The sequence below is a fragment of the Danio rerio genome, chromosome 3 (assembly GCF_049306965.1).
Source record: "Danio rerio strain Tuebingen ecotype United States chromosome 3, GRCz12tu, whole genome shotgun sequence".
NCBI lineage: Eukaryota > Metazoa > Chordata > Actinopteri > Cypriniformes > Danionidae > Danio > Danio rerio.
The window spans coordinates 18,507,501-18,960,000 of record NC_133178.1 but is presented as its reverse complement, the minus strand read 5'-3'; the positions used below and the strand labels follow the sequence as shown (position 1 = coordinate 18,960,000).

Below are 452,500 nucleotides of genomic sequence, written 5' to 3'. Positions count from 1 at the left end.
TGGTTTATCGGAACACACTTGAATGCATTTCTGCTCTGTTTTGAAAATTCAGTTGTTCTTTATTAGCATGACTGTTTCTTTTATAATACAGTTAAAGTAATAATTCAAAGCTGTGTGGAACAGTAGAGCGAATGCACAGGCCAATAAAAGCAGTGATGGCTCCAGTCATTCTGCATGAATGTTCAGTAGCATTAACCTCTCTCTCTCTCTCTCTCTCTCTCTCTCTCCCTCTCCCTCCGATGAATAAGAGCTGTTTTAGTCTCATCTGATGTAGCCTGTGCTTAAATGCATCATTATCTAATGCTGTTATTCCCCAAATCCCCATCAGTCATTAGTCAGCTCTGTTTAAAACTGACACGCTGACTGATTCCAGTTAAGCACTGATCCTATGGGCCTTTTACAAACAGTTTAAATAACACATTGCTTTTGTATTTTACTGACTTATAATTCATGTTTTACTTCAAAGTGTTATTTGCAATGTGACATTATTGTTCATGATTTTGATTGTTATTATTAAATTAGACATTTTTAAGCATTACAGTATTCATTCATTTTAAGTTTATTTTAAAAAAATTTTAAGTATTTTTTTTTTTAAATAAGCATGCACTTGTTAAATTAAATTATAGCACAAACATGTATAACCAATACAGTGGTCACTTTATTTGAAGATGCACTGTAAAAATGCTGGATTCCACACAATATCTTCATGTTGTCATATAAATCGATTAAGTTATTTTAACTGTTTTAACAAAAGTAAGTGGATTGAACATAACACAGTTAAGTTGTAAGAAAGTTAAGTTGTGTTAATTGAACTCATTTTAAATAAGTAGCTTGAACAAACAGCAAAAAAAACTTTTTTTTAATGTACATAACACACTAAACAGACTATTTACTTTTACTTTTAGGCTTATCAGGCTCATTGTGATTACGTACCCCTGTAGACATTTCTGGAGAGCACCAAATACGTGGCAGGAGCTATGCTTTTTTTAAAGTTTTTGTTTTTGCGAATCCACCAGAGGCTGCTGTGTACACTTTCTCAAATTTATCTTACGCGTCCCATTCACACTGCTTTTCTTGCGCAAGAAGTGGCCACTGTCGGCTGACTGACCGACCGATCGACTGACCCACCCTCTTCCTTCCCTAAACCCAACCGACAGAGTTTGCAAAAGCAATCCAGAAAAAGAAATGCTGTCTTGAAATGTCCTGATATTTACCACATTTTCAGATTTTCCCACATTCTCACCTGTTATGTACTTGTTAATTTTATTTTTTGCCTTCTGTTTTTGTCTTACCTGCTTCCTGGAACTATTTTTCGCTGGATTATGTGAAAAATTACATAATAAAAAAATAATGACAACGCATGTTTTACGGTACTTTTACTTAATTTCAAAAGTTAATCAGGTGTCAACTTATTTTTTAGCTTAAAACTATTTTACCTTCATATTTTAAGTAAATTGTTTCAATTGATGAAGTTCAGTTAACTTACAGTGCAGTTATTAAGGTAACAATTGGGTTTAGGTATTGATTAGGAATATAGAAAAAGATCATTCGGAGTACACTCAACACCCAACAGTCAACTTTATCAAAATAAATGAGTGTAGTTGACTTAAAATTGACTGAAAGTTAATTGTAATTATTTGAAAAGAGTTTTAAACTCAGTGTTGACGTTAATAAAATCCCTCATTATTTCAACTTAAATGGAGTGAGTTCACAGTACTCATATAGATTAGATTTTTAACTCAAATGGTTTGTAGCAATCAGTATTCTCAAACGGTTTGAGTTACCTTAACTCACTAGGTTTTACAGTACTCAGTTAGATTGAGTTATCTTCATTCATCAGGTTTTACTGTGCTCAAATGGCTTTGTTCAATCAAATAGATTAAGTTCACAGTACTCATTAGGATTAGCTTTTGAACTTAAATGATTTGTTGCAATTGTTTTCCTCAAATGGTTTGAGTTACCCTACCTTTTTGGGTTTTACAATGTATGTATATACTTTATAAGTATTAATAAACAGCTAATATCTTAAAAATAGGCTAGTAATAAGAAACTTAATAGTGAGAATTGCTACTTAAATTAACATGTCACAGAAATATTTATAAGTAATCATATAACATTGTTGTACTGTTGTTTTGAAGAATGTTGGAAACCAGTAACCTTTGACTTTCATCATATTTTTTAAGGATGCCAACTGCTTTTCCTTTTTTTGGATGCCAATTTCCAACATTCTTCAAAACATTTAGTTTTGTGCTCGAAGGAAGAAAGAAAACTCGTAAAGGTTTGGAACCAACTCTCAGAAAATGACTTTTGCTGCATGTTCAAACTATGTATTTAAAATTAGTTGAAACAACACATATCCTGAGGTTTTCTGGGTGGGACAACTTAAATGTTTTATGTTCAATCAACTTAAATTTGTTAAAAAATGATTTTGTTAACTTTATCGATTTGTGTTGGGAGAACATGAAGGAATTTTGTGGAACCGAGTATTTTTACAGTGAATTGAGGGAGAGTAATTGGTGAGTAAATGTACATTTTTGGGCGAATTAAGACTTTTATTAGTTTATCATTTATTTATTAGTTTAGATTGTGATCAAATATGGCACAGACAGCAGTTTTGAGACTCACATAAATAAATCAAACCAATGACCTTGTCAGTGTGAACACAACTCGTAAGGTTTTAAACTTCCTGTCTATAATAATCAATGCAAAAAAACGAAAGTAAAATCAGTCAATATGAGTAAAGGAATGAAAGAAATTGACCAGAAGAATGATGAAATGGCAGCTGATACAGTAACTGTGATGTGGAGTGCTTTGTATCTATCAGTTTTTGGTCACACACACACACACTGTCATGAGTGTGTGCGTGCATGTGTGAAAGAGGAAGACAGAAAAATGGCCAGCTAAATATTTCAGTAGTTGCTGATGTATGCTTGTGTCTAGACTGGGCAGGGTTGAGGGAGCGAAGATGCATGAAAGAGGTATGTGTGTGTGGACCAAATGTATAGCAATACCACTTTGTTTTGACTCTGCATTACTAAAAGGAGACAAAAATACAAAATTCTTTGACCAAATGTGGACTAAATGTCATCAGTTTTTGTCAAATAAAACTACACGAGCATATTCGTGGATTATTCCGACTAAAACAAGGCTATAATGCTCAAACTTTTAGTCAACTAAAACCTGACGAGACTATCGGAAATTCATTTATTTTCTTTTTGGCTTAGTCCCTTAATTAATCAGGGGTCGCCACAGCGGAATGAACCACCAACTTATTCAGCATATGTTTTACGCAGCAGATGCCCTTCCAGCTGCAACCCATCACTGGGAAACACCCATACACTATCATTCACACACATTCACCTCTCTTTGGACTTGTGGGGGAAACCGGAGCACCTGGAGGAAACCCACACGAGCACGGAAAGAACATGCAAACTCCATTTAGAAATACCAACTGACCTAGCCGAGGCTCGAACTAGCAACATTCTTGCTGTGAGGCGACATTGCTACCCACTTGCCGCCCTATTGTGATTATTAAAAGCAGTTTTTACTGTATAAAATACATTACACCTACAGATATTTCCTCATAAACCACCAAAACCTGCAATTGTGTGTGTAGGTGTGCTTGTGTGTGTGTGTCTTTGTCAGCGTTGACCAAACAGAGGACAGGAGACAAGCGCAAAGAACACAAAATATCAGTAAACAGGAAGCTTGTTTTCTTGCACTAAAAATGCATGCAGGTGCTTTTCTAATATAACATTCACCGTCTTTATTTATATCCCACGCACAAAGAAGAAAAAAAAAGCAGCCAGTTGGGTTATTGATGTAAAGTGTCCTATCCTGAAACATAAGCCCTCCTCTATTTCAGGCCTGTCGTCCTCTAAGTGCTTCTCTGCGCTCGCCGTGAGCCGCTCGTTTCTCTGACTGAGAGCGAAAAGTAGAATAGAGACACTTTAGGAAAAACACAACAGAAAGAGGTAAAAAGTGTTTTGTCATTTCCAAATGTGCCAATGCAGTTTCTAAATGTCAGTGGACATATGTACAGTTGAAGACAGAATTATTACCCCTCCTGAAGTATTAGCCCCCTACATATTTTTTTACCACGAAATTATATAAAATGAAACACATTGCTAAACATAATAGTTTTATTAACTAACTTCTAATAACTTATTTCTTTTATCTTTGCCATGATGACAGTACATAATATTTGACTAGATGTTTTTCATGCTACTAGTATTGTGCTTTAAGTGCTATTTGGAACATGTTGGAAACCGCCTCATGATCTTTCTGTTAAGCACTAGTTGCATTCACTGTTGGTAATACTGTACCTAGAACTGTCATCAGCATGAATCAACCATGCTAAACTGGACATTTTGACTGTGGAAAATCCATATACCTGTATGTGAAATAAAAGACATTTAACATTCATTCATTCATTCATTTTCTTTACTGCTTAGTCCCTTTATTAATCTGGGGTCGCCACAGCGGAATCAACCGCCAGACACTTAACACTCATATGATGTACTCATAAAGTCATATCTGGTGTAATTAATTTACTTCCTCAGTTATCCTGTGTTTCCTGATGTGCATATAATGGGGAAGGGGGATGCGGAATTTGGTTGAAGTCAGAATTATTAGCCCCCCTGAAATATGAGCTCCCCTATGTATTTTTTCCCCAATTTCTGTTTAACGGGGAGAAGATTTTCTCAACACGTTTCTAAACATAATAGTTTTAATAACTAATTTCTAATAACTGATTTATTTTATCTTTGACATGATGACAGTACATAATATTTGACTAGATGTTTTTCAAGACACTTCTATACAGCTTAAAGTGACATTTAAAGGCTTAACTAGGTTAATTAGGATAACTAGGCAGGTTATGGTAATTAGGCAAGTTATTGTATAATGATGGTGTGTTCTGTAGACTACTAAAAAAATAGCTTAAAGGGGCTAATAATTTTGTCCTTAAAATGGTGTTTAAAAAATGAAATAAGACTTTTTTTCCAGAAGAAAAAATATTATCAGACATACTGTGAAAATTTCCTTGCTCTGTTAAACATCATTTGGGAAATATAAAAAAAAAGAAAGAAAAAAATCTAAGGGGGGCTAATCATTCTGGCTTCAACTCTATGTATGTATATATTTATAAATAGATATAGAGTTGAAGTCAAAATTATTAGCCCCCCCCCATAATGTTGACCCCAAAATGTCTTTTAAAAATTAAAAACGGCTTTTACTCTAGCCAAAATAAAACGAATAAGACTTTCTCAAGAAGAAAAAGAAAAAAACAATTCAAAGGGGGGCTAATAAATCTGACTTCAACTGTTTTCTTCTGAAGAAAGTGACTGCACTGACATTCAAAGAGCTGTGAGGCCGGTGTTTAGCTGATGAAAGTAAATCCATTTGACGGCGAGAATGACGATTTTCTTCTTTCTACCTGTTTTACATATTTCCCTTTACTATAAATTACTAGTATTTTAAATGTTTAAAGGTTTTATTGGATTTTTTGTTTGTGCTGTAAAATAGTATAATTTGTTTCTGTTTAGTACAGTATAACATTTGCAGTAAATAATTAAACTGAACAATTACGCCTCACATGTTTTATTAACAGTTTTATTGATCACAAAGATATGATTGACTTGGATTTAAGTTGCTTCAATTTAAAAATGAAAATTGCAGAAATAGCTTGGATGTAGCTAAGCGACTTTTGCCTTGCAGCTTTTAGCTTGGCTTGCTACATTTCCCAGGAGATCGCTTTTAGAGTAGTTAAACTACGTTTTGAGTAGCTAATAGCTTAGCTCACTACATTTTTCAAGTAGCTTGCCCAACACTGTTTAAAATGTAATAGTTTAAAAATAAATATTTCTTTGTCTTTGCCATGAAAACAGAACATATTATTTTATTAATTATTTTTCAAGATGCTAGTATTCAGCATAAACTGCAGTTAAATGCCTTCAATAGGTTAATTAGGCAAGTCATTGGAAAACAGCTGTTTGTTATTTAGCCAAAAAATAATCATTTCCTATATTCCTAATAATATTGACCTTAAAAATTTTGTGTAAACTGCTTTTAATAAAAGAAATAATAAGAAAAAATAAAATAGGGCATACTGTGAAATAAATGTTGCTTTGAACTGTATAACCCATATATTCTGTGATACAAACGTAACCTTCATCCTGAAAATATTGAGTCAACCGACCGCCAAGATTTCCTAAGGATTACAAAGACTCCAACATATTATGTGTCTTTTTAAATGTGTGTTCATCTCTCACGTCTTGTTTTTCTCAGTAACACTCAGTCTGGTTTTCCTCAAAGACTACGAAGCTGAACATTTGGCCTAAATTAAAGCATTAAGCACACACACACACAGCAGCAGCTCATATAGCATATCCAGCTAATTGCATAATTACTTTCAGCTTTCTGTCTGTTCTTTGAGTGTATGTGCATGTGTTTGTGTGTCAGAGAGAACATGATTATGTGTTAATAAGCATACGTGTGTACGTCTGAGAGAGACTAATTACCTTAATAAATTTATGTGGGTAAAAGGAAGAATTGTGGATGTTCGTCCATGCATGTGTACAGGTGTTTAATAATACATGAAATATATCATATATATATAATCATACACATGAATATACATTTATTATTAGCCCTCCATGTGAAATATGTATTCTTTTTCAAACATTAAATCAACAGAACAAGGGAATTTTCAGTTTTATCTTTATATATATATATATATATATATATATATATATATATATATATATATATATATATATATATATATATATATATATATATATATATGTATGTATGTATGTATGTATATATATATATATATATATATATATAATTTTTTATGAGAGCAAAAAAAACTACTTATTGAGCTCATTATTATTATTATTATTATTAGCCCCCTTTAGAATTATTATTTTTTGATTGGCAACACAACAAACCACTGTTATCAATAACTTGCCAAATTATCATAATTTGTCTACTGTAGTTAACCTATTTAACCTACACTGTAAAACACGTCAGGTAATAAGCAGTTTTACATAAATTGTGATTCATGTTTTTATTTTTAATTTGTCCTTATTTATTTATGCCTTTGAATTGCTTTGTGGGACATTGATCTATCTTCCAGCAACTTTTAAACTCAAAAAGTTTGACTTAGTTTGAAAGGTTTGAAGTTTAAGATTTTTTAATACCCTGTAAAATATATATGATCAATGTCATGCAATAGTCATGACAATATATATTTTAGTTAATTGTAACTTACTTAAGTTTATCATATACTCAATTTTGAAACTTAATTTTAAAAGTTACACGAGCTGTTTTGAGTCAGTGAATTAAAAGTTCAATTGACTAATTTGCTGTGGCTAATTTAATTCAGTTTTAATATTGTTTTTTTACAGTGTAGTTTAAAGTGATATATCATCTGGGCTGGTGTTGTTACAGTAGACTGCCAGTACATTTTCTGTTACTTTACAGACTTATTTCTTTACATATATTATTTTAATACAAAGAAGGCCGGTGGTTCAAGCCCCGACTGGGACAGTTGGCATTTCTGTGTAGAGTTCCCTTGTTGGCGTGGGTTTCCTCCGGGTGCTCCGGTTTCCCCAACAGTCCAAAGACATGTGGTACAGGTGAATTGGGTAAGCTAAATTGTCTGTAGTGTATGTGTGTTAATTAGTGTGTATGGATGTTTCCCAGTGATTGGGTTGCAGCTGGAAGGGCATCCGCTGTGTAAAACATATGCTGGATAAGTTGGCGGTTCATTCTGCTGCGGCGACCCCAGATTAATAAAGGGACTAAGGGACTAAGCCAAAAAGAAAATTTATGAATTTCCAATACATTTGATTATTTTAAACTACTAAAATGTCAATAAAAGTCACTTTGTTAAACTGTTGAATTTTCAACATCAAAAGTCGACAGGGCAGAAATCAACATCCCATAATGCAATTCACAACCTTAAATAATCGGAAAACACAAAATAAAAAAAAACTGTTAATTGACTTTTTTTTTTTACACTGTAGTTGTAAAATAATTAGTAGAATGTTATGCACTGCCATCTCAGCGAAGTGAAATAAATGAGTTATTAGTAACTAGTTATTAAAACTGTTATGTTTTAAATATATATATTTGAAAAAGAATTCAAATTTCACAAGAGTCTAATAATTGCGTAAATGTGAGAAGTGGTACTCACTATCAAGGCACTGAGTGCACTCAGTCTGGGTGGCTCCACACTCCTTGATCACTCCCTCTCCTGGAGGACACTGCACACAGCACTCGCCGCTGTGGGTGAAGCTGCCCGACTCACACTCCTCTTCCACCGCCAGCTCCAGCTTCGAGCTTGACACCAGCCCCAGCTGCACACAGAAACAAATAACATTACTCTTCTATCTCTCTCTAGAGGTCCGCACATGCCTCGCGTCCAATTACCTATAACCCCCCCAGATATTCAGATGGTAACGCTTTAAAGTGTTTGTGAGGCTCTATATTCGTATTGATATTCTTCAAATGCTGCTGCATCCTCCATTAATTGCTGCAATTAATTCTGCCCAGAGCACCTCAAGTATGTCCGTTCAAAGATTTTGTGGATCATTGTGCACTCAATTGTTTCATTTATACATTTGTTGCTATTGTGAACTTTTACCAGTAAAGATGATAAACGTTTTATTCATTTAGCCTGAAAATGCTATCTGTTTTAGCTAACTGAAAATGCTATCTGGGTTTCCATCACAGTGTTAATGGCCTGTTTGAAGTATTATATGAGAAAATGAGTGATCAAAATTTAGAATAAGAATAATAATATATTTATGCTTGCTTGAGGTGGTTTAGGAGGTTTATGTGCGGAAAATGGTTTATTACTGGAGATTGAAACACATTTGCTGAAAAAACTTTGACGTAGCGAATATACACCCACGTAACCAATCAACTATCTCCATTTTGTTTGCCTTGTTGCTGTTGGTTTCTATAGGTTACCAATACTACAATTAGCCGCAATAACAACAGTTGTCAAGGCAAGGGAAGTTTATTTATACAGCACATTTCATACACATTGGCAATTCAAAATGCTTTACATAAACAGGAACAAAAGAGACAGGTAATAGAAAATAAAAACAAAATAATAAAAATAATTAAGATTAAAATGTGTAAAATTGTGTAAAATTCTGTATTTTACACTTAAATTTTCAATAAAAAAATGTGTAAAATTCAAAAAGCTTAACATAAACAGGAATAAAAGAGACAGGTAATAGAAAATAAAAACAAAATAATAAAAATAATTAAGATTAAAATGTGTTAAAACAGGTTATAAAAGAAAGAAAAAGAAAAGAAAGACATAATAGTGTGATCTGTCAGATGTAGCACAGTGCTCATTCAGTAAAGGCATAGCTAAACAGAAGTGTTTCAGTCTTGATTTGAAAGTGCCTAATGTTGGAGCACATCTGATCATTTCTGGAAGCTGATTGTAGTAGCTGAAAGCCGATTAACCCTGCTTTGGCTGAACTCTTGGAATTTCTAGTTTACTTGATCCTAAAGATCTGAGTGATCTGTTTGGTTTGTATTCAGTGAGCATATCTGTTATATATTGAGGTCCCAGGCCATTTGGTGATTTATAGACAAGTGATAATACTTAATAATGAATTAGTAAATGTTCAATTATGATTAATAAATGCTGTACTTGTGTTGTTCATGATTAGTTCATGTTAGTAAATGCATTAACTAATGAACCTTATTGTAAAGTGTTACTCATAATAGATTTTAAACATTCAAGTCCATTCTTGTTAACATCAGTTAATGCACCATGAGTTAACATGAACTAACAATGAACTACTGCATTTTCATTAACTAACGTTAACTAACATGAACAAATACAGTAGTAAATGTATTGTTCATTGTTTGTTCATCTTAGTAAATGCATTAATTAACATTAACTAATGAACCTTATTGTAAAGTGTGACCCTATTATGTAACTGGGAGCCAGTGTAAAGACCTGAGGACAGGTGTGATGTGCTCTGATTTTCTGGTTCTGGTCAGAATCCTGGCGTTCTGGATGCGCTGCAGCTGTCTGACTGTCTTTTTGGGAAGGCCCGTGAGGAGGCTGTTACAGTAATCCACCATGCTGCTCATAAAAGCATGAACAAGTTTCTCTAAGTCAGGGGTCACCAATCTTGGTCCTGGAGGGTCGGTGTCCCTGCAGGGTTTAGCTCCAGCTTGTCTCAACACACCTGCCTGGGTGTTTCAAGTATACCTAGTAAGACCTCGATTAGCTTGTTCAGGTGTGTTTGATTAGGGTTGGAGCTAAAATCTGCAGGACACCGGCCTTCTAGGAACAAGTTTGGTGACCACTGCTTTAAGTCCTCACTGGAAACAAAGCATCTAATTCTTGCAATGTTTTTGAGATGATAGTATGCTGATTTACTTACTGCTTTGTCAAGACTATTGAAACTCAGATCTGACTCCAGAGTCACACCAAGATTCTTGACTTTTTTGTTGTTGTTGTTGTTGTTGTTGTTTGACCCTTAGAGCCAAGGTACACATTCACCTTGAGAACTTCATCTCTGTTCCCAAATGCAATGACTTCAGTTGTGTCTCATTTCAGAGGCTGCATCCGCTGAAGGCAAAGCAAGGTTTACAGAAGCTGGAAATATATTTTCTTTGATCCAAACATGTACACAAAAATGTAAACTATAAAATCACTATTTAAAAAGACATGTCATACTTTTAGTTTTTTTAGCATTTGTTTAGATATCCAAGTAAAATAAAACCTAATTCATACATTTAATTCTGAGTTTTAAAAAAAAAAAAAAACATCCTACCGTCATAAGCGTACAATGAATCTTTGGATGTTCAACTTGGCAAATGAAGGATGCATTTTGAGGCTGCATTTGAAGGAGACTTTGAATTTTTTTGAAACAAGACTGCCTCTGTGATTTTCACTTTGTTTTTGACAATTTTTAAATGATTTGCTTATAATATTTAGAGTCCAGTACTATTCTTGCAGTCCCATTTGTAGAAATTGGAAAAAAAAAAACAATCTGCAAAACTATGACTTTATGAGAGGAAAATGAAATTAAGAGTTTAGTCACTTCATTAGTCACTGTTTTTTTTTTTTTTTTTAAGTCACGTAACAGTGAAAACTGCTGTCATTTAAAGAGCTGTGTGTCCGATTTTCATGTATAAATCACTTTTTTTATTTCCAATGTGAGAACAGCTTGTAAGAAAAATATATGGCCAGATCTACATAGCCTAACACTGCATAATCAATATTAACTCTGTCAGTTTTTACAGTCAGGAAATACATTATTAGTAGGAGGCAGCCAAGCTTTATTCTCAGTATAGTGGCCAGTTCTGAAGGTGGAAGACTCGACGCCCAGGTGGCTGTTTCTCCGTGAAAGGTGGAAGTGTTTTGTTAATATTTGCTAAAATCTAATACAATGCTGCACCTGGGATAAGTGTGTTTATTGTTTTCTGATAAGAGAAATAGCTTCAATTTAGACACAGTATTGTCGCCACAATCATGGCTCTAATATTACATTTTTGACTGTAGGCCAACAAAACTTTTCACAGATTTCAGTTAAATTGTCTTTGAATAGTTAGCAATAAACTGTTAAAGCCAATAATAAAGGAAAAATACAGATTGCAATTTAATTTAATATATAATTTCAATAAATAAATAAAATATAATTTAATAGCTTATATAGGCTAAACAAATATAACATATTTATAAATAAATAAATAGGCTATTTTCAGAAATTTGTCCATGTTTTGTCCATTGAATTAAACAAATAAGACAAATAAGTATATTCCGTGTATTTAAAGGAGCAGTCAACCATGCACTGAAAACAATAGGCTGTAGCCTACCTTAAAACTTAAATAGGCTACATGAAGTCATTGGCTTTCATGGACCATCTTGTGATTTTGGATCACAATTTCGCCATCAACATCAGCACACTCGCTTTCAGTTTAAACTTTTTTCCACAACTGGATCACCGCTATTGTACATGTTAAGTGAGTTTCCAGTAAGCACAATGGTCCCTGCTATCATTATTCTTTTAACATGTCTACCGATTTGAAAAGTCACATATTTCAATTGGTTTTCAGCAGTTTCACTGTGAATTGTTACATTTCCCAGTTGAGTCAATACTGATGAATATCAGAGCTTGAGCAAACATGCCCAGATTGCTATGACAGTTGAAATGCTATTATCGTCAGTCTCTTATGTGAGTAATTTATATAGTAAGTACAAGTAAAAGCACATGTAGAGGTTTTCACAAACACACAGAATTTGGCTGAATTATACAGTGCAAGTTCAAATGATTGAACTCAAGCAAAAAATTTAAGCGAAGAAAAAAACATCTTGTGAGTAAACTACAGTGAGTGATGCAGTGCTCTCTGTGTGGCGTGAACACAGCATTAAATATTATGTGTGTGGCAGTATGAGGACGAGCAATAAGTTTCTTGCTGCAGTTCACTTAATGGCCGCCAATTAATAAAAACACGTTATTAACTGTGCATGTAGCCCCTTTATTGCCAAACTAATAAAAATAACTAATTAAGATGTCTTTTAATAAGATAAATAATAAATAAATAAACAAAACAAACAGGCAGCAACAGTGACTCGAGGCGACTGCGGCCAAACTAAAAGCGAAACAAACATAGTGTCCAGGCCTAGTCCTCTCTCATTTTCCAATGCTGTCTCTCCTCATTTTTCATTTCCAGAGCTCCTTTGTGAGACTCGAGATTGGTGTCGCACATAAGTGAGATTCGTTAGCAGTAACGCCACCAGCCTCGTTCTGCATTTTGTCATTACAACAGGTTTATTTATTTATTCATTCATTCATTCATTTTCCTTTGGGTTAGTCTCTTATTTATCAGGGGTCACCACACCACAAACGCCAACTATTCCGGTATATGTTTTGCGCATTGGATGCCCTTCCAGTCACAACCCAGTACTGGGAAATACCCATACACTCTCATTCACACAGACTATGGCCAATTTTGATTACCTATTTCACCTATAGCACTCGTCTTTGGACTGTGGGGGAAACAGGAGCAAAAGGAGCATACTGGGGAGAACATGCACACTCCACACAGAAATGCCAACTGGCCCAGCCGGGAGATGACAATGCTAACCACTGTGTCACCCATTTGGATTTTATCTCTAAATTGTTTATTTATTTTACTTATGAATTTCTTCATATGGGGACTTCAGCTGCATGACAGCATAATGTGCCGACTGCATTTCACTGGTGTGTCCAAAAGCTTGGGGTGTGGTTGAGCAAGATGAGACGAGAACTCTGAGCCATACATATGTCTGCTGCATGTCCAGCTGTTTCTCTCGTATTGTCACGGGTCCGATTACACATAACTTTACACATGGAGGTCTTGCAGATCACAGTCTACAGATTCTTTTTACCCAAGACACTTATTCGCCCTACCCTTCCCTTAAGCGCTTCCTCTTTCACGGGTTCTGGTTTGTTTGTTGAGTATTGTCAATAACCCAAGGGGTCATAAACATCTGCACACAGGCACTGTAAGAGGTGTTTATGGGTTCGTTCTGTCTGAGTCGACAGATGTGTGTGTGCGTGGTGTGTTAAAGAGGACTTAGAGGCTCATTAGTGAGTTCATTTACTACTGTTCTGCTTCGCTCGGCCTCCCTCTATAGGTTCGGTTTGATCATGTGTTGTGTTCAGAGATGATGTGTAGTGTGTTTTATGTGTAAAGAGGGAAATAGTGACTGGCTACATGGGCTTTGGATGTGGAAGGGTATTTCTCATTCATTGTCTCCATAGGAATTCTTACATTTCTTTAATAAAGTGTTGTAAGCCATGAACCATTAAACCTGAGAGTCATTTAAAAAAAAACTTGATCTGACTGGAAGGGCGTCAACATATGCTGGAATAGTTAGTGGTTCATTTCCCTGTGGCAACTCCAAACAGGGACTAATGCCGAGTTCAGACTGTAAAATTTTCAAAGTAGTCATGTCAAAGATGCTTTCACACTGCATGCCTATCTGGGGTAGCATTTCTTCGCTGCTTTTGGCTCCGTTTCTATCAAGACGATGGCAAGGTTTGTTTGAACTCGGGTCGAACATGGCTCATTATTATATGTACATCTAATATGGTGTATTGTCTTGTCTGTGTATTTAAAAATTGCACTGCATGACTTTGCTATAGGAAGAATTGCAGACAACTTTGTCTTGGTCCGCAAACTACGTATCACAACCAAACACATGCAAGAAGTGTCATGAAAGCAGCGCAAGATCATGTTATCATGACTGTGTTTGTCCACAAGATGCCACTGTAGTTCGCCTGCTACTCCCAGTGAACTACAGTGGCTTAAGAACTACATTTCCATACATTCTTTCGCGCACACACCCGGTCTGTCATCTACACTGATTTGCAACCAGAGCTGTCTCTGTTCTCCGTTGATTACCTGGACTATATATTCAGTCATTCATCCTCTATTTGTCAGTTGGTCGTTGTCGTCTTTATTGGTATGTGTTCCTGATCTTGCACTGTATCTTGTCTTAGTTGTCAAAGTCTAGTTTGAGTTTTATACTGTTTAAGTCCTCGTTTGCTTTGTTTGTTACTTTGTACTTTATACTTTTTTGTATTTCTTTGTCACTTTCACTGCACAATCGTCATTAAAATCTGCACTTGGATTCTACACCTGTTTTTGTTCCTGTTTTGATCCCGTACCGTGACACATGTAGTATATCTTTTGTTATTAAATACATGAGAAAGAAGCCTTTGGTGGGGTAGAAAATGTACTTATTTTGCTCACCTCGCCCTTGATAGGAATTAGCAATATCTCCTCAACTTTTTTCTTTGTCAACCCGGTTGTGGTATTGTTCAGATGACACATCAAACAGACAGTTTGGAGGACAAAAGTGCTCCTGCTGAATTTCCATCAGTTTTTGCTCCATTTCTTGGGTCCAAATAGACGGAAAATGAGCTCCTTTACCTTCTTCCCAAACCTTCTGCTGGCCTGCAGAGACCCATACTAGTGGATGCTGCTCTCTCATTGGTTGTAGGCGATCGCAATGTTATTTTCAGTCAGAACTCATTTCACACTGCATGACTTGAATCGCCGACAGCTCCAGATATTAAGCATGCCAAATATCTCACGGGTGTTGGTGATTCTCTCAGATCGCATCTTTAAAAGTTCACAGTGTGTGATTGTTGCTCACGTGTATGATAACTGCAGGAAAGCCATCCATACGGAAGTAAGCGGTTAACTGGTGGAGCAAAAAGGAACAACGTCATAAAGCCCCGTAGTGTTCGTTTTAAAAACAAAATGCAGCCATACACACTTCTGGCTCAGCGGTGGATTCAAGCATGGACAATGTGGGCAATATCTTGGAGACACTATCCCTCGCTTTTCCTTCTTTACTTTGGTCCACGAGACCCCAAACATCCCCCGTTGTTCAGTTTCTTCCGCGAAAAGGTGGCACGACCGTTTTTTGCCTACAGCACCAGTTAAGCTTAGGCTATATCATTCATGATCTCCAGAAACTAAATATGGCTACATTTTCAGAATGAGCCTATGTTGCTATTCTCAGTAGTTACAGTGAACTTATCCAGTTATCAAACAACTGAAACTGAATTTACACTTACTTGCCACTGAGCTGTAGCAAAATGGTTAATATTTTAACAGCCTCTGTGCTTGTGATGGCTTCGTTTTGAAAGGATTTATGCAATATTTGTCAAAAGTAATTCTTTACGGCGTAAATGAATGGCATTTTACTCCTGAAACCCTACTGTTATGCTCTATTGAGGATTAAGTGGGCCTTGTAGAAGCAATTCTCTTTAATAAAGCTGTGTAAAAAACACAGATTCATTCAATAACCTGTGCATTCCAAAGCATTTTAAACACACACACACACACACACACACACACACACACACACACACACAAGGCAATTTAACTCATAGCACATTTTTCTCTTTGCATTCATTAATTAATTAGCATTCTCTCTCTCGCTCACTCTCTCTCTCAGACACACACACACACACATAGAGCATAGAGGAACCATAGAGCATTACAAAGCTGTATTAATTACATCATGTACAATCCTGACAGGTTGTCACCATAGACTCCCTACAATCAAAGCAAAAAGTAAAAAGCGCTCTGCTCTCCAGCACATCTTCACGACAACTTCACCTCTCTTTCCTAATCTTGTCTACCTCTCTCTCTCATGCACTCTCTTTGCCCTTTAAGACTCTTCTCTTCCACCGCATCCTCTCTCTCGTTCTCATTCAGAAACAGATGCACCAGTACAGCAGCCAACTCACCCCCTCATTTACTCTCTCTCTCTCTCTCTCTCTCTCTCTCTCTCTCTCTCTCTCTCTCTCTCTCTTCGACAAACCCTGGCTGTCTTCCTTTCTTTTTTCTCTCAATTTGCATTCGCTTGAGTAAGCGTGCCGATGAGTTAACTTGGCAGGCTTTAATGGACTCCTCGGTATGGAGCAAGCCGAACGCTTAACACATCTGAGCAAAGGCTATGTGTCTATAAGTGTCTGTGGGTTTAGTTTTGGGGGCGACTAAATTAATCTGCTAAATCTGACTAAATCTCCCGGCGGTCAAATCCGGGAATGTCCTCAAGTGGAAAAGCACATATGTAAGTCCTTGGGTTTTGCAGTTATTTAAATATTATAGCCTGGTAAATGCGTTTAGAAAGTGCCTCATTACTGTGCAATTCAGCGATCTGCACCTGCCCATAAAGCACTGCTATGCGCCAGCCCAAAAATACTGAAGTTTAAAGTTCTTAATTTATGATATTTGGCAGAAATTGTAATAAATATTGGTGACATTTATGTTCAGGGACTAATTTTCACTATCGACGACTTGCTTAATAGCAGGATATTACAAGAATATTGCCTTTCAGATGCCTTAATCCGACCCCATACCTCAACTTATGGCCTCGTTTCCCCTGACTGGTACAGTACGGTATGGTACGGGTCACATTTATCAGGCTTGCGTTTCCACTACCAAGGGTACCCTTTTGGTGGGCGGGGTGTATGACAAAAAAAAGTTTCAGTCGTATCATTCTTGCTCGAGAAAATGTCTACAGTAAAGCTGTACGGGTTGCTTACATATCATATGAGAAGCACTTCTAACAAAACAGATGCTTTATACACAAATACTTCTTTATAAAGGTTTATTACTAACTTTTCTATGAACAGGATTTGATTGTAACTGCAGATCAATGACAGTGCAAAATAGCCTACTGTAACATCTGTAATTATATAAAATAAATAACTAAATGCAACATATATGAACATATATGTACAGCCCCTTATAGTCTCCAATATGTTACCAACTACAGAAGAACTACACACAGCAGACATTTAGTACTTATTTAGATTAAAAAACAACAAGAAATATAGCCCACAATATAGCCCAGTCAGAGCAGACCTCTCATCTGTGTCTGTAATCTTCAGCAGCACATGTAGCCTCTGTTAGAGAGTAATTCCATCTTTCTGAGTTCATAATAGTCTAAAAGGTGAAGATAATAGTTAAAAAAGACAGTTTGTTCACGTTTGCTGAAAAAATAATGTGCTCCTTTTTTTCCGCGCTTCACTCCCTGTGTTTGTCAGCTTCTGACACAATCTGGTTTCAAAAGTACGTCAATAATCAAGCGCACGTTATTATCATCAGCTCAAGAAGTTTGTTATTTCAGATACAGATGCACGGCGAGCGCAAGCAAGAAAGTAAAACCGCTCGCGCATCAGACTGGCTCGTTAAAAACTAAGGGGCACAGGGTAAATCTGCTCTTCTTTTTGACTCTGTGGCTGTTTATCAAGACAACTACAAAGTTTGTTTGAGCCAGTGTCGACCATGGCTCGTTATTATATGTATATATAATTCTGCTGTAATCCCCCACTGTGTATTTCAAACATGGCGGGTTTTTGATTTCATTCTGGCTTGTTGCGTAAGCGAATTAAGTATCTCTGTAAATCAGTAAGATTCAGCTGCCTTTTGGTATCGTTTCTCGTGTTTGTAGTACGGTACGGTTTGGTATGCCTTTTGACAGTGGAAACGGCCATAAAAGCGTACCAAACCGAACTGTACCGTACTGTACCGTACCACTCAGTGGAAGGGCCATTAAAGGGATAGTTCACCCAAAAATGAATATACGCTCCCTTCATTTGTCTAAAACTTATGTACGTTTCTTTATTCTGCAGAAATTGTGATAATTATTGATGACACTTATGTTTGGAGACCAATTCTCACTATGGGCCACTTGCTCATTAGCAGAATATTACTAGAATATTCGCTTTCAGATGCCTAAATCCGACCCTATAAATGACCTTAAAAAATAGTTGACCCAAAAATGAATTAACTTGCTCTTAACTTGTTCAAAACCTATGTAAGATTCTTTATTCTGCATAAATTTCAATTCAAGAGTACCCACTTATGCTTGGCTTTAATAGCAAGTTTGGCATGCTGTCCCCGGAGAGAACCCTGAGCTCAGAGATAGATGAGCCCAAGGGTCCCGCTCAGTCAATAAGTATAGAAGGGAATCTGAGATCAGGTAGATCTTGAGAGCTCCCCTTAGAAAGGAGAGGAAATAGGGTGGAAGCGGGGATTCTTCCAAAACGAAGATAGAGCAGTAGAGAAAAAACATCCATTTATTGTAAACTTGGATAACTCTAATGGGATTATTACTGATTACAGATGAGCCGGTCATGCTCAATTATATCACGTGCTCCTCTCAAAATTAGTTTATGAAACTTCACTTAATATGGATGACACTATGTTTGAGGACCAATTCTCACTATCGGTGACTTTCTTATTAGCAGAATATTACAAGAATATTGGCTTTCAAATGCCTTAATCCTACCCCAAACCTAAAATTAAAGGGATAGTTCACCCAAAAATAAAAATATTCATTCTTCATTTGGTCAAAACCTATGTACGTTTCTTTATTCTGCATAAATTATAATTAATATTGATGACACTATGTTTGGGGACCAATTCTCATTATCAATGACTTGCTTATTAGCAGAATATTCCAAGAATATTGGTTTTCAGATGCCTTAATCTAACCCTATACCTCAACTTAAAGGGATAGTTCACGCAAAAATAAATTTACTCACCCTTAACTTGTTTAAAATCTATGTAAGCTTCTTTAATCTGCATAAATTGTTATTAATATTGATGACACTTATGTTTGCGGACCAGTTCTCACTATCGATGACATAGAAAATAAGATATTTTTTAAAAATGCTGGTTGCTGACTCCCATTGACTTCCATAGTCGAATATTTTTGAAGCAACCAGCATTCTTCAAAATATCTTCTTTTGTGTCTAACAGAAAAAAAGAAACTCTTAAAGTTTTAAAACAATATGAGTGATAGTAAATGATGAGGTAATTTTCATTTTTGGGTGAACTATCCCTTTAATAGCACCTTACCACCAGTAGCAAAACTTATTAATAAGCAAAGGAAATGGACACTTAGGCAAAGATAATAGATAATGTGAATTGGTGACAACTAAAGTGTGACCTGAATATTGTATAAGTTTTTAATTCATTAATCAAAATAACCTCTTCTTTCTCTTATCACAACATTTCTTCTCTGATGAACTATCCCTTTAACAGCATCTTACTAACTATTAATAAGAAAAAAAATTAACAATTAGGCAAAAGTAATAGTTAACAGTTAGTTAGTGTGAATCTGTGCCAAAATTAAGGTGTGGCATGAATATTGTATCAGTTTTTAATTCATGTTATATTTAATCAAAATAACTTCCTCTTCCTACAACATTTCTTCTCTGATAACATGTTTAATGTCAGGAGGGCGGGATCTGCCTGCCAGTCACATGACACTGACCAATAGCCAAACCTCAAATCAATTACCTCAGGATAAATTAAGTCCCACCCATACTATTTTTTCCCCAATCAAAAGACAGCTGCAAGTTTAGACATTCAAACCATGAAACATCAAGCCTACACAAACCACTTTTTTCACCACCCATTAAGCCATTTTTGTCTTCCTCAGATCTCTTAAAGGAGCGCAGTGGCTTCACGCGGGCTTGTAAGATCACACTCCAGCCGAAGCTCATGTGTCGGAGGAGATCCTTCACTGGCTCTCTGCACCTGGATCAAACTCAATTGCCGGCTCCGTTTGCCATTTTGCAAATCAGATCACTGGAAAGAGGTCACGGTGTAATTGTGTTTAGTCAAGAGCGTGTGCATGTTTAAATTGATTTGGTCCGTGTTACGCGAGACTGGAGGTGGTGAGGGTCACGTAGGGCACTCAGTAGGGGAACCCGAGGGTCGCATGCCTGCGCACTTTGGCATATCCCTTTCAAAAAAAAATTACTATGGTAAGTTCAAGCCAAAAATACCAGAGGTGGTTGTGGTATGCATGCACTGTGTCACTATATTCATTCAAAAATGTAGTGATATTCTGAAAATTCATTGATAAGATTTTGAAAATATTGGGATGTAATTGCACAACATGATGGAAATTGTACTTTCCATGGTCATTTCTTTTATGTGACAAACTCGCATAACATAGTAGCCTAGCAAGTTTGGACTAAACATACAAGGTAGGCTACAATGTGGAGGCTTACTACTAAGTAAACACAGTTCAGCTATTTTTCCCATGTTTAAGTAACCACAAAAGTTGCATAACAAGTTAATGAGGTCACATACAGTACTTTCTGTTGGTGCTTGCAAACACAAATTCTCACATAATTTAGATGCACTTTAGCAAATCAGTCCTCGGAAGTTACCTGCAGGAATGCCTTTAGAAATGCTCATCCCTATTCAAGTCATTAAAATAAACTGGACTCTTAAAATCCAAGGTTCTTTTCATGGCATTGATGCTTTCTCAAAGACCCATTAACACTATTTTAATATTTCCTTTACTCAAAAAGTTTATTTTCAGTGGAGAATGCTTATCATTAAAAGAACTCTTCACTGAAAGGTTATATGGGAACCAAAAGCAGCTCTTCCATGGCATCAGTACTATTTTGGAGAATTTATTTTTAAAAGTGTTTGAACACACGCATGCATGAACTAAAACTCCAAAGGCTCACACGAGCTACTAAAATGAGCTGTAATGTGTCAACTGAAATAAAGTCAGTCAAATTAGACAAACTCGAATTTCATCTGAAGCAACTTGCCATGACAGTACAGTAGCCTATTTTTTTCTAAAATTTCTCAAATGCACTATTGCATGTACATTCATTTTAAGTAGCCTAGTAAGAGTGGCCGACACCTGTTCTCCAAAAGCCGGCCAGCTGAGATTAGTCATCACTAGCACAAGCCGAAAACAAGTTCAGCCGAATGCGCATCACGCGCCTCGCGCAGTTCACCTGATGCCAATTAACCTGCATATTGAGAGAAATCCAGCGGCGCGCACTTGCGCTCATCTCAAACTAAAGCGAACACTTACCGCTGCACAAATCACGATCCACAGCGAGGTGTCCATGTCTGACGCGTGCCTTCCCTTCCCTCTCAAACTGTAAATGTGTCAGTGTGGGTTGTGAAGTGAAGCTCAGCCATCGGATAGTTCATATTAGCTCCATGAGGGCGCTCCTCTTGTGCGCTGCTGCTGTTTGGGACTTTAGGACTATACGGAAGCGCGTGCCACCCGCTGATGCGCGCTACTGTCCTGTAGCCTACTGTCCTGTACTCCGCGCTCAGCGCTGTCCAGCAGTGCACTGCGGAGGAGAGAGTCGTGCACGCAGAGATGAGGGGGGCACAAGAGCTTGCCAACTCCCCCCATCAGCACCTCTCTCTCTCTCTCTCTCTCTCTCTCTCTCTCTCTCTCTCTCTCTCTCTCTCTCTCTCTCTCTCATTATCCCTTTCTTTATCTCCAACAAAAACGCGTATGCAGAAGACTGAGCTGATTTTATTTGGTCGCTTTTGGACTTATCATTTTAACTTAGTAGCTTGAAGTCAAATATGTACGCATGCACGTATATGTATGCAAATACTTTCACATCTATTAACGCGTCACCACGCTTCCCTACGTTTACGCGCGTTGTATTTTGTATTTTAATAAGGGGGAAAATGCGCACTGTTTTTAATCAATTGTCAAACCAAGCCCCCTTTAAATACGAAATAAAATAATAATTCGGGTGAATGATAGTAATGGGAGTGACGTCACGCGTCTGGTGTAATCAAACAGACGCCACAGGAGGGCGACTGCAGCCAGTGAGTCACCGCTGTCACATATGAGGCGTGATGAGGGCATAGACGGTTAAGTGCCAGGGATGAGAGGTTTTTACGATTTCTTTCCTTTTCACCTGCATTCTTAAGATATTTTTTCCACCTGTTCGGTGTTTATGACTAGACGTGTTGTAAATGTGATTCTGAAATGGCTCCGTGTGTCTGAGGGGTTTTCATATTTTTGGCTGTGCACTGCAAAAGTCATTGACTTACAGTAGCGTCTTATTTTTAGAATTTAAAAGTCGGTTTAACACATTTTAAGCACTTAAAGGAACAGTTCAAGGTAAATATGAACATATACTGGTAAGTAATAATTTTGTTTTGCCTGTATATGTTTTACTGACTCTCACTGCAAAAAAAATGATTTTCTTACTTATTTTTTTTGTCTTGTTTCTAGTCCAAATATCTAAAAATTCTTTAAGCAAAAATAATTTTTTAGACAAGCAAAACATAAAGTCTTGTTTTAAGAAATAATATGCCAAAATGAAGCGAGTTTTTCCTTAAAACAAGCTAAATAATCTGCCAATGAGGTAAGAAAAATAATCATTCATTTAATTCATTTTCTTTTCAGCTTAATCTCTCTATTAATCTGGGGTCACCACAGTGGAATAAACCACCAACTTATCTAGCATGTTTTATGCAGCGGATGCCCTTTTAGCCACAACCCATCACTGGGAAACACCCCACACACTCTCATTCACACACACATTACAGACAATGTAGCTTACCCAATTTTCCTATACTGTATGTCTTTGGACATTGGGGGAAACAGAGAACCCGGAAACCCACGCAAACGCGGGGAGAACATGCAAACTTCACACAGAAACATCAACTGACCCAGCCAAGACTCAAACCAGCAACCTTCTTGCTGTGAGGCAACAGCACTACCTACTGCGCCACTGCGTCGCCAAGAAAAATAATCTTATGTCAAAAGGAAAAACAAGACTATTTTGCTTACCTCATTGCCAGATTATTTGAGTTGTTTTAAGGAAAAACTCCCCTAATATTGGCATATTATTTCTGAAAACAAGACATTATGTTTTGCTTGTCTAAAAAATGTTTCTTGATTTGAAAAATTTTAGATATTTGGACTAGAAACAAGACAAAAATCTAAGTAAGAAAATAATTATTGCAGCAGTAGCTGTTGACATTTTATGAATCACCAAGGCCCACAATTTCTTTAAAAAATCTTTTTTTACAGTAATTTAAACATCTTGTTGGCCTGAGGATGGGTAAATAATCAGTTTAAATACCCATTGGTCCAATTTAGCAATGCCCAAACTAGGGCCCGCGGGCCAAAGTTGGCCCATGATAACCTTTAAGTTGGCCCGCCATGCCATCTAAGCAGAGAGAAAGAATAATGGGTATGGTTTAGAGATTGTCGTTTCAAATCTTAATATTTTGTTTGTTTGTTTGTTTTATTGTTAAAAGCTAACTGAAATTAAATATTTCAATTAAACAGTGTATATTAATCAGATTTAGTTTAAATGTACATACTGTCTGTCATAGATTCTGCTTGACTAGTGTATTCAGCATTAAACTCCACTGTTATGTGATTGTTTATGCTTTTATTGCAATAAGTTATCATTTTAAATGTTATAATGCATTAGTTAATAGAATTTAAGGCAATGTTTTTTAATAAATTAGGAACTTACCCATGGAAAATTTAATGTAATAAAGTTTGGCATATTAATCTTCGGCCCACGGCTTTCAATGATATTTGGTTTTTGGCCCCTTAAATAAAAAAGTTTGGGCAACCCTGGTCTAACTTGTAGCTATTATTTATTCATATTTCTTAAATCTCTAAAAGTGTTGTTGTTGGCTTTGGGCAAGCAATTTAACTTTTAAAAATGTTTTAATTAAAATGTATCAATGTTAAATGACCAGATCAGTTTACATACTTCCTGCATACTTCCTCGTACATCTAGAAAATGTAAGAGGCCTAATTCATTAATGTCACATTTCTTTCCGGCCGTATCGCATGTTTAATTGTTAATTGCTTTGCAGTTCTCTTTATGCTGTTTCTCAAGCTAATTTTCAGTGAACAAGACAACATAACACATTTTTTTTAATATATAAATATTTATTATGCGTCTCGGTTAAATTTATTACATGTTTCTGCTCATTAATCAAAAAATATTCCTAATACGTGCATATTTTATAAACAGTTTTAACCCTGAATCAGCATACGTGCGCCTGCTCTCCAGTTGACTAAAAGTAACTTTAACCATATGCATAAATAATGTCAGTCTATGATTTTTTTTTTTTCTTCTGACAGAAAGTGCTGAGGGTGAGGAGCGATGATCTTTTGTGCTGATATAAGCTTTAAAGGTAACCAAGACTTGTGTCATCAGCTTTCCAATCCATTAAAGCCAAGAAAGACCTTCCATAAAGTGGTCTTCCAATAGTCGGACTCACAGAGAGACTGCTGACTGGAATCTACTGACATCTTCAGATCAAATGACACCAGGATGGGGGTTCAGCAACTGACCATCTATTTTCAATTGTTAAGAACGACTCTAAATGTTTATTTCAGTGATGGCAAAAGGACTTTTTACCAGCCAGAATAGTGTTTATTTGGCACTAAAACAAGGGTAATCTCACTTAGGCTGACATAATTTGTGAACATTCGAACAGATTAGTTTACACTACCTCTAGAAAACATAACTAAACATAATGAAGCAGGCAAATGGTTTATTAAGAGAACTTTTTGCTTCAGAAATTGAACTACGGGTCATGAATAAATATTATTAAACTGGTAATTATTCTAATTGCACGATTTATAGTGGTTAGTCACTTTAAAGAGATAGTTCAGAAATGTATACTCACTATTTAATCATTCTCAAGTGGTCCAAAACCTTAATTAGTTTCTTTATTCTGTTGAATACAAAAGAAGATATTTTGAAAAATGCTGAAAACCTGTAACCATTAACTTCCATAGTAGGGAAAACAAATATGTAAGTCAATGGTTACAGGTTTTCAGCGTTCTTCAAAATATCTTCTTTTGTGTTCAGCAGAACAAGTCAAATTGGTTTCTCATGAGTAAAATGTGAATATATATTGACAGAATTTTGACTTTTGGTTGATTTATCCCTTAGATTAGATATTTATTCAACTATACAAGTAGATATCAGTTGCAATCAGCCAGATAATATGAATGTAACGTGCATTTTTGGAGGATCTTTTTAGCTTAAATAGTATAACATCATCCTCGCTTTTCCAATTTAGTAAAATAAGGTGTTTTGAAGTCTGAAGTATAAGTTACTATAGATGTGGTTTCACTGGGATCATGTGTCAAGTCGGAAACAGTCTTCATCGATCTGTTAATTTATCAATAAATCCACATCCTACATTGTCAAAGGCGACCACCAGCCCTTTACACACACACGCACACACACGCCTGAATGAACTCACTCTCTGAAATTAAGACTTCACTGAAAGAGCTTCGTGATCGATGGATAACAAGCGAGCAGTCAGGAAAGACATCAAGATCAGCCTCTTTTTTTTCTGCTTGTGGAATTAATTTAGCCTGGATAATTAATCCAGTCAGGGTAAAATTAAATCTGTCAGGATTTATGGATGTTTCTTCAGAGACATAAATTAACGACGTAATACTGATAATGCACACTTTTATTTGAACTAATAATGGGTTGTATCATTTGGCTCTTTTATCAGTTCTATTTTAATAATAACGCAGAGGTTAAATATTATCGCTGATGATAACGTGTGTTTTATAGTATTATCATATGTTCAATGATGTAGCAAATTATACATTATTGCTCTCCATGCTGTCTTCTTGTATCCTTAAAACACTCTCTCCCCAGAGAAAGGACGAGTAGCCTATGTCCAGATGGAAACCTATTACTGTCATTATGGCAAATTACATGCACCGCATGCCTAAACTGAAAATAGTACACGGCCATTAGGCCTACATTTGATCTCTGTCAGTAAGTATAGATGAAAGGTGGCATGAGTATTTGCTATTTAAGTATGAATGTATGAGTCAGGCGTCTATCATGGCTCCAGTGTCAATTTACCTGTGAGTCAGCAAAAAAAAAAAAAAAAAAAAAAAGAAGTCAAAACCCACTTTTTGCCAACGTATGTGATCAATCTAGCTGAAAAGCTTATCTGTATGGGCCACTATTCAGATTGTGAAACATCAAATTGGAAAACATCTACATTTCATAGCAGAAGAAAATACGAGTAAGTTTGAGAACAAGCTTGGCAATGTGTAAAACAACTTTGTAAATGCTTGAAGTTTGAAGTTTTTTTACTGAAATTAAAGTCACAATGTAGAATAGACTCTTACAACAGATTTACCATATTGCAGGGATTAGCATCCCACATAGCAAAATTTCTCTGGCCCACACAATCAGCTTTTGTTTGGCTCACATTCCACCGTGTTTTATGGTACATGACTGGATCAATTTGGCTTCCAGACAAGGGAAAACATGGACTATATCTGGGCTAAGTCTAAACCAAGTTAATAACCCATAACTTGGCCTGAACAGGACTGCAGCCGTGTTAACGGCGTGCTTTCTAGAAATTTATAAAAATGTATTTTAAATGTGGGTCAAGCTCAAGATAGGCCAAACTTACATGATCCACATACAAGTTTTTTAACAACCGGGCCAAATGCTACATTTCACATCTGGCCTTAGTATTGTGGGCCACCTTTAAGACGGTGCCACCTCTGCCAAACCCAGAACATGTTTGGCCCACATGCTGGATGAATGCCTACTGTGCGAGCTTTATGCCTGGGCCAGAATCCTTTGCTAGCTAGGATGTTACAAGCACACATTATCACAAAGTAACATTCCAGGCTCATTTTACAAGTCTCCTAGTGTTAAACAGTTGACTTGAACCATTTTTAAAAACCATTCAGCCGATTTCTATTTCTTGCAAGGTCACATTTAGCTTAGCATAATTCATTGAATATGATTTAACTATAAGCATTTCTTTCAAAACAATGCGAAAATTCCCCTATTTAATGCTCAAGACCTCTGTAACTAAACAATGGAAAATGAAAAGTTACTATTCTGGGTCAATATTACTAGGACTATTACTAGGAATATTACTATTCTCTTTTTCTGGTGCAATAGTCAAGAAACTGTGAAATGGCTGCACCAGGTGGAGTGATATTACGCAGTGTATGAGAATGAGCTGTTTTTATAAGACGCCTAGAAACCATAGAGACATTGTAGATGTGCTGGTTAACTACATCAGAAAACATTACAGATTTAGCATGATTTTATGAGTTCAGCCAATAAACTAGCCTTTTCCATTAGGAGAATCACAGTCAATAATAGTCCTCTTAAACAATTTATAAAATATAATAACATTATAAGTCATACAATAAGCAGAATAACTTTTTAATTCTAGGAGATTTGTAAAATGAGCTTTTTCCACAAAAAAAGTTGGAGTGTTCCTTTATACATTCTGCTATGAATTGGGATATGAAAAATCCTGTTGCTAACATGTTGTGAGCATAACGTTATGTATGTGAATAGCTGGTTGTTGCGTCATCGCAACGTAACAGCTGGGTCACTGTGAGAGCAACTAGAGGTGGGAGAAAACACTGTATGTGCATTCCAACATCAAACAGGTTTAGCTTCTTCAGTAATCCACCCACTGAGAATCTGATAAAAGTGCCCTAGTAATTTGCAACTTTATAGCACAGAACGTGCAAATAGAGACACCAGCCACCAGTCAAATGTCTGCTGGAAATCAGAGTGCCTGACATGCATGAAAATTTTAAAAGTGCTGTCTAAATCTAAATGTAAGTTCGGTAAGGTTTTGGAACTTTTGAAGCTGCGCATCGATGGATTTGCTAAATCACATTGAAATTAAACTAGAATTAAACTGAAAACTGGACATACGGTTTCAATTTACTAGAACTTCTGTGTTAAGCTGCTTTGACACAATCTACATTGTAAAAGCGCTTTAGAAATAAAGATGACTTGAATTGAATGTCTACCATATTGTTTGCATGAACTAATACAGCTAACACATTTAACATATTGCTAATGCTTCTATTCAATTCAATTCATGTTTGTTTATAAACTGCTTTTACATATGAGTGTTTCTAACCAAATGTCTGGTGCATTAAGACAGGAGGAGTGTGTCCTACAGGTGGTATGTCAAGCTCGCTCACCTGTGTGGACACTCATGTATCATACCCATATGTGATGCATTGTTTGTATGCTTTACTAAAAAGATCTAGTTTTGAACTGAGAGGGTGTGTCTGAGCCTCGGACAATATCAGGAAGGCTATTCCAGAGTTTCGGAGCCATAAATGAGAAGGCTTGACCTCCTTTAGTAGACTTTGCTATTCAGTGTACTACCAGAAGCTGTGAGTTTTGAGATCTTAAAGAGCGGGTTGGGTTTTAGCAAGACAAAACGTTGATTAGATAAACAGTAGCTAGATTATTTAAAGCTTTATAGGTAAAAAGCTACATTTTATTATCAATTTGGAACTTAACAGGCAGCCAGTGTAAGGAGGATAAAATTGGGGTGATATAATCATATTTTCCTAGACCTGGTAAGAAGTCTTGCTGCATTCTAGTATGTTTCCAGTATGTTTTAACACATTTTTAGTATAAATGTTGTTTTCAACATGTTAAAATTTTCTTTTTAGGGTTAACACATCACATTGTTGCCATATTTTGCCATTTTTATAGCTTTTGTAGCATGTTTAGCACATTGCCAGCATTTAGTTGGCATTTACCTTGTTGTTAGCATGCCCAGTAATTGCTAGTTGCAACACTTTGCTAGTAATAGCTAAATAGACAATCTCCTTAATGGCTTGAATTACATAGATTAGGTTAATTTAAATGCTCTGTAAGATTCATATATTTAGGAATCTCATTTTTGAAAACCATAACAGATCAGTTAGAAAAAATATACCACATTAGAAGATCATGAACGTCCGACCCGAGTTTTGTGGTTGTAGTTTGCAAACTGAGAAGATACTGTTTATAAATTAGCCACAGAAGAAGAATAAAAAAGATGAAGATCCCTAAAAAGGATATCAGTAAATTGATATTCTCAAGCCAGCATAATAAAAAACTATTTATGTGGCATTATGAGATGGATTTCAACAACACCTGAGGGAATGTGGGCAGAAAGGCAAATATGTGACGGATAGTTTCGCAAATATAATAGTTTGCTTTTCAGTGATTTTATAAATAGCTGCATTCAGGTTTCTTCATAACAGATGAGAATCAAGTACAAAAAATATTTAAAGCATAATAGAAACACTTAAATGCCGGTGTGTTACTAGTGTTATCTCAAACGCGTGTAGCTCGTGTACACTTATAAGTCCCACAGGTTGAGAATAATGAATCTGCTGAGTGTTCGCAAACATTGCTATATTTAGAGGGGGCAAGGAGCAGGTTATATTAAACAATCTGCTGACACTGTCTATAAGCAACATTAAGACTGTTATTACCATATATACAACAGAATTTCCTAATGTTTAACACTCCCGGCAGAAGATGCATACTCTCCAGACTGAACAGAAATGCCTTCCAATGTTCCTACTTCTGCCTGTAACAAATAATCCACGCTACAGATGTGGAGTTTTCCCACCCGGAATGCTATGCCTCTTTGATTCCATCCATATGACAGACATATCTAAAGCATGCCGACTCTGTGATGCCATTCGCTTTTGCCAGTTATTGCCAGCCTGCAACACAAAGGGATCACCAGCAGAGAAATATACTGGTCATGTCCTGTCCTGCATTGTGTCTTATGTTGAAGCCATGAGTGATTGTGTTCACCGACAGTAAACATTGAAATCATTGGAGCATGTGCTTTTGCTTGCTAGTAAATGTTCCTGTACTCAACTTACCTATCCAGCTGTTTTAGAGGGCTGATCACATCCTATATTCCTATTGGTTGCTGCTGTCTACCTTAAGGCTCATTTGCATGCTGTTTTGTGAACTTTGAGTCAGTTCAAACTTTTAATAGGAAGCTATACAATATTATATTTGTGCATATACGTTGGATTAGTCAGTACTGAAGGCAAATTTGGAGCTAATCTAACAATAACAATTCAAAAAGTAGTACACCCAAATTTATATGTTGTAGAAAAATATTAACAATACAAATTTAAAAAAAAACAAAAAAAAATTAAGAAAAGCAAAAAAAAAAATTTAAAATGCTGGTGAAATTTTGTAGATTGTCATTTTTTTAAAATATTTAGCTTGATAATATATCTGTTTAATAAATCAATTATGTTTAATTCACTAAAATACATTGCCTATATTCACTAAGAAATGGATACAATTTGTTTTTTTCAAAATGAGGTGTACTTTATTATGCTGAGCATCGTATTTGGCTAGAAATACTGGAAAAATGGTTAAATTGTATTATATTATTACAGTTTTAAATCATTTTCTTATTTAATGCAGTTTCAACTTTATTTTATTCCAGCGATTCAAAGCTGAATTTCCATCTTTATTACATTCAGTCTGTCTGTCAGAAATCATCATATTATGATCAATTTCTGTTTTGTTATGATCGGTTATAAACGATACATAATCACTATTAACGGTTCTTACAATTATCAGTGATGAAAATCTATTGTCTTCATAGTATCGTAGGAACTGATACTATAAATACATTTTATTTTTAGGATTATTTTATGAAAAAGAAAGTTCAAATAAATAATTATAATATAAGTAATAGATTTTATTCATTAAGAAATAGTTTTTTCATTAGAAATGTATTTGCTTTGACTCTTAAACATTTTATTGTGATTAATAAAATTAAATAAATGTGAAATGGTACTATTGAATGGAATTATATACATTTCCCAAACTGATAACAATAACAACAATAGTAATAGTAATAATTGAAAATAATAAATGTTTCTTCTTGGGCAGATTGTGATAACGCAATATTTGAAGGATTATGCGACACTGAGAAATAAGTATGCTTAAAATTACTTTAACAATTACCTTTTAAACTACATTCAATAAAATAACAGGTAGTCATTTAACTATTTTTACTGTATTTTTCTGTCAAATAAATGCAGCCTTTGTGAGCAGTATAACCTTCAAAAAATCTTACTGATTCCAAATGTTTGACTTAAAGTGTAGACTAACTTAAGACAATAAGACTCATGAACCTAACTGCTGCTATTGGTTGTATTAGTTTTTACAACCCAAGATATACCCCTGATCCTATCTGTATAAATAGTGTAGAAGTATATTCTTAATGAAAGTTCTAAATAGTATAAGTGCATGTTAAACAACCCTGGCTCATTCTGATATCGTACCCCTGTATACATTTCTGGAGAGCACCAAATACGTCCCAGGGGCAAAATTTTTATTTATTTATTTTTTTGCGTTTTTTGTGAATCCACCAGAGGCCACTGTGTATGCTTTTTGAGATCAAATTTCTCTTCCTAATAAAAAGGTCTGTAAATATATCTACATTTCAGTTTAAATGAAAAATGGGGTGGGGTATTTCTTTTTCAAGCTGTTTTTGTAAAAGTATACTTGTCACCGACTCGGTCCCAGTCATTCCCCTCGCTGGCCAGCAGAGGCCGCCATCTCCGGACTTCTAACATTACATCATCCACATACGCTGATTGTGCTTACACCTGTTCTGAATCTAGCTAACGACCCACGTACCCTTTATAAGCCAGTTCCAAACGCTCAGTCAGTGCGAAGTCTTGTTTAGCCCCGGCCAGCATTTCTGAGCGTTATTCCTGCCTGATTCCTCGTGCAAAGCGGATTTTTCCATCCTTAAAATAGCAAAAGTGGAATCTGACACTCCCTGAAAGCGGTTGCGCCCTGCGCTTTGTACTTTGCACATGGACCGTCATAATAGAGCCCTTAATGTTTTAGTATAGTATAGTATGGTATAGTATAGTATAGTATAGTATAGTAATACTTTACATTTTATTTTTTGGGGTAATTTTTTAGTTTAATTCATTCATTAATTTTCTTTTTGGCTTAGTTTTTTGGCTTTATTATTCAGGGGTTGGTACAGCGGAACAAACAGTTTCTTACTTAAATTTGACAGGCAATTAGTTTGTGATCAATTATAGATAAGGTTTCGCAACACTGTTTAATAACTCACAGCAGATTAAACATTTGAATCTGTTGACATCCATGCAAAACACTTTCTGTGTGAATGATGTGAAAAATTGTAAGCCAGTACAACAACAAAAACATAATCCTTATTTCCTTTCACTTTTTTTCGTTTACTCAACTTTTGAAAACATCAGCTGCACTCACTTAAAATTATCAGTAATACAGCAACTCACCACCCATCTTGAAAAGTGTGCCCCCATACATACTAATGTGCCACAAACAAGACGTTAAAATCACCAACCATTTATATTTTATAAAGGTTTATTATATAAATGGCCCAACCTGTATAAATATATACAGTTGAAGTCAGAACTAATAGCCCCTCTGAGTTATTAGACTAAGCCGAAAAGAAAATGAATGAATGAATATACAGTTAAAGTCAGAATTATTAGCCCCCTTTTGATTTTTTTTCTTTTTTTAATGAAAAAATGATGTTTAACAGAGCAAAGAAATTTTCACAGTATGTCTGATAATATTTTTTCTTCTGTAAAAAGTCTTATTTGTATTATTCCGGCTAGAATAAAAGCAGTTTTACATTTTTTAAAAACCAATTTTGGGACAAAATTATTAGCCCCTTTAAGCTAATTTTTTTTTTCGATAGTGTACAGAACAAACCATCGTTATACAATAACTTGCCTAATTACCCTAACCTGCTTAGTTCACCTTATTAACCTAGTTAAGCCTTTAAATGTCACTTTAAACTGTATAGAAGTGTCTTGAAAAATATTAAGTAAAATATTATTTACTGTCATCATGACAAAGATAAAATAAATCAGTTATTAGAAATAGGTTTCTAAAACTATTATGCTTAGAAATGTGCTAAGACAATATTCCCTTCATTAAACAGAAATTTGGGAAAAAAAATAAACAGGGGCACTAATAAGTCAGGGGGGCTAATAATTCTGACTTCAACTTTATATATATATATATATATATATATATATATATATATATATATATATATATATATATATATATATATATAGATTTATATAATTTTTTTTCATCGGAAAATTGTCCGCAAATTACTTGGAATTAAAGCCACAAAATCAGTGGCTTTATTTTACTTTAAAAAAAATGTATCGCAAAAAAAAATCCAAAACAAAGATTAGAAATAATGCAAGCTTTATTTTTTCAAGTGAGGAGGTCTGAGATTATATTATCTGAGATTATAAAATCAGTGGCTTTATTTTACTTTATTTTACTTTAAAAAAAAATTATCGCAAAACAATTCCAAAACAAAGGTTAGAAATACTGCAAGCTTTATTTTTTCAAGTGAGGAGGTCTGAGATTAACTCAACTTAAGGTAACAAGTTGGCAGAAGCTTATTTGGGTGAACTTGCAAAGTTTTGCTCACAAAAATTTATAATTTTTACTAAATGAAGAAAATTTTGATTTAGATTAAACGTGTTAAATGTAATTGTACAGATATATTACTGATTTTTGCCAAAAATAAAAAATAAAAAAAAAGGAATTTAAACTTTTTCAAGTTGGATTTTTTACAGTGAACGTCTGACATTTTTAAAAGCATTTAACTTTTACCAAAAGAATAGGTCTGATGCTATACTTTTAAAATAATAATAATAATTATTATTATTATTCACTCCTCTACAAGCAGCATGCATGTTGTGAGAAATCATATTTGAATTTGCAAAGCTTGATTATATCAGCATGTAAACGTACTTATGCCTGTAAGAGCACTGGTGCTTTTAGTTGGAGAGAGAAAAATGTGCATGTGAGCTTTAATTCGTGCCACATAAGAGGGAAGAACATCACCTGCGATTGGTTACAGACAAGGAATCAAACTTGATGAATATACCTTCTTTCATAAGCTACATTCGTGAATGGAGTCCAGCCAAACTGTAGGAGAAAAGAACGGTAGCTTAAAAGCACATACATTACTAAATCTCTCAGTTTAGCTGTTTATCATACTGTCATTTTCTAGACTTCACTCATTCTTTTCCTAGAGAAGAGACAGGCAGCAGGAAAACAGATTGAAAAGTACAGTAGGGGGGATTTGGTGTAGTGATGAACACATCAAAATCTGGTCATTGCTTTAGCAGAGGCTTGTAGAAAATCCATTGCTCCGGGTATGTTTCATTGCATGTTTCAGATGACAAATCCACTAGAGGGTGCTGTCTACATTTTTGCAAATCTAAAATTCGTTACTGTGGGTATGTTTTATGTTTTGTTGTACATTTCAAATACACATTCTCCTTGTACACGTCCATGAGAAGGCAGTGCTTGTCGTAAAGATCACCCATGAACCATTGATCTGAACCCTTCTCTCAACCCAACCAATAATGTTGCTCTCTGAAATATGTGAATGTAAATGTTAATGCTCAAACCTTTTTTGTACATTTTTGTAGTTTTAAACTGCTTTTCTATGTGCTTTTCTGTGATTCTGCTACTTTCATATATATAGGTCTCACTGTGAGAATTCACGCACACTCTTATGCTGCTGTTTGTGGGGATTTTCCATAGATGTAATGATTTTTGTACTGTACATACTGTAATTTTCTGTCCTCTACCAAAAAAAGTAAAGAATGACTAGTATTGCTATTCTAGTGGTCCCCACAATGTAATGAATACAAGGCACACACACACACACAAGTTTATTCAGTCACTGCAACTGATTACACACAGTCTGATGAAACCCTGTGTCTCTTTAGCATTGCCGTGCAAAATAAAGCAGTTTTACACAGATGGGACAATAATGAAAATCAGTGCAGCTTTGGTATTTTTAGCTGTACATGTGGTTTGCTCTTATTTGTGCTGATGAAGACACATTTTTGGCCACCTCAGTTCAAATTCATGTGCGCGGTTGTGCTAATGCATGTGTGAGGGGAATATTTGCAAAATGTATGTACAAAAAATCACATTGCTGTGATTGGCTGGCCATCATGTCAACAGGAAAACAGCCGTCAACATCTAGAGTAATGTTCATATACCGCATAATTCTTAAAGGGATAGTTCACCCAGAAAAATAAAAATGCTCACCCTCAAGTGGTTCTAAACATTGATGAGTTGATCATTTGAAAAGATGATAAGATATTTTGAAAGACAAATTATTTAGAACAGGTTTGTAATAATTGAAGGTTGAATAAATTATAAATGTTCACCCAAAAAATGACAATAGTTTAAAGAAATATGAAAATTGGTAGCCATTGACTTGCAAAGTGTTTGTTTGTTTTTTTTCTACTATGGAAGTCAGTGGTTACAGGTTTCTCTAGGAAACTCTAACAGGTTTGTGACAAGTGAAGGTTGAGTAAACGATGACAGATTTTTTATATTTGAGTATTTTTAGACAATGCCACGTTCTGTCTGTATTAATTACCCCACAGTTGTTTTAAAAAGTTTGTTCACCCAAAAACAAAAATAGTTTAAAGAAATATGAAAATCTGTAACCGGTTACAGGTTTCCAACATTTTTCAAAGTAACATCTACAGAAATAAGAAATAAAACAGGTTTATAAAAAGTGAATGTTGCGTAAATGTTGACTGTGTTAATCGCCCTATAGTCCTTTTAAAGGGATAGTTCACCCAAAAATGACAATAGTTTAAAGAAATATAAAAATCGGTAGCCATTGACTTCCATAGTATTTGTTTTTTTACTATGGAAGTCAATGGTTACATGTTTCCACCATTTTTCTTTCTTTTGGGTTCAGAATAACAGATTTTTTTTATTTTTGGGTGTTTTTAGACAGACACATTCTGTCTGTGTGAATGGCCAAATACTGTAATCATTTTAAACAGATAGTTTACCCTAAAATTAAACTTCTGTCATTATTTGCTCACCCTTCACCTAATCAAAGCCTATTTGAACACAAAAGACGGAAGTTAAAAGAAATATAAAAATTTGTAACCATTGACTTCCATAGTGTTTTCTTTTTTTAGAAGTCAATGGTTGCAGGTTTCCAACATTTTTCAAAATAACTTCTACAGAAGAAATCTATTACAACAGGTTTGTAATAAGTGAAACTTGAATAAATGATAAATGTTCATCCAAAAATGACAATAGTTTAAAGAAGTATGGCAATCGGTAGCCCTTGACTTCCATAAAGATTTTTTTTTTTTTTTTTTTTTTTTTACACAATGGAAGTCAAAGGCTACAGGTTTCAAACATTTTTCAAAATATCTTATTTTATGTTCAAATCTGTGTAAATCTGTGGCTGTTGACATTCATTTTAGGAAAAACATTCTCTGGAGGTCGATGGTTGCAGGTTTTCAACACTTTTCAAAATAACTTCTATAGAAAAAAGAAATTAAAGCAGGTTTGTAACAAGTGAAGGTTGAATAAATGATGAAAGCATGATGACAGCAGTTTTTAGATGCAAAGACACATTCTGTCTGTGTTAATTGACCTCTGCTCCTTTTAAAGAGATAGTTCACCCTAAAAAAACAATAGTTTAAAGAAATATGAAAAATGGTAATCTCTGACTTCCATCGTATTTGCTTTTCCTAATATGGAATTCAATGGTTATAGGTTTTCAACATTTTTTTTAAATAATTTATTTTGTGTTCAACTGAAAAAAAAAACTCAAACAGGTTTGTAACAAGTGAAGTAGTGAGTAAATGATGACAGTATTTTTACTTTTACGTGTTCTTAAAAGACACATGCTGTCTGTGTGAATGACCACATATTTTAATGCAATTAAACAGATAGTTCACCCTAAAATCAAAATACTGTCATTATTTACTCATCATTCACTTTTTTGAGCTTCTTTCATATTTCATTAAACACAAAATACGATAGTTTGAAGAAAGTTGAAAACCAGTAACCACTGACATCCATAATGTTTGTTTTTTTCTACTATGTAAGTCAATGGTTACCGGTTTTCAGCATTCTTCAAAATATCTTCTTTTGTGTTCAACAAAAGCAAGAAGCTCATAAAGGTTTGGAACAAAGGAAGATCAGTAAATAGTGAGTACATCTTCACTTTTGGATGAGCTATGCCTTTAAAAACAAGTACAAAAAGTTGGGTCAACACTTGATATTCAGTAAAATCTGTGTTGAATCAAACCCAGGCAGGAATCTCAGAACAGTCAGAAACAGATCAGAGATTCACAGTCTCAATAGACAGATACTTCTTGGGTCATATCAGGGCAGCATATTGCCATTAATACATTATCCTAAATGTCTGCTCCATTGTGCATGACTAATTATTCATCCTCCGTTTGATGACTGGATAAAGGTTTTTATTACGGAGCTCATGATATCTTATTGCATGACTGAAAGTCCACGCATGACATGTAGTCTAGTAATTCTCAGAATCGGTCATTTCTATCACGTTCTGGACCATTTATTCCCAATTTAAGCCATAAGGAGAATGCACACACACGCATACACACGCACACACACGCAAACACACACACAAGCGCACTGAACAAGTTTTTTATAGGATATGTTTCTGCAGTCCTGGCAGTTCATCAGTTTGCATTGAGATGTAAGATCAAACACACTGGGCCTTTTACAATAGAGCACAAACGTTTCGACTGCATTATTTATGACTGGTCTTACAGAGAGGCAGTAACACAAATATGTCAGGATAATATACAGGATGGGATTTTATTTACCATCTGTGTGTCTGACTGTGTTTATTCACAGGAAAGGTCAGATATTTGAATATCTGTGGGCCAGCATACTGTCAGTGATACTTTATATCAATAATAAATCAAATTGTAAAGCAAACTACTGTATTTAATAATAATAATAATAATTATTATTATTATTATTATTATTATTATTATTATTATTATGGGGCGAGGCAGTGGCGCAGTAGGTAGTGCTGTCGCCTCACAGCAAGAAGGTCGCTGGGGCTGGGTCGCTGGTTCGATCCTCGGCTCAGTTGGTGTTTCTGTGTGGAGTTTGCATGTTCTCCCTGCCTTCGCGTGGGTTTCCTCCGGGTGTTTCGGTTTCCCTCACAGTCCAAAGACATGCGGTACAGGTGAATTGGGTATAGGCTAAATTGTCCATAGTGTATGAGTGTGTGTGTGAATATGTGTGTGTGGATGTTTCCCAGAGATGGGTTGCGGCTGGAAAGGCATCCGCTGCGTAAAAACTTGCTGGATAAGTATGCGACCCCGGATTAATAAAGGGACTAATTTGACAAGAAAATGAATGAATGAATGAATGAATGAATTAATTAATTAATTAATTAATTAATTAATTAATTAATTAATTAATTAATTAATTAATGAATGAATGAATGAATTAATTAATTAATTAATTAATTAATTAATTAATTAATTAATTAATTAATTAATTAATTATTTTTTTTTATTATTATTTTTTTATGAACATAAAAAATATTAATAAAAGTCACATTGTTCTGCTTTGAGAGAAAAAAAATCTACTTTTTTAATTATGGCTGTTCTTAATTTAATTTTAATTATATTTTTATATTAAATATATGATTAATTATATATTCTTTCATATATTTATATAATTGGGCAAATTGTACATGAACATGTTAAACCATTAATACCTTCTGAATACAGTAATGAATAGTAACTATTATTAGTAGTAGTAATAGTTGTACTTTCAAGGATTTATCTGTTGAAACATGCAAATAATGTATCAAATAAATGACGTGTTGACTGTTTAAAAATAGGAAAGATGTTTAAATCTCACACAAAATGGTTTAGGAAAAGGTTATCGATATTAGATCAATTTACAAAGCAAACTCCTGAACTAGGGCGAGTGTGAAAGGGAAATATGTCTTTATCAAGCTTGCGACCCCTACGACACCTGTCATTTGAAAGGTCAGAGGTCAGTTGTAGGGCGTAGCACGAGATGAGGTGAGAAACTGTGAAGGTTAAAGGTGAACAGGCTCATCATGTTTGAACAGCTCATGTGTGCACAATATTTCAAATAGTGTTTGCTTTTATTTTTAAGGCAAGACACTGCAGGTGAATAGGGTAACATAAATAATGAACTAATAGTCATCAGTATACTTCAGCACATCATTTATTTAGTTGGGAATTATAAGTTAAATAAATATGCAAATTAATCATTATGTAATCAAATTTGTATTAAATTCATTTATTCATTTTCCTTCGGCTTAGTCCATTATATATCAGGGGCTGCCACAGCGGAATGAACCCCCAATTATTCTGACATGATGTTTTACATAGTGGTTGCCATTCAAGCCATGGACCCATACACTCTTGCATTCACACACACTACAGCCAATTTAGCTTATTTGATTCACCTGTACCACATGTTTTTGGACTTATACTGGAGCACCCGGAGGAAACCCGCGCCAACATGGGGAGAGCATGCAAACCAGGCCCGGATTGGCTAATCGGGAGGACCGGGAGAATTCCCGGTGGGCCGGTCTGTTTTTTGGCCGCGAGGGCCGGTGTCCCTATCTGCTTGCAATCTCAGCAGTCACACTTTTTTTCTTCTATTTATTTATTTGACCATAGCTTTATTCTTTTTAATCATTATTTTACCGTAGTGCCGCTCTTTTTATTTATTTTCTCGCAGCCCCGTGAGAAAAATGCAGCCTGCAGGTTAACTAACGTTAATGATGATGATGTAATGCAACTATCGACCCCAAACAGCGGCACCTTAGTGAATATAAGAATTCGAATAAAATGAATAAAACACCTGCTCAATGAAAATCAAATGATTCACTACATTAATAAATCTGACATAACTTGATCAGAAATCTAAAAATAGTGTCTTAAGGGTCGAAAGTCATTAGTTATTTTTTACTCTCACTGTTATAGCGCCAATGTGGTCCAGTGGTAAGCACATTGCATTTCAATATCGCAGACCTGAGATCGAATCTCCCATGAAAATCTTTTTTTTTTTTTTTTCGATTTTATTGTTAAGACATAAAATACTGTTAGGGCTGTTGAACATTTGAATTTCTAAAGCAGCAGTTTTCTTGAAAAGTGATAGTGCCATTAGTAACTGAATTGGAATCAGTCGTGAACTGAGGTGGGCCGGTCTGGCTTGAAACTCCAGGGCTGAAAATGAGTCCCACTCCGGCCCTGATGCAAACTCCACACAAAAAATGGCAACTGTCAACCAGCAACCTTCTTGCTGTGCGCCACCATGATGCCCTGCCCCTTTTTATTATTATTATTATTATTATTATTATTATTATTATTATTGCTACTACTAATAATAATGATAATCATAAAAGTAAGTTTAAGTATGCAAATGATGCATTATATAATCAAATATGAACTGATTTCCATACATGTATACCGCAATCTGTAATCTGTAGTGGTTGGAATAAGACGGATGTTGGGAAAAAGGCTTTTAGAAGTAAGAAAAATTGTAGTGCTTCAAATATGTTTTTAAAATGAAAATAATAAATAATGAAGTTTATCATTATCACAATTAATATTTTTTATTTGTATTACTGCTGCTACTGCTACTATTACTACTACTATTAATAATAATAATACATTTATATATAATTGGTGATGCACTGGCGCAGTAGGTAGTTTTGTGGCCTCACAGCAAGATGGTCGCTGGTTCGAGCTTCGACTGGGTCAGTTGGCATTTCCGTGTGGAGTTTGCATGTTCACCCTGCATTCGCATGGGTTTCCTCTGGGTGTTCCGATTTCCCCCACAGTCCAAAGACATGCGATACAGGCGAATTGGGTAAGCTAAATTGTCCGTAGTGTATGAGATTGAATGAGTGTGTATGGATGTTTCCCAGAGATGTGTTGCAGCTGGAAGGGCATCCGCTGCGTAAAACATATGCTGGATAAGTTGGCAGTTCATTCCGCCCCAGATTTATAAAGGGAATAAGCCGAAAAAAGAAAATGAATGAATGAATATATATATATTTAGTCTAATTCAATTAGACTTATTAAACTACAGTTAATAAAAAATTATAACTATAAAAAACTTTATTATTATTTTTTTTTTTTTACAAAAAATATTTCTAAAAGTTATTTTTCTTTATTTTTATAAGCACTAATTCACATATATTTATAGCATGCATGGACATCTGAACATTTGATGTCAGGATTTTTTAATTGCTGTTGTAGGGGATTTCTTTTTTCTTTTTATCACTCCATAATTCATCAAATACTATGAAAATGTATATAATCAGGCAAATTATCCATGAACATATTAACCTGTTAAAACCTTTAGAATATGAATATGTATTAATATGAGCTGCTGAAGTGGAGACGTATAACTTTTAAAATGTCAACAGTCAGTATAAATATGGATTATGTAAAATCTACCAAAAAGTGCAACAAAAGAAACACCTAAAAGTTTCATTTGGATGTTTTCTGTGCCTCATAAAAACACTTTTTTTTTTAATCCAAAATGTACACAGGCATGAAAACTGTTTTTGCCTGCCGGTTCAGTTTTGTCTGTGATCCTCTTTTTCTTCTGTTTAATTTGACTCATTTAATTATTTATTGTGAATGAGTGACTGTGTTTGTTTATCTGTGTGAATGTGCATGTGTGTATGTATGTGTGTGTGGTCCGTGTGTGTATGTTTGTGCCGGTGGTCTCTGAACCCCCTGCTGGAGCAGAACATGCACGTTTCTGCCAGTGTTACACACACCATTACACACCAATACACACACCACACACACACAATCACTTGACTGAAGCATGACACAACAAAACTGTGGAATTTAATGTGATTCATGGCTCCATCTGTGGAGATCATTTGCACCTCCATGACTTACTGATGATGCGATTACAAGGAGATACTCTGTGTGGATTTATTCTGAGGTGTAAACTTATGCAGCAGGTTTTTACGCAGCGGATACCCTTTCAGCCGCAACCCATCACTGGTAAACGTCCATTCACATTCATTCACACACATACACATTATCGTTGTTGTTGTTGTTTTTATTATTATTATTATTATTGTTGTTGTTGTTGTTGTTGTTGTTATTGTTATTATTATTATTACTATTATTATTATTATTATTATTATTATTATTATTATTATTATTATTATTATTATTATTATCATCATCATCATCATCATTATTGTTGTCGTTGTTGTTGTTGTTGTTGTTGTTGTTGTTATCATCATTATTGTTGTTATTTTTATTGTTATTATTATTATTATTATTATTATTATCATCATTATTATTATTGTTGTTGTTGTTATTGTTATTGTTATTGTTATTATTATTATCATTATTATTATTATTATTATTTGTGAAATTGTGAAAAAAAATTAAAAATATTATTTAAATAATATTTTCATAAACAAAAAATGCATAATGATGCATTCACTATCAATGTGCATTTTATTCTGTATTGTATTTACAAAGTGGTGGTGTTAATATTTTGATATTAAATAATAATTACAAACTATACAATTATTGGAAAGAAAAATATAAAAAAATAGAAAGAGAATAAAATACAACATATAAAAAGAATACATGTTGTTAATATTGTTTAAATTAATAAAAAAATAAAAAAAAACACAAACACAAACAACACAACAACACAAATATTGTATAGATTACAATATTGATTTGCTAAATCCAAAAAGGCACAAAATAACAGAAGACTTTGTTAATACAATGTATAGTATGGGATTATATCCTACTCCTACTATTACGAGACCTAGTAGAATCACTTTCACAGTGCAATAGTGATAGATAATATTTTCATGAAAAACATCATGGAGTGTGGTTTAGAGAGTGGATTACTTTATAATGACATACCTGATCATTTACCAGTTTTTATTGTTTATCAATGTGAGTATAGAAGGTACGAGCATACTTGTTATTCTACATACAAAAGGTTACAGACAACTTCAACTATAAATGCATTTAAAAGTGAATCATTGAAACAAAATTGGAGAACAGTATATGAAGAGGTTGATAGCGATAAAGTATATAATACAATTTTTAAATATTTTTGCTTCATTATACGATAAACATTCCCCAATAGTACATTTTAATAATAAAAAAAAGCAAATAATAAGTCCATGGGTTACAAAAGGTTCATTAAATGCATGCAAAAAGAAAAATACACTTTACAGACAATTTATTTAGCATCGTACCCCAGAGGCTGAAAATAGATATAAAAAGTATAAGAATAAATTAGTTACTATTATTAGAAAAAGTAAAAAGGTATACTACAATAAAATATTAGATAATAATAGAAATAATTTGAAAGGCTTATGGAATATTTTAAATAAAATTATAAGAAATGGAACTGATAGTAAAAATTATCCTGAATATTTCATTGAAAGTGACCATAAAATAAATAATAAAGAAGAAATAGTAAATTGTTTCAATAAATTCTTTACAAATGTGGGACTAGAATTGGTTAAAAATATCAATTATAGTAAAAACAGAAGGGGTGGATATTGATGTGATTGAGAGAAGGCTAGCGCTGAAGCTCCATTGAATATACTGGGAGAAAAAAATGCTCATATTTTAAAGACATAGCAGTGGAAAATGTCACTTAATGCAGGGTTTCTTGTACAATCTGAAACCCACTATATATTGGATATCACTCAGCCAGTGGAGATCGCTGCTTTTTAAAGAAAACAGACCTTAAACGCGCCTATCTTGCAATGGCATACAGTTCATCAGAAGCGTTTAACCCTGGTTACTGACAAATTAAAAGTCCTTTAGCATACTTCCGCATATACCCTATTATTATTATTATTATTGTTATTATTATTATTATTATTATTATTATTATTATTATAAGTAGTATTAGTAGTAGTTGTTGTTGTAGTAGTATCAGTATTATTCATTTTGTTATTATTAATCTAATATTTTGATTTATTATTATTAATAATAATGATAATAGAAATAATAATAATTGTTATTATTATTGTTTATATTATTATTATTATTATTATTATTATTATTATTATTATTATTGCTGTTGTTGTTGTTGTTGTTATTATTGTTATTATTATTATTATTATTAGCAGTAGTAGTATTATTATAAATCTAAATATGATTTACAAAAATGAATAATATCTTTTTTAAATAATAAAAATTTTAAATAAATAAATAAATAAAAGCCTGTGGTTTTTATTGTCAGTGTATATTTATCTCTATCAAGATCTATTTCTACCTCAATAAAATGTTTTCTCTCAGTCTTTCAGAAAAGAGCTTCTGATTTGGCCTGACAACTGTTGTTTTTTAATGATATTCATTAGTGATGATGCTTCATTTCAAGTGTAATGCTATTATGCTATATAACAGTCTCTAATTGTACAACACCTTTTCATCCACATGAAAACAATTAAAACCTGAAATCAAGATCACTTTCTTTGCTGATTTCTCATTGAGGAAGTCTACCAGAAGAGGAATCTGCTCTCCGATTAGCAAGACACTGATTGTGAGGTCAGTTTGAGGCCACAGAATGATCACACTATCAGCATTAAAATAGTGGTCGCAGGCGTAACGTATCAGATGTCCATCACAGTTCATCTGACATTCGTCCTTTCCTCTTCCTTCCTTCCTACCTTCCCCCAATAACACCCGATCTCATGTCTCCAGTCCTCCTCGTCCATGCGTTCGTCTCTGTCCATGCTAACAAAGAGCTAACATTGTAGTTTGGAACGGCTGGTGTATCAGATGCTTTGATAGGTTTCCCTCTTCCAGATGAATTACACTCTCCGGAGAGCTCTAGTCCCTAATCAAACCATTAGTCGAGCGAACTTCAATGCTAATGCACTGTCTAAATATCAACAGACCAATTAGTGCAACTTTAATGGACATATATTCATCAGGCATTAAGTTGTTTAATATGTTGAACGATAGATTGCTGAATAAGAGCTCCTTTCAAACGGCATCAATCATGATCTTTTGTGTTTTATCGGCCTTCTGTATGCAGCATTAAGGAAAATGCACTAGGCAAGACATGACATGAATAGTTTACAAGATGAGTTTCCGTCTTAACAAGAAGCGCATGGTTTAATGTTTGCAAAACAGGGAAAAAAAGTGACTTAGGTCTTGATTAGGTTTCCATCAAGTTCTTAGAGTGGATAACTGTAGTATTGGTAACCTAGCAACCAACAGTAAACAATAGAGACAGCTGATTATTAGCGAAATCCCTTTAAAGTACCTATGAACTGGAAGCTGCGACCAATTTTTTTCATTATCTGACGCAGTTCCTAGGGAAACACAATATTAAATGAGAATATTGTGGGCGTGGCTTGTATTTTCTACTGCTAGCTGATTGGATGTAGCATCTACATTGGAAAGATCTGTTAAAGGGTTTCGGGAGAGTTAGTACAACCTAACAGACACCTAGTTATTATTAGTTCTCAGATCTCTTTACCTGCTGGTTTTTAGAATAATATATTTGGTGACATACACTGAAAACTCTAATATTGTCTTTACTTAAACAATCAAGTAGGGTTGACTGAACATTATTTAGCTTTTTGGTCCTGTAACCTAAAAATATGAGTTATTTTAACTTTTATACAATAAAATGCATAAACGCTCTGGTTACTAAAGTAACCCTCGTTCCCAGAGGAGGGGAACGGAAATGCTATAAGTGGATTTTATCCACGAATGGGGATTTCGTTCAGAAAGCCAATCGTCTGAAAGAGTATGTAAACGGGCCAATGAAATGCCAAATGAATTGGCAGCGTCAGCTTGCGCACATGATGCTTGTTGCTATCAATTTAGCATAAAAGCACAGCGAAAGCAAGAAGACACTTACCTTTTTAAGCTGAAGAGACTGATACCTACAGCTAAGGAACAATCATTATGGCGATGCAATATAGCATTTCCGTTCCCCTCCTCGGGGAACGTGGGTTACTTTAGTAACCAGAGTGTTCCCCTTTGGATGGGGAACTTCAATGCTATAAGTGGATTTAATCCATGTATGGGGAAATGTCTGGAAAACACCATAATGACTGCACCTTACCTTCGCCTCTGATGAGAGGAAATAGCCAGGCATAGCGCGAGCACTCCTGCATCATACTGAGGCGCAGTCTTCCAACGTGATCCCTGGCCCTTACTTATCCCACTTCAAAGAAGATTTACGGATTTAGATATAAATTTTGGGAGCCGCAAGCGTCTAGATAATTTCTAGAATTTAATACGGCAGTGCGTTGGGAAAGCGTGCAGTCCCGATAGGGAGGATGCTGCTGAGGCCACCTGCTACCCAATGAGGAGATATGATGATAGTATATATGGACTAGCCCTGAAAAGAGGGAGTACGCATATAGTAAGATGGTTAGCGGAGAGGGAAGACACGGGTCCGCCCGTGAGGGGGGACTGCACCGTGGCTGAATAAGCATATGGGATCGCCTAGTGGGGATCACGCATAGCGGGCACCTATACCCAAAACGCAGGCTGACCATAGGGCAGACCTACAACGTAATGGGCCAGCGAGTGAGTGAACTGGACAAAGTAATGAAAGGACTGGGTCTGCCTCCTCCGTGGGCAGCGCTTGCAGGCTCACTACCTGGTCTTTAAACGGTGTGGTAAGAACCTTGGGCACATATCCGGGCGGGGTCTCAGGACCGCCCCCCCCCCCCCCCCCCCCCCCAAACACATACACACACATCTCAGTTTGATGTCTATTTGGTGCATCAAGCATTAATTATGGGGGTCAAACCCCTATGCAATATTGCAGTCTGTGGATGTTTCAGAAGTTTGCAAGTAAAGAGCTGGTTGTCTGAATGTGCTTCACTGATGCTCATCAAAGCCAATGTAACCTTTAGGGAGCACAGTCTGCACTCACGCTCTAGTGAGTGTAAATGCTCTGGAAATCCTCTGTGTGTGTGTGTGTGCGTGCGTGCGTGCGTGCGTGCGTGCGTGCGTGCGTGCGTGCGTGCGTGCGTGCGTGTGTGTGTGTCTGTCTGAACTGACATATTCATTCAGATTACTCAAGTTTTTGTAAAATAATATTTTGTGTAATAAACAACTAAGGCTCATGTGTGCCTATAGCTTTTGTTTCTTTTCTTTTTTCTTTTCACACCTATTATACAGGGACATATTTGATGAATATAGAATTATTTTGGTGGATTTATTTATTTTTTATTTTTTGCAAAGCACCAAATAAATACCAAAAAACAGCTGAATAATCTCTATGATTTGTAATTGAATAAGTTTGCTCTGTAGCTCACTTTGTTGCAATTTAGGTGCCATAGTGGAAAACATTTTAAGAAAAAAAAAAACTATTTTGGATATTGTCTCATTCAGTTTAAAGTTCTTCATATGCTTCTTCACTCCGTGTAAATTCTGATTGACATTCCGGTTGAACCAGATCAATCCTATATATATATATATATTATATTTGGAGTTTCCGAAGAATTTTTGAGACTACAACGCGAGTACAACAACAGTTTGTTTCACATAAGTTGATCTCTGCCAAAAAAAGAAGTTCTAGCTCTTAAATTGTGGTTGACAGAGTTTACGGGTACATTACATCTGGAAAAAATCAGGTATAGCCTAATAGACAAGATTTTGTTAATTGAAAAAAAATGTGATCCCAATTATTTACTTTCTACAAACTTGTGATTAACCTGTTTACAACGTTTCCCAGTGTTAGTTTGTGGCTGGAGGGACATCTGCTGCGTAAAACGTGCTGGATAAATTGGCGGTTCATTCTGCTGTGCCTACCCCTGATTAATTATAGGACTAATCCGGAAAAAGAAAATAAATAATTGTTTTCTACGCCTTTAGCACCTACTTTTACCATTGGATAGCACTGGTGGGTGGGTGGTTGGTTGGGTGGGTGGTTGTTTAATTATCATTTTTGGTTGTGATCATTTTTGGTTATCATTTTTTGACTGTTGGTTGTTTTTCATTGTCTTTTCCCTTTTTTAAATGTCTAAATGTTGAAATGTAAGTTTTATATTTGTATTTTTAAAAAGTGTATTTACGTTATTGAAAATGTCTGCTAAAATTCTTAATAATAAAAATATTGGCATGAACAACATTAATCTATTAATCTATTTTAATGTATTAATGTACTTACATTATGTAAATTAATATAAATAATCTATTGTGTAATGAAAATGCATAAAACCATCAATGTCAAAAATGTTTAATTAAACTAATGCAGCCTTGGTGATCAGAAAAACACAAGTAACTGACCAAGCATTTGTGTAAAATATCTCATGTATACTGTACTGAAGGGAATTAGATTTGCTGACAGTAATTCCTCTGTGCTTCAGGTGAAGCAGACAGCAAAGAACATGATCTTCACAGCAGCAGGAAGAGCAGGATAATGTTATACATGTTGTTGATTGTGCAGCCCGACTCAACCGGACACAACAACACGACTCAACTAATGCTGTGAGTATCTGTGTGTCCAAATAACACAAGACAAGGATGATGTTTTAAAAGTCGTTCAGTTTCTGGTCACACTTCCCCTTTAAAAGGCATGTGGCACAAACATGCTGATTCATCTGCATGTTTTGTATCTATTATAGAACAGTTGGCCGAGTTCAAAGAGTTTTGCACATTATTCCCTTATGATGCCTGGTTACAGTCTTTGTTAATCGTGGAACTCAAACAACAAGTTTTTATAGCCTGTCTTTTTCAGTGCATACATGCTGTTTTTATTCAATCTAAACTGTTTCATGATCATTTTCATATGAATTGTAAATAGGGGACATCTCGTAATGACAAGGACCAGTGGTGCGGGAATTTCCGTTGTACACTCTTAAAAATAAAGGTACTTTATTTGCATTGATGGTTTCGAGAAGAACCATGCAAAGTTTCTTTTGCCTTTTTATAGTGGGGAAAAGATTATTTGTGAGCCTGGACAACAAAACCAGTCATAAGCTTTTTTTTTTTTTTTTAACTGATATGTATACATCACATGAAATATGAATAAATAAGCTTTCTACGGATGTTTGGTTTGTAAGGATAAGACTATTTGGCTGAGAAACTACTTTTTGGAAATTCTGTGGTTCAAAAAACTAAAATATTTCACTGGCTTGGAATGTTATCAATAAATGTGTCAATGATTTTTGGCATGAAATAAAACTCTATAATTTTGCCATTGCCAATAAATAACCAATGCAACATAAGACCTCTTTTTTGGTCCAGGTTTACATTTAAATCACTAAAATATTTATTGCTCTAAGATGATAATATTTGACAAAAAAAACAAACAATTACTGAAAGTAATAGTTCAGATCTTCTTGCAACACTTAAAAAACTATTTATTTTATAAAATGTTGAGGAAATGCTTGTGTACAGTACAAATTTATTATTAAACTATTATAAAAAAAAAACTTTATTATTAACCTGTCATAACCTGGGGGGGGGTCATGTTTTTTGTCCTATACATGAGCTTCCTTGTCCCTTTTTTTCTGCTACATCATCAAAAATTTAAAATAATCGTATAAGAAGCCAAAAATGTGTGCCGAAAAGCAGCCCTTAATTAAGATTATTTTAATACTAGGCTATTGTTGTTATTTATTGCTTTTCAAATTCATTTAAAAGGCTGAAAAATTGTGATGCATTTATTAATATTATGTTTGATTTATTTTTATTATCCAAAAAGACAAATTCAAGTTTTAAGGAGTGTTAAGTGCGCTGGCCAGTGTATTTGCCTAATAAATAACAATAGACTGCAGTTTAGATGTTCAACCAATTTAAATGTTTGTTTTTTTAATGACAGATTAATAATAAATTTGCACTGTACACAAACATTTTCCCCAACATTTCAAATTTCTTTATTAAACATTTTAAATATATATCATTATGAATATTATATATATTATTTATAAAGCATACAATTCAAATACATAATTAAATACTTTAGTAGTAAAATAATAGTATGGTAAGTAAAAATTTAGGAAATACTTTTGTGCATAAAAAAGCATGCATATTGTGATACCAGGAAAAGTATTTATACTTCTAGTGTAATTTATGCAAAAATTCTTTTCACCAAGCTGGCTACGGACCTGAACAGTATATGTTAAGATCATAACTGCTGCATCAAAAAGGAATAAAAAAGCGTTTCTCTAAAACATTGAATTTAAATGGGAAAATTAAGTCCACTCTAGCTAGCATTAGTCAGATTTGACATTTGCCCCGAATCGCCAATTCAACACATCATTGAACTAACGCACAGATTGTTCTGATTTATAAATCACTGACTGGTGCTTCAACTGAAATGCTGTTGGCAGGATTATGAAGCGCTTGATCCACCATTCGTGCCTATTCATTCAGAAAATCAAAGCTGGTGTAGTCTCTGCCATCACACCACCTCTAACCACCCATAATTGCTTCCTGACCTCTGACCCGACAGCCTGACCTTGACCTGTCACGTCCTGTTCTGGTTCCCCAGGGGTGTCCAGTTGGTGATCAGGAAGGGGGACCCCTGAGAACCAGACATGCAGAAAGTAGTCCCATAGGTTTAGGTGCCTTTAAGACCCGTTTACATCAAAAAACAGTAACAAAAACTTGGATGACCAGCTGGTTACTGTTGTGTAGAAGGTCAGCAGATGTGATTTTGCAGGACAATAAAGGACAGTGACAGTGGAAAGCTACATATGCTACTGTTAAACTATTGAAATATTGATTTACACTATATTCTTTTAAATGCCTGTAACAGTGCTATTTGTGACTGACTACAATCATACAATGTAATATCACTACTATCAACTGAATATAATACGCTTGTTTTCACTAGATTTAGTGCATGTTGAAGTTGTATTTTGTGTTGGATCTGGCAGTTTTGAGTTAGATATTCTTGTGCATTATGTATATTGGGTTAGGTGTAGTGTTTTTTATTTCTATACTATTTAAAAATTTGCTGTACATTTCAATAATTTTATTTTAGAATGCAAAACATCATCACAAGCACATAAAACGGGCTCTGATATTATTTATTAAAGCTGAATGAAACATTTTTATTTCTCATACAAACGTGTAGAGGACATCATTCAAGACTGTAAAGGGGTTACGTTCATTTTTGTATGACCCACTTTCCCAAAAACAAAACAACTTGCCTTTGTAAACGAACAAAATGGTATGTGTTTTCCATTTTTATTATTACTTTTTCCATTACTCCATTATTAATTTTCCTGTTTTCAGGGGTACAGGTACAGCGGGGAAAATAAGTATTAAACACGTCTCACCAACATATTTCTTAAGGTGCCGTTGACTTAAAATTTTCCTCGGATGTTGATAACAACCAACTGAATCCATATGTGAAGTAAACAATATTAATTACTTTACAAATTCAGTTATGCGTAATAAAATGAAGTATTGAACACATGAAGAAAGGGAGCTGTAGAAAGGCAGTGAATGCCCAGAACATTTTATATAAAGTATTAAATACATTTCGGTAGGTCAGTTCTTCGTCTTGTGCCATGTTTGAATTGTTTGGGTTTATAACAAAAACTGGTTCAATCCCAATTCAACAGCTCCTTTAGAAGCATTATTTCTAGGAAAAAAACATGACGTGTTTAATAATTATTTTCCCTGCTCTGTTGTTAATGCTGACGTTTAATATTAATTTACTATTAAATTTCATAATTTCACAGTCAAAAATAAAAAGAAACAAAAAACAAAAAATAAAAAGAAACTAACACCTCAAACTGTCATGTGTGGTCTTGCGTTGCTTGTGCTTTTGCACTTGTATAGTACATATAACCCACAACATGTGCTCATTTATTTATTTAAAAATTTTATTTTTGTTTTTTAGGAGAAGTACAAATTTACAAATGTGGTTTCAACATCCAGATGCATTTAGACCTGTCCAGTTTGTCTAAAATGCATCCCAGAACACCTCCTGAAGTTGTTTGACTTGGTCAGATTTAAATCTAACCCTGGCACATTCTGAAAATGTATCTGTATATACATTCCTGGAGAGCGCCAAATACGTCTTTTGCATTTTTGTTTTCGCGAATCCACCAGAGGGCTCTGTGTTCACTTTTTCAGATCTCAATTTCTCTTGAGAGTGCCATTCGCACCTGCTTGTCTCACATAAAACCACCAGAGGCCGCTGTCAACTGACTGACAGGTCAATCGACTGACCCACCCCCATTTTTCCCTAAACCCAGCCGATTCAAAAGCACCAGCGCTAATCCACTTCCCTAAACCCAACTGCAGTGTTGCCAACTTAGCGACTTTGTCACTATATTTAGCAACTTTTCATACCCCCTTAGTGACAAATTTTCAAAAAAAGTGGGTAGCGAGAGATTTTTATTGACTCTCATGTGTCCTTACTCTATTGTCCCTACTCTTCTCAACGAGCTGCGGGTGATGCTGTCGGCCCCTCCTCCGCCTCAGAGCACTGACAGTTGGCCCAATCCTCGTACAGCAGTCTCTCACAGAGCAGCCCAAGAGCAGATCACCCCTCTGCGTACCAACGGCAAATGATTTAGCACCGATAGTGTGAAGGTACAGTCAAACCGATCTGCTTCTCCTTTATTTCAACAATTTAATTTGACCTTGTTCACAATCACAGATATTTTAGTAACAGTTTCGGATATTGTCTGAGAGATTACTGCAAAATCAATACACATCTATATTGATATACTTTATTCAAACAGCAATATATTTTGTTAAATTGACATCCATATAAAGCGTAGTGCTAATATAAATACCCCTTTATTACCCATAGGCTGTTAAACAGTATAATGTGATGACGTCAGTAATTTGCAAATTTACATATGATGTAATCTAGCGATATTTAACGACTTTTCAGGCAGAGCTTAGCGCCTTTTCATTAAAAATAGTTGGCAAAGCTGCCCAACTGACAGTTTTAAAAAGCCATCCAGAAAATGAAAAGCCCTTGCATGGTTTTTACCATGTTTTCTGATTTTACCAAATTCTCACCCTGTTATTTACTTGTTCATTGTATTTTTTGTCTTCTGTTTTTGTCTTACCCACTTTGTGTCTTACTTTGCCGGACTCAAACTCCATCGTCATGATAAACTCCTCTCTGTCTGAAATGCCGACTTTAATTGCGAGCTAACTGGGCAAACTCATAACAGCAGGAAAGCTATCCATATGGAGGTAATCTGTCAGCTGGTAACACAAAAAGGAATGTCGTCATACCGCCCGTAACATTTGTTTTAAAGAAAAAATGCAGCCATACCTACTTCTGGCTAACTATTTAGCAATCTCCAGAAATGTATACAGGGCTACGTTTTTTAGAATGAGCCTATGTTGACTTTAAATACGTCTCGAATGCATTTCGGGGGGAAAAATGCACAAAGTGAGCAGCCCTTTAGTTACGCTTTTATTTTGTGAACACATTTCTATTTTAATTTCTCATCTATTTAGTTTCAGTTTGAGTAATTCTAGTTAAGTGCATGTACAGCGCTGTTGTTGAAGTTTGCCCATGTGCATTAAAACGAAAATATTCTTTGGGGTTTATTAGGATGAGAAATACGGGTGCTGGAAAGCATGCTGAGAGAACGCAGGCTGCAGGTGGTTTATGTGCAGGCCAGAAGCTTCCTGGTGGTGGGAAAAATAAGGGTCGACATCAATGAAGCCCCTCTGGATTCTGAAACCGGCGGGTTTTACAGGGGCATGAATGGGACAGGAGACGCAAACGCACTATTTCAAGTAGTTCTAAGTGAAGCTGGCCTTTGAGACGGGCCTTCCCTGTGGGTTGTGGCACAAGAGCGCAGACAGGAAACTCGGGATGGATGACTCTCTTTCGCCAGCGTCTAAATCATCCCTCGTTTCTCACTCCCTCCTCCTCTCCCTCCACCTGGAAAAACAGTGGTGAGAGAAATGCGATCCTGACGGAAGGGTAGGGTGCGGAGGGGTGCAGTTGTCTAAGCTGCTTTACGCCATTACGCTAATGGAGATGGATGCGGCCTGGACTCATCTTCTCCTCAGGATGGAGAGAGCAAGAGAATATCTGCTCTGATGAATGTGAGAGAAGGAGGGAGAGATGGGAATCTGGGAGTTGACGACTGATTGTCCATCTCCCATCGCACACACCTGCATTAGTCTTCACACCTTTGTAGAGAGAAAGAGAGAGAGAGAGAGAGAGAGTATGGCCCTGGTCAATCGAGAATTTGACTTCCATAAGTCTCAAACTAAGAGAAGCCGAGAAATAAGCCACTAGAGATGAAGATCTAGTAAACGTTATTAGTTCTGAGCCTCTCCTCAGCACTTAATCTGGCATATCATAATTTAATACACGGCTCTCTGGAATACTTGATTCTGATTGGTGAGTCACAATATTCTAAAGTATGTTATTCCAAGAGTTCCAAGAATCGCTGAGTTGTTTAGTGGAGACTCACTCTGAATGAATCATTTGAATCATTGAGTTGTTTTCTGGAGACTCACTCTGAATAAATCATTTGAATCGGTCAGTTGTTTACTGGAGACTTAAGGTGCGTTGGACATGAAGCTCAGCTGCAGCTGGTGATATACAAGATAAGCTGAGCGCAGGCAGAGGCGAAGTTGAAAACGGAGCCGTCAAGCCAGACAGCTGGACACTTCGGGGTTCAAAGTTGCTGCAGTCATGATGACCGATCACAATCATCATCATTTTTTATTTATTTTTTAATTATAACAAAAGATTTACAAATAAAATAGAATACAGTCTCTACAAACTATAGTTCATTTTCAACAATAAGGGAATTATGAATTAATTATAGAACAAACGCATGGGAGAAATAAGGGTAAACGAGAGTGTAATAAAAACATAAAAACGAACAGGCCCAATAAATACACAGCAATAAGCACAAATTCTGAGAGTTAAAACATCACTCTAGGCTAATACTTCTTGTTTGAATATGCTAAAAAAGGGTTTTACATTTATTTACATTTATAGATATCCGGACAAAATTTCTAACCAGCATTAAGACAGATTTCGATCGATCTGCGCAGCGCTGGATGAAGTCTAACGCACCTTCTCTCTAAATGAATCATTTAAACCAGTTTAATTGTTTACCGGATACTCACTTTGAACGGATCATTTGAATCAGTCAGTTGTTTATTGGAGACTCACTCTGAATGGATCGTCTGAATCAGTGAGTTGTTTACCAGAGACTCTGAATGAATCATTTAAATCAGTGGGTTATTTATTGGAGACTCACTCTGAATGGATCATTTGAGTCAGTGAGTTGATTATCGGAGACTCACTCTGAAAATATTATCTGAATCAGTGAGTTGTTTACTGGAAACTCGCTCTGAATGGATCATTCGAATTAATAAATTGTTTACTGGAGACTCGCTCTGAATGGATCATTTGAATCAGTCAGTTTGTTTACCAGAGACTCACTCTGAATGAATCATTTAAATCAGTGAGTTGTTTACCAGAGACTCACTCTGAATTAATCATTTGAATCGGTCAGTTGTTTACTGCAGGGGTTCCCAAACTTTTCAGCCTGCGACCCCCAAAAATGACAATGTGACTCACGACCCCCAATATCCTCTGAGGTGGTTATAAATTCAGAAATCTTGCATGCAATAGCACACACACACAAATAGACCCAAGTCTATTCTCCGTTAAATTTTTTAAATGTATGTAAGTGCTGTAAATGGGCCAGAAAGTTTAAGCTGGTGTCATAAAATCAATCTGCTGCATCTGACGCTATTGCTGTCTTTAATATAATGTAATTACCCCTGGGGGCGCAATCCAATACAACTAGTAACTACAGGAGGATAAGCTACTATGGTTACTATATAGCAGGGGTTCCCAAACTTTTCAGGCCGCGACCCCCAAAATGACAATGCCAGTGAGTCGTGACCCCCAATATATTCTGAGGTGGTTATAAATACAGAAACCTTGCATGCAATGCAGCACACACACCAATGGACCCAAGTCTATTCTTCTTTTAATTTTTTTAATGTATGAGAGCTGTAAATGGGCAACAAATTTTTACCAGGTGTTATGAAATCTGCTGCATCTGACACTATTGCTGTGTCTTTAATATAATGTAATTACCCCAGGGGTTGCAATCCAATAGAAGTAGTAACTATAAGCTACTATAGTAACTATATGGTATAAACGACTATTTTTTCTCTTCAGTAGGTTATGGATAAAATATGGTAATTCTTATGGTTTAATAAAAATAAATTGATTTTTGGAAATCACCAGGCGACCCCCCTTCATTGTCCCGCGACCCCTCGGGGGGTCCCGACCCCCACTTTGAGAACCATTGCTATATAGTATATAATAACTATAAATGACAATTTTTTTCTCTTCAGTAGGTTACGGATAACATATTGTAATTCTTATGATTTTATAAAAATAAATAGATTTTTGGAAAACACCAGGCGAGTGGAGACTCACTCTGAACAGAACATTTGAATCAGTCAGTTGTTTTTTGGAGACTCGCTCTGAATGGATAATTTAAAGTTTTTTTTTTTCATAGCTATTGTCGTTTACAGCAATAATATATTTCTATCTTTAATTAGGTAGTGTTAATAATAATAAATAAAATAATAATTAGCATATCACATGACTATTAACCTACAGAAGAGAGCAATGAATGTGTATACATAACTTAGCTAACAAAAGCCATTGTGAACCCCAGTGTTAACAGTAATATTTGAACTTAAGGTTTGCGGCTAAATCTCTTAAAGAAATGTTCAAATTTTGAAATATTGAGACATTAAGCAGCAATCCATTTAATCATTTTGCAGGCATAATAGGAATGTTAATGTTGGCTTTTCTCTGAATTCTTAACCAATAATAAAGTAGCATTTAAAAAACCAGTAGACAAATGTGCAACTATATTCCCAGAAGAATGTTTCCCAGAACTTTCTGAGAATGTTTCTTGTTATCAGTTATCTCTTTCTAGTAATTCCCCTCAGCGTTAGCCATGTAGATTTTATTCTTTTAATCATCATTTCTCATATTTTCATCATCATTTCTTGGCATTTGGATACACCGGACTATTACACCATTTGTTCATAATAAGATAAAAACGTTGGAAACTAGAAATGAAATAAAGCTGAAAATGGGATGCATCTGCGCCTCTCGTCCCTCTCAAACTTTTCACTTGTCCTGTCAGAACGACTGCGCTGTGGTGTCAGTTGTGAGCCCTGTATGACATCATCATAATGAGCCCATAATGGTGTAATGCGGCTCCAAATCACCATGTCTCATCTGAAAACCCACCTGGTCCTTAATAACAAATGACACAGCAAATCAGTGCACTATTCTGTGAATATGTTTTCAGGGGTGAGTCATCGGCAGAGGCGAGCCATGTTCAATCTTTACAACAATCAAGCTCATTTTAACAAAAGATTTGCCCTGTTATGTGCTTTTTTTACACAGGCAACGACAGAGCAAATGATCTGTTCATGTTTGAGATCTCTTGGTACTGTATGTTCTCTTTATGTCTGTGCCTCATGCATGTTGTGTATGAAATCCCAACTCTGATAACATTTGAAATAAATTAAAGAAAAACTATACACATGATGCATAAATAAAAAAATAAAATGTCAAATTTTTGTTTTATTTGTGTTTTCATTTTCTTTTAACATTTATTTATACAAATATTTTTTTAGAATAAATAAATACATTTATGGAGATAAATGTCCAAAGAAAAGAGAAACACATAAGTAAAAAATTAAATGACATTTTATTTTGAACAACCTTTGTAATGAACAGCAATATATATTTCATAATTACATGCCTAATAATTATTTTTTTTATTTTAAACTCCAAGTTACAATAAAATATTTATACCTAAATTTGAACTTTGATTGCTTTGAAATGCTCAGCTTTTTTTTTTTTTTTTGATGGTGTACTCGTGAAATGCTGTGAAGTTCTGCAAACAATCATATTGTACATTAATTTACAGATCCCATTTTTTGGGATTTACAATTTTTATTTAGGGTTAGAAATTGCATTATGTGAAGCTGATCTCTGCTCTGCCATTGTTTGAAGTTCAACCCTGCAGTTTAACAAATTGACTTTTATTGACAATTTAGCTTGAATTGATGAATTGTATAAGAAAAATATATATAGGGAATTGGGTCCATACAATAATATAAAAAGGCTCTAGAAGTTTTATTACCAGGCTTTTTCAACACCAACCCGGACAATATACAACTTCACTATTAAAAATGTCAATAAAAGTCTTTTACAGAGTTTTCAACAACAACTAATGCAATTCAAAAGAATAAATACATGGGGAAAAAAAGAAAGCTTAATTTGTGGATATTTAATATTTTTGTTTGCTTGTTTTTTGTACATTTAATTATTTCTATATTTAAATTTTTGTCTGGGGCGACACAGTGGCGCAGTAGGTAGTGCTGTCGCCTCACAGCAAGAAGGTAGCTGGTTCGAGCTTCAGCTGGGTCAGTTGATGTTTTTGTGTGGAGTTTGTATGTTCTCCCCTCGTTCGCGTGGGTTTCCTCCAGGTGCTCCGGTTTCCCCCACAGTCCAAAGACATGCGGTACAGGTGAATTGGGCAGGATAAATTGTTCGTAGTGTATAAGTGTGTGTGTGTGTGTGTGTGTGTGGATGTTTCCCAGTGATGGGTTGCGGCTGGAAGGGCATCCGCTGCGTAAAAACGTGCTGGATAAGTTGGTGGTCCATTCCGCTGTGGCAACCCTAGATTAATAAAGGGACTAAGTCGACAAGAAAATGAATGAATGAATGAATGAATGAATGAATAAAATTGTCCTCCATAGTGTATGAGTGTGAATGGGTGTGTATGGATATTTCCCAGAGATGGGTTGCAGCTGGAAGGGCATCCGCTGTGTAAAACATATGCTGGATAAGTTGGCGGTTCATTCCGCTGTGGCGACCCCGGATTAATAAAGGGAATAAGCCGAAAAGAAAATAAATTAATAAATGCTTTTCAGGCTGCAATTCACCCAGGGTTATCTATCTTCATGTTAATAATATTACTATTAACTTGAGGCAAAGCAAAATTTCATACCTGTAATTTAGAAGTGATGTTAGCACAGCTTTTTACTCATTGTTAATAGCTAATTTAGGCTACATTGTTAACTCTGCATTATGGTGCCAAATTAACAATATGTCATTAACATGCAACAATTGATGCATTTTTATAAGCACTAACCTAAACACCGCCACTTTTTTAAACTTTCTTTTCTATCTATTTAGTTAAAAACTTTGGTCCTGTTTGGGTCAAATGTGGACAAACTTAACTGTTGGCCCAACTCATGAAAAATTTTATATATTTATATGATATATTTATAGTAAATAACAATGTTTTTTAACTAGCTATACCAACTGTATTATACTGTATATAATATAGTATTTACAAAAATATAATATAGTATTTACAAAAATCATGAATGCCGAACCATACTTTAACATTAACTATAGTGACCTGATCAACTGTAATAATATGCATTAGTTTTTACTACAGTAAACTGTGGTGCGTTGTAATGTAATGTATAGAGCGAACTGGCTAACTTGATTGCTACTGTGATTGTAATACTACAGCACATACATTACTACCACAACAGATTATTACAACAACACTCAAAGATCTTAGACAATGTTTGACAGCCATAATTTATTTCATTTTGAAATAAGCTGTATATTGAGATGTGGTGGAATTGACATTTGTTCAGTTCACGATGGAAAAAATGGTTCTCTTCTTACATTTACATCTACATTTAATCATTTAGCAGACGCTTTTATCCAAAGCTACTTACAAATGAGGACAAGGAAGCAATTTACACAACTATAAGAGCAACAATGAATAAGTGCTGTAGGCAAGTTTCAGGTGTGTAAAGACAGTGTAAGAAGTAAAACATTAGTACAGGTTTTTTTTTTTTTTTTTTTTTTTTTTGTAGTTAGTGGAGGAGTCAGAGGGAATTGCATATTAGTAAGGAAAGTGGAGACAAAGTTTGTCCTCTTTGTCCTGAAAGTGGAGACTAAGTTTGTCCTCTTACAGATCTTAAAACTAGATAAATTGTTAAAATTTATGAGGCTATGTTACATTAATTTTCAACAAGATTTTTTACTCAACTTTACAAGGGTAAAAGTGCCTGTAGTTGAAGAATGGCCCATGTATTCTTTTAGTTTATCTTACAGCGGTACCTTCTAACACAAACCGGCTCTCTACTGATTATTAATTACATGGTTTTCATTCGTAAGTCGTTGTGGATGTAAGAGTCTACCACCAAATGATGTCATATGAAAGGTAAAATGTCAAACCAATATAAGAATGTTGGGTTTAATTGGTTAATGCCTGCTGCCATCGTGTGGATTTCGACGAAAGGTTTCTACTCTCTGTAGCGCTGCCTCTTCCAGCCGGTAGTTGGCGCTGGAGATTTAGATTTAAATAAGCGGTTTCACAGACGCGGAAGCAGCAGCACGCAGTGACGCAGCTCTGCAGATATGGGTGTACAAATAAAAGTTGAATATTGGTGAGTGATTTCACAACAAATGCATTAGTAAATGATGTGAATGTAATGTGATTTACAGACGCCTTTCTGCAACTGAGCACGATGTTCTGAGAAATTGGGTGACGTAGATTATCTAGATCATGCTGTGTGCTAGCTCTGCTCTTTGTTATTAACGCAAATTTACGGATAAATGGGATAACAGTTTGTCATGCGTCCGTTTAACACAGGGCTGTTATTTAAAATGACCAATGAGGCTCGAATAAGTTATTATAATGTTAGTTTGGTAGAGAATTGTTGTAAATTTGGACCTGGTGTTGGAGATTTAATGCTCTATGCTTAATACCTTCTCTCTTTAAATATATATATATATATATATATATATATATATATATATATATATATATATATATATATATATATATATATATATATATATATATACACACACACACACACACACACACACACACACACACACACAGTGGTGTAAAGTAACTAAGTACAAATACTCAAATTACAGTAATTGAGTAATTCTTCTCAGGAATTGTAATTTACTGAGCAGTTTTAAAAATGTGTACTTTTTCTTTCCCTTGAGTAAATTTTTAGTGCAGTATCAGTAGTTTACCTACTTTCCTTCAACCTTCAGTCACTACTTTATTTTTTCCTGTCTATGGCGATTAGAAAAATCAGTCCTGTAATTTCTGTCCAATTAAATCACACATAGAAATCTCATCAACTACCTCAAGACATGGTTGATTTATAATTGAAGCAATCTGTTTGGAAGCATTAAAAGTGTCCAAGAAGATGTCAAAATTCTTTACACGCATTGACCCAGAGAATGTCTAGATGCATGTCACTGATTAGAAGATGATGGGTGTTTACGGTATGATGACCGAAATGGCCTTAAACACCCGTCAGGCACAAGACATCAACATTATGTCGGATTGAAGTTGTACCCCAACGTCATGAACGTTGCATTTTCTTTGGAAATAAAAATCTGGTTGACGTCAGAACTCAAAGTCAGGCCAACGTCAATGTCCAACGTCCAATCTAAAATCTATCAAATATCAACATCTGATGATGTTACAGCTTGACGTTGTGTGGAAGTTACCAATGTGACCTCTATCAGACATTGGATTTTTTTTTGCCATAAATAAATGTCAGTATTTGATGTCAATAGGATATTGGTTTAAGATGTTGGCTCGACGTTGAATTTTGGTCACTTTCTAACAACATAAAATCAACCAAATATCAACGTCATTATTGGACGTTATTATCATAAAAACATTGTCATTAGATGCTGGCTAGGCCTTGAATTTTGGTCACCTGACATCACAACCTAAACCTAACCTAATAACCTAATATTAACGTCTTATGATGCTCTGTCGGCTGGGCAATAATTAAATACACTACAGAATGTTACGTTTACACACATTCATAAGTTACATGTAAACGCATCAGCTTTTCACAGTGTAATACTCGCTACTCTTCAGTACTTTTAAAAGGTCTAGTGTTTACTCATACTTTGAGTAATTTTTACAACAGATACTTTTACTCTACTTCCACTACTTTTTTAGGCAAGTAATGCTACTTTTACTTGAGTATGATTTTTCAGTACTCTTTACACCACTGTAAACATTTATTATTAATATATAAGCATTTTTTAACCCTACTGAATAAATGTACTTTTTTGTTTACTTTTGTTTGCTCAGAAAAAAACAATGAAGGTATGCATTTTTAAAATAAAATTCAACTTAAAACTAAATGTTATTATTTTATAAATGCAAATCAATCAACCAAATTTAATTCTGTAGGTTTACAAACAGCTGAAAAGACAATCGTTTTAAAAGGTTTGTATATTAGTGCAAAATTATGTGTTTAAATGTTACTTTTTCTGTAATTTTGAGAGTGTCTGCAGGGTTTTAAAATGTATTTAATTTCTAAAACAAAATTTTAAGCCCTAAAAAGACTTAAATCCACTGAAATATTGGGTTGTAGGTCTTAAATCATTTTAAACGGGTCTTAATTTTTCTATGTTGATGTAAAGCTACACCTATCCAATTACTAACATTCTGTCTTAATAAAAGTTTTAACAAAAGTTTATTTATTAACTTTATTTACTAATATGGTTTAATTATCTTGCCTAAAATTACAAATGTTTTTAATGTTTTTTTATGTTTTAACTGGGACATTAGAAAAAATTTTGCGTTTAGCCTTGTGTAAGTCTGAAATTTCATTCATTATGGTCTTAAAAAGATCTTAAATTTGACTTGATGAAACCTGTAGAAACCCTGATTTTAAATGATCTGAACATTTGCTGTAAAGTGCTAATATTTATAATTCATGTACTGTAATAAATTATTAACAGCAAAAGTAAATTTAAAAATGTTTTTATTGTAAAAATCTTTAATTTATTGTTTAAGCTTTTAAAAATAAATAAATAAATAAATAATAAAAAGATACACTGGAAATTTGAATGTCTTTGTTGCATCAGGTATATATAACTTTACTAACAGATGGTTGCACAATTTTTGGGTTTGCCATTTCTAACCAAGGAAAAAAACTTTATATAAAAAAAACCTTATGATGGCAATAAAATCTGCCCAAAACCAACCCACTTTTTTGAGCCCAAAAATTTAGAATTTATTCAAACTAAACGCTAACTTACCAGAGTAAAAAAAAAAAATATATATATATAATATTAATAATCAGCTTTGTGCAGCAGGCTTCTAGTCTGGAGACCAACATATGTTTGCATAGCAGTGGTTCCCAAATGGTGATCAGGGGACAATAGAGCAGTGTTAATTTTGACAGCAGCTTTAGTCTTAGTCTTTTGACTAAAATTCCATTTCAGATTTTATTCAGCTTTTAGTCTTATGAATCCTTTTAGTTTTAGTCGACTAAATTTTGTAAGATTTGGTTGATTAGTTGACTTAAATATATTTGGTTTAATTTAAGTGTAATTTAAATAAATATTGTATACGTTTATTTATACAAAATATTCTAACCTAAAATTAAATGAAACAGTCTAATTAAAATGTGGAATATAGCTTTTCCATTGAAGACCAAAAATTAGCTATGCGTTGTTTATTTATATCATAAGTAATATGTAGAATGATGCATCTGCAATTTCATATTCCAATCACGTTCTCATCTTGTTTTTATTAGTCAACGAAAATGTCAGTATATATTTATTATAGTTGTCGTCATCATTACTTTTTATTTAGTTTTCGTCTGTAGAAACTTGTTCATCATAAAAATTATGACGAAAGTCTTTTGTCAACGAAATTAACTGATTGACAGAGGGTTGTTTGATTCTAATAGTCTAATTGTATTAAACTATTAAATTTACCATTTTTATCTGTAACCGACAGAAGATAAAAACTGTAGTTAACAGTTAGATAAAAGAAACATGCTAAACTTTCAATAATTTTTCTCATAAGATTGGTGTGTTTACGTTATATTAACAACACAGCAATAGCGATAGCTGCAGCAGATTGATTTTAAAGCACCAGGTTAAACTTTCTGGAACCTTTATGGTAATCAAATACATTTAAAATAAATACTGGACACAATTAAACATTGTGGATGATCTTTGAGTGGCGCTCTCCAAAATTAAACCCAGAATAGACTTGTGCAGAAAACGTTGTGCCCACAAATCTCTGTAGGTGAGGTTAATTGTAAATTAAACTAATTAATAAATAACTATAACAATTGTTAGAGTATTGCGCTTTTTTGTGTTGTCAATATGCCTGTGTTTATATATGCCTATTGAAGTGTGCACAACGCTTGTATATTTATAACCACCTCCAATGAATGAGGGGGTCGCAAGTCACTGGCATTGTTATTTTGGAGGTCGCTGGCTTAAAAGTTTGGGAACCCCTGGCATATAGCATAAATACATGGTCTATTGCTTTGCAGTGGTGGATGAGGGTACGAGCCCCGCTATCAGGAGCTCAAGCGGGTCGTCACTGCTGAGTTCACTGATGCGGATGTGAGTGGCTTCGTCGGCCGCCAAGGTACGTGGTAGATTTATTTCCATCTATGCAAAAAAATTCTTTGAATAAGTGCATCATCCACCCTTTCCTGTTCCAGGGAGCTTTGAGATCGAGATCAATGGACAGCTGATTTTCTCAAAGCTGGAAACCAGTGGCTTCCCCTATGAAGATGATGTGAGTAAATGCCTGCGTTTACATGGAAATCAGTGGTCTAATTATTTGCCTTAATCTGACCTAGACAATAATATAATTGAGGTGTTGCTGTTTGAATGTTACTTTCCTGTTCCCGTTTTATATGTTATAGTACATGTATCGATTAACACCGCATGGGTTGGTATAAGATTGTGGCAGTATGATAACGTAGGACAAAAGATCACAGTATTGTGACTGCTGCTCCAAAATAAAAAAAATGTAATGTATGGGTAAAAAAAAATTAAAATTTGACCAGTTGAACACAATATTTTTTTTATTTTAGAAACATTTAAAATGTTTTGGACCAGTAGCTTTTGATGTAGAGGTTTCTTTTCTACTGAAGATACTGTTGCCCTAAAAAACTAAATAAAATAGCAGAGAAAAAACAAGTATAAAAAAAAAAACTTGCATATACCATAGGAACAGTATAACAGAAAACGTTGGCAGTTTTAAAACCTTGACTTTTTAAACCGCGATGAACCTTGAAACTGGTTATCATTCCATGATTATTAACGTCCTTACGCCACCATTCGACACTAATTTCTGCTGGCGTTTCATGCAACAATAGTTTGTGTTCGTCATCGAACCATAGGGGTTTTTAGGTGTTTCATTGTTTAAAGTTTAACTGCAGCTAATTTCTCACACTATGTGAGCAAGCAGGCGATGGCGGATGCACATTCTCAAATAGCAGGCCACCTCTAAAGTCATATACTATTGGGTTTCATTCACAAGTTGTTTTATTAATGTGTCAAACTCTAATTTACTGTATGAAAGCATAGGTATCGTTTCCCACTCGCACCATAGATGTGCTCTCTTTCTGTAAACAAGTTGAACTCAAATTAGGGCGATAGTGTAGCTTATTATACAAACAAAAGAAATAATAATTATAAAGGAACAGAAGACTCAGCAAACTAACATGGCTGAAACAACTGAAATTTTGCTTTGCTGTTGCTTGCTTCTAGATTGAGTGTCACTGGCAATACTTTCAGTTGACTTTTTAGCAAGACACTCATCACTTAATTGTGCTCACTCAGTTGCCTTGTAAGACTATCACACACAGACGGAAGTCACGCATTTGCTTTCGGTGGGGGATATTAAATAATACAAATCTATTTCTTATCGCAGCCTCTTGCGATTTAGCTAATTGCAACATTTTCGAGTAATCGCACAGCCCTGGTGTCCATGTAAATGTACTGACTGTGTTAAAGTGGTTAGTTTACCCAAGAATTCATATTCGGTTATTAGTTCACCCTGATGTTGTTACAATTCCTTGATTCCTTTGCTCATCTTCAGAACACAAATGAAGATATTTTAGATGGAATCCGAGAGCTCCCTCCTTCTCCATTGACAGCAACAGTCCAGAGAAGTTCAAAGTCAAGAAAATGACAAAACTAAATTAAAGACCTATCTTTTTAGTAAAGCATACACACAGTGCATCACATAACAATATAATTAATGCACTAGACATTCCTTTAGAAACACTCCTATGCTTTACATGTTTGATTATATAAGTCAAGTAAAACTTTTTATTTATGGAGCACTTCACAAACACAGAAATATGCCTGTATATGAAGTGCTGTACAGAAAATACACAACAAAATGAGCATAATAATTTATGAAATACAAGATAAAATCTAGCAAATTTACCTGAAAAGGCACATAAATTAAAATAACCAGGTATTAAGATCAGGTGTCAAATGTTAATGAAAAAAAAAAGTTTTAAGAGCTGATTTAAATGAGATCATGGAAGAGGCCCGTTTTATGGGCAGTGGCAAATCATTCCAAAGCCTAGGACCTACCACAGCAAAAGCACGATCCCCTCAAAGCTTACGCTTTGTTTTTGGCACAATCAAGAGAAGTTGATCAGCTGACCTGAGAGAACAAGTGGGCTTAAGGCTGATTTATCCTTCTGCATTGAGTGATCGTCATTACCCACAGCACATGCTTTGCGTGTAGTCGTGCATTTATACTTCTGTGTGCAGTTTGTGTTTCTCTGCAATGGCACTTTTGAAACGCTAGTTGCCAGTAGGCTTTTATGTTCCTCTGTGTTGTGTTTCTTCTCTGGTGTTTTGTTTTTTCTAAACTCTACCCTAATGTACAAGAAGCTAAAACTTGCTCATTCTGAGGAGGAAATTAGTGGATGTGCGAAAACATTAATCATAAGGTAAACACACAACAAAGGTTTCCCTTTGAATTTACTTTACGGGACTCGACTCTTGTAAACACTCGCTCCAACAGGTTCACACAGCTCTCAGTCCCACCCACACTCGTCAGCGTTATCATGCCGACCAATCTCAGAGCTTGTGCTACACGTCGTTGTGACGTGTAGTTAAGTTTTTTGAGAGATGCACGTGGGCATCAGCCATTGTGAGGGCTATGCAACCGTGCAAAGGCTGTGCCGGCACATACGCGTATGCTTGTTGCAAGAGTATAAATCGGCTTTATAGGGGTGTATCAGCTTAGAGACATAAGGTAGGGCAAGAACATTTAGAGATTTAAAAACAAAGAAAAGAATCCTTAACTGTATTCTAAAATGAACTGGCAACCAATGAAGCGAAGCTAACACGGGAGAAATGGGGTATAACTGCTATTTTCGTTTTATAGCACTTTTTTGCACTGATATTTAATATATTTTGTTTAAATACACTGAGAATTACCCTCAAGACAGACCATATACCTTCAGTGGTTCAATTGAAATATTATGAAGCTACATGAATACATTTGTGCGCACATGAACACAAGGGCCCTATCATACACCTGGCGCAATAAGGCGCAAGATGTGTTTGCCCCGACGTGTTGCTATTTTTAAAACCCATGCAACCTTAATTTTCCTGTTTTCCGCCATGTTGTTTAAATGGCAAATCCATTTGTGCCGCTTTGTGGACTCATGAGTGTTACGATCTAGAAAAAAAGGTGTTGTGGCGCATTGTTGGCACGTTGCTATTTTGGTAAACTACAATAGACTGCGCAATAGACCAAATTAAATATGTAGGCTAATGGATGTCCTCAGTGGAGAATGTCCAACAACGTTTCTTTATCCATGAAAAAGACAAAGTGAAAGTAAAGATCAATTGGAGCTGATTGCCACATTCACAAGAGTGCTGTGCTCTTTAATCTGTTGAATAAAGTAGGATGTTTTTCTTTTTTTGTGCATGCGACTATTCCTGTAGCTTGTTAATGTTCCGATGGTGGGGGGGTATTTTTCTGTACTTGAACGAGTATGGATCATTGCTAGTCATTGCTGTTTTCGGAGGATAAGGGAGCTCTCAGAATTACTCTAAAATATCTTAATTTGTGTTCTGAAAACTATCTAAGGTTTAGAGGGTGATAAATTAATAACAGAATTTTCATTTCTCAATAAAACCCTTTAACATTTTCACATGTAAAGTGTTTTATCTTTGTTTATGCTTGCTTCTCCCCTCTATCTCAGATCATGGGTGTAATCCAAAGAGCCTATGATGGCCAGCCAGTGGAGAAGATCACCAAGAGCCAACCACCCTGTGTCATCCTCTAATGCTACACATTTTAACCCTTCACTATTGGCTCTCAATTGAACATCTTCATGTTAAAGAGATAGTTCACCCAAAAATGAAACAATGCTGTTATTATCTCATCCTCAGGCCACCCAAGATGTAAGGGACTGTTTTTTTCTTCTTCTTAAGTATAACATTAAAGAAGATTATTAGCTAAAACAGTTGTCAATAGCCCCTTTCATGCATACAGACTTCTCTGATTTTATTTTGTGGCATTTAGAGGTTGTGTAACATTACAAAATAATGTTCCGGTAATGTTACAGGAGTTTGTTCTGTCTGAAAGAGGCTTTGATGATAATAAGTGCAATTTCAATAAGTGCAAGACAGTGCTGTAGTCACTTAAAGAGTAAAAAAAAACACATACAGCCAAAACAAAAGTATTACCCATGGGCTGCTGATGGCACATTTATTGATCAGATCATCAAGGACCAAGGTTTCTGTTTAAAATCTTTACTGACAAATCTCTTTGATGACCTGGGATGACTAAGTTAACAGCAAGTTTTATATTTTTGGTTGCACTATTCATTTAAGATTTCAAACAATTCAGTCTGCATAACTTTATAAGGGAAGAAGTATAAACATCTAGAGATCCTTGAATGTCACCTGCTTCACTCTGCCTGTCTGGATGCTGGACGTAAATGATTACCGTAACTCTAAAATAAGCAGTTATGGTATGAGAACTAAAGTCCACGTATCCATTAAACAGAAAGAGTAAGACTGGTGATGGTGAGGAGGAGGCCAGTGGAAGGGTTAATGAATTAACTAAAAGGTTTCTTTTTAAAGTTAAAGCCACATTGCCTACTGAGGTCACTGTTCATCTGTGGCTGGTTGTTTTTTGTGTGTGTTTGTGGGTTTATATACAAAAATATATGCTATGATGCACTAAAGTACTGGTCACACTTTACAAGTAAGCTTCTTTTAGTAACTGTACAGAATTTATTAATCCTACTTCAACATCAACGAATGTGTTATTAAATTCCAATGTTTTGCTTGTTAACACGAATTAATGCAACTTGAGATAAACAAAGATTAATAAATGCTGTCATAAATCTATTCATGTAAGTAAATGCACTAAATAGAAACTTATTGTATAGTGTAACCAATGTACTGAATCTTTTGCTGCAAGAAAGGAATGTCTAAAACAGGGGTGCCCGAACTCAGTTTTGGAGGGCCGGTGTCCTGCAAAGTTTAGTTCCAACCCCAATCGGTTACACCTGGGCTAGCTAATCAAGCTCTTATTAGGCTTTCTAGAAACAACCAAGGTGTTTTAAGACAAGTTGGAGATAAAATCTGCAGGACACCAGCCCTCTAAGAACGAGACAGCCCTGGTCTAAAGCTTGAATGCCTGAAATCGCAATAGTTTAGTGTGTCTGAGTGGAAAAAATGGTCATTTTTCTAGTGTCCTTTTTTTTTCCATTATCTCATATCAGCATGAAAACATCTTAGATAAATTACTTTCATATTGGTGATTAATTGAAATGTAAGTGTCAAGTACTGTAGGGCATGTTTTGGGCCAATTTTGCTTGGATGTCAAAGCTCAGGGTATTGCCTCTCATAAGCATTTAAGTATTAAAGCATGGGTCGCAAACTCAATTCCTGGAGAGCCGCAGCTCTGCACAGTTTTGCTCCAATTCTAATCAAACACAGCTGATCCAACTTATCAAGGTGTTTTAAAGAGTCTTGAACAGCTTGGTTAGTTGCATCAGCTGTGTTTGAATAGGGATGGAGCAAAACTGTGCAGAGCTGCGGCTCTCCAGGAATTGAGTTTGAGATCCATATTACCCATAGTACCTCCAGATCAAACCAAACAGCAAGACTTGTATGATCTACTGCCCACATGTTTGTTTTGTGTTTTTAGAAACTACTGAAGTTCCCAATTATGTAATGTGAGGTTAGTAAAATAATTCGGCTCCTTAAATAACATGTTTGATGCATGATTTCATTAATTTGAAACAATTTAAAATCTCCTATGACCTGAATGTGCCTGTACCATTGCATTTTACATAATCTTTATTGTTACACATGTTCTGCATACATCATCATATTCTGTTATTCCAAATGAACGGTTAGTTTAATTATAGGGGTGCTGGCATTATGTTCACATGGTCTCATGCACAAAGATCTGTAATTACATGGGTTTTAATTGAAGTAGACTGCAATAGGAAATTACTGTCAGGAATTAATAGTCTCTTTAATTATTAAACCTAATTCAGTGTAGTGGAATGGAAGTTTCTTGTAGTGTTTGAGAGCATAGTGATGTTTAGATGCATATTTAACTTTGTTTTGTCTTTAAATATGTTGTTGATTTCAAATAAAAAGAACTGAACAATTTTCTGTGATTTCTGGTTTGTAGTTGAAGATTTTAAATTGGGGCATTTCTCTGTGGAGTTTACATGTTCTCTTTGTGTTTGCATGTGTATCCTCTGAGTGCTTCAGTTCCCCCCACAAATCCAAAGATATGCGCTATAGGTGAATTGGGTGAGCTAAATTGGCCGTAGTTTATGTATGTGAATGAGAGTCAATGGGTGTTTCCCAGTGATGGGTTGCAGCTGGAAGGACATCCATTGTGTAAAACATATGCTGGATAAGTTAGCAGTTCATTCCGCTGTGGCAACCCCTAATTAAAGAAAGAGACTAAGCCCGAAAAAAGAATTTGAATGAATGAGATGTTAAATTTTGCCGGCCACTTTATTGGGTACACCTTTTTGTTCTTTTACTGGGTTGGAGCCATGTTTTCCTTCTCTAATCAATCCACGCAATCCTTTTGTGGTGTAGATTTAATAACTAATAATCACCCATTCCAGCAATATTACAATAGTACTCGACTGTATCTTGTGACTGGAGGCCAATTGAGTGTAGAGCATTATAGCATGCTGCTCTTCTGCTGCTGTAGCTCATTTGGTTCAAGGTGAGTGGGACATGTTGTGTGTTCAGAGATGCTCAGTTGTAATAAATGATTACTGTGGATTTCTCCAAGATAAAACCATTATGCACACAAAACTGATGTTTACTCTATATTCTTTTTATGCTTTTCAAGCTGTGGTCACACTGGACTTTTCTCCCCATAAACTTTCATTCATACACACGCAAATGCATCAGAGCTGAAGCACAAGCTTGTGCGACAAGTTTCACAGTTCGCTGCATTTCAAAGTTCAAGCTTGGTGAACTCTGACTTGTGAAATTATATCACTTGACTGCATGAGACCAATCAAGGATCAAAACATGACCTCTCTGAACAGAAATTGTAAATATGAACCAATCGCTTGCTTTTTTAAAATGTCAAATCATCCTGTTTAATCGCACCCCTTTTCACAGGCCGTATGACAGAATTTCTTAAGATCGAACTCTAGTATGACTGCGGCATTAATCAAACACAGCTGATCCAACTAATCTAGGTGTTCAAGATTACTAGATCTCAGCTGTGTTTGATTAGGGTTGGAGCAAAACTGTGCAGAGCTGCGGCTCTCCAGGAATTGAGTTTGAGACCTATGCTGTAAATCCTATATATGGTTGTGCTTGAAAACCCCCGCAGATCATCCATTGTGAAATAGTCAGACCGGTCACGTGGCAACATTCCATGTTCAAAATCACCTTCCTTCCTCATTCTGAAGCTTAGTTTGAGCTTCAGTGGATCGTCTTTATCACATGTGTTCAAGTGGAATTTCTGAAATGTGATCAATTGTAGAGATATTTGCATTAAAGGGATGTAGTTCACCCAAAAATGAAAATTAAAATTACCTCACCATTGACTCATGAGGTTTTTAACATTTATGAGTTTCTTTCTTCTGCCATATACAAGATATGTTACGACGAATGCTGTCATGGGTGCTATCAACCAGTATTCTTTAAAATATCTTCTTTTGTGTTTAGCCATGAATCTCTAACAGAATTAATTTTAGGGTTAACTTTTCTTTTCTTGACAAGTTCCCTGATCACCCATATCACAAAAATTTCTATTCAATGTTTGTTCACATCTGAATGTTATATGAATGTTTCTGCAAAACGTCTATCAGATGTTTTTCAGACCAATAGTTTTTTATTATTATTATTATTCAAATGTACTTGTGCTAGCACACACACAAATTGACTAATAGTGGCAATTGTATGCAAACTATTGCACTTCATTTTTACATTCAGTGTCATGAACATTTCTGAAAAGGGCTTAAACAAGCCGGATGGTCTCGTCCTTGTAGGCAGAGTGCTTTAAATGATCTTAGTGTGATTTATTTGTGTTAGTATCATTGTTTTGGTTAACTTAAAAGAATTGCATAGCTAACATTAATTTGGCTGTGCTGAAAGGTTGCTCAAGAGTTGCAGTGTCATTGTGATGTGATCTAGGTGTGTAGGGCAGGTGCAGGGTGTTTCCTCTCACACAGGTGTCTCCAGTGGCGAAGAGTGCGTGTGTTGTTTTCAGTCTCCTCCAACAAGGTAACCAGCAACCTAAAGACAAGAATCATGGTCGTGAAGGTCAAAATCGAATACTGGTAAGCTGTATTTGCATTTAGACTACCTGTTTGTAGCCTACTGTTCAGTATTTTATGTGGTTTTAAATCATCTGTTAGCACTGTGAATACATTGTGTTCTAGCTGAGGTTTAATAAAAAAAATAAAATAAAGAAAACGATGTATTTGGTCATCAAGCACGTATTTTGAAGTGGCAGTCGTAACCATAGGACGTCTGTAGAATACGCTTGTTTACTCCGAATCGATTCTTTTGAAGAGTTTGCTTAAAGAGTCGATTCGATGACCGATTCTGTGCATGTTTACTTTTTTGTGTCGTGACACGTTTAGTCAAATATTTTAAACAGTTTAATCGTTCCTATTTTGGTGAATCTTTATGAAAAGTATGTCAAGTTTGTTTGCGTTGGCTATCTATTATCAGCTGTTTAAGTTTTAACGTTACTACAAATAAGCCTACTATGGTTATGGTCAAAACCATAGTTAATCTTCGTAGGTGCAACGTTAGTCTAAACGGTTAGTTGGTCGTATAAATTTTGTTCATATTAGTTATAATTATGAATACGGCCAGAGCATAACAATTGTTTTATTTATATTAAACAGTAGCCTACTCGGAGTTTATTTGGTCTAACGTTCATTAGCTACCAAGTAGCCTAAATGAGTTGACTTCAACCGCCTGTTGTGAACCGGTTCCGTCGAATTCTTTGGAAAAGGAGCAACTGTAAATGAATAGTGTTATCGTGCGATGTGGAAAAACCGGTTTAAGTGATCATGCACAGAAGCTTTTACACATGAAGAACGTATTGTTCATTTTATAAAAGATATCTGCTTTTCTATCACACAAGTGGTGCATGAGGTTACGAGCCTCGCTTCCAGGAGCTGAAGCGAGAAATCTGTGGAAACTGTCCTGATGCTGAGGTGTCCGGCTTCGTGGGCAGGAGAGGTGAAGCACTTTCTATATATATATATATATATATATAATTAGGTACAGTTTTATGTCATCATGTTTACTTAAGACCATACGTAAATAACAGGTAGGCTACTGTATGTGTATGTGGCCTGTAGGCTAATTTACTCTCTCTTTCCTATAGGATGCTTTGAGATACAGATCAATGACTTTTTGGTTTTCTCAAAGCTGGAGTCAGGTGGTTTCCCTTACAGTGAGGATGTAAGTATTGTGAAATATCATATTTTGGGTTAATTTGTTTATTTGAGTGGGTGAAATGTGCATAAGTGCAGACAGAGACATGTTTGAGTATTTTTAAAGTACTGTAAAATACTTGCTTGCACAAAAAGCTTAGAAACAGTTTCTCAATTGTGGTAAACTTTTTTTTTTCCTGGCAAGATTGACATTCGCATGGAATTGCTCATATTTTTTTAATTCTCTTCAAAATCCGGGACTGTCATTCGCTCCTATTCAATTGATTTTTGGTTCAGCACTGTGTAGTTTGTGTTGGTCTTCCTGATTACAAGCTAAGCCTTTAACTAAATAATGCTTTTAATAGCTGTACTGAGTGTTGTTGAATTCTTTTAATTTTTCTTATTTTTCTCTGTATAAATCCTGTAGATTATAGAGGCCGTTGTTAAGGCAAAGGATGGGAAGCCTGAAAAGATCACCAGGAACCGTAAAGAGTGCATCATCCTCTAAGGCTTTGACCTGCGATCCCCCTTACCATCTCAGCGGAGATCCTTATCAGCGTCTTATTGGTCCACTGCACAACATACAGTTTTAAAGCTCTTCACTTATCTGCTTTAATGCTCTAGTTTTTTTAGACATAAATGACTGCCTTGGCTCAAAGTTCAAAAGTTAAGGTATGAAGCTTCAGTCTCTAAAAACTAAACCTAAGAGTAATAAAGAAGAAAGTGAAGAGTACACATTATATTATTATTTGATTAATTTAAAACCAATGACCATTTTTGTTAATAGAATAATGATTTTATTCATATCCTACACACCTATAGCCTCATTCTTATACTTACAACTTTCCAAGCATGACTTAAATATATATTTAAAAGAATTTCAAAGATAACCCTTTTTAGCGCACTTGTTGTAATACTCATTGGGAAAAATCTGTAGCATGACTGGGTGTTATGACAAGAGTTTTATGACTATATGCACACATATATAGGCATATGATTGTAGTGTGGTCAGTAAAGTCATGCTATTAGAATACTGCTTAATTATTAAAAGACTAAATTAAAGTTCTAAATGTTTTTCATTCTTTGTAATAGACCAATAATTTTAACCATAGCCTGAAATATATATACAAAATAGAAATATAAACGTATATATGAATCTGTGAAATGATTTCTGTGCCCATGTAATCAATAAAATCCATAAAATAAAATCCTCTGAATAGATTTGCATGTTTTCTAATAGGTTAAGAGTCGTCACAGGCAAAAAAATAAATACACTTGTTGAACTTCTGCATTAAACTAATAAATGTACAGTATATATTTTTGTAAGATTTAATACTTATGTTTTTTAGAATTATGATTAATTAGACTTTTAGTTCAACTTAAAATAATTATGCATGTAAACATTTTCCACCAACAGCAGAGGGCATTTCTCTTTGCTGCTGTGTTTCAGTTCAGTGCCATTGTATTCATATACTGTACATGCATTAACAAAATGGAGAATGGAGCTCTTTTTAAATTAACTCATTACAGGCAATAGATCGTTTAATAGATAACTGGCAGTTAATTGAAGTGAAATTATTTAAAATAATGCTGTAGTTGCAAGCATTATAGTTTTTAATAATAATAGTGATTACAGTTGTATATTCTCAGACTCAATATAATATATATGTGCCTGTGTATTAAGGACATAATTTCATTATAAAATAAGCATTAAAGTACATGTGTTAATCATGATTTTATGCTTGTGAATAATGTAAGTAAAATTCAGTGAGGAGTTTCCAACACTGCACTGTAATTTTGTAAATGAAAACGCCCTTAAAACAGCCAGTGATGGTTTGTGTGTATGGTTATCACAGAACAGTCGAGTTGGTGTTTTATCATGAAACTCCAGAGACTGCAGGAGGGACACACCTACACACTGTTTCTGTAAAATATAATTTGCGCAATATAGCATCACCGCTGGGGAGTAATATCATACAAGGCCTTCAGTGTAAGGTGTTATTGTGAAGAGCAGAGATGATCAATTACTCTATTATTAAACAGTTGATCAGTTGCTCTTTTATTATTGTAATACTACACTCATTTCAGTGTAAAACAGTAGAATTTTGAGCAGGTTTTTAATTTTTTTTAGTCCTGTGTTTGTAGGCTCAGTGATTTTACTTTTATAGTGATAAGTTCCTTTTATTGCCTTTAAAGTGAAATAAATGAACATAAACATAGGGGGCTGAAAAAAATACATTTAGATGAAACATTTAGAGGTTTTTGTGTCTATACTCTTCATTTGCTCTTTAAAAAATAAGGTTCCAAAAATGTACTTTGTAAAGGGATTCAATGGAAAAACATCTCTGGTTTCCTGAAGAACCTTAAAGTGAAGTTCCTAAAAACAATTTTTTTTTTTCTTAGAGTTAAGAACATATTTAGTCAAAATCAAAATGCCTTTTTTACTATGAAGAACATTTTGTGCGATTTTTATATAGTAAGGTTTCACCTGTATATAAAAAAAAAGAACTTTTTGTTTTCTATAGAAGTACATCTCTGCTTATAACAAATGATTAATGAAAGATTAAAGAGCAAGTAAGATAAATAAAATATAATTAACAATTGGGTGGATGCAACATAATTACTAGGATTAAACAAAAGAAGAAGGATTGGTAACACATTATTTCAATGGGCCATCTGAGTATTAGTAGACTGTCTGCTTAATATCTGTTGATACTGCTGCCGAACAGACATTTAACTGACTATAAGAAACTTTGTATTGTACGTGTCATCTTAAACTAACCTCAACCTAACACTCTATTTATAATTTGTTGAGAATTAGTTGGCATGTAGATGCAATGTAACTTAAATTCAGTAAACGGACCATCAAAATAAAGTGTGACTGAAGGATTTGTTTGCCATACTTCCGTTTAGCTCTGTTTTCCATGGTGTTTTTTACATAGTTAACTTTGAGTTGACTACATGTAAACCAAGGTGTGGATTTGGAATCTGCATACCTCTAGTAAGCAAGCTTTAGGGTAAATTAATTAAGAGTTCACAGTAAATATGATGACAAATTCATGTGAATTTTGTACAGTTTCATACCTTTTAGTACGATTTGCCCCTCCCCCAGTGGACCTTTTTCACAAGATTGTTATGACACTTAGCAGTCTTTATAATCTTAAATCCTTGAAAGTTTTTAATATTTAGGTTAAAAAAAAAATTCTCAACTTTTTACGCATTTATGTTTGAATTTATGTCCAAAAAAGAATTACCACTAATATTAGGGCCCAATCCCAATTTTATTTTTATACCCCTTCCCATTGGCCCTTGAAACAGAGTGTCAAAATTTACCCCTAAGAAATGAGACACGTGATGACACACGTCATCGTATGTCATCACAATCTTTTGCTTCATATGAGATCGACGATCATGACTGCTGTATTCTTTTTGCGTTATTTTTTTATATTTATCTTCAGGAAACTACTGAATGCCTATATTATGTTATCATAATGATAAATGATTGGTAATAAGATCATAACTGTACTGCGCATTTACACAGTGGCCTTATTCATCTATGTAAACACACGAAAACAACAATGACATTATAGCAGACACTGTAAAAAGGTCATTCGCAGCCACTAGACTTTTCTAACAGGATATTCGAGTGTCAGAATGTTGTGGCACTACTATACAGGAGTTAATATTAGGGATTGTAGGTAGCGAAATTTTGCGTTTTTATATTAGCGGTTTTGTTCAAAAGCATGACTGGAAAACATGAACACTGTTATGAATGTTATGAATTTGTGGATTTCCTGACTTCCATGTGCAACCATGCTGCCGTTGTGGCTGGTGTATACTGTGAAATGTTCTTACCCCTCAGTTTTGAGTGTGGTCCTGAAAAATCTTCTTTTTTTTAGAGGTATAGCCCTTCCCCTTAGCCCTACGTCTTTAGGATGAAGAGAATTGGGACACCCCTATCTCTTCACGTGAACATGCAAAACGAGGGGTAAGGGGAAGGGCTAAGGGGTAGAATTGGGATTGGGCCTAGGTGTTTCTAATGCAGTGTCTATGGGGGAGTACAATACATTTAATGTTGTTTTCTCTTCTGGCTGCCGTTATTATTCTCACACTTTTTTTTTCCTTTTTCTGAAGGTCTTGATAACACCATCGTAGAGTTTTTCTTTCATTATTTCAGCAAATGGGACTGTAAAAAATGATTTGTTGTACTCTTCCATTTACTGCACTCTGAGTTTACCCCACTGTGATGACTTCTGCACACTTGTTCTCTTATTTTTATTTTTTCTACATTTCAATGAAAGAAAAATGTAGTATTTAGTCACTTTTCTGTCAACATGTAAAATAGGTGAGTTTCCTTGTTAGAGCAGGCTGCTTACTCTTGCTCTCTTGTATACCATATATTCATTTACTGTTGCATGTGCTGTCAAAATATTCCACAGCAACCTGGATTCTTCATGACCCCTGAAGATGTTCTGTAGTTTTTCCAACCAGCAGCTGATTCTCCACATTCCTTTAGGTTGTAAGGTGTAGCTTCCGTTAGATCAGCACATCATACAGGTGCTCACATGGCCAAACACAAATACAGGATAATGTTCTCTTGCTCCATGGTTAAGTTTTGATTCTTTCAATGTCAGTAGTAGAAGCTTTTCATTGCAGACTGAGAGGGCATGATTGGTCTGCAGCTTCATACGCAGCAGGTTTGATACTCTGTGTTTTGTGACACATTGATATTTTGTCTGACTTGTACCAAGGACTTTTTGTTGGTGAGACAGGAAGGGCTTTGCACATCAATGATCTTAGGCACCCATCACCATGGTGGCAGTTTGTGGTTTCCCCCCTCTGTTTACAGTTGATTAAATCTCACCACTGCTGACTGACAGCACAGTCATACAAATAAAGGCGCCAGGAAGAACTACAAAAGGGTTTTTTCAAAGGGAAGTAAACATTTTTGTTTCCTTAAGAAGCATTTTTAAAGAAGTGGTTCAACCAAAATTAGAATTTTATTAGTAATTGTTCACACTCGTAATGTTCCAAACCCCTTAGACCTTTATTCATTTTAAGAAATCCACAAATTAAGATACAGTATGTTAAGGAAATCTAAAAGTCAGCTATGGTTCTGAGATGTTAAACGTCCAAAAACATTTTATGTCACTTCCCTGGTTCAACTAATCAAAGTTCTTTCCAAGTTCTGAAGAATTTTAAATTTTAGGTAAACTAACCCAGTAATCAGGGGCGGACTGGGACTAAAAATCAGCCCTGGCACTGTAGCCACACCAGCCCATATTACCACACCGACACAGCCCTATCCACGAACAGGCACATTTACTACTTATATTGGTGCACAGATGGTGAAATAATATAAGCAGTACCTTTTGTAATATATATTTAAACTTTTAATGTATGTGACTGGAACAAAAACCCATTTATAACAAATTTATACATCAATCATTTCATTCATTCAATTTCTTTTCAACTTAGTCCCTTTATAAATCTGAGATCGCCACAGCAGAATGACCCACTAACTTTTTCAGCATATGTGTTACCCATATGTGTAACCCAATTCACCTATAGCTCGTGTTTGGACTTGTGAGGGAAACCTACACGAACATGCAAACTCCACATAAGAACACCAACTGACTCAGCCAAGGCTCGAACCATTGACCTTCTTGCTGTGAGGCGACAGTGCTACCCACTGCGCTGCCCCCTTTCGAGACTATTTCAGTTAATTTTATGCATCTGGCAGCGTCTGATTTTAGAGCAATCTTTTGCTTTCTCTGAGCTTTTCGGCAACACCTTTCCTTTTCTACAGTCCATCTCTGACAATTAGCTTGTGCTGCACTTACTGTTTGTTTGACATTCTTGACAGATTTTGATTACGTCCACGTAACCTCTGATTGGGTCGGCCCCTCTCGAAACCAGCCGGCCATTGCCGATTGGGCCAATGCTTAACATTTATTATTATAATAACTATTATCATTATCATATTCACTTCTTGCAAGAGATAAAAGCTGCCTGCATGTAAAAACAATACATAAAAATTTTTTAAAAATAGCACACCGGCCCACATTTTAAAATAAAAGGTCCGGCCCTTCTGGCATTTGCCAGAATTGCCAGATGGCCAGTCCTCCCCTGCCAGTAATGAAATGTTTTTCCATTTTTCATAGTTTATGATCTAAAGAGCTTTAATTTACTATAAAGAAGCTTTTGCAGGACAAAGTAATTTGATCGATGTTAAACCTTCATCATAGAAACATCGATGCGAAGAACACATGCAACCCACAAGCCATATCGTTTAGGGACAATTTTAGAAAAGTTTACAATTTTACAAAATTACATATAACGTTATTTCTTTTTCCCATTTTTACAGCCCACAACATGTTGACTATGAAAACAGGCTGTTAATTTACCATTTAAAATAAAGGTGACTTGACTAATCTACCCAGACTTTATCATGTTGCTTTGTTAGAAATGGTCAATATTCACTTCTGTAATTGGTCATTATACACTATCGGAAATTAAAGTAAAAGATAAAGGTGCTGTTGCAGTACAATTTTAGAAAGTGCAGAGTATCTTAAAGGTACACTGTAAAAGCTATAAGTCAACTTTATCAAATGAAATGAGTGTGGTTAACTCAAAATTGACTGAAAGTTAAATCTACTTATTTGAAAAGAGTTTTGAACTCAGTGTTGAAGGTAATGAGTTATGAAAATACCGCATAACTTCAGCTTAAACGGAGTAAGTACATAGTACCCTTAGATTACACTGAAAAAAATTATTCAAAGATGATTCCTTGAATTTACTCAATTTCTTTATGTTAAGAGGTGGTAAACAATTTATTTGGGCTGAATTTAAACAAACAAATTAAGTTGAACTTTACTAAACTTAATTTGTTTGTTTAAATTCAACACAAAGAAATTATTTGCAACAGTTCTGCATGCAACACTTTTTTCAGTGTAGTTTAACTCAAATGGTTTGAGTTGCCTTAACTTATTAGGTTTTACAGTACTCAGTTGGTTTACTCATAGTCAAATCAGGAAGAAAATGTGTGTGTGTGTGTGTGTGTGTGTGTGTGTGTGTGTGTGTGTGTGTGTGTGTGTGTGTGTGTGTGTGTGTGTGTGTGTGTGTGTGTGTGTGTGTGTGTGTGTGTGTGTGTGTGTGTGTGTGTGTGTGTGTGTGTGTGTGTATTATTTTGTATATTTTTATCAGAAATATTTCACTGTTTTATGAAAACAAATCCAGTAAAATGTACAGACTACATTAATATACAAATATATAAAAGAAGGTTGAGTGATATAAGAAAAAAAACAGCAAAATAAATTAATAAAAATACAAAAGGTGCATATTAGGATGGTTGTGCACCATGGCTATAATCTCTTAGGGCCCCCAAATAACTAAACCCGCCCCTGTATATCCTGTAGTATACATTTTCAATTGTGATTATGTTTTCTGAATATTTGTTAAAAAATAATCATTAATTGTTCCAAAACAATCAAATCAAATTTCCAACTCAAATGTGGGTAATATATGCACAAACAACTTTTTGGAGAACATTTTAAACCGACAATGACGTTTGCTTTTTGTTCAAACTGCTTATTACAAATTAGCTGAAACAACATAATTCTTAAGGTTTTTCGGGAGGACAACTTACTTGTTTTATGTTCAATCCCATTTCACTGTAAAAAGTGATGAGTTACCTAACACGAGTAAACCAATTGCTTTAAAAGAAACAAGTTGAAAAGTTTAACAAAAAGTAATGTAAGTAACCCCATTGTAGCTTGGAACTGTTAAGCTGACTTAATTGTTATTATTATGCAAATTGTATTCACTTTATTTTAAATAAAAGTTAACTAATCACTTATTTTCCAATACACCTTTATTTCCCAGTTTTTCTGTATCTAGCAAAATGACAGTAACCAATAAATCTGCTCTCTAGTGTGTCTTCTAAATTCAGAGCAGGCTATAATTGTAGATTTTATAGACTCAATGAAGCACCAATTAAGTAATATTGTAATGAATGTAGTAATTATTGAAAAACAAACGTGCTAAAATACTCTGACACTGTTAAAAGAGATTGGTTGACTTTTAAAAAGTGAGTACAATTAGCATAATTATAAAAATTAAGTCAGCTTAGCAGTTCCAAGTTACAATGGGTTTACTTGCATTATTTTTGTAAAGTTGTTTAAACTTGTTGCTTTTAAGACAATTGGTTTACTCAATTTAAGTAACTGATCCCTTTTTACAGTGTACATTTGTAATAAGTTAACTTAATTTCTTTATATTGTCCCAACAAAAACCGATTAAGTGCAACCCAACATTTTTTTTACGGTGCGGCGAATGGGATTTTCAACACTTTATCCAAATTTTGGACTAAAGTATAGTTTGTTAAACATCTTTACATAATAACCAACAAACTGAAAACAGTGTCTGCAGTCTGCATCAGTAAACAATCAGTACAGGATCTGCTCATGTGATGCTCCTCTCTGGAGAAGTTGTTTTTCCATCCATTAATAGGTCTCATAACTACAGCGCTGAGCATTAATTACTCCCATACTCCTAAAAAAAAAAAAAGTGAACGCGTGTGTTGTCAGTGGACTGCAATCATTGCCTCACGTCCTCAGAGAAATGCTACCCTAAAGCGCCTGCATTTCTCCCCATGGACTTAATCTGTAACAATCCATATTTATTTTAAATGAACACTTTGTGAATTACAAGTTGACAGTGAGTGTGTGCCTCTTTCATGCATTGTCTTTTCTGATTTCAGCTCTCTAATTGCAGACAGACCTGTCCTATCTTGCTCATAAAGACCAATCTTTGTGCAAACTTTTGCTTCAACCTGCCTGGAAGTTTCTGGTAATCTTAAAGACCTTCATTAGATGGTTCAGATGTATTTAAACTCTGCAGGAAGGTGGATTCTCATGAGAAGCATCACTTCACTGTCTTGAGGGCAAACACTGAAGATGTTTAGAGGGAATTTTCTCAATCTATGTCTGTCTTTGAACCTTTAGCCTTTCTAGATAACCCAAGGCCCTTGAACACTGGGCAACCATCCTCTCCATGCTTCAGGTAATTTATATCAGTATCCTAATCAATAATGATTATGATATGTCTTGTTGGTAGAGGTTCTTGGGGTCATTCTCAGTAAATGGTACCTTTTTTGCATATTTGTTTACCTGACATTGATATTTATATTAGATTTCTTCATTATTGACTTGCATGTTGTATGTAAAAACGTTATGAGGTAGAGTACAGTTAATGTAAAGTACAAGTTTATTAATTAACGAATGGTTTAAGGGTGGGTAAGGTCTAAGGCTCGATGTATGTAATAACACATGTAACAACAGAGAAACTTGCAGGTATTTCTTAAATGTATGACATGCAAACATGTATGTATCTAATGATAGGTGACCCTCATAGTATCCAATGAATTAAAATTTTAGTGCTTAGTATTATATATACTTTGTATATTATATATATATACAGTTGAAGTCAGAATTGTTAGCCCCTAATGATTTATTTTATCTTTGTCATGATGACAGTAAAAATATAGTACTAGATATTTTTTCAAGACCCTTCTATACTTAAACTGAACTTAAACGCTAAAACCTGAACCACACTGTTCCAGTTACTATGACCATTTATGTGAAGCTGCTTTGACACAATCTACATTGTAAAAGCGCTATACAAATAAAGCTGAATTGAATTGAAATTGAATTCTATACATCTTAAAGTGACATTTAAAGGCTTTACTAGGTTAATAAGGTTAATTAGGCAGGTTAGGGTAATTAGACAAGTTATTGTATAACGATTGTTTGTTCTTTAGACTATCGAAAAAAATATAGCTTAAAGGGGCTGATAAATTTGTCCATAAAATGATTTTTTTTAAATGCTTTTAATCTAGCTAAAATAAAACAAATAAAACTTTCTCCAGAAGAAGAAATATTATCAGACATGCTGTGAACATTTTGTTGCTCTGTTAAACATAATTTGGGAAATATTTAAAAAAAAAGAACAAAAAGTTCAAAGAGGGGCTAATAATTCTGACTTCAACTTACTATATTTAATATCTTGACTTAGTTGATCATTTGGAAAAGTGGCAGAAGGTAGATTTTTCTGAATTATTTGTTGAACTGCATCCCAATGTGTCTCATGAGGCATGGACCCAAGATTCTCACAGAAATCAGTCAAATTTGGTGAAGGAAAAATCATGGTTTGTGGTTACATTCAGTATGGGGGCGTGCGAGAGATCTGCACATCAAGATTAGTTTTTGAACTTAATTAGTTTGAGTTGCCTTAAATTTTTGGGTTTTACCCAAAAATAAAACTATGTGTAAATAAAACTATGTATCACAAAATACAGGCATCTGTTCATTACCTTATACGTTTAAAAAAAACAAAAAAAAAAAAAAAATTTTTATTTGTTGACAGGTCTTAAAGAGCTCTCATTGGCTGAAGGGGCAGCAGTGTTTCCGTGACTCAGCGGAAAAAAGGGGCATATCAAACCGATGTGAGGGCCGTGCAGGGGGAAACCCCTTCAAACGCCCCCCAGACACCTTCGGAGGGGTGTCCACCATTTCCCCACGTGAAGGAAATCCCAAACCTACACCGTCTGATGTCAGAAGGCAAGATGTTGCTTTACTGATTAATTTAGCCTTTAACTTTAATACTTCATATACCCCTTACCTCTCTCTCTTTCTCTCCCTCTCGCTTCCTCTCAAAGAGTCATTTTTTATCCAAGCTGAATATTTCCTGGCAGTGCTACTTTTACTCATATGGTTTTTGCAGATCCCTCCTTTCCTCAGTTGCTTGCACTTAAGTTCAGAACTGACCTGAGCTCATGATTTTTATAAAGTCGGTCTAATAAAGACTAACTAGTACAGCTAACTGAGTCTAAACACTCTTAGAAAAGTCATTGGGATGATGCCTTTTAAACAGGTAGACCTTTGTATGCAAGTGCCCATCAAGCTAACACTTTAGTTTAAGGACCAATATTAACTACTGGCGTTTTACCTGCTTATTTTTATGATAGTATAGTTTTTAATAAGTGTTTATAAAATATGATGTTATTCTGTATCCTTAATCCTACCCATTACATAAACCCAACTAGTGCCTTAATAACTGTTGACTAATTTATTGAGCTATAAGGTTTGTTAATAGCGGGAACTGTAAATGTGCAGGTTTTTTTCATATAAATGCACATATAAATGACTTGATTACAGTTTTTAAATCGCTACAGCAAATGATAAAAAAAAAGTCCACATCAGCGGTTTATGAGGGAAAACCTGAGAAATGTCAAAATACAACAAATGAGCCATGATATAAGTGTGGTTACTGTAGTAGAAGAAAAATAATTGACTCTGGCCTGTTGAATTGTAAGAAAATAATGCCTAAACGAGGTTCGCTTTGCTTTATAACCGCATCTCTATTTTGCATATGCATTATTTTCTGGTATTTAAATGGCCTGTCATCAATTAGAATAGCATGATGTCTCCAAGTACATGTTTCTAAAACAACATTCCAGTCAGCCAATCAGATTCAAGGGATAGGTTTACAGTTTAAGTTAAGCTTAGGCTTACAGTTATGGTTGTGTGCTTCTACATCATTATCCAGCTATTAAAGCCCTCTGGTTAGGTATGGATTATATTTTTGAACAGAAATGATATCATTGTTCAACATATATTTTAATTTAGGATCACATTCTACTTGGTAAAATCACACCCATGCTTTAATTATTACTTGCATATTAGCAGGGCTTAACGGATTCATCAATCACAATCAAAATCATACTCCATTAATCTGCAACATTTTCTTTCATTCTTTTTCTTTGCAGCTTAGTCCCTTTATTAATCAGGGGTTGCCACAGTGTAATGAACCACCAACTTATCTAGCATATGTTTTATGCAGCTGATGCCCTTCCAGCTGCAACCCATTATTAAATCGATAATTATATATGATGATTTAATAATTCAATAATTTAATACGCTGTGTAAAAATGTGCTGGATAAGTTGGCGGTTCATTCCGCTGTGGCGACCCCGGATTAATAAAGGGACTAAGCTGACAAGAAATTGAATGAATGAATAAATGATTTAATTATACGAAGATTTAGTAATACAATAATTATATATGATGATTTAATAATACAACAATTTAATACGATGGTTTTATAATATGATAATTTAATACGATAATTTAATAATACAATGGTTTAATATGATAATTTAATACAATGATGTAATAATACAATAATTTAATAATACGGTAATTTAATACAATGGTTCAATAATACAATAATTTAATATGATGATTTAATAATACAATAATTTAACATGATTTCTTTTTACGATAATTTAATGCGATGATTTAATAATACAATAATTTAGACATTTAATTTGATGATTTAATAATACGATGATTTAATAATACAATAATTTAATACCATGATTTAATAATATGATAATTTAAGAAACTTAATACGATGTTTTAATAATACGATAGTGTAATACAATAGTTTAAAAATACGATAGTTTAATACGATGGTTTAATAATACAATAATTAAATCAAATCAAATTAACCTTATGATTCCCTTGAACTTATATTATAGAACATGATTAACTTAGTTCAATAAGTAACAATGACCAAAGCAACCAAAGCAACTGTGACTTTGGTTGTACCTTTATTTCTGAGAGTGCTCAGTGCTACAGGCCTCAAACGGTCTCTTTCTATGTCCGGCTGACAGTGTTTGGGAGTGGTCTTAGGGTTGGGGTATTCCTGCTGTCAGGTGGCCCCATCGATAAGACAGTTTCTCTGATGATGGGGCTCTTATCAATCTCTTCCACCCCTGGGTGCTCTACGCAAGCCATCGTGTTTCGGGTTGCCGCGCACTACGTGACTTGTTTTTTACGTCTTTAACTCTTTTTTTCCATTAGCTTTCCATTAACCCACCCATGCCTTCAGAATTGGTCCGAGGTCAGTCTTGAGTTGGCACTCGACGTGAAGACGTGGAAACCCAGCACAGAGACCCGCCAGGACCACCTGGGCTCAGGTAAGAGTGAGAAATTGACAAATTCTGTGTTTATGAGGTCTGAATGAAGAAAGTTGGTTAGAATGGGACAGAGATCACTTGTGTACAGGGGACAAATGCATAAAGGTCCAAATAAAAGCGGGACAGATCTGATTGTTAATTGTGCCAGTCATTTTTACATTGTTTTATTGTTGGAAGTGAATTAAGTTTAAAACATGTTTGTTTTGATTACAAATTTTAGTCCTGTTGTTATTTTTTTAATGCATCGAAGGCAAAAAGATGCTTTGAAGCATCAGAACTTTAAAAGTGTAATTCAGGATTTTCTGTACATTAGATTTTATTAATATTTTAGTTTCTTATTAATATGCTTTCAGCAAAAAATTATGACTTTCATACAGTTTTTTTGCATGATATACAGAAGACACCCCCCTGAATGTTATTTAGTGAAACATTAGTTTATACTTTCCCACTATTCACTACTTTTACTCATTTGAGTTTTTTAATCAATTTAAATGTTGTTATTTTCCAATGTTGACTTTTTATTTTTTTATATAATATTAACAAGTGCAGATAATTTGTATGTTGTTTTGTTTGTACATAAATTCATTTAAACTATGACAATTGAACATTATTTCACAATGTTTTGTTGAAAAAGTTATTTGAGACACTAAAGTAAACACTTAGCTAGTATTTCATGTCTTCTGTCTTTGTAAAGTCACATTTGTGATACAGGCACCAAAATGCTAGTTGAGTTAAGGTAACTCAAACCGTTTGAGGAAACTGATTGCTACAAACCATTAAAGTTCAAAAACTAATCCTAATGAGTACTGTGAATTTAACCCATTTGAGTAAACGAAGCAATTTTGAGCCCAGTAAAATATGATGAATGAAGATAACTCAAACCAACTGAGTACTGTAAAACCCAATAAGTCAAGGCAACTCAAACCATTTGAGGAAACCGATTGGTTCAAACCATTTGAGTTCAAAAACTAATCTATATAAGTACTGTGAACTTACTCCATTTAATTTGAAGTAATGAGGTATTTAATGAACTCATTACCTTCAACACTGAGTTTAAAACTCTTGTCAAATGAGTAAAATTACCTTGATCAGTAAATTTTCAGTTAATTACACTCATTTCAGTTGATTATGTTGACTTGGGTTTTACAGTGTGGGTGTTATGGGGTGAACATCTTCCAGTCATGACGTCATGACAATCTAAATGATGCTGTTTAGAGTTGCATGTAAACCTAAAAAAGTAATAATGTTATTCTTACTGAAGATCGGCATTGAAACATGCATGTCATGGCTTATGTGTGGTGTAATTTTTCATTCTAGTGCACATTTCTGTCTATTGAGGGACTTTCTCCAATGTATGACTGGTTACGAGTGGCACATTAGCATTTTAAAGTAATATGCTGCAGTGTTTCCTTCTCTCTTTACTAAGATAAAGGAGAAATTAATCTGCAATAAAACAGACAATGATCCTTGATGACCATTTCTGGTGCATACTTGTTACACTCACAGATATTACAGCTATAAAAATGGCCTAATTCAAAATATGGGAAAGGATGTAAATCAGTCAATGCAGAAAATGTCTTCATATGCACAGTGCAGTCTGGGTTGAAGTCTTTTTAAACTGAGAATTTAGAATTTCTCACAGGTTTTAGCACAAATCAGCCAACAGCAATTAAATGACTTAAGCACACATGAACAAATTTTACATTTCATTGCAAGTAGTACGTTTACATGAATTCATTTTTCTGTAAGTGAACTTTTTGTGTTTGCCGCCTTTTATCATTGTGTCGTTGTTTCTGAGCTAGGTTTGAAGTGCCAAGGCTGTTTTTCTCTCTATCTGCCTCTGTCCATGAGGGACACAAGAGTCCTTATCGCACCGTATAGAAGTTCAGTCTTCAGATAATTGTCTGTTTGTGGCTCTTCACGCCCTTGAGCTGGCTGGCTCAGGGTGGGCCACAGTCTTCAAGCTCTGAAAAACACCAAAACTGAGTCCTCAGTTTAATTCCTGTGGTCAAACTCTTGACCCTTATAACCTAACTGAACCAATCAAATATAAACAGAGCATGAAACGGTTTTCAGATTTAATAAGTTTAAGACAAAATTATAAGCTTTTCTTTGATTTTTTTAAACAATTATTTTTCATTTATTTCCCAATTTGTAACACAAAATAGCCATAATGACCAAATTCTGATAATTATTTCTTTTGTCTTTGCCATGATGGCAGTAAACAATTATTTTACTACGCTCAAAAAATAACTTAAGCTGCTTGTTCCTATTTAAAATGAGCTGAAACAACACAATTTTTTGTGTTTTTTTGGGACAACTTTATTGTTTCATATTCAATCCACTTAAATTAGTAAAAATTCCTTCATGTTGTCCCAACACAAATTGATTGTGTAGAACCTAACTTTTTTTCGAAGACATTTTAAAGGCTTATCTAGGTTAGACAAGTCTATATTGTTTAGATTGTTTAATGGAGCTTAGCAATTTTTTTCTCTCTCTCTCTATTTACTCTATTTATACATTTTTTTCTCAATTTGTTTTTACTATTCCAGCCAAATTAAGAGAAATAAAGAAAAATCTGAAGAAACAAAAAGTATAATAGGAAATGCAATGAAAAATGTCCTTGGTGCATTAAACATCTCTTGGAAAATATTTGAAAAAGAATTTAAAATTCGCTAATAACTTCTAATTCACTAATATCTTCAACCGTATATGGTAATATCAGGTTAATTTAACACTTTTAAATAAGATAGTCATCATTTTACCTAAATTTAAAAAAGTTCAGGTCAGAATAAATGTGTTACTTTTATTAGTACAAAAAATATTGTTATATTTTAAATTATTATACATTACTTTATTATTTTGATGTTTTATTCACACAAAAGTTGTCTGAAAGATTAAAGTAGACACTTTCTGTGTTTGTAAAGTCACTTTTTACATTTAATTTGATGTTGTCAATTCAATGGAATGTCTCATTTTTGACCAAAACATGTACTGCATTTCTCACAGCAGTTCAGAAGTAAATCAGTTTGTTTTTAAAAAAAAATTGCTTTTCCAAGTCTGTATATTCAAATTCTCTGATTATCCTATTTTCAAAACTATTACCAAAAAGAACTAACCAAAGAGCATAAAACACTGCATATTTTTATAAAATACTACGTATTTCAATATGGTTATATACGGTTAATTTAACACTTTAATGAATGAGTGATAAGCAGTCTGACTGTGTTTTGTTTTCTTTCCGTGTGTGATTTTCAGGTTATGAGCGAGACTTTCTGAAGTTTCAGGGACAGAGAGAAGACAGTCTCGATGATGGAAGCTGTTTCATTTGATGGGGTGAGCAGAGCATCTCATGTCACATAAACTAATTTATGTTTTATAGATCATTACATTAATTCATTACTTTTCTCCATACAGGACAATGACATGTCCTATGAGGACAGTGAGTCGCCTCTACCCTCTCCATTTACCTTGTGAGTATCACACAATAGAACACAGAAAAACTGTGGAGAAACTGATTTCACATTTACACCTTTAGACATTTTTAGTTTACAAAGCACAATTAGTGAGAAGCATTTTGAATTAAACATGAAATGCTTAGTTAACAATAATAACTAAGCATTTCAAAAGCATTTTATAAAAAAGTTTTTTTTTTTTTTTTTTTTTGGAAAAAGGGGCTTTCTTTGTAAAGCATGCTTCATTATTTAAAAAATATATATAAAAAGATATTGTATAGTGTATGGACATGCATATCATACACTGATAAAAAAGCAGCACTAATAAAACAGCAGCTTAAAACTGGACGGATTATTATCTTAAATCAAAAATTTAAAAAATGAAAGAAGAAATTTTTTTTCGCATTTCTTTTTTTCGACAAGCTAAATTAAGCCGGCTTTAATCATCATTTTAGTTTGCAATTTTTTTCACCTTGGAAAAAGAGTGAGATCTTTTACAGTACAGAATTGTTTTTGTTAATTTTTTTAAATGGTGATTTGCCATTGTTGTGCTGTTTGTTATGATAACTACAACTTTTTTTTTTTTAATTCATCAGTTATTTGTGAGCCAAATTAATTAGTCATCTAAAAAAAAGCATCTGAAATCTGTCAAATCCGTATACTGTGTTGTGACATCCCAAAAGTTATTTCATAACAAAATAACTAGTTTAATCTTTTTTAAACAATTTTGTATCTGATCAGCAACATCTTAATTAATGATTGAATATGAATCAGCGTTTTGAATGTTACCCTGCTTTTACTATGGTATTCCTGAATTTACCCCTTTGGTATCACTTTATTTTGATGGCCTTTTACATTGCATCTACATGCCAACTAATTCTCATTAGATTATAAGTAGATTGTGAGGTTGGGGTTAGTGTAAGTTGACATGTACTTGCAAAGTTTCTTACAGTCAGTTTAATGTCTAGGAGCAGTATCAACAGATATTAAGCAGACAGTCTGCCAATACTCAAATGTGAAGTTGGCTTGTAGTTGCAATGCAACTTTTAGTCAACAAAATGTGCAATAGGGACCATCAAAATAAAGTTTTACCACCCTTTTTTATTAAGCGAAAATTAGACATTCTTTGAAATCTCAATTCATTCATTTGAGGATTCAATTCAACATTTAAAAAAAAAAAGCCAACCAAAACAACATTGATACAGCATAAATATTACTAGCTACATTTCTTTTACACAAACGTGCACTTACAGATGTATGGGGAAAAGGCTGAATAAGTTTTTTGGTTGATAGTTTGGTCTGTTTGTTTGTTTTACAGTGATATATCTTTATTTTATTTTTTTCCTAGAAGTATTTTTGGCCCCCAGAGATACTCCATTAACACCCAGGTTTCAAATTACAATACAAAAGATTGTAAAATGTTACACAAAATATAAATAAAATAAGTGTTTAAATGGTTACATCCGAAGAGTCCTGAAGATTGTTTTTTATCAGGCATCCTTTATTTTCTTATGTTTAGATTCAGTAATTTCCCCTAATTGGTAAGAAAACGGTTGTTTGTAAGTTAATAAAAGGCCTTATTTTCATGCCATTAAAGTGAAATGACAGACTCCAAACTTAAACTGATGAAAACGATCATTTAAAATAAAAAGCATCAGACGAACGATGTTTTCACACACTCGAAAAAGAATGTTTGCTGCTGCTTCAAACTACTTATTTAAATTAAAATGAGCTGAATCAACATAATTTTTCAGTTTATGGGGAAAACTTAATTATCTTATGTTCAACCTTTTTAAATTTGCGAAAACTAAGTTAACAATCAATTTATGTTGGGACAACATGAAATTATGTGGAACCAGCATTTTTACAGTGCATCTAATCTCTTCGTCTATTCAAAATCTTGTTAGAAAAAAAATGAAAAAGAATAAATGATGAAATCTTATGATTTGATGCGCTCTCAAACTGAATTTTACTAAGGTGATGAATGCATTTGCCTCCAGAAATGAAAGATTCCGCATTACAGTAGGTCAGGCTCACAGACAGTAAATGTGGCCCCCTCTTGGCCGAGCAGGGCAGTGCGAGGGCTGGACAGAGTGAGGCTTATGTTTCTTGTGTCAGGAATGGCTTGAGTCGCTTTGTAAGAGGACGGAGCTCAGGCTGGCCTTTGGTGCGTAAGATCTGGTGAGTGTGTGGAGCTGAACAGGCGAGTCTTCAACCTGCTGTGTGCTGTAGTTTCTGTTCTCTGTCTCCCTCTGCAGGACGCCCGCGGCACACAAAGGCAGCTACGATCTAGAACAGGTCAGACAGCAAGGCGAGGAGCAGCCACAGACCTTCACCTTCAATAGAGACCTAGAGGGTGGGTTTGCCTGTATAACAAAATATAATTATATATTAACTATATACTAAAATTCGGCTATATGTTAATTTTAAATCAGACAATTAAACTAACTAAAATCATGTCCACACCGAGACATGACAACTAAAATCAAGCCCACACCGAGCACATTTTAAGTGTTTGTCTCAGAATTTCATATATTTAACCTTTTGTTAACCACAAAAAAAAAAAAAATCATAATATTAAATTGGTTTTGTTGTCCTTTGGAGTGACAACCTGTTAAAAAAAAAAAAAGAAGAATTTTTTTTTTCATAATTTCATATAAAACAAGTAGCACTATATGAAGAAAAGTGGTCAACAATGAAGGTGTATAATGTGTATAATATCATGTTGTTGTTTTTTTAAATTTCACAATGTCACACCATAGCATGCATTTAAGGTACGGTTCAGTAAAAATGTAAAATAATAAACAAATAAATTGAAAGCACCCCCATATATAATCAAAATGTTCTGTTTTTCCTTTCAGCCGCTAGAAATACCAACACCAATGCCATAAAGAGAGGAGATGCAGAGGTGATGCACATTCATTTACTTACTCACATGCAGTACATTACCATTCAGAAGTTTGGGATAATTGTATTTTTTTAAACAACCTTTTTTTCTCCTCACCAAGGATGTATTTATTTGATCATATATACAGTAAAAGCTGTAAAATTCTCAAATGTTATTATAATTTAAGAATGTATCATATTTTAATAATTTTATTATATTTCTATTTCATTATTGTATGTAGCTTCAAATTGAATTTATTCCTGTGATATAAAGCTGGATTTTCAGTTCTATTCCTCCACTCCTAAATGCAAAGATGCTTCTGTTCTGAAATCATTGTAAAATGATGAGCTTCAAAAAAAAATAATAATAATATTGGGCTGCTTCATTTCTTTGGGCAACTGTAATACAAATGGTATTCAAAAGTAACATTTTTTACAACCTTATTGAAGTCTAGGAGTTTTTACTTAAAAGGTGTAACAAAGAAGACCAAAATTTGGTAAGTAATAATGAATTAAAACCAATTAAAAAAAGATAAGCATGGAGAACACACTTCAATCCTCATCCCCAAAGTGAAGTCAACACAAAGTTTAGAAAAAGTAATTATGAGAATTTAATACAAACATAGGACTTTTAACAGAAACTAGAGTTCAAAACTGATTGAGTATAGCCTAAAACAAAAAAAAAAAGAAAGTAGCTAACTAAAGTTTAGAGGACTAGTTTACCTAAAGCAAAATTAAAGATGAAAATCAACAACACAAACTTCCCTGAGCTTCCTCTCTCTACCATAAACAGGCGAAAAGATATACAAAATAGTCACACTTGGAAGTACACAAAATAATAAATAGAAATGAAGGCACAATATAGTTAATTTGGCATTAAAGAATAATCCAACTACTGCAATAACTTGTGAACTACAACACAAGTGAAAAACATCACAAAAACCAACTGTTGCACTAAAGAGTTGGGGAGAAGTGTTCTTTAGCTCAGTAGCTTCAGAAGCCAGTATTTATAGCCAAACCACTCCGACTCAAGCAGGTTCACAATGATTAGCAGCTGGGAGCTAATTAACCTGAGAGCCGGGGGGAGAGAGAGAAAAGCAGGGTGGAGCACAACACAATATGCAAGGCCTGCACACAAAATTGTGTTTTTGGCTGTAACACATTAAAATGTATTTACACTCATTTTTAAGATGAATGTAAAGTCATTTACTAAGTAATAAATAATATATTTCTGATTAACCTTATATTTATTTGGGATTTAAATGAATTCTAAATGCAATATTTTTAATAAATATTTTTTATCAGGAATTAAAGTTTCAACATTGTTAATTATAAAAATGATTACCATTAAAATCAAATTCCAGTAATATTTGATCAAATTAGAATGATTTTTGCACGATCACAAGACACCAAAGCTGAAAATTCTGCTATGAATGTCAAAAATAAATTAAAACAAACTATGGAAACAAACAGTTTTTGGTCAATTGTAATATTATTTCACAATTTGTCATATAATAAATGCAGCCTTGGTGAGCAAAATATCCTTTTTTTAAAGATTTAAAATTTCCAGTAATCCCAAACTTGGAATCTGTAATGAATCTTCTTGTTGGTCAAACCCTTAACACTTACCTCTGCTCATCTTGTCAGTCATACGTGGAGCTAAACGAGCTGCGTGGTGAAATATGGCAGGAGACGGGCCGCTGGGTGGGTTTTGAGGAGAACTTCAGCCCTGCCACGGGACAGTGGAGCCAGTCCCATGTCTCCTACCTCACCTTCAAAAGCCTCATTCAGCTCCGCAAGGTCATGAGCACAGGTGAGACGCCAAACTAAAAGTCTAATGTAGCTTTACAATTTTCTTTCCTTTTCTTTTTTTCCATTAATAATGATACATTAATAATTATTTTATATTATAAATTGTCATTTATTTTATTCATTTCCCAAAATTAATGACCGTTATCCAGTTTGCCTAGATTCACAGAAGAAACTTGCTCAAACATCCTTCTGTTTAATTTAAATATAAAAATGATATCAAGTTACTCTAAGTATCACAGTGTAGACCTTTTTTTTTTTATAAAGTTACATTTTTATTTATGCTTTATGCTTTATTTATAACACCTGGTTTTGCACTTGTGAGCAACAATCATTTAAATTTCTAATTAAAAGTTTGAATTTCATTAAGTAACATTTACAGCATAGCATTGGTTAACGTGAAGTTACTTTTAAAGGCTTATCTTAATCTCAGCATGTATTAAAGAGAAAGTTCACCCCAAAATGTACATTTTATCATCATTTTATCACCCTTAACATGTTCCAAACCTTTATGAGTTTCTTTCGATGGTTGAACTCAAAATAAGTTATTTTGAAGAATGCTGAAAGCCTGTTACAATTAACTTTCATGGCATTTATTTTTCATACTATGAAAGTCAGTGGTTACATATCTTCAGCATTCTTCAAAAAAGAATCTGTGTTCAGCAGACACTCATAACAGTTTATACAGTGTTTACAGTGAAAAAGTTTTTTTTTTTTTTAGGTGAACTATCCCTTGAATACTGTACATATTTAAGATCAAATCTCATCATCTTCCTCTTCTTCTTTGGCCTTAGTCCCGTATGGTTGCAGGGTCGGCTCTTTGGAACAAGTCCTCCATTTAGACTTGTCCATATGATAACGACTTTTTTACACATTCCGGCCGGCCTGTCGTCTGGGCCTGTCACCCTCATACACTCACACACTCATACACTACGGACAATTTTAGCCTGCCCAATTCACCTGTAGCATGTCTTTGGACTGTGGGGGAAACCGGAAAACCCGGAGGAAACCTACGCGAATGCAGGGAGAACATGCAAACTCCTCACAGAAATACCATCTGAGCCGAGGTTCGAACCAGCGACCTTGCTTTGAAGCGACAGCACTACCTACTGCGCCACTGCTTCGCCCCTGTGTGTGTGTATGTGTGTGTGTATATATATATATATATATATATATATATATATATATATATATATATATATATATATATATATATATATATATATATGTGTGTGTGTGTGTGTATATATATATATGTGTGTATAAATACACACACACATTTTTCTAACACATAAGCTATTTGATACATTGAATTTGACAATTTCAGTGTTCATAAAGTCACTTATATATATATTTATATATATTTATACCATCACCTTGAAATTATAAGGTTCTATCTGCGTTCTGAATGATTTTAAGATATTGAGCAAACAGTATGTGTATAACATTTGTTTTTAAATAAAAAGTCCTAAAATGTTAACAACTTATAAAAAAAAACATCAACATCATTTACAACATAATGTAAATTAAATTTAATTTAATAAGAATATGTCAATAATTAAATTTTGACAAAAATGTCAAATAGAACTTTTTAATTCTGTGGTGACGAGATATGTACAGTATATAAAATGTAAAAGCGGTTTCCCAGTACTGGATTGCTTCTGGAAGGGACTAAGCTGAAGGAAAATGAATGTAAAGTGCATTGCTTCTTGCTAGTGTGTGTTGCTTAATACATTCATGTTTACAAACATAACATTATTGTAAATTAATGCTATTAAATGAGTTCACATTCATGCTGGTTAAATGTGATCTTGATTGTGGCTGTAATCAGGGGCTGTGCTGCTGGATGTTGATGACAGCAGTTTATCCAGCATTGGCCAGAAGATGGTGGAACAACTTCTGCTCAAAAAAGAGATCCGGCCCTCTGACCGTGACGCTCTCGTCACCATACTGCAACGCAAGCGCAGGTATGTGTGTGGAAGGAAGTCATTTAACTTTTTCTTATTTTCAGTGTTAGATTTTTTTTCTAGTGAGCCCCATTAATTGGTATATAAGTATACAGTTGAGGTCAGGATTATTAGCCCTCCTGTTAAGCTTTAATTATTTTATACACATTTCTAAACAGTAGTTTCATTTCTAATTACTGATTTCTTTTATTTTTGCCGTGATGACACTTCATAATATTTTACTAGGTATTATTCAAGACACTAGTATTCAGCTTAAAGTTACGTTTAAAGGCTTAACTGGGTTAACTAGGTAATTAGGCAAGTCATTGTATAACAGTGGTTTGTTGTGTAGACTATTGAAACAAATATTGATTAACGGGGCTACTAACGTTGACCTTAAAGAGGTTTAAAAAAAATTAAAAACTGCTTTTATTCTGGCCGAAATAAAACAAGTAAGACTTTCTCCAGAAGAAATACTGTGAAAAATTCCTCGCTCCGTTAAATGAAATATTTAAAAGAGTATAAACATTTGACAGGAGGGCTAATCATTTTGCCCCGCAACTGCATGAGTCACGGTTGGCCAATATTAATATTAGTATGACTCATTGTTTTTGTGTTACAGCCAGTTAGAGCCTGTTGTATCCCCTGGTTCAGCAGACCTTGAGCTGCAGACGTTCTCTGTCACCAAACAGGTATGTATGTATCGAAGTATCTGTCTGTCTGTCTGTCTGTCTGTCTGTCTGTCTGTCTGTCTGTCTCTGTTTGTATGTCTGTCTGTCTGTCTGTATGCATGTATGTATGTATTTGTCCTACAGAAACATTTCCATCAGTAAATCAGATTTTATTTTACTTAAAAGTGGCAAAGGCTGAATTTAGAGACCTGTACAGCTTATAAACAGTTAATTTTACCTCGGTTTTTAAGGCTAGTTCATGTTTTAGGGTGACATTTGTGATTAGTACTGTTAATGCAGGACCACCAAAATATCTTAAAGGGATATTTCAACCAAATTTGAAAATCCTTAACTTCTTCTAAACATTTGGATTTCCTTCTTTTGATGAACAACAAATAAGATTGAAACTGGCTTTTGTAGTATTTGTTTTTCTATTCTGACAGTCAAAAAAATATTATTTTTTGTTCAATGGGAAAAAAAACTCAAAAATGGCTGGAACCACATGAGAGAGAGAGGGTAAATTGTGAGTAAAGTTTCATTTTGGGTTGAACTGCGCCTTTAAGCCAGGATGTCCTGCTTATTAAAATCCTTAAACACCAAATCCTTGCCAACAAAACATTCAAATCTCAATGTAGACTCCTAATAAAAAAGAAAAAAATAAATTATTGTATTCACTTACCTTTTGTGTAATCTTGTCCAGTTATATCTTGGCTTTATTTCACATCAGTATGTTGTTCTGTTCCTCCTCCTCAGCGAGATCAGGTTGACCGTGTGGAGGGCTCTGTGGTTTTGTCAGGTGAGACTACATTTTTTGATTCTTTAAAAACACAAATGTGGCCCTGGTCTTATGTCTGACTGGTATATTTTGATAATTGTCAAAAGTACAATGTCAAAATAATCAACAATGGCTAAAAACATTACAATATTAATTAAAGCTCATGTGACATGAAGACATTTTGTATATTTCAAATATATAACTATATATACTCAATAAAATGTTTGGGTTTTGTGCATTCCTAAGAACATAATTAGGACAAAATTAAAGATGATTTTCTCAGTATTTTTGATTGTATTAAATCCTCAGATTGCAGGTTTTTAAATTGTTGTATCTCAGCCAAATATTGTTTTATCCTAACAAACCATACATCAATGGAAATCTTAATTATTTGAATTTCATAAAATGTAGAAATTGCAACTTCTAAAAATGTACATACACTTAAAGTCAGAATTATTAGCCCCCATTTGATTTTTTTTTTTTATATTTCCCAAATTATGTTTAACAGAGCAAGGAAATTTTCACAGTATGTCTGATGTTTTTTTTTTCGGGAGAAAGTCTTATTTGTTTTATTTCAACTACAATAAAAGAAGTTATTAATTTTTTAAAAACCATTTTAAGGATAAAATTATTAGTCCCTTTAAGCAATATATATTTTTCATAGTCTACAGAACAAAACATCATTTTACAATAACTTGCCTAATTACTCTAACCTCCCTAATTAACTTAGTTAAGCCTAAAAAGTCACTTTAAGCTGTATAGAAGGCACATTTATATATATTTGAGACCCAAAATGTCTGATTTAGCATTAATTGCTTAATTTCTCATGTTTTGTGGTAAAAATTCACAAAAATCTTGTAAATTTTTGGAACAAAAAGAACAATTATACTTGCATAATTCTTCAGACATTGATTTATTATTCAGCACATTTCATGCTCTCGATTTGTTTTAAACCACTTCTTCATCTCAAGGTGTGGTGGAGAACCTACAGAAACCAGTGGTGGCGTTTGCACGTCTGCGGGATTCGGTGGTGATGGAGGGGGTCCTGGAAGCTTCCATTCCAGTTCGTTTCGTCTTCTTCCTCGTGGGCCCCAGTCACAGCGGCATGGACTATCATGAGAGCGGCCGAGCCATGGCAGCACTGATGGCCGACTGGGTGAGGAGCAGCTACACATTGGGCAATAAGATGTTTTGAAAAAATTAATGAAGATGCAGGCTCTTCTAATGTCTCTGTACAGGTGGTGGAAAGAGTACTGAAAATCACACTCCAGTAAAAAGTACAACTACTTGCCCAAAAATGTAGTACAAATAGAGTAAAATTATCTGTTGTAAATACTCATACTCAAAGTATGAGTAAAAAGTAGCCCTTTTAAAAGTAAATAAGAGTAGTGAGCATTACACTGTGAAAAGTTAAAGCAATTGCTTGCATTTAAAGCATGTGTGTGAAAACGTGACATTCTGTAGTGCATTTAGTTATTGTTTAAGGCCGTTTGGCGATTTCAGTCATCGAACAGTAGGCATTCATCATCTTCTTATCAGTGACATGCAGTCTAAACAGTCTCTCGACCATTTCATGTAAAGATTTTGGACATCATCTAAAACACTTAATGATTCCAAGCGGTTTGCTGCATTTAAAAAGCGCTGATGTCTTGAGCCTGTTCAGTATGCGATTTAGTTTGTGCGATTTGATTGGACAGGAATTGCAGGACTGATTTTTCTACTCTGCCAATCACCATAGAGAGCAAAAAATAAAGTAGTGACTGCAGGTTGAAGGAAAGTAGTGGAGTAAAAGTAAAGATATTGCACTAAAAATGTACTCAAGGGAAAGTAAAAACACGCATTTTTAAAACCTCTTAATAATTTACAATTCCTATGAAAACGACCTAATTACAGTCATTTGTTACTTTACACCACTGCTCTGTATCCGCAAACAGGTGTTCTCTCTGGAGGCTTACTTGGCCACTAATGAGAGGGATCTGTACAATGCCATGGCAGACTTCATGGACTGCAGCATCGTGATCCCACCTACAGACATCCAGGATGACAGCATGCTGAAGCCAATTATCAACTTCCAGAAGAAGATGCTACATGACAGAGTCCGCCCATATGACACTCGAATCATGGTTGGGGGCAAAGGTCAGCTTTTTTATAGCATTTACCATGTGCAATTACACTGTTAAAAGTGTTTAGCAGACTTTACTTTTTAAAACCATTGCTTTTAAGGCGATTAGTTGATTAAAATTTAAAAAGTGAGTAAGCCTGTTACTATGAAAATCTTAAATAAATTAACTATGTGCATAATTTAAAAAATAAGGTAAGTCAACTTAACAGTTCCAGGTTGCAAGGGGTTTACGTTTAGATTTAGTCATTTAGCAGACGCTTTTGTCCATGGAAGACAAACTCGTGAGGACCCGTCGGGTAAATCTTCGTGGGAACAGTGTACTTTATAACATCATTCGCATCTTCGTGGCGGTTATTCCCTCTCTCAACACTAAAATGAAAACATGATACAACTGCCTGTGTTCATTTTGATATTAACAACATGTTAATTGTTGAGGTGTCATCCTGACTGTATGCATGTTTATAACATAACAGAGCCTACAACATTACTGCTTCCTTTCATTTTCATAGAAAAAACGTGTAACATACCATCTCTTTTGTTGAATATCAGTTTATATAATCAATAATGGCAATCAATAATACAATGAGTTTATACAATATAGGAAATAAAGGCAAGTGATCAGTCAAATGGTGTTAAGTGGTTACATATATTAGCTCATCTTTACACTCAGCCAAAACACGTTAGGCCAACCTGAGAACAAGTAATTGATTTAAAAGACCAAAGAGTCATTAGATAAAGAACAGATGAATTAAATATCCCGTTTAACAACTCAAGTGAGATAAAATCCAACAGTAGATCCTTGATGAACTGTCCAACGTGCACTGCTCTTACCTGAGAGAGAGATTCTACAGGTGGTTTGTCAAGCCCACTCATCTGTGTGAAGCACACTTCATAAATGCACAGTGTTTGTTTCAGTTATTGTGTCCATGGGATGAATGAGTGCATTTTCTACAGGTGATTTTTTTTAAGTCCACTCATCTGAGTCAGTCAGTCAGTCACTTTTAGTTAGTGCAGAAATCTGGAGACAACCCTATTCTGAAACTATATCAATCTGAATTGTTTGTTTAGCCCCAACTGGACCTGCAAAGCCAAGAGAGGATCCACTGGCCCGTACCGGCCTTCCATTTGGTGGTATGGTCAAAGACATTAAACGCCGCTACAAGCATTACCTTAGTGACTTCACTGATGCATTGGACCCTCAAGTGCTGTCTGCTGTCATCTTCATCTACTTCGCTGCCCTTTCTCCTGCGATCACCTTTGGAGGACTTCTTGGTGAGTGCTTTTACTGCATGCATCAGATGATCATTTCTGGAAATCCCGCCCACATTTGCTCTAACACCATGTCCTAAGCAGAAGTGATAAGAGAAAAGGCATAAAAATGCAGTCACTCAGTGTTCACATAAAAGGAATGCTCTACTCTATTTGGAAATAGTTGAGTTAACCATTTTTTAATCCATTCAGCCAATCTCTGGGTTTGGCGGAAGCACATTTACCTTAGCTTAGCATAAAAAATAGAATCAGATTAGACCATTAGCATCTTGCTCAAAAATTACCAAAGAGTTTTGATAATTTTCCTATTTAAAGCCTGGCTTGGTTACATTGAATGCTAGGACTGACAGGAAATGAAAAGTTGCTATTTTATAGGCTGACATGACTAGGAACTATACTCTCCAGCATAATAATCAAGGAACTTTGCTGCTATACCGTGACTGCAGCATTTAACATTACTGCATGGTATCATTGCTGCAGCCATGGCATGGCTTATGACAGAATGAGAATATAGTTCCTTGTGATATACTGACCCAGAAAATAGCTTTTTCATTTTTTTTTTTATCAGTCCCAGTACATGATGCAATTACAAAAGTGTCAAGCTTTAAATGGGAAATTATCTCTTTATTTAATTATTTAAACCCTTTTTTTTATTTTCGAGCGAGATGCTTATGGTCTAATCCATTTCAATAATCTATGCTAAGCTAAGCTAAAAATGTTCCCACCTATACCAAGAGATTGCCTGAATGGATTGAAAAAGTGGTAAAGCTCAGCCTCTAGTTTGAAACAAGTCTGTAAAGTGGGTGCAAACTCTAAGGGATATGTAAAATCATCCTATTTACCCAAAAATTAGTGTTCCATTAGTGCGTTGTGTTTTTGTTTTTATTTGTCGAGTTCTTTTTTTCCTGATTTCCTACATCCTTTGGGTTTAAAAAATTCTACAATTTAGAGTTTTTACATTTTGTTTTTATTTTTAATTTTACAGCATGTCCACTGTAGCGGACCACAGGACCATTTTAGTCGAAACGACCGCCACTCAGACAACAAAACTGTACAGGAAATGGCTGTAAAGGGATATTATTCCAATATTGATGTAACAAAAACAAAAGAAAAGCCATTTTTTCCTTTTGTATTGAAATTGAAACAGTTTAGTCTGAAAGAGAGCCAAACTAAAAAGAAAAAAAGAAGTGATGGTTATCCTAAAGAAATTTAACATAAAAGTGATTTAAAACAGATTGTCATTCTCTAATTTTCTCTAATTCTCTAATTGTCTGATTGTCAGACTCTAAATCAGAGTCTCAATCAGCTAAAGAATCCTCTCCGCTTCAGTTCTGCCCCCTACAACATGCAGTCCTTAATTACATTAAGATGATCCTGGTGTCTGTCCACTATAGTGGATATTTAAAAAAGGATGATATTTTGAAACACAAGCACGTTAACACTTTAAAAGCTAATTTTATTGTTAATGACACTTTAATAAACAAATATATATTTAATAATAATAATTAAAAAAAAAACATTTAAAAACCTAAACTTTATGCCTCTCTCTTTCTCATAAAATGTGCTTTTTTGTAAGTCGGCCATATTGGATGCAGTGCAAGAAGTGGTTCTTAGCATGCCAGCCAATCAAATGACATCTCACTAGAAAGCCCAGGATGTCCTCTGAACAGTACAACAGGACTTGGCAGAGAGCTTAAAAAATTAAAAGAAATTTCATGAAAATGCAATGTACAGAGGACACAAGTCAAAGGGCGGGGTCTCAGGAGGATATATTACATTGAGTAAATTCTCATTGTTTTATAAAACTTCTATATCTTTAACATTCAATCCATTCCTGTGTTTTAGCGGATAAGACGGAGCACATGATGGGGGTCTCTGAGATGATGGTCTCCACCTGCGTGCAGGGTGTCATCTTTTGTCTCTTTGCGGCTCAACCAGTTCTCGTCATAGGGTTTACTGGACCATTAATGGTGTTTGAGGAGGCGTTCTTTCAGGTGAGGCCTTTATCATTGAGAATTGAGATTTTAACAATGCGTTTTACTTTGCTCATCAATCAAAACACTTGCATCATCTTCCATTCAGTTCTGCAAGGGGTATGGCTTTGAGTACATCGTTGGCCGTGTTTGGGTGGGTATGTGGCTGATCGTCATTGTGGTGATCATTATGGCAGTGGAGGGAAGCTTCCTGGTCCGTTTCATCTCGCGCTTCACCCAGGAGATCTTCTCCATTTTGATCTCTCTCATTTTCATCTACGAGACCTTTTCCAAGCTTATCAAGGTATTTGCAGGAATCCTGATACACACATACTTCGTTAGATTAACACACATTATTTTTTCGTTCTCACATATTTAGTTTTTGTTTGTTTTTGTACTTCTCAGATTTTCAAAGCTCATCCTTTGATCTTGAACTACGAACACTTAAATGATTCCTTGGATGACCCATTCCATCCAATCAAAAAAGTTATCAACGTCACTCTTCATCCAGATGGCAATGTAACTGAACATCATGAAATAATAGAGAGGGCCTATCCTAACACTGCCCTGCTGTCCATGTGTCTTATGTTTGGCTGTTTCTTCATTGCCTTGTATCTCCGTGGGTTTAAAACAAGCACCTACCTTCCTGGTCCTGTAAGTATGCTTCTATTTTTATTTTATTTAATTGTAAATAAAAACTCTTCTACTGCTTAGCCTCCCAAAAATATTAAGTAAATAACAAATACTAGAAGAAGAAAAAATCTTATTTTGGCAACCCAAGAATGAAAATTACTTCAGCATTTTATGAGTTTCTTTTTCTTGATGAACACAAAAGAAGATATTTTAAAGAAAGCTGGTTGCTGGCACCCATTGACTTCTATAGTAAGTAAAAAACAAATCCTATGAAAGTCAATGAGTACATTCTTCAAAATATCTTCTTTTGTGTTCAATAGAAGAAAGGAACTCAAACAGGTTTGAATCAAGTGAAAGGTGAGTAAATTAAGGCACAATTTGAACTATACCTTTAAGATTTCCTTAATTTAAGTTATTTCATGCCATAATCAAGGCAGGGTGTAGAAAAATATAACAAGCAAATATTTAATTTGTGTGATTCTTACAACTCTGTACACCACCAGATCCGTCGGATGGTTGGAGATTTTGGTGTCCCCATCGCCATCTTCTTCATGATTGCTGTGGATATCAGCATCAGTGATGCCTACACACAGGTTCGACAAACACTGTTCTTTGAAATTCTTTGCTGTTACATTCATTCATTTATTTTCCTTTATTAATCAGGGGTCACCACAGCGGAATAAACCGTCAACTTTTCCAGGATATTTTTTACACAGTGCATGCCCTCCCTTTAAAAAGAAATTTCAGGAAAAAATGTATACCCACTAATGGGAAACATTCATACACACTATTCACAAACATACACTACAGACAATTTAGCTTATCCAGTTCACCTATAGCACATGTCTTTGGACTGGAGCACCGGAGGAAGCCCACGTCAGAACATGCAAACTCCACACAGAAAGGCCAACTGATCCACACGAGGCTCGAACCAGCAACCTTCTTGCTGTGAGGCAACAGTGCTACCCACCGCGCCTCCCCTCTTTGCTATTAGTTTTTCTTAATTACTTTGGTTCATTTATTCATTTTAAAAAAGAAATTTCAGGAAAACATGAATAACAAGACATTACAACCCAATGTCTGCAAAATGTTAGATAGTAACTTAGCCATATTCACTTTGTGCTTGTAAACCTTGTTATTATGTCAGGAAATTGGCCAACTGTAATTTTACAATTAAAGCATAACAACAAAAAAGCAAAAACACAATCATTTACATTCTTCTCTATTTATTTTATAGATTTAGAGTTAAATATTCTTTTGCTTTTATCAACATATAGGCTCATTCTAAAAATGTAGCCCTGGAGATCGCAAATTATGTATCCAGAAGTATGTATGGCTGCATTTCATCTTTAAAACGAAAGCTATAGGGCATTATGGCATCGTTCATTTTTGCACTAAGCAGCTGACCTCTTATCTCCATATGGACGGGTTTCCCGGTGTTACCAGTTTGTCCAGTTAGGGGTGATGAAAACAAAAAACTGCAACAAAAAAATACACAGCTTCTGGGATGTATTTGGCACTCTCCAGAAATGTATATAGCAGTAAGTTTTCAGAATGAGTCTGGATTGACTGGATCTTATCTTATTTTACATACTTTTAATCCTACAAAAAATTCAACATTTTCTTATTTACCAATTCGTAAATACAAACTTCCCAGAAGTACCTTAATTGGTGTAAGATTTGTGAGACGATTGTGGGGAAGCTGCTTGTGAAATAAGCTTTCATAAATAATTTTTTGTCCTCCTGCTTTAGAAACTGGTGGTGCCAAAGGGTCTGACCGTGTCCAACACTTCTGCCAGAGGCTGGTTTATCAGCCCGTTTGGTGAGAAGAAGACATTCCCTGTCTGGATGATGTTTGCCTGTGTTGTTCCTGCCATGTTGGTCTTCATCCTTATTTTCCTTGAGTCCCAGATCACCACGTGAGTGCCTTTCTTAAAAAAAATACCATCATATAAACAGTAGTTTGTACATTAGCAGTATTGGATGAAGACAAATATATTTCTGGTGGCGATCCACAATTTTTATTTTTATTTTTTTTCAAGTGTACAGAGGTGGCATTAGGGTAATGAGGGATGGCAACTCCAACACTGCATCTATACATAGTTCTTGTGCATCTATCACTAGAAATACTGACTTTTGTTCATGAATATACAAAAATAATCAGCGGTTTGCAAAACTTTGCAAGAACAAATCTTTAAATGCAAGGACTTTAAACCTTAGCAAAGTGCATTTAAAATCCTTTAACACACAGCAAGCTGCTCATTACACAGCTTGTTCCTTTGTCATTTGTCAAGTTGAAGATAAGTTAAAACTACTTTTGCTCTATTTGACCATGTTTTCATCAGTTATGACATGTTAGATTGCCTAGTCCCCTCTTTGAATCAGTCACAAGCAGATGGGGAGGGAGCGTGCGCTAGAGAGAGATCATGTGTGTGCATGTATATGACACAGGCATATCTAATAGCTCATAGTAACATATGTTAGCTACTTCTTCGTATATACTTCTGAGCATATTTGTTGGTTGATAAACATCGGCTGAGCTATGTTCCACCCTCTCTTCATGTTTCGGTTGGGACTGTGTCAAACATCGAATAAAAACCTTTATTGCTCCAGCAACTGTCACTGAGATACTATGGTACTATTGATGTTTATGCTTTTAATCCGAACTGTGATCAAAACTGACTGGAACTACCTGTGCATTGAACGATTTTATTGTACACCCTCCAGCCAATCAGATTCAAACAGACCATGGAATAATTATAAATATCATGTAGGCCACATGCATTATATATAGAACCCATTTTAGTACAGGAATACCTGCATGTATTTACATTTTAGATTGGAATATTTCCGGGATTGCAGATAATATTACAACCCTTTTACTGAGATCTACTCCTGAATTCATTCAAGAATCTTGGTCATCTCCCAACTTTTCCTTTTCCATACTATCCAGGCTGATCGTGAGTAAACCTGAGCGGAAAATGGTGAAGGGCTCTGGTTTCCATGTGGACCTCCTCCTGCTGGTGTTCCTGGGAGGAGTTGGATCTCTGTTTGGTGTCCCGTGGCTCAGTGCTGCTACTGTGAGGTCTGTGACCCACGCCAATGCCCTAACCGTCATGACCAAAGGCCCCAGACCTCAGATTGAACGCGTGTTAGAGCAAAGAGTCAGTGGGATTTTGGTGGCGGTGATGGTTGGTGAGTTCCAAACCCTTTATCTCATCATATATTTGTTTAAATAAACAAATGCTGCTTGCTTTTACTAGAGTACATTAGCATCTGCTCACTTTTTGAGAAATGACACTTCTGGAAGTATTTTGACCTGTAAAAAAAAATAATAATAATAATAATAATAATAATAATATATATATATATATATATATATATATATATATATATATATATATATATATATATATATATATATATATATATATATGTTTTTGATAAGCGTTATTTAACTTATGAAAAAGTAAGCATATCCATATATAAAGTTGATAGCAAAATAATGCAAAACGAATTAATAATAATGAACTCAATACCAAACACAACTAATTTCTATTTACACATTTTTTTGTCTTTGCCATAATGATAATACATAATATTTACCAGTATTTTGCAAGATACTAGTGTTCAGCATAAACACCTTTAGAGAATTTTTAAATGTTTAGTTTTATTTATTTTATTTCAGTTATACGAAACAAAATAAAACCCCAAAAATGTAGTTTAATTTAATTTAATTTAATACAATATAATATATGAACAATATCACACGAGTAGCAGTGCGATGTGGCCGTGTAACGGCACTGGCTGGAAGCGTGTGTTGGCTCGAGGCCACAGTCCGAGTACCTCAGTGTCCCACCAGTGATGATATACACCCACATCGCACTGCTATGAGTGTGATATTGCATTTATTCAACAGTTCGACGGCATAATCGGGTGTATAAAAAAATCAAACGCGGAGAGTCATAAAATTCTTTTGTAAGAGGAACTACTTTCTTCCGCCATTCATTCACATCTGCAGCTGACGTCAGAACAGCAGAAGGCGTTGCTACTTCACCAACGTCACTTTAGAGCTAGTATTTGAATACTTATCTTAATTGAATAATTAAATTTAAAAATTTGAAAATATGTCTGTGATGACAAAACAGGTGATTTTGCTTACATTTTAATATTATAAGGCTGAACAGCATGAAATGCCATCAGTCTACAGACATTTCCCAGTATTTCTCTGTTGAAATCGGGAGATCACAATAATTAAACCTGAAAAAGCCAAAGCAATGCAATCCCTACCAGATCACTGTTATGTTTGTGATAAGGAAAAACGCTAAACACATGTGGCCATTTCTTCTTTCTTTCTGTTTTCTGAACTAACCTGCAGTAGCGAAAACGGGAGACGCATTAAAACCAGATGGCCATCTCTGGTTTTAAGTATTTAAGATGAGTCTCATCTCACACTTAACATACTACAATTACTATGGTATAAATACAGCACTACAAAAGAGAGAGATCGACTGAGAAAGTCACTTACCAGTTTCATAATGATTTTTTTTTTTTATAATGATTTGACTTGCTGTAGTTTCCACCTTTAAGGGCTTATTATGCGGTCTCTGTCCCCATCTTATAGATAGACAACGTCAACCGTCTTTGGTCTGCTCAATGACAGGCTAATGGCCGCTGACAGCTGTCTCTCAGAAATTGCAAGTATTTTAAAATAGGCACTACCCTTATAAATAAACTGCATTGTTGCAATCTAAACAACTACATACTTGAATACAAAAAGCCTCAAAAGTACATTATGTTGTCCAACAGCAGCAATATTTGTCAAACTGTAGAGTGTCCTCTGCTTGTTGCTGTATGTGGGCGGAGTAATACACAAGGGTGAAGGGTGAGGAGGCTGGACTAGTGTTGTTACTGGCAGAATATTGCACAGCTATTAGCCATTCAGATTCAAGAACCAGACAGAACTGTTGTATGATATGAAATAAAATAAAATAATATAATATAATATGATCAGTGGTGAACGGTGACTGGTGTGTGTGAAACGGGATGCTGGAATTTTTAGTTTGTGAATGACGTGTTGTTCACTAGCAATCTACCAGGAATAGATTGTTGGAGATCATGACAAATAAACAAAAATAAAATAGCAAATGCTGTGAAAATGTCCATGCACTATTCAATATCACTTGAAAAATATTTGAAAACAAAAAATAAATAAAAACTTTATAATTTTTTTCTTAATGATAAAAACATTAAACATTATTGGAGTATTTACTACCAGGTTATGACTTAAAACAACAGGTTTCTACTAAATGGCTTCTACACCATTTTGTGTAAAATTAAAAATGTAATAATAATAATAATAATAATAATACAATTTACATAAATAGCATAAAATAAATAAATAAATAAATAAATAAATAATAATTCCTCACCCACAGGTGTCTCAATTCTCATGGAGCCCATTCTGAAGATGATTCCTATGACTGCTCTGTTCGGGATCTTCCTCTACATGGGTATCACTTCACTGAGTGGCATCCAGCTTTGGGACCGCATGCTCCTGCTCATTACGCCGAAAAAGCATCATCCGGCTGTTCCATATGTCACCCGTGTAAGTTTTATTTATACACAGTTGTCTCCACATGGGGCAGTCCATGAAATAGAAAATATTTATTCAGCGAGTACTCACACAATTATTTAGTGCATAATGCTACTATTACAAAGTACTCCAAATCGAGTTATTCTGTCTGTCAGTAATTACCATTCCTAAAGCCAATGATAGTCCTGAGTTTTCTTCCAGACAATGCATGTCAGAATGTCCCAAATATAAATAATTCCTAACCAAAGTGTTAAGGAGTTGTGTTAGTGGTGTGCTCTTTACATATGCAAGAAAAAAAAAATTGTTTAAACTTTATTTTAAGTCATTGTTGTTACATTGTAAATATTCATTTAAAGGTACAGTAGGTGATCTGCCTAAATGCTAACTGGTTAGCATAATATCTTTAAAACACAGTGTCCCACCCTTGCTGTCCAAAACTATGCTACCTGAAATTGCAGATCATGTCTATTGCCTGTTAAAAAACAAAGTACTTTATAATACTACAATTCTGATTGAAAAACTGTATTATATCTAGCACACTTTCAGCTATGTAGTTAGCAAGCGAAACTTGTCATAATGTTCAATATGTCATGCAAGCAAGGATCACTTGGTTTCACTCTCTCACACTTTGTCCTAAAGCAACTACTGTATAATAGTGCTATTTACTGATGTTTTGTTGTCAAACTAAATAAAAATCTACATTATTGAGGCTGCTAAAGGAACCTTATGATATTGAAAATAGTCACATCAGTCTTTCACTGGAAGATTTCAGTGGCTGAACAGCACTTCTGTGCAGCCATGTGTCATCCTTCCTGGATGTTTTGTACATTTACAGTAATGTATCAATAATATACATTGCTGAAAACTTAATTTGAGCACATTTAAATGTGATTTTCTGAATAGATATTTATTTGAGCCCTCAGATTCGTATGTAGTTCTAAATATTTCCAAACAAACCGTTAATTAACCAAAAACCAAACTGAAATTAATCAGCTTTCAAATTATGTTTAGGACTGAACCTTAAGATTGGTATCGTGTAATTATGTAATATTAGTTCTGTAATATTTGTGTTATAATACACTCACCTGCCACTTTATTAGGTACACCTTACTATTACCGGGTTGGACCCCCTTTTGCCTTCAGAACTGCCTTAATCCTTTGTGGCATAGATCCAACAAGGTGCTGGAAATATTCTTCAGAGATTTTGGTCCATACTGACATGATGGCATCATGCAATTGCTGCAGAGTTAGCAGCTGCTCATCCGTGATCCGTGAATCTTTCATGCAATGTTTTTCAATCTTCTATCGTCCAATTTTGGTGAGGCTGTGCGATTTGTAGCCTCAGTTTCCTGTTCTTGGCTGACAGGAGTGCCACCTGGTGTGGTCTTCTGCTGCTGTAGCCCATCCACCTCAAGGTTGGACTTGTTGTGTGTTCAGAGATGCTCTTTTGCATAGCTCGGTTGTAAAGGTGGTAATTTGACTACTATTGCCTTTCTTACAGCTCCAGTCTGGCTATTCTCCTCTGACCTCTGGCTTCAACAAGGCATTTGCGCTTAGTGGATGTTTTCTCTTTTTCTGACCATTCTCTGTAAAACCTAGAGATGGTTGTGCATGAAAATTCCAGTAGATCAGCAGTTTCTGAAACACTTAGACCAGCCCGTCTGGCACCAACAACCATACCACATTCAAAGTCACTTAAATCACCTTGCACATTCCCCCATTCTGATGCTCAGTTTCAACTGCAGCAGATCGTCTTCCCCATGTCTATATGCCTAAATGCGTTGAGCTGCTGCAATGTGATTGGCTGACTAGAGATTTGCGTTAACAAGTGTACCTAATAAAGTGGCCATTAAGTGAGCAAATAAAAACCTGTCTGTTCCGCTATTGATCAATACATCTATCTGTTTCTTTGTAGGTGCCAACTATGCGTATGCACTTGTACACTTTGATCCAAGTGATGTGTTTGGCGTTGCTGTGGGTGGTAAAATCGAGTAATTTCTCACTCGCCCTTCCATTCGTTCTGATCCTCACGATCCCTCTGAGAATGTTCATGACCGGTCACGTCTTCACTGTTATGGAAATGAAATGTGTAAGTATCCGCTTTAAGACATTCACACAGTCACTGCACATAGACAGGATCTTCATAACCAACAGTATTCTAATAAAAAAACTAACTATATTAGCCAAATGAAATGATCTGATTACATATATTTCATTATTCTTTTGCAGCTGGATGCTGATGACGCAAACGTGAAATTTGATGATGAAGACGACTAAAAAAACAATCTCTAGATTCTTGATTTCTGATTCCAAACCACTATGAATTCATCTCACTGTGTGCATTACATGAGAATAATTTTGCTTATATTTTTTTAACTGTTGTACATTCAAATCCCTTAGTTTAACAGGTCAGAAATGTTGAAGAATGTGATCAATGCACACCTAAAGTTCATAAACTGTTCATATACATTCCGTAGTTGTTTATCCGAATAGTATGTTTTCTTACTTTTGCATAGAACATTGTGCTTAAGCTTTTGATTTTATTTTATTTTTGTGTGTGTGTTTGTGCCTTTTAAGATTTGGGATTAAAACATCATCCTGTTATTTATTTATTTAAAGTATTCAGGGTTTAAAGCAGGAAACTTCACGTTGGAGTGAGGCATGTCAACTATGCACCAGCTCGATTGTACCCCCGTCCTGTTTCCACAGGTGATGCCAATGCAAAATATGTGCCTTTATATTTCTTATAAGAAGTTGAATGTTTCTGAATTTCGAACATCATACCTGTAAATATATTAGGCTTATGATTGTTAGCGTAGGATAGATTTTACACAGTATAAATGATTCATTTGCTTTATGTATGCTTGGTATGTTATGGTGTGTGACTTTGTTTATTGATTAAAATTCTTTAAAACATCCTCAATAAGTCTTGTTAAACTAATATTAGTGAAGGAATGCAGACAAATCCACATTTCTAGAAGTCCCGGCTTTATATGAGGCCTGGGCGGTCCTGTCCCACCCAATCAAGAGCTCGGCCCACCCTGATATTCCACCCACATTCTCAAGAGTCCTGCCCATTCTGAGAGTCCTGTGACATACCTGAAGCTAGACCTTTAGTCTGACAAATGTGATTTCTTAATCTGGGGTACTTGGGGTACTTAGCACTTAGGGAAAGTGCTATTTAGGGTCTGTAAGATATTTAAAAGAAGGTTATTTTACATTTTCTCATTTAGCAGACGCTTTTGTCCAAAGTGACAAGTGAGTTATGCTTACTGATGCTGCATTTATTACACAAATATAGTGCAAACTGTCATAATATTACATATTCTTACCATTTAAAAGATCCATCCTTGATATTAAAAAGTAAGCTGGATTAAAAAGATGGATGAATAGAAAAGGCTGCATTTATTTATTCAATTAATATGTTTACAATTCAAAATATTCATGTACATGTTATTTATTTCTGTGATGAAATATTTCAGATTTATTTAGATGACAGCTGAAAATATTTATTTATTTGAAGTATATGTTTTTTGTAACAATATAAAAGTCTTTATTGCTACTTGGAAAAATAAATCCATCATTGATATTAAAAAGTGCATATATATATATATATATATATATATATATATATATATATATATATATATATATATATATATATATATATATATATATATATATTCACAGACAGACAGACATAGAAGATAGATAGATAGATAGATAGATAGATAAATAGATAGATAGATAGATAGATAGATAGATAGATAGATAGATAGATAGATAGATAGATAGATAGATAGATAGATAGATAGATCTGAAACTACATTACATTGGATAATACTAAATAATATTGCAAACTATTAAAAACATATGGCTAATAAATAAAAAATTGGTCTGATAGTGACAAACTATAGATTTAAAATTACATTTATTAATTTAGGCATACTGTGTTCATAAAATAGTGTTTTAATATGTCATTAAGTGATTTTTGTTTCTCTCTCTCTCTATAAATAAATATATAACTATATATAAATAAATATATTAACAAGTTGTCTTGTCATTAAACGATTACATTCTATACGTCAATAAACTTTAACTATAAAAGACACCAATCTATGCATATAAGTGTTTTTGGGGTGGATAATAATTGTAAATACTTCAATACAGCCTACTAGTTAGTATGTATACGTGAATCTCAATAGTGCACAAAAAAATTAAACATGTTAAATGATTTCAAGAGTTAGCATTACAGCTCACACTGGAAACTACAGAGGTGAACATTAAAGATCTTTAAAGTTGTCCTAAATCTCATCAGTTACCCCCAGTTTTGTCTTGGAATAATTTTGAACATTTATTTTGATCTACTTCAAAAGTTGACAACTGTTATACAAGGTTTGAGCTGTTCCACCGGCCTGTATTCGGTTCCCCGAGGCACCGGCGTGGGACTGAGGCGTTCATTCCGATGAAGTGCGCACGTCACCGCTCTGATGTTTAACGAATCCGCGCGCCCATTGGAAAATCATGTTTTTACCAAATCACAACGTCTTGATTGGACATTTCAGGTGACGCCCACAAACAGACAAGGTGGGGTTTAATTATTTAACGTGACAAAAAAGATGAAGCTGTCAGACTGAAAATGCTGAAAAGATGTTTAATGTACACAACAGTTCACTCTTCTTTCACACCGTGCACGCGCTCTGGGAAAGCAACCTGCTTGACTAAATGTGTCTTATAATGATAATAGTCATCACAAAACACAATGCAAGCATATTTAATAAAGTTTATTGAAATATGCATGATCAATCAAGAGAAAAATGTGTTCAAAACAAGTCCGAAGTGCAACACGCGCGCACCACTGGGTTTGATGGCGCCTCGGTAGCTCCGTGTTTATAATGCCGAATGGAGGCGAAACGGGCGAGCCGTCCGTGATGAGAGCGGCGAGCAGGGGAGAGATTGAAAATGCGGATGTCTCTTTGGAAAGAGAAATGAGCGGATCGAGAGAGCTGCGCGTTGACTGGAAGGAGAGCGAGAGAGATGGAGGCGGGGGGAAGTCTCTCAGCTCTGCGGGGACTGGAGCGCCCGTGCCCTGGACCGGCGGCGCAGTGCTGGCTAACATTCAACCCTCCCCTTGTTCCAGCACCAGTTCCACACACAAGCAGCGACAGGTAAGGTCTAACCAGCGCCTCATCCTACCAACCGTTGGGTAAACAAACATTGAGAAGAAAAACAACATCAAAAGCAAATATAAACATTTAAACTTTAGCTCACTGATGGGGTTTTTGTTTAAATTCGCGTTGACTCGGTGCAAGGCACGGTACATTCCGAGGTCGCCTTACCCGAATTTCCCGTCCTGTGACTCGGGGAAAAACATCCTCCGCTTTAAATACCAGAACCGTTAATTTTCGAGTTTAACTCCACAAGCCGTTAACCTCGTTTTAACGCGCAAAACGTGCATCTTTGTCGTGTTTGGAAGTAATCCGCGCGGTCGTCTTCATTTCCGAGTCAGGACTCCATGAGGCTCGTGGAGGGAAGAACCAGCCGCCTCTGGTTCGCCATCAGGGAGCTTGGTTGTCTCACCGTGTGGGCTTGTTTTCGCTTGTGCTTACCGTGAAATCATAGCTCGCGATCATATTTGATCGTTTTCCTCGGTTATCTGTGCTTGAGGAGCGAACCGGGTAAGTTATGGGTGATTTGTGGTCGTTTTTTTGTCGTTGGGGTTGATTTGGGCTTGCAGCGTGCATGGAGGATAGTATGGCGGCTCTAGAACAGTCGTCACGCCAGTCAAGCGTCCTCTCTCTCGGCTGTTGCGTTTTTCCATTGTGACCACGAACAAAATTACACGTTTGCACACGGGATTGAGTCGCTTCTCGCCGAGATGATTTCGTTTGTTTTAATTGTGCTTTAATCGCCGAGTATTGATTTACATTAACAGTTTATTTCTTTCATTTCTGTTTTTCAAGCCTTTGAAGAGACTGCTACCATACGGCTGCACACACCGTGCTTTCACCCCGCTATCCTCGACACTCGAAAAGTCGGGGTAAAAACCAGATTTCTTTACGGTAAGAGGACACTTTGGAAATAATTTTTAGCATTAACTAAATAACAATGGCTTTTTGGGTTTAATTAAACATAATTTCTGGATGATTTCTTTAACGGGAGCTGGTTCAGCTCTCACCAGAGAGACTGGCTGGAGGGGGATTCAATGCTAATTCTAGCCAGCTAGCTCCGGTGTAGGTCAAGTCGTAGGTCGGTTTAATAGTGTAACATTTTAACTTTATTAAAAGATAATTGATTGAAAGCTATCGTTTGTGGACATGATGAATCCATTTATTAAGGTTTTCACTTGGATAAATAAGCTAAACTGTTTTAAACATTAAACAGCATTAATTGTATGATTTAGAAACGTGTTTGTAATATCCGAAACCGAATTAAATGTATGAAACATGAATTTTAAATGAACCCTTATAAATACTTAAAGACTAACTTTGACGTATTTTCCTTGAACCTGGAGCTCCGTTACCAAAGCTTTTGTTCTTTAAAAATCTTATTAAATCAACCAGCTTTTCTGGACATTTTTGTGATTGTAAAACTCAATTCTGCTTGAACAGGGTCACAAAGCAATGCCACCCGGCTGCCTGGGGAGCATTTCAGTATGGTAAGAAATGCCCTTCAGTCAGGGTCTATTTTAAAGCTGGACTGAGCTGGCTCACGCGCCGCCATTACACACATTCAGCGCAGCTGCGACGCCTCGCCCTGGAAAAAGCCTCGTGCCATTTTGTGACTAATTCAGTCAGTGCACACATTTGCTAAACCGCATCAGATTAGGACGAGCCCTCCAAAACAGTCGAGCGTTTTTAATACTGTCGCAATGAGGCTGACCCAGAGCGCGTCCGCGGCGGAAGCGAAGCCCCGCGCCCTGTCCCGTGTGGAGGCAGACGCTGGTGCTGCATGCTGAATCAGTCACTCATGATGATGATCCATCCCTAGCTGTGTTTCCCCCTCTCGACGAACACCGAAAGCAGATCCCGATCCGTGGTCAGCTGGTCCGTGTAGAGGCAGCTGCCTGCCTATCGCCCGAAACGCTCCTTCCTCCTCCTGTCCTGTAGTACCTCCCAGTATCCACTCGTCCGCCGAAAATATACTCCATTTTTGAGGCTCCGCAACGAAAGGCTCGTGCCAAAAAACGCGAGTCGAGCGCTGGAGATGCCGTTTTAAGTCTTAGTTCAGTAGACAAAATGGAAGATTAGACGGATTGGCTGCTCTTGCTGGTGTCGACTGCAGAGTTATTTGAGATTTGAAACCGTCACAAGCAATGGGCTCTGTCTCACGATGGAGCGTAAACGCTTAGGGGCGGTGTAATGAACATCAACCATTATGTGTCGGGCTGGATTTTAATTCCTCTCTTTAGGCAGCAATTCCTGATTCGGGGAATTCGACTATAAATGAGGATTTTTTAAAAATATTCGTTTGAAAAGATTTTAAACGCCGTTAAAGCAAATACAGCCTTAGAGAGATAGAGATAACCAAATATAAAAGTTTTATTTTTAACTGCTGCATGCATTTTCACGCCATGAAAAAAGCCATAGAAGCTTTGATGGTTTAAAAACAGACAAACAAAACACCCATATACTTGTTTAGGTTAAATAGAAAGTCAGGACCAACAGTTGAAGTGTTCTTGTTTCTTTATTAATTTCACGAAAAAAAGTGATAACTATGTGGGCTTCACTTTTTTTGTCTCAGATGTTTGTCACAATTCATTAGTTTTAGTTTTTTTACTCGAGTGATTCCCTAGAATGAGTGTAAACACTTAGGGGTGGTGTAATGAACATCAACCATTATGTGTCGGGCTGGATTTTAATTCCTCTCTTTAGGCAGCAATTCCTGATTCTTGGGATTCGACTATATATGAGGATTTTTTTTAAATATTCTTTTGAAAAGATTTTAAACGCCGTTAAAGCAAATACAGCCTTACAGATAACCAAATATAAAAGTTTTATTTTTAACTGCTGCATGCATTTTCACACCATGAAAATAGCCATAGAAGCTTTGATGGTTTAAAAACAGACAAACATAACACCCATACACTTGTTTAGAGTGGGTTAAATAGAAAGTCAGGCCCAACAATTGAAGTGTTCTTGTTTCTTTATTAATTTCACGAAAAAAAGTGATAACTATGTGGGCTTTACTTTTTTTCTCAGATGTTTGTCACAATTCATTAGTTTTAGTTTTTTCCTCGAGTGATTCCCTACAATGAGTGTAAACACTTAGGGGTGGTGTAGTGACCATCAAACATGCAACATTTGACCATAATGCACATGTTCTCACTTTTAAAATAGCTATTGAACCTTAAATGGTGTTGAACACAAACAAACACTTGAAAAACAGCATTGAAAAAAAAGTGAAAACTTAAATTTTGTCTCAGATTTTTTAGTCATGATTATTATTATTTTTTTCTCAAGACTGATTCTCTACAATGAACATAAATGGGCTGGTGTAATGAACATCAACATTATGTGTGGGGCTGGATTTTAATTCTTCTCTTTAGGCAGCAATTCCTGATTTAGGGAATTCAACAAAAATATATATGAGGATTTTTTTTGTAATTCGTTTGAAAAGATTTCAAAGGCTGTTAAAGCAAATACAACCTTACAGATAATCAAATATAAAAGTTTTATTTTTAAATGCTGCATGCATTTTCATGCCATGAAAATAGCCATAGAAGCTTTGAGTGGTTTAAAAACAGACAAACAAAACACCCATACACTTGTTTAGATTGGGTTAAATGGAAAGTCAGGACCAACAATTGAAGTGTTCTTGTTCCTTTATTAATTTCACGAAAAAAGTGATAACTATGTGGGCTTTACTTTTTTTCTCAGATGTTTGTCACAATTCATTAGTTTTAGTTTTTTTTACTCGAGTGATTCCCTACAATGAGTGTAAACTCTTAGGGCTGGTGTAATGAACATCAACCATTATGTGTCGGGCTGGATTTTAATTCCTCTCTTTAGGCAGCAATTCCTGATTCTTGGAATTCGACTATATATGAGGATTTTTAAAAAATATTCTTTTGAAAAGATTTTAAAAGCTGTCAAAGCAAATACAGCCTTACAGATAACCAAATATAAAAGTTTTATTTTTAACTGCTGCATGCATTTTCACACCATGAAAATAGCCATAGAAGCTTTGATGGTTTAAAAACAGACAAACATAACACCCATACACTTGTTTAGAGTGGGTTAAATAGAAAGTCAGGCCCAACAATTGAAGTGTTCTTGTTTCTTTATTAATTTCATGAAAAAAAAGTGATAACTATGTGGGCTTTACTTTTTTTCTCAGATGTTTGTCACAATTCATTAGTTTTAGTTTTTTCCTCGAGTGATTCCCTACAATGAGTGTAAACACTTAGGGGTGGTGTAGTGACCATCAAACATGCAACATTTGACCATAATGCACATGTTCTCACTTTTAAAATAGCTATTGAACCTTAAATGGTGTTGAACACAAACAAACACTTGAAAAACAGCATTGAAAAAAAAGTGAAAACTTCAATTTTGTCTCAGATTTTTTAGTCATGATTATTATTATTTTTTTCTCAAGACTGATTCTCTACAATGAACATAAATGGGCTGGTGTAATGAACATCAACATTATGTGTGGGGCTGGATTTTAATTCTTCTCTTTAGGCAGCAATTCCTGATTTAGGGAATTCAACAAAAATATATATGAGGATTTTTTTTGTAATTCATTTGAAAAGATTTTAAAGGCTGTTAAAGCAAAAACAGCCTTACAGATAACCAAATATAGAAGTTTTATTTTTAACTGCTGCATGCATTTTCACGCCATGAAAATAGCCATAGAAGCTTTGATGGTTTAAAAACAGACAAACATAACACCCATACACTTGTTTAGAGTGGGTTAAATAGAAAGTCAGGCCCAACAATTGAAGTGTTCTTGTTTCTTTATTAATTTCACGAAAAAAAGTGATAACTATGTGGCTTCACTTTTTCTGTCACAGATGTTTGTCACTCTCATTGTAAAAACATTTACAATGTAAAGACCTTATAGAATATAACTACAACATTGATTTTCCCACCATGAAAATAGCCATAGAAGCTGGCATGGTTAAAGTCAAACAAACAAACCACTTTTATACACTTCAGATTTGGTTAAAATACATATATTTACCACAGGAATATAAAATATTTTTGTTTACTTAATAATTTGATGGTAACAAATTGCATTGAAATAACGTGAAACAGAATGTGAAGTGTGGGTTTTTATCTTTTTTGCATCTCAAATGTTTTAGTCATAATGCAATCTGTTTGTTTTTCTCAAGAGTGTTTCCGGACAATGAATGGAGAAATGGACTCCTCTGCTAAAGCCACTGGTAAGAAACTTGTCATTTAGTGGTTTCCGCATATTATTATTATATGTTATATTTTATTAATGGCAATAAATATGATTTTAAAGTCTTTAAAGTCATGGTTTTTATTTCTGAATGCATCTTTAATTATCTATGGTTCTGATTAATCTGATTAGAAACTTTCAATCTGATCAAAGACAAAACTGTTTTGGTGTCCATGTCAAGTTAGATTTACCAGAGTGTTTTTGTATACATGGCCAATTGTGTGCAAGTAAAGTATCTGCTGTAAAGGGATAGTTCATTCAAAAATGAAAACGACGTCATAATTTCTCCACCCTTGACCTGTTCCTAACCTGTTTGAGTTTTTTTCTGGTGAAGATATTTTAAACAATGTTGAAAAAAGTGAATCTCCATAGCATGAAAACCAAACACTATGCAAGTCAATGGCTACAGGTTTCCGGCATGTAGCTTATAAATTGTTTTAACAAGTCAGTGGGTAAGTAAATGATGACAGAATTAAATTTTTTGAGCAAACTATTCCTTTAAATATGAACTTTTCTAAAAACAAATGTGAAAATAATTGCCTTTAAGTTTAACAGATGACAAAAATGTCTTATTCTGATCTGTACTTACATACTTTTAAAAAAACTTGCTACAGACAAAACCTAGTTAATTACAAAGTAAAATATTTTAAATGACAAATAATTTAATATGTCATTTTAATATGTCATCATATGAAGATTATTCAGAATTTGACAGACAATAGTTTTTATATACATGATATTGTTGCACTTCATAGGATTTTAGTGTCTGCTGTTTTCTCTAAATGATGGTAACTGTGTTTAATAGTCTGGTCTAATCTAGTTAGATTTAATTTTGTTACCCTGTACTCTGTGACGATAAAGTTGAATCTAATCTAGTATTTAAAATATAAACTAAATATAATTTTTTAAAAATGTTTTGAAGGTCCCGTGACCCGTTTTTAATAATTTTTAATAAAAATTATTTTTAATCATTTAAATAATTTTTAAAAAGTGTCCATTTTTTAATTTGATGTTTGACGTAATCTCAACTAAAAATGATGAGAGGGTGGGACATCACCTGTTTAAAAATAATAGCCACTAGTGTTTTGTTTTATCATAGCTCTGCCAGTGAAAGTTTTTGAGCTCAAATACGTCAAATGAAAATAGTCTTAAAGGGGGTGGGACATGTCAGATGCCAGAGAACATTTGATTGGTCAAGATTTGATGAGAAAATGTGCAATTCTCATGTGAAAATTGTTGATTGATTTAGGTGGAAGTGCCAACTTGCAAGCTTTACACGCAAATTTTGTTGCTGTTTTTGGAGCACAATAGCTTATAAATATTCTTATAACTAACAGACTGAAACTAACATCTAAAAATATATACACTTTTCATCCGAGACCAATACCTTGAATGAACAATTTGAAAAGAAACTGTCCTGAAAATGACTCTGCTCAGCATAAACCATGTTTACTCTCACAATACAAGTAAATGTGTATTGATTGTTAGTATGAAATCTATAAATTGCTTTTTTTTTCTTAGATTGTCCGATGAGGAGTGTGCTAGTATTTAGAAATCATCATATTATGTTTTATTGTTACAGTTTGGGTGCAGGATGATGTGTTGAAGTTGTTGGATGCCATGAAAGTGAATCTGCCAGAAAAAGATCTGGCCAAATACAAGACATCCGAGTCCCATTTGGATTGGGAGAAAGTGGCTTTTGATGCTTACTCTGCAGAAGTGTGCAAACAGAAATGGCAAGAAGTTTCCCGTGAGGTACGTTAATCAGTGACCAGTGGGTTTTATCCAGGACTTTGATTATCCTAAATGTTTTAGTGATCAAAAGGCATTAAATTTAGAGTTTATTTTTAGATCATGCAATTGTCACATAAAATTCCTGTTCTTTATATAGATACGCAAGTTCCGCACCCTCACCGAGCTGATCGTGGACGCACAGGACTACATTAAAAATCCATACAAGGGAAAGAAGCTGAAGGTAGATTGGCTTATGGCTCAGTACAGAAACAGTGGGTTAAGATTTACAGAGCTTGTCCTTTGTGGCAACTGTTGGTTAACTTTGTTTATTTGTTTTCTCTGCAGAAACACCCAGACTTCCCCAAAAAGCCATTGACACCATATTTTCGTTTCTTCATGGAGAAGCGTGCCAAGTATGCTAAGCTACATCCAGAGATGAGCAACCTGGATCTCACAAAAATCCTGTCCAAAAAATACAAGGAGCTCCCAGACCGTAAAAAAGTGAGTTCAATGAGATTAAAGGAAACATGGCCAAAGTTTGGACAATCATTAAAGAATTTCAAGAAAGGAGATCTGACATGGACTTTTAAAACAAACAAATTGAAAATATGAGGAAATTGTAGGAAAATCTCTTTTTCCTTTTTAGTTTTTCTTTATTTTAATGAAAGAATGCATTTTAATATTCAAAAAGTACATCCAATTTATTCAATTCAACTAAACCTATTCAATAATTTAAGGAACTCTGAGTATGTGTACATGGACACCAATACTCTGATTTTAATAAGATTAGGACAATGCTCTGATTAAGAATCTACCATGTAAACAGCCTTTTTTGATTACCTTGATCCAACTAAAGTCATAATCGAGGTAAACAGAAATGGATTAAGACATGTGGAATATGCTGATTTTAGTTGCATTGTTGAAGTGCAGCACAAACATGTAAACACCTTGATTGAACTACATTCACTGCATTTTTCGACAGCATAGTTTATACATACATGGTTGTTTAACACAATTTTCTGCACCTCCTGAGTCAGAAAAGGACGGCAAAATGCAGAGCCCCCCCATACAGCATGCGGTATCAAATTCTATTAAAACGCCAGTCCTTACTTCGTACTCTCATCTCAATACCTCAGTTTGTCTCGGGGGATTAATGAAATGCTCCTGAATGAGAGTGACTGCCAAGCTACAGCTAAAGTCGACAAATTAAAAATCAAATACCTGAAACTACAAGAAACTCCGGAGGAGATATGGATGGTGTAATGACGTACTGACGTTAATCGAACTATGTGCCATAACATGTAAAATGGAATCATGAAAAGAACATTCAAAAAGCAACTCATGTAAACACCTTAATCATATTATTGTTACATATTAAGGCAAATAATTTGATTACTGATATCATGTAAATGTAGGCAATGATATTTAGGAATTACGATTTAGCAACAATTAAGAATGCAACAATTCAATTTTTTTTCCAGTTGTTTTATTCTTGTTAAATAAATTGCATAATTATTCTCCAACAATTAAATCCTAATTTTATGATATAATATTTTAGTTATTATTTCTGTTAATTTTTTTTATCACATAAAATGGCTAAATGCTTGCAAAGTGAGCAGCTCTAGTGATAAAGTTAATCTAAAAAGTTTCTAAGAAGTTTGTCAGTAAAATCATATAAGAACCTCAATACAGGAGATTTGCAGTGCTTTCCACATATTTGAAAAACTTGTGGTGAGTGGATTGAAACACACCATTTACCCACATCACATAAATAGTTCCCTATATGCGACAAACAGTACATTATTTAATTTTTAATAATAATTGTTTATTATGACACTCTTTCTTTTTAGTGGTTTAATGTAAAAAAAAAACTGATTTTTAACAGATTAAAATAATAAAAGAAATACTTTTATGCTATTCAGAAGCCATGTGCACCCACTGACGTTTATAATCTGGTTCCTTCTCTCTTTCAAGTTCAAAGCAAACTTGAATGCCAAAGCATTTTAGATGTGTATATAAAATAGCCCATATGTAATAAATTAGCATTATCAAGAAGTTAGGACGATTCTAAGGGCCCACACATTTTGGTGGCCCCCCCAAGACATTATTAAGGGCCCACGACCCGACACCAACCCCCTCTCTTTATTCCACCTGTTACATCAAATATTAGCGGATCACCTGACAGGTACCAGCTTGCATGCAGGACTCTAGGGTAAATGCTTGTAAAGTGAGTAGCTCTGGAAATGAAGTTTAGAGACATTAACAGGTATAATTTGCATCTAGTGTTCAGTGGATTTCAAATCTGTTGCTGCTGTCCAAATATTTTGTGTTTGGTCTAGATAGCCTGTTGTTTCGAGTGGTACTTTCTAGATCAGTCAACAAAGCGTGCATTGTTTAGACTAACCCCGTCTGTTCTGACTGACCTTTTTGTCAACAGGAGAAATACGTGAAAGATTTTCTCAGAGAAAAGGAGACTTTTATGCTGAGCATGATGAAGTTCAAGTAAGTGATGCTTTCCCCTGACATTTACATTTCTAAATCAGCACTTTTCTCAAGGAAAATGTTTGTGTGTCATTAGGCAGGAACATCCTGACCTTTTGGAGAACGTTAACAAGAAGTCCAACGTTCCAGAGAAGGCCAAGACACCCCAACAACTGTGGTACAGCCATGAGAAGAAGGCTTTTCTTAAAGCACACCCTGATGTAAGCTCTACACAGCGTGTACATGCATGAAAACAATGATATTACATCATGTGAATGAGTTCCCAGCTAGGTCACTAGGTAACAGTGCTGCGTAATATGATTGCTGCCATGGTGCAACAGCAAAGTTCCTTAATTATTATGACAGAAAGAGTGTATAGTTCCTATCCATAGTGACCTAGAAAATAGCAACTTTTCATTTCCTGTCAGTCTTCTTACACAATATGACTAGAGAAAGAGTAGCTTTAAATAGGAAAAGTATCCTTTTTTTAGAGCGAGATGCAAATGGTCTAATCAGATTCAATTTCATATGCCAAGCTAAGCTAAAACTGCTCTCGCCAGACCAGGATATTGGCTGAATGGATCCAAAAGGGTAAAAATAAATGGTTTAACACTTGGGGAGTGTATTTTCAAGAGAGTGGAGTGGAGCTCACAAATGGCCTAAACACAAACCTAATGTCTCAGTTATATTTTTAGCTCTTATGCTGATTTTACCCAGCATTTAAACACATTGGCCTGATTTCTGTTCATTTAATTTCAACTTTCATTCACTGAAAGATTTCTTTACTTCAGATTAAAGCACATCAAAACAGAGCAAAAACTTTACAGTATGAGAGGAGGAAATATAAAGCAAACTTAGACACTTTCTTGACCCAAAGAATTAAAAAATGTGTTCTGAGCTTGTGGAGTTTAGGTGGTAAAAATCAAATGACACATAATATCATGAAAGCAATGTAGATAGTAAGTTTAACACATATTTTGCAAATTGTAATGCCTCATTTAACATGGCGACTAATAAAAAGTAAATACTCTGAGTTGGATTTAGAAGTTATCGCATTTTGCCAGCATTTTGAAAGAAATTATTTTATTAATGGCTCCTTTTATACATGGGTTACTTGCTTTGCTGGTTTATTAGTTTATACACCTGAATAACATAACATTGTGGCTTTTTTTTACCTCTCCAGGCGACCACCAAAGACATCAAGGATAATCTTGGCAAGCAGTGGCCACAGCTTTCAGATAAGAAGAGGATCAAATGGATCGCAAAGTCTCTGGAGCAACATAAACTATATGAGGTAAAGATTTTACCATTTTACACTGGATATTATTCATCACTAGCAGGCTCCTTTATAATGTGCAATCGTTTCTGTTTGTGTGTAGGAAAAGATGCGTGAGTTTATCCAGCAGCATCCAGAGATGAACATGACACAGGGAGACATCGTCAAATCCAGTCTGACCAAAGCAGAACGTCAGCTCAAGGACAAGTTTGATGGGAGGCCAGACAAACCACCTTCGTAAGTTCAGTTTTTTCTTTATGCAAAACATAGTCTGTTGTTTGTTTCTTTTTATTTTGAGGTAAAATGAGTTGAATGTTTATTTTATTTTTTTTTACAGAGTATTGCAGGGTCTGAAAGTCCTTAAAATGTCTTTAAATTTCAAACACAACATTTTTAGGCCTTAAAAAGTCTTACATTTACTGAAATTTGGGGTTGCAGTCTTAAATCATTTTAAAGGGTCTTAATTTTCCTTTGTTTATGTAAAGCCAATTAGTCCAACACACATCCAATCACTAACAACATATCTCAATGAAACTTTAGCAAAACTATTTTTTTTAAGTTATGTTGATTAAAAAAAGTATGTAAACAACTATGGCTTGTTTTGACACATTATTTAAAATATGTGGCTAAGAAATGACTAATTAGATATTATTTTCTGCTGGGCCATTAAAAAATCCTTGGCATTAGCCCTATAGCAGTCTGAAATTTCATTCTTCATGGGCTTAAAAAATCTTAAAGTCTTAAATTTGATTTGGTGAAACCTGCAACCCGGTTTTAATAGAAATTTAATTATTGTAACTTTCACACAGATCAAATGCCTACCTTCTAAATTGCAGGCTTGTGACTCACAGTTTTGAGTCTATTATTTAAATAAAGTGAGAGCCTATAAACTAGCAGTTCTGAGACAATAAAGTCGATGAATTATGATGAGAATTATGAGATGGAAACTCTATTTGCAAGAGCAAAAATCAGATGCTAGAAGCACGTTTTTTATTTCATAGTGAAAAAGGGCAATAATACAAATGTAACTTGTTTTTTTCTGTTGCCTTTGTAGTGTTATTGTGTTTAATATTAATAAAATTATGTATTTCAAAACATTTTCTTTGATTTTTTTTTTTTGTATTTTTATTAGCCCTCATTTTTATTTTAGTAATTGAAATGCTTTTGATTTGGTTACATGGTTTACTTTGAATCCTGTTTTATTCTGATATGTCGGTAACATTTTTTTTGATGGCCTATTTGAGTATTAGTAGACTGTCTGTTTAATATCTGCTGATATTGCTCCTTCAACAGACATTTAACTCACTATAAGGAACTTTGTAAGTACTTGTCAACTTACACTAACCCCAACCTCACAGTCTACTAATAATCTAATGAGAATTAGTTAACATGTAGATGCAATGTAACTTAAATTCAACAAATGGACCATCAAAATAAAGTGTGACCAATATTTCTTATCTTTCAAATGACCAGAATTGTTTTTTTTGAAGTTTTAGTTTTTGTACAGTGTGTATAAAGTCAAATCTCTCATCTTTTTTTTTTTTTTTTTTTTTTTTTTTTTTTTTTTTTTTTTTAGAAACGGTTATTCTTTGTTCTGTGCTGAGCTGATGTCCAGTATGAAGGACGTTCCCAGTACGGAGCGTATGGTCATGTGCAGCCAGCGCTGGAAACTCCTCAAACAGGCCGAGAAAGACGCATACCAAAAGCGATGTGAACAGGTCTGTAATGCACTCATTCAAACAGTGCTTTTATTTGGCACACTTCCATATGTTTGTCACCAGTTGATAATCTAAACCAGAGGTGCCCAAATGCAGTCTTGGAGGGCCGGTGTCCTGCAAAATTTAGTTCCAACCCCGATTGGACACGCCTAAACTAGCAAAACAAGCTCTTTTTAGGTATACTAGAAACTTCCAGGCAGGTGTGTTGCAGCTTAACTATGCAGGACTCTGGCCGTCCAGGACTGGATTTGGACATCTCTAAACAAACCTACGTTGGTGCATAAAAAGTAATTTCTTGCTTTAAATTTGCTCTACACAGAAAAAGAAAGAATATGAAGTTGAGATGAACCGCTACTTGTTAGTAAGTATACCTTAATCATAATCATTTTTATTCTTTGTTTTTATTTTCTTATACTTCTCTCTTTTATTCCTGTTTATGTAAAGCACTCTGAATTAGCTTTGTGTATGAAATGTTCTATATAAATAAACTTGCCTTGCCTTAATGAGTATAATAGATGCTCGCTTCTGTTGGTGTGTTGTTTGTACAATTTTGCTGCTTGGTTTGCATTTTAAACATGCTGTCTGTGCGTGGCAGAGTATCTCAGAGGAGGAACAGCAGAGAATACTGTCAGAACAGAAGATGGGCAGCTTCAAAAAGGCCGGCGGAATCAGCAGCCCGGCTTCAAAAAAGAAAAGCTCTAAAGCAAAGGTCAGAGCACCTGTCAATCATCTTGAATTAGCTTACAGTATGGTTGTCACGATATTATCAATTCAGGCCACGATACCATACCAGCTGAAGTATGACGATACCAAGTAGTATCGCAATACTGTGTTAATTCATAACTCAAATCTATGAAATAAAGCAAATTGTCCGAAATACTATTTTATATGTCAGAATACTTAAATTCAATTCCCTTATTATTGAAAATAGATTATTTGTAGCAGCCTTTCACTGCTTTTTTTGAATATACTATGACTATAATAATTGATCACGCCATATGATCCATCATGACCGCAGCAAACTATGACCCGTATGCAAACAGGTAAAATGAAAGTAAAATAAAGTGGTCTATTGATTATTTGCTTGCACAAATGTTTGAGCATTTTAGTTTGTAAGTTTAGTTTAATGTTTGATTTTTTTTCCACATGCAACATATTGTAGAACCGTTAATGATAATACTACCGTTTACAAACTAAAGGGGTGCCACCAGTATTTTGGAGCCATAGTATCGATGTGCTACCGAAGTACCGGTAAACTGTGCAACCTTAGCTTACAGTAAGATAAACTTAATTTCTGTAATGGCCTTTTTTTTTCCTGTTATCCTAACAGCCTAGCGCAGAAAAGCCCAAGCCGCCCATTTCTGCAATGTTCATATTCTCTGAGGAGAAGCGTCCAAAACTTAAGCAGGAAAAACCTGAGCTTTCTGACATGGAGCTCACCAGACTGCTGGCCCGCATGTGGAATGAGCTTACTGACAAGAAGAAGGTAACGTTACCATCTGGCATTGTCCTCATAACATCGCTGTATTAGTTTACTTAATTGTTTTCTAATCTTTCTAATAGGAGAAATATAAAACCCTGGAGATGGCCCTGAAGGCAGAGGCTGAAAAACAGAGCAGAGAGGAGAAAGGGAAGCTACCAGAAACGCCCAAAACAGCTCAGGAAATCTGGCAACAGAGCGTCATCGGAGACTATCTGGCCCGGTTTAAGGTATGCAGTTATAAATGAAATTCACTAAAACAGTGTTTTGTTAAAAAGATTGCACTTTCTTACTAGAGTTGTCATGTGAAACTGACAAAATGAAAAAATTATATTTGTGCATATACATTAGATTAGTCAGTACTGAATCCAAATCTGGAGCTTATCTAATGAAATAACTTAGGAGAACGGTCCAAAAACTAGAACACCCAAATGTATATGTTTTACAAAAAAAAATGGATAAAATTTTGTAGTTTGTCATTTATTTTGCAATGTTTTGCTTGAATTCAATTGTATTATCTTTAAATTGCTAAATATGTTTGGTTTGTTAAAATATTATTTTAATAAATATATGTTTAGTTTAAATGCACCAAAATACATTGCCTATATTCAGTGAGAAATGGAGAAAAACATTCATTTTCAAAATGGGGTGTACTCGTTTATGCTGAGCACTGTATACCTGCCTGTATAATCTTCATTTAATTCTCATCTTTGGTTACACATTTTTAAAGTCTTAAATTACTTTTTAGTAAATTAAGTTTAATTTTAAATCATAGTAACAAGTCTTAAGTTCGTTTAACTATAGCATTAGTTTTTATGAGAATTTCATTTTCCTTGTGCTTCATAATAAAGCAAAGCGCTAGCATAATTTCTGCACTGAGGCTCATTGTCTTCATTACTGGCACCTTCAGTGTTCAACATGCTCAAAATTGAGCTGCATTACAGCTTCATTCAGGACATCATTCAGAGATGTTTCTTAAAATTGCAGATTTCCTTATTTATTTTTTTTAAGTCTGTGGAATGTGCTGTGTGTATAATCATGCTGTAGTGGTATATAGATATGCAATGAGTCACAACAGAAAGTAAAAGATAATTTAAATTACTCAAGTGGATGAATCAGGAGTGTCCAAGCCTTTACATACTTTATATATAATTAATTTAATTTTAAGTTAAATAATGTATTTGTATGTTCCCTTTAAAATATTTCTACAAACAAAACTCTTCATGTGCTCTTTGTTATATGTAGTTTGCAACATATTGGTGTTGTGTTTTCCCTTCTTTTTTCCTGTAATGTACTTTAGTTGGTCTAAAAAGGATTTTTAAAAAGTCTTAAAATGACCCTCATAAAACCTGCTGAAGCCCTGATTATATACTAGTATATAATATATTAATCTCCCTCTTTTCTTTCACAGAATGATCGGGCGAAAGCTCAGAAAACCATGGAGGCCACCTGGAACACCATGGAGAAGAAGGAGAAGATCGTGTGGATCAAGAAAGCTGCTGAGGACCAGAAGAGATATGAAGTGAGTTCTGAAAAATTCCAAGAAATTAGTGTCTGCTGCCTACATTTTTTCATAGAAATGTAATGTGTGAAAGTATTCACCCCCCTTTTTTTATTCTTCTATCTTGAACAGAGAGAGCTGAGTGAAATGCGATCCCCTGCCCCAGTGATAACCCCTGGGAAAAAGATGAAATTTGACGGCGAACCTAAGAAACCACCCTCGTAAGTTTATTCAGTGTGTGTGTGCAAGAACTGATTATTTACAATTCTCACATTTAGACCTCCTAAATGAAGAACTACTAGTGTATGAGGAAGCTTAATTGACATGCTTCATCTATCTCACTGGTTCTACTTAAATCATTTGTACAGTTAAGTATACAGTTCTACCATACAGTTCTACCACTAACAATGTTTAGAATATTTAAATATATTAATACATATATTAATCAGTAAGTTACTGGTTTGTAGTGTATTTAATATATTAGTTTTATTTTGTAATTGAAGCTAATATGGCATAGTTCACCTTCTGTTGAACTGAAGAAAGCTGCAGATCTGTAACCATTGACTTCCATAGTAGGAAACATAAAGATGTACCAGTCTTCTTAATAATTCTCTCTTCACGCTTCTACAGGAATGGTTATCAAAAGTTCTCTCAGGAGATGCTGTCGAATGGCGAACTCAACCATCTGCCCATGAAAGAGCGCATGGGTGAAATCGGAGGCCGCTGGCAGAGACTCCCTCAGAAAGACAAGGACCGCTACAAACGCATTGCAGAGGAGAAACAGAGGCTTTACAAAGTGGAGCTTGAGCAGTGGCTCACGGTAACTTCATATCTTTACTATTATTTACTAAAGATTTCATATTTTTTTTTTCCTTTGGCTTAGTCTCTTATTTATCAGGGGTCACCACAGCGGAAGGAACCAGCAATTATTCTGGCATGTTTTTTTTTTAATTAAATTTTTTGCAGACACAGAAAAACATATATAAAACATATGACCTATAAAAAGACACAGCAATGCATATAAAGAGAGAGAGGGAAAAACTTACAAATCTTTAGAAATTAAACAACACTATTAGTCTTTGTTTATGGATCCCACATTTTATCAAATTTTCCCAGAAGAGGTCAATCTAATTCTTTCCAAATGTGAAGTGGAGTTGAGTCCAGGATGCCAGTCAGAAAAAAGAGGCCTAACATTTTTCATCCAGAAACAAAGGATAGCTTTTTTTTTAAAGCTATGATCATGCCATACTGGACAGGTAACAGTACATTTCAGTTCAGAGTCTCCAGAAAATCTGACCAGCCAAAAATTGCTATCATTGGGTCAGGGAGTAAAACACAATCGTAAACCTTAGCAAAGAACTGGAATATTTCTAACCTAAAACTCTGAACTTGAACACACTGGCATATGTTTTACGCAGCAGATGCTCTTCCAGCCAATACCCAAACACTTACATTCAAAACTCATGCGCTACTGCCAATTCATCCAATTCACTTATACCACATGTATTTGGACTGTAGTGGAAACTTATGCCAGCATGTAGAAAACATGCAACCTCCATACCAGGACTTGAACCAGCAACCTCCTTGCTGTTAGGCAACAGTGCTTGTTACTAAGCCACTGTGTTGCCTTTACTAAAGACTTTTCACCCAAAGATAAAATTCTGTCTTTTGCTCATCCATCACTTGTTGCAAACTTGTTTAGGTTTGGGTTAGGATTAGGGTCAGATATTGACTTCCATTGTTCCTATTTTGCTTTTTTTCTCGCCAAAATTATTTAGGAGATTTTCATTTTTCTTAAAAATGAAATCTTAAACCTTTTTAGATGTTTCTCTTGTGTATTATTTATTGCTGTTTATGTTTTAAGTGATATTTATAAAATATTGTAAATTTGATCTGGTTTTGCAATTAAATAAATAGCCAGAGAAGCTGATGTGGCAATAAAATTCAAAGCTCTCACCGTTTAGCATATATTTAACCATTTGAGGATTAATTTCTAAAATTGACTGTTTAAATGTGTTGAACTGAAGAATAATAAAATGAATTTCTCCCCCACAGAGTATATCATCACAAGAGCGAGCTGCGTATAAAGAATACAATTCTCTGGTGAGTGAGAAACATATTCCTTCTCGAATCAGACTTGAATCATCTACCACTTAAGAGTCTTTATTATTATTATTTACATTTTTATTAACTATTAAAGGCAATACTCTTAATTTAAATGTGACTATTTCTGCCTATTGATTGATTTTTATTTCCCCTGCTTTTCTTTAGAAACGGAGGAGTACAGCAAAACCAGGTGGCACCAATGCTAAAGTCAAACCTAAGGCTAAAAGATCGGTGAGTTTGATCACACGGGCTATTAAATCACTCTTTATTTCAACATTTCATTAAATCACATTTTTATTGTTGGTATGGTTTTATGTATTATTTCATTTTGTTCTTGTCAAAAGGACGATGAAGAGGATGAAGATGAGGACGATGACGATGAGGATGATGATAAGGACTCTGACGGATCATCCTCTGATGACAGTGATGATGACGATGATGACGACGATGAAGATGTAAGATTCATAGCTTAGCTTTCCTCGCTTATGTCGGCTCAGACTTTCATTTTTACTATAAATTACTTTAGGATATTTTCATGTGGGTGTCTCACAACTAAAAATAGATCTGGTACTGGATATCGTAGCCTCTGTTACTTTTTACCTAGCACTTTTTTTTGTTAACATTTAATATAATTTACTTAGGATATGCGTTTTCACATTCCAATGCCTAATTATTAAATAGTTAAAATGACTGTAATTCAATTAAATGTTCTCAAGAATAAAATATAATGTGTTCTTTGGAACAGCACACTTACATTGTGTAACTACCCGCCGGTTATTAAAACAGTCCACGCTTCCAAATACTGATGTCCATCATACGTTTTATTTATTGAACACCGTGAAAACTAAAAGATAAACAAATAAACAAACCAAATGTTTCACACAAACACAATCAAAAGGACCTCAAAATAAACAAATAAAATATAAAACTATGTTTAGTTTACGGTGTTGGCCTGATAACCAGCTGTAGAGTAAACAGGAGCATTTAACAGGTGCTTGCATTGAGATCTCACTATGCTGAGTGACCATACAAACTCTCGCAGGTTAAATCAATCAAAGAAAATCATGTGACCTCCCACTGAAGCTAACCGGAAACAAAGAAATTAGTAACATAAACGTATACCAATAAACATTTAAATACTGAAATACAAATCAGTAAACAAAAATACAAGCTGACCAATCAGCGTCAGCTACACATTGTGAAGATCAGTGTTGTGCTAGTTACTGAAAAATTGTAACTAGTTACAGTTACTATTTACTTCGTTCAAAAAGTAACTCAATTTCTTTATCGATTACTTACGCCAAAAAGTAATGCATTACTGTTAGAAGTAATTTTTGAGTTGCTTTTCCAAAGAACATTTTTAATGCTTCCATTAATGTCATGATAATGTGACTTCAGTGGTGCATGGAAAATACACTGTTGATCAGCTTCAGTTCCAATTAATTTGCATTCTCACAACCAAAACACAAGACCGATTTAAACAAAAGGTCATTTTAGACACTAATTCATTTAAGTCAGACCAGCAGCATTTTTAAAAATTACAATGTGATAAAGCAGCTAAATAATAAATTTGGAAACAAAAAAGCCAAAACTAAAGCTGGGTTAGGAGTGGGTCCTGCTGCCGATAATGTCTCTCGGGCCCCCCTAAATGTATGGTTCCTTAGAATCGTCCCTAGCGTCGCCCCTGTTACAGTAGTAGTTACTGTCAAAAGTAATGCTGTTACAGTAATGCATTACTAGTAACATGTTATTGCTCACCACTGGTGAAGATATTATATTGTCATTCTGGCATTATTTAGTGAGTGGCATAAAATGGTCTTAAAGTGACAATAATATTGTTTAGCGCAATATTTTTGGTGCAATATATCATACAACAAAAATAGACATCCTGACAGGCCTAGTTATTTTGGCTGAGCACACTTTTTTTTTTGTTTGAAGTGCATTTTCTTACATTTAAAATGAATACATCTGTTTGTTTTTGGTGTGAATGTGCCCATCAACATAATCATCTAAATTATTCCCTTCCAGAATGAAGAAGACGTAGAGGACGAAGAGGTGGACGACAAGGAGAACAAATCTGAAAGCAGCAGCAGTTCTTCCAGCTCTGACGATTCATCCGCTTCAGACTCGGACTGAGCCGGAGCCGAGTCAGGCTGAGCCCACAGACTGCCAGAAACGCTGTGAACTGAGCCATGAGCCGAGGGTCTGAGCCTGCTCCCGCACTGCGCTCCTCCCACCACAGGAGGGAGCTGTCACACATCTGCACACCTTCTCTTCTTTTCACCCCTGCACTTCTGCTTTTATTCCTTTCTCCCGCATTCAATTTGCTTGGCAGGTTTTTAGAACTAATAGTCTAAACCGACACCAGATCATTGGGAAAGAATCAAAAGGCTGTAGTGCTCTGCTTTTTGGCTTGACGTGTTATCAGGACGTCCTGCGTTTAAAATTAGAAGAACAGCAAGCAGCAGGCACTGTTGTCTTTTCAGTGAATGAGCCAAAGAGTCTCTTGGTTTTGCAGATTTTATCTTTTCGTTGTTGTTCAGGAGGTACAGGGGACCAAATACTTGCACTCTGAAGAATGTCTGCTTTCTTTTCCTCTGTCTGTACCTCTCCTGTGTTTGCCAGCTGCGTCGTTCCGCTCCCATTTTTGCTTTGGCGTTTTTGTTTTCCTTGCTTTGTCGGTTCAAAACAAATGTGGTATTTCAGGAACAATGAAGCCATTTTTTTGAATGTCACCGCATGGACCCCGCTGGTCTCGGTGCTTGTTCGCAAGGCGTTTGTGCCCTTACCTGCACCCGATGAGGGGGTTAAAGGTGAAAATGGACTACTTTTTTTGTTTGTCCTCTTATAGGAATGCTGCCCGTAGCCGTTTCTTTGTGATGTGGTGAAGCCACAGAGGATTTTGAGTTGAAGTTCTCTGTTCATTCAGACTGATGTTACATATTGAGGACTAGTTTATCAGAAGTTCGTTAGCTTTTTTGTTTGTTTGTTTGTTGGGGCACCAAACTTGATTCCCTCCTGTTTGTTAAAAATGGTTATCTGTCGTTTGAAGCTGACTTTCGTTCCTCTTTCCAACCACTGTTTATTTGGTGCTCCAAAAACCTAAAACGTGATTTGATATGTTTTAAAATATGATGGATGTGAGTTACCCCACAATTCAGTGCACTTATGATGGAATCCCTAGTTCACTATTGCCCATTTATTATTTACATATTCAGTATGCCTCCTGCATTTCACTCATTAGCCCATAATGTCGACCACTTTACAGATCTTTCATGCACCAGCTCAAGGAATGTAACGGAGAAGTTTTATTTAAGAGAGGGGTACCATTATTTGTTGTGTGTGTGTGTGTGTGTGTGTGTGTGTGTGTGTGTGTGTGTGTGTGTGTGTGTATGTATATACGAACAGTTTTGAGGGTGACTGGTATATTCTCTCGTTCCAACACCCTGGCCGGAAATGGCAACTAAGTTAAACCCACAACCCAGCTTCCTGCACTGAGCTAAAACCTTTTACTCAGTATTTTTTTTACGCATTGGGCCACTGTAATTTATTTTTTTCCTCTGATTGCGTTCAATGATTTGCATATGAATACAAACTAATTATTATTTACGGAAGATTGCTATCAAAATAGATGCTCAATTTGCTGAACCAGGCGTGCAATCTTTGACCGAGGCCTGTATCATGTGTGATGCTGCATTATTGGGGGAAAATAAAAATACCCGATGGTTCTAGATGATTTGAAAGAAGGGCCGGGATAAGAAACCCAGTGGAACTTTCAAGATTTGTTGATATTTTATAGGATTTTGAGACTTTCAAATAGATTTGGGTTGGGTTCAGTGCTGTTGTAAGGTATTTGTACATATAGATTTCTCTTTTTTTCTTTCTCCCTTTGTAATGAGTGAATATTATTGCGTTTGTATTTTCAGTTGGCTACACTGCCGTAGCCTCAAGTTAGTTTGTCGATCGGGGGACATGTTTTTAATTTGGTAAGTTTTAGTTTTTACGCCTCCCCATGTTTGTTTATTTGTAGAAATGGCAAGAAAAAAAAGCTTAAATTTGTACTGCAGATTTGAAACATTTGGACATTTTCTATAGCAAAAGATGTTATATCCCTGCAATTTACAATTTGAGCAAATAAACCTTCTCTTAAACAGTTCTTCTGATTCGGTTTTGTTTTTTCACTCACCGATTTGTTCTAGATCGTTTGGTCTTGTTCGTTCTACACTAAAAAAAAAACGTTGAGTTATTTATTTAACCCTTTTTGCTACCCCATCAAGAAAAAAATATTTGGATTGCATTTCTTAAGTCATTATGTGACTAATTAACACACTCAAAGCATTTTTTCACATCTCATAACTTCTAAAATATCAAACTTTACCAAATGGTTGATATGTTGATTTATAGTAAAAGTACCAGAATTAATATGAATCTGAAAAATATGAAGTGCAAGACAAATTTACTGAAAAACAATAAAAAAATAACACATTTTCGGATAATAATCTTTTTTAAGTATGCCATAAAATATTTTAGATTCTCATTTAACACGTTTAATTCATTTTTTCTTTTTTTTTTTTACAATAAAACCAAAATCAAGTTTAGTAGTGCAACAGGATTTTTTTAAAAAATTTTTTTTAAAGATTTTTTTTGTAAACCAACAATGCTGTGTGGTAACCATTATTTCAAACAGTCATACTTTAAATGACTTTAAAAACATTCACGAAATGTTCAACCATTTGGTAGAGCAGGCATTAAAAGGGTTAACTTAACGGTTGAGTTAAAAAAAAAACAATAGTGCTTGTTTGGGTTTTTACCTTTTTTGGTTATTTATTTATTTAATAACATTTATCAGTTGCGTTAAAAATTTAGATTTTCAACCGTTAACTGATTTAACTGACATATAAATACACATATTTGAGATATTCGGTCGTCATGCTCGCCGTTAGCTTCCTTGTTTAGTCCATGTTGTTTATTTGTTCTTTATATCATTAATTCTGCCTGTCGTCTTGGTATTATTTTCCAACTGTTTTTTTGTTTATTGTTTTGTATGTTGTTTGAGATTGTCTGTTGATTGTTCTATTATTCATTTCTTCTATTGTTTATGTTCTTTTGTTGATCTTGTTCATCATGTTATTAGCTTTTATTTTCCTTTGTATTTTTTTCCATCAATCATTTGTTGTGATTAGTGTTGTTGTATTTGTCTTTTTCTTTGTTTTTGCTGTGCCTTTTTGTTTGTCTTGTTGATTTGTTTCATCTGTTCATTCCGTTTTCTCTTCTTTGTTTATTTGTAGCTTTTCTTCGTTCCCTCATTCATTCTTTTTATTTTATTGGATTTCTCTTTTTATCTGTGAACTACACGTGTGCCTATAGGCTATACAACAGAGTGCATGGGAACGAATTCAAGGCGAAAGGAATCGATGGGTCACGTTGGCTCTGCAATACACTAGTGATGTCTGACAGGAGCCAAAATGGCAGCGTTGTTTTATTTCCAAACATCATTTTTTATTCGTGTGACCTATTCAGCCAGGCGCCTAACCGTGTTTGTTAAATAACGTTTCCGTTACCTTCATACGCACGTTTTGAGTAGGTTTGTTCTCTGTTGTCGTTAACCAGAGGAACGGCTGGTTTGTGAATGAGGCAAGACTGGGGCCGTTTAGTCTTGGTAAGTCGACACATATTAAACAAATGCGTTTCAATGAGCGCGCAGTCGGTTACTTTGTAGCTTTACTACACATCACTGCAGTTTTGAAACAATGTTATTAAAACCCGCCCGAACGGAAACGCAAATGTTTAGTCAGTCAGTCAGTAAATGCTGTGCTGTAGTCAGTACCTGTCAACTAACATTATGTTGACGTTGTTGGTACGTGTGTTCAACAGTTTTATTAAGTTTATGACGCGGTGGTTATTAATTACAGATCTTCATTTGTTTTATTTGCCCTCTGTTGAAATTGATAATCGCTATGCCCGTTTATTTATCCTAATCCCGTTATAGCTTAACGTTATATATCAACGTGGGTGTTGAACGAGCTTTTGACAGGCATCTACTGATAAGGATAAAATGATCTAGGAAATGGGTGTGCGTTTTAGATAGGGCCTTTAATTTCTAACAAATAATTTACTGTACATCCTTTTATAGCGCTACAGTTTGTGTATAGTGTGTATTACAATGCTCATTAGCATATTATTTTAGCTACGCATGTTTCGCCTTTGGCGCTAAACGACGCAGTTTCATTTAGACGACGATGCAGATTTGACCATGATGTAATGGGTTTTTGTTTGTGTTTTTCAGTGTTTTCCACTCCTCCTCCTCCTGTTGTCAACAATGACAGCTCCCCTACCATAGTTGCTGCAAATGAAAATGGAGGATATGTCTCTGTCAGGCCTGGATAACACCAAGCTAGAGGTACTGGTAAATGATGACAGATAATAAAACAGTTTAAAATAGCTAAAGTTGGGGTTTTATACACGTTCACCACTAGCATTCACAGGGTACACTCTAAATTTTATTACAGACTTAAGATTTTCTTTGTCAGTACAAATATAAGACTTTTAACTTTATTAAACTCTGTTACAAGCACTGAATAAGACAATCAAATGCAATAATCACATTGTAATACTTAAAAAATAAATCATAAAACCTTTTTCTTGGAGAATATCTTGCACAATACTGTATTTTATTTGCTTTTGTAGTCTTCAGTTATGTGTATAGTCAACTTTTTTTTTGTTTGATTGATTACTGCTCCACTATGTTAGCTATGTGTGATTTTTAAAATTGCACATCCTGTGTAGGAGTCATATTCATTCATTCATTCATTCATTCATTCATTCATTTTCTTTTTGGCTTAGTTCCTTTATTTATCTGGTGTCACAACAGCAGAATGAATCGCCAACTTATCCAGCATATGTTTTACACAGTGGATGCCCTTCCAGCTGCAACCCAACACTGAGAAGCACCCATACACTTCCATTCACACACATAAACACTACGGACAATTTAGCCTACCCAATTCACCTATACTGCATGTTTTTGGACGTCTAGGGAAAACCCACGCAAACACAGGGAGAACATGCAAACTCCACACAGAAATGACCAACTGACCCAGCCAAGCCTCGAACCAGCGACCTTGCTGTGAGGCAAACGTGTTACCCACTGTGCAGCCGTAGTCATATTTATTATTTTTATTATTTATTTTTCATGTTGCACTGTAGTTCTGTGAGACATGTCTTTTAATTTCACTGTATCTCCACATGTAGCAGAATACAATAAAACTCCACATGACTTGACGTATCTTTCCATTTACATGTTCAGAAATACAGGCACAGAAGTTGTCACTGAGGAAAACCATTTCTAAAGCTAAACATTTGTACCTAAAAGTTTATATTGATACCTTAGATTCATATATTAGTACCTACACATTACAGTAGTACAACCTTTGAACTTTCAGCAGTGAAAATGAAACCAAACTGAACTTCAACTCTGAAAACTGGACTGAAGCTGTTTCAATTTAATACAACTTCTATGTTAAGCTGCTATGACACAATCTACATTTGTGAAATAAAGTTTAATTCAATCCTTTGGAACATCTAGGTACTAATTAGCAATTTTAAGGTGTCATTATGAACTCTTTAGGTACAAATTTCCACCATTTTAAAGGGAACAGTCAGTGACAGCTTGTGTATCTTTATTTTTGAAAGTAAGTGTATTTAGTATTATCAATGATTTATTTATGTTTGTAGGCCTTGGCTCATGACGTGTACTCTGACCTAGTGGAAGATGCCTGTTTAGGGCTGTGCTTTGAGGTGCACAGGGCCGTCAAACAGGGCTATTTCTTCCTGGATGAAACGGACCAAGAAAGTATGAAGGATTTTGGTGAGTAAAAAAAAGACAATTTATTTTCTAAAACCTGGGTTACGTGCTTTAGTTTGACATACTTCTCTCTCTGGCGTAGAAATAGTGGACCAGCCTGGTGTGGACATCTTTGGGCAGGTGTACAACCAGTGGAAGAATAAGGAGTGTGTTTGTCCCAACTGCAGCCGGAGCATTGCGGCCTCTCGCTTCGCTCCTCATCTGGAGAAGTGTCTCGGCATGGGCCGCAACAGCAGCCGAATAGCCAACCGCAGGTGAGCTCACTTTGGTGTCACAACATTTAGCATCAGAATTCATTTCCTTTTAAAATTGCTTTAACTTTTTCCTATACAGTTGACCAAACATTGCTGCAATATAAATAATGTTTTTTTTGTTGATGATCTGAAATGGGTTGACATAATTTTATGCAAGTACCATTCCACAAAACATGCAAAATTACTTTGGATTTATGTCGAATGGTCGTCTTTCTTATGTAGGCAAATTACATAAGACATTTAACTGCATAAAGACTACCTTACCTGCTCAACCCTCCATCGTACAATCATCCATCAACTAGCAATTAAAATATTTAGTGAAGGGTAACATGAACAAAAACCTATTCTATTTATTTCCCGTATTATTAATTTTGTAATATTTATTTCAGATATATATTTTTATATATATAATTTTTAAAGTGATTTGCATACAATACAATGTGTGTGTCTATATATGTATTGGTACCAATGGGCCCAAACTGTGCCAAGAAAATGTCCCCCAAACCATTACACTAGCACTACCAGCCTTAACCGTTGACAAAAGGCAGAATGGATCCATGCTTTCATGTTGTTGACTCCAAATTCTGATCCCATCATCCGAATGTTGCAGCAGAAATCGAGACTCATCAGACCAGGCAACCTTTTTCCAGTCTTCTATTGTCCAAATTTGGTGAGCCTGTGTGAATTGTAGCCTCAGTTTCCTGTTCTTAGCTGACAGGAGCGGCACCCGGTGTGGTCTTCTGCTGCTATAGCACATCTGCCTCAAGGTTTTACGTGTTGTGCATTTAGAGATGCTCTTCTGCATACCTCGGTTGTAACGAGTGGTTATTTGAGTCACTGTTGCCTTTCTATCAGCTAGAACCAGTCTGACCATTCTCCTCTGACCTTTGGCATCAACAAGGTTTTTGCGCCCACAGAACTGCCGCTCTCTTTTTCAAACCATTCTCTGTAAACCCTAGAGATGGTTGTGCGTGAAAATCCCAGTAGATCAGCAGTTTCTGAAATACTCAGACCAGCTTGCTGGCACCAACAACCATGTTACATTCAAAGTCATTAAAATCACCTTTCTTCCTCATTCTGATGCTCAGTTTGAACTGCAGCAGATCTTTACCATATTTAAATGAATTGAGTTGCTGCCATGTGATTGGCTGATTGGAAATTGGCTTTAACGAGAAGTTTGGTGTACAGGTGGTGTACCTAATAAAGTGACCGGCTGGTGTATATATATATATATACGTATATATATGTATATATATATATTTTTTTAATGGATTTGTGCTCTAAACCTTAAAACTTTTCAGCTAATATTTCTTTATTTTATTCTACAAAATTCTGCACAGAAATGACAAAAAAAGTCTGCAGATTCTGTCTGGCCTTGCTCATGAGTTGTGATACACCAATGAGACTTGTTTGGTTTTATTTAATTTTTAGTTTTTTGATTTTCTTTTCACCGGTGTCAATTTTAAAGCTCATTAATGTCCCGACGAAACTGTATGCTATTTTTTTGCATGCTATTTAAAAAAATCTATTTCATTGTAAATCTGTTGCTATGTACTGGTGGGAAAATTAGAAATTTGGTTAATAAAAAGTTTAAGGCCATTTTAACTGTTGTTTCTACAGAATAGCCAGCAGTAATAACACAAGCAAGTCAGAAAGCGATCAGGAAGACAATGACGACATCAATGACAACGACTGGTCCTATGGCTCAGAGAAGAAAGGTCAGCTCTTCCCTCTATCAAAACTTGCTTTGAAACATTTACCACATTTTTTTTAGCTGAACAAAATAATGCATTGGTTTCAACATGCATCGCTAACAGTTCATTATCTTCTTGTGTACACAGCCAAGAAGAGGAAGTCAGAAAAGGTATAGTATTTCTGAGACTTGAACCTGTTAAAAACAGAAGCCAAATATTCATAATTAAAATTCAAATGAATCTCTTGCGTCCCAGAATCCAAACTCTCCCAGGAGATCCAAATCCCTGAAGCACAAGAATGGTGAGTAAACGAATGTAGTTTATCTTTCGTGTGCTGTTCTTCACTTGAACGTGTTGCGAGTGTTTTTGTGTCTCGTCTCTCTGCAGGAGAGCTCAGCGGCGGTGTAAATCCAGACATGTACAAGGTGAGAGGATCAGCTGAATTAATTTATTAAAGGGATTGTTTACCCAAAAATGAAAACTCTATCATCGTTTACTCATTCTTCTCTTTCTGAAAACCTCTTTCTTTTGTTGAACACAAAGTAAGATATTCTGATGAATGTTGGAAATCAGTAGCCATTGACTTCCATCTTTATTCCCTACTATGGAAATCAACAGCTGCCAGTTTCTGTTTGGTTAAACAGAAAACTAAACTCTTAATGGTTTTTAATCAAATAATCATTTTTTCATTTTTGGGTGAACTGTCACTTAATCTTTTCTCTTGTTCAATTTTGCAATAATTCCTGTAGTATTACAGCAGTATTGTTTCACTCTGTCACTCATGCAGTATAACTACAGCTCTGGCATAAGCTACGAGACACTGGGACCCGAGGAACTGCGATCCATTCTGACTACAGTAAGTAGCTTTTTATACACGTGTTTTATATATCTGTGTTTTACACATCAGTCAGTGTATATACAGTCTTAATCAAAATTAAATGCACCTCTGATAAATATAAGCAAGGTAGTTTATAATTTTTACAAATATTGTATTATTAATCTCACTCAATGAAATAAACAATTTAATTAAACCTCATGATGAAAGATTTTTCTCAAGTACAAGTTGCTCAGAATTATTGTCATCTTTTTACTTAATATTTTTGTAACCTCCACTTGAACAGATAATAAGTCTGATTTTAGTACCAGTTGTGGCTGGTAAATCCTGGAAAATGCGAATTCTTTCATAACGAATATCTTTAAACCTTTCAAATTGTTGTTGGTGAACTCTTGCTTCAGTTTAGCACAGTTTCTGCATTGTTCATGTGGACTGGGCTGGCAATGGCAAAACTGTACTTTTGTGCTCAGTGACCCATTTTTGTATTGATTTCAACATTTGTTTTGGGTCATTGTCAGTGTACAAATATGGCCCATAATATGATCTCAAGCCGTGGCATTCAGCTTTGGATTTTTCTTTTATTATTTGACAGAATCCATAATGGCACAAATCCCAAGATGTCTTGGACCTATAAGAACAGACCCATAAGATTATATAGATCCTGCAGTACGTTTGATGCAAACCCTGGGTGTATTTGATGACAAAAAAAAAAAAAAAATCTTAGTTTGGTTTGACCATTGAACCTGTCCTTTCTGAACATCCACACAGAAACAATGTAGGAAAGAACTGAATATGCTGTTATTGATGGAGAGCAAAGAAAATATTTTTTGAAGCCTTTCCAATTAACTTTTGGTGATGAAGCTTGCCGATTGATTTTATTTTATTTATTTATTCTTTTTTTATAAAGGAATTTTAGCCCTGACAAGCAATTCATTTCTACAGTTCTCCAGCTTTAAACCTTGGAGTCTTTGGACACTTCTTTGTTCAAAACATCTTCCCTTGACTGGAGCTTACTTTTGGGCTTGATTTTAGAAATGGGAGTTTTCACTGCAGTTTTTTATAGACTTTGATGATATTTTATTTATATGAATTAAGGAATTCATTCAACATTTTTTGCTGCAGTTCAATCTTTGAATTGTTTAATGACAGCTAAAAAGTATAAGCAATGCAATTTTTTTACAATTTCTTTTTTTTAATTATAATAATGAATTCTAACTAAAAAGCTCAGAGGTGCATCAATTGCATATACATTAAGTACATTACAAATAAAAGTCTTATTTAGCAAGCCTTTTCTTAAAAATGCAGCTTAAAACAATAAAAAAAGCTTTGCATTTTTGTTATGTAGTAAATGTAATCATTTAAAGAGGATCTTCCATTTAAAGTTTTAAACTATTAAAACTTTGAACTATTTATAAATTAATATATAAACCTTTATTATATACCTGAATTAAAGATAATACTTTAACAGTGTAACTGTGAGCACTCTTAGTGAACCAGGCCGTAAAGCCTGAATTCTCTCCAGTTTTTTCCCCCTTTACTTTCATCAATTGGTGAAGTTTGTTCTTCAACACTGTCGCCACTGGCTTGCTTGGTTTGGGACTTGTGGAGCTGCACATCAATGGATTTGCTCTTCAGTGTTTGGACTCTCAGCAGTGAATATTAAACCACACTGAACTGAACTAAACTGAACTTCAACTCTGAAAACTGGACTGACACTTTACTAGAACTTTTATGTTAAGCTGCTATGACTCAATGTACATTGTAAAGGGCTACAGAAATAAAGAGAAATGTAATGTGTTTCAAGAGCACTTTTTGAAATTATTGAAAGTAATAATAATGAAAGTATTAAATTAGGCTATTGATTTCCACTGTGGTTTCTTTCTTGCTAACACACACTCTCTCTCTCTTTCCTCAGCAATGCGGAGTTGTGTCAGAGCATACAAAGAAAATGTGCACTCGGTAAGATTTCAGTCCATGCTAGTGAACTAACAGCTCTTAAACATCTGTGATTCTACTCGTGCAAATTCACACTGTGTGGTACACTCAAGACACTCATATTTAGGGCTTCTTTCCACTGCCTTAGTCACTGAAAAGATGCAGTCGCCAAGTTTGTTGTCTTTTCTTTGCCAGCAAAAGAAAGTAAATATTTTATTCCACAACAGCCAAAAACTATGAGGGGTAATAACTTTGAATCTTCATTTTTAGAACTATTTTATTTTTTCACCTCCAGGGCATCCGTGATGCAATTTTTTTTCTGAGCAGAACATTCATTTGAACTGAAACTATTTTTGAGAGTAAAAAAAAAAATGTGTACAAGCAAAACAATATTAAACCTGTGGCACCAGATAGCACATTGAGGTCTCATGAAACAATCAGTCTGTGCAAGAAACCCTGATTGCAACAGTGATGGGTGGGACATGTGTTGTTTTGTTAATCAAAATGGTGCAGCTTGTTCTGCAGGCTGCCATGAACACGCTCAGGACCGTTTGCCAAGGCTGAGGTTTAAGGGTAATAGCATTGTTCAGTGTCTTGCACAGACTAGATTGTTTGGTTTCAGATGACCTCAGGGTATTACCAGGAGCCACAGGTGTTCATTTTGGTTTGCCCTCCTCTTTTTGAATCTATAACATATCAGTATTAGCAGTGTTCTGTTTTGTGATTCCTGTTTTAATTTTTCCCCATTTATTTATGCTTTTGATTACATTACAAGACCTTGATTTTTCTTCCAACAACTTTTAACCTTGAAAAGTGTGAAAATTTGACTTTTTATGTAGAGCTGCACAATATATAGTTTCTGCATCCATATCGCAATGCAATGTTTGTATTCGCAATAGTCACATTGCAGGATTTGTAATCTGGATTCAGGGTTATTGTTGACCAATAGCCACAGTTGAAAAGCATGTGATTTATAGTTACATTTTGCACTGATCAACAATATTAATTTTAGCATTTGCATTCTTTCTTTAGGCCCATGTTAGCATTTAAAGCCAGTTCAAGCATTCGGGCATTATGAATTATAATGTTTGTTTGATTGTTTAGGAATAATTGTATTTATGTATATACTATTTTACATTTGATTATTCAGTTTGTGTTCCTTAATACTGCTGGACTTCAAGAAAACAGTAAAGCACTCTTGATTTTAGCTGTATCTTTGCTCTACTGTATTTATCAATGCTTGTTATTGGTTTATTATGGTTTCTGCAAATGCTCCACAAAATGATCCCAATTACCCTACCCGCGATAATTACATTTAAGTCATCTAGTGTCAGTTTTTTTTTCAAATATCGTGCAGCCCTAGTTTAAAGTGATACGTTGTTGGTGTTTTATATGATGCTACACAAACCATACATTTTCAGTACATTGTTATACAGTACACTGTTATACCAGTACATTTTCTGTTATTTTACAGACCAATTTCTCTATTTATTATTTCCAATACATCATTTCAAGCACTAAAATGTCAATAAAAGTCACTTAGTTAAACTGTAGAGTTGGATTTGCATCATCAGAAGTGGACAGAACAGAGATCAAGGTCCCCAAATGCAATTCACAACTTTAAATAAATGGCAAACACTTGTGAATCACAAAATATGGACACTGTTAATAAACAGATATTTTGTTTTACAGTGTGTAACTATTGATCTAACCCTTTTAGCTTTAGAACTTTTTAACCCAATATAAAGCAACATATCGATGCAGATGTATTAGATATAGATGCACTGAACAAAAGTCATAAACAAACAAGGAACAGTACATGGTCACACTTTATTTTGATGGTCTATTTGTTGAATTTAAGTTACATTGCATCTACATGCCAACAAATTCTCATTAGATTATAAGTAGACTGTTAGGTTGGGGTTGGGTTAGTGTAAGTTGACAAGTATTTGCAAAGTTTCCTCTAGTCATAGCAGTATCAATAGATATTAAGCAGACAGTCTACTTAAATGGACCGTCAAAATAAAGTGTTAACAAATACATTTATGACTAATAACCAAGATGAAAATGGATATTTAAAGCAAAAGAAAGTCAAAGCACTTGAAAAATGTAAAAAAGAAAAAGAAAAAATGAAAAAGCCTTAATGGACACGGCTATTCCTTAAAACTGCATCTAAGCATTTATCAGGGTAAAAGGATCAGGTGCAACTCCAGTTCTTTTGAACTGTGAGTCATTAGAATATCTGAAGAATACTAAAATAATATATTGAACACAAGGTCAACTCAACACAACCTTGAAAGAGAGAAAAAAATTAATGAAAATAAAAAAGATGATGAGTGTTATATTCTTTTGCTGTTTATTCTGATGAATCTCTTACCTAAAGAGCACAGATACATTAATTACGCAACCCCTGATCACTTTTTGTTTGATTTAAAAATGGTTATTTATTTGATTAGTTTGATGATGAATAAAATGCATTTCATTAGTGAGCTGTTTCCACACTCAAAACATGACGTTTAATGTTTGTTTAAAGTATTTACTTAAAATAAGCTGAAACAACACAGTAAGTAGTGCTGTCACCTCACGGCATGAAGGTCGCTGGTTCGAGCCTCGGGTGGGTCAGTTGGCGTTTCTGGGTGGAGTTTGCATGTTCTCCCTGCGTTCGTGTGGGTTTCCTCCGGGTGCTCCGGTTTCCCTCACAGTCCAAAGACATGCGGTACAGGTGAATTGGGTAGGATAAATTGTCCGTAGTGTATGTGTGTGAATGAGTTTGTTTGGGTGTTTCCCAGTGATGGGTTGCAGCTGGAAGGGTATGCGCTGCGTAAAACATATGCTGGATAAGTTGGTGGTTCATTCTGTGGTGACCCCAGATAAATAAAGGGACTAAGCTGAAAAAAAAGAATCAATTCTTGAGTTTTTGGGGGCACAACTTAATTGGTTTATGTTCAATCCACTTCAATTTCTAAAAATGAATATGTTAACTTAATTCCTTCATGTCATCCCAACACAAATTGTGTGGAACCCAGCCGTTTTATTACAGTATGTAATAAAGCTTGTGTCATGTGATCAAGGATATATATATATATATTTTCTTGCAATACAGATGTATGTTTGTAAAAGTGTTTGAGCTGCTGTAGAGGTGGAGATTGTGCATGTGATGTGTGAGTGCATGATCTTTTTCATTTGGGCAAATGGAAATGATCATGTTATGTTGGGACTGATTTTACGGAACACAACTGGCAACTCCATACAAACCACTACGTTTTCAATTGGTGTGCGCTTTTCAGTTTTCTGTCATTTCATTTGGCTTCTCCATTTGGTCTGTTAAACATTTTTCAATTGAAATAATCTGCCTACATTCCAATTTGACATGAGGAGTAACCCATAATTTCCCAATTTGGATGGGTTGTTTCAAAGCACTGCCTGTTTTTACAAAGCAAGAGATTTTTTGAGCATCAGCCAGCACTGAAGCCCCCTTCCCTAATGGCTAATATCTAACCCCTTCAAACACGGCTGCTGGTGCTCACTGAGTCTCTCGCTCATCACTGTCTCTGGTGCAGTGCGTAATGCCACGTTGTGTCCTGGCAGGTCCCAGCGGTGTCCCCAGCACACGGACGAACAGAGGAGGGCAGTCAGAGTCTTCCTCCTTGGGCCGTCCGCGTGAGTTTCACCCCTTCTCCCCGAACCCTTACCTCAACCAGTCCGAAAAGAATCCACATGCTTTCTTTTCCTTACATCTCTCCCTGTACATCCTCTTCGTCAAGCTTTTGATCATTTGTAGCAGGAACCAAAACAAATAGTGAAAAATGAAAGGGTCTGAGTATTGAGAGCTGCGGTACACCAACCATAGCTGCTTAGTTAGCTGCTTCTAGTTTTTGTGTGTGTGTCTGTTTTAACATTAGCTAATGCAAATTAACAAGCATTTATTAACCTTGGTGTTTGTTAATTTCCACATTTTCTAATAACTACTTTGTCTGTTAGCATAAGCTCATTCATTATGAACTAAAGCCTAGGATACACTACTTTCACCCCAGATTTGTATTCCAGTACGCAGTCAGTGAGTACATTTACATGGACACAATGAATCTGTTAATTTTAATATGATTAGGACAATACTCCGATTAAGAGTCTACTATGTATACAGTGATGCTTTAATCTGAAATGGAATTAAGACGTGGAGTATGCTGATTTGAGTCACATTCTTGAAGTGCAGTACAGACATGTAAACACCGCAATCATACTATTACCTTAGTGTAGGACTTTCGTCATGTTTTGTGACAGGATAAACGATACACACACGGCTGTTTGACACTTTTTTTATGCCTCTACCAAGTCTGTAAAATGCAGAGTTCCCCCCCCCCCCTCTTCCAGCACTTCATACTCTCATCCAATATCTCGTTTGTCAGGAGGGGCATGCGTGAAATGTTCCTGAATGAAGGTGAAAGTGCCAAACTGTAGTTAAAGTCAACAAATTAAAATTGAAACGCCCAAAATTACATGAAACTCCAGAGGAAATGTGGATAGCGGTGCAATGATGTTAATCGAATTATGTGCTATAACATGTCAAATGGGATCATGAAAGGAGCTCAAGTTATCATTAGCTTTAATCATATTATTGTGTTATTCAGATTATTCACTGATGTCCATGTATATGTAGTCACTGAACATCACAGATAGTCAGCAGATGTTGAGTAGATTTCATAAAACATTGCGTAATCCACAGACTTATACAATTTCATACAGTTGGAGGATATAAAACTGTATTTGGAGCCAATTTGGAACAAATTCCCTGTTAAATATGCCAGCTTCCATACTGTATAGCGAGTCAAGTAATATGTCTGAATTCATAGCATTTATTAAAGAGTTGGAGAAAAGTACCTGGGTAACCAACATCTCCCACTGATGCTGATGTGTGTAACTTTTAAAAACTTGGGATAAGATTGCCAAACAAATGTCTGAATGTTTTTCTTCTACACGATTTTATTTATCTAAAAAAGCTTTAAACCAAATGAAGTGCCTAATGTACAGTTGCTATATAAAGCAGCACTAATGTTTTTATTTCATATCCATCTCCTAGTAACATGGTGTATGTTTCTGTATGTGGTGTTTAGAACGATGTTAAAATGATCTTTTAAATGACTACAGAGAGAAACATACCCAAAGGCCATTTACAGGAACACAAACACAAAGTTCTTTGATAATTACACTGGAATGATAATATAGTTCCTAGCCATGTCAGCCCAGAGAAAATAGCATATTTTCATGTTCATGTAACTACAGAACTGTCAAGCAAACTCAACTGTTTAACTGTAAATGACTTGTGAAGTGATTTTCAAAAAAAGCTGGAGTGTTCTTTAGAAACTTGTATGCTTACATTAAGAGTAGTGTAATTAGTAAAGGTTATTGCACACAGAATCTGACATTTTCATCAATAATTTTTGCACGTAAAAACATTTTACTCCATGTTGTGTGCAATGCATTGACACACTGCCTGCAAAATTTGCACCTGTCTCTCTTTCAGCTGCTTTTTGCATCCGAAATAGCAGATTAAAAGGTATTTTGCTAAATACAGAATGTCGTCATTTGAGCTACAGATTACTTTATGCACTGTTTTTCATAAAGTTAAAACAGAGTGAGTGGCGGACAGTTAAGTTATGCTGGATTCAGTGACTGGCACATTTGACGTACTGCCCATGGCATTATCATAATAGACGGAGGCCGGACTGAAAGTGGACCATGCTTTATAATGTCTATGGTATTGCCAGTCTCCGTTCAGGATGTTTACGTACGTGAATGTGTGAAGTCTCAAGCAATGTATCAAAATTCCACTGATTTCCTGATAAATGTTGCATTCTGGGATAATCCAGCGCAGCTCTTTGATAATAAGCTGATCTCTCCTTCCTCAATGCAGTATTGGATGAACACAATATGCAGCCTATTCCTCTTGCTTTTTCTACTTTGGAGAAGACAGGAGAAGGTATCACTGCTTAAACTTACTCCGAAACGTTTTGCGTTTTTTCATAATGGATTAATGAATACGCGTCAGACTGGATATGCAAAAACGCATGCAAAAATGTCAGACTTCAGTGTGCAAAAGACCTTTAGGCTAGTATAAAAAGCTTCTTGTTAATTTGTTAGCTATAAAATAAGACCCTGTCTGTGTTTAAATGACCTCCTCATGCTTTGTGTTATGTCATGAGGAAGCTTGATTCCACCTCTCCTTTTCATCAACTCTGCATGTTTCCATAATCCGCACACTGATGTTGTGGTCTAGTTTCTATTTAAGAAAGCAGCTGTGAGTCAGATTTGAAAGATGTTAATTTCTCAAATTAAAGCGTTTCAACTCATAACATAATTGCTGACAAGAAACCAGGTCAGATCACTGGAAAATGTAGTTTAGGTGTCATACTCCATCTGTCGACTTTTTCCTTGAACTGAGGTGCCAATTCAGCGTTTTTGACGAGAGAGTCATTTCCTGTTTCTGTTTACCAGGTCAACACTACCAGACGCTGACACCATGCTGGAAAACGAGGCCTATGAACCCCCTGATGGCCAGCTCATCATGTCCCGTCTCCATTGGGACGCTTCCTCTGACATCTCCCCATCAGACTCGGCATCTTCAAAAGCCAGTGAGTTTCCTGAAGACTTTTTTTTTTTGTCAAGACGCCACATGTATCTGCTTGTCATGACATGATCTCGTTCTCAGGCACCAATAACTCTGAATCCAAGAGACCGAAGAAGAAGAAGCCCAGCACGCTTTCTCTGACTCCCGCAGGAGAGAGGGATAAAGCACAGGAGCGAGACAGAATAGCAGGCAGCGGGAGCAGCGGTAGCAGCTCCCAGAATGCTCTGGGTCTCTCAAGTCGGAAAAAGCGACCAAAACTTGCAGTTCCTCCAGCACCCAGCATCTATGATGACCTGAACTAAGGCACATGCATCCCACACACACACCCACACCCAATCATGACTGACTTGATGAGGTTTTATCTGGTCTTTAGTTTCCCCCATTTCAGTGCACGTGAACGTGACGTGTGTGTAAAGACTGGGCCCCTTTTCAGACTTCTGCAGGCATGAAGAGATCATTTGTTACAGCACAGTGTTGCACAGTGAGTGATTTAACTGAATATATATATATATATATATTGTGTGAATGGAACTAGCTTTATTTTGATTTTACTATGCAGTTCACTGTCATCTCTTAGGAGATTTGGGTTTACAGTGATGTGTGTGTGAGAGTTGGACAGTTTGTATGTGAATGGGTTGTTGCAAGTATTTTGTCCCTGGTGGCTCATGTAATTCAGTCAGGTGCTTAGTGGTTTTTAAAGGACGTCTCTGCTTCATGTTGTCTTGCTAATCTTTCTGCAACCTGATAGGCTCGGCTATGCTCTTTTAATGCCAAACAATATACTCTCTTTTGCTCTCCCTTAAAGGGACAGTTCACCCCAAAATGAAAATTCTGCAATCATTTACTCACCCTTGTTTAAAGCCTTTTTGAGTTTACACAAGAAGATATTTTGGAAAATGAGAGTATGGAAATCAGTGTTTTCCAGCATTCTTCACAATTTTTGTGTGTGTGTGTTTAAAAGCACATGAGCGTGAGTGAATAATGTGAATTTTCAATTGTGGCTGATCTGTCTCTTTAATGAACTTGGTTAGCGCTACCAGCAGCTTTCTGCCAAATCTGTGCGCACACAATCTTCTGCCTTGTGTGTTTTGGAGTTTGCTGTTCTTGTTTGCTGTCATGGTTAATATATTTTGCCTGTATTTATTTGATCTGCTGTGTGAATGTTGTTTTGTTTTAAATCATGATATGTGTATGCATTTCCTCGCATTATGGACTTAAAATGAGTTTGTTGATCTTCAAAGCACTTACTATTTAACGTTAGATGGTTTTGTATTAAATATAGTTTGTTAAAGTCTAATCAGAAATGCGTATAGCAATTGAAAATGCACTTAAGATGGATCAAATCCAGCCCCTATGGACGCCTTGTCTTTTTTAAAGTGAAAATGTTGTCATTGTTTGATCGTTAGTGAATTTTAGAGTTTGAAATGACTTGAGCTTTTGTGTTTGTTGTGAATGGACAGAATTGGTACAATTCACACTGTCCTTGCTGTGAGTGGATGTTTCGTCTGTGACGCCGAGTTCTTGCTGTCTCTCAATGCACTGTAGTGTCTTTGTAATGGTTGAAGTAAATATTCATTTTGAAGTAATTCACCATTTAATTTCTGAAGTCTGAGGAATGAAAGAGTCATTTGTTTGCTCACATTAAAATATGCTCAACAAGTGTCTTTCAAATATGAGCTATTTTATTCTCAAGCAAAAACAAAGCATTAAAGAGGTGCTAGTTGTCTGTTAAAGCAAACAGAATAGGTAGTTTCCCCTAAAACCATATTCAATTTCTGACAATATTGAGCAAAAAAAAGTGCAACCCATTCAAACAAGAACCAAAGTATCCAATGCTTTGTGGTTCCCACACACGTCTTGATTTATCTACAGTAAATACATTGCATATATACAGATTTTTACACAGGACACCAAATGTGTGGCTGTTATCGCTGTCATGTATTAATGCCTATCAACACAGTGAGTTTTCCCTATAGTCTACTCCAGTCCTGATACTGTTTGAGGGTTGCATGTAAAATCTTTATCAAGTATAAAACTCTTATAACTAGAAGCGGATGTGCTGAACCAGTGCCATGTAAAAGACAAAGGAAATAAATAGATTTCAATGTAACTGGCAAAAGAGAGAGGGAGAGGGGGGAAAAGGACAACTCAATAGTGACTAAGCAGTACATCACATATGGGTGTTTACAGTATGCTTTAACCGCATTATCGTCCTTTTTATGCTACTTTAGAAGATATTGGTGTTGTTACCAGTGAACATTTAGATGCAGTAAATAGTTAATTCACCCAATAAACGTCAATTCGGATATTTATGATCCTAAAGGGATTTTAAACTTGTTTGAGTTAACAGAAAGACATTTTGAAGAGTGTTGGACACCAGTGGCCATTGAGTTCCATCATAATTTTTTCCTAGCATGGATGTAGGGTAATGATTGTAACAATTTTTTTGTTGTGATTAATTATTGATTATATGTGGAGTTAACAAACATGCACACTATTGGTTAATGCAACTAAACTAAAGCTTGACTATAAAAGCTTTAATTTAGGAATCACCTAAGATTAATAAATGTCTAATGACACCTTCAATTTGTAGTCTTAATCGAATTACAAGTTGTGTTCTTTGTATTATTTTAAGTTAACTAACTTTATAGTCCTTTTGCAATTATAACTGGATTACTATTATTTGTAGTATTAGTATACTCTAAACATGTATACTATAAATCGGGTCTGCACAAAATATGGTTTCAGCATCGAATCGATATTGTAATGTGCATATCCGCAAGTCACAGCGCAAGATCTGCAATGTTTTTATATATAACTATAAGGAGCTACAGAACACTTGATATCTAGAGTTACTCCTTTTAAGTTTAACAACAAAGATTTATCATTTGGAAGTTTTTTTTTTTTTTTAATAAAACCTGTGACTGAGCATTTCAAAAGAGTTATAAACATTTGGGCACAAAAATAATTTATAAAAAAAAAAAAAAAAGGTTTTCTTATTTTGTCTTGTTTCTAGTCCAATTATCTACATTTCAAAGTGAAAACAAGATTATTGTATTTACCCTAATGGCAGATCATTTAACTTGTTTTAAGGACAAACTCTTCATTTTGAGTTATTTCTCAACAGTGAAAAGATTTTTTACTTAATCTAAGATTTTTTTTTTTTCGATATTTGAACTAGAAATGCAACAAAGCGAAGTAAGAATTTGTTATTACTGTACCTGAATAATGTCAGTCTTCCCAGAAAACTGCCAAATCGAGCTTTTCATTTTGTGCAATGTTTATCACAGAAAAATTAAATATCGCAATATCAGATTTTTCATGCAGCCCTACTGTAAATATATAATCTGTGATTATACCTGTAAATTAACCATTTTTGCAGCTCAGGTAAATATTGTGATATAACAATATATATATATATATATATATATATATATATATATATATATATATATATATATATATATATATATATATATATATATATATATATATATAGTGGTAAAAGCTTTAGCAATTATAATTTGATACCACTATAACTCTATACTATTGAAAAAAAATATGATGGAATGTCTAGAGGTTAACATTCTTCAAAATATCTTAAAATCATAATAAAAGTTTAGAACCTAATGGTCAATAAATTAGTACATTTTCGTTAAAATAATTAAAGAAAATTTAAATATACTCACATTCAAGTGGTTCCCCATTCAAAAAAACTCTATGGAAGTCAATGGCTTTTTTTCCTTCCAACATCAGGGTTTCTGCAGGATCTTCAATTTCAAAAAAACTAAAAGCTTTAAATCCACTGAAATATTGTGTTTTGAGTCTTAAATCATTTTCAATGGCTATACCCAATTGGCCCAACACCCACCCAAAAAACAACAATATATTTCAATAAAAGTTAAGAAATGTCTATTTACTTATTTAAATTGTTTAATCATCTTCCTTACAATAACATATGAAGAGTTCCGATGCAAAAACATCTTAAATGCCATCTGAAACTTCCATTGACAATGAACATTTTTCTCAGCCTCCTTTGTTTGTGTTGAGATATTTCATTTTACAGACCAGGAAAATTAATTTGCCATTCTTTGTCATAAGTGATCTTACTGAACATACACACAGGAGCCTGATAAAAAGCTCTATTTAGAGGAAACTTTCAGACGGCATTTAGAGGATTTTGCATATAAACTCTTCATTTATTTTAAATTGTTTCCAGTCTGAAGGCTGATTTATACTTCTGCGTCAAACACTGGCGTAGGCTACGGCGCTGACGCATAGCCCTTCGCCGTGGCCGTCGCCGTCACTGACGTGCACCTCTCAAAAATTGTAACTGCACGTCGCAACAACGCGTAGCGCAAGCTCTGTGATTGGTCGGCTTGCTAGCGCCGACGAGTCTGGGCGGGACCGAGAGCCGCGCGAATGGCGCGAGCGAATGTTTACAAGTGTGGAGTCCCGTGAAGGAGCTCCGGATGGAAAGTTTTGTTCTGTGTTTACCTCATGGTTAAAGTTGTTGCACGTCCGCCGGTTCCTGCCTCAAAATGAGCGAGTTTGAGTCACTTGTACATCCAGGAAGTGTTCAGAATAGCAAAACAGAAGCGAAGAAACTCGACACAGAGGAACATTTACACCTCACTGCCAACTAGCGTTTCGGAAGTGTTAATGCAGACCAACGGAGACAGCGCGCAGAAGTATAAATGCACAGCTGCGCGCGTTGCCTGCGCCGTGAGTTGCGCCGGTCACTTGACGCAGAAGTATAAACCAGGCTTGACGCATTTGCGTGCGTATGAATGAAAATCTATGAGAAAATTTCATTCATTATGCTATTAAAAAGTCCTAAATTTGACGATGAAACCTGTAGAAACCCTGTACTTGTTTTAGCATATAGAATAGAAGAAACTCGAACAAGTAGAGGACGAGTAAACGATAACAATTTTCATATTTGGGTGAACTATGCCATTAGATCAGTGGTCTCAAACTCAATTGCTGGGGGCCACAGCTCTGCATAGTTTAGCTCCAACCCTCACCTGCTTAATAGTCTCTAGTAGCCTTGAACACCTTGATTAGTGGCATCAGCTGTGTTTGATTAGGCTTGGAGCAAAACTGTGCGAAGCTGCGGCTCTCCAGGGATTCAGTTTGAGACCTATGCATTATATGACCAAATCAAATAGGATCGACACAAAATTCAGTTCCTCAAATAAAAAACACGAGAAAACATGGGATCCTGGCTAAAGATAGACTTCAGATTGAGATGAAATACTTAAAAAGCTAACTCTCTTTCTCTGATGAGCTAAACTATACAGCAGTGTTGAAGCTGAAAGCGCACACACATGACTGGAGTTGTCTAAATGGCACCAGAACCCGTGAGGGCTCCCTGAGATCTGTCTCTGACGGCTCGCTCCTCATCGACTGTGCATTCCAAAGATGAGAAAGCTGAAGAAGACAGTGACCCCAACCAGAGAGATGGTGGCCGGGGCAGTGAAGAGCTGGCGGTAGTTGATTCGGAAGTACCAGACAACGGCGAGCAGCACCACGAACACGGGGATCACCAGACCGCCGGTGCTGAGAGCAACACCGGCCGAACGCAGGCCTCCGCTGAGGATGGACACTCTGCTGGCTCTGGGACCGTCCTCTGCCGCCTCACGCTGAGCCTGCGCTTGAGAGATGTGGCAGTGCAGGACGCTGTTGTGGGTGATGTTGAGGGACAGGAGCGAGCGCTGGGGGTCCTGCAACAGCTGACCCTGGTAGATCAGCTTAATCTGATGCTCTCGGCCAGAGAAGTACTTACTGACAGAAACAAACACGGTGAAATCAGCAAATGAGTGCAAGAATGACTGACTTTAACCATTGTGTTTCTTAGTTTTACAACCTCCTCCTGAACTGCAGTTGTTGTAACACTAGGACAGATGTTCTGATTGTGTATTTATGTTCAAATGTGATACACTTTACGATACGGGGAACGTAGTCCATTTATTGACTAGAGCTGCACAATATATCATTTCAGCATTGATATCACACATCGCAGGAAGAGCAATGCTGAGTTTATGTGTTGGGATTACAGTTGAGCAGGAGCCACAGATCAGAACACACTCCATTTATGAGGTCACTGAAGAGTTTAACCATAACGGAGTAAAAGCTTATCATTTGCATTTGTTTTTAAGGCCTCTGACTGTGTAAGCAGAGACATTAAAGTGTTCAGGCACATGAAATTGTACTGTTTGTAACTAATAAAGATGTAATTATTCACAGTAATTATACAGTGTTTAGTTGTAGAAATAACTACATCTTGTTGTATAGTCAGTGTTGTTCCAGTGTTTGTACACTTGATTATTCTGTATGTGAATAATGCGATATAAACCATTTCAATGTGGCGATGTCATTGGCCATGAACATTTCCTGCTTGTTGTCAAGCTATTTTGTAGCTACAAGAGGCAATACAATCATATCAAATGTTAATGCATGTTAAAACAGCTACCATAACAATATTTATCAGTATCTGGACCTTTTTGGATTCTCTGAAGCAATAAAAATGAAAAAGCTAAAACAGGAAATAGGTCAGGGCCCATGGTTATTGTTTACATCCCTCAAAATGGTTTATAAAATATTTCACTACTATCTTTCCAATATAATTCCAGAACAATCCTATAAACTTCCAGAATAATCCCAAATAAGTCTAAATTAATTCATTCTTTCCAAAAGAGCTATTCAAGCTCTATTGAAATTGTATTCATATCACAATATGTTGCAGCAAAACAAAATATTGCAATGTCCAATAGTTTCAATATCATGCAGCAGTAGTATTTACTAATATGAAATGCTTTATTAAGATCTAACGCTGTGCTTGTTAACATTGTTAAATGCACTGTGAGTTAACATGACTAACATTAACAAATACTTCAATAAATAACTAGTATTAAGGTGTCACATATTGTAACGTGGTTTACCAAAATCTCAGTGGCAAGTTGAAACACAATTCATAAAGACAAGCAACAATTTAAAACAGGAGAAAAAAAAAACATGATTTCTAGCAACAAATGATACCCAAACTATTTCTTTCTTTTTTTCAAAAAGACATTGCAAAACATCAACAAAAGTAACAAAAAAAAGTAACTAAAATGCACTATACTTCACCAACTGACTGCAAGTGCATACATTTAAATATGCAAATCAATCTATTTTTATCTATTTTTGCTAAACAACAATTGAATTAAATATGTACTAATTTGCATAAATGTATAGCACTAAAAAGTTTAAGGATTGTCAAGTTAGGATGAATTTATGTTTGTTGATACTTTAGACAACATTTTGGCCTCTTCTTATCACTCCATCAATCAGACAGGATAAAATAATAATAATATTGCATGCAATAATGTCAAATATTGTATATAATCAGCCAAATGATGAATGAACAAATTCCTCTTTTGAAAATCTTTGATTTAGATATGAATAAAACTGCTTGAAAACAATCTTTTTTAAACCATGTTCTGTTTAGGACATTTTGACAAAAGATTTCATTCTGAAAGTAATAAATAATAGTTAATGTTGATGTGGTTATCACAGTGGACTTTATCAAAGGTTCTGACTTTGCCCACATGGGGGATAACCATTGTCATACTTTGTTTTGCAATTTTTAAAACAAGAAAAATTTCTGGTTGTCGATCGAGTTTGGCATGGGCCGGTATAAGATTCTGATGGTCTGATAACCTTGGATAAAAATATCAGTTATATGGTATTGTGATTGCTGCTCTAAAATATATTCTTTCATAATGTCTGGGTTAAAAACAACTACTTTTTCCTCCTTTGAACTTTGAATATATTTTTATTTAGAGAAACTTTTAAAATATGTAGCAGTAAACATATCAGCCTTAATAATCAACTAAATTATTGACTTCCGCTGTCTTCATTAGCTTCTAAAGCACAGATTTCTTTACAATTTAAATCAGCATCTTTGGAGATCTTTTCTGATGGAGATACTGTTGTCATAAAAAAAGAAAAAAAAAAAAAAACAACTTACACATACTGTAGGAACGGTTTAGCAGAAAATTTTGCGGTTTTAAAACCTTGAATTTTCCAAACCGCAGTATACCCTGAGAACGATAATCATCCCATGCCTACGACTGAGTGTTTGAAATAAAAATCAAGCAGTTTTGATTTCTTGCCAGTTGACCGGGGTATCAATTCACAATGCATTTCAACAAGCAAACTTCTAAATGACATGTAAAAACAAAAAAGGTGCATTCCAGCCTGGTACAGCTGGGTTTCAGGGCATAATTGCCTTACATAACAGGTACATCGTGGCTGCATTTGACTGAAAGTGGTAGCTAACCCAAAAATGTCAATTCTGCCATCATTAACTCACCATACACTTGTTTAAAACATACAAACTCTTCACATTTGTTGTCACTTTCTTGTAAAAGGGTCTATTTGAGTTTCTTTGTTTTTTTTTCTTCTGTTGATCATAAAAGAAGATAATCTGAAGAATGCTGGTTGCTGGGGCTCATCAACTACTTTTTTAAATTTTTCTTCCTGTTTTGTAAGTTGATGGTTCCCAGCAACCAGGATTCTTCACAATATCTCCCTTTGTGTTTAACAGTACAAAGAAACTCATAGGTTTAAAACCACAGGAGGGAAAATAAATAATGAGGTAATTTAATTCAGGATGAACTATCTATTTAAGTGATTGCTGGATGACAAGCATGAAAGGAAAAATAATGTCACTAAAAATAGCCCAACCATAAACACCGACAAAACATAAAACAACGGGGGAAAAAAAAAAAAAAAAAAATCAACATCACAATACACACTAAAATCCCTGATCCAAAACATAAATAGATCTAAAATCCCCTGACTTTCAATATCAAATTAGACTAGGCTTCTCCAGGTATCCAATGTTCATGCTATGATTAATTGCCGAATCTTTAATCACAGTATGCGGTATTATCATGACATTGATCTAAGTTGCAAAGAAGATGACTTTCAATACAGAGATATCACTGGCCAAAGAACAGTTCTTGTTTTCATACTATTGCAGAACTGTAAGAAAAGATGATTCAGTCATAACAAATAAAAACACAGCTGTCATATAACTTTTTTTAATCAATATGTGGACCTTTTTGGATTCTCATAGGCTTTAGAAATGAATAATCTAAAGCAGGAATATGTTAAGACCACTTTTATTGTTCACATCCCTCAATATAGGGTCTATAGTGTATTGCTTTATTGTATATGCATGTATAGAGTAAACAAATGCTTTAAATAACTCAAATTGTTTAAAAATTATAAAGTAAAAATCTCATTACTGAATGTTAGTTAATGGGTTAAAAATCAACAGTCAGAAATAGCCATATTGTAGATATGATAAAGTTAATTAAAAATACAACCCGTTATTTAATCTATTTAATAAAAAAATTACAACTTTTGATTTTAATGCATTATGACACACTAAGAAATCAACAAAACCAAAGATAAACAAATATTCTTGTAATTGCATTAACTTTAAATTAATTAATATTAAATAGCACCTTACTGTACAGTTAACAATCAAAAGGCCTATAAATATTTAGCAGAAATTTCAATGTCGCAGGACAGATTAACATGAGAAAAGAATTATATCAGAAAATTAATTACCAATTAAATCTTCAAGCATTTGGTGCTGTGATGAACAACCACTGTCAATAAAACATTGGATATTCTTAAAATACACTCTAAAACTTTGAAGGGCCACTATTTTGCATTATAAAAGGTGATATTTTAGTTTTGGGGGTCTCCAACAACAGTTTGATATGCATGCAGAGTAAAAAAACACTTTCATTGTCTTAGTATTTGCATTTATTTTTAACCATTTATCCCAACAACTCCTATAAGATTTGTTCAGTGATTCATTTGTTCCCAAACCCCTTGTGAGCGCGAAGCTAATCTGCGCTGATTGGTCTGATCACCCAGTCTGTTGTGATTGGTCAACTGCATTCAGCACGAGACAGAATGAATCGCCCACCACGGCTTATCAACATTGCTGAAGTAGTCAGAGTGCAGAGTATATATGTGAGCCCAATGCAGGAGTGCATTAAAGCATTGCAGTTAAACATCAACATATTGCTCTATTTTTAACCATAAGTAAAGTCACGAGCTCACAAATGCATTGAAATCAGTAAAGCGGCACTCGTTGCAGTTTTAACGTGGTTTAAGACACGATATGTGAATATAAAGAGTTAACCATATACAGTACAAGCCACGTGGAGCAGTTACAAGTAACAAAACACAATTAAATACATATTTTGCAAGCTAGAGAAAACAAGGAGGCAACCATTTTAATAACACTTACACTTGTGAAATGGAAGAAAGTGGTTCATGAACTGTACTGATAAAGTTCCATACATCAAGTCTTTTCTGATCCTTCCTTTAACAAACAGCTGACGAATCCCCCATTGCAAAGTACATTATTACTTTAATCACCAGAAAGTTCACTCATCTTCAGTCATGATCAGTCCCACACATCCACACTGCTAGTGTCTGAAGGGAAAGGTGTGTTCACGTTTTACCGGATCCAGTACTTTATATTTGGTATTGTTGTGTCATTGTCAATATGAACAGGCGAACAATCGGGATAAACTATTTTATTTGTTTTTCTTAGGGTAACGATATCTCCAGAAGAAAAGGAGCACCCACATCAAAAGTACTGGTTAGCCAATGTTTCAGCAAACATTTAAAAAACAAATCCATTCAAATCCCCAACATTCAAGCATGCTTTATGCCTGAACAGTGCAGTTGCTTACTTTATATCCACAGACAAGAGAGATCTCCAAAAATGCCTTTTCAAGTTGTAAAGAAACAAATGAAGACAGCAGAAGTCAATGATTGATTTGAATTATTTGGCCTGACATGTTTACCATTACAACATTTTTGAAATGTTGCTTAAAATAAATTCTATTATGTCCAAAGACGAAAAAAGGTTTTAATTTTTACCCAGACATTAAAAAAAAGCAGCAATCACAATACCGTGATACCATGAAATTTTTATCCAAGGTCATCATACCATCAGGATCTTATACCGGCCTATGCCAATGAGCATTTGGATTTCACCATTCATTTATAAAAGCATTTCATAAATAAAATTTCAACTGACCTCTTCAGCAGGCCGATGGTGTCCTGTGGTCTGAGCACTGCAATCTCCTCCGTGTCGTTCAGAAATTTCAGTCTCACAGTAATACTGCTGGCTTCATCCTCCACTTCCTCTTCCTCTTCATCTTTCTTCTCATGGTCCTGAAGGCAGCTCATCTTCTTCCTCCCGCTTTGAATGTCCAGCAGCTCTTCTCCAGCCACATCATCTCCTCCCTCTGGCTCCTCCTGCTTGTCCTCCTCTACGGGCTCCTCGTCCAGCTGCTCGCTGGCCTCTGAGCTGGACGGAGGGCTCGAGTAGCTGTCGTGACCCCCAAGACCGATGAGGGAGGCATGGGCACCCACGGTGAGAATGGTCCCCAGAATGTGATCTCCTCGGTCGGCCACGTGGGTGGACAGCCAGGCCAGAACCAAAGCCAGGAATAGGACGACCACACCGCCCAAAGCTGTGGCTTCCTCCCCGAGCCCGTCCAGCACAGTTAGAGCACACACCGCCATCCCTGCCCCACTCGACCTGCAAACATAAAGAGAAAAAAAACAACAAGACAATGTCAACAACAAATACAAATTAGCAATATGTGTTTAATGACAAAGTGTTTGATCCAATGAAATACTGAAATTAGGTGTTTTGGGGAAGATTTATTAGTGTTGTTTAGATGACAATTATGTGTTTCCGTGTGAAAATGAAACTACTTGTACCTGATACTTACCTAAAGAGTGGTAGGTCCCTAAAAGGGCTATTTTGTTGTTACTTTGAAATTTTGGCGACTCGTGTGTGTGTGTGTGTGTGTGTGTGTGTGTGTGTGTATATATATATATATATATATATATATATATATATATATATATATGTGTATATATATATATGTGTGTATATATATATACACACACACACACACACTCACTTCATTGTGGATTGTTTTTCACCTGCCAGCACTGTAAATAAAACTAAAGTGCTATTGAGTACACCATCATTGTACTGTCAACTGTAATTGAATTATCTAAAAATAGAAAGTAATCCCTTCACTTTTTCAGCAAAAAAAAGTAGTTTAATGAGAGTAACTAGATACTTTGGAATAAATTACACCCAACACTGTTTCTTGAAGATATGAAAATGTGTCAACAACTGATTTGGAGAATAAATTCTTTTAAATGTGACGTCACATGACCAGATCAGCTTTTACATGTTAGATCATGTAAGAATTGTCCATAATATATCATTTTCTAAACTTTTAATGAAATCATGAATATGCAGTCTCCCATCGGTCACTAATTTTTGATAAAACCTATTTTAACCAACATCATATCAAAGAAACATCAAGTTTGTAAGGTCTAATAAGAAAAATGTCAAAATTATCAAATTGAACTTGATTTAACAACAACAAAAATCGGCTTTAATTAGTGGTAACTTCTGTCATTTTAAATCTGGTAATTCTTATCTTTCACTATTAATTTTAAGTAAAATAAAAAAATCTAAACAATATTGTCTGAATCTTAAAGTGATAGTTCACCCAAAAATGAAAAATGTACACACCCTTAAGTGGTTCTAATCCAAACCTTTATGAATTTCTTATGTTGAACATCTTTAGAAGCTGAAAACCACTATGGCAGTGGTTTAAATTAAATTAACACTATGGCAGTGGTTCTTAACAGTTTTAACTTTTGAAAGCACATTTTAATTTAAATGTCGACCTTTTTATTTTATTTATTTTTTTCGTATAAGCACAGTACAGTCTCAACGTTCAGACTATTTGTAATGTTTATATAAATATAATAAATATTCGTAATAACAGTAATTAATCTGCCACGTTTTTGAACTGTGCAGAGCTGTAGTTGCTTGAGTTGGTCTACTACGCTACTGTATTTCAATACTGCTCATTATCCTGGCACTTGAAGAGACTATTTTTTTCAGAGGTGGTACTAGATGAAAAAATTTTGAGAACCACAGCACTATGGCAGTCATTGGTTACAGGTTTCCAACATTTTGTGCAAATGGATTCAAATCAAATGTCTTCTTTTGTGTTTAACAGACGAACCTCATGAATGTTTGAAACAAGTAAAGGGCGAGTAAATGACAGAATTTACTTCTTTTTTTCCATTCTTTAACTAATCTTGACAAACTATAGCTCTATAATATAACCTATAATTTTCAAGTGGTGTATCAAATTCTGTAATATTTGACTTTAAGTGTTAAATAGCATTAGCAACTCAGGTAGTTCATCTAGCAGCCAAAAGTATGTTCCTTAACGTTAACTCTGTTACCTAACATAAAGTGGCACACTTCTTAGCAGTATTAGGCAATAAGCTGATGACATAAACTACTGTGTCATATATACGCACACACATGCACATTGCACGTAAACACGAGGCTTTCTAACTACAATTCCTCTGTTACATTATATACAACTTCAATACTTATAAATACAGCGTTCTCGCACACTTTGTCCCGTTTTGTTTTGATGTTCGCTAGCGGTTTACGCTAAAGCCATGAAACCCTTAACAAAACTACACCGTTGTACATTTAATGTCTCCCACGAGGCCTATAAAGGAATAACAGTTAATCTTCAACAGAAACGTGAAAGTAAAACGAGCAGAAATGGTATTTAATGAGAGTATTTGCTTTGTTTGGCGTGTCTTGAAGGAAAGGCAGCTAATCACGTAGCGGCGGTGTATGACGACCTTGATTAGCGAGTTTTAACAACACAGACATGCCGCTTAAAAATATATTACAGCACACTTACCTTCGCCTTTTTCAAACCATTCTAAGTTGATGCCGTTTTTATCTCTACAACGGTTAAAAAGCACAACACTTGACTTGGAAGTAAATAAACACACGTATAGCCTCACAGGCACGCGCACGCACACAGCTGACGCCGTGGAGTCAGATTGGAAAGGTCACGTGAACGGCAAAACCAATTGTCACTGCGCAGAATCTCCCATAAACCTTTAAATCAGGGGTGCCCGAACTTTGTGTATAAAGGAAGGTTAAATATCATTGAGAGCTGATGGCCGAAGTATGTGTAAATAAATATATTAATTTAAATATATTTGAGATGTAGAACGCAGGGAAAGCGGCCGCATAGAGATACTGCAGTGTTGCTAAAGATTGTGGCTGTTTACAGGGGTTTGATGCACAAATATGAATTTGTAGCTATATTCTTAATGATTCCAAACAGCATTTCCTGTTGTTTACATCCTCGCTACAACATACCATTAACACTAGACACTGTGCATATAGTTGATTAATATTACCAAATAAAAACACTTACAGGTTGTGGCTCACAATCCACAGCTTCATCGGTTGGAGGAGTTTTTAGCTGAATCCAGCACTGAACCGGGAGAGATTCTAAAAGCTGTGCTGTCAAATGCTAGCTATATATTTTTATAATTCTCTGGAACATAATTAAAATTACATTGTAAGCACTTCTCTCTTTGCGTGTCCTCTGGAAGCACAAATACAGAAACAGTACAAGCTCTGCAGAAATTGCAGTGTTTGGAAGGCATATTAGCTTCCTCTGCTATAACATTAAAGGGCATCTGGCCATGCCCCTTTGCTGCGCCGCATGCATGGGGTGTATGTGTGTCGTGAATGTGTGTAACCTGAAGTGTTTATGATCTTATTAACCGGGATGTATTTTTTGTAGTCCCCAAACTTCGTCAGCTGTAGGCTTTGCTAAGCTAACTCTGTAAAAGCCACTGTCTCCCTTTGCATTGAACTTACATTCAAAGTTGTTTATGTCACCACAGCTACATTACACATCAACTAAAGTTTAAAATATGATATCGTAGTGGACCATCCTTTTAAAAACTGATGATGTAGGTTAAAAACTCCAAAAAGGTATATTTTAAATAACCGCTGCAATGATCTCAGAATCATCAGGAATCTGAGAGAAATACAGAAACAATAATGCCTCAGTGATGATACTGTAGATTTAGAAACACTGTCAAAGCAGCATAGGTTATTGCAAAGTAAACAGTGACTTACTGGAACAATCTGGTTCTCATTTGTTTGTTTATTTCACATTGTGAGAATAGCCAGTGGCACATTTTCAACCACTATCCATCAATCAATATTTGCAGTGCATTATTTCTGTGTGTCAGACCACTGTGGGCATCTCGGTATAACGGGTTAATGGACCAGTTCAACCAGGCCATTATTTCCCCTTAAATGGACAGTGTCTACTGAAAGCAGCAGTAAAAATCTGTCACAGCTGATAAAGATAGCTTGTAAAAAGATCCAACCCACTGTTTCCAGTCGTTTATGTTTTGTTTGTGCAACTCAGCGGAGTTGTCCGTCATTGTGCAGCAGCAGATAATCTTTTAAAGTGCTGGGGATGTTAAGCTGGCTAATAGAGATGTGGCACAGGGACCCCAGGTGGCGCCGGAGGGCACATCGGCAGAGGTGTTGAAGAGAGCGAAGCTGACCGCTCATCTGCCGCACCGCATCCAAAAAACACTGATGATCCTGACAACACAACACATGCTTTCATTAGGCTGAAATATTCAACTCAGAATGGAAAAAAGCCAATTTCCAGTTTTTCCAGTTTTATTGAACACACCGAAGATGCTTGAAAGGGCACCTATGATGAAAATCATCTTTTATAAGTTGTTTGGACTAAACTGTGTGTAGGTATAGTGTGTTCACTGTCATAATGAAGCAATATAAACCCAACAAGTATCTTTTAAAAAAATTTCTGATGTTTAATAGGATCCAAATCCCAGTGATTTTGAGGCTCACTATAACGTGACTTAGGAATGCGGATTTACACGCCCACTGAATTGATTGACAAGCGTCATGTCTTTATAATAACATGCATACACATATCCACAGAACATTTTTTTGCAAATAAACTGAGATTAAAGTATCTGTTTCAACTCTCTGCAATTTTAATAAGCTTTATTAGTTTAAAATGCTTTTAAAACAGAGCATATTTGTAATAAAGTAAAATTGCTATGTAATTCTTAACCGCTATAATCACCACAGTTCCATGGTGTCAGTAAACACTAATGTGTGTGTGTGTGTGTGTTTGTACAGCAAACGATATTTGTGTAAGACTCATCGTTTCAGAAAGGCTTGAATAAACTCCAATATAAATACATCAGATTACTTATTGGTATTTTTGAGTAATGAGCTGTATTTCAGCTTCATCCGAGTCTCTCTATCACTGACTGCTGTTTATCTGACGTAACGCATGGTGAAAAGCAGACATACACGAGGGAACAATGGACTGGGAGAAGCAGCTCATTTGCATTTTAAGCGACAGGCTACAAAAACTACAATGTACATCATGCTGTGGGGATGTTTTTCAGCAGCAGAAACCGGAAGACTAGTCAGGATAGAGGGAAAGATGAATGCAAGAGACATCCTGATTGAAAACCTGCTTCAGAGTGCTCTTGACCTCAGACTGGGGCAATGGTTCATCTTCCAGCAGGACAATGATCCAAGCCAAATATCAATGGAGTGGCTTCACCACAACTCAGTGATTATCCTTGAGTGACCCAGCCAGAGCCCAGACCTAAATCCTATTGAACATCTCTGGAGAGATCTGAAAATAGTTGTACACAGTCGCTTCCCATCCAACCTGATAAAACTTGAGAGGAACTGCAAAGAGGAATAGGCAAAAATTCCTAAAGACAGGTGTGCCAAGCTTGTGGCATCATATTTAAAAAGACTTAAGGATGTAATTGCTGCCAAAGGTGCATCAACAGAGTTAAGCAAAGGCTGTGAATACTTACGTACATGTGTTTTTTCAGGATTTTTATTTTTAATAAATTTGCAACAATTTCAAAAACTCTTTTTTTCCACATTGTCATTATGAGGTATTGTGTGTAGAATTTTGAGGAAATAAAATAATTAAATTAATGTTGGAATGAGGCTGTAACATAAAAAAGTGTGGAAAAAGTAAAGCGCTATCAATACTTTCCGGATGCACTGTCAATTTTCCTAAATTTTTTTTTTTTTTTTTTTTTTTTTTTACAAAATTGCACTTATTATTTTACTATTATTGTTTTTTATTTTATTTTTATTTAGTTATTATTATTTTTTTGCATGTATATAGTATTTGGTTACTAATACAGTATGTATGTATGCATCACATTTTTCTGAAACAATAAAAGTATAAAAGTATATATATATATATATACTATTATATTTACTCATATAGCCCTTCAACAAGAGACTTTATATGCAATAATTTTTGTGCTCCATGTGGTTCATGTGCACTTTTCATATAGCAGCAATACTATAGTTGTGAACTCATAAAGATAAGAAACAAAATAACAACTGAGCGAATGAGGAAATAATCATGCATCATCAGTGATGAGAGGTGTAGATTTGGAGAAAGCTGTCAAAGCTGCAATAATAACAGTTATTACTAAGTAAACAGCATCAACGAAAGACTGATGCCACTGAAAATACAATGCATGCTTTCATTAGAGCTAGATATTAATTTCAGAAAGAAAAAAGGGAACAGATAAAACATTGTTCAGAAAGAAATGCCAGAAGCATGGCCAAGGATGAAATACTACTGCTGCTAATAATATATTAGATTTCACAGTCATTTAATTTCAGACACAAAATGCAACCCATTATATATAGCTATATACACAGAAAATTACAACTCTGAAATCTTCATTCTTTTTCAAATATTTAAATATGAGTGGTGTCATTAACACATTCATTTGTTCATTTCATTCATTGATTTTTCTTCGGCTTATTTTCTCATTAATCAGGGGTCACCACAGTGGAATGAACCATCAACTATTTTTTTTTGTACACCGCAGATGCCCTTCCAGCTGCAACCCAGTACTGGGAAACATCCATACACCATCACATTTACACACTACAGCCAATTTAGTTAATCTAATTCACCTATAGTTATGTCTTTGGACTTTGGGGTAAACAAACTAGCCCAGCCGGGACTCGAACCAGCAACCTTCTTCCTATGAATGCATACCACTGAGCCACCTTGCCACTCAACACAATTTTTGTTGTTAAAAAAAATGAATATATACAAATTCTCCATGCTGTTTAGTTTAGATGGATGTGCTTCTGTGTCTGTTTTAACTCAACTCATTGTACATGTTGATCCTTCCCTTAAACTAAGTACTTGTGCATTCTCTATGATGGGATATATTTCCCCATGATCATATTTCTCTATGATTTACCTTGGTTATTTGGTCTGTTGTGTCTTCAAGCCACTCTTCACAAGCTGGAATGACTGGATAACAATTCAGCATCACCTCCAGAGTGGCAAGAGAGGGCAAGCAGAGTTTCAGCATCTGGGACATACACAAACACAGATTCATCCAATATGAATTAATTCCAAAAAGATGATCTGAACGGTTGTTTAAAAAAAGAAAGAAGGTAATAGAGGAGACACACAGCAGTCTGCACTTACTCTAGGGGATGGCGGCTTTGCTCCATAGTTAAGAAGAAACTGGGCCACAATCTCTGGCTGCTGCTCGGGATAATCCTCTATTACCTGCCAAAATACACAGTCGAATTCAAAATCTAAATTCTTCCAGATGAGACTTTGCTTTTCTAGCCAGTATATTATATGATGACCAAAAAAAACACTCTTTACACTGCGAAACAGATTTTTCTTAACACGTTGGTCTTGTTTTTCAGTAAAAAATATATCTTAAATGTTCATGAATCAAGATTTGCTTATGAAGAAAAATGACGCAAGATAATCTACAAGGTACTGAAATGATGTGCTTTCATTTAAAGTTGACAATAGAAAGAAGACTTTGCTTTACATTCGATATGAATTTTAAAAGTTTTAAAGTTTATTTTGCTTATTCCACAGGCATTTTTTTTTAAGTAGGGCTGGGTGTCACTTCCAAAAATAATTCAATAGGGAAAATTGACTTCTCTTTTCAATTTTTAGTTATCAAGTTGTAATATCCAAATAATAACAATATAAACGTGTTTAGCCAATTATTACATTTAATTCTTAACGTCATTGAAGTAAATGGTGTTTATTTACCACAATAATTTATCTACCTAATGCACACACAGATGTTGATAGACAAATGGTGTTTGTTACACATGCCCTATTAAACAGCACACAAAACGGAATTTTGAGCTCCACTCTGAATGAATAAATGGTTAACAGATGAATGATGTGAGGGCTTTTCATCTCTTTTGTGTTTTTACTAAAATTCTGTTTTTTTTTTGTTCATAACTTCAATGATTTTATATATTTCATAATTTTTTGTGTGGTTGATTGAGCTCCTTTTTAGCTTATTTAGTGAAAATTCGATTCTCAGAATTAACTCCATGAACGCCAGAAGTTAGAATTTTAATCAGAATTGATTCTTTTTGAAATGTTAAAAAATTTAACTGCTCTAGTTTTAAACATAAATTGACTTGATTTTGATACCTTTATATCAATTAAGTATAAAACATGTAGCTTCTCAAATACATTTATCTTGGTTTAAAGCACAACTATGATGCACCTATGAACTTTTGTAAGCTGTTTGGACAGAACTGTGTGTAGGTATAGTGTGTTCACAATCATATTGGAGTGATATAAACCTATATATCACTGATTATATAAAGTCTTTTTTTAATGTTCTGATGTTAAAATAGGGCACATCCCAGTGATTTTGAGGTGCAACGTGATGTAGGTGTGCGATGTTCCCCAGCCATCGAATTAATTGGCACCATGTTTCTATAATAACATGTATACAGATGTCCCAAGATATTTTTTGTTAATAAACTGGGATTAAAATATCTGTTCCAACTCTGTGAGAATTTTATAAGTTTTATAATTTAAAAGTTTTTAAAACAGAACATGAACATGTTAGAACAGAACATGTTTGTAATAAAGACAGTAAAATTGATATCTAATTCTTAACCGCTATAATCACCACTGCCGCATGGTGTCAGACACCGCTAATGTGTGTGTGTACTGCAAACAGCAGTTGTATGTGACTCATCATTTCAGAAAGGCTGGAATAAACTCCACCACGAATACATCAAATAAACTTACTCTGTATTTCTGACTAATGAGCTGTATGTCAGCTTTATCCGAGTCTTTGTCACTGACTGCTGTTTATCTGACGTAACGCATGATGAGAAGCAGACGTGCCTGTGGGAACGATAGGAGGGGAGAAGCAGCTCATTTGCATTTAACACAATGTGTTAAACTGCACTGTATTCAGACACCAAAATGGGCAGATTCTGAAGGCTAAAATAAATGATCTGATGGGTATTTGGAGCTGACATTTTACAGACACATTCTAAAGACACCAAAGGCTTAACTTACATCTTGTAAAAGGGGTAAACTAGGTGCTCTTTAAAATCTCTCTTTTTTCAGTAATAATGTAAAAGTTTTTGTCTCCAAAAAAAAAAAAAAAATTGATTTTGCCATCAGCAATTACAGTCTTACTTCCTGAACAAATTTACATAATGATCTTCATTGCCGGCTCACAAGCAACTTATGCTATCACAGCAGTCAAACTCGGTAGTTGCAGCCGAGGCTTGGAAGAAGTAGTATATCGCACAAAATCTAAATATAACAGTGCAATTTTTCCCCAAAATCGTACAGCCATAATAATGACCATCATCATCATCTTTACCATGAGCGCACCTGCAGCAGGCAGTCCATCGGTGTGTATCCGGCACAGTTCTCCACATCAGCACGAGCCCCATGTTCCAGCAGAAGCTTAACAATGCGCGGGCAGCAGTTTCCACAGGCGTTATGCAGGGCTGTGTGCTTCTTTCTACCACATGTCTGTGCATCAGCTCCAGCCGCTAGCAGGTTCTGGACAATACGCAGATAGCGGCCCATTTCTGCAGGCCTCTCCGCTCCAGCACAGGCTGCGTTCAGTGGCGTCTCTCCTTCCTGGCTGCGGGCCATCACGTCTCCACCATAGGACAGGTAGAGCTCAACGTGCTCCTCCAGTCCTCTCCTGCAGGCCACGTGAAGAGGGGTCAGACATGAGTCCCGCTGGGCCACGTTCACTAGCGCGCCACTGCTCACCAACAGCTCCGCACACCTGCACACATGAGAGTGTGATTGGTGGTATTTTTATTGTCTGACAGAGGGAAATAAGAAAAATGTGAAATGTAAAAGGCAGCATGGTGGCTCCGAGGTTAGAATTCTCGCCTCACAGCAATAAGGTTGCTGGTTAAAGTTCAGGCTTGACCAGTTGGCATTTTTGTGTGGAGTTTGCATGTTCTCTCTGTGTTCGTGTGGGTTTCCTCCGGGTGCTGTGGTTTCACCCACAGTCCAAAGACATGCGCTATAAATGAATTGAATAAACTAAATTGGCCATAGTGTGTGTGAATGAGTGTGTCAGTGTTTCTGAACTGGCTTGCAGCTGGAAAGGCATCCGCTGCGTGAAACATTTGCTGAAATAGTTGGCGGTTCATTCCACTGTGGCGACCTCTGAAATAAAGACTAAGGTGAAGGAAAATTAATGAATGAATAAAGTGTAAAGGGTTAGTTCACTCAAAAAATTAAATTCTAGAATTGCTTTAATGTTTTTTTGTTCATTTTCTGCACTGTGACAGCTTTTGAACAATCATTTCGGAATGTAGATACATTCTTTTTAAAATGTTGTGTAATTTAATACTCTTGTATTAAACAAGGTTTCAGTATCACCTAAGCTTCAAATGATAATCTAATTCTGTTAATATCAAAGACTATAGAATACACAAGACCTGTCACTTGTATAGTTTTAAATGGGGAAAAGTGTAACAGTCAATATGACGAATAAAGCCCCGCCTACTAGTACATGAGGCAATCATCGATTGCTATAGACTGATGTTACTCCATGAGAGAAGCTCAGACCAGACACGTGCTTTAACTAAGTTTGGTGGTCAACAAACACACTGGAATCTCAGCGAATACTTGCTTAATAGACAAGAAATAGATCTAAATAAAGTTGGACATCTGAGCTTTTAAATGAACAAAGTGCATTAGAAAACAAAAGTTTCTTAGTTTTGTAATCTGTATGAAACGAACGCGAGGTAAAGTCCATTCTGTCAAACGCATATCACATGACAGTAACTACTCAGACGTCCACAAACCTGTAAACAAACAGTCACTGTCATTTCTGGAGGAATTTCTCCATCAAGACCAAGTTGTGGATTACTCCAGAAGACCTGTGCGAGCATTATTCAGAGGATGATAAGGTGTAAAACAACTATAAATGAGGTTGGTGTCGTGATCTTGTTCCTTTTGAGTGTGCATGCGCATTTACTTGGGCAACCTGAAAATATGCCAGTTTTATTTGATTCAGACATTTAGAAATGAAGCTTACGAGACAGCTGTTGTTTAATTTCATTGGTGATTCCAAATATGTAATGTAATTATAAGTTTTGGAGAATTTGATGTTTCCCCATTCAGACAGAACGCCAGAGAGAGATTTTAAAGATGGCCGCAGAGTGAAATGACTTGCCTTAAAGGGACTTTGGTAAAGTCTACATGGGATACTTCAATATAGCATCATTTTTGTGACAACGTACAACAATACTGCATATTTTTTCATTACTATGTAGACTGGGGTAGGGGTAGACATTAATAAAATACAATTTAAAGGGCAATTTAATAAATATATATAAAAAGTTGTCGTTATAATAACTGTTTTTACGTACTCTGAGGATTGGGTTCAGGGCTGTGGTAAATGTTAATAAAATACAATGTAATGGGTAATTTAATAAATAATATAAATACTTCTCATTATAATTACAGTTTTACATTACTGTGAGGGCTGGGGTAGGGGTAGACGTAAAAAAATACAATTTATTGGGTAATTTAATAAACAACAATATAAATACTTCTCATTATAATTACTGTTTTTACATTACTGTTAGGGCTGGGGAAGACAGTAATAAAAAATAATTCACGTTAACTTTCAGCCACAGCTGTATCCCTTCTACCAGCAATTCCTGTGGTGTACTGGACTCCTGCTCGTCTTGTTTCTAGTAAGGAAGTGTTAATTTAGTGAAGGAACTAAAATGTGCATGACAGTGGACAGGACTGGACACCACTGAAGCCCTTGGAGCACTCACTGATATGTGTGCGGTGCATTGCAGAGGTGCAGCGGGGCATTGCCATCCATCGCCAGCAGGTCCGGGTCAGCGGCGTGGTCCAGGAGCAGACGCACGCAGACATCATGGCCTCCGGAGCAGGCATCATGTAAAGCAGTTCGGCCACCGGGGTCTGCGTCCACCTCTGCTCCCCTGAACAGCAGCTCCTCCACACAGGCAGAGTGCCCCCTGCTGGCCGCCAGACGCAGCGCAGACGTCTGCTTGATCTTGGAGCTCAGAGTCCACATTCCTGGAAGGCAATGCCTGGTGTGAATTCACCCAAATAAAACTTTGTGATTGTGTTTATGTGATGTGCATGGATGTAACTTTCCATACAATAATGGATGTTTTCTGACCTTCGTGGGATGACCTGTGCAAATTGCATAAACATGATGATTTTTATGTATTCAATAGGATGCAGCTCCACATGTCAAATAAGCTTTTTATTATTTGTCATTATACATATTTTACCAAAGAATACAGTTGAAACCAGAAGTTTACATACACTCTAAAAAAGGAACATAACCATTTTTTTAAAATGTCTAATGGTAAATCATACTAAACGTTTACAATTTTTGGTCTGTTAGGATTACCTAAATGATTTACTTTTGCTAAATGCCAGAATAATGAGATTTTTTTTTTTTGAGAATTTTTTATTAATTTCTAGACAGTCTAAGTTTACTTTCATTTCCTTGGCATTTTTTCAGCTTTTTTCAGTATTCTTTGAACTGTATAACTTTGGTCAAATGTTTTGAGTATCCTTCCTCAAGCTTCTCACAATAGTTTGAAGGAATTTTGACCCATTCCTCCTCACAGAATTGGTGTAACCGACTCAGATTTGTAGGCTGTCTGCTCACACAATGTAGACTCTCTGCCCACAAATTTTCTATAGGATTGAAATCAGGGCTTTGTGATGGCCACTTCAAAACATTTGCTCTGTTGTCCTTAAAGTACAATGAATATATATATATATATATATATATATATATATATATATATATATATATATATATATATATATATATATATATATATATATATATAAATGAATATATTTTCTGACATAAACAAAGAACAATACATTTATTACAGTGCTTTTCCATCTTTGTTAATGATAGTAAATGAAAATTTAAAAATTCATTTATTGTTACTTGTTAGCAGTGCATTAACACATTTTAACAATCAAATTTGGATTTTATAAAGGCAGTATAACATGTTGAATTATGCTAAGAATTATGTTATTAATAAATGCTGTAAAAGATTTTTTCAAATCTTTTAATTGTTTCAAGAGGCAGTGGACGTCTCAACATGACCCTCCTGTGTGCCAGGCATCCTCCCAGTCCTTTGGACAGCAGGGAAGGGACTGTGTTTCAAATATATTATGCTAACCGTTTAGCATTGTGGCAGATCATTTACAGCTTTAAAGCTTGCTATTTTAAAGTCAGTTAATTAAGTTGCCATTAAACTAGGTTAATTAAGGCAGGTTAGGTTAATCAGGAAAGCAATTGGACAAAGTGATATGATCTGTAGCCAATAAAAATAATAATTTAACAAAGGGATAATAATATTGACCTTAAAAATGTAAAGATTCAAATCAAATAAAACTTCATGCAAAAGAAAAAAATTGTCAACGAAATGCTGTCCTTGCACCGTTCATTATTTTTAAAAAGAATAAAAAGTTCCCATCTGTCTCTATAATTTAACTGTATTTCTAAAGTCTTTTTTATTTATTAGTATTATGCTTCTAATAATTTGCATTAAAGTGTCTGTTATTGTTTATGACATCATTTTTGTCTTTGACCAATCAGATTCCTGCTAGTAGCTGCTGGGTCTTACCCATCTCCGGGGTCCACACCATCTCCTCATGCACGGTCTCCATCAAGGCGTTCACCATGCCCGGCTCTTTGAGGACGGCGTACACTCCCTTCATATCTCCGCACATGAAGGTGTTATGGATGGCAGTGTCTCTGCACTTTATTTGGGGTGGCGGAGCGTGGACGGTCTGGATCCTCTCGTTCCCGTGCCGGAGCCTGGGGGCGGCAGGCAGCGGACGTCTCAACATGACCCTCCTGTGTGCCAGCGCCCGCCTGGCATCCTCCCAGTCCTGAAGCTCTTGCTCCAGCCTCAAGGAGCGCAGAGAGGCGGAGGAGAAGGCAAAAGTGTCCCGGGACATCTAAAGGAGAGTGACTACAAATGTTTGAAAAATAAATCAGTACTTTATGATCAGTTGCATGTTAGATTATTAATTTGAAAGAAGAAAAAAAAACATCAATATTTGCTCAAAAAGTATTTTATAGGGAGTTAGGCTGGGCGCTATAGCAAAAATCTCCTTTAACGATATGTCATCTCATATCCTGATAATGATATATATCACTATATTGTACCATTTCTGTAGATTCAATCAATCATTAGTACATATATATATTGGCTTAAATGTACAAAAAAAATAAGTTTACATGTAAAGTATATGAAGAGTTCATGTGCATAGGCCTAAAACATGCCACCTATAACAGCTTCTGTTGTTATTTAAAGAGCTCCTATTATTTGTTTTTGAAAATGACCTTCCATGCAGTGTGTAAAACAACTTTAAGTAAAGTGAAACATCCAGCTAAGGCTTAAATCTGAAAGTGCATTGATTCATCTATAAAAGAGTTGACTCAGAGTGGTTTAAACAAATCGGCGGGGTAACAAATCTTTATCCGTGTCAGCGTGACGTCAATATGGAACTCAAGCCCTGCCATTTGTTGCCCGCGCAGACCCGTGAAAATTGAAACCCCCGGCCTCGCCCACAAACAACTTTCAGCCATGGCCCTCCATCATTTGATTAAGATCATCAACAGGACCAACCAAATACATTTTAAAAATAATTCCAAATGGATTCGACTGAAAGTCACATACACCCGGGATGCTTTCCTAGAGAATTCATGGAATATTTATTTTTTTTGGTGAAATTACCCTTTTAGTACTTTTTAATTCACTTAAAAAAGCTCAAATGGTCACTCCATAAACAGCAATATGTAAATAACTTTTACTGACTTCAAAGAGATGCATTTCCTCATGATGCGTTTCTACAGTACAAATGTCTAAATATTCAAATTTTACATTGTTAGCAAATTGATTAATCAAGTTTTATATAACCACAGTTTTATTACAAATATCATGGTTAAACTCGGTGTTGGGGAAAGTTGCATTTTAAAATTGAGGAACTCCCCAAAAAAGTAACTAGTTTTGTTACTTAGTTATTTTTAATGGTAATACATTATGTTACTTGTGAGTTTATTACCTGCTGTGTTTTTTTTTTCGTTTCTTTTTTTAATTGAGGAGCTCTGCAATTAACAGTGTGCTGTAGAACCTACACCCACATTCACAAAATATTTTAGGATAATATTATCTGAGAACTTCCTCAGAGCTATACATACCATATATACAGATTATTGAAAGTTTAAAAGCAACGTGTTTGCTAATTTTGTGCTATTTGTCTCAAGTAAAATCACTGTCCATTGAGTCTCAATGACTACATAATTCATTGTTACTACTTTAATTTTAATTCAGCAATTTATTTTTGAAAAACTTATTAAACTAACAAGTAACTTGGATAAATTTTTTAAAAAAGGAACTCAAACATTGTCACTTATTTTTGAAAAGTAATGAGTTACTTTACTCGTTACTTAGAAAAGTAATATTATTACATAACTTGCGTTACTTTTAATACGTTACCCCCAACACCATAGTTTACCCAAGATATTTGTAATAAAATTGTGGTTACTACAGTGAGCATCAAATGACCATGAATGCAAATTTTTCTGCTCAATGACTTGATACACCACTTTTACATTTCATATCCCCGTCTGCATGCAACTAAAGAAACCGTAAAATAGTATAAAAACGTGAAATAATGTGGCCTTGTGCAGTAATTTAGTAACTACACATAACTAAAATGGATTTATCAATAGTATGAGTAAAAGCATTTTATTTATTTTTACAAAAGAGGTATTTCCCCTTCTGTATTAATGGAACAGGCCTAGACATTACATAGGGGCAGGCTGTAGTTTATTGTGTTCTGCAAATGGCTGAAAACTGTGTGGTAAAGTTGACCTACCTTAAAAAGCCCCTCAAGTTCCTCCTTTTCAGGCTGTACTTCAATAATCTTGCTAAATGTGTATAAAGTGTTAGATTCTGAATGTGGATGAGACTATTCTTATAATAGTTTTCTCTTTCTGTTAATAAAACGACCTAATGTCTCTTCAAGAACGAAGCTGCCAGTCACAAGATATTGTTGACCTGACACACGGTGGAGCTCGGGGTATAAATAGACCAGTATGAGAGCAAATATGCACATGCAATACCACTATATCACCTGTAGACGGCGCATTTAATGATAATTACTCCGCTTCATTATTGGTTCTGTGTATACACAGAATAAGAATAACACAAATAAACAAATAAATAAAACAATGTAATAATAATAATAATACATAAATAAATAAAATAAGATAATTACACTTTTATTGTGTGTTTCACCACAGTGACCTTATTCCAAAAATGCCAAATGATTTGCCCATCTTCTTTGATAAACATCCAATTTATCAAGTTCCCCAGTTCCCTAACCCTTTCTTGAAATGATGGTAAACCTGCTGAACGTCATCCCCTCATAATGATTTGTCTTCTAATCATAATACTTATTTGAATCCACTCAGACATGTTCACACCAGATCCCAACAAAAAACAGGTCTCCCAGTACATATAACTTAGGACAAAACGAAAAGCAGCATACGGAATTATTCTGTAATTGTGCACTTTAGTCCAGAATTCCTATTTTAGAACAGGACACAGGGCATGCATCAAGTCTCCTTCTTTGCATTTCACATTTCCAGCATTCAGCATTGAACATAAGCCTGAAATCCCTACTCAAAGTCCAATAACAACAATTCAAAGTTTTGAACTACTTTACAGTTTTGGCAAATTTTCTTCCAACGTTCAATGCTAAATGTACAATTTAGATCTTTACTCCAAACAGTTTAAAGCACACAATGAAAACTACCAAACATCTTTTCTATTTATAATACATTGAAACTTCATGCCTTCTGCCATATGCTCAAAGAATCACTGATAAATTGCAGTCCTCATCTGGAGCTCGACTACCTGTCTTAAAAGTTGGTTAATTGCATTTAAAAAAATGTATTTGCTCTTTGAATGTACCTTTGTCCCATTATTATTCCACTGTAAAACCCAAAAAGTTAAGGTAACTAAAACCATTTAAGGGAAACCGATTGCAACAAACCATTTAAGTTCAAAAACTAATCCTAATGATACTGTCAACCTAATCCATTTGAGTAAACGAAGCAATTTGAGTACTGTACAAGCCAAGAAGTTAAGGCAACTCAAACCATTTGAGGAAACCAATTGCTACAAACCATTTGAGTTAAAAAACGAATATGAGTACTGTGAACTTAATCCACTGGAGAGGAAGTAATGAGGTATTTAATTAACTCATTAGGGGAGAGCGGGGCACAAAGTAACACTTTTTTAGCTTTGGCCAAATAATGAACAAAGTAATGGGGTTAGACAAACAATTTGGTTTTTTTCACCAACAAAACACAAGCCTCTCCTACAAATTAAATTAATTAAAATCCAGCTTACTTAAAAAAGTAGCTTTAACTCCTTAGTACTTAGCTCAATTTATGTTTTTATTCTACATAGTACAGTATGTTTACTTATTTATTGGATAAATACATTTAAATTTATTTGGATTATTATCCATTATAATACAATACATTTATTTGTAGTATTAGCAATAAAAATGTTGTCTATTAAAAATATTTTCTAATAAAAACATTTTATTTAAAAAATTTTAACATTACACTCAAAATTCAAAAATTATTTTGTTAGTTTAGTTGATGTTCAACAGCGTGTGGCTTAATTATAACACCCTGTTACAACTAACCCCGCTGTGTCAAGTTTTCCTCAAAACTGGCTAGCAGTCACTGTTTGTTTTACATCTTTCAAAATGGTTTCATGTTTTAGCCTAGAAGGCGGTAATGACAACAATATAAGATCTTATGTACATACATTCATAGATTTAATATATATAACTTTGTGCCCCGCCTCCCCTACCTTTAACACAGAGTTCAAAACTCTTTTCAAATGATTAGAATTAACTTCAGTCAACTTTGAGTTAACCACACTCATTTCATTTGAAAAAGTTGACTGTTGGGTTTTACAGTGTAGTAAATAGGACTTTAGTATAAGTTTATTATAAAAAAGAACTCAGTGTTAGCTTTGTGGTGTCAGGAACACAGCTTTACCAATGAAATTACTTCCTTAAACTGGAAGTAATGGGTTTGCAGGCTATGGCAAAAAAGTGCATTGACATTCATATGATATGAGTACATATGGTCCAATATATTTCATTCAAAAAATAAGTAAGCCTATCATAAATTAGATCCTTAAATGTGCAAAAATAACCTAAAATTTACCATGTAAAAAGTTGCATTTTCTTGCTTTTTTACCCATAAACCTTAGTTTTATTATTGCTAAACTATTACAAGTATTATTATCATCGTAATAATGTATTAATTAGATTTTCTGTTGTGTTAAAAACGCAAAATAAGCCATAAAAGGGCCATAAGTAGGCTATAAATAGGCTACATAAACAACAATAGATACTGTCTACAATAAATAGATATAAACAATATAACAATAAATAAATGAATCAATAATGCTAACCATAAATACTACACTAAAAAACTAAACTACTCCACTTTTAATTTTATATCCCGGTCTGCATGCGACTCAAGTCATAAAACCTTTACTTTCACTTTTATTTTTCATGTAAGATTCGCAGTCACGAAATGTCTCTTTATAGGGGAAAATAAAAAACGGGAATCCTCCGTTTGGAAGGAGAATTGAGCGACTAAGTCCTGATATCGAGATAAGAAGCATTACATCTTTAATAACTGTATTAAAAACGCAAGTATAACCGTCTCTCTTTCTCTCCCTCTCCTTCTCTCTCGAGCTGTGTTGTTAGATACACTTCCTGTGTGTGCGTGCTCGGGCTCAGATGTACACAAACGCTGGACACAACAGCGACTTTACGCCATTATACTGATTGTAATGAGAAACTATAAGGTTGTGATTGAATATCTGGAAAATATTTTAGGGTAGGGTCTATATATCTGCTCGAATGGCTTGTGGTGACGCGGTAAAAATGGTAACCTGATCTGTGTTTACTTAAAATCAAAGTTACAGGTGTCAGACGTGAGGTATGGCGGAGGAAGGCCGTGCCGTGAGCGTTTACGGTTTGCCAGCAGACGTGGATCATGAACGGCTCCGGGACAAACTACTGATCCACTTCCTACGACAGAGCAACGGGGGAGGAGAGGTCAAGTCGGTCAGTCTCATCGGCCGGACACCCCTGCGTGCCCTGGTCACGTTTGAGGAGAGCAGAGGTCAGAGAATCTATTTGCATAATAACAATTGTAATAATAACTGCTTTCAGATCGTGTAAATGAATGAATGGGCTTTTGTATTAGCATACTCCCTAGGGGAGAGCAGAGTAACTGCCAGTTTGTCAGCATAAAATTGTCTTCTAAATTAAATGATAAAGGAATAATTGTGCTTCAGAAAGGGGAAATGCATCTGTACAAAGCAGAACAGTCCATCTATTTTTCATACTAGCAATCATTTCTTCATTTTTTTTAATGTCCTCTCAACACTACGGTGGCCGAGAAGTGCAAAACAACATTACAAAGTTTGAAACACTTTTATAAAGCTCGAGACAAATGTACATTTTGAAAATTTTTTACCTGTCATCAGACACAATTACATAGGAAAAACAATTTTACCAGGGACGAAACAAATGTACATTTTAGAAAACAAATTAACAAGACGCAAAACACTTTTACAAGTCCTGAAACAAATTTACAATTACAGATACCTTACGGAAAGGGAATGTACCACACACCGGTAGTGACCCGGAATGTAACAGTTGGACTGAATTTGTGGATTTATCAATAAAGCCAATATATTCCACAACTTTAAGGATTATTATAAAAATGTATTCATTCATTTAACTTTGGCTTAGTCCCTTTATTCATCAGAGGTTGCCAAAACGGAATGAACCACCAACTTATCCAGCACATGTTTTACGCAGCCGATCCCCTTCCAGCCGCAGTACTAGGAATTGATTTACCACTCTAAATTAATAAATTTTTATAAAGTAAATTGCATCTCAAAGCTTACTGGGGTACAGCATTTTTTTACTAGGGCACAGAATATTTTATTTATTTATTTTTGCACCATCTCACCGTGCCACCCCCTGCAAGAATCCGCCCATCGTCCATATATTGCCCATGCCACAATCTGCCACTGACACACAGAATGGCCAACTAACCCAGCCAGGGCTTGAACCGGCGACCTACTTGCTGAGAGGAGACAGTGCTAACCACTGAGCCACTGTGTTGCCCTATTATATAAATATGAAAGTTCTAACTCTAATTTGTTTTCTATGTACTCAACCATTATTTACAACATTAATATCTATGATTATTGTAATTATTATTATTATTATCTACAGCCTCTCCAAGTGGTTCTTAAAGTGTTCACAACAGTTGTGTTTCCAGTCTCACAATGAAGTATATCAAACATTGGGAATCTGTGAAAAGTTAATCTTCCTGATTGATATGGCACACATAAACATAATCTTACTTTTTGTTGTTGTTGTTGTCGTCATTTAAACATCTGGGCTAACCACAAGTACCATGTTGATTAAGAACACATGCATCTGCTTGATATTGATATTATAACAACAGCATCAGTTTGATATTTTATTTTGTTTTAGGATAAATTGAGATGCATCTACACTACTCTTTAGAGGTCTGGAAGATTTGGCCTAAAATCAAAATCTCAATTAATTGAACATTTTAACTCCATTACGATTAATAAACTATTATTTTAATTCTTTATTTTATGTTTTTGCCCTCATAGTTCAGACAGGTTTTGTACAGAAAATATGCTCATATGTCACAAATGAGAATGTAGGGTGAATTACCTGATTTTAAAATAATTGAAGTAAGCACACACTTATCTACTATCTATGATCATTTATTGAACGTCAACGCTGAACAACTGAAATTAAAACACATTGCCTAAAACGAAGCTCTCTGCGCTGCCCGCCCTCGTCACCATTATCAAACCGACCAATCGGAAAGCTTGCACTTTGTGTCATTGTGACATTTAAGTAAATTTTTTTGAGCGGAGCACAGATATGCGAAGGCTGCACCAGACTGTACACGTGCCCCTGGCAGAAGTATAATATCAGAATAACATAATAAGCATAAATCATTATCAGTGGTGTAAAGTAACAAATTACAAATACTCAAATGACTGTAATTGAGTAGTTTTTCTCAGGAATTGTAAATTACCCAGTAGTTTTATAAATGTGTACTTATCCTTGAGTAAATTTTTAGTGCAGTATCGGTACTTTTACTCCACTACTTTGCTTCAACCTGAAGTCACTACTTCATTTTTTCCAGTCTATGGGGATAAGAGAAATCAGTTATTCGATTCCTGTCAAAGACATGGACGATTTATAATTGCAGCAAACTGTAAGCATTAAAAGTGTCCAAGAAGATGTCCAAAATCTTTACATGCATTGACCCAGAGACTGTTTACATGCATGTCACTGATGAGAAGATGACGGATGTTTACTGTATGATGACCGAAATGGCCTTAAACACCCAGCAGGCACAAGACATCAACATGACGTTAGATTGACTAGCCCAATGTCGTGGGGACGTTGCATTTTCTTTGGAAACGAAATCAGGTTAACATCAGAACTCACGTCAGGCCAATGTCACTGTCCAACATCAAACCTAAAAATCAACCAAATATTAACGTCTAATAATGTTACAACTTGCTGTTGTGTGGATGTTACCACTATGACGTCTATTATATGTTGGATTTTGGTTGCCATACCTGATGAATAAATGTCAGTGTGTCATAAATATGACATTGGTTTAAGATGTTGGCTCGACGTTGGATTTTGGTCAGTTTCTAACACAACCTAAAATCAACCAAATATCAACATCATTTGACGTCGTTATTGGACATCAAAATAATGTTGTCCTTAGACGCTGGCTAGTGATTGAATTTTGGTCACCTGACATCACAACCTAAATCTAACACAATATTAACGTCTTATGACATTGTGTTCCTGCTGGGCAATAACTAAATGCACAACAGAAAGTTACGTTTAAAAACATCCACAAATTACATGTAAATGCATCAGCTTTTCACAGCATAATACTCATCTTAAGTAATCTAATCTTAAGTACTTTAAAAAGGTCTAGTGTTTACTCATACTTTGAGTAATATTTACAACAGATTCTTTTATTCTACTTACACTATATTTTTAGGCACGTAATGGTACTTTTAATTAAGTACGATTTTTTCAGTACTCTTTCCACCACTGATCATAATATAATACGTGTAATTCAGACTGAACAGAGTGGGGTCACGTGACTCCAAAAATGGTAGGGAAAATAATTGAAAAAATTTACCTGGAAAAATGAGAGATTATAGGTTCTGAAAATTTTGATTTATTGATTTTTTTTTTTGATTAATCATCCAGCCCTAACTCTTCATATTTTTTGTCATTGTCAAAGTAGTTTGTAAATTGGAAAAAATCCAAAATACTTTGATTGGCAGCCAGGCGGCTGGCATATGCCTAATGAAGTCTCTGGCTCTTGCTAGCTGATTGGTCTGCCAAGGCCAAAGCAACATTTTAGTTGTGTAGTCAGTTTGCTGATAAAGTGCATGTGCAGGGGTGAGCAAGTTGTGAGGGAGTGTTCTTTATGTCCTGTCAAGCCTGATTGAAGTGAGTTTTCACTTTACTTTGTGTGTGTGTGTGTGTGTGGATCACAGCAGTCAGTTTATTAAAAACAAATATCAATGTCTGTGATGATAAAGACAGAAAAAAAAATATATAATTAATACTTTCATAGATCAAATATTATAAAAAAAAAAAAAAAAAACTTCCATCTGTCTGTTAGTGTGCAAGCTGCTGAGCCAGATTTTGCATTTCTAATGAGATTGATCGTCTCTTTCTGGTTTCCTGCAGTGGTCCAAAGTGTACTTCGTCATCATCCCCACGTTTTACATCTGGATGGCATAAAATATGAACTCTCCCTGAGCCTCCCTAACCAAGAGCCACTCAGTCTGAATAAGGTTTGCGAACAGTATAAGCAAATACTCCAAATACAAATTCTACATCTACTCTACTGTTATTTAATTAGGACATTCAGCTGATGTTCTTGCACTCCTTCAGGTAATCCTCAGTATGACTGTGACTGTAGATTGCAGTCAGCTTCCTCAGGGTGCAGACACACTGAATGCACTGCAAAGTGAATTCCCAGATCTACGGATGGAGCGTGACTTTCTACGGCCCACATGCACCTTGCAAGGCAGCTATTCTGATTTTCAAACTGCATTTCCTTATATGCAGACATTATTTGCTCATCACATTTCACAAGCCAAAAATCAGAATTTTATTGGGGACAACGGTCATGGTCATAAGGTAAGGGAAGACCCTGCAGGTGCAAAGAAGTGGGACGGCTTTACATCCCAATCACCGGCCATTCATGCAGGAGACTTCAGCTTTAGGCCCAGAGAGGATTTAGGTCAAGAAAACTATAGATTGCAAGATAACAATGAAGCTCTCACTGGACGCAGTACTCAGTCAAGAAGAGGTAAAATCGAGGAGGGAGCAGAGTGCAGGACAGATGAAGATGATTTGGAAGATCTTTCGATAATCATGGATGCTGATGTGTTTGCATACCTGCAAAACATCAAAGAGTACAATCGGATACTGCAACATCATGGAGTACAAGTGGTTCATGTTACTTCCGAGGGGGTCACCACTGTGTACCTGCAGTCAAGCAAGTCAGAGGTTAAACAGAACATTAAGCAAGCCCATAAGGAGCTAAGGCAGCTTTATCAACAGCAAGAGGCTTTTCTAAGAAAAGACCAGGTAAAAAGGAGTGCCCTTTACATGGCCGATGGATTGAACACAACATTAAAACAGGTGCAGTTATTACTGCCCAATGTTCTCCTCAGCTTTGACCAGGACAACATTTATATAGTTGGAGAGAAAAGTGAGGTATCTCAGGCCAAACAAATGCTATTGATTGGGGTGGAAAAAGACCTGATGAGTTTGACAGAAATTCCACCATCCTCTTCTAGTTTTCCATCAGCATCCCCTGAACCCTTGGAGAGAGAGCAACAGGTTATGGGTGCCCCTCAAACATTAGTTCCCCCCAAACTAATTGGTTCCAGCACTGAACGAAAAGGGGAGATTGGAAATACAAAAGAATACAAACTAGCTGCTCGGTTTAAGAGAGAGGAGATAGGTGGAGACATCAGGAGTCTCACTACAAAGATGGACATGTTAAAGTTAGCCCAAAGCTCTCAGTCAACAACACCACCCACACGGCCCTTGTTTGGCACCACAGGCGAACTCAGTATCGAACTGCCCAGGGAAGGAACTGAAGCATTCAGGATGACAGAGCCAAGCTGTACAGGGCAGGATATCCTGTTTAAAAACCAAGACCCGCTATCTCTGAATACATTTGGTGGAACCACCTTCAGCACATCCAAGGCCAAACCAAGTACTTCCGCTGGACTCACTTCAACACTGGGAACAGGAGTCATGGCTTCAGTGAGCACAAATGTGAATTCCCTATCAGCAAGTAATACAAAAGTGAAGACAGCTGCTCCCTCATCAACATCTAAATCTTCATTAAGGAGGTCCAATAGTTTCTCTGGTCAGCCAAGAGAGCAGGTAAAAAATAACCAGGTTAAAGCTGAGCCAACGATCAATGCAAATTCACATAAAAGAGCAAGATCCAATAGCATTAGTGGTGGAAGACCTAGTAAAGATTGTCCAGTGACTGTAGTTGAAGCAGAACTTACTGTGTCTGGTCTAATGTGGACTTACATAAAGGATGCATATCGTTCTCAGGTGCAGGCTATGGAATGTGACTTGCAAATGTCTGAGAAACGACCAGGCAAAAGTCATATAAGTGTTACTCTAAAGGGAACAGATTCAGCAAAAGTTGAAGAAAGTCATCGTGAGCTTCAGAATCTAGTGGCTATAGTGGCCAGCGACTTTGGCTTCTATGAATTATGTTTGAATGAGCTTGGTGTGGATCAGAAAGATGAACTCTTTTTGGCCTGCTGCTCAAGTTTAAGGACACATATATCTAAGGTTAGCTCGTACACCACAAAGAGACACCTTGTCTTGATTGGTCCAAAATTCCTCTGCTCTCAAGTCAGTGATATATTTAAGGATGTATTTTCTGGGCAGAAGTCACATTCCTCATTCCTTCTGAAGTTGAAGACCTTGCAAGAGTGTGTAGAACAAGGTGCATCCAAGGCATTTTTGAGCATACGATCAACAAGGGCCGATCACTCTAAATCAGATCAAAGCTTAAAGGAGTTTTCTTTTCAGGACACAAGTCAGGTGGTTCAGTCTAACGGCAGTCTCAAGAGTGATGGTCATTTGACCAAAAAGAAATCAGACACATTGGAAAAGTTGGAGCACTCTATATCCACGGAGGACAAATTAAGCAAGGCAAACACATTAAGCCAACTAGCTAATGCCAAAGAAGACACACAAAGTGATAAGCCAAGTTCTTTACCACTTGAAGCAAAGAAAAAACAAGATACCTCAAAGATTCTGAAACAGACTAACTTGCTGTCCAGTATCACTTCAGAGCAATGCGTGTGTGGAGCGATTGGTGCAAATGTGAAGCGCACCTCCTGTGGTGTCATCCTTTGCTCTGACTGCAAACTGCTGCATTCACACTGTCGAGTGTGTGGAAAAGAGGAGGTATACGCTCAGAAGATGATACAGGGGCAAAGTATTGAGTCAAAGAACACAGAGCAAGATAATCAGGCTCAAGAGCAGTATTCAGGACAAGAGGACATCAAGGAACATAAGGGCATCCAAGGCACGATGACCTGTGTGGAGATGCCTCTGAGTCTTTCAGGCTATAATAAATACACAATGGCCAAGATCAAGTACAGCATACCTGATGGCATACAAGGGGTACTGACTTACGTATAGTTGCTTAAGAGCATATTTTCAGAACATACAGAATATTGTTATATATTGTAATAAAGTTTAATTTCCATACTTTTCTTCTAGGATAAGGATCCCCATCCTGGTTCACCATTCGAAGGTGGTCAGTTTGTGGCTTATTTGCCACTCGATCCAAAAGGAAGAAGTTTATTGCCCTCCCTGAAAAAGGCATTTGATCAAGGGCTAACATTTGTTATTTCAACCAAGAAGGCCAATGGTGGAGATGCAAAAGTGAGCTGGGGCAAGATCCCACACAAGACCAGCATGGAGGGGGGCAGGGGCAGGTGAGTCCAGGTGGATGATTCTGCCATGGCAGGTGGCACAGACATGTTAATCTGTGATTTCTGCCTTTTAGGTGAGACATAATGGACAATGCACCATTATCTTATTAGATAAATACTGCACAAACATGGGTTTTTTCTATTAAATCAATGAACCGGAGTCAATTATTCCACTTACACTACAGCTACCATACCTAAAAACACTGTTCATATGTTGTAAATCAAAACATTTGTCCGTTTTTTTTTTCTCAAACAGCTTCTTTGTCTATTACTAGTTAATACAGCCCATCTAAAGTCTTCTGTATTAATTGTAGGCTGTGAAGTAAATGAAATCTTTCAGCACAGTGGCATGGAACTTAAATGCGGTCAAGAACTGCCTGGAAAAACTTTAGCTGTGCATTTCTTTGATAATAATTACAAGCCATAGATTGTTTGTCAGACAAGCAGAATCAAGCGTTTAACAGCATCATATGATCAACTGTTTTAATAGTATCATTTGAAACATTTCAAAACTGTATTAATCCATGAATGGATACTTGATATTGCATATTTATAATTTAAGATTTCCCATGGACATTAAATGTTTGTTTGTGCGCAGGAATGGATATCCAGACTCTACATACCTTGTTCTCTTGTCTGAGGCACTGGTGGCTCATGGAATTGAAGGAGTCCCCGGCAGTTAGTCAGGATGAAGCCAAAATCTGACCTTGCAAAAAGCACAAAATCATTAAGACCAAAAGACTACAGTTTATTGTGTATTATTTTTTGATACAGTTCCAAACTACACATATCAAAATGTAATCCATGTAAATGAAGTTTTAAATATACTGACTGATTACTTAACCTTTGGGTTGCACCTTTTTTGCTAACTATTTTTTTTATTCAGTATTTCTGCTTAACTGTTTTTGTACGGTATGTAATCAATTTAGAATGTAAATTAAATTGTTTTAGGATCATTTTTTTATTTTAGAATCAGTGTTTTTTTTCTATAATCTTTATTGACATATAGAATGCAACAACATAACACTCTGTATATTCTGAATCAGCGTACAAGTATGCTTTTTAATAAAACAATAACCTTGCTGTGGGGGTTGTTTTTTGTGCCATTTTTAAATTAAAGGTCCCATGAAATTAAAATAGCGTTTCTTTTAGATGTTAGTATCAGTGTTGTTAGATTTTAGGATATCTATAAGGTAGTGTGCTCCAAAACAGTGACAAAATTTGTGTTTAAAAGATATAAAACAGATATAACTATGTTAAGCTTGTAGTTTGTCACTTCCACATCACCGGTTTTATTCATGTCCCCTCATACTTCAGTTTCTCATCAAATCATAACCAATCAAATGCTCTCTAGTATGACATGCCCCGGCCCCTTCAAGACACTTCTCATTTAATGCATTTGAGCTCAACAACTCTCACTGGCGAGCGAAATTGGGATTAATTGTTGAAAAAAATACCACACTACTGGTTGTTTTATTTTATTTTTTAAAGGGCTACACTGTCCCACCCTCTCTTCATGTTTCAGTTGAGATTATGTCAAACATTGAATAAAAATACACATTTCAAAGCACTTCATGGGACCTTTAAACATTCTTAGGCCTAGCACATCTCTAATCTGCACCTCAACTGATATCCCCATGAAAAGAGGACACATATAGCATAAATCTATTTAAAGGGGTGTGTTTAATGGGTTAGCTTGGCCAAAAGGAAAACGTTATTAATTACCCTCATGTCAATCCAAAACCCTTGGGACCTTCATTCATTTTTTTAACACAAATTAGGATGTTTTAGGTGAAATCTGAGAGCTCCCTCATCCTCCATAGACAACAATGTTCGAAAGTCCAGAAAAATACCCAAACATCCTCAAATCAGACCATATGTGATCAGTGGTTTAATCAGAATATTGTCAAGCCCGTTTTTGTGAGCACATAAAATATAAATAAACACTTTATTCAAAAGTTTTTTTTTACTCCTCAGAGTCAGTATAGGGCGCACATTTCATGAAAACGACCAGGCGCAACAGGTTAACCCATTCGATAAGTTGTTTATGCATGTGGTTTGATGTATTCATTTTCTTTTTCTCATTTTTTGTTAGGTTTTTCTTTGTTGTTTTAGGGGGGGGTTATGTTTTCTCTTTTATGCATGTAAAAGAACAGTAAGAAGCTGCTAGTTCACTTAAGTGCACAAAACATGTAGAAATAAATCATATTTTTTCATGATTTATGTATTGCATTTTATTTGCTTTGAGTGACTTATGACATTATTCTGCTATGTTGTTGTAATGTATTTGTGCACGGGTGACCCCTCAGTCACTTTCATTAATGATGCAGTCCCGTTAATATAAGACTGGGTTTTTGTGGTTTAGTTTGGGAGTTCTTTTTACTATTATTTTGGGTTAGGGACATCTTTAACATTTGAGCACAGAAAACAGGACTGAGGTTTAAATGATTTGGTTTGGCTAAGTATATTTTTCCCCTCTTTGTAAAAAAATAAAATAATTTATTTAATTGCAAGTTATGTTAACTGTTTGCTTGTGAAATGCTCAGTTTTTTCACTTACACTTACTTTACGTCATGTAAATAGCAAATGCGCTTAAAGCGTGACACAACTGGCTCTTAAAGTGAATGGAAGATGAGACTCAGATTGGTTTATTCTCAAAACACACCTATAACTCACCGCTTAAACTTAACCCTTTTAGACCATGCGCCACAGCGCAAAGCGGATTTTTCAGTCCTTAAATTAGCAATAGTGGATTCTGACACGCCCTGAAAGTTTTAGCGCCCTGCGTTTTGCACTGAGCATGGACCGTTAAAATAGAGCCCAATAAGTCATTGGACCCAGACTAAAAGGAGAAAGTGTTTCCCCAAAAGCAAAAATTATGCTGTAGTCCATCTGCTGTATTTTTCTTTAGTTTTTCGATTATAGCTAGATTATGTAAAGAACAATAATAGATCATGTAAAGATTACTCATGTAAAGATTGATTATGTAAAGATCGATTATACATCAATTATGAAAAGATTAATTATGGATAGATTATGTAAAGAATGCTCATATAAAAATCGATTATTTATACATTCATTCAATTTCTTTTCGGCTTAGTCCCTTTACTAATCTGGAGTTGCCACAGCATAATGAACCGCCGACTTACTCAGCATGTTTTACGCAGTGGATGCCCTTCCAGCTGCAACCCATCACTGGGAAACATCCATACACACTTTAATTTTAGCTTACCCAATTCACCTTTTGCACGTCTTTGGACTTGTGGGGGAAATCAGAGCACCCAGAGGAAACCCACGCAAACACGGGGAGAACATGCAAACTTCACACAGCAATGCCAACTGACCCAGCTGAGGCTCGAACAAGTGACTTTGCTGTAAGGCGATTGTGCTACCCACTGTGCCACCATGCTGCCAAGATTGATGATGTAAAGATTAATTATAGATGGATTATGTAAAGATCGATTATAGATAATGTAAAGATTGACTATAGATGGATTATGTAAAGATTGGTCATGTAATTATTGATTATAGATTGATTAGGAAAAGATCGATTACAGATCGATTATGTAAAGATCGATTATAGATTGACTAGGTAAAGATCTATTATATATTGATTATGTGAAGAATGATTATAGATAATTTCTTTAAAGATGAATTATAAATAGATTATGTAAAGATCAATTATAGATTGTGTAAGGATTAATTATATCTAGATTGGGTAAAGAGTGCTTATGTAAAGATTGATTATGTAAAGATCGATTTTAGATCAATTATGCAAAGATCAATTATAGATTATGTACAGATCAATTATTTATAGATTATGTAAGGATTGATTATAGACCATGTTAAGATCGTTTATAGATCAATTATGCAAAGATCAATTTTAGATTATGTACAGATCAATTATTCATAGACTACGTAAAGACCGATTACAGACTATGTAAAGATCAATTATAGATAGATTTTGTAAAGACCAATTATAGATTATGTACAGATGGATGTACAGATTAATTGTAGAAAAGGAATAAGACTTTCTCCAAAAATAAAAATTATGCTCTTTCAGTATTTTTCTTTAGTGCATATTTTCGTTTTAGCTTCTAAAAAGACTTGCTGGATAGACCCTTTGGCTCCTATAGGCTGAATAAAATTAATTCCAGCAGCATAAGGTTTTCCTGTACAGTATAGAGTACATACAGAAAGGAAATCTTATCTATATTTTCCTTGTTCCTTCTCTCCACTGCACAAAAACAAGCAGAGTAACATTCCTGCACTTTTTCCTAATACGTCAAAAGAATCTGAGAAACAGGGTCATATTCTCTCTCTCTCTCTCTCTTTCTCTGTAATTTCGCAGAGGCTGGAGATTCACTTAGACCCGCAGAGCATCTGGACTTTCTCCAGGGTGAACACAGCTACTTTACGGCCTGCATCAGCACTGGGATCAACAAGAAGCCATGAAGTAAAGCTGACCTGTTCTCAACCAAAACACTGACTGATACGCCGATTGGGACATTTACAGAGACACTGATTTCACCCTCAAATATACTATTATGTTCAATGTCAAATAATACCACAGGGCATTAGAAGATGGTATTAAGCTTTCATCTTGATAAACTTCAGGAATTTGAATGACATTATTTGCATACATAAATCTCTCACTCCCCCATAGCTTAGAGAACTGATGTTTGCCTTGTTCTTTCAACTACAAATTTGTGTTAAAGTAGTAATTATTATTTGTTTGTGTGTAGTATGTAGTTTATTAACAATAAAGCTTGATATATAAAATTTCATCCAAATGTATTTTAAGAAAATATTATTAAGCAAATTTATTTTAAATGTCTGCAAAAAAAAGCGTAGAAAATAATATATATAAAATATACTAATCCAAAGATCAATTATAGATTATCTAAAGATCAATTATAGATTATCTAAAGATTAATTATAGATTATGTAAAGATCAATTATAAATAATGTAAAGATCAATTATAGAATATCTAAAGATTAATTATAGATTATGTAAATATCAATTATAGATTATGTACAGATCAATTATAGATTATGTAAAGATCGATTATAAATAATGTAAAGATCGATTAGAGAATATGTAAAAATCGATTATAGATTATGTAAAGACCGATTTTAGATAGATTAAGTAAAGATCAATAATAGATTATGTAAATATCGAATAAAGATTATTTAAGGATTGATTTAAGGTAAATTATGTAAAGATCGATTATAGATCAGTTATTTACAGATCGATTATAGATAGTTTCTGTAAAAAATTGATTATAGATTATGTAGATTAATTACATAAGGATCAATTTTAGATCCAATTATGTAAAGATTAATTATAGATTATGTAGAGATAAATTATAACTTATGTAAAAATCGATTATAGATCCATTATGTAAAGATCGATTATAGATTATGTAAAGATCGATAATAAATCAAATATGTAAAAATCGATTATAGATCCATTATGTAAAGATCAATTATAGATTATGTAAAGATCGATAATAAATCAAATATGTAAAAATCGATTATAGATCCATTATGTAAAGATCAATTATAGATTATGTAAAGATCGATAATAAATCAAATATGTAAAAATCGATTATAGATCAATTATGTAAAGATCGATTATAGATCGTTTCTGTAAAGCTCGATTATAGATTATGTACATATCGAGTATAGATTATGAAAAGATTGATTATAGATAATGTAAAGATCAATTATAGATTATGTACAGATCGATTATAGATTACATAACTGATTATAGATTAATTTTGTCAAGATTGATTTTAGATCGGGTGATGTGGTGGCGCAGTGGGTAGAACGATCGCCTCACAGCAAGAAGGTCACTGGTTCAAACCTCGGCTAGGTCAATTGCCATTTCTGTGTGGAGTTTACATGTTCTCCCTGTGTTCACGTGGGTTGTTTCCAGGTGCTCCGGTCTCCCCCATAAGTCCAAAGACATGTGCTATAGGTGAATTGGGTATGTTAAAACTGTCCGTAGTGTATTTGTGTGAATGAGAGTGTATGGATATTTGCCAGTGATGGGTTGCAGCTGCAAGGGCATCCGTTTCATTAAACATATGATGGATAAATTGGTGGTTCATTCTGCTGTGGCCACCCCAGATTAATAAAGGGAATAAGCCGCAAAGAAAATTAATGAATAAATGAATGATTTTAGATCAAGTATGTGTGTGTGTGCGCAGATACTGTAGAAGGATGGATGGATGGATGGATGGATAATAAAGAATATACCATTTGACAAAAAATATCAAGGTTTATAGAAACCACATAGAGTTTGATTTCATGTCATCTGCTAGCATGCTAGTAACTTTCCAAATACTGTAAATGCTTAGGATCTGTGTAAAACCAACTGTCAATACCATGTCACAACATATTGAACATTTTTGAGTTTGTACCCTCCGGGATGTTTGTACGTGACAGTCGGCCAGCACAGGCTCGACCCCCACAGTCCACTGCTTTCAGAGCAGAAAAGCAGCCTTTGGCAGTTTTCTGGGTCTCTGCACTGCATTGTCTTCATGAAACAGCTGAGCAGAGAGAAGTGCTGCAACTCAGCGCTCCTGCAATCATTCCCTGTGGACGGAGACTCTGCATGCACTGCATCAGGAGCTGAGCGCCTACTAAACTACTGCTTTAGTGGAGCAGGCCGACTTAAAAACTGATGCTAATTTCATTTTCATTTTTTTATTCTAACACTTTGTTTTTTTTAAAATGTCCCTATACTGCATGAATGTTTCCAACAAAACTTATTAAATGAATGTATATTGATGTTAAATATATAGTTATGTTTGTAACTTACAGGAATAGGGGTGAGTTGTGCATAAATCAAAGAATTGAAAAAGCTGTCAGATGTTCAAAATTTATAAATATAATAATATATTTTAATATATTAATTAATTTAATAATATTTAATAAATGATAATATATAATATAATAAATGATATTATAAAAATATTTATATAATAGTAAAAATATATATTTATATAATAATAAAAACAACACATATAATAATACATAAATTATATATTATAAATATCTAAAAATGACTTGTTATTTTGTTTTTTTTTTGGAGCACGTGGATGCTATATAATACAGTGAAGGTATTGGTTTTTAGGGCGGCATGGTTGCACAATGGGCAGCGCTGTCACCTCACAGCAAGAAGTCAGTTTGCATTTCTGTGTGGAGTTTGCATGTTCTCCTCATGTTTGCGTGACATTCCTCCAGGTGCTCTGGTGTCCCCCACAGTCCAAAGAAATGAATGGTAGTTGAATTGGGTAAGCTAAATTGTCCGTGGTTTATGTCCTGATTCTCCAGGCTGGGGGTTGAGCGTTAGGCTAACGACCCACCTTGTAAAAAATTAGATGTTATGAAACACTAACATGGTGTGGCTAAATATCAACTTCGATATAAACGGCCCTGGGGGTGAGTAAGTAAGGTATTGTTTTTTTGTCTTTACTTAAATGTTTTAGTTCAGCTTACTTGATCATTTAAAGGTGCTTCAGTTTCCTAATTAATTATTTTGAACTAACTAATTATTTTGAATCAACAGTACTGAAGTTTACTTTATTAAAAAGTTGTAAATACAAACCGTTTTAAGTTACACTCACTTAAAATTAATACACTACTTTATTTAGAAATTTCAAGGCAATCGGTTACAATTTTAAGGTCAAACTTATTATATTTTACAGCAGCACATTATTAATTTGTATGCTGTAATTTACATGACCAATCCAGGCAACTGCTTTAAACTACAAAAAGATCAGTGAAAGTTATACTTTTTAATATCGACAAGTTGTCGAAGCAAGAGATCCAGTTCCCACAATGCAAATAAAAAAGTAAAATGTGAAATAAATCCCATGAATCATCAAATATTAGAAAGTGTTAATGGGATAGTTTACCACAAAACAAACAAAAAAAAAATCACTATTAACTCACCCTCAAGTGGTTCCAAACCTTTACAGAATAATTTTTTCTGTGGAAAACAAAAGAAGATATTTTGAAGAATGTTAACCATTGACTTCCATAGTAAAAAAAAAAATAAAAATATTATGGAAGTCAATGATTACAGGTTTATAACATTATTCCAAATATTACGTTTGTGTTCAACAAAAGCAATAAAACTTGAACAGGTTTGTAACAAACGAAGGCTGAGTAAACGATGACACAATGTTTATAACTGGCTGCACTTGAATACTTGTTAATCACTTTAATAACCAGCATTTTCAGTGCATATTAATAAAACAATTGTCATAATCATTTCAAACATGCTTGTTGTTTTGTGGGAAACAATGAGAAGGGCATTACAATAGATAAGAAAATAGATGTCATGGTAAAACGTTTCATTGGTAGTGTATTATCTCAGGAAACATCAAAGCAAAAAAAAAAAAGTACATCGCTAATAGGGTTGGAAAACTAGTTAAACAGGTTATAAGTCATCTCAAACACACCTGTTTACTCTTCTCTTTCACTTCCACACAATTCCTCCACATACACCACAACCACAGAGCTCAGGATAATGGCAGACAAGAGTTTGGAAGACCTCGACCCCTTCACCTGCCCCATCTGCCTGGATGCCCTAAAAGACCCTGTGACGATTCCCTGCGGACACAACTACTGCATGAGCTGCATTAAACACTACTGGGAGAAAAACGGCAGCAGAGACACGGGTTACACCTGTCCCGAGTGCAGAAAAACCTTCTCACCTCGACCTACGCTCAACAAAAACACCATGTTCGCAGAAGTGGTGGAGCGCTTCAAAAACACGGGCCTTCAGGACACTTCACCTGCACGCTATATGACACCTGTACACACGGAGAGACAAAACTGCACTTCACAAAACCCCAAAGATTCAAGGATACTCCCAGAAATGGACAAGACTCACCTGAGGTATGACAGTCCCAGAGAAAAGCACACGGTTATTGTTGTTGCCGGAGAGCCCAAAGGAAATATTTGTTCACGCCACAGAACAGCTCCTGGTGTTTGTTCTCAGTTCTGTGCGTCTTGTTTTGATGAAGCCTGGCGGGAAAATAAAGCGTTTTCGGCGGCACCTCAGATGACACAAAAGCTGGAGAGCAGGACGACTCTTGTCAAACACGAGCACAGGAGTAGAGATAAAACTACTGGACGCGACAGGAAAACATCCAAAAAGAGGGTTCATGCAAGTGGACACAGGAGTGGACATACTCGAGGTGCTAGAAAAGGGCGCGAAAGTCATCGGCGTAAAAGAAGTGGACACAGAAGGGGCTCTCATGAACACAAACATCATGCTGGACACAGAAAGAGGAGACTGGGAGTATTGGTCATGGCAGGGAATGGCACTCAGAGAACCATTCTGGATAAAATTGGATTGTAGGCTGGGATTCAAGGGTGCCATTTACTGCATTGGTTTAATAACTTAAATTGTTCTCCACATTTACATAGTAGGTTTATGGCTTTGATAAGTAAAAAAAAAATCTCCAGAAACAGTTTTAAAAGGTTATTTATTACTTTCATAGAGTAATTCATTATACCCATAGAATCAAAAGGTCCATGATTGACCATATATGGCTCGTGTCGTGAATATTAATGAGCTCAGCTCTGAGTGCAGCTCTTGCGCACGCACGCACGCACGCACGCACACACACACACACACTATGATGTAACTTTACACTGACAAAAAATTAACCCTTAACCTATTTTGCTCACCAGATCTGTTGTGGATAAAGGCTAAATTATAATTAAACCTGACAAAATATAGTGATAGAGATGTACGACATTGAAATTTGAAGCTATAGTGAAAGAAAACACAGCCAGAAATTAATATCAATCTCTGCGTGAACATATGGCAGTTGAGCTAATGTTAAGTGAATTGACACCATTCGGCAGTCTTCATGTGTTTGGTTAAACACACGCATGTAGACTGTACAATAAACATGATAAATTAACAAAAGATTTAACTAAACATACCTTATACCTCTTCAGAGTGGAGATGAATAAATGTATAATCTGTAAATCTTGCATTTTGCGTCCTGGGGCCAGTTTGAACGTACCTCGTGCTGACGTTGCACAGTAACGCACAGTAAACTAATTGGCGCTCGCGTTTTCAAAATAAAAGTCCCACACACGTAGTAAGTGAAATGCTTAGAAAAAACTTGAGAGAGAAAAATTATTGTTTTAGTCTCATTAGAAAACGTTGTTTCTAATCAAACACAGCATAAGACGCGCAATATTAATGATCTCATAGCTTTCTTTGTGATCCAAGTGCTTGATGACATGCTCGTCAGGTCTGGATGAACAACCCAAATTTGCAAACATTATAATATATAATATTATTATAATATATTTGTTTATCAAATAATATTTAAGGTCAAAATTGTATTCTTAACTCTCACCATATAAAATATGGTAGAAAACAATGTTTTATATATATATATATATATATATATATATATATATATATATATATATATATAGTTTATAGGTATAATTTATACTTCTAGCTATTTATTGGGGGGCCCCAGATTTCCTGGATCCATAAGTGGCCGCTTACCTTACTTATTGGTTAAATCCACCCCAGTTGGAGTTTATATGAAAACAAGAAATCTGTGGTGTCTGAGGCTCACAGTATGCCCATTTCCATATACTGACATTTTATTATTCTACTATGCCTGGGTATACCCAGATTTCATTATAGGGCATCTTTAACACTTGAAGTGTTGCAGATGCTGTGATGATATGTTGGTTCTAGATTCACAGTTCTAAAACTGTGAACCAAAAACTCACATCACATTTCTTTTATGAACCACAAATTGCTTTTCTGCCACATATTTGATGTGCATTGATTAGCACAAATGTTTCATGATGTTTGTTATTAAATGATGAGGAAAAAACAACAACTTGTACATTCAATTTTATAGAATGCAGCTATCAGAATGTGAGGCTAAATTACAAAACAATTTGCTTGATTTTGAGACTTGATGGGATAGTTTACTTAAATGTAAATTCTGCCATCATTTGCTCAGCCTTCACTTGTTCAAAACCTATTTCTTTTGTTGAACACAAAAGGAGATATTTTATAGAATGTTGATAGCTGGCAGTGGCACCTATTGACCATAGAAGTCAACGGGTGTCACTGACCAGCATTCTTCAAAATAACTTGTTTTGTGTTAAACAGAAAAAATAATAAACCCCCATAAGGGTTTCCAAACTATCTAGTACTCAGATTCCAGTTCATTATTGCCTTTTCTAAATGTTGTTAATCATTGCACTCATAATCCTCTATTTCTAGTCTGTAAGTTTCACATCTGGCACTGGAAGTCAATTAAAAACCAACTCTTATGTGATCTCTTTGTTAGTGTGCTATGTCATTTAAATAAGTGTAAATGTTGACACCCAAAGCTTGGTGTGAACAAAACAGGATGAGTCTGCTTCCAAACTGACTCTGATGGGGTTTAACTGAAAGCTGAACACAACACAATCATTTAAATGAGCCATAAAAAGACTTGGTTACAATATGAGACCCTAAAAAGGACAGAATAAAGAAGCATACCCGTTTCTTTCTTGTCATGTTCATGATGCTGCCATTTACGGTTCAAGACCGGCATCAGAAACTCATCTCCTTGCTGCAGATCTTCATTTATGTGTGATGGAGGAATTCCTAGAGTGGTTTTGACAGCTTTACAGATTTTATACGGTTGTCATGGGCTCTCAACTGGTAAACATTTCACATTTATACACATAAAATGACTGCATTTAGCCCAGCTCACAGCGTTTTTCTTTTTCCCAAACGACAAGATTGAACACAATTTTCCTTCATGTTTTCAAGTTGTCCATGCCTGTGGAAACAACCCAACTGTGAATCAAAAAGATGACAGAATGTGGGGTAGTTAATAAATTGCAATACACAAGCTAAATTGTGCATTCACTGTTGATTCAAATTACGAGCAACCTTAAATTCACCCATAATGTAGGTAAGAGGGTAAACCAACGTAATTTCAACAGTAAATCAACAATGATAGTAAAATAAGGTGACAATATTAATGTTGATGCAATTTCAAAAGTTATTCGACCATTGTACCAGACATTGTTTCAACTTTAATTTAAAATTAAAATTCTTACCAAGGAAGGTCTTAATGTTATTTCCTTTTGGATTTTTTTATTGATTTTTATAAAAATTAGTACTTTTTTCATATTTTCCAAGTAAAATGTCCTGTTATGACTTCAAATAAAAAAAAAAATCTACTTGTTCGCTGATAATCATGTTGAGTTAAGTAAAAAAAAAAAAAAAAAAGATTTAATCGTACAACATCCAGCTTAATCTTATGAGGAAACAACTATTTGACATTCTCAAAAAAGTAATTCTTCTGAAAACGTAATTTTTAAAATGTGGTGTGCATCCAAACTCCACCCTTAATCCCAACAATCATTGGGAATGAGTAAATAATACTAAAATGAGACCATACAAATTGTATGTGTACTTTTTGGGTGTATTTTTAAGGTTTGGTTGTGTTTATAAGATGAAAAGCAACATGTGCTCACGCTTCACTTGAATAAAATCTGGTTATTCTTTCATACATCTTACTTTGATTATATACTGCTTCTCAGCTAACATGAAAATGACTCTCATATTCCAAGGTTTCTCCGAAAGATCGCCCTCAAGAGGCTCTGATTGGTCAGCTAACATAATGTGCTGTGATTTGTGGATCGGCTCCATGTCACCAGGAAAAGCGTCAGGCCTCTAATAGCATGTTCTGTGCCTCTGCTGTGTTACTACTGTCAGTCAGAGTAGCTGTTAGGCGCATCAGTTGGACCCTGAATCAGACAGAAAATGAAGAGCACACAGCTAAACCTCACGTCTGTTATCTAAAATAAAACCTGACAAGTGTCTTCAGAATAAGCGTGTGTAAGTACTATGAAACATTCACATATCTTTTGCGAGTTTGTTATTTGAGATGTAGAATGCAGGGAATGCGGCCGCATAGAGACACTGCAGCGCTGATGAAGATTGTGACTGTTTACAGCAGTTTGACTTAAATTGAAATTGTAGCTAGTGCCAAACAGCATTTCCTGTTGTTTACATCCTTGTTTTTATCCCCGCTACAGCATACTTTTAAGGTAACCATAGGAATTGTGCATGTAATAGATCAACAGCCGCGTTTCCACTATTGCGCCTAGAGCGATCGAACCAGTGCGAGCCAAGGCCAATCGCGTTTCCACTATCACTTCCGGGGCCTAATTGGGCCACAGCAGGGCTTTCTCGGGGCTAGCAGCCGGCATTTTTTCGGCCCGAAAACCTTGGGCCAAAGAGGGCCAGCTGGGGCTTCGGGGCAAAATGAAAGGAGAGGCGGACACTAGTTTTCTGATCGCACACCAGTACATGCGCGAAACAAAAAAAATAAATAAGGGAAAGAAAACATCTAGCCTTATAGGCTGGGGTATTTTTGCATATGATCGCCCTTATGTTTCCCTTTTAAATGTAAGGCTGTTGCATAAAATAATAAAGTTTTAATTTATAAGTGACATTCTTTGCTGTGTCCTCCTTGATGTTTCAATAACGCATAACAATCTTTACACCATATTAAAGACACAGCAGACAGTAAAGGTTTTCAAGAGTTTTTGGCAAGTTTAAAAGGTGTGTTTGTGTGTGTTTAGATGCCTGTATGTGAATGTGAGACCAAGCAAAAGAGTGCTCCCTTCACAGCTCTGTTGATTCAGCGAGCCGCTTTTTTAAAAATGTATTTGTTTTGGAGATAATACACAATATAAATACAACAAAAAGACAAAAAACAAATGATGTGTCCACTTTTGCAGACTCAAAACAAGAGTGTCATATCTTAATAAAATAATATGCTATATTGAAATCATTTAAAGAATTACAAATATCGGATATAATAAAACTGCATTAAATAAATAAACCAATATAAAATAAACAAAAGCTAGCTATCACAATTTAGGTATATGCAATACATAAATCAAACCATTTTAAAGCCATATTAAACTTTAATTTTACAAGGGCCTCTTTGAGAAAAAGATTTTAGATATTTTCTTAAAACAGTAAACCACGAAGAAGGTTTGAACTATTAATAAAGTATTTGGATACAATGATATTAATCAATTCGTAAGAACAGAGCTTTTTTTGGGTGGGTGAAAGCAGAAACTAGGCTACCTTTTTTCTGGCTTCCAGTTCTGCACGGCGCCTCTTTACAAACTCATCGGAAAAAACTGTAAATACAAAATGTGTTCTGTGTCCTTAAACAAGTGTTTGGTTTTATATGATGTGGTAAAATTTGAAAATTAAATTTTAAATACATGTAGATCTTTATTAGTTGATAGCTGCTGAGCGCTATATTTTATTACTTGCTCTTATGTGCTGGAATACTTAACACTTTCCTTTACTTAAGATCACAGAATAATATGCAACGTATAGCCTATAGGAAAAAATGAATCTGTTTCAGGTCTCTCCGGAGCATGAGTATGCTATAAAATACATTTTCTACCGAGTTATTAACAGAGAATTTCTGTCGTTTTTTTATTATGTATGGGTGCGCTCACTGCGCTCGGCCCCCTTCGTTAGTGGCGAGACCACTCGATATTTGATGCCAACAGGCTGTCGGCAAGTAAATGAATATGATGAATGAGAACACATAGGCATGTGCGTATAGACATACAATGTAATGCTGTACAGTAACGTGTCATTTGTTTGTTTCGGTTGTCTTAATTTTACTTTCATGATGATGTGAAAATGTGCTTTACCTGTCTGATTCCTGCTGTAGTGGGCGGGTTGTGTGACGTTTGATTCGGGGGACATTCTGAGGGCGGAGTTTGCAAGACGCGCTGCGAGCTACTAAACCGACAGTGGCAACGAGACATGATTTCAGCCTCATTGCTCAACCTTCTGGGTTGACCCAACATTTAAAAAGCAGCTATTTTGAACAAATAACAATAGTAACAGGTTGTGGCTCACAATCCGCAGCTTCGTCTATTATGGTTGGAAGATTTTTTAGCTGAATCCAGTGCTGAACTGAGAGGGCTCTCCTTTGTCAAATGCTAGCTATTTAGTTTTATAATTCTCTGGAACATAATTAAAATTAAACTGTAAGCACTTCTCTCTTTATGCGTCCTTGGAACACCGAAACACAGAAACAGAACAAGCTCTGTAAAAATAGCGTTTGGATGGCATTTTAGCGGTCTCTGCTATAACATTACAGCACCTCTGGACCACTCCTTTAACATCATGGCTTTCGCCCTTGAAATTAAAGGTGCTATTTAATTAAAATTAGTTCTTCTTAATTTAATAATTAGTTAAATTATGCATCTGTGCTCTTCATTATTTTGATAAACATAAAATTTGCCATCATAATTCAATCAAATACCATAACCTTCTTTGCCATTTGAAAATGACTTCATTTCTGGTCACATAGGATGCCTTTAGGGCGGGGCTATCAGATTGTCTCTCGTTTCTGTCATGCATTCATCCATTTCTCAATCTTCCTTCCTTTTGTAAGCAACACCATTTATCCAACAATCCAATCAGTACCCAAAAAACAAGATCATGACCCACCTTCCTTATTTCAGGACTGTTTAAATTTACTGTACATCACAATATTTTAAAAAAGGACAATCTTAACTTCTGTTTCATGGTGACCTCAGATCAGAAGAAAATAAGATCCTCTTTGATAAACCTAAACAACGTATCCCTCAATATGCGTGCACAGCAAAACAAACACATTCAATAAAGACTCTGCAAACACCACATTTTAGTTATGCTCTTTAATTAGTCCTGGAAAACATGTAAGGCAAAATGGTCACATCACACACAGAAGCGTTATGAACTCTACGGTCCTCATGACCACACGCAGTCCAACCAACCCAGAGTCAAGCACAGAAACAGCAGCACTTCAGATTCTCGAAATTAAATGGAGAACAATCTGATGGAGGGTTTTTCCAGAAACAAACAACATCAACACAAACAACCCGTGGTGCTTCTCTGACGTGTGTGGAGGGGGGAGGAGCCTTAATGCTGATGAACAGGGGTGGGGCTTGAATTTACAACCAATCAGGTATGTAAACTGGTGCCTCTGATTGGCTCTTTAGTCAAAAAGCCGATACTTCGCAACTTGCGATGTTTCCGAAATGTCACCATGCATCTTCGTTCTCGCAAGTATGCATTTGAAAGTGCATCAAAAGTGATGTGCGCAGCTTACGTTTGCGAGACAAAGTTACGATGAAAATGTGGGAAACAGTCCACATCGACTTGTTGCTTAGTGTGTGTGCCAGAAAAAGACAAGGCAAACACATCTGCTGTATAAATGTTGATTTAAAAGTTTCATTTCATTAGCATAAACTAATCAGTTAATTTCATTGTAGGCACAACAAACTGCACTACGTTTGTGTATCTAACATAGTAAATGAAGTCTAGGCGTGATGCGATTAAGCGCTGGTTAAGGCTGCTTTTGTGGCAGGAATTCTGCACTCTGAGGGGCGTTTCCTGTTCTGGGAAAGCTATTGGATTGAGAGACTGAGGAAGGAAGCAGCTAGGCTCGATCTGAGCCTCTCTCTGGCTCCCAGTCGCACAATTCCATATCCACGAGAGACACACACACACACCTGCAGCTGAGCTCATTGTGGAGCCGTGCATGCTCCAAATAAAAAAGGAAGAGGAAGAATACTCCAAACCATCATCCCATAATAATGTTGAAATCTTGAGAGATTTAAAAGAGAGCATTCCCAGCCCAGATGTAGTTGTTGTTGGGCGTGTGTGCTCTAAATTGACCCAGCAGCATATAGCGTTAGCCAACTCAGACAGAACTAGGGACAAAACCGAATTAACAGCTGCTCTGATGTCATGAGCAGCCGAGATGAGTTCCAGAACCGCAACGTCGCAGCTGGATCATCTGTAAACGAAGACACAGCAGGGTTTCACTTGTGAACAGGGCTCTAGGACTAGTACTCAACATTAAAAGGATAGTTCCAACAAAAATGAAGACTCTGTGATTATTTATGCACCCCCATATTTTGTTTCAAACCTGTGTGAATTAATCAAGTAATCATTAAATTAAGTCAATTGCAGAATATTCATTCTGGCATAAACCATCCTTTTAAGACCATGACGAATTACTGTACATTCGCTGAGCAACAAAAATAGCCAGCAAATGCTTGCAGCTTAAATACTACACCCAACATTAGTTTGTTCTGACTGCTGCTGGATCTTTTTGTCGGGTTACCACCGGTCATATGTTTGCAAACGTGCTCAATTACCTACAAACGCTCACATGACACACAAAAGTGCATCCGTAAACAACAGTACACCTGATCTGGGGGGGGGGTTTCAGATCAGTGGGAATGAGAATTCAGCCCTTCAGGACAGCAGAGCTGAGACGGTATTGGGGATGAACTAATGTCTACGTGTGTGTGTGTATATATGCATTCGCTTGTAAACATGCGTGGAGGCAATCTGGTGTTGGTCTACGACTGAGGCACAGTGAGAACGAGAGGTTTTGCATGGATTCAAATGTTAGCGGAAAACAAAAAAACAAGTCGGAAATCAGTCAGCACCAATAACATTCAGGGCATAGTCGACCACACACGACAGGAGCGAATTCAGAATCTCAAGATCTTTTTACTGCAAGGTCATTTTGACAGTAACCACAGACGTTTAGGTTTTTTTTTTTTCTTCATCTTTCATTGAATTTTTTTTTTCTCTCTTCAAAACAGTAAGCACAGTTATAGCGAAGGTCACGCCTTCACGAAAAAGTTTGGCACACTCGGTCAGGACCAACAAAATCACATGATTCATCACATTTTAGAGGAACTGCAGCAAAGCCTTTTGAACTCAAATCTACTGAAATGCAGACCACAAAAACAAACATACAGAACAAAACAGAACCAAAACACAAAGAGGACGGATATTTTTTCACTGAAGTGTTAGTTAGGGTTACTTGGTGCTCTGAGTCACCATCCACAGGAACACAGGAAGAGAACCAGCGGAACACAACAAGAAACTCAACCCCTCGGATCCGGAACTAAAAACCGAACCGGGATTTAGTATGTGACTCTTTAGACTAGAACAGTGGTTCCACTCCCGTCCTAGAGCATTCTAGGCCTGGACGGATTTCTGCACTCATATAGTGATTATGTAAACAGGAGCATGCATCAAACAATGCAGCCTTGTGAGCAACTCCATGCATGTTCAAACATTTTTAGAGACGCATAAAGAGTGAGTGTGTTGGTGGGAGAACGAGTATTGAAACGGAAGGTCTGAGTGAAAACCTGGATCAGGAACCAGCTTTACTGGAGGATCAGGAGTGGAAACAGCATTCTCTATAAGTGCAAGCTGAGTGCAAACGATAGCAAACCAACGCAGGCCGTTGATGGGGGCCGGAATATTCAAGAGTTAGAAACTGACGGAGGAGAAGAAGAGAAGACGGTTAAAATGCCAGACGGTAGCATAAAGGTAGCATGAGGGAGGTAGAGAGACAGAAAAGAAAGAACATTTGAATCTAAATCCGACAACAAACCTGAGGACAAACGGTCAAATACAGAAACACACACACACACACTCACTCACTCACTCAAACAGACTTACATATAAAAGAGGGGGTCTGGTTTTGATTCACAAAAACACTCAACGAAATGAACCAGACTCACGGTGTGAATAGAAAGAGAGTGGTCAGCAGGTGTCTTGAATGCTTGAATGATAGCACTGCAATGCATATAAATCACCAGTGGAGGCAGCAGATCACTGCTCTCTGACAGACAGGGGAGGAGCCAGAGGGTTTGACTGACGGGTCTAAGAGAGGGTGTAGAGGGAGTAGCCACATTCCTCAATGTGCTGAAATAAAACCACTGTAGTTTCATGAAAAAAGCAGCCGAGAGTGCTTGTATAGGTCCGCATGGGACTGTGAGGGGGTGAGACCTAGCTGTCATCCCGAAGTAGCCAAGCTGCTGTTGCTATGCCAACCTCTATGAGGAAAAATGATACGGACAGAGTGAGTTAGAGAGCCATTCAGACTTAAATGTGAGCTGCAGGTCAGCATGATCGCGTGGTAAACCATCACGGGGAATGAGAGGCGGAAAGCGTCAGGATCCCGAGGAATCCTGGAGGAGGCTCTGGAATGAAAGGCCACTCCTGTCTTTATGCATCCACATCTGATAGAAGGCAAAACGATGGGAAAAAGCCTGGAAGAATGTTCTCTATAATTGGTCCTGCTTGCCAAGCTAGACTCATTAAAACCCTGGCGCTTACCGTTTTAATGACATGGCACATTGATCAGCTGAAGCCTAAAACACCCTTGTTAGTAGCGTTGGCGGGCTGTTTGTGAATTTGGTGCACATGTGTGCGCATGAAAGAAGCTTGTTGTCCCTCTCAGCCAATCGGAAACCACCCTGACTCCTCCGTAGAGGGGCGGGGCTTGAGTGCATGTCAGTGAGTCTGGTCCAATGGGAGGGAAACAACACAAACAATGGGAGTGTAGGTGGGTGCTCTTGTTTTTTGTGCGCCAAGGTGGGCAGAAAAATATCACTTTTGATGACGTATGGCAAATTAAACAAGCGCACTCACTTCAGAGACAAAAAAATAATAATAGGGAATGGAAACCCAGTCTTCACAGCAGATACGCAAACACACGGAGGGGTGTAGAGAGCGAATGAGGTGCTTTTTGGTTTGCGTCTACAAAGATAACAAAGACTTCAGTGGAATACAATTACTTTTCTTGTTATAGTGCATTAGTTTGGCAGGAATAAGGTTAGAGGATATGAACTTAAAGTGTGCAGAATACGGTTACTTTGTTATATAATTCAAGAGTAAACACTGCGGTGATACTTATAAAAAGGATAATACTGCCCTAACACACCTCAGTGGCGTGCAGTCATACGAAAGAGTTAGAAAGGCCGCAGCAGAACTGGGAATAAATACTACCGGGTTACAACAGAACAAGAACAAGTGGTGTGTTCCCTTGCTGTATAGTGTGTGTGTATGCATGTGTGTGAACGTAAGTGGAGTGTGAATTGTGTTGAGTGACAAATGCAGATCTAATGTCAGGAATCACCTGGGGTTAAGCTAATTACACTATACACCCCTCCATAAACACACACACAGAAACACACACGCACACATACACACACTCAGACGACTCCCAACCCGCTGACACAGACAAAAAGCAAATCCACAATGTTTCTCTCCACTCAGTTCTCCTCTTTCTTGACTTCTTCCTTCTTTTCTTCCGCTTTCTTGTCGTCCTTCTTGGCCTCTTCCTTCTTCTTCTCATCCTTTTTCTCCTCCTTCTTGGCCTCGTCCTTCTTCTTGTCTTCCTTCTTCTTGTCGTCCTTTTTCTTGTCGTCCTTCTTCTTGTCGTCTTTCTTCTCCTCGTCTTTCTTGGCCTCCTCTTTCTTCTCCTCTTCTTTCATGGGCTCGGTGGTGAGGATGATTTTGCCGATGTTGTTCCTCTCCTGCATCCTACGCATGGCATCACCAACCTGAGATAGAAAGAGAGAGAGAGAGATTGAGAGAGGGATTGGTTGAGGGTGTGGATGAGGAACGGCAGAGAGAGCAGCTTGACTGGCCATCTGCTGCGGTAAGAATATCTAACAAGCTGTTGACAGTTGATCTAATACTGAACTTTACGCATGCATGAACGCCATTTATGAGATTGCATGTGTCTGCGATGTAGTAGACCTATACCGCGTAGCCACAAGCCATTAGATTTAATGTCAATATTTTCTAGTATTGGTATTCTAAAATAGTATTTTATTACATAAAAAAAAAAACATGCGTCCCGGAATATTTGAGACGTGTACTATGGCTATATCAGAAATCAGCCCTTATTTCATCATTACCTATGTTTCCACCCAAAAATGCAAATTCAAGAGTTCACACTTAGCTGATGATTAATTATAAAAGCTTGTTTGGCATGCTGTCCTGGGAGAGAGCCCTGAGCTCATGAGATCCTCGAGCCCAGGGCTCCCTCCCGTTGCAAGGCGGGAGGGGAGTTTGAGCTCAGGTAGATCTCAAGAACTCCCCTGCTGTAGCAAGTGAATGCTCTTGAAATTAATTACTAACTAGAAGCGTGTCTATGTTGGCAATTTGGATTGTTCAATTGACTTAATTGCATGTTTTTAGGCGGTGGGAGGAAACCGGGGAACCCGGGGGAAACCCACGTGAGCACGGGGAGAAGTGCAAACTCCACACAGAAATGTCTGCTAGTTTTGGTGAAGCCAGGAACCAGAGACATTCTTGCTGTGAGGCGACAGAGCTAGGCACTGGGCCACCGTGTCACCCGTCTAAGAAGGAGGAGTAGGGGAGGAAGGGGGGACTCTTCAAAACGAAGATAGCAATGGAATAAACCCCAGGGTATTTATAGTAGTTTAGGAGTCATCTGATTGGATCGTAGTGAATTAGATAATGCGGGTCAGCTGCTAGCAATCATAAGCACGTGATCCTCTCGAAATTTGTTTATACATAAACTTCACTTAAATTTATGCACAAAACTGGAATATGGCATAAAAGACGTGCAAATAAAGCAGCGTTTCCAACCAATGAGTCAAAGCAAACAAAATCACTACCAGATTAACTGGTGCCAAATATCAACAGTACAAATGGAATTTGCTGCGGAAGGAGAAGCCGTGTGAATCTTTTCTTCATTTAGTAAATTATTTGCGCCTCAGAAGACAAATGCAGATGAGCAATGATCAGGTGGTGGCGTTTGAAGGCTTGAGACGCAGCGCACAGATGCTCTTGACTATTCTGGAGGTCATTAATAATATAATAACACTAATACTGAAACGGTTACGGAATTTTAGAATGGCCAAAACATTTAAAATGTTTTACAATGTGCACAGCCTGCTGGTTTGTCCATTCACACATATATTTATCATCACATGATCTGTTATAACAAAATCAAATGACATTTTTTAATGCCCATACTGGAATTTGTTCAGTAAAAGTGTTTCATCATAGTTGATGTGCATATTTTCTTATAGAATAAAACATTTTTCTACTCAGTTATGCCCAAATGCAAGTGGGGCTCTAGCGTCAAAGCTTGACGAAGGGCGTGTCTGAAGTTAGGGCTGACGTGATAGTCATAGCCAATGAAATAAGTCCGCAATCAGCTACTGTCTGAGCTGGGGTATTTGCATAAAGAGATCTGATTGATTAAAGCTTCCATTGGCGCTTGAAAAGTTGAGAAATCCCAACTTCTGCAGCGAGCAATGCCACTGAAACAGCGCCGACACACCTACAATTCAGATCGGCAATGCTTGACGTCACCCATTCAAAGTGAATGGGAAGCGTTGACGCTGACGTCCCATGTGAATGTGGCGTTATAGGTATACGTTTTTTTATGCGCATCCAAAATACGCATACAATTAGGTGGAAAGAATCATAGCTATTAACTGTGCCCCCATTAGTCTACTAATATACTTCACTTAGGGAATTTGTATTAACTAATTTCGAGAAGAGCAAGTGATATGATTGAGCACAGCTGGTCTTTCATTTGTAATCAGTAATAATCCAATCGAATTGACCCAAATCTACAATAAATAGACCGATTTTACCCTACTGTCTTATCTTCGTTTTTAAAAAAAATCCTCCTTCCACCCCAGCTCCTTCCTTATCTTAGGGGAGCTCTTGAGACCTACCTGATCTCAGACCCCCTTTAAATGCTTATTGACTAGGTGGGAGCCTGGAGCTCAGGGTTCTTTCCTGGGACAGCATGTCAAACCTGCTATTAAAGCCAAGCATATCTAAGTGTGAACTCTTGAAAATCAGTGAATGAAAATGAGTGAGTGAATTTTTGTTTGTGCTCTAAAATCGATTGAATTAGATTTTCAACTTCTTGGTCAAACCATATGATGGTTATTTCACACTTAGCGAGCGGTCTATTAGTGCTGAAAAGTGCTTGAGTTTTCTCATGTATACACTCACAGTGCATTACAGGAATTCTCTAGCCGGTAGGCGCTTATGGGTTGTACTCTTGTTATTGTGGTGCATTGTGTGTTTAAGTGCAATTCAGAACGTCCAACATGGTATCGCTTATCACAATAGTGCACTAGTTAAGGGTACAGGGGGGCGATTTCAGATACAGCCCACATGTCCTTGCTCTTAAATGAACAGACATTAAAATTCACAATAATCCAATTACTTGAACTTAAACTGTGCTTACTGGAGATATTAAATACAGAACAAAATTGAGGGGTGACACGGTGGGTAGTGATGTTGCCTCAGCAGAAAGGTCGCTGGTTCGGGCCCCGGCTGGGTCAGTTGGCATTTCTGTGTGGAGTTTGCAAGTTCTCCCCGTGTTGGTGTGGGTTTCCTCCGCATGCTCCGACTTCCCCCACAGTACAAAGACATGCACTACAGGTGATTTGGGTAAACAAAATTGGCCTTAGTGTATGAGTGTGTGTTCCACTGTGGAGACCCCTGATTAATAAAGGAATTAATCCGTAAAGAAATAGAATGAATGAAAAAACAAACAAAATTGATAAGAACCATGGATAGATGGATGGATGGATGGATGGATGGATGGACGGACGGACGGACAGACAGACAGACAGACAGACAGACAGACAGACAGACAGACAGACAGACAGACAGACAGACAGACAGACAGACAGACAGACAGACAGACAGACAGACAGACAGACAGACAGACAGACAGACAGACAGACAGACAGACAGACAGATAGATAGATAGATAGATAGATAGATAGATAGATAGATAGATAGATAGATAGATAGATAGATAGATAGAGACAGACAGACAGACAGACAGACAGACAGACAGACAGACAGACAGACAGACAGACAGACAGACAGACAGATATACAGATGGATATAAAGATATATAGATTTCCTTCTCCAAGTATTCACTGCATCTCATCTAGTCTCTGTTCGGTTCACCTGTCTACATCTCTATTTACCCCCCAGTTCACTTCTCCTTTACTACTCTACCTAACAACCAGTACCACGGCAACAGTGAGTCATCTCCTAGCAACGGGAAAAAGCAACCTGGCCCTGACGATTGACTCGTGGACACACTGAGGGAAGAGAATGAGACCGGAAACCAGAGAATAAACACATGCTTCTCTCCCCCCTTCAGCTCAAATCTCAAAGAATGGCTTCACCACTTCACAATTCCTCACATGAATCTTCAATAACACCCAAGTTTGATGAGGCTGATAAAAGGCGGGATCGTCATAAAAACATCAGCTCGCACTCGCAGTCACTTACTGTATGCAGGAAGAGACGTCTCCATAGCAACAGCAGAGATAAGAACGCAGAAGAAATAATAGGAAAAGATGGATGAAAGAACGAGAGAGGGACAAAGCAAAGATGCCTGATCAAAGGGTGGAGAGGAGCACAAGACGTGGATGGTGCTTTAGGTGATGATCGTGGAAGTTCAAACATAAAGATTTATCAGCTCATGGTGGCATCTGTCTGATTTCCACATCTTAAAGTAAATACACTCACAATTACACTTATCAGCCCTCTCTGGACACCTTGGTAATTGGTTATTCACCAAACAAACATATGAAGAGAGACTTCTATTCTTCCCAAATACACCACTACTAGACATAATTTTTTGATAACTTGAAACCTTCATTAATTCATTTTTTTATTATTTAAATGACTCAGAAAAACTTTACCATGTACTCAGAGAGGATGAAGTGACATCTAAAATATTTATATATGCACCATCCACACAATAAGAAATGGTTAATCTTAACTCATGTCTTATTTAAATCTACATTTTTATTTTTGTAATTTTTATAATTATGAGAGATATTTTATGTTTTTATACATTTTTTACGCTTTGTCATTTATTTTTTATTCACAGAATAAACTATTAACTTGATGTTAGTGTATTTTGGCCTGTTAACACTGAGTGGTAGGGTGTGGGTCTGTACAGGTCACCTTTATCAGACTTGCGTTTCCACTGCTAAAAGGGTACCAATGGTACTTTTTTGGTGGGCATGGTGTATGACAAAGGTTCAGTCTACGTCATTCTCGCTCGAGGAAATGTCACATAAAAGGTTTACAAGTCGTTCACACATCTTATGAGAAGCACTTCTGACAAAACAGATGCTACTGTAATGTCTGAAATTCTATAGAATAAATAAATAAATGCAACTTATATGAACACATACAGCCCCTTAAGGCTGATTTATACTTCTGCGTCAAACACCGGCGTATGCTACGGCGCTGACGCATAGCCCTTCGCCGTGGCCATCGGCGTCGCTGACGTGCACCTCTCAAAAAATTTAACTACACGTCGCAACGACGCGTAGCGCAAGCTCTGTGATTGGTCGGCTTGGTAGCACTGACGAGTCTGGGCGGGAATGAGAGCCGCGCGAATGGCGCGAGCGATTGTTTACAAGTGTGATGTCCCGTGAAGGATGGAAAGTTTTGTTATGTGTTTACGTCATAGTTAAAGTTGTTGCACGTCCGCCGGTTCCTGCCTCAAAATGAGCGAGTTTGAGTCACTTGTACAACCAGGAAGTGTTCAGGAAAAGCAAAACAGAAGCGAAGAAACTCGACACAGAGGAACATTTACACCTCACTGCCAACTAGCGTTTCGGAAGTGTTAATGCAGACCAACAGAGACAGCGCGCAGAAGTATAAATGCACAGCTGCGCGCGTTGCCTGCGCCGTGAGTTACGCCGGTCACTTGACGCAGAAGTATAAACCAGGCTTTAGGCTACATTCACACTACGAGGCTTAGTGCTCAAATCTGATTCTTTCTCAGATCAGATTTTTTTGCATGGCTGTTCACACTGCTCTTATAAATGTGGCCAATATCAGATTTGCAGTGTGAACAGATCCTGTTCCTAAACTGACCCGCATGCAAAAAAGTGCATTACAGAGAGCACAAAATGTCTAATTATGCACACAATGTGTATACTGTATAAAGTAAACATGTTGTCAGATCATGCTTATATGATTATTACCCTTTTCACAGACAACCGTGGTGTATTTCATGAACTGTAAATAGTAGTAGCAGAACAATCAATGTGTATTTTAGCATTTGAGACCTAAAATAAGTCCCTTGTGATTGAAAACACTGATCATTTGTGATTTATGACAACAGCGGTGCGTGGCGCTCTAACCAGTAGTGTAAGTGAACTCATCAAGGGTTAATGAGCTGTGTATTTCAAAATAGTGGTTCCTTGAGCGAGTGACGCATCTCTGTAAACCAATGGTGTTCAGTTGCACGCCTTACTCCACCTTTTGGTATCCTTTTGTTGAGCAAAACAGTTTTTGTTTGTGGAAACAGGCCATAGATATTTTACACATATTTAAAATGCTTTTGGCAAAGAGCCATAATGCTAATAAAGTACCATTACTACTAATAATCTGTAAGGCTTCTGAATATTAATTGAAATGTCTACATTCGCTTGAACTGATGTGTTAAAATCAAAATATGAATGGCAATACATAAGTTAGTCCAACACAATACCAATGAAAGATGCATCAAAGACAGTAGTTCTTTCAATTCTTAATGTAAGTGAGATTTTCTCAAATGAAATCTAAAAATATCCTAAAAATCTAAAACAAATTGCTTAAAATACATATTTAGTTGCCCCATTGTAAAATTTGGTTGCAAATGCATGTAGAGCATAGGTCTCAACTTCCTGGACGGCCGCAGCTCTGCACAGTTTTGTTCCAACCCTGATCAAACACAGCTGATACAACTAATGACTGTGTTCATGACTCTTTTGAACACCTCGATTATTTGGATCAGCTGTGGTTCATTAGTGTTGGAAAAACTGTGCAGAGCGGCGGCCCTCCAGGAATTGACTTTGAGACCTATGGTATAGAGGGTTGAAAATATTTATTTAGTTAGAAAAATTCCATCAAGGACAGATTCATTCACCTGCTCTAGGTGGTAGGTGGAGTCGATTCGGGGCTTGACCTTGCCCTGCCTGTACAGGTCCATAACTGCCGTCATGGCCTGATCGATGAGCTCGGTCTCAGAGTCCAGGTACCCCAGATGAAATCCACACACCGAGCGGTTCCCTTGGATCAGGCTCAGGGTGTGAACGGAGAACTGCTGGTACCAGGTCTTGGCCACTGCAAACAGGTTCTTCTTCTGGCCCGCCAACATGTTAGCGGCACCTGCAAGCCCAAAGACAGATAGAAGAAACATGTCAAAAATGTCAGGTCAATAATTCACAGTGGGTTCCCTTGAGATTTTCCAACAGGGTTTTACAATAGGGATTTGTCATCTGTGATCAACATAATTTGATGATACTTTTATGCATATTAGGCAAGAAATTAGAATTAAGTTATTATATTTGGTAATAATAAAAGCAAATTGATAAAGTTTGAGGTGAGAGTCTGTGGAGTTGGTTTGCTGAAAACAAAACATGAGAGTATTGTCTTATATTATTAGTATGTGCTATGAGTTGTGTTGAATTAATTTAAAACACCCATTATAAAGAAATAAGCAGCAAAAATGTGCCATTTTGAACAAATTTTTGCACCACCCTATATACACTACTGCTATAAAAACATTTTCCATTACGAATGCTTTAAATTGATTAAGGGGGTCATTTTTTTTATTGATTTGATTTTTGAAACTCAAAAATTTCTTGCTTGTTTAAAAGCAACTTTAAAGCCAAGTGTCTGAAATGACTTGAAAATTAAGTTGTTCATCACAATATTACTTAATGCTGGGATAAAATCCGAAACAAGTTTACATTATGACCCTTTAGCCCACCCACCGATTTGTGCATTGGTAGGAGCAAAGTAAATACGAGTGATGGAAACCCAGGATTACTCCAGCAACTAAATGATTGAGATGCCTTGGAGGATTACAAGACGTGCAGTGCCAACCAAGTTGTGCAACAACAATCTCTTCCTTGTCTGCCTTGTGATCCTAACACTGTCTACACCAGACACAACCAATGCTGCATCACACTGGAAGTCCATTTCTCCGGCACTTACGGAAAGTCAGCACATAGAATGAGGCAACAGTTTACTGCCGGGAAGTTGCAATGTCGCATCCAGTGCAGTTATACTCGAAACACAATGTAATGTGTTGTAATGTTTCATCACTCCACTTGTAGACACAAGAAGAGTGAGTTTGTTTGCTTCTGTGCCTTTTGTTATTTATTGTTTGACACCACCTGGGTGTTTATACATTTTTAGAAACCTAAATGACACATTATTTTCAAATCAAAGAAGAGGCAATCTATTATTTCTAACATGCAAAATGGCTACCCAGACACAGCAGTAGGGTGTTTACTACCAAATCTTGAATTTGGCATGCTTATCAAAACAAATGTTTTAAAATGACTCGTTTAAAAAAGCAGTCAATGATGGTACGTGCATGTGCATGTTACAAAATGTTTCTGTAACACTTGATTTTAAGTACCAATTCTCGCTATTAGGTGGCTTTTTACCTGCCTATAAGTTATGTCTGTTTATTACTTAAACTTATAAAGTCCGTACTGTGCATGATCTTATTCGACATTCCAATCCAATCCCCACTTTAAACGTTCAGTGAAATTAAAATATCTTTTTTAATTTTAGCATCAGTATGTTAGTTAAGGATATCTATTGACCTTATTCTTCAAGTATGAGTGAGCGCATCCATTGGAATCATTTTGGCTCGACACATCCGGTCTCATTCATTTCCATTGATTTTTAGACATTAAAAACAGATTGTTAAGTGAATTGATGTTGCAAACAGATACGTCCTTATTATATCCTTCTTTTATGTATAGTCATGAACACGCTTGTTTATAGAGCATGTAGTTTGACCATTTATTATTCCTAGTCATTTCTCTGATCGGAATCGGAAGTTCTAAAACAATCGCAAAAAAGAGCACATTTCCACATTTACGAATAAAGTCAAAAGCTTGTGTGCAACAAAATAATGACAAAATTCGAGTTTAGAAGTAATAAAATTGATATAAACATCTAAAGCTTGCAGTTTTTCACTTCCGCCTGAATGGATCAATATTTTGTTTTGTGTTTTCAAGTCACCTCAAACTTCAGTTTCTCATTAAATCTTGACCAATCAAATGGATGTCTATTTTCTGAAATACACCACTTCTTTCAAGAAGCTTCTTATTTACTTTTCATTTGATGCACTTGAGCTTAACCACACACTGGCAGAGCTGTGATAAAACAAAACGCTATTAACTGTTTTATAAGAAAAGGGAGGGGCTACTCTATGTTCCACCCTCTCTTCATGTTTCAGTTGAGATTAAGTCAAACGTCAAACAAAAATGCTAATTTCAAAGCACTTGGCTGGACCTTTAACTATTATTAAGCAGCAAATTATGAGTTTAAAGTGTAAGTCATAGATAATGGTTTGTTAATAGCAGGAATTGTACCTTAAATCCATGTGAAATCAATTTACATTATTGTTCTAGTGCACATTGTTATTCTTTAGATAGACAATCAAACTGAAAACGTGTTTTGGTAATCCTTAATCAAAATCTGACCATTTGCAGTTTGATGGCAAATTCTTAACCACGCCTCTTATACTCTCATGTCCAAAAAGAAAGCCCCGCCCCCTACCTAATATTCAGTTTCAGCTGGAAGTACATCAACATACAAAAATAAAATAAAAGTTCACGCAGACTTTAAAATGAAGTGTGACCAGTGTTTCATTTAAAGGTCACCTACTTTACCCCTTTTTCAAGACAGTAGCTTCTGGGGGAATTTAAACAGAACATAATATAATAGCCTTTTGCAAAGTTACACGGACTACTTGTAGGTTAGTATTTATTTCAACATTACTATGAATAACGTCATGTCTTGGTAATCATGATGTTCCACCACAAGGGCGCTGAAGATTTGGGCCATATGCATTTAAGCATGTAAAATGTTTCAGAGTTATATTGTTCTCTAGAGTAAGATGGGTCTCTTGGAGACAGAAAGCCAGGGGATTATAAATGCAAGCAAGACGTTGTAATTCAGAAAAATTGGCTCTTATGCCACAACAATTCCACTGTGCTCCTACTACAAGTTTTTTTTTTTTTGTCTTCTGACATTTCAATGTCTTTTGAGCTGCTGGTCTTCATCTCCTTATGCTCTTGGCTTGTTTTTTCTTTTTGAGGATTTGGTTTTATTGTCATTTTTACTTTTGGATGAGTGTTGTCCTGTAGATGAATGTTCTTTGTGATTTACTTGAGTTTGATGAAGCACAGTCTGACTTTGATGATCAACACACTTTGTATTTACTGGAGTTTGAGATTTTATTTCTTCAAAATTTTCATTTATCCATGTCAAGCCTGTCTGAAACACGACAGACTGTAGTTTTGGTTTCATCACAGCAGCAAAAGTCTTTTCCGATTTAAAGAACGGGGAATTCTCTACAAGTTTGCGAGCCTCCAAATAGCTCACCTTCTCAGTGCACTTGATTTTCTGGATCTCTTTTTCTTTAATCCAGGTAGGACAGTCTTTGGATGAGCTTGGATGTTCTCGTGCACAGTTGCAGCGCTTGGGTGTGCTTTTTTTTACATTGCTCACCATGTTTTTCTCCTCCATAGTTTACACAGGTAGGCCTGTTTTTGCAAGCAATCAATCCATGTCCAAACTTTTGGCAGTTGAAACACCTGAGTGGATTAGGTGTAAAAATGTCAACATTGACACTCAAGTATCCAATTTTAATCTTTTCTGTAGGTAGAGGTCTACTAAAAGTTAGGATATAGGTTCCTGTTTTTATGAAATGATGTTCTCTCATGATTGTGATTCTTTTAACATGTATTACATCTTGAGGCATTAACTCTGTAGTAATATCAGTCTCTTTCATGTCTTCTAGCTCTCTGGTACGGATTACTCCTTTGCTATGATTTAAAGTTGGATTGTGAAAAGTTTTCATAGCAACACCAGCAAGCACATTTGCACGTAGTAGGTTTTCTGCTTGGATCTTTTTGGAGCATTCAACAAGAATTTGTCCAGATCTTCGTTTTTTTTAACATCTTTCACTGTTCCAGAAATTCCAGAGATGCCATTTTGAATAACAAAAGGATACAATTTAGAGAGTGGCATTTCAGATTGTAGAGATTCTAGAAGTATAAATCTCTGCCAGTTTTCACTTCTGGGGAGTAGACTGATGCCATTTCCAAAGTTACAATCCAAGTCCTGATCCGATAATTTTCTTTTGGGTTTCGTTTATTTGACATTTTAGTATGATTTCAGATTCATCACTCTTACTCCTCACCCACCTCGGAGCCCAACAAGTGGAAGCACAGAGCCGCGGATCTCCACCGGGTATACATCAAGGATATAAGAATGATCTACTCAAGCAGGCATATTTAAAAATATGCATTACTCAAATGACCCTCAGCCAAAGCCTTCTGGAAGTTTGCTAGATGTTTAAAAATGTTCAATAATCTAGGGCAATTCTTGACTAGCCGATTGATTGGACCGGGCCCTTCCAACCTCCCGTCTGAGGCCCCGTTTACACTAATGCGTTTTAGTTTGAAAACAGATAAGTTTTGCTACGGTTACACCATCCGTCCACAATACGCTGGAGTTTTCGAGCGCCGAAAATGGAGCGTTTTGGAAACGCTGAAGAGGCCGATTTTATTCTAAAACGCTGCTGCTCTATCTCAGTGTGGATGGGGGGAAAACGGAGACATCTGAAAATGGAGGCGGGGCTGCAGACATTTGCCTCTTTGATTGGGGCTTTTTCTCAATATTAAGTAGCCTCACACACAGTTCTGCATCCTCTAGTTGTAAGTTCAGACTTGCGAAGTTTGATATGGAAAACAGACTCCCGAGAACATATGTACTGTATAACCTTATTCATTTTGATATTAACAACTTAACAGACAGCAGAAATGTTGAGACGTTGTGCTGCATATATGAGCGTCATCTTCACTGCATGCGTATTCATAACAAAACGAAGCCTAACATTACAGCCTCCTTTTATTTACATTGAAATTACGATACCCTCTCTTTTACTGAATATTAGTTTTAATAATCAATAATGGCCATTATAAAAGTATAATGTACAATAAGTTTATACAATATAGGAAAAAAGGCAAGCAATTACTCAATATACAGAATGTACGTGGTTAGATTAATTATTAATTTATCTTTGCGCTCAGCCAGAAGACGTTACCTGAGAACAAGTAATAGATTTAAACGACCAAAGTAGGGGAATAAGTTGTTAGATATAGACAACAAGATGAATTAAATATCACATTTAGCAAATATAGTAAGATTAGATCCAGCGGGAGATCCTTGATGAACACTCTCATCTGGGTGGATGGGCTGCAGCGCATGCCAGAGAGTGTGTGTGTTTGAGCCACGTGATGTGCGTTTTCAGTGTTTTGGTGTAGAGGGAGAGCTGTTCAGAAACGCTGGGTGAAACGCTAGTGTGGACACGAATCGTTTTCATTCTAAAACGCTGTTTTAAAACTAAAATGCACTATTGTAAATGGGGCCTAAGTGAAATAGGAGCCAAAGTACTGTGTTGGATCTGCAATAGTCTCTACAGTTAAATTTCAATTTTCAAATACCAGGATCTCTATTTCCACTGACACGGGTGACAACTCACGTCTGAAACAAGTTGTCCCATTTGTCGGCTCTTACAATCAGCAAGGAGGTGCTGGGGACCTGTTCTACCTCGGGTCCCCACTGGGGTCAAGATTCAAGAGAAGTCTTTAATGTCTCCAGAATGTGTCTGTAAAGATTCAGCTCAAATCACCCATCAGATTTATTAGACCTTTCAGAACATTAGAATGTTCTTCTCTGAACACTATTTAGCTGTTTTTGTTGTCTGTGCCTTTAATGCTAGTTCTACCCACCCACCATTCTGAGTGTGCCTTAATCTCCGCTTGGGCTGTGTCAGATAAACAGTACAGTGACAGAGATAAAGGAAGGAGATCTCACATATGTTTATGAGAAACACTACAGTAAGAACTTTTCCAATAATTACTTGATGTATTTGTTGTGGAGTTGTAATGATGAGTCACACGCAATGTTGTTACAAAGTTCATGCACACCGCCTGGTTTAACTTTGCACTGTTTTTGAATGCAAATGTAACCGGATACACATTAATATCCACTGCTGTATGGATATCCGTTATGTTAATATACAAAATAAACCCAATTTAACATCAGCAAACTGTATTTAGGCGTCTTCTTTTATAATTGTACTAAAATGCGGCTGTGGTGATAAAGACGGTAAAATAGCTGTAATTCATTACACACATGCACTGTTTTAAAAACATTCTTGATCACATTTGATGATGACTGATGATCACAGAGAGCTGAAAAGATCTTTTAATCCCGGTTGCTTTGCGGACGTCCTGTCTTGTAGATATGATTATATGCATTACTACTGAGGTATGTTAATACGCAGCAGTCAATCAATTCAGTGGGCAGGGAAACTGCACTCCTACCTTACATTGCCGTCTGCCTCAAAATGGGAGAAATTTGGATCCTCTTTTAGCATCAGGAAATTTAAAAAGAGGCTTATTGTCTTTATATCACTCCAATATGACTGTGGACACACTATACCTACACACACACCTCTGTCCAAACAGCTTACAAAAGATGCTTTTCATCATAAGTGCCCTTTATAATAAATGCTGTTTAATGGTTTCCCCAAGAGTATTAATGTAGTAATATAATAATTCTGCTGCCAATGTATGATTACTTTTATAATCACGTAATCCATAAGTAACTGTAATCTGATTATGAGCCATGACATGATTACATAATGCTCAGTATAATAAGCAATGCAAAAGCCCCTTAATAACAAGCTCTTTCCTGTTTGCATCCCATTGTATTGTTGTAATTTTCTGTCTTGAACAATGTGCGCAAATCAAACCTAAAACAGCACACAAAATATCACAGTTCCCCCATCATACCACCCATCCCTACGTCCTAGCATGTAGAAAAATGCCTTTGTGTGTGTGAGCCGAGCATGATCCCCGAGCATGAATAGATATTTTTGTGTGAGATTTCTGCATGTAAAATGTGTGTGTGCGGTTGACCGAGGCTTGAATTACTGCTTAATGGCTCCCACAGTGAGCGTTCTTCATTTACAGAGGAATGACATGCCTCTCCAGCCCTCCTTCTCGCTCTCTTTTTCTCCGCTTTTTCCAACACTGCACTCTTTGACCCGTCTTCATTCGCTCACTGTCCGCACATCCTCTCACGTCGCTTCCCATGTCTGTCACTCCCTCGCTTGTCTTTGCGCGATTATCCACGTCCTCTTTCGTTCTTAAACCACATCGACCCTCTCTGTTCACTTCAAAGGTGGCTTATTAGCATGAAATAAGATAAGAACGCCACATATTGCGAAGACAAAGGATATCAGGCTAAATTACACTCTATAGTACCATTAGCGAGAGGGAAATGAGAGTATAAAGCGATGACAACCCTCTCTGTCCGTGTCCCTGCTTCACACACACACACTGACACAAAGCGAGCTCAGAGTTGGCCTGTGATTTGGACCTGACCCAGTCTGCTACATTCGGACACTTTCTGGGTTCTGTGTCAAATAGAGGAGCCATTGTTCTGATAAAGCAGGATAGAGGAAGAGAGCGAGCCCGAGAAAGAGATGGAGGGACAAAGACAGTTGGGTGGGACTACAGGACGCCATGTTGTTTAAGGGGTCTCGTTCCGGGTATTGTGTTTTATGAAGTTGATTTACTGTTGTACGTCACTGTCAAGCTATTCAAACGTGTCTGTTGGGATTTAGTCAATTTTAACCAATTCGGTTTTATGGACTGGACGCCAAGTCGAAACTAGTATTTGGTCAAAGTGACCTGAAAGTGAGTGTAGTGGGTTTAAAGTGTCCCTCACCGTAGCTGATGAGCTTTCCCATTGGTTTGAGCAGGTTGTAGCCTTTATGGGTGTCAGAGCCTCCCAGAGGATCCAAAACAATATCCAAGCCTAAAAAACAAGAAAAATACACATATTAACACAAAAATTTACTTTTTACATTTAATATGCTTATATGAACTATATAACGGCAATTAAGATTTTAGAGGCTACCTACTATGCCTCTTTTTACATGATCTATAAAAAGTATGTCAAAACTTCAGCTAAAAATAACACACAAACAGTTTTTTATAACTCTTTTGAAACTGTACCTTTTAGGCTTTGTTCCAAATTATGCCATTTTGGTGACTGTCGCTTAAAATGCAAATGAGATTGTGCTCTGTTTAAAAGTGGGCGGGACTACAAACGCAATTCAAAACAGGACTAACATTGTTTCTGGATTAAACCTAGGATGTCAGAAGATGTGGTTCAGAAGAAGGTAGTCTATGGAGGCTAGAGTGTTTCCTACGCTGGCTGAGAGAGCTTAGCGTGCTACAATTTAAGACACCTTCAATGTGCTTTGACTATTGCTCAGTAAAGTTGTAGGTGATTTTTGGAATGTGAGGTTTTTGTTTGTTTATTTTAATACCCAGATTCTCGTGTCTTTAGTATTTATTAGCCTAAATAACCATAACCTAAACAGCTGGGACCGGCACAGGTGTCAAATCCATTTCCTGGAAGGCCGCAGCTCTGCACAGTTTAGTTTCAACCCTAATTAGACACACCTCATCAAACTAATTGAGTCCTTTAGGCTTGTTTGAAACCTACAGGTAAGTGTGTTGAAGCAGGGTTGGAACTAAACTGTGCAGAGCTATGGCCCTTAAGCAACTGGATTTGACACCTGTGTGTCAAACATTTCTGTTGTGTTGTGAGAAAATGCAGTGTGTTTTCATTAAATGTTTGTATTATGAGAAAATGCAGCATGTTTCATTAATTTGTTTGTGTTGTGGGAAAATGCAGCATGTTTTTTAAAATGTGTTTACTTGTGATTATTTGCAGTATGTGTGCTGTCAAACTGATGTTTGACGTTTTTTATAATTGCATGTGTTTTTTTTAATTGCAGCACGTTAAACTCTCTCAGCCACTGTAGATTCCACATTTATAATGTCTCTAAATTGCTGTCAGTGTCTTCAGTATGCGAAAACTCTATTGGTGTAGGCTGCTTCTCACTCATGGTTGTTTTTACTAATGAGGCAGAGATCATCAATAATGGGCAGGGCTTTCCCCCTCTGATGACAAACAAAATGATATGTCAAGGTGTTTCAGACTTTTTTTTTAATCTCATTTTATTTTATTTTATTTTTTTCACTGTTATTATAAAAAAATATAAAGTTAATACATTTATTACCATTAGAGGCTGGCTATATTTACACATTCTTGTCACACAACGGTGTTTAAATCCATCATAAAAGTGATTTCAGCAAAAGAGGTCCCGTTAAAAGGTTATGTAGAGGTGTGTGATATTTAACATCTTGGATAATATCATAATTTCAAAGAATGTGTGAGCTGACATGTTTCCATGCAAAAATGCTAAATGTGTCACTTCCTCATAAACCAATGTTAAGTATCGAACAGAAAAAATGTAATTTACTATATATTTTCTTATTATACATATATAAACATTTTATCCAACTCAGTTGTGTGCATGTGCCCATTTTAAAACATATTAACATCTTGACATTTCTATTTAGTAGGGGTGTAACAGATTAAGGTTTATCAGTGATCCATATGGATCACTACCCACAGTTCGGAACACCCGCAGATTAATAATTTGTTTATTTACTGATCGATTAGTCCTAAATTTGTAATGATCACAGAGACGCCTCTTGCATCATTCAAATCACATGTATGACAGCATTTAGGCTTTCCTGTAAAATATAATGATGATGGAAGATGTTGTGGTGGGTTATTCAGGATGTGGTGTATTACATTAATGGCGTTTTCTGTCACTGCTTGTATAGCATGCATCAATGCATTCAATGTAAGCTGCACGATTAATCATTAAAAGTTCGGGATCTCAACACCCACGCAACAAATTATAATATATGGTGATTTTCATTTGTTTATTAATCTTACAAGATTTATTCTTTTGAATTAGTTATGAAGTTAAAAACAGTAAAAATAACACATAAGTACAGGGATAACAGATTATAGTTTAGATAACTGATGTCAATGGCAAAGATTAAAATCACCGACATATGCATTTTACTTGACTAAAAATTGAAAGTTGTAGCCAGCAATTACATTATTTTATCAATAGGTGGCGACAACCAGCCATCAAAAATATACCACTGAATAATTCTTCAAAAATGACACATCTAGCAATGAAACATGACGTTTGAGTAAATAACTGCATCATTTCTAGAGAATGAGACAAAAAAAATATAAGTTGTACAAATTATAATGTTGGATTTAGTGTTATCAGCAACAGTAGTAGTAACAGCGAGTTTTTCGAAGTACTGAATATTTTACAATAAATTTTTATTCAGCTGATTATTTCTTCATTTTTAATACAATGACAGGTTTTAAGTTCTGTTTGTTGAAACCAAGTGTCTTGAAGTGCTATTTTTGTAATAAAATGCAAAGCAAATTACATTTGTATCCTCCTCTTTTTGTCTGATTCGAAAAATGGTCCAATCCATGACGAAAAAACCCAATGTGATCCGAAACGTAAGATTTGTGATTCGTTATACCACAGCCATTTAGCATTTTTTTATGCAATAGTCCAGTATTCTCATTCAAATAGGTGGATGGAAACATTTGGAAAAGATGGAAACCGTTTTTAATAAATCATTTGACTGAATCATTGAATGACTCACTAATCAAAACAAGAACTTGTTGCCACCTATGAGTGGTTTTGATGTCATAATTATCAATAACAGACTCAAAAACCAGCCAAAATAGTAGCACAAAAACACTCAGAAAAATACAGTTACTGATTACGGTTATGAATTTTGCATGGTTGGTTATAAACTATTTTAAATAAAATACTGTTTTGTGTCACAAAAATAAGCAGCACAAATCTTGTCAACATTAATATTAAGATATGTTTATGGAAACAGGATGATGTGAGGACTGGAGTAATGCATCTTCATTTATTGTATTTTTGACTAAATAAAAGTTGCCTTACAGATCATGAAGTCTTCCCCAATATATTTGCATTGTTTTCCTGTACGTGTTTATTTTGATACTTTAGCAATGCTTGTTCCCTATGCTGTTCTTTCCGCTGCTAGTTTGCATTACAAAACACTCTCCATCTCTTGAAACACTTCACTTTCCCTGCTACAGTAATACACATTTACATAAACACATTTAGCACTCACACTGTTTTTGTTGTTGTTGTTGCTGCTGTTGTATTTGTCCAGAATCTGTATCTGAGAATTCATATGTCTTGATTTTAGAAGTGCAAAGACTGCCGTTTATGGGTTAATTCTGCTCCTATGCTGACCGGAGTGGAATGTTGTGGATGTGATACTGTGTTTCCCAATTTCTAACATTGTTATGGTCAGGAGTACATCAAATAAAATGTTCGCACAGTGAAGACAGCTAAACAAAAAAAAAAAAAAAAAAAAAAAAAAAAAAGAAATTAATTTGTTGTGCTGGTTTCTGTGATAAGACTAAAATTAAACAACATTTCATCTGACTGCTTAAGAGTTACAGCTGACTCAAAACCACAAACAAAAAACAACAAATTTTATGCATCAGAAACACAAATGCGGAGAGAAAAGTGGACTACAAAGTGATCCCCAAACATCTGTTAAAGACTTCTTGGGTCATACACTAGATTAATTCTTATGCTTGATTTCCATTTTGCTTTGGATTGAGGTCCATGCACAGGGCTATTTGTGCACAAAGCAGTCAAAGCAGAAGAATTTTCATAGATTTATTTGTGAACATGCTGCATTTAAATTGTTGCCTAATAATAAACATGTGGCCTTAAGCTCATCAACCACAAATAAACTACTGTTCATAAGCCTGGGTAAGGTCTTTATTTTTTTGTGTGTGGGGGAAAAAAACAAACAAACATTTACGCTCATCAGTGTTTTAGTTTTAAAGAGAAAAAAAATGTTGATTTGCTAATTCCTAATAATTCAGTATTAAAATATTAAAAACACATGGGCAACTTAATATTTACATAAAAAAATAATAAAAATGCATAGGAAAGAAAATGTAATGAGCAAAGCTATTAGTTACAGGGAAATGTAGCAAGCTAAGCTCAAAGCTTCATGGCAAAAGTAGTTTAGCTACATAGCTACAATTAGTATTTTAAATATTTGAAAAGTATTTACATTAAACTGCATAACTTTTTTCATGTAAACGCACTTGGGCTCATTTGCAGAACAAACTGTAAATAAAGTTGACAGTTGCAGTCGACGTCATTCACACTTGAGAGCGGGTCGATCATGGCTCATTATAATATATAATATAAAATATTATCATACTTATTATTACAGTGTACGGTCTCGGCTGTGTATTTAAATATGGCGGTTCCTTAGTTTTAATTCTCCTGGCTTGTGCACGCGATTGATGTTTCTATGTAAATAGCGTTCAGATGTGCGTCTACAGTAGCTCCACCTTTTGCTACCTTTTTTTGTGCAAGGTACCCTTTGCAAAGGGTATCCAAAAAAAGTGGTATCGTAAGGTTCGCTTTTTGGTACTTTTGACAGCGAAAACGGACATAAAAGCGTACTGACCCATATTGCAACATACCACTCAGTGAAAACGGTCCATAAGACATGTACTTGGAAGTATGGTCCTGCTTCAGAAATAAATCCTCTACAGTCATCTTTCCATAAAGTTTCTTTTTGTCAGCCCAATGATTGATTGGCGACGTCACCGCCTGGAGCGAGAGGTGGCATTAACTCAATAAAAAGTTTTTCAACCACGTTAACAAAGTAGGAGAATTCGCCAACCTCGATTTACTTTCATCGGCCTCACATCTTTGTGAATGGCGGTGGCGTCATTTACTAATCTAAGATTGGTAAATGTAGCTTATGTGTATGCAACTGCGCTTCTTGCTTATGCCGAGTTCAGACTGCACAATTTTTAAAGTAGTGGCGTCACAGAAGTTTTCACACTGCATGACTTTACAATAGGAAAAATCGTCTACAATTTGCCTCAGTCTGCAAACTATGTTTCGCAGCCAAACACACGTGAGAAGTAACATGGAAACAACATCATGGTTTCCGCTACATTTATTCTTCCATGGCTGGGCGCCACGCCAAAATAGATCCCGCCACGGCTACACTGCTTTTCATTCAAAACATTCGGTCGTTTTTTGTTTTTTTATATAGCGGGTGATAATCACAGCAAAACATATTAAAAGATGAGTGAATTATAACACCGCAAACTTTTCTGTAATCGTAGTAGTGCTGTGCAGCATTTGTTTAACCCTTTAAGGTTACGTGCTGACTGACTGACTGGCTGATTGACAGGTGCGTGATGCGTGAGGCCAGCAAACACGATGTATAGCCGTTTCACTTCACGTCAGGATGCATTAATATCGCTCTGTAGGTCTATTGGAGACATTCATAAACATTCCTAGCAAATCTGATAAATGTTGGAGACATACTCGCTACATAAATGCACTAAATCGCACTTCAGCAACGTTTACTTGAGAGCGCACAAGAAGATCTGCGCTTAAGCAGTGTATATTTGAGGGCGTCCAAAATGTTTTGTGCACGAACAGAGGAAACTGGCATGCAAGCAAAAAGATTTGCACGCTCGTAGGCTATAACATAAATGCGATCTCGTCTTGTAATACTGCGCTCAAGACATTTGTCATTGAAATAACGGCATAGGTAGTTGGTAGATCTGTGTAAAAAAGGCCTGCCGCCACAGCTGGAAGAAATCCTAGAGGAAACACTGAACACTTGTTCTCCCCCAACCTTCCGCTGGCCTGCAGATACCCAAACTAGTGCATGCTGCTCTCTATTATTTTCAATCAGATCACATTTCACATGGCATGATTTGAATCGTCGACAGGTCCAGATATTTTGCATACCAAATATCTCATGGGTGTTGGCGATTTATCTGGGATTCTCTTAGATCGCCTCTTTGATAGTTCGCACTGTGTGATTGATGCTCTCTTGAATGAGCACTAATTTACCTGATTTCAAGCATCTGTCTGCGATTTCTCAAAACCTGTTGATGAGTTAAAATCGAGGCTAAAATCAAGCAGTCTGAACTCAGCATTAAAATATTAGCTTCGCTACTGAAAAGCCATTTGATTTAGTCACTACTGAAAAACGTAATTAAGCTAGTGGCATCAACACTGAATATAAAGTTACAACTGTTTTCACATCCAAACAGATAAAAAAGAAAGAAAGAAAAGATCTGTAAGAAAAAAAGAAAAAATCTGTAAGCATTATTTGTAATTTCTGTATTTATTTACCTTTAGTTAACCAGGATATCTTGTTAAGATTTAAAAAAATACTTTACAAAAGACCTGGCCAAAGTAGTAACCATACAGTAATTTTTTTTAAACAAAAACAAAGAAAAACTATAATAATAATAAAAAAAAATGCTTCAAACTTTAGAAACTGAGTCATTTAGTTTTTCTGTGCTCACCTTTAGGGCTTATTTTGCGGACCTCCTCCACGTAATCGCGCGTCCTGTAGTCGATAGGGTGAGTGACTCCACCCTGACTGATGACCTCATGCTTGCTGGCGGAGGCGGTGCCGAACACTGTGACATCATTCACCGTTTTACACAGCTGAGTGGCTGCGATGCCCACTCCACCTAGACAGGGAACAGAACAATTTAGGAAAGGAAAAGAGTTTATTTCCAGCACTTTCCATCTCAAAGCAAAAGCAGAACCATTAAAGCAAGGGTGTACAAGAGGACAGACTCAATGCAGACAAGATGAGCCTAAAGACGAACACACACCCACACATGAACAAACATTAGGACCATTGTAGCAATCCCATCATCCTCGTTTATCTTGCAAGCGGTTTCAAGGGCAAATAAGTTGAATGGATTTTCTGAAGTGTATCATCTCCTCTAATGGAGGAACAAGGACTTTATTTAGAAATAAACGGACGTGGATTTATGTACATCAAATAAATCCCTGTGAATTAAAGTTTTCCCACTAAAATCTGCCAAAAACTATCCATATTTGTATAGGAAAAAAACTCTTTTTAACTATTTATAATCTGACCAATCAAATACTCTAGAATCTGAAGTGTCCTGCCACTACAATACACTATAACTGCTTTTACATTGCATGCTACCGTACAGTTTGGCACAGGTCGGCCCATTTCGGTTTGCATTTCCACTGCAGTTTATCACCACTTTAAAGGCACAGTATGTCATTTTGTCATATTCACAACAAACAAAGGCATACTTTGATGACGCCATGAGTAAGCGTGGATTAATAATACATGCGGTCTTCATTACATCTAAATGCTGATATATACTTCTGCATTGAGTGATCAGCATGACCCACAGTGCCTGCCTTGTGCATAGCAGTGGATTTATACTTCTGCGTGCTATTTGTATTGCCATCTGCATGCACATGATGCAGAAGTATAAATCAGCCTTAATGGGACTGCAATAAAAATCATGCTTTGGCTTATCACACTAAAACCTGATTGTAGGAAGCCTTTGAAATTAAAACAAAACTGCTGAAGCAATTTCTGATTAGAAAAACAAACAGGAAATCGTGCTTGTGTGACGTCTTTTACATGGCATTGCTATAGTTAATATTGCTTCTTTCTCTGGATTTGAACATTCTTCGCAATATTTGGTCTAGTAATTCTTTGCTATTTTAGTTAAATTATAAATCTTAAATACTCTGCCTTTAAAGTGGGTAAGATTTTATTGCTATAGTTGTGCTACCTCTATTTCTATTACACCAGCGCAAAATAGACCCTTTTTTTACAAGACTGTCATGACACGTTTAGATTAGATTACATTAGAATCTAATCTAAACGTGTCATAACAGTTTAGCGGTCATCAGCATCCTAAATCCTTCAAAGATTAATCTTTAGATTTTTTTTTAAAACATATGAACATTTATATGTATTTATGCATGCATTATATAATAGTTGCGTTAAATAATAATAATAATAATAATAATAATAATAATAATAATAATAATAATAATAATAATAATAATAATAAAAACTGTGCCAGGCTTTTGAAATGCAGAATGTATAGGCGGGACAGTAAATTTTACGCTGGTCTCTCTTCTGGTTGCCGTTTTCAGTCTCACACATTTTTCTTCCTTTTTCTAAAAGTCTTGATAACACCATTGTGGCATTTTTCTTTTAATATTTCAACAAACAGGGTTGTAAAAAAAATAATAATAAAATAAATTCTCTATCTGTCCCATTCATTTACAATTAGCATAATTGAGTATAGGCCATTTAGAAAATTAATATTTTTCTCCATTTCTCTGTAAATATAGGCAATGTATTTTGGTGCATTTAAACAAAACAGATTTATTAACAGATTTTAACACAAGCTAAATTTAGCAAAAACAAATTACAACCTAAAAAATTTCAACAATTTTTTTTTTTTTTTTTTTTGCTTCTCTTGATTTTTCCTCTTTTTAAAATTTTTATTTATATTTTTCTGTAACAAATTTGGGTGTACTAGTCTTTGAACCATTATCGCAAGTTATTTTGTCAGACAAGCTTCAGGTTTGGCTTCAGTACTGACTAATCTAATGTATATACACGAATACAGTATTGTATAGCCTCCTATTAACAATATGAATTAAAAAAAATGATTTGTGAGGGGTGTACTTATATATGCTGAGCACTGTACAGGGAATAAACATTCATATATTGTAAATATGGTTTATGTTTGATTAAAGAAGTTTGGTTTTACATTGTCTCGTGAAGTGCCAAAATGGCACATCCACTCACTTCTGTGTTCAGAGACAGCAAAGAGCAGATCATGTGCATGAATCGGCATGCACCACAAAATGCATTAGATCCATTTGAACAAAATACTGAACACTGCATTTTAAAGTAGTGAAATGTTTGGAGAGACTATAATAAACTGTGGCAGTCATGAATCTAATGCACTTTACCTCAAAGAACCTAACTTGCAGAGCTGTGATGGAAACAAGAAGATATTGGAGGTTTTCAAAAAGGGGGAGGGGCTACACTATTGCCCATCCTCTCTTTTAGTTTCAATAGTAACTCACATCAAACATGTGAATTTAAATGCATTTCAAAAGAGCTTTAACATTAAAAAGTGGTGGTTTATGAAAGTTTTAAAGAACCGTTTATGGTCTACATATTATGCTACCGTCACCAGTCATTTGAAAGTATAATATTTTTGGAAACAAGCTTTAACTTCAAAACTGGCTCCAGGACAGCAGGTCACCAATCATGATCTCTGCCTGAGGTCTAATGTCTTAAGGATGCCATTTAAATCAGCCATAGACCGTCAGTTGATCGTTTTTAATCTGCGCTTTTACTGTGTACATTTCTAAGAGAGAGGTAGAGCAGTGTCTTAAAAGGTCACTAGTGCATGAACCTATAAAGGGTAAAGCTTATCTAATGGCAAAGTTAATAGAGCGACCATACATACAGTGATACTCATGAAACGTGATCGAGTGCTTGGGGAATCACATTGTGGCAATTTGCATTTGCAAGCGCACACTTTTATTTAGCAGAAATAGCATTTTATAAATGGGACATATACTGTACACTCACCGGCCACTTTATTAGGTACACCTGTTCAACTGCTTGTTAACACAAATTTCTAATCAGCCAATCACATGGCTGCAGCTGCAATAAGCCATGTGGACATAATCAAGATCTGCGAAATGCACAATACTTCCCAAAAGTTTGAAATGTACTTGTGGTGGTGGCCGAATTGAAACACACCATTTACGGCAAATCACATAGTCAACTACATGTGACAAACACTACATAAATTAATTTAACAATAATTTTATTTATTATATACTGTATCTTTCCAATAGGTTAAAGTTAAAAAAAAAAAAAAAAAAAAAAAAAAAAACGACATTCACAATTTCTCTTAATTTTTTTCCTATGCAGGAGCCATGTGCACCCACTGACTGGTAAAATCTGCTTTCTTTCAAAGTTTAAAGCAAACTTGAATGCCAAAGCATTTTACATATGTATATAAAATAGCCCATGTAATATATTGACATCATCAAATTAATAAAATAATCAGCAAATGAGAAAAAAATTACTGAAAAAGAAATAAAAACAGACAATTATTACAAGATTAAAATCTGTAGATTATTTTAATAAGGCAAATGCATTGATTTACCATTACAAATGTTGTACATATATTTAGCAGCCAGTTTAGACCAGTCATTTTGTCCTCTATCAGTATTTAGTCAAATTTTTCGGAGTCGTTTAAATAAAAAAATAATTATGTTTCTTTTGCGAAAGTAGGCTTAAGTAAAAAGATAATGCAAAAACCCATACGAGCTTTAGAAAGTAAAAGCAGAAGGTAAATTCCGAACATTTTAGGACATTTATAAAATTCTTTAAATCCCAAAAATGTGCGTCTCTGTGGGTCTGCAGAGCACATGAGTCTGTCTGTGTCAGTGTTGACAGGTCTTGTGCACGCAGAACTAGGTAAAGGAGGGAAGATTTTCCAATACTTAATCGATTGCTAATGTTTGGTTTTTGGGCGGATACAAGAAAACGTAAAGGATGATAATAACAGTAAAAAATAAAAATAAATAAATAAGGCTTCATTAAATATACTTGGGCGGCCGTTAATATACCTTTGGCCATATACATGTCTCTGCTAAACAGATGTTAATCTGATCTTCAATTGTGCTATATGTTAATTTAACAATGTTCCGTAGACTTGTGGTACATCTAATCCTAATTACAGAAACACATATATATATGTGTATATATATATATATATATATCTTATTCGACATGCATTCAAATGACTTTTCATGCAGGCTAGACTTTGTAACTCACTCCTGCTCTAGTAAAACGTCATTACACAAGGCAGGCTCCGCAATTACGGTCATTACAGGCTAAATGCAACATCTGTCAGACAGATACGTGCAAGACATCATTCAAAACTAAAGCATTTACATTTATTTGTGCTTAATACTCTCAAAACAACCAAAACACTGTTTCTCTGTACAGAATGAAATGCTATATTTTTCCTCTCCATTCACAGAAATAGGCTAACTACAGGTGCGTGAGAGGTCTCTGTTGTTAATGCTGACACTGAATATTAATTTAACATTCTAGTTTGATCAATTAATAGTTAATGACAGTCAAAAATAAAATGAAACAAACAAAAATAAATTAATAAAAACATCCCAAAAGATCATCTGTGGCATTGCTATTGAATTTTGCATTAGTTCTGCTATATATGACTGTTACATATTAGATTAGATAAGATTCAACCTTATTGTCAATACACATGTACAAATACAAGGCAACAAAATGCAGTTTAGGTCTAACCAGAAGTGCAATAGCAGCAAGTGCAGGATGTAGGTGTATAGATCTTAACACACTTTCACGTTTATTTTAGTACATTTTGGGTGGAATAAACCTTACATGTTTGTTTTCGACAACCAAATGCATTTAAACCGGTCCAGTTTAATCTGAAATATGTCCCTGACCACCATCTGAAGTGGTTTCTAGTCATCAAACGTCATCTCAAATGCATTTCTGAGGGCATTTACTGTACACCTCCTGCCATTTTTCCAAATGAAAAGAAGAAACTGAAAGTGACCAAATATGAACAGCTCCAATGTACCCGCACAAAAAATAATAATAAAAAAATTTATATCAAACACTTCTAATCTTAATGATTATTTAATTAATAATATTCACTGAACTGAATTGCACCATATGGAGAGCTAGTAAATCAAAATCCAATCAGGCCAATCTGATGGTGAATGCTCAGTCCTGACATACAGTATATAGTTGTGCTCTATCACTTCATTAAAGTCTGCCTCATTCACTGGCTGCTGAATGAAGTTTGTGTTGCCTGGAGACTCGGGGAGAGCTGGTCTCTCGGAAAGCAGCAGGCCGCCATTTTCTCTGTCAGACAGAACACAATGCAAGGGAACACGCGTTTCTTTCACATCACACTTTTTAACCTGGTGTCTCTTCTCTCCCGTCTCCTAAACCTCGTGGGGCAGAGGGGCTGCAGTGCCAGGACGCCCCATGACCACTGAGCTTCAGTCACAAGACCAGGGCCAACAGATCCCCTCAATCTCTCTCACAAACACGCGCACGCACACACAGAACGGAGCTTTCATGTGTGCACATATCTGCTAATCTTCAAAAATATGTGCACTTTACTCTCCTTGACTCGGTCTCTGCTATTCGCTAAATCTTCTGTGTGAATTTCACTGCACCTCCACATGCAGCTTCAGGCACGAGAAAATACTCACACAGGTCTAGCAAGGGAGGTAAAGTCTTCATTTTCCATTTAGATAGTAAACAGAACATTTTATTCAGCAAATATGCATTGAAAAGTGACCATCAAGACATTTTGAGATTCGCAAAAAGTAACATTATTTCAAATAAATGCTGATCTTTTGATATATATATATATATATATATATATATATATATATTTTGTTAATCAAAGAAACTGTAAAAAAGCGGATCATGGTCAACTTTTATTATGCTTTTATATCATTTTTGAAGGCGGGCTGAGGTTGAAAATATAAAAAGTTTGTCCTTGTCTTGTCCAGATGGCCAAGAAGGACCAGGGGTGTAAAATAACGAATAACGAGCACAGAAATATTAAGCAACAACTACTTTTTTATATAGATAATAATCAGAAATGTTTCTTTAGCAGGAAATCAGCATCTCAGATTGACTTCTGGAGGATTGTGACAACTTGAGAAATGACAGCTGAAATTCAGATTGGACAAAGTAATAAATTACAGTGTCATAAAAAAGTTACTTTAAATTGTGATCATATTTGACCAACCTTTACTCTGTTTTTGATGACAAATGTAGCCTTGGTGAGTATAAGATTCAATTTTTTTATTTATTTAAATATTTTTTAATGAGATATTTCATATATAATTTTCTCTCATAATTTAGACCAGAGATGACCAAACTAAGGCCTGCGGGCCAAAGATAGCACATGTTAACTTTTGATATGGCCCGCCATCCAATCTGAGAAGAAAGGGAGAATGATAGGGATGGCTTAGACATTGTCAATTCAAATTTAATGTAACCCTTCAATTGTTTGTTTGTTTGTTTTATTGTTAAAAAAACTGAAATTAAATATTTTAATTAAATGGTGTAAATTACTCAGATTTAGTTTAAATACTGTCACCCGACAATGGAGAGACTTTAGTGAGCAAATCAAGTCAAATGCAAATTCTTCTTGACTTGTGAATTCAGAATTGAACTCTGCTATTTTATAAACGTGATTGGTAATGATTTATTGCTATAAGTTATAATTTTAAAAGTTATTCGGCATATAAAGGCTGATTTAAATCATGTGGTGCAGCCGACGAATGGTATCATAGTCCTCGCTGTGGCTGATGCCCACCTCTCTTCACAATAACACGTAACACAAGCTCTGTAATTGGACGAGAGACACGCAAACCGATGGAGTGAGTGTCTACAAGTGCCGAGTCCTGTGAAGGAGCTCCAGATGGAAAGTTTTTTTTGTGTTTACCCTATGATTGAAGTTGTGGCACGTCCACCGGTCCCCCTGCAATTGAGTCCGCTTAGAACCCCAATTAATCATCTGCGTTGAAAGCCTGATCAAAAGTTATTGATCTTGTTAATCCTCTTTACAAAATAGTAGCGCACATTAAATATAAAGTACTAAGCGAAACGCTAAATATATCTCATCAAAATGTCTAATGTTAGACTAAATTGGATAGATGGATGTAAATAGATATTTCTATATTGGGGAGAATTTTATTGATAAGTGTGTGTACATGTATGTCTCTCCTATGTGTGTTCTATGTATTATAGTACTTTCATCATTGATTTTAGCCTACACATACAAGTGCATCACTTCGCACACATGTATAGTTTTCAGGATTGTTTGTTAAAGGGTTTTTTTTTCAATAAAATGACATCTGATACAAGTAGCAGGATTTAAAATGGTTTGTATGGCAAACCACAGAAATACACAGAAACACTACAAACTATATCTATTACAACTCCAGTGAATCAATAGGATCACCCAGGGTCCTAAGTGGACCCAATTGTCAGGGGGGACTCGATTTCCCACCACACCAGTTTAAGCCACTTGTTCATTAAGGTAGCTTTCAGAACAAATAAAACACCAGCGAAAAAACGACACAGAGGAACATAAAAACCTCAGTGCCAGCTATTGTTTCGGAAGTGTCATTGCACAAACAGCACGCAGAAATGTAGTATTGCACGGCAACGCACAAGGCATGCACCGTGGGTCACCCCGATCACTCGATGCAGGACCAGGATTAGCACAATGAAAAATTATATTTTCATATTATTTTAAAATATTCTGACTTAAATTAAGAAATTATGCACGGCATATTCAATGTAAAATAGGTATATTTACATCATAGTATAGTATATTTACTTTCGGTCCTTGGCTCTCAATGATATTTGGTTTTTGGCCATACATACGAAAAAGTTTGGCCATCCCTGATTTAGACAAACTCTTACAATAAATAACATGATAAATAAATAAAATAAATAAAATTACTACATTTTACAATAACAGTACAAACGTTTACCGTGCAGATTAAAATAACTAATAAAAAATTGTACTGTATTTTTAATTAAATAAATACACGATTAGTAAAAAGAGACTTTTAAAATGCATTTTAAACATGAAAATAATAATAAAAAGAATATGAGTAAGAATAAGAATAATTTTCCAATAGTACAAATATTTACAATGGTAATAGTATCAACAACGCAGCTTTCAACAGTCTTTTCCCACATTCCAATAATTGTGGCGCATTTCAGATAAACAAAAACTACCCTGGTCCCTTTAGTGTGTCTCTTTCTGTCCAACTGGGCAGCTCTTGGCTAGAATTAGCAATAGTGAGGATCAGTTCATATGTTATTTATTCAAAGGCGTCTGCTTTTGGCAATGCTATAATTCAGAAGCGTTTCTAAGTTGTTGCTTGAATGTAATGTAATGTATTTTTTATTTAATGTCATGTCAGTAAACAAGGCTTTACAATTTAAAATCAACAAACAAATGAATACATAAATAATATTTTTAGTTTTAATACATGATTAAAATTCGAAAATCTTTTCCGATGTCAAAAATGTCCTTAGAGTTCATTTCATAAAAAACTCTTCTGGAATCATTAAAGGAGGACAGTCCAGTAAAATGTGTTTTATAGTAAGGGGAGTTGTGCAGCACTATTAAAAGTTGTGCAGCATCTACTAAATTACCAATAAATTGTATTTTTTAACGCCTACCCCCACCCCAACCCTAAACCCAACAGCCACAGTATTGTAAAATTATTATTTATTGTTATACAGTGATTAATGTGCATATCGCACTTCTGGCCAGCTGCATATCAGATCCAGACTTTAGCATTTCTGAATACAAAGTATTTCCAATCAATTCAATTCATCTTTATTTCTGTAGCGCTTTTACAATGTAGGTTGTGTCAAAGCAGCTTAACATAGAAGTTCTAGTAAATGTAATATTTTTATGGTTTAATATATGCACTCTGATCAAACTGACCAAGGTCTTGTGGAGTGAAAGAAAGAGCACGAGCACATGAAGAATCCGTAGCTACTTAAGCAGATTCTCCAGTTTAATTCCATTTGTTGCGCTCGGATTGTGTGGAATTTTTTATTTACCAAAATTAAGCGCAATGTTCATCTAATCAGGTTGCTTTACACAAGGGCACATGAGGGCGAAACACACACACATACACACACTGGACTCTTTATTTTTCCCTCTATCAACACATTCATACTCACGCGCACAAACACACACACACTAAATTGGCAGCCAAGAGTCTCGGCCACAACAATATCACCCTCCTCTAGCGAGAGGGAATTTTCCCCCAAAACACGGAGGAATTCTGCAGATTCCCTACATTCGAGCACTCAGCCCACACCCTCAGTGCAAACAGAGGACAGAAAGAGAGAGAGAAAGAGGGAGAGTTATAGACAGCTGTTTTACTATACTAGATTTGTGATATCTATCCATCTATCTATCTATCTATCTATGGAGGGATATTTTAATTTAATTTGCTTACCAAGGCAGCATTTATTTGATCAAAAAAATAAATTATAAAAAACAAAAACAGTCATTCTAATTTCATTTGCGGTTTCTGATTATTATCAGAAAAGTTGAAAAAGGTTCCGCTGCTTAATATTTAATAGTTATCTGAAAAAGTACTATCAAGAATAATATAATGGTAATGCTTTAATTCACTAAAAACGCAATAAACTGATCAAAAGTATAACATTATAAAACTTATTTCATATAAATGGTGCTTCAAAAAAATCCTACAAAAAATATCAGTGCTGATATTGGTGAAAAAACTCTTGAAGAAGACCAAATCCTGAGCACCAATAATAATTGATCATAACAGAGCAGCAAATCAGCATATTAGCATGTTCTAAAGGATCATGTGACTGTCACGACTGAAGTAATGATGCTGAAATATTTTGTTCTGAAATAAATAGCAATTTTTTTAAATACATAAATGACAATTTATCATATACTCGGAAAACTATAATATTCAAATTGTAATAATGGTTCACAATATCTCTTTTTCTATTGTTTGTATTATCAAATAAATAAACAGTCTATACAGCTGAGCAGAAGTGAGTTCTTTCAAAAGAATTTCAGAAACTTTACTGATCATAACACGGTAAAAAAAATGCTGTTAAATACTTTGAAAATTCATTCATGTTGTAAAATACTGCACAAAACTGTACAAAAAAAATCACTAATGTTGTAAATTACAAAAATACCATAACAAATCTTTCAAGTTGTAAAATACAACAAAATTACTGTAAAAAAAATCATTCATATTGTACTGCAAGAATACTGTAAAAATCACTAATAATGTAAAATACTGCAAAAAACTTTTAAAAATCCTTCATGTCGTAAAATACTGCACACTGTAAAAATCACTAATGATGTAAAATACTGCAAAAATACTGTAAAAAAATATGTAAAATACTATAAAAAAAACAGCAAAAACAACATAAAAATCCTTCATGTGATAAAATACTGCAAAAAAATTGTAAATAATCTAAAACTAAATCTATGCCAAAACAAAAAAGTTAACTTAATCATTTTATAAATTGAAGTAGATTAAACATTAAACATTTAAACTGTCCTAAAAACCTTAAGAATTGTGCAGCTTCGACTCATTTATATAAGTAGTTTGAACAAGCTGCAACTGCACTTATTTTTTGAGTAAAACTTCTTTGCGATAACAGCTTCTCTTATCGGAATCTCGTCCTTGAGTTCTTTACTATGAAGCTCAAACCAGCACTTAAGCTGATGCTCCATCAAGTGATGGTCAGACAAATTGAAATGAGTCACACAGCAGTCAGACAGATAATGGTGCAGTATTCAGCATGAGGTGCTGTGACAATGAACATGCTGTACTTTTGTTGTAATTTTGTAGAAAAATCACCAGCAGGCTCCTACCTCTATATCACAGTTTAAAGTCCTCCTTATAGGAGAGTGAGCGAATACCGAGACACTGGAATGCTAGACATGTAAACGTAACACAAGATAAAGAAATATTTCAAACAAAAATAAGTGTCAAGCAAGGTGAAGTTTAATATGTGAAAATGCACTCCATGAGCAACTTCAATAGCTTTAAACGAAGCGTAAATTAATTTCAAGGATTATATGAAAATGTTAATCACATTAATTAAAATACACTGAAATGGTAAAATTCCTAGGACTAAAACTAAATAAATCAAAGCTAAAAATATTTAACTTTTGTTCACTGTTTAAATTTACTACTATATATATATATATATATATATATATATATATATATATATATATATATATATATTTTTTTTTTTTTTTATTTTTTTTTATTTTTTTTTTTTTTCCCATAAATCTTTTAACCTCAGTCCTGATAAAAACCACTAAACTGTTTAGAACATTACAGGTTTTTAACTCTTTTAATTGCCAGGTTCACAAATGATGTTACTGATTTGGTGAATAAAAAATTAAAAAATAAAAAAAAACGCACAAAATGTATTTTCAATATAAAAGTAATTGTGGACTGAATTCTTTTATACCTTTTGTCAATCTTGGACATGTGAACGATTAGTAACAACATTGGGTTTGATGCATTGTTAGATTTTCTTTTATTCTCCCTAATTTACTGTTGGTTGCTGTTTTTGACCCATTGACCTCCATTTTAACCACATTTGATAGTGCATAAATACAAAATCTTTTTGGTTTTGTTTTCTTCATGTAGTTCTGACAGCTGAGATGCATATTTTGATTTTCTCAAACATATCAAGTGTGTAAAGGTCACTCTCACAGACACGCATTTTAATTTGCTGTTATACTCTATATGAAATCCATAAACTAAGCTTTTTTCTTTTTTTGAAGAAATTTGCTGTTATCCCTTTTAAAGTGCCAACTGATGATCAACAACAAATCCACCAAAAATCAAAAATGCATGATTATTTGGTGTCATGGCTTTGTAATTAGAAAATGTGGTTACAATGAAAGTCAATGGGGCAAAAACAGACACAAAAAGTAAATTAGGGAGAGAAAAAAAGAAAATGAATAAAAAACATCGCATCAAAGGCAATGTTGTTTCACATGACCAAGACAGTGATAAAAAGTAAAAATAAAAAATTCAGCCCACAATTACTTTTTTTATTTAAAATACATCATTTTGTGCGTTTTTTTCACCAAATCAGTGACATCATTTGTGAATTTGACAAGTAAATTGTTAAAATCCAGTAACTTTATAAACAATTTAGTAGTTTTGACCAGGACTGAGGTTTATTAATGGGTGATTAAAAGAATGATTAAAAAAGATTGATCTAAAGCATTTCACAGCAGTTTAATTTAGTGGATGTTTTCATGCCTAACATAACAAATGAGTAGTACATTTAAACAGTGTTGAGTTGGAGGGGAAAAAAAAAAAAAGAAACATTCTCAAAATGTGTGTCAAAACAAGATGTCACCAAAAATCCTCCCGCTAAATGAAACAAAAAAAAGTTATGACCAAATTAAGACACAAAAATCACCCAACATCCCCATCCCCACAATCATGAAAACATCCCCAACAGCACATAAGGGTTAAAGTTTGCGAAACTTATTTATTTAAAAAAAAAACATAAAAAATTACGAAAAAAAAACAAACAAAAAAAACAGATAAAATGACAATCAAAATATCAGTGTGTACGTTTAGGGGTATGACGAGCCCCAAAATAAAAATAAATACTAAAAGTTAATGGATAACGAACAAGTACAACAGTAACATATAAAACCACATTTTACTTTGACCTTTTTAATTTCCATTTAGGCTTTAGAAAAGCGCCACAAACATTACTTTCAGAGGAAACACTGTCTGCTTTCCCCATATGGAAAAATAGTGTGCCACAGATTAAAAAAAGTCAGATTTGAAACAACAAAGTTGAATAAACAATGACGGAATTCATTTTTGGATTAACTAACGCTTTAGAGTATCATAGGACAGGAGGACTCTAAAACATCATGAGAAATTGATTTCCTAAATCACAGCAGACGCCGACTGCTCTTCCTGGATGTTGTAATCCTGCAATGCTGTTTTTGGTGCGGGTGAAAAGTTTGCTTTACTTTACAAGCACAGCACCCAGCATCAACGTCTTTCCTTCAAGGTTTTCCAGATACAACACACTATTAAAACAAGTACAAGGTTCATCGTATATGATGCATTTAGTCAAAAGTGCTTATCCTGCTACATATGCAAAATGGCCTTTTCAACTAAAATCAAGTTTAGTAATTTTGACATTGCTCTGTCTCACATCTGTATAACTGTCAACTTTTATTATGCTTTTATATCATGTTCAAAAGGCGGGCTGAGGTCGAAAAGATTAAAGTTTGTCCTTTTGTGTTCCCCAGAAGACCAAGAAGAACCAAGGGTGTAAAGTAATGAGTAACAAATACCAAAATTGCTGTAATTTAGTACATTTTCTGAAGAATTGTACTTTAAGTACTTTAAAAAAAATGTGTTCTCTTTTTTAAGTACATTTGTACTTTACTAAGCTATTGTCCTTTCAATTGCAGTCACTACCCACATAGCAAAATTTCTCTGGCCCAGCTCTGGCCCCCACAATCAGGTTTTGCTTCGCCCACATGCCGCAGTGAATTACGGTACATGACTGGACCAAATCTGGCTTCCAGACAAGGGCCAAACACAGACCATATCTGGGCCAAGTCTCAGCCAAGTTAATAACTCATAACTGGGCCTGAACTGGGCCAGATAGGTTGGTGTGCCACGATTGCAATGAAATTGATAAACCCTTGGAGTGATGCGCTTTAGGCACACTCTGGGCACGCTTTGTCTCAAAGTGACCTGATAGGTAGAATTTTTTTTCTTTATTCAAAAATGATTTTAATGTATTTTAAATGTGGGTCAAGACTGGCCAAACTCACATGGCCCACTTATCAAATTTTTAAATCTGGGAAAAATACTACACTTTTCATCTGGCCCAAATCTTGTGTGCCGCCTTAAAGACTGTGTCACCTCTGCCAAACCCGGGCCATGTTTGGCCCACATGCTGTATGCCAGTGCCGGATGAATGCCTGCTGTGCAAGCTTTATGCCAAATCTGGGCCAGAATTCTTTGCTACTAGGGTAGTTTATGTTTATTTTTATTCTTTGTGAGGATTGGCCAAGTAGAATATTTCCTATCCAATTGAATTGGGTATAGAAAAATCGAAACACAGACCAACGTCAAGACAAGTGCAGAAATGTCCAAAAAGACATGTGTTACACATAATGATCGAGAGTCTATTTAGAGCGTATTTAGAGTATCTGGAGGTTTCAAAGTGTTATATTTCACTTATCAACACATCAACCTGCTTTCTGTTGGCTTATTATAAGTGCAAACATTAATGTAAAAGTATTCTTAAAGTAGTCACATTTTAAATGGCAAATAATTTAACTTTAAAATGAAAATTGTTCTGATGTAAACTACATATTTCATTTGCAGGGTATAAGGTGGAGTCATTTTCACAGCGTAAAACTCACTATTCTAGTATTTTTAGAAAGGCTACTATTTAATCATAACTTAAATGCCGTTTAGAACACGTAATTTTTTTGTACTTGCACTATATTTATTTGTCGTCAAGCAATGGTAGTTTTAGAATTTGCCCGAAATCCTCATCATGCTCATCTGCAGCTCGCTCTCAGTGAAACTCAGAGGAAACACATTTCCAGTTTTACAGTGAATTCAAAAAACATCCTGTGCACTGAGATACCAAGGGCTTCCTGAACACACACATACACACACACTTGAGCGTTCATATACACACACAAACATTCTCAAGAACAAGAAAACATACAAGCCGAAACAAAGAGAGATGGTTATAATTATGAGAAACATGATGTGCTGCATAACTACAGACTACTCATCTATGACTGACGCCTCCACTCCACAGATGACAGACCAGAGATCTTTATTTATTATGAGGGTTTTGGCTTGATTTCTCTGCAAATATTTGCGACTACTACTACGTTTTGTCTTAAAACATTCTCGTTCAGGGTGTGGTGGTGGTTCAAGGAGACGCTTTAGAGACCGTTTGAGAATTCGGGTTTTTGCAACACTACAGTTGGACGAGAGCGTTTCCTTCAACACTAGAGCCAAAGCTTCATCCACACCCACACTGTCTGATGCATATGTCCACCAATATTCACAGCGACAGGGGACATCAGACACTTATCAGAGAGATGGAGACGGAAACAAAAAGATTTCAGCATGTACACTACACTGTAAAATAAAAAGCTGGGTTCCACATATTCACAAAATGTTGGGACAACATAAAGGAATGAATTTAACTTATTAGTTTTTTTATATTTATGTGGATTAACCATAAAATAATCAAGTTGTCCACCCAAAAAACTCAAGAAATTTGGTGTTTCAGATCAATTGAAAAACAAAACAGCAAATGACATTTGGGTGAAGGCCTCGTTTTTGCAATTGAAGCAGAAATATTAAGCTGCGTTCACACTATGAGCGACTCAAAGCAGTAGAGGTCTTCATTCCCACAGCTGTACTGCAGGACCTGACCAGAATTCTTGTGGCGTGGGAATACATTTCTGAATAAAACGTAGTAGCGGTCAGTAACTGCAGTGTAATACAAAGAGGAGTGGGCGGGCTAACAATATAGAACAGCATTTCTTTCCTCATCCTTATTGAGCACCAGTACAGCCAGTGCTCATGACTGTTACACATGATAAACACATGACCAGTGCTTTCTGCACAGTCTGTGCGTGCATCATCTGCATAACAGTCCTCAGAGAGGGCTTTACCAAAATGGGAGAGCAAAGTAAAGATGCGCCGTCCTTCAGTTTGCTTTAGAAATCAGCCAGTTTACTGTTAGGAAACGCACATCCGGCATATCTGATGTATAGGAGTCTTTCATGTGTCATGGACACAAATGGAATAAAATTACTCTTTGCGCGGTGTGATAATACCTTAAAGTTGAACCCTTTAGCAGTCACAAGACTGAAAATTATTCCAAGCGAACAGCATGTGAACAAAGGTTGAACTTACAGTGGGGGAGGTCGGGTGCAGAAAAAACCTTTTTGGAGTAGGACTAAAACATTTGTCCCGCACAGACCTCTACACAAAGTGACAAAACAACTAGCGACCATTTATTTCAAGGAAGAGAGAGCGACTTCCGGCGATCTTAGTCTATGTGAGTGAAAGTGACCATTGGCGACCAGGGGCCTCAAGTATCATTGTTGCGTATGCACAAAAAGGTTGCGTACGCCAGGTTTCACGCTCACATTTGGATTTACTAATAATAAAATGAACGTGGGAATGTGCGCTAGTCCAAGCCAACTTCATGCCTGGCATACGTGCATCTCTTGTTCTTGTTTGTTTTTTTCCATTGGTGACTCCTAGAGGCAATTATGTTAAATTGCACACTACAAAGTATCTTTGAGCCGTGCACTGCCTGCTGTATGGGACTACTCTAATAAGCAAAGAAAAATTGTGCTTTACACACGCAAAATCTCATGTGCTTTTCTAAACGGTGTGCCTGACTAGCCCTGAATAGAAATCCTCCAAGCACTTCTCAGAATAAGTTAATCGGCTAATGCAGAAGCGCTGCGTTTCAATTGAATTTCAAAAAAAGCTTTTTTAAACAGGCTTTTACAGCAGAAATTCATTTCCAGCATTCTGGAGGCAGAAAGCTTCTTTGAATCCATTTGTATTAAGAGAGAGTATTGTTTCTGCTACAACCAAAAGTTTCTGAACACCAGAAATAAATCCATGTGTTTGGTAATTTGTTTTTTCAAAGTCATGAAATGGATCCCTAGGTGGTGCTGTGCATAAAATGCGCAGAATAAGGTAGGAATGATGACATTTCAGTCACTATGCTCAAGCTGATTCTGAAATAGACCTGAGAGTTTCCATCCACTATAAAGAGTAAATGCACTATATCGGAAGTCCACCATTTAGTAATGACGATCAAATTCAGAGAGAACAACTGCTTTTTACCCACAATATGCTTCAGACTTCAACTGAACATCTAATAATCAATACTTGAAGCCATATTTAACAAAATCAAACATGAAGCAACAACAAAAGTGGAAATGCAGCTGATTTGAATGCTGGAGGTGGAAAATTTGGTTCTTAATTTAAGCCCAGATTATCAATATCTGCAAAAAATAAAAATTAAACTTCTGATCATACATGTTTATTAGTTCTTGTTGAATTAAACAAAACAAAATAACTTACGATAACGGCCCAAAAAACGAGCACACCCAAATTTGTATGTTATAGAAAAATATTGAATACAAATTTTTAAAATGGAGGAAAAATCAAAAGCAAAAAAATGTAAAAGATTTGTTGAAATTTTGTAGGTTGTAATTTATTTTTGTAATATTTTGCTTGAGTTGAATTGTATTATCTTTCAATTTCGAAATATGTTTGGTGACTAAAATATAATTTTAATAAATATATCTGTTTGATAAATCTGTTTTGTTTAAAAGCACCAAAATACATTGCCTATATTCACTGAGAAAGGGATACAAATATTCATTTTCAAAATGGGGTCTACTCAATTATGCTGAGCACTGTATTTACTATATTGTATATTTATATATTTTAAAATAATAATTCATGTGAAAAGTGCATTAAATGTACATATTTTAAAAAGTAAAGAAGCATGACATGACAAGCAGATGCTTCTGTTCTCTTTGCTATGAATAAATACAATAAAATGACTAAAGCATAAAGCCAAAATTCTAAATTCTTAAGCTAAAAATGAAATTTTACTGTCTGGTATAGGTACAACGTTCATGACGAAATTTCATGCAACAGACTGTTCTCTGGATAACACTATATACACATCACCGTCAAAATGATTAAAATTTATAATAATTTATATTTAAAATTAATTTATGCTCCCTTCTTCCTGATATAGTTTACTCAAATGTCACTCACTATAACTAAATTAGTGTACAATGTAATGTAATGTATTTTTTATTTAATGCCATGTCACCAACCAAGGCTATTTTCATGGTAAGAACATTTCAATAATAAATATACAACAAACAAACAAATACATAAATCAAATAAGATTTTTAGAGCTAATACTTTTAGCATTAATGCTGAAAAAGTCCTTGAGCACTTAGAGATTTCATTTCATAAAAAAAAAAATCTTCTGGAATCATTAAAGCAGGACAGTCCAGTACAATGTGTTTTACTGTTAGAGGAATTGTGCAGTACAAGATTAGTGAACAAGTGAAGAAATTGGAGTCATAGACAGCTCTGGTGTAAACTACAGAAACGTTGCCATCCACCATATTACACTTTTTGTGTAATGATGCTTCCATGAATGCATACCAGTTGTACAGTTTAAATCAGAGTGGATTGTGTGCATGAAGAAGTTAACCAATGTACCATCCAGTGGCCAACTTAACTAAATGATCCATTTATGCAAGTAATGTAATCAATGTACTGCTGAACACAGACCACCAACAGCACATACAATACTAATAACCATACACAATATATTGAATTTTTAACAGTGCCAGTTTAAACACATTTGAATTAGACATATGGCTTCTAAGCAGTACTAAGGCTGTTCTTCATTACGCTGGCATTTTGGTGGTATTTCTTCAGTATGTGTAGGGTGTACCATGTTGAAAGTTTGCAAATTCTATTTGATGTATCGAGCTACTCCCCAAAGTTGGAGTCCAGCTGCTCCACTAGCATTTTTCTTATAAGCAGATGTAATATCACTTTAGTTTGTCAAAACAGTGATTTGTTTACAGTGATACCACAAAAATGTGTTCATTACTCTGAAATTTATTTTTTCTCTCTCACACTTAAGTCGTTAAACAAAACAGCCCCTCATTAATAAAAAAAAAACACTTTGATAGAAATTTGAAACATAAATATCAATTCACACATTCCCACAACACCATTCAGTTCCAACTAGAAAACCCTTAATCACTTGAAATGTTACGTAATTAAAGGAATAATCATGTAATCACAGCTCCAAATAGCTTTCATTTTAATGCCGTTTTATCAATGCAGCCACAGTACAATCACTGCAATCAGAAAATGTGCCCCATTATACACCTGATGCAATGCAATAAGGCGCAAGATGTATTTGGGGTGATTTGTTGCTATTTTCAGACCTAATTTTTAAATTGTTTAAATAGCAAATCCATTTGCACCACTTTGTGGACTCATGGGTGTTCCAGTCTAAAAAGGATGTGTGTTTGGGTGCACTGTTGGTGCGTTGATATTTTGAAGGACTGAAATAGACTACGCCATTGACCATTGGTCTAAAATCCAGTGCAGAGCACATTTGATTTGCACCTATACAGGTCTAAAATGCACACACATTGCTTAATACATACAGGATGTACATCAATATACAAATATCTTTACATATGAAAATAATTAAAGGACTAATTAAAAGGACTAAAAAAAATATTATTTTCTGCATAAATATGAAAACCACCATGCCTTCCACATGTTAGGGGGATTTTTTCAGTTTATTTAGACAATTGGCATTTGTAAAATGTTATTTTCATTAGCAGTATTGTTTATTATTTGTATATTTAGAATAAAACAAGTGTGTATTTGTCCGTCGGGTTTAGAAGAAGTATGTGTCTCTATATGGGGCATAAGAATAGGACGTGTGTTTGGATATAACTCTATAACACTTCGTTTTTATTGTTCATTTATTCATTTGCTGGAAATTAGAACTGAACTTAGAAATAGATTTGAAACAAATCTTTGCGCTTAAACTAAATTAAAAATGTAGATCAATGGATATCTTCATTGGAGTGCGTTTCCTTATCCACAAAAGTATTAAAAGTAAAGCAAAAGTAAAGAGGCTGAATGGAGGAGGCTTGTTCTTTATCCTTGCGCTGCAGATGCCCTGTTTAATGTCTGTTATGCATAAAACACCCATAACTCATTAAGAGAATAAGGACAAACCTGTTAGGCTGCATTTACACTGCAGATCTTGATGGTCAATTTCAATTTTGTGATTGTATCCGATTTCTTTGATGACCTGCTTACATCATCTTTTAAAATTGACTCATATCTGATCGTCTGCATTTACACAGCACATGGCAAAGGCGCAATGACCAGGAGAAAAAAAAAAAAACGAGCAGGCGCTGACTAACAGCTGATAATTAAAGAGTGCTCTTTTCTCTAGTCCTGCATGTAATCTGTTTGCAGCTTTTGACAAGTCGTTTTACTACAGTTTATGACAGAAAGGTTCTCATTTGTCCATCTTCTTTGATTTTTTTAAACCTTTAGGCATCTTAATGTGATGTCCATGGCGTGATTTATGCATGTGATGTATGCACCAGTTTTATATTAGTTTATATTGGTTATGTGGCGGACATTGCGCTCTCTCGCTCTCGTTAACATGCTTAAATACCTGTGCTATATGACAATAAAAAGCTGTTTAAGTCCTTGTGTATGAGATTTAAGGTTTGGGACTCTGCTGAAGTCTGTTCTGAATAAAAAAAAAAAAGTGTCAAACTTGACGTTATTCGATATGATTTTTAATGATGCGTGACTCGCATTGACAGGTGAAAATCCGATCTACCTGCTTACACTGCAGACACGAGAACACGGATCCGATTCCTATCGGATAAATTTCAACATATGAACAAGGCCTGAATCTGATTTGAGTAAATCGGAATCCATGTGATTTGTTCCTGCTAACACGTACATGGGCCATATCCGATCTGTGCCACATGGGAGAAAAAAAAAATGTAAAAATTAAAAAAATAAATAATCGGAATTAAGGCTCTTGAACAGTGCAGTGTAAATGCAGCCTTAGAGCACGTGCCAGGTGTGCAGAGCATATTTTTCCATCCTTAAAATAGCAAAAGTGGATTCAGATCCGCACTTAATGCTTTTGCACCATGCGATTTAGACTTTGCGCCTAGATTGTTAAAACAGAGCCCTAAATGTTTATAAGCAAAACCCAGAGAATTTATCAATAAGAGATTCATTTGACACCTGCAGGAATATTCTCGGAGAACTAATAAAGTATCCAAACCTGCACCTGCACTCAAGAGTCTTCCAAATGCTAATTACTTGGTGAGCACAGACTCCCAAAACCCCCCCCCCTCACATACATTACATCCACCTGCAGTACAGTACGAAATCCTTTAGGGATGACACTTGGAAATAGTTAAATGGCTCCTGGGACTCGCTGATCCACTCACAGGAATGATGATGGGAGAGCATAAGTAAATGTAAACCACTGCTGTACTCCCTGGCCTCCATTAAAAACCCCAGGGCTCCCTTTTAGCCAGCTGCAGGAGCCGTGCACACAAACACTTACGCACACCTGCATGATGGATGCGTCCATTGTGCTGGAGCTCATGAAATATAACTGGCTGCATGTAATCCCTGTTATGTAGCCTGTAATACATTTGCATAATCTCCACACAAATTCACTTACCTGCGGCCATATGGACGAGGACACTCTGGTTTGGACGCAGGTGCCCAAAGTCGAAAAGCATCATGTAGGCGGTGATGTAATTGACAGGAAGTGCTGCCGCCTCCTCAAAGCTCATGCCCTCGGGCATCAGGAAGGTGTGTGTGCTCGCCACCACTACTACTTCCTGCCACATCCCGCTCCGGTTCAGAACCAGAACCTTATCACCCACCTACACATGAGAAAACGAGATAGAGGAAAACATTGAAGGAATATCAGGGAAAAAAAAAAACAGCCCTGGAATTTTTTCTGAAACAATACGCCTTTCAGTGTTTGTTGCATAGTCACCACAGCAAGCACTGCAACAATGTTGAGTGTATGTCAATGAACATTCACAAGTAAGTTGATTTGTTCGCTTGCTGTTTTGCTTAGCACTGGCGTTTTCAGAGACGTTTTTGGCCAAACAAATGCACAGCTGCGCAGATCAGGGGGATCTCTAGTGTACGTTTTGTTGTCGTTATCCTTCATGACGGTTAGCATACCTCAACGAAATATTTGAACCTGCACTGCTGGCCATCTGCACTGTTTTGCTAATCTTTATCTTGGAGCAGATAAATGTGTACCATTTAGAGCCGTGTGATAATATCTGGTGTAACTGAAAATCCTTCAATTACCTTGAAGACCCACACATACACACACACAGAGATACAGGAAAACTCATTGAGCAGACTTCCACTACTTCCTTTGGAACGATGATACACACACACACACACACACACTTAAGCCACCCTAAGAGTGCTTAAAAAATGAAGGTAAAAAAGCTACAATGACCTGTTGCACACTCAAACTACAGTTTTCATCTGTTTTAGTATACACATGACACAACATGTAACAAATCAACAGTGAGGTGAATGCTTTTAAATGGTTAGCTCACCCCAAAAATGTATTTGTTATGAATTACTCACCCTCATGTCATCTCAATCCCCTGAGACCTTTGTTTATGTTAGCCACAACAATTAAGATATTTAGATGAAATCCGAGAGCACTCATCCACCACAGAGAGCTACTGTCCCGAGACATTTAAAGTCTAGAAAAGGGACCAAAACCATTGTCTAAAGATTCCATGTGACTTCAGTAGATCAACTGTAATCATGCAAAGCTCAAAAAAGAATTTGTGAGCCAAAAGGAGAGTAAAAAAAACTGTTCTCAATGTATTCTGCATTAGATGATGGTGAATGTTTACTATGAGTTATATGATACTTATGTGTTGCACTTCATCATTCATCAATTCATCAATTCATTTGATTGCAATACATCTTATTACCAGTGAGAGTAAATGCTCACAGAACAGCAGACAAATGCGAATAAATTTTTATGATTAAATTTAAACCATCTAATGTTTTTGGTTCTCAGGTCCATTGCATCTACTGGTGCTCCTATTGGCTGTCGCTTAAGAAAGTCACTATTCATTTGCATAAAGTTGAAGGATTCTCAACTTTGTTGCAATGCTCAACACGCCCACCTGCTCGCCAATGGTCACTATCGCTCGTTTAAACCAGTTGCCGAAAGTTGCTCACGCACGCTTAGTGGAAATGAACGATCGATTGACACTTTGCCGCTGTGAGTCCCTCGTAGTGTAAACGCAGCTAGATACTTCTGCTTGAATTTCAGAAAGAAGGTCTACACTCAAATGACATTTGCTGTGTGTTTTTTTTTTACTGAAACAGCAAAATTCTTGTCTATGGAGGATGAGGGAAACTGCTGCCCTGCACAGTTTAGTTCCTACCCTGCTCCAACACATTCACCTGTAGTCTTCAAACAAGCCTATAGGACTTAGTAAGACTTAGGAATTAGTTTCATTAGATGTGTTTAATTGGGGTTGAAATTAAACTGTACAGAGCTGAGTTTGACATGTGGTTTATATATCTTGGTGCCCTGAACAACAGAAGTGGAAGCATTTAATAGGGCTGCATCTTTAATTAAAGTAATCGAAACTGACATTCAGAACCTAAAATCGATTTAATTTTTTCAAATAAATTTTTTTAATTACCTTCCCTACCAAGTGTGGAGTCACGTGACCCCACTTTGTTTACACTTTTGCGGGGCACCGTCAGCGTCAGTCACAGCGAGGGGTATACAACCTTGACCCCTCAAAAAAATTAACTACACGTCACGATGATACACAGCGCAAGCTCTGTGATTGGTCAGCTTGAAAGTGTTAACAGGTGTAGGCGGTGCAGAGAGGGCAAAAAAAAAAATTCAAATAAATGAATAAAATAATCGTTCATTAATCGTAATCGAGGTAAAATGTTAAATTAATCAAGGTTTTGATTTCAGGCCAAATCACCCAGACCTCCAGTAGTAGTTATCTCTTGTTAACAAACTGGTCAAGCTGCATCATCTTGGTCTATTTGTCCAATTGACAGGTACAATTTCAGTCAGACCAAAGCATTTGGTCCAACTGTTGCACCCCACTAACACTACATGAGTAAAAAAGCTCTTTAAAATATCTCTGCGTTCCACAGAAGAAAGTCATCAAGGTTAGGAGCTACATGAGAGTAAACAATCCCTTTAATCACAACCCCAACAGCAGTCCAAAACTGTAAAATGCTTGTTTTCAGATTATTGGTTGACTTGGTGTCATTATTTCTCACCCTATTGAGCCACTCAAACAAACAGATTGCAACTCTCTCTTCACTTGGAATCGTTAGCGCCAACAAATGGCACACTTCACCTTCAGGCAGTGCTCAAATTGCAGAAAGGCTTTGACACTGACTGATCCGACCTTTGTAACAAGCACAAAACCTCTCAACACTTCGCTCGTCCTCCACTTTAGCATTTTTCCCCCCAATCAGTAGCATCATAAACATCCCACTTCCGCCAGCACTCTTTCCACGTCTATCACTTCTTTTCATCTCTCATCTCCCCTTCTATCAGGCTCTGTCTTTCTTTATTTCTAAAGATCAGTTCCTCTCATCAGGGGGCAGGCAGATCCTTCAGCCTCAATGAGCTTAAGACAACACACACACATACACATAAACATGGCAGGAAAGCACCTCTTTATTTCTCCTTCCTAGGATGCACAAACTTGGCACAAATATCAAGCAGAGCTCCACACACACACATCATTTCTCAAAAGCAAAACGCAAACACTAATATACCCAGCGCTTCCCTCGCAGACAGGAAGACAGAGAGTCTAATAGGCCCAAGGGACGCATGGGCATCTTTGTCTATACTGTCCAATTAGAGAATGGGACTACTCCCAAGTCGATTTGTCTGTGCCCCAGTTCATCTTTCCTCACAATTTGCCATTCTCTCTCCCTCTCTTTTCATCTTCCATGTCTCAGTTTCGCTTTCTGTCATTCTTCTTCCTCTTTCTCCTTTAATTGGACTTTCTGCACACCACAGATGGATCCTTCAAGCCTTGGTCAGGAACTGTGATCATGATTCACCATATGGAGAAATCAACCCTCTCTCCCCTCCTTTTCCCTGTCTCTCTCTTTCCATCCAACTTGCAAAACAGCCACACTTGTGTCACAAACATATCATACTTGGTATTCAGTGCTTGCACGAAAACAAACACACTTTTCAGCTGAGGTTGCAAAGATCAAGGCCAGCCGAAGGTCTTGTGAGATGTCTGTCACTGGCTGTGACTCTCTCCCGTCTCCTCCTTTCCTGTAAGCGTGCACGTACACACACACACATGCACACGCTTTGAAGGGTAAAGTGGCTCTCTAGTGCATTAGGCTCATGCAATACATCTGTCGGCGAACTTCTAATCTTGTTGCTGTGGAAATGAGTGGGATTCTGCCTCCATAAAGCTTTGCTGTCTCCCAGCACTGATTTTGTCCTTTTTATCGGTTTGTTTGTTTTGTATGTGACGGCAGTAGGCCTGTGGTTAAGGCTCTGGGCTGCAAAACACAAAGAATGGTGGTTCAGAAAACCCAAGCGGGGCGGAGAGATATTGAGATCGCAATCCTGTTTTTATCACCACTGTGCCTTTGAGCAGGACTCTTAACCCTGGCATGCTCAAGGTGGGGTGCAGTCCATTCAAATGAGACCATTGCTTTTTAAATGATTGCATCTGAAAGCAACTAATTTTGCAGTAACAATTAAAAACTCTGTATTTAAACTACTGGATAATTTACTTTTGGGATGTCCTGCAACACAAAGTGCTTTTATTAACGGCATAAACTGCAGCTTGAAACTTGTTGCTTGTGTTTGCACACGTTAGATACCAGAGACTGAATGTGACTTAATGTTCTGATGTACATTAACTTTTTTTACTAAAAAGTAAACCATTAGATGTGGGAGATGCATTACCTGCTACAAAAAAATGAGAAAAACATCAAGGTGCAGTTAAAGATAAAACTCTGAGTTACAAACAAAACATTCATTTTGAAGTCAGAATTATTAGCCCCTGTTTATCCCATTTCTGTTTAACGGAGGGAAGTTAACATTTCTAAACGTAATAGTTTTAATAACTCATTTATATTAACTGATTTATTTTATCTCTGTCATGATGAAAGTAAATAAAATTTAAACTTAATTTAAAACATAAGACAAGACTTTCTCAAGAAGAAAAAATATTATCAGACATACTGTACTGTGAAAGTTTCCTTGCTCTGTTATAAATCATTTGTGTAATATTTTTTAAAAAAGGAAAAAAAAATACAAAGGTAATACTACTAATTCTGACTTGAACTGTACATACAGAAACCAGTGAGTACATAAGAATATAAGGGAAAAACTATATACATGTCAGAGAAGTACATAAATTAAGAGTGTCTTATGAAATTATTATGAAACAGATCAAACAGACAAAGTAATTTGTTGTCACCTATATCTGCAAAGACTCTCCTAAGTCAGTCTAATAAATGACCTGAGTTATAATAATGGAGATCGAACTATCATCTATTTGTTTCTACTGAATAATTGTTGAAATCGTTGCTCTTTTAATTAAGGTGGTGAATTGCTACAGTCGAACAACGTCTCTAAAATAGTACAACCATTGTTGACAGGAGATTAGGAGAGAACCTGAAACTGATGATTGTTTTCTTTGCAGCTTTTAATACGGAGTAAAAAGTTTGTCAGGGTTATTAAAGTCAGGGTTGTTGAAGAATCATCATTCAGAAAAGCTAAGTCAGTTCAAGATTAATGGTTGTTTAATAAGATTAATGGTTGTTTAATCAAAAATTACTTGATCCAAACCTGTTTGAGTTTCTTTCCTCCTTTGAACACAAAGGATGACATTTTGTAGAATGATAAAAACTGATAACCTATTTACCCCAACTACAGAGACCAGTGGTTAATAGTTTCAAGCATTCTTCAAAATATCCTCTTTGTTTTCATCAGAAAAAAAGAAACTCAAAAGTCTGAATCTTTTACACAAGATATTTTAGCACAAATTTAACGCATTTCCCTGCTACGTTCTGATTGCCAGTATATAATTAGCTCTGATTAAAAAAAATAAATAAATCAGCCAATATAATTATTGAACTAATCCGCTAATACCAATTATTGGCATGTACATCAATACATCTATAATTAAATATGGAAAAAAACAATGTGCAAAATTAAACAGCACAGTTCGCCTTCCTCCTATTAATGAAATAAACACAACAAGAGTGAGAAAGCAGTAATCATGACAGCATCTGAGAACAGAAATATGAATTTGTTTTTAGTTGTAGACCCAGAGCTCATTGTGTGCACCATATTTAAGGCATATGCAGTATCAGAAATCGCCCCCAAGGGTCTCATTCACTATTCCCTACATTAGCCCAATAATATACTAAGAGTGAGAGAAAAGGACTGAGTGAATTTAAGCACCAGAAAGGAGTTTGTGCTTTGCTGGTTGATAGATCCCTTCTCAGGTTCCGATTGTTTGTCAGACCCTGTGATAGTTATTTAACACTTAGTGTGCTTAATACTGAATACTGAAACAAAGTATGGCAAGGCAGTGGCGCAGTAGGTAGTGCTGTCGCCTCACAGCAAGAAGGTCGCTGGTTCGAACCTCAGCTCAGTTGGCGTTTCTGTGTGGAGTTTGCATGTTCTCCCTGCCTTCCCGTGGGTTTCCTCTGGGTGCTCCGGTTTCTGCGTGAGACCAATCGAAGATCAAAACATGACATCTCTGGACACAAATTTAAAATGTGGAGCAATCGCTTGCTTCTTAAATGTCTAATCATCTTGTTTAATCCCGCCCCTTTTTGCTGCGCCATATGACAGAATTTCGCATGCTCAAACTCTAGTGTGGCCGCGGCATTTGACTTGGGTCATTTCTGCCTGACGCTTATTTACTTTCCAGTTCTTTAAACTGCCGCAGCCGTAAGTCAAGGAAAAGCACAGAGTTTGTTTTAAATGAAACAACAGTGTGGTGGAGTTGCTCCTGCGAGTAAGACAGGAGCATAACCTTGCAAATGAGAGCAAGGAACATAGACTGGGAGATGTGCCAAAACAACAGCTTTGAGTAAACATCCCTGTCCTTTGAAGAAAATTATTCTTTAACAATGCTGTCCAAATAGACAGCATCCAAATCAACTGCTGTACAATGTCCTCCGAATTGGTCACATGACCAAAAATGAGTCTTCGAAAGGCTCCATTTGTACCATTCCCACTATTACTTGAAAATGGAGAGTTTTTTTAAAGTCACACTAATTTATTCAAGTTCAAAAATATGTGGACATGGACATACAAAATGTGCAGAGGACAGGACTTGGGAACCACTGACCTAAGATGTCAAGTCTTATCTATTATTATTTCTACATTACACATGGTCTAGATAGTTATTTGTTCCTCATTCACATTATTTAAACCCCACAAATGCAAAATTAGGTCATATTTCCATCATAGCACTAGTACTGTCTCCACTTCTGTAAGCCTTCTCTCCCTATCCTGCATCCCACTCTTGTTCTACTGTGAAATTTTGGTTTAGTCAATTATTTTTATTATTTCCCAACAAAGACACAGCTCTATTATGTTGATCACACATATAGTACCACTAACTGAACAAATCTCAGCTTACAAGTCATAAAACCATAACTCTTCTTTTACAGCGCAGTTAAATCACATGGTTAAAACCCTCTCTCAATCTCAAATGTTACACTATCGGATTCAGCTAAAACAGCCTGTGTCCCTACAGTTCACTTACTGATATTCAACTGCATCGCTGTTTATCATCGACCTGTCAAATCACACACACACACACACACACAGGGAGGGAGGGAGAGAGAGAAAGAGCGAGAGGAAATTCCAGGCTGACAATGTGGTCCAGAGGAAGATAATTGTGAACAGATGCATCTGATTCTCGCAGCAGAACTCTGATAAATATAGTGTGAGTGTATGTGTGTGTAAGCAACAAGTTATATGAATAATTCATAACCAAAAATGCTAATATAGGTGGAGAGTGGGCACAGGAGAGTAGTTTAGGAATAACATCTGTCAAGCCATGTGAAAAGATAGCATGGCTTTTACCATCCACCTATATGACTCTCAAGAGCATGGTGCGAATTACAGGATGGTTGACCCTCCCCCTAATTAATTCTCAACCCCCCCCCTCGAAGGATGTCAAAAGTAAATATGTGTGGGGGGAGGGGCATTGATCATCTAACAGACTGACACTGAATTCATCAAAGACTTATTCTTTTAGGTTTGTATTTATAGAGCCTAAATGTGAAGTCAAATATAGTGTGTATTTTAATAGACACCTACAGTGGGCAGCATAATTGAATACAGCCCATTTCGAAAATTAATATGTGTATCCATTTCTCAGTGAATATAGGCAGTGTATTTTGGTGCATTTAAACAAAATATTTATTAAAATAATATATTAGTCACTAAACATATTTAGAAATTGAGAGATAACACAATTCAATTAAAAAGATTTACAACCTGCAAAATTTCAACTAAATTTTTTTTTTTTTTTTTGTTCTCTTGATTTTTCCAGTTTTTTTTTATTTATTTATTTGTATTTAATATTTTTCTTTAACATATAAATTTTGTTGTACTAGTTTTTGGACAATTATCGTGAGTTATTCTATTAGAAAAGCTCCAGATTTGGCGTCAGTACTGACTAATGTAATGTATGCACAAATATAATATTGTATGGCCTCCTATTAAAATATGAATTTAAAAGAGAGATTTGTTAGGGGTGTACTTATATATAGCACTGTCTATCCACAAATAGTAAGTGAGATATTTTATGATTATCCATCCATTTATTGGTGAAGGGATGTAAACTTTAAAACTATACATATATTGCAAAGTTCACCTTTTGTTTTATCAAACGCATGTCGTCTTTGATCATCTTTTGTTGAAATAGCCCCATTGAGCTTCTACCTAAAAATACTGAAAATAAGTTTAACAAATTAGATGTAAATGATTTAAATATTACGAATATTTAAATAAATTCAAATATTATGAATTTGGTTAAGATCATTAATGTATTATTCGCACACTAGTTCAAAGTTTCACCCCCTAATTAATGCTTAAACCCCCTCTACAGGATGTCAAAAGTAGATGTGTGCAGGGGGAGGTGGATTGATGATCTAACTGGCTGACACTGAATTCATCGACACTTTTTCTTTTAGGTTTGTATCTATATAGCCTAAAAGTTAAGTCAAATATAGTGTTTATTTTAATAGACACACGTCCACATATACTAACTGCGATGTTTTACAATCATCCATTTATTAGTGAAAGGATGCAAACTTTATGCATTTATTTATTTTTTTTTTTGCAAAATTCACCATTTTATATCAAAAACAGTTCGTCTTTAGGGATGCTGCGATCAGGATTTTTGAAGCAGATACGAGTACCGATTCCTCGTCATGTCTATCGGCTGATGCAAAGTACTGATTCTGATGCTTCAAGCTTTATATAACTTTAACAGTGCATAAAGCACATTCTCCATCTAAGTATGATACTTAAGTGGAGATCTCTTCTTTCCTAAGACAATAAATGACGTTGCATATAATGCTTTAAACATCTCGTAAGCATGTCATGGTAAAGAGCAGCTTTACAGAAAATTATAGATAAAACAGACAAAAATTGGTAAGAAGAATTACTAACAATGCAATTTGGAAACATTGCAAATGATGGAAGAATAATTCAATGTGCCTCAATGAAGAAAAAGTTTGGAGTGCATCCTTGATACATAAGAAATTGCATCTTCCTCTGCTTGTAAATCTGTAAATGAACACTTGTGGTCGGTTCATGTGATCGGCCAGATTAGTGAGTACCGACTGAGTCATGAAATGTGATTATCGGCCGATATCAATCTCTAGCCGATCAATCGGAGCATTTCTAGTCGTCTTTGATCATCTTTTGTTGAAACAGCCCCATTACACTTCTGCCTAAAAACACTGGCAATAAGTCTGACTAATAATTGAGATGTAAATGATTAAAATAATATAAATATTTACATACATTTAAATATTATGAATTTGGTTAAGCGCATATTACACAAATGTATAACTCACACACTAGCCCAAGGTTTAACTACCCCCCCACCCCCTGCCCCCCCAAATAATGCTTAAACCCCATCTGAAATATGTCAAAAGTAGATGTGTGTAGGGTGAGGGGGATTGATGATCTAATAGACTGAAACTGAAGTCATCAAGACACTTTTTCTTTTAGGGTTGTATCCAAATCGCCTAAAAGTAGTCAAATATGGTCTATATTTTAATAGACACATATTCACATATAGTAAGTGCAATAATATATGATCATCCATTTATTTTACATATATTTTACTTTTTTTGTTGTTGCAAAATTCACCATTTAATATTATCTTTGATCATCTTTGGTTGAAAGAGCCCTATTACACTTCTGCCTAAAAACACTGTCATTAAGTCTGACTAATAACTTAGATGTAAATGATTTAAATATTATGTATTTGGTTAAGTGTGGCATGCATATTACCCAAACGTATACTGGCTCAAGTCCATTAATGGTGTAAAATGCACAGACACTCGCTCAGTCTTCTCCATAAGAAAGAGTCATTTTTCCGGACACCACAATCAGCAGATTCCTCACCTCACATGCTCAACAAACAATGTCAGCTCTCCGAATGTGAGAAGAAGCAATTGTTTGCTTGCTGACAAGATAATATAGAGAGCGAGAGATGGATAAAGAGAGAGCAATAGGGTGGACGATGACCTTTTAAATTCAATATCGTTGACAGACGAGGCGGAGGAAGGGCTGAACCATTATCTACCTCCTCCGCATCACCCACCAGCCAACGCCTAGTGCTTGCTTACTCTTCTTTTCTCTCATATAGTAACGCAGACTATTTAGGTTTTCCTCAGCATTTCACACAATTCTGTGAACATCTTACCTCCACTGCTTCTCGTTAAATGTCTTTATTCTGCTTCAAACAAAATGTCAAATCTTTTCAACGCAAGAGATGTGGCGTTGCCATGATACGTTGCCATGGAGACCGGCTCAGCAACCACTAGGCATGACTCATCGATTTGTTCATATGGAGCACATAGAAAGTCGATTAGTCCACGTCATACTAAAGACTTCTATGAACCGACGGGGCTGAATGAAAAGTAACCGGAGAACTGGGTTTATTTACACTATTCGTTCGCCGGCCAACCAAATCAAATATGGTAATACTAAGAAATTGTATTTCGCTGGCGCGATGCCTACAGAAATAGGCGTTGACGTTTATACAAGCGGGAAGAAAAAGTTTAATTATTGTTTAAAGAGGTCAAAAGGAAGAAAAAAAAAAAGATGGCACGGATGATGAATGATGTCAGAGTGTCACAAAAGCGCGAGGCTGATGACAAAGGGCGCGTGCGATTAGCATTTTCCCCCCTCGCGCGCCTCGCCCTTTTTCCTACGCGCGGGGACAGTCTTCCACGCGCCCGCGAGACACCGGGGATCAATCAGAGAAAGTGGTTTATTCAAAATAAAAGCCTTATTAGATTACTTTTTTTGAACATTTTGTCGACTAATATAACGCATGCTGATGATGCGCGTCTCAGGTGCGACTTTTCAAAGCCAGTCAACCTCTGAGAGAAAGAGGGGCGGTGGTTCCACATACAGCTGAGGCGACGAAACTAAACGCTTTCTTTACAATTAACGACGCTGCTTGCGTTGGACGCGACGTAGATCAGTTCCAGCGTTCTTGCTTGGCTCTGTGCATAAAGTATCACGAGGTTGTGTTACTTTCAACTCGCCGCGCACACAAGCAAAGCTCGCTCTCCCGTGAACGTTTAACGTTCCGGCCCATTGCACGGGTCAGCGCGACAAGAGCTCCGGTGCTCCTGAAATGAGGCTATCGGCGCCCCTCCCGCTTCTCTTTTGTCTCCGGTGGAGAGACAGTGTGACAGGAGTTTGACTGGGAGTTCATTTACTCATTCTTGCAGAGATTATAAACCAATGGATAAACATTTTCAAAGCACATTTGACTGATGAGCAATTTAAAAAATGCATGCATGCATGCACAGGATAAATAAATAACAAAGCGTTTACTCACTTTTCTGTCAGTCACTTCTTCACCGACAGCCTCGATGACGCCCGAGCACTCCATGCCCGGGGTAACCGGCGGGGACGGCAGCCGGTCGTACAGTCCCTGTCTCGCCATCAGATCGGCGAAGTTCAGCCCGCACATTTTCACGCGCACCATCACCTCGCCGCTCTTGAGAGCAGGTTTCCCCTTCTTCACCTGGAGCTTCACCTTATCGTACCCGCCATAGCCGGTGAGCACCAGCGCCCGGTAGGTGAATGTGTCCTCCTCTGGGGCTTTCTCGGCGGCGGGCGCCGGGGTGTCGGCGGCGGCAGCAGCAGTGGCGGCGGCCTCGGTGGACGCGCTGGTGGGCGGTGGGTCAGGTTTGCTCTCGGTTTTTGGGGACTCGGCGGGCGTCTTGGTCTCTTGCTGCTTCTGCTCCTCGGCGTTTTGCTGCTGAGCAGGTGCGTCTTCGCCGGACATGGTCGGAGTTTGAGTGGAGGAGAACTTTTGAAGAGAAAAGACTTGCGTTTGTTTTCCTGCCTCACTCAGATGCGGCTACTCAAACAACCTCAGAATACACGAGCTGCTGCGCGGTCCACGGTTTTCTCAGCCTTTGCAAAACTGGGATGCTGGAGACTTGAGAAGGTGGAGGACAGGGAGACAGAGAGAGAGAAAGAAAGGGAGTGGAAGATGCCTCACGACGACTAGTGAGTGACCCGAGGCTCTGACAACTATTGAGAAAAAACGAGGCGAGGCGTGGCGAGCTGGAAAGCCCGGAGAAATGGAGTCGAGCGGTGGATTGAAGAGTCCAGTGAGGGAGTTTGCTCGCTGACTTCAATTTAGTAAATGCAGTGAAGCTGTTTTTACTAGTCAGCTGAAATTCAGAAAAGAGATTGAGAGGAATTCTGGCAGTCTTGAATACACTTTCAAAGATTAATCCTTTTCTTTAGGAATGCGTACAAATGTAATTTGTATTTACATTAAAATGCACTGGCTCTTTTATTAAATATATGTATGTGTTACATATGTTAGTATGTTAGTTTAAAATGATATAAAGAGGTAATTCAACCAAATATGATCTTCAGAATTTCTGAACACAAAACAATATATTCTGAAGAATGTAGTGGAAAAGCAGCCATTTACATCCAGGAACAAAACATATGGATGTCAATGGCTGCTTTGTTCCCAACATTCTTCAGTATTATCTTCCTTTGTGATTACACTAAAATGAAACTCAAACCGGTTTTGAAATTAATTTTTTTTTTTTGTGAACTATCCTTTTAAAGGGTGTCCAATCAAATATTTACTGTTTAGTTTACAGAAAAGTTTAAATTATTTAGTTTAGTTTAAACTTTGTCTTTTCTGCTTAGCACGAAAAGGAAATTTGTCTTTAACACTGGATTTAAGACAACAATAGCATACATACAACAATCACACAATAACAACACTCATCAAGACAACAACATAAGTTAAACATGTGAAAACCAAATTAGCCCCATATTACTGCAGATCATTCTTGACAACCACCCCATTCACTTTAAACAGTGATCCAACTTAAAACAAGAACTGCAATTGGGATAAATGACTTTTTATTAGCATTTCTTCGGGCTTTAGGAGTTCTAAACTTGTGTCTTGATGGTAGCATTTCAAAAGCTGAGTGAACGGGAATTTGTATTATCTTTAAATTGCTGTTTTGTTTTTTTTCTATAAAGGAGTCAAATAGAATCTGTCCTGGATGTTGTTTGTGACCGCTTATCTTATTTTGCTCACATTGTTTTTCTTTAGGTGAACATTTAACCTGTATAAGTTAATTCACTGAAACAAAAAGAGTTTGTTTTGGTAATCTTCAATCAATGTCTCATGATTTGCATCTGCATTTGGAGTGGAGGTCCTTTGACTTCTGCCATAATACTTAACTGCTTAACCAAGCCCTTATATGTCAGATAATGATGTGCAAAAAGAAAACCACACCTCCTACTTAATATGCAGTTTCAGTTGAAAGTAAATCAACACACTGAAATAAAGTCTCAGCAACATCTGGTTCACGCGGACTTTAACCCAAATAATTTTCTATTAAATGTGCAATATACACATATTTTGCAGTGAAGACCTCTCAATAAAACAAATCAGCAAAATCACAAACAAGAATGCTGACTATGCACTGGTCTGATTCTGCCATATATGCACAAAGCTGCTTAAGTTACTTCCACAAGTAATTCATGTTTCAGGCAAAACGTGTCCAGTTGGTTTATTTATTTACTGCTGACGTAAGCTGCACACATACTGGAATAGATTGGAACTCGTGGTGTTAATCATTGTGCAAGCTTCACTCCATCATGGTTTGATCCTATATAGATATATACATAACACAACATTACCTCTAATAGATTTAGACACTTAAAAGTGTTTCCCCAAACCATTTAAAGAGGCAGTTCACCCCCAAATGGCGATCCAAGTGGACTTTTTTCTTCAGTGGCATCCGCTCCGTAAAACAAATAGTGGATTAGTTGGCAGTTCCTTCACTGTGGCGACCCCTGATAAATAAAGGGATTAAGCCGAAGAAAAATGAATAAACAGTGATACTGACACCTTCAGAGTCAAAATTAATTAATTACTTAATTGATTAAAACAGACAAAACTTGACTATTTTCAGAGACTGTGGATTGAAGGAAATATCTTAATTAAGTAAAGTCCAGTTGCTTGTACAGACTGATTATTTCACTTTCACAAGATCTCAATGTATGTCAAGAGCCGTAGAATTAATTCGGGTTTGCCTGTACATTTTTCTGACTCAAAGTTTTGACAGAACTACCAACAATCATGATTTCAGTTTCAAATCTTATTTAATGTTCCTCGAATGAAAAAAAAAAAAAGTATAAACTATCCTGAAAGGCTACTGGGTAAGTATTTCATAGGGCAAAATATAATTTCTGAGAAATCCATAGGCCTAATTTCCATGTCAACCCTATAGTTGATTTTTTAAATGACCAGTACACTGTACAATTTCAGGCATTACTAGGGAAAAAAACACATGTAACAATAGCAATTTCATTGGTCGTGTCTCCTAAAAGTGTTCAAACACGAAGGCCCACTTTTGAGCCTTTGAACAATATCTGACAGTATCAAAAATTTAGGATGACTGTCTCACAGTGTGCCTGATGTAAAAAGCATATGCTGAACGACTAGCCAATATAAGTGAAACATGAGATGAAGTATGGGTCAGTGTGAAGAGGCCTACATTAACTGCAAAATTGTTGGCCCTTATTCCCCTTGCCATGATTTGGTTAAGATTGACTTCATCTTCCACCACCTCCTTTTTTGAATTTCCAAAGTTAATCTTAACAACGTTTTAATGCTCTTCTATATCTTTCATCCAGTCTCATACAGCCAGATGTTCAGATTGACAGCAGAAGTCCGGACTCCTTCATAATTTTCATTAACCAAGAACTGCCCAGAAGCCATCTAAGTGACATGTAAACCAGACCCTTAAGGATTTTGCAGGGATGTTTTTCAAAAACATATTTAAAGCCTGAAATGACTACTTTTCTCAAAACATAGGACATTCTCGATTCTCGCGTTTTGCTGTGAAAATACCAGCCTGATCTCAGAAGGAATTTTTTTTTATAAATTGGCAAGAAAGTGACTAATGTTTACAAATTCATAATACTTATTTCACATAAAAACGCATGATTCTTAAATGAGGATATGCCCCAAAAACCCTAAATGCAACCACTATTAGGGTAGGCATGAACCATAATGGAAAAAATTGACATTGAGATATTTTTCCTCTGCACTTATATATTGCAATATAAATTTTCACCAGATGACTTAACCAGCTTTATTTGGAAAGTCACAAAACACAAGTCAACTGATACTCTGAGAGTCAAAACTAATAAATAAAAACAGACAGAATTAAATAAACTCCTGTGAACGTTTTGGAGACTGTGGATTGAAAGAAGTACCTGAAGTAAGTAATGCCGAATTTCTTGTACACTGATTATTTTCACTTTTACAAGATCTTACTGTATCATCAAGAGGTAAATAATTAATTTGGGTTTGCCTGTATGTTTTTCTGATTCAAAGTGTCAACAGAATTACCAAGGGCCATTCATTCATTCATTCATTCATTCATTCATTCATTCATTCTCCTTCAGCCCAGTCTCTAATTTAGCCCTTGAAAGGCCATTGGGTAAGTCAATTATATGCCAATGCTGCTCTATAGCTAATTTTTTATGGCCACAGTACAATTTTAGGCTGTGTTAGAGAATTTAAAAAAAGATCAACTTGAAATAGGGGATCCTTTGGTCATGTCAGACCAGGCTACGTTTTTCCAATCTTCTATTGTCCAATTTTGGTGAGCCTGTGTGAATTGTAGCCTCAGTTTCCTGTTCTTAGCTGACAGGAATGGCACCCTGTGTGATCTTCTGCTGCTGTAGCCCATCTGCCACAAGGTTCAACGTGTTGTGCATTCAGAGAGGCTCTTCTGCAGACCTCGGTTGTAACGAGTGGTTATTTGAGTCACTGTTGCCTTTCTATCGGCTGGAACCAGTGTGGCCATTTTCCTCTAACCTCTGGCATCAACAAGGCATTTGTGTCCACAGAACTGCCGCTCACTGGATATTTTCTGATGGTTGTGCGTGAAAATCCCAGTAGATCATCAGTTTTTGAAATACTCAGACCAGCCCGTCTGGCACCAACAACCATGCTACGGTCTAAGTCAGTTAAATCACCTTTCTTCCCCATTCTGATGCTCGCTTTAAACTGCAGCAGATCATCTTGACCATGTCTACATGCCTAAATGTATTGAGTTGCTGCCATGTGATTGGCTGATTAGAAATTTGCATTAACAAGCAGCTGGACAGGTGTACCTAATAAAGTGGCCGGTGAATGTATATCCGTTTAATAAATGTTGGGGTGGGACAATACATTCTGAAATTCTGTACTGTTCACTTGTTTTGTGTAACAATAAAGTTAACATGAAGCACAGAAAAAAAAACACGCTCTTCAAAAAAAAAAAACCACTGCACTAGGAAATCAAAACAAGTGTGTGTGAACTAGAGATGTGCGTTAACCACAGCTTACAGTGGCTTCAGCGTCGACTGCTTTATGTGTTGTTTTGTTAGTATGAACGGATGTGTGCATCAGTGTGCATGTGTGTATGTCCGCCGCGTGCCTGTGGAGCCGTGCTTACCAGCATGTTTGTTTGCAACCAGAAGGCCAAGAGGAAATGTCTATTTATTCCTTCTATTATCCAAGAGCGATCTGGAAATCACAGTAAATTCACAAAGCATTGTTAATATTTGAAGGCGGTGCATTTTGCTCATGTGTTTGTAAGTGTTCTGACATAAAGAAACCACGCAAGTGACATCTCGGGCCAAAGTAGGCATGCATTTTGGCACAGTAAATCACACACCACACCCCACACACACACAGCCACCCACTGCAGCAAAGGTCACTGAAACTGCTCTCTGACTCATCAACAAGTGCACAGGAAGTGCTTGAGAGAAACAGGAAGTGAACTGTAGGTCATGTGGCTGAATGTGTTTAGTAGCTATGCAAGATCACGACAGGAAAAATGATTAAATATGCAGAATTCTGTTTCCTTTTGTCAGCTTCTACGAAATACTGATGGAAAGTGCTTAGCAGTGGTTAGAACTGTCACTTCACAGCAAGAAGGTGGCTGGTTCGAGTCCTAGCCTAACCAGTTGGCATTTCTGCGTGGAATTTGCATGTTCTCCTCGTGTTCTTGTGGGTTTCCTCCGGGTGCTCCGGTTTTCTCCCACAGTCCAAAGACATGTTCTATATGTGAATTGAATAAAAAAAAATTGACTGATGTGTGTGAATAAGTGTGTATGGGTGTTTCCCAGGACTGAGTTGCAGCTGGAAGGGCATCCACTGCATAAAACATATGCTGGATAAATTGGCGGTTCATTCCATTGTGGCAATGAATAAAGGCACTAAAAAGAAAAAAATGAATAAATGAAAAGGCTTTAGAAATCTACTAAATAAATGGCAGTGCGCTTGGAAAGCAGCCAGTGTGGCTTAATTGATTGAGCTCTGGGTTTAAATCTTTTTGCAAATAATGTCTGGTGTTTGTGCGCCAGTCTGAGTGTATGTGCCAATGCTGATATAAATCCCCTAACGGCTAAAGAGTCGGGCAAAGTCCTGCTGGCAGACCAACCCTGAGTGCCAAATGATATAAAACAATTGCCTTGAGCAGGTAAAAAGAGAATAAATAGACGTCTAGTAAAAGGATAGCATTATAGAAAAAGGAATTTCATTAGGGTAAAAATGTCATCATTCTTAAAAATAATTTATATAATGGGTGTGGCACAGTGGGTAGCACTGTCGCCTCAGAGCAAGAAGGCCACTAGTTTGAGGCTCGGCCGGGTCAGTTGGCATTTCTGTGTGTAGTTTTGCATGTTTTCCCTGTGTTGGTGTGGGATTCCTCCAGGTGCTCCGGTTTCCCCCCAAAGTCCAAAGACACGTGTTATATAAATTGCATAAATTAAATTGTCTGTATTGTATACGTGTATGGGTGTTTCCCAGTGATGCGTTGCACCTGGAAGGACATTCGCTGTGTAAAACATATGCTGGATAAGTTGGCGGTTCATTCTGCTGTGTCAACCCTGATTAATAAAGGGACTAAGCCGAAAAGAAAATGAATGAACTAGGGTTGGGTCGATAGACAACGCTATCCATGGCCGATAGACATCACAATGCTGAGCTGGCATTGTTATGCTCCGCCTCGACCCCCATAGCAACCGTAACCCGCTTGCGGAATTACACACTTAGACCCCGTTTACACAAATACGTCTTAGTTTTTAAATGGCATTTTAGAACAAAACCGATCCACGTCCACACTGGCGTTTCATCTAGCATTTCTGAAAAGCCGTCCTTCCACACTATACCGTTAAAAACGCACATCACGTGACCACACACACACACACACACACACACACACACACACACACACACACACACACACACACACACACACGCGTTGCAGCGTATGCATGTGTCTGAGCTCCAGCTGTCAGTGGGTGCTTTAAACACAAAACCCCAGAGAGCAGTGCACATCGGGCAGTTTATCAAGGATGTACCACTCGATCGCGTCTAACAATAGTTTTTAAACATGATTTTTAAATAATCTTGCCTTCATCTAACAACTCTTCTGTCTTTAATTCATCAGGTAACGTGTCACAGCATCAGTACACTGCTTCAATCTTTCGCCTTCACGCTTGTACTTAGTAACTTTAACGAAACCTCAGATACTGTTGGTTGGTTCCAGTTGGATGTGCACCTTTTTTACCAACCAAGTTTGTCGACACCATTGTATTAACACAGATCACTCTGTCTATTCAGGCCAGAGTCTTGCGGAAAAATTGATTGACAGTTGGTAATCTGTGTGTAACTTCTCTTTATTTAATTTTGATTTGGTTATGGGTAAAACAAAGACCATGCGGGTCAGGTAGCTGAAACGTTGGCTACAAATAATTAATTTGTTATGAATTAATTAATTATTCATAAATAATACATTCACCGCCGCCTACGACGACGATGCCGTCGTCCATTGTGAAGTTTCACATTAGACATTGTGCGATGCCAAATTAGTCGACATCCCTCAACCCTAGAATACACTGTGGAGGAGCATCAGAAGGAAACCCACACAAACACGGGGAAAACATGCAAACTTCACACAGAAATGCCAACTGGACCAGCTGGGACTCGAACCAGTGACCTTCTTGCTGTGAGGCGACAGTGCTAACCACTAAGCCACCATGTCACGCATAATCTTATTCTTTTAAACTTATTCAAATCTATTATCTTAAAAAATCTATTATCGCATTCAAGACGTCTTCTACACTTACTGTTTTAACAGAATCATTTGCAACTTTAAAAACTGTTTACAAAACACATTCATTTGTTCATTTTCTTTTCGGCTTAGTCCCTTTATTATTCAGGGTTCGCCACAGCAGAATGAACCACCAACTTATCCAGCATATGTTTAATGCCGCAGATTCCCGTTCAGCCACAACCCAACACAGGGAAACCTATAGCACATGTCTTTGGACTGTGAGGGAATTCAGAGCACCCAGAGGACACCCTCACAAGGAGAACATGCAAACTCCACACAGAAATGCCAACTGACCCAGCTGGGATTTGAACCAGCGATCTTTTTGCTTTAAGGCGATTGTGCTACTCACTGCGCCATTGTGACGCCCCTTTACAAGACACATCGGAGTCAAATTTCCTACTTAAAACCTAATTGTCGGAGGACTCCTTTAAATCTCTTGAGCCCTGAAAGAGCAAGCTCTGAGCAATAACAGTTTCCTCTGGGTTTAACCTTCTGGTAATTACAACATCAGCCTTGACCTCATTGCTCGCTGACATATAAGGGGTAATAAAGTTTACAAGGGCATTTGTGGATTGATATGGAGAAGATTGGAACTAGACAGAGATAGAAAGAGACACACTGACCGTAAGATCGCTCTGCAGTCTGGATGAGCTGTAAAAGTGGGTTACGCTGCCAGTACAGCAGTGCATCTGAAGCTTTCTGGGCCTGATACACACACACACACACACACACACACACACACACACACACACACACACACACACACACACACACACACACACACACACACACACACACACACACACACACACACACACACACACACACACACACACACACAAAGTAAGACAGAGAGAATGAGGCTGAAGCGCTGTATGAAAATGAGCTTTCCTTCATCCCTTGAGATCTGTAGATGCAAGGAACATGAACACACACTTGTAAATTAACTGGGATACTTGCTGAGACTTGTTCAGACTTGTGCCAGATTTGCATTCACACTAAAAAGCGAATGGCATTATCGTTAATAAAAGGCTCACTGATTACTCTCTCTCTCTCTCTCCTCCTAAAAATAAAGGTGCCATAAAAAACCAAAAAGGGTTTTTGAACCTTTTTTGGCTCCTCAAAGAAGTGTTAGGTGCTTCAAAGAACCATTTTTACAGTACAGTTACATAATCTACAAATAAAAAGTCCACTGTAAAGATCATTATGTGTTACAAATATATCTGCTTATTTTAATTACAAATCTTTATTTAAAAGATCTAAGCCCCTCTAAAAGAAGCTCTTGAAGTGAACACCTTGGGAAAACCTGTCTTGACATCCATAAATCAAAGCACTTTTATTAATTTATTTTTTCATAATCTAAGGAACTTTTTTACACAATAAAAAAATCTTTGTTGTGATGTAAACGATTCAATTCATGTTTATTTATATAGCGCTTTTATAATGTAGATTGTGTCAAAGAAGCTTAACATAGAAGTTCTAGTTATGTCCAGATTTCAAAGTTAAAGTTCAGTTCAGTGTGGTTTAAATTTCACTGCTGAAAGTTTAAACACTTAAGAGCAAGTCCATCAATGTGGAGCTCCACAAGTTCCAATACAACCAAGCCAGTGGCAACAGCAGCGAGGAATAAACTTCACCAATTGATGAAAGTGAAGAATAAAAAAAAAACCTCAAGAGAAACCAGGCTCTGTTGGGCACCACCATTTTTCCTCTGGCCAAACTTCCAGAGGCTGGAGAACGCTGGACATCCATTATGGAAAACTGCAGGTGTGAGTAGGTTCCTGGTGGGTGATCAAGCTGGCCCACAGGATCAATGCGGGGACTCATTTGGCATGTCTGTAGTCGTTCAGAAATCAGTCAATGCGCTCCACTCCTCCATGAGCATCACAACATCAGCTCAGGATACGGCCTGGTCCAGGATTATGGATACCTTGGCATCATTTTTGCAAAGGTCTTAGATCGCATTGATGACGCTGCATAATCTCTGGGGGCCTCTGGATGAGTATCCCCAAGTGGAAATTGAGACTAAAGAAAGTAAGCATCTGATGAACATTAAAGTTCCTTTATGGAACCATCAACACTAAAGAACCTTTTTTTTTTAGGCAAGACAGTGCAGGTGAATTAGGTGAAATTATTAGGTATAAACTATTATACTTTATTGCCATTTCAAGTTCTCTAAGTTCTCTGGGGCTTTTAAAAAAAGTGCTCATTTGCATACATTTCTAGCATACAAATCTGAACACATGATGAAGTCAGGATCAAAACTCTTTTTGACATTTTTAGCATTTTAATTTAATCAAATTATGTTGTAAATAGAACAAACAAAATACAAATGATAAACGTTTTCACAATTTTATTTAAAAGAAAATGTATAAGGCAAAATATGTAAGAACGAATACCTCTATAAGAACTTTCAGAATATAGACGTGAATAAAAATGTGCAGTTGCTAAAGTGAAGAGTTATGGCTCAGTGCAGAAATAAAACAAAATTTTGACAAACAACACAAAACATCCTTTAAAATATGTATTGTAAGTGAAATCTACAAGAAACAAATCACTAAAGATTGACAATAGAAACACAATTTTTTCTTTTCGGCTTAGTCCCTTTATTAATCAGGGGTCGCCACAGTGGAATGAACCGCCAACTTATCCAGCATAAGTTTTACACAGTGGATGTCCTTCCAGCTGCAACCCATCACTGGGACACATCCATACTCATTCAAACACAAACACTATGGATAATTTAGCTTACCCAATTCACCTACAGCGCATGTCTTTGGATTCATGGGGGAAACCGGAGCACCCGGAGGAAACCCACACGAACATATGGAGAAAGTGCACACTTCACACAGAAATGCTAACTGACCCAGTCGAGGCTCGAACCAGCAACCTTCTTGCAGTGAGGTGACAGCGCTACCCACTGAGCCACTGTGCTGCCCCGTTTTCTTAACAATAGATTGAAGAGAAAAAAAAACACATTGTGAAGAGCCAAAAAGCCCAAAATCTCAAAATTGTTGCACCAAAGAAAGAACAACAACAAAAACAACTGTGTTTCCAGCTGCAGCTTCTAAAAGTGCAACAGCCCAACCACAGGCTTCTGTGTGTCCAACTGGAATATATTTAGGCATAAAATGCTTTACATAACCTGATCCACAGCACACTCATGCAGTACATGCTCAAATAAACTTAATTACCTGATCAGTAGGCCTACAGTCATTCATAAAATCTTAACAAGCTAACCTCCATGCAATCTCCCAAAGCAGTTGCAAGCTTTTCCTGAATTGCGCGCCCAAACAAAGAAACATTACAGTAATCTTATGAAAGCATGTTTAAGTGGATTAGCATTTTTAAGTTTCTAAAAAGTCTCAAATCTTTCCTCAACATAATTTTTTTATTGTTATTTTTGTTTTTACGTCTTCTTTTCATCTAGAAAACAACACTGTAAAACCCAATAGGTTAAGGTAACTCAAACCATTTGAGGAAACCGATTGAAACAAACCATTTGAGTTCAAAAACTTATCCTAATAAGTACTGTGAACTTAACCCATTTGAGTAAACGAAGCAATTTGAGCACAGTAAAACCCAATGGATGAAGAGAACTCAAACCAGCTGAGAACTGTTAAACCCAATAAGTTAAGGCAACTCAAACCGTTTGAGGAAACTGATTTCTACAAACCATTTGAGTAAAAAAAAAAAAATATATATATATATATATATATATATATATCTATACGAGTACTGTGAACTTACTAACTCATTACCTTCAACACTGAGTTCAAAACTCTACTTTAAATGAATAGAATTACCTTTCAGTCAATTCTGAGTTGACTACACTCATTTCATTTGATAAAGTTGACTGTTGGGTTTTACAATGAAGCTATCTTTGTAGTTGTGTTTTCCCACAATCAATCAACCATACGGCCACATACACAACAAAACAGACCACAAATAATAAAGACAATATAAATGCAGCTAGTTGCGAAGATCATAACCCTCACTGTGTGAATGTAAACATTCATGGACAGCAGGAATGTGTAACCTCCCGTGGTTTGTAGAGGATCGTTTCTTCTAGTTTCTAAAACTACTTGCGACAACAACATTCATTGTGTAATTGTGTGGTTTTTCGATGACAACACGGTGCTATTTACAACAACACAAAAGCGCAGACAATTTACTGGCGTGTTGGTGGTCTGGTGGCAGTATTTGTCTCCCCCTATCGGTGAGAGCAGGGCGGCGCTAAACGGGTGTGGCGCCCGCTGGAATTCAGCTCCGGCCTCCGGATGATGGTTTTGACTGAGTTTAGGGTGTGAAACGAATTCCTTTTTTTTTTTTTTTTTTTTTTTTTTTAAGAAAGCTGGAAATATGTAACCACTGACTTCTATAGTAGGCCTATATGTTTTTACTATTCAGGTGTAAATGTTTACAATTTTTCATCTTTCTTCCAAATTTCTTATTTTGTCTTTGACAGACGAAAGTAACTCATAAAGATTTGAGGATAAGCAAAAAGTAATTAAATCAAATTTTCGGGTGAACTATCACTTTAATACCACATTTTAAACAAGGTTAAAGTGAATGTCCACCCAAAATGTTTACCTATGGATCTGTCAATTACTGGCCCTTCACTACAATGAGTTATCTTTTTATAGTTTTTTTATATTTCTTCTTTTATTATAGTTCTTTTATATAGTTTTTTTTTTTTTTTTAACCAAGGAATGATATTGTGAAAAGGGCTAGGGTATACTGTTTGACTTTCCAATATGGATGACAATGGTTTCAAGTTTTAGGGTGATTCCACATCTCCAAACCTGACAAGCCCATATAAAGAACTTACGATGACAATCAAAAAAGCATTCAAATAAATATTAACTAAATGCATGGATATCCCTCTTTGCAAGCAGCTGTTTTGCTGGACAAAATGAGCACAAAAAATAAATTCAATAAACCATGTGATGAATCCAAACAAGATTCCCAGAGTGAAGAATGTGCAATACCGACCATAAAAGGAAGATGGCAGCATTACTTCTACAATGAATGCGAAATTCATTTGGAGCCATAAACTTGTATGTTTACCCTCATGGGTCCGTTCTGGTGATAGGAACAAATTTGTACACTGGAAAAAAAATACTGCTACCTTAATTTTTTTAGGCTGAATCAAATTGACCCTATGAGTCATTTAAATTTACAGATGGAGTCAGAATTATTAGGCCCCCTGTTAACAGAGAGACGATTTTCTCAACACATTTCTAAACAAAAGTTTTAATAACTCATTTTTAATAACTGATTTATTTTATCTTTGCCATGATTAAAGTAAATAATATTTGACTAGATATTTTTCAAGACACTTCTAAAGCTTAAAGTGACATTTAAAGTATTAACTAGGTTAATTAGGTTAACTAGGCAGGTTAGGGTAATTAGGCAAGTTATTGTATAATGATGGTTTGTTCTGTAGACTATCCAGAACAAAAAGCTTAAAGGGGCTAATCATTTGACCTTAAAATGTTCAAATTCAAAACTGCTTTTATTCTATCCGAAATAAAACAAATAAGACTTTCTCCAGAAGAAAAAAATATTATCAGACATACTGTGAAAAGTTCCTTGCTTTGTTAAACATCATTTGGGAAATATTTAAAAAATAAAAAATAAAATTCAAATTCAAAAAATAATTCAAAGCATATTATTATTATTACGTCAACTGCATATTATACTAAACTGACTTGAAACAATTTGTGCAACTTATAAATAGAAATATAACTTATAAAGAGAGCGTGATTAACTTAGTTTAAAAAGTTACAATGAACTAAAAACTTATTTTGCCATGATTAATTGATCATATAAGGTTTTACCGTGTATTTTTCAGAAATGTGCCGTTTTGGGAAATCATGAGCTTATAAAGTCAAAAGGAATTTATACTCAATTCATTCCCAATGAGAAAATATTGGTATTCTCGGAGTGTAACCATGAAACTAATACCTTATTTTGTGTGTATAGCCTACTTTATTTTATGTCAGCTTGTTTTTCCCTTTATGAATTATTATTTTAATTAAATTAATAAACAGCAGTTTGTCTTTTTTGCAAAACGATTAATAGGCCTTAACCAAGTAGTGTTCTCCATGCTTTCAATAAGATGTTCCTCAAGTATTAATGTTTTGATTAAACTTGTGAGTCATTAAAGGCAGAAAAGAAAGTCACAAAACAACGATTCCTTGAATTATGAGCATTAAATGTAAAATTGAGAAATGAGAAAACAAAATGCTTTTAATTCTTAAACACAAAAGTTCTCCAAAAATTCCAAATGTAAATAAAAAAAAGGTTGGCAGCAACAAAATATAGGCCTAGCAGTACCACATATTGTATTTTGCCTATTTGTTTTCTTGATTTTGTGGTTAAAAAGATAAATTTAAATGAATCAAAAAAGTTGCTGAAAAGGCAATTTAAATCTTCAAAGACAGACAAAGTGACTCTTGAATTTTAGATGACTTAAGCTATTCTTTAAGAAAATTTCCACTTTAAGAGATGTGCTTGCAAACTTTTCTAATTTAATATAGACTATTTTTCTCTGTATTAGATAACCTCACCTGAACTTCTTCGACTCTGCAGCACAGAATATTAAAGCCTTCCAAACTGCACCTGTTAACTTAGAAATGTTCTGGCTTTTTGGCTGGTCATAAAGCATTTAATTTGTCAGGTTAATGTAAAAAAAAAAGCACACAAAATGCACTTTTGTGTTTCTTTAGTTGCACTTGTTCATCTTGGCAGTAATTTAAATGTTGCATATTTAAAAAATAATTACACCAGCACTAAGATATAGCTCCACTTCAGCAGTACTTACAGATTTACTCATATTCTAAATATTTTATTTTTTACAGAGAGATTTGATTTGATTGCATTCAACATGTTATACAAATATTTGTCTGGCTGTTTTCTTTTTCCAGAATTATGGAATGCTAAAAAGACATTTTTGTGTACTAAAAATGTAGATTAATACATGAAGTAATGTCTAATTTACATTAAGATATTTCATTTCATATTCAAAGCTAGTTTGGTAATAGCAAGGTAATTTACCTTATTCACCAGTATTATCATGGCTCAATTTCACAAATGTTCCAACCTAGTGCTTTATATTTACTTTTTTCTTTATTTCTCTATAATTTCTCATGACCTTGGAAAACCCTGAATGAGCGATTCAGTGATGCGTTAAATCACGTCGTTAAATCAATTTCCACACACGAGCCCGAGGGGTCGTTTAATTTACACCGTGGCCAAACCACAGTAGGAGGGCGAGAGAGAACCACGTCGTGACATTAAAAATCAAAGCTGCCGAGTCAAGAGGCGGCGGCGGCTGCACAACACGCCCGCCCGGCTCATGACGCGGCAGAGGCGGTGAGTCCAAGCGCGTGGTGTCGCCGGGGGAACCGGAGACTGACAAGCGGGCAGGGGAGGGTGGACTGACTCTCTCCCTGGCACAAACCCGTCCACTCACAGTCACAGCACAGACACAGAGCCACCGTCTCTGCCGTGAATCATTCATTTGGCGGTATAAAGCATTGGTGTCGGGCGGCGGATGGTGCTTGTAAAGCCTGTGATGCTGATGATGATGGACGGACAGCACAGCCGCTGTAAGGTCGTGGTGGTCGGGGACACGCAGTGTGGAAAGACGGCGCTGCTGCATGTATTCGCCAAGGACAACTACCCTGAGGTGAACTCAGATTATTAATTGGCGTTAAATGTCTTAAGAAGAACAGAAAATAAGTTGGATGAGTGAATTGATGATGATGGTGCCTGTCAGAGTATGTTAAAGTAGGCGGCTATGGCTGTTTAGTGAACAGTAGGTTGTATTGAAAGTTGCAATTTTTAACGAGGTAAATAAATAAACTGCATGATGTCCCGTGCGTGTGTATTAAGGGACTGGTCATTCTTGAGCGCAGCATGATAAGAAAAGAAGGAGTCAGGGGTTTTGGCACTGAGGCGCTTGTGGCACGAGCTGTTAGTAACAGGGTGCAAATTAAGACGTGAAAAAACAAAAGTTTTAGCGTTTAAACGCTTCACTAGGCGTACTTATCTATACAAGTTATATAAAACAGTTGGTCATATTCAGAGATTAAGTCAAAAGCTGGCGTTGTCTTTTAATTATCGTGTGAAACATACTGTTGATTTATGTGGAAAAATAAGGGTTTTGCTTTGAAGTGGGCGATATCGATTTTCTCTTATTTTAATTCGTCAACTGATATTGGTTACTATTTAAATGGGCATGTTTTAATGTTACATGTTAAGATTATTACTTAAGGGCAAATCATATATACAGCAAAAGCTAATATGATGGCAAATTAATTAAAATGTTTGCTTAAAATAATTTATTTTATACAGAATATTTGGACAAAATATTTTTATAGATAAAATATATTTTTTTACAGTAGGCTAGTGTGATTCAAACAAACTAAAATACTCATCCTTTCCTGACAGTCCTTACAGACTAACTTCAACTTTGTACATATCTATTTAAACATGCAATGTGTTTTGTTTTGAAATATTCTCTAAGTTTATGGCTGCTTGAAAATGTGATCTTTTTGAGTTACATTTATAGGTGCGATTCCCTACTCTCAGTGATCGCAAGATGCATATATATCTTAGTATTCAATCAAGCTTTAGATTGGTGTTTAAGAAAATTAAAATGTTTAGTTTTAAGTCAATTTCACATCTAGCCTTAGAAAATGCTGTTTCTCTATACATTGAGGGTGAGATACTGCAGTAATGATGTGCCCATCTCTATAGGGGTAAAATTAAAAGCATGTGATATTTGTGTGCTCAGAGAGTCTCTTATAAATTGTATGACAATGTTCAACACAATGTCTAAATGATGTGAAAAAAATGTTCAGCTTGTAGACTGCAGTTCACTTAATGGCCCCTGGCATCTTTCTCATCTCAATTCTATATATATCAACAATTCGTTCTAAGTTTGCAAAGTTTTTAAGCAACTGTTATATTTAAAAAAAAGAAAAACAAATAGGTGACTGAGTTGTAAGCAGTGCACAACAGGACAAAAATCATGCCAGTAAACGTAACAGTAGTCTGCACAAAGTTGGTACATTGATTAAACATAAACATCGTCATAATTTACAGGTTTATTATTTATACCTCCCTAATAGATGGCATAAAAAGGTTGTAAATAGTTAAAAAGAAAGTTGAAATAGTTGTTCTGTCATGATTTAACATTAATTTAACTTTTTATTGTAGAATTATGTGCCTACGGTGTTTGAGAACTACACAGCGAGTTTTGAGATCGACAAGCACCGCATTGAGCTGAACATGTGGGACACATCAGGTATGGCATCAATACAGTCATGCTATCACATCACATTTCTGCAGGCAGTTTGATTATATGTTTAGAATGTGAAATTGGACAAATTTTTAGATATTAAAAAGTTTTCTATCTAGAATCCTAGATTATATTGCTTTGTTTTCAACAGCTTGTAACGTACAATGGGTTAACAGGTAAACAATATTCATAAACTGACATTTCACTATGAGCGTAATAACATGCGCGCCAATATGCTGGCAATTCACAAATATCAGCTTACTGAAATAACCCGGTTGTCCTGGTCTGCATGCAAACCAATAGCCTGGCACTGCAAGCAAACAGCATTTTAGACTTTTATTTTCCCATGTTTATTTCCCAGTAGTGACATCAAGTGAATAATTTGCAAACTTGACTGAGTACTGTATTTGTTTTGTTAAATAAATCATTGGAAACCAAAGAACAGTACTGCAACGTCAGTGGGTATGGCTCTAATATATTATCCTTTCAAGAGTTCACACTTAGCTGATGATTTACAAAGCTTATTTGGCATGCTGTCCCGGGAGAGAGCCCCGAGCTCAAGGGCTCCTCGAGCCCGGGGCTTCCTCCCGTTGGCAGAGCAAGAAGGGAGCCTGAGCTCGGTGGATCTCAGAACTCCCCTGCCGCTGTAGCTAAGGGAACGTAAGGAATTAGACCAGCTTGATTGTTAAGTATGTTGAATGTCTTTGGATGGTGGGAGGAAACCGGAGAGCCCGGGGAAAACCCACGCGGACACGGGAAGGACATACAAACTCCCCACAGAAACACTCACCGGTCCTATCGAACTAGGACCGGCAGTATTCTTGCTGTGTGGTTCACAGTGCTAACCACTGGACCGCCGTGCCGCCCAATTACAGGTAAAGGAGGAGAATAGGGGAGGAGGGGGGTTTCTTCCAAACGAAGATAAAGTGAACTGGAAACTTAGACTATTTATGGTGCCTTAGGGCTCGTATGATTGGAAGATTAGTGATTAGCAAATGCGAGACTGGACGTGATAAATCATAAGCACGTGATCCTCTCGAAATTAGTTTATGAATAAACTTCACTTCAAGAGTTCACACTTAGCTGATGATTTACAAAGCTTATTTGGCATGCTGTCCCGGGAGAGAGCCCCGAGCTCAAGGGCTCCTCGAGCCCGGGGCTTCCTCCCGTTGGCAGAGCAAGAAGGGAGCCTGAGCTCGGTGGATCTCAGAACTCCCCAAAATGCAGAATTAATCGCTCGGGACAGCAGCCGCGTATTCGAAGAAAAAACCCCCCAAAAGGCAGGAAATTTAGAGCTATATCCGGCTGCTGGATATAGTAGAAGAAAAGAGGTTAAATGCATGGGCATTAATTAGATAGGATTAATAAGGGTGAAAAGAGGATTCTAATAACTCTTGCTGGAGTTAGAGTTTGAAGGAACCCCTGCGGGGGTCATGGTTTTCGGGGTTAAGAAGAAGGGGAGAATAGGTGGTTTGAAGCAGTGAAAGAGAACTTTGAGAGAATCTTGTAGGAGTTGGAGCTCTAAGTGACCCCTGCGGGGGCCAGAGTAGAGTGAAGGTATGGAGCAGAGAGTGGAGGAGAGTAGCTCTTACGAAAGATGGAGCTTTGTGAGAGTTTGAGTTTAGAGCGGCCTCTGCGGAGGTTAGAGCTTGAGGGTAGGGTGTAGATAGGAGTGACCTCTGCGGAGGTTAGAGCTTGAGGGTAGGGAGTAGATAGGAGCGACCTCTGCGGAGGTTTGAGCTTGAAGGTAGGGTGTAGATAGGAGCGACCTCTGCGGAGGTTTGAGCTTGAAGGTAGGGTGTAGATAGGAGCGACCTCTGCGGAGGTTTGAGCTTGAAGGTAGGGTGTAGATAGGAGCGACCTCTGCGGAGGTTTGAGCTTGAAGGTAGGGTATAGATAGGAGTGACCTCTGCGGAGGTTTGAGCTTGAAGATAGGAGCGACCTCTGCGGAGGTTTGAGCTTGAAGGTAGGGTGTAGATAGGAGCGACCTCTGCGGAGGTTTGAGTTTGAAGGTAGGGTATAGATAGGAGTGACCTCTGCGGAGGTTTGAGCTTGAGGATAGGGTGTAGATAGGAGTGACCTCTGCGGAGGTTAGAGCTTGAGGGTAGGGAGTAGATAGGAGCGACCTCTGCGGAGGTTTGAGCTTGAAAGTAGGGTGTAGATAGGAGTGACCTCTGCGGAGGTTTGAGCTTGAGGATAGGGTGTAGATAGGAGTGACCTCTGCGGAGGTTAGAGCTTGAGGGTAGGGTGTAGATAGGAGCGACCTCTGCGGAGGTTTGAGCTTGAAGGTAGGGTGTAGATAGGAGCGACCTCTGCGGAGGTTTGAGCTTGAAGGTAGGGTATAGATAGGAGTGACCTCTGCGGAGGTTTGAGCTTGAAGGTAGGGTGTAGATAGGAGCGACCTCTGCGGAGGTTTGAGTTTGAAGGTAGGGTATAGATAGGAGTGACCTCTGCGGAGGTTTGAGCTTGAGGATAGGGTGTAGATAGGAGTGACCTCTGCGGAGGTTAGAGCTTGAGGGTAGGGAGTAGATAGGAGCGACCTCTGCGGAGGTTTGAGCTTGAAAGTAGGGTGTAGATAGGAGTGACCTCTGCGGAGGTTTGAGCTTGAGGATAGGGTGTAGATAGGAGTGACCTCTGCGGAGGTTAGAGCTTGAGGGTAGGGTGTAGATAGGAGCGACCTCTGCGGAGGTTTGGGCTTGAAGGTAGGATGTAGATAGGAGTGACCTCTGCGGAGGTTTGAGCTTGAGGGTAGGGTGTAGATAGGAGCGACCTCTGCGGAGGTTTGAGCTTGAAGGTAGGGTGTAGATAGGAGTGACCTCTGCGGAGGTTTGAGCTTGAGGGTAGGGTGTAGATAGGAGTAACCTCTGCGGAGGTTTGAGCTTGAGGGAAGGGTGTAGATAGGAGTGACCTCTGCGGAGGTTAGAGCTTGAGGGTAGGGTGTAGATAGGAAAACATAGATATCTGTGAGTGGAAGAGAGGATTTGTATAACTCTTGCGAGAGTTGGAGCTCGGAGCGACCTCGTGGAAGTCCGAGTTTGAATAACAAATTGAGGTTGCTGGAATGCTAACTGTAATGGCCATTAGGGGCGTCCTTGGCAAAACCTGTAGGGGTGCCATTGTTGGACGATTAGGCTTCTGCTGAGTTTGGTTAGGATGACTCTAGCGAGAATTGAGGCTCTATTAGGTACCTTTGTGAGTTGGAGCCTTGTGGGAAGTTGCTTGGGGGTTGGTTAGAGCCTTTTGTGCTTCTTTGAGGTGGTATTTACTGAGGCGTATGTAAGATTTAAAAGCTTCAGAAGACCAGCGACCAAGGGTCTGGATCTGATTGTGTGAGAGCCCGTTAGAGGCTGCTGTAGTGGCTGCGCCAATCCTGAATGAGTGGCTGGAAAAAGGCTCTGGGGAAAAACCTGATAGGCGAAGAATTTCTTTAATGTGTTTTTGGAACCAGAATCGAGAAACTGGACGGTTAGCGTCGTCAGTAAAAAGCGGGGCCATAGGGTTAGCTTCTTGAGATTTTCTTAGATTAAGATAGGCTAGGAGGGTTTGGAATGGGCGAGTAGGAGAAGGTATGTCGAAAATGAGGATAGAGTGTCCTTTCTGGGTTTGATCTGTTTTGCTTTGTTTGATAAGGAAAGAGATGGTTTCCTTATCTTGCAAAGCTAGATCTGAGATAGTGGGGTGGAGTAGAGGGTTAAATTTAGATGTAACTGTTAATTCGGAACATCTAAGAAACCCGAAAAATGCTAGATTAAACATAGCATCTAAGGTGCGGGCTGTATGGGAGGAAATATACCCTTTGCGAAGGGTGTAGATGCATGAGGTAAGGATTTTGAGTGTGATGGGTTGTCTGGCATCAGGGCTGGTGGGGTGGTTTTTCTGAATACCCTTGATAAGAAGGGAGGTTTGCGAATTTGTGATGGCGTCGGAAGGAGACCCATGGATTAATTTGTGAAAGAACTGGATCCCGCTAAGGTAGCTCTTTATTGAACTGGCTTGTAGATGATTTGCGGTGTGAAGGTGGGATATAAAGGAAGTGATAGAGAGGAGAGAAAAATCAGGAAAAGGAAGTTGGTGTATAATATGGAATTGTTTGAACGAATTCCATGCTGTGAGGTATGCATTGAGGGTTCTAGGAGCTATTGCTTGCAGGATGAGAGATAGAGAAGTTTGGTGAAGATTATGAAGTGGGTGGTTTATGGCAATATCGTTTCTGAATACGGAGGTACAGGCGTTGGGTGAGGGTCTGCTTCCGGGGCCAGTTGCCAGAATTTCTGTAGAGAGAAGCGAGAGAGAGAGTCAGCAATTTGGTTTTTGCAACCAGGTACATGTTCAGCAATCAAGATAAATTGTTTTTTAGCAGAAATCCAGATAAGGCGTCTTAAAAATGGCATAAGTGCTTGGGAGTGGGAGCGCCTTTTGTTGATGCAATGCACTGTGGCTTCGTTATCGCAGTGAATGAGAATGCTAAAAGTAGACCATTCGTCCCCCCACAAGATGGCTGCTGCGACAATGGGGTAGAGTTCGAATAGGGCTGAAGAACATTGGTCTTTTGGAATGGAATTGAATTGGGGTGGCCATGTTGAGGCAAACCAGTGTCCTTTGTAGTAGCCGCCGAAACCAATAGAGGGGGCAGCATCTGTGTATAGGTTAATGTCGATGGGGGAAGTTGTTAAGTCGCTATAGAAAAAGGAACAGCCGTTCCATTGCTTAAGGAAAGAGATCCATAAGCAGAGTTCGTCGCGACTTGGTTTAGAGAGAATAATTATTTCTTCTAAACCTTGAACTGTGGTGGATAGTTGAAGGAGGTGTGAAATAAAGGGGCGGCCCTGTGGAATGATGCGCATAGCGAAATTTAGATGGCCAAGAATTGATAGGAGTTCTCGTTTTGTGCACATCTGTTTTTCGAGGAAGATTTGGGATAGAGAAATGATCCGATCGATCTTCTCTTTGGGAAGGGATGCTTGAAATTTGTGCGAGTCTAGATTAATGCCCAGAAATTCGATTGAAGTACTGGGACCTGAAGTTTTTTCCTCTGCTAGAGGAATTCCGAGATCAGCGAAAACTTGTTGGGTGATCGCTAGGTGTTTGGCTGGAGGAGATGACGGGGGAGAAATAATGAGAAAATCGTCTAGAAGGTGGATGAGGTATGGAATTCCGTAATTATTGGATAGAATCCAGCATAATGCTTCTGACATCATGTCAAATATTTTTGGGCTGCTTTTGCATCCGAAGGTTAGTCGGACTGCAAAATAGAATTGGTTGCGCCAATAAATGCCAAAAAGGTGCCAGAAGTCTGGGTGGATTGGCATGATTTTAAAGGCAGAAGAGATGTCTACTTTGGCTAGCCAGGCGTTGTGGCCGGCTATTTTAATGAGAGAGATTGCTTGATCAATGTCGTGATAGTTGAGCGTATATTCTTCTAGTGGAATCGTGCTGTTAATGCTAGGGAAAGAGGAATTGTGTGGGGACGAAAGGTCGACTATGAGGCGTTTTTTGCCGGAAAATTTTCGTGTTGCGACACCAATAGGGCTAATGCGTGAAATATTGAATGGAGGAGCCTTAAAAGGTCCGATCATAAATTTGTTGTCGATTTCTTTTTTAATAAGATAATCGACTGTTTCGGGTTCGGAGGTCGCTGACTGCAGGTTGGGACAGATTAAATTAAGAGAAGGGAGAGCTGCAACACCTGGGTGGAATCCGTGGGTTAGACCTGCAATGAGAAAATCAGAAAAGTTAGTGTCAGGGTGAGACTTTAGTTCCCGAGCAAGGTTAGAAATATTCACAGGAGTCGACAAATAATTTTTTGATTTTTTATTATTAGCTCTTAGGATTTGGCAGATTATCTTAGCGTGGGCGCCGCCGCAGTAGGAGCACAGGTGAAGGTATCGGCATGGCATTCTATGACATCTACCCAAGTTGAAGTTTTGGCAGATGTCGCGGCTAGGAAGAGAGGGTTTATTAGGGATAGAAAAAATAGAAGGAATGTTACGATTGGAAGGGTTAGGAACGTAGCTGGTAGATTTAGAAGGAGGTTGAGTTGGATCAGGAAGAGGGTTAACTAAAGGACAGGAGGTAGTGGGGTGCAGACAGGAGCGACAGACAGCACAGGTTAGATTGCGGCAACCCAAAAATACCCTGTTGTGGAGCTCAGTGTCCAAAGCCCCCCAGTAGGGGCACTGATTCCACTGGGTAACGCGCAGAGCGCATTTAGCGGAGAATAGCTTGTGGTAAGTGAAAAAGTGGGTGCCCCCATAGGATAACGCGAGCTCGGCAATAATTGCCATGTAATCGTTAAGCTCGCGTCTCCTATGGGGATATACTGAACAAATTGTGTCGGTGAATCTTGAAAAGGCTATGCAAAATTCGGCTAAGGTTAGGGTGCGGGACTGATTATTAACTGAAGATTTGAGGGATACTGAAAATTCGCCGCAATCAACCTGGCGTTCTGCCGCAGGGGGTGCTATAGGTGAGAGGAGTGAAATGAGGTCAATATCCGCACCTGAGAGGATTAGGTTGCGGGCTGAATTAGAGATGGGTGGAGGTTCCATAGCTAGAGCGTTATTCGGCGGTGGGAGGGGCGTGGCAGATGACAGAGTGAAAGGGGGGCGTGTAGAAGAAACTTGATTAGGAATAGAAAAGGAGCAGGTAGGGTTAGAGTTAGAGTGAGCGAGGGGAAGTGAAGAAGAAAAAGATGGAATATTGATTGGAGGATTTTGAGATGCAAAAGGCAGGTTTTGGGAGGGAGGGGGGGGAGCGGAAGAGGAGGGGGGGGGGAAAGAAGAGGATTGATTTGGAGGAAGAGCAGGGGGAGCAGAAATAGCAGGATGAAACTGAGCATTGGAGGTAGAAGGGAGATGAGGGCTAATGAGAGAGCTAGAGGGGGCGGGGGGCCAGGAGAAGGGGGTAGAAAGAGTTAGAGGGAGAGGGAGAGAGGCTGGGTTCTCTTGAATGGAGTCCTGCTGTGGGAGAATGAGTGACGTCATCGGAGGCGGCTGGGTTTCCTGGTGTTGCGATCTTGCGTGGGAGTGGCTTGCTGTGTGTTTTTGTTTTGACTTCTTCTTTCCTGGTTGTGAACGGGAGGCTTGCGGGTATGGAGTGAATCGAATCGGATTTTCCTGAGCGGCTGATCTTGGAGGAGGACTTGCAGAGGGAAGGGAGTCCGATGTTGCGTTTTTGTAAAGTTTAAGGAGTTCCGGTTTTTTGAGATTTTTGGGAGCGTTGATTCCGAGGATGGCGAGCTTGTTCCTGATTTCTGATACGGTGATTCTACTTGGATGGATGACTGAGGAGGTTGCGGAGATATAAGATGAGGTAGGTGAAGAGATTTGTTGCCTTGGAGTGGATTGCGTTGGTGATAAGTTTTGACGGGACCTAGTAGCGGTGGAGCGTGTCATGCGTCGGCCTCTTGTGACGGCCTCGGGTTCGGGTTGAGAGCCAGGCGGAGCGGGGAGAGGTTGGTTTTCGGAGGGAGAGTTGAGAAGGTCTGGCTGGTTGTTAGCTTGCTCGTTGATGTTCTCGTTGTTCATGATGGCTTGTTTTGTTGGAGATATTGATTGTTGGAGGGAATAGAAGATAGCGGTAGCAGTTGCGGATGATAATGATGTTGATGATGATGAATAAATGCTGGATCTGTTTGTAGAAGTTGCTGTTTTGGAGATGAGCGGCTATAATTGGATAGCTGGAGCACAGTCTGAGGCTGAGCGGTCTTCCAAACGAAGATAAAGTGAACTGGAAACTTAGACTATTTATGGTGCCTTAGGGCTCGTATGATTGGAAGATTAGTGATTAGCAAATGCGAGACTGGACGTGATAAATCATAAGCACGTGATCCTCTCGAAATTAGTTTATGAATAAACTTCACTTATTAGCATTTTGATTGAAGCACTTTGTACTTCTGCTTAACAATATGAGAACACAATTCATTTTTTGTTTTAGTTCATGTTATATTTCCTCATCCCCAACTGCAAAGCATTTGCTTTGTGTGAACATTAAATCCACATTAAGGATGTTTTGGTATCACACTTCAATCAAGTTTAATAAACGAACAGAAAGAAGTTCAAGGTGTAAATTGGCGTAAGACGCAAAAGTCTTTTTGTCATGACCAGTTAACACCTAAGCTGTTTATGACCTAACTCTAAATTAAATCAGGTTTAGAATGTGCATGTAACTCTTAGGTCAATGTAAGGTGGTGGAGAGAGCTGAAATATGTTGCAAGTTAAAGGGGAACTATTATTACAACTCTGAAGTCCCTAGAGTCTCTATGTGAAGTTTCAGCTCAAAAAAACGGTACAAATGTTTTAGAAATCGTTGAAACTGCCTCTTTTAGGCTTTGATCCTTTAAATTCAAATAAGATTGTGCTCTTTTTAAAGAGCAGATTAAGTCAGCATAGTGGCAGATTCAAAACAAGACTACATTCATAGACTGTAAAAGATATAGACGTAGTATCCATGACGTCTCTCATAAGTTTCTTAAGAGCGCAAATGAAGCTACATGTGGGCGTGACCAACCATCACCATTTTGTCCAAGCGTCATCGCACCGACCGTTGGTAACCAAACATGGGCAAAAAAGTGGAGCATGAGCTGAGCTACAGATGCCTGCTAGCATTTTGCCTAGATACTTGTTGTTGTTTTTTTGTGGGAGAAACGTTTGATACTTCATTACCTGCAACTCATTTGTGTTCTGAATACTTGTGCTTGATTGTATACTATATCAATAAATTCTCTTTGGTCTTTTAAAAACACCGTTGTAATACATTGAGCCAAGAAGCATTGTTCTTATAACGTTTTTTTATAGGAGGAAAACTTTCAAATACTTCCACTATAATCTGTGTTAGTAAATGCAAGGCTATTTATGAAATCCAGGCATAACACTTTACGAAAACTTTTCAGATGACTGTTCTAGAATTTTCAAGAATTTTACTCTGGGAAATGGAGACAACTTAAATGTTTTGTGATCACAAAAAAACACACTTTGTACAAGGCTGTAAACATGTAAACATCAGTGGTAAAAATGGCCAATTTAACATAGCAGTCAGTGAACATCTTGAGTTCCAGGAGCCAGCCACCAAAGGCCAGTCGATGAATTGCAGTTTCAGTTACTTCCGTATTGGCTTCACGTGGAAGAGTGTGATTTTGCCACTTGACTACTTCCTATGCTAATGATAGAGAGAGATAGTCATTAATTGGCGGGACTTTTTCTGATGACTTTTACTAAGGGAGATTGCCAGTGCAAGTGTTTCTGTCTTTATGAAGTGTGATTATTAAAACAAAATTTATCGATTTTTTTTACAGTTTTAAGCAGGTTATATTCACAGTCTGTAGCCACACAACTGTGTTTAAACCCCTTACAAAAGTAATTTTTGCATAATAGGTCCTCTTTAAGAAAGCACGTGCAAAAAAAAATGCAAACATATAAATCAGTTTGACAACACATAGGCATGCAAATAGCAGAGACTGCAATGCAAATGTGTCAGGGGACCCCAAAAACCTGTTTAGAGTTTAACAGTTCATTTTAGATTAGGTGGCCCTATCACCAATAAGACTTAATAAGACACAAGATGTGTATGGTGTGATTTGTTGCTATTTTCAGACCAGTGCAACCCTAATTTTCATGTTTTGTGCCACGCTGTTTAAATAGCAAATCCATTTGGGCCACATTGTGGACTCGCGTGTGCCGGTCTGAAAAGGAGATGTGTTAATGCGCATTTTACGTTCATTTACGACAATCTGCATTTGTATAATGTTATTATTATTAGCAGTATTATTTATTATATGCATATTTATGTTTTAATACATTTATTTGTTTGCTGGGAATTAGAACTGAATTTAGAAATAGTTTTGAAACAAATATTTGTGCTTAACAAACTAAATTAAATATGTAGGCTAATGCAGTGGTCCACAACCACCGGGCTGCGGACCGGTACCGGTCCATGGAACAATTGGTACCGGTTCACATAAGAAATCATAAATTATTTCTGTAGAAAATATTCCCCCCGCGACTTGGTTTCTTCCACTCACCCCGCCATCTCACGTTAAATGGACTATGCCAAAATCCACCACGGAGCGGGAAGAACGATCGCTACAATATCTCAGTGGTGGTTGTTGATAGTTTAAAGTTATAAAACAGGTATTATAGAGTCCAAGTCAGCAGAGCATTTAAGGACTGCATATATGTGTGCGTGCATCGCTAAGTAAGTACCTGAAATCATTGCAATTTATCTACATAGAGTTTCACATAATCATACTCATTAGGGCTGTAACATGCCAATGCATACATTTAATTCGGCTGTACGTTTGTATTATTGTTAATATGTTTGTCAGTTGAGATGTTTGACACAGATGTTATGTATTTGATGCAAATAAACCTTGTTTGAAACATAATCAGACCGTGATAGTGCAACTAGTGCATGCGCACTGAGTTGTTCATGATTAACCTGGATGTACGAGCGCAGCAGCTGTGTTCACGTGAAGACACTTACCATTGTGTGACGCAGCTGACTCTATGGGAAATGAGAATCTGATTGGTTTAATGCACGTTATACTCAAAACACACCCAAAACTCATTAAGAGAATAAGCACAACCCTGTTAGACCATGCGCCGGGGCGCAAACCGTATTTTTTCATCCTTAAAATAGCGAAAGTTAATTCGGACACACCCTTAATGCTTTTGTGCTATGCGCTTTACACTGCGTGCCTAGATTGCTTAAACAGGGCCCTAAAAGATCTAAAAATATACAAGCAATAAGGAAGCGTTGACCAGGACATTAAAATAACCTAAAACTCACCTGTCAGATCTCAGACAACACCACTGTCACTAAACAAAAAGCAGTCGGATTTATCACTTTGTAGGGTCCCTCAACATATTTCCCTTGTGGTCTGAATTATTTGTAGTGTATTTCTGTATTTCATGTGTTGTGAAAGTTAGTGTGCGCACGTGGTGTCCAATTGAGGAGGATGTTTGAGCTCTCCTGGCCATCATATTAACGTCTTTATCTGCATATTTAGCAGAGTCACTGATTAGAGGAATGTAGCATGTGACTTGTCTACACAAAGGCTATAGTGTTGCACATCTTCATATATTATACATGGCCGACTTGTAATCTTATGCCAGCCTCATCTATGCACGGACATGGTTCATTTCTATGCCTGCTGACTGCTGTCCGCTCACACGGCCTGAATGACCTCTCATGTTTTTCTACAAGCGAGTCTGAATACGCCTCTTGAGGTCTCTGGAGCGACTAACAAGAGTGTTTCAGCAACATTTTCTCGAATAAGTGATGTCTGAACTACAAAGCGAGTCGGCCAGCAGATCTCTTTGATTTAACAATACACAATGGACCAAAACAGACTTTATGAATACAGAGCAGGATATGATCTACTTATATTGCTTTTGATATCTGCGAATGAGATTTGTAATATGGACGTTCTTGTGTGGATTCTAGCAAACGAAAAAAAGTGGTTATCCAGAACTGCAGCAATATGTTCATGGCTGTGCATGTGTGTGTTTGGACTGTGCTGTCAGTGTGGATTTTAGTGCACATTTGCACTGCTGACACACACTCGTCCTGACACACACTTCAGGGGTTTTTCTCTGCAAGTGCGTCCCATAAATCCCCCGCTCGGAGCCTCTGCATGTTTCCCCACCCTGCTATAAAAGTCCTTTATGGGAATTTCTTTTCTTGTCATCTCCATTTTTAAGTTCCTATGGGAATGTTTTCCTGCCGCTGTTGTTGGTCTGCAGGGTTGTGTTGGGCCAGACTGTAACCCTGTCGAGAGTAAATCTTCACTTTACTGTAAGTGCTCTCATACCGCAGTCTGGGAGTCTGCATTTTAGTGTGGACTCAGTGATAGTGAAGCTTGGCTTGTTGTGAACTTTATCGCTCTTTAAAACTGTTGTCGGTAATCTCTCCTGACAGCAGCCAGGCACACAGCAGTTTTTTGTAAATATATATATTTTTTGCGTTTCAACCGTAACATGGATTTATTGTGAACTGATCACAAGTGCTACATCAAGACTCATTACCATTTCCACCTGGTAGGCATTTTCAGTGATGGCAGAAGCACTCAATGGGATGGCAGAAGCACTCAATGGGATGGATATACACTACTGCATGGACAAACTCCTGCAAAAAAGTGATTAGTTTGCTTTACTTAAAAGTGCAGTTTGTAGCAATTATACTTAAAGGTCCAGTATGTTCCTTTGACACACAGTGGTTAGTAGATATCACATTTCTGGATTAAAACAAACGCAAGCGCAAGTTGCCAGATAGAGAGTAGAAAGTCTGATGATCAAGCCTAAAGGCTGCTTTACTGCAAGTCATGTTTGTAATAAAATCAACAGCATGTGATTTAGGGAATATTTTCTTTTTGTTCTAACCAACACCTTGAATTGATATAAACGGCTTCTATTTCTTGCTGCTGAGCAACAGAAAACTGAAAATAATCACCTCAGGTACACCTCATGTGCTTTATTCAGTGTTAAATGCTAATAACGTGAGTTTGAATGCCATTTTACATGACATTTATTGCCATATGCTGAAATTAGCAGCAGTTTACCTTAGACCTTGAAAATAAAATAAACCATTTGAAATTGAACTTTAAAACTGTAACTCAGCGGAAACTAACACATATCAGTGATTCAACATGTAGTTTTAATAATGTTAATGATGTTTAATATGAAATAATTAGGTTATAAACTTTACCAATTTGTTAAAGTGCAGTGAGTGCGCTATTTTGTGCTTCTGAATGGCTGTATTTAAATTTCTGTTGTGTTTTGTCTGGTGCAAACAGCAAAATTGCTTAATGCTTGCCAATTGCATCTTGCCACGTAACATGTTGTTAGGACAAGGCATTACAATCTTACCTGCTCACCTAATGCTTACGCTTCTAATATTTATATTATTTGCTAATTAATGACCTCATGTGGAATTCTGAATCTGCGTCTCATTTCGGAGTCTGCTACTGTCCACTGGAGGTTGCATTTTAGTCACGGACGCATGCTTCCAGAGCCTTTCTGAATGAATGAATCAAATACACGGTTTTCCACCAATATTTGCCCACATACATTGATGTAGCCTTAATGACTGAAATTAAATATGCTGTGTTTTCCGCCGAGGCAACCCGTGGTACTGAAATAAAGTTGGCTAAACTGGCATTGGGCGGGTTAAAAGAACCAAAACAAAGACAGACGTTCCAGCACGGAAAGCATATTTTCAAAGCAGAATATCTGACTTCAGCATTGTTCATTCATTTATTTATTTTCAACAGCTTATCCCTGGCAGGGTCACGGGGGCAGTAGTCTTAGGATAGAACCCCAGACTTGCCTCTCCCCAGACACTTCCTCCAGTTCCTCTGGATGGATCCTGATGCGTTCCCAGGCTAGCCAAGAGACATCAGACTTGCCTCTCCCCAGACACTTCCTCTGGATGGATCCTGATGCGTTCCCAGGCTAGCCAAGAGACATAGTCCCTCCAGCATGTTCTGGGTCTTCCCCGAGGCCTCCTTCCGCTGGGACATGCCTGGAACACATCCCTTGGTAGGTGTCCAGGAGGCATCTGAAACAGATGCCCGAGCCACAGTCGCTGGCTTCTCGTGATGTGTAGGAGCAGTAGCTCTACTCTGAGCTTCTGCCAGTTGACAGAGCTCCTCACCCTATCTATAAGGGTGCGCCCTGCCACCCTGCGAAGGAAACTCATTTCGGCCACTTGTATCCGAAATCTTGTCCTTTCGCTCATGACCCAAAGGTCATGACCATATATAGGTGAGAGTAGGAACGTAGATTGACCGGTAAATCGAAAGCTTTAACTCTTGGCTCAGCTCCTTCTTTACCACAATGGACCGATACACAGACTGCATTGCTGCTGCCACTGCACCGATCCATCTGACAATCTCAAGTTCTGTCCTTTCCTCACTCATGAACAAAACCCAAAGGTACTTGAACTCCTCCACCTGGGGTATGGACTGTCCTTCTACCTGGAGATGGCAAACCACTTTTTTCCGATGGAGCACCATGGCTTCGGACTTGGAGGTGCTGATTCTCATCCCAGCCGCGTCACACTCGGCAGCAAACCGGTAAGGCGCCTGTTATGGCATAGTCGGAGCCCTACCCTAAAGCCAGGCCTGGGGTTGGGGCTCGTATGCGTATGCATCTGGAGGCCAGGTTTTTTCCCATGAAACCTGGCTGGGCTTAGCCCAAAGAAGCGATGTGGGACCATCCTCCTGCAGGCCCACCATCTGCAGGGGGAGCAATAAGACGCTGGTGCATTGTGGAACAGGTGGTGGTCAGAGGTTTGGACCACAGCAACCCGATCGTCAGGCACAGAAACTGGCTCTTAGAACTTCAGCATTGTTTTTTAGATAAACAAGAATGTTCCCTTAGCATGTTCTTTAATATCTACAAACTGGGTAGAACTGGGTTTTGGGGTCCAAATTCAAAATATTGTATAGAATTTTGTTCACCAGGCTCTTCCTTCTGTGACTTGGCGCACATGAAGGTTGCCAAATTGATGACACCACCAGGAATAAGTGTGTCTGATGATACTAAAACTTACTAAGATAACATTTACATTAATAATGTTTGAATTGTTTGCGAATTAAACCCCACCTCATGTGGATTTTTGGATATTTGCCCACATACATTGATGCAGCCTTAATGACTGAAATGAATTGTGCTGTTTTACCGCCAAGGCAACCTGGGGTGCTGAGATATAACTGGGTAAACTGGCAGCGGGAGTGCATTTTAATGCTTTAGAAGAGTCAAAAACCTACAAAAACTTTACAAAACTGAGTGAACCCATTGTCTTATTTTTTTTTTACTAAATCAACTGTGCATAATTATAAAAATTAAGTTATGCCATCTTAACAGTTCCAAGTTACAAAGATGTTGCTCATTTTTTTTAAAGTCAACATGTCACATATGAGAAAGCAGAAAATGAAGAAAGTGTAAAGGATTTGGATGGCAGTTCTGATTTTAACTTTAATCTATATGTAATCCATACCTTGTTTTGATGAGCTTACCCACAACGAATCCCATAACAATCAAGTGTTCAGTCAGCAGTTGGAAAATAGCTGCACTGTAAAACCAAACAGTGAAATTATTTTTTTTTTACTCAAAATGTAAAAAAAAATAAACAATAAAATAAAAACACTGCACTTAATAGGAACACGTTATGTGAACTGAAAACGTTAATCTATTAATGTGAACTTAAAATGAGTAGAAGTAGATTCCTACAGTATCCTTTGTGTAAGATTTTTTTATGACATAAACTGCTTTTGTGTGTTTCTGCAAAAAATTAATACAGCAAGACATAAATGAGTGTATTTTATGTTATACTAAGGTTTAGTAAACAGCATTAGTGAAGAGTAGTGATTCTGTGGTTCAGAATGAGCTGATAAAACATTAATACTGTCTACACAGCATGATTCATAAAGCGTATAAAAATAATCTCTCTGATAGTTACATTAACACACACTATTTCTAAGTAATGCCTAATCGGGAAGTTGATGTGATAAATTGTTTAATTCAAAATTTCAATTAATTTGTTGCAAGTAGTGTGAAGCCAAGAGCTGCGGGAACTGAGTGTTAATGAGAGACACCTGTGTGCTGCACCACTTGTTACAAATACAGTGTTGTAGATTAGAACAAATTAAATATAAGATGAAAAGTGGCAGAAGGTCGATTTTTACAATAAATCATCTGTTGAACTGCAACCAAATCATCACAAATACTGCAGAAGACCTATTGGAACCCGCATGGACCCAAGATTCTCAGAGAAATCAGTCAAGTTTGGTGAAGGAAAACTCATGGTTTGGGGTTACATTCAGTATGGGGGCGTGCAAGAGAACTGCAGAGTGGATGGCAACATTAACAGCCTGAGGTCTCAAGACATTTGTGCTGCCCATTACATTATAAACCACAGCAGAAGGCAAATTCTTAAGCAGCACAGACTGAAAATTTTAATGATTAAAAATATATGTGATTTATACCAGGATTCCAGAGGGCATTCACATTCAAACTCTGCATGAAATGAAATATAACAATGTTTATTTTGTTAGTGCACATTTTTAGTCTTGATAGGAACAACTTATTTGTACAAGTTATTTTACTGAAAAAACAAAGTTTGTTTTGGTAGTCTAATCAAAATGGCAGTCTTTGGGAAATATGCTTAGCCCCGCCCTGCTAACAATTAGTTTACAGAAAAGGAAAGATTATACATTTACTTCTTACTAAAGTAAATGTATCAGCAACTTTCGGTTCACACTGACTTTAAATGATAGTTTTGATTCAAAGCAATATACAATGCATTGTAGGAATCTATTCTCATAATTTCAAACATAAACTGTAGATAAATTGCACACATATAAAGATGAAGCTTTAAAATTGAAATTGAAAAGAGTAGAAGTTGCAAACTGCAGTGCATCCTTAAGCTTCGGTCACACTGGACTTTTCTCTCCATAGACTTCCTTTCATACGCACGCGAATGCGTCAGACCGGAAACATAAGCTCATGTGTCAAGTTTCGCAGATCGCTGCATTGGGAAGTTCAAGCTTGGTGAACTCTGACCTGCAAAATCAAATCACTTGACTGCATGAGACCAATCGAAGATCAAAACATGACCTTTCTGGACAAAAATTAAAAATTTAAAGCAATCGCTTGCTCTTTTTAAAAGGTCTAATCATCATGTTTAATCCCGCCCCTTTTTGCAGTGCCGTACGACAGAATTTCGCAAGCTCAAACTCTAGTGTGACCTCAGCTTAAACTAGGGTTGTTGCGATACCATTGATTCATGTTACAATACTTTACCACCTGAAGTACTATGATACCAATTAGTATTGCGATACTGTAATTCATAACTCAAATTATAAAGAAAATTGTCAGAAATACTATATATCATAATATAATAGGCCTACTTGAATGTAATTCACAATTCTCTTATTATTTAAAAAAGTATTATTTGCACGTCACTTCACCTAAAATGTAATTATTCTTTTTGTTTTTTTTGTAGATAACTGATTAACAAAAAATACATTATAATAAAGATACAAATTATACCAAACGAAAAAGGTTACAAAAAGAGTTTTTTTTTTTTTCCAACAAAATTAGGCTATAGCAGGTGGTCAAAAATTGTTTCGATGTTTCCTGTTGCTATTTTGGGTTTTTCATTTATTTTTATTTATATTTTTGCACCAATTTGAACTTTTTTTTGGATTGTATGTAACAATCCAAAGTAATTCAAAATTTCACTTTGTGAGTCGCTCTTTTTAAGAGATTGTCACAAATGTTGTAGCTAAATCATATTGACAGACACAAATTAACCAATTCAGATGTGTGTTCGAACTGAAGCTTTAGAAAATATGCAATATGTTCCCATAACAGGCGCAAATTTTGCAACCTTAAAGAGCTCCACAGACTATTCAAATAAATTGGTCTATTGTTTCGCAAACGTGTGAGCATTTTAGTGACTTTTCCACATACACCATTATCTATTGTAGATAAACCGTTAATGACGATACTACCGTTTACAAACTACAGTGGCACCGGCAGAACTTTGGAGCCACAGTATCTCGATACTACCATAGTACCTGTTAACTGGGCAACCCTACCTTATACCAAACAAAATATAATGTTGATGTGGCCACTTTCATTCATTCATTTTCTTGTCGGCTTAGTCCCTTTATTAATCTGGGGTCGCCACAGCGGAATGAACCGCCAACTTATCCAGCAAGTTTTTAAGCAGCGGATGCCCTTCCAGCCGCAACCCATCTCTGGGAAACATCCACACACATCCACACACACACTCATACACTAGCCTACCCAATTCACCTGTACCACATGTCTTTGGACTGTGGGGGAAACCGGAGCACCCGGAGGAAACTCACACAAAGGCAGGGAAAACATGCAAACTCCACACAGAAACGCCAACTGAGCCGAACCAGCGACCCAGCGACCCAGCGACCTTCTTGCTGTGAGGCGACAGCACTACCTACTGCGCCACTGCCTCGCCATGTGGCCACATTTACTGCATATACTGCATTATATAAACATACTGTACATTACAGTTTGTAAATTTTGTATGCATGAAGCACCCAGAGACCTTTGGAAAAATGTGCAGTATGAAACCGCATGAAGTACTGTATCCCACAATGCAATGGACTTGACTTGACCTTTCTTCATCTCCTGCAGTGTAATGAAAAAGCCAGCTTTAAAACCTTTACAGTCCTAACCCAAATATGGATTTTTTTTTCTAAAACGAGAGAGAAAGTATATATTTCTCTGCCAATATAACTATGACATAACAAGAATTAACTTTAAGAGTGATTGAATTAACAGGTAACACATGACTTTGGTTTTGTGGGGGAAACTGGAGCACCCAGAGGGAACCCACACAAACACGGGGAGAACATGCAAACTCCACAGAGAAATGCGAACTAGCCTAGCCGGAACTTCTTGCTGTGAGACTACAGTGCTGAACACTGAGCCACTGTGCCGCCCCATAACCATATGCAGTCAAGCTCAAAAATTTTCAGACCTCTGTTGTATGTAATATAATTTTGGCCTTGACTGTAGATAAGTCATAATTTGACATAACATCAAGAGTTATTAGGGATTTAAAGCAAATCTGCATGAAAAGTGAATTTGCAAAATATATACATCCAGTTGAAGTCATAATTATTAGCCCCCTTTGAATTTTTTTCTTTTTTGAATATTTTACAAACAATGTTTAACAGAGCAAGGAAATTTTCACAGTATGTCTGATAATATTTCTTTTTCTTCTGGAGAAAGTCTTATTTGTTTTATTTCGGCTAGAATAAAAGCAGTTTTTAATTTTTAAGAACTAGTTTAAGGACAAAATTATTAGCCCCTTTAAGCAATTTTTTTTCTGGATAGTCTACAGAACCAATGTTATACAATAACTTGCCTAATTACTCTAACCTGCCTTGTTAACCTAAATAACCCAGTTAAGCCTTTAAATGTCACTTTAAGCTGTATAGAAGTGTCTTGAAAAATATCTAGTCAGATATCATTTACTGTCATCATGGCAAAGATGAAATAAATAATTAAAAATGATTGAAATATTAATAAATATTATAAAATAATATTTATAAAACTCATAAAACTCATTTATAAAATAAAAATGAGTTAATAAAACTATTATGATTATAAATGTGGTGAAAAATCTTCTCTCCGTTAACCAGAAAATGGGGAAAAAATAAACAGGGTGGTTAATAATTCTGACTTCAACTGTATATAGCTGGATGAGCGTATTTGGGCTGAAAAGGAGGACAATTATAATTTGATGACTAATGGGAAATGAGTAATGAGAAAGCTGAATGATAATGAGAGAGTCTTGTTTTAACTGCGTATGTGATTTATTTTGTTTGTTATTTTGTGCCTTCAGCACATTTTGCTCTCTGTTTTCAGTTATTTTCAATCATCCTTCAGTTTGTAAAAACCAGACAAATAACATGCTTAAGGAATACATTTACAAGGAGGTATATTTGCCTCTAAGACTTTCACTATAATCACATCATCTGTCAAAAATCAGCTGCATATCAAACATGGGGACAACATGAAAACTCCACACAGAAACGCCAACTGACACAGCCGAGGCTCATACCAGCAACCTTCTTGTTGTGAGGCGACAGCGCTACCCACTGTACCACCGTGTCGCCCCATATCTAGCTTTTCAAATGTAAAAATCTGAATTCTTTCAATATAAAGTCCTTCCTGTAGTTCATCCTTATTTAGCTTTAACCTTTAAATGCCCATTCAGTTGTAGAAAAATGCAAACATGAATACACACACATACACACACACACAGGTTCTCATGCGATGCCTCTGAAGGCTCTTAATGATGTGTGTGAGCTTATGTGAGCTGCTTCTCTGCTAACTGACACACTCACGCTTACGGCTAGATCGTCAACAATCTCTAATGACATCCCAAAGTGTTCTGCTTCATACACACAAAGACGCGCACACACACACAGCTGCACATATTAGCACACACACAAACACACAGCTCAACAGACACATGCACACATAGACAAATGCATACGCACACATACACACACACACACACACACACACACACACACACACACACACACACACACACACACACACACACACACACACACACACACATGCACGCACGCACGCGAGCACACAGACAGGCACATACTGTGTAAAGTATGTGCACACACTCACAGGGAGACACACACACATGCTGCACAGCTGGCGTGAGGTGAATCTGGGGACTGGAGGAAGACAATGTTTTCTGGCAAACATTCAGGTCCATGTCTCAAGCGAACACACTGTCCTTAACAAGATACAAATGATGTGTAGCACTAGAGACATAATCACAGTAATAAGGTCTCCAAAATAAAAGCAAGAAATCAGCTGGCTGAGAATTCTGTGGCGACATTTCACACCCTCGGCAAACAAGACAAGAAATGAATGTTTCTGGAAACGGCCGGCCTGAGTGTTTGTGGGTCGGCAGTGGAGAGTCACTGTTAGAGATATCAAGTTGTTAAACAGGAAAACAAATGAGAACGACTGTTGGGGTGTTAAGAAATGTGTGTATACAAAGAGATTGAGACGTAGAGCAGCTGTACAGTAAACTCAGTTTGTGTGTTTGGGGTTACTGGGCTAAGCTTTTTGGACAAATTATTATTATCATTTTTATTATTATAAATAACAATAATGGTAATAATAATTAATTATTGTTATTATTTAGGCCTATATGAACATGAATAATTATTAAATTAATAATAATAATAATAATAATAATAATACAATAATAACTATTAGTATTACTGTCAGTAATATTAATATTATTAGTAGTAATATTATTATTCTTATTAATAATAATAATAATTAATAATAATAATAATTTTTATTACTGTAATTATAAATACTAATTACTATTATTATTATTATTATATATATTATTACTATCATCATCATCATCATCATTAGTAATAATAATAATAATAATGATAATTATATTAATATTAGACTACTACCAATAATATTAATAATGGTGATGATAATAATAATAATAATAATAATAATAATAATAATAATAATAATTATTATTATTATTACTAATATATGAATGATTATTGCTGTTATTATAAATACTAATTATTATTATTATTACTATTGTCATAATCATTATTATTATTATTATTATTATTATTAGTAATAATATTAATAATAATTATTATTATTTTTATTATTATTATATGAATAATTATTACTGTTATTATAAATACTAATTATTATTATTATTATTATTATTATTAATAAATAATAATAATAATAATAATAATAATAATAATAATTTTTATTATTAATAAATGAATAATGATTACTGTTATTATAAATACTAATTATTATTATCATCATCATCATTATTATTATTATTACAAATATATTAATGATTATTACTGTTAATATAAATATTAATAATAATTATTATTATTATTATTATCATTATTACTATTATTATTATTAGTAATAATAATAATTATAATTATTATTATATGCATGTATAATTTGTTTTCCTATTTATGACAGGGTATTGTTATTGATGTTATTATTATTAACTTATATTTAAAAGATAAATTACTAATATGTAGACCAAACTTATAATTGATAATAATGCTAACAAGTATTACTCAATTTAAATATTACCATTGTAATTATTGTTATTGTAATTATTATTATTATTATTATTAACCACAAAAATAATGTATCTGTTCTTTTTCTATCCATTATTAAAAACTATGCCTTATTTTTCCTTATAATCAAATCACCTCTAAGATACTCTTTTCCTCTCTGTATGCGCCAGACACTTTCTACTGGGAAACATTTTTCAATTCTAAGGGCTCATTCACACCGAATGCAACATTACGACCATTTTGGTCGCATATGTGCCCAAAATTTTATCTATGCGACCTTAAAATATATTAGGGAGCATTTGTGCAAGTGCATAAAAATGGATGTCATGCGACCAGTTTTCACAGCAAAATGTTCACCACATGCACGGTATTAGAAGGCATTCACGCATTATGCATCTTTGAACCTAAAAACACCAAAGGCAGCGCTCAGGAATGGTTTAAAACAGTTGACATGTCAACAAATCCGTCAATGCCTGCCCCGCATTCAAGCTCTTCTTATTGGCCCACTGCGCTAGAACAAAACGCGAATGGATTGGTTATTATCAGCTGTCAATCACTTAGTTGCAATGACAGGGATCTACAGGTCTGGATACAAGAGAATAAAAACAACACTTGCAGATTTAGTTTTAGAAACCACCTAAAGTTACAAATAATATCACATCTGATTAGTGATCATGTAATAAATGTCAGTCCAGCATATACACTTTTCCAAGAGTGGATAAAAGACGTCCAGTGGTTAAAGTCCGCTATGACAATGACTAAAGCATTCAGCGTAAAGCCGGTGGAACGAAGTTTTCAGGTAACCGTAGTTGTGCCTCCGAAGGATGCAGACTTCAAAGGTGAGTCCATCAAAGTCCACACAGGCCGAACTGAGCATTTTGAAATGAGACGATATAGCCTACAGAAGATCTGGTCACCTATCAACTGTAACAGCTGCTGTTAATAAGCAGTAATAAAAATTGTAATGATTTTTAAAAAAATGATATGTGTTTACATATCCACATAAAATACACTTAATTTAAACATTTAAAGCTGAGTTTAAAAACATCCTGCCGTTATCAGTGCTCAATGAATCTTTTGACGTTCGAGGCCACGAAGGATCCACCGGTTGCGTCCCTCACTACCTGGGAAACGAAGGATGCATTTGGAGGCTACGTTTGAAGGAGCCTTTAATTTTTTTTATTTAAATGAGACAGCCTTCGTTACTTCGATGACGCGGCACACTTCGAATGCATCATTTGGAGGATGCAGCCTCTGAAATGGAGGCACAGCTGGTGTTTGCCACTGAATCTACACATAAAGCACGAGATGTTCTTATATTATTTAACCCTTCATTTAATCGTCACGATGCTGTGAGTCGTGCGACTGACACCGCGTTCACCATCACTAAAGAGCTCGCATTCACCGAGATGAAACTAGTATTGCAGCTCATGAAAAGACCGTTATATATTAAGATGACGTATGCACATAATAAGTTATATGTCAATATCATTTGTGCAATATCAGACTTCACCAGTAAGAAAAGCACAGTTATTGTTAATTCAGTTCATCTCATTTACGCCAAGCAGTGCGTACAGGGCCGGTGAGTGCATGCAGATTTTTGTTTATTTGTTAGTTGTGATTAGAGTGTTAATATATAATGGAATATGTCAGTAACAGTGCTCATCATTTTTGGTGGGTGTGACTAAATTTTGTCTGGTGCTCCTAAATTTTTGAAGTTAGGAGCACAGGTGTTACCAAGAAAAAAGGTTAATTTCGAGACGTGGTGTGCTTCACACAGGTGAATGGGCTTGACAAACCACCTTTAGGAAACATGCTTGTTTCTCTTTCATCTCCATATGCACCAGACACTTTCCTACAAATACTATGTTTCAAGGACTCAATTTAATTAAAAACTGCTAACTAACTTGGACTTTCTATATATTGCTGTTCCCTGGTGATTTGACCCCTTTTTTATCCCCTTTGTAAGCTGCTTTGAATAAAAGCGTCTGCTAAATAAATATGTGTAAATATCTTTCAAGGTTAGGGTTTGGATAAAAAACAAAACAACACATGGCCCTGCTGTGTCCTCATTTAAATGATGGCTTAACAAACAAGCATGTTTTAGAAGATTTAGTTGTGAGTTAGAAGAGGAAAAAAGTCTCTCTGTTCTCTCTATGTGAAGACAAACAACAAACAAGCAATATGGCAACAGAAGCAGGCTTTCTTCCATTTCCAGCACCCCCCTCCCCTCTCTCTATCTCTCTCTCTCTCTCTCTCTCTCTCTCTCTCTCCCTCTCTCTGTACACTTTTATTAGTTTCTACTTACCCTTATTTGCACTTTTATTTAAGCAATGTCATTTGCCCATCGTTCTCTAGCTGTAGTTGACAGAGCTGCCAGAGAGGATTGTGGGACACACGCACACACACAGGTCTGATAGCCTTGATCAGCGCTTCAAACACTCATTGTCAGTCTCACACTTCCAGCGCTCCATCGCTCTCTCTGTCTGCGTCTGGATCAGTGTCCTCACTGCGGGGAAGGACAGGAGAGCGAGACATGAATGCAGACGTACAGAGAGCACATTAGCAGAGACAGAGACTGTGCCAGTTTCACACAGCGCCATTTACAAGTCTCCTAAAATCACTAAAACTGAAACAAATCTCACACACAACACCATTGCTAAAACAATAAGGGATTAAAAACACAACAAATAATTCTAATTAAAAAAACAAGAGATGATACAAACATAATTAGAAGTTCTGTATTACTTTGGTATCAAAGTAAGTCGTTTTCATTTAAATTGTAGTTTCTTTTTTTAAATATTTCCTAGAATGCATTGTTATAATAGTTTAAATTATGATATGGTTAGTTTTGACCATATTTGGAAGGGTCATGAATATTAATGCACTCTGCTCAGATGCTCAAGCAGCTCATGCCATTATGTGACACCTAAGACTGCAAAGACATGTCAATTGTATAGTTTTGAATGGGGAAAAGTGTAACAGTCAACATGGATTCTCAGGGGGAGGGGCTTGGAACAGATATTTGCAGATTTTGTGTGATTCAAACGTTTAGAAATGAAACTAAAGAAACAGTTGTTGTTTAATTTTATTGATGCTTCCTGATATGAAATTTAATTGAAATCTTGGCAAACAAATTTGGAGGATTCGATGTTTCCTATTCAAACAGAATGCCTGTGCATACTGCCCGAGAGGAGTTTAAAGATGAATGACTAATGAAATGACTTGCCCTAAAGTGACCTCGCTTACTCTCAGACACACACACACAGTGTGATGTAGTCTGAAATACACACTTGAAAAATTATTATACTTCAGTTGTAACAAATTAAGATAATTCCTTTGTTAAACGACAAACTTTTCAAGTGTCGTTTAAGTGTTGGGATTTAAGTTTATTTTAGCTAGAATGAGTGAGTGAGCCACCGTTACACCACCAACACCAACTATGCAGCTCTGGAGTTGTGTTGTGTATGAAAGGGCTTAACATTAACACCCAGCAACCTGCCAAATGCGTGTAGATTTCAGCTCTGGCGGGTTAGACAGTCACTTCCACTAGCCACTTTGGCTGTTTTAAAACAAATTTTAAGTTGTAGCTATCTTAAAAGCAGGGTTTGACAGTAAGGACAACTCAATATGTGTGCAAATGCGATCTTAGAATCGAGAAGCAGCACGACTGACAAAACTAATAGTGTCTGCGCGAGCAAAAGTAAAAAAGCAGGTGAATGCCGAATGAGAGGACGAGCACTTGCGCTAACAGCTGATGTGATGCTTGCAACTGTTTAAAAAGCGTGCACGCTCCCGTTTCCTTGCGTGAAGCAACCAAGCCCAGAAATGCAACTGGTGGGATCGGTTCTCCTTCAAATAGACTAAAAAGTTATGCTCATGCACCCACAGTCCTGCTGCTTTCAAGAGCTCCAGATTTGTGTTTTTGTAAGCAGCAGGTTGCTTTCGCTTTAACCATTCTTTAAACAGATTATTAATGGGCCTTATGTTAATCATGTGCGTGTGATCGTCCTTTTATTATCATTCACCTGATTTCTTTTGCTCACAGTTATTTTTGTTACTATGGTTTAATTATCTTTTTTTTTTTTTTTACAATAACAGTACACATAAATGGGGAGTTATTCCTATTAAAGCAGTTAACTGGTGATCTAGAACCTTTAGCCAGGACCTTTAAAGGTCAATTAATTAATTAATTAATTTATTAAAGATTGTTAAATAAAAAGTATAGTGTTCAGCTATATTTAGCTTGGTTTGACACATAATTTTTTTTGGGCTAAGAAATTATTATTTATTTATCTTTGGACCAATACATTTGGTACATTCTTAATTTTGAGCTCTGAAAAGTGATGTGAAATAAAACTAATTGTAATACAACACTATGAAATCATGACCCATTAGCTTATGCTCAATGAGCAAGCTCATACTGTACATGACACACACAAAAGGGGTGTGAATGAGGAGGCATATGGACATAACCCAAAATCTAAATCAAGTCATTTTTGTGTATCAAAGTCAAATTTATGCATATAAAATGTATTTTCTCAGCAACAAAATTGTGGCTAGTGATGTTGAAAAACAACTAGCCACAGTGGCTGGTGATCAAAAAAGTCAAGCCCTGATTATACCCGACAAAAGGGACAGACTGAGATGTGTTAGAGCTATGTTTTGTGTTTTTAATTGATATGAAAACACAGACAGCAATATTCATTCATTCATTTATTTATTCATTCATTGTTAAAAACCTCTGCATGAAAAGATGAGTTTTAAATAAGTTTACTGGCATCGTTTCACTTCTTTTCAGTCACAGTTAGAGTTGAGTGATATAACACAAAGCATAATTATGCATTAAACATGTACTTTACATGCTGTTTACATGTTGCCTCATTACAAACATATGCGGCAAACTTCGCAACATACATGTTAAACTAACATAAGACCTTATTAAACTGACCTTACGCCTCTGAGTCAACACTAAACTAACTTATAATCCTTAAATCCAGTATTTTGCATTCTGACGTGCTGTAAACAGATGAGAGAGAGAGAGAGAGAGAGAGAGAGAGAGAGAGAGAGAGAGAGAGAGAGAGAGAGAGAGAGAGAGAGAGAGAGAGAGAGAGAGAGAGAGAGAGAGAGAGAGAGAGAGAGAGTGGTGCTACTGTGTGTGCTTGCCATATGTGTGTGTGCAGTGCTTAATTTGTGAATTGCGAGGTCATGGAACTGATCGGGGTTACGGATCCGGCATGTTTCCCAAGGACGTAGAGGTGTTGTGCATAAAAGTGGAGAGCGGGGTGTTGGATGAAGGAGTGGTGTCGCAGACAAAAGTGAAGAGGGTTGGGGAGTCACAGAAGAAAGTGAAAGTGAACAGCGGACGGGGGAGGATCGGGGGAATCGTTAAAATCAGGTGCCGGATGAGATTTCAGAGGTGGCAAATTAAGCCCTTTATGTGTGTGTGTGTGTGTGAATGAGAGAGAGCGTGCGCATCCACCGTGGTGCTGAGTGTGTGAGTGTGTGTGTGTGTGTGTGTGTGTGTGTGTGTGTGTGTGTGTGTGTGTGAATAAGATAAAGTGCGCACATCTACCGTGGTGCTGTGTGTCGCTTGTTATAGGCTGTCTGGACCGTCTGGGCTCTGTAGCTTTCAGCTGGGTGTTTTTTGTTATGCATATTTAATCGCTGGGCTGTACATTTTACATTCTTCCTTGGCCCAATATGTACCTGCTGTGTGTATAGAACTAATGCTGATATGATATATGAAACACAAGCGGTAGTTGGCAAATATATTGAGTGGATATGTTTGTAAATCTGACTTTGAAAGAGTCAGTACCTCATCAGCCACAAACCTCACCGCACATCACGCAACACTCATGTCTCATCACAAAGGGACAAACAAAACTGACGTTCAGCCTACAATCCTTACACAACCTACACTTTTATCTGTTATCTCTCTCTTTGGGTAATACCCAATTTTAATTTGAGATTAAATCAGATCTAAATTTAGCGGGAACGGTCGGGTCGGGAAGAAAACAGGGTGGGTCGGGCATCGGGTGAACAAAGACTTAATATACGGTTGGAGCAGTCGGGTGCGGAATAAAATCTGGTGGGAGCGAGACTAAAAATTCAGTCCTGTGCAGATCTCTAGTTTGAGTTGCCTTAACTTATTGGGTTTCTCAGTACTCAATTGGTTTGAGTTTTCTTCATTTATTAGTTTCCCTGTGCTCAAATTGCTTTGTTTATTCAAATAGATTAAGTTCACAGAACTCATTAGGATTCGTTTTTTTTTTTACTTAAATGGTTTGTCGTAATCGGTTTCCTCAAATAGTTTGAGTTACCTTAACTTATTGGATTATACAGTGTATATTTCAAAATACTTATCATGGCAAACCAAATATTAGAATTTACTTATTTTATTATTTACTAAAATTATTACGTTTAAAAATATGTCAATTTTATTTCTCTTTTAAACAGCCATTGGGAAATAATTAATTTCACAGAAGGAGGAACTAATGTAATGTAATCTTGGATGTGATTAATCACAATTAATTGTTTGACGGCATTAATTAAAACATTTTCCTTTGGTTGAAGATGCTTTCATTTTAAGAGTCATTTGCATGCTGATGATAGGGTGTCGCTCGACACATTTTGCACGATTAAGATTAATGATTAATCCATTAATGGATCATTAATATAAATGATGATTGATCACAATCAAAGAGACAGAATTGACTGAAACTTAACTAACTCACGCACTCACCACTGGAGTCTTTTAAATCATCTGTCCTGCTTTAAGAGTGCATAATTTGTACGTGTCCCAGCATTGGTGAGCGTCATTAGCTTTGTCATAACGAAGAGCTTTGATGGTGAGCGCCACTGTGCTTGTGTTTTGCAGGCTCCTCGTATTATGATAACGTGCGGCCGCTGGCGTATCCAGACTGCGATGCTGTGCTCATCTGTTTTGATATCAGCAGACCAGAGACGCTGGACAGCATCACTAAGAAGGTCAGAAGATCCTCTTTTCTCTCTTATCTTCTCATATCCTGAAAGTGATAAAGAAACATATCAGTATTTACCTTCTGAAGTGCATTTTTTGCAGTTGCAAACACAGTTACACAGGATGTGCGTACTAAGATTTTTAAAAAAATGTTTAAAAAGTTGCCTTTTCTGCACACCAACGCTGCATTTATTTGATTGAAAATACAGTGGAAATTGTAAAAAAATATTACAAATTAAAATAACTGTTTTTTTAATGAGTGTAGTTTAAAATGTCATTTATTCTTGGGATTTAATAATGTCTTCATAATACTTGTCACATGCTATTTCAGAAATCATTCTTATAAGCTTTTTGGTCCACAATCATTTATAATGATTACAACACAATCTCACGGCAATTTGTAACTTTTTGATTTAGTGGCTTATTAGTATGATCTCATTCATACTATTTGCTTATTCCCCAATGATGGCTGGGTTTAAGGGTGGGGTTGGGTGCCACGCCTCCTTTTTAAAATCGTACATTTTCCTATGACTGATTTTGTATGAATTAGCCACTAAACTGACAAAATGTAAAAATAGTTACGTTTTCTTGTGAGATTAGGATTCTTATAATTGTCAATGTTGACATTTTTCCTGCTTTATTGTTTTAAACTGTGATGACATGTTTAACTTTTTATAATTCTTTGATGAAAAGAAGGCTCAAATAACACACACACACACACACACACACACACACACGCACACACACACACACACACACACACACACAAACACTTTTGTTTTTTGTGAAAAGTGGGGACATTACATAGGTTTCCGTTCATTTTATATTGTCCAAACCGTATATTAAATTGCCCTCACCCCACCCCACCCCACCCCTAAACCCAACCATCACAGGAGACTGTGTGCAGCTTTACTCTCTGATTAAACTCATTCTGTAGGATTTATAAGCATTTTGAGAAATGAGGACGTCACCAATGTCCTCATATTTCACCTCCTTTTTTGTAATCCCTGTGTCATACCCATGTCATTATACAGATTTGTGCCCTGATATGGCACAAAAACACGTACACTCACACAGACACACCGACACACACACACAGACACACAGACACACACACACACACCCACACACACACACACACACACACACACACACACACACACACACACACACACACACACACACACACACACACACACACACACACACACAGTAATGTGTCCTTTACGAATAAAAGTAAACAGTTTTTTAAGGGTGCTTTAAAAGATACTATCTCTTGAAAGATACTACTGTCACAGTTTCCATAAAAATATGAAGCTCAACACTAGTAATAATGAAAATAAATCAGACTCTTCCTGATTTTGCAGAGACTCATTTAATGCAGTGCTCAGCAATAAAAATTTGAGAAATTATTACATTATATTGAGAAATATTCATTCATTCATTTTCTTGTCGGCTTATTCCCTTTATTAATCCGTGGTCGCCACAGCGGAATGAACCGCCAACTTATCCAGCACCTTTTTATGCAGCGGATGCCCTTCCAGCCACAACCCATCTCTGGGAAACATCCACACACACATACACATACACACTCATACACTACGGACAATTAAGCTTACCCCATTCACCTGTACCGCATGTCCTTGGATTGTGGGGGAAACCGGAGCACCCGGAGGAAACCCACGCGAACGCAGGGAGAACATGCAAACTCCACACAGAAACGCCAACTGAGCCGAGGTTCGAAGCAACGACCCAGCGACCTTCTTGCTGTTGCAGTGAATAATGTTCACTAACGTATAAATTTGGGTGTACTAATATTTGGACTGTTATCCTAAGTTATTTTGATAGATTAGCCCCAGTTTTGGCTTCAATACTGACTAATCTAATATATTTGCACAAATATAATATTGTAAGGCTTCAAATAAAAAAAATTAGACAATATGAATTTAAAAGATAGACTTTTGAGGGTGTATACATTTATGCCAAACACTGTATAATTATGATTTTGTGATCGCATTTCCCGAAACATTTAGCAATATTTTTTTTTTAGACTTGAAAATAGACAAAAAATACGTAAATATTTTGTTACTTATAAATATATTTGATTAATTAATTTTATTTTATTTATATATTTATTTATACAATTGGACTTTGAAGGGACTGGTAAATATTTATTGAGCGACAAGACTAAAATAATGATGCTAAAAAATAAATCACATGAACAAATACCAGTTTGAAACTACTGTATATTCAATAAAAAACTATTTAAATTGTAACAATAATTCGCAATTGTACAGTTTCTGTCTTTTTTGATCAAATAAATGCGGCATTGGTGACCAAAATAGGCTTCTTTTAATAAACCTAAAACCTTACTGACCCCAAGCGGCAGTGAATCCCGTGTCTCGCAGTGAAAACACAATGTAATTGTTGACTAAGAGAAGTTTTTGTTTGTGGGTGTTTTGCAGTGGGAGGATGACGACATTGTGGATTTACACAAAAACACAAGCTTCACCTAAACACAGATGCCAACAATTATGTGGTCGTGAGGATGTGTGAGCTTATAGCGATGAGGGCTTTGAATGCATTTTCCGCATTTTTTTTAGGTCTGCTGAGAAAAAGATATTGAGATGATGTAGGAAGAACAGTGGGAGTTATTAATAAATGTCACATATTTATATCACAGTATTTTACAGAAGAAACGCACAGCTATATTCAGCATGGATCTGTTAAATGGATAAAAGGTGACAGTTATCAAGATATTTAGAATCTTTTTACAAAATGTGTCACTGGTTTCTGCAAAAAAATAAAAAAAATTATAAAAGTAAATAAATAAAAATATGGTACACTGATTGCAAAGAATAAATGCTTGCTAATGACCAAATTGTAATATTAAAATGATTTCTGATAGACACTGGAGTATCTATGCTGAAAATTTAGATCTGATATGGCAGGAGTAATTTACAGTATATTAAGATACAGTATAGACCTTTTACACATTTCTAGCCAAAGTCAAAATCAGTCAGCTCTATCGTCAATTTAACCACATGTTTAGGACATACAGAGAATTGAACTTGCATTATCAGACCCTACAGTAGGTGCATAACAGATAATATTAATACAAAAAGTAGAATGAAAAAAAATACAATAGTAGAAGGAAGCAGCTTAAAGCGGAATATGTGAGTATGTCGGGTCTGGAGGTATTATAATGTTTGCACGAAAGTCCAAAAGTGAAGAACTGATGTTATTTATTACTTGATGGTTGAAGCTACCTCACAGAAGTGCTCTGTTTGTTAACTCAGTTGTTGAATGTTAAAAAAGGTGAATTAAATAAGGAACATCCAGGATCTGTTTGTTTGCTCTTCGTTATTCTTTTTTATATATTGTATAAGTATCGGATTGGGTTTCGATATGAGCAGATACTCGAAATCAATTGACTCTGAATCAAGGGCAAAAAAACTTGATTGGGACATCCCTTATTATTATTATTAATAATAACAATAATAACAACAATAATAATAATAATAATAATAATAATAATAATAATTGCAATGATATAGTTTAAATATGTACCAATATTTTTTATCATAGCCTTTTCTTGGCAAAAAAGTAATAAAAAAAGAAGTAATAATTTCCGAAAATACAGAAAAACTACTCATTTACTTCTGTTTAGTTGTTAAGGAATTTTTAACTATTGTTGTTACTTACTTTAGAAAATTATAGCATTTTCAAACGCATGTTACAAGTGACTTAAGCTCACAACTCAAGCATTTGTCATGCCAGTCAGTGCTTCTGACTTCATATTCATTTATATATATATATATATATACATATTATTTAAAAATAAAAAAGTAACACCTACTGAGAAATTTACGCCAAAACAAGGAACATCAGCTGACAAGTTTACACCAAAACAAGTTACACCAACTGACAAGTTTACACCATCACAAGTAACACCAACACAAGTAACACCAACTGACAAGTTTACACCAAAAAAAGTAACAGTATCTGACAAGTTTACACCAAAACAAGGAACACCAACTGACAAGTTTACACCAAAACAAAGTAACACCAACTGACAGGTTTACACCAAATCAAGGAACACCAACTGACAAGTTTACACCAAAACAAGGAACACCAACTGACAAGTTTACACCAAAACAAGGAACACCAACTGACAAGTAACACTTTCATATAGTCTTCAACATCAAATGTAATGCTTGGTGAGTGTTAATTCTAAGTACACATTTTCAACATTGAATTATTATTATTATTATTATTATTATTATTATTATTATTATTATTATTATTATTATTATTATTATTATTATTATTATCAGAGTGATTTAATCTGACATTATTATGCAAAAATGAATCCAGAATTGGCACTGCATTTCATCATTTACCCTTGCCACAAAAGGGGCGGGGCTAACGACTGCTGTGGAATGTTGAGAGGCAGGCAATATACTCTGATTGGTCAGTTAACGATGGCATTTAAGGTTAAAGATCACAGCGCTGTTTGATGGATGGCTGCACACATTCAGAAGCTGTGAAATGGTGACATAGCTGAGATAGCTGAACCTTTGCACCCTCACACACACACAAATGGACTATGCATGCTCACACACAAGCGGACAGTCTGTGTAACTGGCCATGGATGGTTTGCATTAGCAGGAATGTTCCTGAAAACACTGGTGTAAATGAAATCTGAAGCGGTGTTTGTTAAAGTGAATGTTCACCGAATGCTTAAAATTCAGTCGCCATGTACTCACCATCCAAACCTTTTTGCGTTGCTTTTATTTGCTGAACATAAAGAAGATACTTTGTAGAATGTTGGAAATGGGTAGCAATCACTTATATAGCATTTTTTCTGTCACATACAAGTTTTAAATACTCCCGTTGATGCCCCTGCGTGTGTTTTTATGTGACCATTGCATTAAGGTTTCCAGGGCAATAAAGTTTTATCACATGACACGCCACTGCCCTGTTAATTTAAGCATATTTTGTTTTTGTTTCTCTTTTCATTTTAATAATAAGTACTGGCATGTTGGATATATTGCAAATATTGGAGTAATAATTACTGTGAAATGTGCTATACAAATAAACTTGAATTGAAAGAATGTTACACCATATTTATTATGTAAATTTCTGAATATTCTGTACGGTTACCATTATTTATTTATTGCATTTATACTGCCTACAATCAAAAGAATGTTTATGTTGTTATTGTAGGATTTAATTATTCCTTTGCTTACTGATGACTGACCAGGTTATATCTGGGTTGTAAAGAGAGAAAGAGACGGAGTGATGCAGTTTTTTTACCGTCGTTCCATATTGCATTGATATATAAAGATAAAAGATTGTTCCTGCTTTGAACAACAAATAAAAAAAACAAGAAGAAGATAATAACAACTTGGATAAGTTCATCGCATCAGACTGGTTGCTATAAGGATCTTATATTTCAAGCTGGGTTAATGGAGTACCATTATAATGAATATTGACAAACATCCTAATTATTTTGTGAGATTTTATATCATTTTAGCAACTTAATAATGATCGTTTTAAATCCATGGTGGGTTATTGTCTCAGTGATGTTAGTCTGCACTGCAAGGAAAAATGAGAGGTGCTGGATTTCCAACATGATAGCTAATCAACTTCTCTTAAAATACATGAAAGTAAGTGGCTGATTAACTGGGAGAAGCACAGAGTAAATATTCATGTAACCTTAACAGTGTGTATATGATGTGATTGTAGCACATCCTCTGTTTATGTTAAAATAATTATAATTGCCACCTGCATAATTGACATCTTGCTAGTACTTATGTGTATTTAAATGTCTTATAGCTAAAATAAACAGTATTTGTTTGAAACTGCTGATAAATTGTAATTTGCGGCAAGCAGTAAGAGTCATTGCGGAAAAGCAGATTTGAATTTAGCAGCTGATCACATGGGGCACTAAAGGCTTTAATCTCACCAATGTAATCGTACACTTCATGAACCAGACAAGACTGATCGCATTGTTGTGAAAGAATTATAGATGTCAATTCTACCAGTTGCCAACATTCTTCAAAATATCTTCTTTTGTGATCAACAGAAAAAAAGAAACTCTAAACGTTTTTGAACCACTTAAATAATTTCTAGTTTTTTGGTAGAACTATCACTTTAACTGCATGTCCTGTAAAACGGGTGTAAATATTGTCAGATTGGATTTGGATGTGCATCAGTGCGAGTGTTTGTAAGTAATCAGACAATAGCTGTTCAAATTGCTTTCCTAATTCTCTCTCAGATGCAGCGCACAACTACATTATGCAGCCATTATGTGCACATAAATTACAGGAAGGAGCCGGAGCGGTGTTCCTCGCTGTATTAGAGCATAAACAACTACTGCAGGCATTGGCTGGAAAACTAAATAAAATATTGATGATAATAATAATAAAATATTTAATATTTAGATCTATAGAGTATTATTAGATGGACTGTAGAAGCTGGATAGGAGAAAGGATGGAAGGTGAGTTAGAGAAACTGACAGATATACAGTTGCAGATTTAACGCTTTGTTGACAGTTGGAGAAAATCGAAGAAAAGAACGGACAGACAGAAAGAAAAAGATGTTTTTGAACAATATTTATGGTCAGATATTTGATTTATTACGGATTTATTAATGTATTATATTTAATTGATTTATTTCAGTATTGTTTTTTTAATGACTTTAATAAAAATTATACCTTTTTTTTTTTTAGCTGTGCCTTTACAAATTAAGCACTGTGCTACATCTGACAACCACACTGTCTTTCTTTCTATTTTCACTCTTTAAAAACCTGTTTTAACACATTTTAAATTTGTAATTTTTAAATACTTGTATTCTTTATATCCTTTTATTCTTATACTGTACTTGTTTCTTTTATTCCTGTTTATGTAAAGCATGTTGAATAACCATTGTGTATGAAATGTACTATATAAATAAACTAGCCTCGCCTTGCCTTTTTTATTTGATTATTATTTGAGTTATTTTATTATAGAAAACTTAATATAAACTTAATGATAATAATTTTCTAATTTTTTATGTGATGCAAAAGCTGGATTTTCAGCATGATTTCTCCAATGTTACAGTTTCATCAATGATCCTGCATTACTAATTATTAGTTTTTAAAACATTTGTGCTGCTTAATATTTAGGTAAAAATGCTTTTTGTAGAATGTGAAATTGAAATCTGTAGTGTGAAAGTCTTTATGTGACTCTTTAGCATTAAACCTGTATACATACAAGATGTACACTGTATGGGTTAAAATTATATAATTATATATATATATATATATATATATATATATATATATATATATATATATATATATATATATATATATATATATACATTGTCCCTGTATAAAAAAAAAAAAAAAAAAAAAAAACTAATGAACCTTATTGTAAAGTGTTATCATATATATATATATATATATATATATATATATATATATATATATATATATATATATATATATATATATATATATATATATATGGTAACACTTTACAATAAGGTTCATTATTTTTATTTATTTATTCATTTTTACACAGGGACAATGTACAACATGACATGTCGTGCCAGAGTTAGCTATAAAGCTAATTTACTACTGTATTTTGACTAACTAACATTAACTAGCATGAACAAATACAGTAGTAAATGTACTGTTCATTATTTGTTCATGTTAGTAAATGCATTAATTAACATTAACTAATGAACCTTATTGTAAAGTGTGACCATATATTTTATGCCAAAACTCATAAGAATATAAAGTAAAGGTCATGTTCTGTTAATATATTAATTAAATTTCCTTTTGTAAATTACACTCAAAAAAATGATATGTTGGCGTTAATTAACTTTTTTTTGTCCACTGGTTCCACGTAACAGAGTTAAGTTACCTTTAAGAAAGAATATTAATTTTAGTGAACTTAAGTTAGTTACATAAAGGTAATGTAATGTTGTTTAGTTCAATCAACGTAACATTTATAATTTAGCTTTAATCAATGTAGTTATTTAAGTTCAATTATTGTAAAATTGATATTGTTATGTTTAACCAAATAAAAAAAAAACAGTTTCCGTTTCATTGAGTTTATTCAATAGCATTTTTACAGTTTTACACATTTTCCAGCAATAAAATGATTATCAAAATCCAAATACTGTCTTTATCTGTATCTTCACTTATTACAATAAGTTAAAATATTAATACTATTAAAATAATAGTAATACAAGTATGAAGCAAATTGAAAACAATAAATAATTTTAAAAATATGCTTACAAAAACATCATAAAATACACTTTTCATAATAATACTTTTCATATATTACAAAAAACATTCAAAAACAATATTCTGCCTTCAAATGATTTATCAAAAATATACTTGAAAAAATTAAGTCTTCTTTTGTAAACTATTGTACCTTCTTTACACTGAAAAAGCAGATAACACTTCAGTTGTTCAAAGAAAGATTAACATTTAAAGCAAAGTAACACGATCAGCACTATACCATAAATTAGACCAACCATCACAGAACATGCAATAGCTACACACATTCATCTCTCTGACACTTGCACCATTTATGCACATTTGCACCAGACACTTTCTTACAACCACTCCCTATATCTAAAAAACAAAAAAAAAAACATTGTGCATGAAGTCTGCTTTACACAGGTGTGTGGGCTTGACAAACCACATGTAGAAGCATTCTTAATTCTTAAATTTTTTTGTATAATTAGCACATCTTGGGTGTATTGCCACTTCTTGTTGATTTGCTGAATGTGTCCTCAGTTGTAAGTCACTTTAGACAAAAGAGTCTGCTAAATGTTAATGTAACCACTGTAGATTGTTAATGTAACACTGTAGAAGGTTTGCGCTTCATCATGCCCAGCATTCTAAAAATGTCAGGTAAAAAAATAAAACATTTACCAACAGATCAAAGGTGAAAGAAGGAATTGATTTAAGAGGAAAATACAAAATGTTTAAAAAAATAAAATAAAATAGCTTACCATGTACTCCCTGCACTTGGGGGCTTTGAGGATGCATTCACACCTTTTTTTCCACTGGTGATGTTCTAAATGACATGAAATGACAATTAGTAATTTACTAAGAAATTAGTAGTTAAAATTACTAATAATTTTTCCTGTATATCATTTTAATGTGTGTATAGGCGTCTAAAGGCATAGTACCTGGATGATCCACAGTCTCCTCAGCCAGATATGGGACTTTAGATGTTGAGCTGTAAACCTGTGAGGGAGAAAATAGATGTGAGTGAGCAAAGATTTGTAATAATAAAATATAATAATATACATAGCAAACTACTAAACTTAAAAATTTAAACGTGTTAGATGACCAAACAAATAAGCTTACATTAAATATGTCATCATGCTAGATGTCATACTATTTAAGTGTCACATATGCTTTTTTGCTGATTTTTTTTTTTAAAAGTTAACAGGCTTGAATAATACAATTAGATAATAAATAACAATGTGCCAACACCACATTTTAATAAATTGTATGTAGGTTATCAAAACTGGCATTCAAACTTGACAAACTGCTTGACACTCATTTAAAATAAAGACTATCAAATCAAATAAAAAATCAAATCACTTTTATTGTCACATTATCAGCAGCACGTGTGCTATGATGAGTGAAAAGCTTAGACTATTCTAACATGACTATTCCTTACTACCAACGTTTGCAACTTTATTTTGGGGGAGTTAATATATACCAAGTATAAAATTTCACAGGAATGCAAAACAAACTATACATATATCTGTCTATAATGTGGAAAAGACACAGGGAACATGGCAATTTCATAGCAATACTATACACAAACACAACATAGTATTACAAGAGAGTACATTTATGATTAAAATGTTGTCACAGCCTCAGTATAAATACATAATAAGTAAAAAAAAAAAATCTCACCTGTGTCCACAGTGGGGAAAGCTTTGTGAACGTTCTCAATTTGTACTGTAATCTTCATCTTTTGATTCCCATAATATGGCGCCGAGTTGAGAGTGATCGTTGTGGTTTGAATCTTCTTACTTCCTGTGTTGTTTTGAAACTGCGCATGTGCAGATATTTCTCCACCTATTGACCAAAATGCAGTACTGCAGAAGCAACACAACTCCCTTTCATTCATGTTAATTAAGCGAGCTGTTTAAATGTGAAAACTTACATTTTCAAATTTTTTCCAACACAACACTTTTATTTTTAATACACAAACATAAGCAAATTGTTTAATTTAAACATAGTTACATTCTTTGGACCAACTAAAGCCATAATAAATTTTTTTGAGTGTATATATTTGAGAAAAACCATAATAATTAGATTGATAAGCACTTTAAAGGTGATTTTCTTAATATTTGGATTTTGCTTAAAACTTCAGACTTGATTTTCAAATCAAGGTTTAATTAGGTTTTATAATGTATAAATCTTAATGAATATAATTTAACAATAATAATAACACTTCTGTGGTCCTGGGTCATATAATGTTGTTATTGATCATTTTTATTTACCCTTGTTGAACCCCAAGCCCCAAATGTCTATAGTGACTTACAGATTGTTTGTCTGGCTCTGTCAGTGGCAGGTGGAGGCTCAGGAGTATTGCCCCAATGCAAAGCTGGTGCTGGTCGGCTGTAAGCTGGATATGAGAACAGATGTTAGCACCTTAAGGGAACTGTCCAAACAGAGACTCATACCTGTCACTCATGAACAGGTGAGTGTATATATACAAACACTCACACAAATGTTGGCTTTGGTGGTTTATGAGGACTCTCCATAGGCATAGTTCATTTTATACTGTAAAAAACAATTACAATATCTCCTTACCCTACCCCAAACTTTGCAATTTTTTAATGTGAAAAGAACCGGTTAGGTATGATTTTTTAATTCAAGACATGTCCTCATAAAACACTTCAACATTTTAATAGGTCATACATGTTAGTAAACAAATTTGTATTCTCATAAACCACCCAAAACAGTGTTCACACAATATGATATGATATTAGTGTTTACCCAACAGCTACTGCACAAATTTAATAACATAGACAAAAACTAGCCATTTAAAGTGATAGCTCACCCAGAAATTAAAATGATATGTTCATTTACTATATTGCAAATAATTTTGCTCCAAGAGGTTTTTTGTAGGTATTGGCATGTTTGAAGTGTGTTCCAATCAGTGGTGGAAAGAATACTGAACAATCTTATTCAAGTAGAAAAATCATTACTTGTCTAAAAATGTAGCGCAAGTAGAGTAAAAGTATCTGTTGTAAATATTACTCAAAGTAGACCTTTTAAAAGTACTCTACAGTAGTGAGTATTAGGTTAGATTTAGGTTGTGACATCAGGCGACCAAAATTCAATGACTAGCCAGTGTTTAAGAACAACGTTATTTTGATGTCCAATAATGTCGAGCCAACATCTTAAACCAACATCATATTGACGTCAAATATTGAAATTCATTCGTCAAGTTTGACAACCAAAAGCCAACATCTGATAGATGTAATAGTGGTAACATCCACACAATGTCAACCTGTAACATTATTCAACATAGATTTTTGGTTGGATTGACGTCAGCCTGACATTGAGTTCTGATGTGAACCTGATTTTCATTTCCAAACAAAATGCAATATCCCTTTTACATTCCTTTTACATGGATAGATAGGGTAGAGCTTGGGCCAATAGATTGTTTTGTTTTATTTATTTCTATTGTTTGGACGATGCCTGCGTCTCCAACTCTCCCATCTATCTGTTCAAACATCGTGTGTCCCATTTGTTTGTAAATTTCAAAATATCCTTGTAAATATTTAATGTTTTTTATATACATATTTTTGCATTTATTATTATTACCATCTTTGTAAATAAACTCACTTTATTGCACTTATTTAGTATTGGTATTTTGTCCCTCACATGTTGATATTGTGTTTGCGCTTATGTCATCTTTAAAATCGTAACAATCCCTATGACGTTGGGGTACAATGTCAATCTGATGTCATGTTGATGTCTTGTGCCTGCTGGGTTTTCAAGGCCATTTCGGTCATCATACAGTAAACATCTGTCATCTTCTCATCAGTGACATGCATCTAAACAGTCTCTGGGTCAATGCGTGTAAAGATTTTGAACATCTTCTTGGACACTTTTCTAAAATTTTGCTGTGATTTTAAAGCGCCCATGTATTGGGATAGTTCATTATGATGCGATTTACCTTCTATGTGGGATTTGATTGGACAAGAATCACAGGACGGATTTTTCTAATCCTCAAAAGACAGGAAAAAAATCAAGTAGTGACAGCAGGTTGAAGGAAAGTAGTGGAGTAAAAGTACCAATACTGAACTAAAAATGTATTCAAGATAAAGTAAAAGTACACATTTTTAAAACTACTTAGTGAATAACAGTTAGAAGAAAAACTGCTCAATTACAATAAATTGAGTATTTGTAATTTGTTACACCACTGGTGCCGATTTTCGTACATGTGTATGAAACGTAGCTTGGTGGCCACTCTGTCAAACATGCATACTGTAGGTTGCACTGTTGAGCCAGTTTGCCACATCCACCTCCGAAATCTATATCAAACGTAATTTTTTGACACTTCTGGTGTGTGTGCAACATTTTGTGAGTTTTAAAGCATGTTTGGACCCTCAAAAATGTGATTTATTCTAGAGAAGAAGAAGAACAATAAACGGAGCAATATCAATAGGGTCTACTGATAGTGCTCGGTCTCTAATAAACAGTAAATAAAAAAGATGCAAAAGTATCACAGAATGGTCTTATGTGACACGTCAATACTTCTGGGAAATCAAAAAAGTGATGTATTATTTAAACGAAACTGCAAGTTATCATTTTCATCTGTAGAATTTCATAAGTTGTTGTCTTGATTTGTCGGAAGGTGCTTTTTCTGGAGCCCAGTCTGAATTATAAGAACAGAATTTTAAGAACACACAGTCAAGCATTAACTTTAGGTATATGTCACAACAAACCCTAAAGCATAATTAAATACTATTGGTAATACATTTATTTTACTTAGGCAGTACATGAAAATGTTGCTCAAAATATGTTTACAGTAGATGAATTCTAGCATCGCACACTGCAGTATCACAGCTTGAAACATCACATCAACCGCTCTTAAATTGTATCTGAAACTTAAGTGCGCACAGACTAAAAGAAAGCTCTATAATTATACACAGAAACAAAACTGAGAGCGAGAGAGAGAAAGAGCAGCAGAAAATGTTTCTGCAACATTTCATTAGCAAACACACAGTTTCTCTATAATTTTACTCTGTAATGAGAATAATAGACTGCGCAATTCTGTGTCCGCTACTTTTATTATTTTAAGCATTAGATGCAGAAGACAAATAGACGTGAATGTAGACCTTTTGATGGGAAAAACAGAGAGTTTCAGGTAATATTTTTGTTCCCTACCTGATGAATGCGTCATTAAATTATATAAAAAAAAGAGTGAAAACAAAAGAAAGGTGAACATGGATGCTTGTTTAATGCCATACTAGTTAACATTAAACATATTTAAAAAAGCCATTTAAGCCTATATAATTATATTTATAGGCAGCACGGTGGTTAAGTTAATCTCAGAGTAAAAAGGTCTCTGGTTCGAGTCCAGCTGGGCAAGTTGGCATTTCTGTATGGAGCTTGCATGTTCTTTCAGTGTTGGCGTGGGTCTAAAGACATGCGGTATAAGTGAATTAAAAGTTGGCTGTGGTGTATGAGTGTGTGTGCATGTGAGAGTGTATGGTAGAGCTGCACAATTATTCAAAAAAAGACCAGTCTTAATTCGACCCCCTAGATGATCTTAAACCAGCATTTCTACGGTTCTGTCAATCATATTTTCTAGTTCAGTAGTAAAGAAAAGGCGACCCCACAAGTTTTCATATTGTTTTACATACGTTGCTCAGCGACATGGACACCTCCAAATAGTGTTGAAAGTGTCACAAATGTATTTATAAGGTACAATTCAATCAAAAATGTCATTTCTGTCTTCATGTAATGATGTATTCGCGGCCACGAAATCACATGTGATGTGAGCTGCTGACCGTGAGCTGTTACCACAGAGAGGGCGGGCGCGCCCTACTCAATGATAAACGCGTGCGTCTACTTTAGAGAACAGAACCTGCATAGTCTGTGAATAACAGGTAAAAAAGTTGTAATCAACATTCAGTTTGTGGCACAGAGCGATCATCGGAAGACGCGCGGGAAGAATGAACAGCACTTAGCAGTGAAAATGAAACCGAAAGCAGAGTAATTTTAGAGTAAGGATTACGACAAGCATATTATATGTTTTTCTTTCATAGCGAACAAAGTGTTGTGCATGAGAGTAAATGTTTAACAATGTCACTACAACTACTCTAGCAAATATAATGTTTAATATAATGCAAGAGGGAATCTTATAATGACAAATGTCTGATTTTACCAGTGACTAAATGGTCTAATAATGTTCTCAACAACATATTGCAAACAAATGACTCAAACATAATAATTCAACGTCAGAAATATGAATAGTTGTATTCTGATGTCATCACTTTACTCTCCATTAATGACCAGGATAAATTTAAAGTCTATTCAAGTCCACCATTCGAATTATTAATTATTTTCGTTGTTATAATAATTATTGTTGTTGTTTTACCATATGTTTGTGAAATAGTAATAGCCTGCTCATATTAAACGTTATTTTACATCTATATATATACATATATATATATATATATATATATATATATATATATATATATATATATATATATATATATATATATATATATATATATATATATATATATATATATGTCAAAGTCAGATTTATTAGCCCCCCTGAATTATTAGCCTCCTGTTTATTTTTTCCCGAATTTCTGAAGAAGATTTTTGCAACACATTTCTAAACAATAGTTTTGATAACTCATTTCTAATAACTGATCTATTTGATCTTTGCCATGATGACAGTAAATAATATTTGACTAGATATTTTTTAAGACCCTTCTATACAGCTTAAAGTGACATTTAAAGGCTTACTAAGTTAACTAGGTTAACTAGGCAGGTTTGGGTAATTAAGCAAGTTATTGTATACCGATGGTTAGTTTTATAGGCAATAAAAAAAAAATTGCTTAAAGGGGCTAATACTTTTATCCTTAAAATCCTCAAAACTTGTCAGTGTTTAATCATTATGTTTAAACTGTGCTCGCTGCATATCCCTCTTTCATTATGCAAGAACATATTGGATGAAAATTGTTAACATGTTAATCAAAACACTTTTAGAGGAGTAAACTGCAGCTTTATGTGGTGTTTGGTTGTTTATTAAAAAAATAACAAAATAATTGTTCATTAATCGTAATGCAGTTAATATGTTCAATTAATCAAGATTTAGATTTTACACCAAATCACCCAGCTCTAGGAAAGTCTTTTTTTCTTTAGTTTCATTACAAGTTTTACAAGCTATTGGTATGTAAACATAATTCTTTGAGCCTCTTTAACCTGAACAATTTATATTAATAAAATCTTTTAAACACTAGAAAATCAATGCTGTCATTGCATTTGGAGCACAGTGGTAGATCTTCATTTGACATTAAGAGCTTGAGTGTGATTCTGGAATATTATTCAGCATTATTTAGACATGATCTGATCACAGCGACTGTTAAAAGAAAAATGCATCTTTAACCCAGAATGATTCATTTAATAACATGTGTTGTTTATACAATGATCCCATTCAGTTTGCCAGTTATTTGATAATGTAAGACATTTCTGGCACTTTTACAGTCTAAAGGGAGGTGAAGAAAAACAGCCGAGGGAACGATAGAGCGTGTTTATTTTTTGCTTTGACATTTGGTTCGTCTTTTTTGCTGTAGGCTAATGCATACAAACACCAAAAAAGGGTTTTCTTTTTGTAGAACGCGAGCGAGAAAACAGTGACAAGGGAATTGTGTTTTTGTTCGAGAAAGCAAATGCTCCTGAATAATTCTGACAGTACAATGACTAAGCATATGACAGTATTAATTTTTAGTTGTTGTGATAATTTCTGAAGCTTTTATCATGAAATACGATATTATTATCACAATATTGACATGAGCTGGAACTGTTGTCATTATACTGTTACTTAAACTATATTTTTGTAAACTGCTTTCAGACTTTCCTTTTATTCAAAAGGATAATAAAGTACAATATGCAACACTTGCCAACAAGAGCTCATAAGTAAACATTGCATTAACTAGCGTAAATAGCAAGACATATCGGTCAGAATTTATTTTAGGGTACAATTATCGCTATTAATAAAGCATGAATCATGACTTTTGCATAAATAATCTCTTAATTTGCTACTTATTAATAGTTACAGTATTAGTTGGGTTTAGGAAATAGGGATGGAGAATAAGATCATTCAGAACATGCAATTTACAAGTTATAATAAACAGCCAATTAGTTAGTGAGAATTGGTACTTAAAGAGCCCCTGTTTTGCATGATAAAAGGTCATATTTTGGTTTAGGGGTTTCCAACAACATGCTGATATGCATGCAAGGTCAAAAAACATTTTCATTGTCTTATAATATGCATTTATTTTTACCTAATTATCCCAGCGACTCCCGTGTGATTCCTTCAGCGATTCATTTGTTCCCAAACCTCTTCTTAGCCTAAAGCTAATCTGCACTGATTGGACCGATGGATCAGTCTGTTGTGATTGGTCGACTGGGTTCAGCACGAGACAGAGACAAATGCCCAACACGGCTACAGTATGAAGTAGCAAAAAAGTATGTGAGAGCCCAATGCAGAATTGCAATAAAGCAATGCAGTTAAACACCAGCATATTACTCTACTTTTAAACCTAACCCTAAGAAAAATACGGTCTAAAGTCCAGCTCAGAGTGCATTAGTTATGCAACTTTGCAGTTTCAAAAGCTTAATACACACAGGACCTATAGCAATACTCAAATATCTTTACATATGAAAAAAAAGTGAAGGATTAAAATGATTATTTACTACATAAATATAGAAACCTTCTTCATTTTAGGGGGCTTTTTCAGTTCATTCAAGACAATTCACATTTTTATTATAATGTTTTTATTATTAGCAGTATTATTTATTAGATGCATATTTATATTTTATTTATTAAAAACAAGTTTAGATTTGTCCACCCGTCAGGTTATGGAGATGTATATTTATCATCATATGGGGCATAAGTATAGGATTTTTTTGACCACACTTTTTATTATTGTTTATTTATTTGTTTGCTGGAAATTAGAACTGAATTTAGACATAGTTTTTAAACAAATCTTTGCACTTAATAAATAAAAAAATTATATGTACAGGCTAATGGATGTCTTCAGATGGAGAGCCTACAACACCATTTCCTTACTCTAAGAAAGTAATGGAGTAAAGAGTTAAAGTAAAGTAAAGAGAAAGAGGCCAAATGGAGGAGGCTTGTTCTTTATCCTCGTGCTGCAGATGGTCTGTTTAACCGTTTTTACACTAGTAAAGCGTTCAGTTTTTCCACTTATAAAGTTCACCATGTAAACGGCAAATGTGCCATGGTGTGACGCAGCTAGCTCTTAAAGGGAATGGTAGATAAGTCTGATGGGAGATGAGATTGGTTTAATGCATGTTATGCTCAAAACACACCCACAACTCATTAAGAAAATAAGCCCAACCCTGTTAGACCATGTGTCGGGGTATTTTTCACACACCTTAAAATAGCAAAAGTGGATTCTGACACTTCCTCAATGCCTTTGTGCCATGTGCTTTAGACTTTGCGCTTAGATCTGTAAAATAGAGCCCTAAATGTTTGCACCTTGACATAGATTTTTAATATAATTAGCTCAGAAAAAAACATCTATTACCTGCTTAGTTTAGTATGATCATAACATAAACAATTAATCTGCTGAAAAAAATAATATTTTGCAAGTTAGTTATCTCAAAACATTATCGCAACACCAAACAACAATACTGCATGTTACCCAGTATTATGCACCTCAAATTATAAGAATATCACTCATGAATATCACTCATGCTAATAATGATATATACTATTACTGAAAATCAGCAACACAAGTCTAACTTCTGTCTTTCTGTCCACCAGGGGAGTCTCCGAGCACGAGAGTTGGGCGCAGTTGCTTATGTGGAGTGTTCATCCCGAATGTGTGTAAACAGTGTACGGGACGTCTTTCACATCACCACACTGGTGTCGGTAAGACGTGAACCTGCCCCAAGCCTGAAAAGGAGCACCTCGCGCCGCACTCTCAAACGCATATCCAATCAGCCTTTGCTGCCAGTCACCTCACAAGCCACGCCCCTCGAAGCCACACCCACCCTCAGGGAGGACAGAGCCAAGAGCTGCACCATCATGTAGTAGACCAATGCTCTACATCAGTATAAAACAGACAGATTCTCCAAACATACGAGACATTGAGGCTCATACTGAGGCCTACGGGACTGTACAGCTGTGTGAATACATTATACAGAGGAGCTCTATTTATTAACTTCAAGTTTGCTTTTATTTTTATCATTGTGGTATGACTTAGCAGACCTAAGTGTGTAAAGCAGATGCAAAGGAATAATAATAAAACAATGGTTTGGGATTTAATGTTTGGACAGCTTTGATGTTTAGTATTACAAAAACAAATTCTCATCTCTGGAGATTACGGATCTAAAACACGCTCATCCGTGTGGCACTAAATCTCTGGAATTCTGGAGTTCTGAGAATCTTTGGCCAGCTTTAGTCGCGATTAGCATCAGCGTTAGTGCCACAAAGACATCTGTGACTTCTGCTGTTCGCTCCTTTACATGTGTGACAGCACCATCAGTCATGCTCTGACTTTACAAAGACTTCATTCACACTATAGTGAAACACCAACGCAAATGCTGTCTAAAGAACAGAAGGGGTATATGAGCAACAATTTCAGTAGTTTACGGGAGAACTGAGAGATTTATTAATCTTCTAGGTTACAGACAGGGAGTGTTGTGTCATTATTTACTCATCCTCAAGTCATTCCAAACTTGTATGACTTAGCTTTTTCGATATATTTATAATTCTGTTGGGTGAACTACTTTTTTAAACTGTAGTGACAGAAGGTTCATGATGTATTGGCGTAAATGGGACAAAATACTAGTTTGATTGCAGCATTGCTGTTTAATATTTTAGCTACTTTCATTCATTCATTATCCTTCGGCTTAGTCCCTTATTTATCAGGGTTGCCACAGCGGAATGAACCGCCAACTATTCCGGCAAATGTTTTACGCAGCAGATGCCCTTCCAACTGCAACCCAGTATTGGGAAACATCCATACATTCATTCACACACTCATACACTACGACCAATTTAGTTTATTCAATTCACCTATAGCGCATGTCTTTGGACTATGAGGGAAACTGGAGGAAACCCATGCCAACATGAAAAGAACATGCAAACTTCACAAAGAAATGCCAATTGGCTGACCCGGGACTCAAACCAGCGAACTTCTTGCTGTGCGGCGACAGTGCTAACCACTGAGCCACCCCTGTTTCAGCTACTTCCAGAAATATATTCGGACAAGAAATGATTTAATAACTGGGGATGTACTGATGGGGAACGTGTCAGATGATGTGAATGACGCCAATCAAAACCCCCATGGCTAACTTCTGAAGTGGTTCAGTGAGCAGTAATTTGATTTCTTATCTGGCTAATATAATTATCTGCCCAAATATTTACTCATGTTGTTCCAAACCTCCTCACTGGCCACTTTATTAGGTACACCTTACTAGTACCGGGTTAGACCCCCTTTTGCTTTCAGAACTGCCTTAATCCTTCATGGCATAGATTCAACAATCACGCAGTTGCTGCAGATTTGTCATCTGCACATCCATGATGCAAATCTCCCATTCCACCACATCCCAAAGATGCTCTATTGGATTGAGTTCTGGTGACTGTGGAGGCCGTTTGAGTACAGTCGGAGATGATTCCCGCTTCATGAATTATGCTGCTTGAAGTAGCCATCAGAAGATGGGTACACTGTGGTCATGAAAACTGCTTGATAATAGACACTTTATACTCTATTTTTAAACAAAATTAATTTTGTGTGAACTACCAATTTCAGCTATACTGAATTTTCATTGTGCCAAAACACTATTTTGATCACAGCTAGCGGTATGTTAGCTCTGTGGTTAGCACTGTCGCCTCACAGCAAGAAGGTTGCTGGTTTGAGTGCCGGCTGGGCCAGTTGGCATTTCTGTATGGAATTTACATGTCGTCCCCCATGTTCACCTTAGTTTCCTCCAGGTGCTCCGGTTTACCCCACAATCCAAAGAGTGAACTGGGTAAACTAAATTTCCTGTAGTGTATGAACGTGTGTGTGTGAACGTGAGAGTGTATGGGTGTTTCCCAGTACTGGTTTGCGGCTCAAAGGACATCCGCTGTGTAAAACATATGCTGGAATAGTTGATGGTTCATTTCCCTGTGACTACAACTGAAAAATAAGGGACCAAGTTGAAGAAAAGATGAATGAATGAATGATTATGACTATGGTCCAGTATTTCAGCAATTTTTCAAACATGTAATAAGATAATAACATCAATGTTTATGTGCAGTTAAAAGGTTTTGAATTAATGAGAATTTTAAAAATGACATAATGTTAAGATTTTCATATTCAAAAGATCTTCGTACATGGATTACTCAATTAGCTGGATATGGTTATTGAAGATTTGACACGATCCAGATTTGTGTCAGTTTTCAGAACACATCCAAAAGTTGTTGACATAGCAACAGTTCTGGTAGCTTAAACCTGTTTGGGAGCAGGCTTTTTTCATATAAACAGGATTAGATCGGGTCTTTTCAAATTAAGGAAAATACTGAAAGTAGATACCAAATTCTGATATTACAGTAGTAGTTATATACACTTGGGAAAATAGAAATAAAAAAATACAAATTTAAAAAATATGTAAAAGTTGCAAGTTTAAAGTTTAAAAAAGTATACAAATAAAACTTATGCAAACTTCACTTCGAAACAAAAGTAGAAAGACTGTCATGGGGTGGTTCTCCCCAAGGGGTTCAAAGAGAACATATATTAATATGGAATTTTTGGATAGAAACATGTACTTTTTTAAGGTACCGACTCAGCTTTAGTACAATTTGTGTATGATAATAGACGTCCAATATTCAACAGTTTTTTTTTTTAAAGGAATAATGTTTTATGCAGTCGTGCATGTTTTTTGACGGCTAATATGACAGTGATTTGATGCTTCACAAAAGTTGCAGATGCCTTTACTAATATCAAAATGTTTTTTGATGAAAAATTTATTTAAACAGCCAGTTATTCCTTACGCAGATTACGACACTTAAATAGGCCAAGGCTACTATAATAAAGAAAATCTGCTCTGAGTGTAAAACTAAATCAATTGCTAAATACTCTCGACACATGAAATTGTAAAGCCTGCAGCCCACAGCAAAGGTGGAAAGGTGTTGCGTATCATATTTAACAAACTGTTTACTATGAATTTGATGTAATTTTGCTCACATGGATGAGTGAACATTAATCAGATGATGTCATTATGCTGCTGTGCTGTCAGCCATTTGTTGCATTGCTGATCATGGATTTGAGGATCGATAGATCAGTCCTTCACAACACACGCAGCAATCTCAGATCAGTTCATCCAGACATTTTAATCTGATTTTGAAGAACCAAAATAGCCAGAGATCAGTCAAGATTAAAATATCCAGGATCTGTCAAATCATCTTACATCATTTGAGCAAGCAAGGAAGAACGGAACCCTGATCAAAATGTGTCATTGTTTTAACAAAAACCATATCACCACATAATTGTTTTCAGCATTGATTCACTTTTTCTCATTCTAATGTATTTTGATATATATTTGAAGTTGATCAAAACCATTAATCAAACATATTAAACAACAACAATTCTGGTCTAACTTTGATCAGCTTTCATGATCCATTTCAAACGTCGACTATTGTACGCAGTAAAAAATGAAGCCTGGGTGAACAAGACTTTAAAATGCATTTGAACTGCTTTTAAACTCTCACAATGCCTCGATGCGTAGATTTCCCTTCTAAGTTCACAAAATGTAATCAAAAACAAACAACTGTTCCTAGTGGGCTTTACAAAAGTACACGGTAACAATTATAATTTAGCTTCAAAGTCATTTCACTCGTATTTAAAGTGTAAATGCCAGGAGAATGGGGAGTACTGTGTGCTTTATATGTCTCTTCCAATTTAGAATAAAACCATAATCCAACCTCAAAGAGAAGCAACTCAAGAAATCCGGCTTTGTGCAGCATTACAACGTTGTGGATGCAGCAAACAGTGGTTATTTCTGTATGCAAATTCTCAGAGAGCCAGTTAGATGCACGAAAGAGGAAAAAACCCACTAGGGCTTCATATCAGAAATATGCAGTCATTGCCAAGGCAACTGTGTACAGCCCTTTGTGACATCACAACAGAGCCGAGCATGAGGGGAATGCTGTTGCTGTGGTTTCTGAAGAAGTCCATCCATCTGAACAAACAGGGAAATATATTTAAACTGGTGTTCACACACACACACACACACACACACACACACACACACACACACACACACACACACACACACACACACACACACACACACACACACACACACACACACACACACACACACACACACACACACACACTGCTCATCAAAGCACAAATGAAGGACGTGCTCCAACTAATCCTGTTTGAGTTCAAATCGTATTGGGTGTTAAGCTGCATGTTTGTATGTTCTTTTTTATTGGATACTGCATATAAGCACGTTCACATACTGACTCATACTGTCACAAACACACAAACACACACACACAAACACACAGAACACACCTACAAGCATGACCACAGAATCACACCCTAAAACACGTCATGCCCTCACACAGACACGTTCATGCAAACAGACACACAAAATACATGCATGCACACACACTGTGCACACACACACACACCAAAAACACACATACAGTAAGTGCACCATGGCGCGCACACACACAACACACACACACGCAGATACACATTTTAAACACAAACACACACACATAGATACACATAAACAGGAGCACACTCATACAAAAACACATGTACACACACACAGGCACAAACTACATGCATATATGCACAAATACACACACACAGACTTGCATACAGATACACACTCTAAACAGAAAATCAAACACATGCACACACATGTGCATGTGCACACACAACCACACACACACTACACATACTGTATGCACCCACAAGCTCACACAGACAGACACACACACTGCACATACTGAACCCAGACACTAAACCCAAAAACACACTACACAAAAATGCATAGACACAAATTTCAAACAAAGCACACACACACAAACACACACACACACACACACACACACACACACACACACACACACACACACACACACACACACACAGACACAATCTAAACACAAAAAACACTGTCATGCCTGCACACAAACACACCCTACACATACACACAAGTGCACACAGACAGACACTCACACAAACTAAACAAGCACATGCATACAGACAAACTTGAAACACAAAAACGCACGCAGATTTACGCACACACACTACATGCACACACACAGATACACACTCATTGCACATATTGAACACACACAAACATAAAAGCACAAAAAGCTCTCTAAACGCTCTATAAACACAAAACACACATGTATGCAGACACACATATATAAACATGCACACAGACATACATACATTCTAAGAAACACAAACATGCAAACACAAGTGCACACAGACAGACTCTCACACACTAAACATGTAGATACAGTCACACATTCTATCTCTCATGCACACAGACACAGACACAGACACACACACACACACACACACACACACACACACACACACACACACACACACACACACACACACACACACACACACACACAGATGCACGCACGCACGCATACACACACACACAAAGATGTGGATTGATGAGCTTCTGACAGCAGCAGGTACGAGTCTGCCAGCAACAGTCATGACCAGCCGAGCCCTGCAGCTCAGACCGAGTGTAAGAGGATTAGTGTGTGTGAGTGTGTGTGTTTCTGACAGTTACTCATCATGTGCTTTCTGAATATTCAAAGACAAATTCTTCCCTTCAAAGTCCTAACCACTGTTTTAACTCTGGAATGTCAAATTGTTCATTTGCCATGCAGGCAAGGCAGATATGACAAAGAGAAAGGAAACACAAAAATAATTCACTGACAAAAGGACGGTCGAGTATGTCTCTAGTGTGTTTATGAGACAAGGCTCCATTTTTTAACTAAATAAAAGACCTAAAATTAACTATCGGGTCAACTTTTAATCAGTAATTTGTTTCCTGGATGCCTCAGTGAACCAAATATGTACACTTATCGGCCACTTTATTAGGTACACCTGTTTAACTGCACGTTAACGCAAATTTTTAATCAGCCAATCACATGGCTGCAACTCAATGCATTTAGGCATGTAGACATGGTCAAGATGATCTGCTGCAGTTCAAAGCGAGCTTCAGAATGGGAAAGAAAGGTGATTTAAGTGACTTTGAATGGTTTTTACTGGCAGACGGGCTGGTCTGTGTATTTCAGAAACTGATGATCTACTGGGATTTTCACGGACAACCATCTTTAGGGTTTACAGAGAATATCAGAGAAAGAGCAAATATCCAGTGAGTGGCAGTTCTGTGGGCGTAAGTGACTTGTTTATACCAGAGGTCAGAGAAGAATGGCCAGACTGGTTCCAGCTAAAAGAAAGGAAACAGTAACTCAAATAACCACCATTACAACCGATGTATGCAGAAGAGCATCTCTGAACGCACACCGCGTCCAACCTTGAGGCAGATGGGCTACAGCAGCAGAAGACCACACCGAGTGCCACTCCTGTCAATTAAGAACAGGAAACTGAGGCCCCGTTTACACTAGTGCGTTTTAGTTTTAAAACGGCGTTTTAGAATGAAAACGATCCGCGTCCACACTAGCGTTTTACCCAGCGTTTCTGAACTGCTCTCCGTCTACACCAAAACGCTGAAAACGCACTTCACGTGACCACACACACACTCTCGGGCAAGCACTGCAGCCCATCTACCCAGACTTTTATAATGGCCATTATCGATGATTAAAACTGATATTCAGCAAAAGAGAGGGTATGTTTTGTATTTTCACTGAAAATGAAAGGAGGCAGTTGTTATCGGCTCCGTTTTGTTATAAATATCCACACAGTGAAGATGACGCTCATATATGCAGCACAACGCCTCAACATTTCTGCTGTCTGTTAAGTTGCTAATATTAAAATGAAAATAGGTAGTCTGTTTTCCATATCAAACTGAGAAGAAGAGACTGCAGCCTTGATCAAACTTGCGAAGTCTGAACTTACAAGGAGAGGATGCAGGACTGAACTGTGTGTGTAGGCTACTTAATATTGAGGAAAAGCCTCAATCAGAGAGGCGAATGTCTGCAGCCCTGCCTCCGTTTTCAGATATCTCCGTTTTCCATCATCCACACTGAGACGGAGCAGCAGCGTTTCAGAATGAAAACGGCCTCTCCAGCGTTTTCGAAACGCTCCGTTTTCGGCGCTCGAGAACTCCGGCTAAACTAAAACGCATTAGTGTAAACGGGGCCTGAGGCTACAATTCGCACAGGCTCACCAAAATTGGACAATAAAAGATTGGAATAACGTTTCCTGGTCTGAGGAGTCTCGATTTCTGCTGCGACATTTGGATGGTTGGGTCAGAATATGTCATCAACAACATGAAAGCATGGATCCATCCTGCCTTGTATCAACAGTTGAGGCTGCTGATGGTGGTGGTGTAACACTGTGGGATATTTTCTTGGCACACTTTGGGTCCATTAGCACCAATTTAGAGTCGTGTCAACACCACAGCAACACCACAGCATAGTATTGTTGCTGACCATTTCCTTTCTCTTTATGACCACAGTGTACCCATTTTAAAGCCAAATCATCTCAGACTGGTTTCTAGAACGAGTTCACTGTACTCAAAAAAGTGTGTCTCAAGAGTGTTTATAAATGTATTCATCATTTGGTTACAAATGTGTACCAGAATAAATTGAGCAACTGGGGTCACATCCAGTCTTAAATAAATGTTACCAACAATAAATAAATGCAGATAGGTTAGTTAGAAGATAGCTATCAGAGAACAGCTAGCTCAGTCAAGAACCTATATGATACAAAAAACGAGTGTTTACCGATCTTTTTGAATGGCAAAATGCCCTTTTTTCTGTGGGTAACCAACTGAACAGACAGCAGGAGTGAATAGCATTTACATTAGTATTCTGGTCTCATGATCTCTTTGCAATTGAGAGTTCACAGGTGTTACTACAGGCAAAACAAACACAAAGCTAAATATGAAATCCTCTGAGACAAACGTTTCCGTTGGTCTGTCGTGCTCTGATTGCTTATGAACGCGTGTACGTGCATTTGTAATTCTGTACATGACAACACCAAATCACCTTAACCATTGTTGTAAAAACAACAGTTACACAGAGTTGTCCTACGACTGACAAAAATCAGTCATGCAATTCAGATAAGCCATTCAGAACGAGGTAAAATAATTAATAACTTGCAAACAAGAATACACTGTTCAATACCAACTTGTTAACATTGAGAATGTTTTTAATAAATTACCAATGCCATTGTGCTCCGCCAGCGGAAATACTCTCAAACAATTCAAGAATCTTCGAACAAGTCCTGTTTTTACATTGAATGAATCAAAGTGGGGATAAATGAATCGGTTGAGCGAATGATTGAATTCGCTTGGACTCATTACTTAAATGCTCACCACTCATCTTCTACTGTAAGAAAGAATTGTGATCACCTCGATTTGGTGTCTTACTTGAAATAACATTATCATTGTGAAATGTAAATTCAGCTTGAAACAAGATATATTGGTGACTGATCAGGACTGGCAACAAAGATTTCAGTTTTCTGCATGATTTTGGGTGGTTTGCCTGCCTGGTCAAACTGTTAGCCAGCTGGTCAGGCATAAAGACCAGCTGGCTACCATCTAAACACCAGCTTGTGCCTAACTCCCCCCTATAAAAACAGCAAAACAGACAATCGCACCACTGTAGGCTGGTCTGAGCTGCTTTTTTCAGCAGAGATTGTGCGTGTTGTTCACTCGTGACAGATTTTGTGACTGATGTTGTCAGCACAGTCTGCTTGCGCTTTGGTTGACTGACACATAAACACAGATCTTGCAGAACTCTTGCTGGCCAGATTGAGCTTCATTGACACTAAGTGAGTTTCGAGGCGCACTTTGCTCTCTGCGTGTGTCCAAAAAAACCACACACACAAACACACTCTGGGAGTAAGTAAATACTGATGAAACACTTGCTTTGGTGTTGCCTAGGAAACTTTTCTTCTGTAGTAGTGTGTGTGTGTGTGTGTGTGTGTGTGTGTGTGTGTGTGTGTGTGTGTGTGTGTGTGTGTGTGTGTGTGTGTGTGTGTGGCTTGACATTGGAGTTCAAACGCTGAATGATGGATGAGAATGTTGATGCATTTTCCAGAGGTATTTTGCTGCTTCTGCTTTTTAAATATGCAAAGGTTTATTGGTGTCGTCCAGGCAAGAGGCCAAACCTGGTGTAGAAGGAGACAAAACAAAAGGAAAAAGCGAGAGAAGGAGAGAGAGAGAGAGAGAGAGAGAAAGTGACTTTAACTTTTAGGTATTGGTTTCGGAAGAGGGGGGGGGCGTTGTTTTCAAATATGTGCCTGTAGTTTTTGATTGTGAACAGCGGAACAAAATTGACCCATAAGGCAACCATTAAACCCTAACCCTAGCCAACAAAAATAATGTCAAGAATCTTGGTGTGATTCTGGAGTCAGATATGAGTAGCCATGTCAAAGCCGCAAGTAAATCAGCATACTATCATCTCAAAAACATTTCAAGAATTAGATGCTTTGTTTCCAGTGAAGTCTTAGAGAAACTTGTTCATGTTTTTATCAGCAGTAGGTTAGATTACTGTAACGGACCTTCTGACTGGCCTTCCCAAAAAGACATCCAGTTGCTGCTCATCCAGAACCAGAAAATCAGAGCACATCACACATGTCTTTGCACTGGCTCTCAGTTATATTCAGATTAGATTTTAAAGTATAATTACTTGTCTATAAATCACTAAATGGCCTAGGACCTCAGTACATTACAGATATGCTTACTGAATACAAACCCAACAAATCACTCAGATCTTTAGGACCATATAAAAATCTAGAAATTCCAAGAGTTCAGTCAAAGCAGGGTGAATCAGCCTTCAGTCACTTTGCTTTACTGAATGAGCACATGTGCTAAGTCCGATAGATCCCACTATTATGTCTTTCTTTTCTTTTTCCTTCTTTTATAACCTATTTTGAGACATTTTAATCTGTTTTTAATCATTGCTATTTTTTTTCCTAATATTTGTTTTTTTTATTCTTGTTTATGTAAAGCACTTTGAATCGCCACAGTGTATAAAATGTATTACAGTAGATAAATAAACTTGCCTGGCCTTGCCTTTATAAAAATATGTAAATAGAATTATTTTTTCTAAAGTTGGGGTCATTTTTAGAAAAAGACATCAAACTTCAAAGACTTTGTCATTTAGTTTTTTTTTTTATGCTGTTAAGTAGTTCACAGGTAATTTTTGACCCATAAGTCAACAGGAGGGTTAATAAATCAATAATAATAAAAGAACTATATGTTTATGTTTAAACAATTAAAACATGTTTATTGTACATATCACTGTCAATTTTACATTGTCCTGTTTTTTTTGGGAGTATGCTGTTGTATTTTGAACTGTCGTTGTATTTGCACTGTCTGTATGTTGCACTGTCTGTATTTTGCACTGTCATTTTTATTTGCACTGTCTGGAGCCAGCACCTAAGCTTTTCACTCATCATAGCTCACATGCTGCTGATGATGTGACAATAAAAGTAATTTGATTTGATCAGAAATATATCTATAATTTATCATACAAATAAAAAACTTTTAAACCTCAAAAAATGTAACACAAATTTACCATACCTTAAAAAAAATGACTTAATATAATTTATGTGCCGGCGCGGTGTCGCAGCAGGTAGTGCTGTGGGCTCACAGAAAGAAGGTCGTGGGTTCCAGCCCAGGCCGGGTGAGTTAGCACGTTTGTGTGGAGTTTGCATGTTCACTTAGTGTTCGTATGGGTTTTCTCCAGGTGCTCTGGTTTCCCCCACAGTAGATAAATTGGATTAACTAAATTGTCTGTAGTCTATGTGTGTACTGTATGTCCTGGTCCTCCAGGTTGGGGGTTGAGCACTGGACTATGGAACAACCTCGTAAAAATGAAACGTTTTGAAACACCAACAAGGTGCAGCTAACTATCAACTTAGATATAAACAGCCCTGGGAGTAAGTGTGTTATCATTTATGAGATTATAATGCTCAAACTGCATCAATAATCTCTTCTTCATAAAGCCTCTAATCATCAAACTAACATTCACATGTCCCCTTTCCTACAATTCCTCTTTTTTTCTAGTACACTAAATAGGTAGCGTTGCTTCACCAAACAAAAACAAAAAAAGTCATTAAACCATTGTAGATGTGCAGGAGTTGAAAAATAAAATGGGAGCTCCACAGGGTCAATATGGGCCGGGCTACTATAGCCAAACCTTTGGTCACTCGTGCCAATGCCAAACATTGGTTTCAGCAGTGATAATCTTGTGTATCAGGATGACAATGCACCAATACACACAGCAGAACTGGTAACAAAGTGGTTTGATGAACATGAAAGTAACGTTGAACATCTTCCATGGCCTGCACAGTCACCAGAACTAAATATAATTGAGCCACTTTGGGCTGTTTTGGAGGAGCAAGACAGAAAACGTTTCCATCAGCATCACACAGTAGCTTAATCACTGTTCTGCTAGATAGAAGAAAGGCTCAAAATACCTCTGGAGACTGTGCAGGACTTGTCTTTGTCATTCCCAAAATGAATTGATGATGTATTGGCCACAAAAGAAGGCCCTACACCATACTAAAACCAGGCATTTCCGTTCCATTGTTCAACCCATATTATGTTGAGTATTTTGGACTATGAATCAACAATTCTTGATAAAGCTTTCTCTAAAAGCTGAAAAATCTTTCTAATAGATTTCAAACATTCTATCGGACACAAAATTTGCTCCAACCATGGATATAAAAAATAGATAAGACACTGTTTCAGAAACCTGACATTCAGGAGTGCTTCCTGTCTGTGCGAGAGAGCGAGAGAAGAAAACAAAGTCTTTGATAAGTGACACGCACACTTGACCTGCGCAAACACTGTCAACATGCACAAACATTCACAAGCAAATATTTAGACGTCCTCTTTCTCTCTCTCTCAGCCGTAAGCGGATTGGTTCACAGATGCTGTGTGTGTCTGTCTCTGTGGCGCGAGCGGTTAAAGGTGAAGGCTCAGTGAGATTCTTTCTGCTCTGTCACCAGTCTGTCTGACTCCTGAGCCCACTCAGAGTCAGGGTTAAATGTTGCTTCATTTTGTTTGTTTGTCAGACAAAACTCAAGAGGTTTATAATACCTGGGGGACGTAATGTATATATCTCAAAGGCAGCTGCTCTGACTGCTGCGAATATATCATCTTTGCCATCTGCGTTTGGTTCTGGATTGCTTTTTTTTGCCAATCAAGCCAAGCCATATGTCATGTGACTAATTACTGTTGTGAAAATACAGACTGGCAAAGCATGGAGACTTGTACTGGGTTCCAAAAGGAATAAATCTGTGTCCGAAGTGCACTTATAAGTAGGAAAAAAATCACAGTTGCCAATGATGAAGGGTCATTTCAAAGCTAAGTGGCAAAAACTGGCGACTAAAGGGCCCTTTACACATACAAGTGATGAATACTTTTTGCTCTGAGATGTAATTGTGGCTGCTTCTTTTGTCATGCAGAAGTATGTTCCAAGAAACATACATTTTCTGGTCTCATCCACCCTTTGAAACTCTTACTTTGGAGAGTATATGAGGAATTAGCGCACAGTGATAGGCCCTTCAGTATAAAACACAGCCATATGCTGGGTTCCACACAATTCCTTCCTGCTCTCCAACACAATTCATTCACAAGTCAATTTACAAATGTAGGTGGATTAAACCAAACAAAGGCTCATTCGGAAAACATAGCCCTATTTACAGTTCTGGAGATCGTGAAATATAAAGCCAGAACTACATATGGCTGCATTTTATTTTTAAAACGAATGCTACTGTGTTGTATGATGCCGTTCCTCTTTGTGCTTACCAGCTGACTGCTTACCTTCATATGGGCGGCTTTCTTGCTGTTGCCAGTTTGTCCAGTGGCTCGCCATGTACATCAGCAGACTTGAGATGCTGACAAGGATGGCAGGGTTAGAGTCCAGTAAAGAATGGTTCCAGAAAGGAGGGAAGACAAAAACAAAAGGCAAAAGATAAAACAGACAAGTAAATAACGGTGAGAATTAAGTAAATCTGAAAATGTGGTCAAAATCAGGGGTGTATTCTTTTTATGGATTGCTTTTCGAAGCACTGTCACTATGAGTTTTATTCCAGGGGTGTTCTAGATTGTACTAAAAATCTGAGGATCAAGCAAAGGGGGTAAAATTACAGTTTTTGTTTTTAAATTACAAAATGGGAGATGGGTCTGTAATACGGGAGACTCCCGGGAAAACCAGGAGTGTTGGCAGGTATGGTTTAGCGAAGGGGATAGGTGGGGATATTGGTTGGTCAGTCAGTCGACAGCGATCTTTGGTGGATTTACGTGAGAACAGGAGGCAAGTGGCTCTCACAAGAGAAATTTAAGATGTCAAAAGCAAACACAGTGACTGCTGGTGGATTTGCGAAAACAAAAACTTAAAAAAACATAGCTGTATACCTAGAAATGCAACCCAGGCTCTTTCTGAAAACGTAGTCCCGTGGACGTTTCGGGAGACTGCGAAATAAGTCCCAGGAGGTACAAATGGCTGCATTTAATTTTTTTAAGCGAACGCTATGGGGCGGTATGAGGCTGTCCCTTTCGCGCTTACCGGCTGACCGCTTACGTCTGTGTGGAGGGCTTTCCTGCTGCAACCAGTTTGTCCAGTCAGCTCATCGTGTACATCAGCAGACTTGAGATGCAGAGAGGACTTGTCCACGATGACCAGATACAAGTCCGGGGAAGAGCGGTTCCAGAAATCAGGTAAGACAAAAACACAATTCAAAAAATAAAGTGAACGAGTTCATGACAGGGTGAGAATGTGGTGAAATCCAAAAACGTGGTAAAAAATCAGACGAGGGCTTTTCTTTTTCTGGACAGCTTTTGTAAATTGTTGGTTGGGTTTAGAGAAGTAAGTGGGTGGGCGGGTCAATCGGTAAAATTGATTGAATTTAGGGAAGGAGGAGGGTGGTTCAGCCGATTGGTCAGTCGCACAGTCAATCATTCTGCTAGTCAGACAGCAGCCTCTGGTGGGTTTACGCGAGAACAGCGCGGGTGTGAACGGCACTTATGAGAGACATTTGAGATACGAAAAAGCGCACACAGCGGCCTCTCGTGGACAAAAACTCCAAGAATACGTACCTTTTGGGACGTATTTCCCGGTCTCTAGAAACATCTATGGGACTACGTTTTCAGAATGAGCATGGGTTTGATTGAACATGAAACAATTAAGTTGGCCTCCAAAAAACTCAAGAATGGTGTTGTTTTAGCTCATTTTAAATAAGTAGTTTAAACAAGCAGCAAAAATCTTATGAGTGTAGAAAAATACACATATGCAGGTTCACAGTGATGTCAATGAAGAATCATTTTGGGAAGAACTTTTTTTTTGGTCACACTTTAATGTACAATTGACACTTTATTAACAAACCATTAACTAAGACTTTTGGCTCAATAAACTATTAATTAGCTGCTTACTAATATTTAGAAAGGTTGTGGTTGGGTATTTGGTAGGATAAGAAAAGTAAAATAAGATCATGCTTTGATCATAAGTGCTAATAAACAGTTATTATCTTAATCAGAGTTGTATCATTTTTTTTGTAATCATTTTTAGGGAAAGCAGTAATGTAACAAATTCAACTTTGAATTTGTGTAATTTGATTACAGTTACTGAAGTCTATGCAATTGTGCTACTTCCGTTACAAAAATTAGAAGAAAAAAAAACATCTTTTAAATCATATTTTCAGCTGCAACATCAGTTAATTAGCATTCGCTTTTTAACTGCTGGGGAACGCAAGCTGAAATGGCTGCTGATGAGAGTGGTTGCTTTTTCAAGTGGAAATACAGACAGTATTTCCTTGAGTATAATTTTTTTTTTTATGAAACACAGTCTATGTCCAGCCTCTAAAGAACTTTCGACTGCTTTAAACTTGACCAGCAACTTGTTCAAGCACTTGAACAGAAAGCATACAAGACAATACTCGTCAACACGGTGGTCCAACTCAGCCTAAACAGACTAAATTGATTTTTTGTGCAGAATCGGGAGTGAATGTGTCTTCTGAATGCGAAGAGAAGCGTACATCCTTATAGGGTCATTGACAAATAGCGACTTTTGCGTGCGTAAGTTTGTTATTTCCAATCGAGACGCACAGCTTATTTTGCACTTGCATCTTCTAGATGCACCAATTGAAATCCGCAAGTCACCTGACAAGAACTGACCAAATCATGATGACGAATGGAGACTCGTGGAGCTGTAAATGCAGTAAATGAGTATAAATGAAAATATAAGATTTCACAAGCCCTCCATTATTTCCATTGGTAAAATAACATATACATACACTGTAGTAGTACACCATATAATTCAATATTTATAATTATAATTATCAATTGATGTGGTTTTTCAATTGGCGACTGGTGGGTTTTGAAACAGAGACGCACTAAATTGTGACAAAATTGTAGTTGTATTATGATGATGTATGATCATTTATGATTAGTATGATCCTCTAAAGAAAATGACACAAAGCAAGACAATATAATTTTCCTCACCATTACATGAATCCATCTATTTTGTTGTGTGTAATGCCATCTGCCATTTAAAGTGCCATTTACTAAAACGATTCCCTTATGACACTTTGGATTATTTATTTTTCAAGAGTAACTGTTTCTTCAAGGCTGTAAAAGATGTTGGTGCTTCCTGTTTTGGCTACAAGAAAATATTTTAAATTCATAATGAATATAATATCTATGAAACAAAGGTCAAAATATCCAAAACTGCTAACAAATCAATACATAATTCGTCATATTAGCAATAAAGTCTGACCACGCATCATATGTCTTCCTTCTTTAGCACAAATCAGATTAAAGGGCACCTATGATGAACATCAACGTTTGTAAGCTGTTTGGACTGAACTGTGTGTATGTATAGTGTGTCCACTGTCATACTGCAGTGATATAAAACAGCAAGTCTCTTTTTTTTAAGTTTTCTGACATTAAAATAGGACACAAATCCCAGTTTTGAGGCCCACTGCATTGTGACGTTTGTGTGTAGTTTTTCCTGCCCACCAATTTGATTGACAGGCGCCATGTTTTTATAATAACATACACATGTCCACAGAACATTTTTTTTTAACTGTGATAAAAAGTATTTCAAACCATCGGTAGGCATGCTCTCGATGCAGGTGATGGTTAGTATCTGTTGAATTAAAAAAATGAGCAAAATACATGTTCCAAATGAGACCATTTTATATGCAGTAAACAAAGTATATTCTGTAATAAACAGTCTGTTATAATATAAAATGTGACTTACTGTGCAAATGAACACTGGGTTAGGGGTTTTGCTTCCACCTGACTGGATTTAATAAATTATTTTAGCTTGGTTCAAAATACATTTAATTGACTTAAAATGAATTAAAACATATACATTAAAATCAACAGCTAAATTAAATAGTTTTAAATGAAGAAAATGTAATTATTAAAATTTTAAAATTTATTTAATAGAGGCCTTAATCACTTTTTTCAGTACACTATAATCACCACAGCCACATCGTTTCATTGATTATGCATATATGTGTGTGTGTGTGTGTGTGTGTGTGCGTACTGCAAATGGCATTTGTGTGACTCATCATTTCAGAAAGGCTTGAATAAACTCCACCCCAAATACATCAGATAAACTTGAGCTGTATTTCAGCTTCATCTGAGTCTGCCTCTATCACTGACTGCTGTTTATTTGACGTAACGCATGGTGGAAAGCAAACTTGCATGTCGGAAAGGTCAGTGGGGAAGCAGCTCATTTGCATTTAAAGCCACAGCCAGGCTACAAAAACCGCTACAATGTATTCAGACACCAAAATAGGCAGATTCTGGAGCCTATATTACATTATCTGATGGGTATTTTGAGCTGATACTTTACAGACACCAAAGGCTTATCTTACATCTTGTAAAAAATACACTGATAAATACGCTTTTTAAAAGGTGTAATTTGATTAAAAAGCTTCCATTCATTTTCTATTAGCATTGTCTATTTCTTCAAACACTGTAGGCAATGCAAAACACATCCTCCCTCCCTCAACACATTACAGCAAAAAAATGACTGCGCACATTGTTGACTATATAATTATTGGGGGCTGATGCTAATGTTAGTACTAATTAACATTTTGCATTTAATTACTGCTGCCGTGCGCTTTTGCTGACATGTCAGGAACAGTTCATACAGAAGCAAAAAAAAATAAATAAAAAATACATATATAAAAGCAGGGATGTTCAGTATTTGTGATACATGTATCTTAAATCAATTGTAATCGATTGTTTTGGTTCAATTTGGAATTTCCCCAACCAGTGCAGGGCCCAGGGGACCAGAGTAAGTGCTCCAACTTGGCCAACCCTGGTCCCAAATACAAATTTTAAATACAAAATAGTATTTTTTAAATTGTTCTGAGTTTATGAAAATGGGTTTATATTTCGTAATAAAGTAGTTTAGTGTCTTATATTTTTAAAATACTGTAAAATACTTTGAAAGGAATCTAGATAATGACATAATAATGCAGCCTCAAACTGATGCTTTGTCGGTTTTGTCTAGGCTTGGGATCAAAACAGAACATTGATAAAGAAGGTGGTCAATGATTGGAGTATGGATGGAAATTATGCAACAGACATAAAGAAAATAAGAGATAAACGGCAACAATAGTTGACAATCATTGAAAAGAGTAAACTAAGACAGTAGTATATAATGCCAGTATAGTGTACAATTCAGCATCAGCACCTTTGCTTAAGAAATTAGATGGAATAAAATATCAGTCATTAAGAACAGGATCAGGAGCTTTCAGAACAAAAGCTTTCAGTCTTAATGCTACAGGTGGAAATGCAGAGGATGCTTAGAAATATAATAGACTGTGTACTGGTGTTCACAAAGAGGGCAAACTGAGACTCTTCCAGTTAAAGAAGAACTGGACAAATCTTAGGAGAATGAGTAAACTGCACAAATAATAGTAGTTTTGGATGGATTGCTGATGTAGATGCCAAGAAAATAAGACAAAGATTAGAGATTATAGTAGTTTTCATGTTTTACATTAAGTAAATTGCATAAAAGTAAATTTATTTAAAAAAAATTACATATATACATATAAAAAACAAAAAAATTAAATAGCCTCTTCATATATCACCCTTTTAAAATATACACGTAACACTATTAGATGGTGGCAATTTAACCAAATGGAAACACAATGAAGAGATCTAGTACTATATTCCAACTCTTTATCTGCATTACATCCTTTTTACAGATATTAATCATCTCCAAGACACTTTCTGTATGAAATTAGTACAAAATTTATTCTAAAATGAAAGAATGAATACCTCCTCTTGTACAGGAGTAAGGTGAGTAAGATGCCAGAGAAGCTGTATTAAACTTGCCCAGAGAAACGCTGTTGCTGTCAAACATTGTTTACTTTACTAAATCAGTTAAACAGTGAAGAGATTGATCCAATAGACCTATTGAAGGTTTGTGAAGACCCATGCTCCCTTCTAAAAGTATTTTGCAGTATTTTCAAAATATTGATACAATTGATACACGTAAAACTGAGGTTTTTGGTATTTTATTTTAAAATACATTACAATGTATTTTGCCCGTTATGGGTAAAAGAGCCTTTTAGGAAAAAGTACAAAAAGGAAACATTTATAAATATATATATATTTTTTTTTCCTGGAAAGCTAACCAGTTGATAATTATCATGATCTATGTAACAAAAAGATATTTTTGATCATTGCTGTTGTTAGAACTATTATGTATTAACTATTTAATTATATTTGATATTTATTTTCTTATGTATACCATAGTCTTATCAATAATGGTAAAGTATAATATGAATAATAATATTAATTATATTAATATTAATTATATTAATATTTAATATAGTAATTTAACAAATTATTAATGTAATAATATAAATCATAATTATATAATGAGTTATATATTGTACAATAAATAATTATTTATTTGAAAATTATATAATTCTAAAAAAAAAAAAAAAAAAAAAAATTGAACAAATTAAACTAAAAATGCTGCTGCTGAATGAGGAGATTTCCCCCAAAAAATTGTATAGGAATTTGAGTGCACAATATAAAAGCACAATGGACCAATAACACATAATTAAAAACAACACATAACAAACTTAAACACTAATAATAATATTACCAACAGCTTAATGTTAAGTTGATTCGGGTGAAAGTGTTTGTATGCAAGACTGCGGCAGGTTGAATGTATTTTGGCAGGCTGCCCCGCCCATCTTGGCTCTCGGCCAATTAGATTCCCCCTGCTAGGTGATTGACGCAGCAGGAGCAAACACAGTCTCACATCGACTGACACCTGCTGCTTTACAATATGCCATCCTGTTCCTCTGAGAGCACATGAAAAACAACACTCATTCACACATCAGACCTTCCTCTCATTTTATGTTCACTCCACACTGTTTTCTCACCTCTCTCCACCACGCACACACAGACACACACATTTGCCCATAAACCACACCGTGTGGTGAAACACCAGGGAAATTAAAGCAAATCAGTCAGCCTTCACACCTAGGCTCCAACGCAACCTAAATCATCACCCGTATCACCGTCTTTCTAAACAGATTCTCCTAACCTGCACACGCTATCAGATTTAGCCTCTAATTCAATCACTGAGCCTCATTTGTGTTTGCCGTAGATTACACCCTTGAGACAAACAGCAGGGCTTCGGGCTTCAGGCTTGAGTTGACAAGCACAACTGCAGCTGCTGTAATACAAATGTACGTTTATCTGCCTTGGCTGGAGGAAAAAAACATGATATCAGCGTGAGAAAAGCTGAACAGCTCATTTTCTCTTTTTCCTCCCCTCAGTCGTCTTTGCGGATACTCAGGAGAAGATGTGCTCAGTGAAATGCAGTGGTCTGGTAAGAAAGCTTATGTTGCCAGAGCAAAGAATCTATAGCTTTACTCTTTACTCATACACTTGACTTCTCACGCTGTGATGTATAAGCTGAATAAATAATATTTCTATTGTATGCTTTGCTAGGATGGAAATTATTTGGCTTCTATTTAAAAATCTAAATCTGACCATCAAAATATCGAGAAAATTGCCTGTAAAGTATTTAGCAAAGCATATTACTAATCAAAAATTGGGCTAAAAAGGAAATGTTCAAAATAAATTTATAGAACGTGATCTTTTCTTCCCAGCGAGCACCAAAGGTCTTCTGTAAAATCTGGTACCATAATGTCCAGTTAGAAATCAAAGTTTTCCACATTTCCAAATCCAAGATGAACCGAAACAGAAATTCATCTGCCTGTTCCCTGTATCATTCTAGACAATTCTGGTAGTCTGTAATGGTGCATAGTGCAATGAATGGGTGCACTTTGTCTGCAATGATATTCAGACACCTGTCAGGGATTGTTTAGATTATGATAACATTACTCATTGTGTCTAAAGAAAACATTGCCCATAGCAAAAAACCACTGCCGTGGACTTGTATCTTCCATCTAGATAAAATAGCCACAGTTGGTAATCACTCTATCTGCTTAAGGCCATTAACATGCTGCACTAAAAAATCAAGGCACTTTCTTTCAATCATCCACAGTCAAATTTTGAAGATCTTGGGCTCATTTCATGCATTATTGGCAATGGTGTACAGTTCTCCCATCTGGGTAATAATACACCCTATATTTATATACTATATACATTTCTGAAGATTGTGAATTATTAAGCTAGAAGTACGTATGGCTGCATTTCATTTTTTAAATGAATGCTATAGGGTGATATGACGCTGTCTCTTACCAGCGCTTACCAGCTGACCGCTTATCTCCGTATGGACGTTTTTTCCGGCTGTTACCAGTTTGTCCAGTTAGCTTGCCATGTACGTCGGTGGACTTGAGAGGCAGAGAGGTGATTACCACAATGACGGGGTTCGAGTTCAGTGAAGAACGGTTCCAGTAGGCAGGTAAGACAAAAACGGAACCCAAAAATTTAACAAACAAGTGAATAACAGGGTGAGAATGTGGTAAAAATCAGTCGAGGGCTATTCTTTTTCTGAATTGCTTTTTAAATTTGTTGGTTGGGTTTAGCGAAGTGGGTGGGCGGGTCAGTCTGGGCTTTTTAAAATACTTTCGGTTGGGTTTAGGGAAGTCAGTCAATCGTTTAATCGGTCAGTCAGACAGTCAGTTAGTTGACAGCTGTCTCTGGTGGATTTACAAGAGAACAACAGGCACAAATGGCACTTACAAGTGAAAATTGAAATCTCAAAAAGCGTACACAGCGGGTTCTCCTGGATTTGTGAAAACAAAAACTGCAAAAAATGTATGTTTGTATTTGACACTCTCCAGAAATGTATATAATGGTACATTTTCAGAATGAGCCTGGTTGTAATATACACAGACTTTTACACAGTCTGTGATGAATTGTGTGCTGTGACACTTTGTCCTGGTCACCACTGTTGTAACTGCCTAGGGCTCCAGTCTGCTCAATAATGGGGGTCCGGAATCATGTAGGTCTCAAGAGCTCCCCCTGATAAAAGGAGGAAAAGGAGGAGCTGGGGTGGAAGTGGGGACTTTCAAAATAAAGATAAGGCAGTAAGGCGAAATCTGTGTATTTATTGTAGGCTTGGATCAATCTGATTGGATTATTGCTGATTACAGATGAGTGACCTGCCGTGCTCAATCATATTACGTGCTCCTCTTAAAATGAGTTTGTAAAACTTTACAAAGAAATGACTTTAACAACTTATTCAGCATAACATTATGGCAGCGACAGAGGAATCTACACTGCCCTAACAGTCATAACTCATTCTAGTCTCCTAAAAGGGCTTATTGCCCACAAAAGACAAATGCACAAGAGAACAGGACAATGCATTGAATCTTAATGGCGCTTACATTTCAAAACTGTTGCTGTACTTGTTCACTAGTTTAGCACAAAATAGAGTAAAGATCACCTCTGCAAGTTTCTCAATATTTAAGAGAATTTGGATCAGAAGAGGTTGTTTCAGCACAAACTCAGCACTGGAGTAAGTGTTATGACATCTAGCCAACTCAGGCTACAAAAATAAACTAAATTTGATTATAATAGACTAATACCAATAATTAGGGTGAAAATTATACATAGACGATGGGGGTCAAGTTTTTTGGTTAAATTTAGAAATATGCCTCAGTGAACCAAATATATTTATTTAATTAAATTATATCTAATTTATTAAACAAACTTGTTATTATGTTTTCAGTGTTTTGAGGGAAATTGAGTGGTTCTCAATGACAACTTCCATGTGCGAGCCTTCCATGTGCATCTAGTTTTACAGACATCTACAAATGCCTTTTTAAAACATGTAATGAAACATGTTTTGTGAACACTTACACCGTCTGTTGGTGCTCTAGATTTGCCAGTGTGTTAAGAAATAGAGTCCCTCTGCAATGGAGTCCACGGCTGTTCAAAAGCTATTATCGTGATACCTTGTTGTGTGGTTAATCAGAGCTATGTTAGCTATAGCCATGAGGTATGATTATGCTAGCACATAAGCTAACTTAACAGTATAAAAGAAAAATGCTCAATTTCATCACCAATGCATGTCTTTAATTATGCATAAGTATATGTAAGGGTCAATATAACACATATAAATGCCATTTTAATAGTGAAATTAAATAGTCATGCTTTACATTGTACAAATTATGAACGTGATTGCATATATTGTACTTTATAATTAGACACTACAAACTATACTTATTACAACTCCAGTACCACAAAAGGATCACTCGAGGTCCTATATGCGGACCCAATTTCTCAAGACACCGGTTTCAAATCAATAAACAAATATTTTTGGCACAAAAATGGTATGAACCATTATACGGGTGGTCAAATGTATATTGAAGTTATTCATTCATTCATTTTCTTTTCGGCTTTGTCCCTTTATTACTATGGGGTCGCCACAGACCCAACCCCATATACATCTTGTTTTGATGTCCTTCAGGATGATCAAGCGTTAATTAGAGGGGGTCGGAACCCCCCAACCCCCCACCCCCCCACCCTGCTAGTAATAAGGATACCTAAAACAATGAACGAGTTTGGTGAGAGAAAGAGGCAAATGCTGATTAAGCCCTCTCTCTGTCTCTCAGCACAAGTCTCTATTTACACTCATGAGCCCTCAGCTGGGCTGTTGTTCACCACTCCACTAGATTAATTCTATTCACTTCTGTTCAACTGTTTTCTCTGATTACCCACCATTCACTATCCAGCTCTTTTCGATTGTGTGTGATGCATTTTCTGCATGTAATCATATCTTTATAGACTACTGAGCTTACTTGAGCACACCCCCTACTCCCCCTGCTCCCCCCCCACACACACACACCTTAAAAAAGGGAAATTAACATCATCTTTCCAACTTATATTCACATTTCCTCATTGTTTGTGGTAAATGAATTAACCTCTGACACTGTGACTGTAAAACACCCACATACACACAGTACTGCTTCACAAACAACCATCAGACATGTATCTTCAACTAAACTGACAGAACATCAGTAATGAGATGTTTCTAAATGCAGAGAGAAAAGTTCAAAAGGGTGACACCAGAACAACCCTTTTCTAAAAAGATTGGTTTTGTATCTTAATGTAAAAACATATTAATAAAATAAAGAACCATTTTCTATTGGAAAGAACATACCTTAATGCCAAATTATTCATTCATTCATTTTCTTGTCGGCTTAGTCCCTTTATTAATCCAGGGTCGCCACAGCGGAATGAACCGCCAACTTATCCAGCAAGTTTTTACACAGCGTATGCCCTTCCAGCCGCAACCCATCTCTGGGAAACATCCACACACTCATTCACACACACACTAATACACTACGGACAATTTAGCCTACCCAATTCACCTGTACCGCATGTCTTTGGACTGTGAGGGAAACTGGAGCACCCGGAGGAAACCCACGCGAAGGCAGGGAGAACATGCAAACTCCTCACAGAAACACCAACTGAGCCGAGGTTTGAACCAGCGACCTTCTTGCTGTGAAGCGACAGCACTACCTACTGCGCCACTGCCTCGTCTAAATGCCAAATTACCAATTCCAAATAAGAATATGGTAACTAGATACTTTAATATAGCAACATGAGTAGCAGTGCCACATTTACACAGGGCATCAGCGTCAATGCTTCTCATTCACTTTAAATGGATGACGAACTGAATTGTAAGTCCATCTGCGCTGCTTCACCAGTGTTGCTCGCTGAGGAAGTTGGGAATTTCTCAACTTTTCAAGTGCAAGCGGAAGTGTCAGCCAATCAGATCACTTTATGCAAATACTCTAGCTCAGACAGTAGCCAATTGTGGACTAATTTCATTAGCTGGCGCTGCTATAATGATGTGTCAGCCCCAACTTCAGACACGCTCTCCATCAAGTATTGATGTTGAAGCCCTGTGTAAATGCAGTGGTGGGAGGCTTGCGTTGCCTTAGTGTTCCACTAGTGATGTAATACAGCCGTATCGCACTGCTACTCGTGTGATATTGCGTTTATACAACAGTTCGAGAGCATAATCATGTGTTTAACATATAAAATCAAACATAGAGAGTGTCAAAAACCCTTTGGTAAGAGGAATTACTTTCTTCTGCTGTTCAATCACATCTGCAGCTGACGGTCAGAACAGCAGAGACCATTGCTAATTTACTAACGGCACTCTAAAGCTTTGAAAAATCCTCTAGCCTAAAATATGAAATATTGATTAAACAGGATTGTGCTGACTTTTTAAGATTATAAGGCTGAAGGGCATGAAATGCCATCAGTCTACAAAGATTTCCAGTATTTCTGTTGCAATCAGGATAGCAAAATAATTAACCCCGAAAAAGCCAAACCAACGCAAACACTACCAGATTACTATGGTATAAATACAGCACTACAACATAGAAAAAGAGAGAGATTGACTTAAAATGACACTTACCTGTTTTATAATGATTGACTAGCTGTAGTTTGAAACCTACAGTTTTATCCTCTAAGGAATTATTATGTGGTCTCTGTCGCCACCTGATGGCGGAACATCAACTGTCTTTGCTTTGCTCCCTGTGACAGGCTGATGATGGCCGCCGATGCGCTGAATCTCTGAAATTAGAAATATTTAAAACAGGCACTATCCTTTAAATAAACTACAATCTAAACAACTACATTCTTGCCTAAACAAATACTGTATATTATGTCAGCCAACAGCTGCAATATTTGTTAAACTGTCGAGTGAGTTGTTTAGTACCAGCATTTTTCTCAAGCTCCTGTGAGAATGTTCAGTAATTTCACTTTTATGGCAAAGAATAGTTTCCTTTTATTCACTTTAAAGTGAAATAACTAAACATAAGCACAAGAGGCTGTGAACAAATGCTCATTCGAGAAGAAAATGTAATTGCATTCTTTGGTTTTTGCATCTGAACTCTTCATTTTGACAACAAATAGTTGTAGCTTGACTCAGAAAAACATAGAAATCATATTATTTGGCAGCTCTTCTGATATTTCAAGGCCTCAGAGCCTTACAGTTGTTAAAATGCACACAATGCAGGACATGCTATTGCACAACTACCATTAGTTTTGCAATTTGCACCCAAAAATGAGTATGAAAATACATGTAAGTGCAGGATTTAATCCACCCAGAGCAAATGAGCTGCCCTGACTTATCTCCCAATTAGACTTCCCCTTTCTTTACTGGAATATTAAAGAACATTTTAGCTGAATCTGCAGTTTTTGGCTATTAGTGCCACTCGTCAGTTCATATGCGAGTTGCTTAGGACTGTGTGCAGATTGTGTAGCATAATTAAGCTAATACTGTTGTAAACAATGCTCAGTTCTTTTTCTGAATGTATTTGTATCCGTCACTGTTAAATGACATTTTATAAAACATGAAGGACCACAGATTCAGCTAAAAACGTACTACTATAAAAAAAAAAAAAAAAAATGTGAAGAATAATTTTAAGTGTAACATCACATAATTTCTTATGCCCAAACTCTGATGCAAAAACAAACAACACTAATACAAAAATAAATAAATCATGATCAAACCCTTTATATCAATATCCATATCTGGCCAGATAGTCATCTTCTAGTATTAAAATATTGTATCAAGATACCAAGAGCATGGAGAAGGCATTTATAACGTTTGAATTTAGTTTACATGTGCAATATAAATAAATAGTGCTCATAAATGTCTATTGAAGCAAACTTAATCATCAACTAAAATGAGTAATGATGCCTGACACAGAAACAGTATTTTTACACGTCGCCACTCAACAAGTGGATTCAACCATGCTTGCTACACCGATTAGCCAAACAGTCATTGTTGCATGTGAAATGACGCACTATATGCACTTATGCTCTTTCAATTGTCTAGCGAATGATTTTATAAGCTTATTTTGTCATTCATCACCAGAGTCTAAAAGCCCCATAATTAAACCATAGACAGTTGAGTGCATGAAATATCAAATATCCATGCTTTGTGTATTTTGTCAGTTATATTAGTGCTTTTGTGCACTTTTTCTTTTCTGAATTGTCAACGTGAACACACTACACTAAAAACATCCACGAATTAGCAGTATTTTGTGATTCCTGTATTAATTTTTCCGCGTTTATTCATGCTTTTGAATTGCATTATGGCACCCTGACCTTCTTCCAACAACTTTTAGCTTTGAAAAATGGGAAAAGGGACTTTTTAAAGTGATATATTGTCTGAGTTGGTGTTGTATATTGTACTACAAAAACCTTGTAACAAACTCCCTGTACACATTCTGTTATTTTACAGATTTATCTCTTCATTTCTTAGATAATCTGTTATGTCAAACTAATAAAATGTTAATAAAAGTCACTTTGTTAAGCTGTAGAGTTGAATTTTCAACATCAAAAGTTGACAGAGCAGAGATTCACATCCCATAATGCAATTCACAACAGTAAATAAACAAAAATACAGAAATACTTTTAACTAACAGATATTTTTACAGTGTACTTGCACTTAAAAACTGCAACTGCTTTTCAGTGGAGCTTCCTTTCACACATTAACTGAACTGAATGAGTTTTAATCTAACTAGAACTACACCAGCATCCTACCACTATTCTGATTTCTGTCTGAAAATGTTCCATAATCTGAAATATCACTTAGGATTTTTATTCTTTTAATCTACATTGTAAGAGTGCTATAGGAGTAAAGATGTCTAGACTCGACTTAAATAGAACAAAGCTGTTTAAAATGGTAGGTTTTAAACCATTGCTGCCAGTTCTTGCTAGTCAAGAACTACTTTAGGGTAGTTCTTGCTATTTTTTTCAGCGAAGAAAACACCTATGGTATACACTCACCAGCCATTTAGTACCAGCCATATTAGGTACACCTGTCGAACTGCTTGTCAATGCAAATTTCTAATCAGCCAATCACATAGCAGCAACTCAGTGCAGACAGGCATGTAGACATGTCATAAAGCGTGAATCATCTCAGACTGGTTTCTTGAACAAGACAGTGAGTTAGTTCACTGTACTCAAATGGCCTCCACAGTCACTGTTCTCACTCCAATAGAGCATCTTTGAGATGTGGTGGAACGGGAGATTCGCATAATGGATGTGCAGCTGGCAAATCTGCAGCAACTGCGTGATGCTATCATTTCAATATGGACCAAAATCTCTGAGAAATATTTCCAGTACCTTGTTGAATCTATGCCACAAAGGATTAAGGTAGTTTTGAGGGCAAAAGGGGTCCAACATGGAACTAGTAAGGTGTACCTAATAAAGTGGCCGTTGGGTGTATGTTACTTACTAGTAAATTCCATACTGTAATGTGATCCATAAATTGAACAGTCCTATGTTAAAGTGACACTGTATTATAGAAGCGGCTGCATGCACTGGCCAGTGGAAAGCTCACACTGGCATCCAGGTTAATTGGTCCACTGATAAAATGTTACAGGTTCGGGAGCAGCCCTTCTCTCTGCCGGAAATAGTGTGTCCTTGAATATAGCTTGGCTGATATTATTACCACTGCACCCTGGGTATTGTATGAAGATCTGAATGAAAAACATCTGCCAAATGAAACAGAATAAAAGGACGCTCAGCACTTTTTCTGGTAACCTACACACTGCTGAAACAGCCAATTCTGTTTGATTGGTTTCGAGATTTGGGAATATAGTAGACACACACACGCACACACACATACACACATACACACATACACACCATACACACACACACACACACACACACAGGAATACAGTATATATATATATATATATATATATATATATATATATATATATATATATATATATATATATATATATATATATATAAAGAGAGAACACATCAAATCAAATCTGAAATGAACTGTCAGTCAAAAATCTGTCTTGCTGTCAAAAAGTCTACTGAATCTACTGATTCATCTAATGCACCAAGATTTTTGAAGGAGATATTTTTCTTATATTCACCAGGGCAGCGTTTGTTTTATTATTTAGGCCTTTTACTGGCTGTATTTCAAGTATAGTACAACAGAAACAGTAATATTGAATAGTATTATTGCAATTTATGTGTAGATTTTTTTTTTTGGTTTTTTTTTTTTCAGGGTTTCAGGGTCAGAATTCAGGGTTGTTTTATGATATAGTCAAATGCTGTATCCCAAAAACTAAAATAATAAAAACAATTTGTCACCTTGGAATTATAAGGTTCTCTCTGTGTTCTGAATGATTTTGAGATATCAAGCTTTAAAGTTTCTGCATTTCATATAATTAACAGTATGTGTGTAACATTTGTTTTTTAAAAAGAATATATCAATACCTCAATTTTGACAAAAATGTCAGATAGAACCTTATAATTCTAAGGTGACCAATTATTCACAAAAGAAACTGCTGATCTACGGAGAGTTTCACGCACAAACATCTTTTGACATAGAAATATTGTCTGGTCTGTGTATTTGTCAGACATTTGATAAACTCTAAACTTCTTGTATACATGGTGCTATTGCGAAAACTGGCCGTTTGTGGCATTCAGCTTTTAATGTTGAGTCATCCTTTTTAAAATCATAAATTTTTTTTTGTAAATTATTTGATCTACGGAGATTGTTGAATTGATTTCTTTGTTTTTATTTATTCATTTATTTAAAGTCTACCAGGAGTGGGATGGCTGGGAGTGGGTTCTGAATTTGCACTTGATTTGTTTTATATTGTTACCGAAAATAATAATAATAATAATAATTACTCGTGACTTTGAACGTGGCATGGTTGTTGATACCAGATGTGCTGGTCTGAGTATTTCAAAAACAGCTGATCTACTGGGATTTTCACGCACAACTATCTCTAGGGTTTACAGAGAATGATCTCAAAAAAGAGAAAATATCCAGTCAAATTAGGTAAAGATTTAGTTTTAAAAACATAATTTAAAAAAAAATTCAATATGTAATTAAGACATAATTAAAACTATTAAAAATTGTTTACACAGTTAAAGTCAGAATTATTAGCCTTAAAGTCTTATTTGCTTTATTTTGGCTAGAATAAAAGCAGTTCTTAATTAAAAAAAAAAAAAACATTTTAAGGTAAAAAAATTATGAGTCTCTGTAAGTTATATATTTTTATCAATAGTCTACAGAACAAACCATTGTTATACAATAACTTGCCTAATTACTCTAACCTGCCTATAAGTCAATTAACCTAGTTAAGCCTTTAAATGTCACTAAGCTGTATAGAAGTGTATTGTAAAATATCTAGTCAAATATTATTTACTGTCATCATGGCAAAGATAAAATAAATCAGTTATTTAAACTGAGTTATTAAAACTATTGTTTAGAAATATGTTGAGAAAATCTTCTCTCCGTTAAACAGAAATTAGGGGAAAAATAAACAGGGGGGCTAATAATTTTGATTTTCAACTGTATCATTTTAGTTTTACAAGATGCTCCACATGTTGTTATTATTATTATATTATTATTGTCTTGCATTAAGACAAAATATAGAAAAGGAGATTGAGTGAAATAAGAAAAAACAGCAAAATAAATAATTTAAGAGTAAATTAAAGTACAAACTTCTGGGCCCCATGGCTGAAATTGCTTAGGGCCCCCAAATCACTAAACCCTCCCCTGATTCTACATAAAATAAATGTTTGTTCAGCGTCCTTCTTCGGTTATCATAAATCATGACAAAGTTATTTACCCATTCATTTTTCATGAGAATATTTAAAAGCTAACTCTGCCCCCTAGCGAGAGATACCGTTCATTGCAACTTCTCAAACAGTCATTCAGTGATGTTAAAGAATTCTTGCTGCTTAACTTAAAAACGTAGTTGAAGCCTGATTAGGTTATTAAAATAAGGTAAAGCAACATAAAACTATTTGTTGTCTCGACTTTTTGTCATTTACATTTTCAGAATTATTACTTACTGAAGCAAACACCATTAAACAGCGTTTTACTAGAAGTCACATAGCAAACATATTCTTTATTCATTTTTTAAAAGCAAATCCATAAAACAAAATATTCAAAACAAACAAAAAAATGAACATTTTCATTGTCTTCACAGGGACTGAATATGAATTTTTTTTTCCTTCTATCATTCAGTCAAAAAGTTCCCATAATCTGATCTGCTGTGGGCTTAATTCATTCTGAACCACTCACACAAACTCTTTCACAAACGTTGAGAATGATCATGTGCAATGTGTGTCTCATCATCACTATCATGCGTGTGTGGTCACATATTCTAATGATTGTATGGTCAAATGTGAGAAACAACTGTCTCATGTTGCAAATTCATGCAATAGTATCTGGATGAAGACTTAGATTTGCAAACTGTAACGGCATATCTCAAAGATGCAATGTCAGACACAATGCACTCAATGGAGGGTTAGGGGTAAGCATTAGAAGCATTGCATTAAGCTCAGAGTCTGCATCCAGATCCTGCCTACTACATGTGGCAACAAGCTTCACTTGCTCCCTATAACCTTATGGTCATATCAGTCCTAATTATGACATTAAAGGCCACTTTTATATAAAATTATTGCTGAATACTAAGCCAAAAAAAGAGATATTTTAACAGTGAGTAAGAAAATTTACCTAATAGTCCATAAGTGCTGAAATGGTGCTACCTTACTAAAAAACGAACAAAATAGCAAGTAATACTGTACATGGAAGCACTGGTTACGAATTATTAGTAGTGATCGCTACTGTTTTTCCCCTCCTCTTAGGGTTATATATCCAAATACACCTTTAAGAGGGCTATATGTAATGTATTCATCTTTTTTTAGTTCTTGATTTGTAGACAGCTTTCATTAAACTAAAAAAACACTACTACTACTATAAGGCTACTAGATTTCTAGCCTGATCTCAAGAGAAAACTTAACTATTTTAGAATTTGTCAGTGTAGTGGCTGATTCATTCCTATGATTGTAAAGTTCAGTCTAACGAAAAGGTTCGATTTTAAAAAGGAGGCGTGGCACTTAACCCCGCCTCTGAACCCAACCATCATTGGGGGATGAGCAAACAGTACAAAATTGCTTTTTGATTAGAAACTACGGCTGTATAAAATATTGAAATTATTGAAATATCGCAGTTGTGCAATATATCAACGCAATCTCACGGCAATTCAATCTCAATGGCAGACATTCAAAGACGCTTTTGCATTTAATCGCTCATTTATCACAAAAAAAACTGTGATATATAAATATTCAACCTGATCTCACGAATAAAAGTATTTTGTGTTTGTCAGTTTAGTGGCTAATTCGTATGATTTAATTTGTACAATTTAGTAGGATTTTCTCATCACCCAATGACAGTTAGGGTTAGGGGTGGGGTTGGATGCCACACCTCCTTTGACATTTTCGTAAGACTGAACTCGCACGAATTCGTACAAATTAGCCACTAAACTGACAAACGTAAAATACTTTTCTTCGTGAGATCAGGTTGAATATTTATATATCACAGTTTTTTGTGATAAATGAGCGATTGAATGCAAAAGCGTCTTTGAATGTCTGCCATTAGCACACACTTTGAAGTACATCTCAGCACTTCAGTTAATTTAGTGGATATGTCAATATACACATCTCTGAAACCAAGCAGAGTGCACATGCGGCCATGCTTGTCCAAAAACCTGTACCGATTTTAGTATTAATACTGAAATGTGACCAAGCAGGCAGGCCACGTTAAAGAGACAGTTCACCCAAAAATTTAACTTGTCATAATTTACTTGCTCCAAACCTGTTTGTCTCTTTCTTCTATTGAAAACAAAAGAAGATATTTTGAAGACAGCTGAAAAACTGTAACCATTGACTTCCATAGTATTTGTTTTTGCTACTATGGATATCAACGGTTACAGGTTTTCAGCTTTCTTCAAAATAACCCCAACAGTAGAAAGTAAAGGTTTATAACCACTTGAGGGTGAGTAAATAGTGAGCACATTTTCATTTTGGAGCACATTTTCATTTTGGGGCGAACTATCATTTTAAGAAAATATTAACTTGACTGTGATAGTTATCGATTTTTTTTGTTTGTTTGATACAACCAAACAAAACTAAATGAAGTTGATATAATTTTACAATTTGGAGCAATATTGATACGATACTGTACAGTATGTATTTTATTTACATTGTTAAGATACCTTTTTTGTTTTATGCTAGAGTAAAATATGGCTGTTTACATTCAGAAATTGTAGTGACGCTTGGCTATATCATTTGAAACTGATATGTATTGAGATATATATATATATATATATATATATATATATATATATATATATATATATATATATATATATATATATATATATAATTAAGCATACTATCGCAAGTTTCTTTAATATCGCACAGCCCTAATAGAACTCAGTATAGTATAAATGCTGACAATGGCATCGAGTATAACGTTTACTAGATGCCTAAGTATAAAGTTCTGCTGTTCTGTAGTTCCCTTAAACAGCCACCAGTGTCACTAATAACAAAGATGAATTAATTTTACATAAAGCCCCATTAAAGCCAACCCGATAATGATAAGATCTCATCTGCTGAGCTTATCTGAGTAAGCAACCACATAGCAATGTGTTAAAAAAAAAGCTTTACCAACCACATAAAATTGTCGAGATCAGCAAGAATCACTTATTTCCTTAAAGAGATCGTTCACTCAAAAATGAAATTTCTATCATCATTTACTCACCCTGTACTTGTTCCAAAACCGTGTGAATGCCTTTCTTCTGTTAAACGCTGGAAAAAATTTAACCATTGACTTTCTTACCTAGATATGTACACTAGATATCTATACAAACCCTGAGCATGCGTCAATACCGCCGCCATATTTGTACAGTGCTCCCAGGACAAAAGTCAATCAACCGCACTAGTCAAGACGAAAGCCAGTCTGAAGATGCTAAACTTTTGTGCTGTGTATGGGTGTAGTAACGAGAAAACAAAGCATAAAGGCAGAACATTTTATAGGTAAAATTTCGTTTTTTTTTTTTTTTAGGTTTTTTTATATATGTTTGTGCTAAACAAGTAATGCTATTGATGCTAATAATCACTTAATGCATTGACCATAAGGCAAAGTAGCACCAAATTCGCACTAAATACTAAGTAACTCAAGGGTGCGTGATAACATAACAGTTCCTGTGCCTTAATGTGCATACTTGCCACCCTAAATTATTGAATATTAGATAGATCAGAAAGGTGGGTGTTCACATTGAGACGCAATATATCAATTAGGTTTGGGCGATGTCGACCAATTTGGCATTGTACAATGTCTAATGTGAACCATTGCAATGGACGATGGCATCATCCTCATAGGCAGCGGTGAATGAATTATTTTTGAATAATTCATAACAAATTAATTAAGTTACACACAGATTACCAACTGTCAATCACTTTTTTATGGGACTCTGGCATGAATAGGCAGTGATCTGTACCGTTATAATGGCATCCACAAACTTGGTTGGTAAAAAAGGTGCACAACCAACAGGAACCAATCAACAGTATCTGAGGTTTTCGCTAAAACTACTAAGTACAAGCGTGAAAGTGAAAGATTGAAGCAGTGTACTGACGCTGTGACATGCTACCTGATAGATTCAAAAGACCAAAGAGTCGTTAGATAGAGGCAAGATTAATTAAATATCAAGTTTACAACTGTAGTAAGACGCGATCCAGCGGTACATTCTTGATAAACTGTTCGACGTGCACTGCTCACTGCTACCCTGTACTAAAATGGCGGCTCTATTGACACATTCCTTCTAATAGACAACAATAGCATAGGCGACATCTAATGTAAATATCTGTGGACTTTCATAATATTTGTAGGATGGAAATCAGTGGTCACGTTTTCACTTTTCTTAAAAACCTTATTTTTTTCAATCCAACAGAAGAAAGACACTCATTAGGCTTTAAACCACTAGAGGTAGAGTAAATAGGGAGTCCGTTTTTACTTTTGGGTGAACTATCTCTTTAAGCAAGTCTACATATATATAAAAAGATGCATTGTTAATCACGTTCATTGTCCTGAAATAAACAAACAAACAAACAAACTGCATATTGTTCTGTAAGCAATAAAAGTAAATGTAATGAAAAGCGAATGCAACTGCAACACTATGTACCCATTTGTAACAATATTTCGACTTGATGTCTTTGGCAAATTCTTCACAGCACTAAACGCGCTCTTAAATAAGCTATTTGAGCAAACATCCAGCAGGGAGCAGTAACGTAATTCCCCATTCCCTCGCCAGCACTTCCAGTAACTCCCGCTCACCTAAAGCCTCCTTCTCCAACTGTCTCTCTGTCTTCTCTTTCCATCCAAACCTTCTCCTTTCTATCTCTCTCTCTCTCTCTCTCTCTCTCTCTCTCTCTCTCTCCTGTGTTCTGATTGGTTCCAGATCTTCTCCTCTCGCTGACTCGACATTCCTCAGCAGGCCACAGCACCGATTCACCTCCAGGCCTCGCCAAGAGCCAAAGGGGGGTGGGGGTAGGGGGACAGGCAAAAGCTGAAAACTGACAGGAATGAGAGAGAAAGAAGAGATACAAGAAGCTAGTTTAAGTTTCAGTCAATGTACTATTTGGATTCAGCTTTGGGATGAGCTCATCATCACAGCGCTGAGATCAAGCAAACGGTTTACGGTGAGGTCAGACGTCCTGTTGGGCAGCGTGTGATTAAAGAGAGAGAGAGAGAGACACTGGCTCGTTCTCATGCACTTTCATCTATTTTAGTCCACAGCTCTGTTTTCTTCCACATCACTGAACTTCAAACACACGTAATTTGATCTGTAATTATTATGATTATCATTTTCCGATGAATTCATGATGGACCTGAAATTTTGACCCACAAAACGTCACATTCAGCTGCACGAATAAAAAAAAAAGCATAAAAAAATACACAACAAAGAACTTTAAAAAGTCACAGTCTAAAGAAATACTGCCTTGGTGGTACCTTGTGATTGTGCGCCCTCATAGATTGGAGGTTCAAGTCAATTCCCTACTGAAAAAAACAGCTTAAAGTAGCCTAAGATGATTGGCTGGTTTTAGCTGGTCGACCAGCCTGGTTTTAGAGGGGTTTGGGCCATTTTCAGGCAAGTTTTCAGCCATTTTTAGTCTGGTCTTAGCTGGTCAGAACCAAAACCAGCTTGACCAGCCTGATTTAAGCTGGAAATAGCTGGTTTTAGCTAGGCTCGCAGTCTGGCTAGGATGGTCAAGCTGGTTTTAGCCGGTCATCTCCCAGCCTGACCAGCTGGGACCAGGCTGGAATTGGCTGGAAACCAGAATGGAATGGCCAAAACCCCTCTAAAACCAGGCTGGTTGACCAGCCAAGCAGCCTAGGCTGGTTTAAGCGTTTTTTTTGTTTTTTGTTTTTTCTCAGCAGAGTTGGTTCGTCTGAAATCTGTACCTTCTAAGTAGGTGCTACAATTAACTTAATGACTGGAAAAAAATGTAGTTTCATATAGTATGCTTCAGGAGGTACTAAATCTGCCATTTTGTCATTACCAAATTTGCAAATTCTCTCCAGTAGCCTCATGAGATTCTGAAGTGTTTAAAGGTGCAGTAGGTGATTGTTTTCAGAAACAATTTTTGTTGTGCTGGTTGAAAGTCTCTTCACATTTCAATAGTAATGATTAAAGTAAATTATCTATATGTATTTATATATTCTGGGTAAGGACTAAAACTCAAAAAATGTTCGTCTAATTAAATAATGTCGGGCCATGAATTCCCATAATTCCAACAAGCAGCCCAAACTGTCAACAAAGTAGATTTGTACATCTGTGCATCCTTTTTCACGCAGATTTGCCGTTGGCGTGTGCATGCGCACCACACGTTAATTTGCACACGAAACACAGCAGTAAAATCAAATTCTGAATCAAAACTTCTTCAAATCCTGAATCTAGGTTGGAGTCACTTTTGCAAGTTGGAGGAAAGACGACACTAGGGCTGAAGTATTTCTTTTAGACAGGTAATGTTCTGTTTTAAAACTACTTTATTCACGCAAAGATGATGTAGATTGTGTTGTATTATGAATGGTTATATACACAGAAGTGTTGTTCAGCCACTGAAATCTTCTTGTGAATGATTGACGTGACTATTTTTAGTTTCATAAAAGACCTTTTACAGCATCGATAATTTAGATTTTTATTTAGTTTAACAACAACACATAAGTAAATAGCGCTATTTTGCCTAGCCTGCTTTACTGAGCTGAAGTTAGTTTTATATTCACATTGGTTCATTTTTGCACAATGACGACCTTTGAAGCGCTCCCTTCATTGTTTACCATGCTACTCAGAATATTCACTCTGAAATAGCATGTAGGTATGGCTTAGTAATGGGTGTAATTCCTGCACACCGCCAGCCGACCACTAAGCATACAGTAGTTGCTTTAGGACAAAGTGTGAGAGAGTGAGACCAGCTAACCTGGCATGCATGAAATATTGCACATTATGACAAGTTTTGCATGCTAAATTACATAGGCGAAAACGTGCTAGTTATAATAGTTTATTGTTCGGAATAGTAAATAATAAAGAACTTTAAAGTTTCTTAACTGGCGAATGACATGATCTAGTGTGTTGTCTGCTGTCATATTTAAGGTGCACGTATTCGTGGTTTCAGGAGGTGTGGTTTGGACAGCAAGCATGGGACTGTGTTTCAAAGATATTATGCTAACCGGTAAGCATTTTGACCGATCACCTACTGCACCTTTAAGGAATGTATATATGGGTCATCATTTGGGTCTTCTGTTTTTTAAATAACATGAATTGGGATGCAGTACTCGGCTCACATACAGTTTTTTAGCATACTATATAACAGGGAAGAATGCAGGGTTTTTTGTTGTAAATTTTGTTCCCTTTGGCACTAAATAGGATTATTACGACATGAAAATATACACATAGGAACAGTATTCTCATAGCCAGATAATGACAAGCAAAAAAAAAAAAAGAAAAGGAAATCCACACCAGCCAATCCAAGCAGCTCCTCTGAGATTTGATTGGTTGACAGGTCTAGATTGATGCACTTTGATAAAAAAAAAGCCTCTGTTGATTTTGGTTGATAAACTGCTGCGTTCTACACAGCTCTCGATGTCTCTCACAAAAACGAAATCCCTTTTTTCCCTCTTAAACGTAAATTTCCTCAAGTTGTTTGCTGCCGCAGCAGATTTGTTTTCCTAGGTGTTTCAAGCACATCCATCATTATTCACCCTGTTCGTTTAACTCCATGTCTGAAACGAGAATGTTTTTTTCGGCTTCTTCAGAGGGGGTGGAGTTAGTGCGGCTGTACCGAGCACTCTCAAAGGCACCTGTGGAGCCGAAGCTCCGCCTACGATACAGGTACACCCCGCCCACTACCAGAGCCATCAGAACAAGCACCGCCACCAGGACCTGAATCAACACGTGCAGATGGTCTACTTCAGCTGCAAGACAGAGAGGAAAAGAAAAGAAATAGTCAAATTAAAAATGACAAGCAACTTATTATTCTTGAAAAATATTTTGTCAACATGTTTTAGGTGAATTAAGATAGATTTAAATATGATTATGACTTACAGCTATTCACAGGCTCTGCTGTGGGTCCTATTGAAAATGGAGAAAAAGGAAAAATTGGGTTGAAAAATATGAATTATGTTGGCATTTTTGGAATTTTAAAGGTTATTACCTAATTGTCTCTAAGGTCAATGTATAACATTATTCTAATTTTGTTTTGCATTTCTTGTAATAATACTGTCACTTATTTAAAAATATATCATATTGACCTTATTTTTTAACGTGAAAGTTCGCTCTTTTTTTATGATTGTTTTAGAACTTCCGATTTAGTTGCCTATGTGAGAAATTACTTGGAATAATAAACAGAATGCGGTCAAACTTGCTCTACAAACAAGTGTATTCATGACTATACAGACAAAATTGAATAAAATAATAAGAAAATATCAGTTTGCAATATCAAGCAGGTGAATGAGACCAGAAGTCTCAACACAAAAAGATTCAAATGGCTGTGCCTGCTCGCACACAGCGAATAAAGTGAATACAGTACATAAATATCATTTTGACATTATATATATTTTGACATTATTTAGTACATTACATTGTATACTGTGCATTTAACTATGTTTATAATTAGAAATTACACTATAAACAACGTTAAGTTATAATGTGAACATTTTGCAAAGATGCTTTGGAACAATTAGTATTGTAAAAAAGCACTTTACAATAAACAAACAAAAAAAACTTGAATTAAAAAATACTATTATGAAATGCAAATAAAAATATACAATAAAGCAATTATTAGTGCTGGGAAAAGATTAATTGCATTCAAAATAAAAGTTTGTTATGACATAACACACAGTGCTCATATATAAGCATATATAAGTACACCCCTCACAAATGTCACAAAAGTACACCCCTCACAAATGTCACAAATGTCACAAAAGTACACCCCTCACAAATGTATCTTTTAAATTCATATTTGTAATAGGAGGCTAAACAATATTATATTTGTGCTAAATATTAGACATTAAAATTATATTCTAATGTCTAATATTCATCAAATTATTCAGTACGGAAGCCAAATCTGGAGCTTTTCTAACAAAATAACCTACGATAACCTCCAAAAACTAGCACACCCAAATTTATATGTAATAGAAAAATATTAAGTACAAATTTAAAGATGATTTTTTTTTGCAATATTTTGCTTGAGTTTAATAGTATTATTTTTCAATTACTAAATATGTTTGGTGATTAAAATATTATTTCAAAAAGACTATCTGTTAAATAAATTGGTTTTGTTCAAATGCACCAAAAAACGTTGCATATATTCACTGACAAATTGATAAACATATTCATTTTCAAAATGGGGTGTACTCAATTATGCATAACACTGTATGTGTGTGTATTATATATATTTATATAAAAATTATCTAGTCAAATATTATTTACTGTCATCATGGCAAAGATAAAATAAATCAGTTATTATGGATGAGTTATTAAAACTATCATATTTGGAAGAGTGTTGAAAAAATCTTTTCTTGGTAAACAGAAATATAAACAGAGGAGCTATATATACATATTTATTATGTGATATATTATATATTTATTTATTCTAAGTTATACACATACATAAAAAGCAAACCTATACAACACTCTATAGACATTTTGTATTTATATTTCATTTGTACCATATACACATATGTTTCATATCTAAATAAAAATAAACACTGACTCAAATATATGTGTGCATCTGTGTATTTATATATACATAATAAATATACACAGAACACACTTAAATTATGTCAAAACAAAACTTTTTTTTTGCTTTGGATGTGACTAATCATGATTAATTTTTGCCCAACACAAGTAATATTTAATATATATTTAATGTAATTTATTCTTTAGATGACAAAGCTACATTTGACATTGTTTTCAAGACTCTCTAAATAAAAGTTTAAGAATAGCATTTAACCATAACCAAAAATGACACTTTCTTACCATTTATTTTATAAATGCATCAATATCATACATTTTTATGAATTAGTTTTATGATTTCTACACACTACAATCAAAACTTTCAAAAGGTCAATTAAAGTTAATTTAATAATCAGTGGGGTTTATGCACAGCTAGTGTTTTTCAGCCACCGATAAACGTCCGATTTAAGGTTTGTGTGAATGTTTTTAAACTCATATGGGTCCATTTACAGCATCGATTTTGTAATGTTATTACAGTATAATCAGTTTAATGGACCTAATCATTCATTTAGTTGTTCAAGCATAAAATGAGATGAAAGACCATTTAAACGCAAGTGCTGTCAGGGGCAAAAAAACTCCATTAAAAATACTAGGGTAAAATAATTTTCCATATTTTAAAGACATGACATGGAGCAACGGAATTGAATGCTTTGCTTCATGTCTGGTTTGAGACCCACTCAATCAGGCAGCGAAGATCCTTGGTTTATAAAGAAACTGGATCTTAAACGTGGCGATTTTGTAATGGCATGACAATGGACTGAAGGTGCTTGAGCTGGCTGACAAAAAAATATATATATGTATAAATTAAAAGGCCTTGTGCATACACCCCATTGACCAAATTATTTGGTGAAACTTTTACCCAATTTATATTTGCAGATAAACCAAGTTTCCATATACTGTATCTATGTGGCAACAATACCTCGTGGCCGTTTGCAGATGACTCCATGAGTGCGGTTTTTGCAGGATTCAGGCCTCCAGAGGCCCGTGTTGCTCTTCACCCAGAAGCAGCTGTTAGCAGATAGCATGCTCAGATTAGCATCCTGCTGCTCCCAGTTACTATAATCCACAATTTCACCGCTGGACCACTCCAGACTGCCTTCTGTACAATCAAACGCACACACAGAGCTCTATAGATAAGGCTGCGGATTAATGAAGGAAACATGTGTTTTTCATTAAACCACTTGCCTTTAGAGTTAAAGATCATTCCTAGCCAAGCGCCGTGAGCCTGATGTTGAAAACTCTGCATGTGCTCCCATACAAACCCATTCTCGTTTTCATCCAATATTGACAACAGTTTAGCACCAACTGTGTTAGAAAAAAAACATGATTATTAAAGTAATTATACACTGTAAAACCCAACAGTTTACTTTATCAAAGGAAATGAGTGTAGTTAACTCAAAATTGACTGAATGTTAATTCTACTCATTTGAAAAGAGCTTTGAACTCAGTGTTGAAGGTTGCGAGTTAATTAAATACCTCATTACTTTAATTTTAATGCAGTAAGTTCACAGTACTCATATAGATTTTTTTTTTTTTAACTCAAATGGTTTTTAGCAATCGGTTTCCTTAAACGGGTTTAGTTGCCTTAACTTATTGGGTTTTATAGTACTCAGTTGGTTGGGTGCTCAAACTGTGCTCAAAATGCTTAATTTACTGAAATGGATTAAGTTTATAGTACTCATTAGTATTAGTTTTTGAACTTAAATGGTTTGTTGCAATCGGTTTACTCAAACGGTTTAAGTTACCTTAACTTTTTGGGTTTTACAGTGTATGTAATATGGGAACCTGGACCACAAAACTTTTTATAGCCATTACAGAATTATCAGAATTTTGCTTTTGTGCCAAAAATTGTCTGTATGTTAAGTAAATGTTCTTTGAAGATATTTTGTACACGTCCTATTCTAAATATATCAAAATGCAATATTTGCTTATTAATGTGCACTGCTAAGCACTTAATCTAGACTATTTTAAAGGTGATTTACTCAGAATTTGGAAAAAATATATTATTATTATTATTAATTTTATTATTATAAAGATATTAAAATATTTGTAATATTTGTAAATAAATAGTTTCAGCCAGATATTTTTCCATTTTAACAAAGTATACTACACTGGAATGCTTAAAGGCTGATTTATACTCGACGTGAAATTGCAATTGCAGTGGAAAAGAAAGTTTTTGTTAAAAAGTTTAGAAAAACTTGAGGGATAAGTTTGTTAATACCAAAAGAAGGCCATGGCAAAAAAAAGGCCATGGCAAAAATGGAGACCCATGTTGCTTTAATACACAATCAAAGAGTATGTTTTTCCATCATTCATAAGTTGTACACTGATGTATATATTACAATTTTGAATTTACAACATTTGAATAGTGACAAAACTTAAATGAAGTCACAAATTATTTCTTAGATAACTGGAAAGGAATAGTTGAACCTATCGTCTGTTTACAATATACTGATGCCCTGTTTTAAGGCTTTATTGGTGATAATGGTCAAGAATGTTGGACCATTATTGCCTTTGTAGCATAAAAGAATGACAGAAACTAGCCAGACAACAATGTGTGAATTGGGGAGTGGGCTAAATCTAAAAAAAAAAATCTGTTTTTTTCCAGCTTAATCATTCACACTACACGCAAATCGCAGCAGCAAAGCAACAAGCGAGCATTAATTTGAATAGAAAGTGAGTGACCTCCGGCGAACTCTGTCAATGCAGGTGACAGCGACTATTGGTGACCAGGTGGGCATGTCGAGCGATGCGACAAAGTCGAGATTTCTTCAACTTCATGCAAATGAAGAGCGACTTTCTTGAGCGACAGCCAATAGGAACACCAGTAGAGCTCACGTGATCCTCTCTTAGCTCGCTTAGAGGTTGGTTGTATTCTTGATGTATATTTCTACACATCCCTGCGTTTAAAGTTGGGTGCCACCCAGAGCGGCAAGCAGCTTCAAAGTCACTGTTAGTCTGAATGAGGCACAAATCAGCCTTTAGTTATGCAGCTTTCATTTGATGTACAAATTCCAATAAAAAAAAGACACTTATGACTTTTTTCGTGGTCTGAGGTCACATATGTTCCTGTAATCTTTCCTGTAATTACTGTGCATTGTTATTGTTAATACTATTATTGTTTTATTACTTTTATTGTTATTTTATTCCATTTTAGAATGTGTGTTTGGGTTTTGCTTAGCACTTTGGTCGATGCCGAACTGAACTTAACTCACTGTGTGTTTTTAAGTTCCAGATTGTGGACGTTACCTTTGCTACACATGCGAATGGCCTCCTGCTTGAACTGTAGTTCGTGTAGGATGAAGGAGTAGCAGTGATTTCTGAAAGGAATCCAGGACCAGTTACCAACAGGCTGTGGGCAAACACCAGGATACATCCATCGATGCTCTTTTGTCGTCTCTGATGCAGACACAGAGCAAATCCAAAGGCTATTAGAAAACTACAAGCTATACTAAGTGCAGAAATTAGACTAACAAGAGTAAAAACTGTCAAAGGCTATGCCTCGAATGAAATACTAGCACACAGTATATTATACATCAGTAAAGCTAGCTTAAACTATAACTGAAAAAATCTGAAATTTAAATAAAAGCTAAAATAGCAACTAAATAAAATAAGTTTAACTGGTAAAATTTCTAAAATTTATATAAAAATTATAGGTGGGCATAGATATTTTTTAATCTAGATTAATCTTGAAATTAATCAATTATCTTATTCTGAAAAGAGTATAAATTAGAGGATAGAGTTTACTAATTAGATTATAAATGACAATATATTTATTTGAGATTTGTCAGAACCTTTATATCATAAAACTACTAGCATTTAATTTAAATCAATTTCAAAACCAGTAAATGCACAGACACTTTAAACTTCAGATTTAAACATACTTGATTATGAGGTTTAAAAATATATATTATCAAGAAAATTAATTAACAAAATTAACTAAATAATAATCACATTTAACTCAACATTACACTTTAGTTCAGCAATTTCACACATTCAGAACCAATTACATTACTTCCATTCTTATACATTTGGAAATCCTGTGCACAAGCAAAATTAGCATACTGTCCACAACACATTTGCTGCAAGCTACAAAAAAAACTAGTGTGGAAGCATGTACCATGTTCTTACCAGTGTTCATTTCACAAATGGCTGCATTTAATTTTGAATTGCAAGCAGCCACAGTCCACTGGCCCTCAGTGATCATGTGACCACAACCGTACATCTGATTGGGCTCTCCGTCCCGCCAGTCACTGAATGTGATCTCCTCTTCACCCAACCACGAGTAGCTCCGCCCCTGGAAAACAAGAAGTCAATTCAAGTTTATTTGTACATTATTTGTATTATTATTTGTTTATTTGAGTGTTTTCACATTGCGTCAATGAGGGGTATTCCAGAAAACAGCAGGCTGTGACATAACCACATTAGTTTGAGGATATGTAAACGGATAACCTCATCGTTCAGGTAATTTTCAGTGTATGTAACAAGCTATAGCAACTTATGCTCTGAACTTAACCTGCTCTAAAGTTTAGAGAATCACTGAACTGTAGTATATAAATGCATTTCCTAATATATCTTGCCAAGTTATGGATAAAGTACATCCAGGAGGTTGTTACTGCCTTTGATTAAAGGCAGTGTTACAATGCTGTGTTTGTCTTTTCTCATCTGTTTTTTTTTTTTTTTTTTTTTTCTGTTTTGCTTAGAACACATCTAATTGGCCACTTCCAGCTTACTTGTTCCTGATTGGCCTACAGTGTTTTAAAAAGCCATGACACTACTTTCTATGCAGTCATCTTGTTTTTGATCACTTGCTTTGTGTTTGTTGAAACGTTTGTATGTGGTATAGTGCAGAGTCTTAGGATTTGTTAAGACTGGGAATTTTGAGATTTGTGAGTACTCAGATTCTGTTGAGATTTGAGTGTAGTTTTTGTTTTAGTGTTTGTTTTGTTTTTGATACTTTGTTCCACTGGTTTGTTTGACCTTTGTTGCCTGCTGACATTGATTTAGGATTTTTCTTCAAATATGGTTGCCTGTTTTTGTAAATAGTTTGTAAATAATGTATATACTGTATATTGGTATAGTAAGGAGTTTGACGCCATTTTCTTTGTAAAACCTTTTGTCCTCTGTTTTTGTGTTAGGTAATTAGGGTAGTGAATTTGTACTTTCTTTTCTTTTATCTTTGATCAGGTAAGTTAGAGATTTAACAAAGGAATTTGTGTTTGTTATTTTGGCCTTGTCAGCTACCGAATTCAAATCCCAATAAATCTTTGAATTCATTTTTGTTGTCTTGTCTTTCATGTTGTGCACCATCCCTAGACGGTGCGTAACAGGCAGATAGGGCTTATAACCAGCCTGATGCAAAGCCTACAAACAGTCAAAAATGCAAAGCTGACAGAAATGAAGCTGATTGGATAAGGCATATACTAACCAATTATGTATTTACAAGATGGCGCCAAACAGTAAAAAACTGTTTAAAAATGCAGCGTGCTGGACAAGTAACCAAGTAATGATAACCTTGGATAAAAATATCACTGTTTCATGGTATTGTGATTACTGCTCTAAAATATATTCTTTTTAAATGTCTGGGTAAAAAACTCTAACTTTTTTTCCCTTGAACACAACATATTTTATTTAAAGAAACTTTTTAAATATTTTGGAGCAGTAAACGTGTCAGGCTAAATTATTCTAATCAAACATTGACTTCTGATGCATCTTGGATATCTTTTCAGCTGTCCTAAAAAACTTAAAACAAAACATAAAACCACGGTTGTTACATCCTGTGTTCCTTGTGTGTTTGTTTTTGTCAGGTGACCTTTCCCCATGTGCTCCTTTGTTCCAGTTCTTGCCATTTGTAAATGTTCATCACCCTCACCTGTGTTCATCCCTATATGTAATCAGTTGTATCATCCCCTTTGTATTTATACTCCTTGTGTGTCATTCAGTCCTCATCCGGTATTCTTTCAATTGATGTCTGTTTTCATCCCATGTCCTTCCTGTGTTCACCCATGTAAGTGTTTATCAATAAATCTACGTGTTTTATAAACCTGCGATCCTGTGCTTTCCTGTAGTAAACCCAGGCGTTACGGCAGTATACTTTGAAAACGATTATCATCCCATGCCTAGATGTGAGTATACAGTATAGATTTAAATGTTTTCACTGACAATCAATTTGATTTGAAGTGCCTGAGTAAGGCTGTGTTATTTAGCAGTTGTTTTCTTGGAATAACATGCCTTAAAATGTTACAGCTGACCAATCAGAGTCTAGTATTCCAGACAGCCTTGTTATAATTCCCAGTAAAACAATATTATAAAACTATGATTATTTGTAATAGTATTTACTTGTTATTGTGGGCGAGGCAGTGGCGCAGTAGGTAGTGCTGTGGCCTCACAGCAAGAAGGTCGCTGGTTTAACCTCGGCTCAGTTGGCGTTTCTGTGTGGAGTTTGCATGTTCTCCCTGCCTTCGCGTGGGTTTCCTCCGGGTGCTCCGGTTTCCCCCACAGTTCAAAGACATGCGGTACAGGTAAATTGGGTAGGCTAAATTGACCATAGTGTATGAGTGTGGGTGTGAATGTGTGTGGATCTTTCCAAGAGATGGGTTGTGGCTGGAAGGGCATCCGCTGGGTAAAAACTTGCTGGATAAGTTGGCGGTTCATTCCGCTGTGGCGACACCGGATTAATAAAGGGACTAAGCCGACAAGAAAATGAATTTACTTATTGTCATTTTATCTCACAGGGTATATATTTTTTAGTACATTCATTACGTAATAAAAGTGCAATTTAAAGGCTAATCTAGATTATTTATGTCAACAAAGCAAGTTAGGTTAATTAGGCAAGACATTGGACAACCATGTTTTTTTCTGTAGCAAATAAATAAATGAAAAATAATAATCACAATAATTTCTTCAGGGAGTTAATAATACTTATCCGAGCCGTTTTAACGTTTAGGTACAAATATTACATTTTTCCAGCCAAACTAAAAAGAAATAATTGTAATTATGTTAATGTTTATCGGCATACTTCGGATTATTAATAGCAACCTGTACATATATTCATCTATTGTAAATCTATGTTCATAGGTAATACAACCTGTATATAATGTTCATACTACATCCATCTGTAAATATCACCATAGTTTTTCTACAATTGCACTTTATATCTTATACCAATATCCTGCACTTGCTGCAATTTCACGCCTGGCATTTTATTGCCTTGTACTTGTAGATGTGTAAGACAGTAAAGCTGAATCTAATCTAATCTAATCTAATAGCATAAATGTGAAAAATATCCTTGTTAAATTAGGCAGATATTAGAAAAAAAATAAAAATTGAACTGGAGGGCTAAAAAAATTTGTCATGCACACAATGTCACTCACCCCTTCATTGTGTAGAGCAATCCAGGCAGGTTTCCGGAGAGTGCTGAGGAGAAGGGTGAGGTAAGCATTCTGCCGAGGTTCCCGTACAGCAGCCAGTGTCCCGTTGACTGATTCACACACTTGCAGAGCTGAATGCCAATCCAGACGCTTCTGCAGGATCCGGTACTGAACACCATCAAACTCTAAAGGACCATCTAATGATGGGGGAAGACGATCCACGCCAGGTGACAGGGCAGGGTCTGGAAACACATATATGGAGGATATTTAACAAAGTGGCTGAAGATATGTACTCACCAGCCACCTTGCTTAAACCTTCAGAATTGCCTTAATTGTTAGTAGTATAGATGTTAAAGGGTGCTGCAAATCTTAATTTAGGTCCATATAGTAAAAACAGCATTATGTAGTTGCTGGAAATTTGCTCGGCTGACAAGAAAATATCCAGCACACATTTAGACCAGCAGCAGCTTTACCATTGACACAGGATACATTTGTGCTTCATGTTGGTTATGCCAAATTCTGACACAATGACTGTAAAGAATATGGACAACGCAACAGTGCCTTTTCCCATTGAACGCTTTGAAGCAAAACGCTTGACGGGCACAAACTGTTGCAAAACACTGCTAAAATTAGAGCCTGGGTTTGCACAGAAAAAGGGACTACCAGATGGAGCCAGAGGCGGAGCCGAGGAATCAAACTTCCAACCAAACGCTTGTACGTCAAATCAACCACGCCCCCCTGAACTTCTCATTTGACTTCCCATATCTGCACTATAAAAAAGGCTTGCTAATATGCTTTACATTTAAAAACATGCAATCATATACAATTTATAAAAAAAAAAAAATGTGTGATGTAAGCCGTTTTCAACAATTTAAGAGAAACAATATATGTTGGACCGCAGAAATAAATGATATTTCATACACTACAGCCTAAGTTAGCTTAGCTACCAGCACAAAAAAAATATTTGTCTTATAACGGGTTGTTGGTATTTATTATCTTCACAGGGGTAGAAATAACACTTGTAAAACATGAACAATAACATATGAACAACACATTCATTTCGAAAATTATTTAACATTTTTAATTAGCAATCAACAGGACTCAAAATATACACATTATAGATAACGATTTACCATGAGGGAAAAATAGTGCATTTAAAAGACAAACGATCTCTAAAGATTAACAGGATATTTCATCCCATCCCTGCACTATATAAAGTAATCCTTGTCAATTTGTACAATATACTTAGCAGTATTAATACATCAACTGATGTCTATATGATATAGGCCTATCAGCTGCTGAATATCGCTTGTATATTCTTTATCATTTTGTGCCTCTGTTTTTACTTGGTTTATTCAATGCCTTAATATCTGGCAAATAGTAATTTATCTTCATTTTAATGTTTATTAGGTGTTTTCAAATAAAAAGCACACATCAAATGGTGTATACAAAGAATATATAACATTTACAGCTCTATTTGTTATTGAAGATTCGGTTTCTAGAACATTCATATTTTATAAGAGCAAATTCAGTAGATTAACTCGACAACATGCCGAAACTCAAAATCTTAAAGACATCCTTTAAATCAAATTCAAATAATGTTACAGGAGATTAATCTGGACATAGGCTAACATTAGTTTTGTCTTCCGAATTATTCTTTTAGACAAATAAAGAGAATTACTGCTAGACAGGGTAGATTGGGTTTTATCTGGCTTTAATATTAGTTTGCTGATACACGCCATGACAGGGAAAATACAGATGATCGCTACCTATCAGCAAACTAATATTAACGCCAGATAAAATCCTCACCTTACCGAATAAACAGTGATCCATCAGATCCTGTATGTCAGAAAGTAGAAATCGAATAATAGCAATTCAATCTCTTTCCAAAGCTCCAACGGTCTGCTTTGAGAAATTGTCAGTCACAACTGTCAATCACTATGACATGCCCCGTTTTTATAGCATTAAATAACTGACTAAAAACACACTGTTTACAAAACTGAAGATCTGCACCTATATCAGCATGATAACTAGTGCCTTAATTGACCAAGACCATCTTTCGGGACATTTTATTGCAAGTGTAGTTATTTATTTAGTTTTTTGTACTCAAGTCTCGTTCATTAACACAGAGGAGGCAGGCTTTATGACTTTTACTGCAGGCAGCGATCTAACGGTCGGGAGCATCACTCAAAAGCAGGTGTGTGGCACACTTGTTCTGACATTACCATCTGAATGGCACAGCACAAATCAAGACTCATCAAATCAGTGAACTTTTTTCTTTATAGGATGAAAATCTGGATATACCTAGGCATAGCTGAATAATCAGAGTTCATAAAATAACTAAATCTACCAATATACATGCTCCAGGCAGCGTTTGATTGGTCACAATGAGATAAAAACAAGGAGAAAAAAATATTGTTGCTAAGTTAATTGAAGCTTGTATTACACTTACTATGGATGTATGTGGGACTCTTATTTTGAAAAAAGGACAAATTTTAAAGAAATGTAAGCAGTTCTATAAAAAAGGCAGCCATGCATGATCTCATCTGTTCTCATCAGCGTGTCAGAATGCAAAATATGATATATACGGATGACAAATTTATTCAGTGCCACCCCTGATTAGACATAAGGTCTGTTTAAATCTACCTTTTAAAAGTTTAACATGTATATTGTGAGATTTGCTTCCAAGGTTTGAAATGGCTTTACAGGCACTGACATGAGCTGCTTATACATATGCACAACCCTTCCAAATATGGTCAAAAGCAACCATATCATATTAGGGACAATTCCCAGTGTTAGAAAATGACCTGTAAAACAATTTCTTGATGATGTTTTGCAATTACCTAAGCCATATACCTTCTGTAGATAACAGAAAATAATTCAACAGATTGTATCAATGCATTCTACTGCACATTTAAGTCCAGTTTTGGTATGCCAGTGCTAAATTTAGCCTTCGTTCGGTGTACTGTGTGTTCAGAGATGCTTCTCTTCAGACACTGATTGTAACAATTAAGTATTTTGAGTTACTTTTCCGTTTGGACGCATTTCTGACATCTACAATTTAAAACCATAACCATAGAGCTGCAATTCACTGTATATTTAGTCTATTTCAATTCCTTTCATGTAAATGAAAGTGATGGTTGTTCACAAAAATCAGAGTAGAACAACTTTTTTTGAAATAGACCTGCTTTTCTGACACTAAAAACAAAGGTCACAGTTATGATCACTTCCCATTTATCTCCTATAATGATGCTCAGTTTTCTTTGTCAAGAAGCCTAAATGGCTCATGCCATGGCTGATTAGATATTTGCCTTAAATGTCCTATGAAGTGCTTTGAAATGTGCATTTTTATTCAATGTTTGACGTAATCTCAACTGAAAACTGAAAAGAGGGCAGGACATAGAGTAGCCCCTCCCCTTAAAAAAATCAGCCAATAGCATTTTGTTTTTATCATAGCTCTGCCAGTGAGAGTGGTTGAGGTCAAGCGCATCAAATGAAAAGGAAATGAGAAGCTTCTTGAAAGGGGCGGGACATGTCAGACACTAGAGAGTGTTTGATTGGTCAAGAATTACTGAGAAACTGAAGTATGAGACGACGTGAAAAAAACGAACGTTGATCAATTTAAGCAGAAGTGACAAACTGCAAGCTTTGTATGTTTCAGTTTCATATTTTTTTAAACACAAAATGTGTCACTGTTTTGGAGCACACTAGCTTATGGATATCCTTAAAGCAAACAGACTGAAACTAACATCTAAAAAATGTAATTTTAATTTTATGGGACCTTTAACTAGCTGTTAATCTGGTGTACCTAATATTGTAGCCCATTATTTTATAAGTGTATTTTGTGTGTGCATGTGGATTTGAGATGTTCCTGTACCTTTATCCTTCATGCAGATGAAGCCATGTTTCTCTGCATCACACCTGCGAGACGCCCACATGCCTGTAATCCGCTGAGGACTACCATGCAGAAGCAAAACACAGTTACCCTAGAGAGACACATACAGATGCATATTTGTGACCATGGATGGATAGTTAGATAGAAAATCGACAGCCATTTTGTAGTCTTTACTAGGACAGACAGACAGACAGAGTAGATAGATACCGGGCTTTTCATTTGTTTGTTGTCCACTGGTTCTCCAGGGGCCCAGTTAGTGTAGCTGAGAAAACCAGGTTCAAACCACTTGAACTGAGCCTGTGATTCTGAAGTGAGTCCGACCCACAAATGAAAACTGCTGTTGGGAAGCAGAGTCACGAGGAACGCTGAAGAAAGAGAGAGTAATAGCGAAAAACAGATTAGCCTGTTTCCATTCACATAAATTACTGCAATACATAACAGACAGACACTTGGGCATGCCAATCCCAATATTGATAGCATTTGTATTAAAATTTTCTATTTTCACTTTTCTGTGTGTGTGTGTGTTTTCATGTAACCTGTTTTCCTTCTATGTGGTGTGTGGGTTTGATTTACCCTGAACTCTGTGGTTTGGCACCGTCACCAGTGTGGCTCTTTGTGTCAGACACGTCTTAGAAGCAGCGTCCCAAGTGCTGCGACTCGACAGCTCCTCTCCAAACACCTTATAGCACTGTTGTTATGAAGGGGAAAACAGAACTCAAGGATTGTTGATATGAGAAAATGCGCAACATGAATGTGGGTCACAAACAAAAATGGGTTTTCAAGCATTAATAATATAATATGTACAGTATATGTAAGTATAATACTGATGATGTATTTTTACCATGATTTACTGAAAACATCCTCACATTTATTTTGAGCATAACGGTAAATCCAATAATATTTTATCAAAGAATCATCTGATGCCACATTAAAAGGTCAGTTCACCCATACATTTACATTCTCTTACTAATTAAATGAGTGTAAAGGGCACAATATTTGTAATATCACTGCAATGACTGTCCTTTTCAGATAACGTTACCAAGCAATCTTATTTTTATTCCCTTCTCCTGCAAAAACAAACCAAGATTAATGTGAACTAATGAGCATTTTTTTGACAATAAAAGTCACAAGCAACATTTCCTTAATGAATATCCCATTTATCGTAGAAAATCTATATGTTGAGCTATGACTGCTAATTAGCCTTCAGATATGTGCAAGATCTGTTGCAGGTTACCCATATATAAATCTGATATATGGCAAAATATAAATAAATGACAAATATGACACACAAGTTCATGTTTGGATTTCAGATATATAAAATAAATGCCATGTATGCAACATATATTGCAAAATATTGCAAAAATTACCATTAATGACCATAGTTTTTCAGCAATTACAAATTTTTTGCATTAACTTCATATAAATTTTTATGAAGAATAAATTATTTACTTCCCATTCGAAAATTTGAAATATGGCCCCTTTTTTGATATTTATATATAAAGTGGCCGGTAAGTGTGTGTGTGTATATATACATAAACTAGGGTTGAACAGTGCAATTTCAATTTCACAAGAGTGTAATTCAGTGTAAAATCAGACAGGTTGTGGAAGGTTATTTTTTACCTTGTGTAAAAAAGGAGTCCAGCCCTGAGGGCAGCCAGCGGGTGTGAGAGGCAGGGAGGGTGTGGGAGGGATTGTGCCGGTCACATTTACTCTCTTACACACATACGGAAGATCCACATGACACCTCTGGTCTGACCAGTCACCTGAGAGAAAAATAAAGCACTGAAAATGAGCTCTTTTTATGACTTTGAGTAATATGTGAGAAGATAAGTGAAACGAAGGGTCACGAAACACCACAACCTATTTTTGACATATTGATCATCATATATGTGTCCCACGCAGCTAAAAAACACTATTAGGACACATATATTTTACTAAAAAGTGAAAATTAATTGTTTGTTCATTGTTTAGAGCAAATTCGTTTTTCTGGTTTAAAAAGAAATTTTGAAGCTGCGTCACGGCAGTTAGATCCTTGTGTGAATTCCAGTGTAGAGACTGCATGTTTGTACTGGCGGGTACAATGTGACGTCTTTGAGCTTTCATCAATAATTCAAGAGATAGACTTGGTTCGAACCAATCAGCGCACTCTATTGAAAATGAGATGCAACTTCATTAATATGCATGATAGCTTTAAAGACTGTCTTTACCTGATACAGTGTTCAGAGAGCAGAGAGACGCCATGTTGTGTTGCCAACCGTAATTAAAACAAGTGGAAGAAGAATTATTTGGAGACATGGGTTGTCAGTGTTGCGTTTATAAATGTGCCACAACGAAGGTTTTGTTTTCAATTCCCCGCTATAAGAGCGCAGCTGGACTCACGTGTGGATTACAGTGGTCTGCTAACACGCGACAAAAAAATGTTTGTAAGGAACATTTTTTACCTGAGATCTGTTTGCATCTGGAAATGGTGAAATCCCGATTTGCTGCTCATCTCTTTTAAAAAAAAGACGCAGTTCCAGTTTGTGTTGATTGTCGTATCTACAGATTTGGTGATCAGTGTTCTTTGTTTATGTTTATTCAGAGGCAAAGTTAGTTAGTATCATCAGCAGTACTCTTTCAGTTTTTAAAAACATACAGTATCTTAGTCAAAATGATTTAATTACTAAGTTTAAAGTACATTAATATCACTACAATATTATGGACTGAAAGGTCTGCTGTAAATGCTGCTCTCCGAAAGTAAATATGTAAACCTTAATTAAACTGTTGGCGTCGTGTAGGATTTTTGCCGCATTTTGTTACAGGATAGTCTACGAACACACAGCTTTCTTACGCTACCTACCAAGTGCATCTAAGTTACAAAGAAACGCAGAGGTTATTTTCTCCCATACGGCATGCCGTATCAAACATTCAATTAAAACAACACTCTTCCAGCAGGAGGGCATGCATGAACTGTAACAGAATAAAAGTGAAAGTGCCCAACTGCAGTTAAAGTCGACAAATTAAGAATTTGGCAAATAATTTGGTTACTGCTGTCCATGTAAAGTCGTCCTATAGTCACTGTCTTTCTCTTCTACATCTGAGTGTTGTTTTGCCTCTGTGAAAATCAGAGCGTGCTAAAACTAAAAATCCTCTTTTCATGCAAGTCCTTCCCTCTTTCACCACCTGACACTCCCACAAAAAACAAAGCTGGACTCACCCACTTTCCTGACTTTTTTTCAAACTAGAGATGTAAAAACACCCAGCTGAGATGTGGGGGGGGGGGGGGGTGGTTCATGGCCCTTTAAAGGCTTAACTAAGTTAGTTGGGTGAAGTGGACAAGAATGGTTTTTTCAACAGTGAGTTGAATTTAAAAAAGAAAAATCTTAAGGTGGTTATTGACATTGACCCTAAAAATGAAACTGCATTAATTTCAGCTTAACTTAAAATACATCACATTTTCTCCTGAATTATTATATGAGAAGAAATACTGTGAAAATCTCTTTCCTTTGTTAAACATCATTTGAGAAGTATTTGAAAAAGAGTGGATTAAAACATTGAACAGGAGGGCTAATAATTTTGTCTTTATCTGTAAGTGTGTTAAAAGGGGTCAAACCTTTTGAGGCAGAGATTTGGACACATTTTGTCTCTTTGCTGATTGGTCGAGGCTGTCCTGGCCCCCAAGACACATAGTTGAGCACTGAATGATCAGACCACCGGAATCTCCCATCGTTCTTAAATGTGTGTAACCCGACCCACCACAGGTCATTTTCTTGACGGGACATCTAAACAGAAAAAAAAACACCATTCCTAATCAGTATTTTAAATACATTTCATATACAGCCAAGAAGTTACTGTAAAATAAAATAAATGCTCCACAAAAAAAAAAAAAATATTCACACCAAAAATGAAATAATTTTCTGTTTCGTATCTGATTCTTATATCGATATTACATTCAAACTTCTTTGAAACATAAAAAGGACACTTTTCGGACCCATGCTTTTAGTGATCGAATCACAATAGATCATGCATATATGCATTTAGAGGCATCTTTTATGACCATCTTTGTTTACTTTCGTGTCATTCTTTCATGCCCAAGATAACTAGTAAATCCGCTAATTTTCTAAAAAATTTTATTTCCACCTGGGGACATTCATCCCGAGGCCCCCAGTGATTATGCAGCGCCACTGATGCAATCCAAGACCTGTGAAGAAATTATGCCAAGGTATCCATAATCTTGGACCAGGCCGTATCCTAGTCTGATGCTGTGGTGGTCCTGGAAGAATGGAGTGCATGAGACTGATTCCTGAAAGACCACAGTGACAAACGAGTCCCCGCATTGATCCTATAGGCCAGCCTAATCACCCGCTGGTGACCTACTCACACCTGCAGCTTCTCCATGATGGACATCCAGCTTCTCCGGCGCCTAGACTGCAGCTCTGCACAGAAAGTTTGGCTAGAGGACAAATGGTCATGCTCAACAGAGCCTGGTTTCTCTTGAGGTTTTTATTTTTCGCTTCACTTCGTCAATTGGTGAAGTTTTTTCCTCGCTACAGTCACCACTTGCTTGCTTGGTTTGGGACTTGTAGAGCTGCGTATCTATGAATTTACTCCTCAGTGTTTGGACTTTCTGCAGTAAAATTTAAACCACACTGAACTGAACGAAACTGAACTTCAACTTTAAAATTTGGACTTTACTGCAACTTGTATGTAAAGCTTCTTTGACACAATCTAGACTTAAAAAGCGCTATATAAATAAACATGAATTAAATTGAATAGTGAATAAAGTATCTGCTTACACTGTTTTGCTATTTCTGAGCAGAATTTTGTCAAATAAAATCTGCAGATTTATGCGGAATAATTTTAAATGTACAGTAACTAAAAATTATCACATAAAAATAAAAAATACTACATTTATTTAAGGTTTACAATGCAAATCCAATTACAACCACGTGTTTGACAAACAAAGAAAGTCTCCCAAAAAATATATCTACTAATAGACAAAAACTATTAAATTTACAAACTGTACTGTAATGAAATTATCTAAACATTGCATATTATTCAATAAAATTACTGAAATAAAAATATAAAAACCAGCTAAATATATATTCACACACATTTCCATAGGTCGATAAATAAATAGACTTAATGATGAAAATTCTGCAGATTTTAGCAGCCAAAGATTTCATGTGGGTTTTAAAATAAGAAAAAAAATTATGTGTTGTTGAAATAACAAAGACAAAGCTGACAGCGTCCTCACTTTTTGGACCTGTTTGGAAATTTGATGTCAATCACACTCAAAAAATGACTTTTGCTGTTTGTTCAAAATACTTCTTTAAAATAAATTAAAACAACACAATTATTGAGTTTTTTTTTTTTGGGATGACTTAATTATTTTATGTTCAATCCACTTACATTTGTAAAAAATTTAACTTCATTTTGTCTTGTTGCCCCAACACAAATTGTCAGAAAAGTCAGAATTATTGGCCCCCCTGAATATTCTAATCATCCCCTGTTTATTTTTTCCCCCAATTTTGGTTTAACAGAGAGATTTCTTCAACACAATTCTAAATATAATAGTTTTAATAACTCTTTTAATAACTGATTTATTTAATCTTCATGATGACAATAAATAATATTTGACTAGATGTTTTCAAGACATTTCTATACAGCTTAAAGTGACATTAAAAGGCTTAACTAGATTAATTAGGTTAACTAGGCAGGTTAGAGTAATTAGGCAAGTTATTGTATAATGATGTTTGTTCTGTAGACTATCGAAGAAAAAATTGCTTAAAGGAGCAAATAATTTTGACCTTAAAATTACTTTTAAAACTGTTTTTATTCTAGCTTAAATTAAACAAATAAGACTTTCACCAGAAGAAAAATATTATCAGACATACTGTGAAAATTTCCTTGCTCTGTTAAACATCATGCGGGAAATATAAAAAAAGAAATACAAAGGGGGGCTAATTGTTCTGGCTTCAACTGTATATTTATGGACTGTGTGCGAGTCTGCTATGTGCACATACCTTGCGTAAAGTGCTAACCAAAAATTGATTCTCCTTTGGGCTGTGCATGGAGACCAGAGAGGCCTCGAACCAGGAGCAGATCCTCTGAGCCTGGTCCCACGTGGAGCGATGCTCAAACATTTTATACTGAGCCTCTTCAAAGTCAACCCACTCTAAACCAGTGTCTGCACACAAAACAAATATCTAACAGTCACAACTGCTTACATTGTAAATCATATTCAGTTCACATATAACTTCAGTTATGTTATATTTCTTAAGGGGTGGGGCTTTATGGATTAATATGCGCTGTAATGGACCTTCGTGGCTCTCAGGTTCCTCTTCTACTTTCCCTTTGGGTATTTTGCAGATCCAGTCTAGCTCAGATTCACAGTGGGACACCAGCCAGTTAGTGTCGGCCATGTTAGCAGCTCCGCACTCAGCAGACCCATAATTCCCCCGTCCAAAGTTCTGATAGGTCACCTAACAGGAAGAAAATATACATATTTTAGAATCCTTAAGAACAAGCTACTCTGGGGGCACCATGGTAGAGTAATAGTAGCACATATTGATACCACTTCAATATTTGACACAGCAGCAAATTCAAATGGCATTATGTACCAAAGTTCAGTGGGGCTTCAGAATTTTCACTGCAATCACCTTTAAAAATGACTAAAAACTAGGATTGTTTTGATTTATTCCTTGTTTTTTTTATTTTGTTTAAATTAAGTTATTTATTTTGACATCGTTATTTATCTGACATGCTCATCATCTGATGGTTACTATTGCTGTGGCCACTGAGATAGCTGCCTGTTTCTCTTCATTTTATATGTTTGGTGATTGTTTGTTCTGTTCTCATGTGTTGATGGATGAGATGTTAAGGGTGTGTGTATGTTCCACAGATAAGGAAGAAAAACAGCATTCATCCTTAGGCCTGATTATCTTTTATTCTTTTCCTGTTTATAATAAAAAAAAAAATAAATAAATAAATAAATAAATAAATAAATAAATAAATATTCACTGTAAAAATGCTGTGGCACACAATTTATTTTCGTGGGGACAACATGAAGAAATTATGCTAGCTTATTAGTTTTTACAAATTCAAGTGTATTGAACATAAAACAATTACATTTTCCTAAAAAAACTGTATGGATTGTGTTTGTACAACTTGTTTTAAATAAGTTGTTTAAACAAACAACAAACAATATTTTTGGTCTTGGTATAACCTAGATAGGAATAAGGAAGGCTCTCTTTTTTTGTGTGATTTCAAGACCTGCATGAATCATGATTTTTTTACTCTATTTTTTTATAATGAATATTTATTTTACAGGTTATAAAAAAGTTGCAATTGTTCAGATATGTACGGAATATGAGTGTTTTTTTATGATTAAACAAGAAATAAATAATAAATAAATAAACAAACAAATAAATAAATAAAATATATATTTTTTAAAAATCTTATCAAATAAATCATAAATGATTGGACAAAATATTTTTTAATAATTGGATATAAAGAATCAGAACCCTGAAGAATAAAAGCTTAATTTAATTGTAGGAATTTTGAAACTTTTTATTTGTACTTATTTGTAATTCAAAAAAACACTTCACAATAAGGTTTTATTAGTTAATGTTAGTTAACATATACCATAAACATAATAATGTAAAAAACATAACTTAATAAAGAACAATATGTATGGCATAATTGTTTGGGATATATTAATCCTGACTTAACCTTTACTAATGCATTATTAAAATCCAAAATTGTGCTCGTTAACATTAGTTATTACACTGTAAGTTAACAAGAACTAACAATGATGACTGTATTTTCATTAACTAACATTAACAAAGCTGAATAGAAACTTTAATAAACAATTTTTTCATTGTTTGGTCATGTTAGTAAATCCATTTACTAATTCATCAAGTATATTTGTATAGTGCTTTTCACAATAATTAGTTTCAAAGCAGCTTTACAACCAACAAAGCTACTTGCAAAGAGTTACATTGAAACTTGTGTATGATGTAGGAGGAGTGAATAAAATACAATGAAAAAATATAGAATAAAAGTCACAGTATCTTAAAACACCTACAGCTGATCCGTCACTCCATGTCCAACTGTCACTATTGCGGCGAGAGATTCCGATCCACAGCCAGTGCTGCTCATGTTCCTCCGCCTCCCTGTCCACACAGCCAATCAGAACGCAGAACTGTTAGGTGCTACTGTACCTTGAACAGGCAATTCACACATGATGCAAACACAACAAAAACAATATTCTAGGGAGTGTAAAAAAGGTCAATAAAAAAAAAAACAGACAGTGGTGTGAGATTTATATATTGCAAACACAGTGGATTTTAGACCTGCACCCTTCATCTCACACACGTACCCAAAGGCCTCGTGGAGGATCTGGAAGACGAAGGCCTCCTCCTCCGGTGTGCTGAAACTGGCCAGCTGAGCTCCGTGTTTCTGGCAAAACTTGTGTGCTTGAATCCACGTCAGCCTCTTTTCCAGTGCACCTGCATGAAAAACCTACAAACACACAACAACAGCTTTGTAGACCAACTTCAGAATTGGTTGATCTTTGAAATGAACATTGACCTTTACAGGGTATTAAACTGAAATCTACAGCAGAATGATAGGAAGAGGAATTTGGTGGAATTGAGATGATCTGTAAGATTTGTTGTTATCCTCACTATTTGTTAAACCATTAATTTGGCATTTTTTTATCACTTGTTTTCCTAAAACAGAATTAATTATGTCTAAACTGTATGTGTATATGTCTAACATCATGAAAATCTAAAGTTGTGCTAGATAATTAGTTCATGTACTGTGAATTACCATGAACTAACAATGAACAACATTATTTTCATTAACTGATGTTAACAAACATAACAAAAGTATAGTTTATTGTTTGTTCATGTTAAATACAATAACACATAACTACATGTTCTGTATTGTAAAGTGTTACCCTTTAACATGAATAATTAATCAGAAAGGTATAAACTGCTAATCTTATTCTAAAATAAATGGTTATTATTTTTTATAAATAATTCCAACAGAAGAAATACAAATAAAAAAAATCATAATCAGTACTGTTTTAAATAACACTTCTTTTGAAATGTGAGAATTTTGACAAATAATGGGGGAAAATTAAGTGAAAATGCTCACATAGCTACAGTGTGCTCACATAGCTACTCTTTAATCTACAAGTTAATCAAAAATACTTATTTCCCCAGATGCAGACATTTGCTGATGACTTCATTTTAGTAAAATAGCCATTTCTAACTGTATATTAAAGCCATAATTACAAATTTGACAAACCAGTACTTGGGTATTTAAAAAAAAAAACTGCTTCGTATTTAACATAACTGAATACATTTGCAGAGATGTGAGATAATTATTTATTTTATATTTTTTATTTTATATGATATTTCATAACAATTAAAATTTAATCACAAATTAAATGAGCATGTTCTTTATTTAAATTCAAAATGTGAATGCAGTGGGGAAATGCTGGGTTGCTTTAACCAATTCTTGGGTTAAATATGGACAAACTAAATCTTTGAGATAATTTTTTAACATGTATTTTAATACAAAATGAAACAACAACATGGGGTCATTTTAGAAAAAGTCAACAAACTTCAAGATAAATGTTTTCTTAAAATCTTTCAACTGTTATGATTTTGCCTATATAGTTCTTGTTTTAGTTACTTTGCTTCATGAAGGTGAAATGAGTTTGAAAATTACAAAATCTTTCTGTGAAATACATTTTAATGTCTTTAATTTCAGTGATGGTTGACGCGGTGGCTCAGTGCAGTTTCTGTGTGGAGTTTGCCTGTTCTCCCCATTTGCACGGGTTTCCTTCGGATGCTCCGGTTTACCCAACAGTCCAAAGACATGCACTATAGGTGAATTTGATCAACTAAATTGGCCTTATTGTGTTTGTGTGTGAATGAGTGTATATGGATGTTTCCCAGTACTGGATTGCATCTGGAAGTGCATCCGCTGTGTAAATAAAATATTATAAATATATAACTATATATAAATATAATTAAATAAATATGTAAACATATACTGTATAAATTGGCGGTTCATTCCGCAGTGGTGACCCCTGATGAATAAAGAGACTAACCTGAAGAAAAAAAAAACGAATTAATAATTTCAGTGAAGTTTTCAGTTTCAGTCAAATGAGGGTGACCCACACCCACCTTGTAGCAGTGCCTGAACGAGTTGCTGCTTTTCCACCCTGAAGGACATGATCCGGTCAGGGAGGGTGTAGGCACAGGCGCAGGAGGACTGGGAATGGAAGATGAGCCCTGATTCTGTTTGCAGATGTATTTGGAGCGAATGCTGGCACAGTCCTTCACCTCCCACAGGCCCATAGCCTGACCCGCCACCATCACCACACAGCCACCCTTTACCTGCGCTGCACATCACCATTAGCACATCACCGTTAGCATTTCTATCACATATCATTTAATTGATTACATATTACATCATTACAAGTGTATTTAAATTGATTTTCTAATGACTTAATCTGAAAAGTAACTTTGTTGCTCAATAAGCAATGTAATTGCTTTAATGAATGCTAAAAATCAATAGAAATTAAAACGTAATTCTTTAAATCCGAGTCAAACAGGATCTTTTAGATTTGTTTTAAAAAGCTTAGCTCTTAAATGTAAACAATACATATGTATTAAAACTTAAAATAATGATTGCTTTTTTAAAATGCATTTATACATTAAACATTTATATTTCATTGTTTCCTAAACATTTTTAGTAGTTGGACAAATAAAACCTTTACTTGAAATGTAATTAATATGCAAAAAATCTGAATAATATGAATTATAATGACTGTAAAATTACAATTATTTGTCTTTTCTGAATTGCATGTTATACTGTTATGAACTAATCTTTAAACATATTGTCACCTTGGAAGTATAAGGTTTTATCTGCATTCTGAATGATTTTGAGATATTTGACTTCAAAGTTTTTGCAGTCCATATGTCAAACAATTTGTGTGTAACAGTTCTCTTTTTATATACAGTAACATGACAGAGACCCTAAACGTACTCTACATGTAAATTATCAAAGTTCTCTTACATTTGCAGATAGAACCTTCTAGTTCTGAATAGCCATTTTCCACTTGAAATTATAAGGTTCTATCTGGCGGATCAATAATTAAAGCATTACTTTTCAAGAAATACAATCAAAAATATATAATTTGGTGTTGTAACAACATGTTGATGCTTGAGAAAGTTCAATTTTTGCTTTCTATAACATTTATTTCATGTTTTAGGATGAATATATTTTATTGTTTAAATGAATCATACAAGGCTGGGCTAAGTATTTTGTCCAGTGCAGATGTTCATTTTATCTAATTAATATGTAAATTTTTATTACATTTTATGCTTTATATGAATTATTGAATTATATTTATTGAATTATATGCCCATGAATTCAATTAAGTTTTTGTCCTTTAAGCCTTAATATCAAATTTAAAGACTTTAAAATAAAACAGACAATGAGCAAATGAATTTAATAAACACTGAAAAATGTTTCACTGACTATATATATACACACAAATAAAAATATTTCACATTTAATATATGACTTTTTAATAACAATGTACAATGTAAAATTAAACATTTCATCTTAATGTCAAAAAATGCTTCTTAATCATTACATTTACAAACATCTTTTCATTTTCAGGTTTCTTCTCAATTTTGTGTGGTGCAGCATTATTTAGTATATTTTGTGTGATTTTGTCTTTCTGGTTTTTCCTGCTGTCAATGGAGCACTCCGGCGAAATGACAAAGAAATCTGATCCTGATTGGTCCTTGTTCGTGCAATAAAAAAATGCTAATTGGCTCACAAAAAGAACCTTATAGAGCCAAGCTAGAATTCAGTTTTGTAAAAAAAACGTTTTTGTTTTCTTAAAATGCAAACAACTTATTAAAAAGCATCACATCATGTAAATAAGTAGTCATTTAATAAGAATATGTGAATAACTCAATTTTGACAAAAATGTCAGATAGAACCTTATAATTCTAAGGTGATGATATTCTAAGGTGATGTTTTTCTCAAGCATATGTGGTTGCCTTTATAGTGTTCTTTAGTTTATAAAAATTAACATTTTCACCAAATATAAATTATTATACTTCTCTGAATTGATTTATATACAACTGGTGCATTTATTTACAGTATTAAAGGCAAGTATATTACAAGTAATTTTATGTAAATTACCTAAAAATGAAAATAAGGAATGTACCCTCAAAACATAATTTTTTGCTGCTAGTTTAAACAACTTACTTAAAATAAGCGGAAACATCACAATTCTTGAGTTTTTTTGGGGAAAACAAAACATGCTCAGTTCACTTAAATTTGTAAAACACATTTAAGTTAACTTAATCGGTCTGTGTTGGGACAACATGAAGGAACTGTGCGGAACCCAGTATTTTGTACAGTGTCGTTTAATTACAGAAACTAGTTACTTTGTAACTAAGTACATCCAACATTTAATGAGATTCTGTCATAATGTGTGTTCTAAATACATAATGAAGTATTTTGTTACTCCCCAAACTTGGATATCTTGTCCTCAATATGACTGTGTGTTTGTACCTGGCTGGTCTCTGTTCCAGTTGGTGTATGTGAGCTCATCTCCGGTTATCCAGCCAAATGTGCCGGAGCTGTTTTCGTTATTAAGGCCAAGCCAAAACTGATCATCAGTTCGTCCAAACACCAGACTGCTCACAAACGCCTGCTCAAACCTGGATACACACACAGCATAGACTTCATTATTCCTTCATTTCAGGAACAACTGTTGAATCGTGATTATGTACACTGCATATTGTTATGCTGTCATTCAATACCTGTTATTAATTATGGCGAGAGTGGCATTGTTGCTAATGCACATTTCTTTTGCATCTTTAAAAGTTAGGGATTCCTCTCCAACTTTGAAACAGGAGGGACTGTGCCATTTCCATCCCTGCGGAAATTCAACAGAGCGAGTTGTAAAAAATGCTTCATTGTGTTTTATGGATAAATAGGTCACACCGGGTTTAAAGTGCTTTTGTCAGCTGCTAGTCAGAAGTTATAGAAGCTCATATTTCATGCAGTTTTGAAATCATACAGAAGAGTTGCCGGTCAATTGTGTATGTTGCAAAATCTGTGGAATCACTTTATTTTGATGGTCTCTTTAATGCATTTCATTGAATTTAAGTTACATTGCATCTACATGCCAACTAATTCTTATTAGATTACAAGTAGACTGTTAGGTTGGGGTTAGGGTTAGAGCAAGTTGACATGTACTTGCAAAGTTTTTTATAGTCAGTTAAATGTTTGCTGAAGGAGCAGTATCAGCAGATATTAAGCAGACAGTCTTCTAATACTTAAATGAGAATTAATTGGCATGTAGTTGCAATGCAAGTTTTAGTCAATAAAATGTGCAATAGGGACCATCAAATAAAGCATTACTAAATAAGTGTATTGTTCTGTCTTACACAGGACATGACAATTCATATACAGCTGAAGTGGCATATGATGCAGTACTTTACAAGACGAATAGTTGAAACATTGTTAACATTGTTTAAACTAAGATTTTTTGCATTCACTCTCAGACATAAAGGTATGAGATCACAAAACTTTTTTTTTAGTCACAAAATACATTGAATGAGTCAAAATGATTACACAGCAGATGCCCTTCCAGCCACAACCCAGTACTAGGAAACACCCATACACTTTCAAATTCACACACCCACACTCATACACTACGGCCAATTTAGTTAATCCAACTGACTTACAGTGCATGTCTTTGGACTGTAGGGGAAACGAGCACTGGGAGGAAACCCATGCAAACATAAGAAGTACATGCAAACTCTATACAGAAACGGCAACAAAACATTTGAATATTAAGAAAAGATGATGTTCCATGAATATATTTAGCGAATTTCCCACTGTAAATATGTTAAAACTCAATTTTTTTTTTAATAATGCATTGCTAAGTACTTAATTAGGACAACCTTTTCTATTAATGTTATTGTTTTGAACCTCCAGATTTTCAGATAGCTTCAGTTATCTGTGGTTCAGATATCCACACATCAATGCAATATTCAGCTTACATGTGATGTATAATATCTATTTTAAAATATAAAAAAGCTTTTTGAGGTCATAGGGTCACATAAACAAACCAAAAATAGTTAAAAAATGTACCTCTTGAAACTCTGAGGTAAAAATATAGACATTTTAGGTACAAACGTGTGATGTCTAGTCGCATTTTAATGCTTAATTAATGAATAAATAGTAAAATAGCTTATAGAGAGTTCATAGAGTGATTATGACTGCACTTAAAAATAAGACCAAAAAAAAAAAAACTGAAGTTATTACTTATTTTTTTTACTATTATGTATTTTCCATTGCGTTATGGGGTCACATCCACCTTCAACCAGAAGTTGCAGAAGCTCATATTTCATGCAGTTCTCACACTTCACTTCAGTTCTGAGGTCTGAAGAAACTGTCTGATGAGTTTTTTTTTTCCTGCATTCATACTCGTAAAGTATGTCACTGCAGCTCTTCTTCCTAAGACGAATAGTTAGAACTTTTCAAAATGCACCTGGAGACTTTTTTCCCAGTCATATATTTTGTCATGAGGACTTTCTTAAAAATGCAGTGTAAAAAACTCATCTCATTCTCATGAACCCAATATGATTAGGAAAAATCATTCAAATATTAGGAAAATATGATGTCCATCAATATATTTTGTAAACTTCCAATTGTTAATATGTCCAACTCATCTTTAAACTTATCTTGTCTTGATCTGATCACAGCCCTGATGTCCAACAGCATAAACCAGTCAGTACTAGCAAGGAATTCTGTGTTAGGCTGGTTCTGTAAGGAGGTGAATCTGACCTATGGCAAAATGCATTCACTAAAAAAATAGCAGGACAAAACATGCAGAATCACACACATAGTATGCACACACTGCCGTTTTAAGGAATGCACCTAAATTACACGTCAGCACTTGGCCAGAGTCGGTAACTTGACCTGTCTGCCGGCTGTCTGCCGGCTGTCTGCTCTGCTGTGGTGTGCTGTTCCAGACACATGCACTTCCTCACTGTCTCACATTTAGCAGATCATCACAAAAATGAACATTACATTCTAATAACAATAGATTTTCATCCGCATAAAGTGTCTGTTAATGTCTTATGAAATGACTGTACATTGTCAACTTTTTAAATTTGTCGAAGAAAGACCGACATGAGAAAAGAAGGCAAGAGATTATTATTGTTAAAAAAAAAAAAATAAAAATAATAATAATAATAATAATAATAAGTAATTATAACAATAATAATAATAATAGGGGCATCACGGTGGCGCAGTGGGTAGCACAATCATCGCCTCACAGCAAGAAGGTCACTAGTTCGAGCCTCGGCTGGGTCAGATGGCATTCCTGTTTGGAGTTTGCATATTCTCCCCGTGTTTGCATGGGTTTCCTCCAGGTGCTCCGGTTTCCCCCCCAAGACCAAAGACATGCGGTACAGGTGAATTGGGTAAGCTAAATTGTCTGTATGTGTGTGTGAATAAGTGTATGGACGTTTCTCAGTGATGGGTTGCAGCTGGAAGGGCATCCGCTGCGTAAAACATTGCTGGTTAAGTTGGCGGTTCATTCCGCTGTGGCGATCTCAGATTAATAAAGCGATTACACCGAAAATAAATTAATGAATGAATGCATAATAATAATAATAAATCTGACCATTCATCATCAACTGCTTATGAATAATAAATGCAAACATTGTTGCAAAAATGTGGGTGATTTTTAAACTGTATTTTCTTGTTTTCTGCAAAGATGCATTCATTTTTTTAAGAAAATAAAGTGACCCTGGAGCACAAAAATGTCTTATGTTGCACAGGAATATTTTTTGGGGAAAAAAAAAAAAACATTGCATGGGTCAAAATTATTGCTGATGATTCATGCTCAAAAAAATGTAAAATTAAGTAAAGATCATCTTCCATAAAGACATTTAGTAAATGACCTATACTATAAATATTTAAAAAGTAATATGCATTGCTAAGATCTTAATTTAGACAACTTTAAACACAACTTTCTCAATGTTTCGATTTTTGGGGTTTTTAAACAGTTGTTTCTCAGCCAAACGTTGTCCTATCCAAACAAACCATACATCAAGGGAAATTGATATGGTGTGCAAACTGTTCATCAATTTCCAAACATGTACACTTATGACTGGTTTTGTGATGCAGGGTCACATATTGTGAATATAAACAGTTACACATACAAATTCAAATTGGACTTCTTCACTATTTGTGCTACAAGTATGAATTACTCATTGCTTACTTATTTTGCAAATAATAGCAACCGCCCAGCATTACAGCGTAGCAACATACAACCCAAAAAGCAACAGTACACTCTGATCTTACACTCATAAGAACCATTTGGGGAAAGAGCATAAGTAAATTTAGTCAAACAGTCTGATTTAAAGCTTTAGGGTGTCCACGTGTAGCTTCTGCACTCTGACCTGTGTTTTGGCATTCAGGGTCACAGCTCGTCTTTAACAGATGTCTATTACCAGGGTCACAGCACGGTAACTGCACTATATTGATTCATATTGACAGACGTGAATGACAAAGGTGTAAGTGATAAAGCTTAAATTATAAGTACAGTGAATGAGATGTGAATTTAAGGAAGTATTTAACTTAATATTACCTTAAAGGCTCCCACTGTACATTTTTTTCTTTTATTATTGGTAATTTCAGTAATTAAAATAAATAAATTTTGAGCCTGTCCCTATGTTCTGGTCTACTCTGTTCATTCATTTAGTTTTCTTTTTGGCTTAGTTCCTTTATTAATCTGTGGTCGCCACAGCGGAATGAACTGCCAACTTATCCAGCATTTGTTTTACGCAGCGGATGCTTTTCCAGCTGCAACCAATCACTAGGAAAAACCCATACATTCTTATTCAAACACATACACTACAGACAATTTAGCTTACCCAATTTACCTACCTACCACATGTCTTGTGGGGGAAACCAGAGCACCCAGAGAAAATCCATGCGAACGCAGGGAGAACATGCAAACTCCACACAGAAATGCCAACTGACTCAGACGAGGCTTGAACCAGTGACCTTCTTGCTGTGAGGCGAGAGTGCTGCCCACTGCGCCACCTAACTCTGTTCCATCATTTATAAAAAGTAATATAACAATATTTGAAGCACTGATAGAAAAAGCATGTGACTTGCTTCAAGAGATGTCACTCCCTCTGGCTTCCACACAATTCCTTCATGCTGTCACGTTGGAGGATTGCGTTTTTTACTAACGTGTGACTACTCTGTTAATAAGCTACCAGTTATATTGTCCAATTTTTATCAACAAGCTCTTAAAGCGTGGAAGTTCTGTTACATGCACAATTTCTCGCCCCATAAAGTAATTTTGTGGAATAATTCTCATATTACTGTTAACCGGAAATCTCTCTACCCGCAAAATTTGACAGGTAAAGATATTTTTTTGCTTATCTGATATTTTGGACCAATCAGAAAATTTACTTTCTTACAAAAATTTTATGGAAAGATGGATATTCCCTATTAAATTTAAAGAATATAACTTTGTAACAAAAGTCATTCCCTCTGGTTTACTAATGCTAATGAGAAGTCATATGTCTTCATATAGTACTAGTAGAAATGATTTTGCACTTTACTTAAATGGGGTAGACTTTTGTAGTAAAAATGTACACACAAAGTTATTAGATTAATATTTTTTAAAAACAGAGCCTTAAAACCTAGATGAAAATTCTTTTGGAATGTTTAGTTTGAAGATATTGTGTGGAAAAAGGCTTGGTTGCATCCTTTTTGTTTTTGCATAGGTAATAAATACAGGGAACTACACTAAAATTTTTTACACATCATATGTTAGCAATTACACATCAACTAAATTATTGCAGATGGACGGATTCATCTTTTTTATGAATGTGAACATTCAAAAAAAATTTGGGAAGATCTATCATTGTATGTCCAAAAAAAAAAAAAAAAAAAAAAAAGGTTTTAGTTGTAATTTGACCAACAAAGATGTTATTTTTTTATTTTGTTTCAAACTATTTATCCATAGAATTTATATTGAATCTATTGATTTTGCTTGGTAAATTTCATGTTCATAAATGCAGATTAAATAACACTAAACCTTGTTTAAAGGTAGCTATTAGATTTTCAATTGTATATAGAATCACTCCAATATATATAGCTAAATTTTTAAAATACAATAATAGTGGCAAAGGAGCTGAAGTTAATTGACTAGTAATCATGCTGTCAATTGGTTAGGTTAAAATAATATCATTATAAAGATCTCTATATTGAATTGTTTTTTTTTTTTTTATTAAATTAATGTAATTTACTTTTAAGTTTATTTTATGTTATTAGTTACATTTGTATTTTTTGGATGTCATGTTTAAATTGTATATTTGCTGTTGTTTAAAAAAATAAAAAATAAATCCTTCATGCTGTTACAACAGATCAATTATACTCAAATTTATTTTTTTGTTTTTGCTCGTTAAACTGCTCATTTAAAATGATTTGAAACAACACAACACAACTCTTGAGATTTCATTGGGACAACTTAATGTTTTATGTTCAATCTACATAAATTTGTTAAAAGTGTTAAATTAACTTAATAAATTTGTGTTGAGACAACATGAAGGAGTTGTGTGGAACCCTGCATTGTTTACAGTGTAAGTTAACTTAAATGTTTTTTACAAATCTAAGAGGATTGAACATAAAACAATTAAGTTGTCCCAAAAAACCCTTAATAAATGTGTTGTTTCAACTCATTTTTAATGAGCAGTTTTAAATAAGCAGCAAAAGTCAATTTTTGTGTACAAAATATTTATGATTCACAGTAGATTATTCCCCAGACAAGGGTTGCATCTGGAAGGGCATCCGCTGCGTAAAACATATGCTGTATATGTTGACGGTTCATTCTGCTGTGGCGACCCTAGATTAATAAAGGGACTAAGCCGAAAAGAAAATTAATTTGGACCAAATGAAACATGACTGAAATTTAAATACAGCCATTCAGAAGCACAGAATAGTGCACTTACTGCACTCCAATGAAATGATTTACTTGCACTAAGTCACAGTTCTGAAGTTCAATTTAAAACGGTTTATTTTATTTTTTATTTAGTTTTTTTTATAAGATCTGAAGTGAACTATCTGCTGCTGCTTTCTGTAGTATGCCAATAAATGGCATGTAAAATAGCATTCAAACTCACATTTTTAGCATTATTGGTTGGAACAACATCTATCGCATGTCGTTGCATTTTTAGAACATAAATTAAATCAGCCTTTACGCTCAATAGTCAGGCACACTTCTGTTGGTGTTGTCAATCTGCCAACCTGCGCTTGTGTGTGTTTTGAATCAGTAGTGCAATACCTACTTCAACCACTGGGTGTCAAATTACATACTGCATCTTTAATAATGGATTGAGTTTACTGAAGACTACTCATTTGTTGTATATCATTTCAGTGTAAGCAAAAGGAACAGAAAATGCTTGAATGAAATGTACCCACAATTCCTTAATGTATAAAAAACACAGTATCATTTAAATTTAAGAAAAAATTTCAGCCAACGTATGCACATTTTGCATTTGTTAGTATAACTCGGCCCGTGACCTCACATTTTTGTCCTCGCTAGCAGTTCTGAGTTATGAGTACTAGCATATGTGAGTCAGACTTCTCTGTTTACTGTACGCTTGTGTCAGGTCGGGCTCTGCTGACCACATCTGGTGTTTTAACAGCATGACACAGCAGCGGCTCTGAATGGACTCTTTATGCACAGAGAAAGAGAGCGACAGAAAGTACGGAGGAGAAGAAATGCAGCTAAACAGAAGTAACAAACACAAGACAGCAGGGGCTGCACAGAACAAAACAAGAAGGCATAATTAGAGGATTGAAATGAATTAAAAGACAGGGAAGACTGAGAGGCGGAAGGAAAAAAAAAAAAAGGCAACCAAAGTGAAAGCCTGGAATGATTTACCCGTTTGCAGCCGTGGTCTTGTATCCGGTCGTCAGCTTTCTGGGCCGGTTTCTTACAGATGGAGGGCAGAGAGTAATTACATGGGCTATCGTTCCAGCGGCCCTCCTACAAACACACATACACACACTGTATAATGAGGGGTTATCGCTATGAAGCTGCTATAAATTTAGCCTTTTAGGTTGCACTGTCTTAATTACGAGTATAAAATAAAAAGGATTCATATCCATTAGCATCAGTCTGACAGAAATGAGGTATGCTGCAAAACATCCTATGAGTGAATTCCCACAGAAATCTCCAGAGAAGAACCAAAATAATACTTTTGATTTCATTTAGGTTTTTTTCTGCATTAGTTGCTTTACAGTTAAGCTCATTCTGAAACGTTTGAGGTGGATTTTATAGTATTTCATGTTCATGGAAAAAAGTCACTGACACTAAATCAAGGCTGCTTTCAATTTCTTAAAAAACTGTAATTAAGTGAAATATCACCACTATTTAAAATAACTGTTTTATGTTTTGGAGTTTAAAAGGTAGTTTACTCGGGTCTTGACAACATTTTGCATCATTCCTTCAGTGTTACATGAGTCATTATAAATTATTCTAATATGAAAAAATCATGGACCCTGGACCACAAAATTATGGTCATTAGGGTTAAGTTCTTTTTTTGTTGTTGTTGAGATTTTAACAGATTTGTGTGTGTTGAGCATCCGTTAAGAAAATGTTAGCACCAGCCAGCTTTAATTGTGGGGAAAACTGGATAATTTTGAGCTTTTGTCAGCTACTTTTAGCTTCCGGGGTTAAAATGATTTTTGGGCTGGGATCAAAATCGGTGACGAAGTGCAAAACTGCAAGTGAAGTGATGACGCGCCGGTTTCTCATTTTTATTCATAGCGGAGTTTTCTTATCCTTTGAGAAGAGCCGGCTTCTTAATTATTCATGACTGTGCATGCTTTACGAAGGCAAAACAGACCTGCCAGTGCCAAGATGTGAGACCCTATGTTGATGACTGGGTGAGACCGCATCCACGGACCCACGCACACAGTATTTATCTGGTCATGAAAGGTTGTATGTGTTTGTATCCATGATACACGGATCATGTTTGATGCATGTTTTTTTCCTGCAATTCTGTTAGGGCCGATACAGAAAAGTTGTATGTGTGCAGCAAGCATTTTTGTCGGGAGAGCAGTGCGAGAATTGGAGAATGGCGGACTTTTGTCTTTTATCAGTTCATTCACATTTAGACACATCGCCGTGCTGCTGTGTTCGCCTAAATCCTCCAGATTACCAGCAGGGCTAATGGTTGAAATAGATTAGAGACCAGCTGCATTGAGTCTGCATTCAGACCCGGGGATTGAGGGAGAAGTCCTCATTTATAGTGTTTATATGAACACGATTATCTTTATAATGATATAAATTGTGGTTATGTGTATATGAAATAATGAATAACAAATGTTGCAGGGTATTAAATTACTGTTTATTTCTTTGCGTTTTAACTTTATAATCTATAAAATCATGCGTGTCCTCATGGTTTGTGTCCCATTTTGTGAGCCGACTGACAACATTTGTTTGCTCCCCTCCTTCTCCACTGCTTTGCGGGCCACACCCACTCCTGCCTCTGGTCACTGAGCTTCACGCCCACTATGATGCTTTTTTTTCTGTGGTAGACTTAAGCCGAAAGTGGGCCCTTTAAATAATTTTTATAATATTTAATATATTAATAACATTAATAAATAATAATAAGTAAGCTTTACATTGAGGTTTGGTCTGTTATTGTAATATTTCATCTATTTAAATTATATTACATTACTTTACATTACATTACATTACATTACATTACATTACATTACATTACATAACAATATATTATATTATATTATATTATATTATATTATATTATATTATATTATATTATATTATATTATATTATATTATATTATATTATATTATGTTATTTCATGCCATGTATTTATGACCCAGGACAACAAAACCAGTCTGGAAAAAATAAATAAGAATAAATAAGGACAATATTTAAAGATACTAATGTAATGTAATGTGTAATTATATAGTGCATTTATTGTGTAAGGCCATACACCAAAAGCGCTTCACAATCATGATACACCACTACCAGTGTGCAGCATCCACTTGGATGATACAACGGCAGCCACAGGACAACAGTCAGTGATAGAGACAATCTGGTGGATGGGGACGATTGGCAGGCCATGATGGTTAATGGCCGATGGAGGGAATTTGGCCAGGACACCGGGGTTACACCTCTACTCTTTACTCTTTTGATTTTTAATGACCACAGAGAGTCAGGACCTCGGTTCAACATCTCATCCGAAAGACGGCGCCCACTGACAGAATAGTGTCCCCTTCACTTTACTGGGGCGTTAGGACTCACACCGACCGCAAGTTGAGCGCCCCCTACTGGCCTATCTAACACCACTTCCAACAGCAACCTAGTTTTCCCATGTGGTCTCCCATCCAGCTACTTACCAGCCTCAGCCCTGCTTAGCTTCAAGAAATCAGTCTTCGGCTGCAGGGTGATATGGTTGTGGCTACTATTATAGTTGTATAGTATTATAATATTACAATATTCTAAGTAATATACTGTTATAATATTATATAGTATATACTATACTGCTATTTGAATATGCAAGTGCGAAATATTGAGAAAATCACCTCTAAAGTTGTACAAATGAAATGGTTAGCAATGAATATTACTGGTAAAAAATAACATGAATAGATCTTCACTAAATATTCTAAATATTCTTGACTCATACCGTGCATTTTTGGCTATATTGTGCCACAAATACAACTAATTTTGTATATGACTATAAGAATATTAGTGGTTAAGGGTCACATTTAAAAATACTCACAGGGCCCCAGATGGTGACACAGTCCTCATTAACCTCTCGAAAATTGTTGGGTTCAAACGGGTGCCAGTAAGTGAAGATGACTGGAGTGCGATCCGTCCATTCAAAGTTCATCTGCATTGCTGTATCATGAAGACCAATCCACAACTCTTCTATATCTAAGACACACAGAGACAAAGAGAGGCTGAACATTGTGCACAATTAAACCAATTACAGTTGTTAAAATTATGAGCCCTCCTGTAATTTTTTTTTCTTTTTTTAAATATTTCCGAAATGATGTTTAACAGAGGAAATTTCAGTGTGTCTGATAATATTTTTTCTTCTGGAGAAAGTCTTGTTTGTTTTATTTTGGCTACAATAAAAGCAGCTTTTCAAGGTCAAGGTCAATATTATTAGCCCCCTTAAGCAATGATTGTCTACTGAACAAACTATTGTTGTACAATGACTTCTCTACTTACTAACTTGTCTAATTAACTTAATTTATCTAGTTAAGCTTTTAAATTGTGCTCACTTTAAGCTGAATACTAGTGTCTTGAAAAATTACGAAAATATGCAAATCAACACACAGTGATTCAGCATATACATTTAATAATGGCATCATGGCAAAGATAAAAGAAATCAGTTATTAGAAATTAGTTAATATGTAAATAAATTATTATTTAGTTATTACGCTGTTGATTAAACATAAAAGCATAAAAAATATATATAAATCAATTTGGTAAAAAAAAAAGAAAATACCAGACCTTTATAATATAAACACCTTAATACTGAAAAAAGAGATTATATATTAAATTTCTTGCTTTCACTTAAAGACTCAAAATGGATAATTAAATGTCTGTGTTATCTGTATATTGGTCAATGTGAATGTGAATTGTGTATACCTTTCTTCATATGTTTCGTGATGTACTCGAGCTCTGGCAGGGTGTGTATGCTAACAAGATTAGCCTCCATCTTCTGACATGTTCTGTCAGCTGATCTCCAGTCCAGTTTGTCTGAGTTCAGCCAATAGCAGCCCGTCTGGAAGTTCTGCCAGCCCACGTCACACTGGTAATGGCCATCATCTGCCCACGAGTCTGTTTCACAAACAGAGACACACTCAGGAGATATTCAATTCAAAAGTAGTGACGAACGATCTTGATTTTTATGTCTGAAAATTCAGGCAATTTTGTAATCAGAAAAACTTTGATGATCTCTTTTTTCAATTTCTTTTTGAGGTTGTTGTTTTTCTAGTTAAATAAGGCTGTATCATTTCACTGTATGAAGGAAAAACAAGGATTGGACTTTTACAGTGCAAAAAAGTTTTTCTTCATGTTTTGTCTTGTTTTTAGTAACAATTTCTGCAAATTATTAAGCTGGATTTATACTTTGCCTGGCGCTGCATCTTCATTAATATCATTCAATATGTTTAAAATAATTGTTTTTATTATTTTTATAAATTATTTTTATGATTTAATGATTATAAAGATTTTTATAACCATTCAAGATTTCTTTTTTAAATCAAACTTTGATGCATCACTTGCTTTCGTTCATATCTCAGACAGTTTACTCTAAAAATAAACACAAACAAAACACAAGTTACTACAAATATATATTTTTTATTATGGCAAGAATAAAAGCAAATAAAAGTACATTTACTAAAAATTACAGATGTTTTTTAGATTTAGCCCGCTCCACAATCCACACATCTGGCTAGTTTCTGTCCTATGCTTACTGTATGCTAAAAAGGCAATAATGGTCTTACATTCCTGACCATTATCACCAATAAAGTCCAGAAAAACAGGGCATCAGTATACTGTAAAGCGATAGCTTCAAATATTTCTTTTCATTTATAAAAGAAATAATGTTCCTTAATTATAGTTTTGTAACTATTATATTGTTTTAAATCCAAAACTGTAACTATACATCAGTGTTAAGCCTATGAATGGTGGAAAAACATATATCTGTAATTGTGTACCTGGGTCTCCACTTTTGCCATGGACTCTATTGGCTTTAACAAATTCATCACTTAGATTTTTCCAAACCTTCAACACAAAAGATTTCCTCCTTTCCCACAGCTGTTGCAATTTCTAGCCAATAATTATTGATCATCAGGTTATCTCTATGATTAAAGATCATAAAGATGTCTGTACAGTCATACTGTTTCAGACTAAAATCTCTTTAAAGTGGTTCATACTCAACTCAAAATCTGTTGCGGCGCCCCGGACACTGTTTGCTTGAGTCTCAAAAAAAAAAAATCATGCGCTCCACAATTAAACCAATTATTATATGGGGATGATTAGGAGGTCATGATAGACAGAGGCCAGTGGGCAAATTAGGCCAGGATACCAGGGTAATGACCACATATATTACCATCAGCATATTGACAAATTGTCTTAAAAAAATTTCCACTAGCCAAAGTGGCAAGTGGTTAGCAGCTATTTAACCTGTCATTGCTGAAATCTACCCACATATGGGGGGTTGGTGGGTGTTAATGTCAAGCCCTGCTAGGAACTATAATCTTTTCATTTAGAAAACAAAGAAAGCATTTGTAATTTTATAGAAATTTTAAAAATGTTATTTTTCTGGTGTAATAGTCAAAGAACTTTGCTGCAGAAACATGGATGCAACAAGAGCAGTAATACTACACAGCTTCAGAATCTCTTGAAAGTCATCAGCTAAGTAACAAGAAACAGCATTGTGCACTATTATTAACACACTTTTGAGATTTTTAGATGCTAATGGTCTAATCTGATTCAATGATTTATGCTTAGCTAAGCTAAAAGTGCTCCCACCAGACCCAGAGATCGGCTGAAAACCACCCTAGGGAAATTTTAAAATGAGCCTATTTCCAATAAACTGGAGTGTTCAATTAAGGTGGCTCAGCAGAATTTAAATTTAAGATTATTTTGCACTTAAAACAAACATTCCATGTTGGCTGAATATACTAAAACTGAATGGCAGGGCCATACAAGGTTTACCTCTAAAATAATGTAAGCCATATTTAAGGATTTTAAGGATTGTATGCAGTGGTAACTCTACTCTGTATGTTTATATTGTATGTGCTCCACAAGCCATAAATGTGCACGCACACACGCTTGCACGCACGCACATACATACCTGTGGTGAAGGGGTCGAGTGTGGCGTTAGGTCGTTTCTTGCAAATGTAAGGCAGAGCCACTGAACAGTCTCTGTTGTGCCAGCGGCCCTGAGCATCAGTGCTGATCACACCACAGTTTTCTTCCTCGTCATAACTTGGCATTTCTATAACACAAGCACAACCCCAAGATAAAAATACATCCTTGCTAACATTGATGCAAATGAGCTCTTATATAATGAGTAAAATGCAAACTGCTAAAAACTGCCAAGCAAGCAGATAATTGTGAAAAGAAAAGAAAAGAAAAGAAAAGAGAAAATATTGTTAGAAGTTGTTCAGTATTATAAAATATACAAAAAATATACAGTCTCCTATACACAGTACAACTGGATACAGTCAACTGGTTTGTCACTTGGTCACTGGTAAGGACCAAAAAAAAAAAAAGACTGATGGAAAGATTTGACACATATTATACATATTGCTAACCACTGAGCCGACATGTTGCCTTGCCGGAACAAAAATGACATATTACTAGTGCACATCTTACATTACATTAAATAATAAAATAATAATAATTGCTAAATATAATTGTAATAAAACGACTCTTAAAAACCTTCTAGTATTGTTGTATGTTTGGTCCCTAATAAACATTTAATTTAATATCAACATTGAAATTAGCTGAGCTGCTTAATATTTTGGTGAAAACATTAATACATATTATAACACTTCATTTGGAAAAAAAGAGAAAGCATTTATAATTTTATAAATGTTTTATGAATGTCTCTTATCAATTCCATTTGAGCATAAATTATTTTGAAAAGAAAAATAGTGAAATTTTTTAATGGCAGTATAAATAAATAAATTAATTAATTAATAAATAAATAGTTTAGGTGGGCATAGTTTTTTTTAATCTCGATTAATCTCACTGTAATCTTGGAAGTAATGTAGATTAATTTAGATTAACATGGCTCATTTAAATCCTGCTGAAGGCATTTAGAATATGTGTGCTACCCAAATAATGACTAAAAGTAATTCTTTGAGAACGGGTTTCTCAAGCTTGGTGGCGCTTTAGACCAGGGGCTCATCTCCTGTTTCCAAAATGCATCACAAACTGCTTGAGAAACTGTTCTTGCGAAAGTTTTTTTCTTTCCATTTGGCATCCTTTAATAAATTCCATAACACTCTCACCAGTCATCACTCCTTATTTGTGTTTAATACCCCAGTTTGTCACGGGTGAATAAATGAAATGTTCATGAGTGACTGTAACCTGCTGAACTGCAGTTAAAGTCACCCAAAATTACAGAAAACTCTTACATTAAAACACTTCACTTAAACACCTTACTTATATTATTGTCTATTAAGGCAAATAACTAGATTACAGATGTCCATGTAAACGTAGTCTGTAGTGTTTTTGAAGTAAGTAAAAGATCCAGAAGGGCATCCTGCTGATTTGATTCAGTAGGGCATTTTTTTGTCAGACGGCTCACCGGTCAGATATACATCTGCGCTTAAATATCAAGGTGAAAGTCATCATAGCTTGCGTAGAATAGACCCAGCTCCCAACCCAACTTTGAGAATAGATAAACGGCAATTTTTTTTTTATCTTCCGATAAAAGTCTCGTGTTAACGCAGCACGTTAACGCCGATAACAGCCCACCACCAATAAACAAAAATAAAATAAATAAATAACTTAGGAAAAAAAAGGAATTATGAAGCTCTACAAGTGACTTGAAACTACCATAGCTATACAATTAAATGTATAGCTATGGTAGTTAAATTAAAGTCCATTAAAGTTTATAAAATTGCAAACATTTCCAAACAACTAATTTCTAAAGGTATAGTTAACACCAAAATGAAAATTTTAGCTCAAAATATCAATTATTTACTTTATATCGAAAGATATTTTGAAGAAAGCTGAAAAATGTTATCCATTGTCTAACACGGTAGGACAAACCAATACTATAGTAGTTAATGGTTACAGGTTTCCAGCATTCTTTCGTGTTAAAAAAAACTGTATAAAGGTTTAAAACAAATGAAGGGTGTTCAATGATGACAGAATTTTAGGTCACACTTTATTTTGATGGTTCATAAGTTGAATTTAAATTACATTGCATCTACATGCCAACTAAGTCTCATTAGATTATAGACTGTTAGGTTGGGGTTAGGGTTAGTGTAAGTTAATATGTACTTGCAAAGTTTTTTATAGTCAGTTAAATGTCTGTTTAAGGAGCAGTATCAAGAGATATTAAGCAGACAGTCTACTAATACTCAAATGGATCATCAAAATAAAGTGTTACCAAATTGTATTTTTTTTATTTTTATTAAACTATCCCTTTAATGTGCTGTTTCAGTGAGAAGATGCTTGCTGCAGTGCCACGTGGGTGGAGCTCACCTCTAATGAGGGGGAGCTTGAGCTCCAGCTACTCCTCCTATAATCTGTTTTAATGTGTACACCTACCCCAACCCTAACTCCAACCCCGAGTGACATTACTTGTAGAAGAAGTGCAGCAAGGAGCAGCTGGAGCTCAGCGCTGCCCATGTTACTCTGCAGTGAGTACCACTTGGTTTCGGTCTCTGTGTGGGTGTGGTTAAATGTAGGTGTGTCTTTAAATAGCATGGCCCCACCTGCTTCCCAGTTTAGGTATTTAAGAGGGGCGGAGTCAGCCCACTGCCAGCCACCATTCAGATCCAGATCATTCAAACCCATCCACAGGGTGGCACTGTATCCGATGAGCAAACCTACACACAAGCACGCACACACCCACATTATAAACAAATTCCTCAGAGCTTTAAACAAAAGGAGAGCAGCAATTTAATGGCTTTTACCAGAACACTTTTCTGATCCCATCCCAAACCAAACCATTATGGTAATGAGCGTAATCATGTTTATTTCCCTCTGTCTCTCACCATTGACATAGATTTGTTCCTCTACTTTGGTGATGCTGAGCAGATCTGCTCCCTGCTGTTGGCAGCTGGTCCGCGCTTCACTCCAAGACAGTGTAGCCTGAAAGTTAAACTGGTAACAGTTATCCATCAAAGAGTTTATGTCCCAAAACGTCTCACAGTCAGCACCTTTAGGGAAAGAGAGAGATGCATTTTAGTGAGCAGGAAAAGCATTCATTTATTAATTTATGTTTTAATGCCATATCAGCTAGGCATGGGGCAATAACCTATGGTTTTAAGGTTTACCACTGTTTGGAAGTCACTGTTTTAAAACTGCTAAAAAGGCACCGTTTCTGTGGTATACATGTTTTTTTTTTTTTTTTTATACAAATATTGTCAAACATTATTTAATCTATTTTTAGGGCAACTGTTTCTCCAGCAGCAAATGACCATCTATACTAAAAGGGTACAGGTCAGCCCAACAAACATTTGAAAAACTATTTACTTATGCACCTACATCCAAGCATGCTATGGATCTGAACAATGGCTTACATTATATTTAAAGAAAAGAAAGATATCGCAAGATCACTTTTCGGTTTGAAAAGAAATCTGTTCTAATGACGGTAGCAGAAGTCAATGATTTGTTTTATTTATGTAGCTCGACATGTTTGTTGTTTTAAAATATTTCGTAAGATCAAATACATCGTGTCTAATTGGAAAAGAATGTTTTTATACTGAGATTTAAAAAAAACATATTTTAAAGCAGTAATCACAGCACTGTGATACCATGAAACCATGATATTTTATCCAAGGTTATCATCCTGTCAGAATCGTATATTATATATATTCATGGTAACATTGGTAAAAAAAAAATCAATACATAATTTACAAATATAACAGTTTCTTAAAAAAAAAACAAGCATCATACTAAAAACCTACAGATGACATCAATACTGATGAAAGGTCAAATAAGCAGTGGTGAAAAGTACAACAATATTTTGATGTCCAATAATGACGTTGATATTTGGTTGATTTTAAGTTGTGTTAGAACGTGACCAAAATCCAACGTCGAGCCAACTTTTTAAACCAACGTCATATTGACGTCAAATACTGACATTTATTCATCAGGTATGGCAACCAAAATCCTGATAGACGTCATAGTGGTAACGTCCACACAACGTCAAGCTGTAACATCATTAGACGTTGATATTTGGTTGATTTTAGGTTGGACATTGGACAATGGAGTCGGCCTGGCGTTGAGTTCTGATGTCAACTCGATTTTTTTTATTTCCAAACAAATAGCAACATCCTTGTGACGTTAGGGTACAACGTCAATCTGACGTCATGTTGATGTCTTGTGTCTGCTGGGCTTTTATGGCCACTTCAGTCATCATACAGTAAACATCCATTACCTTCTCATCAGTGACATGCATCTAAACAGTCTCTGAGTCAATGTGTGCAAAGATTTTCTTGGACACTTTTAATGCTTCCAAACAGTTTGCAGCAATTATAAATTGTACATGTCTTGATGCAGTTCATCATGAAGTGTTTTACCTTCTATAATTTTTTTATTGGACAGAAATCACAGGACTGATTTTTCTAATGGGTGAGGCAGGTCGCTGGGTCGCTGGTTCAAGCCTCGGCTCAGTTGGCATTTCTGTGTGGAGTTTGCATGTTCTCCCTGCGATCGCGTGGGTTTCCTCCGGGTGCTCCGGTTTCCCCCACAGTCCAAAGACATGCGGAACAGGTGAACTGGGTAAGCTAAATTGTCTGTAGTGTATGAGTGTGTGTATGAATGAGTGTGTGGATGTTTCCCAGAGATGTGTTGCGGCTGGAAGGGCATCCGCTGCGTAAAAAACTTGCTGGGTAGGTTGGCGGTTCATTCCGCTGTGGCGACCCCAGATTGATAAAGGGACTAAGCCGACAAGAAAATGAATGAATGAATAAATGAATGAATGAATGAATTAATGATTTTTGTAATCCCAATAAAACACGAAAATATAAAATAGTGACTGTAGGTTGAAGGAAAAAAGTGGAGTAAAATTGCCAATACTGAACTAAAAATATACTCAAGGGAAAGTAAAAGTACACATTTATAAAACTTCTTTGTAAATCCCAGAGAAAAAAACCTACTCAATTACAGTAATTTGAGCATTTGTAATTAGTAACTTTACACCACTGCATATAAGATCTTTCAATTTAATCAGTAATAAATACTGTAAAATTCTCCTAAGAGACACTTTTTTTTTTTTGACTTTTCAAATATGCACACTATGCCGTACAGTAGTCTGGCATTCCAGCTGCCAGACTCAAACAGTACAGGAATGTCCTGAATTTGACAGATCAGGTCTGTGAATGACGTAAACAGGATTGACTCACTCTTTATTGGGCAGAAGCCCCAGCGCTGGTCCTTTCCATAATCGTGGGTCGTGGCACACCAGTGAAAACCATCTTCTCTGCCCACACTGGTGCAGCTGTGGAACCACTGACCGTTGTATAGGAAGGGGAAATAACATGGGCTGGCGTGAGAGTTTCCTCGGATGGTGTAGATTTCTGTGATGAAGAGCAAGCTTGTTTTAGTAAAGGAAAACTGAAACTACGACTATTACTATTACTACTATTACAATCACTGTTTTGTTAAACTGAAATGTGATAATAGAAAAAAATCCCAATAAATGATAAACTAAATGTAAAAAACAAGTCACTGAAAAACTTATTGAAAATAAATAATAATTAGCAAAAATAAATAATTATTTTACAAATTTATACAGTATAAGGACTAATGTTGTTGTGGAAAATCTGACCTACCTACAGCCGAACACATTAATCAAGCACATGCTTATATACAAACTTATATTAAATATATAATTTGATTAAACAAAAAATGTGTACTATCTTTAAAAAAATAAAAAATACGTACACTAGGCGTGTTTAATTAAATATACAGTATGATCTTTAATATGAAGAAGCTTTATTTTTCTTTTTTGTTACATTTGTATTGTTTGGGATTCAGTGTTTGAACTAGGTATTGCACTCCTGGATCAAAACAAACTCAAGTACCGGTTGCCAGATTGAGGACAGGAGCAAGTGATTTAAACCATCTTCTAAATAACAGCAATGGCACCGGATAGAAGGAATATTTGGAATATTATAGTTTTTTTCCTAACCAACAACTCAAATTGATTCATTAGAAACGGCATCTATTTCTCACAGGTGAACAACAGAAAACTGACAATAATCACCTCAGGTACACCTCATGTGCTTTATTCAGTGTTAAATGTTAACAATGTGAGTTTAAACGCAATTTTTACATGACATTTAATGCCATATAGTGAAAGCAACCTGCTCACCTATCGTTTACGTTCATTATATTTATATAATTTGCTAATTAATAAACTCATGTGGAACTCTGAATATGCATCTCATTCAAGTAGCAACCTCCCCCTCTCCCTCGTAAAGCAAATACGGAAGTAACTGAAACAGCAAATTCCGCTAGTCCTGGCTCCATAATAGAGCACATTTCTGTTGACCCCATTGTTAACTTTACAACAGGAAAAAAAGGTGTTTATAGCCTGATGCAAAGAATGATTTTGGTTCATAGAGTGAATATTACTCTTCATGACAACTGCAAGGCGGGTGAATTTTTTATAAGTCATCTGCTTCATTTATATTAAGTTATATAAGGTCTGCATGATTAAGGCCGTGGCCACTTGAGTGACAGCTAGGTCTGGCTGATCATCGTCACTTCACCTCAGCTGATTCTGGCTAATTAGCTGCTGAACTTATCATATGCATCTTATTTTTGTTTTGTTTTACGTGACTTTACACAGTCAATTGTCTTTTAGATTTATTTCTTACAATTATCAGATAAACCTCCAAGCCTCCATTTCCAAGGTGAGAGAAATTATATACTTAAATACCATATATAAATGTAATTGTTTTATTTAAGATTATTTATTTTTTATGATTTTCTTTAGAACTTGAATGCACTCCAGAATCTGAAATGTTGAGAGAACACTAAACTTTACGGTAACACTTCAGAGTAATGGTTTTTTGGTTATTTTTAATTTTTAACATTAGCTAAAATTGAATAATTGTACAGCATTTATTAATCATAGTTTAATATTTAATAATGCATTATTAAAATCCAATGTTGTGCTTGTTAATATCAGTTAATGCACCATGAGGTAACATGAACTAACACAAATTATTGTTATTTAACTTAAATAACATTAACTAAAGCTAAAAAAAAAGTTTCCCAGAGATGGGTTGCAGCTGGAAGGGCATGTAAAACATGTGCTGGATAAGTTGACCGTTCATTCCGCTGTGGCGACACAAGATTGATAAAGGGACTAAGCCAAAAAGAAAATGAATGAATGAATAACATTAAGAAAGATAATTAAATACTGAAAAAAATGTATTACTTTTGTTTGTTCATGTTAGTAAAAACATTAACTAATGGATTATTTCTTTAAAGTGTTGCCGTCTTTGCTTTGGTCAACACTGGTCATGTTAAATCTGCTAAATTAGAATTACTAAAACTAAAGCTGAAACTAAAAAGAAATTTGTTCACAAGATAAGAAACTAACAAAAGCATTAATGAAATGAACTAAAGCTAAACTGAAATGTACAGCAAAACTATATTAGCTTTAATGGAGAACCAGAGACACATATGAACCAGAAGGCACTCAGAAAGAGTGAGATAGATAACAGTAAATATCTCCTGAATGTGAGGTAAGCGTACGGCTGATGAATATGTGTAAGTGTAGAAAAGGAGAGGTAATGTTTTTTATCATTAAGAACACAGCATTTGCCATCTAAAGCTTTTATCATCAATTATTTGATCATAAATAGTTATCCCAGAAGCAACTTGCTGCTGTTTAAAAATGTAGCCTAAAGTCATGGGTGAAAAGCTCTTCTTACTTGGTCAGACCATGTGGCGGGACATAACTGGGTTAAAATAGGTTCTAAAACCACTACAATTGTGCACTGTAATGCTACTCGAGCAAAAGCATGGTTATAGTCCATGAAGACAAACACAAGTTTTCAATGACACAGCAACCAAGACAAAGACAAAGAGAATACAGACAGATTTAGAATGACAGACAGACAAACAGACAGACTGACACATAGATAAACAGATGGACAGACAGACAGATATATAGACACATTGACAAAAAGACATATAGATAAACAGACACACAAACAGATGGACGGACGAATGAACGAACGGACAGACAGACAGACAGACAGACAGACAGACAGACAGACAGACAGACAGACAGAGATATGCGGATAGACATAAGATAGACAGAAAGACATAAAAATATAAAGACAGACTGACAGACAGATACAGAGGGGAAAATAAGTATTGAACATTAGCCATTTTTATCAGAAAACATATTTCTAAAGGTGCCATTGACTTGAAATGAAATGTGAAAAATGAAGTGATGTGTAATAAAAGTAAACAACACAGAGAAATGTATTGAACACATGAAGGAAGGGAGGTGTAGAAAGACAGTGAAAGCCCAGACAGCAGCTGAAATCTTTCAGTATTTCTTTAGCAACCCTCTGCCCCTCTTCATTGTAACTGAATATTATCTGCTTCAGTCCAACATCTATATTATCTGGATGATGAAGATGAAACCAGAGTGGACACTTTAGCAAGACAGTGATCCAAACAAAGCCAAGCATACTCTCAAATGCTTTCAGAGAAGAAAAATGAAGCTGTGGAATGGTTCAGCCAATCACCTTAAATCCAACAGAAAATACAAATTAAAGATCAGATTTGATAGACGAGACCCACAGCACCATCAAGATATTTACACTCTATTGACGTCTGTGGAAAACCCACATCTGAGCAGTGCATGTGACTTCATTCTCCATATGAGAGGCGTCTTTAAGCAGCCATCACCAAAAAAAAAAACAAAAAACAAAAAAAATGCCTGTTTTATAAAGTATTAAATATGTTTCAGTGGTTCAGCACTTTCTCCTTGGGACGGACCATCCCAAGGAGAAAGTGCTGAACCACTGAAACATATTTACGGACGGACGGACGGACGGACGGACGGACGGACGGACGGACGGACGGACGGACGGACGGACGGACGGACGGACGGACGGACGGACGGACGGACGGACGGACGGACAGGTAGATAGATAGATAGATAGATAGATAGATAGATAGATAGATAGATAGATAGATAGATAGATAGATAGATAGATAGATAGATAGATAGATAGATAGATAGATAGATAGATAGATAGATAGACAGATAGATGGATAGATAGATAGAGAGATAGAATTTGCTATTTAAAGTCATCCTTCAGCTCAGTATTCTCAATAGTGTGCATCACACATTTTAAATGAAAGGAATACAGCGTATGCTAACTGTATATATAACTATATATATTTATTAACTGTTTATATAAACATCCATTTACTTAACAGCTAATTGCAATTTTACAGGATTTAGAGGGAGTTTTCGAAATTATGATAATTCAATGACAAAAAATTACAGTGGTTTACCTTGAAACAAGTAATTGTGATAGATAGATAGCCAGACAGACGGACAGGATTTAAAAATGTTATACTTAATAGTCAGTTCATGTGGTTGTAAAACTTCCGTTCTCTTCCTGAACTCTGGTTCCCTCCCTCTCTCTTTGCATTCTCACACTTTCTTCCTCTCGGTTGCTCCGCTGCTGGAATGCAGCTGTTACTATAGAAACTCCTGGGCATTCTGTCTGACTGTACAGATTAACTCTCATTTAACAAAGAGAAATCGAGAGCAGAGAGAGAGAGAGAGAGAGAGAGAGAGAGAGGGAGAGAGCGGTAGACGTGTGAAGGCAAAGGAAGTGTGAGAGTTGCACCAAAACCAAAAGAGAAATAACTATATACTGTAAGAAAAATGAAGCCCAATTGAAAGTAAAGAGAGAGAGAGTATAGTTGAGCTATAGTTCTGCCGCTGCTGCAGTTCTGAGATGTGGAAAAGTAGGACACACTCAATAAAAACACACGTTCACTTCCAAAAACTTCACTCTCAGTTGAACTTCCAGAGCTTACGCCATTTCATTCTTGTATGCGAGAACACAGACACACACATGCACACGCAGCTATCTTTATGGGCACTTCCCATTGATGTAATGCTTGTTCTAGTGTACAAATTGTATATTCTATCCCCTTACCCTAATCTAAACCCTAAACCCAATCCTCACAGCAAACTATCTGCATGTTAACATTTTCAAAATACTCCATCATGTGTGATTTATGAACTGGTTCTTCATGGAGACCAAAATTAATCAGAAAATGGTCATTTTCTTATCGTTATACTTATTGGGTGGACAACTAATGCCCACAAAGTGAGGAATACAAGGAATATCCACAGACATATTTCAGAAGCAGGTGTCTGTCAAAAGCTTGCCAACAACACTCAAACTTTGAAACAGAAGTGAGAGGATAGAGAGCAAACAATATGTGGTGGAGTGTCTGCTTCTGAAAGAGTCTATCTGTGTCTGTTTCTTGTCTTTGTGTAGTATTATTGTCATTGTGTGGCACCCAGTGTTTCAAAAATCATCACATTGAGTTCAGACAGCAACCTCCCAACAGGGCTGAAGCATCCTTTGTGTAGTGGATGCACAGTGGCAGAATAATGAAGGAAACACACGGGGCATGACAAATGTCACAAGATTTGAAAGTGAAGTGCTGATATACAGTGGCGGAGAGAAGTATTGAACTCGTCATGTTTTTTCCTGGGAATAATATTTCTAAAGGAGCTGTTTACTTGAGACTGGACCAGATTTTGGTAAAAACCCAAACAATACAAACACGAAATTAAAACAAAACAAAAATAATCTAAAAAAAATTAGTTATGTGTAATAACCGTAGGATGACACACGGAGAAAGTACTGAACCACTGAAACGCATTTAATACTTTATATAAAAGGCCTTTTTGGTGATGGCAACATAAGACACCTCTCATTTGCAGAATGAAGTCATGTAATTTGCTCATGAGTTTTTCACAGACTTCCACAGAGTGTAAAAATCTTTATGGTATTGTGGGTCGCATCTATCAAATCTAGGCATGGGCCAGTATAAGATTCTGACGGTATGATAACCTTAGATAAAAATATCACCGTTTTTATCACGGTTTTACAAATTGTGATTACTGATTTAAAATAGGTTATTTTCCCCCCTTGAACACAATATATTTTAGTTAAAAAAAAACATTTTAAATATTTTGGCTTTTGTTATTTTAAACAAGTCAGGACAAACAATTGAAATAAATCACTAACTATCTTTATTAGTTTTTAAAAAATGTAGATCGTGTTTCCTGAATTTCCCGAATTGTGGGCTGACCAGTAGCTTTTGATTTGGAGGGTGCTTTTGCTGTAGATACTGTTGCACCAAAAAAACCTAATGAAATACTCATTAAAAAACACACAACAACAACAACAAAAATACATATTCCTTAGGAATGGTATAAAAGAAAATGTGTGTGGTTTCAAAACCTTGACTTTTCCAAACTTCTGTAAACTTTGAAACCAGTTATTGTCTCATTCCTAATCAAATCTGATTTTTAATTTGTATTTTCTATTGGATTCAAGTCAGGCGATTGGCTAGGCCATTCTACAGCTTCATTCTCTTTCACTGAAAGCATTTGAGAGTTTCCTTGACTATATTTTGGATTATTGTCTAGCTGACATGTCCATCCTTGTTTCATCTTAATCATCTGTAGATGTTGGACTGAAGCAGCTGATATTAATTTACAATGATGAAAGGCAGAGGGTTGCTGAAGAATTTCTGAGAGATTTCAGCTGCTCTCTGGGCTTTCACTGCCTTTCTATAGCTCCCTTTCTTCATGTGTTCAATACTTTTCCCTGTGTTATTTCTTTTTATCACTCATAACTTCATTTGTAAACAAATTAGATTATAATTTTTTTTGCATATATGGATTTCTTTGGTTGTTTCTAACATTCGGTGAAAAATTCAAGTTAGCAGCACCTTGGTGCAGAATGGTGGCATGTTCAATTTTTTTTCCCTCACTGTAAATAAGAATCTGTTCTGGATTCCCAATTCTAGTGGAGAATTCCTGTTAAGATAAAGTAAACATCAATCAAAACATTGCACGTCAAACTGACCTAAAATGATACAAGAAAACTCAAATATTTATTTTCATTACAGATTTTAAACAAAGACCTGTCAGTTTTAAAAATATGAATCATTTTTTAACTAAATATTTGGCTTGTGATGCTCTAAACACATTTCTTAGAGAGAAAGCACATGTGAAGCAGCTAAAGCACAGTTTGATTACTATGGGGTAATGAGCAAACAGTGATTTCAGGTCTAAATTAGTCACTAAGAGACAGATTGTCGGATGGGATTCAGACTGTGAGACGACTGGGCCTCAGCACTGTATACAAACACGAGCCAGACTTTTTAATTGGCTCCTTTCTGGTGAGCAGCCAATCAGGACAAATTTAGACTGGCCCTTGGCAAAATGGAGAAAATCCTAGTCTAAATATCACTGAGGTCTAAAAGACATGTGGCCTCGTTTAAATGTCCTTTCCTCTGTCCGGACTACTTTCATTATTAGGCCCTTTATTTCTGTTTAAACCAGCACCTTCTCATTTTTTGTTTCGCATCTCTTGTATAACAGCACATGTTGTTGTTGTTTTTTTGTTCAAATCATGCTTAATCATGGGTTGTGAATTAATGATTCTTAATTGAACTTTAGAAGCAGGATTACCACAGCTTTTTACTCATTAGTTACAAACCAGAATGTTATGGTTATATGGTTAGATTCACATGCTTAGGACAGTCAAATAAACACTGCATTGTGTGTAACATTCAGCATTCGAGGGAAATGTTTAAATGATGATGGAAAACATGAGTAACACTTTATTTTGATGGTCCATTTGAGTATTAGTAGACTGTCTGCATAATATCTGCTGATACTGCTCTTTTAACAGACATTTAACTGACTATAAGAAACTTTGGAAGTACATATCCACATACACTAACCCTAACCCCAATCTAACAGTCTATTTATAATCTAATGAGAATTAGTTGGCATGTAGATGCAACGTAAAAAACGGACCATCAAAATAAAGTGTGACAAAACCATGTTAATGGTGCAATGAGACTGTTCCGTTCTTACTTTCTTTTTGAAAAACTGCTTGGTTTTGCTTTCATGTTTGGAAGCTCCACCTACAATGCAATATCGTTAGTCAAAAATCCACTGTTTAAACGTCTGAGCAGTGAAGTTGCCTGCAGCTGACAAATTTCTGGTCCTGTGTTTTTTGATACAATTAATGATGCTATTATTTAGACCAAGAGTGTCCAAACTCGATCCTGGAGGGCCGATGTTCTGCAGAATTTAGCTTCAACTTGCCAAAAGACACCTGCAATGATGTTTCTAAAAAGCCTAGTAAGAGCTTGATTAGCTAGCCCAGGTGTGTTTGGTTAGGGTTGGAGCTAAACTATCCAAGACAGCGGCCCTCCAGGACTGAGTTTGGGCATCCCTGATCTAGAAAGAGTTGACTTGACTGTTGCATCTTGCCAGGTTATTACTTTTTCTACGAGACGAGCCATTCTTCTCAAATGGAAACAGGTCACTCCTCCATCCCATGACATGTGGATCCGATAAGTCTTAAGCTGGATAAAACCAAAGTCCCTTTTAAGGCAAGTAATTTCACTCGGTGGCTACTGGAAAGTATAAATATGGACTTAAAGGGAACTTATTTACTTTTTTATTTGTAAACTTATATATTTTTTTATTTTTTCAGAGGATATGTTAGTTTTTAATTAATACATTTATTTTAGTTTTATTTTATTTTGAGGGGATAGTGGGATCATGAGAAAACTAAGACGGTCAGTACTTTTTCTTATTCAGTTTTATATACTACTATGTATGGTTTTGTAAAACACCAAAAAAATAAAAAAATAAAAAAAATAAATAAATAAAAGTCTGAGCATGGTGTTATTATTGTTATTATTATTATTATTATTATTATTATTATTATTATTATTATTAATTTGTCAACAAGTAATGCTTTTATTCACAAAATTTTGATCAACTAAATTCACAGTGACGGTGAAGATATTTATTTGTTCTCAATAGTTTTAATTAATACATTTTTAAATAAAAGCTCATTTGAATTCAAAGAATTTTTTTTTTTAAATAACAATAATCATATACGTTTATATCGCATCGAATTAGCCTGTTTTAATGGATTCTGGAGGATCATGTAATGCTGAAGAATAAAGTATAGATGAAAATCTACTTTTACAAAACAGTAATAAATAACATGTAAAAGGAGAGTTTACCAAAAAAATTTAAATTCTATTATCATTTACATATTTGAGTTTCTTTCCTCTGTTCACTACAAAAGAAGATATTTTGAAGTATGTTGGAAACTTGTAACTTTCGACTTTCATAGTGTTTGTTTTTCCTACTATAGAAGTCAGTGGTTACCGGGTTTTCAAATTCTTTAGAATATCTTCTATGTCTTGTTTTTTTGTTTTCTTCTTTTAAAAGAAAATTCACAAAAGGATTGGAACCACATGAGGGTGAGTACATTTTCATTTTTTGCTGAACTATACATAGAATATATAAAAATAGGACATTGTTATTTAGTAAATTGATGTTTCCCAATATTAGTTATTTTTCTTTACACAATTGCAGCATTATAAGAAGATAATAGACCAATCACAAACTATTCACCTTATTCTCCGCATAAGAGTAGGCGCAGACATGTTCATCTTTTTGGCAAGAGACTTCCAGTCTCATTCACTTCCATTCATTTTTAGAAGTAAAAAACCGCTTGTTATACGGCTTGATGTTGCAAACTGATATTTTCTTATTGCATTAATCTACTTTGTCCGCTTTGTCATGCAAACACTTGTTTGTAGAGAAATTCACAAGTTCACACTCACAGATATTTGACTTAATAAAATATGAGTATTTGGCGTGCTGTCCAGAGAGAGGGCACTGAGCTCGGGAAGACACCCTAACTTGTGTTAATCCCCTTATCAGGATAGAGAGATATAGGGTCCGAGTGTAGTGTCTAGCCCAGCTTCAGAATGCTCCCTCCTCAGATTTAAATAGGTATCGGGTTTAATAGTGTGGAGTTGGGGTGGTGGATGGATGCTGAAGTCGAGAGAAAACAGAGGTATGATGTGTTTGACTATTCATAGTCTTTTTAAGGTCTTGAGCTTATTGGATAAAAGATTGGTTGTCTGTGATGAACTAGCCTTGTCAAAGATTGATTGTGCTCCTCCTGAAATTTGTTTATTAAACATCATGTAGTTTGACCGTTTTCCGCTGTTTATCGTTCCTAGTCATTTCTCAAATAGGCAACTGAATCAGAAGTTCTAAAACAAATCGCAAAACTGAGCACACTTCCACATTGAATAAAATATGCTTTAATATGTTAACATTTTAAATTAATATGACTGCGACACCTAAACTGGCACACGGTCACTTTAGCTCTCAAAAGACAACTTAATTAGACAACGTTTCAACCTGCAAGCTCTTCATCAGGTCACACAATCTGGGTGTTATTCTGGATGGTGGCTTTAGCTTTGACAAACAAAAATGCAGTGGTAAAATCCTGCTTCTTTTAGCTTCGACTTGAAAAACTGTCAAAATATCTAGAAAAAGTTTTGAAAAAATAATCCATAAACAGACCACTAGATTGTACTATTGTAACTCATTATACTTTGGGATTCTTTGGGATATACTTTGGGATCAGAAAACCTTATCTCGGTTTCAATTAGTTTAAAAGGCTGCTGCAAGGCTACTTTAACAGGTACCAAGGAACATGAGCACATTACACCAGTTTTACGCTCTTTGCACTGGCTGCCTATGCACTATAGAGTCACTTTTAAAATGCTTCACTGGGTTTTTAAATCCCTAAATGGCCTGGCACCTTCTTATCTGTCAGACATGTTAATTGAGCATCAGCCTGGTCGGTCTCTTCGGTCATCTAACCAGAGACTGTTATGTATCCTGAAGTCTAGGTTGAAATGCAGAGGTGACTGTGCCTTTGCAGTAGCTGGTCCTAGGTTGTGGAATGATCTGTCCCTCTGTATCAGATCTGTTTCGTCCCTGTCTGTTTTTAAATCTAGGTTGAAAACTTACCTCTTTGATTTGGCATTTTATCAGTGAACATTGTATGTTTTTAGCTATAATTTTATAACTTTATAAATATATTTGTTTTTTCTCTGTTTTGATTTGTACTGTGCAGCACGTTGGTCAACCTCTGGTTGTGTTAAATAATGCTATATTAGCATTATAACAAATTAGCTCAGTGGTTAAGAATAGTTATTATCAGCTGAGGATCATCTCCAGACTCAAATCCATTCTTTCCTTTCAAGATCTGGAAAAGGTCATACATGCTTTTATCACGTCCCGCCTAGACTATTGCAATTCTTTATATGTTGGTCTCCCCCAATCCTCATTGGCACGGTTGCAGTTGGCTCAAAATGCGGCAGCTAGACTTTTAACAGGCACCAAAAAACATGCTCATATCTCACCAATTTTAGCATCCCTTCATTGGCTTCCTGTTAATTTTAGAATTCAGTTCAAGATTTTACTTATTGTTTTTAAAGCACTGAATGGGCAAGCACCTTCTTATATATCAGAGCTTTTTAACTTACAGTCAACTCTTCGGTCTCTTAGGTCCTCAAATAAAATTTTGCTTCAAATTCCTCGGTCACGACTTAAATTGAAAAGGGAAAGAGCCTTTGCAGTCGCTGCTCCTCGTTTGTGGAACCAGCTACCACCGGATATTACAAGTGCTTCTTCTCTCTCTATTTTTACGTCCAGACTTAAGACACATTTTTATTCTATTGCATTCTCAGGCTTTTAATCTTTATTGTGGTTGTTGCTGTAATACTTTTATTCCTATTATTACTTTTATTGTTATCTTTTACTCTTTTAGAGTGTGTGCTATGGTTTTGTTCAGCACTTTGGTCAGTGCCAAACTGGAGTAAATGTGCTTTAAAAATAAACTTTACTTACTTACTATATGAAAAAAATTGACATTGACATTGACATTGATGCAGGAAACACAAGAGAACCCCAAATATAGTCAAACTCTAGCCATCACACCTGCAAACAATGATCACCCAATAAAAGATTTTCTTAGACGCGCACACACTGAAGTCTTTTTACACTTTAGAGTGGACAATGTTAGACAGATTATGATAACGTAACTGTGATAAAGGCAAAAATTTAAAGTGCTGACCTCGGTATGACTTGGCACATAGGTCTTGATTGTCATAGACTCTCCAGAGAAGCTTCTTGGATGGTGGTCTTGCAGTTGTTGACACATTACCACTGTTGAGGAGTAATTTAGGAGAGGCCAAGTGCGTTTCAAGCGTCTCCAAGAACTTGCTGCAGCTCCAGGTCCAGCGCACCCGTGGAGGCTCGTAGTCGCAGCGAAACACACCGAGCGGTGACCTGTCACCAAATGTGCTGACGTTGCCCACAGTGATGCCCAGGCAGAGGGATGAGCCGATGTTGAAGAGCCGACTCCTGGTCACCCATTTCCATAGCTGGGCTTCACCCTTACAGGATGACGACAGGTGAAGCACGTGGTCTCGGACCCCCAAACAGCCCTGTGCACCCTCGTGGAAAAACGCAAATGTGTCTGATCCATCTGTATGTGCTGAAAAAAAGAGAGAGAGTTAATAATATAATTTCAATATTAATAATTTCAATAATAGAAATTACAATATTAAAAACAAAGATGTTTTATACAATAGTACAAAGAAAATCTGATAACTCAGAAAATGTAATTATGAACTGATCACTAAGGAGAGAGTGTTGAATAAATAACTTGATTCTTTAATATTCCTTTGGCTGAGTACCTTTAATAATCAAGGGTCGCCACAGTGGAATGAACCGCCAACTTATCCAGCATATGTTTTATGCAGCGAATGCCCTTCCAGATGCAACCCAACACTGGGAAACACCCATACACTCTCGTTCACACACATACACTACAGATAATTTAGCTTAATTAATTCTCCCAAAGTTCATGTCTTTGGATTGTAGGGGAAACCAGAGCACATGGAAAAAACCCACTGGAAGAACATGAAAACTCCACACAGAAATGCCAACTGACATAGCCAGGGCTCGAGACAGTGACCTTCTTGCTGTGAGGTGACAGTGCTACCCACTGAGCCACCGTGTCGCCCGAGTAAGTAAAAAAAACTATTTGTTTTTTTGTATTGCACCTGTCAATTTTGAGATTTAAGTGGTGTTTTTAGGTGTTTTTTGTATGTAATGCAAAGAAAACATCCAAAATACCTTTGGGATTGCTTCTTTTGTTGACATTGTTGATCATTTGCTGATTTTATTCATGCAGTTTTATTAAAATCAGCTTTCTGAAGGTTTTTTTCTTTAAGTAATTTGTTCATAGGTTTGTCTGACTTCATACATTTTATTTTATAAAACAGCTAAAAATGTACTTTTTACTCTGGCGTTTTGCAGAATAAAAAAACAAATCTGAAGTGATAAAAAGAAATACAAAAATAAAACCCCTAAAATTGTAATGAGACTTCATCAACTTATTGTCTCAAAAACTAAAGAGATGCTTATTGATTTTCACTGTAGCTCTATTTTTATTGCTACTATATGAAACAAAATCAGTTCCAAAAATATTGAAATAAAAAGCCTGTTGAATAACACTAACTGGAAAAAATAATACATGGAATATATTGCATTTTAGTGACTTGAATTACAGAGGTTTGTAATTTTAGGTCCTGAAATGTAGCATAGCTGTTTATTTGAGCTGTGAATATTTCAATTTAAAAGACTGCTACTAGTATAAACAGTTTTGCTGTTGAGACAGTGAGTGAGTATAAATTCCTGGGCACCATCCTGGATGATAAACTGAACTTTGAGGCCAACACAAATTTTATTTGTAGAAAGGCGAATCAACAATTGTTCTATTTGAGAAATTTGAAAAGATTTAATGGGGATAGGCCTTCTTTTATTGAGTCTCTTTTAACTTTTGCAGTAATATGCTATGCTAATTTGAAAGTGACAAGTAAAAACAGACTTACAAAATTCATCACCTATCTCAAATCTTAACAACACTGGGCATGTGTATGAGGTAAGAGTCATACAGAGGGCTATGTCCATTTTAGCAGATGACAACCATTTGTTCTAAGTTTTGTCTCCTGCCATCAGGCAGAAGGTTTACTTATTTCAGATGGGCTATATAGGTCCAAAAGATATTTGCCTTCATTTGTTCCAACTGCAACTGAGTTAAAAACAAGCTTTAAGTTGAATTTGCTCTTTTTTTAGGAATATTTTACATGATCAAGATTACTTATATTGTTTACTGTTATTTATGTTTGTTTGGGTGCTGATGGGCTATTGCTGTCAACCAAATACCCTCAGGGACAATAAGGACATTCCAATCCAATATAATCCAATCATCAATTAACTTCATCCTATATTTTTGTGCTAAAAATACAACATGAATTAAAAACTTTCATTAGCAATTTCCACTTAAACATACAATTCAAAAACGTTTGTGATTCATAAAAAAAATCAATCAACTAAGAAAGTATGGTGAGAACAATTAAAATCCTATTGTCTTGCCTTTGATGCCAAGCACAGACATTCAGACTGTTTTAATGATTTTACCCCCCATTAAACTGAAAGACGGATCCAATTTCCATCAAACCTTTAATGTCATGTGACCAAAACTGTTTTTGCCTGACAGCTATTATCCTAGTATATTATTACAGCAGTAAGAAAAGCAAAAGCCCACTGATTCTCTTTTACCCACTCACATGTTTAACAAAAACAAGTCGTTCACTGCCAATGCAAGCAAAGCACAAATCCTGCACAAACACTCCAACAGAATGTTTCTATCACGGGCGTTGAATTTGCTTTTAAAAGGCTGATTTAATTACAGGTGAAAAGTAATTGTCTGAGAGAAAAATTGGCCGTTTCTGATTATATTCAATGTGTGTGTGTGTGTGTGGCTTCTGTGCAAGCTTTGCTTCTGGAACACATCACAATGTCTGACTGCAAATAGATAGTAATTTACAAAAACAAAGCAAAACAAATCAAAAAACTAAATCCCAACAGACACTGCCCTGAAAGAATGCAGACATTGGCAACATTCCTCTTTTGTATGAGCGTACACAAACAAGAGGTGGTAAACTTCATTATAACCATAAAACAATATAATCATTCATTCATTTATTTTTCTTCAGCTTAGTCCCTTATTTATCAGGGGTCACCAGTGAAATTAAGCGCCAACTATTCCAGCACATACGTAGTGGATGCCCTTCCAGCCGTAACCAACTACTTGAAAACACCCAAACACACTCTCATTCACAAACACGCTCATACACAACGGCCAATTTAGTTTATTCAATTCACCTATAGCGCATGTCTTTGGATTGAGGGGGAAACCAGAGCACCCAGAGGATAACCACGCCAACATGGGGAGAACATGCAAACTCCACACAGAAATGCCAACTGAGCCAGCCGGGCCTCGAGCCAGGTCTTGCTGTGAGTGCTAACCATTGAGCAGCCTCACCATTATTATAATCATAGGAATTAATTGAAATATTTCAAGAAATGAAATGATTCATCAATTATGAAGAAACGGATGTGGTTCTTTGATGAATAGAAAATGCAGAACAACATTTATTTGAAAGAATTAGAAATCATATATTCTAAAAACAGAAATCAAGATTAGAAATGTATTTACTACCATCTTTCATTAACTGATTTTACTCTTGCTGAATAAAAGCATTCATTTCTTTTTAAAAGAACATTTAAGTTAAAATCATAGCAGCAGTAAATATATTCATTGCAAAATCAACAGCACTTACAAACAAAAAAACAAACTAACTAAAACAAACAAAAAAAACAATACCATTAGAATACAAAGATTTAAACTAAATCCAAAATATAATTTGTCTATCACTTATCAAAGTGTGTTTTTAACATTAAATTATTACATTATATACTGTAATGCTAGAGTAACAAAAAAATTATGCATGAAAACTGATGATATTTACACACTGTACTGAATTATTGTACTGTACTGAATTAAGGAATTATTTTATCACTGTAAAAAAACACTTCAGCAACAAACAAAAAAAATCTATAATGAAGCTAAGATAAGATTTTTTTTTAAGTAAAGCCCTGATCACATTGTGAGATTTCAGCCACGATTTAGTCATCCGAGACAAATTTGGAAAATCCTAAAAGGTTCCTGGAATCCAAGGCTAAAATTGATGATCTTTGATCGTGGATTTAATGTGTTCACGGACAGCTGCTTATTGCCTGTAGCAATCAGATTTTTCCTCCGATGAAGTTCTGGCAGTGTCAGAAGATTTCAGAAACTTTGTGACAACAGCTTTGATGAGTCCAAGAACAAATAGGAGCACCGAATTTTATGACGCAATCCATGAGACAATTCAAATGACAGCGGGGAAATGTCAAAACAGATTTTTCTTCTTGGTTTTATTATTGAGACATGTATTGAGCAAAATTGCCGCAACAGATTGTTTACGTTTGCTGTGAGGAATCATTTCAGAACGCGACAGTGAAAGTGCCACGGGTGGATGACGTCAAACTCCGGGGAAAAACTGTTTAGCGCGTCTCAATTGTCACTCAGTCTGACTTTATGACAGCAGAGATCTTAAGGTGTGACATGGGAGCCATGTTCATGCAGTCTGACATGCTACAATCATGGATTACAATAAAAAATATATAATTATAATTAATTATAATTAAAAAATAATTATTTTAAAAAGTTAATTATTTTACTTGCAAATTTTGACTTGATCTTCTTGTATGGTGCCAGATAAGTCTCAAAAATTATTACAAAATAAAATTCATTTACAATTCACATTTACAAAATTTCATTCATAAAATTCAAAACACAATGTGCGAATTTACAAGTAAAAATCATAATAATTTTCCTAAATGAATTTACAAACTGTTTTTTCAATATACGCATTGTGTTTTGAATTTACAAATTGGATTTGTGCCTTTACGAATAGGATTTGGGTATTTATGAATTGTTTTGAATTTACTAATTGGATTTGTGTATTTACGAATTGTGTTTTGAATTGACAAATTAAATATTGTAAATGTAAATCTCTGTGGAGTTTGCATGTTCTCCCTTTGTTCCCGTGGGTTCCTCTGGGTGCTCGGGTTTCCCCCTAGTCCAAAGGCATGTGGTATAGGTGAATTAGGTAATCAAAATTTACTGTAGTGTTTGTGTGTGAATGAGAGTGTATGGATGTTTCCTAGTGATGACATAAAACATTTGCTGGATAAGTTGGCAGTTCATTCCGCTGTGGCGACCCCAGATTAATAAAGGGACTAGGCCGAAAAGAAAAGAATGAATGAATAAATTGTGTATGAATTTTATTTTGTAAATGCATTCGTTTTGAGACTGATCTGGATCCATATTCTTGAAGTTAAGACAGCAACAGATTACAATTTATGAACAAGTTGTTTAGATGAAAATTAAATCAATGCATTTTAACTGTTTTGGAAGCTTTCAAGTGATTTACAAATACATGTTTTGCATTATCCTGTGAACTGTCATCGAGTTCAAGCTGATGTTTCGAAATATTTGTTTAGGCTTAGGACCGTTGGTTATTTTCTTAGATTTTTGAGAAGGAACTTCCTATCTGTGTCTCATTAGATGAAGCTACTGTACCGCATACTCGCATGACAAAAATAATAAACACAAAAACCGTCAGACCTGACTTCTGCACGGTTTGTTCAGCAACCGAATGAGAAGAGCTGAATTTAATGCAGAGGAGCCAAACCCAAGAGCCAGTCTGAGTTTTTTTTTATACCTTCATTCTGCTTTTCTGTGTCTTTATCTGTCTCTCTCTCTCGTTCACCCTCTCATTGCTGCAGGGGGGAATGCAAGGTTACAACCGCAACATCAGAGAGAACCAAAATCAGAGCAAGAGAAAAGAGCCTGAAGAAAAACCCGAAAGAAACACAGCTGTGTTTCCAAACAGAGCACTTCTAAAGCTGGGAAAGGGAAATGGGATCAATCCGAAAACAAACAGGACCTCCTCTACTTTGAAAACAAAAGACAGACTAGGAGACTTCTGAACATCATCATGCCATACTCCAACATCCATTTACATAAGCAAACAGGCTGCAGACATTTACAAAGTTTTTTTTTTTTTTTTTTTTGCAGAATATGTTTATTGCAAGTGATAGTTCACCCTAAAATAAATTTTTTTTGAGTTTCTCTCCTCTATGAAAAATTTGAAATATAGCTAAAGCCATTAACCATTAATTGACATTCTCAGAATTCCCTGCATAACACTTTATTTTGTTTGTGTTGACATTACTCTATTTGGTAACCCTTTATAATAGCTACACACTCTCAGAGATGAGCAAAAATACTATGAAATTTGTTTTAAATTAAAATACCAAATACCTGTTTTGCATGTATCAAATAAACTACAAATTACAGCAGCCACAACCATTATCAAACTAAAACACTGTATTTTGTATTTTAAAAATACTACAAAATACTTTTACCATGGAGCATGACATTTCTTCACAAACCTTCTATCAATAGGCATAATCGATCAGTCCCCTCACCATTATACTGACTTAGTGAGTTCATTTCTTCATTTACTTATCGGCTTAGTCCTTATATTAATCAGGGGTCACCACAGCGGAATGAACTGCCTATTTATTCAGCATAGGTTTTACATAGTGGATGTCCTTTCAGCTACAACTCAGTACTAGGAAACACCCTATACACTCTTATTTACACACATACAACACTAGGGACAATTGAGCCTCCCCAATTCACCTAAAGCATATGTCTTTGGATTGTGGGGGAAACCGGATCACCCGGAGGAAACCAACAAGAACATGTAAACTCCACACAGAAATGCCAACTGAAGCTCGAACCAGCGACACTTCTTGCTGTGATGCGACAGCACTTTCCACTGCACCGCCCCAGAAAGTATATATTTTGAACAATTTTAGAAACTTGTAGCTACTAGCCAGGTTTACATGCTAACAAGAAATCAATCTTACATCAGGTTGTTAGAGCAGCTGGCTGTAGTATTGGTAACCTAGTAACCAACAGTAAACAAGATGTAATGTGAAGGGAACGCTGGCAAGGAAGTGCGGATGCAAATGCAGCATTTATATAGCAGAGTAGTCATATAGGCAGTGATCATAACTGGTGCAAAACAGTCTAATAAGGGTTATCAAAACAGTCTAATAAGGGTCAAGTCGTAGTCAAGCAGGCAAAAGGTAGAAAGAACAAGGCAAGGCTCAGAACATATAAGACCAGACAGGATAATACTCGGACATGAAAACATTACAATATCGCAAGACTCAGCCTGAGGTGTGTGTGCGTGCAGCTTAAATAGTCTTTATTATCAGTCTTTGATGATCTTTGACAATCTGTAGTAGCTAGACCACTGGTGATCCTAACACAATACAAGTAAATGAAGGCATATTGTGAGTGTAATGTTTGCTAGAGTTTATTTGACAAATAATTCATTAGTTTATTTGACAAATTTCAAGTGTAAAAATTTATTAGGCCCTTTGTGTATTTTTCCCCAATTTCTATTTATTTTTTCAACACAATTTTAAACATACCAGTTTTAATAACTCATTTCTAATAACCAATTTATTTTATATTTGCCATGATGACAGTAAATAATGTTTACTAGATATTTTTCAAGATACTAGTATTCACCTTAAAGTGCAATTTAAGTTAGGGTAATTAGTAGGTCCACACGGAATCTGCGTGCGCAGAATTTCGCAGATTTTTAGCCCATCATAGATCCTGTTTATTTACTTGTGTAAATGTGTGTAAACTTATATTTATTCAGTTTTTAAATTAATTTCAGTATAATTATGGACTAATATAAAAATGTTCATATTATTTATTAACAATACAGTTTTTAAAGTCATATTTTCCGTCCTTTAGTGGATAAATTATATAAGAGACTTGCTTTGTTTACCAAATAATGTGGATCTTATTGGATTTGTATTGTTTATATTAAATAAAAGTTATAAAGGTATAAATATTTACTTCATGTTTTAAGTTTTTAATTATAATACTACCAAAATCATTTCGCATAAATCCACAGATTTTTAGCAAAATTCTCCACAGAAATAGCAAAGACTGCAGATTCTGTTTGACCCTAGATATTAGGCATGCAATTAGATAAAAAGGATTTGTTCTATAGACAATGGAAAATACATATAGCTTAAAAGGGGCTAATAATATTGACCTTAAAATGATTTTAAAATAAATGAAAACTGCTTTTATTTTAGCAAAAATAAAACAAATAAGACTTTCTCCAGAAGAAAAAAATTTATCAGACATACTGTGAAAATTTCCTTGCTCTGTTAATCATTGTTTGGGAAATATTTAAAGAAGAAAAATGGCTAATGATTGTGACTTTAACTGCATATTTGGAAACACTTGAGTGCGAGTAAATTTAATTTTTGGGGGGTAAACGTTATCTTTAAATGCACACAGTTGCACCAAAAATTTGCAAAGGCCTAAGGAAAAACCTCAAGCTTTGAACTCGTGAGATGTGAAATGACAAGAGTTAAAAATGCGAACAATCCAACTAGGACAATTCTTTCCGTGAGGCCCAGATTCCACGTATTAATGACATGCAATCCGTGACAAACCAGGATTAGTCTCTCGGTCTTCCTGCAAGAGTTTTGGGGGTGAAATCATGTGATCCGAGTGAGGGATACGATTGGTGGAGGTGAGACCCTGGGGACACATGATTTCAGGAGGAAGAATGAACAGACATCAAAGCCTCGGATTTTGACAGATGAAGGGCAAAGCAGAGTCAGACGCCGGTTGCTTCAGCATCACCTTAATGCTTCATAATGAATCAGGCTTTACTGAGATGACTAGCTGTGGGCCAATGAATGAACAAGGAAATGATGAAGGACAATTTTATGATGCAATTTAAGAATATTATCACACTCTTTGATCGCACATTTTTTTAGTTCTTCGTTTAGTTCTTGAGGAATACATTTCAGGTTTTGTCTCAAATGTAACAGACTAAGTAAGTACATAAATAGGCACAGTGGCTAGCACTGTCGCCTCACAGCAAGAAAGTCACTGGTTCGAGCCCCGGCTGGGCCTGTTGGCATTTCTGTGTGGAGTTTTATGTTCTCTTTGTGTTTGTGTGGGTTTCCTCCAGGTGCTCCGGTTTCCCCTACAAGTCCAAAGACACGTGCTATAGGTAAATTGGGTAAGCTAAATTGTCCATAGTGTTTGTGTGAATGTATTGGTCCTCAAAGGTTAGAGGTTGAGCGTTGGGCTAACAACACATCTAAAAAAATGTTAAAATAAAATAAAATAGCTGTTACTAAATACAAACATGGTGTGGCTAAATATCAACTTCGATATAAATGGCTCTGGGAGTAAGTAAGTAAGTAAATTAACTAATTAATTAATTACTTCATAAAGAATGACAGTAACACTCTAAATGTATATAAAAAAAGAATGATAATAGTTATTTACAAACAAAACATCATAGATCAGATTTGATTATTAACAAATAATATATTAATAAATAAAAAAGGTAACATTTTATTAGTACTTTGATTAGTATATCTTTAACAGTATATAGTGCTTAATGGATCAATGATAACAGTTAATAACAGTGAATAATAATAACTTAACTCTAAATTACAAATTATTACAACATTAACTACAAACAGAAGAAATGTTTATTTGTGTTAATAAATTTGTACATTCAAAAATATTTTAGCTGCTCGTTCAACATACTTGCTTAAAACTAGCCTTTGCTTTTCCCAATTCGCATACTTTACTATGCCTTAAAAGTATGTACTTTTTTCATTCATTTTTTTTTTTACTTAGTCCCTTTATTAATCAGGGGTCGCCACACCGGAATGAACCGCCAAATTATCCAACAAATGTCTATACGCAGCAGATACTGTTCCAGCTGCAACCCAACACTGGGAAACATCCACACACACACTCATTCACATATATACTAATTTAGCTTGCACAATTCACCTGTACCGCATGTCTTTGGACTGTGGGGGAAACCAGAGCACCTGGAGGAAACCAACGCAAACACGGGGAGAACATGCAAACTCCTACTGACCTTTTTTATTGAACATGCACTTGAAAGCTTGATTAAATATTTCAACAAAGAAAGACGAAAAAAGAGGACAATGAAGAAGACTATGAAGAAATACTATGCAGGCTAAGAAGACTATGAAGTCTAAGAAGACTATGAAGGCTAAAAGGAAGACTATGTAAAAGACTACAAAGATTAAGAAGGCTACAAAGATTAAGAAGACTACAAAGATTACGAAGAAGACTACAGACTATGAAGAAGACTATGAAGGAGACAAGAAAGACTAAGAAGACTACAAAGATTAAGAAGACTGTAAAGACTATGAAGCAGACTATGAAGAAGACTACAAAGACTATGAAGAAGACTACAAAGATTAAGAAGACTGCAATGACTACGAAGAAGACTATGAAGAAGACTACAAAGACTACGAAAAAGACTATGAAGACAACGAAGACTAAGAAGAAGACTACAAAGATTAGGAAGACTGCAAAGACTACGAAGAAGACTATGAAGAAGACTACAAAGACCATAAAGAACACTACAAAGGTTATAAAGAAGACTACAAAGACTACAGAGAGGACTACAAAGACTAAAAAGACTATGAAGAAGACTACAAAGATTAAGAAGACTGCAAAGACTACGAAGAAGACTATGAAGAAGACTATGAAGAAGACTACAAAGGCTAAGAAGAAGACTACAAAGATTAAGAAGACGACTACAAAGATTAAGAAGACGACTACAAAGATTAAGAAGACTGCAAAGACTACGAAGAAGACTATGAAGAAGACTACAAAGACTACGAAAAAGACTATGAAGACAACGAAGACTAAGAAGAAGACTACAAAGATTAGGAACACTGCAAAGACTAAGAAGAAGACTATGAAGAAGACTACAAAGACTAAGAAGAAGACTACAAAGACCATAAAGAACACTACAAAGGTTATAAAGAAGACTACAAAGACTACAGAGAGGACTACAAAGACTAAAAAGACTATGAAGAAGACTACAAAGATTAAGAAGACTGCAAAGAAGACTATGAAGAAGACTACGAAGAAGACTATGAAGAAGACTACAAAGATTAAGAAGACTGCAAAGACTACGAAGAAGACTAAAAAGACTATGAAGAAGACAACAAAGATTAAGAAGACTACAAAGACTACGAAAAAGACAGTTAAGAAGACTACAAAGACAAAGAAGAAAACAATGAAGTAGACTACAAAGACTATGAAGAAGACTACAAAGATTAAGAAGACTAAGAAGAAGACCACAAAGACTATGAAAAAGACTGCCAAGAGGAAGACTACTAAGAAAGAGGACTATGATGAAGACTATACAAAAAGACTACAAAGACTATAAAGACTTTGAAAACTACAAAGACTATGAAGAAGACTACGAAGAACACTACAAATTACAAGTAGGACTGAAGAAAAAAAGAAGACTATGTAGGAGACTGCACAGAAGACCGTGAAGAGGACTATGAACAAGAACACTACAAAAAAGAAGACTATAAAGAAAATTTAATGAATGCTATAAAAAAGACTATGAAGAAAATATGAAGAATGCTACAAAAAAGAAGACTATGAAGATAAAAACTATGAAGAAAAAGACAACTACGAGGAAACTATGAAGTACAAAGAATAGAAAAAAAGAATTATGAAGAAGACTACAAAACAACTATGAAAAAATCACTATGAAGACTATGAAGAAGACTACACAGAAGTCTGCGCAGAAATCTACAAAAAGAGACTATTAAGGAAAAGTCTACTGCGGAGAAAACGGTTACAAAATAACTATGAAGCCTATGAAAAAGTCTACAAAAACGACTACAAAGACGAAAAGACTACAAAAAAGAAAACGACTACAACGACTACAAAGAAGAAAAGACTACAAACACGACTACGAAGAAGAAAAGACTACTACGAGGAAAACAACTACAAAGACTATAAAGAAGAAAAGACTACTACGAAAAAAACGACTACAAAGGAACTATGAAGACTATGAAAAAGAGAACCACGAAAAGGCTATGAATAAAACTACAAAAACACCTAAGAAGACTACGGAGACTACAATGAAGATGATGACAACACTGAAGACTGCACAAAAGAAGACTACAAAGAAAAAGATGGCTACAAAAAAGAAAACTATGAATAACAATAAGAATGTTCTAGCTTCTCTAACTCAGTCAAGAAAAAGTATAATTTAATGGAAGAAGCATTGAGTAATGCAACAACTACGTTTTCAACTACTACTACTACAAATAATAATAATATTAATAATAATAATAATAATTCATTCATTTCTTTTTTGGCTTAGTCCCTTTATTAATCAGGGGTCACCACAGCAGAATGAATCATACACTTATCCAGCATATGTTTTACACAGCGGATGCACACAGCTGCAACCCAACCCTGAGAAACACCCACACACTCTTACACACACTATGGCCAATTTTAGCTTTTTCAATTTACCTATACCGCATGTCTTTGGACTGTGGGGGAAACCGAAGCACCCGGAAGAAATCCACACGAAAACGGGGAGAACAAGCATAATAATAGACATTCACTACAGCATATTCATAGCAAAGAAAGCTCTAATAGCCAAGAGCTCTCACTGTTGTGCACTTGAGAAAAGCATGTTACTTTAAACAAGGTTCCCACAGAGGAATCAATCACTGCTTTAAACAAAAGAGTCCCCTAAATACCAGCTTACTTCCAGAACTATTGCATAACACACAACACAAAAAATACCCATGACAGCTGGCACAGGATGTCACATGATTAGTAATTAATGCACACACAGAGCATACGGAGACAAATAAAACAGATAATTCCAGACGGTGGTGATAAAGCATCTGTAAATCAGCATGGGTGTGTGTGTGATCAAAGAGTCTATCTGAAGCTTGTCAGACAGTTATTGAGGAGGCTGACAGCTTACAGGAAGAAACTGGTTGTGGGTTTGGCATGAAAGCTCCTTAACCACCACCTTCCAGATGGTGGAGATGCGAATATAACATGGCACGGATGATGCTTGTTTTTGCGATCACTGGTTGCATAATATACTGATGATGACATCGATATAACTAGCGTGGGCGCAATTTGTCTCTTCGTCGCAGACTGTGAAGCGTTTGAAATGAATTGTTTTCTCAGGGCTCAAAGTGGGATCTGAAACCATTATACCAACAGACAGGAGAGATTGCTAAATGAGAAATAATTGACAATAGGCGTTAAATTATTATAAAAATATTCAATTATTCATTAGATTGAAGTGAACTGTTTTACTTGCACAACAGTAGCCATAATATTGAGATGTAATCATTCGGGTTTTGGTTCTTGAATAGCTCTTACATGAAGTATTGTTTTTTTCATATACTTCATATAAGAGTTATTCAAGAACCAAAGCCATCTCATCACAACTGACAACTTGTTTCTGGTTGAGTGTATTTTTATTAGTAATAAAGCTAATTTAGTCAAAATTATTAGTGCAAAACTGTTATTAAATATTTAAATTTCAATATTTATAAATATTGTTTAACAGAGCTAGGTTTTTTTTTTTTTTTTCAAAGAATTTCCAATCACAGTTTTTTCTTGTGGAGAACGTATTGTTTACATTAAATAAAAAAAAAACACAAACAAATAAAAAAAATGTAAAAAAAAACTGCTAAGGGTCAATGTTATTAGGCCATTGTAGAGAAAATGTTATTTTAAAATAAATAAACAAATAAATAAATACATAAAACAATAAATAAATAAATTATGAATATTATTTTATTATTATTTAAATAAAATTATAATTTTTTTTTTTTTACTTTTACTTTTTGTTTTGTTTTTTCCTTTGATTGGCTACAAAACAAACCATCATTGTCCTAATTAACCCAACTTGCCTGGTGAACCTAATTGACCTAATTAATTAAGCCTTTAAATTGAACTTTAAACAAAATACTAGCATTTTATAAAATAACTAGTGAAATATTATGCACTAAATACTGCGTATTAGCAATAATATATCCCTGTAAATATAATTGCTGTGTAAAGAAATATTTAGTATTAAATATACCTAGAAACTGTAGTCAAGGGGATGTTTAAGTATATTTTTGCGATTTCACAAAAAATGAAGGCTGAAGCATGCATTTTCAATGAGCCTGTGTTGATTAAAAAAAACTACTTTTTTGTAATACATTAGTTCATTTATGCTTTTCATTTGTATTAATAGAATTTTTTATTCAGATGTTAAAAAGTTTTTTTTTATCTGCATTTTTCGTAGGTTGCAATTATGCATCACCTAAACTGATCACATGCATTACACCCCTGATCTCAAGGAAATATGACTATTTCACGTTTTATCAGGTTTGTGGCTATTTTATACGAATTTGTGCAAGTTCATCAGTCAACATAAAATGTACGATTTTAAAAAGGAGGCGTGGCACCCAACCCAACGGTCATTGGGGGATGAGCAAATCATACTCAACTGTACAAATGAGATCACACAAATTCATATGAATTAGAACCAAAAAGTTATGAATTGCCATGAGACTGTGTTTGGATTACAGAACAAACAACAATAATGAGCTTCCAGTACAACGGTTCATTTACAGACTTATTTATATAAATCACAGTGCTCAGCATAAATGAGTTCACCCCACACAGATCTCTCTTTTAAATTTATATTTTCTAAAGGATGCTTTACAATAATATATATTAATACATAATAATAATAATAATAATAATAATAACAATAATAATAATAATTATATATAATTATATATATATATATATATATACACACACACACACACACACACACACACACACACACACACACACACACACACACACACACACACACACACACACACACACACACACACACACACACACACATATACATATATACATATAAATGTATGTATATATAGTGTAAATCATAACTATCAGCCCTTCTGTTTAATGGAGAGAAGACTTTAACATATTTCTAAACTCTAAACTTAATAGTTTTAGTAACTTATCTCCAAAAACTGATTTATTTTATCCTTGCCATGATTAAAGTAAACAATATTTTACCAGACACTTTTCAAGACACTTTTATACAGCTTAAAGTGACATTCAAAGGCTTAACTGGGTTAATTAGGTTAACTAGGCAGGTAAGGCAAGTTATTGAATAACGATGGTTTGTTCTGTAGACTATTGAAAAATATATAGCTTAAAGGGGCTAATAATTTTGACCTTAAAATGGTGTTTAAAAACTTAAAAACTGCTTTTATTCTAGCCTAAATAAAGCAAATAACAATATTATCAGACATACTGTAAGAGTCCTTACTCTGTTGAACATCATTTGGGAAATATTTAAAAACGGGAAAAAATTAAAAGGGGGACTAATAATTCTGACTTCAACTGTACATTAGATTAGTCAGGACTAAAGCCAAAATTGGAAATAATCTAACAAAAAACAACTTTAGATCAGTCCAAAACTTAGACCTTAGACTGAGAAATTTAAATTTAAATAAACAGGAAAGAAAAAACAAACAAATCAAGACTAATTTAAAAAATATGTAAAACACAGGGAGAACATGCAAACCTCACACAGAAACGGCAACTGACCCAGCCGGGGCTCGAACCAGCGACCTTCTTGCTGTGAGGCGACAGCACTACATACTGCGCCACTGCGTTGCCTGTTGAAATTTTGTAGTTTGTAATTTTTTTTTCTATAACTTGTTAAAATTTATTATCTTTCTTTTCCTAAAGATGTTGTTACAATTTCTCAATGTTAATTTAGGAACTGAAGTAACATTTATAGTGACAATTTTGTGTAGTATGGGAGAAAAATACCATGCATCAACCAAAATACTGACAAAAAGAGAATAATTATATATACAAAAATCAAAGATAAACAGAAAATTGTAATAATAAAGAAGAATGATATAGATTACAATAAAAACAAATAACCACAAAAGGTAAACTACATTCAATTTATACCAACAAAATAATCCAAAAACAATAAACCCCTCAGGGGAAGAGGACAAAAGTGGTGCTCAAAAAAAAAAAGAAAATATATAACCAAAAATCAAACTAACTTATGAACGTAACAGATGTGAGTTGACCAAACTCTCATTTAAATTAATATAATGGTTTAGTATGATTTTTTTGTTTAAATGCCACCAACATTTTCTGTTTATATTCACTGAGTAATACAAATATTTTTTAAAAGGGGGTGTACTCATTTACGCTGAGCACTGTAGTATTATACACTACAGTGTTTCAAACTGTAAATGCAGAGACAGAATCAGAGTCCCATTATCCAATCTGAAACTGTAAAAACACCTGTGAGTCACAAAATACAAAACATTTAATTGAATGCTTATTTTTAGCATCGATTTTTCAGATCAACTTGGTAAAACTGCAAGAATTTAGCATACTCCCATCCACAGCAGCATATGTTAGCTTCTGAATATGCCATGAAAAACAAAAACACACGTACACAAAAGGACACCAGAAAATGGTAAAAAGCAAAGAAACGGCTCTCAGTGGAGGACTGAAGTCTGTTTAAGGGAGTATGAGCTTAGTCATGCGGTGGTATATGGTTTTCCTGAACCCTGATTCTAAGCTTCCAAAGCTAAACGTTTATTATTATGACAGATGTATTTTTGTTTCTCCCTTCCCCGTTTTTGGAGGAGGGTAATAAGAGAGAGATGCAGTCAGGGGGGAGGAAGGTAACGGGCCAGCTGGGAGGCAGGAGAGAGCGAGCAAAAGTAAGGGTGCAGAAAGAGGTCAGGGTTTTGTATAGACGATCCTTTTATTCTGTAAACACAGAGATTGACCAACACACAGGAAATTCCGCCCGGTGTTTGTTTCTCTGCTTCTCTGCTCCCGTTATACTGAAACCTTCACCTAGTTAGAGCTACGGCCTGAGATCTTACCATGCGCAAAACTAAAAGCATGCCCTGTAAAGAAATATCTGTTAATTAATAGTTTCCGTATTTTGATTCACAAGGGTTTTCCGTTTATTTGCGGTTGTGAATTGCATTATGGGATGTTGAGCTCTGCTGTTGATGTTTGATGTTGAAAATTCAACTCTACAGTTTAACAAAGTAACTTTTATTGACGTTTTAGTAGTTTGAAATATATTGTACAATACCTGATAAAGTGTGGCCTATCCAAGTTTTAGGAACAACAAATAATAACTTGACTTCTAGTTGATCATTTGGTATCAGAAGTGGCTCATAAGAAAGGCAGCGGCCTCTATTATGCTTATTTGACCAGAATAAAATATGATCATGCCTTGATTTTTAATTATTTAATTAGGACAGTAATTTGTAATCAGTAATTTGCTTAGACCAAAGTCTTGTCACTTAACAGAAATAATGTACAGTATAGAATATAAAGTCATGGTGCAGTGGAAACAGAATGAGTATTGTGTATGACTCAGTGAGTTTGAATGACTGCATCCATACATCTCTGTAACGACTTCAATAACTTATTATTAAAGTCTTCTGGAATGGCAAAAAAAGTGTTCTTGCAGGACTTCCAGAGGTTTTCAAGACTTATTGGATTTATCTTCAATGCCTCCTCCATCTTACCCCCGACATGCTCAATAACATTCAAGTCTGTTGACTGGGCTGGCCAATCCTGGAGCACCTTGACCTTTTTTGCTTTCAGAATCTTTGATGTGGAAGCTGAAGTTTGTGAAGTAGCGCTATTCTGCTGAAGAATTTGTCCTCTATTGTGGTTTGTAATGTAATGTGCAGAATTGATGTCTTGATACCTCAGGCTGCTGATGTTATCATCCACTCTGCAGATCTCTTGCACACACCCCCATACTGGATGTAACCACAAACCATGATTTTTCCTTCACCAAACACGACTGATTTCTGTGAACCTTGAGTCCATACAGGTTTCAATAGGTCTTCTGCAGTATTGTGATGATTGGGATGCAGCTCAACAAATGATTCATGTGAAATATCCACTTTCTGTCAGTTTTCCAAATGATCATCTAGAAGTCAAGATATAATTTGTTGTTCTTACAACTGGGATCCACAACAAGTTTTTGTCAGGTAGTGTAGAAGAAATGATATAAAGAGAAATAAGTCTGTAAAATAACAGAAAATGTCCTGGCAGTATATTGCAAGGGTTTTCTATTGTAATATACAACACCAACCCAGACAATATATGACTTTATTAAAAGTGTTAATAAAATGACTTTTTATTTAAAAAAAAAAAAAGGGGGGGGGGGGTCACAAAATACAAAGATGTGAATGAATCAATCAATAAATTAGCAAACATGATAAATAATCTAATTTTTTTTTATTTTAATGTAAAAGCTCTGAAATATATTATAATATATATTATGTATAGAGCTGAAGTCTGAAGTAAGAATTATTAGCCCCCCCTGCTTTATAAGCCCCTGTTTATTTCTGTTTAACACATTTCTGAACATAATAGTCTTAATAACTTATTTCTAATAACTGATTTATTTTTCTTTGCCATGAAGACAGTAAATAATATTTGACTAGATATTTTTCAAGACACTTCTATACAACTTAAAGTGACATTTAAAGGCTTATCAAGGTTAATTAGGTTAGCTAGGCGAAGAGGGGTAATAATTCTGACTTCAACTGTATATTAATTTAAAAGCTGATGAGGCTAAAATGTAACTGAACCATTCTATTTATTTACTATAAATAAGTTTTGCCAACCCTGTCAAAATAACATCAAAATTAACATCAAGACGTCAGAAAATAAGTCAAGATGCAAACCCATGTGGTCAAAACTGTGACATCCACACTTTGATGCCCTTGTAACCACCAAAATTAGGACAAAATAGGTTTTATTAATCTGAAAGCTTTGCATTACAAATTTACACTAGAATTTGGATCGCTACAATGCATGTAAAAAACTTTAATGTCAAATAGACATCAAATTGACGTCTAACATTGGCTTAAAAAAATGTCAAAGAATCGATTACAGGACAGTACTGCAAGTTATTTTGATGTGCTTTTTGACACAAATGTTAGATGTCAATTTGATGTCATTTTGACATCAAGGTAGTCACATCGATTAGTCTTATTGATTTTTTTAAGTGTTTTTTACTATTTTGTTTTGACATCAAGGTGCCCCGCTGGGTAGGGTTTAAAATTGAAAATGAAATGAAATTGAAATGCCCAAAATTTCTAAACAATGCCCAAATATACATAGCAAAAACGATTAAACTATCATCATCATTATTATTATAAACTGCAAAGTATTATTAATAATAATAATATTAAATAATTTTTCACTATGACATTGTCTATCTTTTTATCAATGTCTATCAATATTTTAAATAATAAATGAATAAAGAACAAGTTTCTAATTCAGTCGCTCACAAACAAAATTAATTATCTTAAGCATCTAATAGTCATTAAATGAGGCTAAATTGTAACTAAACTACTTTACTTCTTTTCTATATAATCTACAAAGAGCCTTACCAAAAATTTGCAATTTAAAAATATTTACATTTTTTTAATAAATAATAAAAAAAAGCTTTAATTTCTGTCAGAAAATCCTACAACATATGACTCAAACTGGATTTCTGAAGGACCATAATCAAACACAGCTGATCCACCTAATCTAGGTGTTCAAGACTACCAGAGACTATTAAGAAGGTGTGAGTTGGAGGTGGTAGAAGATAAACTATGCAGAGATGTGGCCCTCCAGGAATTGAGTTTGAGACCACTGTCCCACAATGAAGGGCAATATTCTAAATACTGGTAAATGCCTGATAAAAGTCACTATTGAAAGCACAATCATTCATATATATATATATATATATATATATATATGATGCCCTTGTAACCACCAAAATTAGGACAAAATAGGTTTTATTAATCTGAAAGCTTTGCATTACAAATTTACACTAGAATTTGGATCGCTACAATGCATGTAAAAAACTTTAATGTCAAATAGACATCAAATTGACGTCTAACATTGGCTTAAAAAAATGTCAAAGAATCGATTACAGGACAGTACTGCAAGTTATTTTGATGTGCTTTTTGACACAAATGTTAGATGTCAATTTGATCATTGTCATTTTGACATCAAGGTAGTCACATCGATTAGTCTTATTGATTTTTTTAAGTGTTTTTTTCTATTTTGTTTTGACATCAAGGTGCCCCGCTGGGTAGGGTTTAAAATTGAAAATGAAATGAAATTGAAATGCCCAAAATTTCTAAACAATGCCCAAATATACATAGCAAAAACGATTAAACTATCATCATCATTATTATTATAAACTGCAAAGTATTATTAATAATAATAATATTAAATAATTTTTCACTATGACATTGTCTATCTTTTTATCAATGTCTATCAATATTTTAAATAATAAATGAATAAAGAACAAGTTTCTAATTCAGTCGCTCACAAACAAAATTAATTATCTTAAGCATCTAATAGTCATTAAATGAGGCTAAATTGTAACTAAACTACTTTACTTCTTTTCTATATAATCTACAAAGAGCCTTACCAAAAATTTGCAATTTAAAAATATTTACATTTTTTTAATAAATAATAAAAAAAAGCTTTAATTTCTGTCAGAAAATCCTACAACATATGACTCAAACTGGATTTCTGAAGGACCATAATCAAACACAGGTGATCCACCTAATCTAGGTGTTCAAGACTACCAGAGACTATTAAGAAGGTGTGAGTTGGAGGTGGTAGAAGATAAACTATGCAGAGATGTGGCCCTCCAGGAATTGAGTTTGAGACTACTGTCCCACAATGAAGGGCAATATTCTAAATACTGGTAAATGCCTGATAAAAGTCACTATTGAAAGCACAATCATTCATATATATATATATATATATATATATATATATATATATATATATATATATATATATATATATATATATATATATATATATATATATATATATATATAAACTGCAACTGGATTTAAAATTAAGTATTTCATTTTAAATATTACATAATAAATAGATGGAATTAACAGCTTTTAGTCATTAAAACTCTTAAACTAAAAATAATTTTACCAAAAAAAAAAATTTAAATCAATTCAACAGGTTATGCTAGTGTCAAAGCTAGATGTGACATGTGTCAAAAAGCACTATATTTGAAAATGAGAAGAAAAGGAAAATCATTGATTCAAAATTAATAATCTGATTTCCATCAGCCTGCAACTGCAGCAGGGTCTTCGGTGACGTATGTTTAGCTTGTCTAACAACCCGGCTCTGTTCTTCCTAACCCTTTTTTCCTTTTTAATAGGTCTGTGACAGTTGCTGACACAGAGGTGCAAAAACCTCTCCTGTCTCTGCCGGACTGTGAAGTTGAGAGAAGCACTAAAAACTATACAAGACCACCGAGAGACGCAGACAGTCCTCAGCTGCAGCTCACTATTGTGTAACGGGATATTTAGGGCACATCTGTTTCCAGAGGGAATCAAGCGCTTGAGAACACAGGTTAACTGAGCAGTGAGAAATCAAGAACATGCTTCTGCAAACAAACACAATGATTGTCCCTTCAATGGTAAAATTGTCCTTACAGTCTGTAAAACCTAAAAGCAATGTTTAATGGTGTTGCTGCAGCTGACAAAATCCTGAGCAATCCCCTTTTAAGTGAGTGAATCGTTTCTTGCAGTCGCTGACTCATTCCGAGACTTGCCTTTTCAAAGCAAGTGTTTTTCTGCTTTTTAGTGAGAAAATAGCATTCAAGTGTGGACTAGCAAGAAGCACACAACACCGAACAAGTCAAATGCTGCACTGAAGCTGAAATTAAAGGGATAGATCACCGGGAAAAAAATCTATTTTTGACTTTCTTCTTTGAACTACTTCTGGCAGCCATTGATTTCAATGTATTTATTTTAAAAAAAGCTTATTTTAAAAGACTTGAAACCACTAAAGGGTGAGTAAAGGAGTATTTTTGTTAAGGACTGTCAAATCACTTTGTCAGATTACACGAACTGTTGCATATTTTTTTAAATAACTGCTTATCCAATGAAAGGCTATACTCCTTAAATACCATACCTTTTCTAATTTATTTACCAATATATTATAAATTATTGCATCAAATGCCTGCTTTAAATCTATAAAAATTCAAACTACCTTCTCTTTTTTATCTATCTTATTAGTAATGTTCTCAATAGTTTTTGTTAATGCCAGAGATGTAAATCTATTTTTCCTGAAACCATATTGCTCGTCAGAAGGTTATGCGTTTCTATGAAATTATTAAGCCTTTCAACAAAGAGTTTTTCCAAATTAAAAAACAAAAACAAAACTGAGATAGCAAAGAAACTGGTCTATAATTTGTAAAGTAGTGTTTATCTCCAGATTTATAAAGTGGAATTATCTTTGCGATTTTCATTTTATTTGGAAATTTACCAGATTGGAAAGATCCATTACAAATATAGGTGGAAAAGAAAAAGAAGAGCTGTTTTGATATTTCTTCGCAGAGCTATAATTGTTTGAGATGGAGTAAACAGACCAGGAATTCCAAGAAACCAAAACTTCCTGCAAAAGATAGATGTAAAAATACATCTTACATCATGTGTCAAAAATAAAAAGGCAGATTAGCCAAGAAGTTGTCGAGAACTCAAATTCGACAGCCGCCTGAACCGAGTTTAATTTAAATTAAATTAAATTTGAAATATATTAATCTACTTAATAAGACATCTGTTAACCCCCTGATGGTAAATGGTTTTTACAATGGAGTTTTTGTGTTTTTGGAAGCTTAAAAAAAAGGCCGCTATGCAACACCATTAACCGCATGAAAGAGTCAAGATCAGGGGCGGAGCATTGGGGTGGCTTCAGCAATGAATGATTTATCAGAGGCCCTGAATCATTTGGATTTGTTAAGTTTTACCAAAACACATTATGCAGAAATATTTCAATGAGTTCAATATTGCTTTCCCACAGGATTGATAACACAATATCAGCTGGGCTTTCTTGATCTCTTGCTTATTTGAGAGATTTCAACGAACACAGCTCCACGGCCGCAAGCGCTTTCTCTCCTCTCCTTAAAACAAGCTTACGTCACACACCGTGGTCCTGCATAGCCATGCCTCCTGTCAATCACTCAACGCAGCACTCGTGTCACCGCCACAAAAATGCACTTTTTTTTTTTTATCAAAGTAAGCTTGTTGAATATTGTGAGGAGAACGTTGGGTTACTGTTTGTAAATAACTGCACATGCAACAAAATCTGGCTACCTTTTTTTGATTCATTTAAGATTTACCTCAGATTTTTGTAGTTGCCTGCGATTTGACATAACACAGACTGGCATTTGACATGGCACAGACTGTTCTGATTAGCTGTAAGTTTAGATGTATTAATTCACGTTTATTTATGTGAAAGTGGAGTCTGACAACAATAAATATTCTTATCAGGAATACAACCACCTTTTCCAACCATGCTGACTCTGCCGAGATGTTAGTTAGTTAGTTAGTTAGTTAAAGTTTATATAGCACATTTTTTACAGCACAACATTGCCCAAAGTGCTGAACACAATCAATAATAGTTCAAATAAAACCTACATCACATACACAACAATTAAGGCAAACCCCTCAACATTAAAAAGGCTCAAATGCTAAAGAGCAAAGATGGAGTTTCAGAAGCTTTTTAAAAAAACAGATATAGTTGGAGCGTGTATGATGCGGGGTGGAAGCTCGTTCCAGAGTTTTGGGGCGATAACAGCAAAAGCCAGATCCCCACTTCGCTTACACCGGGACCTTGGTACCGAAAGAATAAACTCAGAAGAAATTAGTGCCCTACCAGGACTATACTCATGTAGGAGGTCTGATAAAAAGGGTGGTGCCAGATCATTTAAGGATTTAAAAACAAAAACTAATAGTTTAAAATCAATCCGTGACCTAACAGGCAGCCAGCCCAGAGAGGAAAGAACTGGGGATATGTGCTCATACTTGTTGTCAGAAGTCTCGCAGTCGCATTTTGTACTAATTGCAATCTATTCAGGGCATTTCGACTAATACCCACATACAGAGAGTTGCAATAGTCAAGTCTTCCCAAAATAAAAGCATTGATCACCTTCTCAAGGTCATTAAAAGAGAGAAACGACTTTACTTTTGCCACAAGTCATAAATGAAAAATAACTGGATTTAACAACTGAATTTACTTGTGTGATTAATTTCAGATCACTATCGAAATGAAACCCAAGTTTCTCAGGTTTTTGATACATTGATAGCTCACCAAAACATAAATGCAGAGGGTTAGGATTGCCAAACCTGTAACTAAAATATTAGGTCTGCTAGCTACTGTTATTTTATGCTGGGTACTAGGTAGGCTACTTCTTTTTTTAATTCAAATACTGTCCAGAAACGTTGTATATTATGGCTTAAATAAACAGGGTAAAATGGGGGTGTAGTGACCAAGTACATTTGGGCTAAGCCTTTAAAGTTTATAATGGTCAAGACAATATTTAAACTACTCTGATTGCATTCATCTAAAAGAAGAAAGGCATATACTAAAAGGATGGCTTGAGAGCGAGTGAATTATGGGGCAATTTTCCGTTTTTTATTCTTTTATCACTTTAAACAAACTTGCCATCGACTGACAAATAATTTATAAAAGAACACCTGTTTTGTCGCCACCTACCGGCATAACTACCCAACCCACAAAAAAAGGTCCTCTGAAAAACAAATGACAGAAGAAATCTCTAAGTGAATCGACTCATACGATCCGAGTCGCAGAAGTTGAATCAATCTCCCCACCACCAGCTCTCGCCCTCCCCTCCCCCGTTCCCTCTTCCTCTTCCCACATCTGGTTCCACTCAGAGTTTGGACTTTCGTGGCATTCCTTCACATCAGAGCAGCCGGAGCCAACAAAACACAACAGCACCCCAATATACAGCCAAGTCTCACTTCATTACCATTACTTTTTAAATCACAAAACACCTCATAAGCATGGCAAGTGACGGAGCAGTCGGGGGGAAAAACAAGAAAAAGTGATAACGAAGGGTAAATGTTTCCTACCTGAGTGCACGGCGCTCCGCTCCAGGCTCAAAACTAGAAATAAATATAAAGTGCATCTGCAAACGCTGATCCACGCGCGACTCCAGCGGCGCTCCCGGTGCTGATGATGCATGCCCGCGGAAAGGTGGAGGTTGTGGGGAGGAAAAGCGGCTGTTTTCCCCTATCCCGGTGAAGGAGAGGCTGGGCTGCTGGAGGACAGACGGGCTCTTTGAGGGTGTCCGTGTGTCGCTGTGTGCGTTGACTGTGATGAGCTCGCGCTGAATGAGCGGAGCAGACCGTTCACTTTCACTGCACACACCAACACACACACACAACGCTCGCTCACACACACACACTCTCTCTCTCACACACACACATACATACACACACGTCCCAGGAAAGTGAAGTGGAGGAAGGTGGAGAAAGAAGTTTGAATGACTAGTCGACACCCCGGGTTAAGTGTCCACAGGGCTGAGAATTCTACAGAAGTTTGAAACACCTCAGTGGGAAAATCAATAGTGTTACTTAATGTTTAGAATTTGCTTACTAGTCTAGTATTACTCAAAATAACAAAAACGAAGCACTTTGAAGCCTCCACATATGAAACCATTAAAATTCTCATTTTTTGTTATGGTTTTAATAACTGTATTGTCCAGTGAGTTTCAAAATAAATCGTTGATTAACATTTTCACAGGTGTTTTTGTACAATTTTATTAAATTGAAACACTTGTGGTCAAACATTAATTAAAGATTACAACTTTGTCAAGGTGCTCAAGACTTTATAAAGGCTATATATCTCTATACAGTGCATACGGAAAGTATTCATAGCGCTTCACTTTTTCCACTTTTTTTATGTTACAGCCTTATTCCAAAATGGATTAAATTCAACTAGATATTAAAGTTTGAGGACAAACTTTATGGTGGCTTGAAAAGCCGAATCTGAAAGTTTGAAGTGGTTGAATTAGCATGTTACTAGCATGATTCTAGCATGAATTAGCATGCTACTAGGATAATTCTAGCATGAATTAGCATGTTAGTAGCATGATTCTTACATGAATTAGCATGTTGTTAGCATGATTCTAGCATGAATTAGCATGTTACTAGCATGATTCTAGCATGAATTAGCATGTTGTTAGCATAAATCTAGCATAAATTAGCATGTTACTAGCATGATTCTAGCATGAATTAGCATGTTGTTAGCATGATTCTAGCATGAATTAGCATTTTACTAGGCGGTTGCTAGGGTGTTTTAAGTGGTTGCTAGGTGGTTGCTAAGGTGGTGCAAGGCAGTTGCTAAGGTGGTCTGACTAGTTGCTAGGTGGTTGCTAGGGTGTTGCTAGACGGTTGCTAGGGTGTTTTGAGTGGTTGCTAGGTGGTTGCTAAGGTGGTGCTAGGCAGTTGCTAAGGTGTTCTGACTAGTTGCTAAGTGGTTACTAAGGTGTTGCAAGGTGGTCGCTAGGGTATTCTGAGTGGTTGCTAGGTGGTTGCTAAGGTGTTGCTAGGCGGTTGCTAGGGTGTTCTGAGTGGTTGCTAAGGTGTTGCTAGGTGGTTGCTAAGGTGTCCTAAGTGGTTGCTAGGTGGTTGCTAGGGTATTCTGAGTGGGTGCTAAGGCGTTGCTAGGTGGTTGCTAGGGTGTCCTGAGTGGTTGCTAGGTGGTTGCTAAGGTGTTGCTAGGTGGTTGCTAGGGTGTCCTGAGTGGTTGCTAGGTGGTTGCTAAGGTGTTGCTAGGCGGTTGCTAGGGTGTTCTGAGTGGTTGCTAGGTGGTTGCTAAGGTGTTGCTAGGTGGTTGCTAAGGTGTCCTGAGTGGTTGCTTGGTGGTTGCTAAGGTGTTGCTAGGCGGTTGCTAAGGTGTTGCTAGGCGGTTGCTAGGGTGTCCTAAGTGGTTGCTAGGTGGTTGCTAAGGTGTTGCTAGGTGGTTGCTAGGGTGTCCTAAGTGGTTGCTAGGTAGTTGCTAAGGTGTTGCTAGGCGGTTGCTAGGGTGTTCTGAGTGGTTGCTAGGTGGTTGCTAAGGTGTTGCTAGGTGGTTGCTAAGGTGTCCTAAGTGGTTGCTAGATGGTTGCTAGGGTGTTCTGAGTGGTTACTAAGGCGTTGCTAGGTGGTTGCTAGGGTGTCTTGAGTGGTTGCTAGGTGGTTGCTAAGGTGTTGCTAGGTGGTTGCTAGGGTGTCCTGAGTGGTTGCTAGGTGGTTGCTAAGGCATTGCTAGGCAGTTGCTAGGGTGTTGTGAGTGGTTGCTAGGTGGTTGCTAAGGTGTTGCTAGGCGGTTGCTAAGGTGTCCCAAGTGGTTGCTAGGTGGTTGCTAAGGTGTTGCTAGGTGGTTGCTAAGGTATTCTGAGTGGTTGCTAAGGCGTTGCTAGGCGGTTGCTAGGGTGTCCTGAGTGGTCGCTAGGCCCTTACTAAGGCATTACTAGGCCGTTGCTAGGTGGTTGCTAGGCGGTTGCTAGGGTAATTTGGGTGGTTGCTAGGCAGTTGCTAGGGTACCCTGGTTGGTTACTAGGCAAGCCTCACATACATGATTGATAAAACATTTATACTTAGTAAGCATTTCTAGCAAGTTACAGTACTGGGCTAGTCAATATTAGCATGTAGCTAGTCACTGCTAGCATGTGTAGCATATAGGAAGTTCCGTTTGCTAGCATGAGTCAAACGAGCCAATCTCCAAGTCTCTACGATGTTCTGATGCTGAGATATAGCTGTTGATGAATGGTTGCTAGGGTACTCTGTTTTGTTGCTATGGGCGAGGTTACAGAGTGAACTTGAATGTGGTTGGTTGTCTTAGTCGAATGAACCAACCCCCATGTCTCTATGACACTGCTATGCAAAGATATGCATCTTGGCCTATTTTAATGGAAGTCTATGGAATCAATTTGGGGGCGTGGCTTGTGAGCTTTATTATCATATTGAGATGCTCATTGGTTGTCTGAGTCAGATGAGCCATCCCCCAAGTCAATAGGACACTGCTATGCAAAGATATGCATGTAGGCCAGTTATTAACATGAGTCTAGTTTGAATTAGCATGTTACTAGCATGATTCTAGTACAAATTAGCATGTCATTAGCATGTTTCCAGTATGAGTTAGCATGTCATTAGCATGATTAGCATATGAGTAGCATGTTGCTAGCATGATTGGCATGTCATTAGCATGTTAGAATTATAAGCATTTGATAGCACAGCTAATTACATTCTATAGGACAGTTGCTAGGGTGCAGTATGTGGTAGTTAGGGGTGTGGCTAGAAAGTTAAAAGGCCATCAGTGATTGGCTGCTGGCTAGACTGAGTTAAATGAGCTCAGCCATTAGTCTCTATGACAGTCTGATGCAGAGTTATGAGCTCACAAAGTTTGATCCCATGTTAAGTCAATGAGAGTCTTTTGTAATGGAAGTCTACGGGACAGTTGCTAGGGTGCAGTATGTGGTAGTTAGGGGTGTGGCTAGAAAGTTAAAAGCTCATCAGTTATTGGCAGTTTGGTAGACTGAGTTAAATGAGCTCAGCCATTAGTCTGTAGGACAGTCTGATGCAGAGTTATGAGCTCACAAAGGTTGACTCAATGTTAAGTCAATGGCAGTCTTTTACAATGGAAGTCTATGGGACAGTTGCTAGGGTGCCAAAAGTGGTTGCTAGGGAGTGGCTAGTAAGTTTAAAGGTCATCAGTTATTGGCTGCTGGCTAGACTGAGTTAAATGAGCCCAGTTAGAAGTCTGTAGGACAGTCTGATGCAGAGTTATGAGGTGACAAAGTTTGACCCAATGTTAAGTCAATGGGAATTTTGGGAATTTTCCGGGTCGTTTTTCGGAAAACCGAAAGTCGGATCAGTCGGAAAAGATATAGCAACCCGAGTCAGACCAGTTTGAAGGTTTGACGAAAGTTTGAGGTATGAAGCTTGAAAGGGTTAGGAGGAGATAGACTTTAAAATTAGTCTCAGAAGAAAGAAGAAGAAGAAGAAGAAGCAGAATAATAACTAGATTCTTAAAGTTTGAGAACAAACTTTGAGGCTGGCTTGTGAAAGCCTGACGGTAATAGTTTATTTAAACAGTTTTAAAAAGTATGAAAAGATAGATAGATAGATAGATAGATAGATAGATAGATAGATAGATAGATAGATAGATAGATAGATAGATAGATAGATAGATAGATAGATAGATAGATAGATGTTGTTAGCATGATTCTAGCATGAATTAGCATAATGTTAGCATGATTCTAGCATAAATTTGCATGTTGTTAGCATGATTCTAGCATGAATTAGCATGTTGTTAGCATGATTCTAGCATGATTTAGCATGTTGTTAGCATGATTCTAGCATGATTTAGCATGTTGTTAGCATAATTCTAGCATGAATTAGCATGTTACTAGCATGATTCTAGTATGAATTAGCATGTTACTAGCATGATTCTAGCATGATATAGCATGTTACTAGCATGATTCTAGCATGAATTAGCATGTACCTAGCATGATTTTAACATGAATTAGCATGTTACTAGCATGATTTTAGCATGAATTAGCACGATTCTAGCATGAATTAGCAGGTTGTTAGCATGATTCTAGCATGAATTAGCATGTTACTAGCATGATTCTAGCATGAATTATCATGTTGTTAGCATGATTCTAGCATGAATTAGTATGTTACTAGCATGATTCTAGCATGAATTAGCATGTTACTGACATGATTCTAGCATAAATTAGCATGTTGTTAGCACGATTCTAGCATGAATTAGCATTTGACTAGCATGATTCTAGCATGAATTAGCGTGTGACTAGCATGATTCTAGCATGAATTAGCATGTTGTTAGCATGATTATAGCATGTATTAGCATGTTACTAGCATGATTCTAGCATGAATTATCATGTTGTTAGCATGATTCTAGCATGAATTAGTATGTTACTAGCATGATTCTAGCATGAATTAGCATGTTACTGACATGATTCTAGCATAAATTAGCATGTTGTTAGCACGATTCTAGCATGAATTAGCATTTGACTAGCATGATTCTAGCATGAATTAGTGTGTGACTAGCATGATTCTAGCATAAATTAGCATGTTGTTAGCATGATTCTAGCATGAATTAGCATTTGACTAGCATGATTCTAGCATGAATTAGCATTTGACTAGCATGATTCTAGCATGAATTAGCATGTTGTTAGCATGATTCTAGCATGAATTAGCATGTGACTGGCATGGTTCTAGCATGAATTAGCATGTGACTAGCATGATTCTAGCATGAATTAGCATGTAACTAGCATGATTCTAGCATGAATTAGCATGTACCTAGCATGATTTTAACATGAATTAGCATGTTACTAGCATGATTTTAGCATGAATTAGCACGATTCTAGCATGAATTAGCATGTTGTTAGCATGATTCTAGTATGAATTAGCATGTTACTAGCATGATTCTAGCATGAATTAGCATATTATTAGCATGATTCTAGCGTGAAATAGCATGTTGTTAGCATGATTCTAGCATGAATTAGCATTTTACTAGCATGATTTTAGCATGAATTAGCATGTTGTTAGCATGAATAAGCATGTTACTAGCATGATTCTAGCATGAATTAGCACGATTCTAGCATGAATTAACATGTTGTTAGCATGATTCTAGCAT

The 452,500-nt window shown here is 35.9% G+C and overlaps 13 protein-coding genes and 4 long non-coding RNA genes across 83 annotated transcripts in view; 11 read left to right on the top strand and 6 right to left on the bottom strand.

Moving 5' to 3' along the window:
• Window positions 1-21,690, bottom strand: part of ngfra (nerve growth factor receptor a (TNFR superfamily, member 16)) — a 73,479-nt gene extending 51,789 nt beyond the window's left edge. The window contains exons 1-2 of the mRNA XM_003198085.7: window positions 21,419-21,690; window positions 8,207-8,369 (exon numbers count right to left, since the gene is read on the bottom strand). Coding sequence (XP_003198133.2) covers window positions 8,207-8,369; window positions 21,419-21,454 — 199 coding nt within the window. The 5' untranslated portion in view covers window positions 21,455-21,690. The remainder of the gene's footprint in view (window positions 1-8,206; window positions 8,370-21,418) is intronic.
• Window positions 1-49,476, top strand: part of LOC141381177 (uncharacterized) — a 273,920-nt gene extending 224,444 nt beyond the window's left edge. For 2 of the 4 annotated variants that reach the window (XR_012400924.1, XR_012400925.1), the window contains 2 exons: window positions 20,015-20,342; window positions 24,476-26,246. This is a non-coding gene — a long non-coding RNA (uncharacterized lncRNA). Of the gene's footprint in view, window positions 1-20,014; window positions 20,343-24,475; window positions 26,247-48,417 lie in introns of those variants that run through there. The other 2 variants (XR_012400923.1, XR_012400926.1) reach the window with 2 other exon arrangements.
• Window positions 49,477-60,451: 10,975 nt separating this feature from the next.
• On the top strand, window positions 60,452-70,571 carry selenow2a (selenoprotein W, 2a). Its single transcript, NM_194417.3, is given in 4 exon segments — window positions 60,452-60,538; window positions 64,439-64,536; window positions 64,613-64,689; window positions 68,138-70,571. Coding segments are annotated over 4 exon segments (288 nt in total). The 5' UTR covers window positions 60,452-60,509; the 3' UTR covers window positions 68,222-70,571.
• A 1,998-nt stretch (window positions 70,572-72,569) lies between these two features.
• On the top strand, window positions 72,570-75,045 carry selenow2b (selenoprotein W, 2b). The gene is made up of 4 exons (NM_194418.3): window positions 72,570-72,724; window positions 73,543-73,640; window positions 73,789-73,865; window positions 74,265-75,045. The coding sequence occupies exons 1-4, from the start codon at window positions 72,696-72,698 to the stop codon at window positions 74,343-74,345; spliced, it is 285 nt and encodes a 94-aa protein (NP_919399.3). The 5' UTR covers window positions 72,570-72,695; the 3' UTR covers window positions 74,346-75,045.
• A 7,567-nt stretch (window positions 75,046-82,612) lies between these two features.
• On the top strand, window positions 82,613-86,721 carry LOC141381176 (uncharacterized). The gene is made up of 3 exons (XR_012400921.1): window positions 82,613-82,900; window positions 84,263-84,456; window positions 86,573-86,721. It is a non-coding gene; the product is annotated as an uncharacterized lncRNA (long non-coding RNA).
• Window positions 86,722-86,829: 108 nt separating this feature from the next.
• Window positions 86,830-112,931, top strand: slc4a1a (solute carrier family 4 member 1a (Diego blood group)). Its single transcript, NM_198338.1, is given in 21 exon segments — window positions 86,830-86,878; window positions 90,137-90,214; window positions 90,296-90,351; window positions 92,592-92,689; window positions 93,195-93,241; window positions 94,867-95,032; window positions 96,860-96,995; window positions 97,597-97,666; window positions 98,399-98,441; window positions 99,392-99,576; window positions 100,355-100,556; window positions 101,611-101,814; window positions 103,657-103,805; window positions 103,894-104,088; window positions 104,190-104,438; window positions 104,921-105,010; window positions 106,170-106,336; window positions 107,371-107,612; window positions 109,856-110,025; window positions 111,929-112,102; window positions 112,243-112,931. Coding segments are annotated over 20 exon segments (2,718 nt in total). The 5' UTR covers window positions 86,830-86,878; window positions 90,137-90,187; the 3' UTR covers window positions 112,291-112,931.
• Window positions 112,932-115,150: 2,219 nt separating this feature from the next.
• Window positions 115,151-136,876, top strand: ubtf (upstream binding transcription factor). 5 transcript variants are annotated; one of them, XM_073937216.1, is made up of 22 exons: window positions 115,151-115,181; window positions 115,977-116,075; window positions 120,353-120,403; window positions 122,006-122,178; window positions 122,315-122,398; window positions 122,503-124,244; window positions 124,393-124,659; window positions 124,736-124,859; window positions 125,822-125,932; window positions 126,018-126,151; window positions 127,491-127,632; window positions 127,952-127,993; window positions 128,228-128,341; window positions 128,963-129,118; window positions 129,196-129,342; window positions 130,524-130,634; window positions 130,746-130,834; window positions 131,244-131,433; window positions 132,669-132,716; window positions 132,885-132,950; window positions 133,064-133,174; window positions 134,748-136,875. In XM_073937216.1, exons 7-22 carry the CDS (start codon window positions 124,637-124,639, stop codon window positions 134,853-134,855), a joined length of 1,716 nt encoding a protein of 571 aa, XP_073793317.1. In that variant the 5' UTR covers window positions 115,151-115,181; window positions 115,977-116,075; window positions 120,353-120,403; window positions 122,006-122,178; window positions 122,315-122,398; window positions 122,503-124,244; window positions 124,393-124,636; the 3' UTR covers window positions 134,856-136,875.
• A 1,269-nt stretch (window positions 136,877-138,145) lies between these two features.
• atxn7l3a (ataxin 7 like 3a) lies at window positions 138,146-153,597 on the top strand. 3 transcript variants are annotated; one of them, NM_001040341.2, is given in 13 exon segments: window positions 138,146-138,378; window positions 139,006-139,119; window positions 140,454-140,586; window positions 140,666-140,837; window positions 142,458-142,555; window positions 142,679-142,701; window positions 142,787-142,832; window positions 142,919-142,956; window positions 143,319-143,387; window positions 145,282-145,325; window positions 148,890-148,961; window positions 151,794-151,930; window positions 152,008-153,074. In NM_001040341.2, coding segments are annotated over 12 exon segments (1,104 nt in total). In that variant the 5' UTR covers window positions 138,146-138,378; window positions 139,006-139,068; the 3' UTR covers window positions 152,229-153,074.
• On the bottom strand, window positions 145,579-165,927 carry tmub2 (transmembrane and ubiquitin-like domain containing 2). 3 transcript variants are annotated; one of them, XR_012397719.1, is made up of 5 exons: window positions 165,783-165,924; window positions 163,049-163,555; window positions 157,257-157,713; window positions 148,994-149,065; window positions 145,579-148,189 (listed from the first exon to the last, which is right to left on the bottom strand). XR_012397719.1 is itself a non-coding variant. In NM_001005573.1 (3 exon segments), coding segments are annotated over 2 exon segments (876 nt in total). In that variant the 5' UTR covers window positions 163,540-163,555; window positions 165,783-165,927; the 3' UTR covers window positions 157,326-157,328.
• Window positions 165,928-167,034: 1,107 nt separating this feature from the next.
• Window positions 167,035-199,594, bottom strand: asb16 (ankyrin repeat and SOCS box containing 16). 50 transcript variants are annotated; one of them, XR_012400587.1, is made up of 13 exons: window positions 199,484-199,594; window positions 198,420-198,602; window positions 198,241-198,339; window positions 197,986-198,136; window positions 197,474-197,510; window positions 190,132-190,214; window positions 176,924-177,274; window positions 175,070-175,337; window positions 172,630-173,049; window positions 172,041-172,139; window positions 170,442-170,525; window positions 170,209-170,322; window positions 167,046-167,506 (listed from the first exon to the last, which is right to left on the bottom strand). XR_012400587.1 is itself a non-coding variant. In XM_073943571.1 (12 exons), exons 7-12 carry the CDS (start codon window positions 177,258-177,260, stop codon window positions 167,321-167,323), a joined length of 1,398 nt encoding a protein of 465 aa, XP_073799672.1. In that variant the 5' UTR covers window positions 177,261-177,274; window positions 190,132-190,214; window positions 197,474-197,510; window positions 197,986-198,136; window positions 198,241-198,339; window positions 198,420-198,729; window positions 199,484-199,594; the 3' UTR covers window positions 167,046-167,320. The 50 variants fall into 50 exon arrangements, 15 of the variants coding, with proteins under 15 accessions (NP_001035458.2, XP_073799672.1, XP_073799669.1 ...); XR_012400600.1 differs by having other exon boundaries at window positions 172,641-173,049; XR_012400586.1 differs by having other exon boundaries at window positions 190,132-190,209.
• On the top strand, window positions 181,873-190,591 carry si:busm1-163l24.3. Of its 6 annotated transcripts, none has more exons than XM_073944287.1 (6): window positions 181,873-182,060; window positions 182,330-182,535; window positions 186,207-186,313; window positions 186,414-189,194; window positions 189,294-189,511; window positions 190,107-190,591. In XM_073944287.1, exons 2-6 carry the CDS (start codon window positions 182,352-182,354, stop codon window positions 190,189-190,191), a joined length of 3,375 nt encoding a protein of 1,124 aa, XP_073800388.1. In that variant the 5' UTR covers window positions 181,873-182,060; window positions 182,330-182,351; the 3' UTR covers window positions 190,192-190,591. The 6 variants fall into 6 exon arrangements, with proteins under 6 accessions (XP_073800388.1, XP_073800389.1, XP_073800391.1 ...); XM_073944288.1 differs by having other exon boundaries at window positions 181,898-182,056; window positions 182,336-182,535; XM_073944290.1 differs by lacking the exon at window positions 181,873-182,060 and adding an exon at window positions 182,113-182,215 and having other exon boundaries at window positions 182,336-182,535.
• Window positions 198,054-198,890, top strand: si:busm1-163l24.4. The gene is given in 1 exon segment (NM_001005315.1): window positions 198,054-198,890. A coding segment is annotated over 1 exon segment (837 nt).
• Window positions 199,595-207,114: 7,520 nt separating the features above from the next.
• vat1 (vesicle amine transport 1) lies at window positions 207,115-264,575 on the bottom strand. The gene is given in 6 exon segments (NM_001007051.3): window positions 207,115-209,989; window positions 216,385-216,626; window positions 224,292-224,381; window positions 230,880-231,050; window positions 252,386-252,593; window positions 263,844-264,575. Coding segments are annotated over 6 exon segments (1,455 nt in total). The 5' UTR covers window positions 264,297-264,575; the 3' UTR covers window positions 207,115-209,698.
• LOC141381174 (uncharacterized) lies at window positions 209,635-216,493 on the top strand. Its single transcript, XR_012400919.1, has 3 exons — window positions 209,635-210,087; window positions 213,438-214,668; window positions 215,208-216,493. It is a non-coding gene; the product is annotated as an uncharacterized lncRNA (long non-coding RNA).
• Window positions 264,576-279,004: 14,429 nt separating the features above from the next.
• On the top strand, window positions 279,005-328,241 carry rnd2 (Rho family GTPase 2). Of its 2 annotated transcripts, NM_001045364.2 has the most exons (5): window positions 279,005-279,370; window positions 280,906-280,993; window positions 309,553-309,662; window positions 320,253-320,387; window positions 327,738-328,241. In NM_001045364.2, exons 1-5 carry the CDS (start codon window positions 279,269-279,271, stop codon window positions 328,005-328,007), a joined length of 705 nt encoding a protein of 234 aa, NP_001038829.2. In that variant the 5' UTR covers window positions 279,005-279,268; the 3' UTR covers window positions 328,008-328,241. The 2 variants fall into 2 exon arrangements, with proteins under 2 accessions (NP_001038829.2, XP_017210078.1); XM_017354589.3 differs by lacking the exon at window positions 320,253-320,387 and having other exon boundaries at window positions 279,089-279,370.
• On the bottom strand, window positions 317,745-319,688 carry LOC141381175 (uncharacterized). Its single transcript, XR_012400920.1, has 4 exons — window positions 319,595-319,688; window positions 318,853-318,910; window positions 318,673-318,737; window positions 317,745-318,558 (listed from the first exon to the last, which is right to left on the bottom strand). It is a non-coding gene; the product is annotated as an uncharacterized lncRNA (long non-coding RNA).
• Window positions 328,242-364,604: 36,363 nt separating the features above from the next.
• mrc2 (mannose receptor, C-type 2) lies at window positions 364,605-447,188 on the bottom strand. Its single transcript, XM_001343974.9, has 28 exons — window positions 446,926-447,188; window positions 422,069-422,491; window positions 410,198-410,371; window positions 407,843-408,007; window positions 407,561-407,674; window positions 404,959-405,102; window positions 402,744-402,935; window positions 401,866-402,020; window positions 398,990-399,094; window positions 391,827-391,942; window positions 391,576-391,724; window positions 389,163-389,380; window positions 387,341-387,483; window positions 387,047-387,134; window positions 385,280-385,442; window positions 384,984-385,147; window positions 382,571-382,739; window positions 380,599-380,741; window positions 379,552-379,666; window positions 379,186-379,343; window positions 378,961-379,069; window positions 375,087-375,325; window positions 371,845-372,010; window positions 370,963-371,112; window positions 368,899-369,018; window positions 368,633-368,812; window positions 366,022-366,048; window positions 364,605-365,891 (listed from the first exon to the last, which is right to left on the bottom strand). Exons 1-28 carry the CDS (start codon window positions 447,035-447,037, stop codon window positions 365,671-365,673), a joined length of 4,422 nt encoding a protein of 1,473 aa, XP_001344010.4. The 5' UTR covers window positions 447,038-447,188; the 3' UTR covers window positions 364,605-365,670.
• Between the last annotated feature and the right edge of the window lie 5,312 nt (window positions 447,189-452,500).

Bases quoted from the DNA above. Each gene is read 5' to 3' on its own strand.
- ubtf (XM_009299333.5), top strand. From the start codon at position 120,367: ATGAATGGAGAAATGGACTCCTCTGCTAAAGCCACTG. The intron at 122,659-124,594 runs GTGAGTTCAATG...TTTTGTCAACAG, and splicing joins AGCTCCCAGACCGTAAAAAA to GAGAAATACGTGAAAGATTT. The intron at 129,343-130,523 runs GTATGCAGTTAT...TTTCTTTCACAG, and splicing joins ACTATCTGGCCCGGTTTAAG to AATGATCGGGCGAAAGCTCA.
- atxn7l3a (XM_005163869.6), top strand. From the start codon at position 139,069: ATGAAAATGGAGGATATGTCTCTGTCAGGCCTGGATAACACCAAGCTA. The intron at 139,120-140,453 runs GTACTGGTAAAT...TTATGTTTGTAG, and splicing joins TGGATAACACCAAGCTAGAG to GCCTTGGCTCATGACGTGTA. The intron at 143,388-145,281 runs GTAAGTAGCTTT...CTCTTTCCTCAG, and splicing joins TGCGATCCATTCTGACTACA to CAATGCGGAGTTGTGTCAGA.
- asb16 (XM_073943571.1), bottom strand. From the start codon at position 177,260: ATGTCCCGGGACACTTTTGCCTTCTCCTCCGCCTCTCTGCGCTCCTTG. The intron at 173,050-175,069 runs GTGAGTGCTCCA...TCATGTGTGCAG, and splicing joins AATGCACCGCACACATATCA to GTGTGCGGAGCTGTTGGTGA. The intron at 170,323-170,441 runs GTAAGTGCAGAC...TGTATGTCCCAG, and splicing joins CAAAGCCGCCATCCCCTAGA to ATGCTGAAACTCTGCTTGCC.
- si:busm1-163l24.3 (XM_073944287.1), top strand. From the start codon at position 182,352: ATGGCGGAGGAAGGCCGTGCCGTGAGCGTTTACGGTTTGCCAGCAGAC. The intron at 186,314-186,413 runs GTTTGCGAACAG...GCACTCCTTCAG, and splicing joins AGCCACTCAGTCTGAATAAG to GTAATCCTCAGTATGACTGT. The intron at 189,512-190,106 runs GTGAGTCCAGGT...GTTTGTGCGCAG, and splicing joins ATGGAGGGGGGCAGGGGCAG to GAATGGATATCCAGACTCTA.
- rnd2 (NM_001045364.2), top strand. From the start codon at position 279,269: ATGGACGGACAGCACAGCCGCTGTAAGGTCGTGGTGGTCGGGGACACG. The intron at 280,994-309,552 runs GTATGGCATCAA...TGTGTTTTGCAG, and splicing joins GAACATGTGGGACACATCAG to GCTCCTCGTATTATGATAAC. The intron at 309,663-320,252 runs GTCAGAAGATCC...TGGCTCTGTCAG, and splicing joins TGGACAGCATCACTAAGAAG to TGGCAGGTGGAGGCTCAGGA.
- mrc2 (XM_001343974.9), bottom strand. From the start codon at position 447,037: ATGCATCATCAGCACCGGGAGCGCCGCTGGAGTCGCGCGTGGATCAGC. The intron at 402,936-404,958 runs GTATGTATGTGC...TTTGTGAAACAG, and splicing joins ACTCGACCCCTTCACCACAG to ACTCGTGGGCAGATGATGGC. The intron at 372,011-375,086 runs GTGAGTGACATT...CTTGTTTTCCAG, and splicing joins TTGCTCTACACAATGAAGGG to GGGCGGAGCTACTCGTGGTT.